General features: G+C 39.6%; 13 protein-coding genes, 2 long non-coding RNA genes, 3 other non-coding genes and 1 pseudogene across 56 annotated transcripts in view; 6 read left to right on the forward strand and 13 right to left on the reverse strand.

The window, feature by feature from the left end:
* The window catches only part of LOC130830643 (uncharacterized), a 10334-nt gene extending 5111 nt beyond the window's left edge, over nt 1-5223 (reverse strand). Inside the window, exons 1-2 of the long non-coding RNA XR_009047812.1 lie at nt 4789-5223; nt 3456-3577 (exon numbers count right to left, since the gene is read on the reverse strand). This is a non-coding gene — a long non-coding RNA (uncharacterized LOC130830643). The remainder of the gene's footprint in view (nt 1-3455; nt 3578-4788) is intronic.
* Nucleotides 5224-8862: 3639 nt separating this feature from the next.
* Nucleotides 8863-22973, reverse strand: LOC130829802 (uncharacterized). Its single transcript, XM_057696393.1, has 4 exons — nt 22760-22973; nt 11721-11839; nt 10261-11499; nt 8863-8966 (listed from the first exon to the last, which is right to left on the reverse strand). Exons 1-3 carry the CDS (start codon nt 22971-22973, stop codon nt 10816-10818), a joined length of 1017 nt encoding a protein of 338 aa, XP_057552376.1. The 3' UTR covers nt 8863-8966; nt 10261-10815.
* Nucleotides 22838-26915, forward strand: SLC25A4 (solute carrier family 25 member 4). The gene is made up of 4 exons (XM_057697768.1): nt 22838-23082; nt 24361-24847; nt 25354-25494; nt 26405-26915. Exons 1-4 carry the CDS (start codon nt 22972-22974, stop codon nt 26560-26562), a joined length of 897 nt encoding a protein of 298 aa, XP_057553751.1. The 5' UTR covers nt 22838-22971; the 3' UTR covers nt 26563-26915.
* An 8353-nt stretch (nt 26916-35268) lies between these two features.
* On the reverse strand, nt 35269-70466 carry CFAP97 (cilia and flagella associated protein 97). Of its 3 annotated transcripts, XM_057697401.1 has the most exons (6): nt 70276-70397; nt 68573-69694; nt 61573-62633; nt 49086-49354; nt 40618-40768; nt 35269-38422 (listed from the first exon to the last, which is right to left on the reverse strand). In XM_057697401.1, the coding sequence occupies exons 3-6, from the start codon at nt 62615-62617 to the stop codon at nt 38295-38297; spliced, it is 1593 nt and encodes a 530-aa protein (XP_057553384.1). In that variant the 5' UTR covers nt 62618-62633; nt 68573-69694; nt 70276-70397; the 3' UTR covers nt 35269-38294. The 3 variants fall into 3 exon arrangements, with proteins under 3 accessions (XP_057553384.1, XP_057553386.1, XP_057553385.1); XM_057697403.1 differs by lacking the exon at nt 68573-69694 and having other exon boundaries at nt 70276-70466; XM_057697402.1 differs by lacking the exons at nt 68573-69694; nt 70276-70397 and adding an exon at nt 63858-63875.
* Nucleotides 66859-68562, reverse strand: LOC130830270 (3-hydroxyisobutyrate dehydrogenase, mitochondrial-like). Its single transcript, XM_057697404.1, has one exon. It carries the CDS (start codon nt 68415-68417, stop codon nt 67512-67514), a length of 906 nt encoding a protein of 301 aa, XP_057553387.1. The 5' UTR covers nt 68418-68562; the 3' UTR covers nt 66859-67511.
* Nucleotides 70467-70514: 48 nt separating the features above from the next.
* On the forward strand, nt 70515-76619 carry LOC130830525 (uncharacterized). The gene is made up of 3 exons (XR_009047797.1): nt 70515-70769; nt 71052-71200; nt 75520-76619. It is a non-coding gene; the product is annotated as an uncharacterized LOC130830525 (long non-coding RNA).
* A 3417-nt stretch (nt 76620-80036) lies between these two features.
* On the forward strand, nt 80037-195845 carry SNX25 (sorting nexin 25). Of its 10 annotated transcripts, XM_057697109.1 has the most exons (20): nt 80037-80657; nt 105761-105845; nt 108958-109174; nt 113528-113700; nt 114789-114975; nt 125982-126101; nt 132416-132486; nt 149013-149194; nt 152959-153090; nt 154873-155145; nt 157769-157933; nt 160768-160899; nt 163982-164122; nt 166684-166797; nt 170942-171106; nt 172927-173044; nt 190164-190230; nt 193326-193507; nt 193990-194090; nt 194598-194829. In XM_057697109.1, exons 1-20 carry the CDS (start codon nt 80286-80288, stop codon nt 194676-194678), a joined length of 3078 nt encoding a protein of 1025 aa, XP_057553092.1. In that variant the 5' UTR covers nt 80037-80285; the 3' UTR covers nt 194679-194829. The 10 variants fall into 10 exon arrangements, 7 of the variants coding, with proteins under 7 accessions (XP_057553092.1, XP_057553085.1, XP_057553086.1 ...); XM_057697102.1 differs by lacking the exon at nt 125982-126101 and having other exon boundaries at nt 194598-195845; XM_057697103.1 differs by lacking the exon at nt 125982-126101 and having other exon boundaries at nt 163982-164026.
* Nucleotides 118777-118883, reverse strand: LOC130830682 (U6 spliceosomal RNA). The gene has a single exon (XR_009047850.1). It is a non-coding gene; the product is annotated as a U6 spliceosomal RNA (small nuclear RNA).
* On the forward strand, nt 141133-141529 carry LOC130830131 (cytochrome c-like). The gene has a single exon (XM_057697125.1). It carries the CDS (start codon nt 141215-141217, stop codon nt 141527-141529), a length of 315 nt encoding a protein of 104 aa, XP_057553108.1. The 5' UTR covers nt 141133-141214.
* Nucleotides 193391-247659, reverse strand: LRP2BP (LRP2 binding protein). Of its 13 annotated transcripts, none has more exons than XR_009047735.1 (11): nt 245941-246888; nt 232344-232470; nt 231493-231605; nt 228740-228853; nt 216699-216841; nt 216512-216617; nt 215385-215608; nt 213802-213976; nt 197890-198002; nt 195764-195806; nt 193391-193527 (listed from the first exon to the last, which is right to left on the reverse strand). XR_009047735.1 is itself a non-coding variant. In XM_057697113.1 (11 exons), exons 2-11 carry the CDS (start codon nt 245941-245943, stop codon nt 199146-199148), a joined length of 1143 nt encoding a protein of 380 aa, XP_057553096.1. In that variant the 5' UTR covers nt 245944-246042; nt 247602-247659; the 3' UTR covers nt 199025-199145. The 13 variants fall into 13 exon arrangements, 11 of the variants coding, with proteins under 11 accessions (XP_057553096.1, XP_057553095.1, XP_057553100.1 ...); XR_009047734.1 differs by lacking the exon at nt 193391-193527 and adding an exon at nt 198976-199153 and having other exon boundaries at nt 195787-195806; XM_057697113.1 differs by lacking the exons at nt 193391-193527; nt 195764-195806; nt 197890-198002 and adding exons at nt 199025-199153; nt 212038-212167; nt 247602-247659 and having other exon boundaries at nt 245941-246042.
* On the reverse strand, nt 217953-218059 carry LOC130830685 (U6 spliceosomal RNA). Its single transcript, XR_009047853.1, has one exon. It is a non-coding gene; the product is annotated as a U6 spliceosomal RNA (small nuclear RNA).
* On the reverse strand, nt 225191-225290 carry LOC130830713 (U6 spliceosomal RNA; annotated as a pseudogene).
* A 216-nt stretch (nt 247660-247875) lies between the features above and the next one.
* Nucleotides 247876-250587, forward strand: ANKRD37 (ankyrin repeat domain 37). Of its 2 annotated transcripts, XM_057697124.1 has the most exons (5): nt 247879-248067; nt 248287-248439; nt 249285-249376; nt 249899-250102; nt 250355-250587. In XM_057697124.1, coding segments are annotated over exons 1-5 (531 nt in total). In that variant the 5' UTR covers nt 247879-247986; the 3' UTR covers nt 250356-250587. The 2 variants fall into 2 exon arrangements, with proteins under 2 accessions (XP_057553106.1, XP_057553107.1); XM_057697123.1 differs by lacking the exon at nt 250355-250587 and having other exon boundaries at nt 247876-248067; nt 249899-250106.
* Nucleotides 250588-250654: 67 nt separating this feature from the next.
* On the reverse strand, nt 250655-270541 carry UFSP2 (UFM1 specific peptidase 2). Its single transcript, XM_057697110.1, has 12 exons — nt 270491-270541; nt 267778-267856; nt 264853-265036; nt 264705-264771; nt 262352-262509; nt 261421-261613; nt 260009-260155; nt 257389-257553; nt 257052-257176; nt 255595-255671; nt 254576-254700; nt 250655-250821 (listed from the first exon to the last, which is right to left on the reverse strand). Exons 2-12 carry the CDS (start codon nt 267839-267841, stop codon nt 250735-250737), a joined length of 1392 nt encoding a protein of 463 aa, XP_057553093.1. The 5' UTR covers nt 267842-267856; nt 270491-270541; the 3' UTR covers nt 250655-250734.
* Nucleotides 270542-270824: 283 nt separating this feature from the next.
* On the forward strand, nt 270825-284338 carry CFAP96 (cilia and flagella associated protein 96). Of its 4 annotated transcripts, none has more exons than XM_057697808.1 (8): nt 270825-271000; nt 272895-273077; nt 274540-274759; nt 276519-276656; nt 276755-276830; nt 278675-278854; nt 282258-282427; nt 284097-284338. In XM_057697808.1, exons 2-8 carry the CDS (start codon nt 272978-272980, stop codon nt 284143-284145), a joined length of 933 nt encoding a protein of 310 aa, XP_057553791.1. In that variant the 5' UTR covers nt 270825-271000; nt 272895-272977; the 3' UTR covers nt 284146-284338. The 4 variants fall into 4 exon arrangements, with proteins under 4 accessions (XP_057553791.1, XP_057553792.1, XP_057553793.1 ...); XM_057697809.1 differs by having other exon boundaries at nt 272900-273077; XM_057697810.1 differs by having other exon boundaries at nt 270825-270976.
* Nucleotides 284339-290189: 5851 nt separating this feature from the next.
* On the reverse strand, nt 290190-307576 carry CCDC110 (coiled-coil domain containing 110). Its single transcript, XM_057696394.1, has 7 exons — nt 307522-307576; nt 305682-305794; nt 304955-305202; nt 304442-304793; nt 294486-294551; nt 293164-293274; nt 290190-292298 (listed from the first exon to the last, which is right to left on the reverse strand). Exons 1-7 carry the CDS (start codon nt 307574-307576, stop codon nt 290190-290192), a joined length of 3054 nt encoding a protein of 1017 aa, XP_057552377.1.
* Nucleotides 307577-316928: 9352 nt separating this feature from the next.
* Nucleotides 316929-346810, reverse strand: PDLIM3 (PDZ and LIM domain 3). 3 transcript variants are annotated; one of them, XM_057696941.1, is made up of 8 exons: nt 346653-346809; nt 337783-337934; nt 335723-335807; nt 327269-327336; nt 322664-322927; nt 320948-321075; nt 319193-319304; nt 316929-317888 (listed from the first exon to the last, which is right to left on the reverse strand). In XM_057696941.1, exons 1-8 carry the CDS (start codon nt 346743-346745, stop codon nt 317699-317701), a joined length of 1092 nt encoding a protein of 363 aa, XP_057552924.1. In that variant the 5' UTR covers nt 346746-346809; the 3' UTR covers nt 316929-317698. The 3 variants fall into 3 exon arrangements, with proteins under 3 accessions (XP_057552924.1, XP_057552925.1, XP_057552926.1); XM_057696942.1 differs by lacking the exons at nt 322664-322927; nt 327269-327336 and adding an exon at nt 327709-327896 and having other exon boundaries at nt 346653-346810; XM_057696943.1 differs by lacking the exon at nt 322664-322927.
* Nucleotides 346811-391088: 44278 nt separating this feature from the next.
* Nucleotides 391089-557087, reverse strand: SORBS2 (sorbin and SH3 domain containing 2). 10 transcript variants are annotated; one of them, XM_057696598.1, is made up of 25 exons: nt 483422-483431; nt 478600-478692; nt 472677-472703; nt 472317-472441; nt 470891-471532; nt 458194-458332; nt 454589-454761; nt 449856-449922; nt 449093-449137; nt 446340-446529; nt 443831-443945; nt 436226-436384; nt 435460-435543; nt 433573-433629; nt 429066-429115; nt 426008-426195; nt 422127-423707; nt 419718-419806; nt 418299-418345; nt 414241-414355; nt 414027-414155; nt 412686-412889; nt 397407-397456; nt 393618-393724; nt 391089-391932 (listed from the first exon to the last, which is right to left on the reverse strand). In XM_057696598.1, exons 1-25 carry the CDS (start codon nt 483429-483431, stop codon nt 391871-391873), a joined length of 4548 nt encoding a protein of 1515 aa, XP_057552581.1. In that variant the 3' UTR covers nt 391089-391870. The 10 variants fall into 10 exon arrangements, with proteins under 10 accessions (XP_057552581.1, XP_057552582.1, XP_057552583.1 ...); XM_057696599.1 differs by lacking the exon at nt 470891-471532; XM_057696600.1 differs by lacking the exons at nt 433573-433629; nt 435460-435543; nt 436226-436384; nt 470891-471532.
* On the reverse strand, nt 478252-478358 carry LOC130830683 (U6 spliceosomal RNA). The gene has a single exon (XR_009047851.1). It is a non-coding gene; the product is annotated as a U6 spliceosomal RNA (small nuclear RNA).
* Nucleotides 557088-576716: the final 19629 nt, after the last annotated feature.

The raw sequence follows: 576716 nt of genomic DNA on the forward strand, positions 1-576716 counted from the left end.
GAGTGGACCCTAATCCAATATGACTGGTGTCCTTATAAGAAGAAATTAGGACACAGACTCTCACAGAGGGAAGACCATGTGACATCACAGAGAGAAGACAGCCATCTGCAAGCCAAGGAGAGAGGCCACAGAAGAAATCAACCCTGAAAATCCTGATCTTTGACTTCCAGCATCCAGAATTATGAGAAAATAAATTTCTGCTGTTTAAGCTACCCAGACTGTGGTATTTTATTATGTCAGCCCTAGCAAAATAAAACAGCAAGGATATAGGCAAAGCAGAATATTTTATACATTGCCAGTGAATAAACTGCACAGTCATTTTGGACAATGATTCCATTTGAAGTGTCTACCCTGGAGAAAGTCTTGCAAATGTGCCAAAGAAAATGTATAGAAAGCTGTTTAGTGTAGCATTACCTCTAATGTGGAGAAATTGAAACTAACTTTCTCTTAGCAGGAGATGAGCTAAATAAATAAATGATTCATTCATACCACAGAATACTACACAGTAGTTAAAATGACTGAACTAATGTATCCGCATGTATCAACTTGGATAAATCTCAAAACCAGTATTCAGTGAAAACAAATTCAAAAATATTTGTACAGTATGACATGTATGTGTAATTTTAAGACAAAGTTGTGTGTATTGTTATGGATATATACGTTTGTGTAAAGTACAAATACATACACAGGCATGAGAAGCATATAAGATTGTGGTTCAAAGCATGGACAGTGGAGCTCCCTTGCTTATTAGTTATATAATCTTTGATAACAAAAAAAAATCTGGGACTTCCCGGGTGGTCCAGTGGTTAAGAGTCTACACTTCCAATGCAGGGGGCACAGGTTCAATCCCTGTTCAGTGAAGTTCCACATACTGTGTGGCCAAAAAAAATAAAAATCTATGTCTCAGTTTCCTCATCTGTAAAATGGGATTAATAATAATGCCTACATTATTGGACTGTTGGGAAGGCTGCATAAGAAAAAAGACTGATAAAATATGAACTTAGTAAAAAAAATGTCTTCTATATTGGTAATCAAATCTAAGGAAAGTAAAATAAAATTGAGTTATTAGCTTTGGCAAAGCTTTATCTTGAAATCCAAATACCATGATAGACTATCTCCAGACCTTGGTATGTGTGCCCTTGCGTAATGCCCTTCCCTTGAAAGTGGGCTGGACCTAGTGATTTGCTTTAACAAACAGAATATGGCAACGTCCTGGGACATTGCTTCCAAAATAGGTTATAAAAAGACTGAGGCTTCCTTCTTGGGCACTCTTTGCCTTGCTTGCTTGCTCTGAGGGAGGCCAGCTACTGTATTGTTAGCTGCCCTGTGGAGTGGCCCTCATCACAAGGAATGAATGTGTCTGGTTAACAGCCAGTGCCTGAACTTGGAAGTGGATCCTCCCTGGGTTGTGGCTTCATTCAGCAGCCCTGGCTGACTGCTGAACTGCAATCTCATGAGAGCCCCTGAGCCAGAGACACCTAGCCCAGCTTCCTGACCAACAGAAACTGGGAGATAATAAATGCTTACTGTTTTCAGACAATAAATGGGCAGAAGGGGAGGGATTTGTTATGCAGCAATAGATAACTAATACACCCAATGTAGGCCGGGGAAGCTAATGCTGGTGTATGTGTATAGTGTTAGTAAGAATGCGAATTGGCATAAATTTCTAGAGAGCAATTTTGGCAGGACTTCCCTTGTGGCACAGTGGTTAAGAATCCACCCGCTAATGCAGGGCACGTGGGTTCGATCCCTGGTCCAGGAAGATCCCACATGCCGTGAAGCAACTAAGCCTGTGCACCACAACTATTGAGCCTGCACTCTAGAACCCTCGAGCCACAACTACTGAAGCCCGCATGCCTAGAGCCTGCTCCACAACAAGAGAAGCCACTACAACAAGAAGCCCACGCACTGCAAGGAAGAATAGACCCCACTTGCTGCAACTAGAGAAAGCCCATGCACAGCTAACGAAGACCCAACACAGCCAAAAATAAATTCATTAATTAATTTAAAAAAAAAAGAAAAAAGCAATTTTGGCAACATCCCTAAAGATATTCACAATTTTTTTTCCCTAAAGAAATAAATACACAAATATTGATGCATATTCATCGAAGTATTAAATATAATAAATTTAATAGTGAATAACTGGTAAGAACTTACATGCCCAACACTAACTGGAGAATTGTGACATCGTGATAGAATAAGAAGCACATATTTTGGTCTTTATCCCTGGTTCCTGGCCAGAGCTCCCACAACCTTTGTAATTTCCTAAGTGATAAAGGTGCTAGGAGCATCTTTTGTACTAATATATGGTCTTTGACCCCAGTTCCTGACCCAGAGCTCCTAAATCACTTGGAATTTCCTGAATGTTATGAGTGTCTTTTGTTCTAATGAGGCAACCCTTGCTAGGCTCCTAGATGGGGGCTGATCTCCAGAAAGAGCAAACCATGATTAGAAGCTCAGACTGCTCAGCCCCACTCCCTCCCATCCTCGGGGGGAGGGGCTCGAGGTTGAGTTAATCCATTATGCCCACGTGATGAAGCTGCCATAAAAATCCCTAAAGAACAGGGTTTGGAGAGCTTCAGGATTGGTGAACACATGGAGGCACTGAGAAGGTGGCACACCCAGAGGGGCGTGGAAGCTCCGAACCCCTCCCCCATACCTTGTCGTCTGCATTTTTTCCATCTGCCTGTTCCTGAGTTGTATCTGTTTATAATAAACCAGTAATCCACTAAGTAACCCGTTTTCCTGAGGTCTGTGAGCCATCCTACCAAATTCTTGAACCTGAGGAGGGGGTCATGAGAAGCTCCGATTTATGACCAGTTGGTCTGAAGCACAGGTGACAACCTGGACCTGCACTTGGTGTCTGGAATGGGGAAGGGCATTCTTGTGGGACTGAGCCTGTAACCTGAGGGCTCTGATGCTATCGCCAGGTAGCAGAATTGAATTAAATTGTAGGACACCCAGTTGGTGGCATCCACAGAGAATTGGACAGTTGGTTGGTGTGGAAAAAACCCACACATTTGGTGACAAGAAGTGAAATACTGAGTGTAGAGTGTTGAGAGTAAAGTAGAAAAAAAACAGGGTTTTTTTTTATGGTATGTCATTTGATAAAATCTTGAGCAGATATTAAAATTCATGTTCAAGTTCTAGTTAATGGTTTGTTGAAATGTTCACAATATAATAATAACTATGTTCACAAATAAAAGTAATTGGGGATGACCCTAATTTTTGTTTTATTTACTTGTTTACTTTTTAAAGGACTAGATAAAAATATACCAGCACAACAATGGTGATGTTCCCCAAGTAACGGAATTATTAGGTGATTTAGATTTTCTTGGTTGTACTTTTTGTAGGTTCTAATTTTTCCACACTGAATATGTATTATTTATAATCTATTCTTAAGTAAAATAATTAAATGTGGACCTAGTATGATTCTTAAAACACATTTATGTTACCTGTTTTTTCTGGGTCATATTTTTCAAATTCTTCTCTCAAGTTCCTGAATCCTTCCAGCCACTTCTCAACATCAAGTAAATCTTCTTGTTCTTTCTCTATTCTTGATATTTTCCAACACAGTCTCCAGATATGAAAAGGAAAAACACCAAAGTAAATCTTGATTTAAAATTATGTAAAATCTAGAAAATTCCCTGGTGGTCCAGTGGTTAGGACTCTGAGCTTCCACTGCAGGGGGCACGGGTTTGATCCCTGGTTGGGGAACTAAGATCCCGCACGCCACATGGCCAAAAATAAATCAATAAATAAAATTATATAACATCTTAGAAAGGTAACTCGATTTGCCCCTTTGCATAAAGTATGATTTTACTTCAGGAAATATAGATTTAAATAACTTTACATAAAAACCCAAAATGTATTTATATAAGTCTGGATTTCTTAACCTGGGCTCCATGAACATCTAGGGGTTCACAAGTGGGTTTCAAGTAGTTCATGAAATTGTACACAAAATATCAAGTGTAAGTGCATCTTCCTAGGAGGTGAGTTCATAGTTTAAGTAGGTTCTCAGTAGAGTGACAACTGTCTTGGTTCAACCAGCACTGTTGCTTTTAGCACAGAAAGTCCTGAGTTTAGGAACCTCTCAATCCTAGGTAAACCAGGATGATGGTTACCGTATCTGAAATCCAAGAAAGATTGATGAAAAATAATAGATGAAAAATAACACAAAGATTTAAACAATTGAATATACAAGTAAAAATTAGATTACTTCTTTTTTAAAAAAATGTTTTTCTTTTTGCTCTTTTTTAAATTTTTACTTATTTATTTATTTATTGGCTGTGTTGGGTCTTCATTGCTGCACACAGGCTTTCTCTAATTGCAGAGAGTGGGGGCTACTCTTCACTGAGGTGCACAGGCTCCTCATTGCAGTAGCTTCTGTTGTTGCAGAGCACAGGCTCTAGGCACTCTGCCTTCAGTAGTTGCAGCACATGGGCTCAATAGTTATGGCCCAGAGGCTCTAGAGCACAGGCTCAATAGTTGTGGCACACGGGCTTAGTTGCTCTGCAGCATGTGGGATCTTCCTGGGGCAGGGCTCGAACCCGTGTCCCCTGCATTGGCAGGTGGATTCTTAACCACTGTGCCACCTAGGAAGTCCAGAAGATTACTTCTTAAATCAGTATACTGCCATTTCTTATTTAACCTATGTCCTGAGAATTATTTTGTATATAAATCAAACCTCCTGGTATCTTTCCCACTTAGTTTCTAGACTAACTGCAATTTGTAAACTCCTCCTCCCCCCCCCCCCCACCGCCCCTGCTTTTTACCATGAACTTGTACCTTTTGTCCTGTGCATTTGGTGGCCCCTGCTTTAGTAGGCTGAGGCAAGGACTGCCCTGGCAAGATCGCCCCCAGAATCAGTCCTGAAGGGAAAATGCCATCACGTAAGAATCCAGATCTGTGGCAGGATGGGGAATTGAGGTGCTCTCATCGGCTTAGGTGTCAGGGGCTCCCAAATGGTGTATATTAAGCTAATTTCTGCCCTCTTTGGGGGCAGGCTAGAAATCAGAAGAAAGGACCCAGGAGAGGCCTTTCCATTTCTGCGGAATTCCATGTAGGGAAGGATGGGGCCTGTGAACTCCAGAGATCACTTCTATCTGATTAGGAGTACTCAAATTATGCTATATCTTTTTATTTCTCTTTTGTAACCCATCAACCTTTGGTAAAGTCTTTTTGAACTGTCAGCTTTGTATCAGTTGTTTAGGCCACAGCTGGGGAGAGCAGTCCTTACGAGGTGTGGGAGTGGCAGCAAGAATTCACAAGACCGATGAAAAAGTGAGTCTTGGGAACACAGCACTCAACCAGGAGATTCTCTTTTCACTCTCCATCTTGGAAGTTTTATTCTGTTAAGAAACGTGCCTTTTATTATGTGCACATACTTTACAGTGTCAAAGAATCAACATAGGTAGCTTTCTTCCTCTGCTCAGCTTTTATACTTGAAACATTGGCATTTTTGGATGATGTATTGTGATCTTCAATCCCCAATGTTTTAAGAGTTCTATCTCTTTTGAGAACACCTATTCTGTTCTCATCATACCTGCATTAGGAGGAATGATACATGTGATGTAACATATCAGTTTTATAAAACTGACAAGTACATGACCTTGAGCTGGCAAATGTGAGCCATGTGGGCCACCAATTTCCCCTCCTGGGCCCATACCTACAACTCCATTAAACAAGACATTCTTTCTGTTAAGCCCAGACTAACCTCAGAAATTTTCTCAAGTCCTACCAGACATTTACTTATTTTTGTGTTCATGAAATATATTTATTTATGTGTGTGTATATATATACATATGTGCATACACACATATACACATACATAATATATTCTTCTATTCCTTCCATCTAAAAAATGAATAATTCTTTAAAAATTCTTTGGCAGACTACGTGTACTGATTTGGGACTTGAAAAAAATATCATCACTGTATGCAGGACCACATATACCTTTACACACACAATTATGGAGAAGTACATCAACTAACTGTTCCTGCCTTGCCCTTAGAGGGTGACTAATAAATCTTTGACTTTTAGGTGGTTCATTCTGCCCTTCCTGATATCCAATATATACATGAGTCATTTTGGGCTCGAGGTCAAGATCAGAAATGCAATATATGAAGAAGCAGCACCAACACCGTGGTTCAACAGCACAGGCCCTGGAGTTTGACACTGAGTAGGCTCTGAGTCTCTGTCCTGACTCTGCAATTTGTAATTTCTTCTTCTAATTCTCCCTCTCTGAGTCTCAGTCTCTTTGCTAATAAAGCGGAAGAAATAACATGCACCCCACAGTGTTGTTAAGGAATAAATGGTATATTGTATAAAGAGCCTAGTACAGAGTGTGACAATTAACAGGCCCTCAACAAATGGCCTTCATGAATACGCTGGAACTAGACCAGAGCTGACCAGAACCTGAAGCCGAATGTAACACAGCAGCATGGCTAACGGAGGCAAAACCTGAGAGAATTACAAAGTAAGGCTAGAACTCATCTGTTCAACAAGCATTCACTGAGGGTCCACCATATGCCAGGTATCATGCTGAGGGCTGGGGTCAGAAAGGAGAAGGGAGGAGTGAGAGCAGAGGGCAGGAGGCTTCCTACCCCTGGACCCTCCTTATTAATACCCAACTGGATGGGTATGTTTACACTCCAGTCACCTGCTCAGAGTCCCTGTGACAATGACAGGGACCTGGACAGCCAAGGAACTGACAAGGAAGATAAAATTAGGAGCCAAGACCTCACTAGTGAACACAGCATGAATGAGAAAACACAGACTTTACAATCAGACAGATACAGCTGTTTGTTTTTCAATACTTTTAATACTTTATCTGCTTATAGAAAAGATCGTAAATTTTGAGGTGGATGGACCCAGAGTTTGACATACAGAGCAAAGTAAGCCAAAAAGAGAAAAACAAATACCATATGCTAACTCATATATATGGAATCTAAAAATTGGTACTGATGAACCCAGGGACAGGGCAAGAATAAAGATGCAGATGTAGAGAATGGACTTGAGGACACGGGGTGGGGGGTGAAGGGGAAGCTGGGATGAAGCAAGAGAGCAGCACTGACGTATATACACTACCAAATGTAAAACAGATAGCTAGTAGAAACCTCATACATAAAACAGGGAGATCAACTCGATGATGGGCAATGACTTAGAGGGGTAGGGTAGGGAGAGCGGGAGGGAGTCACAGGAGGGAGGGGATATGGGGATATATGTATAAACACAGCTGATTCACTTTGTTGTGCAGCAAAACCCGGCACAACAGTGTAAAACAATTATATTCCAATAAAGGGCTTTAAAAAATTCATTTTAATAAGACTAATTTTAATAAAAAATTAAAATAAGAAAAGTAATAAATGTAATTTCATTGCCCAAAGATAATTGCTGCTGACATTTTGGTGTTTAGCATTCCTGTTCTTTTTCTGTGCGTATTTTTAATGGTTGAGATTATTATGTAAAATATTATTATAATTATCAATAACTATCATTAATTCATTATTATGATTAATATAACATATTAAGCATATAAATATATTAAAATATGTATATATACATATAAATACATATATAAAAATATATCTTAACATCTTGTTCTTTTCACCTAAACTTATTACATGAACTTTTTTCTCATGGTTTTACAAACTTTGGGGGAAGGATTATTTTACCAGTGGTGTAATATTCCATCATGTGGAAGCTCCACAGTTTACTGTTTCCTTAGCCATTTCCCCAGCATTGGTTACTAAGTTCAAGTTCTGCCTATTATGAATAATTCTGTAATGAAGAATTTTATTCAATAAGCTGTTCTCTGTATTTCAAACTGTTTTCTTAGGATAACTTTACATTAGTAGAATGAGTCAGAGAGAATGAATATTTAAGCCTCTGAAAACATTTCCTTCCAAAAGTCTATAAATTGGTACTTTCTCCAACAATGTCTAGGAGTGCTGGGATATGAATTTGAGTCTAATTCTACTTCTTATTGACTGAATGATTTGGGGCAAGTTATTTAGCTTCTCTAAGCCTCAGCTTTGTCATCTGTAAAATGAAGATGCATTCCTCACAGATTTTTAAAATTTAAAAGATATGACGTGTAACTTGGCACATGTTCTGGTATATAGTCTAAGTGCTCGACCGAAATATTAGTTCCCTTCTCCCGTTTCCCTATTGCTTTTTCCATGGTTGAGTAACAATGAAACACTAAACTTCAGGTTTGTTCTGCCTCCTATTAGTCAGTCATTTAGAACATGGTTGAAACATCTTAACCACAAGGCATCTAAAGTAGTTAACTGTACAAATATAGGCACATTGTTTGTATCTGGTTTACAGAATCTACTAGATACTGTGTTACTGAACTGGTAATAAATATTTGGTGCATCTGTTACTATTCCTGCAATTCTGAATAATATTAGCGTTTTATATATTTTTCTTTTTTATCCTTATGCAAATTATTTACCATATCTGTTCCCAGTTTCCCCATCAGAAAAATAAAGATAATACTTGTCCTATCTTATTTGTGTTATGAAAGCACTTCTTACTAACCGCTGAGGTTTTCACTCACAGACGGACTACACACACATTGAGTAAGATATCGGGGGTATTCGCCACATATGTCAGAGAGACATGGAAGGGAAGAGGAAGGAGGGAGTTGACCTTTAACCAGAGCCTGCATTTCACAGACATTCATCACACACACACACACACACACCCCCAATCATGACAGGTGCTCATCATGACACCTCAATCATGACAGTTTCTCAGATGTTACAGGTAAGGAAACTGAAATGCAACAAATTTAAGTAATTTCTTCAAGGTCCCAGGCTACCATGAGGGTGGAGACAGAATTCAAATACTAACCTGTATCCTGAGAAGCAGAAGGGCATTTTTATACTTCGGCAGCTAAAGCATCAGTAACACCCCTGTGGGACTGCGCCAGTAAGTCATTTTCTTAACTTTCACTTCTTTGCTTGGAGAGAAAAACGAAAGGTAAATTTATCCTGCAAAATTTATTTTGACAGTTCGGATTATAAAATATGTACACAAACTCCATCTGGAAGACAGTTCTATCAATGTGGCAAGTACTGAGTATGACCTCTGTGCGGGCAGCACGTGCCTGTGACTGTGTGTAACCAACATGAGCTCCCTGCTAAGATGACAGTCACATGAAGCTCTTGGAAAGGAAAGGCACAGAAGGAAAAGGCTTCTTATATTACCCAGGGCTCCTTTCACAAAAGTATTTTTAGCCCAGTCGGAGTGATTTTCCCACCCCCCAAAAGGAACAAAGCTGCAGGCCCAAACTGGCCAAGACTGTAAACTAAAATAACTAATATCGCAGTAAATTAAGCCATATGAGATTATGGTTTTGTAGGTCACAATCAGTCAATCAGCATCATTTTCATATAGTTCGACCTATACATATGTCATTGTTCCAGAAATCCAGAAAGAATTGTTTCTGGAACTGATTTCAAAAGTGTCACTTGGTAGTTAGGTTTTGATGAGCCATTGCCTCTAAATTATATCCATCACTTTTATAATGGAACTATGAAATATTTTGACGGATATTTCAAATTACGCAAAAGAAAAATACTTCATTACAACAAAATCTCCTGTTTTCTAAGTCCTGAATTTCTTTTACTTCTGCACCTGAAAAAATCACATGTATAATAGGTGGAATAGCATTTGTGTACATTGTGATGGCTGAAATGTGTGATACTTTATAGGAATATCTATATTACTACAGGTATGGGGGGGCATTAAATAAGGAACCAACTGCTTTATAGGTGCGTGACCTTGAGCAAAACTGCTGACCCTCTCTGGACTTCAGTTTACATCCATGCAAAACAAAGATAATCACTTGCTTCATGGAGCAATTTGTGATTATGACGTGAGAGGGCTTTCCTGGCGCTCCAGCGGTTACGACCCCATGCTTCCACTGTGAGCGGCGCCAGTTCTACCTCTGGTCAGGGAACTAAGATCCCACATGCTGAGCTGCAGCCAAAAAAAATAAAAAGAAAGAAAGAAAAAAAGAAAAAGAAAAAAAAAGTAAGGGAGAGATCTTTACAATGATAGTGCTATTAAAAGTTGGTTATTATATGTCAATAAATTGTAATGCTGTAGATCAATGATGCATTGCATCTCTGGTTTGAAAGGAGCTTAAATAGATTGTTTCCAGTCCCCTCTTGCAGGGTAAGGAGAGGGCCACCTACAAAGACAGGTTTCTGCTTGATCCCAATTGCTGAATTCAACGAAATTCACCCTGAGGATGAATGGCGGGGCTTCCAAAAGCTGTACTCTTGTGGATGCTGAGAGCAGGCCACGGCTGGAGGTGCTTCACAACTTCTGCCCAGGCCTGGAGAGGTGGTACAGGGCAATGGCCTCTTCCCAGCCTCGAGCGACTTACTCTTAAAATAGGGGTAATATCGCCTACCTGGGTTTTGCTGAAAGAATTAAACGCGATGATGGCTGTAAGGGCTTAAGTACGGTGCGCAACACAAAATCATGGCTAAGTTTGGGGGAAACCGGTGTCCTGCAGGGTGGTAGACTCGAAACACGAATAGAGCAGCCTCTGGGGACGGGTGAGGGGCCGGTCGGGAACAGGATTTAGCGAGTGCGTGATGCCAGTGTTTCGGTGTCTCATGGATGCAGGACGAGCCCCAGGCACACGGGGCCGCGGAAGCTCAGCGGCGATGACCCCGGGATGTCGCACGCCCACACCTGAGGGCCGGGGCCACTGGGCGTCCGCCCGGGGAGGGCTGGGGCCCCAGTAGGGCTCTCCGGACACCGTCTCTCCGGGACGATGGTTGCGCAGGGTCAGGGCCGGGGGCCGCGCTCCAGGCTGACCCGGGCTCCCCGAGTCAGAGAATCCGCGCGCGCTGGGCTGCTTGGGCTGATAGACACCAAAAACGCAGGGGGCGCAGATCCCACCCGGCTTCCTTCCAGCCTCTCTTCGGCACCCGCCGTGCCCCTAGTTCCCACCCTGGCCGCGTCCCGGCAGCCGCGCAGCTCGGCTGCTCGTCCCCCGGAGTGCACTCTCCTGTTCCGGAGGAGCTGAGAGGCGCTGGGCTCGGCGCCCAGGGCTCTGGTCCCCGCTGGGTGCGAGTTGCCAAGGCAACGCGCCCCGCCCCCAGCATCCCCTCCCGCAGGACCTCTCCAGACGCCGCGGGCAGTGCCCTGCAGGGGCGGAGAGAAAGGATACGCGCAGAAGGCCGACTCCTGGGCAGCCCGGGCTGAGTGTCTGTCGCCCCCCCGCCCCCCCACCCGAGTTCCCCCCGGAAGCACCGGGGAGCGGAGAGCAGAGCAGGAGCCAGCCCGGGCCTCCCGGCTCCGGGACCTGGGCGCGCCCCTGCGCCTCGGGGTTGGCGGCCTGGATAGGGGACCGCGCCTGAGAATCCTCCCAACGCAGGGATATGGGGGTTGTCTGAACTCCAGAAAAAAAGCCGAGCAAGAGAGGGTAACTGCAAGAAAGGAGTTAGTGTAAAGGTAGCTCCGTTCTTTCTATGGTAAGCAAATCACGCCGCTGCTGTCTGGGTCCGTCAGCCAACGTGGACCGAGGTGCTGCTCAGAAACGCTTCCTACCGCCGCCCTAGCTGTCTCCGCTTTCTCAAAACAGATTCTGGGGGCTTACTGTGTCCCTCTCTACGCAGCCTCTCGGACGGAGAAGGTTAGGATGGTTAAACAGCTCTCTCTACCAGGCCATGCTACGGGCACTTCCCTACGACGCTTTGCTGTTTTGTGTTGCCCCTCAGCGCAATGGCGGACCATGGCGTCGGCGCATGCGTGGCGTTAGCGGCTGCGCTCAAAGCGTTTTCCAAGGTGACTGCATCGTTTTCCATTCCTGCAGGCAGCGTATGAGGATTCCAGTTGTTCTACATTCTTGCCAGCATGTGGCAGTCTTTTTAAATTTTAGCCTTCCGGGATGTGTGGCGGCTTCCCACTGTGGCGTTTTCTTTAGGTTGAATCATATGAAACAGCTGAAAACTGACTTACGGAAAGAGCAGTGTCATATGATTCAACCACATTTGCATTTCCCCGTGAGTAACGCTGTCAAACGCCTTATCACGTGCTTACTAAACTGTGAATGTAATCCCTTTAGCGAAGTCTGTTTCTGTTCAAGTCCTCATCCGTTTTCTCAATTAGAATCAAGTCTTTTTTTTTTTTTTTTTTTTTTTATGATTTTGGGTTTGTCTTTTCACTCTTAGCGGTTGTCTTATGGCCTGAACTGTGTTCTTCCAAAATTCATAGGTCGAAGCCCTAACTCCCGGTCTCTCAGATGGTGATCATATTTGGAGATAGAGACTTCAAAGACACAATTAAGTTAAAATAGGGTCACTGGGGTAGACCCGAATCCCGTGACTGGTGTCCTTATGTGAAGAGATTGGAACACACACACAGAATAACCCCGTCACAGAGAAGCTGATGTGACCAGAACACAGCCATCTGCAAGCCAAAGAGAGATGCGTCAGAAGAAACCAAACCTCCTGACATATTGATTTCCGACGTGTGCGCTCTAGAATTGCGAGAAAATTCATGTACTGTCTAAGCCTCCCACTCTGTGGTATTGATATTTTGTTATGGCATCCCTCACAGACTGATACATGGTGTAATAGCTATGTGTGATCTCCCCCTAGTGGCCACATTGAATAATGTTATGAAATTCAAACAGCTCTTCCAGAGCGCATCTTATCCGCGGCAAGCTACACATATTTGACTGCTGTGTCAGTTCCTAATTAATTTGACTTTAGTGTTTTCTGCAGCAGCGAATAAATTGGCATCACACCAGAGAGGTACTCAGTGCCTAAATATACCAAGAGAGGGAGCTTGGCATTCTCAGAATCTGGCAAAACAGTAGCTGCATAAAATAATTTATAACCATTACCGTGTTTTTAGCACTTTAATATGTACCTCAGAAACATATATAATGGTTGATATAGGATATTCATGGTAAATAGGTGATGCAAATTGTAGATTTCAAGGACATGAACAAGGAGGACAAATAGAAACTATAAAATAAAATGGCAGAAATAAATATGTGCAGTGATTCCTCTGCAGCTCCCTTTGAATCTATAATTATTTCAAAATAAAATTTTAAAAATACCAGTGGTCACAACAAAAGGAGAAGGGTCCAAACTATCCAGCTAAAAGAGTAAGAGCATCCACTTGGACTTTTTTTAAAAGGGGAAAAAAATATATTAAAGTTTACAGAAAACATACCTCAAACATAGAGAAAGGTTGAAAGTAAGGGAGTAGGAAAAAGATAAACTAGGAAAATACAAACCAAAGAAAAGCAGATATTTCTCTGTTCATTTAGGGGATAAAGAATTTAGGGCACAAATATCATTACGGACAAAGAGGACTAAAACAATGATAAAAGTTAAATTCACCAAGAAGGTATAACAATTCAAAATTTGTATGCCTTTAAGAACAAAGCCTTACAACATACAAAGGAAAATGTGACAGCACTACAAGAGAAATTGACAAATCCACCACTGAAGTGGCTATGACTTTGCATAGCAGACATATTATAGACAATCATCTTTCCACTAGTATATTTACTCCTACTTTATGACATGAAATTCCATACACCTGCATTTCATAGTGCTCCACAAAAGGTAGGGTGGGTTTCAGATTCTCCATTATTGAAAAATTTAGGAACTAGTACACTAGACAGAAAGAGAAAGACAAATACCAAATGATATCACTTATATGTGGAACCTAAAGACACAAATGAACTTATCTACAAAACAGAAACAGACTCGTAGACATAGAGAACAGAGTTGTGGCTGCCAAGAGGAAGGGGAGATGCGGGATGAATGGATTGAAAGTTTGGGGTTAGGGTATGCAAATATTATACATAAAATGGATAAAAACAAGGTCCCACTATATAGCACAGGGAACTATATTCAATATCCTGTGATAAACCATAATGGAGAATGATATAAAAAGGAATATATCTATATCTATATAGATATAGATATATAATTGAAGCTGTACAGCAGAAATTAATACAACATTGTAAATCAACTGTACTTCAATAAAAATAAATAAAATATCATACAGGTTCATTGTAAAAATAAAAAACTAGTGCACTAGAAATTGAAGCATGGTATTTCCCTACTCATTTGTTTATTTTTTAAATTTATTTATTGGCTGTGTTGGGTCTTCGTTGCTGCACACGGGCTTTCATTAGTTGCAGTGAGCGGGGGCTACTCTTCGTTGTGGTACGCGGGCTCCTCATTGCCACAGCTTCTCTTGTTGCAGAGCACAGGCTCTAGGCACGTGGGCTTCAGTAGTTATGGCACACAGGCTCAACAGTTGTGGCTCATGGGCTCTAAAGTGCAGGCTCAATAGTTGTGGCACACAGGCTTAGTTGCTCTGAAGCATGTGGGATCTTCCTGGAGCAGGGCTTGAACCCGTGTCCCCTGCATTGGCAGGTGGATTCTTTTCTTTTTTTTAAGCTCTTTATTGGAATATAATTGCTTTACACTCTTGTACCAGTTTTTGAGGTATGCCAAAGTGGATCAGCTGTATTTATACATGTATCCCCATATGCCCTCCCTCCTGCGATTCCCTCCCACTCTCCCTGTCCTGGCCCTCTAAGGCATCACGCATCATCGAGTTGATCTCCCTTTGTTATACAGCAACTTCCCACTAGCTATCTATTTGACAGTTGGTAGTGTATATGTCTATGCTACTCTCTCACTTTGTCCCAGCTTCCCCTTCACCCCCTGCCCCCCAACCCTGTGTCCTCCAGTCCATTCTCTTCATCTGCATCCTTATTCTTGCCCTGTCACTGGGTTCATCAGGACTTTTTTTTTTTTTTTTTTTTTAGATTCCATATATATGAGTTAGCATACAGTATTTCTTTTTCTCTTTCTGGCTTACTTCGCTCTGTATGACAGACTCTAGGTCTATCCACCTCATTACATATAGCTCCATTTCATTCCTTTTTATGGCTGAGTAATATTCCATTGTATATATGTACCACACCTTCTTTATCCATTCATCTGTTGATGGGCATTTAGCTTGCTTCCATGTCCTGGCTATTGTAAATAGTGCTGCAATGAACATTATGGTATATGTTTCTTTTTGGATTATGGTTTTCTCTGAGTATATGCCCAGGAGTGGGATTACTGGATCACATGGTATTTCTCTTTTTAGTTTTTTAAGGACCCTCCAAACTGTTTTCCATAGTGGCTGTACCAACTTACATTCCCGGCAGGTGGATTCTTAACCACTGTGCCACCTAGGAAGCACTTCCCTACTCATTTAACAAATATTTATTGAACAACTCTTATGTTTAACATATTATGGAGCTTGTATGTTAAAAGAGTCAGTTACTGTACTTTTTAGCTTAGCCATTTTATAGAAATGTGTTAGCTGAAGTTTCATAGAGATTTATAGAGTAACTTTCCCTGAAGGTCCTCCCTCCCCCAACATTCTCCACCCCACCACCCCACCCCTGTCCACCCCATTAAGTCTGCATCTCCTTCTTAAAGAAATGTGCTTGATGGAATCCGCAACAGTGGTTTCCAAAATTATGATATGCCCTTAGTGTATTGTTTTTTAAAACTAAGAATATACTTTAGCAAGTACGAAAATTGCCCCACAAACTCAGCTGTGCAAAGCAATTTAATTTCTATGAAGAGGCTCAATTCTGCCAAGTGGTGGCAACAGTTTGGGTCCCTTTTTCTTTCCACCGCTTTGCTTTCCAGTGGATTCCATCTACATTCCAGGGATGTCTGTAGCACTAAGGCTGGGAGGAAGAGCATGTGGTCTAGATCTCCCTGTGCTGACATCGGCTGCCAGGTCCTTCCTTATTCCCTTCTGGTCTGCAGGCATTGCCCCGTCAAGGTCATGCCTGACACTTGCCTCATTTCCAGCGACGAGGCTCTTGAGGTCTGGCTTGCCCTCAGCTGACTTTGGTATCCTTGGTTACACAATGTCATTCTGCTGTTCCCACACCACACCGGGGCAGGAGGAATGTAATGGGGTTTTCTAGGGTCCTTCACAGAGCAGGCTAACCTGCAGGCGTCTGGATTTGTTCTCCCGCTCCCTTTCACACTGGGTGAGCTCTTCAAGGCTGTCTCTGACCTGTGTCCTAAAACACCACCCAGCCATGTCTCCCCAGCTTCTCCCTGCATCCCCTGGAGGCAAAGTACAAGGTCCCGTCTTCTCAAGACCCAAAGGAACATATCACTCCTCGCTTTCTCTCTCTCTTCCTTTCTCCCCCGGTTTGGGAAAACTTGATGTAATCTTTCGAAGGGTGGGCTGGACAGGAAGTTCTGCTTTCCCTCAGGTATTCTACCAAATCTCCTGTGTAGATGAGAACTCTTTCTCTTCCTTTGGAAATTTGAATGCCAAGAATAGACTCTCTATTTTCTTTGCTTTATGAATGTTTTATTTTTCTGACGCAATGACACAAAATGTCTAGCTGACTGAAAAAGGAAAGGGTCATGTGGTAAAAGCAAGCATACAGGGGAAAATACTTCCTATATTAAGATAACAACATATTGTTATTCAACAGCACAGATGAGCAAAAATGGTCTCTCGGATACTGTTTATTAAACATTGATTTAAATAATAACAGAAAGAAAGCAAGTGTTTAAAAAATTTTTAGGTTAAGGAAACACTAAATACTGGGGAAGCCATCTCAAAATGTACTTAGAAAACCAATCAAGTCAACTCCAGGTGAGTAATGGCTTTATTCATAGAGGCTGTAATTCAGTGAAACCAGAAGTCAGTGAAACATGAAGGGTGGATGATTATGGTCGGAAGACATTATTACACAGCCATAAAAATAAGCTTGACTGCACTATAGATGACTGAAAATGCTTACCGGGGTTGTGGATAAAGTAAAGAGGGGGTACTAAGATGGGGGTGGGGAAAGAGGTTATAGATCTCTTTAGGAAGGGGGTGTCCACCTTGGTCAGTGGGGGACAGGCTGCAGGAGCTGAAAGCACAAAGGCTCCCGCCTCCAGCAACCACTGAGCCAATTTCTCCAAGTAGGAAGGGCTCTGGAAGAAGAAATTCTCTCACCATCTTTCTTATGATTCAGGGGATCCTCTGCCCCAGAAATCACCTCCTTTAAGTGATAATGCCTAAGATCCTTCTAACAAAATTTTTTTGTCTTAAGCATTTCTACAATGTTAAAAATACACGTTTTGACTGGGGTAGCACGTTAAAAATCATACACCTGGAAGCCCTACTTTGAGCCTTGTCCCATGACATCGCAAGAGCCTTATAGGCAGCACAAGTATGTCTGTTTCTGCCATGTGAGCTTCTCCAGGGCAGCAATCTTACCGTTCTGATTTTTGTATCACCAATGCCCGACAGTGTTTGGTGTCTAGAGTAGGCATCCAATAATGCTTGTTGAAAGATAACAGTGGAACAAAAGAATGAATGAATGGTGTGTAAATGGTTCAGGTAACTTCTATTTTGATGGATAAAATTAGGAGAAGACTGGATACCCAAGGGAGTTGATCACTAAAGGGTAAGCGGTTTCTACAATGAACAAATGGGTTAAAAAAAAAGACTCGTTTTGTAGTTGCATAATTTACTTGGCATGAGCTAAGTAGGAGCTGGTATTTGGAGTGTTTTGCATGAATACCCATGATTTCTGAAGGCATGTGATGTGTATGTGCAGTTTAATAAGGACTTTACTATTAAGACACTTTCTTATAAAGAATTTGTTAATTAAGGTATTGTTCTAATTAATTAAACTACCCTGCGCAAGAAGTGTGGAGAAATATTGCATTTATTTTATTTGGTCTTTTGCACCAATGCATGAATATGAATGAGTCTACTAAATACCTTTGATTGAAATTCAGCAATTCATGTGTGGTCTTATATGATCAAAAAGTAAATTTTCAGGTGCATTTCTTTTTGCTTAAGGGTGGAGTTTACCACTTGAACAAATAGTAATAGTGTGTTCTAATTCCTAGCAGTTTTAGAGATAAACCAACACAGAGACAGTGCATCAGCCCCACCATCAGCAAGTCCTTAAGTGTTTTTCTTTATTTCTTGTGCCTTTTTCTCTTAAGCAGCTCCCATTCTCTAGTCCCAATTTGGTAAAAGAGACTAACTCTTTAAAAGCTGCCACTAAAATCCAAAAGACTCGCTCAACACCCTACTCTCATTTATGCATAGCCGTCCCCCACCCCACCCCAGTCTCCAGGATACCATGCCACATTTGAAAGCAAAGTTTTCTCTCTTATCTTGGATGCCTTGTTCATTCTCAGGCTGGCAGAAAACCACCGAGTACTGGGATTGGCAGGCAGACGCATGTTCTACTGGGCGCCATTCTCTCCCCTGCCTGTGTAAGTGATACCCAGATCTTGTGATCACAGACAGCTCATGGTCCTGGGGTCATCTGAGGCCTCTCCTTTCTGAGAAAGCCCATGGAGGGAGAGGACAGTGTACAGATGTCCATGGAAAACCTTTTGTCAAGAATTCCAGCTATAGCTCCCCTGATGTGACAGGATAATTGGACAGAAGGCAAGGAGAAACAGGATATCTTCCACTTAGAAAATACTAAAAAGTCTGACCAGTAAAATTGTGTAACAAAGATGATAAAACTCCCTGAATTAATATGTTAATATTTAATTTAACTTAAAATGTCTGTTTAAAAAAATCTTCTTGTGATATTTAAAGAATTGAACAACTTGACAGTAAAAGTAAATCCAGGCATATAGACAGACAAAACTTTTTTTTTTTGGCCATGCCACTCAGCTTGTGGTATCTTAGTTCCCCAACCAGGCATAGAACCTGGGCTCCAGCAGTGAAAGCACCGAGTTCTAACCACTGAACTGCCAGGGAATTCCCAACATTTTGTGTTTTAAGTGGTTGTGGAATCACATATTAAGTTGTTATTTTTTAAAGACTGATCATCCAATAAATAAGTGAATAGTATGATGGTTTCCTAAAGTAAAGCTGTTATAAGCACTTATATGACAAACTAGAATTAGCAATATAAGACAAATAATGGAGAGAAAAAAATATATAATTTAAGAATTAGTGTTGGCTCAGGACTTCCCTGGTGGCGCAGTGGTTAAGAACCCACCTTCCAATGCAGGGGACACGGGTTCAAGCCCTGGTCTGGGAAAATGCCACATGCCACGGAGCAACTAAGCCTGTGCACCACAACTACTGAGCCTCTGCTCTAGAGTCCACGAGCCACAACTACTGAGCTCGCATGCTGAGACTACTGAAACCCACGTGCCTAGAGCCCATGCTCTGCAATAAGAGAAGCCACTGCACTAAGAAGCCTGCACACTGCAGTGAAGAGTAGCCCCCACTCACCACAACTAGAGAAAGCCTGTGCACAGCAATGAAAACTTAGCAATGAAGACCCAGCAACAAAGACCCAAAGCAGCCAAAAAAAAAAAAAAAAAAAAGAATTAGTGTTGGCTTACCCAAGAATGGTATGGAGAAAAATGAAGTTGGATCATATCATCTTATAATATAAAATGTAGTGTTATATTCTTTTTAAATAGCTATAAAAAGAAGTAGAAGAAGATAGACTAATTATGTATTAGGGCAAATAGACTAGTATAACTACAAAAGAGATACATTTACACCAGAACATGAAGTATATCATCATATTCTGGATCTGTTCCTATTTAAATAAATAACACGGTTAGAACAATGTAATAAAATAAATATTTAAAAAAATGAAAAATACTCAATATGAATTTATTGTCCCAAACATATAAAGAATAGTTGTAAATATAGATAAATAGTCTGTTTTCATACCATAAGTCGTCAAGGAAGATTAAGTTTACACAAAAGACAAACGCTGGGACTTCCTAGGTGGCACAGTGGGTAAGAATCCGCCTGCCAATGCAGGGGACACTGGTTCGATCCCTGCCCCAGGAAGATACCACATGCTGTGGAGCAACTAAGCCCAGGTGCCACAACTATTGAGCCTGCGCTCTAGAGCCCGTGAGCCACAACTATTGAGCCCATGTGCCGCAACTACTGAAGCCCACACGCCTAGAGCCCATGCCCTGCAACAAGAGAGGCCACCACAATGACAAGCCCGCGCACCACAATGAAGAGTAGCCCCCGCTCACCACAGCTAGAGAAAGCCCGTGTGCAGCAATGAAGACCCAACACAGCCAATAAAATTAATTAATTAATTAATTAAAAAAAAAGACAAATGCTAACAAATTGAGGTGAATCATGTGGAATATGTACATGCTCATAGCAATTAAAGAGGTGCAAATTAGAACTCATAAAATGTCACAAGTAACAAAAAGATCCTTTTTTTTTAAAGCCACTATTGGCAGAAAATCTGTGGGAAATGAGCCTATTTACATAGCTGGTGGACTCCACATTTCTTCTTCTTCCTCTTTTTTTTTCCTTTTTTTACAAGCAGCATTTTTTAAAAATTGAATTATAGTTGATGTACAATGTTATATGTTTCAGGTGTACAATATAGTGATTCATAGTTTTTGAAGGTTATACTCCATAAACAGTTATTGTAAAATATTGGCTATATTCTCTGTCTTGTACAGTATATCCCTGTAGCTTATTTTATACCTAATAGTTTGTACCTCTTACTCCCCTACCCCTATATTGCCCCCTCCCCTTCCCTCTCCCCACTGGGAACCACTAGTTTGTTCTCTATATCTGTGAGTCTGTTTCTTTTTTGTTATATTCACTAGTTTGTTGTGTTTTTTTATATTCCACGTAAAAGTGATATCATACAGTTTTTATGAAGAGCAATTTCTCAATCTGTAGCAGAAGCTAAAAAACTTAAATGTTCAATCTATTTATTCAATTTTGGTGATACATGAGAAGGAAAACACTTATAGGGGAAAATAAAATTTGTGCAGAAGTATCTATATAGCAGCATTACTTTTCATAATAAAAATAAGAAATATCTCTAATGAACAATTGAAAGGCAAACAGTTTACGCAACTGCTCAATATTCACAGGATGGAATTCAGTACACTATTATAATTAAAAATGGCTAATATGTGCGTTATGTTGGTCCATAGAAATCTATATGCGAAGCTGGATATATCTGAACAAATGACAAATACATCCATGGCTGAACTTATTTCAGTTGTGGACATATTTGAGGGGTTCTTGGGGACTGAGCCATATCTTACTTACATTGAATCCACAGAGACAAACTTAATTCCTGGTACTCAGTAAGTGCTCAAGTGTTTTTTGAATGAATACATAAATGACTTTTCTGTTTATGCTGAATTCTTGACTTTCTGCCTGCTCTGACCTTGGTAAATTTGCACTCGCTAGCTTTCATACAGCTCACCTGGATTTCTGAACTCTAGCCTGCTCCAACCTCAGATAAACGCATACCCTTTGTGGTCCTGGAACCCAACTAAGTGACCTCTGCTCTACTGAAGCCTCCAAACCCAGGGTGACACAAAGCTGAAGCTTAGTCAGTGCCTAATATGATGTCTGTCTGCACTCATCAGCAAGCTTGTGAAAAAAATGAATAAACTTTGTCCAGTGTACAAAGGAACATTAACAAACATGGCAAGAGAACTGCATAGTGAAAGAGTTTAGATCAATCATTCTTGGGGGAAGGAACAGCTGTATTTGAAAACCTGTATGATTATATGAACTGTCTGAAGATAAAGTTAAGAAAAATCAAAGCTCATAGTAATACATTTTCTTAAAAAACAAAACAAAAAAAGCTAATTGCAATCAATTCCTAGGACTAGATAGCATATATCTCCCCAACCCCAGATGTCTGTTAAAGAGAGGCAAATACAGTCAAGGATTCAACCTTCTTTCATTTAACGTCCCCAGTCACCCAGCTACTCCGATAGGAAGGGTAACAGCACTGACCCTCAGGAAGCAGCCAGATGCCTGAGAACATTCTGCCCAGAATACGTGCTGAGATTCCATTGAGAGCAGAGTGGAACATTAAGCCCTTAAGGGATTTAAAACAAACAAACAAACAACAAAAAAAATGGTACCATGTATCCTACAAGGTCCTTGTTCTTAGTTATCAGGGGCTATATATCACGGGCTTACACGCTGACCGAACAGAAAAACCACACACACACACACACACACACACACACACACACACACACACACACACAGGCTTACAGGCTGACCCAACAGAAAAACCACACACACACACACACACACACACACACCCCTTGCTAAAATGAGTATTCACTAGTGGCCCCCTGCACTCGGCCTGTCCTGGTGGCGCTGAGTCCCCGGCACAGAAACATTTGATAGCTGAATGAATGATTAAAAGATTGAATGGAGAGAAGAGGGGATTCAGCAGGTTGCCAGATTAGATGAAGCAAACACAGCATCAAGTGACGTCAGTGTATTTATTTTGGCGGATCTTAATTTATTTGTGAGAGCACGCAACTCTTTAGAGGCCCACATCCAGGCAGAGAGCTCTGGTGAGGGACACGGTCACAAGGAAGAAAAAAAAAAAGCATTTCATGCCTTGGCCCGGGGCGGGTCGCGCGCAGGCCCGAGGCTAAAGCGAGACGGGCTGGAGGCCGCGGGTCCTGCGTCCGTGTCCAGGTCGGCCCCGGCCTAAGTCTCCTTGTGCTATAAATACAGCGGCCCACATGCTGCGGAGACACGGTGTTCCCACTGCTCGCGGGACAGATAACATGAATTTGCCCTTTAAACGTCCCAAGTAAAGGCACAGCCCCCAGCCCACCCCTGCCTCCCGGAAGCGCCTTCTCCCCCTTTGCCCTCTGCAGAGGAGGGGGCCGGCCGGAGTGGGGGGGGGGGGGGGTCCGCGCACCTGCCCAGCCAATGCGCGGGGCGCGCGCTGCCCCGGGGACCCTCCTCCTCTCGCGAGAGGCTGGGCGGGGCATATAAGGCGGGCTGTGGGGCGAGGGGAGCGGCCCCTTCGCGTTGCGCAGGGACGGAGCCGGGGAGGCAGTGCCTGGCGCCTGGCGGGGCGGAGAGAGCGAGAGCGCGGCTCGCGGAGGCGGTGTGCGCCCGGCTGTCACCATGAGTGACCAGGCTTGGAGCTTCCTGAAGGACTTTCTGGCCGGCGGCGTCGCCGCTGCCATCTCCAAGACCGCTGTCGCCCCCATCGAGAGGGTCAAACTGCTGCTGCAGGTGAGGACGGCGCGGGCGCGGGCGCAGCGAGCAGGGCGCGCGGGGTCGGGCGAGCAGCGCGCGGGCAGAGGGGGAGCGCGGCGCGGGGCCGCCGAAAATCCGCGCTAGGCCGGGCCCGGCGCGCGGCCTGCGCGAAGGGGAAGGTGCCCTCTGCGCAGAGACAGGTCCAGCGTCAGTGGCGGATTCCTGGTGTCGGGTGGCGCCCCGCGTGCGGCTGTCTATATATGGAAACCCACCCGGAGTAGGTTGCAGCCAGCTCGATCCTGCTCCGGGGGACAGCGCGGGCACTCAGGCCTCTTGGGTTGGCCTCACCTCTTGATGTACAAAGACGCTTGTTCCCTCTTACCTGCATCCGCCTTTTACAATAAAAACATCAAAATAATTATTACTCGAGATGATCATGGTGTCCCATGCCCTGTGTTATAGGCTGACATATCTATTATTCATTCATCTTTCTATGACCTCTGTAAGATAAGTATTATTTCCCCCATTTTGCACATAAAGAAATAGGTTTTGAGAGACTAAGAAACAATTTTCAGAATAAACCCAGATCGCCTTACTCATCTTTTCCCCAAATCTTTTCCTCCGCAGCCTGATCTCTGAATGGCTTGTGCTCATCATCCCATCTATCCTTTTTTTTATCCCCCCCACTTGCCCAAAAGGCAAGAGCCCCTCCATGTGGAATTGGGCATTCTCAATTCGGGAGTCAAAATGATCAATAACAAGAAAAATCTCAACAAACTGCCCACAGCAACAAAGCCCTCAATAATTGATTACTTGGAAAATCTGCTTGAAAAATTTCACGCTTGGGTGCCTAGTGGATTTCTTCTCCTGTTAGAACATCTACTACTCAGAGATCCTGGTCTCCTGGGAGACTAGAGAGAGACTGAAGAATCCTCATCTCCTGCCCGTCTGGTCTGTCAAATCAGAGCAGGTGTCCATTGGGGCAGGGATCTTTAATCATTTCTATCTCCCAGTAAGCCCCTAGTATAGTTCTGGCACAAAAAAATAACTGCCTTTATGTAACCGAATCATCTTGTTCATTTGGGGCAGAACCTTTTCTCTTAAATGCCCTGATAATTGAGGCAAAATTGGGTTTGGGGGGCTTATCCAAGTAGCTAACACTTAACATTTACTCAGTATTCACTTGATTTCCCCATACTTGTTAAACAAGGAAATCAAGGAAGTGCAAACCTTCTTGTTCTCCTGTCCTCTTTCCTTCTCTCTGCCCTCCCTGTCCTCCACTGCCCTCCTCCCCCTCCCCCGTCCCCACCACAGGTCCAGCATGCCAGCAAACAGATCAGTGCTGAGAAGCAGTACAAAGGGATCATTGATTGTGTGGTGAGAATCCCCAAGGAGCAGGGCGTTCTTTCCTTCTGGAGGGGTAACCTGGCCAACGTGATCCGTTACTTCCCCACCCAAGCTCTCAACTTCGCCTTCAAGGACAAGTACAAGCAGATCTTCCTGGGGGGCGTGGACCGGCATAAGCAATTCTGGCGCTACTTTGCCGGTAACCTGGCTTCCGGCGGGGCAGCTGGGGCCACCTCCCTCTGCTTTGTCTACCCGCTGGACTTTGCTAGGACCAGGTTGGCTGCCGATGTGGGCAAGAGTGTTGAGCAGCGTGAGTTCACTGGTCTGGGCAACTGTCTCACCAAGATCTTCAAGTCTGATGGCCTGAGGGGTCTCTACCAGGGTTTCAACGTCTCTGTCCAGGGCATCATTATCTACAGAGCCGCCTACTTTGGAGTCTATGATACGGCCAAGGGTGAGAGAAGGGCATCAGGGGGTGCAGGGCAGGGAGGAGGAGGAGGGTGTGTGCAGAGAGGATCCCGAGGGATCTCTAACTCATAAAGGACTCTGTTAATCTCACTTTTCCCTCGTCTCTGAGGCTTCTCAGTGAGGAGGTGGTGAGATGTGGATCAGTAGCTGGGGGATTCTGCTTGTCCTCTACTGAAATAAACTGGCCTTGAGTTACTCAGAGAGGACGGGCAAAGGGGAAGCCCAGCTCCCTCTATCAGTTCCCAAGTTTAACTTGGAGCCACTTCAGTGTGCCCTGTGCACAGCTCTGGCTTTGCAGATTCAGGGAGGGTGCCACCAACTTTTGTTGGCTGCCTGGTTACTCCTGAAACACCCTACGAGGGGCGGGCTCTTCTGGAAGGGTGGGGCGTGGAATTGGAGGTGTGGTGGGTGTTCTCCATCCCCACCTACTTTTTGCTTAGCTGCCTGGAGGGATCACGTCACGGCTATTTGGCTTCTTGGCTCTGCCCACAGGGATGCTGCCTGACCCCAAGAATGTGCACATTATCGTGAGCTGGATGATTGCCCAGACTGTGACGGCGGTCGCAGGGCTGGTGTCCTACCCCTTTGACACTGTCCGCCGTAGGATGATGATGCAGTCTGGCCGGAAAGGGGGTAAGCCTGAGACCGATCAGAATCTAATTTTTATGCTCAAAGAGAGTACTAGTCAGTGCTTTTCACAGCCTGCATTATTCTAAGTTGTTAAAGTTGTGACAAGAATTTTGGAAAGAAAGATTATAATGAATCCTCCGCAACATTCTCAACTGTTCCTTTAAAGAAAAGATTTTTTATTTTTATCAAAGAAATGACAGGAACACCCAAAATGGGATATTTAGAAGTGAACTTAACTAGGTATCTATCATCACAGAGGCCTTAGGCCCTTTTCCCTTAGAGCCTGGGTGCAGAATCAAGGGGAAAGAATTGAAGAAATCAGCTAGTTTATTTAAAAATACTTCTTCATTTATCTAGTTATTACAAGTATTACCGGGGAGGAAGACTTAGCTGGGGGAGAGATGGCCTGAAGCAATCTGTTGCAATAGGAAAAGTTTTGGCTTCTACAGGTTGAAACATATGAAATTGCCATTTTTATAGTAAAAAAACATCGAATGTTAGCAGTTTCATATGATTCAACCTAATAATTGCATCTCTTATTTTAACCTTAGGCAGTAGCATCGGAGATTAGGCCTCAGGTTTCTTATCCATAACAAAGAGGACCACCCAGGTTAATACTTCCCCTCCACCCTGCTCCCTTCCTGTTTCACCATTTGACTTCTGTGAATTAGCTGGTTTATCACCCCAGTTCTTCACTTGGTCTTGAGTTGAGTTGAAACAGGAATCACCAGAGACCCCGCCTAGCGGTTATGCAAGGAGAGGGGCCCTCCCTTTGAATGTGCATAGAACTGGGTGTAAGGCTCACAGCGACCTTCCTTTTATAATACCGGTAACCATGTGTGCAGGTGTCTTTGGGAGGAAAAGTCTCTTTCCTCCAGAGTTATGGAGCCCTTACCAACACTTGTTTCCGCAGCGGACATTATGTACTCCGGGACAGTGGACTGCTGGAGGAAGATTGCGAAAGACGAAGGACCCAAGGCTTTCTTCAAAGGTGCCTGGTCCAATGTATTGAGAGGCATGGGCGGTGCTTTTGTATTGGTATTGTATGACGAGATCAAAAAATATGTCTAATGTAATTAAAACTCAAGTTCACTGCTTCCAGATCCATTGTGTGGTTTAATAGACTCTTCCTAGGGGAAGTAAAAAGAAAGATCTGGGATGAAACCAGATTGAAAGGAATACCTCAGAAAAAAAAAAGCTTCATTGAGTATTCATTAAACCACAAGTGTATTTTGTATTTATTTTACATTTAAATTCCCACAGCAAATAGAAAATAACTTATCACACTTATATTATTAACTGAGGACCGGATAGTGAATAACTTAATGTGAAGTGTCAATAAAGACCACTTAATGCATGTTCTCTATTTTACTGAATTCTTATTAATTGCCAAATGGATTAAAATCACAAGACCATAAATCTTATTTTCTAGCATGAGTCATTTATAACTCAGTGGCCAAGTTTCTAAATGTCAGATGTTATACTGTGTACCATGTGAATACCTACAGGGCTTAAAGTTCTGGTTTTCAAACTGAAACGGGTTAAGCTGTCTCTCTTCACCTCACCTCATACTATGCTGCTGTAGACTCTTAGTAACACAGATTGTGGAAGCTTCCATGATCTCACCTTGTTTTATGCATTTTCATACTGTCTTCAGGAATTCTGAGGTTCCACTAAAAGCTTTAAATCACAGTTTCAAGAGCCCTGCATGATTGGGAAGTGCTCTGTAGTAGTGCCTTTAGAGAACTGTGATACTTGGAATTTTTGACAGGCGGACAGTATTCATTGACCATCAGTTAGTCAGCTAGTATTTAATGCCTGTTAGGTCCCGTGGAAGATACAAAAAGGCAGGAGCCCATTCTAAAAAAAGCTTAAGTGAGGTTAGGAGAGAGGAGTGAAATGGCATTGTTAAATAATGTAACATTTAATATATGAATCTTGGCTGAGTAGGACTAGAAGCTGGGAGGAGAATTGGGAGTAATGGTAGAAGATGGGCCTTGAAAGAAAATAACTAGATTTAGGTACATGGGTATAGAAAGTATCTGCTAGCACTTCTTTTCTGCAACAATTTATCAAGGCCTAAAGGAAAAGTTAGTTTTGGATTTGACTCTCATAAATCTGTGAACAAGAGGAAACTAATTACATTTTCAGACTGGAAAGTAAGCAGTATTGGTCCAGAACACACAGTTCATGTGGTCCTTGCTTGTTGGGAGTGACCTGGAGGAAACAAGTCCATACCTGCTGGTGAAGCCTGGGGTGCAGGCACTTGTCTTTTAGGGTTCTCCTCAGGCTCCTCTCTAAAATGTATTTCTGACAATGCAGAGGTCACGGGTTCGATCCCAGCTCCAGGAAGATCCCACATGCCATAGAGCAACTAAGCCCATGTGCCCCCCCCCCCCCAAAAAAAAATAAAATAAAATGTATTTCTGACCCGTGTGTGTTCATTTGTGGACACGCACAGAGGAGTGAAAAACTTGCCTGCCTTCCCAGCTGAGGTCAGACTAGGCTATGACCTGCCTTCTAGTTTCTGCTGTGCTCTCACTCTGAAAAGGGGGCCTTTCATGACCTGTTCAGTGCCATGTTTTTCACCTTTTTGTGTTTTCTGTTGCTGATTTCATTGTTTAAAATGGCCCAAATCGTAGTGCTGAAGTGATGACCAGGGTTTCTAAATGCTGGAAGGCTGTGATGTGCCTTATGGAGGAGATACGTATGTTAGATGAGCTTCCTTTAGGCCTGAGTGCTGTCGGCCATGAGTTCAATGTTAATGGATCAACCATATTTAATGTGGTTTAAACACAAACACATACAACAAGGTTGTGTATCGGTTGGTTGACAAAAGTGTGACCAGAGGCTCGGAGGAACCTAACCTGTACTTCCCTTAGAAGCAGTGGTTCAGTATTTGCTAATTGAGTGTTCCTGGTAGCACTACAGGACATGACTACCACAAATGATGAGAATCCACTGTATTATAATTGTTAATGTACAGTATATATATTAAGATTACCTATGTCTCACATAAAACATTTTGTAGAATATAATTTTTCTGTGTTCCACCTATTCATTTTTAATTCTGGTAGCCCTTTACTAGAGCATCTTTAAACATTTTATTGTATTTCAGTTTCCCTACTTGCAATTTCTTGCAAATATTGATGAACCGAAGATCACTGAGCGACACTGTGGTCTCACATGTGCCTGGATGCTGTGGCAGATCCAAAAACATGATGGGGTCTCTGCTCTCAAGGGTTTTCTTTTGCTTTATTTGGGGAATAAAACACAGACTAAAGTCAATACTTGAGACCATATGACTTAAGTACCAAACCACATGATATATAATCTTAAGTCAGTGCTTCCTAAGCTTCTTCCAGCTAAAAGCCTATAGTAATTCAAATACGATGTGATAAAGGTGTGGATTAGAGTGATGGCAGTGAAAACGAGGGATGTCTTCTATTTTGAAGAATGGACAGGACATCATTCAGACACTGAAGAAAAATGTTAACAAGAATACTGAGCTTTTTTTTTTTGCCTTAATGTTTGAGAAAAAATGACATTACTCTGATGGCAGCAGAAGTTAGGAGGCAGCACTTGGGAAAGTCAGTGACTTCAGTTTCGGATGCAATGATTCTGAAGTAACTAAAAACATCTAAAAGGGACCCTAAGAGCAAAGGACTGTGTAGAAGTAAAGGAAAGAAGACTAGAGATAGGAATTTGGAAACTGTCTTAAATGTAGCATTTTTTGGGTAAACAGTCCTTAAGAATCAATAAAATGAGTAAGTATAAAAACAACAGAGAAGATGACCGAGATGGGCTTAAAGAAGAGTCACCATTAGGGGCTAAAGAGACAGGTGCTAGTCCAAGTCACCAGAGGCAAAACCCAGAGAAAGAATTGAGGTAATCCACGTGGCATCAACGCAAGTAGAGGATTATTTCAGAGGGTCAATAATGGCAGACGCCCCAGAGAGGTCAGAAAAGGAGGAGGTAGAGAGAAAGGTCTTGGGTTTTGGCAAGGAGGGAGCCATCAGTGACCTGAACAGGTTCAGTGTAGTGTTGATGAGGTAAGGCAGCGTTTCTAAGAGGTTAAGGGGGGGGGGGGGGAGGGGGCAGAAGGGGACAGGACATATTCATCCCACACACAGCTGAGCACAGGCCAAAGCAACAAGTTGGGCACTGAAGCCAGTCAGTGACAGACTGACCCAGTCCCTGTCACTGAGGAGGAGTCTTAACAGAGGGAAGAAGAATGTAAACAAGTAACTGCAGTAACTTACAGAATACAAGTCCCACAACAGGTGGGTGGTAGGAGATAAAAACGAAGTGATGGGTTATTGGGTGAATGTGGCGGGCCTGCAGCGAGCTGTCAGAGGATTCAGAGTACACACCCTTGGGCTTCTGGAACCCAGTGGACCAGGTGAGACAGGTGGCAGCCATGGTGGAAGGACCTGTGTGTACAAAGAATGCTCACACAGCATGCTCAATTTTGTACAAGAGTAAAGAAAAACAGGATAGTGGCCAGAGGGTCACTTAGACAAAGGGAATTTTTGCCCCCAAATTGGGAAGATGGGCTCATTTGAAGCCCAGTGACTAAGAGGACAGAGAAAAGTAAGACTAAAGGGAATGGTAAGTGTGGACAGAACTGTTTTAGTTTATCCATCATTCCTTTCACTGCGTCATGTGAATACCTACACTGTGCTAGAGTTGGAGAACATACAATCAAATAAAGCATGTTGTCTGTCCTCAGGGAGTTTATAGTCTAGTGGAGGCTGAGCTTAAGGAAGGCTTCCCCCAGGGGAGTGATGTGGGAGTTCTGCTTTAGAAGTGAATAGGCATTAATTAGGCAAAGACAGAGTGGAAGGAATACATGGCAGAGTCAGCTAATGGGACAGCGGGTGTGACATGTCCTGAAAGTAGTTCTGAAAGGGGTCTGTGGGTGTGAGAAGTGAGGCTAAATACTGAAGCTCTCAGTGAGCCTTCCTGAAGAACTTCGATTTTCTACAACAGTCTCTTGAGAGCGGTTGAACATTTAAAGTAAGGAAGTGACGTGATCAAGTTTCCACTTCAGCGCTTTGGCAGCGGCGTGGAGAAGGGATTGGGGGCAAGGAGACGGCAGTGGAGGTGAGAAACGATTACCTGGAATCAAAGTGATAACAGCAGGAAGACGTGAGGGCTGACCACATGTGGGACTTGCAGTGGGTTTAAAAGGGGTAGAGAGTGAGCAAGAGGGAGGAGGCTGGGCTTACCCTCAGGACTCAGTCACTGGAGGGGACCAGATGAACGAGGATCATGGCCACCACCATCCCCAACCCTGGGGGACTAAGAGAGGATGAGAAAATGGGGCTGCTTCATCTGGCAGGTGCCCAGACCCCTTCAGGCTCCTGACCAACACAACTCATTTGGCAGTTTCACTGTAAGATTGAAGAATCCTCTCTCAAAGCAGAGTGTATTTATGATTTGTAAAAGATTTCCATACTGGCAGACCAGGTAATGCCAACCAATGCTCCCTCTGAAAACAACTAGAAAAAGGGTTCAAACTAAAATAAAAATTTGCTTGAAGGCACCGGGGAGCTAACAGGGCATGGGGAATCGGGGCCAAGGTTTGGGGGAAGACATCCTGAGAAAACAGTCTGGTGTGTGGGGTCCATTTTCCCGGGAGGTGGGAGGTGTCTGAAAATTGTGGTACTGCGGCTGGAAGGCTGAGAATCTGAAAGCGAGTCTAAGAGCCTCTTAGGGAGGGAAGTCGGGGCCTGCCCAGGGAGGGGAGCCCTGGGAGCCCTCCTGCAGCAGGAAGAGGGAACCGGGGATGGGCTGGCCCCTGCAGTCCCTGATGCTAGCCTTCACACCGTCTCCGCCTTTAGCTGGATTAGGGTGACTTGAGATTGCAGGCACTCCTGATGCCTGTCAGAAGCAAAAGTCAATCTCATCTGGAAGAAAATATCATCCAGAGCAAGGGTCAATAAACTTTTTCTCTGAAGGACAAGGTAGTAAATATTTCAGGCTGTGCTGGCCAGATGGTCTTTGACACAACACAGCTCTGCCCTATTGCAAAAGCAGCCCTGGACAAGACAAATGAACCCAGCGTGGCTGGTCCATAAAACTTTATGTACAGGCACTGAAATGTGAATTTCATAGAATATTCATGTCACAAAATATTTTTTTTTTCTTTTAAAAAAGCATTTAGAAAGGTAAAAGCCACAAAAAACAGGCTCTGGGCTGCTGAATTTAGCCAATGGGCTGTAACTCTGATCTAGAGCTTCAAGTTTTTCCTACAATTTTTCACATAAACAAAATCCAAACCGCAAATATAACTTTAAAACATCCTATAAAAATATATTCTAAGCAGCCATGGTGTGGAAATCAGAAGGGAAACTCAAAAATATTTTAAACCTGATGAAAATAAAAATACCATGTTATCAAAAGTTGTGGGAAATAGCTAAAGCTATGCTAGAAAGAAATTTATAGCCTCTGATGCATCTATTGGAAAAGAAGGGCTGAAAATCAGTGAACTATACGTCCATTCCAAGAAGCTAAAAACTAACAGCAAATTAAACCCAAAAAAGTAAGTAAATAATTAGAAGTAAATAACCAAGGTAAGAGAATTAGTGAAAACGAGACAACCAGCAATGCCATGTGAACTGCATAGCTAAGTGTGAAAGGCTAAACTTCTAGAAGGTAACGGAGCAGCGTTTTTTCATGTCCTCGGGTAAATGAAAACTTATAAAATTCAACATTTTAAAAAGTTCTAATCCTGTAAGGATTAGAACTGGCAAACAGGACTAAAGTAATATTAAGAATTTCTGTTCAGAGACACCATTTACAGTGAAAAGGCAAGCCAGACTGGGAGAACATTTTTGTAACATGACTGCACTGGGACTGATCATATCAGAACACATCACTGCTCCTATAAGTCAACAAGAAAAAGACATCCAACCAACAAAAGATATCCCAGTGGCCAATGTTCGATCTTATTAGCCAGAGTATTGCACTTAAAAATCACAAGATAGGGACTTTCCTGGCAGTCCAGTGGTTAAGACTCCGCCTTTTAATATAGGGGGTGTGGGTTCAATCTCTGGTTGGGGAACTAAGATTTCACATGCCACAGGGTGCAGCCAAAAATTAAAAAAAAAAAAAAAAAGATCACGAGATACCATTACATACCAACCCAAATGGTTAAATTTTAAATATGACTGACAGTAAATACGAGCGAGGATATGGAGCAACAGGAACTAATACACTTCTGCAAGAGAGTAAACTGGTACACTCACTCTGGAAAACGCTGGCACCGTCTACTGAATATGTAGACTCTGCCCAGCAACTCCACTCCTAAGCACAGGCCCAACCAAAACGCACGTACAGGTCACCAAGACATATCTACAAAAATCTTCATGTTGGCATTATTTGTAATAGTCAAAACCTGGAAGCCACTTCAAATGTCCATCAGCCACAGACTGGATAAGTGGACTGTGGCACAGCCATACACTATTCTAGTGTAGGATCCTACTACGCAGGAATGAGCACCAACGAACTGCAGCCACAGGTGACCACGTGGAAGAATCTCACAAACATAAGTACATTCAGCAAAAGTATGGAGACACAAAAGAATACAATTCCATTTGTATGACATTCAAAAACGGGCAAAACCACACAAAAACTGTGTTAAAAGTTAGGCAAAGGGGACTTCCCTGGTGGCACATGGGTTAAGAATTGGCCTGCCAATGCAGGGGACACGGGTTCAATCCCTAGACCAGGAAGATCCCACATGCTGTGGAGCAACTAAGCCCGTGCGCCACAACTACTGAGCCTGTGAGCCACAACTACTGAGCCCATGCACCTGGGGTCCCTGCTCTGCAAGAAAGAGTAGCCCGTGCTCGCCGCAACTAGAAAAAGCCTGCGCGCAGCAATGAAGACCCAAAGCAGCCAAAAATAAATAAAAGTAAATAAATAAATCTTAAAAAAAAAAATTTAAGCCGGTGGTTACCTTCTGGCAGGCAGAGAGGGTCCTAATAGGGAGGGATCCCCAAGGGATCTCATGAGTTTGGCCCCCAACAGGCCTGCCCAATCCGGGAGAAGCTGGTGGAAATCACAACCTGAGAGGGGCAGACAAATGACTCGAGAGGAGTGGTCAATAAACTGGCTCCAGACAGCACTGGACAAGACACACAAGAGGCTTGCCGGCCTATTTATCTGCTCCATGAGCACTTGTTAGAAAAGTAAAAATGCTGAAGAAGCCCAAGTGTGAACTGGGAAAACTCAGGGAGCTTCAAGGCAGAGGGGGCAGTTCTGGAAAAGCGTGGGGATGAGAGAGGTGAAAGAGCTGCTGGAGATGAACCACCTGTCCAAGAATCTGCTGAAAATTCAGACTCTGAATGGTGACAAGCCAAAAATCTCATTTGTGGGGGAAAAAGGGGGGGGGGGAGGGGCAGATCTTGTGAGTTCTTGCCAATATTCTAACTCTTGATCTGGTTAGTGGTGACCCAGGTGTTTGCTTTGGGATGAGTTGTATGTTTTTTTGTGCCCCTTTCTGCATTTCTGTAATACTTCAACAGTTATCAACAAAATCTCTGGAATGACATTTTCTTGTAGATATTCCCTTAAAAGACCACATTCCTCTCACATTCCCCAGAATATAATTCAAAAGGAAATTTTCTCAAATTAATGGTAGAATAAGGTTTTTCTAGTTTGTATACCTAACCAAAGAAAATTCTGGATATTTTCTTCATGAAATATAAAGATTCTCAGAATGAAATAACAAAACCAAAGCATACTCAATACTTGGAGATCACCTATAATCCCTATGAATATATGAAATAAATGTGATCTGTGATTTTTGGTGAAACTATCTTTGTAATATACATATTCTAAGAATTTTAAACCATAGTTTTTTATCATTTTTTTGGTGACTAGCAAAATTCTTTTACTATAATAGTGGATACAAAATTAGGTTCGTAGGAAAAAACCCCATGTCTCATTAAATTATAGTAAAATAATGACACGTTACTTTGTAAGTTTTACTTTGTAAAGCAGTAAAACCTTAAAAATATCATCTAGAACAAACAGTGCAATTTACCTGAACCTACAAACTGAATTCTGAAACAGAGACATAGAACATTAAGATTATATTACGGTGGCTCCAGAAATATCTCTAAGTGGATTAAAAAACAGTCACCAGAATTTTAAAACCAAATAAAATTTTCTGCTATAATGTAATCTTATTTACTATAAGCATCCTTTAACTTTCCTAGTTGAGAGCTCAAATATACTACAGCAGGAATTACTCAAGTGACTTACTCCAATGCCATGGTTGCTATTTAACCCTTGTCAAAAATATTTCTAATGTTTTAGCAGCAAGTTTTAAAAAGAGTATTTCCTATCCCTCATAATACACATAATACATATGAAATGTTGATGTGAACTTTAAAAAAAAACTCCTTCAAGCTATAAAAGTGTCCGTTGTAGCATCATAACAATTTTACAGGACAAATTAGATGATGTGGTTTAAAGAGCTGATGACCAAGACTGTAAATGTAAGAAAACACTTTCCCACACAAACAGCATACTTTCAAAGACATAAATAACTAACATCCTCTTTCCAATTTCATTCTCCCTAATTCTTTGTCATGTAAGGTACATAAAAGTTATTCTAATTTTTAAAGTGGGAACAAGACGATGCATTTGAGAGACAGACATAGGATCAAAACTCAGTTATACTTCATTCTTTCTTCACTCTGCCAAGCTAGTTCTTCATGCCCAAAACACATTACAGTGGACTGGAAAATTTAAAAAAGGATGTGGATTTCTAAGTTTCTTACTGTCTTTATTCATAGAAATAAATTATACACGAGCATTAAGCACATTTTCTAGGACGGTTTACAATCATTTATAGGTTAAGACTTTGGCATTTAAGATATTAAACATTTTATGAATTTAATTATTAAAATTGAATAACAAACTTGTGTTCCCAACTTTCTACTGGTCATAATACTTTTCATAGTGTGCAGTATTTGAATTTGAAGATGAGACGTACACAATCATATCCATCCCAATGACCTCTTTTTAAAGTTATCTAGATATCTATTTCGGACATTTGGGTTAACAGGCTGAAAATAACTGCATTACACTACATTTACACGCAAACAAAAATTTTATTTGGAGTAGGAGCTAAGAAAGCATCTTTTTATGGAGACTGAAAAAAGGAAGTAGGGGAAGTATGAGATAATTACTATCCCTTAGGAATTAACTTTAATAATTCAAAATCCTTCATAGAATCTTATTAAAAAGGATGCAACATCAGTTTAACATTTGACATATGAAAATAACTCAATAAGAACCTTGTCTAGTAACTGTAGACTTGGATTAGTACAATTTCTAGTTGCACATGTAAATCTTCAAAATATATATCTTAGGTACAAGTGAACCAAATATAAAGTAGCGCTAGAGGATCCTTCACTTTTTTTAAACGTTCTTGAAAATGAAAATAGTAACCTTATGATTCCTTCATAAAAATACCCCTTAAGCCATAACAACTTAAAAGTACCTTGACTTATATCAGAGAATATCACATCTTCCAACTCCTATCCCTCTATTTATATATAATATCATATAATACAACTCATCATGACAACAGAAATGTAAATTCCACTTTGAAAAGATGAATATTGTTGTTCTTCCTGACTTTCACTTCAAGTTGAATCCCTGTTATCAGCAATACTTAGATGAACCTTCCCTGTGAAACTAGTAAAAAGTAAAAGCATTATATTAGTATCTAAAATCAAAATACAAAGAAAAAAATTTTTTAAAGATGAAAAATGAAAGTACAGCTTTATCTATAAAATTATAACTGTATCCTGACATATGGCAGTAAAGACCATATAAAATGTATTCAAAGACTAAGGCTATTACATAAAAGGTTTCATATTTTTCCCCTAATAACTTAATCAATTTAAAAAAACTGGCTAACTCACTATTGGGAAGAGATTCAAATGCTGAATTTTAAATTAAGCATTATCTTATTACCCCTTAAAGACAGGCTGTTATACAAACATTAAAAGTGCAAAAAGTTAAAAAACAAAACCAAACCTTGGTTTAGTACAGCTGAAGTCTATACATAAAGCAGAGCACTAAGTGATGTAACAACCTGTTCACCAGAACAGAATATCAAATAACAATAAACAGGCATTATAGCTCAAAGAAACCAGCAGAAAAATCTCACAGGTTGGGTTCACATGAATTTTTTAACCCCATTCTTCCCATGCTTCACATGCCCTATCCTAAACAAAATCTATCAATACAAACTAAGACCAAGAAATTCTGGATTGATACTTAGTAAAATGCAGTTTGGCTTATTGCCAAAGGTAGTAAGAAAAGTAAGTTTGGTACACATGCTACAGAGCTTGGGTTAACCCAGAAAAACAAAAAAAAAATCTTACTGTGGTTACAGATCAAAAATTCACACTAAAAAAGAGAAAGATTTGGCATTTAATATAGAAACTTTCCAATACATTGTAAAGTATACAGAAAAGGCCAGTAATGAAGAGTGACAACTAGGACAGCAGAAGCAACATGACTGAGATATGCTCTGTTGTATAATATAAGAGCCTATAGATTGACAGAAAAATATTCTAATTTTAAAAGTCAACTATATTACACCCTACTCGCCATTACTAATTCCATTAAAATCACTAGGACTTTAAAAGTGGGACTGGCAAAAATGACACTTCCGGGATTCAACACAAAAGCCCAAACCAAAACAAAGCAAGAAAATTAGCTGACATTTAAAGCAGCCTCAACAAATATGTGATTTTTTTTTCCTTTTATCATTCAAATTTTTAGTGTTCTTTTTCAGCTTTTAAAAACACTAGCTGGACTTTCTAAAGCTGCGAAAAACAATGCACTTCTCTCTCACTTTTCTTTTCACTTAAAACAATAAACACTAAATATTACACAGCTCATTAACAGCATCACTTAAAACACTGTCCTGACATAACTCAGGATCTGCTTCTTGGCTCTTCAAACTGGTGGTGCTATTTTGCTGATTCAACAAATACTTGCTTTTGCTTATGATGATCTGGTCCTGGAACAAACTATTCACAATGCAGTAGCTCTAAAGAAACCTAATTTCCCTGAATGTATAAAAACACGAAAGAGGAGCTTCTAAGTTGAGTTTGAAGTGGTTTGGAAACGTTGATAAAATGTTTTCAATCTAACTCAGTGCCAGAGGTACCTAACTCAGTAGTAGGTACCTCTGGTGAATCACAAGGATTGCCCCCGTTCAAGCGTCTCTCAATCTGCTCATCAAATTGAAATCAGCTCCACCAATGAAAACAAATTTCAAGATTTGTTTCATAATAACTATCTTGCAATCAAGTTATAAGTCACATCGCCCAAGTTCTGAAGCAAACAGAAAGCAAAGTCAGTCAGGAGCTACGCTCATGGTATAAAGCTTAGAAGAAATGAAAAAAAAGAACACATCAAACAAGAACTATATAGCTAACATCTTGGGTCCAACATTTAGAGACGCTATCACAACTGTTTTATCAGTCTGACAGCTGAACCAATTTCTATGTTGAGAAAATACACAGGCATACTACCATTTCTCTATGAAATACATACATGTCTCAGATAAACACCTCCTCACAGGAAACACTGATTTTATATTAAACTGTCTTTTTGAAAACAATTTTGCGTTGAATTACAATAAATTACAAGTCACTGTTGCACACCTTAAATTGCTTAAAACAGTATTTAGATGTTTACATAGAGAATGATAATATTATACAAGAGCAATGGATGAATAATGTTTAAAGTAAAAAGAGTTTTTATAACCAAGCTGTACGGACTTTAGGGGGCTTAGGTCTTAACAACAGGCCACTGGATGTGTCAAAAGCTGATCGCTCACTCTTACAACTGAGACCACTGGTAGCACTGGATGTCCTGGAAGCCCCTCCTGAAAATATACAAAGAACAAGAAATTATTTGAATTATTTAAACTAAATACATAAATCATCATTTGATAAACTTCCTCTCCTAATTTGAAGCCCAGATTAAATTTTCTTCCCTATCTCACATGTGTTTTTAATAGTATGATTTGATTCTCAACCAGGAATGTACTTCTGAATTCCCCATGGAACTTAATATATAATAATAAACATGCCCAAACTCTATATACTAGGGCATTTTGATTTAATAGATTTGGGGTGGGAATAAATGTTTTTAAAATCTCCTCAAAGGAAAAGGGAACTCTCCTGCACTGTTGGTGGGAATGTAAGTTGGTACAGCCACTATGGAAAACAGTTTGGAGGTTCCTTAAAAAACTAAAAAGAGAAATACCATATGATCCAGTAATCCCACTCCTGGGCATATACCCAGAGAAAACCATAATCCAAAAAGAAACATGTACCATAATGTTCATTGCAGCGCTATTTACATAGCCAGGACATGGAAGCAACCTAAATGCCCATCAACAGATGAATGGATAAAGAAGATGTGGCACATATATACAATGGAATATTACTCAGCCATAAAAAGGAATGAAATGGAGCTATATGTCATGAGATGGATAGACCTAGAGTCTGTCATACAGACTGAAGTGAGCCAGAAAGAGAAAAACAAATACTGTATGCTAATAACTCATATAAAAAAATCTTAAATTTAAGGAATCTTAAAAAAAAAGGTCCTGATGAACCCAGTGACAGGGCAAGAATAAGGATGCAGATGCAGAGAATGGACTGGAGGTCACGGGGTTGTGGGGGGCGGGGGGCAAAGGGGAAGCTGGGACGAAGTGAGAGAGTAGCATAGACATATATACACTACGGACTGTAAAAGAGATAGCTAGTGGGAAGTTGCTGTATAACAAAGGGAGTTCAACTTGATGATGGGTGATGCCTTAGAGGGCCAGGACAGGGGAGAGCAGGAGGGAGTCGTGGGAGGGAGGGGATATGGGGATATATGTATAAATACAGCTGATTCACTTTGGTGTACTTCAAAAGCTGGTACAAGAGCGTAAAGCAATTATATTCCAATAAAGAGCTTAAAAATTAATTAATTAATTTAAAAAAATCTCCTCAAAGGATTCAAGTGGGAGAAAAAACTCTTTGTATAAGCATTTATACATTTATTCAACAAATACGAGGGTGAGTCAAAAATTATCCACACCCTGGCTACAGAATTTACAGTTTTAATATAACCAAAGTGCGGATAATTTTTGACTCACCCTCATATTTTACTGCATTCAAGTCATAATACTAAGTGTGAGTTACTGGAATAAGACCCTATCTTAGTCACTGACTCTACCAAGGAAGTGATATTTGGAGGATAAATGGACAGAATTACTAGTCATCTGAGTGTTTAAGATTACAAGTGGTTCCACCTTTCTTTTAGGATTAGCTTCTAAAGACTTCATGGTTTAGAACACAGACATGAAGTGGAGCACAGACTTCTGCATGGAAAAAGCTCTGGCCTTTCTGTAAGTAGCACACCCTAGCACTCAGTGGTCACTCCCACCTGCGTTCTGTAGGACACACTGCCGGCCAAGTGTAACAGATCATATATTGAGCATTAAGAGGGATTAATCTGACAACTACAGATTGCTAATTCTTGTTTTAGTTACCAGTGAGGAAGAAAAAGCACATATTAGGGTTGGAAGATACTACTAAAAATTCTTAACTGGCTAAAAAGAATGTTTCTGGGCTTCCTAGGTGGCGCAGTGGTTAAGAATCCACCTGACAATGCAGAGGTCACGGGTTCCATCCCAGCTCCAGGAAGATCCCACATGCCACGGAGCAACTAAGCCCGTGTGCCAAAAAAAAAAAAAAAAAGAATGTTTCAGCAACTTTTAAACAGCATATCTGTTCACTTCTTCCTTTAATAAACATATTGAAAGTAAAAGTCTCTCCTCCATTACCTAAGAGACAACTGATATTTTCACTTGCTTTATCTCCTGCTTTCCTTCCTATGCTGCCATTATACACTGTAAATGAAACCTGAATTAACGGAACTAACACAAATAAAGTATGCCAGTGAAAAACAATAGATTCGTGCCACAAGTCAGCATTTTAAAACTCTATCATAAGAAGCTAAGTTAAACAGTTTTAAAAGGACAAAAGATACAAACGAGGAGAAGATAATTGTGAGTGTGCTTACGTAACGGGCTGTACTGGCCAAGAGTGGACCTCACTCGTCTCGAGGTCGGGGATGAGCTGAGATAGCCCATGTTGCGGTGGTAGTCCATCAGCTGTTCTGAACGTTTCATACCAACTGTTGGTTTCACAGCTTCAAGCCTTTTCAATAAAGCCTTCATTTAAAGACAATCAATTTAAAAGTCAACATTAGATAAATATCAACAGTTTTTAAAAAGGCAAATACTTTCTAGAACCTGAAATTCACAAAATAAAGTAGAAGAGACTTCAAGTCACTGTGAAAAAATATTTCAAATAACGTATTCGAAAAAATCTAACGGTTTTCACCTATCCTATAGCTACTCAAAGCCACCATAATTTTTTTGTCTGTTTTTGTTTTTTTGGCCTCACTGCTTGGCATGCAGGATCTTAATTCCCCAACCAGGGATGGAACCCGTGCCACCTGCAGTGGAAGCATGGAGTCCTAACCACTGGACAGCCAGGAAATTCCCCAAACCACCATGATTTTAAGAACCAACTGTAGGCACCACTCTCTTCTTTGTCAGGTTACAGTCTTAGAATAGGTGCTGTAAGCTGAAATACACTAAACCTGATTTTCTCATAGAAATGACATAATGAGAGTGAAAATGCTAAGAGCCCAGTGTTCAACCCTAGAAATGACCGTGAACACATCTAAGCTACTATAAGTTCTACATATGCTTACAGAGCAGTGACTGTCAACCTGTTTACTTTACAGTGGTACCTCAAAGGCTTCTAGAACATGGAGGAAAGGCCAAGTGGGCCAGCCTCTCAGGTCGCCCACTCCAAATTTCTATTGGTCCAACTGTGCTTTCTGTATTGTCTGATTTATACACTGAAGAGTCTGCATAAAATTTAGTTTGGAAAAAAAAAGTTTTTGCTCTTAAGAAGTTTGAAAATCAACTACTATAGAACATAAAAATTTTCAAAGGATGTATAAACCAACTAGCCAAGGCAACATAGTATCTAATAACATGGTGTTTGCATTAATACTATTCAGTAACAGAGGCTAATGTATAATATCCCTAATTGTACTCATAATACTTTCTTCCCAAATCAGAAGGTGAAAGTTTCTTTTGTTTCATTTTCACAGGCTTTGGTGAGAAAGGAAAGCTTACCTAGACCAAATGGATTGGGAAATTGATCCATGGTTGTGTTTTATTATTTTCCTTATTGACTTAAACTTTCTCTGTAGCAACTTGATCTTTATTTGAGAGGAGAATGCTGTTCTGCACTAAGATTCACATTATAAAGTCAGCCTCATGAGTTCAGTCACAGGACAAGTTTTCTCTGCACAATCTTTTTTTCTTCTTCAACTTAGTTTTTTCTTTGTATTTTGGTAAAATCCACATAAAGTTGGCCATTCTAGCCGTTTTTAAACCTACAGCTCAGCAGCGTTCAGCACATTCAGCACCACCAACCATCTCCAGAACTTGTTCTCAAATGTCATCAGCCCCTTCCCGCCCTGCTATTCTGAGGCTCCATTATCAGTGTTCCTGAGTGAGTCTAGAGAAGGGACAGCGGGCGGGAGAACAAGCCAAAATATTCAGGGAAGAGCTGTCGAGGAAAGAAGAGCAGGGGTTGTAGGATGAAAGGAGCTTGGGGATGAACGGCAGAGGCGCAGGACACAGGAAGAAGCAGCCGGACCCGCCCAGGAGACTCGGCCTGCCAGCTCATCTTCACGCACAAAATGCCTTTCCTCGGTTCTCAGCCTACAAAAGCTAGAAAAGAGTCAACTCCTCAGAGAAGTCTTACCCAACTAGAGTAATGGGTCTCTGCTGAGCTCAGAGTCAGGACTTATATGTGGTTCCACCCAACTGTAAAGTCCACGGTCTTTCCGTCATAACATGCTGTCTTTCTCTCTTTGTAGACAGAGAACCTGTGCAATTTAGATGCCAAGACCTACCAAGAGTACATCTTCTCTACCTGCAGTTTATAACTAAGAAACTTCCTGTGTATCATAACATCGATGTATTTTACTGAGTAGAGCAGCGTTCACTGTTTTATCTGATTATATTATTAACTACCCATTGAGCTGTGCACTGTGGAGTGGACAGGACAGAAAACTTAATAATTGCAATTACCTACTAATTTTGCTTTTTTGCGTAGAAGTCTCAGTGTTTTTTAGATAAACTGCTAATTCCCTAAATTTATTCATTTGGTTTTATATATTTTTTCTTTTATAAACTTTAAGAAAATTGCGATGCTTATTTACCAGATATAAAACATATAAAGTAATGTGATCAAACTCAATTTTGAAATAATTTAACATTAAGGCAAAAAGTAAACCCATTCTCTAGGGCTGATGTGTCACTTATCAAGTTTACATGCAGAAACTTGGGGAAATAGGAGAGCAATGATTTGGTTTAGCTATCCAAATCACACACACTATGTCATGCATCTGTTGCCTTTGAACATAACGAGCTAAGAAAAAGCTAAAGGAATGATTTCAGATACAAATAGCTCTTACGTGTAGAAACAATATCAAAATATGAAGGATTAGGACTCCCCTGGTGGTGCAGTGGCCTCGAGTTCGATCCCTGGGCCAGGAAGATCCCACATGCCATGGGGCAACTAAGCCTGTGCATCACAACTACTGAGCCTGCGCTCTAGAGCCCGCGAGCCACAACTATTGAGTCTACGTGCCACAACTACTGACGCCCGCAAGCCTAGAGCCCGTGATCTGCAACAAGAGAAGCCACTGCAATGAGAAGCCTGTGCACTGCAACGAAGAGTAACCCCGCTCACTGCAGCTAAAGAAAGCCTGCACGCAGCAACGAAGACCCAATGCAGCTAATAAATAAATAAAATTATTAAAAAAAAGTTTGTTGAAAAAAAAAATGAAGGATTACAGTATAAACCCTAAAATCAAAGTATATACAGTTCAATCTAGTCATCAATTTAGAACGCCTGAGTAAAACTTAAAAAATGATAGGTCAAAATATTATAATACTTGTAATTGAGTGATAAAAAAATGTGTTATTTAGTCAGAAAGACCTGGATTTAAACCTTGGCTTTGCCATTGATTATGTGACCTTGGTCAAATGACTTAATAGAGATATTAACAATGAAATAAAACTTAAAGAGCAGTTGAGTGAGTGAGATAACACATAGAAAATTCTCAGAACAGTGCCTGGCATACAGTAAAGACTTCCTAAATATTAATTGTTATCCTTAATACTGCTTTATTTTCTAGTTGTTTGACACACTCTAGTACTATCTTCCTAGCTAAGTTATATATTACACGACAGGGCAGTATTTTATATTTTTCTTTTATATCTATTCCAGTTTCTTACATAGCTCATAGCAGACATTAAACAAGTATCTGTTTAATGGATTGAAAAAAATGTAAGAATTGTTACTTATGTTCCAATTTATGGTTTACAAAATCTTAGGACTGCTACTCAAATCAGATTCTAATAATGAATCTCAACATAGTTTGTCCACATATCTCTTTTCTATCCAGCAAGTATCATTCTTTTTGGAAAGATAATTAATCCAGCCCAAATCCAGTCTTCTGAGGTAGAAAGGTTAAAATGAATGAATAGACAAATAGTGAGTTAATGATTTCTGCGGTTGTCAGCAGAGGAGAGTTGCTTTATCGTTTCTAAAGTGAAAAAGCGAAGACCCTGAAGGACATTAAAGAGTAACAAATGCCCTACAGTCTGGGACAATCAGGACTGTTCTGCATATTTTTCTACAGCCAGAGTCGTATTTAGTTATCATTAGCTTTCTTTCTTCTACTGAAGGAGATTACAAACAATAACCAGAGGAGGAAAACCAGAGTGAGTGAACTGTAAATTATTTCAAGACCTTGCAACAAAGGTACTGACTAATCCACAGTTAATACTCACACTAGACATGAGATCTGCTATAAATCTTCATCTTTGTGACAACATATCACTCTCTCATAGTTTTCACATTCTATCTAAAATTACCTTCCTAAACTAGCAGACAAAGAACAGAAGAGGGAGAAAGGACTTATTTTTTATTTAATGTTTTTAAGAATGGTTTGAATTTTATAAATTTATACATGCATTATTTTTACTTTAAAAATAATATTTTAACACAGGAACTCCTGAGTGGAAAGACCGTGGTTTACTTTATTCAATTACTCCTCCCACCACCCCCTCTTCTTTCACAGCTCAGGAAACTGACAGACATACGTTTAAGAGCATGAAATAATCTCATTTCTTTTAGAGAGTAAGGGGAAACTATAAGTATCCTCACTGACCCCTTCTCCTTCTGCTAAGAGTATTCTTGCACTCTTTCATAAAAAGCAGAATTAAGGGGCTTCCTAGGTGGCGCAGTGGTTAAGAATCCGCCTGCCAATGCAGAGGTCATGGGTTCGATCCTAGCTCCAGGAAGATCCCACATGCTGCGGAGCAACTAAGCCCGGTGTGCCAAAAAAAAATAAAATAAAAAAAAACAAAAAAAAAAAAACAGAATTAATATGATGTCCAAATGAATATAAGGAGACATGGTTTAACAAGAATATTTCAAAATTCATGAATTAAAAAATATGTCCCCTTTTGAAAGAATAAAGTTCTAATATAATTGAGTCTATGTAGCAAGCACGCCCTCTACTGGGTAGAATTTTCTCTCCTTCTCTGCCTTTTCTGCACAGCACTACTTCTTTGTCTAACAGCCTCTGGATTATTAAGGAGTTAATGTGAGGGGACTGGAACAGAACTGCTTTAGTCATCATGCCTGTTAGCCATCTGAACCGGTCTCTATCACTGGAGATGGAGCAAATGAAGGATTTGCTTCATTTCATATATTTCATATATTTCCATTTCATATAAATCATGAAAATTATAAAGTAACGGACCCTGCTTGTGCAGTACATCTGACACACAAGTGCTGTGTGTGAGTGTGTGTGCCACCCGTGTGTGTGTGTTTTGACTATGAACAGTCCAGCAAACAGGTTAAAAAGTATATCATCTCACACTGAAGAACTATTAGAGCTAATGCGGCTCTAAATAAGGGTTTGGTAAGTGGCTGGTTATACAATAAATACACAAAAGTTGATGGCTTACAAAAGTAACCAATCAGAAAATGTAATGAAAAATTTCGTGGTAGTAGCACAAAAATATATAGTTTTAAAGAAAGTGATAAAACCTTACTAAGGTAGAGTATAAGGCTTGAGTAAATGGAAAGGCATACCATATTTCTACATAGAAAGGTAATATTTTAAGAGTGCCAAACAGTCTGCAATTAAAATGTAAATTCAACGCAGTTCCAACAAAAATTTAAAAAAATTTTTTGTAAAGAAAAAATAATCAGTTATTTTGAAGAATAAATGCAAAGGAATAGCCAAGAAAAAAATTTAAAAGGTATAGAATTAGTTTTATTTTGGTTTAGAGGATGGAGAGTTAAGCATAAAGCTGGAAGATTACTTTTCATTACAATAATATGATAATATTTTATAATGAACTATGCTTATTTCCCTGTTTAGCTTTAAGCTATTTTTCCCACCTCTTATGAATTAAGCTTTTGATTTAGAGCTTCACTGTCCAAGGCCAAAAGCCACATGTAGCTACAGAGCATCTGAAATGTGGCTACTCCAGGGACTTCCCTGGTGGTCCAGTGGTTAAGATTCCGCCCTTTCAATGCAGGGAGCGCGGGTTCAATCCGTGGTCGGGGAACTAAGATCCCACATGCCGTGCGGTGTGGCCAAAAATTAAAAAAAAAAAAAAAAAAAAGTGGCTAGTCCAAATTGAGATGTGCTCTAAGTGTAAAATATACAACAGATTTCAAAGACTTAGTATCAAAAAAAAGGAAAATATCTCATCATTGTCTATATCGATTACATGTTAAAATGTAATATTTTTGATTTAGCCAGTTAAATAAAATACTATAGCAGAATAATTTCACCTGTTTCTATGACCTTTCTAATATGACTACTAGAAGAATTTAAATTATACACGTGGTTCACATTATGTTCTACTGTTCTAGAGTATAACAAATAAGACCTTACTATGAAATGGAGAAAAATACTGCTCACATATACAAATTACTAAGTATATAAAGTAAAAAGAATAAAATAGTGGTAACTTTACACTGTTTATTAAAATAGCAGAGATATGAGGGATAAAAAAAGCTGTAAACAGAAGCTGCTTAACAGTTTTCATTCTGTTCGTATCTAGAATAGCCACTAGACATTAATGGCTTCAACTTCTCAAAAGTAAACCCAAGTTCCTCGAAATGATAAACACAGAATTACTGTATGACCCAACAATTCCACTCTTAGGTATGCACCCAAAGGAACTGAAAGCCGGGACCTGAAGAGATACTTGTAGAGTGTTCAGTGCAGCCTTATTCACAATGGCCAAAATGTGGACACAATCCAAGTGTCCATCATCAGATGAATGGGGAATCAAAATGTGGTACAAACATATAATGGAATATTATTCAGCCACAAAAAGGAATGAAGTTCTAACACATGCTACAACATGGATGAACCCTGAAAACATTATGCTAAGTGAAATAAGCCAGACACAACATGACAAATATTCTATTATTCCACTTGCATGAAATATCTAGAATAGGCAAATTTATAGAGACAGAAGGTAGATTAGAGGTTACCAAGGGCTGAGGAGAAGGGAGAATGGAGTGTTATTGATCGGTCCAGTGTTTCTGTATAGAGTGATCAAAAAAGTTTTGGAAATTAGTAGTGACGGTTGCACAACACTGTGATGAAATTAATGCCACTGAATCAATCACTTAAAAACAGTTAAAATGGCAAATTTTATGTTACATATATTTTACTACAACTTAAAAAAATGAATAATGTAATATGCCAGAGATCATTGAATTGTACACTTCAAAATGGGTATGGTATGTGAATTATATAAATTTTTAAAAATTTATAATAAAATTTGAAAATATTTAAAAATTTAAAATAAAATATAAAAAAAATTTAAAACTATATAATTTAAAAAAATTTTTTAAAAGCTGTTAAAAAACACAAAACCCCAAAGCTAGGTAAGCAAAGCTAGGTAACCTGGATTTGATTCTGCCACCTGCTAGCTGTTTAACCTTGAGAAGTCCCTGCATCCCACTCAGTGTCTCATTTTCTCCTATCTCACAACAGTACTATGTCATTAGGTTGCTATGAGGATTAAATGACCTAAAATTTGTAAAACAGTATGCACTGTGTTATTGCTTGTTAAATAAACAAAATAGACTCCAGAATCATGTGGGAGAGTGAAAATAAGGTAAAACCAGATGTTTGTGACATACACTAATTCCAAATTTTCATAAATCATGAATGAATCTTGGAACTGCTAAAGTGACATGCGGAAAGATACCATGTAGCTCACTACCCACCAGCCTCATTTCAACTTTTGTTGTTATCTACTCCTTGCCACATTCAGGGTGACTCTCCTGAAGGGCCTAAGAGTTTACTATTTTCTGTAAATGTAACATCTCAGCCCCCCAACTCCTGGTGCTAGCGATGGTAATTAAATTCATGAGTCGTTACTCTTGCAAGTTCAGGTTAAGTATATAGTTAAACAGAATTGTTCTGATGATGAAACATAATGAGGGTGAATTTTGCAAACTATTCCAGTAATTTTAATAATAACTTTATCAATTATTTTAGCTCTGAATGTATGTGGTCATTAAAGATCTAATTTTGGTTTAAGATGCTACCTGGGTTTAAAATCTTGGCTTAGCCACTTCCTGACCAGCTCCTTGTCCATGGGTTAATTATTTAACCCTTTTAGGTCTCAATTATTCCATTTGTAAGATGTGGATAAAAATAAAGTACCTACCTGAAAGAATTATTCTCAGGATTCAATAAGCTAATATTTAGAAGACACTTAGAACAATGCCCAGCATTAAAGAACTCAATAAATACCAGCAATTATTATGGATTGCATTTTATGTAAAAAAAAGATATGCTATGAATAATAGTTTTTAATGTGAAGATTTTCAACAGTTTCCATATATATCTTTAGGACATCAAAGGTACTTATATGATTTTTAACACAATGTCTTTCATACATTCAAGCAGCAGGGCACCAAATTTGACCTGAGGATGTATTTATTATTTAAAATGAATGATATATAAATTATTTTTGCTTTCAAGGATAAAATCAAGTGAAATAGATTTAGCTAGTGACTGAATACTTCACAGAAGATATATGTATCTCACCCTTGGACACCATTTCCTCTACTACTTTAGTGATTTAACAGATCTAGTCAAATAAATAATGGAGCTTTCAGTATTTTTATTTAATATTCCCTTAAAATATAGTTTCCTGGATTAAAAAAAAGCACACATTGCTTCCAGGCTCATAGTTCATGTATTTCAGGCCATACATCTCCTATTCCTACTTCTATATTATTAAGTTAGAAAATTTGGGTGTATTCGGTTTCCTGAAAGTTGGAATAACAAATCAGTACAAATGCATTTTCTTTGATGACTAAAAAATCTCAGTTACTTACCAAATTTTCTCTTTCAATCCTTTGTTGTTCCCTCTGTCTGTTGAGAGCACTATGATATAACTTAGGGGGAGGACCAGTCGATCTTCTTGGAATTGTACTTTTGCTTCCCGGTTTTTCAGCCTGTCTCGACAGTTCTTTCAAAAGCCTCTGGTTTTCTCGATCAATTTGTCTCACCTCCTCTCTTGTGAAAGAGTAGTTTTTCCTAGGTGCTACTGAGGGCTGATCAAAGTGATGTTTTTGTGGTCCCTTTTCATCTAATTGCAGAAAAGCTACAGAAGTGAGCAAGAAAAAGGGAAAATGGCTAAACAAAGTTAGCACAGCAATATGATGGTATATGCTTTAACTCCTATAAATGGAAATGACATTAATTCATGAAAAGGGATATATGAAATAATGCCAATGACATCCAGACTATAACTGGGTAGAAAAAAATTCAGAGGCAGCTTAAAGTTTTATGTTCATTGGGTTCTTTGGGAATAAATGCTATATGCAAACGCCGTGAAAATATTTTAATGAGAAATGCACATGGCACTGGTTGTCCATTGCTGGTATAATTTATGGAAAATGCCTTTGTCACATTCATTTTATGTTCTCCTAAAGGCAGTTTAAAAGTTAGAAACCTCTGGTGGAGTGCACTGACACAATACTTGGTTAAGATGGTTTTTGTTAGTTGGAGGGTATACTTCAAAAAATAAAATGTTCTCAGCAATGCAAACAATGGCCAGAAAATGGCAAAAGCAAACCCAGAATATTCTGAAACTTTCAACTTAACCTGAAAATATTTTACTACACAAGATTTATGGTCTTAATATTGGCATTAAAACAAATACTTCTACTGTAAAAGCTGAACTTTTACTCCTGACTAAACATAAGCCAAAATAAATACATTATATAAAAGGAGTTTTTAACAAAGAAAGATACTTTGCATACTATGATTATCAAATGAAAATTTAACCATGCTAAATTCTTAAATTTTCATTATTATAACAATTATTAGTGAGTCACAATTACTACTAAACATTTGTCAGAAGTTTCTAAAAATATTAAGCTTGCTCAATGTTTCAGCCTGTCTGTGCTAAAAATGAATACATTATATCAGATTAACAGAATGGTGCATTTGTTTTGTTTTAACAATATATATTTTTTAAAATAACCATTATTTGTTTTTATTAGAGGACCTTTATGTAAACTTTTACTTGCTTAATATCTTATGCTGTTAAAAGCACAATGCTGGAAGGGAAAGAGGTATTTTTAACTCCATTTTAAAATGTGACTGGTGCAGAAAAGTTAAATCCTTTGAGCAAGGTCACAAAAACTGTAAACCTACCTCCCAACGCTTACATCAAAGACTATCAAAGATTACAGAAACTTAAAAAAAATGATTAACAGTGGCTTCCTGACAGGAAAAATTAGGAAATTAATGGTTGGTAATTTGTTGAAAACCCTACCAAACTAATGACAAAACCTGAATAGGAACACATTTAGAAAGATATATATATGTACTGTATATAACTGAATTATCTTGCTTCCAAGAAATATCCATTTTGTAGAATTTAATAAGGTTTCTAGATTAATTCAGCCATTTATGAGAAGCTTTAAAATTAAATTCTAGATGGAATTAAAAGCTATTTTCCTGACATTTAAAACAAGGTTTTAAAAGTAAAATAAGGCAATAGCTAAAAAATGAAATAAAGGAAGAATTTCAATCTAATTCATTAAAAAAAAAAACACACACATTCTAACTCTCCTTGATGGAAAAGTATATGTTGGATGATTATGTAGTGATGCTGGGTATCACTAGCACATTTTCCTTTCCTTTTTTTTTTTTTTTGGCTGCCTTGGATCTTAGTTGTGGCACGTGGGAATCTTCGCTATGCCATGCAGGATCTTTCACTGTGGTGCATGGGATTCTCTCTAGTTGTGGCCCGAGTGCTCAGTAGTTGTGGCACTCAGGCTTAGTTGCCCTGTGTCATGTGGGATCTTAGTTTCCCGGCCAGGGATTGAACCCGTGTCCCTTGCATTGAAAGGCAGATTCTTTACTACTGGACCACCATGAAAGTCCCTACTAGCATAGCACATTTTTCTTAAGTGGCTACTATATGTTTTAGTATGAGGCAACCTCCAATATATCATCTACTATCTTTCCAATTAAGATCTAAAAAAATGTTAACTTGAATAAACTTTCAGGGATACAAACATATTTATATAAATATGTGCATATTTAAAACACACATTTAAGAAATATTGCTTTTCCTTAAGTTTCTTTAATGAAACAATTTTCTCAAACTCTTTACAGTATTTCAATATGTCCATCATCACTAGAGCCACTTCTTGACTCATCTAACACCACTTCCTAGAAGTACCAGCTTAACTTGCACCAAAGCTAACTGAAATACAGACAACGTTTAAGAATTTTACATGTAATGCTATTAATGGAAAATTTATCCTAAGCCATATTAAGTCCATATTCACATAATATTAATTCTTAAAAAAATCCATCCTGTAGGCATATTCATGATCCCTATTTAAAAAACCAATGATCGGACTTCCTAGGTGGCACAGTGGTTGGGAATCCATCTGTCAATGCAGGGGACAAGGGTTCGATCCCAGCTCCAGGAAGACCCCACACGTTGCAGAGCAACTAAGCCCATGAGCCACAACTATTGAGCTCGTGTGCTGCAACTACTGAAGCCCATGGCCTAGAGCCTGTGTGCTCCACAAGAGAAGACACCACAATGGGTAGCCCAAGCTTGCCACAACTAGAGAAAGCCCGAGTGCAGCAATGAAGACACAACGCAGCCAATAAGTAAATAAATTTATATATATATGTACATAAAAACCCCAATGATATTTGCTTTTTAAAATGATTTTTTAAAGGTTTAAAAAAAATCCAGGACTTCCCTGGTGGTTCAGTGGTTAAGAATCTGCCTGCCAATGTAGGGGATATGAGTTGAATCCCTGGTCTGGGAAGAACCCACACGTCAAGGAGCAACAAAGCCCAAGTGCCACAACTACTGAGCCTGAGTGTCACAACTACTGAAGCCCATGTGCCTAGAGCCCATCCTCTGCAACAAGAGAAGCCACCCCAATGAGAAGCCCGCACACTGCAACAAAGAGTAGCCCCTGCTCTCCACAAGTAGAGAAAGCCTGTGCGCAGCAACTAAGACCCAATGCAACCAATAAAAAAAAAAAAAATCCAACTCTTATAATGGAGAGGTGATAATTCAAGGAATAATAACTAAATTTACTAAATTTCTTTGTCTTCTTTATGAACACCTTATCAAATGAGAACTTCTGTGACATTCTTCCGGTCTCCTTCCTTTGCATCTGGGCAGGCCTGTGACAACGGTGTGGACCAGCATGATACAGCCCAAGGCTAGGCAAAAACAGAGACAGACTCAGGCCACCCTCCCTTGTTGGCTGGTATCCTTGTGCTTGGGGCCCTGGGCCACCCTACGTGTCTGACTACCCTGAGGCTGTGAGGCTGACTACCCTGTGAGGAAACCAAACCACACAGAGGGGCTGTGTGTCACACAGGCACTGTGATCCCAGCCTTTGAGTCATCCTAGGCTGTTTACACATATAAGCTTTGTGATTTGTTATCAGAGCAATAGCAACTAACACAAAACGTAGTATCAGGAGTTGGGTACTACAGCAACAAAAACCTAAAATCCATGGCACTGGCTTTGAGACCCGGTGGTCAGTAGAGCTCGAAAGGGCTAGAGGAGGATGTTGGTGAAGACTGATGAAGTGGCAGAATTTTAGCAACACCGTTGGCTGTGATGACAAGAAAAATGGAAAAAATACCGACTGCCACTGGTGGATTTTACTAAGCAAATCTCCATGCGGAATCCTGAAAGTACCAATGGTTTATTTTACCACATAAGAAGACAGGATAGAAAGAGATGAGCTAAAAAAGGAATTGGTCACTTTTCAAGCAAAATTTAGAGAGAATATAAGAGTCAGGACTTCTGGGGTTCAAAAATATAAACTACTACTTCAGCTTCCTAGTTTCTCCCGGCAGAAGATTTTCAAAGTACTCAAACTATAACCGAGGAACCATGCAAGAGGAGCCACAGCTGCACTTGGACTCAATTTAAACCCTGGATCTCCAGGTTGGAGGGATCTTTGGAAAGGGGGAGCATATTTTTGCATGTGGGAGGAATGTAAATCAATGTCTGGACAGAGGCTGGATTGAAGAGATTTTGAAACATGTCCATGTCATTTGACACTCCTCCCATTAAGAAGACGGGTCTATGCCCTGGGGTGGTTTATCACCGTTTGAACCAATAGAGCATGGAAGAATGTGACTATGTGACTAGGCTAGGTCATAAAAGGTGATGAGGTCTGTGCCTAGTTTCCTAGAACACTGTCCTTGGAGCCCTGAGCCCGCTGCGCTGAAGCCGTAGTAAGTGAAGAAGCCAGGCCATGGGGAGAGGCCATAAGCGGGCCTTTTGCTTAGTCACCTCAAGCCCAGACACCAGCGTGTGAGTAAACCAGCACTCAGATGATTCCAGACCCCCAGCTCTCAAGTCGCCCCTGCCTTTGAGTCTCTCTATACCCTAAGTGTTGGGTAATTTGTTATGTAGCAATAGAAGCTGATATTTCATCACTTAAAAAAAATAATGTGCGATAGACAAACAAAACACCCATGGGCCAAGTGCAAACCCACAAGCAAGCAATTCATGCTTGTTTTTTTGGTCTAACTGATCTACCATCTTCCACAGTGATTATGGCTTTGTCAGCTTGATCATCTAGCTCTGTTCTGCTTTAATTATACATTTTAAATCAATGGCTATTACATTTTTTCAGTGCATTTGGTCAGTTTAACAGTGTTAAACTCTCTTCTTTGTCCCTTTCAGTAATTTTCACATCCTGATTCTATTTTGTGTACTAATAAGATTGATATTTGTATCTTCTCCTTGTTACCTGCCTGGCATATCTTTTTCAAGCCTTTATGTTCATTCTTTCTATACTATTTTAAATATTTTTGTAGGTTGGACTTGATTAAAAAATCTTAATCCCCTCTGATATTATCTTCTGATAAGTTAAGACTATTTACTTATTTTGTTTCATCTCTTTTCTCACAGTTTCTTAAAAAAAATGCCTTTTTGATATTTCTTCTTTTTTCCCCATTTTGCCCCTTCTGGAAGACTGGCTATACTAAAAAAATTTTTTTTTCTCTAATAGACTACAAATCCTATATTCTAATTCCATTCTTCTAGAATAGAAGTTCTTAAACTTCTTGGTCTCAGGACCCTTTTATTCCACCTAAAGATTTTTGGGGACCCCAAAGAATGTTTATTTGGGTTACATCTATCAATATTTACCATGTTAGAAATTAAAAGTAAAAAAATGTAAAGATATTAATTCATCTGAAAATAACAACCAGTGATATGTAAACATCACATTTTTACAAAAAACAAAAAAAATCAGTGAGAAGAGCAGCAAAGTTGAACATTTCTGCACATCGTTTAATGCCTGCCTTAATAGCAGACAGCTGGATTCTCATACCTGCTTCTGCACTCACTCTGCTGTGCTGTCATTGTCTTGTAGGCCCTGGAAAACTCCATACGTGACAGGAAAGAGTAAAAAGCAAATCATGCCTTAGCTTTGTGAGTGAAAATACTTCTGTCCTTGCAGATCCCCTCGAAAATCATTGAACTTGCTCCTTTAACTCTGTTGCAAGTATTACGTTCTTCACCTGAGTCCCGTGCTGCTGCTAATTTGAGCTTTTGTCAAATGTTTGGTAACATTTGGTGGTGTGCTGAGGGTATCTAAGATCTCCCCCCTGCGCATCGGAACCCTGTTTGCTGTTGCCTGCCAGCAAAGGGATACAACGTGCTGCCAGGGAGGCTGTGCCTGCAGCCACGAGCGTGGGCATCCCAGTGTGGGCATCCTCTTCCCACCGAGTGTAACAGGGTCTGTATCTTTCCCTCAAACAAGGCACTTTGCTTCATTTCTGCCTATGTTGCTATCAGTTTAGCAACAGGTCTGACCAGTTTCTCTGCTCATCAATGCCTCCTTATCCCATTTCTTTCTCTTATATTAGTTTTTTCTTCCCAGGATACAGCCTCTAATAATGTATCTAATTATTTCCTACAGAATCTAGGTGGTAAAATTTGAAGTGGTGCATTTCTAAACCATTTCTCTTTCGCCCTCCAGATTCTTCCCAAACTGACCTCATTTAAAATCTAGTCATGTCAACTTCACCACTCTCGAAACAGGAGCCACTTGTGCAGTAAGCCAATACCTAACTTGGTTTCCTCCACTACTGCACTGTATAAAGCCCTCTCTGCCTCTTCAGGGATAAACAGCCCGAGGCCAAAGAACTAATTCCAATCACATCCTTTCGACATGTGTACAGCAAAGGCAGGCTGGGGATGGGAGTGAGAAGTCCCCCCAAAGTAAGATGTCTAGTAATTCTAGTCTCCACTGATCCTCCCCTGCTAACATTTCTCACAGAACCCCAGAATGCTGAATTTAGAATGGACCTTAGCAACCTACATCAACTACCCCCATCCTACAGATGAAGAAATTAGGGCACAGAAGTCACTGCTTGTCTATGGTCATGTGGATGACACCCAGAAGCCTAACAGTTTCTGATGCCAGTTTCAGAATTTTCTTCCCCTCTCTATGTGAGTATCCAAGTTCAACAGTGTTTCATTATTCCATGGTCTCTAATTAGGACACTTGATTTTACATTCTTTTACTATTAACTTTTCTTTCATAGGTTTAATATTTTGTAGTTTGAACTTACAAACTTATTAACAAAAAGTTTTTAAACCAATAAATAGTGTTAACACTGTTAGCTAATAGAGGCATCCCTATCTAAAGTCTTGCCCAATATGTGCTGTAATAGCTTGCAAAATTTTCACCTCAGAATTCACTATCTGAACCAATAAAGTGTTTTACTCTAGCTGTGTACTTGAGCTCGTCAGAATGTTTAAACTGAGGGGATGAAGAGCATGCTGCGTTCCTACTCAGCTGGTCTCTGATAGGATCCCAGGCCCTGCTCATAATTTGTAAAATGTGTTACGCATTAGCTCTATCATCTTCCTCTCACTAAGTGAATTTATCTTCCCAGGAAGTGGAGAAGGCTGTGAAGAAATTAGGTGAGCCAAGGAGGGCTGAAGGGCCCACAGAGTGGGAAGTGATAAGGCTTATCGAGACACGAGTGCAGAGCGGCACAGCTTGGCCATGCATGCATCACATCTCCCACGTCCACGGCTTAGTTCTATGGGAAAAACGAAGAAAACTTAACGAACATATTCTTGGATCTGAAAAGCTTCACTGGGTAAACCGAGAATGAATACTAATTTGAAAAACCTAAAGAAACACCTTATGCAGTAAACTGATCGCCATAATTAATACTTAAAATACTTTACTACTGTAAAGAATCTTTGATGGGGTGTTATATTACTGACTCCAATAACAGATGTATTGACACCGCTTTGTTCCCTTGCCTGTAGAAGCCCTGAGCACTGCATACTGGCAGGTCTCTGAGACCAGGGCCCCCTATGGTGCAGCAGTGTGAATAAAGCTTTCCTTCTACATTTTAGCTCAGTTTCTGGGTAAAAAAAATATTTCAGTGCTTCAATTATATTTAGGGAAACTGATAAGGGATTTGGGGTGGATTATCATTTTTCCAACTTAAAACTTAAAAATACGTAGGCTTTCTGTATCTAAAAAGTTTCAGAAAAGGATTAGAGTTGTGAGGCATACCGCTATGTATTTTCAATGGAACCAGATAGTTTTGTGATGTCTTGCTACTCAGACTATGGTCCTTGTGTCAGCAGCATTGGTATCACCATCGGGCTGGCTGGAAATGCAGCTCCTTGGATTCTACTCCAGATTAACTGAACCTGAATCTGCATTTTAACAGGATCCCCAAGTGACTTGTACGTATATTAAAGTTTGAGAAGCTCTGGCAGAGTGGATAAAGTCAGTTGCCCAATTAGCATATATTCCTACTGTTGGGGTTCTGGGCAGGTCACCCCCAAATATGCCTAAGTGCCATATTGATTATCTTGAATTAAACTTAAGAAAAAGCCAATGCAAGAAGGACACTTTGACCCTCCCCTCTGTCTCCCTGAAAACAAGAACTAAATCTCTCATGTGAAAGGTGCCCTCCCTGTACCAGGAGGGAGAGAGCCATCCTTGTCACCACAGATAGGGAACTGGGGACCAAGAAGGCCATATAGACAAGCCTTGTTCTTCTTCTCTGATTTACTACCCCAAGCCCAATCTCCGTCTAGATTCTTCACTAATTAAATACCCAAGCCTAAGTTTCTTTGCCTTGTCAATTCCTCACAAAATCTGTTTCTTTCTCTAAAATGTATGAAAGCTGCCTGCCTTGCTTACTTCCTAGCTTCTATTTCTCCGAGACTTCCGTAAGTACAAGTTAAATTTGTTTTTTTTTCTCCTGTTACTGTTTTGTCTCAATTTAATTATTAGGCCAGCCAAAAGAACTCAAGAAAGAGAGGGGAGAAATTTTCTCCTCCCTGACACTACTTTCCTCCTTCTTACTTATTAACACATCCTGTTTTTTTTTTTTTTAAAGACACCTAGCTCCTCCCCATGAAGCTATGTCCTTAAGAGGAAGCTGACCTCCCTCTCCAGACTCCCACTCCTAACTGCAGAGTGAATTTATTGGCCTGGGATACTCCCATTCCCTTTGCCAATCACTGTTTCACTAATTCCCATCCTGGGCAATGAGACGTTAAGTGGAAGTCAGTTCAAGGTTCCTCCGCTCTAAGAGAGCCAGAGGTAGAGGCCGCTTCCCTTCCTCTGGATACTGTCATGTCTGAATGCGGATACTAAAAGTTGCTGCAGACATCTCCTGGGATGAAGCCAACACCAGGGCTGGGGGAACACAGTGATAGAACCTGGGTCCCTGAGGATATTTCTGAGCCACTGAGTCAGTCAACCCTCAAACTGGTCTACCTCTGGACTTCCTGTTACGTGAGAAACATTGTTTCATTAGGAATTTCAGCTTCTTGCATCCAAAATCACCCTAAATAATAGAGAAAATCACTGATGGTGCTGAACAAAAAGCTCAGAAATCACAGACTATTTTCCATTAGATGTTTTTTTTTAAAACTTGACAATTCCAAAAGGGTTAAATGTTTTCTACCTAAAATAAGATTTTTATTGACTGTGTCCTCTTGCTCTCATTCCTAGGATGGAGTGATGCTTATAATTTGTGGAATCAAACAGTACTTACAAAAATAAAAAAAAATGGAACAGCAGGCCCTTAAAATGAACCTACAAGTCATATTATACATTTTCATTTATCTTCTGTAACATTTCTTTTCAATATCCTTACTTTTTTAACCTAATTTTATAAGAAAATTTTATAAGATACTTTATAATGCCAAACATTCCACTGCTACTTTTAAACACATATAAATCACAGTAGAAATTAAGAACAAAGCAGTAATGGACACCTGACAGAAGAAAAAAATAAAATATATTAAGATGCATATTATTAATACAAAATATTAGGAGCAGTCCGCATTGTTGCATCAGATAGATTTTTACAGTTTAATTTCAACTTTTTTTGCATTACAAATATGATTTTAAGAAACGATCCTGTTGCTTCAAGGAAAACAACTGCCAGTATCTGTTGGCAATCATAAAATATGAGCATTTTGGCAAAAATTAGAGTTTTTGATCAACTTCAGTTTGACAGCTTCCCAAAGCTTTCTAATGAGATTGGTAGTGATATTAACAACTATGAGTTCTGTGTGGTGTATTATGAAATATGTCAACATTTGTAAGCTCAGTCTCCAAACAGCCTATACATCATGTTACAAAACCATGCAAGGGCAAACCATACATTCAAAATGAAAGACTGAGCAATACATTCTAATGTAACGGACTACAAATTAATATCAGTTTTAAACTGTACACTGCAACTAACATTTAAGAAATTACTACCTGTGGAATCTTGGTGTTGTACCAAGAAATATCTAAAATTAACAGAAAAGGCATTAAAACACTCCATTTCCAGTCATATATCCTGGGAGGCCAAATTTTCTTCATATACTTCAACCAAAATAATATACCACAATAGCTGCATGCAGAAGCTGACATGAGAATCCAGCTATGGCCAGGCAATAAAAACTAGCAAAAATACTAATTTTTTTTGGAACTATAGTTACGTTGCATAAAACTTGTTACTTAGATTAATATATAATGGGTTTACCACCACTATTCTTAAATGAACTAATAAATACTTTTTAAACTTCTGATTTAAATTCTAACATGGGAAGTATTTATACAGCTATAACCCACATAAACAAAAGCTCCCTGGGGTTCCCAAAAATTTTCTAAAAGAGTGGTTTCAGTCCTAAGGCCAAAAGTGTGAAAACTGCTGTGCTAGAGCCCTGGGGCTGGTTCTAGAGATTGGGAAGAGATGAAGACAGAGGCAGCCCCCAACCTGACAACTGTTAACCTGATGAGTCATAAACTGATCTCACCAACTGGAAAGTGGCTATGACAAATTTTTTTTTTAAGTGGAAATTGTTGCACTGAATGGCTTGATAAATAATTAGAGATATTCCCAGGGGAACAATACTAACCAAACAAAGATTACAATGCAGACAGAGCCCCAACTTATCCTATACATTTCAGACGGTAAACCTAAGACTAACAGGTAACTGTTACAAAATCAAATTTCGGTGACACGTGTGACAAACACTTCCTGACCGTTACAGCTGTGAACCACAGAAGTGCCCTCGCAGTCCTTCGGTTAACAAATACTGCCTGTTATGTGCCAACACGCGCTGCATTTGGGGATTCCAGCGAGGAACAAGACCCTCCCTCCCGCTGCTTGCACTAATTCGAGGCTCACGGAGGGAAACAGAGAGACAGGGGTCGGGTGTGAAGCGTCTACACAGGACGTTCAGAAAGAGTATCCCTGAGAAGGCGACATAGCAGCTGAGACCCGAGAAACAGGCCTAAGTAGCCTCAACAAAGAGAGAGGCCAACGGCAAGTGCAAACTGCCCCACGAATGCAGAGTATTCTGCGAACAGTAAGGAAGCAGTGTGACTGGACCAAGAGGTAATGGTGGGGTGGGAAGGAGATGTAGGCACTATCCATGTGATGGAGAGCAATGAGTGGTTCATCAACCTTAACTGCGTATTAGACCAAGGGCATCAGAATCCCACAGCAGAGGTAGGCATCAGTATTTACTTGTTTGTTTTAATAATTTGTTTTAACGGTTCCCCAAGGTGATGCTAATGTTACTGCCTGGGGTGAAAATCACTGATACAGAGCCTGTCAGGCTATGATAAGGAATTTGGATTTTATTTTTAACCTAAGAGTAAGCCCACTGAAGAGTTAAGAAGGAAACTAGTAGGACTGATTTACTTTTTAAAAGATCACTCCGGTTGTGAAGGGAAGAAGCAGAGGGGCAAGAATAGAAAACTTGATCTTGAAAGTTTTAAGAGACTGAATGAGCATTTATCGGGAAAGATATACTGAGTGGAGGCTTAGTCACTAGATGGTAATAGCCAAGGCCAAGAGTCTGATTTTTCAGACACACTAAACAATCCATAGGTACAATCAGAGCAAAGAAAACCTATAAAAGGAGGAACATTCACAAGTGTAAAATGCTCCAAAATACACTAGCAATCTGTGAGACTAATTTGACTAAATAAGGGATTTATTTATGCCCTTACATTGCCACCATATGTAAATTATGTAGCTAAAGATTTATTCTTTTAACTAACGTTTCAAACGAAGACAGAGTCCTATTTGCAACTTAAAAATTTTTATCTCCAACAGCCCTAAAACCTAAGCTGCAAGCTCCATATTTTTACAGTTTTATATTAACTAGTCAAAGATAAAGTTCGAAGTTGCTTTTATTTCACCTTGAATATACTGTTCCTTTCAAACTAAATAATGGGTAATAATAAACTGAGACAGAAACACAGCAATCAGGATTATCCTAATTCTAAAATACTTCTATCTTAAAGCAACTAAAACTTGAATTATGCTGTTTCATCAACTTGGTAATTATTTTCAAGTAACGCTCTTTAGCCTTTAATTTAAAATCTGAATAGTTTACTCTGAGTTCTCTAATTTGCCAGCATTCTTGCCACTTTCCAGGTCAGGTTATTTTAACCTTAGTGCTGCTGCCTTTCTCAAAGAAGAAAATGAAATATATCTTATGCCCGTGTCTCTACCAAACGTGGGAAAACATCTGGCTCCCCTTCTCTCGTTTATTTTATCCATCTGGTCTCTCCAGGCATTTTGAGTTTGTAAGGCACTAGACAGAATCAGTAGGAAGTAGTTTCTAGTACTAGCTGATGAGCTTTGCAGTAATACAAATAGCGATATTCCAGATATTTTTAAACTGAATATTTGGTAAAGTTATGATAATATCAATGATCTCAAACAATAAAACACACCTACTAGAAACATCAAGGCAAATTCAGAGCATTTACTATTTAAGCTCAATACCGTTTTTAAAATTACCTTTTAAAAGATGATTCAGGTCCATTGTGTCATGTAAGACCTTCTGTTTATATCTGTGGTCTAAACTGGAATCCAACACTGCCGACTTTGAGGTGAGACCAGGCTCGTGTTTTTCTTTCCCTTTTTTGGCTGATTTCAAAGATTTTGAATTATTTTTAAAATCCTCAACATTCTCATATACTTCTTGACTCACGTTTTCTTGCCTTTTAACTTTCATTTTTTGATCACTTGATGCACCCAGTTCAAAAGACTGAACAGGGCTGATGTCTGGAGTCGATAAAGGAGTGACATCTGTCACAGTATCTTCAGATTCCTCGGTGTAGTCACCGACTTTTGGTTTAGTACTTGAAGTTCGTGCTCCTGTTGATTTTTCTCCCAGTTTATATTTCTGTTTTGGTGACAAGTGGGTTACACCAGACAGATGCTTCTTTAATGATGGAGATGAATCAGATAAACAGACGTCAGACCCGGTATCTGAACAGTCTGTATCGGAACTTGGAGATGAGGAGGACAAAGAGGAAGAGGAGGAAGAGGAATTACTTCTGGAATACTTTTTACTCATGCTTTTCTTGAAGTTATTAGATGGTTTAGCTGACTTTGACCTGACATGATGCTTTCTCTCATCATCACTGCTTTCCTCTCCATCTGTATAGTAATCATGTTCACCTTCTTTTACAATTTTGGGAATGCTATTTGGAATGGGCAAGTGTATTTTATGTTCTACTGTAGCATCACACCATTTTGATCTTGAGGAAGTAGTTGAGGATGAAGAATTTCCAGTGTGTATATTATCATTTTCTACAGGCTGTTCTTCTGGAGGAATTTTCTCATTTCTTTCAGTTCCCTTCTCAGTAAGATCATTTTCCCTTTTTTGTATTCCAAATTCCAAGTTTACATTTTCTGTATCTTTATCTATTCTCTCTTCAGTGTTATCATTTTGCTTCTCAAAGACTGAGTTACTTTCACAATTCTTTGCTTCTTCAAAGTCACTGTCAAAGAAAGAATGGTCCACTTCACCTTCTGATATATCTCCAAACCGATCCATGACAGCAAAAATATATCTGAAGAGGAGGAAAGCGTAACCATCAGACTAAAGAGTAATTTCCAAATACTTTTCATTTTTATACAGCAATTGCAAATATTCCCAAACTGAGAAATTTGGGTAATATATAAAGAGAAACATGCAATAAGCAAAAACACCACCAAAAAACCAATAATTCAGTGAAATGATAACGGGAGTATAGGGGTCATATCAAGTTGTGCCAATGATCTGAGCAATAAGTAAGTCTAATATTTTGGTTCACAAGAAAATAAGAGATCATCAAGGCAGACATATCACAAATATGGATACCTAAGTGTTTTAAAATTCAAATCAACAGGGACTTCCCTGGTGGTGCGGTGGTTAAGAATCCACCTGCCAGTGCAGGGGACACGGGTTCGATCCCTGGTCCAGGAAGATCCCACATGCCGCAGAGCAACTAAGCCTGTGCGCCACAACTACTGAGTCCATGTGCCGCAATTACTGAAGCCTGTGCTCCTAGAGCCCATGTTCTGCAACAAGAGAAGCCACCGCAATGAGAAGCCCATGCACCACAACAAAGAGTAGCCCCTGCTCACCACAACTAGAGAAAGCCCACAGGCAGCAACGAAGACCCAAAGCAGCCAAAAAATAAATGAATAAATAAATAAATTCAAATCAACAGAAGGACGCCTCCTCCCCAAATCCTCAAAAGAAGATATCTAATAAGGTTTTAGAGATCTTTAAAGACAAATTCAACCAAGTAAATTTTAAAGATCTAATTGGCTTTAATGAACAATTATGAATCACGCAGCATCCCACCCAGAGGGCAGAGAGGAGCTCCAAAGGGCTACAGAAAGGGAAAGGTTTTTAAAGGCAAGACAAGGAACTCACATTCAAAAAAGACTATTTCAGGCTCAGGTAACCTACCCATGGGGACAAAAGGGGTCTTTGTGGCAGTTTATCTCATCTTCCTCTGGGGGATGGAGAGGGCTGTGTGACAGTATTACCTCACTGGTGCTGACCAGAACATTCCCGACTGACCAGTCAAGACTACATTTCCGGGGGAGGTTGAAGCTTCCAGTAGGTTAGGTATGAAGCCCCAGTTTGGTGGGGTGGCCTCGCAGACGTGACTCCACCTGGAGCCTATAGTTTTCTTTTTTACCAACTTCCCCGTTTTGATCAGGCTCAGCTTAAATGAGAGATGTGATCAAAACTTAAGGCGTTAGTGCCACTCTCAGCCACCACTCTGAAGTTCTCAAAGTACCTGTTGTTCCTTTGTGTGGCATCCAGAGGTTATGATGTTTTTGCTTAACCCATGTGATATTCACAGGTCACAGCTTCAGGCTCACAATCTTTAAGTCAGTCATTCTCTACTTATCTGAAGTTCAGTCTTAAGTGATCATTTCCTTGATGGTTAGTGGCTGTGAATGTGCATTACAGCATTACTTTTCTTAAAAATAAATTTATTTATTTATTTATTTATTTATTTATTTATTTATTATTTATGGCGCTTTGGGTCTTTGATGCTGCACATGGGCCCTCTCTAGTTGCAGCAAGCGGGGGCTACTCTTCATTGTAGTGTGAGGGCTCCTCATTGTAGTGGCTTCTCTTGTTGTGGAGCACGGGCTCTAGGCAAGTGGGCTTCAGTAGCTGCAGCACACAGCCTCAACAGCTGTGGCTCTCAGGCTCTAGAGCACAGGCTCAGTAGTTGTGGCACACGGGCTTAGCTGCTCCACAGCATGTGGGATCTTCCTGCACCAGGGCTCGAACCCACGTCCCCTGCACTGGCAGGTGGATTCTTAACCACTGCGCCAGCAGGGATGTCCCTACAGCGTTACTTTTAATACTGAAAAAAAAACTTGAATGGAGGAATATTATGAGTCCATTAAAATAATTATTTGAGTCAGGGGTCAACAAACTTCTGTGCCTGGACTAAATCTGGTCCACCATTCGTTTCGTAAATAATGTTTTATTGGGACCCAGCCCCACTCAAGTTTAGGAATTATCTCTTGACAGCTTTCCCACTACACCTGCAGAGTTAAGTAGCTGTGACAGAGGCTGTAGGGCCCACAAAGCCTAAAATATTTACCAAATGACCCTTTAATGAGAAAATCTGTGGACCCCTGATTGAGGTGCTATTATCAGCATGAAAAATGCATAATAAAAAATTGTTATCCATACTGTATTAATAATACAATTTAGACATTTAAACAAAAACTCGGGGTAAAAGGACAAAAATGAAGAGTAGAAAAATCAACAATCCTGCTATATTTTTAATATTTCTGTTACTGTTATTGTAATAGTGTTCAGGCGATAAACTAAGAAAGTAAGTGACGCCAGGGAATCTGCAAATTGAAAAGGAACAACCTGAGTCAGACTCTCAGACTCAAAACCGGGTTCTGCCGCTTCCCAGTTGTGTTGCGTGTTCCTGGGCACAAGTACAAGGACGTTCACACAGCCCTGTCTGTACCAGCACTGACTGAGAAAAACAACATCTAGTAAGAGGAACACGAATAAGCAAATGCTGTGTATGATATATATCAGTCAAAAAGGATAAGCTGAAATCTACAAAAATCACGTTTACCGAGAGAGCAAAATTAAATGAATGAAGATACAACTATGAAAAACTTAACACACAAACATAAAACAATACTAAATTCTTCAAGGGCGCAAACATATAAATAAAATTCTACAGCACGGGCTGGGAGGACATACATTACACATCTAAGAGTATGAGCCTATAAGGGGAGGGAGGAATGAGGCTGGGAAAGCAGACAAAGGGGAGAAATTAAGGACCTGGGCAGAGGCCTGTGATTGTGGGTCATCACAGACATAAAGACTACGACTGTTATCAATCCAATCCTGCGCACCAGAGTTCAGGAAGAAAAATGGCAAATCAAATCCGCTACGGAATGATGGACAGCTCTTACTCACACTGCCATTAAACTCCCCAAAGTTACCCTGTTTTGTAAGATAATTCACCCTTTAATCCAAACTGTCAAGGGTTGGAATAAAAGAGCTGTGGGTACTGTTTTTCCCATGGTTAAGAATGCCTCTAAGGAGTAAAACAATTTTTTTTTATAAGTTTCTTCCAATTTTAAAAGCACATGGTTTCACAGCATAGCCCAGAGCACCAAATGTCCTAGCCAGTTTAAAAAACAAATCTTTTAAAAAACAAATCGTCCAAATCATTCCAACTTCCGTCCCTCTGCAAACCTTGTTTACATTTTTATGGAAGTAAAATTACTAACATAACTAAGGCTCAGTTGTACTAGCGCTGTTATTCTACTACTACTAACAGCTAAAAGTATTGAGCACTTACATGTTAGCATCAAGTGCATTATAAGTATTAACTCTTTGAATCTCTGCAACAACTTTAAGGGATTTTGCCACTCCTACTTAGCAGAGAGAAAACTGAAGCACAGCAAGAACATGCCTGCAGCCACGCAGCTAACAAGTGGCACAGCCAGCACTCTAAAGCAGGCTGTCTTGAGGACCACGTCACTAACCACTGTTCTACTCGGAGCTGAGACTTTTTTTGGGGACTTTCAAGCACATTATTGTGATATCAATTATTTATCTGATGGCAAACAGTGGGCAAGATAACAAGACCCCCCCATCATAGGGAGTTTTGAGGGAAAATGGGACTTGTATAGCGGTATGTCTTTAGAAACAGTTCTTTGCAAAAACGGGTGGTCTGTACAGTTAAAAGCAGACACATATGCCAGTATGTGCCAGATATTTTGCTAGATATATTTGCTGGGTAGCAGTTTTCCTCTAACAAAGTAATCTGGAACAAATTTCACTGGCATTACAAATTAAATAAACCAGTAGCCTTAGGTAAATTTAACCTAGTCTTAACCTAGGTAATAAGAATTCAGAACTTGGAATTAACTTGTGATTCTCTATCCCAAACTGAGTTTGTGACCAAACCCCCTTTCCAAAGAGAGTAATGAACTCCAAAAGTATTTCTCGCAAGGAGAGTGACATTTCTGGAAGTCACTAAACCTGGGGTAGCAACATACAGTTTAAGACAATTTGCATTACATTCTGCTTGGTCAAACCATTGGGTTGGCTGAAAAGTTCGTTTGGGTTTTTCCATAGCATCTTTTTATTTATTTATTATCAGCATAGAAATTTATTTCAATTCAAAATAATATGGTTATATTTAGGATAATATATTATCTAAAGCACATATCATTGCTGGCTCTGAAACAGTTCTAAAGATCATTCTTTTGAAGTCAAAAAATACGTAGTAAGAATGTACAAGGAAGCAAAAATATAAAAAATAAGTTTGCTGAGTATTGGGAGTTCTTACAAGAGGGACACACCAAGATAACGTAACAGAGTCCAAATTACATAACATGCAGCAAGGCGTTCTCTTGCCTTATCAACTCCTGGAAAATAAACCAGTAACCTCAGAATGCAAGAATGCCACCATTGGGTTAACAGGACAAACTTTCTGAGGGACACAGGCAGTAATTCACTAAACTTCCCTTCTCTCTAACTCCTTTCCTCACACCGATTTCTTTTCTTTCCTCCAGGATAGGTTTTATCCTGTTTAAAAACAAAATTGGTTTTATTTGTAAAGTGGAGTAAACAATATCCTGATTGAAGTAGGCAACATTTTAGCTGAAGATGCTCAGGAATCAAACTTTTGAAAAAGGTCAATCAGTTAGCTAGCAGAGACCATCAGTGGCTTGCAGAAAAAATAGAAGTTCAGATAATATGCGTTTGCTAAATAGATTCAAAGAATAAGCAGTTAAAAGTGGGTGAAAAATCCCAGGGTTTATTGTGACCTAGACAATCAAAAGCAGACAGGTGAGCTTTGATGAAGCCCATTTACTTGTGGAGTGAGCTATAAGGGGCTCCAAGATAGAGTCTGGTTTCCAACAGTGTCCACAGCCAGAAGGCAAACTCAGAACGTCTCCTCCTCTCGCAGAAACTGGAACACAGATGAGAAGCCTTTTTCTGAGTAGCCCTTGGCGCACATCATCCTGTAGATCTGATGGGCGTGACTGCCCAGAAGGATTGGGGTCTTTGTGCTGGTAGCAGAGTCTTGTGATAATCCCAGATTCTTAGCCATGAGTGTTGTTCCGAATCCACCCTGATAGTTATTAGCCAAGGGAACTACATCCATCACCCCAGATACAGAATTATAAGTGTCACTTGACCAACATTGTCCTAAGCTCATATTTAGGATTTTAGCCAAGAGTTTTGGGTCAAGCCCTAACCTGATTCCCAGATTCATAGCTTCAGCAGTCCCAATCATACTAATAGCTAACAGCAGGTTGTTGCAGATCTTCGCAGCCTGCCCAGTCCCAACAGCTCCACAATACATGACATTGGAGCCCATGCACCCCAGCAACTCTTGGGCAGCAGCAAATTCTTCTTCGACTCCTCCTACCATAAACGTGACGTTCCCAGACCAAGCAGCTCCCACACCACCAGAAACAGGGGCATTCATGAAAACTGCTCCCATTTTCTCAACTTCTTTGGCCAATTCTTTCGAAACCATAGGATCAATAGTACTGGAATCTATTAATAGTGAGCCTTTCTTCACTTTTTTTAGAATTCCATTTGCTCCAGAATAAGCTTCTATGGCATTGAGACTGGTGGGCAACACTGTAATGATTCTGTCAGCTTTTTCTGCTACATCTGCTGGGGAAGACACTACCTGTTCACCTGCATCTAGAAATTCTTTGCATGCATCAGGGAACACATCATAAATAATGAGTGGATAGCCATGTTTCATGAGATCTCTTGCCATTGGATTCCCCATGTTGCCTACTCCAATGAATCCAACTGGAGTCTTAGAAGCCATTGACCTAGAACACACCGCTGCAACGCTGGCCACGGCCGGCTACTGCCGGCGGCTCCAGTACCGGAGGCCGGAGGCGGCTCCACGGAGCCGTAAGGAGACTGCCATGCTGCCCACGCCCCACCTCCCCACGGTGACCTCCGCGACTCGCGGCTCACCTACTGACTGCCAGCGTGCGCAGTGCGGCGGGCGGGCTCGGCGGCGGCGTGCGACTGCAATCGCATGTGCTCTCCGTAGCATCTTTTTAAAAGAAGCACTTAGTTCTGGGTGCTATGGTAAAGAATCTAGAGCTGAAGTTATGATTAATGGTTTACAGACTAAGGGCTCACAGGAATAAAAGAAATGACTAAGGAAAGGTGTGTTCAGATACTTGAAGGACTGTGATATGAAACAGACTTGAGAGCTACTGTCTGTAGCTCCAGAGGTAGAACTTGCATCAACAGATGGAGTGCCTAAGAAAGCTGTTCTGAGTTTAACATTAGAATTGCTCAAAAATAGAATGAGCTGCCTTCTAAGATTATGAGCCATAAGTCACTAGATTATGTTGGAGCAAAGAATGGATGGCCATTTGCTGGGATGATGCAGAGGGAATCTATAAATTCGGAGGATTACAGATACTTTTTTGAAATCCTTGTTTTTCAAAGCTGTTTCTCGCCTTACTTGTCTTCTTACCAGACTGGGAACGCCTGGTATCTCATTCATCTTTATATCCTAGCGCCTAAAGTAGGACCTAACAAATACTGGACATTCAAAGAATGTTTATCCAATGAAGGAGTCTGGAGTTAGGAGATTTAAGGTTGAGCCCTAGTTCTGCTCTTTGCCAGCCAGCTACGTAAGCAGAAAAATCACCTCTTTCACCTGAGCTAGTTTCCTGGCTAGTTTTCCACAGCTGTCTCTCATCCCCCTCCCACAGACACCAGAATCAACTAACCCCTTATCTGCCTTTACAAGGTTCCTGTAGTCCCCAGGAGTTGTAAGCATCTGTCTCCCTGAGTGGTCACAGTTCATGAGAGGGGGTGCATAGCCCAGTGCCTGGGAGATCTTTCAGGTTTAAAGTTAGGTTCATAACATCCAACAGACGGGTGATTTAATTAGCGGAAAAATAATCCAACTGTCCCATTCACTAAGCAATCCTTTTGATAACATTCACTTCAAAGTTAGTGAGATTCAAATCAAATGACAGTTCATCGGGCTGCAATAACCTTGCTGGTGCTCAGTGAGGACGAGTACTTCCCAGAGCTGCCCGGGAGTCACCTGGACACTGACCATTTGTACAGCCTCTGCAGAACGGGCGACAGAAATACTAATGCTTTCATGTTACATCAGGAAAACACACAAATAGGAATCTGGCATTTTTAACTGTCCTTTTGATACTGTGACATTACTTTTCCGGAGTCAGACATACGATTTGGTCCAAAGAAGGTAACCGATTAGGTACACGAAAATCTCGGCCCAAAGTAAACACCTATTTTCCAGGAACTCTCGTTTCTTACACGACCCCCTCCTGACCCCGCGAGGTAGGAGACATCCCCCTCACGCCTCGGGTTCAGGGTCAAGTCCGCGGAGGTGGGCGGCGGCGACCTGAGCCGGAATCCCGGTCGCGACCACATCTCAATTCGCGGCCGCCCCCGACCCCCACGCCACCCGCGAACGCGCCCCGAGGGCAGGCCGGGCCGTCGCGCCGCGGCCGGCTGGCGGTGCGGGCCCCGCGGTCCCGCCCGCCCGGCCCCCTCCGTTGTGCTCACAGCCGCCGCCCGAGGGGCTGCCCGGGGCCGCAGAGGTGGCAGGGCGGAGGGCTGGGGGCCCGGGCGGCTGGCCGGCCTGCCTTCCTAACCTCCCGCGCCGGCTCTCGCATACCGACCCTGGGTGCTCGCCGCGGCCTGGACTCGGGAGAGGGAAACGGATCCCCAACGCGGGGCGGGGGCTCCGCGGGGCGGGGAGGAAGGGTCGCCCGCGCGCCGCTCCCCTGGGCTCCGCGGCCACTGCAGCCGCCCCGCGCCGCCCGCGGCGTTCCGGCCTCGCGCACGCGCACGCGCTCCTGCAACCCTTCCGCGCGGCCCCGGCGGCGGCTCGAGCTTCCGGAGGCGGAGAGAGCGGAACGGGAAAGGAGGTGGCAGAGCCGCGTGGCGAGTCCCGAGGGAACCCGGCGGCCCCGCGCGGCGCCGCTCCCCGCGGCGGGCGTCACAGAGCGCGGAGGGCCCGCCCGGATCCGGGGGGCGGGGGGCGCCAGGCCCGGCCGGCGACTCTCCGCTTGAATGGGAAGGGACGCGGGAAGAAAGTGACCTTCCGGACCTGGGCTGCCCGGTGCCCGGCCGGGTGTTACTGCTGCCGCCTCCGCTGTGAACGGCAGTGCGGGTGGGCCTCGTTGTTGTGACGGCTAATTTCATGGGGCAGGCTGCTTCAGTTGTCTTGTGCCCAGACGGCAACAATGATAATAAATACGGAGGCGGCTGTGAACGTGATTGTTCATATCAGCGAAGTTCAGTTCAATTAGTTAGCTCTCTGAGCCAGGGGCTGGTAACACATTAGAAAGTCCTCTGACTACTGGTCAATGAGATGGGTAGTTAAAACAATCTAAGAAGAGTGATCTCTGTCCAGTGTATTGAATGCAGCAATTTTTCGGTTTTGAACTCGCAGGCACATAGTAGGTGCGGTAGAACGGTGGCGCCTCACAGATGCCCACATCCGAGTCCCGAACCTGTGAACGTGCTGCTGTGCGTGGTAATGGGGACTTTGCTCAGTGATTAAGGATCTTCAGATGGGAAAATCAACCTAGGTTATCCCAGGTAAGCTCAATGTAATCACAAGGGTCCTTGTAAGAGCGGAGGCAGGAAATTCGGGGTCAGTGTTAAAAAAGACATGGCCATAGAAGCAAGAGGTTGTAATACACACCGTGGTGATTATAATTAATACCCTGTTGTATATTTGATAGTAGCTGAAAGACTAGATCTTAAAAGTTTTCATCCTAAGGAAAAAAAAATATATATGTGAGGTAATCAATGTTAACCAAATTATTTCATAATGTACACATGAATCATTTTGTTGTACACCTTAAACTTGAATAATATTATATGTCAATTATACTTCAATAAGACTGGGAAAAATTAAAAAAAATTTTTTTTAACTAAAAAAAAGGAAGCAGGACTTCCCTGGTAGTCCAGTGGTTAAGAATCTGCCTTTCAATGTAGAGGACCGGCGTTCCATCCCTGGTGGGGGAGCTAAGATCCCACATGCGGCAAGGCAACTAAGCCTGCACCGGGCTCCACTACTAGAGAGCCTGTCCGCTGCAACAAAAGATCCTGCATGCGGCAACTAAGACCTGATGCAGCCAAATAAATAAATAAATATTAAAAAATAAATAAAGAAATAGAAAAAGAAGAAGCAAGAGGTCCGAGTGATGTAAGGGGTGGTGAGCCAAGGATTGGCAGGCACCTCTGAGCTGACAAAGGAAAGAAAAGGGATTCTCCCCTGAATCCCCCAGAAGAAATGCAGCCCAGCCCATACCTTGATTTTAGATTTTGCCCTCCAGAATGGGAAGAGAATAAATCTGTGTTGTTTTAAATCACAAAGTTTGTAGTAATTTGTTACAGCAGCAACAGAAAATTAATACAATAGGTACCCAATATTTTTTACATGAAAGTGTAGAGAAAGTGAGGAACTCCTGGTTAGCCATATTCTAGAGTATTGTTAAGGAATTGGCTCTACTTTTGTTCTTCATTGTTCATTTTGTACTTGTTGGTTTTAACTACCAAGGAGTACAGAGAATCATTTCTCTGTTCTTTTAGTAGTTTAAAAGGAAGAATTTCATTTAGTTTTGCTTGAAAAAACTGTGCTGGCATAATTTTCCAGGGATGGTTGTCTACTCTGTGGTCAAAAGTTTATTATACAAAGGAGTTGAATAGACATTTCTTCAAAGAAGATGGCCGATAAGCACATGAAAAGGTGTTCAGTATTACTAATCATTAGGGAAATGTAAATTAAAACTATGAGATACCACTTCACACACATTGGGATGGCTATTAAAAGAAAATAACCCAGAAAATAATAGGGGTTGGCAAAGATGGGGAGTGATTGGAACATTGCTCCTGAGAATGTAAAATGGTGCCACTGTGGAAAACCATGGCAGTTCCTCAAAAAATTGAACATAGAATTACCATCTGACCGAGCAATTTCATTTCTGGGTATATACCCAGAAAAATTGAAAGCAGAGTCTCAAACAGATATTTATACACCAATGTTCAGAGCAGCATTTATTCACAATAGCCACCAGATGGAAGCAACCCAAATGTCCATCAACAGATGAATTGATAAACAAAATGTGGTATATATGTGTAATGAAATATTCAGACATAAAAAGTAACAAAATTGTGATACATGCTACAACGTGGATGAACCTTGAAAACATTATGCTAAATGAAAGAAGCTAGGTAGGAAAGGACAAATATATGATTCCACTTACATGAGTTACCTAAAATAGGCAAGTCATAGCAACAGGAATTAGGATAGCAATTCCCAGGGGGAGAAGGAATGGGAAGTTACTGTTTAATGGGTACAGAGCTTCAGTATGGGATGATAAAAATATTCTGGAGGTGGATAGTGGTGACGGTTGTGCAACAGTGTGAAAGTACTTAATGCCACTGAATTATACACTTAAAAATGGCTGAAATAGTAAATTTTGTGTATATTTTACCATGATAAAAAAATAAGAGCTTATTATATCTCAAGCTTTAATTTCGGCTCTTTTTCTGTGCTACGAATTTATAAGTTTTGCCCTTTCCCTGCTTTTCTTTTCCTGCAAGAGCATTTATATTGAATTAATGAATGAGTGAACTTGTGAACTAGATTGTAAGTTAGCTCCTTCAGGACAGAGATTTTATCAATATTTGCTTTGTCCCTCTTCGTAGCTCATAGAAGATCATCAACTCATAGGTGAAAAAAGGCCTTTTCCAAAATTACCTGAATCTGGATTCTTTTGTCAGAAAATATGTAAATAATATCCCTCCTGTCCGTTTTAAAAATTGTTCCTCACTTATTTGTAAACCTCATGAAACAATATGAGCTTGATTACTTCTATAGAGAGCTATTAAAAGACTTTTCCATTTTATCTGGCAATTTTTTCATCAGTGCTAAACTTTCTTTAGGTTATGAGCAAATGTACACTCACTAGAAGATTTTTTTTGTTTTTTAAATTCAAGAATCAAGTTTTGAAGGATGAAATCTTTACTGGGTTAAAGTTTATATACCAACTTTAAGTGTACTTTACTCCCATATTTTTTGAGCATCTAAAGGGTTAGTTCAAAATACCTAAATGCTATAATAGAGGAAATCGAGAAAGCAAAATGACTTAGATTTGCAGAGAAGGTAACATTTGAATTTTCCTTAACTCCCACGAAGCAGAAATAGTAGCTCTCCTTTTTGCCCTAGAACTTGATAATACCTTTCTTATAGCATGTATTACATTGCTTTATGCCCCCTTCCCCCCACCCCCATTCCCCTGACACCCCAATTCTGCTGTGAGCTCTTCAAGGACAGAGATCATATTTTATACTATTTTCTAACAAAACCCCTGGCTAATATTTTTGGACTGAATGAGAGAATGAATACAAGTCACTGCCTTTCAGAAGTTTACAATCTATTTAAAAGCCAAATATAGACTTCCCTGGCTGTCCAATGGTTAAGACTCTAAGCTTCCAATGCATGGGGTGTGCCTGGTCAGGGAACTAAGATCTCACATGCCCCTTGGCATGGCCAAAAAAAAAAAAAAAGCAAATGAATGCCTTTATTATTGTGTTGGTTTTGTAAGGATATTTTCATGTAACGTAGAAAGCAGTTTTTGTCCTTTCACATTACTTTTAACCATTGTATTATATTTGTAGGATAGCATAATGAAAGAGAATCCTATAATTTAGGTTCTACCACCAGCTAGCTATGTGGTTTGGGGCAAGTCATGTAACTTCTTTGAACCTCAGTTCCCTCATCTGCAAAATGGGATTTTAATATTTACCTTATCTCCTTTATAGAGTTTCAGTGAGAAACGTTTTAAAAAGGATTTCTGAAAGTTAAAGTTCCTGTTCAAATATGAAATATTTTTATTACTCTTTCTCTCTGTTCCATTATTCTAGATATATGTTCATAGAAGAATAACATATATTCATTGAAAAATATTTGTTAAGGGCCTACTTTGTGCCAACCCCTGTTTTGGACTCAGATTAATTCTCTAATACTAATTTTTACTTCCCCAAAATATGTTCTCTTTCTTATAGCAAATAAATGACAAACTAGTGACCCTGACTTCTTTTAGGTAGTGTATAAAATCTTTATATAATCTTAAATACATGGTGTTAATCTTAAAATATTCAAGATCCTTTCCTAATTTATGCAAATACATGTAATAATTGCACACTGCCTACTTTATATTTTACTCTGCTCATGACAAATATGAAACAACATGTAGGTAAGTTCAAAAAGTTTTTCAGCGCACATATATTTTGGAGAAATTAGATAAAAAGTAAACTATTTTCTTTCTCTATAATCTTCTGCCCAATAATACTGGATATCAAAAATGGTACTGATGAACTCAGTGACAAGAATAAGGATGCAGATACAGAGAATGGACTGGAGAACTCGAGGTATGGGAGGGGGCGGGGGGTGAAGGGGAAACTGAGACGAAGCCAGAGAGTAGCACAGACATATATATACTACCAACTGTAAAATAGTCAGTGGGAAGTTGTTGTATAACAAAGGGAGTCCAACTCGAGGATGGAAGATGCCTTAGAGGACTGGGGCAGGGAGGGTGGGGGGGACTCGACGGGGGGGAGTCAAGGGAGGGAGGGAATACGGGGATATGTGTATAAAAACAGATGATTGAACCTGGTGTACCCCCAAAAAAATTTAAAAAAAAAAGAAAAAAAAAGAAAAAAATAATACTGGATATCAAAATCTAAATGAGCTTAGAATTTTTTTTATGCTTTATGTTTCATAACTTGAAAACGTTAGAGTAAAATAAAGCTAACAGCTATGTCACCAGACTTCCAACTAACAAATGTAGCTGTACACTGCCTCCCATGTCCCTATGCTTATCCAGGCTCTTTTCTCTGTCTCACAGGTAGATGGAAGCAGATTATGAAGAACTAGCAGTTCCAGGAAGAAGAAATGTGAACTTTAACCTATTTGAGTGATAAGTCCTGAGATGCTACTGATTTTGGTGACCAGCTGGATGATCCACCAGAAACTGATTAGTATATCCTGTCAGAGGAAACTGTGGTGGGTTGTTAAAGTAATGGAACCAATGAATTACACCTCCCAATGTTTAAATCCATGTGTAGGCCTCCTCTCTTATTTAACTCCTGGTTGGGCCATATGATTTGCTTTGGCCAATGGAATGTTAGCAAATGTAACTCAAGCAAAAGCTTAAAAAGGACTTGTAGGGTCTTCCCTGGTGGCGCAGTGGTTGAGAATCCAGCTGCCAATGCAGGGGACATGAGTTTGAGCCCTGGCCCTGGAAGATCCCACATGGCAGGGAGCAACTAAGCCTGTGTACCACAACTACTGAGCCCGTATGCTGCAACTGCTGAAGCCTGTGAGCGACTAGAGCCCATGTTCGGCAACGAGAAGCCCACGCACAGCAATGAAGAGTAACCCCGGCTAGCCACTACTAGAGAAAGCCCACGTGCAGCAATAAATAAATTAATTAATTTAAAAAAAAGAAAGAACTTGTAGTATCACCTCTGAGATTGTCACGTGAAGAAGCGCAAGCTACCTGTTGGAGGATAAGAACACAGGGAGCAAAGACAAGCCATCTCAATGGAGGTTCTGCAGCCCAAGCAGCTCCAGCTTGTGCACCAGGAGATCACAGCATCATTAGTGACCTGGGCAAGAAGAGCAGAACTGCCTGACTGACCCCAGCCCAACTGCTGACCTACAAAATCATAAGCAAATAAAATGGTTGTTATTTGGTGGAAGTTTGTTATGTAACAGTAGATAACCGACATACTGTTTCCCTAAATTTCAGGTACTAACTTAGATAAATTGAAATTATCACTTTTTTGTGTTCTACCCTTGTCAATTCTTTATCTTGATACCAGCTAATTTAATTTACAGTACTTTCCTTTGTAATTCTCTTTCTCTTTGAAGATTAATACAAAGACACTTCTGCCTGAAAGTCTCCCAATGTAAATATTTTTCCTTACTCATAAGGAGCCCCACTCAGCATAATTTATATATCTGTGTCCTAAAATTTTGTTGAGATTCGTCTTCTTGTTCGAAATGCTGCAGCATGTTTCCTTTAAGCTTTAGCAGTCTACTGTTTGTCTTTAAAGTATTTTATAATTTTTTCACTTTTATTTTTGGAAGTTGGGCCACACTTATATCTGTATTTTCTGCTTAAAAGTTTACAGGAAAGAGAGGTAGAGAGGTTAACGGACTTGTAGTGAATCAGTAGAAGAAACTATAATGATATCTAGGTCTTTTGATTCCTGTTAATACCTTTACTCACAATTTTACCCAAACTGGTCAAAGGCAAATACTATGGTTTTCTCTGTAATCCTGTGGCTACCTTCAAGGAGAGCCAGGGGGTTAAGGAGAAATATACTAAATAGAGAAGGGAAAGATGCACCACATATTTGGACAGAGATCGGGTGTTGTCTACCTATTTCCATTATGTAATATTTTAAATGTCAACTTTTCCCTTAAGTTATCCTTATAATATTCCAGTGAGTTCAGATAGATGCCATTCCCATCTTACCTAAGAGAATAATGAAGACAGCCTGTGGAGCATTTAATTATAACCTGTCAGAATATGCTGGCCATAAGGAATATAAATAAGGCATCTCTACCTAATTTGGTCTTTAACTTAGACCTGGTAGGACTCAACACCTACTTATGGGAAGTAACACCGGATTCTAATTTAATACCTGGCATCTACCTCAATACCTCCTGATCTCAGGCACTCGCTTGTATATCTTACCATCTCTCAGTGTTCCTCAAACCTTGCACAGGGTAAAAACCCAACTACTACTTGTTAAGTAAATGTTTGAATTGTCATTGCTGACTTAGCAGCAATACAACATACGCTTTAAGGAAGTTTTCTGACCACGAGTGTACATTTCTTCAGATCTGCATTCTTGGGAACAATATACAGGTGTGTTGGAAAAATCATGGTCTTGAGAGTTACAGACCAGGGCTCTCAATGAAAGTTAGTTTCCCCTTTACTGATTATGTAATTTTACTGACTTTAGTGATTATTATAAATCATTTTGTCAGGGGGCTGGCTAAGATACCAGCCATACTCACAAAGCAACAAAACTAAACACTTTTAAAAGCATGTAACACAGGGACTGAGCTCATGGATTTAAACCCTGTTTTTTCTCCTCTGGCATATGGGATGACTAAACCAGACAGAGTTTTTATGAAGTACCATGGCATAGTGCTTAGATGCACAGGCTCTAGAGCCAGACCACGTGTGGGTCATAACCAAATCCTAGCTCTGTTTTTTATTAGCTTTGTACATTGAGCAAATTATTTTACCTTCTGTGCCTCGTTTTTCTCATGGGTAGATGGCGATAACATTCTAGGGATTGTTGTGAAGATTAAATGAAGCATGTCTAGTGCTTAGAACAGTATCTGACACAGTAAGTGCTTAGTTACTATTATTGTCAACTATGGTAAACCCATATTTTTGAAAATTTTGAATATATATATAAAGTATGTACAACTCTGCACACTATCCCTGGCATATAAATGATCAAAAAATATGGGTATGAGTGTTGGTAATAACAAACTACCATGCTTTATTTGAAATAATTTGGATAATTTGGAATTGTAGGTACACTTTGAGGAGTCTCAGAGGGATGAACATTAACTATTTTAGAGGCAGAAAGGGCTCCTTCAAAAGCAGTTACACAGCTTTCTTTCAAAATAAAAAAGAGAAGACAAGGAGGACAGGAACGTAGTAACTTCTTTTGCTGTCATCACCTGTCATCACCTAGGCATGGCAGTCACATCTCGCCTAAGGCCCTCATTATCTCCTTGTCTTTGACTTACAAGGAATAAGAATAAAGTGGTCCATGAATACTGATATTAAAAACAAGCTTTTTAAAAATGACAAATGTGAACATTTATATTTATATAGATACATAAAATAATTCATTTCTGTGCTGTTTTGTTAGAGCTTAATATTAGGGATAATTTTTTTTAGACTTCCTACCTCATCTCCTACTTCATTCAATCCATGCCATTCCAGGGAAATTACATGGGTGTGAATTACAAAGATGTGAATACACGGCTGAGCTGTGTACGTCTATGGACAGTGGTATTTTTGATTAATAATCTCTTGGATAATACTTTGTTTTAAAAGAATAAATATCCATTAAATAGTTTAGTTTACTTTGTATGAATGTGATATTTTTTCTCTGTTGAAACGATAGAGATTCCTTATAGGAAAACACAGTATAGTCACATTTGAAAATATATTTTAATGCTTACTTTTCTTAACTATGTTTCCTGGAAGCAGGATATAACTCAATTTATTGGAAAACAATAGCGCTTTTAAACTGTTGAAATTCTTCATGACTGCTGCATGGAGAGAGTTCTGGGCTTTTGCTTTTTAATGTATCCCGTATCCTTCACTGCTTCTCTCATCTATTTACCTCCCGTTCCGTTTCTAGATTTGCCCTCTCTACTCTATCACCTTCCCTTTAAGTAATCATTGATCTCTTTAGAATTCCTTCACTTCCTTTAGAACTCATTGATCTCTTTAGAATTCCTTCATTTCACTTAGAGTTCCTTTTTTCATTAAAGATACATCTGCTGCTTGGTTGGTCTTAGTAATTTCTAGTATTTAGCATATTGGCAACTTCTCAGTAAGCATTATGTGTATATTGACGCTGGGACCAAGACAGGAGATGAAAATATGTACTCTCAAAATTACTTGGACCACTTTCACTTGCGTGGGTAATTGCATTTGTACTGAATCGTTGGCCACAAAAATACAGGGACTTGGAGCCAAAGTGATTATGGCAGCTGTGCACACCCTCTGGCACCAGGCAGACTTTTTTGGGCCTTTCCGTAACTAGGAATCGCAGGCTTCATTTACTGCTCCACATGTGTCTGATTCGGTCCCTGAGGTGGCTGGGTGGAAACGGGAAGGTTGTTAGGGGAACTGTGTTGAAAGTGAGGATCGGGAACGGTTGCCTATTTACGTAGCAGGTGTCAAACGGGGCAGAAATTCTGCGGACTGTAAGCATGCGAGGAGGTCACTCGTCAGCGATGCGCCGGGAGAGGATTAAAGGATCACCTGGGATTGAGAATTACAAACGCTCTGACACCTGCAGCGAAAATTTCCATCCGTAGATGGTCTCCTGGGGCGGGGCGGGGAGGAGCGCAGCCCACTGCACTTACCGCCGGGATTGGCGGCGCCCCCTCCCCGAGGGGCAGAGGCAGGCCGGACCCCGCCCCCGCGCCGCGGGTGGGCGGCCGGGCGGGGCGGGGCGGGGCCGGGCGCCTCCCAGCTGTCGCTCAGCGGGCCGCGGTGGCTCTCCGCCCCTCCTGACGAGCACTCCCGGGCCGCCCCCGCCCCCGCCCCACCAGCGCGAGTCACAGCCCCGTCCGGCTACCTGGGCACGCCCGGCCCGGCAGCTGCGGGCCCGGCGCCGGGCGGCGGCGCTGACGGGGCGCCGAGAGGAGCTCGGCGGCGTCTGTTGGAGCCGTTCCCTCGGTGGGCCGCCGGCGAGGGCATGAGCGCGGGCTCCCTCAGCCTCCGGAGCGGCGGGAGCGGCGAGGGGAGGAGGCGCCGCGCGGAGGCCACCGTCCGGGGCAGCGCCGGGGGACAGCGGGGCGGGAGATGTGCCTGTCCTTAGCGGCCCAGGAAGCAGCATGCACCCCGGTGCCACCGACAGCAGCGGCGCCGGCCTCACGGGCGCCCCGGGCGAGCGGCGGCCGGATCCCCGGGAGGACGCGGCGGCCCCGGGGGGCCCTGGCGGCTGGAGCTGGCGGGTGGCGGTGGCCGTGGCCGCCCTCGCCGCCGCGTCCCTCTCCTGCCTGGGGCCCGGCTGCTGGCTGGCGGCGGGAGGAGGCGCGGGGCCGGGCACCGTCCTGCTCAGGCTCAGCCTGTACCTGGGCTGCGCCGCGGCCGCCTTCTTGCTTGGGACCCTGTTCTCCCTGGTCTGCCGGAGCCCGCGAGCCCCGCCGCCCGACTTCGCCGCCGCCTGGAGACGGCTGGCCGCGGCCGCCCGCCGCCGGCCGGAGGTGAGTACCGGTCTCCCAGCCGCCGCCGCGCGCGCGCGCCAGCCCGCGGCCTCGACCGGCCCGCCCGCTTCCGGCGCCCGCCGCCCGCTCCGGGAGGGCCGGGGGTCGCGGCGGGCCCGTCCGCTCGGCCCGGCTCGGCGGACGCCCGAGGGAAATGCGGCTGGGGTGGGCCGGCCCGGCGGGGAGACGCTCGCGTCCCCTTGGCCCCCGCGCGGGGCGGGCTCCGGGCTCCTTGGGGTTTGCCGAGATGCACGTTAGTCGGAGATGTGGTTGCTCGACACCATCCTCCGTCCCAGCCTGGGTGGTTGAGTAATCCTTCCAGACCTTCGCTGTGGCACTGCAGCTGGCGAGTGGGAGCGAGGGGAGCGCGGCGGTCGCTGTACGCAGGCGCTGCGCCCCGCGCCGGTCTTTACCCTGGGTTCCGATAAGCGTCCCCTGTGGGGGTAACTTTATGCCCATTTACAGGCGAGGAAACTTGGCGCAGAGGGGCTGACTGGGCTTAGGTCACCCGCCCGGTACCTCATGCCCAAGCCTGGGTGCACTTTTTACCATGCTGTCCTGTCTTCCACCATGTTGATAAGTATCGCAGTTGCTCTGATTTAGGAAGGGGATGCCCGGAATCACTGTGCTTTGCATCAAAAGGAGGGCTCTCATCACACAGTGAGGGGTGGCGATATAGTAAAGAACGGTGGTTAGGGAATATAGGGAAGAATAGTATTTTAAATGAGTCCTTCGCTTCCTTAGTGCCAAACCACTGCTTTCTCGACCTCACAGCTTCTGTCTCACAGCCCTTTAAAAGAAACTTGGTTCTGCTGTAGCTTGATTCTTCCTGCTTGACTGAATGATACTCTCATTAAACTGAAATTGCCCAAGCGCTCTGGGGTAAGGGAAATGGCAGGGGCTCAACTTCCTAAGAATATTTGTTGGAAGCGTCACTATCCCCTGGGTTTTGTGTTTGCTTATAATATGACCTGCTTGCTTTTTTGTAAAAATCATCACACTCTTCACCAAAAGCACCCTTTCTATAATGTGCCAGTTCAGAATGCAGAGCTGAGATAATGGCTGAAGGGTTGTAGGTGAAGGAGTCAGACATCCTCACTATGTAAGCTGAGCAGTAATTCAGTATGTTACGGAACAGGAACGTCTGTTTTCATAAGTAATCTCAAATTGCATAGTCGTGTTTATTTCTCCATTTTTTTCATTTAATTTAGCAAGAGTTGGCGAGTAGGTGTAGTTTTGCTCTTGCTTTTCTCTACAGTGATTAAAAAAAAAAAGACCCCAAGATTTTACTAGTTGGTTTATCGATCTATGAATGACGTTACGATTCTTTTATAGAGTATTATAAGACATTGTAATTCATTCAGTACATATTTATCAAGTATTTTATACAAGCCAGACATTATTTTGGAAGCTGGGGTTGAATCAACAAGACAAATAAAAGCCCTGCTTTCTAGAGACTGTTTACCTGTGGGGGAATCTGGCAATAAACAAATAAATGAGTTACTTTTGGGTAGTGATAAATGCTTATGAAACCAAAAGTAACTAAGAGTAAGTGATTAAGAGTGCCTGGTATGTGGGGGTAGGAAGTTTAGATGGTGGGGTCAAGGTCAAAGCTGTAGTATTGCCGTTCACTCTGAGGGCCTGGAAGCCCTAGGTTGTGGGTTACCTCCCTTTTTCCTAGAAAATACATTCCCCCAAACCTCCCAGTTCACTTGTACCTCTGATAAAACTTGGGTTATCATCCAGAAAGATGCTTTAGGAGAGGAAGTAGAGAAAATACTGAATTAAAGGTGACAGAAAATGAAGCAGCATATGTAATCTCTCATGTATATTACCAGAAGATTTCAGGCAGTAGAATAGGTGAAGTATAATTTAAGGAAAGTAGATTATTGGTCATTCTTTTTGAATTCTGATTCCCCTAGTGTTAAATAAGAAAATAAGTACATTAGGAAGTTTACTTTCTAAGTTATGTTACTTAGAATTGAAATGCATGTTATTCAAATAAAATTATATACATACATTTTTACAATACCAGTGCAGTTTACTCAAGCCTTTTTTTGTGCTGTATTTACAGTAATTTATGCTTAAGGTTTTTTTTTCTAAGTTTGTTTATTTATTGGCTCTAGTGGGTCTTCGTTGCTGTACGTGTTGCAGTGAGCAGGGGGTACTCTTCGCTGCAGTGAGTGGGCTTCTCATTGCAGTGGCTTCTCATTGCAGAACACGGGCTCTAGGCACGTGCCCTTCAGTAGCTGTGGCACACGGGCTCAATCGTTGTGGCTCACCGGCTCTAGAGCACAGGCTTAGTAGTTGTGGTGCACGGGCTTAGTTGCAGCATATGGGATCTTCCTGGAGCAGGGATCGAACCCGTGTCCCCTGCATTGGCAGGCGGATTCTTAACCACTGAGCCACCAGGGAAGTCCCGATGCTTAAGATTTTTAAAAAATGTTCTTTATGAATGGAAGCATAAGCATGTGGTGTAGTATAAAATATCTGTCAGTTCTGTGGGGGTAGGAGCTGGACCACACGGGTCATCTAACATATGTGGAGGGGGAGGCTGTTTCGTAGTGAACCAAATGGTGCCTCTTAAGATACAGTGACTACTTTACTACAGAAATTTTGATTCAGCATTAAGAAAAGAATCCTCATTTGTTCTTGTATATATTTTGGGTTTTTCTAGTGTCAGCTAGACATGTCAGACACTGGGATCTATCCTATCTGTCTATCCTTCTGCCCTTTTTTATTTTTTTTCTTCTTGGCTTCCTTTTATAGGAGAAAAAAAATGCGCACACTATTAAAAGTAGGCAACACAGACGCCTAAACTAAAAGGGAAAAGGTGTTTTCATGTCTAGGAGTGTTCAAATGCTCCCGCATGCTTTACAAGGTAATTATTGGCTGTCAACTCTACGCGGTTAGGACCCATGACTGACATTGTTTATGAGTGTTTGCTGCTGCTGATGAAGAAAATTATGTCAGTTTGTGGTCATAGCTCGGCGCTTTCCCCCTTCAATTAGTCAAGTATTTATTGGGCATCTCTTATGTGCAAGGATTTTGATTTTACTTAGCTGGGAATCACTATTGATTAGAGTGGGAAAACTAATTTTCATCTTGGGTAGAAATAATATCCAGTGGTGTATTCAGGTAGTAAGGAAGCTTTGCATAAGGTCAGGAAGGTTGACACTAAAGTCTTGACAGTTGCTATCTGGGCCCCACTTTAGAAAAACTTGAACTTTGTTTCAGGCCAGCTGACTGGAGTTGTGATGCTCTGCCCTGCTCCTGGGGCAACAGTTGTTGGTCCAGCTTTGCTGAATAGGCTGTCATAGTGTGGTGTTCCTAGTCTAAGGTTGTAGTTTGGTCTTGTGCCAGGCCAGTTAACTCACACGGGCCAAGAGCCTCAGATTTACTAGCCTCAGCTACTTGACCCTAGCACATGATCTAACCAAGGCAGTAGCAAGAAAAATATGGGAATGGTGAATCAGTAGTTTAGAAAACTTGTTTTCATTCCTGGACCAGCAGTACAAAGTACATCTTCACATAATGGAAAAAAGGAAAAGAATTTGTTACAGTTTGGTGATAGGAATAAGAGAGAATAACTTCTTTAAATATCTATTTTTGACATAAGAATTATGGCTTTTTCTCTTTTACATTGTAATTTATTAGGTACTTCTTGGTTTACATCCCGTTAAGTTCAAAAATAAGCAGTTAACTAATAAGGATTGTTGGGGCTGATGCAAGAAAGTCCACAGTAGCCAGACACTTAGTAGTGTATGGGAAACTGAAATCCATTGCTCTGTGGAGAAAACATTAGGGAAAGATTTTTCCAAGTTTAGACAGATAGCACAGTTCAAGAAGTTCATCAGATCTTGTAAGCACTTACTGAATATCTGCTGCATATCTGCTTTTCTGATCTCGTGAGATCATTTTTGGCCTAGTTAGTTGCTGAGCGTCAGTACCGGGCACGTAGTAGGTTCTCTATAGATGGATTTTTGTCCTGAATGAGTGGGTTATTGTTTGAGATGAGAACAGACCTGAGTGTCCAATTGACACTTTTAGGTTTGAAATTTCAACCACAGTTCCCTAGAGAAGGGATCATAGTCAGTGTCACTAAGAGCTTGGATAATTGCTTTCTGTTAAGTGCATGGCAGTGTTTTTAGTACTGGGGAGGATTCAAAGATGAACAAGATACTCCCTGTCCCTGCCCTCTTGGGCTGAGTAGATTAGACTGATACGGAAGACTGGAGTAGGGGGGCAGATGTTTATAGAGACAGTAAGAACATTCACACAGCAATCCATGGTGCCATTCGGCTTGGGTAGGACTTCTAGAATCCCTAAATGAGTTCTTTTACTAATACAAAAGTTCTTTTGAGTAAAACAAACTTGATTGAGTTACTCGAGGGAAAAAAGGAAAAGAAACAAGACTTAGGGAGACTATACACAGTCTCTTTGTGACTTTCCTTTATGGTGCTAATGTGATAAACTAATCCTTAATAACTTGATAGGGGATAGGGGCATAATACACTTACTGTCTTCAGAATTTTGGGTTGTATTTTGACCAGGGGATTTAAGTCATCATGGCTACCGGGAAAAATGTTTTTGAGGAAAATGGCTTTTGAGACCCCCTTAAATCTACCTAACTCTGTAGTATAAGGGTTGTTTACTTTAAATTCATTCTATTCATAATTTTTAAATTTAACTTTTTATGCAGGTTATACAATCACATGGCTTTAATAAAGAAACATATACAAGGATATGGAATGGAAAGAAAAATCTCCCTTCCTTATAGGCAGCCATTATTAACAATTGATTATTCTTACAGATGTATATTATGTATAAACAAGCAAATACAAATATGTGCTCAAAAACGGGAGCTTTTGATACCTATAATCTCTTGGTATATAAACAGTGATTACACAAAAAAGATTATTTTCTGTATCTTTATTATGAAGGAACTATTTCTTAAGGTTAGTAAACATAAGTTATATATGAATAGTGATAACTTCAAAGTAGGAAGCTACAGTACAGTTTATGATTAAACCTGGAACATAAAAAAAATCCTCATCAAAACCAGCAAATGTATTCTAAGAAATGATGAGTGTGTATTTTTGAATTTAGCAAAACTGTCTGAAGGAGGCAATATATATTTTCACAATTTGTACAAAACCAAAACAAACCCAGCAAATTGTTTTAGAGACAGAGTACACGTACTGTTTGGAGTTTGAGTTGCCAGTGAGTGTGTGAAATGAATCCTGAGAGGCAGGATTGCAGAGGTGGTTTGGGCCCGGTTGTGGAAGTCCTCAGTGGAGAGAGGAGGGTTGGACTGTGGTCTGTAGTCAGGGCAGCTACTCACACTTTCTGAGCTCTGGAGTGCGGTATCAGAGCTGAGCTTTAGAAATGTTAAATGGAAATATGATTGGGAGGGACTCCAGGAGAAACACTAATCAGTTGCAGTGATAAAAAGTGAGAGTTAATGAAGCTGTGTGAATGGAGGCCAGAGGCTGTAAAGTCAAGAGTGAGTGAGATGTTTCTTTCATGTTAATTATCAGTGGTTATCATTACATATTGGTTCAAGAATCTTTTGAGTGTCTTAACATTCTCTTTAAATAATAAATTCAGCCCCAGACCAAAGGGAACTGCTGTTTATTCACAGATGTGAAGACCAACGTCTCCGAGCTTGAGTGGTCTACTTGGAGCCTAAATGCCGGTCATTCCCAGGAGGCTTATTTCTGACTCCCTTGAATCTTAATCTGCGTTTGCTTTGGGAACATGCTACAGTGTCACCTTGGTAATTGAATGTTGCCTCTTAAAAATGTCTTTTTTTAAAAAAAAAAGATTATTTATTTATGGCTGCATTGGGTCTTCATTGCTGTGTGTGGGCTTTCTCTGTGGTGAGCAGGGGCTACTCTATTGCGGTGCAGTGGCTTCTCAGTGTAGTGGCTTCTCTTGGTGCGGAGCATGGGCTCTAGGCTCATGGGCTTCAGTAGTTGCAGCACATGGGCTTAGTAGTTGCGGCACACGGGCTTAGTTGTTCTGTGGCATGTAGGATCTTCCTGGATCAGGGCTCGAACCCGTGTCCCCTGCATTGGCAGGTGGTTGCTTAACCACTGCGCCACCAGGGAAGTTCCTTAAAAATATTTTAGGTTTCATTTCCCAACCTTATCATTTTGAGGGTAGGACGTGCCCTAGATTCTTTGTAATACATGAGTCCTTGTGCAGTCAGAATAGTGCACACGATTGTACTAAAAAAGGTGACTCAGCAAGTTTAGTGCTGAGGGCTTAGGCTTTAGGAAAGGAAGTGTCTGTGGAAAGCTGTTAGTATTAAAATGATGGCATACAAACTTGCCTTTCTTTTTTTTTTTTTTAAATTGCAGCTTTGCTTTTGAAAGAAAAACTTGCAAACTTGGAACTTGTATTTTTACCATTTCACTGTTAGGTCACTTTCTAAATGAGGGTTGGTTGTTTTGGGTGGAGGTGACAGATGACAGGGTGGATAGGCAGCCCTTCTCTAGGGCTCTGCTGGGTACCCTGTGGGCCAGGGCTTGGGTTCAGTTAGTCATTTCTGCATCCTCCTTTAGTCCTGGGGTGTGTACTTACTTAGTTTCTCCAAACACAGTGGAGCTTTCCAGAAAGACCAGTGGGGTTTGGTTGCATTTTGGCGGGCTTCTCAGCTTAGGTGCTGCTTTGGGAGAATGTAGTTAGGAGCATAAGGTGTGCCGGCTCTGTCCCCAGAGCTGCCCCGTGGGGTTTGTCAGCCAGCCTGGGGTTTCCGTGTATGAACAGCCATGAGCTGGATGTAAAGAAAAATGAATACGATAACTCCAAGTAAAATGCCTCTGAGGCCAAGGGGGAAACCAGAACGAATCATGCATTTTTAGAAAAAGATATTGGAACTTGTTTAGGTCACTAGGTCCATTTAGTAAGCTTTCTAATTTAGTGTAGAATACGCCTCTTGGAAAGTTGGGTGCATTTTTAACAAATACTCATTTCTAAAATAACCCCAGGGCGGGAGGCGGGAGGCGGGTGAGCCGCCTGGCGTTGCAAGGCAGTTGGGCAGTGTGGTCCCCTGTCTGTCGAGGACTGTGATCCAAGTCGGGAGTTAGGCCTCCTTGTTGTGCGGGAAGCCTAGGAGTGAACTTTTCCCGCTCACATTCTCCTTAACGGGGCAAGGAGGGGTGGCGTTTAGGGTTCACCGTGATCAGAGGAGTCCGATTCCCTCGTACCCTCCGGGGCCAGACAATCTCGCCCTGCGCACCTTTACTTCCAGCTGGGCAGTGGCTCGTCCAGCTCTGGGGACGAATCGGCCAAGGGTGTGGCACGTCCTGGGCAGGGAGGAGGACCCTTTACTCAAGGGGAGTAGAGACGTTCCTTGAGGAAGAAGGTGCAGTCATCCCTGGTGAGGTTCCAGAAATCGCATTTATTTCCTTGTCGCTACCTCCCCAGGTGAGGCGCGAAGTCAAACGTTCATGAAAGCACAGGTAGCTCTGATGTAGCGTTGAGATGTTCACGAGATACGGAGATCCAGAGAGGCATCAGAAAGGACAGCATCGCGCAGGCTTCCAGGAGAGCACATCTCAGAGCGTAAGATGAGTCCAGTAAAAGCTGCAGCGGGTGGGTGTGACGGTCAGGAGGCTGAAGCGACGTTGACGTGGACCTTTCCACCCCCGTCTAGATTGTAAGGGCAGTCCTGTAGCGCTGAGACCCTTTTGCCTGAGGACGTTTGCTCCGGGGCGCTGTGAATCGTCAGTGTTTAACTCGGGTCTGTTTTAACTGGTGCTGATCTGGGTCTTGCAGCGATGATTTCCTTGTGGTTGCCTTGGTTGTCACCGCGGTGCAAGGAAAGCCTTGTCCTCTGTGCACCTTGGCGACTCCGTGTGTGAGGACTCTTCAGGCGCTGAAACGCTGCGGTACAGCTCATCCTCAGGCTCTTGAAAACCGTGTTTGCTGTTCAGAGGTTCAGGCACACCTGAGAGATACCGTGGGTTGGGTTCCAGAGCACTGCCGTGGCGTGTCACACAAGCTCTTTGTTTTCCCAGTGTACGTAAAAGTTAGATTTATGTTAGGTAGTCTGTTAAGTGTGCGATACTATTGTGTCTTAAAAAATGCATATTCCTTAATTAAAAATGCTTTATTGCTAGAAAGTGCTCACCATCATTTGAGGCTGCAGCGAGTCCTCCCAGTAACATCAGAGATCACGGGATCACCCTGCAAAATAGAATAATAATGAACAGGTTTGAAATATTGCGAGAATTACCAGAATGTGACAGAGGCACGAAGGGATCAATGCTGTTGGAAAAATGATGTTGATAGACTTGCTCCAGGCGGGGTTGCCACAAACCTTCGACTTGTTAAAAAAAAAAAAGAGAGAGAATCTGTCAAGCGCAATAAAGTGAAGTGCGAAAAATGAAAAAAAAAAAAAAAAATAAAGTAACCCCAATTTCTGAAGTTCTCACCCACCTCGTATGTATGAGAGAGTTTACATTAATAGTAGTAACTCAAACTGTGTAGGTTTTGCTCCTGTCTGTTCATGCAGGACCTCATCCTGCAGCCCTCCCGTCGTTTCTGCCAGCCGAACAGGCAATATTTATGTGTTTATGAATATGTTCACTTACGTCCTTCCGTTCCTAGTGCCTGCGGAACGTTTGAGAGCAGTTTCTCTGTGTCACTGGTGCCAGTCTGTGAAAAAGCACATTTCTTCTTGGGCTACTGCTGTCTCAGTCCCCTAAAACTGGATATCCAGGAGTGCTTGGTCCTTCTGCTTTCTTTTGCTGAGCCAAAGCCGCATTATGTGCTTTATAGCAGTTGAGAGTGGAGCCTTGTTTCTCTTACTTGGGTATAATGAAAAATTTTTATTTTTTACCTTGTAACAGAAGCCGAGGAACTTATATCTCTGTTTGCATCTCCTGTGAAAACAGCCCCATCCCTTTTGTCTGGCTCAGAGCAGCCCCTGAGGTTAAGCTCAGACTTCCTCTCCTAGCTCCAGAGCTTCCTCTCCTAGCTCCAGAGCTTCCTCTAGCCTCCAGCCTTGAGCTGCTATGTACAATGCACCTCCCCAAATGCCTCTTCCTCGTATGCAAATGTACCCATACACATATATACCTGAAGGGCATGTGCGAACTCTGCCAACTTGTTAGACGTGAAATGAACATCTTAAACATTCCAGAAATTTCCATGTGTTTTTCCTGAGGCACAGTTGTCAATCTCATATTGTTCCTTCTGATATTTTTTTTCCCATTTCACTAAACCTTTCTGAGATTCCAACCCCTAGATGAGCTCGGGAGGTTGCTTTGTTTTCTAGATTTGAATTTTGATCATTCTTGAGGTCCCATTTTTGGAACTGTCTTACTCTTAGGCAGTCTCATCCCGTGGTCCCTTGCAATAACTATCCCGACACGGAGGATTTGAGATTTACTCCTCAGGCTCAGATTCACTTATTCAACAGCTTAACTTGACCTTTCCACTTGGGGCTTCCAGTGGCGCCTGAAACTCAACAAGTCCAAGTCTCCATCTGTCTTGTGATCAGTGTCCCGTGTGTCCCTCTCCCCCTGCTCCTCTCATCAGTGACTAGTGCCTCCGAAAGTCCTCCAGCCAGAAGCCTGAGTCCTTCCTGATGTTTCCTCCTCGCTCCTCACATGCAGTCCATCCTCCAGACCTGTCTCCTTACCTCTTGAGTATCTTATGTCCATCTATTTCTTTCCCTCTCTCCTGCTTGGTCCCAACTACCATCATGTGCCTCCCAGGTGATTGCAGTAGCCCCTCAATTCATCTCTTTGCCTCCCTGTCAGCTTCTCCAGTTCATTCTCTTAAAAATGCAAACCCAGACTAATCCCTCTTCTGCAGCATGTTTAATTAAAAGCCATCCGCAGCTTCCTGTTCTTCTAGCTCTCCAGCCTGGCCTCCTGTCATCATTACCTTCACTCCTCATGCCCCATCATCAGCCCTCAAAGTGCCAACCCGGCTCTTTCCATGGCGACTTTGAATATGACTTGCTCTGCCTTGAGCCCCCCACTGCCCCGTTACCTGGTTAACCTCTCCTCAGGCCTCAGCCATCACTATTACAGAGAAGCTCTCCCTGCCTTCTGACTGCATGTATTCTTGTGGCCCCATATTCCTCTCCTCATTGTATGTAGCACAGTTGTGATTTGATACTTGGACGGTTCCTTGTCCGTCTTTCTCATTAACCCTTGAACTCCATGAAGGCAGAAACTCCCTTCTGTATCTTTAACATCTAGTATGATTAAGTAGGTAAGCAATAAATATGTCTTGAGTGAATGAATAACTGGGAATCAGTAGAGCATAGGCGTTAAGAGAATGGTTCTGGAGTCAGCCAGTCATTTGAATTTGAATCTGGCTCTGCTTTTATAACTCTGTGACGATGGGTGACTTAGGATTTCTAAGCCTCAGTACCTTATCTGAAAAGTGGAGCTAGGAAGTACCTTCAGAGGTTGTCTGAAACACTGGGATAGTATTTGAAAATACAGACAGTAGTATTTGTAAAAGTGCTTTGAATTAGGTGTTACAAGGTAGATTTTACACTTTTACCTTTTTAAAAAAATTTTTTTTTAATTTAATTATTTTTTGGCCACATCATGTAGCTTGTGGCGTCTTAGTTCCCTGACTAGAGATTGAACCCGGACTCTGGAAGTGAAAGTGCCAGGTCCTAACCACTGGACTGCCAGGAATTTCCTCATTTTTACCTTTTTAAAAAAACCGTTTTATAAGATTAAAGATGCAGATTTAGAAAAATTACACAAAATAAATGTATAGTTGGATGAATGATTATAAAGACAATACCCCAACAGATGAATGGGTAAAGAAGATGTGGCACATATATACAATGGAATATTACTCAGCCATAAAAAGGAATGAAATGGAGCTATATGTAATGAGGTGGATAGACTTAGAATCTGTCATACAAAGTGAAGTAAGCCAGAAAGAGAAAAACAAATACTGTATGCTAACTCATATATATGGAATCTAAAAAAAAATGGTCCTGATGAACCCAGTGACAGGGCAAGAATAAGGATGCAGATGAAGAGAATGGACTGGAGGACAAGGGGTTGGGGGGTGGGGGTGAAGGGGAAGCTGGGACAAAGTGAGAAAGTAGCATAGACATAGATACACTACCAACTGTAAAATAGATAGCTAGTGGGAAGCTGCTGTATAACAAAGGGAGATCAACTCGATGATGGGTGATGCCTTAGAGGGCCAGGACAGGGAGGGTGGGAGGGAATCGTGGGAGGGAGGGGATATGGAGATATATGTATAAATACAGCTGATTCACTTTGGTATACCTCAAAAGCTGGTACAAGAGTGTAAAGCAATTATATTCCAATGAAGAGCTTAAAAAAAAAAAGACAATACCCTTGTAACTTTCAGAAGCCCCAGAAGCCCCCCATATCTCGACCCCAATGGCAGCCCCTTCCCTTCCACCTAAGTAACGCCATCTTGACTCTATAATAATCACTTCCTGCATGTCATTGTAGTTCTGTCAAATGTGCATCCATGGACATTATACTTTAGTCTTGCCCATTTGAGAAAAATAAGTCTTCCTAATCCTTTTCTTTTCCCTATGGGTTATCTGTTGAAGAACCTGGAGCATTTGTCCTGTAGTGTCCTATAGTCTGGGTTTTGCTGGTTGCATGTGAATGATACAGCTCAGCTTGTTCCCTCCTCCTTTGTATGTCCTGCAAATTGGCACTGGACCCAGAGGCCTGGTCAGACAGACTTGTGTTTGACCCCTTTGGCAGGACTGTAGGTGGTGGTGTGACCTTTCTTCCTGAGGCACATACTATCTGATTGTTTTATTAGTAGCTGTTGATGCTCAGTTACTTGGATCCATTAATTTGTTGGGTGTGACAAATAGGGATATTTTAATTCTGTTATTTCTCTTATTTATTGGTTTGACTATTTTTTTAAAAGAGGCATTTTCCCATCATCTACTGTTTGGTTGCACAGTGGTACCTTTCATATAGAAGAGCAGGATAAATGCTAGATTCTTTCCCATTTTCAGTTTTCTAAGATAATGAGTTGGTGCCCCATCAACCCCATCATCCAATTAGTTATGTGTTTAAAAAAATATTGTGAACTCATGGATTTGAATGTATTTGATGGGTTTCAATTAGTTGTAGTTATTACCTTTTTTGACGCTTACGCAGTCCCATCTCTGGCCAAGGGGAGTGTTTTCAGGTTGGCTTCTGAGTCCTTTTGATATGACCCTACGAAGTCTGAGAGTTTTCTTGCCGTCTGGTATAGTAAGATATTTCAGGTTCATTTTGAGCGTTTTCTGCTCCCACCTGGAATTATCTCCAAAAAGAGCCCTGATTTCTTTTAAGAGGAAATAGTATTTCAAGAACACATTCTTTCTCAGTTGTGAGCAGCACAGCCAGACTCAGACCCAGCTGTTGGGACTTCATCTGCTCATTTGTTTGTAGGGTGACCAACGGTCCTGGTTTACTCAGAACTGGCTTGGTTCTAGCACTGAAAGCCCCAGGCCCTGGAGAGAATGGGGACTCGTTCTAGGTGTTAGGGAGGCTCATTGCTATTGGTTTAGTCATTGTGTATTGGCCTTCTATATGGAGAGATTGGAAAAATATGTATGAGGTCTGTCTTTTGCAAAGAATAATAACTCAGCAGTTGGATATATATACTCTCTGTCTCCTTCAAGGCAAGTAACACTTACTTTGAACAGTGCTTTGCAGTTGTCTTTGCCGTTTGCTTATTATAGCCTACAGATTGAAATTGTTAATGGATTCGGGAAAATGGTTTCTATGGCCTCAGTTTGATTCATTTTATTCTAACCCATGGTTGTGAATACAGTGGACAAATACATGTACTACAGGAGTCAGAATGTGAATGTCATAAAGTGAATGCCTTATTAATTGCTGTAGCTAAACTTAATATTTATTGCATTTACTGTGTGCAGGTGTTTATATGCATTACCCATTTACATTTTCATATCTTCCATGGGAGGCAGGGACTGTTAATCTCATTTTACAGATGGCAAAACAGATTTAGAGTGGCTAAATCGTGTGCTCAGAGCAAGTGGAAGAACTGAATTAAACCCAGGTCTTTCTTATTTTGGAGTCTCTACAGTTAACCACCTTATTACTCTTTTAATTATTAAAGGTTAGTCTGGCCTGATTTAGGTTTTAAAAAACTTGAGAATTTTGGGGATGGTTCTAGGATCTGCTTAGGAATTAGTGTCACTTTAGAGGTCTCAGAATGATGTCACAACTGCCCCTTCTGTGCTCGTGACAATCATTGCTAATCAAGTGAGGCTGCTCTCCCCCGCCGCCGCCCCCCAATCTGGATGAAGCTTCAGAATCCTTTTCAACATAGCATTCCAGCAGGCAGCCCCTAAAATTTTGCTAGAGTTGACATATAAGGTGAGACTCATCTGCCATTCTGTGTGAGAACCTGGTAGACAGCAGTGAAGCCTCTGGAGCCCCACGGCACTTTTTCTTTGCAACTCTGCCATCACTGTACTGTATCGTAACAGTCAGTCATACATTCTTTTCGTCTGTTCTAGGAAAAATCAGAGTTTTCTAAGCTATGATCCATAAACACTTAATTTCAGAGATGCTTTTAGGTATAGTGCAAAAACAGAAGAGGCGGGATGAGAGGCTCATGGTGGGATGCAGGTCACATAATTTTGAAAAACCAAGTTCTTGACGCTTTACACTGTGTATTGCTATACTAACATTCTGAGAAATCCTACTAAAGGAGCCTGTTTAGGTGCTTTTTAACCCAGTGTTTTCTAAACATGACTGATACCTGTATCCCCTCCCCTCACTTTTTTTAAAACAACAAGGAGATTTATTATTGTAAGAAAAGATATATAACCCAGAGATAGGACAGGCCCAGGAGTAGTAGGGCAGCCTGCTCGTGGGAACATCCAGCCTCGGGACCATCTCTCTGTATCTTTCTTAGCACTGCCCTCCCCGTGGGTGGTCCTGACTCCCTGGCTAGTGGCCAGATGGCTGCAGATCTTTCAGGCACCACAGCTACACGGGACTTGCTCTAGAGGGGGCAAGGCCCTTTTTATGGAATAAGAAAAATGTTCTTGGAAAGGCAGTGGCAGTGTTCCCCTTCACATCTTCTTGGTGAGGTTTGGGCAGGTACCGATTTGTATCAAATTTTTGGCTGGGAGGAGGTGGGGGGACGTGATGCCTGTGATTGGCCTAGCCAGTCCTTTGTAGAGGAAGGAAACAGCAGAGCCAAAACAATGCACGTTTCACTTCATAGCACAGGTTTTCGTGACTAGGAGGAACCTCTCTTTCTAGCTTGTCTTTCACACCTTCACTTACTCCTCACTGTAACCAACCTTCTCTCTGTTCCTGAATTTACCTTCGTGAGGTGTACGCGTTGCACCCACGTGCCCCTGGTAAGACCTCTGCCCCCATTTCTACACATTCAGTTCTTGTTAAAGGGCCAGTTCAAGCCCTTTCACCTGCTCAGCTCTGCCACGCTCTGCAGTCCTGCCCCATAAACATTTGCAGGGGGAAACCAGGGAGGTTTCTGGCCTGGGTGGCTGCATGGATACGGTCCACATGTGCAGGTTTGGGATGGTGGGAGGTGAGGAGGTAAGTTTTGACCATGTGAATTTTGAGATGCCTGTGGTTTTGTTCAGGGTGAACAGATCTGGTGGGGGTGAGTGTGCACGTGTAGTTAAAACTGCAGGTCGATGAGACTGCAAGGGTGGCCTGCTGTGGTTGAAAAGCAGCAAGGTGAAGGGCAGGCAGAGGAGTGACTAGAATGGTGAATAGGAGAGAGAAATCCAGAGAAGCCAAGAGAGCAGCAGGGAGACAGTGGCCAGAGGTGTTGGGTGAGGTGGGGGGTCCAGAAAGAGGGCGGGGAAGTGTCCCCAGATTTGACACTGCAGACATGTGCGGGTGGTGTCTGGGTTGGGGGCCGGGTGGACATGGGGCAGGCTTGGTGTTTATTATCCTCTTAGGTGAGGGGTGGGGGGCAGGTGAGGAAGCTTGAGACGGGGTGCACAGTGCTGCCTAGAAACGTGGCTGAGAAGGAAGAGAAGGCCGCATGCACAGGTGTGTGTTCTGTGTGTGTGTGTTGGGAATTTTTGTTGAGGAGAGATTTAATCACATTTTTGGGTTAAGAGAGATCTTGAAAAGTAGCGAGCAAGGGCCTGAAAATCCCAGAGACGGAGGATGCTTGCTAGAGCAGCGTCCAGGCAGACAGGACCAGAGCAAAGGTGGAGGGTTTAGGCTTGAGACTAATGGGGAAGAGGTAGAAATGGGAGCAGAAGGAGAGAAGCTCGTAGGTGGCTGGCAGAGAACTGAGAGGTTTCAAACTGGGTCACCTCGACTGTCTTGGTAACTGGGAGGCAAATTAATTGCTGATAGTGAGGAGGATGACGTGTTAAGGGCAATTTTAAGGGAAGTGGTAGAGGTTTGGTGAATTTTTTGTGACTCTGTCCCAATTTATGTAAAGATAGTTGCTCTACTCTTGTATCAGAATAAATCTTCCAAGTAATAAAACTTCTCAACTTTTTCTCCGGGTTCATTATCTTTTGTCATCACAACCACTTAGCAGTGTTTCTCAAAATGTGGTCTAAGGATTCATAAATAACTTAGGAATTCTTGCTAAAAGTGCTGTATTTCAAAGACATACCTTAAACTTTCTGAATGGAAGAATCTTGGGGGGAGGAGATAGTATCTAGAAATCTACCTTAGAACAAATTCCCTAGGTGATTCCTCAAAATGAGTTAGTGTGTTTTCAAGCAGGGGGTGGGGGCTTCTTGATGTCAGCAAGGGCCCGGAGCCTTGGAGTCGCATCCAGCGTTCGTTCTTACAGACCTACACGCCCAAGTATGCTTTTGCCCCGTCCTCTCCGCTCAGAGGTAGAGTGGCTGCTGCACTAAGGCTTAACTTTAATACCATGTTTCTCATAAGAGACGGTTTTATTCTTTGAATTTAAACACATTTATTTAGAAATGGAAGAAGAAATTTTTGTTATCTAGATCTAGGCTGAGGCAGATAATTTTTACTCTCCAGATAGAAGGGGTGTAAAAGTCAGCTTCTTTGAGTAGATTCCATTGAATTGTATTTTCAGTTTTTTGCAACTAGTATTTTTATGGCAGTAATCCATTTCACACACCTCAGTATCTTGTACATGTATGTTATCCGGGCCACTGCCCAGAGCTCAGCTGTTTGCTTCAAGGGAACTGTGAAAATAGAAATTGCACTGAATCAAATTACCAATGTGATATTTTTCCAAGTGGGTCCTAAATATTTCATCACCAGTTTTCATTTAAAAGCCAGTCAACAGATTTAATAAGAATGGTATTATGGTATCCGGGACAGTAATGGAGTATTGAAAAAAAATGTGATTGCTTTCATTACTAAAGATCTCTGTGAAGAAAAGCAGTTGTGTGTGACTCATTGAGTTGTTAAGTTACGTGATAGCTTTGGAGCGGGGGCAACCACTCTGGCATCTTCAACGTTTATATTCAGTGGTTTCAGTGAAAACTCTTATGAAATGAGAATAATATGAATAATTTTTGTAATTTACTTCAATATGTGTGAATTACAAAAATCCTTATGAAGTGATCCTGTGAACTGATTGTATATTTGACTAGCTTTTCTTCCATGACCTGGGCTGGACAGTGAGATGTAGAGGAAATACCAGAATAGGAAGAATGTTAGAATTCCTAAGCAGAGCCTCCCACGGTGTCAGAGCTCATTAGTTACTCCATTATGAGCTTCTATTCCATGAAGGACAGATTAAGTCCCTTGAGCACAGAGAATGTAATGTATTTACCTTTGTCTCTCTGGTACGCAACTACGTGGCAGATGCACAGAGTCCTCCATATGTGTTAGATGATTGAATGAGTTGATGGAAATGTGATTAGTATCGTGGAAACCTCTGATTTCCCTTATGAGCTTAATGGAAGCCAGTGATAAAATGGCTGTAGAATTTTTATTACACAGACCTCTGCAGGAATGCAGAAAGCTAATGCCAGTTTTCAGTGATCTTTCCCAAGCCAATTTGCTTTTTCTTCACTCTTCTCCCCTCCAGCCCTAGTCTCTGCTCTGTACTTGCCAGTTTAGACAAACTGCTGTCTGCCTGTGTACTTTCAAGTACATGTTATAATTTCAGTTTCCAAATCTGTCTGGTTTGAAATATACTCTCAGATTTCTCTTGTAATCAAGTGGAGTGTGTTTTCTAAGGATGTTCAGATTTGAGTCCTTGACATTAGAAATGAAGTACATTTTTCCTTCCCACAAGTCTACTTCTTCCAACTGAGTGGAAAAACAATCCCTAGTATGTTAGTGTATCTCAAAAAATACCTCTGTTGATCAGTTAATAGAGATTTTGCCTTTGCATTAATAACCATTTTTCTCTTAGAAAGCAGTTTAATAACCAAGAAACATTATTAAAGGAATCTGCTTGTGATAGTCAAATCTGAAAGTATGATAGGTCATAATACTAATCACATGTAATGTAACTATAATCATTCTTTGATTAACATTGTAAAAAATTTGCACTATGACTTTTGGCACCATGATAACAATCTGTATTTGAATACTGCTTTATAATTAAAAAAACCCTTTTACATACATTATCCTTCTTGAGGTGCATAATAATCCTTTAGTATAAACATGGCAGATGCTATTTAAAGTGAATCTCAGAGAAATGGACATATTCACTATAAGTCAGCAAGAAATGGCAAAGAATCAGCTATAGGTTGCTTTTTTCTGGGTCTTGATTAAGTGTTCTTGCCACTATCATGTGATGTCATCTGTTTTTGCCATAGTAATGATAATGGGGTTGTGCCCCAGCCTGAAGCACTTCGAGTTTCTTATTTGTTCAGAGAAAAGATCTAACTAATTTCATATCCAGTCATAGGATTGAGTCTCGGGGTCTCTCCTAACTGATTATCTTTCATTGTAGAAATAGAGCAGAGCCTTGATTCCTACATCCATATGCAGGCAAGGTTGGCCTTTAGCCTGAACACAACATTACTTTGATAACTGGGGTAATAAGCTACAGAAGCTACTGATAATGTAATCTGCCATTCATCTCTTGCCAAGTTCATTTTAGGTAAAATCATGATAGAGATCTATGCTTCTGGAGGCCAAGGTGGTTTACTTTACTGTTGAAGTATCCTTGAGGGTAGAGAAGGCCCTGCCCTGCCCCTGTGGCCATTACTCATTTCTCCATGCCTTGAAATACACTGCATTGTTGGGCTTTCAAGGCCTGGAGATTAGTGTTGGTTGAAGAGGCTGGAAAGGGACTTTTCCTGTTGTTCACCTTTGCACAGTTTGTGCTTCGGAGCATCCCCTACCCCCACGCCCTGTCGTTCCTTCTGTTTCTCCTTGGCTGATAGAAGACTGCTTGAAGCACAACGTTCTTGAGGCACACAGTCCTTTGAAGTCAGAGTCCAAATCTACTGTATGTTTCATAGACACTTTTAGTATTTTTTAAAAATGTTTTTGGTGGTACTAAAATCAATAGCATGAAAATGAATATGTTTTTTGTTTAAAATAAGAAAATGATGAGGACAAAAGTAAATACACAGTAATAAGAAAATAGTTAAATTACAGTATAAGTCATTCAAGACAATGTATTCTAAATCTTGTATTACATAAAAGATGCTCATAATATAATATTGAGTATGAAAAACCAGGTGCAGAACTGTCAATATTATGATTCTAATTTCTTCAAAAGTGTATGAAAATAAAAAAGCACCAATAGTAATTTATAATTAATAATGTGTTGCCAGGCATTATTTTAAGTATGGCATGTGTATTAACTCAGTTAATGCTCATGTCAACCTTAAGAGGTAGGTACTGCTGTTTTCTTTGTTTTACAGATGAGGACATTGAGGTATAGAAAAGTAAGTTGTCCAGAGTTACACAATAAGGATTGGAGTTACTGACTAGGAGGAAATAGACCAAAATATCAATAGTGATGATCTCTGGATAATGGTGTTATCAGTCAATTTAATTCTTTACATCCATAATATAGAATGTGTCTCTACTCTTAATATAATTAGAAATAGCATTTTTAAAAGAAATTGGAACATGTTTGGAATCTAGAAAAAGAATATGAGAACATTTGTAGATTTGAACTTCAAAGAATCGCTTCTCTTTCTTATATCTAAAACGGAAATTATACTTCATTAAGAGGGGTAAAAAGACACAAAACCACTAACTTTCTATCAGTACAATCTCCCTAACTGATAACCTCTCAGTGTATGTTTGACAGTATTTTTTTATTGATAAGGAGAACAAGACCTTCTTTAATTCATCATTAAACATTATAAAGCACAATCCAGGAAACTGGTTCCGATCAAAGCAGGTTTTGTTTTATACTTAAATACTTCACCAGTGATAGAAAGTGTAAAGGCACATACGCAATAGAACATCTCCAGGAAGCAGACACTTTCCTCTCTGGAAAAGTACAGACTCAGAAGCAAAAATACTTCAAGAACAATATATTCTGTTATGTTGGGTCTTAACTTTGGTGACTTAACTTTTAACCCTCTCTCTTGCTTTCTTTTGTTTCCACGATTCCTTTCCCTTCAGAAAACCAAGCAATCAACTGTTAAACCAACCAGCCGATTAGCCTCGACTTATTGAAAGTTGATAACATTTTGAGTTTTATTAGTGATAATAGTTGTACTTCGCTACTACGTGCCAGGGATTCTGCTAAATGCTTCCTGTGAACCAGCAGTTTCAGACTAGACACCTAGCATTCGAATGTGGCTCGGGGTTTGGCCCAAACAGTGTAAACCCACAGTGTTTGAAATCAAATGAATGTCTTGGAGATATCTAAAATTCTTGATTTCCATTTTTTGTTGAAAAGAATTGGGACCCCCTAGCAATCCCCTTAACTCATTTATTTTCCTTGCCAGGCTCTTCTTGTCTTGTTTCTTTTTTGGACCCCTGGTATTATTTTCTTTAATTCTCTCAGGTATTATAAGCCCACTTAAGCTAAAGAGAGAGTGGCTGGGTCACGGATCTACCATTGGTAAGAAGTCCTGTTAGACCAGAGAGACCTCATAGCGCCTCAGTGTGGCCACTCAGTTTCCATGCTGGTGTGACTGTTTTACTCTTGTCACAGTCTTTTGTCAGGGTCCTAGTCAAGCCAGATGGCCTTTTGAGTTTCTCGGTCCCTTCCTATCTTCCCGAGAAAGGGTTATGTGTGGGTCCTTTGTTTCTTTGGTTTTGATTAAATTATTTTTTGAGGATGAGGCAGAATATGGTTGGTTTGAAAGGAGCCATGGTTTTGAGAATAACATAGTTTAAGAATGAGAATATTAGTCATGCGATTCCAGTATATTGTCAGATGCTGCAAATAGTTGGAAAGACTCGGCCATGTGACAGCTCCATGTGGATAATAATGATTGGGGGTTTGTGTTTATTTTCCTAAGATAAATCACTATTTCAGTAACTTTACAGGAAATTATACCCATCACGCCTTCAACTCTGTACAATTGTTTTCCTTTTTAAAATAAACCAAAATAATATATATATATATTTTAAATTGTAGAAGGATACAGTGAAGGAGAGAGACGCTTGTTTATTTGAGTAGTCCAGGTAATAGGCATGAGAGGAATTACAGTCCTGGACTGGCTGTTCTAGCCCCATCTCTGCTCCCACAGGAAGCAACACAGTAAGCATCCTTGTAAACAATGGAAAATGCGGTGTTTGTCTCGGCTGGACTCCAGATGGTTCCTGGTTGTTCAGTTGCTAATGGTGTCAGTGTACCCAGGTCTCTTTGCATGAATTCTCTCTGCATGTTGTTCCCTCAGGAGAGGGTGTCTTAACTCTGACACAAAGAAAATTTGAGTGTATTATGGCTGTAGACTAAAAGCTGACATTCAGGAGCAAATAGAAAGCTGATATGTGCTCAAGAAAGGGTTTGTTGATATGGCATCTCCCCCTTGATGCTGAGAATCATATATCAGAGAAAAGCTTTCAGGTTTTGCCCTGTCTTTGGAAAACGATTTCAAAATGAGCAATTATACGTTGAGACCTCTCGCTTTCTCCAGAGAACTCACTGAGTGATTAATGTTGGTTTTAAGCTGGGTTTAAATCTTGACAAGTTGGTTTTAAGCTAGGTTTAAATCTTAAAATGAAGACAGGTTTCATTTATTTTAATTAAATGAAAAATAATGTGTATTTTACATGGCAGGGGTTCTGGTTCACCAAACGCTCTTCTGTCTTAATATTGGGATACGGATGCCAAACTTGAGACGAGGGCTGACTGCTCAGACTACACTCAAAGTCCTCAGTTCTGGATCGAGTTGTGAAGACTTCTGTCACATCCTTTGTGACAGAGGGAAAAGGACGCACATTTATCTCTCACCTTTCCTAAAACCAGCATTGCTAGCAAAGTGATTGTCGGAAAAAGCAGGCTTTCCCTAAGGAATGGGAGGGACCTGCCTGGTGCAGAGAGGGAGGTTAGCATTTGCTTTGACACGTCTCTTGGGGAAGTCTCTGCCACGTGGAGTTCCTTTTTCAAACCTATAAATGGAAGGAGAATGAAGACAGGTTTTGCTCCACTGCCCTCCTGGCCACAGGAATGCACATGGGCCTGTGTTTCAGCTGTTGGCTTTCTCCTCTCTTTCCTTCCCTTCCTCCCCTCCTTTCTCTCTCCCTCCACCTCAGGATAATGTTAATTAGTGAATTCCATCTGTGTGATCTGAAAGAAAAGGAATATGTAGTGACTAATCTGCACTCGTGCAGTAGTTTAGTCATGAGGAGATTCTGGCTCCATAAATATTAAATCATTAAAAAAGGGGTTTCCATGCATGGTCACCCAGTTACTTTGGGCCCGTGATGTTTTATTTCCCAATTCTCCTTACTTAGAGGCTCTCCATCAGGCCATGGGGATGGGACAGGGCTGAAGAACTGTTTTTTTCTTTCTAATAAAGGCCAGTGACCCCCTGGGGGATGGGGTGCAGGGAAATCCCGAACCAGATTGGAAAAGGAGATTGAAAAAATAATAGCACTTTTAGGTAAAGAACCAACGTAGAAAACGTTATTCTCATAAGCTTTTTAAATCAGAGAGAGTAAAGGCCGAATTCAGATACAGTGAGTAGTGACAAACGTGTTTATTGTAGGTATTACATCTGAGTATGAAGCAGAGAGAGAAAAGGAATATGCAGACAGATGGCAAGAATTAGTAAAGCCATAACTAGGGAGAGAAAGAAAAGGTAAAAAGTAAGAAATTGTTCTGAAGGAAGTTGTAAAGGTAGACACGTAAGCACAGAATATGCTCAGATATGCATGTGCTGTCATATTCACACCTGCTTCTCTCCCAGTCCTTAAAGACAGTTTCCATTTTAAGAACTCAGATTCAGGAACTTCTCAATTTAGTGTTATTTAGCTGTGGTTTCATCATCTGGTTAGTGTTGTGCACGGAAACTACCATCCCTATATTTGGGAAGCTGTACCAGACTGTTTGCCACAGGCTTAAGAAGTTGTGATTGAAGTTATTTATCAGTGTAGGGCTCTAAAAGTATTGACTCAATTAAAAAATTGTCCCCCAGTTCACAAGTTGTTTAAGTATCTGCCTGAGGTTCTAAAGAGCACTAGAACGTAAAAAATTCTTCTCATTTCTTCAATTTTTTTTCTTTCACAAACTAAAATTTTAAAAATTACAGTGAAATGTACTGACCATTTAATTTTATAGCAAGCTACTCAGAGACTAGAAAATAGTTTTAAATGGTTGCGAATGTATTTCTTTGAGGCATAAAGTGGCTTTCGTCTGTAGGACTGTTTAAGGTTTTTTGTTCAATGATTACTGGGGAGAGTGTTGAATGTTATATGTTAATTTGTAGCATAAAGGGATTCTTAAGGCTTTTAAAAGTATTTCAGCTAAGGAATCTGAAGACTATGGGGCTTTTGTTTTTTAATAACAGTGATCACAAAAAATGGATGATAGTCTTGGCATTTGACCCATGGATAGTGTGAAACTAAGCCAAGGACTAGAAATTCTCCACGGGTGGTCAGGTGGTCCAGGGCCATGGGATTGATTGTGGCTGTGTTGGGGTGGCGTGCCTGAGAACAAAGGGATTTCCTCGTGCTCACTTACTGGATGAAGGTGATGCTAATATTAGCCATTTAGATCTCCTGAGTGACTGTGGTCGTGCTAGTGAAGCACTTGCAATATTTCCCACACACAAAAAAGTACTTTATGTTTCACTAATATTAGCTGCTTTCTATGCTCTGAAACCAATAAATAGGCCCAATTACATTATCCTATGCTTTTCAGTCACTTTGGTATGTGATAAATTAAAAACATTTTCCTCTTTAATGTAGTCTTACTAGCCAGATAGTGGGATTTAAATCCTGCACATTGCCTCTCTATGTTTTTGTTTCTTTGTTTTTGCCAACTAGTATCTTTTTATAATTAACTTTTAAAAATTTACTGTTATGCAGACATATATGGAGGAAGAAATTAAAATCCTATGCCTCTGCCTATTAAAGGAAACTACTTTTCATAGTTCAGCAGATGTGCTTCCAAACATTCTCCAACATGGAAAACTTTCCATGAAGGCATATGTATCCCTAATGCATTCTTTTTTTTTTTTTTAATAAATTTATTTATTTATTGGCTACCTTGGGTATTTGTTTCTGCACGCGGGCTTTCATCTAGTTGCAGTGAGCGGGGCGGGCTTCTCATCGCAGTGGCTTCTCTTGCTGCAGATCACAGGCTCTAGGCACACAGCTTCAGTGGTTGTGGCACACAGGCTCAATAGGTGTGGCTCAAGGGCTGTAGAGCGCAGGCTCAGTGGTTGTGGTGCACGGGCTTAGTTGCTTCGAAGCATGTGGGATCTTCCCAGACCAGGGCTGGAATCCGTGTCCCCTGCATTGGCAGGCAGATTCTTAACCACTGTGCCACCAGGGAAGTCTGCTAATTCATTCTATTTAATGGTTGCATTATATTGTAAAATATGAGCATATCATAATTTAACTCTTTGGCTATTGATATACACTTGGATTGTTTGCAATTTTTTGTCCTTATAGTCAATATAGCAGTGAAATTCATATATACCAGTATGCTTTTTCGCAAAGTGGAGGTATTTTATGTTGGCTAGATTTCTAGGAGTGGAACTGTTGAATGAAAAGATAGTGCATTTAAAATTTTCATACGTGCCTCAGTTTTCTTAAAAGCTTATAGAAATGGACATTTCCCCAAGCAATGTATGAAAATGACCTTTTCCACCTATCTTTGCCAACATTAGAGATGATGACTTTTTGACCCTGCTTTGGCAGTCTGATGGTATCTCATTGCTCTAATTTGCATTTCTCTAATTGAAACGGAGTTTACATATTTTTTTCATAAATTGATTGGTGTTTATCTTTTATGATTGCCCTTTCAGTTTCTTTGCTTGGTTTCCTTTTGAGTTTTTTTTCTTGTCTTAGGATCTCTGTATATATGAAATAATCGTCCTTTGCACGTCGTTGCAGATGTTGTCTGTCAGTTATATTTTATAGTTGTCTTTTGTCAAACAGGAATTTTCTATTTTATGTAGTCATATTTGTCAGGTTTTTTTTCCCCCTCTTGTAACCATTAGATTTTGTGTCTTATTTTAGAGAAGGCCTTCTCCATCCCAGGATTAAACACGGTGTTTCCCTCGTTTCCTTTACATACTTTTTCAGTTACAAAAATATTTAGCTCTTTAATCAGTTTGGAGTTATTTATATATGAAGTGTGGGATAAGATTCTCATCTTTTTTCCCACATGAATATCAAATTATCCCAACACCACTTATTGAATAGTCTCTGTTTTCCTCACAGATTTCAAATTCTTTCTCATTATGTTCTTAATTCTCATATGTATATGTGTCTATATATAGATGTTTTCGTACTTTCTACCATTCTGTTGATTTGTTTATTCCTGCACTGACATCATGCTGTTTTGATATCTGGTAGGGAAAATGCTTCCATAATTTTTCTTTTTCAAAAATTTCTTAACCTTAAGCATTTGTTTACTTTTCCAGAAGAACTTTATAATCTGTTAAGCAATATTCTAATGCCTGTTTAAATGGTTTTTCATTCCTTTGGTTTTATTTTTATATATGATTTATTCATTCAGTAATCTACATCTTTTTCCTTCTTCTTACATTTCAGAGTCCTGTGTATGGAAACGCACATGAGTCAGTTCAGTCTAGAAGGGTAGTCATTTCTCATAATATGGACAAAGCTCTGAAAGAAGGTAAGGAGTAAGTGAGGGTATATAATTACCATGGGAAGCAATTCATTATATTCTAAGAGGAAAATAGTAATTTCTAGCGAATTTATCTATCCTCCTTGACTGTGTGTCGCATTTGAATTTTTTCTTCATGAATTTTTACTTGAAGACCTAATAAATACATCCATGTTTTAGTTAATCAATGTTTACATCCCATCTGTTTAAGTAGGATTTTGCAGGTCACATGAAACTAGGCAGCTAAGTGGAGCTAGTTCCACGATACGGAGCAAGGATCTGTTCTCTGTTACCTAAAATAGGTATCAGGAAACGTTTTTTTCTTTTAGATATAACCTCGAGAAGGTGTGCTGGGGATAAGTATACTCAGGCTTGCTCACGGATGAACCAGTTAACCAAATTAAGGGATCTCGGTCAACCTTATAAAAGAATGAAAGACATTCATGTGAAACTTGTCTTAAAGATGGTTGAGAAGGGGATTGTGGCAGGTACAGTATTATATGTCTAGAAATGGGGACAAGTGAGTATAATTACAAATATTAAAGTTTAAAAGAGAATATATTTTGACCAAATTAAAGTTTAAAAAGATTCTAGGGGGCTTCCTAGGTGGCGCAGTGGTTAAGAATCCGCCTGCCAATGCAGAGGTCACGGGTTCGATCCCAGCTCCAGGAAGATCCCACATGCCATGGAGCAACTAAGCCCGTGTGACAAAAAAAAAAAAAAAAAAAAGATTCTAAATTTCTAAAAACAGACAATAAATTGATAAATCAAATTTCTAAAAATGGAAAATTTCAGTTACATGTACAGAAAAAAAAGTCTGAAGTTTTTCAGATGAAAATGCGTGGTGTTAAATATGAAGTTAGGAGGGAACTGGCAGCTACCCTCTATACCAGACACCCTTAACAGGTTTTCTTCCGAAGTTACATTTCCTGGAAAACTGACAGAAGATAGACTTTTAAAAATCTTTTTGACTTACTCTTAAATCTCACTAGATCTATAGCCTAATTTTCACTAGGGTACCCTGAATTATCTCACTAACGTGGGCCAGAGAATTTAATTCAGTAATTATCGAGCACCGGCTTTTTGCTCAGTACAACTTAGACTGTCCGAGGTTTAGATACTGACACAGAGCTGGAGCCTCAAAGAGCATGACTCTGCACCCAGCGGTACGAGATGTGTGTCCATTTTGTTGAATGAATGAATCGATCAATCAGTGACATAAACTAATAACCCCAAATCTTCTCAGAAGATGACTTTCCTTCTGCACGTAGAGAGTAATTATTAATTGCATTTTTTAAAACTTTGAAACCGTAAATGGCCATCTATATAATCAATGAAATTGTTGTTCTTATTATCATTAAGGCAGTTCCTCGTTGAACGAGGACCATTTCTTTATTCCAAAGACACTCAGGTCATGGACATGACCTGTGGGGCTCTACCTCCTGGGCATGGAAGATTGCACCTTGAGTTACCCTGAGGGGAAGGCAGAGATGGAAAGTGGCTCTTGGAGCTTCTCTCTCATACTGTTTACTTAGGTTAAGTCATTCCTTATTCTGAGCGTTTATAGATAGAAATTTACCTAACATCACATTTTCTAGACTAAATGGTAGCTTTTTAACCAGTCTCCTCACCTCTAGTATTTCTCTACTTTGTTACCCTAAATCCTCTTTTCAGACTAATCTAACTAAACTGAAGTTCTAATCATGTTATTCCATTCTCTCTAATCTTCAGCGATTCCTTCTTACCTGCTGATTTCTTTGAGAGCCGTCCTAGAGAATATATATATTTGAGTGATAATAACATCTGAATTTTTGTTGGCTGTTATGCCGTTAGAAGAGACGCTCTTTGCTTGGCAGTGAGAATGAGTGTTCTTTCATTTCTCATTCTGATTTGGTACATTACCTATGCTTATTTCTTAATGAAGACCGTAAAACGATTTCATGATCATGAATTTCTGTCTTCTTGAATTGACCTAAAAGGTATATTTAAACATATTTTATTAATATGTGTACTTGTGTTAAGTGAGTGTATGTAGTTATGGAATACATACTTAGAATCATGGCTTTGTTTTTGTACTTTTTATATTTGTTATATTTTTATGATACTTAGATTGAAGAGGGGTGCTGATGAGCTATTGATAGAAGATGTACCTGTGGTTAACACACATCTCTATTACTGAGTACAGATTTTTGCCAGTATTCATTTTTATCCACTTCTCACCAAAATGTATTATCAGAGGAGTATTTTAGAGCTGTAATGAGTAGAATATGCAATGTGGTTAACAAATGTAATGAGACATTATGTAGGTGAATATGCCCTTCACATAAATCCTTTAGCATGGTGAAAAAATCTTATTTTTAGATAGTAAATCTCTTATAATTGCTCTTAATTTCCTGCTTTAATCTGAAATTAAATTTTAATGAAAGGAAAAATTGCTTCTATTTTCCAAAGTTTTGGTTTGCAGATTTATTTGCCACGAGCTAAAAATTCTGTGGTATGAAGACTTTTAGTTTAATAAAAGAGTAAGAGAGAAAGACTCGCACGTGCACAAATGAACAGTGTTTTGTTGGCAAGGTGTGTGTCATCACACTTTTGTTGCCTGGCAGTGGGATGCCCAGAGGGAGGATAAAAGGATATGAATGCCTAGAGGTTGTGTAATCCAGCTCACTGTCTTAGGAAGTAATTTTTTCCATGTCATCTAATATGGCAACCTCTCAAATAGCTTTAATGTTTTTATTTGGTTTCTCCTTATGTTGAACAGAAAAAACAACTTCCTTGTGATTTCCACCCGTTGTTCCTGTTTGTACCGTCTAGAGCCAATTTAAAATTAAAAAAAAAAGTTCAGAGATTTTGGTACCAAGATAGAATATTTAAAGATTGGGCCAGCTAAGAAAATCCAGTACCTATGGTCACCACACCCCCAAAGTTCTAGTTAGATGAGAATCTCTCATTTTGAAAGGTTTCAGAAAAGAGTATGTCTTCCCTTGTTTTGTTTTCTACTCTCTGTATGTTTTAAACAGTGACTATTGAATAGCAGGTGGCCAGCTTCCAGTAGAAAAGCTGTCTTGGTGTCTGCTGCTTTCACCTAAGTTTGATGCGTTGCTCTGTCTCTTCCTGGTAGTGTTCGACTACAGTTACAGGGACTACGTCCTGTCCTGGTACGGAAGCCTCAGCAGAGACGAGGGACAGCTCTACCACCTGCTCTCTGAGGACTTCTGGGAAGTTGCCAGACAGCTGCGCCACAGGCTGAGCCATGTGGACATGGTCAAAGTCGTCTGCAATGATGTTGTGAGAGCTTTACTCACTCACTTCTGTGACCTGAAGGCGGCGAATGCCAGGTAACTGTTATAATGGGAAGAACCTCCCCACTCACCTTTATTCATATTAAAATATTTTCCTTATTGAGAAAGGGATCGAAGTCAAGACAAAACTCTAGCGTATTCATCCTCTTGCTGGCACTTGGCTGGAAATGTAGACAAATTGGGGGGGATAATTATAATCTTCTGAAAGGGTAAATTTAAAAAAATTTTTTAATAGAAAACCACTTTATATAGACTTGTTTGATTTTATAAATAACTGAAACAGTGAAATGAATTTTACAGAGCCAGCACTATCATGAATTTATTTAGATAGTGTTAAGGGTACCTAGAAACAGAACATTTAAATACAGTGTTTTACACTTTGAAGAGTGTCAGTGAGTTTTCAGTTTTCAGGAAAGCTTAAATAAAGTTCATGTTTTTGTTTTTTTTGTTTGTTTTTTGTTTTGTTTTTGAGTCCTGTGTTAAGAGCTCTGTTGCATCACAGTATCCTGAAAATTGATTTTTAAAAGGAACTCAGTGTTGGAGCATGTGGGTTGTAATTAGAGAAGGTGTTTCAGTGTGAAAATTGCTAATATTTAGGCTTGTTAGCCTTGTGTTCTGTTACATGGGAAAGGTTTGTGCCTGTGAGGTGACTCTGCCTTTGGAAGAAGACTTCAACAAGGCCTTTCTGTGCTCATAACAAATTCTTACTCCCTTAGGTTTGCTGATAGGATCTTTTTTACAAAAATTATTTATTTATTTATTGGCTGCTTTGGTTCTTTGGTGCCATGCGCAGCCTTCTCAGTGCTGTGGCTTCTCTTGTTGCAGAGCACGAGCCTTAGGCACATGGGCTTCAGTAGTTGTGGTACACGGGCTTAGTGGCTCCATGGCATGTGGGGTCTTCCTGGACCAGGGATTGACCCCGTGTGCCCTGCATTAGCAGGCAGATTCTTGACCACTGTGCCACCAGGGAAGTCCCTGTCGATAGCATCTTAAATGTATGTCTTACTCTCTCATGAGAGAGTATGATGACTCATAGCACCTCTAACTTGGACAGAAAAAGCAGTCTTCTTGCAACGAGTAGCCTTCTGCCTTTTTGGATCCGGACTCATTTGGAGTAGGAGTGGGACTCCCTACCGTTCCAGTGGCCTCTTCTCACTGGTACTGCTCTGCCTCTACTGTCAGGGGCGAGAGAAAGTATTTGCAGAATACATAAGGGGATGAGTAAGCAGAGGCATCCTCGTCGGGCAGGTGGTGACTCACGTTCTTTTAAGAAGCTCTGCCTTATGGCTCTATCAGAACCTGCCTGTGAGGGTGCCCAGGCCTGGCTGCCGAGGGCGGTTGTGCAGCGACCGCTCTCCGTCCTCGGTCGCGCAGCCTCTTCCTGTGAGTCATCCTCTCCCCATGTCCACGCAGCTCAGGTTCACGAGGCCAGAATCCACAGGGCCACCATATGCCTATTTTCCAGCTTGCTGTCCCCAGTGTTTTTTGCAAACTTTAAAAATAAAACTGGGAATACACTTTATATTGTGATCCAGTTTCATCAAATAATGCTCATTACCTGTGATAACTTTGATTTTTTGTTGTTGTTCTTTACCATTAAAAAAATGGCATTTGAGACTAAATTTTATTGTGTTCCTTGTGGGTCACAACCCATGGTTTGAAAAAATTACTGTAGAGCAGCGGTTTTCAGATTTCGTGGTCTCAGAATCCTTCTACACTCTTAAAAAGTTATCGAGGACCTGAAAGAGCTGTTGTTTATGGGGTTAGAGCTGTGGTGTCCTGGGGCCAGCTTGTGCTGGGTACAAGAGTGGACTGTGCACATCTCTCCAACTCTGAGGTCAGTGATGGTCACTTTGTTGGTTGGTAACTGGCCATGGCAGGGGTATTTACACTGTGAAATTAGCAAATGCTGCAAATCAGAGCTTTTTTTCCCCTTTGGAGAGCCAGTTGCTGAATATTTACAAGGTCGCCACTCATCAGATCTGTCAATATTTACCATCTTAGATATTAAACTAAGACAGTTTTTAAGTGTAAGAATACACAATACACTTTCCACTTAACATCAGTGTGATGATGTCACCACACATCACGCAGCTTCTGGAAAACTCCACTACAGCTTGTGAGAGTGAAAAAGACACATGGAAGTTTTATGTTACTATGAATATGGGATTGACTTCACAGATCACCCGAAAGTGTCCTGGGGACACACAGGAGCCTACAGACCACCTTTTGAAAAACCACTGTTTTTAGAGAAGTAACTTCCAGTAAGGGAGTATGTGAACTTATAAGGAAAGCAGAGAAACAGGACTTTCGGGTTACCTCCCTGGAGTCCCAAAAGCTTCAGCCTCTCTAGGTGTTCAGAACCCCACTCAGCACCTAATTTGCTGTGGTATCTGCCTGGTGGATACTGTCAAAGACTTGTTTGAATTCAGTGGGAGCTCATTTTAAAGTATTTTAATGATGGTTCAATACAGGACAGTATTTTATTATTATTATTATTTTTTTTTTTTGGCCTCTTGGCATGTGGGATCTTAGTTTTCCAACCAGGGATTGAACTTGCACCCCCTGTATTGGAAGCATGGAGTCTTAACCACTAGACTACCAGGAAAGTGCCTAGAGGACAGTATTTTAGATCATTGTTTTATTTCAGTTAGGAGACTGATGAATTTACGTTTGGGAGAAGAGCAAGTGGTTAGAGAAATTTAATGGTTTTATGATTATCTGATTTCAACATGAGAATATATTTTTCTTTGAGACATTTATTTACCAGCTTCTGAAATGACTGCTTTTGTGGATAATATAAAGATATTATGAGTAAGCATCAGAATAATAGGAACAGAGAATTGATTCCATTTTAGCAGCTCCCTCTCTTTGGATTTCTAGTCTTGTCGTGCCAAGGGTAGATTTATTTTACTGCTATCTAGGCTATGCCTAGAAGCTCTAGTTGATGATTCTTATTAAAGGGGAAAAAATCTACCCCTCTTCTCTAAGATGATGGATATTAGAAGGTCACTGGTGTTTTGCATATACATGATGGTGCCCTGGAGGTGAATACTGGGGATCTAATATCTGATCGTGCATCACCATCTACAAATCACACAGTGAGACTGGCAGAAACGCATCTAGGTTCAATGGTTATCTCCGAAATTGCCTGCCCCAGGTGAACTGTGCCCTCACTCTGGAAATCGCTGTTGGTGTGCAGATTTCTACTGGCTGCAAGATGACTATGGCAGCCAGGAAACACCCAATTGAATTGGCCACTATCAGGCAGGAGAATAATAAATTGCATTAATAAAAGCAACACATCCTCTGGTTGACTGTTAGGCACTTGTGTGGAGGCAGCTTTCCGGTCAGCCTGTATTTATTTCCAGGCCGACATTTTGTTGGCTGCTTTAAGCCAATCCAGATAACACTTAATTCTTGCCTCTGCTTCCTCTTCCTTTGCCCCATCTGTCTTGTTCCAGCATGTTTCAGGAAAATCTAAAAATGATTGTTTTTATGCTACTAAATCAATAGCATCTTTAATTTCACAGCCTCCTTTTTATAATCTGTGCATTCTGTTTGCTGGTCAAGCACAGGCATGCTGTTCAAAGCGCAAAATAATGCTTTTCTTCACATATTTTTCCTCTTTATCTCCGAAATTTTTTTTCCTTTTTACGTTAGCAGTCTCTGATTATGGTGTAGTGTTAAAGAGTCTGGACCTGAGAGTCAGACAGAGCAGGACTTGAGGGTTATTTCTACCATTCATTACCTCTGTGACTTTGGACTATTCCCGTAATCATTCAGATCCTTACTACTCTCATCTGTGACGTGGTGATGATGATATCTACTTCTCCATATAGGTGGGAAGATTAAGTAATTCTGCACATGTGAAATGTATTGAAGGTTAGTGTCCCTGTGTTCACTCAAGGCCTGAGAACCCAGAGGTAAGTACTAGGAATTGCAGTAAACAAGTGATTGAGCCACACTGACGGAAGGATGCTGCCAGGACCTGGTGACCCTGGTTTATGCTTTGTTAGATTTTTTTTTTTAAATGAAGCTGTAGATCACATTTAAGAAGAGAGCTAAGAGAGCTAGGAGACTTAAAAATAATCTAGTTAAAGAGATGCTCATCCCTTTCTGGATTGTTGCTGTGATCTGGGAGTCATGTATAACCATTGATGCTACTTAAGTTTGGAAATCCTGAAAGACCGTGCATTTGCATTTTTCCAGATTAGTCTGTGGTTGAGAAAATGATTGACTGTTAATGCAGTCGAAGAGTGGACATAGTTATTAAAACTGATGTGTTGCCCATTTGAAATATTTTTTTTACCTAATGGTACATAACCAAATTGTTTCTAGGAATTTCTTTCCTTCCTTTTCCCTCTCTTCATGTATTTATTTTTTCAGACATGAAGAACAGCCGAGGCCTTTTGTGTTGCATACATGCTTGAGGAACTCAGATGATGAAGTAAGGTTTCTACAAACGTGTTCTCGGGTTCTGGTGTTTTGTCTCCTCCCCTCAAAGGATGTCCAGTCTCTCAGCTTACGCATAATGCTCGCAGAAATTCTCACAGCAAAAGGTAGACTTTTATAAGTAATTGGTATTACTAATGCGATACTTGTGCAAACTAATATGCTACATGTGAATGTGATAACACTTTTATGACACCTGTGCAGACCCTGTATACCGTGGGACATAGGGGAATTAAAGTATTTTCAAAAGATCAGGTTTAAATGTCACTCAAAGAAGGCATCACTTGGCCCTAAGTGATAAACAAATGTTTTATATAACATTGCTAAATACATACATAGCGCACTCTGTTGTTTATAATAGATAACCAGTCTTTATGCCCTCCACAGTGTATTATCCACTTGGGATAGCTTTTGAGTTACCCAGGCCAATTAAATGCATTAATGAAAGAATATCTGTACTCAAACTCTAGTATGCATTTGCTTAAAATACCTTTGCTGCAGTATTCATTGATAGTGCCTGTATGTAACTTAGAATAAATAAAAAAGGAACTGTACCACAATATAATGTGATTTTTAGAAAAAAGTGTATCCAGGGAAATGCTTAGCTAGGATAGCTATCTCTTAGCTGGATAAGAAGAAAATATCATCTCAGAATCTCAAATAATGTTGTGTTTGATATGCATTGATTTAATATCTCATTTGTTATCTTGGGATTAGCCAGCTGTGCCCATTAACCAACCACAGAGAAAAGAGGAACTTTTTAACCTAAAGTTAGTGGGATGAATCTGTCATAGTGTCATTGACTTTTTAACAACTTCCTCCCTGAGGTCTGTTTCACCAGTTGGGAGAATGTTAACGTTTGTCTTTTGGCAGACAAAACATATTGAGCCTTATAAAAGAAATCAAAGGAAAAAATGAATGTACTTAATTTTGATAGCTTTGTTAACAACTTGGGTTCCAAATGGCTTTCTTTCGTTATTCTTTTACATGTAACTCATTTGTTAAAATGACCACTTGGTTGTAGCCATAGCTGGTAGCAAACCCAGAGATATGGGTACTGTGTGCGTGTGTGTATGTGGCCCATTTGCGTAGTTTTAAAATGTTTCCCAGTTGCAGTTTCAATTATATAACATGAAAACAATTCCTCTAAAGGAGAAATACCCTATTCAGTGGTGCTTTCTTCTCTGTCCCACAGTCTTAAAGCCAGTAGTGGAGTTACTTAGTAATCCAGATTACATTAACCAGATGTTGCTTGCCCAGTTGGAGCACAGAGAACAGATGAATGAGCATCACAAGAGAGCCTACACCTATGCTCCTTCCTATGAAGAGTTCATCAAGCTTATTAACAGCAACTCTGATGTTGAGTTCCTGAAGCAACTGAGGTATTTGGTCTTTAATTATAGCATGACAATGCTACTAATTATCCTCCTTTTTTTAGGTTAAAAAAAAATGTGGTTGTCAGGGAAGCAGAAATAAGGAAGTGCGTAAAACTTGCTAATCAGTAACAACAAAATTTATCCAGCTTCTTCCTTGGCAGTGGAATTCTTTGTTCGAAGTGTCATGTTTTTCAAATAATTAGGGTACAGTAGCTAGAAAGCTGTTCAGTTGTTAGAACTGCGTAGCTGCTCAGATGCTTACCTTGAAAAAGCAGTGGAAGGAAATGCTGTGTTTTAAAAATTACAGTGTAGACTATTTGTGTTGATTTTCATTTTTCTTAGGAAATACAGAGGCCCAGGTTTGGGAATAAAGGGTTCTTGATGAATTGTTTTGAGAAAACGCATTTGAAATATACCCTGGGAATCTCATTTATACGGGAGTTCAGTCTCCCTTACCGTACTTGAGATATTTTAGGGGTGAGTGTGTGTGTTTATTTTTAATTTTTTAAATACAGGATATGCATATACAGTATGATTGTATAGTATTGTGTAGTGTGTGGATTTTCTAGGCTTCTGTTTCTGTAGTTACCCTTCTATTTTAGTGTCCCCAAACAAGCATGCATATGAAGAAAGAAAGCTCTGGTCTGTCAGTTTTGCTTCTGATAAGTAACTTCTGTAAATCACTATGGAAAAGTAAAATATTGGCTGAAATTGGGTCTTTGAACTGTTTCAGGGCTTTAGACTTGCCCTGAACCAGGGTCAACATTAAAGTGAGTTACACTGCTGCATTTTCTAATGATAATAAGACACCCTCTGGGAAGCACACACTGTGGAGGCCTCTGTGTTCTTTTAAACTGTGCTGTATGTTAATCTAGGTCCCACAAATGTATAATGATGGGTTTGATTGTGTGGCTTTGTTGGCAAGCAATTTAATTCTTGTGGAATATAGTCTTTGGAGAGTTTAATCATGTTTCTCTTTCCATGCATAATCTTGAATAGGCTGTGTGGTACTTATTTGCTATAGATTTGTGATTATTTATGTCTGAATCTAGAAATTCCTTTTTCATAATTGTGACACTTGAGCTAATAGAGAACCCAAGAGCCAATATTCCATGTTTGTTACCTGAAGCTTATAGGTCACATCTACTCAAAGATCATCCTTACTGTGGCTTCCTTTGACTCCTTTTAAAGTGTCATTCCACAGAAAGTGGAAGAGCCCACAATGTCAGACATTTCAGCAGGGAGAACACTTGGAGTTACTTTGGTGATAGACAATCAAACTCTTAAAGGGCTTGTCTGTTAGAAGCACAAAGAATCCATTTTCAGATTTAATTAAGTTGATGTAATGACCTATTCTTCTGACCTCCATCCCTTTATAAGCTTTCAGTTCCTTGTGTAAATCTTGGGAAGTATATTGATAACTTCCGCTAGAAGGGCCGCAAAATTCTCTTGTAACAAAGGGTGTAAACTTCTTCAGGGTCAAATGTGCCTGGCAACGTCAGGTCTGGGATCGTAATCCTGAAGAATGTATAGTTCCCCCAACAAGCTTGGCAAAGAACCCTAGGAGAAAAGACTGTGAAAGGCATTTTTGTCAACGATAGATACACACATCCAGAGCTGCTGTCTGTAATCTTCTGTAAAACTGCATTATCCTGGAGCATCTTCCCTGGACCTATGACTACGAGACAGTCCCTTGGGCTTTTGCAGTACCGTAGCATTTCAGGTGTTCTCTTTGATGTGGCACTGCTATACCTTTCGTCCTCGGGGTGGTTGTCCCTGTTCATTGTATTTAAGGCACAGACTTGAGGACTAACTTTTACTCCCTGCTTCTTGCACGAAAGAGGCTGCCAGGAACAACTCTGTGGTAGCAGAGGTTGATCTTTTTGCTCAAAATGATGCCTAAATTATTTTGTTACTTGGCTACTTGTTGTTAATCTGATAAAAAAAATTGCCTTCTATTTAAGGGTCCACTCTGCTCACTCATATCAATAGGCAGGATTGCTTTTTATCAGACTTTTGTCTAAAACTCACGTCGATGAGGCCTATCAGCCGAGTAGCATGAATGGAGCTGCTTTCTTCTGTCATAGTCTCAACTATTCTTTTGTTTTTCTGATACACTTAGAATCCTCTGCGCCCTGACTCTGTTAGCATTTCAGGTCCTCTTCAGATTGCTCTCAGTAAAATTTTGGGGTAGCTTGCTTAAGGCAGGGAATGCGTCTTATTTAGACCAAGTAAAACCGTCCACTTTTATTTTGTACATATTTGGGAGTTAGATGAATGTTTTCTAAAGGAAATAGTCATTCACGTCTGCTAGGCTGGAATGCATTAAAAATAAACAACAGAAAAACCCCTTCAAGGTGCTATTTGTAGTTCTGCAGTAGTTTGTTTTTTTCTCTAAGTCAGCATGAGATGCTTTCGTAGTGGGATTATAGAGCTGGAAATGCGTCCTTCAGGTATTATACTAAGTAATGGTTTTTAACCCTGCCCATGTAGCAGAATCAGCCAGGCTTTAAAAAATTACAGGTTGCTATCCTGCTGTCCCTTTGAGGCTACTTCCTTTTTCTTCTTTTGTAGCATCCAGGATGTCAAGGTGAGGATATGGGAGCTAGACTGGTTTAATGTTTTGAGTTTTCCGGGTCTTCTAGTAGGAGCAGTGATCAACTCTGCTAACAAAACAGGAGCCAGAGATCTGAGCGTCGTGTTGATGTACGATGTTAAAGGGCAGATGAATAGATTCCCACTGCTGGTGTGGCTGGTGGGTTGATGGTCCCGTCAAGGTAGGCAGACCCACGTTCAGAGCAAAGACGCATCTATTCATGAAACTCGACAGTCACAGCCATACAAGAGAAAGGACTGTGTGTTCCTTTATTTTGAAGATAAAGCAGGAGCCGAAGTAAATGTTAAGCAAAGGAGCAGTGAAAGGTTTTGTCCTGACGGAACTTCTTGTAAAGACTGTGGTCCAGGAATCTGGCGTATCCAGGGCTGCCTGAGGTCTGTAATTCTTCAATGCATTTGTGAAAAGTACTTTAATAAGATGTATTTGCTCCTCCATGAAAGATACAGATGCCGAGGCTTCACCCCCCGGAACTTTTATGTAACTGGTCTGGATCTTGGGCATCAGCTTCCTAGGTGATCATATAATATAACCGAGAATCTCTTTTAAATGTAATATCCTGCCAATCTGAAGTCTTGGCTAGATGTCGTATCAAGTAATTCATTGTATTCTGACTCATCGAAAACTGTTTATTACTGTTTGAGATATATGGTAACTGTTGAGGAAAATATTGACTAGTCAGGACGCCTCATTCTTCTCCCATGTTTACTGTGATGAACAAAGGGCATTTTTTTTTTTTTTTTTTTTTTTAGTATATGACATATGGCCTTCAGATTTATTTTTATTTTTGGCTGCATTGGGTCTTCGTTGCTGTGCCCGAGCTTTCTCTAGTTGTGGTGAGCAGGGGCCACTCTTCGTTGCAGTGTGCGAGTTTCTCATTGCGGTGGCTTCTCTTGTTGCGGAGCATGGGCTCTAGGTGCATGGGCTTCAGTAGCTGCAGTGCATGGCCTCAGTAGTTGTGGCACACAGGCTTAGTTCCTCTGAGGGATGTGGGATCTTCCCAGCCCAGGGATCGAACCTGTGTCCCCTGCATTGGCAGGTGGATTCTTTTTTTTTTTTTTTTTAATTATTATTTTGGGGGGTACACCAAGTTCAATCAACTTTTTTTATACACATATCCCCGTATTCCCTCCCTTCCTTGACTCTCCCACCCCTCGAGTCCCCCCCCACCTTCCCCGTCCCAGTCCTCTAAGAAAAATATGGAACACTTCACGAATTTGCGTGTCATCCTTGCGCAGGGGCCATGCTAATCTTCTCTGTATCGTTCCAGTTTTAGTATATGTGCTGCCGAAGCGAACACAACAAAGGGCATTTTATCCCTGACCTTCCTGAGAGATGTGTATAACCCAAGGTTTCTCAGCCTTGGCAAAATTGACACGTGGGGCTTGATAATCCTTTGTTGTGGGGATTGTTCTGTTAATTGTAGAATATAAGCAGCATCTCTAGCCTCTGTCCACTGCATGCCAGCAGCACTCCCACAGTTGTGTCAACGAAAAATGTCTCTGGATGTTGCCAGGTGTCCTCTGGGGACAGAATTGTTCTTAAGAGCCACTGGTTTAACCCCACGAACAGTTTGTAGATACCATACTTACATTAGTTAGGATTAGATTCAGTTGAAAATTATAGAAAACCCACAAAATAATGATGACTTGTCCAAGTACAGAGGGTTTTTTCTTCCTTGCATAAAAAAAGTCTGGAGTACCCAGTCCAGGGCTGTCATGGGACCCCATCCTCCTCAAGGACCCAGGCTCTTCCTAGCTCAGTGCTCCGCCATCCTGTATTCTGGAGTATTCCCCGTTCAGGATGTTCTCTGGGATGCCATCCGTCATATCCTAATCCCAGAAAGTGGGATGGAGGCAGGGAAAGATGGTGGCAAAGGTCATGTGCTGCTTGTCTTTTAAGGAAATTTCTGACAGACGCTACATGACATTTTTGTTTATATTTTGTTGGTCAAAACAATTGAGAAAAAACAAAGAGTCTTATTCTGGGCACCCTTAGGCTTAGTAAAAAGTGGAGGATTCTACTACTAAGGAAGAAAAAAGAATGGGTAAGGAAGAGGCAAATAGCTGTTTTTGCTACAGTACTTCATGTTGTGTAGTTCAAGTGAGGCAGGATAGCACTGCTTTCCACACAGGTATTGGAGAAATGCTGCTTTCCTGGGCTAGGCATTGCCAAGATGAAAGAGGTGTCAAGCAAATGCTCGAGAAAGGAAAACTTTCTTTGTTTTTTAAGCTACGATTTGTTGAATATCTAATAGGTATCAAGTGCAATGCTGGGTGCTTTATAATCATCATCTGGTGGTTATAACAACCGTATGAAGTAGGCACTGTGATTCTCACTGTATGGCTCAGGAAAGTAAAGTGACTTGCCCTGGATCACACAGCTAATAAGTAACAGAGCTGGGGTTTGAACTCGGGTCTGTCTGACTTCACACCCCATATGTAAAGATAGGTAACTTGCTAGCCAGGTGGTCAGAGAACAGCAGTGACTCACGGCCCCAGCCTTATGGGATTTCCTGCAAATATGGAGATAACGCTCTACTGTTTGTGAGCCTTTGCAGGCACTAATCTGTGTGGGGAACGATACCATCAGAAGTATTGATACTGTCATCTTTTATTAAGAAAGCATCAGACTGCCAGAGAAACGAGTAGTAATAAAGAAAATCAGAGCAGCCTGTCACTGCCATAATCTCATTTACCGCCAGCCCAAATCTTTATTAGATTTTTCAGTTCTGTATTTGTTTATTTCTGACCCTCATTTTAAAGAGCAATAGGGAGAATCTAAAAATAGATAGGAAATTCTAATAATGAATGAAGGGTTTAAAATTAAAGACATTAAGGATTGTTTAGCTTGGAGAAGGGAAGGAAATCTTTTATCTAGCACACACTGAGATTGGTTTGGTGGTTTCTGTTTTACCAGACTTAAAAGCAAGAGGCGATAGCCATCATGAGTGGATTAACTTAAGAGATCATGGCTAACAGCGGGTTACTGAGAGGGGTTGCTAAACATTTTTTCTTCAGATATTGCGAGGGGGTGGATCTTCAACTCTGAATCAGTTTCAGTTTAAGTGCATTTGCACATGAAGATAATATATTAAAAAATTAAAATTCTTAAAATTGCATGTCTCTGTGTGGAAGAATTTAAATTATTTGAATGTTCAGTGTTCTGAACAGTGATTCTGAAAATGTGAATCTTGCAGTAAAATAGGATTACACTATGGAGGAACAGGAAAAAAGAAATCAAGCGTACCTAAGACAACCTACTGCAGCGTGTCAGAAATCACTGAGCACGTGTAAACTGCTAAGGGAGGCTCGTGTGGGCGGACAGGGCGATGGAAACTCATAAAGTGTAAAACAGAAGCCTGGCAAGTTTTTATGAAAAGAATAAATGAATATAAATTTAGTTTTAAAAAAAATTAAAATGCGAGGCTGCCTATGAAAAGTGTTCTCAAAGATCGTTCAGTTTTGTGAAGAATAAAAGTACATTGACTTTAGAATGTAATTCCTTCTGGTGTCTGAGAAATAGCAGAGGGCACAGAGATGGGAGTTAAACATATCCGAGAACACAAATTATTTTCATTCGGGAGGAAAGATAATTAAGTGTTGGCAGCAATGTAAAATTTGATACGAAAAGGGGAATTTTGGTATGAAGAAGTCTATGAAGTCTCCAAAATTAAAGAATTGACATGTGCTTATGTTTGGAGCAGCACTGGCGCCATGTTAGATGTGGGTAAAGTGTTACCTCCTTTCTGAATGACAGTTAGGACCACAAGTCAGTTTAAAGCACTTGGCGCAGGATCTGCATATTCCTGATTGTTAGCTGACACTCTTATTGTTTATAATCATTAGACCGAAGGTTGCAAATAGATTTAATTTCTTTGTGAAGACTGGCCCATTCCTAGTGGCCCGCCAGGATGCAGTGTTTCATCTTGGGGTTTGAGGAGGCCTAATGAGTAGTGGTGTTCCTCTGTCCATCCTGAAGTCTGACCCATCTTAGGGCCAAGGAATAAGGCAAATGAAGACCACAGTATCACTCATTACCGACAGATGATGGAGAATGTAGTTTATATGTGTGGGCAGTGCACTCTGACAATTAGACGTTCTTTCCAACCTGGCACTGCCGGACCAGAATCCCACTCCTTGTCCCCTCTTCTCCCTGCTCCCGTCTCCCTGGCAGGCGCTGTCTACTTGCTGGCTGCCCAGAGAACACATGCCCTTAAGAGGAAGGGGAACAGAAGGGCTGTGCTTTACAGGCCCAGTTCCTCTTTCTCTGCAATTAGATTAAAAGCCTCTTCCTCTCTGGGGAGAAGAGGAGAGGAGTGAGTGAGAGATGGAGAGAGGCCAGGGATGGAGCTTCTTGGACTTAAAATAGAAGATGAAGGGTTGAGGGAGGGGTGGGGTCGATGGGCACTGCTTGTCTCTAAAAAACAAAAACAAAAATTGTGGTGCTAAGTGCCTCCTCAACAGAAGAGAACTTTATGATTCACAAGCAGTGAAGGCTGGTAGTGGGGAAGGTTGGTGGAAGGGCGGTTGGTGAAAGCTGGTGGAAGTGGTTTGCTGGTCATTTTTAGCAACTGGCTTTTGTAGGGGGAGGGGTAAGAAACCCTGACTTGTAGCATTTGCCAGTTTCTCTGGTGTCCACGCTCCTACCACGGCCAGTGTAAAGCCACCAGCCTGACATCACTGCACGTGGAGCTGGGAGGAGATGTGCACCAGTGTTTCTATGTACAGCATTTCCTCCACACTGATAAAATGGGCTTAAAAAACCTCCAGCATAGATAATAGTGAAATGAATGAAATTATAGGAAATGATGAGTTTTGAGTACTTTTACCTTTAAAAAATGGTAGGTTTGTATAATTTAATTTTAATAATGGTGAGTTTAATTCCTGAAGTGCAACAGCCAGCTCTCCTGAGCCGGCACAGGCCTCGCAAGCGGAGAGGCCCAGCCCTGAGTAGCAGCCATGTGCACCCTGTCTTTTGATGGCCTGCACTTGACAATCAAATGAAATGTGGTTCTTCTAGAGGCAGATGAGTGTTAACAACACAGGGAGTCAACCTGTAGTGACGAATCAAGCATCAAGCAGGCCCTGGCCACGAACCTGGGCTCGGGGTCTTCCAGGCCTGAATTTCACTGTGGCTTCACTGCTTGCAGACTGCATGGCCCGAGGCAAGTCATTTACACTCTGTGCCTCAGTTTTAATTGAAACGGGGAAAACAGTTGCTACTGCATAGCGTGATCCTGATAATTAAATGAGAAAATGCATGTGACAGGGCATGCGAGGCTCCCAAGAAGAACTGAAAAAGTTACAGTTGTTGGGGAGCGGCAAGAACACTCTCAGCTCTTGACTTGAGTAGGATTAATGGATGAGGTGAGGCAATGCAGTGGTATCTTCTTTCAGAAAAACTTTGTTCAAAATGTACAAGAAGTCATTAGGACATTTTCAATATAGAGCTTAAAACTAAGCAACTGAAGGTGATGTTCAGCCTTTCATTCTGAATGAAAAGGCTTTATGTAAGAATTGGGAATGGAACATACAGCTGTGTACAGCTGTACGTGCTGTATCTGTAAATACTTTATAACAATATTAGTAGCTGACATAAAAATATAAGGAACACAAGTAGAAACTAGATACAGGCGGCAGAGAGAAAACTTTGGCTTTCTCGAGGTTAACTAAAGGGCACCAGCTGGCCAGTGGTGACAAAGCTTTGGCTGCTAATGTAACATGTAATTTCCATAGGCCCTGGGAACTAGCAAATGAATATATGGTGGTTATTTTAGGGAGATTAAAAGATATAGACAATATTAAGAAAATAGAAATCACTTACTGCAACAGATTAAAACTGTGAATATTTGGCGTATATGTATGTCCAGATTATTTTTTGTATATACATAAATTGTGTGTGTGTTTACATACATTCAGCAGTCCCCAGGCTGCTCTGGTGCAGAACTTTCTAGCTGGTGTGACTCACATACAGCGTATGGGTGTTCAGAGATGACTGGTCTCTTAAGCCCACGAGGTGGTTGGGCAGGGCCTGAGATGGCTGGTCACCCCAGCGTCCTGATCGGATACGGTCACTTGCTATGAGTGCCATGAATGGAAAAAGGCTGGGAAATGTGCATTGGACTCTCTGTGGAATCAGCTGCTGTCTGCCCTCTGGAAAAGTGGAAAACAGGTTTAAAAGGCCCGTTAGTGGAAAGAACCTCTTACTCCCCTGAGTCCTAACTGAGAATCTTCCCTCCTTGTGCTGCAGCTCTGGGCACTTCCTGCTTAATACCTCCGGAAAAGATAGCTCAGGACCTGGTTGTTACCCTCAGCAGTACTCAGACATGAAAGCTAAAACGAGACGCTTTTCTTTGTTCGTAATATTGGTGAAGATTAAAAATTCGACACCTGGTGTTACCAAGAGTGTAGGAAAATAGACAACTTCATGTCCTGCTGGTAGGAGTAGAAATTATGGCCTTTCTCTTACAGTGTTTATAATCGGAACAACAGATCACAAAATGTGCATTCTTTTTGATATATTCATTATTCATAAGAATTTACCTTAAGAAAATAATCATGAATATGTGGAGAGATTTCTCCAAGAATGTTTCTTGTAATTTGTTTTAAAGTAGAGAGGAGCTTGAAATAATTAAAATGTCTAACAATAAGGATTTGGTTAAAAAAGTTTGGGCTCACCTATACAGTGGATTGCCGGGTAACAATGAAGTTGCATCAGAATATTTAATAATGTTAGGAGATAGTAAATATAAATTTACAAATTAAAAAGGCTCTAAGCCAACAAACACATGAAAAGATGCTCAACATCACTCATCATCAGAGAAATGCAAGTCAAAGCCACAATGAGGTATCACCTCACACCAGTCAGAATGGCCATCATCACAAAATCTGGAAACCACAAATGTTGGAGAGGGTGTGGAGAAAAGGGAACTCTCCTGCACTGTTGGTGGGAATGTAAGTTGGTACAGCCACTATGGAAAACAATTTGGAAGTTCCTTAAAAAACTACAAATAGAACTACCATATGATCCAGTAATCCCACTACTGGGCATATATCCAAAGAAAACCATAATCCCAAAAGAAACGTGTACCATAATGTTTATTGCAGCACTCTTTACAATAGCCAGGACATGGAAGCAACCTAAATGTCCATCAGCAAATGAATGGATACAGAAGATGTGGCATATATATACAATGGAATATTACTCAGCTCTAAAAAGGGATGAGATGGAGCTATATGTCATGAGGTGGATAGATCTAGAGTCTGTCATACATAGTGAAGTAAGTCAGAAAGAGAAGGACAAATATTGTATGCTAACTCACATATACGGAATCTAAAAATGGTACTGATGAACTCAGTGACAAGAACAAGGATGCAGATACAGAGAATGGACTGGAGAACTCGAGGTATGGGAGGGGGCGGGGGGTGAAGGGGAAACTGAGACGAAGCGAGAGAGTAGCACAGACATATATATACTACCAACTGTAAAATAGTCAGTGGGAAGTTGTTGTATAACAAAGGGAGTCCAACTCGAGGATGGAAGATGCCTTAGAGGACTGGGGCGGGGAGGGTGGGGGGGACTCGAGGGGTGGGGAGTCAAGGAAGGGAGGGAATACGGGGATATGTGTATAAAAACAGATGATTGAACCTGGTGTACCCCCCCAAAAAAATAAAATTAAATTAAAAAAAAAAAAAAGGCTCTAAGCCAGTATTTATAACATAAATCCCATCTTATAAAACAAAAAAATTGTGTTTGTGTAGGAAAAAGGTTGTAAAGATATACCAAATGTTAATAGTATGTTTGAATGTTGTGCTTTGTGTATTTTCCCATTTTCTTGAAAGAGCATATGTTACTTTAGAGAAAGTAAAAATTGGCTCAGACTGAGAATGTAAAATCTGCCTGTCCGTTTATCGGGCTGGGATAACAGACACTAAAACCAGCTACCAAGTTAACAGAAAACAATATTTCTTCTAAATATATTCAGTGGCTGTAAAATGTCATAATGATTCTCCTCTCTGAGTGACGACTGCTTTCTTGTTCACTGAGAATCATTGCTCTCAAAATTCTATCAGAAACTTTGCTGTGTGACATTATATCCGTAGGAATGATGCGTCCTCTTCTTGCCTGGAAGGTTTCAGTCACTTTGACACAGAGAAGCAGCCTCATTTTAACCCAGATGCAGAGCTGCAGATAAGAGATTTCTGGACTCAGCATCCCATGTTTATCTTACCTTTGTAGATTCCGAGGCAGTGGGACCTGGGATCCATCTGAAATTGACCCCTTTACAAGCTCTGCTTTGAGCCTGTCACAGTGCTGCTTCATGTACATTTCATCCACACTACACCCTTTCCCAGAATCCTGTAGTAACTTTCACCTTTTTTCTTTGTTTGGGGAGATGCCCCGTGGTTCCTCTTGCTCATGGCAGTGGGTCAGTAAACCTGATGCTGTTGAACTGCAGTGACCCTGGTGGTCTTCAACTGATCAGGCTGAGACAGTCTTATAGTTTGGAAAAAAAGTAAGGTTACTTAAAATAGCTTTTATATATATTTTACACACACACACATATACACACACACGCATGCACCCCTGTCTCCCTAAATAGCACGTATCTAAAGAGTCAGCAGCTGTGTTAAGGAATAATAATTAAGTCATTAAAACTCTCACTGTGAGCACGTGCTGTTCCAGATATTTTAAAGGTGTTCTCTCATGTAATCTTCATAGCAACCCTATGAGGAAAAATGCTGTTACTCCTGTTTTTACAGGTGAGGACTCTTGAGTTTTAAAAGCTTGAAGATTTTTCCCAAGGTGACACAGTAAGTGTTGAGAGCAGCATTTGAACACAGGCCATCTGGTGCCAGAGCTCACATTCTTATCTGCTCTGATGCACTTCCCAGATTACCCAGCAGACCTCGGCAGTAGTGCCATGGATGTGGGAAACAGCTCCAGCTTAGCTAGTGGATGTAACCATGGCTTCATTTCTTAAATTGAAGTCTCTTTAATGAAAACATTATCTCTAGCCTAGTACAGAGTAGCCTGTGGTAACTCTGAAACAGTATTTTTAAATTTCTGATTTTTCTTAAACGTTTGTGTGTAGGTGGTATTCTATTCCATAATAGATCCTCGCTAATTTCGATATGAAACAGTATTTTAAACCATTTACCATGTTGTACACCTAGACTAGGATTTATCCAGCCTTTGACTCTCCTAAGACTTTCTGGCACATGCATGCCCAAGACAGCTCTAAAGTAATACTTAAAAGGTGTACCTAATGGAATGAAGACACATTTTTTTGTTTTTTTGGTTTGGCTTCTAAATAACTTTGAAGGCAGTTCTAATAGAATCCCAAAGCTGTTCTGAACATTTAACAGTAGAAGGTGTTGATTTCTAAGGTGATTATTTTGCAGGGCTGTGTAGCATTCAGGAGAGATTAAGATTGGTGGGAAGAGTTCGTACAAACTGTCTTGCTCCAAGTCATTATTAATTTCACGAAGTGTATAAAACTAAAGAGGTGAGGTGGCGACTCAGAGGGGCAGGGGGCAGCCAGCTTTGTGTGACTTTGTCATTATCCATGAGACAGGTGATGCTCTGGGTGGGATCTTGCCAGAATGGAAAAGAACTGAATTCTTGTTATGCTGCTTCCTCCTAACACTTGCGTTTACATCATCATTTTGGAAAAATATACTAACAATCGCTGCTCTTCTGATCAAGAGCATGCTTACAAATATTAGTCCTCCTGATTATTGAACTGAACTTGGCACGAGCAAGGCCACGTCCGCCTCTGGAGGAGGACAGCTAGGGGAGCACCAGGTACCCCCAGATAGCTCCTCGGACAACTAGGAAGCCTGTGCTGACAAGGATGGCCAGCATTTGGATGTATGTTTTGTGTGGTTACGTTGAGAGTGAAAAAGTCCCTCCCTTCCTACTTTGCCTTTTGATATCAAGTGAAAGTGAGTTCTACAAATTCAGTAATCATCTTCAGATGCCTTGTGTGCTCAAAGCCCCGTGTGAGGAGCGTCAGGTATTTGTAAAGATAAATCGGTTGTGGATCTTCAGATTCTCTCCCTGCCCATCAAGGTGTTACATTGTTCAGCGGAGGAGACCCCTGTGGGTGTAAATAGTTAAATATGAAGCAAGATAGGCCAGAAGTAGAGTGCGAAGAGCTAAAGAAATGGGTAGGGAGCAAGTTTTTCATCCTATAGCTGAGATGAATCTAAGAAGCTGCAGAGAGGAGAGGGCGAGGACTGTGTATTCAGAAGCAAATAGGATTTCAGCAGGTAAGGGGGGAGAGGTTGTGTATAAGAGCGAGAAGAAATGGAGCAAAGGCTGGGAGGCAGGAAAGGGCTGGAGTGTGTTTGGGGTGTTACACGTGGTCTGCTTTGGCAGGAAAATGGTATACAAGAGGGACATGGAAGGCAGTATGGCTGGAAAGATGGTCTGGCCTTCGCCTGCTGATGCTGTGCTTTAAAGGGCCTTAGACAGATAAACACTAACCTATATTGAATTTTAGGGTAGCCAGAAAATGGATAAGAACATGAGCTTTAGAGTCAAGCCCTAGGTTGTAATTTTGGCTCTCATACTTAAAAGCAGTGAGACCTTGTATAGATTTCTTAATCAACCTGAACTCCAAATTCTTCCTCTGTAATGTGGGGTTAATTACAGCACCTTGTGAGGATTAAATGAGATAATAGAAATTAAAGTATCTAATCAGGTACCCGGTACCTAATGAAAGGAATCTATTAGCTGGTATTACTTTTTAATTTTGTGAATTCATTTGAACATTGTACCTCTTACTCAGATGGCATGTGTGTCCTTCAGTACCATTGATGACTTACCAAAGTGGGAATCACTGAGCACATCAAAAGAACAGATTGTTCAGCATGTGTACTTGTTAAGTGTTACAGATGTTAACACATTTAGCACATTGTCTTAGTCAATTTGGACTGCTATCACAAATATACCATAGAATGGGCGGTTCGAACAACAAATATTTATTTCTCCTAGTTCTGGAGGCTGGGGAGTCCAAGATCAAGTTGCTGATAGGCAGATTGGGTTTCTGGTGAGGACCTGCTTCCTGATTTATAGACAGCAGTCTTCTTGCTCTATCCTTACTCGGTGGAGAGAGCTCTCTGGGGTCTCTTTTGTAAGGGTACCTACCACCCTCGTGACCTGATGATCTCTCAGAGGTCCTGCCTCCAAATACCATCACACTGGGCATTAGGTGTCACATATGAGTTCTGCAGGGGACATAAACATTCTGTCCCTACCGTGCGTTAGTATTTACTGCCAAGCTAGGTTCGGTTGGAGAATCCAAGTCTCAATTCCTGTCTTCAAGAGGCTCATGATCTAGTTGGAGAGAAAAAAAGGTGGCATATCTTTTTTCATAGACAGAGGCACAATTTTGTCTTAGGCTCAGACGTGTGACTATTTTAAAAAGAAGGGTGAGGCCCTGGATGTACCGGACACACCTTTTTCTTCATTCACAACATTCCTTGTGGAAATGTGACTCTAGCACGTTGTATTTATAGCAATATAAAATATTAGATAAATAGGTACTGTTATAGAGCAGAAGTAATTTAGGGTATCCGAGAAAAGAAATATTAATGTGAATTAGAGGAACTGGGGAAGACTTCAGGGAAGAAATAACATAGGTAAGATCTAATTATGTGGACAAGAGGGGAGGTTGTTTTCAGAAGGAAACAGCATGAGCAAAAGCCTGGAAAGTGACTACAGTCTGGGGAGAGCAGTGTGGAAACTGTCCTGGCTTCAGTCCAGGTTCATATGGGGGTTGGGTGAGGGGGCCAGTGCCAAGTTGCAGAGGGAGCGGCAGGCCGGAGTGGAGGGTTCCTCCTCTGGGGAGTCCCTGGACGGGTTGAGTGGGGGATGAGATGCTGAGGGGGGTCTTTGAGGAAAATATTTTCACAGGGGTGCTCACGGTAGTTTGGGTGGGAGATAGAAAGGTTGACCTGAAGGAGACAGGTAGACGGTTTAGCTAATGCAGTTGACCCGTGGGTGAGAAGGCCTGAAACAGGGTGGTGACAAGAGGAAGAGGAGGAGAGGAACTTATTTATTTAAAAATTCAAAGGACTTTGAGATTCATCTTTACGTGAGGGCAGATATCTAAGATGATGAGATTTCAGTCCTAAAGGGTAGAAGGATGATGAGGCTTGCGCAGAAGTGGAGAAGTAAGGAAAGCTTCCTGTGCAAGAAAGAAGGTAGGTCTAGTTTGAACTGGCTAAGATAGATAAGCAGTTTGGGAACATTTTTAGATGACGTACAGTTCTACCATTTTAGTACAGATGCCTTTCATTTTTATCTCTGTTTTGCATAGTAGCCTTGGTTCATGTACCCACATATTTACATATCTGCAATCATAAACCTACATGCCATTTTACGTTTTAGAATCAGTGTATCATTAACATCTATTTTTATGTAGTTGTAATTACAAATATTATAGGCTGTTTTCCCCTTAGTCTGATGTATCCCCACAGCTTTCTGAAAGCAGATACCATATTGGTGTTGTTCATTCCTGTGTGTCTGAAACCTAGGAGATGATTAACAAGTGTTTACTTGATGAAAGCATATTGACCACGTAGATTATTCTCGTGCATTTCTTTGTAGAAGTTGCTACAACAAGCATATGTTTGGAATTTGGAGACGTGTTGGAGTTGAGTGAAAAGTCAGTGCTTTCTGCTTGTAGAACCTAAGTCCAAGGTCAAGTTAAAAGACTTGGTTAGAGAGTGATGGTTCCAGGTTTGTGTGTGTTTCTTATAAGCTGTTGCCTCATCTATTCAGTAACTGGCAGGAAAAATTGCATGAAAAGCTGTTTTTGTGTTTTACCATTAATGGAGGAATGAAGGTAGTTCCATCAGACAACTTATTTGGTCATTAATGTCCTAGCAAGGCTTCCTTTTGGAGAACATCACCTGAGTGTGTATTCAGCCTGGAGATAACTTCCCTGTGGATGGAGACCTCAGAGAGCTCTCTTGTCAGTCACACGGCATTTGGCCATGAGATATATTGATGCACAGTTACTTAAATGAGTTAGGGATTTAGTGTCCTCAGTAATAAGATGTCCTGAGATGGCCAGGCTGGGGTGGTTATCATGGCTCAGAGATGTCACTGGACACCTGAAATCAACCTGTCTTCTCCCGTCACCACGTGGCTTTCATCCTCACGGCTGCCGTGCCTTCATCCAGCTGCATCCTGATTCTTTGTAGGAACATTGAGGAAGGGCAAGGACAAAAGACTGAAAGAGCTTTTCCGTGGAGCCTGCCCCTTTAGAAAGCCTTACTGGAATCCCCTCCTGACGAGTTCTGCTTGTATCTCGTAGGCTGGAACTATATCAGACGGCTGTCCCTAACTGCGAGGGAGGAGGTTCGCATTTTTAGCTGGGTGCATTGCTTTCCCTGATGAATGTGGTCCAGTTAGTGGGGAAGAAAGAGAGAATGGGTGTTGGCAACCGGCAGTCTGCCGCAGGCTCCAGGTGACCGCTGGCAGTGCTCCTGACAGCCTGTTCTCTGAGGTGGTGAGAGCAGGCATCGATATGCTTATTACTCAAGAAATAAAAAGATGTGAATTTGTGAGGTGTCCGTGAATAGCTGTGACTGACGAATTCATGTCTGTTATCTGGGTATTAGTTGAAAAGCAAAAGAACATAAGAACATATTTTGTGCTTTGAAAGCCAGCTAAGGGAATTCCCTGGCGGTCCAGTGGTTAGGACTTGGGGCTTTCACTGCTGTGGCCCTGGGTTCACTCCCTGGCCAAAAAAGAGCCAGATGTAGCATTAAATCTCAGAGGGCTGCAAAGATTGTGTTTGGATAAAGAGTTAATGTTAAATAGCTTTATTACGGGCAGATTCTTAGTCAGTATAATTAAGGGCTAGGAAACACTCAGGATAGATGAGTTTAGTTGGAGCAATACTTCATAATTAAACAGCCCTTAAGAACTTGGGTTCATGACCCACCTGACTTGCATGTGCTCAAAATAGCCACAATTCTAGGGTTGTAATTGGTCTAAAAACATAAGCTTTTCTTCTTCCTGACGCAGAAGTGTTCTCAGTCACACGTACATCTACCTGGTGTTCTGCTCCAGTGGCCCTCAAATCTCTTTATGCATGAGAATGACCGGGGGAGCTTAGACACTGTTGACGCCAGAGTCCCACTGCAGATGCTTTGAGTCTGTTGGTCTGGAACGCTCTTCTAAGTGAGGAGTAATGCGGGAAAGCACTAAGTGGTGACAGTGGGGCTGGATGGGAGAGGACAGCTTTGAGAAGTGTGTAGGACAGTACATCCAGTGGAACTTTCTGCAGTGATAGAAATGTTCTATGTGCACTGTCCCCTATGGCTCGTGAGGTCCATGAGGCGGCTGAACTCTTGACTTGTGGCTGGTGCAACTGAGGAACTAAAGTTGTGATTTAATACAAGGAGCCCCTGCGGCCCCCTTACTGGACATGCAGGTCTCGGAGGTAGAATGAGTAGGCTGTGGTTACCGATGGCAGAGAGGAGGGCAGTGGTGGGGGGTGAGAGAGAGGGAGGAATTGATCATAACCTCAGTTTCCCTCGTCAGTGGTGGCGGGCAGGTGGGAACGCTTCCGTGCAGGGAATGGAGTGGGGGGCGTACGTTCACGACTCACATTCAGGTCTCAGAGATCAGTAGCACGTGTCACAGCGCCCTGCCCACCGACTTCAGCCGTGTTGGATGGTTTTAATGATACTTGTGCAGGATTCACAGTGTTATAATTGATTCGTACAAATACAGCCTAAAAGTATCTCTGAAAATAGTATTTTCTTCCTATTCAGTCTTTTCTTGTTCTCTCTTTTTAAAACTCAGGTATCAAATTGTAGTGGAAATAATCCAAGCAACTACAATTAGCAGCTTCCCCCAGCTGAAGAGGCACAAGGGTAAGAACCAGTTTGTTTTCTTTGCTTCTACATCCTAAAGGTCCTACTTCTATCCCTGGTCTTCTCTCTCCCGTCAGAGCTTTGACAAGTATGAGCGAACATTTAAATATTTCAAATTTGAAAAATAAATAAAAAAAAAAAAAAAGGGGGGCTTCCTAGGTGGCGCAGTGGTTAAGAATCCGCCTGCCAATGCAGAGGTCACGGGTTCGATCCCAGCTCCAGGAAGATCCCACATGCCACGGAGCAACTAAGCCCGTGTGCCAAAAAAAAAAAAAAAAAAAAATTTAAAAAATATTTCAAATTTGTTAAAATAATGGTGTAACACCATAAGAGAAAGTAAGTGTACTTTCATCCTAACAAAAACTGTTGTTTGTAGTCCTGTGTTCCCTTATAAACTGTATTCATCTGTAGTCATAATTTTTAGAATATTAAAGTCAGTGGGTATATAATGCATAAACTAAACATGGTTTCCTGTTTTTTTCTCATTAAAATTTAATCTTAATATTCATTGATATTTCTATATAGGAACATAATCGTGATGAACATTTAAATGACTTCTGTGAGTTGATGTTTCATAATTTACTTAACCTTTTCCTATAGTTAAACATTTGTATTACAAACATCTTTCCTCCTTCTACTCTTGTAGATTTAAAAAATATATTAGATATAAGTGTTCTATATTTTTTTCCTGTTTATTTCTCTTCAAATAAAGAGATGGTTATCCAGGCCTGGATACTCAGGAGTAATCCAGGTCTGAAGTTGGCTCCCACCTCCCTACAGTTTGCCCAGTGCATCATTTTTTTTTTTATTTGAATAAATTTATGTATTTTTTATTTTTGGCTGCATTGAGTCTTTGTTGCTGTGTGCAGGCTTTCTCTAGTTGCAGCAGCAGGGGCTACTCATCATTGTGGTGCATGGGCTTCTCATTGCAGTGGCTTCTCTTGTCGTGGAGCATGGGCTCTAGGCACGTGGGCTTCAGTAGTCGTGGCTCACGGGCTGAGTTGCTCCACAGCGTGTGGTATCTTCCAGGACCAGTGATTGAACCCGTGTCCTCTGCATTGGCAGGTGGATTCTTAACCACTGAGCCACCAGGGAAGTCCCTTGCCCAGTGCTTCATATATGAAGTTGCAGGATATGTTACTCTCTGGAGGGCAGAGCAGGTCTGGATTCGCAGCTGACAGGCAGCCAACACTAGTACCTTGTAGGCTAGACTTTCCATGGAAACCTCTGGGGCCTCTCAAGTTCCTGTCTGGGAGCAGAGGGCCAAAGGACAAGGAAGACTTGGAGCAGAGACTTTAACCCATACCGAGGTTTCTAATCAGCACACAGAAGCAAAGGGATGCTTGGGGACTTTCACTTGTCTTTCTGAGTCACTAACAGAAAGTAGGAGCCATGTTGTTGTTATTTTTTTTTTTTTAAATGAGGTTATAGACTCTGAAGAGGCACTTAATCAGTCCAGTGAGGAAGATTGCACAAATGCATTCATTTAAAAATATTTACTGAACCCTGACTAGGTGACTGTGGTTCAGTAGTGGACATGGCGAAATCTCTGCATTCGTTAAGTCCCTAAACTAGGCTGGGAGACAATCGGACAGTCAGCAAAATACACAGTATTTCAGACAGTGAGATGTCTGTTGTCTACCTTCTTGTTGGACTGTGGGGGAAGTGTGGTAAGGAATGCTGGCTCAGCTGGAGGGGGAGGATTTTGCACTTGGATAGGGTGATCTAGGGAGACCTTCTAGGTGGGGACCTGTGAGCAAAGCCCTGAGGGCCCGAGGGGTTCTGGGGAATGACGAGTGCAAAAGTCTGAGGTAGAAGCATGCAGACTTGCTTGAGGCGGCCTGTGTGCCTGGAGGGGGTGGGTCAGGGGAGAGAAGCCAGAGATCAGAGATGGCAGGAGACCCTATCATGAAGGGCCTTACTTACACTGTAGGGACTTCAGCTTTTACTCTGAATGAGGACGTCTTTGGAGGCTTTTGAGCAATGGAGATGTGATCTGATTAATTCCTCGGAGAGCATGGGCTCTGTTCCTCTCTTTTTCCTCATTGTTCCTGCAGAGGAGATGCTTTATTTTCAGACAGTTTGACAGACACTTTAAGGAGAATACTAGAGAGGGGTTTCCTGTTGCCACCATTGTCTGACTTTTCTCAGTGCTCCTTGTGTGAGTTTAGTCAGAGACATACCTTTCTCTTATAAATTTATTTATTTATTGGCTGCGTTGGGTCTTCACTGCTGCATGCAGGCTTTCTCTAGTTGTGGTGAGCGGGGGCTACTCTTTGTTGCAATGCATGGGCTTCTCATTACAGTGGCTTCTCTTGTTGCGGAGTACGGGCTCTAGGTGCTTGGGCTTCAGTAGTTGTGGCATGTGGACTCAATAGTTGTGACTCATAGGCTTAGTTGCTCTGCAGCATGTAGGGTCCTCCCAGACCAGGGCTCGAACCCACGTCCCCTGCATTGGCAGGCGGATTCTTAGCCTCTGCACCACCAGGGAAGTCCTGAGACATACCTTTCTTATCTCCTCTTATTGTGTTAGTTTACTAGGGCTGCATAACAAAGTGCCACAGAGTGACTGGTTTAAATAATAGAAGCTAGTTTTCTCATAGTTCTGGAGTCTCAAAGTCTGAGGTCAAGGTGCTAGCAGTGTTGGTTTCTTTTGAGGGCAGTGATGGAAGAACATGTTTCAGGTCTCCTTGGCTTATAGACGAGAGACAAGCAGTACATCTGCAAAGATCTGTTTCCAAATAAGGTCACATTCACAGGTTCCAGGGTTTAGGACTTAAATGTATCTTTTGGGGGGGACACAATTCAACCCAAAACATTATAATTGATAAGTTCAAGATAACATTGTAGTTCCTTTTTCTTGAGAATGCTAGAAGCATTTATTTTCAGTAGGCTCTATAACCACATTAAGATATGCTGCATTACTCTTCTTTTGGGTTAGTTCTGTTACCAGTAGTTAGCTTTTCCTAAATTAGTCTCTTTTAAGTCTATAGTAGGGTTCAAATCAAGATGCAAAATCTCAGAAAAAAGTTGGGCAGCTAAACCATCTAGGTGATTTCAGCCACACTGTGCCTTCATGTCTGGAACAAAGACAGGTTCTGTGGAATCATTGTCCTTGCAGATTGCGTGGGTCTGTAGGAATGAGGGGAAGTATAAGTGACAAAAAAGGTAAATTGGACTTCATCAAAAGTTAAAAACTTGTGTCTTCCCCAAGAAAGTACAAAGACAACCCTCAGAATAGGAGAAGGTATTTGCAGATCATGTGTATGATATAGAGCTTGAGTCCAGAATATATAAAGAACTCACACAACTCAGTAATCAAAAGACAACCCAAATGGAAAATGGACAAAGGATTTGCATAGATACTTCTCCAGAAAAGATATACAAGTGGCTGATGAGCACATGAAAACATGCCCTATATCATTAGACATTAGGAAAATGCAAATCAAAAACTAATATGAAATATCACTTCACACCCGGTAGAGTGGCTAAAATAAAAGACAGAGGGTGATGCACTGTCCAGGAATGAAGTATAGCAATCTAGGGTCTGGATGATGGTGGTGAAAAGGAAGGGATTGATTAGGAAGGTTATAAAAGAAAGACAGCCTAGTTGGTGACTAATTGGATGTGGGGAGGAATCAGATGGTGGGACATTATATGGGTGCTGGTACTGCCTGCTGCTTTTACAGATGCGGACACGGCTGTCTAGAGAAGGTCAGCACGCTTGTCTGAGGTCATAACTCCTAGTCTGCTGCTGTTCCTATGATGTCCTGCTGCTTCAGGTTGGTGAGATGAGGTTTGGGTGCAGAAGAAAAAGGGCAGGAGCTGGAGTTAGGAGACCTTGGTTCTCCTGCCAGCTTCCCAGCGAAACCTGGGCATGTCCTTCACTTCTCTAGGCCTCGGTTTCCTCAGTATGTAGGTTGCCTGCTCTCAGTGATCATAAAGGGTTCTCAGTGAAGACACTGAAAGAGTCAGGGGATGTGTAGGGGACTGGGTCAGGGGTGAGAGAGCTCACCGGTCCTGGGCGTTCTGGACGTGGGATTGACAGGAGGATGGAAGAATACCCATCTGGCGTTTCTAAGCTGGGATTCATGCTGTGGGGAGAGAGCAGCCTTGAGGAGAAGTGGTTGGAGTTGACCAGCGTAGAGGTAATAGTTAATCGTCTGTTTCTGCTGTCTTCAAGCCGCGTATCTTTGCACAGCCCATTAGTAGAGGAGAACAGTGTGTTAAGAGTCTAAAGTGACTTCCCTCATAAATAATACCATCTGCTGTCTCACCTTTGAAGTTCATGGGTAGGTGGTTTCAATTTTAAATGATTAGGTCGTTATAATTTAAGTGCAGGTTTTTGTTGGTTTTTTTTTTTTTAGTAGAAAGAGAAGGTTAAACTGAGCATTCTGCATTGTCCTTTTTCTTTTAATTGAATATCCAGTAACATCATTATTGGAAGCAGTTCTTATTTCTCTGTGACCTTTGGAGTTTTGATGTACAGCTGTCACATAAAAAGTTACTTTATCTCGTTCTTTCTCAAATTAATTTCTGATTTATTTCCAGACACATGTTTTTGTGTGTGTGTGTGTGTTTTCCTCCCTGTAAAAGTCACCAAGGAAACTTTGATTTTTAGCATTAAAAAGCTCCTCCCAAATAGAATTTTGTTGTTTTTTGTATGTAGTATGATCTAGTGAAAATATCATCAGGCAAAGAATCTGGGAAAAGCCTCAGTCTGTATGTTAACCTCCTGCCACCAGCCCCACCTGTCTGCAGTGTTTCCTTAAACCTGGAAAACCGAGCTGTGCTCAGAGTGACCATGCAGTGATGCTGCCAGGTTGTGTGTGCGGCTGTAAGCAATTTCATTTTGAATGTCGTTTCTCCTTATTTCCATGTCCTCTTTGTGAGTGGGAAACTGAAGAAGTATAAAAAAAGAATGGCCAGATGGAAGATCCTAAGAATACTTAGGATTCAAGCTAGAGATGGGAACTTTATTTATGAAAATGGTATATATATGCTAAAATATGATTTTGTTGCTACATATAAATATGTTTCAGGCAAGTCTTTTCCAACTATAATTGTTAATGATTAAGAAATGGTATGCAAAAAATATTTTGAGAATTCAAAGGAAAAAAATGCTGCATAACAAGTGGGGAGAAATTACCTGATTGTGTGTCTTCTGAAAGCTTAAGGAATTAACTAGCTGACCCTGCATTGACTTTTCTCAGGATGACAGAGGAGGGCCGGGGGGACCTCTTTACTTCGTATATTCAGGAAGGTTCAAATGAGGTTTCTGAGCTGCAACAAACTCCAGCAAATCCACACAAAACTCTGCACGTTTCAGGTTCATAGATTACTTTATCTTAAATGAAGAGCAAATTACTGTCTTTAAGAATGTAGAAATTTCAGTTTGATTCTTTTTTTGATGGTTTTTTTTCTTCTGGTATTTTGATCTTTTTAAGAAATAAGTATCAAGTGATTTTAAAAGTCTTTATAATGCCTCAACTAGTTTAATTGCTGGTACAATTCTAGGGAAAGTAAATAATGATAGAAATAAAAAGTTTTTGAGGCCATCTAACTCAGATTCTTGTCCTATGGGCAAGAAAATTAGGTAAAATTAGAGAAGGAGGTTCTTAGAGCAAATTTATAAATACTATACAATTTGAAGCATTTGGTTTGAGAAGTTTTAAGTCTGCTCACAAAATTTTCTTGCCTCTGACCTTATTTTATCATTCATTCTGGCCAAACATATTGATGGAGGCCTGAATTTTACCCACTAATCACATCAGCTGCCTATTGGCTATGGAATTTGGAAAGTTTAGTAAGTCCAGCTAGCTAGTTTCAGTGAACATTTTTCCACCTTTACCTTTGACCATTCAGCAGCCTGTGACATTGGGGACTGCTGTTTTCCTGACCTCTCACCTGCCCTGGCTAACATGCTCTGTCATTCCAGTTGGTAGTTTGTTTTTCTGCTTGCTTATTTGTGTCTATTCAGCTTTTTTTAAAAAAATATTTATTTATTTATTTATCTGGTTGTGCTGGGCTCTTTAGTTGTAGCACATGGGCTCCTTAGTTGTGGCACATGAACTCTTAGTTGCGGCATGCATGTGGGATCTAGTTCCCCGAGCAGGGATTGAACCTGGGCCCCCTGTGTTGGGAGCTTGGAGTCTTCAGTACTGCGCCACCAGGTGAGTCCCTCTATTCAGCTTTTAGATGTTGGAGTTGCTCAGGATTTATTTCTAACTCTTATTATTTTATACCTGTGCTGTCCAATACAGTAACCATTAGCCATATGTGGCCATTTAAATTTAAATTCATTGAAAGTAAATAAAAATGTAAACTTTTGTTCCTTAGTCACACCAGTTACATCTCAAGCGTTAACTAACCGTGCGTGGCTGCCGTATTGGGCAGCATGGGGCATTTCCGTCATCGCCGGCGTCTCCTTGGCTAGAGCTGCTCTGTGTCCTTTGATTAGTCTTTCCTATATTTATATGCAGATGACTTTCCAAATTTCTACCTACAGAACCTCTATTCTGTGCTTTTCTACTCACTACTGTTTACTGAACATTTTTATTTGGGTATCAAAAGACACTTCCGAATGAAAATGTCCAAGTCAGGTCCCACATACCTGTAGTTTCTTGCCTCTGTGAGTGGCATCGTCATCTAGCCAGGTAAGTCAGGAACCCAGGAGTCCTCTTTGTTCATTCCTGCTCCCTCACACACTGTATCTAGTCCATTATTGTCACACAGACTGACCTCCTAAACGTATCTCAATTCTGCTCTTTCCCTGCACCACCGTTTTCCACCACCAATCTCTCTTGAACTATGGTGATAGCTTCTTAATTGGTTTCCTTATATCCACTCCTGCTCCTATTAAATATATTTTTCATACTGAAGCCATAGTGATTTTTAAAAAATACAGATCTTAATCATGCCACCCCCATGTTTACCCTTCATCGTCTTCCCATTGTTCTTAGAATAACAACCCTTCGATGTGAAGCCTACAAGGTCCTGCTTGCTCTGGCCCTGTCTCTATCTTCAGCCTCATCTCCTGCCAGTCTGCCCCCTCCCTCTGTACTCCTGCAACACTCACTTTTCTATTTCCTCAACTTACCCCGATTCCTCCCGCCTCATATTCTTTGCACATTCTGTTTCTTCTTCTTGGAATGCTGCCCTACACTCAGTATCACTCTGCCTAGATAACTCCTACTTATCCTTTACATATTATCTCATATTTATCTTCTTTGATCACAACCCCACCCCCCACCCCTGATCCTGGGTAGATGAGAGAGCACTTGAGGTCATAGGACCCTTCACATCAGTAGAGACAGGACCCTGAGGGATACCTTAATCACCAGAAGCAGGTCTTCAGTCTTTTGAGTGCCATTATGTACTGGGCACAGCTGTGCAATGCATGAAACTGTCCCTGGCCTTCAGGAGATCGCAGTCCAATGAGGAGACAGGTGGACATGCAAACAAAATCACAATACAGTTTGATAAATTCAGTGAGTGTTGCAGGTTCAGGATTCAGTAGTGGTACAGATGTGGGGAATGGTCAGCTCTGCCTGGGCCAGAGCTCAAGGAAGGCGTTCCCTGAAGGGTAGCAGAGTTAAGTCAGAAAAGCTGAGTGGCTCTTGTCTCCTTTGGGCCTGTCAGGTGGCTGTGGCTAGGTGGTACCACGTGTGTGTTTGTATGTGGGTTATGTCAGCTGGGACACGGCACGGGTGCTTGGGATGTAATGGAGAGATGAGGCTTGATGGGAAGACGGGCCTATCCTAAAGGGCCTGAGAAGTTAGGGCTTAATCCTGGAGATGAGAGGTTCTCAAACTATAGGGTGCGTCAGAATCACCTGGAGGGCTTGTTAAAATGCAGGTCGTTGGGCCCCTGAGTCTCTGATTCTGTGGATCTGGCGGGGGCGGGGCCCTGAGGGTCTGCATTCCTCACAGGTTCCCTGGAGATGCTGGTGCTGCTTCTCCAGGAACCACACCTTGAGAGCCACCACTGAGAGCCAGTGATCTGCTCACATTGCATTTTAGTGCCCAGTTCGAGCTTTTTATTTACAATTAGTGTAGCCCAAGTTGTTGAGAGATGATCTTGTAAAATTAGCTGGCTGCTATGGTCTGAATACTTGTGTCTCGTGTCCTCTCCCCCCCCCCTCCCCAATTTCTTTTCTTTTGTTTGAAATCCTGACATCCAAACTTGATGGTATTAGGAGGTGAGGCCTTTGGGAGGTGCTTAAGTTGTGATGGTGGAGCCCTCATGAATGGGCTTGGTGACTTATAAAAGAGGCTGCAGAGGGATCCCAGCCTCTCCTATCGTGTGAGGACACAGCAAGAAGGTGGCAGTCTGCACATGACAAGAGGGCCTTCACCAGAACCTGACCGTGCTCGCACCCCAGTCTTGGATTCCCTGTCTCCAGACTGTGAGAAATACGTGTCTGTTGTTTACAGCCAGCCAGTCTGTGGTATTTGGTTATAGCTGCCCGAACTAAAATGCTGGCCAACTGTAGGAATTCTGGTAGTAATGGGACATATGCTGCATTCCCCTGCAGCTGGATGTGAGTAAGCCCAGTATTTCAGCTCCTTTAAAGCTCCTCCCCCCACCCCACCCTCCACTGCCACTGTTCTGGATCCTGAAATGTTATCAAGAAAAGTGATTCAAGAGTAATATTTCAGAGAGAGCAGGACGTTCGGCTTGCCAGCGGCCCCCACTTAGGCGTGCACCGGGAAAGAACGATTTGAAAATGGGTGATGTTGAGAAGGGCAAGAAGATTTTTGTTCAGAAGTGTGCCCAGTGCCATACTGTGGAAAAGGGAGGCAAGCACAAGACTGGGCCAAATCTCCATGGTCTTTTTGGGCGAAAGACGGGTCAGTCTCCTGGATTCTCTTACACAGATGCCAACAAGAACAAAGGCATCATGTGGGGAGAGGAGACGCTGATGGAGTATTTGGAGAATCCCAAGAAGTACATCCCTGGAACAAAAATGATCTTCGCTGGCATTAAGAAGGGAGAGAGGGCAGACTTGATAGCCTATCTCAAACAAGCTATTAATGAGTAATAGTTGGCCACTGCCTTATTTATTACAAAACAGATGTCTCATGACTTTTTATGTGTACCATATTTAAATTGATCTCATACACTAGACTTCAGATCATGAATGGCTGATGTAATATTTCTGTCCTGATTTAAATAAGATTGGCTTGTGGCTAAATGAATATGGTCAGCTTTTTGAATTTTGGTAGCAATTCCAGTTCAATAAGTGCTATCACTGTTTTCCCCTTCTAAAGAGATGATTAAACTTGAATAAGAAATGTTAAAAAAAAAAAAAAAAAAGAGTAATATTTCTGCAGCTGACTGTGACGAGGGCCATGAAGTTGATTTGAGTCTGATAGAAACTGCTGTATGTAAATACTGCACCCTTGGGGGTGACATGCTCCTAGTAGAGATTGGGAGGCGTTGGTAACATTGTGCATCGTTTGGAGTATAAGTAAAGAGTTTTCGAGTTGAATATATCAAGCAGAACTGTAGACAAACTTCAGAATATATTGACTGTGTACATACACACAGTTACTTGTTGATAAGAACCATAATGATTTCCATTAGTAATTTTTAAAAATAACATATCTTACCTGACATGGGATTTAAAGGTGTCCCTGCCTGAGAGAAGGAGCTACACCGTAGACTCTAGAGAACGTCTCAGAGTCCTTTCTAATGCTCTGATGTGATCTGATTGCCTGACACTGCAGTAATTTGACACAGTTTCCAATATACGGATGACCTCAACTTACAAAACACCCCAGGCCATTGCTGCAGGGCTGTTGCCGGGGTTTCTCCCTGCCCATCCCTGATGCCCTGAGCACGGCAGCTTCCAGAGCCTGCGGTCCCTTCCCCAACGTCCTTTGCAGCCTCATCCCTTACCTGTCTTGAGGGACCGAGGGCTCAGGACACTTGTATTACATTCTGTGCAGTCTCATAATTTTGTATCCAACTCTGCTTCCATCTCTCTCCCCCAGAGAACTTTAGTCATCGTACATTCTAAGACCTGCATTTATGCGAGTAAAGTTCAGGTCCAGAGATGTTAAACAGGTGCCTGGTTAGTCACGTGCTGATCTGGAACTTGAACCTGCATCTTCCCACTGCACTGCTCTCTCACAGGACGGATGCTGCGCGAGTCATGCTCAAGACTTAGAAACCGTGTGGATCAGAGCCGTGTCCTCAGTGTCTGTCTCCTGTCTGTTCAAGTCACAGTTCTAATTTGGGAGCAGGCCTCTCCTGGTAACTTGATGTGTGGATTTAACTGATAGGACATTATTACTTTAAAAATGTATTGCAAGCATGTTGGAGGGCCTTAAACAAGAGGAAGTGCTGGAAATTTTAGCACTTGAGGTATTTAAAGGAAGGAAATAAAAGGTGTGCTGTAGGCACCCTGCCTGGTCCTTGCCTGGCCCTGGAGGCCTGTGTGTTCTTCTCCACGATAACAGGAGAGGTTCTGCCGTCAGCTGCTACTAGGATCTCTGCCTATTCCTCAAGTACTCTTTCTGCTACAGTGGGGTGACCCACTCGAGACTGAAATTTCAAGTGTTTGGTGTGATAAGAGAATCTCACTTGTTCTTTTAAAAGAGAGAACATCCTGGCCTCAAGTTGAAAAGTAAGGTAAATATTTTTTTAGTTCCTAGGCAGCTTTTAAGGTGATCTTCAGATAACTTTTAAGAAGTTTGTGATGATTAGTAACTCCTGAGAATTGCCGTCAGCTTTATGTTAAGACGGGAGCACCATTTCTCCTTTTGAAACTTGACTCGTCCCTAATATCACTAAACACATAGCTGTTTCTTGAACTCTCTTCTCAAGGGGGTTTATTGAAACTTCTCTTTCAATGTATAAGAAAGATTCAAAGACTTGTTTTTAGCCTGTTCGCGTGGATGGAGGCCTGACATTTTCTGGTGAGGAACCCCCTTAATCCCTTCCCTCAATTGCCTGGGGGGCGTGAGGAGACCTGTGCGTCGTGGGGAGCAGAAGCACAGGCTGGGGAGTCGGGGGAGGGTAGCCTTGCCTCCTGCACTCTCACAGGAGCCGTACCCCTATATTAATACTTCTCGATTGGGTGGGGGGACGGGATGGGGCATTTGACAAGGTCTGGAAACATTTTTGGTTGTCACACGGGGGGAAGGGATGCTACTGGCATCTAGTGGTAGAGGCCAGGGATGCTGCTACTCATCCCACGATGCACAGGACAGCCCCACAGGAAAGGTTTATCCACCCGGAATGTCACTGGTGCCGAGGCTGAGGGCTCCTGCTGGGTGTCGTCCATGGAATTCCGTGGACTGAGGCTGCTGCAGTTAGGCTGTGCCTGGGAATTTGATAGCGTGCTATAAGAAAAGAAACATTCTACTATTGATAGTTTTTAATACTTGAAAAATACAGTGGGGCCATTTTAATCCAGTTATACTTCTGCTACTTCTGGAGTCCTTGGTTTGCACTGTAAGTTGCTTCACTCTCCTTTGCCACGTTGGAAATAGTACCTAACAGTTGTCCCCTGGTGTTTTTGTTTTACTGCAAGTCACTTTACCCACTTAAGGAAGAACTATATCATATCATGGGCAGAAGGTTTACAGCAAAAGCGGTTCTGTGATATTGTTCATAGGTCCACTGAAATGTCCTTATAGGGTTCACCTAAGGTCTAATCCAAATGTCTTTTTCAGCAAATGACCCCCTTTCCTTTTGCTCTGACCTCAGTAGAATCTAGACTCTCTAGGAAGGAAAACAGTAAACATTTATAATTCATTGTTTTAGAAGATTATATCACTCGTGTGTTCTTCTTGGCACCCATGTAAAGAGCCACTGCCACCTAGTGTGTCACCTGCCACTGTTTGTGATCTCAGCCTTCTTTTTTTGAGCTAGATTAAGCATTGGGTGATTAACCCGGTTTTTAACAATGCACAGCGTTACCTAGGACTCTGCAGAGCGCCGCAGGAGTCTGGCGTGAGCTGGGCAGTGTGTCGTCCACCCCCTTGCCTGAGCCTCTCTTGATGTGAAGATTTCTTGGCTGGATGGGTTCTCAGTTTACAAAGAAGTGTATGCATCTGCATCCCTGGATTTACTAGGATTTTTGCAGGGCAGCCGTGTGCACTACAGGAGCGCCCTGTTAGTCATTTAGTCTTGAATGTGGCATTAGTTTTCCGAGGCAAAAACAAACAGAATTGTCTCAGCAACAAGCTGCTGTTGCGTTTGTTAGCAACAAGCTTTGTGATCAGACAATGGCTTTGTCTTGCCCTTAACAAACAGAACGCATTCACGTGAGCAGGGGGACATTCAGGCAGGACTCCAGAATGTTTTCTCAGCTCTGCAGCTGGGTTTTAGGGGAAGGTTGATTCTCTTTCTTCCTTCCCTTTGGAATTTGCCGCAGTTTTTGTCCTATTAGAAAGATTTTTAAGCCTTCTCAGGAGAAGAATTTGGTTGTTGTTAAATGTGTGTCAGTTTCTTCATCTGTGTCGCTCTTTGCTAGCCTGTTTTAACCCAAAATTAAAATTGCCGGCAAGGTTTATTTTATAAAAGGCAACTTTAAGTCCCCCAATTTTAAAGTAGTTTAAAGGTTATGCACAGAATTTAGAGTTTAAGGATATATGTTTAGAATGTTTAAAATAAATGTAACCAATGCAAAATAGTTTAAGGATATAAACTTTAAATCTATTTATCAATAAAATAAATGTAATCAGTGCGGAATAGTAGAATGTAATTGTAGGAGTTTAAGCTCCTTAGAATCTAAGTATAATGGAAATAACATGAGCTTTGGAAGTAGAAAAAGAAAAGAGAAAGGTTTTATGAAAAATTCACTATTCCAAGCACGTGTTTCTTTAGGCACACACACGAATAACTGTAGTTTGCAATAAGCTAGTTTGGGGACAGACAACATTTACTTTTATCTTCGCACTAAGGGGGCTCTGAAATACTCTTTTTTCCTCTCGAGATGAATGCTGAGTTAAGTTCTTTGGTCCGGGCCTCTCTGTCAGCCGAGCACAGGGCACGTCGAGAAACCATCATTGAAGTCAAATGAAAATATCTCCTCAGCACACGTATGAAAAACACCCTGTAAAACCTGACAGACCCTCTTGTGCAAGGCTGACTGTCGACCTGAAGTCTGCCTGTGACCGTTGGTGATAAATACCAGGAAAAGCTGCTCTGAGAGAAACAGTGTTTTGTGGTCCTTGCCTAGGTTTTTCCAGTGGATTTGTTCAGCCTGCCCAGGCACCACTGTAAGCATCTGCGCAGACTGACTCTGTGACATAAGGGCAGTGGCGACCACCCCAGGGAACTGGAGGTCTCCCTAGGAGTGTAACTTCACTTAGACTCCACGTCCAGGGGCACTGGGAAGCACACGCCGACCCTCTTTTATTGTTGCTAGTTCTAGCTTAAGCCAGGTGTGTTCTGACCCACCTCCAGAGCTGTGATCAACCTGCCTAGGAAGGTGTATATTCATCCAGAGGTCGCCTCGGCCCTGGACGCCGCCTAAAACAACCCCACCATGCTTCTGAAGTGAGCTTGCTCTTCTGCTTTTCACAGTGGCTTTCACACTGTGCGCACTTTCCTCGGGCCTCTGACCCCTCCCCCTTTTTACCCACCTCCCTCTGAGCAGGTGCTCACTCCCCACTTCCAGAAAACAGAACCCCGGGAAGGGAACTGCTCCAGCTCCCAGCCACCAGCTCCAAAATTGCTTGTGTCTGCCTTTCATCTTTCCATGGTGGAGGAGGTGGCCTTTCCCAAAGCCAGCCTCCTCACCCTTCTACAGGGTACCACTCCCCATTTGTCACCTGTTTCTCTCTTAACTGGTTTCTGCTCATCAACATTAAAACCAGCTCATTTCTGGCCCATTTAAAAACAAACAAACAAAAAAATGGGGTGCTTTCCCTCAACCCAGTCCCTCCGTGCTTTCAGGTTGTGTCTGCAAAGCCAGTCCGTTCTCCACAAGGAAATGTTCAATGCTTATCGTTTTTATTTTTAAATTTTTTATTTAATTTCCTTACCTTGTTGTGCTGGGTCTTAGTTGCGACATGCGGGATCTTTTCATTGTGGCACGCGAACTCTTAGTTGTAGCATGGGGGATCTAGTTCCCTGACCAGGGATTGAACCCGGGCCCCCTGCGTCGGGAGCGTGGAGTCTTAGCCACTGGACCACCAGGGAAGTTCCATTGCTTATCGTTTTTAAAAATGAATTTCATGTGAGTTTTTTACTTTTACTTTACATTATATAATGTCAGCTTTAGGAAACAAACCATCATAAATGTTTTGAAATTAAATTTTTAAAAAGTCTTGCTAAAACCACATAGCTCATGGTGGCAGAGCCTGAATTCTAATCTGATTCCAGACTCTACTGACAACTGTCCACTGGATTTGACATGGGGGTCCACTAGTGATCTTGGCCGCAGTAGATTCGGTGGAGGGGAGGGCTAGACACCATGGGAGGTGAGGAGACGTGCCCTGGTTCTCCCCATCACAGCCAGATTCTAGAAAGAGCACAGTACCTGATCCACAGCAAGCTCTCAGCACAACGTTAGCTGATTGGTATTGACCTCGCGGTAACATTTGACACAGATCATGCATCCATTCAGCTCATTCTGTGAGCCCCTACTATGTTGCCAGGCACTGTTATAGGTGCCAGTGGTACAGCAACCTATGAACAAACAGAACACCACCTTTATGGGACATACAGGATAACTAGGTCGAATACGCAGTATTAGAGGAAGTAAAGCAGAACAGGAGAAGACTGGTGTTTCGGAGGGAGGTTGCATGTAGAAAGAGGGCGGCCAGGGAGGTCTTCCGAGGGCAGCCAGGGAGGTCTTCCCCGAGCCCTGAACTAGGGACCTGAAGGGGGTGGGGAGTTGAGTCAGGCAAATTCTTGGGGGATGATGGGGCCAGACTGAGAGGATGGATATTAAAGCCCTAAGCAGGGAGCTTCCCACTGTGTCCAAAAAGCTGATCACCGTAGACCACGTAGCATGTGACTCCATTCATATGGTGTGTACAAGATGGGCAGATCCAGAGACAGCCCTGTAACATAGTGATTCACTACTTTTATAGATTATACCCTGTGTAAGTTATTATAAAATATTGGCTCTATTTCCTGTGTTGTGTGTTATAGCCTTATAACTTATTTATTTTATATCTAGTGGTTTGTACCTCTTGATCCCCTTTACCTACGTTGGCCCTCCCCACACTCCTCTTCCCTCTGGTAACCACTAGTTTATCATCTGTATCTGTGAGTCTGTTTCTGTTATATTCATTCGTTTGTTTTATTTTTTGGATTCCACAAATAAGTGAAAACATACAGTATTTGTCTTTTTCTGTCTGACTTACTTCACTAAATGTAGTAGCCCCCAGGTCCGTCCATGTCACAAATGGCAAAATTTCATTATTTTTTATGGCTGAGTAATATTCTATTGTATATATATGTATATACCACATCTTCCTTATCTATTCATCTGTTGGTGGTCACTTAGATTGCTTCTATATCTTGGCTATTGTAAGTGATGCTGCTATGAACACTGGGGTGCTGCCGAGGCCAGCTCGGCAGCTCGGGGCGAATGACAGGTGTCGCAAGCTTAAAGAAACACAGACACAGATTTAAGAGAAAGATGGGACCGGGGGACTCAAGACCTCTAGGATCAAAAGCCCCGCTGCTTCATCCCATGTTGTTTTTATGGAGCTCTCAGCATTCCAGAAGCAGGATAGCATAAGGTTCTCACACTCCCAGTTTCGTCCCACAATCAAAGTTTTTCTTTGAAATAATCAAACAAAGGCCTCATGATTGGGGGCAGTGGTCTTTTGCAAGAACAGCAGAAGGAGGGCAGCTGCTATTAGCCAGGTGTCTGTTTACCTCCTGGGTCCTGATCTGAGCTGGGCATGGGAAGCAAAGCAGCCATGGGGCAGGAGACCTCTGTCAGAAGGAGTAAGGGTCTGTGCCCCACCCCTGTTGGCCCCTCTGTGACTGTGCCTGTCTTAGGTTGTCCCTCCCCTGAGGAATCTTACCTGTCTCTGGCTAACCAGCCATCCTCCAGGGCCAAACAGGGTGATATGAGGTGTGCAAGTGAGGAAGGGGCTGCGCCCCCAGAGAGGGTCAATATTCTGTTTCCACGGTAGCCTGTGCCCCCATGGCCTCCATGCCCAGCACCCTTAGTTCCTCCGCTGCTCAAGCAGGACATCCTGCACCCAGTCGCTCGGCCCACATACTTTAATTACCATATTTATTATAACATTTTCAAGGTTTCAGAAGGACTTCTGAATGTTTTCCCACAGTGTGCATATATCTTTTTGAATTAGTGTTTTCATTTTCTTTGGATTAATACTCAGGAGTGGAATTGCCAGATCATATGGTGGTTCTATTTTTCATTTTTTGAGGAACCTCCATACTGTTTTCTATAGTGGCTGTCCTTTAGTGCCGTACCCACTCTTGTTCAGAATGTACAACCTTAGACATTAATTTGGCCCAGAGTCGCTGTGTTCCCTCTCTTGTACCATGTCCTCCGACTGCTGTCCATCTATTTCATTCAGGTAAAGAAACTGCTGCCATGAAGGCTGATCTCCTGAGGGCCAGGAACATGAAAAGGTACATTAACCAGCTGACTGTGGCAAAGAAACAGTGTGAGAAGAGGATCAGAATCCTGGGAGGCCCTGCCTACGACCAGCAAGATGATGGGGCCTTAGATGAGGGAGAAGGGCCTCAAAGCCAGAAGGTAGAACTTTGTAGTTTCTCGTTTTGCCATTTCATGTTTGTTATGACACTGGTGTAAACACAAAGACAATCTTTTCACTTCTTGGTATTTAACCTAAGATGTATATTCCAGAACATAGACTCACACGTTACTTTTATGAGTCAAGTAGCTGTATTTCTTGGGGTCCTTGATGTCTGTGAGTGGTAACAGGTGTGATCAGGAGGTGTGGGGTGCGTGTACGTGCACATGCCTGTGTGTTTTCCTGTTCCCCTTTTGCCCTCCCACAATCCCAGAGGCGCATATTTATATTTGCAAGAGCCCAGTCAGGTTACTCACTACGAATTGGATAGAAATTACCAGCAGTGAAGTAGAAGGTCTCTTACAGGTTACTTTACTGAGCTCCCACCACAGTGCTATGAATATGAACTCCATATCCCCATTTTATGAAAGGTGAAGAAACAATTGGTTTAAGTAAATTGCCTAATAAGGCCATGTGGATGGGAAGAGGCAGAACTAGATGAAAACCCAGATCTAGTTGATTCACAAATCTGAGTATAGCCCAGGACTGTGCACTAATGTGAAAAGATTCCCAAACTTTGTTTCTCTCAGAGTTCTTGTAGAGCTCTCAATCCATCTTTCCTTCTTGACTTCCATACTATTTTTAATTTGCTAATTTTTTTGGCCTGAGTATAAACCAGATAATTTTTCTTTTTAAAAAAAATTAATTAAGGAATTAATTTGCTGGCTGTGTTGGGTCTTCGTTGCTGCCCATGGGCTTTCTCTAGTTGTGGTGAGTGGGGGCTACTCTTCATTGTGGTGTGTGGGCTCCTCATTGTGGTGTGCAGGCTCCTTATTGCGGTGGCTTCTCTTGTTGCGGAGCACAGGCTCTAGGTGCGTGGGCTTCAGTAGTTGTGGCACACGGGCTCAACAGTTGTGGCTCATGGGCTTTAGAGCGCAGGCTCAGTAGTTGTGGCGCACGGGCTTAGCTGCTCCGTGGCATCTTCCTGGGGCAGGGATTGAACCCAGGTCTCCTGCATTGGCAAGTGGATTCTTAACCACTGCACCACCTAGGAAGTCCCTAAATCAGGTAATTTCTTAAGGAGAGCAGGTATTTTATTATGGTTAAGAAGCTGTGCTTACAGAGTCAGAAAGCCTGGCTCTTAATTCCAGGTCTGTTGGGGACTGACTTTGGACAAGTTAGTTAGCCTCTCTGTACCCTATAAAGTAGAGATAATATTACATACCCTACAGGGCATGATAGTCATTAAATTAAATAATGCACATAAAATGGTAAGTATAGTACTTGGTATATAATGAGCACTTAATAAATATTTGTTATTACTGGCCATAATTATTCAGGGCTTTGCTTAGTGATGTTATTGTGATCTCTCCTTTTAGGATAAAATATCATTCTCAAGATCCTGATTCTCCACATTCTCATTAGTATGCTGTAGATATTCTCATGAGTATATTGTAAATATTTGGCAACTAGAGAATCTTGGGCCTGGGTCCCTCTTGGTAACATGTTGGGTGTTATAAGAGCACATTTACTACTCTTCTAGGCCTTGTGGTCCTTTTGAGTGCTGAGGGGATATATTTCCTAGAGAAAAATTAACCTGCTGGTTCAGGGGTAATACACACAAAACATAAAACTAAGTTAATAGAGTACACATCATGAAACCAGATCCAGTGGGATGGGAGACAGTGAAAAAGGAGTAAATAAAAATCCCTGAAGGGGAATAAAGAATAGTCTGCCTTCACAGCCTGCCTTCCAGCCTGAAATAGTCCCCGGTCTTCGGCATATGAGACATCCACCAGAACAGTTTTTTGTCTTCTGCCCAGAGAGTATTGACTGTGGCATCACCTCTCCTAGGATTACCAGAAGTCTTAGGACAGAGAGAAACATGCTGATCCAACAGAAGGAACTTCACACAACAGCACAGTGTTTGCTACATGGAAGCCCTTAGTAAATGTTAATTGGTATTATGTTGTCTGTATGTATTTTTTTTTTAAATCATGTATTTAGCAGTAGTGTCAACTTTGACTTGCCCAGTCTTCTCTTTCTGCTTCCACACAACAGTCCCGAAATTACTGAGATTAGTTCATCTCACATTAACACACTGAGACTGAGTTCATCTCACGTTAACACATCGGACTCGGAAGTGAGCTGTCTACTCATCGTGGTCACCCAGACCCGCCCCGTTAGTGCAGGTGTTACTCAGTAAAAGACGCATGCAGGCTTCAAGAGGAAATAAAAAGCAAATGGAGCAGAGAACTTGGTTAATTCACCAGCTAAGATATGAGATATATCAGATGTTTAGTTAGACTTGAGATACGTTTACTGTCATTTATTTGTGTGTATTTGCACTTTTAGAACTAAGCACGAGAATGTTCATAAGCCACAATCAAAGAATCTAAAAGTGGCTAATATTTTAGAAGATGTTTGGACTTGATTTTGCAAACGCGTGAATTTGTATCTAACTTGGAATTCACCCCAGTCCATGAGATTACACTGGGAAGACTTCCTTAGGACTGTTGACTGTCTTTCCTGCTCAGCTCCTCCCCAGGTTAAAAATGGATTGCTCCCTGAGTGATCTGTTATTCCCAGCCACAGCTGATGTTGCAGGCTTCAGCCTACTTTGGAGCCCGTACAGTTAGGATTTGTACTTCAAAATGCTTCACTGGAAGGTTTACAAAAAGTGAGGATACATGCTACTGTCTCCCAGAGTTAGTAAACTAAATCCTAAATATTAATGGTCTATAGCAGGGATGCTCTTTACTTTAATTAGTTATCAAAAATTGTTAGAAAAATGCCTTCCCCTTTCTGCCCACAAAACAGATTGAGGACTTACTGTCAGTGGCAGAAGAGTTGAACATGCTTTGATCATATACACTTGATTTTAGAAAGATCTTTCTGGTAACATTTCTGAAATTTTTCCAACTACCACAATGTTAACTTTAAGTCTTAAATATAAGTTTTCTTTGCATTGCATTACATACATAGACATCATTTTTTGTTACTAATTAATAACTGAGGATATAGGAGTTAAATTCCTTCTAAATTAACTTGAAGCATTTCTTCTAGTTGAGTCATGAATTATTATGAAACTCATTTGCTTTCTCATATTATAGCAGTCCATACTCAAGATTGATCTCTGTGTCTTCAGATAGTGGTTCTTCTTTTTCTGTAAGCATTCAAAATAGTAAACAAAGGAGTAATTTTGATACATCCATACAATGGGCTTTCATGGACCAATTAAAGTGATGTGTACAACATTTTTTTTTTTAATAAATGTGATCTTTTATACCCAAAAAGGCAGGGTATGAAATCATTTGTAGATTTCCTCAGCTATATGAAAATAGGATGGAAAGCAAAAATGCCATATTATTAGACTCCAGCTTCTTGGTCTTTTATACATTTCTCTTCACTTTTTCTATTATTAGCATGATTGCATTTAGCGATACATCCCATACGGCGGGGAATTTTGTCTGTTTGGTTTCCTAGAAATGTGCCTGTTACAGAGTGGATGCCAAGTACATTTTTTGCTGAATGAGCAAGCGATTAATAGAAAATTGGTATTTATTGAATACATGCATTTTGAATATTCAATAAACGTTTTTAATTTAAAATTTAGGAAGGTGAGAGAAGTACTATATTACATTGACTATGACCTTAGAAAATAAGGCGTTTTTTCCTGAATATAGAAATTAATCCATTGGAAATTAAAGCACACTGATATTTAAAATTCAAGTTTTAAAAACTTTTTCTTAAATTCCTTTCATAGATTCTTCAATTCAAAGATATCTTGGCCAACACTGTCTACCGAAAGCAGTTTCGAATGTACATGGAAAGGATGGACAAGAGAGCTCTGATTAGCTTTTGGGAGTCTGTGGAATATTTAAAGAATGCTAACAAGGTAGGGTATGTAGGCTCAAAGGAATATTAATCACTAGCTGATGAAAACTTGCGTGTTAGGCAGTGTATCTGTGTTTCTTAATAAAGCTATAAGGTAAGTACGTGTTAAAAGATCTTAAACCAATTATTGGCATTATGTTCTAGCCCATAATGGTAAATAAAATTAGATTTTAATTTTATAAAAAGTGCCTTTAAACGTGTAGTCAAGGAAAAGAGATTTACAAATGTACCGAGTTATTGAATTTAGTTTCAGGTAGTTATTTTGTAACCCATTATAAAAAGGCGTATACATACCTACATTGCTGTTACAATAAATTTGGTCTTGTCCCCTATACCTCAATCTCATAACCTTGTTGTTTTTAATATCATAATGTGCACATTTTACACTACTGTCCTGCTTTTATTTCATTTAAAATATGATTGTGTTAAGGAAGACAAAAAATATTTGATAACATATGCCTATTACAGTGCAAAGCCCAACAATAAGCATTGTGTTTTGCACTTGGCAAGTTCTCAATATATATTTAAGAATTAAATTGAAGACTGTGGAGTATATGTGTGTGTATATATGTCTACAAGCATATATAACAGCTGTACAACATATATAATACATGTATTTTGTGAGGCTTATTAGAATAAGCACAATGAAAGGAAATAAAATAAGCACAAAGAGCACTGTGTACATTAAATTACTCATTTGCACTTCATATGAATGCTGCTGGAGCTGAATACCAACTTAAAATACATCATAAATCACAAACTGTGTTGGTTAAGGAACTAAATCCATTCTCATAGTATTTTTAAATCTTAGAAATGTCTTTCATTGTTAATTTATAAGCCACAAATTACCTCATTTTACTGCATATTGTATTAGCCATCTTTATTACATAATATATTTACCAGACTTGACTACAAACTTGACTTTTGGATGCTCTCAGAGGAATATTGTAAAGAGCAATCTAACAAAATTTCCTAAACTACTGGAAACAGGTTGAAAAATACCAATGCAATAAGAGGATATAGCTTCCTCAAATAGCTGTATTTTGGCCTAGCAACACTGATATGGATATAACAGTTCCAGCATGCTTGTTGTATTCGTAATACTCGTTAAGTCATTTGTCTTCATTTTTTGCTACCGTTGAAGACTTTTCATAACCTTTCTAGAGTTAATGAGTTGTCTCTAGCGGAAATGTAAAGGTTATGTTAATCAGAAGAGATGTTTGCACTTCTGAAGTAGGCTGGCTGTGACCTAAGTGTAGTGTTTAAGACCACGCTGTATAAATACAAGGTTGATTACAATGTAGTAAGTCATCATTCTGAAGAATATGTCTCTTGCTTTCTTAAATTACACAGTTATTATATTGACTTTCTTCTGGAGTGGGAAGTTGGCACTTCTAATTATTTATATTAGATGAAAAAGTCAAATTGAATTTAGCTAATAAATTGTGTCCCCGTGGAACTGAGATTTATGAGAAGGAATCCACTGCAAGAAGAGAATTGTTCTCATTCTTTTTTTCTTTTTTTTTCCTTCCAGCATTAAAAGGGAATTACATTTGTTAACTGTTCAACGTAAAGTGTTCCTTTTAAGGAACCAGTTGTCTTTTCAGGGTTTGACACTTGCCCTTTGGCCCTGAACGTGCCCACAAAGGCCAAAGCTGCACATTCATCCCACATTCTACATGTCTCCCTTCCATCTTTAAAATGCAGAGAATTCAGAAGAAAATAGTTTTTCTCAGAGACGGTATTTCTTACTTTCTCCTTCTTCATCTTCCTGTCTTTTCAGAATGAAATTCCACAATTAGTTGGTGAAATTTACCAGAATTTCTTCGTGGAGAGCAAAGAAATATCTGTGGAAAAATCACTTTACAAAGAAATCCAGCAATGTCTTGTAGGAAATAAAGGAATCGAAGTGTTCTGCAAAGTCCAAGGAGATGTTTATGAGACCCTGAAGGATAGGTATTACCCTTCATTTATTGTCAGTGAGCTATATGAGAAATTGATGATAAAAGAAGAGGAAAAACATGTCTCGCAGGTGATTTCCAATAAGGATGAAATGGTGAGTCACGTTTAACTTTCTGCTCCCTTTTGAGTGGATGAGCTTTGAATATGATTATGTGGGTGCAGATCATGTGAGCTGAATTTGGTGTGCACCTTCATCTTTTAACCTATAGGACATTAAGTGGGACTTTATTTTGTTTATTTATTTATGGCTGCGTTGGGTCTTTGATGCCGCATGCGGGCTTTCTCTAGTTGCGGCGAGTGAGGGCTACTCTTTGTTGTGGTATGTGGGCTTCTCATTGCAGTGGCTTCTCTTGTGGCAGAACATGGGCTCTAGGTGTGTGGGCTTCAGTAGTTGTGGCACGTGGGCTCAGTAGTTGTGGCTCACGGGCCCTAGAGCACAGGCTCAGTAGTTGTGGCGCACAGGCTTAGCTGCACCAGGGCATGTGGAATCTTCCCAAATCAGGGCTGCATTGGCCTGCAATGTGTCCCCTGCATTGGCAGGTGGATTCTTAACCACTGTGCCACCAAGAAAGTCCCTAAGTGGAACTTTAAATTGAATTTACTTGTTGCTTTTGGTCCTCGCTTCTATCTTTGTCCTTCTGACCAGCTGGGTACCACCACCTGGTGCTGAGTCAGAGACCTCCCTGCTCTGTCTGCCTGAGACACACCTGGGTTTGACTTCCGACAAGTAAGGGCAGAAAATGTGTGGGGTGGGGCATTTGTGACCAAGTAAGAGAAGCAGTGGCATGACAGTCCAGCCCAAGAACAGACAAAAAGGATGGGGAAAAATTGAGGAGAGGTAGAGAATGCAGGAAGAGTTTGCAGGAAATATTTTAGAGTTTAAAAAAATCAGATAAAATTAAGATGTTTTGAAAGAAACCTTGTGCAGCCATACCTGAAGTCCAATTTCGTTATAGTGTCCGGGGTCCTTTTGGAGAGCCCCAGTTGCCATCTCCCTTTTACTACTTATGACCTATATGAGTTTGAAGGTTTTGAAGGCACAAAGAAAAAGTGCTTTAGGATCACCTTCTATAGAAAGATTGTAATTTATCTTGGATTCTTTCTCTCTGTCCAGTTCACTATATCTCAAGCCCTGAGGAATCAGGTACTTCTTCATGATGGTATTAGAAGTGGATGTCTCTGAACTCTTGTTAAAATTCAGTCATTCGGACTTTAAAAAAAAGTTTTACTACCTGGTTCTTTACATTATCAGTGTGTAAAACCACAGAACTGATGGATCCAAAACTCATTCATTGTGTTTTATGTTTAGGATAGCACAGCTAAAACAAACTGATCTCTCTACCTGGGGAATTAAAATGATTAATATTCAAATGTGAACAGTTCATCCAAATTAGTAAAAACATTAATACCCAACAGATAAATTGAATAAGGACTTGAAGCAACAGTTGATATGAAAGGTAATAAGTAGTAAACAAGCATGAAAAAATGTGCACCTTCACCTAGGATTCAGAGAAGGGTGGTATGAATCGCTGACCTTCTGGAAGCTCCTACTCTTTGTTCCAGTAGCCCTACTTCTTGAAATTTATCCTATGAAAATAACTAAAATGTAGGGAAAAAAGTTTATGCACAGTGGAGTTTATTTTAATATATCTGGAATGGCAAAAAAGCAGAATCAACCCACAGCAATAGGGATATGCCTCAGTACATTCCGAATGCATAGAATATTGTGCAGCCACAGCAATTATAATTTTAAAGACTACAATACCCTCAAATATGCAGCCTTATATATTATAAGAAAAAGGCAGAATACCCTCTTGAATGTATACAAGGCATAGAATGGTATAATATATATACACATGGACAAGGATTAGAAAGAATATACAAAAGTGAAAACAACTTGGTGTTCTATGATTATTAATACTTTATTTTTCTTTGAAAAAAATTTTTTTTACTGTTTGTTGCAATTGAGAAAAATTAGAAGAAAAAATCTGGAAGAAAGTTCATGAGCAAACAAACCAAAAGACAGTTATCAGCAGTTCTTTTCATGCTGTTGCTGCTCATGAATCTAATTACTAATATGCTGTTTGTTGGTAATTTTTAAGGTTTTTCCAGATTATATAGTTCTTTTATGAATCTTAAGTCATTTTCAAATGCTAACCGTTTTACTTGTAAAATAATCTGCCTGTTGATTATAAAAGTAAGGACTGAGCAAAGGGTATACTGAAAATACTTTCACTAGTGGAAATTTGGAAATTTTACATTAAAGGGACTTGCATGAGTTTTTCATAATATTCTTAGGGGACCAAAAGGAAGCCAGGTCTCAGTGCTTTTTGTCAAAATTTCGGCACAGAACATTGCGGTTGAGTTGAGAAGATAACTCAGTTGCCTTCCATTGTTCTGTGCAGGTTCCCTTGGGTGTACCATTTGGGAAATAACAGTGTGGAATTTTTTCTCCTTTCTCTAGGCTATTAAATGTTTCTCTTTTTTCACTGCAATTCCAAATACCAGTTACTTTGGTTCTAAATATCAATACTTTGCTTTTTCACTTTGCTGAGAAAAAGCAGTCTACTTGTAGGCTTTCCACCATCCTTTCTTTCCTTAGTGGAATCCAGTGCTTTGGAGCAGTGTATTGTAATGATGTAGAACCCATACTGTAGGTAGTACTTAGGGAATATTCCGTCATAAGATATTGTGATTCATGTGATGTTTTCCCCCAGGACCCGGGAGGTGAGGCTGGTGAGGAAGCTGTGGATGAAGGCACCAGTCGGATTAATGAGCAAGCAAGTTTTGCTGTAAACAAACTACGAGAATTAAATGAGAAACTTGACTATAAGAGGCAAGCTCTAAATTCTATTCAAAATGCACCAAAACCTGACAAGAAGGTAACTCTCTTGCTTTCAAGGTTGTCTTTAAAAGTTTCCATTTTTCTAATTTGATAAATAGTTGTTTTCAGTTTATGCTGAGAAGTACATTCCATTTTTGTTTGTTTGTTTTGCTTCTAGTATAGAATAAGAAGAGCATTTGTCTTTTACCTATTATGATTTGGGGTTCTTTCCCATTCTCAGCTGTAACTGTGTCTTTTGTCCCACTTGCCTGAAGTGCCTTTGGGGAAGGGGCTGAGCTTCCCCTGGTGACAAAGTTGTTTCTGGAAGTGAGTTAACTATACAAGGACAATCTTAAAAAATTTTTTTCTTTCAAACACTGCAAGTACAACTTAGCACACCTCATGGAATTGTGGAAGAAATAGACTGTTTTGCTAGAAACCAACAGAATTTGAAAATTTAAAAAATGTAAACAGCATCTCACTACCTGGCATTCCTCACACCCAAGCGGTGGTGTGGCTTTTTGCTTTGTGTTCATACCTCTTTGGTCCAACAAGGAGGTTTCCCTAATGTAGGTATGGCTGGTGCTCTTTGCTTTGCCAAATTGATCTCCTCTGGCACTTTCTGAATGTGCGTTCAGAAGTCTGAGTGATGAGTAAGTGCAGGAGGCTATGCAGGTGTGAAGAATCAGTGAAACAGTCTAATACCTGCCCTTGGGGAGCAAATATACTCCCATGAAAATGAAACAGTGACAGCCCTTACTGATGGTAAAGTGCACGATGTGCTTCCTGCAGGCTTTCTGAGGAAGGACATGGATTGCACGTTCAGGAGAGTTTTGAGGCACAGCTTCTGTTCTCACACTACAGAGTTTGAGGACAAACTACATAACCTTATAGGTTTTCTCGTTAAAAGAGATCCAAGAAGATGGTGAGCATAGAATTTTTAAAAATTACTTATTTAAAAAATTGTAGCAGAGTACACATAACATAAAATTTACCATGTGTGCAATTCAATGGTATTAGGTATATTCACATTGTTATGTAACCATCACCACCATCCTTCTCCAGAATTCCTTTTCATCTTGCAAAACTGACAATAGACATTAGACAATAATTCCCCACCCACCCCCACCCCTCCATCCCCCGCAGCAACCACCATTCTGCTTTTGCTGTTTATGAATTTAACTACTCTAAGTACCTCCTGTGAGTAAAATCATTCAGTGTTTGTCCTTTTGTGACTGGTTTATTTCTCATAGCATAATGTGTTCAGGGTTCAGCAGAATGTACTCAGGATTCATCCATATGGTAGCATGTGTCAGAATTTCATTCCTTTTTAAGGCTAATATTCAATTGCATGTGTACACACACACACACACACATATACAATGTTTTGTTTATTCATTTATCCATTGCTGGACACTTGGTTTGCTTCCACATTTTGCCTATTGTGAGAAATGCTTCCTTGAACGTGGATGTACAAGTACCTCAAGACCCTGCTTTCACTTCTTTGGGGGTATTAGTGGTCCATGTGGTAATTCTGTTTTTAACTTTTTGAGGAATCTCCATATTGTTTTCCATAATGACTGCACCATTTTACCTTCTCCCTAGCAGCACATAAGGGTTGCAGTTTCTCTGCATCCTTACCAGCACTTGTTGCTTTCTGTTTTTTGATAGCAGTAATCCTAATGGGTGTGAGCTGGTATCTCATTGTCGTTTTGATTTTCATTTCCCTAATGCTTAGTAATGTTGAACATCTTTTTATGTGTTTTTTGGCTGTTTATTTTCTTTGGAGAAATGTCTGTTCAAGTACTTTGGCCATTTTTGAATCAGGTTGTTTCTGTGTTGTTGAGTTTTAAAAGTTCTCTATATCTTCTGCATATTAACCCCCTATCACATATGTGATTTGCAAATATTTTCTCCCATTCTGTGAGTTACCTTTTTACTGTGTTGATAGTGCTCTTTGTGCAAAAGTTTTAAAAATTTATGAAGTCCAATTCGCCTGTATTTTCTCTTATTGCCTGTGCCTTTGGTGTCATAGCCAAGAAATCATTGCCAGTCCTGTGTCATTAAGCTCCTTCATGTTTTCTTCTAAGAATTTTGTAGTTTTGGCTTTATGGGTAGGTCTTTGATCTATTTTGGGTTAATTGTTGTGTGTGGTATTGCATAAGGGCCCAATCTCTTGGTTTTGCTGTGGCTGATGGTCCAATTTCTTCAGCACCATTTCTGGAAAAGACTACACTTTTCCCATTTATGGTCTTGGCACCCTTGTTGAAAATCATTTGACCATATATGCAAGGGTTTATCTCTTGGCTGTCTATTCTGTTCCATTGGTATATGTCTGTCTTTATGCCAGTAGCATACTGTTTTGATGAGTGTAGCTTTGTAGTAAGTTTTGAAAATCAGGAAGTGTGTCCTTCAACTTCATGGTTCTTCAAGATTGTTTTGGCTTTTCAGTCTCCCTTGAGATTCCATATGAATTTGAGGATGGATTTTTATATTTGTGCAAAAATATCATTGGAATTTTGATAAGGATTACATTGAATCTGTAGATTGCTTTGGGTAGCATTAATATCTCAGTGATATTTAGTCTTCCAATCCATGAAAATGGGATGTCTTTCTATTCATTTATGTGTTCTTTAATTTCTTTCATCAGTGTTTTGCAGTTTTCATTGTAGAAATCTTTCACCTCCTTGTTTACGTTAATTCCTAAGTATTTTATTATTTTTATGCTATTGTAAATGGAATTATTTTCTTAATTTCCTTTTTGGATTATCCATTGCTAGTGTATAGAAACATAGATGAGTTTTGTGTGTTGATTTTGTATCTTACTACTTTGCTGAATTGCATAGCATTTTAAATGGTTTTGTAACTCCCAGGATGTCTTTCCTGTGGCAGATTGTTTCTAAGTTGAAGGAGGAAATAATTCTAATAGAGAAAGAACGTACAGACCTGCAGCTGCACATGGCAAGGACAGATTGGTGGTGTGAGAACCTTGGCATGTGGAAAGCCTCCATCACTAGTGGAGAGGTAGGTTTGACTGCTTTTTTTCCCAATCTATTATGTATTTATTCCCAGTTTTAAGTTTGACTTTATCAGACAAGATTTTGTCCCAAAGAATTAAGGTTGGGAATAGAAAACTTATATTCATTCTTTTAGACTGCATTGGTCCTACCTTCCTCACCCCGTATTTTGACTCTGGTTCATGACTGGGAGCCGTTACTGGGTTGCCTGGTGTAGATCTGATCTCCCTCCACTTCAGACAGAAAGTTGTCCTTGTTCACTGGAATCATAAGCAGCTTTCAGATAGGAAAATTTAATGTCCTTGAATTACCAATTTACTTTTCCACTGAGGGTTGAAATAAAATGGAAAGCACTACTTGAAATTTGGAGATGAAAAATTTTAAATGTGTTTCTGATTGATCCATCCTGCTGACTTCAGTGGCTCAAGTGTCAGTAGCTCTAAGATCTTTAATAATGAATATTTTTTCCCTTGAATTAGAAAATATTTTGCTATTCTCTGAGGGATATGGGATAATAGTTTTCAGAATACACTGTATCTTTTTTCTCTTGTCTGTAAAAAGTAATTTCATTTGAAGGAAAGATGTTTGTAGGCATTTACATTGTTAGTGTTGACAACTCCTTCCTTCCTACCTGCCTATCAAAACCTGGAGATGAAAGTCAGGTCCACTGTACCTAGATATGATCATACCAAGTGAAGTAACTCAGAAAAAGACAAATATCGTATGACATCACTCATATGTGGAATCTAATTTCTAAAAGTGATATAAATGAACTTATTTACAAAAGAAACAGGCTCACAGATTTCTAAATCAACTTATGGTTACCAAAGGGAAAACATGGCTGGGGGGTGGGGGATAAAATAGGAGCTTGGGATTAACATACACTACTGTATATAAGATAGATAACCAACAAGGACCTACTATATAGCATAGGGAACTCTACTCAATATTCTGTAATAACCTATATGGGAAAAGAATCTGAAAAAGAGTGGATATATATATGTATGTAAATGTAAAACTGAATCACTTTGCTGTACACCTTAAACTAACACAATATCGTAAATCAACACACTCCAATAAAATTAATTAAAAAAAAATCAAGTCCATCGTATAGCACACAGATGACAAGATCTTGAGTAAGACAAGTGTGACTGTTTGGCCCCATCATTACCTCAAACGGCTGGTCAAATACTCAACTCCTGAGATTTGCAAGGGCCCATCTGCCCAATTTATCTGTGTCCATCCCTGCTTTTCCCATCAACTCAGTGGCCTGACACTCTTACTGGGGGAAGGGCTTAGAATTCACAACCTTAAATTCACTTCTAATTTAAGCAGCAAAACCATGCATGTTCTCCAGGAGCCAGCCTTGAAAGCACATGTGTTATGTGGGAGCTTACCAAGCGCCCTTAGTGTGTCTTTGGTGCTTGTTGGCCCTCCCATTAAGGTGAGCTGCAGGGCCAGATACCTTTCTTGAGGGGAGGTGGGGGCAGTAGGTAGGGAAGGTTGCACAGAGCCTGGAATACTGTGTAGAAACACTTGATCCCCGCAGATGGGATTATCTTTGGGGTGGACATCTAGCAAGGGAGGCTTAGGGGATGTGATGTCAAAAGGTAACAGAGAGGGCCCTTGGGAGGGAGAGGACACAAACTCTGTCACCTCCTCAGCTTTGCGTAGAGCTGCCTCTGACATTTTACAGTTTATTACAGCTGTCTTCCAAAGGCAGATACTGAGGGAGGGAGGGAGGAAGGGAGGGAGGGAGGAAGGGAGGGAGGGAAGGAAGGAGGAAAAACCCTCACAAGGCCCTTTGCCCTGGTAATCAGTTGTTACTCAGGAGCGCGCTGTGACCTTGGTCCCTGAAAAGATAATGGAGATGGACACAGAGGGGTCACCTGACTGCAGCCCTGTGAGGGAATGCGTAGAGGATGTGTTCCCCTCTGGAATTCTGAGACGGGCTGAGGCTCTGTGGGCCGTGTGGTCCTAGGACAGTTGTGGCCTGTCTGTGCCTCCATCTCCCTGTCCTCACAGAGGGACGGTGGTCCTACCTGGTGGGGCTCAGCCATGCTTGTCAGCAAGTCCTGAGTCTCCTTGCTTTGCCTTCCTGTTGACTCTCTGTCTCTAATTCGGTTCGGGACACGAATTCAAACTTAAATTCAATGCATTTTCTTTTTGTTTCTTCTCTTACCCATTTACATTAAGGGCAATAGTGGCCTGTTCTGAATTATGATAGGGTATGTGTGTAAGTGTTTAAGAATTACCTTGAGTGGGGAGGTAGAGGGAATTACATCTACCAATGTGAAATTTCATGAAAACAGAAATCATGGTTTGTGGAATCCTGTATTAAACTGGGGAAGCCCTCATCCTTCTCTGAGAGAGGTGTTGGTCTCTCACACCTGTTTGCTTGCTGTTAATTTGCTTTTCCAAGCAAACATAGTTAGGATGGTAAGTCTGCTATGTGAGTTTTCTTTTGCCGCACAGCAAATTACCACACATTTCATAGCTCAAAGCATCACCTATGCATTAGCTCACAATTTTGTAGGTTGAAACTCCAGCGCTGTGTGACCATGTTCTCTGCTCGCTGCATTGTAAGGCTGAAATCAGGTTGTTGGCCAGACTGAGTTCTTGTCTGGAGAATCTGGGGAAAAATCCACTTCCATTCAGGCTGTTGACAGAATTCAGTTCCTGGTGGTTGTGGGAATGAGATCTCTGTTCTTTTGCTGTCAACTGGGGAAAAGCTGTTCTCAGTTTCTAGAAATACCCCCAGATCCTTTCCCCATGGCCCTCTCCAGCTTTATGCTGGCAGAGTGTGTCACATCCTTCTTGTGTGCCCTCTGATTCCTCTTCTACTACTCGCCAGAGAAATCCCTCAGCTTTGAAAGGGCCTGTATGGTTACGATAGGCCCTAGTTTAATGTCGGCTGTGCCGTATAACATAACCTAATTGCCAGAATAGACCCCCTCAGTTTCATGTCCTGGGGACTGTGTGGGGCACGCACAGCAGGGAGAGGGAGATCTTGGGGGACATTTAAAAATCTTGCCAACCGTATCACTTACCGTGCTTTTGTTGCTGTTGTGTTTGTCTGTTTTTCCAAGGTTACAGAAGAGAATGGTGAACAAATGCCCTGTTACTTCGTCATGGTAAGCTTACAAGAAGTTGGAGGAGTTGAAACTAAGAACTGGACAGTCCCCAGAAGGCTCAGTGAGTTTCAGAATTTACACCGGAAACTTAGTGAGGTATGAATTCTTGTGAACATAGATTTAGAATTCCTGAGAAGAAGAGATTTAAGAGCTCATTTCAGTTTTTACAACAAGGAAACTAGTTCATTTTTCTCCTTTGCTGTTGATACTGGCAAAGTGGCATTTTCGGCTTGACATTTGGAAATTTACTTGAACATCAACCATCTAGTCTAGTGTAAACCCTTCAGGACAGGTAACTGTCTAGCCTCTGTTGAACCCCATGGAACCCAGAGCTGGAGGACAGCTGGGGAGCATTGATGGCCAGCAGTTTCGAAGCTTGGGGGTAGTAAGATCAGTTCTGGGTTGCAACAAGAGAAAGACGGTAGACTGTGTTGCATTTCATCCCATAAAGGAGTTGAATCAGTAGAGTGTGGTGGTTGAAAGCACAGACTCTGGAGCCAGGCTGCTGGAGTTTGGATCTGCTTTACTGTTCACCAGGTCTGTGACCTGGACCTGCCACTCTCTCTCTTTGTGCCTCTTTTTCCCATCAGTGGAAGATGTTAATAGTGCCTTCTTACCTTCCTCACAGAGCTGCTGTGAGCGTGAAGGGAGGAAGCACGTACCAAGCATTTAGAAGAATGTGCTGTACTTGGCGAACATTCTTTGTTTTTGTTAGTAGTGGTTACAGTAGTGGTGGTGAGTGTTGTTTGTGGCACTTTTGCTGCAGGTGTATGGGTGTGTGTATTACACAGCTGGGTGAGTGTATTGCGTGTATGGATGTATTGCGTGTATGGATGTGCATGTCTGGGTGTGTGTATTGTGTGTCTGGGTGTGTGTCTTATATAATACATGGATGTGTGTATCTGCATGTGCATTGTGGGTTGCAGTGTGGTATGTATTTCCTACTGTGAATTTTCATTTAAAATGTTTGAAAGCCACTAATCTAGGTCAGTTCTTTTATTTAATAATAGATGAAGGAACATGATCCCAGAGAGTTTGACTCATCACACGATATATACATAATGGCCAAGCCAGGACTAGAATCCAGGTTGTCTTACTTTCCATTCATTATTTTTCCATTTTTCTCAGAAATTGCATCTTTTCTGACTCTCTACCTACTGGAGCTAATTGCCCTTTACCCCGGCAATTAAAGTTCTTCAATCATTTCTACCTTCATTTAAGTCCATTTTTCTCTTGATCAGAAGGAATGGATGCTGGTAAAACCCTACAGTCACCTCTCAGACCCTTCTTTTGCAAATGAAATATGTCTATTGCTTTTCACTTTTTCTCCTAGGGTGATTTTTTTAAAAACACTTTTAATCACTAACTTCTATCAAAAACAATTGCACTGAAGCATTCGAGGAAACAAGCCGTATAAAATTTCATGTCTGTCCTTTCATCTTGTTACCTTTCTTCATCTGTGGCTTGGTTACTGGGTTCTTCTCTCACCTTTGGTATTTCCTATGGCGTGAGTTTTTTCTTTTCTTGCTTTTTTTTTGTTTTTTGAGTTTTCATTTTTTGAAAGAACTCTCCCTGTTGATGACTGTGACAGGTCCCTGGTGATTTCAATTTTCCCTTCTACCTCTCACTGCCTGTTTCATTTCTCTTAAAATTTCACCCTGAATTTGAACCTTGGAATCCTTCTCGGGTAAATGCCATTGTACCTGAGAGATGCACTGGTGGGCTCTTTTTCCTTTCCCACTACCTGAGGCACTTATGAAACTTTGTTACGAGTAACTTGCACAGGCCGTCCTTGCTGTGGCCAGGCTGGCGGGGCTGCTGTGACCCTGGTGACAGCAGGAGGGAAGGCTGTGGCAGGCAGGCCCTCTCTCTGCTCACTTTTCGGCACCAGTTGATTTATTCAGCGTATTCCAGCGGTGAAGAGGCAGAGCCTTGAGCATTTGGGGCCCACTGTCCTCCTGGTGTCTGGGGGCGGGCGGCAGTGCCTGTGGGCTTGGCACTAAGATCATACTTTATGGTCAGATGCATCTGGGTTTCAGTCCTGATCCTCAGTCGTCTCATATGTAAAATAGGGATGACTCGGAGCTGTTACACACGCCAAGCTTCTAGCACAGCGTCTGACAGATTGTAGGACTGAATCCACAAAGGAAAGTCTGTTGTTATTATTTATTAACGTATTTTATTATTATTAATATATTTACAGCCTACAGCTTGCCCTTGAAAGGCAGTAATAAAACTACAACCCAAGTTATCCTTTCTTCCCATGGTCTTCTTTTGTCAGCCTTGATAACTGCTTACAGAGCTCTTGTAAACAAGACACATTCTGAGAGAAAAGCTCTTGCTGCCAGCCAGGTGTCCACACCCTGGCACGCTGTGTTCCGAGCATGTCGCACAGACCCGTCTTCCCAGCCTGGCCCCGCGATTTCCAGCTTCCAGGCGGTTGTAAGTCTAGGGACGAGCGTTAGCTTTTTTTGTCACGTCCTGTTCCCCCAGATCCCTTGAGCCTGGTTAGAACAGGTAGGTTTTCAAGGCCTTCAGTCTCAGAGGAATCTAGTATAGAAGGAAGATACTTGGTTTGTTCTTACTAAAAATCTAATTTTTTTAAAGATTTAAATGTAATTTCAAGATACTAACATTTCATTTTTTATCCCTCACAGTGTTTCCCTTCTTTAAAAAAAGTCCAGTTGCCTTCTCTTAGCAAGCTGCCTTTCAAATCTGTAGATCAAAAGTTTATGGAAAAGTCAAAGAATCAATTAAATAAGTTTTTACAGGTAAGCAACTGAAAACTTTTTGGATGTGGGAGGAAAATTAGTTATTTGGGGGTTATTGGGGGTTGAACTGTCATGATTCTGAGAGCTTTGCCTGTTTGCTTCCTGTTTTCACAGGTCTTGCCAGATCCTCAAAATATCTTTGCTTTTGGGTTCTGGGTTTTTGTGGGGGCTTTTTGGTGATATATATATATGTGTATGTGTGTATATATATATGTATACTCCACATACAGAAAATGCAGAGACCATGTGTGCGGCTTTCTCCAGTTTCACAAACTGGACACACATCTGGGACTGGCACCCAGTCCCAGACACAGAGTTTCACCTGTCCCTTCAGCGTCACCACAGGTAACCATGGTCCCAACTCCCGACCACACAGTTATAGCTGGTTTTGAACTTCACATCAGTGGAGTTGTAGGGTGTGGACCCCCTTCTGTCCGACTCCCTTCACTGAGGATCGTGGGCCTGAGGCCCTCCCATTGTGCTGTTTCAGTTGCAGACCATTCTTTGATTTCAATTCCTTGTGTTTTTCATTTTCATGTTCTTGTTTTCATTGCTGAGTGGGCTTCTCCTGTGCGAACCCCCTACAGTCTGTTCATGCGCTTGCTGATGGATGTTCGGAGAATTTCCAGGGGTAGGCTGTGATGGAGAGGGTGGCTGTAGGCTGCCAGTGCTTGTCTTTTGGTGAATAGCTGCTGGGGAATCCCTAGGGATTTGGGTCTTCCGGTTTTTCAGCGTGGTCATAGTGGTTTTTACACTCTTAGCGGCGGCGTGTAGGGGTTCTGATCGCTCCACACTGGGTGGTTTCTTTCATGAAGTTAAAGTTGTGTCTGCTCCTCTTTCATGTCGCCTGTCTTTTCTGTATCACTTTGCAGGGGTTCTGTGTGTGTGTTGGGTGTGAATCCCTGTCAGAGCATACGTGTTGCAGATATCTTTTCTATTTCTGTGGGTTGCCTTTTCAGTCTCTTAATGAGTTCTTTTACTGAGCATAAGTTCTCAATTTTAATTTAGTCCAGTTTATCCATTTTTTTTCCCTTTTGTGGTTAATGCCTTTTGTGCTTGTGAAGAAATCTTCGCTTACTGCAAGGTCCTAAAGATAGTCTCCTAATTTCCTGTAAACACTTAATTGTTTTCCTTCAGTTTGTTTTCAGAGAATTAGACTGGACAAAGGTATGCTATTTATTTTTTCCTTAGCTGAGGCCTCTGTAATCAGAGTATAGTTAGGTTGCTCACACCATGGACCCCAAAACCCTTATAGTTATCAGGGGGCATGGACCTTTGCCTCGTAAAACACTTTTTGCCAGTGCAGTAGTAGCTAGAATCCCTGAGACAATAATGGATGTTGCCAGATTCTTCGTAAAGGCTGTATATTATATTCAACAGGAGTATGGATCATAAAGGAGATACATTTCAGCTGGAGTTCCCTTGCAAGTGTTACCAGTTTCTCTTTTTCTCGCATATATTTCTCTCTCTCTAAATACATATGTATATATTTTTATAAATATGTAAATGTGTACACACACACACACACACACACACACACACACACACACATATTTCCCTCAGGAAATAAAATAATTGCAGCTTTGAAAAATTTCCCAAGTTTAATTATGGCAGAACTGAGATAGAGAATCATTAATGTTTAAATGCTTACAGGAAAGAATTTAAAACTGAAATATTACCACTTGTTGCTGATTCAGAATGTCTAGGAAGTATTAAACCCACTCAAGCATTGTACTTGATTAAATCGTTCAGATGAATTAAAGGTCTTGTTTGTGAAACAAGTTATATATTATTCAAAATCCAAGCTTGTGAAGCCCCATGTGTGTAGCTCTGGGATCCTCCAGCAGACACTTCCGTTTCCTTCCAGACTCTTGTTGGGGAGGAGAGGGTCTCGGGTTGTTTGGTGCTCCCAGCCCTTCAGACGCCTTTTCCGTTGTGCTGCAGAGACTGGGGCATCCCTCACTTTGGGGAGGGGTTACTGGTGTCCCTGCTGGATTGCTGGTGATGGAAATGGGTTATTGATTCTTGCTCTGGTGCCTAGAGAAGCATGTGCTCTGTGCTGCCAGTAGGTGGCGCGGGTGAGTCTGAGGGCGGGGACCATCTGCCCGGATAGGTGAAACAGGCACCTCGAGGGGCCGTTTGTCTTTTAATCAAGAGGATTTTAAGTCAGGAAGTAATGGTTTAACTTGTTTTTCATTTCCTCAAAGACTTTATTTGAAAGTGCTCACTAATGTATTTAGGTAGGTTACACAGCAGACTGAAGTTTCAAAATATCATCCTGCCAACTGCAAACAGGAAAAGCAAGATGCAAAATGTTTAGTCTGAAAGGCAGATATTATTAGGTCCACAGGACCTTCCAGAAAAGAGGAGAGCATCGAGTGTAGGTTTATGTGAATATTTATATACGACACATGGTTCCCTATTGAGGCACACTCATAATAGATATCTAATAATCTAGCTAATCATTCCACATACACACACACACAGAGACACGACTTGCTCCAGCCATTACCCCAGTAGCACTGTGCCCACTTCTGGGTGTGCATGCACTGTTTGCTCTTCCTGGAATGTTTTACACTTTTCATCTTCCACTGAATAGTCCTCTTAGAATCTCCACCAGTATAGAACAACATGCTCTAAGCCCTTGGCAGGAAGGAGCTGGGATCAGGATTCTGTTCTCGGCTTAAAAATGTGATAAAATCCCAATTACACCTTGCCCCATAGACATAATCTTTGAGAACATTTCTAACTTTTCATACATATTCAGTTTGGTTATTTTCCTTCATAATAGAATATAACTTAGTCCAAAGACTTGTCATCCTTGATGGTTTCCTTATTTATGTTGATTGTATTATTTGAGACTTACCATTAGTTATCATCTGCTACCATTTTGTAAAAGAGTGTTGGAGTGTAGACTAGCTAAAGGAAATCAAGGTGGAAGGAGACGATCTCACTCCTCCTAATCCGCCCTCACATACAACTGAGCATTTAATGCTCTATAAAAGGAGTAAAGGCTCAGGGGCCCAGGAAGGCAGTAGTGACCCTTACTGCCCATCCCCTAAATCTCCTTCCCCATGTCTGAGGCAGAACCTCCATCTTCAGGCCAGTCTTCTGCAGGACACAGGAAGCTGACCACCACTGGAATGTGGGGGGTGCCCCGGCCCCCGGCCCCAGTGTGGCACTATTGGACACGCTTGGAGGTACTTTCTAGGGAGGGTCATAGGGTTTATCAGATTTCGGCCTTCATCTGAACAAATATAATGTGAACATCATGGACCAACTCCTCTGGAACCAGAATGTAACCTCTTCTCCCAACCAGTTTCTGCCATCAGAACCCCAGTGTCCCATCCCCGCAGGGGGTTACGTCATCCGTGGGGCAGGATTTCTCATTGGTTCCTTTACTCCTAAGAACATGTAAATGTCTGTGAACACTGACATTTACATGTTCTCATGGTCACATTGTTAATTTTCCTGTCTCACCGTAGCACTTGCTTTGTACATGAACTCAATGCACGTTCTCCTTTCCTTTCTCCTGAGGCCAGATAAGTACATAAAGAACTTGAGGAAATTTCCAGTTTATGGGCCAATAAAAACAGTTACATAATTATGTAAACATGTGCTGCCTGTGGAAGGGGGCAGCACAGGGACAGAAAACTGCTGCCTGGCAGGCAGTTACCACCACGTGACAACCCAAAGCTCTTTTTTCAGCTGATGTACAAAGTCCGCACGTAGCCATGAAAGGGTGGTTGCGTGGGATCCTTGTGTAATGTGTGAATGTGTACGTGGTTCAAACATAGGTGAGTGAAAGTTGACTTTCAAAGGTGGCGGCCCTTGGATCTGCAAGCGGTTTGCAAAGTGAGACTTTTATGTTGCCCTGAGCAGTGAGTTCTCCTGTCTGCCCATGTCTGCCACAGCAGAATGATCAGGGCACTGCGGCCAACCTACAGAGGGTGGTTTGCCATCAAGCTCAGTGAGAATTGATCTAATATATTTTATTTCAGGAGAAAGGGGAGTGGTTTTAGGTTGAGAATTACGATGAAAGTCGATTTCCTGAGACAGTCAGCTCTGCCTTTACTTCTGCTGGCTCCCAGCATGTAGAGGTATTGCTGCCACGTAGGAGGAATTAATCCTCTCTCTCCCACAGAATCTGCTTTCAGATGAAAGACTGTGTCAGAGTGAAGCACTTTATGCCTTTTTGAGCCCTTCTCCTGACTACCTCAAGGTTATTGATGTGCAGGGGAAAAAATCCACTTTTTCATTATCCTCATTTTTGGAAAGACTCCCTCGCGACTTCTTCTCCCATCAGGAGGTGAGCTATCTGAAGGTGGTATGTTTTTGAAGTATATTTAAGCGCACGTCTTCTTGAAGGCTGTTTGAAGTAGCACGTGTTTGTTGAAGGCCTGCTACAAAGCAGCAGGGAGAGCACATTCCTTGAGTTACCATTGCTGTCATATTTGGGGACCAGACTGATAACAAGCTAGGTAAGTGGTATGTGGATGGAGGTTCTGTGGGAGCCCCTCTACGGAAGGTGGCCTGGACCATCCCCGAGACGGGGGCTGTCATTATGGAGGAGTTGGAGTTAATATTGAGGCTCGGGAGAGGAGGATGTGTTAGGGAGCAGTCGGCAGGTCTTCGGACTGGAGGAAGGGCTTCGGGAGTGTGGGCTGATGGAAGATGAAGCAAAGAGTAGGAGGAGGGGCACGGCCGTGCCAGGCTGAGGAGTCGAGGCTTTATTCTCAGGGAGTGGAAAGCCATGGAGTGCTCTGATGGAAGATGAACCTCGCGGTGATGTGGGCAGGTGAAGGAGTGAGTAGGGAGAGACTGCCTACGTATGCGATCTCATACCTGGACCTCAGGCTGCCCTCCAGGGGGAGCTCCTTACTCGGACTGAGGCCTGGAACCCCTTATTTGTCTCTCCAGCAAGCTGCAGAGACTGCCTCTGAAATTTGGTGTCTCCTTAGTTCAATGCCAAATGCCACCGCCACTTCACCAGAACTGGTTTAGTGAGTTTGGGCAGAAGGAAATGACCATGGGAAGAAGTGTCTACTTTACTGCGTCCTGAACTGGAGCAGAATCTGTGGACTGCAGAGGGCCCCTGTGCCCGCCTCCCTCCCTCCCATATGCCCGCCTCTTCCTTCACGGCCACACGTGTCATGTCCGGCCGCACTTGGCCCCTCACCTCCATCACCTCCCATTTATCCCTGAACCTCTTGGGATTTACACTACAGCCCAGTCACTCCAGGAAACTGCCCTCTGATGGGGAGGCCAGTGGTGACCAGCAGCCTCCTCCCGGCTGCAGCTCCTCCAGCCTATCTGCAGCGTCTGATGTTGCTGGACTTCTAGTAAAACCGTGACGTTGGGGGGGTTCCTCCTGCCTCTGTGACCTCTCAGCCCTCTCCTCTGCTCATTCAACCCCCCAGAGCCCTGTCGTCAGACCACTGTTTGGTCCCACAGCCTCAGCTGCTCCCTCTCTGCAGACGTCAGAATGAACTGCCTCAGCTGTCTTTCCACTGCCTAATGTTTGTACCCATTTCAGCTCTTCACCCTGCTTGCAGAAACAGCCATGTGTATACTGGTCCCCTCCCCCAGAACCAAGGGCCTCTCTAAGTCTGGGTCCACATCACACTTGTTGCCCTAGCCTCGTGCTGGCATAGATGAGTTTTCAACTGAAGGTTGCTGATATGCACATCAGGAAATGAGACTAGCTGAAGAACGGAATAAAAGCTTGAATCAGAGCTTTAAAAATAACTAAATTAGTTTAAATTATACATGTCTTTAAAAAACAGTGAATTTAAAGTCATTCAAGTTAAAAAGCCTTACTTTTAAAACTCAAAATGGTTAGAAAACTATTTTGTTATCTGTGAATTCACTCCTCATTAATATAGTGACAGAGGCTTTTCAAAATTACCTCAGACCTTGAATAAGGCTTTGGGATCAAGCTATTTCCTGAGGTTAGATACAGTTTGGCCTCTTTTTGAAAATGCATAGATTTCTGCACGTGGGAAAATTTGGAGGATTGTGTGAGGTTGAAATACGAGCACATCGTTTGAAATTGATGCTGGAAGATGGAGAATGTACCACCTTTCTTGGATGAGTGACCTTCCTCTTGTGACTTTTCTGTTCCCCCAGGAGGAGGCAGAGGAGGACAGCGACCTGTCAGATTATGGTGATGATGTGGATGGAAGGAAAGATGCCTTGGCTGAACCATGTTTCATGTTGATTGGGGAGATTTTTGAACTTCGAGGAAGTAAGCCTCTTTGTTATTATTCAGTAGTGTTTGTTGGTTAAGTGATTATACACACACATGCACACACATAAATTTAATATCCTCTTGTCTCTGAATCAGGCATGTATTTATATTCCTTCAGCAAATACTTTTACAGGTGAACCAGATACCAAGGTAGGTTCCAAGGAGACAACCTTCGGACAGATATCATCTCCGTACACAGGGTCCTGATTTACCCTGCACCATGTTCCCCTATATACAGAAAGCTGGAATGCTTTGAATTTCTTTTTATGTGACTTAGCATAGCCTCACTGCAATATCACCAAAAGGTGTACAAAAACTAGTTTTGCGTAGCAGAGGAAGAGCCCTGTTGTTAAAGGTATGTGGCCAGGGACACAGGGATGCCCAGGCCTGCTTTCAGCCACCTTTCCTCCCTAGAGGAGTGGTCACCCGTGGAGGCGTGGGGGAATTTTGTCCCCAGGGGACATCTGGCATATCTGGAGACATTTTTGGTTGTCACAGGTTGAGGGATGGCGCTACTGGCATCCGGTGGCTGGAGGCCAGCAATGCTGCTGAACGTCCTCCAATGCACAGCCCAGCCCCCTCAACAGTTACCCTGTCCCAAATGACAGTAGTGCCCAGCTGAGAAATCCTGCCCTAATAGCTCCTGACGGAGATATATTTAGAAATAACAAGTGCAAAAAGAGGATCAAAATTCTGTTCTGTTAACACCTGCACAGGTGCTTCTCTCCCAAAGCAGTACTGGGGTGAAAGGTCGAACTGTACTACTTGGCTTTAGTCTTGAGTCTTGAATAGGACTCTCTGCCCACCCTCACCTTCCACAGCCCCCTAACGCTCTAAATCACGAAACCAGCATGCTTGGTCACACCTGGAGCCTCAGGTACTAGCCAGAGGTGTGACAGGTGCCTAAAGGCACACCCGAGCTCCTAGAAGAGGAAGCACATGAGAGGAGCAAGGTTTCGCAAGGCACAGTAACTGGTAAAACGTTGCCCTGAGAATGTCCTGGGCTCTGTCCACTCGGATAAGCATCATTTCCCTTGGAGCAGAGAAGGTGGGCTGGGAGTTGGTCTTGTACAGGAAGTGTGCTGTGCATCACTTCTTATTTATATATCCCTTAGCATGTCTCTTAAAGAATTCTCTGCAGATGAAGAAACTTCAAGTGCTGTTATAAACTTGAGTGCGTCTTTTATGTCTTTTAACCCTCAGTATCTGTTACAATGCCTGATCCATAGAAGGTGACCAATGAAAATGCTTGGATGGATGGATGAATGGATGAATAAATGAATGGATGAATAAATAAATGAATGAATGAGCAAGAAAATTTTCAGTGCTGGGATTGTTTTGGTCACTGAACTTTTTCTTCCTCTAAGCCAAATCTTAAAATAATCAGCAAACATTTTAGGAGCTTATGTTTTAGATATAGCTCCAGAGGGAAACAAAAATACCTCAGAGGTAGATTCTTCCTTCAGTGAATTTACAACATAAGGGTTCCAAAAATGTAATTCACATTAAGCAATAGAAAACAATTAAATTCTAAACTCCAGGCAGAGATTTTATATATATATATAAGGATGTTCATTTGAACATAATTACAATAGTGAAAAATTAGAACTAAACTAAACTTCAGAAATGGGTGATGGTTAAATTAAGAACTACCCACATGATGGAATATCATCCAGGTGTTAAGGATCCCTTCAGATGAAAAAGTTGCAGCTGGTCCGTATTTTAGACACTTAAGGTGTATGCGGATGTTTAACTTGATTCAGTATAGGCAGAAAAAAACCAGTCCTCCCCCCAGAGTCCGGCTCTTCCTCAGTGAAATCTGCCCCATTGAATCTTTTTTTTTTTTTTTTAGAACTTTTATTGAGATAGTTAACATACAATTAACTGCATATATTTAGAGCGTACAATTTGGTATCCCAATCTCCCAGTTCATTCCCCTGAACCCTCCCCACTTTCCCCACTTGGTGTCCATATGTTTGTTCTCTACATCTGTGTTTCTATTTCCGCCTTGCAAACCGGTTGATTTGTACCATTTTTCTATAGTCCGCATATATGTGTTAATATACAGTATTTGTTTTTCTCTTTCTGACTCACTTCATTCTGTATGACAGTCTCCAAGTCCATCCATGTCTCTAGAAATGTCCCAGTTTCCTTGCTTTTTACAGCTGAGTAATATTCCATTGTATATATGTACCACATCTTCTTTATCCATTCATCTGTTAATGGACATTTAGGTTGCTTCCATGTCCTGGCTATTGTAAATAGTGCTGCAGTGAACATTGGAGTGCATGTGTCTTTTTGAATTATGGTGTTCTCTGGGTATATGCCCAGCAGTGGGATTGCTGGGTCATATGGTAACTCTATTTTTAGTTTTTCAAGGAACCTCCATACTGTTCTCCACAGTGCTGTGTCAATTTACATTCCCACCAACAGTGCAAGAGCGTTTCTCCACACCCTCTCCAGTATTTACTGTTTGTAGATTTTCTGATGATGCCCATTCTGACTGGTGTGAGGTGATACCTAATTGTCGTTTTGATTTGCATTTCTCTAATAATTAGTGATGTTGAGCAGCTTTTCATGTGCCTCTTGGCCATCTGTATGTCGTCTTTGGAGAAATGCCTATTTAGGTCTTCTACCCATTTTTTGATTGGGTTGCTTGTTTCTTTGATATTGATCTGGATGAACTGTTTATATATTTTGGAGATTAGTCCTTTGTTGATTCGTTTGCAAATATTTTCTCCCATTCTGAGGGTTGTCTTTTCGTCGTGCTTATAGTTTCCTTTGCTGTGCAGAAGCTTTGAAGTTTCATTAGGTCCCACTTATTTATTTTTGTTTTTATTTCCATTACTCTAGGGGTGGATCAAAAAAGATCTTGCTGTTATTTACGTCAAAGAGTGTTCTTCCTATGTTTTCCTCTAGCAGTTTTATAGTGTCTGGCCTTACATTTAGGTCTTTAATCCATTTGGAGTTTATTTTTGTGTATGGTGCTAGGGAATGTTCTAATCTCATTCTTTTACATGTAGCTGTCCAGTTTTCCCAGCACCATTTATTGAAGAGGCTGCCTTTTCTCCATTGTATATCCTTGGCTCCTTTGTCATAGATTAGTTGACCATAGTTGATCTCTGGGCTTTCTATCCTGTTCCATTGATCTATATTTCTATTTTTGTGCCAGTACTATACTGTCTTGATCACTGTAGCCTTGTAGTATAGCCTGAAGTCAGGAAGCCTGATTCCACCAACTACGTCTTTCCTTCTCAAGATTGTTTTGGCTATTCAGGGTCTTTTGCATGTCCATACAAATTGTAAAATTTCTTGTTCTAGTTCTGTGAAAAATGCCATTGGTAATTTGAGGGGGATTGCATTGAATCTGTAAATTGCTTTGGGTAGTATAGTCATTTTCACAATGTTGATTCTTCCAATCCAAGAACATGATATGTCCCTCCATCTGTTTGTGTCATCTTTGATTTCTTTCATTAGTGTCTTATAGTTTTCTGAGTACAGGTCTTTTACCTCCTTGGTTAGGTTTATTCCTAGGTATTTTATTCTTTTTGTTGCAGTGGTGAATGGGATTGTTTCCTTAATTTCTCTTTCTGATCTTTCATTGTTAGTGTATAGAAATGCAAGAGATTTCTGTGTGTTAATTTTGTATCCTGTAGCATTACCAAATTCATTGTTTAGCTCAAGTAGTTTTCTGATGGCATCTTTAGGATTTTCTGTGTATAATATCATGTCATCTGCAAACAGTGACAGTTTTTCTTCCTCTTTTCCAATTTGGATTCCTTTTATTTCTTTTTCTTCTCTGATTGCTGTGGCGAGGACTTCCAAAACTATGTTGAATAGGAGTGGCGAGAGTGGACATCCTTGTCTTGTTTCTGATCTTAGAGGGAATGCTTCCAGTTTTTCACCACTGAGAATGATGTTTGCTGTGGGTTTGTCGTATATGGCCTTTATTATGTTGAGGTAGGTTCCCTCTCTGCCCACCTTCTGGAGAGTTTTTATCATAAATGGGTGTTGAATTTTGTCAAAAGCTTTTTCTGCATCTATTGAGATGATCATGTGGTTTTTATCCTTCAGTTTATTAATATGGTGTATCACATTGATTGATTTGCGTATAGTGAAGAATCCTTGCATTCCAGGGATAAACCCCACTTGATCCTGGTGTATGATCCTTTGAATGTGTTGTTGGATTCTGTTGGCTAGTATTTTGTTGAGGATTTTTACATCTAAATTGATCAGTGATATTGGTCTGTAGTTTTCTTTTTTTGTAGTATCTTTGTCTGGTTTTGGTATCAGGGTGATGGTGGCCTCATAAGATGAGTTTGGGAGTGTTCCTTCCTCTGCAATGTTTTGGAAGAGTTTGAGAAGGATGGGTGTTAGCTCTTCTCTAAATGTTTGATAAAACTCACCTGTGAATCCATCTGGTCCTGGACTTTTGTTTGTTGGGAAATTTTTAATCACAGTTTAAATTTCATTACTTGTGATTCATCTGTTCATATTTTCTATTTCTTCCTGATTCTGTCTTGGAAGGTTATACCTTTCTAAGAATCTGTCCATTTCATCCACGTTGTCCATTTTATTGGCATATAGTTGGTTGTAGTAGTCTCTTATGGTGCTTTTTATTTCTGCGGTGTCTGTTGTAACTTCTCCTGTTTCCTTTCTAATTTTATTGATTTGAGTCCTCTCCCTCTTTTTCTTGATGAGTCTTGCTAGAGGTGTATCAATTTTATTTATCTTCTCAAAGAACCAGCTTTTAGTTTTATTGACTTTTGCTATTGTTTTCTTTGTTTCTATTTCGTTTATTTCTGCTCTGATCTTTATGATTTCTCTATGTCTACTAACCTTGGATTTTGTTTGCTCTTCTTTCTCTAGTTTCTTTAGGTGTAAGGTTAGATTGTTTATTTGGGATTTTTCTTGTTTCTTGAGGTAGGATTGTATAGCTATAAACTTCCCTCTTAGAACTGCCTTTGCTGCATCCCATAGGTTTTGGATCGTTGTGTTTTCATTGTCATTTGTCTCTAGGTATTTTTTGATTTCCTCTTTGATTTCTTCAGTGATCTCTTGGTTATTTAGTAGCGTATTGTTTAGCCTCCATGTGTTTATGTTTTTTACAGTTTTTTTTCCTGTAATTGATTTCTAGTCTCATAGCATTGTGGTCGGAAAAGATGCTTGATATGATTTCAGTTTTCTTGAATTTACCAAGGCTTGATTTATGACCCAAAATGTGATCTATCCTGGAGAATGTTTCATGTGCACTGGAGAAGAATGTGTAATCTGCTGTCTTTGGATGTAATGTCCTGTAGATATCTGTTAAATCCAACTGATTTATTGTGTCATTTAAAGCTTGTGTTTCCTTATTAATTTTCTGTGTGGATGATCTGTCCATTGGTGTAAGTGGGGTGTTAAAGTCCCCCACTATGATTGTGTTCCTGTCGATTTCCTCTTTCATAGTTGTTAGCATTTGCCCTACGGATTGAGGTGCTCCTATATTGAGTGCATATATAATTTTGTTATCTCTTCTTCTTGGATTGATTCCTCGATCTTTATGTAGTGTCCTTTCTTGTCTCTTGTAACATTTTTGATTTTAAAGTCTATTTTATCTGATATGAGTATTGCTACTCCAGTTTTCTTTTGATTTCCATTTGCATGGAATATCTTTTTCCACCCCCTCACTTTCAGTCTGTATGTGTCCCTAGGTCTGAAGTGAGTCTCTTGGAGACAGCATATATATGAGTCTAGTTTTTGGATCCATTCAGCCAGTCTGTGTCTTTTGGTTGGTGCATTTAGTCCATTTACATTCAAGGCAATTATCAATATGTATGTTCCTAGTACCATTTTCTTAATTGTTTTCTTTTTGTTTTTGTAGGTCCTTTTCTTCTCTTATGTTTTCCACTTACAGAAGTTCCTTTAGCATTTGTTGTAGGGCTGGTTTGGTGGTGCTGAATTCTCTTAGCTGTTGCTTGTCTGTAAAGCTTTTGATTTCTCCATCGAATCTGAATGAGATCCTTGCTGGGCAGAGTATTCTTGGTTGTAGGTTCTTCTCTTTCATCACATGAAGTATATCGTGCCACTCCCTTCTGGCTTGCAGAGTTTCTGCTGAGAAATCAGCTGTTAACCTTATGGGAATTCCCTTGTATGTTATTTGTTGTTTTTCCCTTGTTGCTTTTAATAACTTTTCTCTGTCTTTAATTTTTGTCATTTTGACTACTATATGTCTTGGTGTGTTTCTCCTTGGGTTTATCCTGCCTGGGACTCTCTGCACTTCCTGTACTTGGGTATCTATTTCCTTTCCCATGTTAGGGAAGTTTTCAACTATAATCTCTTCTAATATCTTCTTGGGTCCTTTCTCTCTCTCTTCTCCTTCTGCGACCCCTATAATGCGAATGTTGGTGCGTTTAACGTTGACCCAGAGGTCTCTTAGGCTGTCTTCAGTTCTTTTCATTCTTTTTTCCTTATTCTTTTCCACATCAGTGATTATCACCATTCTGTCTTCCAGGTCACTTACTTGCCCTTCTGCCTCAGTTAACCTGCTATTGGTTGCTTCTAGTTTATTTTTCATTTCCGTTATTGTGTTGCATATCTCTGTTTGTTTGCTCTTTAATTCTTCTAGGTCTTTGGTAAACTTTTCGATCTTTGCATCCAGTCTTCTTTCAAAGTCTTGGATCATCTTCACCATCATTATTCTGAATTCTTTTTCTGGAAGAGTGCCTATCTCCTCTTCATTTAGTTGTTTTTCTGGGGTTTTATCCTGTCCCTTCAACTGGTACAAAGTCCTCTGCTTTTTCATTTTCTGTATCTTTCTGTGCCTGTGGTTTTCAGTTCCACAGAAGGAAATACTGCTGATACTGCTTGATACTGCTGTCTGCCCTTTTGTGGAGGAAGCTATCTAGGAGGCTGGAACGTGCTTCCTGATGGGAGGGACTGATGGTGGGTTGGGCTGGATGGGCAGAGCTCAGTAAGACTTTAATCTGCTTGTCTGCCAATGGGTGGGGCTGTGTTCCCACCTTGTTTGACGTTTGGCCTGAGGCTACCTAGCAGTGGAGCTTCCAGGCTCTTTAGTGGGGCTAATGGCAGACTCTGGGAGGGCTCATGCCAATGAGCACTTCCCAGAACCCCTGCTGCCAGTGCCCCTGTCTCCTCGGTGAGCCACAGCCGCCCCCCACCTCTGCCAGCAACCCTCCAACAGCAGCAGGTAGGTCTGATTCGGTCTCCTTCCCCCTGGGTCCTGGTGAGCACACTTTCTTGTGTGCCCTCCAAAAGTGGAGTCTCTGTTTCCCCCAGTCCTGTGGAGGTCCTGCAGTCAAATACCGCTGGCTTTCAAAGTCTGATTCTCTGGGGATTCCTCCCCCTGTTGCTGAACTCCCAGGTTGGGAAGCCTGATGTGTGGCTCAGAAACCTCACTTTAGTGGATGGACTTCTACAGTATAACTGTTCTCCAGTTTGTGAGTCACCCACCCAGCATTTATGGGATTTGATTGTAACGCGATTGCGCCCCTCCTGCCATCTCATTGCAGCTTCTCCTTTGTCTCTGGATGTGGGGTGTCTTTTTTGGTGAGTTCCAGTGTCTTTCTGTCGATGATTGTTCAGCAGTTAGTTGTAATTCCGGTGCTCTTGCAAGAGGGGGTGAGCGCATGTCCTCCTACTCCACCATCTTGATCCATCTCTCCCATTCATAGCTTTTTAAAAAATGTATGGTTGCTATAATAATTTTTGTATTTGTAAAATCATATTCAGTACTTTTTTTTAATTTCAATCTTTATTGGAGTATAATAGCTTTATACTCTTGTGCCAGTTTCTGCTGTACAACAACCTGCCCCATTGAATCTTGACTCTTCCCCGTTTTCCACAGAGTTGATGAGAATGAGGAAGCACCCAGTCTTAGCCTTTGGCCACTGTGTTCTCTGCGACACAAAGACGTTGAGAGACGTGGTGGATATGCCGAGGCAGTCAGGGCAGGAATAGGGCTCAAAGTCCTGTCTCTGTGGCATGCATTTCCTCCCTCATGTGCCTGCTCAGAAGAATAGTTGGTTTTGCTAGTGAAATTTCAGAGGGGAATAAATAGAACATCATTGATAATGACATGTGATATATTTGCCATCAGCAGAATCTGAGTGTTGGTGCAGCTGCCTCCATGGCTTTGAACAAATGAGTCCTTGGAAGGAGTAATGGGCTTTTTCTATGGGGGTGGGGACTAGGGAAGGGTAGGAAAACATAGTAGAGTCAGGGGTATCAGTGATGGCAGAGAATTTGTAGCTAACCTATTTTTGGTTCCTGCTCTAGTTCAATTTATGAAAAGGGACCAGAAATACAGCTGTTAAACATTTATAACCAGTCACTTGGCTGTCAGGCTTTCTTCCTGGAGTTGCTCCTGTCCTCAGACCCTCTGTGTGAGCTACCTCTGTGCTGCCCTAGAAAGGTGGAGTGAAGTTATCATGCCTGACACACACGCTCCTCCTGCCTGCAGGCCTGCAGCATGCTCTGAATTCCATCAAACACTTCTGGCACTTCTGAGGTGAGGCTCGGACTCCAGGACTTGACTATCACTGGAAGGATTAACACTACGGCACCTGGACACATAGATCTATTTTTAAAGGTAGAAGTGACTTGAGGATGTCTTGAAGTCTAGCACCAAGTCCATGTTAATTGGTGATTTCTGTTTTTTGTGTCTTCCCTTGTAGAGAGGCGTCTGTGAATTTACTCCACTCCTTTTTCCTTGTTCCTTTTTTTTTTTAAGCTCTTTATTGGAATATAATTGCTTTACACTCTTGTACCAGTTTTTGAGGTACCAAAGTGAATCAGCTGTATTTATACATATATCCCCATATCCCCTCCCTCCCGCGACTCCCTCCCACACACCCTGTCCTTGCCCTCTAAAGCATCACCCATCATTGAGTTGATCTCCCTTTGTTCTACAGCAACTTCCCACTAGCTATCTATTTTACAGTTGGTAGTGTCTATATGTCTATGTTACTCTCTCACTTCGTCCCAGCTTCCCCTTCGCCCACCACCCACCACCCCAGCCCCATGTCCTCAAGTCCATTCTCTGCATCTGCATCTCCACTCTTGCCCTGTCACTGGGTTCATCAGTACCATTTCTTCAGACTCTATATATATGAGTTAGCATACAGTATTTGTTTTTCTCTTTCTGGCTTACTTCACTCTGAATGACAGTCTCTAGGTCTATCCACCTCATTACATATAGCTCCATTTCATTCCTTTTTGTGGCTGAGTAATATTCCATTGTATATATGTGTCACATCTGCTTTATCCATTCCTCTGTTGATGGGCATTTAGGTTACTTCCATGTCCTGGCTATTGTAAATAATGCTGCAATGAACATTATGGTACATGTGTCTTTTTGGATTATGGTTTTCTCTGGGTATATGCCCAGGAGTGGGATTACTGGGTCATATGGTAGTTCTATTTTTATTTTTTTAAGGAACCTCCAAACTGTTTTCCATAGTGGCTGTACCAGCTTACATTCCCACCAACAGTGCAGGAGAGTTCCCTTTGCTCCACACCCTCTCCAACATTTATTGTTTTAGATTTTTTGATGATGGCCATTTTGACTGGTGTGAGGTGATACCTCATTGTGGCTTTGACCTGCATTTCTCTAATGATGAGTGATGTTGAGCATCTTTTCCTGTGTTTGTTAGCCATCTGTATATCTTCTTTGGAGAAATGTCTATTGAGGTCTTCCGCCCATTTGTGGATTGGGATATTTGCTTTTTTGGTATTAAGCTGCATGAGCTGCTTGTATATTTTGGAGATTAATCCTTTGTCAGTTGCTTCATTGGCAAGTATCTTCTCCCATTCTGAGGGTTGTTTTCTTGTCTTGTTTATGGTTTCTTTTGCTGTGCAAAAGCTTTTAAGTTTCATGAGGTCCCATGTGTTTATTCTTGATTTTATTTCCATGATTCTAGGAGGTGGGTCCAAAAGGATCTTGCTTTGATGTATGTCATAGAGTGTTCTGCCTATGTTTTCCTCTAGGAGTTTCATAGTGTCTGGCCTTACATATAGGTCTTTAATCCATTTTGAGTTTATTTTTGTGTATGGTGTTAGGAAGTGTTCTAATTTCATTCTTTCACATGTTGCTGTCCAATTTTCCCAGCACCACTTACTGAAGAGGCTGTCTTTTTTCCATTGTATATTCTTGCCTCCTTTGTCAAAGATAAGCTGCCCACATGTGCTTGGGTTTACCTCTGAGTTCTCTATTCTGTTCCATTGATCTTCCTTTCTATTTTTGTGCCAGTACCATACTGTCTTGATCCCTGTAGGCTTGTAGTATAATTTGAAGTCAGGAAGCCTAATTCCACCAACTCCATCTTCCCTTCTCAAGATTGCTTTCGCTATTCAGGGTCTGTTGTGTTTCCATACAAATCGTAAGATTTCTTGTTCTAGTTCTGTGAAAAATGCCATTGGTAATTTGATAGGGATTGTGTTGAATCTGTAAATTGCTTTTGGTAAGATAGTCATTTTCACAATGTTGATTCTTCCAATCCAAGAATGTGGTATGTCCCTCTGTGGTATGGAGGCATCTGTTTGTGTCGTCTTTGATTTCTTTCATCAGTGTCTTATAGTTTTCTGCATACAGATCTTTTGCCTCCTTAGGCAGGTTGATTCCTAGGTATTTTATTCTTTTTGTTGCAGTGGTAAATGGGAGAGTTTACTTAATTTCTCTTTCTGCTCTTTTGTTGTTAGTGTATAGGAATGCAAGAGATTTCTGTGCATTAATTTTGTATCCTGCTACTTTACTAAATTCATCGATTAGTGCTAGCAGTTTTCTGCTAGAATCTTTAGGATCTTCTGTGTATAATATGTCATCTGCGAAGAGTGACAATTTTACTTCTTCTTTTCCAATTTGGATTCCTTTTATTTCTTTTTCTTCTCTGATTGCTGTGGCTAAAACTTCCAAAACTATGTTGAATAATAATGGTGAGAGTGGGCACACTTGTCTTGTTCCTGTTCTTAGAGGGAACAGTTTTTCACCATTTAGAACGATGTTGGCTGCTGGTCTGTCATATGTGGCTTTTATTATGTTGAAGTAATTTCCTTCTATGCCTGTTTTCTGGAGCGTTTTTATCATAAATGGATGTTGAATTTGGCAGAAGCTTTTTCTGCATCTGTTGAGATGATCATATGGTTTTTATCCTTCAGTTTATTTATATGATGTATCACATTGATTGATTTGCATATATTGAAGAATCCTTGCATCCCAGGGATAAACCCCACTTGATCATGGTGTGTGATCTTTTTAATGTGCTGTTGGATTCTGTTAGGTAATATTTTATTGAGGATTTTTGTGTCTGTATCCATTAGTTTGCCTGGTTTTGGTATCAGCGTGATGTTGGCCTTGTAGAATGAGATTGGGAGTGTTCCTCCTTCTGCAGTATTTTGGAAGAGTTTGAGAAGGCTAGGTGTTAACTCTTCTCTAAATGTTTGTTAGAATTCACCTGTGAAGCCATCTGGGCCTGCGCTTTTGTTTGTTGGGAGATTTTTAATCACAGTCTCAATTTCTGTACTTGTGGTTGATCTGTTCATATTTTCTATTTCTTCCTGGTTCAGTCTTGGAGGATTGTACTTTTTTAAGAATTTATCCATTTCTTCCAGGTTATCCAATTGATTAGCATATAGTTGCTTGTAATAATCTCTCATGATCTTTTGTATTTCTGTGGTGTCTGTTGTTACTTCTCCTTTTTCATGTCTAATTCTGTTGATTTGCATCTTCTCCCTTTTTTTCCTGATAAGTTTGGCTAATGGTTTATCAATTTTCTTTATCTTCTCAAAGAACCAGCTTTTAGTTTTATTGATCTTTGCTATTGTTTCCTTCATTTCTTTTTCATTTATTTCTAATCTGATCTTCATGATTTCTTTCCTTCTGCTCACTTTGGGGTTTCTTTGTTCTTCTTTCTCTAATTGTTTTAGGTGTAAGGTTAGGTTGTTTATTCAGTATTTTTCTTGTTTCTTGAGGTAGGACTGTATTGCTATAAACTTCCCTCTTAGAATAGCTTTTGCTCCATCCCATAAGTTTTGGGTTGTTGTGTTTTCATGGTCATTTGTTTCTAGGTATTTTTTGATTTCCTCTTTGATTTCTTTAGTGATTTCTTGGTTGTTTAATAGTGTATTGTTTAGTCTCCATGTGCTTGTATTTTTTACAGTTTTTTTCAGGTTATTGATGTTTAGTCTCATGGCATTGTAGTCAGAGAAAATGCTTGATATGATTTCAAGTTTTTTTAATTTAACAAGGCTTGATTTGTGACCCAAGATGTGATTTATCCTGGAGAGTGTTCCATGCGCACCTGAGAAGAAAGTGTATTCTGTAGCTCTTGGATGGAATGTCCTATAAATATCAATTAAGTTGAGATGGTCTAATGTGTCATTTAAAGCTTGTGTGTCCTTATTTATTTTCTGTTTGGGTGATCTGTCCATTGATGTAAGTGGGGTGTTAAAGTCTCCTGCTATTATTGCATTATTATCGATGTCCCCTTTTATGGCTGTTAGCATTTGCCTTATGTATTGAGGTGCTCCTATGTTGGGTGCATAGGTATTTACAATTGTTATATCTTCTTCTTGGGGTGATCCCTTGATGATTATGGAGTGTCCTTCCTTGTCTCTTATAATAGTCTTTACTTTAAAGTCTAATTTGTCTGTTATAAGTATTACTACTCCAGTTTTCTTTTTACTTCCATTTGCATGGAATATCTTTTTCCATCCCTTTACTTTCAGTCTATATGTGTCCCTTGGTCTGAAGTGGATTTCTTGCAGACAGCATATGTAAGGGTCTTGTTTTTGTATCCATTCAACCAGTCTGTGTCTTTTGGTTGGAGCATTTAATCCATTTACATTTAAAGTGATTATTGACATGTGTGTTCCTATTACCATTTTTTTATTATTATTACCATTTTTTTAATTGTTTGGGGTTTGTTTTTATAGGTCTTTTCCTTCTCTTGTGTTTCCTGCTTAGAAAAGTTCCTTCAGCAATTGTTGTAAGGCTGGTTTGGTGGTGCTGAATTCTCTTAACTTTTGATTGTGTGTAAAGCTTTTGATTTCTCTGTCAAATCTGAATGAGATTCTTGCTGGGTAGAGTATTCTTGGCTGTAGGTTTTCCTCTTTCAGGACTTTCAGTATATCCTGCTACTCCCTTCTGGCCTGCAGAGATTCTGCAGAAAGATCAGCTGTATCCTTATGGGTTTTCCCTTATATGTTATTTGTTGCTTTTCTCTTGCTGCTTTTAATATTTTTTCTTTGTGTTTAATTTTCATTAGTTTGGTTAATATGTACCTCAGTGTATTTCTCCTTGGATTATTCTGTATGGGACTCTCCGCACTTCTTGGACTTGATTAATTACTTCCTTTTTCATGTTGGGGAATTTTTCCACTATAACCTCTTCAAATATTTTCTCAGACCCTTTCTTTTTTTTCTTCTTCTTCTGGGATGCCTGTGATTCGAATGTTGGTGTGCTAATGTTGTCACCAAGGTCTCTGAGGCCGTCTTCCATTCTTTTTATTCTTTTTTCTTTTTCTTGCTCTGTGGCAGTTATTTCCCCCGTTCTATCTTCCAACTCACTTATTCATTCTTCTGCCTCAGTTTTTCTGCTGTTTATACCATCTAGAGTATTTTTAATTTCAGTTATTTTGTTATTACTGTTTGTTTGCTCTTTAGTTCTTCTGAGTCCTTATTAACTGTTTCTTGTATTTTCTCTATTTTGTTATCAAGATTTTGGATCATCTTTACTATCATTACTCTGAATTCTCTTTCAGGCAATTTTCCTATTTACTATTCATTTATTTGGTTTTGTGTATTTTTACCTTGTTCCTTAATCTGTGACATTTTTTTTGTCATCTCATTTTCCCCCCACTTTGGATGGGCAGTATTGTGTTCCTGTCCCACTGGTTGTTTGGCCTGAGTTTTCAAGCACTGGAGTTTGTAGGCTGTTGAGTATAGCTGGGTCTTGGTGTTGAGGTGAGAACCTCTGGGAGACCTCACTCTGATGAATATTCCCTGGGAACTGGGTTTCCCTGTTAGTCCAATGTTTTGGACTCAGAGCTCCCACCTCAGGAGCTCAGGCCTGACCCTGGGCTTGTGAGTCAAGATCCCACAAGGTGTGTGGAGCAGGCAAATGAAAAAGATTAAAAAGAAAAAGAAAGTTGAACAGCAGGACAATAGCAAGATAAAAAATATGATAATAGGAAACTAACAGATGTGTTAGAAAAAAATTTAAAAAAAAGATGGAGCAACAACTGGAAGATAAAACAACTGCAATAGCCTAAGTGAGGAGGTGGGAAGAAAAAAGAAAAGGAAAAAGAAGAAGAAAAAAGCCAGAAAAGGCCTTGGCTGTGGGGGTGGGGCTTAGACAGGGGCGGGGTTAGGCAGTGGGCAGGGTTTATGCTTAGAAAAGCAGCTGGTAGTGGTGGGGAATGGTGCTTAGGCCCAATGAGGCAGGGGGGCCCAGAAACTCCTCTGGTTCTGGGGGCAAAGGACCAGGTCGAAGCACCCAGCAGGCTCCCTGGGCCCGAGTTGGTGGGAGAAATGCTAGGCACCTCCCCTAGTCTTCCAGTCTCGGAGGGTCGCTCCCCCTTGGGGTCTATTCTTCCTCACCCCCCCTTTCCTATTCTCCTAGGACCCTCACAGCTGCAGGGGCACCGGAAGGCAGGAGATTAGACTCTGGTGCCCAACAGGCTTCCCAGGGCCAGCTGGACTAGGGTAACGCCTGTGGCACTTCCCCAGATTTCCTAGTCTCGTAGGCTCCCTGTCCACCTCTCTTCCTCTCCCCCGTGCCCCACTCTCCTAGGTCCCAAGCAGCTGGAGGGGGCCCTGGAGTGTGAAAGACCAGGTCCGTGAGCCTAGCAGGCTTCCCAGAGCTAGTGGGCAGGGGAAATACCTTCTGCGCCTCCCTTGATCCTCCAATCCCAGAAGGCCCCCTCCCCTGCCCACCTCTCCTCTTCTCCCCTGCTTTCCTTCTATACCCCTAGGACCAGTGAGACCTAGAGGGGCCCCTGGAGGACCGAAGACCAGGCCTGGGGGTGCAACTGGCCTCCCGGTGCCAAGTGGGTAGGGAGATTTCCAGCAGCATCCCCCCTGATTCTCTGGTCCTGCAAGGTTCCCCCCACTACAGTCCGTCTCTCTTCTCTCCTCCCACCCACGCCTGTACAACCCACTTAGCCGGAGAGACTGAGTGACCAGACCCGGGAGCCTAGCAGGCCTGCTGGGCCCAAGTGGGCAGGGGAAAGGTCCTCCACACCTCCCCTGGTCCTCTGCTCCTGGAACGTCCCACCACCAGTCTGCTTCTCTTCCTCTTCCCCTGCCACACTCCAACGTTCCCGGGACCAATGCGTCTGGGAGGGGACCCTGGAGAGCTGGAAACCAGGCCTGGGAGCCCAGCAAGCTTCCCGGGCCCGTGGGCAGAAGTGCCTTCCAATCCTCCCCTGATCCTCTGATCCAAGAGGGTCCCTCCCCCCCTTCTGCCTCTCTTCTTTCCCCCCCACCACTTCCCTCCTGTACTTCAAGGACCAGTGGTGGGGAGGAGCCTTGGAAGGTGGAGGACCCACCCAGAAGAAATACCCGGCGGTGCCTCCCCTATTCTTCTGACCTGGAGAGATCCCTTCCCACCCCCACTGTATGCCTCTCTACCTCCCTCCCTCTCCCTCCCCACCACACCCCCAGGATCCTCATGCCGGAGGGGGGGCCCGGAGAGTGAAGGACCAGGCCTGGGGAGCCCAGTCGGCCTCCCTGGCCAAGAGGGCAGGCGAAATGTCCTCTCGCCTCCCTGTCCCCCAATCTCAAAACTCCCACCCCCACCTGTCCGCCTCTTCACCTCCTCGCCCCTCCTCCCTCCTTCCCACACCCGCAGGACCCAGGCAGCCTGGAGGGGGACTTGGAGGGTGGAGGACCCCGCTGGGGAACCCAGCAGGTTCCCAAGCCGGGAAGCTCAGCAGGCCTCCTGGGTGGGAGAAACCCAGTTGCGGTTTTGGATCTCCCCAGGCCCCAATGGTCCCTCCAGGTGGGAACCTCCCCCCCACCCAGTCACCCCCCAGGGGCACCGGTCCCATCTGTCTGGCTTCCCCTTTCCCGCCCCCCTGACTTCCCCCAGGTCCTGCCTGGTTGCTCCCGGGTTCCTGCGGTCTGCTTGGGCCTTAGGTCCCCCCCACTCCTTTTTTCTTATGGTGTAGGAGCCCTGGACTCTTGGCTCCATCATAGCCAAGTCTTGTGTCAGTAGCTAAACATTTCAGTGGATGGAGGTGAATATATAAATAGAATATTTGGTTTGGAGTCTAGTTTGCAGACCGGAAATATCCTCATGGCATTTCTTTGCCTTCTTTTAGCTGATATTCATATTCTACACTTATAACAATGTGTCTCCTAATCTGATGCTAATAAAAGTTTAGATCTGTGGGACCCTTCACAAAACTTTCACACAAAACATTGACATGACTTTTGAGCAAACAAAGTACATGTTAACACTGTCCTTTTCCAGATGAGAACACTGAGGCTTGGAGAAGGTGATGATGGTGGCCGCCAGCTCCAGGCGGTGGCACAGGAGCGTGGAGCCCAGGCTCCCTCAGGATCCTGGTGCTTCCCAGTTCCCCTTTCTTCCCCCCACAGGCATAAAATAGATAAAAACGCATGATCTACAAACTGCTGTTCAAAAGGGAGCAGTTAGACCCAGCAATTCATTAATACTTCAAAGTATTTGTCAACATTTCACTGAAGATGCTTCTCGTTCAGAGCAGTGTTTTTGAACATTGGGTTCAACAAGCCAGACAGGAATCTAGAGGAATCGCACTGTCTGCTAGTGGAAAACAGACATCAGTAGCTCAGGGACACATGAAATGAAGTTTTAGTTTCACTTGCTAGCTCAGCTGTCGTCAGGCATTGAAAAGCTGTAAAAAGTCTTAGGTTTCCTCTCATCAGTTGCTAAGTAGAAAATGAAAGCTTATTCAGTAGAATTTTTCTGGGCAGAAGTATGCTAACCTAGACCCAAATTCTATGGATGTCATAGCCCCTGACGGTGTGCAGACTCGGATTGAGTGACGTGGTAAGATTTATGCTTTGTGCTGCCATGAAAACATCACGATTGTGATAGCCTGTGGTAATGCTTTTCCTCTGATTTATATTTTAGTGTTTAAATGGGTGAGAAGAACATTAATTGCTCTCGTTCAGGTCACTTTCGGAAGAACCATCAACAAGTGAGTTGCACAAAATTAATATTTGAATTCATGCCCTACCCTTTGCCTTAATAGTCAGATTACTGCCCCAACTAAAGGTATTTTCGTTTCTTTTTATTTGTGATATGATTCTAAGATTGGGTAGGGAAGCAGATTTCCGCAAGACTTTCTCCTCCAGAACGCACGGTGCACCAGGTGACATCAGCTCGGGCAGGCTGGCTGATGAGGGCAAGAAGATTGTTCCATAAAGTTCTCTGTTGATCAGGAGGACTGGTTTTAGTATCTTGGGTACAGCGTTTTTATGTCATGTGATGGGGATCTGTTTATGGCTTAGACTCTGAGCCATAATGAAAGTAAGTTGAACATCGCATGGCAGGTGTTTATTTGAAGGGAAATGCAAACCATATATGTTTTTTAGAGTTGGGGTGACATTAAAATAGTAATTCCTCGTTAGTTGATATCTGAGTATCCATCAGGGGTGTGTGTATCCTGTAAGCCCTCTGTGCGTTCTAAACTCTATCACGTTATCCATATACATGAAGGTTATAGTACTCAAGACTGAAAGCACTACGATTTCCCCATAAAAACCGAGTCAACTGCTAAAAATAAGGAGAAAAAATTAGTTATTTTTGTACAGCAGAATGTTTTAAGATGAAATTATCAGATTTTTCCAGGTGAAAGATTAATTTGTCAAATGTATGTTAACATTATAGTTTTATCACATAAATCTTAAAAATTTTTATGGGAAACAATAAAGAACATTTTATATTTTTATTCAGCTACAAATAGAATATATTTTTCTTGTGGTCCTAAACCAAAATTTACTTCTGTTTACTGCTAAGATTTAAAAAAAAAAAAAATGGTTTTAGTGGCTTTAGTTGACTTAGTAGTGTGGGCTTTTGTTTTAAGGAGAAAAATGCCCTGTTTAACTAACAGTTTCAGTCTGAGGCAAACCTCTTAACTTTAGCACTGACAGGCCCTGGATAAAGAAGTTTTCAAAATGGCTCTGTTTTTCTCAGAACTCCAGACTTGATAGTTTTTCTCAGTTTCAGAGAATCATGCATACGTTCCTTGCTCCTATTTATGAGATGGGCTCTTAATTTTAAGATGATCAGCTGTGGTTTGAGAGTGGTGAATACATTAGGCAGTTCTTTGCATGGGGCTGGGGGAGGGGCACCATGTAGGGAATCTTCAGGCTGTAGGTTCCTGTGGGCTCTTTATCAGGTAGGGAAATTACGGAGCGCCTGGACCTGTGCTCTTTTGCCTCAGGCAGACGACACATCATAAAACTAAGTAGCAGCACAGTGTGTGCCTCTTGCCACATACCAACCATAATTTCACATCCCAGAATTGCTTCGAAAGCTTCCTACGGTTTTGACTAATATAAAGTCATACCTAGATCGATAGGAAATACTTAGGTGATGACCTTTGGTAAAAGTCACTCACCTAATTTTAAGTTGCAAATTGAAATTTTTCTTCATTCCTTCATGCAGTGCCAGTGAGTAACCCAAAGGCTATAGGCAAAACAAGCTGTGTTTTTAACATAGATTTTACTTAGGCAGGCAGGTCAGCAGGTTCTCTCTTAAAGCCGAAGTCCCATTGAATTAATAAAATTATTTTATTTGGTCTAGATATAAATTGCACAGTTCTAAGCAGTATTGGGAAGTGTCTTAGGAATCATGCAGTTACAAACAGGATTACCAATGGTTCTTTTTTTTAAATTAATTTTTAAAAATTTATTTTTTGGCTGTATTGGGTCTTTGTTGCTTTCTCTAGTTGTGGCGAGCAGGGGCTGCTATTTGCTGTGGTGCATGGGCTTCTCACTGCAGTGGCTTCTCACTGCAGAGCATGGGCTCTAGGTGCACGGGCTTCAGTAGTTGCACCACACAAGTTCTAGAGCGCAGGCTCAGTAGTTGTGGCGCACGGGCTTAGTTGCTCTGTGTTATGTGGGATCTTTCCGGACCAGGGATGGAACCCGTGTCCCCTGCATTGGCAGGCGGATTCTTAACCACTGTGCCACCAGGGAAGTCCCAGCTGTGGTTCTGACTCATAGTGGAGTTTAGACTTCACTGGTGACTAGGTTACTGTGTGCAAAGTGATGGGCTTGAAACATCTATTTCAGATACTATTCCTGAAAACCTCACATTGTCCCTTTAAAAATCTGGTTGGGAAGTCAGATTCTTAAAGTGCTTTTTGATTTATTATTCATGAATTAAGTTTGAAATTTCAGGTCTTTCTAGCACTAACAGTCTTAAGATGATTCTGCTCCCCTTTTCTGCAGACTTCCAACTTCAGCACCACTTCTGGCTTTGTGAACTGTTGGTCTCTTGACAGCAGCAACCCTGTGGTTGGTTGGAATTTGATCAAGTAGGGTTTATGGTAAAAACCTTAAATAAACCTTATGATAAACCCTTTTTATCTGGATAACCAGATAAAAGCCACTTATTTATAACTGTGCCGGTCAAGGTCTGCCTGATTTGCATTCCTGTGGGAAGCTGAAGTGGCTGGAGAGCAGTGTATCTTTTCAAAGTCCTCACCTTGGTGGAGAAAAGGGATATCTTTTCCCCCTTTGCCTCATGAGCAAGTGAGATGTTTCCTGGGTCGGAGAACTCTGCCCAGTGTCCTCTGCCACAGCAGCCCTAAGGGACAACTAGTGATAAAGCCTGGTTCTCCCCAGGACTGCCAGAACTCAGGGAGGTTTTCAGACCACTTTTCACACTCTTTAAATGGATCGATGTTTTCATTTTATACCACTTCATGGAGAAATGAGTATGTTAAGTACCGTGCACAGTTAGAGTAGTTGCAAACTTCAAACAAACCAATCTCTTCTCAGTTCTTGCCTTTCCAGGTTGAAAGACACCTCAATTGACTTCTCTAAATGTGTGGCAAACATTTAGAGAAGTCAGTACCAGTGAAAATGTGAACTCCAGGAATGAATGGCCATCAGTGTTAGCAAAATAAAAAATAACTTTCAGAGTTTAAAAATCCACTTCTTAGTTTATTCATCAAATGCTTAGATCAGGCTGTATCTTAACCTGCTCACTGATAACTGCCTTTTGAGAACAGAGAATAAAACTTTTAAAAACCTCATCCAAGAAATATTTTTCTCTTAAAAGACAAATCCGGGACACAGTGAACTGGATTTTCAGTGAGCAAATGTTGGTTTACTACATCAATGTTTTCCGGGATGCTTTCTGGCCCAATGGGAAATTGGCACCACCAAACACAATCCCAAGTGAAGAGCAAAGCCAGGAAACGAAACAGAGGGCACAGCAGAAGCTGCTTGAAAACATTCCAGGTGAGGCCTGGGTTCTGATCCTGAAAGTCAGATACAAAGGGAGTGTTGTTAGCCCTTCTAAGGCATTTTGCACTTAGGAAACATTATTTACAATGAAAAAAAGCGATCATGCTTTTTTATTTGAAATCATGTCTTGTCCCTTGCTAAGAAATTATACTGAGAATCCCAATAAGAATGGTATTAATTATAATTTGACTAGAAAAATGTTTTAGAACGGATAATAAAATTTTATGCTTTAAAATCCTGTTAAAGTACTTTTAATTGGGGATCCACATATTGAAACTATAGTTTGTATAAATGCCTTACATTGAACAATTCTACATTTATTTTCTCCTTAAACATTGGGAAGAGCTGATCCCTCACGTTCCTCGTGTCTCCGTGACTTTATGTGCCGTGTGTGCATGTGTCGTAGCCCCGCACTGAAGGTCCGGGCAGGGTGCACTTTATCAATAGCAGTGTGGAATATAAACTGACTTTTTCAGATACGCTTCAGAGCCTTGTTGGACAGCAAAATGCCCGTCATGGTATAATAAAAATATTCAACGCGCTGCAGGAAACGAGAGCCAATAAGCATCTGTTGTATGTGAGTACTTTAAAGCCTCCCAGAGGGTTCACTATTTCTTCAGTGCTACATTTCTGTTGATATATGGGGATAGGTTTTACCTCTTTATACCTTAATCATTCTTATTACTTGTAACTCTGAACCCATTTTCTCTGCTTCATTTTTGTCTGTTCAATTTGGTTTAAAAAAAATAAAATAACCCCTTGGATGCAGCGTCCTCCTTCTCCTCGCCTGCTGGTTGCTTCTCTTGACTTGTGCTGTAACATTTCTGCCTGACTGCTTGGCTTTCTTATTTCAGCAAACAGTTTTTCTGATAAATACCACTGATGGTTTGATGATGGTTAGCGTAGCAGACTGTGAAATAAATCAATCTGATGCTAAATGGAATTTACAGAATACTAATTCCTTTTGAGAGCAACCGGTTCACTGAACATCATCTCAGACTTAAAATTAGACTTCTGTCTTAGATGTTGATATTTGAGTAAACCCTTAGAGAAAAAGCTTTTTTTTCTTTCTTTCTTGGTTCAGGTGCTGATGGAACTGCTGATAATTGAATTGTGTCCTGAGCTGAGAACTCATTTAGATCAACTTAAAGCTGGTCAGGTTTGAGACTGCACAAATAAACCACCAGAGAAATGTCTGTAATAATAGACATGAAGCATTTTCCTCTTTTCCACAGAGGGCTTGACTGAGAACCACACTGATCTTTTAGTTACCTCCCTCTAGTTCTATGTGAATTAAGCAGAATTGGGGGGGGGGGGGGGGGGGGACTTGATGCTGTATATTAGGCAACAGAAAAAACACTTGTTAATTATTTTTATTTTAATATAAATCCTTTAAAGGTCAACATACTGATTGAAATATAAATGTTAATATGTGATAAGAACCTAGGAACCTAGGAAATATTTTAAATATTTATGAAGTTTCGTTTTAAATGAAGAACTATGAATATTGTACAGTTACTTTCCTCACTGAGGATTCTGAACATTCCTATATTCGTGTGTATTGAATATTGTTGTGCAATGCTTTGTGTGAAGTTATTGTGAAAATCTTATTGTCTTTATTTTTACCAAAGATTTCCCATAGTTTGAAGCATTTGAAGCAATAAAATATAAAAATGAATTATAGCGCTCTGATGTTTAAGATGCTTACATCTCAAAAAAAAAGTTGAAATACTTAAGGCAGTTAGATATTTGTCAAGTGCCTTTTCTGTAGAAAATGTTGTGCATGTAAGTACTTCTGTAAGGAAGTATAACGGTTGTTGCCTTTCTCCAGACACAGAATGAATGTGAAAAGTACGATTTTTAGTGTGAATTAGAAGAGCCAAACTGGTGCTTGAAATGCTGTATCAAGGAGGTGCAATGGAGGGCAGGAATGAGATGGGGAAACAAAAGAGGAGGGAAGTTACTTCAGGCTGTTTAGGACTTGTGTCATCAAGTCTTGGGGACTAGTAGGGGCATTAGGTGACATCCAGGGTACAGATGCTGCTTTGCTTTTAGTAGTGGGACCATGGGCAAGTCACTTAATTTTCCTGGGTTTTACCATTTATTATGCAGTGATAATGAAACACTTTCCCCTTTCTAACCCCAAGGATTATGGAAACCAGTTAAGCAGAAATTCAGTTTGAATTCCATGAAAGAAAAATACTATATATATATTAAAATGGTATTAATTATATCATTGTTAGATCATACCTGCTGAGTTGATATGCCAAGTTCTTGATATGAAACATAAGTTCTGAAAGACAAATGATTAAAAATTAGTAAAGCAAATTTTATCTTTGAGATTCTCTTAGCTACAGCTCTTTGATCCTTTTTTCAAACCAAGATATTTGATACTTTTGAAAAACTTGAAGTTGGCTATTTATATGGATAAGAATTATTCTTCGTAGGGATGTAGAAAAGACATTCAGAGAAGAGAAGCAGTGTGAAGTCACCAAGCCCCAGGAACTCGTAGCAGTTACTAGGAGTGACCATCTTCTGCATAATTAAACCACAGCTGTTATGACTTCTCAGTCTTTAAGATGTCTCACTTTTTCATAAGTTATCAACTATAAAGACTCTTACAGAAGTTTTTTTTTTTTTTTTTTTTTTTTTAAAGTTAACGATCTTGAAGCTTCACCTCAAAGACTGACTCCAGTCACAGGTCAAGGTCGGCACATGGTTTGCAGCAGTGGTTTGCAGGGTCTCACCTGTGCCAGATGTGCGAGCTTTATGGTAACTAGAGTAAACTGAAATTTTAAATTCTGTGTTGGATTCACTTAGGACATTTAAGCATAGCATATCACCAAATATGACATGTCCCATTCCTACCTTTAGGATTTCTCAGACCTGTGTTTTAATGGCAGTTAAAGTGCCCTTCACTTTGGGGATGAAAAGCAACCTATTAAAAGCGCTATTAAAGTCCCCATACATGGCCTTATTGCATTTCTATTTTAAGGTTCTTAAAGGCTTAAGGAATTGGATTGAGTGTGGAGAAGAGAATACCAATTGGGAATCTGGATCTTCCAACAACTGAAGGAATGTTCTATGGATGGTATTAAGAAAACAAGAGCAAAGCAAGTGGGCTTGTATTGTAGAACGATTTAAGTTAGGTCTTCTGAAATCTTGTAATGGGCTAGGGACATGGAAATGTTGTTACTGGGAGAGGAGAGAGTCTTCAGTAGACATTTTAAAAGAAAAGGACTGGTTTTCAGGGATGGTTTTCAGTAGACATTTTAAAAGAAAAGGACTGGTTTTCAGGGATGGTTTAAGTTTCTACTCAAAGATTTAAAAGACAAGGATGTGGCCTAAGTTTGTCTTGATCAAAAGGGAAGAAATTTCAAAAAAGTGAAATTCAAATAATACAGACAAACCAGAACATAAACCAAGAGCAAGTAGTTCTGTGCCATACAGTACTTCTTTAGTGACCAGCATCTACATATTAATCACAATTTCCCAGTGCTAAGACGAGATCTTGTAAATCACTTTGGAGAGGATGGTTGTGATTTATAAAATAAAGCCCTAACATTTACAAAGAAGGTGTTGTTCAGGTATCTTAAACATTATTTTCAATATCTGTTTTGCAGATATATATTTCTTTACAATCTTTTGCAAATGGATTCAATTTTTACTGTCAGATTTTGTCTTTTTAGGTATAACTGATAAGGAAAGCCGCTTGCTAATTATAGTTCTTATATTGATAGATGATTTGAAATTTTATCTTGCTTTGAAATACATTGAGGGTTTTTAAAATGTAGAAAAGGACTTGAAGCACAAAGAAACATCTTGTTTCAATTGATTACCAGTTTTACGCATTAAATTAAGATGTTGAGGGGAAGATATGGAAAGGCAAGATTGTAAGCAATTTTGTAAACCCACTTATTTTGAAACTTAGATTTAAAATTTTCAATTTGGAATTTGCAATTTTAAAGTTTTAAATGACTGAAATAAAAGTTGTTCAGAATTCAAAGAACTAAGGATTAAAGAAATTTAAAGAATTAAACTTCAGACTTTTTTTTGTAAGTTTGTAGCATTTATACTTCTGAAGTTATTAAAGCTAAGATTGCTCTAAGTCTTTCAGGACCCTATTTAAGAAAGGAAAAGATACCGGCTTTATGGAATGGTTTTCAATATTTGACATGATCTTGGTCAGTCTCTAGGCTAAGAGCTGGATCTTTGAGGAATCTTCCTGAAATTCAATCCTGTAGCTAGGTTTCAAGTTGCAACATTATACAAATTCAAGAATGAAGGTAACCTGTCATCAGTAAAATACCCAGGATAACATAAAGTGAGAGGCAGAAAACAAACATAGCTAATATAAAAATTATAAAAATACACACATTCTGAGGCGTTAGAATTGATGATCTTTGTTGAAATGCATTGTCGTCTAAATTCTTTGATGAATAAGTAAAGTGTGAAGTTCATCTGCCAATGCAGGATTCAGATGACAAGCCTAAAAAATTAAGGAAAAAGTTATTTAGACATATTTTTTAAGACATATTTTGAAATGTTGGATCTTTTGTTTTTAAGAAATAGAGTACAGTGATTTAAGGGAATTTCGTAGTTGGAGATACATTTCTATTCTTAATTAGGAAAATCCAAGTTGACCTATGCAAAGTATTAATAGATCATACTAAAAATAACCATGCTATTATTCTTTAGGAGAGAAAATTCTCAGTGCCAAAAATAATGGATTTACACATTGATAGTATTCTAAGTTATAAATTATTAAAACAAGTGAAATAGAAAGCATTAACATTTGGCCTCAGACTTATCTCATATGAATAGCAGCATGGTTTTGTTATGCCTAAATTAGTAATAAGGTGCATAATTTCATACTATGTCAAGAATTTGAAAGACAGAAGTTACCTCATCCAAACCTTACTCCATGCAGATAATGTCCCTTTAGTACCCATGACAATTGGTCACTAGATATTTGCTTGGTTGCTTCTGGTGGCAACAAGTCACCACCTTGGCTTCTACACACAGTACCCCAAGCTGAGGTGTCCGCACAACCATTTCACACTAGGTTCAAGGCCTCTACATGTGGCACCCTATAAATCAAACTAGACTAAGCAAAAAGGGAAAAAGATTGGGATGTGTTCACACCATTGGTGCTCCTGGTTCTCAGGCCTTCAGACTCAGACTGGAACTATACCACCAGCCATCCTGAGTCTTCCAGCTTGCCGTCTCCATAATCATGTACAAATTAGTATATATAGGGGATGAGGACAAGATGCTGGACTAGAAGGACCTGAGCTCACCTCCTCTCACAAAAACACCAAAATCACAACTAACTGCTGAACAAGCATCAACAAAAAAGACTGGAACATACCAAAAGAGATATTCTGCACTTCCAAAAACAAAGAAGAAGCCACAACAAGATGGTAGGAGGGGCACATTCACAATACAATCAAATCCCATACCTGCTGGGTAGGTGACCCACAAAATGGAAAATAATTATATTGCAGAGATTCTCCCACAGGAGAGTTCTGAGTCCTCACGTCAGGCTCCCCAGCCTGGGGGTCTGGCATCAGGAGGAGGAGCCCCCAGAGCATCTGGCTTTGAAGGCCAGCAGGGCTTGATTGCAGGAGCTCTACAGGGCTGGGGAAAACAGAAACACCACTCCTGGAGGGTGCACACAAGGTCTTGTGTGCACCAGGACCCAGGAGAAAAAGTAGTGACTTCATAGGAGCCTGGGCCAGACCTACGTGCTGGTCTTAGAGGTCTCCTGGGGAGGTGGGGGGTGGCTGTGGCTCATTGTGGGGACAAGGACACTAGTGGTGGAGTTACTGGAGAGTAGTCATTGGTGTGAGCTGTCCTGAAAGCCACCATTTTGATGCTGAGAACTGGCCCCACCCAACATCCCGTAGGCTCCAGTGCTGGGATGCCTCAGGCCAGACAACCAACAGGGCAGGAACACAGCCCTACCCATCAGCAGAAAGGTTGCTTAAAGTCTTCCTGAGCCCACAGCTGCCTTAACACACCCCTTAGCACAGCCTGCCCACCAAAGGGACAAGACCCAGTTCCACCCACAGTGGAGGCATCAGTCCCTCCTATGAGGAAGCCTGCACAAGCCTCTTAAAATCAGCCTCACTCACCAAGGGGCAGACACTACAAGCAAGAGGAACTACAATCCTACAGCCTATGGGGTGGCAAATACAGAAAGATAAAATGAGATGGCAGAGGAATGCGTTCCAGTTGAAGGAACACGATAAAACCCCAGAACAACAGCTAAGTGGAGGTATGCAATCTACCTGAAAAAGAATTCAGAGCAATGACAGTAATGATGATCAAAGGTCTTGGAAGAAGAATGGAATCACAGACCAAGAAGATACAAGTAATGTTTAACAACAAGCTAGAAGATATAAAGAATAAACAGTTGAACACAATAACTGAAATGAAAAATACACTATAGAAGGACCAGCAAAATAACTGAGGCAGAACAGATAAGTGAGCTGGAAGAGTGGTGGAAATCATTGCCACAAAACAGAATAAAGAAAAAAAAGAATGAAAGGAGGACAGTCTAAGAGACCTCTGGGACAACAGTAAACACAGCAACATTTGCATTATAGGGGCCACAGAAGGATAAGAGAGAAAGGGCCTGAGAAAATATTTGAAGAGATAATAGCTGAAAAGTTCCCTAACATGGGAAAGGGAACAGTCACCCAAGTCCAGGAAGTGCAGAGTCCCATACAGGATGAACTCGAGGAACATGCTGAGAAACATATTAATCAAACTGACAAAAGGTAAAGACAAACAGAAAATATTAAGAGCAACAAGGGGAACGTAACGAGTAACATATAAGGGAATCCCTATACAGTCATCAGCTGATTTTCCAGCAGAAACTCTGCAGGCTTGAAGGGAGTGGCACAGTATATTTAAAGTGATGAAAGGGAAAGACCTACAACCAAGAATACTCTACCCAGCAAGGCTGTCGTTCAGATTTGGAGAAATTAAAAGCTTTACAGATAAGCAAAAGTTAAGAGAATTTTAGCACCAACAAACGCTAAAGGAACTTCTCTAGGTGGAAAAGAAAAGCCCACAACTAGAAACAAGAAAACACAAATGGGAAAGCTCACCAGTAAAGGCAAACATATAGTAAACATAGGAAACTACCCACATACAAATATATCAAAACCAGCAATCATGAGAAGAGGAAAGTACAAATGTGGGATATTGGAAATGCATTTGAAATTAAGAGACTGACAACTTAAAACAATCGTGTGTGTGTGTATGCTGCTATGTCAAAACCTCATGGTAATTGCAAACCAAAAATATAAAACAGGTACACACACACAAAAGAAAAAGGAATCTAAACACAACACTAAAGTAGTCATCAAATCACAAGAGATGGGAACAAAAGAGGAAAGGAAGAAAAAAGGCCTACAGAAATAAATCCAAAGTAATGAACAAAATGGCAATTTTTATTCATACATACTGGTCACTGTCTTAAATGTATATGGATTAAATACTTCAACCAAAAGACAGACTGGCTGAATAGATACAAAAACAAGACCTGTATATATGCTGTCTACAAAAGACCCACTTCAGATCTAGGGACACATATAGACTGAAAGTGAGGGGATAGAGAAAGGTATTCCATGCAAATAGAAAGCAAAAGAAAGCTGGAGTAGCAATATTCACATCAGACAAAATAGACTTTAAAATAAAGACTATTACAAGAGACAAAGAAGGACACTACATGATGATCAAGGGATCAATCCAAGAAGATATAACAAGTATAAATATCTATGCACCCAACACAGGAGCACCTCAATATATAAGGCAAATGCTAACAGCCATAAAAGGAGAAATTGACAGTAACAATAATAGTGGGGACTTTAACACTCCACTTACCTCAGTGGACAGATCATGCAGACAGAAAATCAATAAGGAAACAAAGGCTTTGAATGATGCATTAGACGAGATGAAGTTAACTGACATTTATAGAGCATTCCATTTAAAAGCAGCAGAATACATATTGTTCTCAAGTGCACATGGAACATTCTCCAGGAGAGATCACATGCTGGGCCATGAAGTGAGCCTCGGTAAATTTAAGAAAACTAAAATCCTTTCAAGCATCTTTTCTGACCACAATGCTATGAGATTAGAAATCAACTACAAGAATTAAACTATAAAAAGCACAAATGTGGAGGCTAAACAGTATGCTACTAAACAACCAGTGCATCACTGAAGAAATCAAAGAGGAAATCAAAAAATACCTAGAGACAAATGAAAATGAAAACACAATAATCTAACCCTATGGAACACAGCAAAAGCAGTTTTAAGAGGGAAGTTTATAGCAATACATTCTTACCTCAGGAAACAAGAAGAATCCCAAACAACCTAACCTTACACCTAAAGCAACCAGAGAAAGAACAAACAAAACCCAAAGTTAGCAGAGGGAAAGAAATCATAAAGATCAGAGCAAAAATATATGAAGTAGAGATGAACAATAGAAAAGATCCATGAAGCTAAAAGCTGGTTCATTGAAAAGATAAAATTGGTAAGCCTTTAGCCAGACTCAGCATGCAAGAAAGGGAAAGGGCTCAAATCAATAAGATGAGAAGTTAGAACTTGCACCACAGAGACTACTTATTACAAGCAACTTTATGCCAATAGAATGGTAACCTAGGAGAAATGGACAAATTCTTAGAAAGGTACAATCTCCCAAAACTGAACCAGGAAGAAATGAAAAATATGAACAGACCAATCACAAGCACTGACATTGAAACTGATTAAAACTCCCAACAAACAAAAATCCAGGACCTGATGGCTTCACGGGCAAATTCTATCAAACATTTAGAGAAGAGTTAACACCTATCCTTCTGAAACTATTTCAGAAAATTTCAGAGGAAGGAATACTCCCAAACTCATCCTATGAGGAAACCATCACCCTGACATCAAAACCAGACAAAGATACCACAAGAAAAGAAAATTGTGGGCCAATATCACTGATGAACATAGATGCAAAAATCTTCAAAATACTAGCAAACTGAATCCAGCAACACATTAAAAGGATCATGTGCCATGATCAAGTGGGATTTATCCCAGGGATGCAAGGATTTTTCAATATCCCCAAGTCAGTGTGATACATCACATTAATAAATTGAATAAAAACCATATGATCATTTTAATAGACACAGAAAAAGCTTTTGACAAAACACCAATTTATGATAAAAACTGTACAGAAAGTGGTCATAGAGGGAACCTACCTCAAAATAGTGAAGGTCATATATGACAAACCCACAGTTAACATCATACTCAATGGTGAAAAGCTAAAAGCATTCCCTCAAAGATCAGGAACAAGACAAGGATGTCCACTCTTGCCACTTTTATTCAACATAGTTTTGGAAGTCCTAGCCACAGCAATCAGAGAATAAAAAGAAATAAAAGGAACCCAAATTGGAAAAGAAGGTAAAAACTGTCACTGTTTGCAGATGACATGACACTACATAGAAAATCCTAAAGATGCTACAAGAAAAAAACTAGAGCTCATCTATGAATCTGGTAAAGTTGCAGGATACAAAATTAATACGGAGAAATCTCTTGCATTCCTATACACTAACAACAAAAGATCACAAAGAGAAATTAAGGAAACAATCCCATGTACCATCACATCAAAAAGAATAAAATACCTAGGAATAAACCTACCTAATGAGGCAAAAGACCTATACTCTGAAAACTCTTAAGACACTGATGAAAGAAATCAAAGATGACACAGATGGAAAGATATACTGTGTCCTTGGATTGAAAGAATCGATATTGTCAAAATGATTATACTACCTAAGCCAATCTACATATTCAATGCAGTCCCTGTCAAATTTCTAATGGCATTTTTCATAGAACTAGAACAAAAATATTTTTTTAATTTGTATGGAAACACAAAACCCCCAAATAGCCACAGCAATCTTGAGAAAGAAAAACAAAGCTGGAGGATTCAGGTTCCCTGACTTCATACTATACTATAAAGCTATAGTAATCAAAGCAGTATGGTGCTGGCATAAAGACAGACCTATAGATCAGTAGAACAGGATACAAAGCCCAGAAGTAAACCCATGCACCTATGGTCAATTAACCTATGACAAAGGAGGCAAGAATATGCAATGGCGAAAAGTCTCTTCAATAAGTGATGCTGGGAAAACTGGACAGCTATGTTGAAAAGAATGAAATTAGAACATTCTCTAACATCATACATAAAAATAATCTCAAAATGGATTAAAGACCTAAATGTAAGGCCAGAAACTAAAAATGTCATAGAGGAAAACACGCAGAACACTCTTTGACATAAATCACAACCATATCTTTTTGGTTCCACCTCCTAGACTAATGAAAATAAAAACAAAAACAAATGGAACCTAATTAAGCTTAAAAACTTTTGCACAGCAAAGGAAACCATAAAATGAGAGGACAACCCACAGAATGAGAGAAAATATGTTATCCCTTGTCAGCTGCATTATTTGTAATCTCCAAATTATACCAAATTATTGAGCTCATGCAGCTCAATATATATTAAAAAAAACCCAATCAAAAAATGGGAAGAAGATCTAAATAGACTTTTCTCCAAAGACAGACAGATGGCCAAAAAGCACAAAAAAAGATGCTCAACATCACTAATTAGAGAAATGCAAATCAAAACTACCAATGCGGTATCACCTCACACCCGTCAGAATGGGCATCATTAAAAAGTCTACAAATAAATGCTGGAGTGGGTGTAGAGAAAAGGGAGCCCTCCTAAACTGTTGGTGGGAATGTAAATTGGTGCAGCCACTACAGAAAACAGTATGGAGGCTCCTCAAACAATAACAACAACAACAACAACAAACTAGAATTGCCATATGATCCTGCAATCCCACTTCTGGGCATATATCTGAAGAAAACTATAATTCAAAAAGACACATGCATCCCAGTATTCATAGCAGCACTATTCACAACAGTCAAGACATGGAAACAACCTAAACGTCCACTGACAGATGAACTAATAAAGATGTGGTACATATATACAGTGGGATATTACTCAGCCATAAAAAAGAATGGAATCATGCCATTTGCAGCAATGTGGATGGACCTGGAGGTTACCATACTAAGTGAAGTAAACCAGAGAAAGACAAATAACATGATATCACATATATATGGAATCTAAAAAAGTGATACAGATGAACTTACGAAACAAGACTCAGACTTCAAAAACAAACTTATGGTTACCAAAGGGGGAAAGTGGGGCAGGAGGAATAAATTAGGAGGTTGGGATTAACATATACACACTACTATATATAAAATAGATAATCAACAAGGACCTACTGTATAACACAGGAAACTCTACTCAGGACTCTGTAATACCCTATATGGGAAAAGTATCTGATAAAGAATAGATGTATGTATAACTAAATTACTTTGCTGTTCACCTGAAACCAACAATGTTGTAAATCAACTATACTCCAATATTAAAAAATTTTTTTAAAGTCACCACCTTAAAAAAAAGTAGCTACCTTTAGGAAATAAAAATGAAAGTTTTACCTATATGCAGTTATTTTAGAAGATTATTTGTATTAAGCTAAAATCCACGCCACTCCCGCCCTTAGAATCGTTGCTGGGTCCTAGGAGGACATATATTGCTAGTTTCCTGGAAACTGAGAGGCAGAGGAGTGGACAGTCACCAGCCTGAGGGTGGCAGACCTGAGACCAGGTCTGGGGCTCCTGACTTTAAGCCCAGGGCCTATTCATCTGTGGCCTTGCCTTTCCTGCAACATGCTGCCATAGGCTGCGATTCTCCCTCCCTCCCCCATAGCGCCTCTTTTTTAGGACAGCCTTTAGGTCTGGTGAAGACCACTATCAGAAGCTCCTCAGGTCCTTTTTGTCTGAGGGAGATACTCAGAATTTCTCTTATTGTGCCTCACCTGACATGATTTCAGACCCTTCACTGGCTTACTTTTATTTATTTTTATTTATTTTGAGATATTTTTTTGAGATTTATTTTATTTTTAAACTCTTTATTGGAATATATTTGCTTTACACTCTTGTACCCGTCTCTGAGGTACACCAAAGTGAATCAGCTGCATCTACACACATATCCTCATATCCCCTCCCTCCTGTGACTCCCCCCCCCCCACCCTCCCCGTCCTGGCCCTCCAAGGCATCTCCCATGAAGTTGATCTCCTTTTGCTATACAGCAACTTCCCACTAGCTATCTATTTTACAGCTGGTAGTGTAAATATGTCTATTGTTACTCTCTCACCTCGTCCCAACTTCCCCTTTGCCCCTCACCCCAGCCCCGTGTCCTCAAGTCCATTCTCTACTTCTGTATCTCCACTCTTGCCTGTCACTGGTTTTATCAGTACTGTTTCTTCAGATTCCATATATATGTGTTAGCATACAGTATTTGTTTTTCTCTTTCTGGCTTACTTCACTCTGTATGACAGACTCTAGGTCTATCCACTTCATTACATATAGCTCCATCTCATTCCTTTTTATGGCTGAGTAATATTGCATTGTATATATGTGCCACATCTTCTTTATCCATTCATCTGCTGATGGACATCTAGGTTGTTTCCATGTCCTGGCTATTGTAAATATTGCTGCAATGAACATTATGCTACTTGTTTCTTTTTGGATCATGGTTTTCTCTGGGTATATGCCCAGGAGTGGGATTACTGGGTCATATGGTAGTTCTATTTGTAGTTTTTTAAGGAACCGCCAAACTGTTTTCCATAGTGGCTGTACCAGCTTACAAGCCCACCAACAGTGCAGGAGAGTTCCCTTTTCTCCACACCCTCTCCAACATTTATTGTTTCTAGATTTTTTGATGATGGCCATTCTGACTGGTGTGAGGTGATACCTCATTGTGGCTTTGACCTGCATTTCTCTGATGATTAGTGATGTTGAGCAACTTTTCATGTGTTTGTTGGCCATCTGTATGTCTTCTTTGGAGAAATGTCTATTTAGGTCTTCTGCCCATCTTTGGATTGGGTTATTTGCTCTTTTGGTATTAAGCTGCATGAGCTGCTTGTATATTTTGGAGATTAATCATTTGTCAGTTGCTTCATTGGCAAGTATTTTCTCCCATTCTGAGGGTTGCCTTCTTGTCTTGTTTATGGATTTTTTCGCTGTGCAAAAGCTTTTAAGTTTCATGAGGTCCCATGTGTTTATTCTTGATTTTATTTCCATGATTCTAGGAGGTGGGTCCAAAAGGATCTTGCTTTGATGTATGTCATAGAGTGTTCTGCCTATGTTTTCCTCTAGGAGTTTTATAGTGTCTGGCCTTACATGGAGGTCTTTAATCCATTTTGAGTTTATTTTTGAGTATGGTGTTAGGAAGTGTTCTAATTTCATTCTTTTACATGTTGCTGTCCAATTTTCCCAGCACCACTTATTGAAGAGGCTGTCTTTTTTCCATTGTATATTCTTGCCTCCTTTGTCAAAGATAAGCTGCCCACACGTGCTTGGGTTTATATCTGAGTTCTCTATTCTGTTCCATTGATCTTCCTTTCTGTTTTTGTGCCAGTACCATACTGTCTTGATCCCTGTAGGCTTGTAGTATAATTTGAAGTCAGGAAGCCTAATTCCACCAACTCCATCTTCCCTTCTCAAGATTGCTTTGGCTATTCAGAGTCTGTTGTGTTTCCATACAAATCATAAGATTTCTCGTTCTAGTTCTGTGAAAAATGCCACTGGTAATTTGATAGGGATTGTGTTGAATCTGTAAATTGCTTTGGGTAGTACACTCATTTTCACAACATTGATTCTTCCAATCCAAGAACATGGTATGTCCCTCCATCTGTTTGTGTCGTCTTTGATTTCTTTCATCAGTGTCTTATAGTTTTCTGCATACAGGTCTTTTGCCTCCTTAGGCAGGTTTATTCCTAGGTATTTTATTCTTTTTGTTGCAATGGTAAATGGAAGAGTTTCCTTAATTTCTCTTTCTGTTCTTTCATTGTTAGTATATAGGAATGCAAGAGATTTCTGTGCATTAATTTTGTATCCTGCTACTTTACTAAATTCATCGATTAGTGCTAGCAGTTTTCTGGTAGAGTCTTTAGGGTTTTCTATGTATAATATCATGTCATCTGCGAAGAGTGACAATTTTACTTCTTCTTTTCCAATCTGGATTCCTTTTATTTCATTTTCTTCTCTGATTGTTGTGGCTAACACTTCCAAAACTATGTTGAATAATAATGGTGAGAGTGAGCACCCTTGTCTTGTTCCTGTTCTTAGAGGGAATGCTTGCAGTTTTTCACTATTTAGGATGATGTTGGCTCTTGGATTGTCATATATGGTTTTTATTATGTTGAGGTAATTTCCTTCTATGCCTGTTTTCTGGAGAGCTTTTATCATAAATGGATGTTGATTTTTGTCAAAAGCTTTTTCTGCATCTATTGAGATTATCGTATTCAATTCGTTAATATGTTGTATCACATTGATTGATTTGCATATATTGAAGAATCCTTGCATTTCAGGGATAAACCCCACTTGATCATGGTGTATGATCTTTTTAATGTGCTGTTGAATTCTGTTAGCTAGTATTTTGTTGAGGATTTTTGCACCTATATTCATCAGGGATATTGACCTGTAATTTTCTTTTTTTTGTGACATCTTTGCCTGGTTTTGGTATCAGGGTGATGGTGGCCTCGTAGAATGAGTTCGGGAGTGTTCCTCCTTCTCCTGTAATTTGGAAGAGTTTGAGAAGGATAGGTGTTAGCTTTTCTCTAAATGTTTGATAGAATTCGCCTGTGAAGCTATCTGGCCCTGGGCTTTTGTTTGTTGGGAGATTTTTAATCATAGTCTCAATTTCCATACTTGTGATTGGTTTGTTCATATGTTCTATTTCTTCCTGGTTCAGTTTTGGAAGATTGTACTTTTCTAAGAATGTATCCATTTCTTCCAGGTTATCCAATTTATTGGCATACAGTTTCTTGTGGTAGTCTCTCATGATCTTTTGTATTTCTGCGGTGTCTATTGTTACTTCTGCTTTTTCATTTCTAATTCTGTTGATTTGCATCTTCTCTCTTTCTTTCCTGATAAGTTTGGCTAATGGTTTATCAATTTTGTTTATCTTCTCAAAGAACCAGCTTTTAGTTTTATTGATCTTTGCTATTGTTTCATTTCTTTTTCATTTATTTCTGCTCTGATCTTTATGATTTCTTTCCTTCTGCTCACTTTGGGGTTTTTTTGTTCTTCTTTCTCTAGTTGTAAAAGGTTTAAGGTTAGGTTGTTTATTTGATATTTTTCTTGTTTCTTGAGGTAGGACTGTATTGCTATAAAGTTCCCTCTTAGGACTGCTTTTGCTGCATCCTGTAAGTTTTGGGTTGTGTTTTGTCATTTGTTTCTAGGTATTTTTTGATTTCCTCTTTGATTTCTTTAGTGATTTCTTGGTTGTTTAATAGCATATTGTTTAGTCTCCATGTGGTTGTATTTTTTATAGTTTTTTTTCCTGTAATTGATATCTAGTGTCATGGCATTGTGGTCAGAGAAAATGCTTGATATGATTTCAAGTTTTTTGAATTTACCAAGGCTTGATTTGTGACCCAAGATGTGATCTATCCTGGAGAATGTTCTGTGTGCACTTGAGAAGAAAGTGTATTCTGTAGTTTTTGGATGGAATGTCGTATAAATATCAATTAAGTGGAGATGGTCTAATGTGTCATTTAAAGCTTGTGTGTCCTTATTTATTTTCTGTTTGGGTGATCTGTCCATTGTTTTACTTGGGGTGTTAAAGTCTCCTACTCTTATTGTGTTACTGTTGATGTCTCCTTTTATGGCTGTTAGCGTTTGCCTTATGTATTGAGGTGCTCCTATGTTGGGGGCATAGATATTTACAACTGTTATATCTTCTTCTTGGATGGATCCCTTGATCATTATGTAGTGTCCTTCCTTGTCTCTTGTAACAGTCTTTATTTTAAAGTCTAATTTGTCTGAGTATTGCTACTCCAGCTTTCTTTTGGCTTCCATTTGCATGGAATATCTTTTTCCATCCCTTTACTTTCAGTCTATATGTGTCCCTTGGTCTGAAGTGGATTTCTTGTAGACAGCATATATAAGGATCTTGTTTTTGTATCCATTCAACCAGTCTGTGTCTTTTGGTTGGAGCATTTAATCCATTTACATTTAAGGTGATTATTGACATGTATGTTCCTGTTACCATTTTAATTGTTGTTTGTATTTGTAGGTGTTTTCCTTCTCTTGTGTTTCCTGCTCAGAAAAGTTCCTTTAGCAATTGTTGTAAGGCTGGTTTGGTGGTGCTGAATTCTCTTAACTTTTGCTTGTCTGGAAAGCTTTTGATTTCTCCCTCAAATCTGAATGAGATTCTTGCTGGGTAGAGGATTCTTGGCTGTAGGTTTTTCTCTCTCAGGACTTTCAATATCTCCTGCTACTCCCTTCTGGCCTGCAGAGTTTCTGTAGAAAGATCAGCTCTTATCCTTATGGGTTTTCCCTTATATGTTATTTGCTGCTTTTCTCTTGCTGCTTTTAATATTTTTTCTTTGTGTTTAATTTTTGTTAGTTTAATATGTGCCTCAGTGTATTTCTCCTTGGGTTTAATTCTGTATGGGACTCTCTGTGCTTCTTGAACTTAAGTATTTCCTTTCCCATACTGGGGAAGTTTTCCACTATAACCTCTTCCAATATTTTCTCAGACCCTTTTTTTTTTTTCTTCTTCTGGGATGCCTATGATTCGAATGTTGGTGTGCTTAATATTATCACCAAGGTCTCTGAGACTGTCTTCCATTCTTTTTATTCTTTTTTCTTTTTCATGTTCTGTGGCAGTTATTTCCCCCATTCTATCTTCTAACTCACTTATTCGTTCTTCTGCCTCAGTTATCCTGTTTATACCATCTAGAGTATTTTTAATTTCGGTTATTTTGTTATCTAGTACTGTTTGCTCTTTAGTTCTGATTCCTTTTTAACTGTTTCTTGTAGATTTTGGATCATCTTTACTATCATAACTCTGAATTCTTTTTCAGGCAATTTTCCTATTTCCTCTTCATTTATTTGGTCTTGTGTATTTTTACCTTGTTGCTTCATCTGTGACATATTTTTTGTCGTCTCATTTTCCCACCACTTTGGATGGGCAGGATTGTGTTCCTGCTGGGTCTTGGTGTTAAGTTGAGAACCTCTGGGAGACCTCACAGTAAAGGATATTTCCTGGGAACTGGGTTTCCCTGTTAGTCCAATGTTTTGGCCTCAGAGCTCCCACCTCAGGAACACAGGCCTGATACTGGGCTTGTGTATCAAGATCCCACAAGCTGTGTGGAGCAGGGAAAATGAAAAAATGAAAGAAGGGAGGGAGGAAAGAGAGAGAGAGAGAAAGAAAGAAAAGAAAGGAAAGAAAGAAAGAGAGAGAGAAAGAAAGAAGGAAAGAAAGAAAGAGAAAAAGAAAAGAAAGAAAAGAAAAAGAAAGAAAGAAAAAGGTAGAACAGGAGAACAATAGCAAGCTAAAAAATACAATAGTAGGAGACTAACAGATGTGTTAGAAAAAATTAGAAAAAAAATGGAGCAACAACTGGATCATAAAACAACTGCAATATCCTAAGTGAGGGGGTGGGAAGAAAAAAAAAAAGAAAGAAAGAAAAAGGAAAAAGAGAAAAAAAAAGAAAAAAGCCAGAAGAGGCCTTGGCTGTGGGGACAGGGCTTAGACAAGGGTGGGGGGGGGGGGGCGTAGGCAATGGGCAGAGCCTACCCTTAGAGAAAGCCCTGGGGGTGGTGGGGAATGGGGCTTAGGGCCAATGAGGTAAAGGGCCCAGAAATGCCTCTGGTCCTGGCAGCAAAGGACCAGGTCAAGGTACCCAGCGGGCTCCCTGGGCCCAAGTTAGTGGGAGAGATGCAAGCACCTCCCCTAGTCCTCCAGTCTTGGAGGGTCCCTCCCCCTTGGGTTCTCTTTTTTTCCCACTCCCTCTCTCCTATTCCCCTAGAACCCTTACAGCTGCAGGGGGCACTGAAAGGCAGGAGACCAGACTCTGACGCCCAACAGGCTTCCCAGGGCCAACTGGGCTAGGGTAACACCTGCTGCACCTCCCCAGATCTCCCAGTCTGGTAGGGTCCCTGTCTGCCTCTCTTCCTCTCCCCTGCTCCCCACTCTCCTAGGTTCTAAGCAGCTGGAGGGGACCCAGAGAATGAAGGAGCAGGTCCGGGAGCCCAGTCAGCCTCCCTGGCCAAGAGAGCAGGCGAAACGCCCTCCAGCCCCTCCCCCGGCCCCTAATCTCAAAGCTCCCACCCCCTCCTGCCTGCCTCTCCACCTCCTCGCCCCCCCTCCCTCCTTCCAACACGCCCAGGACCCAGACAGCCCGGAGGGGGCCTTGGAGGGTGGAGGACCCAGCTGGGGAGCTCAGCAGGCCTCCTGGGCAGGAGAAACCCAATCGCAGTTTCCCCGATCTCCCCCAGCCCCCAGCAGTCCCTCCAGGCAGGAACCTCTCCCCTCCCCCAGCCACCCCCCCGGGGCACCAGTCCGGGCAGGCTTCCCCTTCCCGGCCCCTCTGACTTCTCCCAGGTCTTACCCAGTTGCTGCGGGGTTCCTGTGGTCTGCTTGGGCCTCAGGTCCCCTGCTGGCCTCTGGTAACTGTTCTGTTTGTGGAGAGACGCAATCTCCGCATCTTCCCACACCGCCATCTTGACTCTGCCCCCTGGCTTACTTTTAAATAGAGAACTTAGAGAAAGTATCTCCCATAAAATCCAGTGACCAAAATTGAGTAATGGGGCTGTATTATCTCCCACCATTTAAGGATAATAGTTTTAAAATTGTAATCTGTTTATTATGCTGTTTTATTTAGGATGAATATATGCCACATTTCAGGATATTTTTCACCCAGAGCTCTCTGCTTATGTTTACTTGGAAAGGATACCAAGGATAGTATAGAATCAGAAACTGACTTGGTTTGGAAATTGGTTTAATACACAGAACATTTAGATTTAAAAAAGACAGGACTTCCCTGGTGGCGCAGTGGTTAAGAATCCCCTGCCAATGCAGGGAACACAAGTTTGATCCCTGGGCTGGGAAGATACTACATGCTGCAGAGCAACCAAGCCTGCGTGCCACAACTACTGAGCCTGCGCTCTAGAACCCTCGAGCCACAACTACTGAAGCCTGCACGCCTAGGGCCTGTGATGTGCACCAAGAGAAGCCACAACAATGAGGAGCCCGTGCACTGCAATAGAGTAGCCCCTGCTTGCCACAACTAGAGAAAGCCCGAGCACACCAATGAAGACCCATTGCAGCCAATAAACAAGTTTATAACAAAAGACAGCTGTTATTCTTACTAATAGAATGGCTTAACAGTAAATATCTCGAAGGTCAGTTGTAATTTTGTACTGTGTTCCTGTATTTATGTTGATATGGGTTTAATGCTCTGGAAGTTTTAAATTTCCAACAAAATAATTTAGTGTTCCAAACTTGCCTACACATTGGAACCCCCTAGGGAGCTTAAACAAATCTGCTTGTGTCTTGTTCTGGGAGATGGTGATTTAATTTTTTGGAAATAAGTCCTGGGCTTTGGAATTCTTAAGAGATCCCCATGTGCTTTTCATATGCAAATAATTTTGAGAACCATTGCTGTAATGTGATCAGATTTAGGCAAGGGACTTAGAAAATTGTTCCTTGCCTTGTTCCTCTGCTCCAGCTGAACTGTTTTGTACATTATGCAAATGTTTATGATCTAATTCTAATTTGGACTATGGATGTCATGGACCTAAGGTGTGCAATTTTTTGTTTTCTTTTTAAAAAAACAAGAACTTGCAGTTACTATTCGTAATGATTCCCTTTTTCACTCCCTCTGCACTTTTTAACAGTTGATTTTAGATGTGAAATCCATTCAGTATCTAAATAAACTGATCCCATGGATTAAAACATGAAAAGGCTTATTTTAACTGGTTACCTCAAATTCATGAATATCCACCTAAGTGTAGTTGATGTCATGTATAAACAAACCTTAATGAAATGTACTAGAGATTCACACTTTTTCTGGGTGAAAGAAGGCATGCATGTTTAAAGTCTTGGTGCTTTAAGGTCTTGGTGCTGGGCCTTAGGCTGAAGACAGTGAAATAGAATAATTTGCATCAAAAGTATAAATTTTACCATCTGAGCTTCATTATGTTAAAAAGAATGACAGAATTATCTGCAAACAAGCTGCATGTCTGACAGTGTCTTGGTAGACAGAGGTTATCTGAGCAATAAGTAGAAAAAAGACACTAATTTATAAAGATGTTCAAGTCAGCTAAACACCCAGAAATTCCTCGAGTCAATTTATATATGTCGTCAGGCTTACTTTAGAATAATAGTGCTTCGCTGTTGCTTCATCCTTTGTGACACCCAAGCCAAGCTGCAGACACCGTGCATGGTAGAAAGAGGCCATGGCCATGCCTCTGCTGATGAATTCCGGGAGACAGTCCGTGACCTGCGCGATCGTGGGGATGTCATGAGCCTCATCGTAGTCAGCAATCCTGTTACAATATCCAGTTGTGAAATTAAGAATGGTGTCAGTTACGGTTTACATTTTTATAAACATGCCCAGAAATTGTCCTTGTACCCCAAGTGTTTTCCCTATTATTTCTACCAGTTTGAGAAATCAAACTTGTTTGCTGTGTGGCGAAGGGTAAATAGAATAGTCAGCTGACACCAGAGGAAAAGAAACTAACTACAGTGGTTACTCTATAGCTTCCTAGGATTATACTGATCAGGCTTAATCACCACTAGGAAACATTAAGTTTAGCAGAACTCATCATTAACAGAACTCATCATTATTAAAAGAACTCATCACTTTGCAGATTTAAACAATAAGGGAAATGCATTTTTCTATCTTTTTGGATATTTAAACATCAACCTTGAATTTGGACTTTAGTCACACAGGACCAGAAAACATTAAGAAACTTGCACATCTATAATAATGGACAATAAAGAGTCATTCTTTATAACGCAGATACAGACCTGGAGAACTACATGAAAACGAATCAGCTCCATGTCAACTGTAACATTGTGGGACGTAGGAACATGGACAATAATGGAAAGTTCCAAACTATGTGAAGTCTTAGTTTTAACCAGATGGGCACTTGGAGATTTGAGACATCTGAGACCGCACCGCTAAGTGGCCTGCTGCCTGGTGGCCAGGATGTTGGGGAGGAGAGGGTAAAAGCAATTCCTTCATCCTCCAGTGCCTCACACTGGGCTCGGGGAGGGGGGCCTGCAGGCTCTGTTGGAAGGGCATTATTGGGAGGGAAATGACAGCATGGCCTTACAGCCATTCTAGAGGACACCCAGGTCTGCTTCTTCTGATTTGTTGCATTCATACATTGTGGATAAATAAATGCAGGAAAGTACACGGCCTCAGAGAAAAGACATTTCCATATACTTTATGTTAGTGGTGGAGTCTTTTAACCATTCTCACTTTACATTCCTCCTCAAGCTATACTGCAATTGTGCAGTTATAGAACCTGTGGCTAAGGATGTAGGAAAAAAAGTTTAATATTTCTCATGTGCCAAGCTGTGTTAAATGCTTTATGTTCAGTTTTTTATTTTTTTAATCCAGAAGAAACTACTTTCTTCAGGATTACAAAAGAACAACTGATGCTCCCGAAAGTTAAACTTGTGTAAGGTTACTCAGCTGGCATACAGAGCAAATAGCACTGAAATCTTGCAAACTAAAAGCACAGATGTACTATCCAATATGGTAGCCACGAGCTACGTGTGGCTTAAAATCCAATGACATTTACAAGTTCAGTCCTCAGTTGCAATGGCCACATTGCAAGTACCGATAGCCATCATTTCCAATACTGCAGCAAGTTCTATTAAACAGACCAGGCACAGAACATCTAGTAAGATTTTTTTGTAGATGTTTTTATCCAGCTTACTCACCTTTTTGAAAATGCAACACACTTTGTGAAAAATTTCATCTTATAGAAATACTCCACAAGATTCCCTTGAGCATAGACATTTCCACGCTCCGCTGCTTCCCTCAAGCAATGCAGGGCAGCCTCAGTATCCTGGCGGATGCCTTGTCCATAAAAGTACATGAGCCCAAGTGCACCCTGGGACTCCAGGTTTCCATTGCCACAAGCTTGTGAATGCCAATAAAATGCCTAAGAAAAAGCACAATTCCACAGTATTCACAAGGTGGAATTATAAGAGACTATCTCTATAAGATAGTACTATTAATTCATCTCTAGGTCATGGCTCTAGTCCCCTGAACGTATATCAGGCTAGCACCAACTTCACACGCCTGAGAGAGGGTGCTGAGGGGAGCCATCGTTGTCTGCCCACAATGCAGGCAAGGTCACTGACTCAAACTCAGCTGCTCAGGTGTCAGGATTTTCAGATTTTCCAGAGGAAGGACCAAGAAGGTGGGAAATGGGAACCAAGTGTCTGAAAGGCTCTGTAATGAAGCACAGCAAGGAGAGGAGAGCAGCTGATGTAGATTGTGGCCATCTCTCAGATCCACTTGGAGCTCCAACGGGATCAAAGACAACCAAGGATAAAAACCTGCATGTGGTTCAAGCATGTTTGCTCAATACTCGGCTGCAGTGAATCCGAGTTAGCTCAAACTGACTTCCAAGCAGGTGCATAGTTATCTGACAAGGATCTTGTGCGTTACATTCCTCCTACAAGTGTGCCCTTAACACCTCCTCATTTTCCTCTCCCTATAAGATTTCTTCCATCATTTATGGTTAAAGAGGTTGTACTGACTCTCCCTTCTCTTTTACCTTTTATGGTAGGATATTTTGTATGTGTTCTTTTTATAGCATACGAAGTACTCACATCGTGGTCTCCGTTGCTAGAGGCGGGGAAGGCAGCATTCATAGTTGAGGAAGGGGTGAAATGAGCTTGGAGATCCTAAAATGTAAGCTTTCTTTACATTTTAAAGAAATGTAAGATATTCAAGACTACATACTTACTCCTCACCACCCTCCATTCACAGAAGAAACAGTGAAACAAATGTTAATCTACACAGGATGCTAGGATTTAAACAAATAGATCACTGTTACCTTCTCTAACTCTTTGGGTTCCTTTGTTGAGTAATACAATCCTAGGATACTTTGAGCCTTCACACTAGCTTTTGGATTTCCACTGTCTGCAGCAAAAAGCCACAGTCTAGAAGAGAAGGACAAGGCAAGTTATTCTTTGTTTAAAGTATTTGATTAAAACAAAAATCCTGTTCTCAGGTCAGTTTACCTTTCAGCTTCCTCGTCTGATCGTTTAACGCCTTTCCCTTCATAATAAGCTCTTCCAAGGTTGTAAGCTGCTGCAAATTTTAAGTGTCTTGCTTTGGGACACGGAGAATCAACGATTTTCTTCATATATTCCACTCCTTTTTCCTTCCACAAAGGAAAAGAACAAAACAGAAAGTCCCAGTTTAGTTCTCCCCAAACTAAGTTTTCTCCCAATAGTGCCTTCACCTTTTGACATGACGTAGAATGTCATGAGTCTATTCCTAGCAGGTATGATTGTGCTCGATTCTGCAGGGCTAGAAATAAGTAAAAGTCCATCTCCTGAATCAGCGTTCCCAGGAGCTCTGGGAGATAAAGCACTCCATTTTATAGCTTCCACAATTGCATTACGTCTCAATACGGTTTCCTCTCTCATCATAGCCCTTATTCTGAATCGGCACAGTTCTTAGAACTTAAAGTGTAAGAATAGCCAGTAACTTTCATATTTCTAATCCTTACCGGACATGAGTGAGCCCCAAACTCTCTTCTCTTCAAGCACTTTCCTAAGCTGTGCTGAGTGATAAATTTACACCTACTACACTCATCTTCATAGGACATCTGCATAGTCACAAACAACAGAAGACGTTCTAACCACTGACGAGAGGGCTGCCCCCCCCCTCCAAAAACCCAGACACAAACTGTTTACTAGACCAGGTTCCTCTTGACCAACACACAGCAAGCCTAAACGCTGAGCCAACGAGGTTTGCAGCAAAGAGGGTTTATGAGGCAGCCAAGCAGGAGATGGGAGAGCAAACCTCAAATATGCTTCCCCGAAGGCAAGGAGCTCGGGGTATTTATGGGATAAAGAAGAAAGCAGCAGGGCGGTCAGAGGCATGGGGAGAGTGGGAAAAGGTGATTGGAAAAAGGTGCAGGAATCTTTGCTCTGTGCAAGTGTACCTAAGTTACAGGCCTCTGCGTGTTCAAAAAGTCACTAAGCAACAGACACTTGCCCATGCCCAGCTGAAGGGTCAGTGGTTCGAGCCAGTCTTAACGAGCTCAGCTTAAACAAGACACAGCTGACTCCACGTTCCTAGAAAACAACTCAGGCAAACATCTTGTTTAGGCTGCGTGCTACCTGGAGGACATGTGAGTCTTTAAAATCACCTTGATTAGTGAAGGCAGGTGAAGTGGATTTGACCCACGGCTTCAGTCCCTTTACCTTTTTTTAATATCTAACACTTTTTATTTTTATTTATTTTTAGCTTATTTTATTTGTTTAAAAAATATGGAACGCTTCATGAATTTGCGCGTCATCCTTGCGCAGGGACCATGCTAATCTTCTCTGTATCATTCCAATTTTAGTATATGTGCTGCTGAAGCGAGCACACCTTCTTTACCTTTTGATCATTTCTCAGTTCTTGAGGAAAAGAGTTGAGGACAGCGCTGGCTAATTCCTGCTGATAAGGGGCAGAGGCCTAACAGGGGCTTGAGGAATCACACTATTTAATATTCATTTGAGAAAAGCCTCTTGTTCTTGGTTTCAAGTTAACATTCTGATCCCAAACAAATAGCACTTACGTGCCAGCTGTCAAGACGTCCACAGGCCCACACTGGTAATAAAAACTAGACAACTGTGTACCCGGGGGTGGGGGGCATGTGTATGCTGTGGGGGCACACAGAATGTCAGACACACGAGAACTTAGATTCTTATTTTTAGGATTTTACCTAGGACACCAGGGACCAAGGGGTCGGCGTCTTACTTTTTTACGCATTGGAGTGTTGGCCATTATCAGTTTGAAACACTTAGATAATATCGAAGGGACATAGGCTGGGAAAACTAAGTGTGGTTTCTACGATATCCTCACCAAATAGAACCTTGACAAAGGTAGATGCCAGGGTTTTTTCTGCTGTTGATTTTTGTTTGTTTTGGTTTTGTATTCTGAGAACATGAGAGGAAAACCAAATTTTGGCTTAGTCAAGAAAAAACAGGGGACAGGACATTTTGTTGATTAGCCTAATTTGATAAGTCACACCTGAAGTCACAGTGAAGTTAGGGGTTAACAGCAGGCACAACCAAGGGGTCAGCATGATCAAATACAGAAGGTTCTGGATGACACATCCAAAGAGAGAAATTACCTACTTTTGCCAAAGACTGAAAAATCCTAATCACTGAATTGTCCTTCCCAGCCTGAGAGGTTAGAAACAAAGAGAAGGCAGGACAAAAGAAAAAACAATCAGGTAACTAGCAAATTATTTAAATTGCTTTCTGAATTTTACTTTCTCAAAGCCACCACTGCAGCAATCCCATTCACCTTAATTTCTTTCTCGTGGCTTTTCTTCTGGGGGTTCACCTGCCCACTAGGAGCAGTCAGTGTTGGGGTTGAAACCACCATGGTATTCCTCCCATAGCATGGTTTCCTTTTCCCGGCGCATCCCTCAGAAGGTCCCGTCCAGCGAAGATGGAGCTGGTCTTCAGGACATTTCTCCTCCATGATTTCAGTGTAGAGGTTCATTGTTTCCTCCTTTAAGAACTTCCTGAAGGGGTTTTGCTGTGAGTCCAAAGTTGGGGACCCAAAGTCAGCAGAACCCAGCCATTCTCAGAAATTCCTGCAATTGTCTCTCGGTGGGAGCTGCAGCCTTGCCCTTCCTCCAGAGGGCAAGTCTCTCTGTCCTTGTAAGAGTTCAAAACCCAAATATTTAACAGAGGACTTAGAACTCTGCTTTTTCTTGGATATCCGATAACCTCATTCAACCAAAAAGGTTGAAATCAAAACCGCATTCTGGTCTCAGGCGTCCTTTGTTTTACTGGTAATCAGAATATCACCCACATCCTGGAGCAGGGCTCCCTCATTTAGTTGAGGGTCCCTCAAATCTTTTGCCAGCATTTTCCCAAATACTACTGGTAAAGTTTTAAATCCCTGAGGACGTACTGTTCAGCAGTACTGTTTAATTCTTAATATCTAGATCTTCCCATTTGAAAGCAAACAACTCCTGGGATTTAAAACAAGGATATGCAAGAAAAAGCATCTTTCAACTCAAACACAGTAAACTATCTCTGGACAGATTGGGGAGCAGAGTGTGTGGGTTAGGGACTACTGGATAAGTCTCTTTTACAACCTGGTTTTCATTAAATTGTGTACAAGCTGACTTCAGGTGGTGTCCTAACCTGTATAGGCCTAGCTCTTTGCTCTTCTTGGCCTCCCGTCCTCCCAGGTCTCTGGACTCCTCTTTGCAAATCTCTTATGGGATAGTTGTAGGCTGTTCTTTTGGGGGTTAAAGCAATAGAACCTGCAATATGCATGCCTGCTCTGGTGGTACTTTAATGTCCATTCACCCAGGTACAAAGGTAACCCTTGTATTTAGTTAGTAAATCTCATTTCAGAAGGGTAATGGGGCATTCAGACATGTATGCAAAGCTATGCTTCAGACGTGTTTTCCCCATCTGACAGTCTAGCAGCTGGAAGAAAAAAAGGCATTTTCAAGGTTTCTTTGGACACCCCAGTTACGAACAGTTTCAGAAGGAAGCTTAGAAAGCCAGGTATTTAAAACTGAGTAAGCAGCCCTGTCTCAATCAGGAAATTCAAACGTTGATTTCCTACAGTGATAGTCACCCGGGGCTGCCTGGGAGATGATGGACCTCACGAGATTCAAAGGAACCCCTGGTGCCTGTCATTCTTGGTCACTGTCATTCTCAGCTCAGGCATCTGATGTGCCAGCTGTTTACCTTCAGGAGCCTTACTGAGAATGGGACCCTCTTTTCCAGTGTCCCTCCTGTTTGCAATATGCACACTGGTGGGGTCCTGCGATCTGGTGCCCATTTGAGTGGAAGCTCTTGCTGAGTTCCCTGTGGGGGTCCTTGATTCCATCCAGCTCTTCCTGCTGTTAATGCAGCCGCCTGCAGAGCGGCCTCTTTCCTTTTCCATTGTTCCCTTTTCTCCTGAACCTGGTCTCTGCCATTAGAGACTTTAAAGGCAGTTTCAACAAGTTGAGACAAGGGCATCCCTAAAGGCCCTTCTGTCTTTTGCAGTTTCTTCTGTATACCAGGGGCACTCTGACCAATGAAAGTCAGAGTGACCATTTTAAGTTCTTTGGGGCTTTAGGGTCTCTATGTGTATGTTGCCTATAGGCTTTAAAGACCCTTTCTGGAAATTCTGAAGGATCCTAATTTGGTTTCTGTTTTACCTCCCGAACTGTATTAAGGCTTGTTTGGGCATCCCTCTTCACAATCCTGCAAGAACGCAACCTCAGTACTCAAGTTCTGAGTCTCCAGCTTCACATCCCAGTTAGGATCTGCTGTGGTGCAGCCATGCTTGCAGCAGCCCTCACCCGGTCGCATGAAGCAGATCTGCCTCCTCTCAAGCTTTATCCAGCACCATCTTATGTTCTTCTGAAGTGAGGAGGGTATTTAACACATTTGGAATATCTGCCCAGGTTAGGTTGTGGGTAGCAAAAAAAAAACAAACAAAAAAAATGAAGATTATAAAGATTTTCCATTCGCTTTGAGTCATTTCTACAAGTTGACATATTGTTCTTCCAATTAAATAAATCCGAAGTGGAGAAAGGGAAGTGGACCCAGATCCATCCCATCAGTTGCCCAGTCTCAGCATTCACACCCCTATTTGGGACCTACCTGAAGGATACTGCCCTACCTGCACCTGGGTAGCTGCCTGGCCAAGTTGCACACCCTGGCAGGTATGAGAGGGGGAGGCCATTCCTACTTCTCAATCTTCAGAGACTGGGGTCGGGGTGGAGGGGCAGTTAGGGACAGGGGCATGAGAGCCTGGGGCTGTGGTTCAAATGCCGGCAGTGAAGGAGCGGCAGCACCATGCTGTAAGGGTGGGGGAGGAGCATGAGAGCGGTCCACTGAGCTGATGGCAAGTTGTCCTCCTTTTCATTAGAATCAAGCAAAACAGGTTTCTTTGCCTTCCCCTCCTGTTGGACCATTACATCTACTCTACACTGGTTTATTGTGATACAAGAACATAAGAGAGTGTACATAGGGTATTTCATCCCATGTTTCTTCCTGTTTACAAAATAAATCTACTTGCAACGTTTTATTGTAACTTAAGGATCCATTTTCAGGCCCTTGTGCTCCAGAGTCTAGATGATAACTGTGATCATTCAGTGTGACAAAAAAATAACCATCTTTTATTTTTCCATGGATTCATAACTGAGAGTCTCCCAATTTTGGAGAACGTAGCCTAGAGGGCTACGAGAGGGAACTGAATTAACGTTGCCCATTTTGAAAGGGCTTTGCTCCCAGGTGGTCACAGAGACAAAATCTAAGGGTCCTTGCTATTGTCACCAAGAAGCTCAATCCCCAGTAGCCAATTCCTAACAATTAAGACAATCAGACATGGACAAACAAGACCAAAACCAAACCAAAAACCAGAGCCCTGGGCTTTTAACTCAGGTGCAGAGTACCTCAGCAGCTGTAACCTTTTATATTATCTGCCAAAATCCCACCAGGTGGGCCTCTGACCCACAATCTGTTCAGGGTTGCAAAGACAATCTAGGCATAGGTATATTTCTTTAATGGGGTTACTCACCCAAAAAAGTCTCCCAAATTCAAAAGCCCAAAGCCCCCAAAATGTTACTGAAAGTTGAGTCTAGCCACTCGCCACTCAAAAGCCAATACTCAAGAGGCAAGGCTAGTGGAAAGGAAAGTTTGCTTTATTCCGGAGGCCGGCAGTAGAGGGGGGGTACGGCAGATTCAAGTTCAGAGAAGTCGACTCCCCACTGACAAACCAGTGGGCAAGCGCTTTTAGATGAGAGTTTCAGGGGTGTATAGGCGGAGGGAGGGGACAACATGAAGAAACAGCACAGTCAGCTCTGACAGTCATCTTGAAATTGATCATGCAGTGGTCTGGTCACTGTAGATCAGTTCCAGGGTTGGTTTGTTCCCATTTCTTTGAAGCCAGTTCTCAGAACTGTGGTAGCTTATGTCATGGCTAGTCTGGTCATCACGTAGTTAATTTCTTCCACCTGGGGGGTGGTTTCAGTATCTACAAAAGAGCTCAAAGGATACGCTCAATATATTATCTCTATAGCCCTTGAGGAGGAACTAATGGTCCTTGACTTCATTCAGTGACTAAATTATTATTACTTGTTTTCCTTCACTTCTGCACTTTGTCACTTCTCTGAATTTCTTCGACTAAAGTTTTGCTACAGACAACAACAGGCAGGCAGAGGACATGGTGGGGAAGGACCATAGGGTCCTGCTCTGCTTCCTCTCTTTGCTACAAGACGAAACTAAGCACAGAAGGAACCCCAGGGTCAGCCTGGGAACAGACATGCCAGGGCTGGTCCACAGGTCCCCACTGCCTGCAAGGGGCCGACGAGCCATGGGCTAAAGGTTCCCCTGGACTTACCTCTTGGCTGGCTCACCACATTTGTTACTGAACCAGATTTGTCTTGCCAGATGCACAGTAGGCCAGACTCCGAGGTTTGCAGCAAAGAGAGGACCTATTCGCAAGGCAGCCAGACCAGAAGATGGGAGAACAAATCTCAAGTCAGCTTCCCAGCAGGCAAGCGGCTCAGGTATTTATGGGACAAGGAATAAAGCAGCAAGGCGGCCGGAGGCGCAGGGAGTGTGGGGGGCGTGGAGAAAGGTGATTGGGAAAAGGTGTGGTGATCGGCGGGCAATCTTCCCTCTGCACAGGTGTAACTAAGCTATAGGCCTCTTGCACGTTCAAAAGGTCACCAAGCAACGGATACCTGTGGATGCCCAGTTGGAGGGTCGATGGTCCTATCCAGTCTTAACCAGCTCAGCTCAAACTAGATGCCACTGACTCCAAGTTCCCAGAAAACAACTCAGACAAACATCTTATTGTTTATGCTACGTGCTGCTTAGAGGACATGAGTCTTAAAATGACCTCGACTGGTGAAGGCAGGTTAAGTGATTTAACCCACAGTTTCAAAACCTTCAAAAATCACTCCAAAGAAGAAAGTAATATTTGACAGTGAAGTACATTTTTATACACTGCATTCTAACTTTTATTCCTAACTGCTCTCTCAAAGTGCTATTGCTGGCTCAACAACACAGTAATAGATGAGAAAATAAAGGTGTTTTACTGAGTCCCAGATCATGGGGATTTACTTGTGTGAGTGTGTGAGATAGGTGTCTACCATTTTCTCCCTCAACTGGCTAGTAAGAGAGAACTTACGGTATAACAGTAGTAGAGTGAAGGGTCTGTGTAAATCCTCCCACAGATAGCAGTGATTAAATCGGGACCAAACATAAAGAACAACTTTTTAAAGCCACTGGGAAGTTTACCAAAGCAAACACAAACTGGAAGAGGAATAACTCTTGAAAACTGCAACTGAAAGGGATCCTTGAAGTTCAGTGAACCCTAGACAAATACCCTCTCCTAGGCACACATCATAGTCAAACTGCTGAAATCCACAGAAATCTTGCAAGCAGCCAGAGAAAAAGGACACATATATGGGGACCATCAGAGACTGACTTCTCATGAGAAGCAGAAGATTTTAGAATGGCATTTTTAAAGTGAGGAAAGAAAAAACTCAACCAGAAAAACAATTCATCACAAATGAAGGCAGATTGAAGACATTTTCAGGTAATCAAAATCAGAGATAACTCGTCACCTGCACCCTATACAAGAAATGCCCTTTAAAGGAAGTTCTTCAGGTTGAACAGAAAAGGAATATGGTGCCAGATGGCAACCCAGGTTGACAGGAAGGAAGAGCCCCCAAATGGTAAATATGTACAAATATAAAAGGATACACAGACACATATATACATATATGTGTGTATGTATTTTTTCCTCTCAATTTCTTTCAAAAGATATATGGCTAAAGCAAACATAACACTGTTTTGCACTTGGGGGCTTATAACATGTAAATTTCAAGACATTTCAAGCCTACCACACAAAGACACATTTGGTTCAACCAGACTCGACCAAATTAGTGTCAAGAACAACTCAGTAAATTAATAAAGTGACAAAAGTTAAAAGATCTGCTCTTTGCCCCTTTACCTTGGGTTAACTGAAGAGATCTACAGAGGCCATCTTCTTTTTTGTTCCTCTGGCCTCCATAGGTAATTACATTCAAGCTGTTCTATTTTGGAGTTGCCATATGCCAACCCATTGAACCTACTGAGTTCCCTGGTCTTTCTACACCTTCATGTTTCTCCCACATTATCAGCTTATTCTGTATCTGTCACCATACTCATTCCTTTATTTCTTTTTCCCTCTGTGACACTCACTCATGTGGCAAATATCTTATTTCTCCAGCTACTCTGCTGTACTTAAACCACGGAACATGGCTGGAGGAAAACATAACCATGTTGACAGGTCCTTCTTAAAATTTATGACTACAAATTTCAGAGCGAGCTCTCCCCTTACAAACCATGCTATTGGTTTGTCTCATCAGTGATCTCTCCCACTTATCTGAGAGAGAAGATACTATTTCAAACCTTTTCCTTTCTCTTTAAACTTCTGCTGCCCCTTTGCTCCCTCAGTCTCAGCTCATGGCTTCAGCTTTTTAAATATTTTTGTAAAAAGTATGGAACAGTTCATGAATTTGTGCATCTTTGCACAGGGGCTTTGCTAATTTTCTCTGACTTGTTAGAATTTTAGGATACATGCTGCCACAGCAAACACATGGCTTCACTTCTGTTTCACTGAGAAACAAGAAAGAATTGAAAGAAACACCAAATCCATCAACTTACCTGATTCGTCATCAATTTTTTACTCTCTACCAGATCTTGTGTATCAACTTACAAATATACTGTAATATCTTTGATCTGGGAGAAAACTCTCCCTTGATCCCATGATCCCTCCCAGTTACTGCACATATATTTGTTCCGCTTTATAGCAAAGCTCAGTGCTTATCTCCACTTCCTCACCTCCATATGTCTCCTCCGCCCACTCAGGATCTTGGTCCCTTATGACTCCACTGACATGCCTTTGTTAAGATCGTCAATGAAATTTATCTAGTATGTCTGACAGTAAGCGCTCAGTTTTCACTCTACGCGTCTCTCAGCAGAATGTAAGACAGATGATCACTTCCTCCTTCTTGAAACAATTTCATCGTTTGACTTCCAGATCGCCCCGCACTCCTCATTCTCCTCTATCCTCCCTGGCTTCTCCTTCTCATTGTCTTTTGCTGGCTGTTCCTTCCCTTCTGACCGTGAAATATTGGAAGGCTTCCAGTCCCTGGCCTTGGCCTTTGGCTCTCGTCTGTGATATTCACTCATTGAGCAATCTTACCCAATCTGGTGCTATAACTCCCACTGCTCCACAGATAGCCCCCACTGACTTCTCCAGTCCTATCAGCACCATTGAGCTCCAGACTCTCTACCTGACATCTCTACTTAGGTGTCTTAACAGGTACTTCAAATGAAACACTCAAACATAAACGTTGTGCTTTTCCTCCTGCACCCCAAACCTGTTCTCAGTCATCCCGTTATTAAATGGCAACATCATACACTCAAGACAAGAAGTAGGAATCATCCCTGATTCCTCCCCTTATCTCTGCCCCTCTCCCAAGCCATCAGAAAGTCCTATGTCCTCTTAAGAGCATATCTTAGGTCTGTCCATTTTTCTCTATTTCCACCACTATAACTTTAGTTAAAGCTGTTATTTTATCTGAACTATTGCAGTGGCTTCCTCACTGGACTTCCTGCTTCTACTCTTGCCTCCATTCAATCCATACAGACAAAATGATCTTTTAAAATGTAAATCATATTAACTGCACTCCTTTTTGGTGTCTTCACACTGCATTGAGAATACAGTCCAAACTTTTGGCCACAGTTTGCCAAGTTCCACGTAGACTGGTGCCTGTTTACTGTTTTGACTATATTCCAGCCGTACCATCCTTTCTCAGACCTGAACGCTATTTCGGAATGTGATTCACCTAGACCTACACACGGTTGCTCCTTTTTGCTGCTCAGTTCTTTGTTCAAGTATCAGATAAAATGGTGGAATGACACAGGGAAGAAAACTGTAATCTCAGAGCCAAAGTCTTCAGATTAATTTTAGAAAATCACCAACAACCAGGAAATTAACAGAACTAGGAAAGCAATGAGTTGGTATCAATTTCAAAGTAGGTACACTTGGTGTCTGGGAGGGAGAGGAAGTAACAGCTAGAAAGTGAATTGGAAATGAAAAGAATACCAGCTCTACCTTTGAGCACTATGGTACTTTGGGAGGTTGTAAGGAGAGCCCTCCTCTAAAGAGGTCTGCTTGGGACAACCAAGCTTCTGATAAGGCAAGGAAGTGAAGGAAGCAGTCTCAGAAAAAGGCTTAGAATACAGAAGATTTTAGGATGGCATACAGAAAAGTAGAAAGAATAATATAATAAAAACTTGCATAACTACCACATAGATTTTCAGTAACAACATTTTGCTATATTTCCTTCATCTATTTTTTTGATGACTTGTTTCAAGTTATCTGCACATATGAAAATATCAGGACACTTCACCCCTAAATATTTCAGTATGCTCTACAAAAGAAGCCATTTTTATGCATAAATACCATATAAGTGTCGCTTCTAATAAAGTTAATATTATGAAAAAAAGGCAGGAGAGAGAATTAATCTAGATTAAAAGAAACTTGCAGATATTACAACTCAATGCAGTGGGTGGTCTCTGACTGAATGCTGGCTTGAAAGACAACTTTGGGACAGTTTGAGAATTGTGAATATAAACTGGGTATTAAATGGTATTAGGGAATAAGTGTTAGTTTTGGTAGATGTATTCAGTATGAATTCTATTTTTTGAAAGTAAAATATTTAAAGATTTGTTTTCACAAGTTTAAGTTGTTTTATTGCAATTTGTCCCCCAGTCTTCTCATGTTTGATTGACAAAATGTATTTTCTTAACTTTTTGAAACTAGAGTTCAACTGTCATTTAATTTCTATTGTATTTCTTCTGGTCAGGCCCTGTCAGAAATTAAGCATTCTGGGACTTCCCTGGTGGTACAGTGGTTAAGAATGTGCCTGCCAATGCAGGTGACACAGGTTTGAGCCCTGGTCTGGGAAGATCCCACATGCCGCGGAGCAACTAAGCCTGTGCACCGCAACTACTGAGCCTGAGCTCTAGAGCTTGCAAGCCACAACTGTTGAGTCCATGTGCTGCAACTACTGAAGCCCGTGCACCTAGAGCCCATGCTCTGCCACAAGAGAAGCCACCATAATGAGACGCCTGTGCACCGCAACGAAGTGTAGCCCCCCGCTCGCCGCAACTAGAGAAAGCCCGTGTGCAGCAACGAAGACCCAACTCAGCCAATAAAAAATAAGAAAGAAATTAAGCATTTTATTGCTTTCTGCTTTATTCTATTTTTGTGCAGCAAATATTTTTCACTGATATTATGATTTCTTTGGTAAATTCAAATTGTTGATTCTTTTTGTTTATGTAAATTCTTTCTGGTTAGATTGTTTAAAAGTTTTAAAAAGATATAGTTATGAATATTATCCTACCATTATTACCATTTTTCCAAGGACCTATTTCTAAATTCCATGTTATATAATCCTTTAGCTTGGGTGATGGTATAGTCATGATACCATTTAAATAGAAATACGGGACCAATGAGTTAGAAAGCACAAATAAGTATAAAACCAATTTTTCAAAAAAATTCACATCCTAGAGAGAAACTAAAGAAGTTTCATGGCAAGTGTGACTGGCTAATGAACACATTCTGATTGCCACTTATCTTTTTTTTTTTTTTTGCATAGGGCAATACATGGAAGAATATACTGTAAAATTGTAACAAAGTTCATATTTGATAGTAAAATTTGGGGTGATCTTATTTTTGCTTATTTTCTAACTTACCTCCATGTTCACATAGCTCTGAAGTAACTTTTAAAAATAAAGGAAAACATTTTAAAACAAAAATGTTATTGATGGCTAACAGCAAGGAGAGGGGCAAAAAGAAATTTTGCTTTTCACGTAAATGTAAAACTGACTACTACTATCCTTTAAATGCTGGGTAGATAATTCTTTAAATATAAGTACAGAAATATATTATTAAAATATAAATAATTTTAAATGTATGAAATAATCCATAAACAATGAAAACTTAAACACTGAACAAAACAAAAACTTACAGTGTCTGCGGTTGTCCCCAGGCCATCATAATACATCACTCCCAGCTGGTAAGTTGCCTGATGATCCTTTTCCTTGATTTCTTCAAACTGTTCTAATGCTTCTTCATACCATCCCTGTAAGCTCCCAGGAAATACTGAAGTATTTTCATTATTATCTTAAAGTAATCCCAAATACTTAGTTCCCACCTAAATCTAGCTAGCAGCACCAAACAAAAGACAGCGACAAATTCACTGAATTTGCAAGTAAGCCACTGACAACAATCAACACACTATACAATCAATAAAATAGCCCTAACTGCAGCAGCTGAGGGAACTGGCCAGGAGGAACCTGGGTGAGACTTTCTTTGGCTTTCACTCTCATTCTGGCTATTGCCAAACAACTCTCTAAATGGCAACCTAGCCCTCTGCTCCTTCCAGCTTGCTATATCACCCGCTGCTCCTGGTGTCTGAGAAACTTCAGAGCTGGGGTCAAAGACTCTGAGAAAAGACAAACATCAGGGTACCCATTATTATTAAATATCCACTATGATATGGCTCTTCCAGTTTTGCCATTTTCTAGGTAGGGAAAAAAACACAGAAAAACAAACGTGATTCTCCAAAATTATCTTTCTCCCATGCTTCCCATAAAAACCTACATGTTGTATGTTATTCATTTAAGGCTCCTCAGCATTATAGGATATAATAACATATGCTAAAGTGTAAGGAACAAAAATGGGGCTTATATCCTAATCCACCATGGAAAATGCCTTACACTAAAGAATAAATCATTTGTAATAGTGGAAAGAGAGTCTCCTACTGAGTTGAAAGGTCATTACTAGGAAGAGCAGGCCAGAGAAAAACAACTTTTGGAAAACCCAGAAACAACTGAATTTCTCTTTTCATAAACTGTAACTGATCAACAAATTGATAAAATTAATAAAAACTGTACCAAAATGGTAACAAATGTTTATCTTAAAGAACACATAATAATGAGTAATGACTGAGTTGTAAAGATTCATTCTCCTTTCTGGCTAATGTTTGGCCTACATATAAGAGGGCTGGAAAACTTAGGATACTCTATACAGAGGAAGAGAAAGGAAGTCCTTTTAGTTTTCATGATTTTAAATACCATATACACACTGGAAAATCTCAGATATATACTCTTAACTCAGACTTCTCCTTTGAGATCTAGAGTCTTACATGTAGTTTCCGCTTTGAAACCTGTATACTTAGATGACTAAGGGGAATCTCAAACATAAGACATCCAAAAACTGAATTCTTGATGGTTCCCTCAAAACTCACTCCTTCCCACTTCTCTATTTTTCAGTCCATGCCATTACTTGTGTCTCCAAAATAAACCCAGGACCCAGCTCCACTGCTACCACTGTTGTTAGGATCACCATCCTTTCTTGCCCCAAAGTATAATTTTCCCCTAAACTGGTCTTGGTTCTATGCTTCCCTTTCAATCCATTCATCACAGTTTCAAAACACTTCAATGGCTTCTCACTACATTTTAAACAAGGCTCATCAAGAGCCATCCTCTGCCTTGCTTACTATGACATTGGTCTCTTAATTCCTAGAGCTCTTCCTCATCTCAGAAACGTTGCATTTGTTCTCCCTTCTACCTGGAATGCACTTCCCTGTGGCTCTTTGCATTGCCTGTTTTCCTTTAAGTTTTAGTTTCAACAACAGGTGTTTCTGCCCTATCCCTAAGTTATTCTCTATCAGAGTACCCAGTTAATTGCTTTCATAGTACTTTAACTTATTTTTAATTATATATTATTTTCTTTCTCTAGACTGTAAGCTCTATGAAGTGGGGACCATTCTAATTTCTTCATCACGGTATAGTTAGTACCTAGCATAATAGTAGCAAATACTCATAAAGCACTTATAATGTGCCAGGCCCTGTTGGTAAGTATTTTTACAGTTAATATACCCTAATAACAGCTCTGTGAAACACATGTTATTACCCTCTTTTACAGATGAGGAAGCTAAGGCACCAAGAGGTTAAGCACTTGTGCCCAAGGAATACGGTTAATAAGCAATAGAACTATATTTACCTACGCCCAAAGCTGAAAGGTCTTAACCATTATGCTACGTGATCCTCACAGTGACAGGCGCATTGCGAGTCCTTAACAAATACTTGTTGCCAGAATGAACGAAGGAGCCATCAAGAGATTAGCAAGTGGGATGCAGGTGAACAGCTGCCCACACGTTCAATGGATAATGAGAGGCTGGGGACAGCTGGTCCTTTCTGCATTTTCCCTTTAGGTTCAATGAACAACTGAAGCTATACTGCTGAAGCTGGAATGATAGTTTGCACAGGGCCTCCTAGACGTACTTCGCAGACCTCAGCAAAATATGGATAAAGGGAAATTCCCTCCTTACTCCACTATAGGAACATATAAAGCTGCCTTTAAGTACTAGATAAGAATCAGGATTCTTAATTGTTAATAATATGAAAATATTTTATAAATGATATTGAATATTTTGGGCAAAATATAAAAATTAGATTTTTAATTTATCATATGAAACTGGATTTCATACCAAAAAGACTCCCATAAATGACATTCATTAGAATGACTTTTATGGAGAAAGGTCAATATCTCTGTAAGCTGGGACCAATGTATCATACTTAAAGCCACAACCATAATCTATGGAATTTGATGGAATTTTCCTGGTTTAACAATGTAAGGAATTCTACAGGAAATTTTGGTATGAAGATCTAACAGCAGTTTTACATGAAATGAAAACAAATCATTAAAAAATGATACCTCTTCAAAATACAGTTGACCTCGTAGGAAGTATGCCAGAGTATCCCCTCTCCTTATTCTTTCCTTCAAGAGCTGCAATGCCGTATCCACCAAAGTAGCATGGCTGTAATGATCTGATTTTTTAAAACGTAAAGAATACCATCTTTATCCATACAATACAAATTTCCTCTCTTAAAGTAATAAATTACATAGAATTCATCTAACACAGTTTATACTAGTTTCCTTCTTAGTTCTCATTCCTAAAACCGACCTTCTTAGTTCAAGGAAAAAGCTCTACCTTAAAAAAGAAAGCACCATCACAATACCCGACACTGTGCCTTAATATAATTAAGAAATATGCTGGCTGGTTGTCAAACTAACCAACCCTCTTTCCTACTAGGCAGGGACTCTAGCAATGCAGTCTATGTGGAATTCTTTAGGCAAAGCTGGTCTGTGGGTGAGTGAAATTTTTAATTTGATCCTTAATTAGAACTACTTTAATTATAAATAAGCTAACCATCCCCAATTTCATTCCTTTAAGTCTACAGGAAAAAAAAAGGCAGCTTTAAATACCAAATTCACGAAAAGTATGGCACTGTTCTCTTTAACAGAAGTGACATCTGACTTCTCTTTTCCAGAAGGGTGTCCTGAAGTCGTGAGAGTAAAACCAGGACCAGGATCTCATTATGAAACTTCTTCACTAATGATTTGCTACCAGGTAAGTTCAAGCAATTTCACAGATTCTTACAGAAAAGCTAGAAAGGACTGTAAACTTAACCACTTCCTTGCCAGCAATAAGGCTCATATTTCTTGTCACTTTTGCTAAGGTGTACCTAATTAACTTTTACTACCAATATTATCAGGATTTGTACCAGTCTTTTCCTTTCTCCACTGGAAGAGTTTTTGGTTCTTAGCAGCATAATGGGATAGAGAAGTATAAAAGGGGTTCTTGGGCAACTTTTCACTGGTCAAATTCATCCTGTCTCCACAGTGAGTATTCTGTAAAAGAGAATAAAAAAATAATATGGTAGAAATATCTTCCTCTAGAAAAATGCAAAAAGAGATTCCACTCCTACTTGGCAGTCATTATAAAAAGCAACCCTCCCTCATCACCTAGGGATTGGGCACCAAACTACCAGCTCTGGGATGTGAACATTCCTTCTTAGGAAACCAGGACCCTCCATAGCTATGAGAAGCACAGCCCTCCTCCATGTCTGTTTCCACAGCATGGGATTAATGATCAAAGCTATCTGCAAGTCTTCTCTGGCTACAAGATCAACACAGGCTCCAGTGAGTCATGTCACCCACCATGCTGCCACTAGTAGGAATTGGTGACACTGCCCATAGATACAATTCTTGTGCACTGGTACCTTCCTGTTGCTTTGTAACTGAAGCTCATCAAACTAATCCATTTTAAATGAAAGCATTTGTCTATTTTACCTGGGAATACACTTTATTTTAGCTGTGTTGTTCAGTTTTACCTTCCCGTCTATATTGGATTGCCATGTTATAAGGTGGATTACAGTTGAATAGAAAATTAGAGCCTTCATATAAAATGTAGAGGCCACCTCATCTGGGATGAAGGAGTCTAGCTTGGCCCAGGCTGAGGGTAGTGAGACAGCAAACTCAGTTGTTGCTATGCTTTTTTGTTTACTCCTTGGAATTCTACTGTTACAGCAGGCTTTCACCAATCAGGAACAGGCTTCCAGCAAAGGTTCCTCATTGGTGGTGAACAGAACTCAATAGACCTTAAGTATGATTGGAAAGCAGCATTTATGTAATTTTACGATACTATTTGGGACAATAAATTGCTTCATTAATGAGAATGAACTGCAGAAAAGGGAGATAATTCAGTATACCAGAGGAAAAAAAATCACCAAAGTATCTGTGATTCTGGAAGAGTCATTTAATCTTTTTAAGAGTCAATTTCCTCATCTGTAGTTTGGACGATAAGTAGTTTGAACTAGAGGATTTCAAAATGTCTGTTCCTAGATAAGTAAAATTCTTTGATTATATGATTCCAAAAATCTATTATTGTTCTAGTAAATATAAAAGTTTCCAATGAACTTTAGAGTGCAGCAATATTAGGTGAAGTATTTAGAAGAAAGACAGTCCAAATAGGATGATGTCCACAGCACCATCAGTTTACTCAGAAACTGCTTACAGAAGTTTTTATTTCACTGAACACTTTAAGCCCATGTGCTACTGTATCCAGAAAGGCTAAGAAAAAAGTTACACACCCTCTGCCCAACACCTCCTCATCCCCACCCCACCAAACCCCAGCAACCACCAGTCTACTCTCTGCTTCTACAAGTTTGACTATTTTAGATCCCTCATATAAGTAGGATCATGTTATACTTGTTCTTCTGTGTCTGGCTTATTTCAGTTAGTATAATGTCCTCCAGTTTCATCTATGTTATTGCAAATGAAAAATTTTTCTATTTTTTTAAGGCTGAATAATATTCCATTTACCACACTTTATCTTCTCATTCAATGACAGGCACTTAGGTTGCTTCCATGTCTTGGCTATTGTGAATAATGCCACAGTGAATGTGGGAGGGCAAATCTCTCTTTGAGATTCTAATTTCAAATCCTTTGGCTATATACACAGACTTGGGATTGCTGAATCATATGGTAGTTCTATTCTGAATATTTTGAGAAAGAGCAACACTGCTTTCCATAGTGGATGATGCACCAATTTACAGAACTAACTCTCAAAGTATTTTGGTTACTTAGTTCTTAAAAAACATTAAGCATGTAAGAAATTTAGCAATGGCAACTGCATAAAGTAATTTGATAATAAAAATGATTTATTAGATAATTTGGGAAAACGTGTCAGAAGTTTGAACCTCAGTTGCTTTACTTAAAAATATACATTATTTAAAGTAACTGGAAAATACAGAATATTAGATATATGCTTCGAGAAGTTATCTTGACCTCATATACTACTGTTATTCAGTTGTTTTAATTATTATTTGATTAGTAAAACCAACATTTTATCTATATATTTTCTCCTCTTAGGAACAAAGATTAACTTTACTAGGATGTTAAATTTTGACAAATCTGAGTTACTGTAAGAAAATAAGTCTCAACTTTCTACATTAGATAAATTATATATCAAATATATCAATTAGCTATGGCCAACACACAAAACATAATGCATGCTTTTTCTGAAGGTATTCTATATATTCAGCTACTCTCTATCTCCTAAATGAAAGAAATAAGTTGCACAATCAATGCAGTAAGAGCCCTCTTATCTGGTTATTATTGGGAGCTGTAGTTCATCATTTAAACAAGAATCAAGGTGGAAATTAATGAGAGTATACAAACATGACATACATTTTAACAGAATATGCAAACATATAGTTATTTTCCCATCTTTTCACTTAGGGTCAGAAGTTATTTCTTTAAATAGAGGATGAATGTGAGAATTCAGAACTGTCTTTCTTGCATAAACTATATACATACAAATCCCAGATTACGTTTCTTTAAAATGGAGTATGGAAACAGAAGGAAGATGGCAGCGAAGTAGAGGGACGTGGAGTGCATCCCTCTCCACAAATGCATTGGGAATGCATGGAAGGACGCAGTCATTCCCACAGAGAACCAGCTGAACACCAGCAGACGGCCTCGGACACCAGAAAGGACCGCGAGGATCCAGACATAACCAGTAGGGAGGCATCTACGACATCTCAAAGAGGGTGAAGTGGCGGAGCTGTGGCAGACGGGAGGGAGTGAGAAACATATGGAGGGTCCGCAGCGCAGCTTAGCGTTCCCGGACCAAGACGTCGATTCACAGCTAAACAGAGGGTCTGGGAGCAGGAGTGTGGGAACCGGAGAGCTGGTTCAGGGTGAGAAACAGTGTTGCCAGTAAGGTGATGGACTGAGAGGACAGGAGGGAAGAGGTCCGCAGCGAGCAGTGCCCGCCCCTGAGAGCTGCCCGGCCATGATGGTGGCTGGAGGCTGCAGGCTCACGGGCGGGGGGGAGGAGCCGCGCGCATAGCCTCTCTCTCTTTCGGCTTCTGCAGCGGGCAGTGGAGAGACGCCCGTGGGCCACCTAAGGCGCTCAGGGATAACAAGCACCCTCAGGCACTCGGGCAGGGCTAGATTAAAACCCCTTGGAATGCCGGCAGCAGGGAGGCTGCCCAGAAAACAACAACAACAACAACAACAACAACAAAAGCCCAAGAGAGGCCCAACTCTACAACTTTCTGTTTACACCTGAGCCACCAGCGTCCCTCTGCAACAGGCACCTCCAAGGCCTACTGAAACAACAGTGCACCACTGCTCACTCACTCCCAGGAGAAGGAGCCACTATTGTACCCTCTCCATCCCCACACACCAACACTTACAGACGAACAATAAAGGAACCTCTGCTGGTCACAGAATAATGCAAAAAAACCCAAGGCGAGGAGAAGGACACTTACAGCTGAGACTCTAAGGAAACAGAAATATTAGTATCAATTCCTATTAAACTGGTCCATTCTGGGATCAGTCCTGGATTTTTTTTTTCTTTTTTTTTTCTTTTTCTCTCTCTCTCTTTTTTTCTTTATTAAATACGATCTTAGCCCTAAGGGATCTACAAGTTTTATAACATAATTTTTTAATGATATTTGTTATTCTTTTTTTTTTGCCTTTTTATGTACTTCTGTATCTAGCTAAGTTTTTGGTAGTATGGACAATATATCTCTCATACTTTCCTTTCATCCCTGTCTTTTATACATTTCTATTCCTTTCTTTTTATTTGCATATTTCCAACCACATTACGCTCTTCTGTTCCCCTTTCTTCCAGCCATTTTAAGTTTATTTTATCTTAACATACTTATAAGCAACACTATCCGTCTGCTCAGACTCCTTGCTCTATTCTCCAGATGATGCACTGCCTTGATATTTAATATTAGGCTTTTGTCTTTATCTTAGTTCTTAGTACAGTTGTCTAATTATATTCTGAGAATCTCCATTCTCTCTGGTGGTACTCTGGCTCTTTTCTATATTTGATCCTAGCTTACAAAATCTCCCTGGATTAATGTTTGTATGTGTAAGGTGTTATTTGTTTGTTTGTTTGCTTTTGTCTCTGATTTGTTCTGTTTCAGTTGTCAATTTCTGTTGGGTTTCTCTTTGAATATCTGATAGCACACTGGGGTTCTGTCAGGTCTTTCTAGAGCCTTATGTCCTAACGGATTCAGTAATTGTGTGTCTTATACATGTATGTGTTTCCTAGACTTAATATTTGTTTAATCCAATACTTGGACATTAGTCTGAGGCTTGGACAGTCTTCTATAAACACCTCTATCGCCAGGACAAGCAACCCCAAAAGTTTGGACAACCATGAGGAAACAAAGAAACACCATGCAGTCAAAGGAGCAGGAAAAAAACCCACAAGACCAAATAAATGAGGAGGAAATAGGAAAAATGCCTGAAAAAGAATTTAGAGTAATGATAGTAAAAATGATACAAAATCTCGATAACAAAATAGAGAAAGTACAAGAAACAGTTCATAAGAACTCAGAAAAACAAACAGCAATGGGTAACAAAATAACTGAAATTAAAAATACTCTAGATGCTATAACCAGCAGAATGACTGAGGCAGAAGAATGAATAAGTGAGTTGGATGATAGAATGGGGGAAATAAACACCACAGAGCAGGAAAAAGAAAAAAGAATAAAAAGAATAGAAGACAGTCTCAGAGACCTCAGTGATAACATGAAGCATATCAACATTCGAATCATAGGCATCCCAAAAGAAGAAGAAAACAAGAAAGGGTCTGAGAAAATATTTGAAGAGGTTATAGTGGAAAACTTCCCCAACATAGGAAAGGAAATAACTAACCAAGTCCAAGAAGCACAGAGAGTCCCATACAGAATAAACCCAAGGAGAAATACACCAAGACACATATTAATCAAACTAACGACAATTAAACACAAAGAAAAAATATTCAAAGCAGCAAGAGAAAAGCAACAAACAACATATAAGGGAAAACCCATCAGGATAACAGCTGACCTTTCTACAGAAACTCTGCAGGCCAGAAGGGAATGGCAGGATATACTGAAAGTCCTGAAAGAGAGAAACCTACAGCCAAGAATACTCTACCCAGCAAGAATCTCATTCAGATTTGACGGAGAAATCCAAAGCTTTCCAGACAAGCAAAAGTTAAGAGAATTCAGCACCACCAAACCAGCCTTACAACAAGTGCTAAAGGAACTTCTCTAAGTAGGAAACACAAGAAAAGGAAAACACCTACAAAAACAAACCCCAAACAATTAAGAAAATGGTAATTGGAACACACATGTCAATAATCACTTTAAATGTAAATGGATTAAATGCTCCAACCAAAAGACACAGACTGGCTGAATGGATACAATAACAAGACCCTTCTATATGCTGCCTACAAGAAACCCACTTCAGACCAAGGGATACATATAGACTGAAAGGAAAGGGATGGAAAAAGATATTCCATGCAAATGGAAGTCAAAGCTGGAGTAGCAATACTCATATCAGACAAATTAGACTTGAAAGTAAAGACTATTAAAAGAGACAAGGACACTACATAATGATCAAGGGATCCATTCAAGAAGAACATATCACAATGGTAAATATCTATGCCCCCAATATAGGAGCACCTCAATACATAAGGCAAATGCTAACAGCTCTAAAAGGGGACATCGACAGGAACACAATAATAGTGGGAGACTTGAACACCCCACTTACATCAATGGACAGATCATCCAAACAGAAAATCAATAAAGACACACAAGCTTTAAATGACACATTAGACCATCTCGACTTCATTGATATTTATAGGACATTCCATCCAAAAGCGACAGACTACATTTTCTTCTCAAGTGCACACGGAACATTTTCCAGGATAGATCACATCTTGGGTCACAAATCAAACCTCGGCAAATTCAAGAAAACTGAAATCATATCAAGCATCTTCGCAGACCACAACGCCATGAGACTAGATATCAATTACAGGAAAAAAACTGCAAAAAATACAAACACATGGAGGCTAAACAATTCACTCTTAAACAACCAAGGAATCACTAAAGAAATCAAAGAGGAAATCAAAAAATATCTAGAAACAAATGACAACGAAAACACAACAACCCAAAACCTATGGGATGCAGCAAAAGCAGTTCTAAGAGGGAAGTTTATAGCAATACAGTCCTACCTTAAGAAACAAGAAAATGATCGAATAAACAACCTAACCTTACACCTCAAACAACTAGAGAAAGAAGAACAAAGAAACCCCAAAGTGAGCAGAAGGAAAGAAATCATAAAGATCAGGGCAGAAATAAATGAGAAAGAAAGGAAGGAAACCATAGCAAAAATAAATAAAACTAAAAGCTGGTTCTTTGAGAAGATTAACAAAATTGATAAACCATTAGCCAGACTCATCAAGAAAAAAAGGGAGAAGATGCAAATCAGCAGAATTAGAAATGAAAAAGGAGAAGTAACAATGGACACCTCAGAAATACAAAACATCAAGAGAGACTACTACAAGCAACTATATGCCAATCAATTGGATAACCTGGAAGAAATGGATACATTCTTAGAAAAATACAATCTTCCAAGACTGAACCAGGAAGAAATAGAAACCATGAACAGACCAATCACAAGTACGGAAATTGAGGCAGTGATTAAAAATCTCCCAACACACAAAAGCCCAGGACCAGATGGGTTCACAGGCAAATTCTATCAAACATTTAGAGAAGAGCTAACACCTAGCCTTCTCAAACTCTTCCAAAATATTGCAGAAGGTGGAACACTCCCAAACTCATTCTACGAGGCTACCATCACCCTGATACCAAAACCAGGCAAAGATGTCACAAAAAAAGAAAACTACAGACCAATATCACTGATGAATATAGATGCAAAAATCCTCAACAAAATACTAGCTAACAGACTCCAACAGCACATTAAAAAAATCATACACCATGATCAAGTGGGGTTTATCCCTGGGATGCAAGGATTCTTCGATATACGCAAATCAATCAACGTGATACATCATATCAACAAATTGAAGGATAAAAACCATATGATCATTTCAATAGATGCAGAAAAAGCTTTTGACAAAGTTCAACACCCATTTATGATAAAAGCTCTCCAGAAAATGGGCATAGAAGGAAATTAGCTCAACATAATAAAAGCCATATATGAAAAACCAAAAGCCAACATCGTTCTCAATGGGGAAAAACTGGAAGAATTCCCTCTAAGAACAGGAACAAGACAAGGGTGTCCACTCTCACCACTATTATTCAACATAGTTTTGGAAGTTTTAGCCACAGCAATCAGAGAAGAAAAAGAAATCAAAGGAATCCAAATTGGAAAAGAAGAAGTAAAATTGTCACTCTTTGCAGATGACATGATATTATATATAGAAAACCCTAAAGACTCTACCAGAAAACTGCTAGCACTCATTGATGAGTTTAGTAAAGTAGCAGGATACAAAATGAATGCACAGAAATCTCTTGCATTCCTTTACACTAACAACGGAAGAGCAGAAAGAGAAATGAAGGAAACTCTCCCATTCACCATTGCAACAAAAAGAATAAAATACCTAGGAATAAACCTGCCTAAGGAGGCAAAAGATCTGTATGCAGAAAACTTTAAGACATTGATGAAAGAAATCAAAGACGACACAAACAGATGGAGGGACGTACCATGTTCCTGGAATGGAAGAATCAACATTGTGAAAATGACTGTACTACCCAAAGCAATTTACAGATTCAATGCAATCCCGATCAAATTACCAATGGCATTTTTCACAGAACTAGAACAAGAAATCTTACGATTTGTATGGAAATGCAAAAGACCCCGAATAGCCAAAGCAATCTTGAGAAGGAAAAATGGAGTTGGTGGAATCAGGCTTCCTGACTTCAAAGTATACTACAAGGCCACAGTGATCAAGACAGTATGGTACTGGCACAAAAACAGAAAGGAAGATCAATGGAATAGAATAGAGAACTCAGAAGTAAGCCCAAACACATATGGGCACCTTATCTTTGACAAAGGAGGCACGAATATACAATGGAAAAAAGACAGCCTCTTCAATAAGTGGTGCTGGGAAAATTGGACAGCAACATGTAAAAGAATGAAATTAGAACACTTCCTAACACCATACACAAAAATAAACTCCAAATGGATTAAAGATCTACATGTAAGGCCAGACACTATAAAACTCCTAGAGGAAAACATAGGCAGAACACTCTATGACATACATCAAAGCAAGATCCTTTTGGACCCACCTCCTAGAATCATGGAAATAAAATCAAGAATAAACACATGGGACCTCATGAAACTTAAAAGCTTTTGCACAGCGAAAGAAACCATAAACAAGACTAAACGGCAACCCTCAGAATGGGAAAAAATAACTGCCTATGAAACAACGGACAAAGGATTAACCTCCAAAATACACAAGCAGCTCATGAAGCTTAATATCAAAAACGCAAATAACCCAATCCACAAATGGGCAGAAGACCTAAATAGCCATTTCTCCAAAGAAGACATACAGATGGGCAACAAACACATGAAAAGATGCTCAACATCACTCATCATCAGAGAAATGCAGGCCAAAGCCACAATGAGGTATCCTCTCACACCAATCAGAATGGCCATCATCACAAAATCTGGAAACAACAAATGTTGGAGAGGGTGTGGAGAAAAGGGAACTCTCCTGCACTGTTGGTGGGACTGTAAGTTGGTACAGCCACTATGGAAAACAATTTGGAGGTTCCTTCAAAAACTACAAATAGAACTACCATATGATCCAGTAATTCCACTCCTGGGCATATACCCAAAGAAAACCATAATCCCAAAAGAAACTTGTACCATAATGTTTATTGCAGCACTATTCACAATAGCCAGGACATGGAAGCAACCTAAATGCCCATCAACAAATGAATGGATAAAGAAGATGTGGCATATATACACAATGGAATATTACTCAGCTCTAAAAAGGGATGAGATGGAGCTATATGTAATGAGGTGGATAGAACTACAATCTGTCATACAGAGTGAAATAAGTCAGAAAGAGAAGTACAAATATTGTATGCTAACTCACATATACGGAATCTAAAAATGGTACTGATGAACTCAGTGACAAGAAAAAGGACGCAGATACAGAGAATGGACTGGAGAACTCGAGGTATGGGAGGGGGCAGGGGGTGAAGGGGAAGCTGAGACGAAGCGAGAGAGTAGCACAGACATATATATACTACGAAGTGTAAAACAGATAGTCAGTGGGAAGTTGTTGTATAACAAAAGGAGTCCAACTCGAGGATGGAAGATGCCTTAGAGGACTGGAGCGGGGAGGGTGGGGGGGACTCGAGGGGGGGGAGTCAAGGAAGGGAGGGAATATGGGGATATGTGTATAAAAACAGATGATTGAACTTCGTGTCCCCCCCAAGAAAATAATAAATAATAATAAAAAAAAATGGAGTATGAATTGAAAAATGCCTGTGGAACAATTTGAGTGTAGAACTATTTCTCCCAATCTTTTACAGTTGATTTTTACCTACTTTGAAAGCATTTTTCTTAGCTATTTGAGGAATCTGAAAGCATTCTATTTAGTTTTCTTAAAAATTATAGCTCTCACTTCTCACCTATATTTCACCAGTTATATAATATTGAATTATATTACATATTATAATAATCCTTACAGTGTGGAAAAAAATTCAAACTGATGTGATGCCAGGTAACTAAGTATTCTAGAGAACAGCCTGATAAGACCCCCCGTGATCAATGCAATGGGCAGTGTGTTTTACAGAGGAACTAAAGTGTACTGGTTAATCAAAATAAAAAATTAATTAGTGATCAGAGTAAAAAAATAAGTAATCAAAAGTTAAGTTGTGAGAACTTTGTGAGATTTTTCGTTTGTTTCTTGTTTTATTAAAACTAGCTTCATACTGGCTTAGGTGTCTTCTGTCATTACTAAATCTAGAACGTTAACTAAGTGTAACTTTTGCAGTTTGAGGTACGGCAGCAAAACTAGCATAAATTTCTTATTCCTTCTTCACAATTTCACAAATAGAAGATTCGTTCCTACTGTAGGTCTTAACAGTGTATGATATCTTATCTTTCCTTATTATGTCAAGAATTTGCACCTTTTTCCTTACAGGAAGGACTCTGTAACCTCTCTGGTGTATCCGAATTGCCAGCACCATTACTCTTGTGCTTTGGAGCCATTGTTAAGTAACTAAGGGTTACCTGAACACAAGTATATCTGATAACCCAGATGGCTACTAGGTGACTAACCTGGACAAAGGGATGATTCACCTGCTAGGAGGGACAGAGATTTCATCACGCTACTCAGAGTGGCAAACAATTTAAAATTTACCAATTGTTTATTTCTGTAACTTTCCATTTAATATTTTCAGACCATGGTTGGCCTGAAGCCACAGAAATTGGAAATGCAGGTAACAGGAGACTACTATAATTTCCTCTTTCTGTTCCAGGATCCCATCCAGGTTATGACACTACATTTAGCCATCATGCCTCCTCAGCCTCCTCTGGTCTATGACAGGTTCTCAGGTTTTCCTTGTTTTTCATAACTTTGACAGTTCTGTACTGGCCAGATATCCTGCAGAATGTCTCCTAACCTGGGTTTACCTGATATTTTACTCATGGTTAAGACTTGGGTTATAGACTTTTGGGAAGATGCAGAGGTGAAGTACCCTTCTCAACACATCATATCAGGGGTGCATGCTATCACCATGACTTATCACTGATAATATTAACAATTATCTGGCGAGGGTAGTGTTTCACAGGTTTCTCCACTGTAAAGTTATCCCCTACCTTCCCATATTCCACTCTTTGGAAGCAAGTCATTATGCATAGCCCACATTCAAGAGGACAGGGTCTGGAGAGGACTAATCTCTACTTCCCAGAGTGGGGAGGATCTACATGAAGCGTTTGGAATTCTTTTGAAAAGAAGTGTTGTCTTTTCCCTCCCTCCCTTCCTATTATCTGTCTGTCTATCTATCTATCTTTATCATCTATTTACCTATTCTTTGTGCCACAATATCCTGGAGCAGCAGCTGTTTAGAATAACTATGTAATTTATCATCTTCTCCAAGAAGTTTGAGTAAGCAAGGCTGAAAGGGTTTATATAATAAGGCACAAGAAGAATTTCTTTGTGGGAAATCCTTTTGCTTTTACAATCATACTAGGATCATATGTGGACTCCCTGACTGCCCCTGCCAATGAAGGCCAGAATTACATTTGATTAGTTCAAGTCATTTTCAATCTGTGGATGTTTAAAAAAACCTGTTAAAAACCAAAGACAATTTATTGAAATCTTGCTATCATCTTCTGTCTTTGAAAGATTTTCTTATTTAGAGTAATACATCTTCAGTGTATGAGCTATAGAAATATAACTGCCATATACCATTATTAATAATTAATATTTAGTTACTTTTAAGGCAGAGTGGAATCTGGCCAACATTAATATAAATAACATGGGCACCTAACTGGCAATAAATAACTGAAGCATCATATTCAGAAATGTTTGATGAATATTACCTGAATGTGTTTGGGGGTTAAAAAATTCTCAAGAGATTTAAATAATACATATGAAACCAAGTTAACTATTAAGATTTTTTAGTTTTACTTCATATTCCTTCACTTGCTTTAGAGCTAAAGTTTTCCATGGCATTATTGCCAAATTTATACAATTCAATTAAATATTATATAATAGTGAAAAACAGGGGTTAGTAGGTATTCCCAATTATTCCTCCTTTCAATGCTATGCATTTAGGGAATATTTTCCAGTCATCTTTTTGGTCAATAAAAGCAAACAGGAAATAGATGAAATTAGCCTGTCTAATTCTAATTAGCCTATCCACCAAATAATTTTATTTAATAATTTTCACCTATTGGCACATATTCATTCATTTATTTAAGAGGGATTCCTTGAATAGAAGGCACCAGACTAAGCGCTGTGGGAGATTCACTTCTAGAAACAAGGCTACATTAACAGTTGTCATTAAATGAAAAAGTTGTTTTTCAATGGATTGTAATAATCTCTAAGAACTTTCTTTCACTTTAAAGCTGACAATCTTAGTAGCTTTGAACCTACCAACGATGACCAAAATTCTTTAAAATACAGGTATAATAATAAAGTGGGTTCTGGAGTTAAACTGAGTTCCAGCTCCACCCCTTAATAATGATATGACCTTAGACAAGTTACTGAACCTCTCTAAGTTCCACTTTCCTTTCCTGTAAGATGGAGAAGAGAATAATACCTACCTGTACTAACCTTGGGGCATAGTAAGTGCCCAATTAATGTCAATTTATTTTAACATAATATATTGGAATAGATATTAGTGGTCATTTAATATAATTTCTCATTTGTAAATCTTTAACTTTATTTCATATCACTGCTATATGTGTAACATATATTGCAACCAGACTGAATTATACATAGTTCTCTCAACACTGGAAGAAATTTTATACTTCTTAGAAATTCTCTTCCCCTCCTGGACTACCTAGCAAACTGTTACCCTTCAAGACTCAGTCCACACATCTTTCACTCATTTGGTCACTTAGTCATCATCCAAGTTTTTTTTTTTTTTTTTAAAAACACTCACTCTAAATGCCCTCCTCCTTCTGGAAACACATCTATCAGCAAATTAAACATAAGTAGAATCAGCAGTGCTTGGAGAAGTGACTGCTGAATATGCATCTTAGACCATCTTCCACTTTAGAAAACTGATCCCACTTGCCACATGTTCAGTAAAAACTCCAGTTACTTGTAAGATACTGTCCCCCAAATGTATTTATTCTGTATATATTTTGTACCAGCTTTGCTCAGCTTTTAGAAAGCTTTTAGGCCCACTGCTAAGAGTAAACCAGATACTTAGCTGAGACAGAATGTTTTGGAAACATTATGAGCAAGGGACAACATTATGAGCAGTGATTAAAGGGACAAAAGCTTTAACAACTACCCACACAATTCTCTTTCCTTGTGAAACTTAAATATGTCACAGGAAATTAACAATAATTACCAGATTTAACACATGCTGAACAGAATCTTGTTTTCCAGAAAAAGGATGTAATGAGGTGGCGCATGCATTGCACAAACATCCCATGACATACATTAACTGCAAAACATATCTTGAGAACTCTAGGAATTCCTTTGACAATACCTTGTATTACTTAGGAATTCCTGAAAATGAACATCTGTGCAAACTTGAAGCCTAATTACATGCTTTGAAAAATAGTACTTTACTGGAAAAACAGGAGAAAAGGAAAATTGGCAACATGGACGTGTTCTCATATCTCTCTGACATTCTTTAAACAGCATTAAAAGGTACTATGAATAGTTTAAATATAAAAAACACAAGTGTGATTCTATATATGTTTGAATGTGAATACATATACATGTTTTATGTTCAAGTATGCATATAAATAAAGATGTTTAAAACTATCCTTTTGCAAACAAAACAAGAGCAAAGAGCATGTGCTCACCATCGATGTCTTCAAAGATAAACCTGCTGCAGCTGCTGACCAACAGGGCACTGGAGGCTTCAGATGAAACCATTAAGGTGATAACAGGATGGGCACTCTGTGCTTTAGACAGAGGAGGAAAGATGAAAACTGGATACTCTGTGCTTTGGACAAACAGGCCCTTAGAAAGATGCATTTCACGAAGAATTTTTATGAACCCCGCTTTCCATACATAGAAAAGCACTATAATCATTAACCTGGCATTTTTGTTCTTTGTGACTAGCAGTGATCTTTTACCAAGATAATGCGTTGGCCAAAAAGTTCGTTTCGGTTTTTCTGCAAGACGTTACAGCAAAACCCAAATGAACTTTTTGGCCAACTCAATACACCTTGACTACATGTATTTCCTAACAACAAAAAAATTCACATATAAACTAGCCTCCCCTACACTTCTTTGGGGCAGTTTCTTAGAGCTATCTGAAGGCTGTCTCTGGGGCTACGGTCTTCAGTAAGACCCTGTATGAAACTTAACTCACAACTCCCATCTTATGCATTTTTCTCTCAGTCGACACCTTGGATCACTGCATAAGTCTAGTAATATAAATTACTGCAAAATTATGGCTCTTATTACAAAATAAACAACAAACTGTAACCAAAATTAGAACTAAAAGGCCACCTATCTTCACAGGACAATCAGCTTGTTCTCTAAAAGCATAGTCACAAACTATCTTTCAGTCCTGCTCTCAAAGGTATCAGTAGATAGAAGGGGAATCGCTGAAGATGTTAGGGAAAATAAACAAATGGCTGGAGCTTTAGCTTTTAGCTAGATTAACCTAGAAAAAAATGTGCTTAGGAAAAGAGTCCAGAGATTAGCTATGTGGTCAATGGCTGCGGTATGAGGTCAGGATGTCTGTTTCTAAAGTTTTACAAAAAGGAATAACTCAAGCTAAAAGAATGACTCCGCATAAAAAGCACAGGAACAACCCGCCCCCCCCCCGGCCCCCCCCCCCCCCCCCCCCCCCGCCTCAGCAGCTCAGAGGTACAGTCAGCACTGCCCACGGCGAAGAGCCCCATGGGCCATAGACGTCCATGGCCTGGTCCCTCCGTTTATCCACTAACTCTCCCCATGATGATGTGGGGCTCCCGTCTCCACAAGCTCAAGGCTAACAGCTGGGCCCCTCAACATTTCCCCAGGCGACAAGTGCAGCTCTGTGCCTAACCCAGCTCCAAGAGGGGACACATTACAATGGTTGACTCATTTTACATCATTCCCAGTACGGGTGTGGTAGCGTTTTAAACCTGAAAGGCTCGAGTTTGATAAATCCTTGAATTTTTCGGGGGTGGATGGTGCAGTCCCTGTGGGAAAACCTACCCCCTGGGCTCACCTTAGCTGCCCCTCCCTTCCCCCCCCAACTCCCGCCTTCCTCCCTAAATGTCCCGGGCATTGGGGGACACAGCAAGCCTAGGGCGACTTTGAACGTGAGGCAGATGGAACTTTCATTCCTCAGGAGGAGGCTGGGGCCCCGGCGCCAGCACCGAGTGTAGCAGCTTCCAAAGGTGGTGTTGCCGCCGAGTTCCTTGTAGCTCCCGGGTTTCGTGGTTACGTGCGTGCCAGCAGCAACCAAAACCTCCGCCCGCGACTCCCGCTTCCCCAAAGGGGCTAAAGAGCTGGGCACGAGAACCTGGGACGTGCCGAACGCGGCGTGCCTCATGGCGGGCGCTGAGGCCCAGCCGCCGGACTCCCGTTCCTCACAGCGCACGCGCACTGGGGCTCCCACGGTGGGCGGGCTGACGCCTCTACGCTGGCCAATCAACTCGCGGACCCGCACTGCCTCCTCCTCCTCCTTTCTCCCTTCCAGCCTTTCTAGGATCCGGGTTGCACGTGTCAGTGTTTGTGTACGTGCTGCTGCCGCTGGGCGGAGAAAGGCCGGCAGCCAAGGGTTGGGCTGCTAGGGCGCAGCCAGAGCTGTGGCGCGGCGGGGAGGGGTCGGCTCGCTGGTCCTGGGGATCTTTAAATTCTCCTGCTCTTGGGCGGCCTGTGCACTCTTACCTGTCTGTCTGCAGCGAATGCTCCCCAGCTCTGCTCTCCCAAGCACTCCAGTCCTCTACTTTAGGTGGGAGATGCTGTTGCTCGATTGCAACCCAGAGGTGAGACTCAGGCTGCTTTCGTCCTGCAGGCTTAAGCTTCCGGATGTCTGTCTTCTAGGGAGGGCTAGCTAGGGTGATGGTGTACTGACCACTTGGCGCTGCCAAGTCAAGCCTCTTCAGAGTTGGAAAGTTTGGGGAGTGGAGGAAGATTTTCAACCCCGGGAGGGTGTGAGCCTAGACAAAGGCGAGAGGGGTGCTGGAGCTGTTCTTTTCTCGTAGGAGGATAGTCTGAAGCATCTGCTGGAGACCGGGGCCTCAGTCAACGCACCCCCGGATCCCTGCGAGCAGTCGCCTGTCCACTTGGCCGCAGGTGGCGGCCTTGCTTGCTTTCTTCTCTGGCAGCTGCAGACGGGCGCTGACCTCAACCAACAGGTAACTAGGTAACTGATTGTTGCTGTGTGCAACCCTCCCACAAATCCATACAAACATTTCTTAGACGCCAAGATATTCAGTCGCCTCAGTTATTAGAAACGTGACTGTCCCAGCGATGTCCAATAGAGATAGGAGACACGTATATAATTTAAAATTTTCTAGTAGCCACATTAATGAAGTAAAATGAAACATTAAATTTTAGTAACCTAACACAACCCAAAATATCATTTCATATGTAATCAATATAGAACATTACTGACAGATATTTTACATTTTCTTTTGATGTGTCTTCTCAATCTGCTGTGTAGTTTACATTTACAGCACATTTCAGTTCAGACTAGCTACATTTCAGGGTAGCTGGAAGTATGGCTGCTGGCTGCTACATCGGACAGCATTTCCAAGGTCTGCAGCTCACTTCCAAAGGAACAACTGTTCCATTACCAAATTAAAAGTCTCAGGATAGCAGTACTTGTGAGCATGCTCACAACCAATACACTTCCTTACGGAACTTTCTTGGGGTAGTTTGCATCTTCCACTGAATACTGAAGTATGGTGAATTTTAAATTGCAATTTTTTTTACTTATTGTAGGATACTATTTTGCTTTTATTCACTTAAAATTTAATGTATGTATTTGTAGCTGTGCCTGCACGTTTTTACTAATGACAACTTTGATTTAATAGGGCATCAAGTGAGCTTTATAAAAAAAAATTTAAACACTCAGCCCAGTACAAAACTCAGTCCAGTCCGCTTATTCAAATAGCTTCCTCAAACCATAGACTTCACCCACCAATTTCCACAAGAGTGTTTTGGGGAGAGACTAGAATGTGTTGTCTTGTCTGTTAAGGATGTTTTTGGAGAAGCTCCATTACACAAGGCAGCAAAAGTTGGAAGCCTGGAATGCCTCAGCCTGCTTGTAGCCAGTGATGCCCAAATTGAGTAAGTATGAAACCAGTGGCTTCAAATTTTATATTTTCTTGGATTATACTAATAAGACTCATGCAGCTTAATTACATGATGCCTGCCTAATTGATACTTTAATGTTATTTAAATGTTAACTTAGACTGTTAATGATATCTAATACTATTCAATTTGAGTAAATAAAAAATAGATACTAAGCAATGAGGGGTGCAGTTCTGCTCACCTGTCACGGCAGTATGACATCTTAGTTTTGGTTTGGAAAATCCATTCTATAGTTCTCATTGACTTCCTTTGTGTACTTATTGTAGTGAACACAGAATACTCTTTCATTCGTGCAAAAATAAAATGCCCACTCTGCTGTACTCTGTGCTAGCCATTGAGGATAAATAGTGAGCAAAAATGGAATTCCTCTATGCTTCCTTTACCTCTTCTATTCTGCAATCAACAGTTGTATGAGCCCAAAGCGCCTTTGTTAGGAAGATACTAAAAAAGGCTAAACAACTGTCAACTTTTACTTAACTAATTTTTTGTCTCATTCAGTTTATGTAATAAGAATGGGCAAACAGCTGAAGATCTTGCCTGGTCATGTGGATTTCCAGAATGTGCCAAGTTTCTTACAACAATTAAATGTATGCAGACAATAAAATCAAGTGAACAATTGAATAAAGATCATTGTATTCCAGTGCTCAGACAGAAACGAAGTTTTGGAAGTGAAGAAAATACAAATGGGAAAAGGAAGTGTTGGTGAGTAACTCATAGTTTCTTCTTTCTTCCTCCCTCAAGCATCTCAGATTTAGCACAGAATTTATTGTTTCATTTAAATACTGGCAGTCTTATTTCTAGTATATCTTTTCATTCTCATTAACACATTTTAATACTGGTTGTAGTAACTACTACCAGATTCTAGAGATCAAAAATTGTCCTGCATGGTGGAAGATTGGGGAGAAAACCTTTAAAAAAAAAAGTTTTTAATGTTAATATGTTTTTTAACAACAGATGTACTGGTTATGCAGAGGTGTGGAGAAGGTCTTCCCTTCATGCAGATCTACTACTCACCTGTAAGCTATGGCTTTTGGCTCATCAAGTGTGTCTAAACTCCTTCTAAGAAGGAGGAAAACTTTCTTCTAAGTGAAGATAACATTCAAGAATACATGTGTTTACATGCCCATAATGTTCTGGTTGTGCACGCTTTGTCTTTTAATTTATTAAAGGAATGTCTACAGAATAAATTCTTTTCTTTGTGTGATATTTACCACCTTTGGAAAAAATCATAGAACCATCAAACTACAGCCAGGATTTAATTTGAAATTAAATTTATTCTTTATCAGCAAATTTATAAAGTACAACTATGCTACAGTCTTTGAGTCTAAGATATTTTAAATAGTATTTGGTCGCTGAGGAAGACATAAGTTATAGTAAGCATCCTTGTTCCAAAAGTCTGGGCCCTTCCATCCACACCAGCCCTAGATTTGGAAGAAGGGAAACGAAAACCTTTTACAAAGTTATAGGACTATGTGACTGAAAGTGCAACATTTTACCGTCTTGCTCTGTCAGCAGGAGCTTGGAATAAGACTCTAAATACCTAATTCAAATATTTGAATTCCTATAAAGCATAGAAAATAGTAGCTTATTTGGGTCCGTTTCAGATAGAATTTTAAAAAATTTAATTCTATGATATTTAATCATAGAAATCATTTAAAAAAGAAAAGCTTCATTATGGTACTGTTACTCAATACCACATTTTATTGATTTTTAAGATGTATAGTTTTAAAATTCTGGCAGTCGATGGCATGTGATAGTTTAACTGGCATCTGTCCATACAAGACTGTATAGACAGTGAAAAAGACTGAACTAGAAAGTGCGCCTCCCCAGCCACCACCTTGATCCTGATTTCCCAGCAGTGGCACCTCAGCAATGATACCTGGGGTAGTGAGAAACCTGAGCTTGCCCTTAGAGTTGTATTCTATACCCTTCATTTTCCTCAGGCTGTAATCAATCACGCCACTTTCCAATCTTCATGTCAGTACTAATCCTTTTCCCCAGCAGAGAAAATTACTTTCAAACAAAATCTCATCGTGAATATAAAAGCTTATCAAATTTCTTCTAGGGCCACTGATTTATTTTCTTAAAGACCCAGCTAACAACTTCTCTGTGTTCCATCATTCTGAAATGAAATGCTTTGTTTGTGAAGCGGCTAGTGAGGACTCAAAATGCCACTGTATGAGTGACAGGTAGTGGTCTTACCCCTTCCCCTACCTAACTGGGAAGCTGCTGGGCATTCTGAAAGGGACCTGAAGTCAAAGGTCATAGTTCCTACAGAAGAATGTGGTTTGTCAGCCTGTTTTTCAGTGTGGAGGTGGGAGGGTTGAGTAGAGATCTCTAGGTTTTTCATTTTTATTTTTCTGATTGCAAAAATAAGATACACATACAAATTCAAATGAGGTGAAAGTGAAAATTAAAAAAAATCCTCCATCAGTCCTGCTCCCCCTGCCCACAGGTAACCATCACTAAGTCTGGTTTATTATCATTGAGAACTGTTTCTTTACATAAAACAAAACAAAACGAAACTTCTTTTTATCATCTCATTTTTTTCAGCAAACCTTCCTTAATGAATTTAATGTCCTAGAATCTATTTTCTTAGCAATAAATTGAAAAAAGGCTTATACTTTCTCTCTTTTAATCTTTTTGTGGTCCTTTCACATGTGGGCCATCTCCAGGTAACCAGACTTAAATTTTTTTTCTAGCTAAGTGGGTAGAGAGAATGCCCACACCAGAAACTGTGAGAGTAAGTAGGGGAGCCAGACTTCTTTCCTTTGAGGTGACTGGCTTGGGGATCTTCAAACAGGAAAGCTCCCCAAGTGGGTAAAGAGAGGTCAGGCAGAGGCAGAGCTGTCCCTCTAGCCCCTGCCATACACTGAATATGTCCAAGATTCATATGCTGAACCCCAGTCCCCAATGTGATGGTATTTGGAAGTGGAGCTTTGAGGGTGACTGGGTTATGAGGGTAGAGCTCTCACGAATGGGATTAGTGCCCTCATTAAGGGCCCAGAGAGCTCCCTCATCCCTTCCACCACGTGAAGACAGTGAAAAAGACAGCCATCTTTGAACTAGAAAGTGGGCCTCACCACCCACCAAATTGGCCAGCACCTTGATCCTGGATTTCCCAGACTCCAGAACTGTGAGAAGTAAATTTCCGTTGTTATAAGCCACCCAGTCTATGGTATTCTCTTACAGCAGCTGGGATGGACTTAGCTCCCTAGATTCTTGAGTCATGTAAGAGTCAACAGCTCTTCCACTGAAGGCAGGGCCTTGGCCTCAAGGGTTCTTGCATGTGTGAAGAGAGCAAAAGGGTTTTTGCAGTTACAGAGTTCTGCAGAAATATAACTAGCAAAGGAGAGTGCAATTCTCAGGGAAAGTAAGGAGGGACAGTGCCTTATTCTATCTAATTAATTGCTTCCAAAAACCCTGTCTAGATAATTCCATCTAGTGCAAAGTCCCTCAAGCCAGCCAGAAAGAAGTAATTTTATTATTTATTATGCCCGTAATTAAAATAATAAGGCGTCTCACTGCCTTTAAGATAAAATCTGAACGCCTTGCTTCTCTGCCTGGCTCACAATGACCATCCCTGATGGAGCTCCTGCCCATCCCTCCAGCCTTAGCCACACCTCTGCACCAGCTCTAATTGCCTTAAAACCGCCAGGGTTCCCGGAATAGGCCCTGCTTTCCTTTCCCTGTCTCTAAGTGATCCCTCTGCAGAAGGAGCTTGTTGTAAGCTCCACCAAAGACACCATATTTTTTGGGGGGAATCCTTTTTGCACTTTCCTCTTCTGTTCTTCTCTACTAGACCAACAGCTCTTTAAAAACCCATTTTAATACCTCCAGTGTTTAGGACAGTGGATGGTAAATATTAGGTACTTAATGAATGTCCAATGAATGAACACTTTGCTACAGAAAGAGAGTAAATTTTGCTCCTATTTTCATAAAGATACGTGTACCAGCAAAAAACATGCCATAGGTTTAAAAGTCCAAATGCCTTGAAAGAGAAAATTGTGTGTATGTATGTGGCACTTAAAATTTTAAGAACATGTTTATATCCTGTTAATATTTATAGATACTCCAATCATTAGCAAAAGACTTTACTAAACTGTGGGTATAAGAGTCCAGCTACATACACATAATAAAAATTCTTTACATACTACACATTTTATCCTTTGGGCTTTACTAACTACCTTTAGTAGTTACATTCTTTTCAACTTCCGAAGATATTTCACAAATGAATTTCAACATTAAACCATCCATTTTCCCAGAATTCCCGAGGATTTCCGCTTTAAAAAGAGCAGTGAAACCTTTTTATTAGTACTAATGATACTGACTTAAATGACAACATGACAAAAATGAAGGGTAGTGGATTATAATAGGATATAGTCAGTGTCATAGCTGGAAAGGCTGTACGCATTCTTTATAATTTTAATATATTTGGCAAAGAATATGAAACATATTTAAAACTCAGGTTAATTATGTCTTATAACCTTTGCCTCCTAAAGATTTATTACTGAGTTTCATGAAAATTTAGTTCTAATTTCTCATAAAAACTCAGTACTAAATCTGAATTAGCTGTCTATAAATTATCTTAAATTTATACATCCTTTAGCTGGTAGTTTAAGCATCAATAAATACTCTTAAACCTGTTTCAAATTCAAATACTTCATAGAATGAGATTAAGTTATATGTAAATAAATTAAAAGCAGTCAAGCCTCCATAATATCCAGCATACTGCTCAGCTAATTTTTGGTTAATTCTAAAATTATAAAGGTTATATATTCCACTCTATTTCAAGGCATTGATAAATCTCACTATATTTACAGGGGTGAGTCAAAAATAAAGCCAGAGTGTGGATAATTTCTGACTAACCCTCGTATATTTATGCAAAGCTGTAAAGTCTCCAGCAGAATATACTTATAAGTTTCATATTCTATTACTAAGTTTAATAACTAAGAAAGTTTTTATAAACCTAAGCTAAATTTTGTCTTTCACAGTTTACTTTAGTTCCCCCTTGTCCTCATACCTAGAGAGGCAGCTACTCATCACAGCCTTAGAATCCCTCCTTATGATGAGGACCTTGGTTTATAATCCATCTTTCTGTTAGCTGCCAGTTTTCTATCCTGTGGTTCTGGGTTCTTTGCCTTGTATCTAAATTTGTGTTAAACAGACACTTACCTTTTCCAAAATAACTTGCAGATCTTCAGCGCCTGTATAATGTGGATCTAAAATCAGAAATTTTATCTGTCCTGTAATCTCATTCCATGCAACTCCTAGTATTGTGTGGGCCAAAACTCCTCCCCCTATAGAATAGGAAATACGAAATGAGAGGGCATATATTAATCTCAACTTCTCATTCAATATCCATTTAAAAAGATTATTTTGCCTATTAATTGATCTAACAGCATTAAAATTGACTGGTCTACATTGTAAAAGACACAATGTCAAATATACTCTGAAAAGATAAAATTACATCTTTAAGACAGAGAAGATATACTCATATCTATGGTCATATTAGGTTTATATTTCACTGTAATATCCATGGAATTACCTAAACTGGATTTAAAAAGGGCCACAGAGGGTCTAAACTCCTCCCAACAGAGTAACAATCATTGCTGTTGGTACCTCTCTCAGCAAATGGGCAATGCTAACTCTGCTCTGAGTACCTCCAATGGTGCAGTACTTTCTGTATTTTGCTGAAATCGGCCTACTTGCGTTTCTTACACACCAGTCTTAGCTTGCCTTCTGTCATCACAGGACAAGTCTTATTTCTCATAGAATCATGAACCTTTAGATCAGCTATTCCAATCCTCCTATTTTACAAATAAAGCCCAGAGAGGTTAAGCAATTTGCATAAAGTCACAAAGCCAGCCAAGTTAGTGACAGCCATGACTTATGATGCTCCACTGAGTGACCACTGCCTCTCTTCCATCTGCTCTTAACTCTAAGTATTTGAACACAGCTATCATTTCTCTTCTTAGCCTTTACTACTTCTGGTTATTATAATCTTTTTTATAGCTTTCCTCCTGCCTTGGAAATTTTAAGATAATATGCAGAGGTCAGTATGTATGATGTAAAAGCTAATTTTAATATGTTTAAAAAGGACTGATTTTATATGCCATAATATATTTATATTAACAATAACTTTTACATACTCGCACTCTAGCAAAAGAACCCAAGATATCCAAACACCTTACCGATCATTACTGGCGTTCCTTCACTCTGGAAATGATTAGCCAGTTCCCGTCCCTGAGAGGCCATTTCAGAACCCTGGCTAGAAAGAAATCATTTTCTATGAGATGAACTATTTCTAAGGTCAAATAATGAGCTTGGGAACTAATGTTTTCTACCTTTTTGGTTTCTTTTTGGTTATTTAAAAAAACCCACAATATAAATTTAAGTAAAATTAAGTGCTAGGGAATTGAGAGAGCAATTTACAACCTCTAAATATTTAAGGCCACTAAATGTGCTAGGAAAGAAGACCTTGATTCTTCGCTTCTGGAATTACGTAAAGAAGGTTCTGGATTTTTAACATGAGATTGAAAGTGGTCAGTTTGATACTTAGGGGACTCTTATAGGTGGATTTAATTTCAGAAGAATAGGTTTTAAGTCCTAGGGTTTTGTCTTCTTGCCAAATACAGACTCTGAGCCTGTATTTCCTCATCTTTAAACTGGGACCAGTAATACCTGCCTTTCTATGTGACAGGAGATTCCAGGACTAAAACAGACAATGTCTGTGCAGCCCATGTGAAAACTGCAAAATGTTTTCAAGTACAACATATTTTTAGGGAACATTTCAATGTCCTATACAATTTTTACTTTTGAGAAGAGAAAGAACACATGAAGGAAGCTATTTTTTTTAGAATGGAGGTGCTGGATGGTGTTAAGCTTTGGCTCTTGCTTCGTAAGAAATGTATGAATAATGTCTGAATGTGTCAAAATCTTCACTTTTTAATCACCATATGCTTCACTGCTTAATCTATCACATATTTGTTAGCACTGATTTCCACAGCCAATCCAAATTGCACTTGTGAAATCAGATGTATTAAAATACTTGGACAATAAGGATAACGACACTATAGTTATCAAGGTTGTCCTAATAGAAAACGTATTGAAAACATACGCTCATAAATAAGGAGTAAGCTAGTGATGGTCAAAGAAAACAATCTTATTTAATATTTGCTCATATTTTAATAGTAGAATTATGATTAAAATACATTGGAAAAGATAAAATGAATGTATTATTTGGACACATTATTAGTTTATTAAAATCTTAGGAAGAAGAGTAGGAGGGAAACAAAAAGATCAGTCACAGATCAACGTCTAATTTTCTCCTTTCAAGACTTCAATGACAAGCATTAAAAAACTAGACTTTCTGTAACTCTATTCAAAGTTGACATATTTCCAAGTTTTCCTCTTCCAAACTAAGATTAGGGATAGACCATACAAGTAGATATCACGAAGTTTACTCATAAACTGAAACATCTTCTAAAAAATAACAAAAAATTTTAGGGCTAGAAAAATGAGATTTATAACGCAAGGAGGCAATACGGAGGAAGAGGAGTGGAAACAAATGTGGGGAAAAGTGCACTTTTTCTGTTAATAAAAATGACAAATTCTCTTTGATTTCTCAAGTTTCTTAAAGTGTCCTTACCTGACAAACAGTATTTTTGAAGTAATACCAATCAAATGGTTCAGTACCAGCTGTACCTCGATAGATCCAATCCACTGCCGTGAGCCAACAAATGTTGCTGGTTTGTCCCCAGCATCGACTAGAGCCTTTGTGTATTTAAAAATACAAAAAAATCCATACACAAGACAGCTATTAAAATTTATGTTGAGGGCATTTTCCCTGATTACAACTATATATATATTTTTTCCCCTCAAAACAGAAATAAGTCTGTACCATGAGGTAAGAATAATTATTAATTGTATATTAAGGGTTAATGAAATGTCCAACTGATTATAATTGAAAATGGCATGTTCTGTACCTGCTGAATTTCTCTGTGTGTTGGAATGGACCTCTCTGTGTATCCCTGGTGTCTGAACCAAGAGCAGATAGTCTGCAGAGACCGATAAGCACAGCCCCAGCCATTGTCATCTATCCGATCCTGCATATAGTGATGGTAACCATATATGCCCTGGACCACATAAACCTATACAAAAAGAAGAAACAGAGTAAAATATTAACTTAAGATAAGACAGATGTATACATATACATACACATACCCTAGTTATTTTACTATTCTCAAAGCTAGACTGTTACTTTAGTTCCTTATAAAATTTTTTCAAAAAAAAGAGGCAATGCTCCCCAGCTCTTTCAATGAGCCAATATATTACTGATACAAAAGTGAAGTAAGAACAGTACAAGAAAAGAAAATTATAAAACAATATCATTCATGAACACAGATGCAACAATCAATAAAATATTAGCAAGCTAAATCCAGCAGAGAATAAAAAATAATAATTAATCATAACCAAACTAGGTTTATCTCATGAATGTAAACGTAATATTGTTTGGAGATTTGTGTTGGAAGTATTTAGGAGTAAACAGCAGGATGCCTGTAATTTTCTTTGAAATGACCCAAGGGTAAAAAAGGAAAAATGAAGCAAATATAGCAAAATGGTGACACTGTTGCACATATGTAATAAGAGACATGTACAGTAACGTTAACAGCAGGGTTGTCTAAATAGCAAAAGAAACCCGGGATAAAATCATACAAAGGCATGTTATCCAGCAATAAAGATAATTGAACTACAGTTATACACAATACCATGGATAAATCTTAGACACATGATGCTGAGTGAAAAAGCAAGTTGTAGAAGACTATACACAGGATGACACCATTTTGGTAAAACTCGAAATCAAGCAAAACTAAGAGCAACACTGTTAAGAGAATATATACATATATGGTGAAACTATTAAAAAAAAAAAAGGAAGTGAGTGATGAACACAGAACTCAGTATAATAGTTCCTCCTGGAGTGCGGGGGAGGCAGAGGAGTGATGAGGAAGGAGCACACAGTCAGACTGGTCACATCCTAGTTCTTAGATTGGGTAGGGAGCTCTCCAGCACTCATTTCTTTATGTGTTTTATAATTTACATATATGTTACATATACATATTAAGTATCATATAATAAATATTAAGAAATATATATATGCTTCTTGTGTTTTTGCAATACAGATAATGAACCCATTTCATTGTCAAAAATCAATCAGTATTTATTCAGTACCTTCTGAGTGTCCAGGTGCTTAGTAAAGAACTATTAGTAATTAAATATGAATATATGATATAATACCTACCCTAGAAGAGTTTCAAATATAACCAGAGAAAGAAAACATTTATATATATAGTAATCTACGAGAAAACCATCAAGAGTTATGTCACTTATTAGAGACTCTAAGTTTTCTATTTCCTATTCTGATTCTATGACTGTGACAGAACAAGATTTTCAACCAGGATTAGGTTTCTCAAGATTTCCTCCCATATAAGCAAAATAAGTGAAATCATTCAAGAGCACTGACATGTTGACTAAGGATGTGTATACACGTTAATGGTGAGTGCCCAGCCAGGGCTGTACTATGCGAGGCTGGCCTGCCCACAGCTCTCGCAGGCACAGCTGCTGTCCCAGTGCATGCTGATGGCCAGAACCGGAAGTGCCCCAACTTCCCCTAGGATCAATTCTGTATCACATACTCATTTTTAATTTTTAAGATTGCTTTACAAAGCACCTGGAGACTCAGTAGGTACTGGATAAATGCCATGACAAGATGGGCCAATCGAGCTTTCTCTTTTGGGAATTTGAATTGAGAGGTGCAGAGTGAATCAGGGAGTAAGTGCAGGGAATGAAGTGGAGACAATGCATGCAATGAGCAGCTCTGAGGAAGAGTAGCAAAGTTACGTCAGGCTGAAACAAGGAGGGAACAGAAGATGAGGTTGAGAGAAGGTAGAGGAAAGGGAAGGAACAGGCCAGTTAGGATCAAAAGCAGCCACACAGAAAGCTGAGAAATGCCATCAAGGAATCAGTGCATGCCTTGAGACTAAGGCCAGTCTCAGGGCTGCCTTGTTCTAAGAGGCACAGCTATGCAATTCTGATTCTTGGTTGCCCATGACACCCTCTCTTACTGATCTACATGCATCCTTAAAGGAGCCCTTCCCCACACTCCTTTTCTGAACTATCTTTAGTGAAAAGCTCTGCCCCTTACAACTAGGTACGTGCTGTACAGAAAACATGTAGTACTTTATTAGCCTTTCCTACAGTGTGACTTGTGTAAAAATATGTCCTTAATTAGCATGATTTCTCAGGTTCAGAATGAAAATAAAATGGGACAAGAAATTTATTTAAAGAAATTTAAAGAAATTAAGACATGGAATTTTAGTAAGAAAAATGTGCTTACATGATCTATTCCTAATGTTTTCCTAATGTTTTTAGACCACTGTGAATTACTGCTATCTTAAGCAATGATCATTAAAAGAAACGGGTGGTAAATTATGTTTTAGGGATGACACCCGTTATGAATTAATCCTTACAACTTCCACTGGGTACAAACAAAAAACAACTAATGACACTAATGATCAATTGACTCCCATAAATAATTATTAAACTCACCATACCAGTCTCTATGTTAGGTGGATTGAGATAAGTATGTGGATTTCTAATGTAAGCATCTTTGTATGGTTCATCTGGAAAGTGATAAGCATTAGACCTTTTGAAATAAGGTCTGTTATGAGGCAGACTGAAGAGATCATGTAACTCCTAAATGAAATCAGAATCAACAGGAAAGAAGAGAAAAAAAGTTAAATGATTCAGTTTCCTAGTCAATAAATAAACTCTAAATATACAAAACAGAAAATTTACTTATATTGGTTATAAAAGTTATCAGACGCACATGATTTAATTCACTAAGGTCAAAGAGGGTGAGACTTAAACTAAAACCAAAAAAGATTTATTTTTGTTTATCTATGTATATGAATAGGAATTGGAAGGAAAATAATTTGTTAGAATGAGAGAAAAGAGATAATTTAAAATTACTTACTATAATACAGTCTGTTAAAATACATCCAGGCTAAAGACTGGTTTTGAAACAGCTTTGTGAGTGAGTAAATTATAATTAACTATGATTTAATTATATCAAGGTGTTTTTAAAAATCAGGCTTAGAGTACTTCACAAATATAAGGCGTAGTGATTAAATTACAGAGTAGAGATTGGTGGCATGAAACCAACCAATATGGCATCAAAATAAAAATACACATAAATGTTTAAAAGGCAATATATTCCTGAATGTATAAAAACATGTAATAGTTATTTTGAAAAGTCTGACTTCTTTTGGCATCTATGTATTCTAGCAGTTTGAATGGGATCATTAGCTTATATAACTGTTGCCTCTGCAAATCAATTCATCTGGCAGTTACCGAGAGGTACAGAGTGTTACACTGTTGTATCTCTTCTCAGGGACAGAGACTGGGAAGACTTTCCCATGGTATACTTTGATGGATGCCAGGCAAGGCCACACATCAAAAATATGTACTCCCAAACCAGTCATTTTGCCAATAAATCTCATTTCTTTGAATGCTGATCATGTTTTCTTCAAAATGCCTCTAATAAAACCCAAATAACCTGGGAGGTGGGGGATGGAGTAATACTATAAATCCTAATGAGAAACAGCATAAATCCCAGTTCCCTCTCTGACTGTAATCTTGTCTCTTTCACAATCTGGAAGTAATGGAAGAGAAAAGGAATTTATTAACTAACTCATCAGCTGCTCTAGGCATGTAAGCATCTTTTCATTTCTAAATTTCATTATAGAAAAATAACATGAAATTAAAATGTTACATATGGTTTAGCATAATATTTTTGCATTAATAATACTTGAAAAAGTTACAAAATAAAGGTGTAAAGCTAATAGTCTGCGTCCACACTTTCAATAACAAAACAATGTCCATTTTTTAGAAACACATAATTAAATACAAAATGAATGATAGCTGTATTTTTTTCTAAGAAAAAAATGAACTGGTTTCACCTTTCTATAGGCCTGCAGCCGATTATCTGGAATTCCTGATGGATATGAAATTGTTACAAGATTTTTTTCCCCTGGTAATAAAAAGTGCAGTGGTTCAGGGACCACAATAGATGTTCCTTTCATGTATTTCAAAATGCATTTTTCCATATCAGTGAGTTGATTATGAATTGCATCAACTAGACATTTACGAACTCTGTGGGGGGAAAAATACACAAGTGCATTAACAAAAGTTATAGTAGTTATGATACAGGAAAGTGTCGCGTGAATAATATATTCCTAATATACCCTCAATTGGACAAGGTTTATTAAAGGAAGTCTAAATAATGCAAAGTTAAATGTTAAACTAAATTTCCTCTGTGTAGATAAAGGGGAAACCCTATAGGTTTTGTGTATTACTCTACTTCCTCCAACAAACATTTAATTACTAGATGACTCTTAGTTTAATAATAAGCAAGGGGACTTCCTAGGTGGTGCAGTGGTTAAGAATCTGCCTGCCAATGCAGGGGACACGGGTTCGATCCCTGGTCCAGGAAGATCCCACATGCTGCAGATCAACTAAGCCCACGCGACACAACTACGGAGCCTGTGCTCTAGAGCCCGCGAGCCACAACAATTGAGCCAGTGCACCACAACCACTGAAGCCCGTGCACCTAGAGCCCATACTCTGCAACAAGAGAAGCCACCAAAATGAGGAGTCTGCGCAGCACAATGAAGAGCAGCCCCTGCTCGTCATAACTAGAGAAAGCCTGTGTGCAGCAACGAAAACCCAAAGCAGCCAATAAATAAATTAAAAAAATAATAAACAAGGAGTAAATCACAGTAAAAACAACAACAACCCTGGATATGTCTATATGGCAATTAAAAATGGGCTCTGATTACTTTGGGGGCGGGTCCTCATTTAAACGTGGTAGTAGTATTAGAAAATACCTACTTTCCCCATATTTCTTCTGGAGCAACAGATACAACTGCATCGACAGGTAGAGTCATATTAACATAGTGGTGTCCTCCGCTTTCTCTTTCAATGATGGGCGTTACAGCTGCCAGAGGGGTTGACATTTCCAGCATAAGATCTATATTTACTATCTGATGCTATAAAGATAAACAGTAAAAGTCAACGTATAGCACACTGAACAGTAATAGAAAATGTAAGTAAAAGGACTTTTTAAGAACCTTATAAGCTATGTTACAGTAAATTATTTAAAAGCACAAATCTCAGCTTAAAGAAAAATTCTTCTCTGCTTCAAAATAATCTGAGGAGAGGTGGAGAGTGAGTAGGGAGTGAAGATGAGATCAGACTGATCACGTACTGATAAACATTAAAGTTAGGTTCACCAGGGTTCATTATACTATTTTCTCTACTTTTGTGTAGATTTAAAATTTTCAAAAAAAAAAAAAAATCAAATGAACAAGATACATTAACCACACACTGAAGAAACTTTTAAACATGTATTATGACTATCTCTGGTCTAAAGACATAAAGAACAGTAAACAAATATTGAACTCTATTAGTAGGTTTGATTTTGACAGTGGTATGGAAGAACAATTCTGAAAATGCTTTCTGTATATTAAATAAATTTAGCAAAATATTAAGAGTACTGGAGGCCAAGTTTCTCACCGGGGAAAGGTTAGGAACTGTGTGGGGTTGAAGTACGACTGGAGGTATGGTATGACTGACACAGGTGAATATGGGTGTGTGTGTCACACATGTATAGTATGTGTGCATACGTGTGTGTTCCTTGTGGAAATGGCTGATTCCTGAGCTGGAACAGGGAATGAACAGGATGTGTCTGGAACATCCTTGGAAGAAAGTAGCAAGTACTCAAAAGTAGTGTCAAGACGACACTGGAGCCAGCATAAAGTTTCTCTTGGCCAAATCTTAGAAAATGTGAGCATCAAACTAATGATAGTAACAGTAACAGATAACATTGTGTAACATAGGAATCCATGCTTCCATACAGTTAATAAATAAATAGGGAAAAGGAAAAGCTCTTCCTCACAGTGTAATGTCATCTAATAAATGTAAAAGGAAATGATAGACTTAGAAAAATCTCTACTTCATAACCATCAGATTCACGCTAGATTCTGGCAAAAGTCATCAATTGATGTTTGCAGTGATGGCGTAAAAACTTGATGAGGAAGAGGATATATACATATACTCCAAGTATCTTCCCACAAGATACTTACTAATTACAAGGGCAAAAAATAGTCCCCTCACAGTGGAGAACGGTGGCAGATACCACATTAACTGATCAAGGTTAACATCACCCATATGAGAACTGAACATACGCTTCTTTCATATGATGTGCTAAGAAGGACCCAGGTTACTTCTGTGGTATTCCTACCAACAATGGCCACCTGAATCTATCATGAGGAAGTCTAAAACAAACCCAAACTGAGGAACATTCTAGGAAGTAAGGGACTATATCCCTCAAAATGTCAAGCTCCAACTACTGGTAATTCCCAAATCATTATCTATAGCCCACAATGTTTTTGTACACTCCACATTTATAAATCTAACAGCTCATGTGGACACCTCACTGGTGTCTCAAACATAATACGACTGAAACTGACCTCATGTCTTCCGTTTTTACCCAAGCAAGAAACTGGTCACCCCACAACTAATTAGTTTCCAAGTATAATCCATTCTATCCCCTAAACAGTTCTTGTCTCCACTCCCTCCTCTTTATTACTCTAGCTACTAGTTTCGTTTCGTTTCTCCTGGTTTAGTTTGCCCACATGTCCAACCTCATGTCCACTCTATTTTCCTTACTAGTCTGGAAAAACACTACAGTCATATTAACCTGGTACAACTTCCTGCCTTGAAGTAGCAGCTCCATTTTTTATCTCCAATATCTGGTAAAGTTTGTGGCATGTGACAGGTACTCAAGAGTACTGGTTCAAAAATCAACAGAACCAAAACAGTGTGAAGAAAAGTAAATCATTTATTATTTACTATCTCATATAGCATAATGTGTCACTGTCATGTTTCAGAATGACTCCTTTTTATCTATTTTTAAATAATTTGTAAACATACTCAAGCTGTTTTATTTTTGTGGGAGCAAACAAAGCATCCAAAAAATCCATTTAAGATATATATCATAATGGGAAAAAAGTTCAGATATGTACAACAGAGATATAATCTCTGGCAAGTCATTTAATCTTTCTGGACCTGAATAATTTGATGTAAAAAAATAATAAAGTTGGGTTAAGTAATTTCTAAGATCTCAACAACAAATTCAAGGACTGAAAATTGTTATCACTAAGAAGACAGGTGATTTGCTTACCATGTCTGATAACTTTTTGTCTTTCTTCCTCATGAATTTTCGTTTTGTATCTTCTTCCTGTTCGAATCTAAATTTTTAATATACAAAGATTTTTATCATATGAAATGATGTTCTGAAAACACTTCTAGCCATCTTCAAGCATACTCACTGAATAAAGCGCATTATGTCCTTACAGGCAGAACTATCAGTCAGTTCTCCGGGAATGGTGTTCACGTCACTGTTAGGCCATATATACACTGAACTGTGGCAAATTCTGAACACAAGTGCATTTGAAGAAAGCTTGGCTGACAGGTCACTCAACACATGTTTTAGTGCTTTCTTGATAAAAATTTCTAAATTAAAAGAATATAAATAGAAGTTAATAAGAAAAACCGTAAACTTTTCAACATGAACGCTTCCAAGCACACACAGGTAGAGTACAGTAAAACTGACCCCCAAATATCCATTCCCCCTATTCAATAACATAAAAAATTTTTTTTGCCTTTTTAAAAAAAAAACTGATATGAACTTCATAGACCATAAAATTCATTCTTTTAATGTGTACAATTCAGTTGCTTTTAGTATACCACAAGGTTTACAATCATCACTATTTAATTCCAGAACATTTCATCACCTGCAATGACACCCAGGCCTTAGTAGCGGTCATTCCCCACCTCCTGGCACTTACCCACGGCAAAAACTAACCTCCTTTTGGTGTTTACAGATCTGCCTGTTCTGGACATTCATATAAATGGAATCACACATTATGTGGCCTTTAGTGTCTGGCTTCTTTCACTCGGCCTAATTTTTTAAGATTCATCCATATTGTGAATTCACCCACAGCAGGAATTAGCACTTCACTCTTCTTTATGGTGGAATAATATTCCATTGTGTGAACAGAACATATTTTGTTTATCCATTCATAAGCTGGACACATTTGGGTTGTTTCTGGCTATCATGAATAATGGTGTTATGAACATTTGTGCACAAGTTACTGTGTGGACATATGTTTTTAATTCTCTTAGGTGATCACCTAGGAGGAATTGCTGGGTCATATGGTAACTGTCTTTTTGAGGAACTGCCGAACTGTTTTCCGAAGGAGCTGCACCATTTCATATTTCCATCATCAATGTATGAGGATTCCACTTACTCTCAAAATACCGTATTATTTATAGCAGTAAAACTGTTGAATGAAATTTAAATTTCTTTGTAGTTCTATTCTTCCTTGGACTATATCCTACTAAGATTGCACAAAGTACTATGTTCCGAAGTCACGGCTTTTTCCTCTCTGTGGTATGTCATCATCCTGATACTTGTCTGACTTCATTTTCAGGGATTTCCTTTTCACTTAATAGAATTTTTTGAATAGGAAAAACATTTTCATGGTTCCAAAGTCAAAACTATATTAAAAAGATATATCTGAAGAAGACAATATTTAAATGCTTGTCCTAGCTTTATACTCCTAAATCCTAAACCTATTTAACCCTGTGGTTAAAATAGTTATTTAACTATCACATTGATATGCTGATAAATAAATACTTTGAGGCTGTGGTAGAGAAAAGATTACTTACAACAAGTCAGATTAAAAGATATCCTGATATGTCTCAGAAAGCCAAATTTACAGATTTTTAGCTGCACTACAGAAAAGAAACCTAATTCCTGGGCTACCTTCTGTCTATCCCTGAAGGACCATGAAGTAAAGTAACCTAAATAATTGTGATGTCTTTACAGTTAAGCACCTCCGTCCTCTCAATTTCCTCACTAATGACTCCCTTCACTGAGTGTTTCAAATAGTTTGACATAGGAGGAGAGATACTATCAAGTCAGAAGACAAGCTCAAATATATTAATTTCTAGGTAAAGAGTATCTGCACTCCTTACTTACATTTGAAATTACATCATTATATCTGGTGACTAATAGATTAGTTACACTTTGCAATAAGTTCATAGAAAAGGATATCTTCAGTTTATATTAAATTGTAAAATGTAAGACTTTATCCATACAAGTAACATATTAAGGAACAACCGTACTTTACTGACAAGATAGGCCTAAAATGAGTTTGATTTAGTCCTTGCAAAAGCATTCTCACCTTAATGGCATATTAGAGAATCACCGAAAAAAAGCTTACTGATGCCCGAGTTTCTGTCCTAGAGACTTAATTTAATAGGTCTGGGAGCGGGGATTAGAATGTGGACAAAGATTGAGAACAACTGTCTAATATGAGGGGAGGGGTCAGAAAGAACATTCTACATTCTCTCCTTTCCTCTTTCCAAGGGGCCAGTAAATAACTGTCAGCCGGTGACCTCTTTCAAGGAACTCTGACACTGTCTGTTCCTTATCTTTCTGAACCTCTCTGTGGCTCCTGACACCATTGATCATACTTTCCTTGAGTGATTTCGTTTAGTATCAAGGTATTAACTATCATCCTTGAGAGATATTGAGTTCTCTTATCTTCAATTCTGACTACTCTCACGTAAGTTTCAGACTCAAATTACCAAATGCCTGTGGGAATTTGCACTTGACATACTATGGCATCTCATACGAAACACATCTCAAACACAGCTCTTCATCTTCCTCCTCTGATATTCTTTACCTCGGTTTGTGGCAGTAGTCAGAAACAGGTAGACATCCTAGAATTTGGTTTATACAAATGCTGCTGATTTTTCTCCCATAGAGCTTGCCTACCATTCCTAAACAATACAACATACAAGACAGTGGGCTCTGGAGAGTCGGGGTTATGTACAGTTGTAAGCCTGCAATGTACAAGTCTGGGTGTATAAATGTACAAGTCATTTATATTGTCTCATGGTGGATATTTATATTTATTGTGACAATTTCCTTTGAGAGGGCAGTAAACTTTCTTAAGTAAGGGGACACCTTTTCCTAAAGTGCCCAGAGGAGCCTCATGGGCTAGGGGTGGTGGGGAACACAGTGTCTAAGTTTAAATCTAATTTATATTACTTACTAACTATATGAACTTAGACAGTTTATTCATCCTATCTCTCACTCAGTTGCATTTGCAAAATGCTAAGAATCTCACTATATTTCATAATCAACTTTATAATAAAAAAGGAGAGCATTCTGGCAGACCTACCATTAGGAGCAGCTAGCTGAAAAGCGAGATCAAGGCCACCTCTTATTCTGAAGAGTATATCCATAGTCTCTGAAATAACCTAAGACAAAACCACAATTTCATTGTAAAACAAAACAAACTCATCCTCATATAAATCAGAATCTAACTGAATGTAGGTTAAGGCATTAACTAACCTTGATTTTTCAAATTATTTCATGAGTTAATTCCATGTTTTATGGAGGAAAAAAAAACACCCTAAATTCTAATAAGGTTCTCAACCTTTGTTCCACATTGAAATCACCTGAGGAGTTTAAAATTCCGATTCCTGGGCTACACCTCCAAAGATTCTGATTAATTGATCTGGGGAGGGTCTAGGCACAGGATATTTAAAAATTCCTCCATGTCGATGATTCTAATGGGAAAAGGTTAAGGACCATTGCTCTAAGACAATATTTCTAAATTATAGTCCTAACAATTATAAGGTTTAACAATGACATGAAAAGATCAACGGTAAAGAACTAGTTTAAGAATGGGACAGAAACACTGGACCTATTATAATAAGAACTGATGGTCAAGACAATGAGAGGAAACTAATATATCGCCGATGGCGGGAGTATAAACTCTTAGAACTCTTCATAGGGCAACATGGCAATAAGAATCAAAAGCCTTCTATTCACATTCTTGGACTAGTAATTCCACATATAGGAATTTAATCTAAGGAAATTTGCAAAACACACAAAGATTAGGGTATACAGATGTTAACCTGTCAATAAGAGGAGACTGATTAAGTAATTATGAATATTACACAGCAATGAAAAATCATGCTTTATAAGGATATTTAATGCCATGGGAAAATGCTTCCAACTTACAAAGGTGAAAAAAAGCACTTGTAAGATGGAATCTATTAGCTGTTCTTAATTTGGGTTCATAACTTGAGTTTCAGGTGGTTGATGACATATGACAAAAGACATACATCATTTTGCTGTGGGAGAGGGGTGGGAAGGAGGAAGGGAATCTCTGGGAAAAGGTTTCAAAGATTTCATCAGATTCTCAAAATACATTCTGAACAGGCTGAAAAACCATACTACACAGTAAGAACCCTATCTCAAAATAAATGAGTTAGTACTAACATTTACTGAGCTCTTAGAAGGTAAAAGGCACCATGCTAAATGATTGGACATATATTAACTTCTACCCTCAGAACATTAGAAAGTAGGTACCATTACTATTTTTCTCATTTACAAATCCCTTGTCACATTTTTTTTTAAGGGTGACTGCTTTTATTTTCCATAAATTGTAACCTGTCGAAAGGCCATGCTTTTGCCCCAATTATACTTCCCGGAATCTAACCTAAAGAAATAATTAAGAAAGTTCAGGACAAATTTAGCTTAAATGTTGTCCAGTTATCATGCTGTTGTTCATCAGAGCAAACAAACAAATAAACCCCACCCAAACAGCTATCAATAAGAAGTCTATTAAATAAAGAAGTTGGTTAAATACTACGTACCTATTTGAATAAAAAATATTTAATGGCACTGAAAGATAAAAGTTAAAAAGACAGGCAAGAGCAACATTTAACTGTTACTTTCTGAATGACCTTGTAACTAATCACTCCAGTCTGTCTCCTCTTCTGTAAAACCGGAAGAATATACAACTTCACAGGGTTGCTGTGAAGATTCCATAGTGATCTTATGTGAATGCACTAGAATCGCTTTACACTTCTGAATTGAGATCTTCTCTGAAGAAATAATATTTAAGCTGGGATCTGAGGAGTGTGTCGGTAACATTATTAACAATTCCAAAGGAAAGATGGGAGGTGCAGGTGGACAAGCCCATCAGGGCCCAGATTGGTGAAGGCCTGCCTAAAAGACCACTTAAGAGACCATGGCAAATGGTTTGATCTGATGGTGCCAAGGACAAGGATGGTTGGACAGTGACGACTGACAGCCATTTAGAAGGAGATTCCATAGCATTTGATTACTGAACAGACGTTCAGGAGTTGAGAAGAGGGCTTTGTCAAGGATGATTTCCAGGTTTTTGAAATCGGTGGGGAATGAACGATGGCGGGGTGGATGGTAGCGCAATGAATCGAGATGAGGTTCACTGAAGGAAGAGCAGTGTGGAATGAGGGGAGGGGGGAATGGTGACTCAGTTCTGAACTTGCTGAGTCTGAAATACATATGAGCCCCCCAAGTGGAGCTACAGTTACTAGATATGCGGATCTGGAGCTCAATACTCGTCTAAGCTGGAGATACAAATTCTGGAGAAAGCGTGGAGTGTAAAGAAAAGTACTGAACACCACATCGAGGATACGGATTGGAGGACCTGCCTGAGCAATCAGGAGGGAAACGAGGGGAGTATGACATCACAGCAGCTAAGGGAATAGAGTATTTGGAAAGTTATTCATATTTTTCCCAGGTCCAATCTTTCTTCGAAACCGTCAAAAACGTCTCCTGATTCCCCCGTTCTCAAAATGCACGCACGAGGAGAAGGTGCAGGGAGCGCGTCTGCAAAGGCGGCGGCGCTGGGGCCGGCGGTTCAAGGTTGTGCGGGGCAGTTTCCTTCCGGCCCTACCGGGAGAGGCCGAGGACAAGACGGCTCAGACCACGGAGTTCGCAGCTGCCACGTGGGCCCCAGCAGGACCAGTTCTTTCAAGGGCCGTAGAGCCCTACTCGTGGCGGCTAGTGAAGTCTGAGGGGAAATTCAGGGGTCGGTGGCCACTGAGGGTACTCACCAAAACCGCTACGTGGCGCTGACCCGGGGCGCCGACATCCACGCACGGCTCTGGAGGCTGGCCCGGAAGTGGCGTCATGGGGGGGGCGGGGAAAAGGCCGACCACAATTCCCAACACGCCCTGCAACAAAGGTCATGGGGCGTACCACCACGCCTCATCTCGCGGGGGGATACGGGGGCGGTAAATTCTATTGAGTGCGTCCTTCGTATCCTATACACTCTGACGTTTCTGTGCTTTCCTCGATAGGGAGTCGAACCCTCCACCTAGCGTTCGTTCTTGGAATGGATTCTCCCGTAGCCATGGCAACGTGCCACTATAAACGCCGCGGCGCGCTGAGCACGCGGGGCCACCGCGTAGAGAGCTCCGGCGGCGGTCGTGGTCCTGCGCGGCGGGCTCGTGGCCCTGGTTGCTCCTGCAGCTGCCTCAGCCCGGGCTGGAGCTGGGACGACCTGATCTTGCTAGTTGGATTGGGTATCCTCCTCAGAGGTGACTTGGTCCTCGGAGCCTCAGGTGTTGTCCTTTTAGATACCTCCCTACCCTGAACCTCCGTTTCCCTAGTGGGACATCATTTTCCCCTTCACCTCAGCCGGAAGTTTTCTGTCCCTCCGTCACCCCACCGCCCCGGCACCTTTTGAAGGGAACTTGCCGTGTTCCACTGTGTTATATTTAATTATGTCTTGTCCGCTGGAGTGTAAACTCCCTAAGGGCAGGGTCTACGCCCTTTAAAATCTCAGTTTTCCTAACTTTTCTGTCAGCGAGCCCTACTCAGAGGAGGGGTTGAATGGTTTTGTAAATGTTGCTCAGGAACAGTAAAGTAGTAGAAAAATTCAAGGCAATAACTCCTTTGCTTTCCTCCCCTCTGTGGCTGACTTTGTTGTGTGCCAAACACTGTGGTGAGGAAGTACCACACTCACACCACGGTTTCTGCTGTCCTGGAGCCCACAGTTTAGTGGGGCGGGGGGGGGGGGGGGGGAAACAGCTGTTAATTAAAGGATCCCTACGCTGTGAATGTAAAATAACCCACTAGATAGCCATGATAAGGGCTTGGAAAGAGAAGCGCATGGCGCTATGATAACGGGAGTTAAAGAAGTGAGGAATGAGCCAAAAAATCAGAAGGATCAGTGTTAAGTGGGGAACAACAGGAGTCGGCACAGTGAAGTACCTACTTAGAGTGAAATGGCATGTGCTAGGGTCCTGTGGTTTAGAACTGAAAAGACAATTGGAGCTCAGGTGCCAGGAAGGGGGCTTCCCATGGTGACAGATGAGGGTGATAGTGGCCTTGTGAGCCCTTTAAAGGATTTGAACCCCTGTAAAAGCACAAGAAGCCTTTGAGGTTGGGCAGTGGAGATGAAGCTTTGAAATATGAAACAAATCAAATTAGTAGGCTCCAACTCACTGACTTTTAGCTTTAAAGCATACCTGATCAGAGGAAGAGGTGGGATGGGGGAGGGGGGAGGATGAGCCACAGTTTCAAATCCCGTTTAGTGTCACTGAAACAGCTTGCCTCTAAATTCAAGGCAAACGTTTCTTACCTTGAATTATAAGCTGGGAATCATAAACCAATGTTTGTTTTATTCACTGTTGTGTGTCCAGTGCCTAGATCTAGTTGGTGCTTCAAAAGTATTAAAATGAAATGGAAGCAAGTGTTCTTAGCTCTTTGGTCCTACTTTTTAGAACAAGTCTAATTAAAAAAAAAATCCAAATAAGTAATTGCATATTTAGAGTGATATTTCAAAAGAAAACGAATAGTTGCAGTCTGCCCTTTAACAAATACTCTAAATTCATTGTGCATTTTTGTTCTGCTGTTCTTTGTTTTTTTCCTGCCTGTCTTCCCATCCTCTTTGTGAGCTAATTTCGCCGGTGGCACATTTCTTATATACACTTAAACTTGAAAAAATTCAAGAACTATAGGGTAATACCTGTGTGTGTGGTGCATTCTGAAAAAGTAAGTTATAACTTTTAATACAAGGGATAACATGGTATGTTTAGATAAAATGATTTAAACTGAAAATGACTGCCTTATGTAATTAATAAGCTCTTTGAACTTCTAAAACGAAGGATGTTGTTTACACAGTACTTATACCACACTGTACAGTAATAATTTTATTATTTACGACAGACGAATGGCAGTGCAACACATACACATTTCTTTGTCATTTGTGGATACGTCACCTGGAGAGTCAAGGGGAGGGTTCATGGTGATAATTTTGAGTCCCCATTATCTCCCCCTCAGCCCCACAAAGTAGATTCTTTCCCCACAAAGTAGATTCTTTCCCCACATAGTCTGAGACTATTGTTTTATGATATAACTATATGCATGTTAACTCTCAGACGGAAAGTAATTTGGACTGAAATTTAGTAATCACCTTCCCCCTAAACTTTTCCCTTGTATTTTTCAATGTAGAGTAGGATTTTGCTATAGAAGAAGTGGCCCTAAGGAACCCATCGCAGTTACCAGTATAGAGCACACCACCACAAGAGGCAACCATGCCTGTGGAAGGAGGGAAAACTGATATGGAGAGGATTGGCCTCTTCAGTGAGATGGAATATGTCACTGTTGGTGATAAATACGTGTCACAATTTAATCGTAAGTATATTTGGTTTCCTTTACAGCCTAAGAGTGGATATTTTCTGTTTAAAATTTTGGATTTAATGTTTGTTAAATGGTATTTTTTTATGGTCTGTATTTTAAAGCGTTAGGTATAAAGTTGAATAAACGTATGGAATTTCAATAGAGATAAGTGAGAACTTAATTTTATAAGAGCAGGAAGCTCATTTTCTTGGGCTACCCTACCTTCATATAGTCTCCTCATCGGTAATTTTATTTCTTTCCAAGGTGCATGGGAGTTTTCTCCCAGAATATTTTGTTTTTAGCTTTTCTTGTTTCCTTAGATGGGACCCTCTACTATGCAGACAGCATTTACATTTGTATCTGAAAAGGCCATCCATGATCACCTTCTTGAAAAATGAAATGCTGAATGAATAGCTGAATCATAAATAAAACAATAAGAAATAATGCACTGATATGAAACATCTCCAAGATACATTATTAAATAAAAAGGCAAGGTGCAGAATAGTGTATATGGTGTGCTAAGCATTGAAAATGGAAAGGGATAAATATGAAATATTCATTGGAACCTGCCTAAACATTCTCTGGAAAACAAATCACTATCATGGATGCCTGTGGGAGAGGAACTGGGTGACTGAATGTGGAAGGAAAATTTATTGTAAAAATATCTATACTATTGAATTTGGAACCATGTGAACATATTCTCATTTCAAAAACCTAAGTTAAATATGAGTGATACAAATTCACATTTAGATGACCACTTGAATTAAGGCTTATTTGCACTTCAAAAAATTCTTTCATATTATGGAAGGACTTAACAAATTGAGTTCTCCTAGATGTAAATTACAAAGGAAGTTCTAAATATTCATAAAAGCGGCCTTTTAAAAATTATTGAGCTATTAGTACTTCACTGTATAAATATACCACAATTCATTTATCTGTTCCTTTGTTGATGGGCATTTGAGTTGTTTCTGGTTTTTGACTGTTATTAATGAAGCTGCTGTGAACATTCTTGTTCCTATCTTTTACTGGATATAGGACTCATGTGTCTAGAGTATGTATCCAGGAGGGGAATTGTTTCAGTTTGAATGTAGAATGCCCTTCCCCTCCAACCTAAAAATACCTCCCCCCCCCCCCCCCCCCACATCTGACACAAAGTTTCCTAGCATATTCTCACACGGTGTTCCCTAGTATATAGATGGGGAAGCATTGGATTCATTGACCTGTAAGGTCTCTTCCAGCTCTCAAATTCAGAGTCTAACAGGACCTCAGTCTCATTATTAAAATGTTTTAAAGGAAGCCTCTTAATTCTTATGGTCCGTGAAGCCCTTGACACAGACTTTTCAGAGAACATTTTGAAACAGTTTAAGAGCTCAAAACACACTGGCCCAAATCACATTTTGAAACTTTTCTAAGTCATTTTTCATGTCCTTTAATTACTAGTGAGCTCAAAATTGATATTCCTAATTTATTTTTAAAGGACCCTTTAATGAAGCTGCAAGCAAAAATAGACAGATGCTACCTGGGGGATCCAAAGAAATGTCAAATCTCCAGGCAGGTTATTTTGATCCCCATTTTGTAAGGATTTTTGAAGGTGAAGGCTACGTAAATCTGAATCAAGTGAGGAGAAGGCATATGATGGAAGAAGCCAAAAAAAATCTAGCCAAAGCCTTCCTCCCTAGTAGTGGAGATAAGCAGCCGTAAGTATTTGGGAAAAGGTCTTATCTCTTGCATCTCTCTCTCCCCTCCAGCCTAAATTGTGTTGGTTTTTCCTTAGGACTTACACACAATTCATTTTTTAAGGTATGGTTCTTAGGTTAAGTTTGTCTTAGCTGGAGAGAATTATATTGGATGATTTAGGTTCATGGGTAATCTTGATTAAGTAGATTCTCATTATTGTATTAAATTTTTGGTTATCTATGTCACTATTCTCTATCAGCTTATACTAATAAAGCCGACTAAATAATGAAAATAAGTTTAGTTGAAAACCTTGCAATAATTAGATTAGGAAAAAAATTACCTTGGGTCATCATATCTGTGCCCTTGACTGTTTTTTGTGCTTTTTAAAACTTGAAAAAAGTGTAAATAAAAAAATGTGAAATTAGGAGAAATCTTTTTTGGATAAAGAGAATAATTTATCAAAGATATGTTATTTAAAAATCATGTGTGGAACTTCCTAGGTGGTGCAGTGGTAAAGAATCCGCCTGCCAATGCAGGGGACACGGGTTTGAGCCCTGCCCTGGGAGGATTCCACGCGCCATGGAGCAACTAAGCCCATGTGCCACAACTATTGAGCCTGTGCTCTAGAGCCCGTGAGCCACAACTGCTGAGCGCGTGTGCTGCAACTGTTGAAGCCCACACGTCTAGGGCCTGTGCTCCACAACAAGAGAAGCCACTACAATGAGGATCCTGCACACCACAATGAAGAGTAGCCCCCACTCGCAGCAACTAGAGAAAGCCCATGTGCAGCAACAAACACCCAACACAGCCAATAAATAAATTAAATAAATAAAATGAAAAAAAAAATCATGTGTGAAGATACATGCATGGGGTTTAATATTTTAGTTGTGAAAATTGTCAATGTGAGGTTCTGATTTTTAGCCTTTAAATACTTGAAAAAAATCATATAGTCTATGTGATATCATATAATGCAGCTGAGCTTTATGATATTAATTCACACTCAAAAACGTTGTTGACTCACAATCTAGAGTTTATGACAGACGAAGATTGGTTGAAAAATAATTTTGTGCTTATTTGTGGTTTTGAGATTAGTAAAGCTGCAGTCTTCAAAGTTAAATTGCTAAGTTTTTAAGAGTGGAGAATGTCTTTTCCGTTATTATAGTTTATCTTTTTCTATCTTTTCACGCTTTGGAGAGGCTTGAATTATTTATTTTTACTATTACTACTTTTTGCTGGGTTTCGTTATTTTCTTCTTAGATATAAATTTAAATGTGCATTTTTTGGATCACTACTTCATTTCTTTTTCATATAATATATGTATTTTATCCTTTAAATAACTTTTCCTATTTTTCAGCCTCCTCCACCTCCTGGAACTAATATAATATTGTAAATCAACTACACTTAAATAAAAAATAAATAATTTAAAGAAAAACGGGAAAAACACAAAGGATCTATTTGTTGTTATAGTTAACTGAATTAATGTAAACTCTTCTAACTTCCTAGGATTATTGTTTTGTTTATGTAGAACATTTAAAATAGGCATAAAAATTAAAAATGTTATCTCAAAGTTTTTGATTTTGAAAAATAGGGGAAGTTATATTAAAAAATAACAAAAAAAATTTTTTTCTTACCAAAGTTAGGCAAGTCAATTCCATTGCATATACTCTGCTCCTCTTTCAATAATATCAATATTTTATAAATTGTGGTAAAATATGTATAACTCAAAATTTGCTATTTTAACTTGCTCCTTTTTGTTGTTGTCGTTAACCTGTATTTAAGATGTGGATTAGGAAGTTACTATGGAACAATAGGTGGACCAGTCCCATTTTTCAGTGCACAGTCAAAACCCGAAGAAAAATACGAGCCACCTGGAAAGAATTTATACACAAACCCAGGAAAGAAAGGAACCGGATATGGGTAAGACATTTTTCGTACTTTTGTATCTTTTGTCTTGAATTAAAGAAATTTAATTTCTGAACCCTGAGGTCATCATCATTATTATTTTCCTTCCTTAGCTATGCAAATGTTACCATAGGTAAGCAGTTTTCACACTCTGCTGATTTCTATGATGCAGCAAAACTAAATTACAAGGTAAATGGATCTACTTAAACTTTTTCCAACCTTCATCTTATTTAGTTGACTTAGAGAATTCATTTGCGATCTAATTGGGGTTTGCTTTGTTTTATCTATTTGTATTACTTAGGCAATGGCAGGTTGATGTTTATGAATTGTGATAATTTTACTTCTTGATATTAGATTCCCAGGATGAGCTTTTGTCCCTGCTATAGTTTACCACATCTGTCCTACATGTCTCTAAACCAGCTGTGAGACTGCTAACTTGGCTTGATCAGCTATGCTTTATTTTGATTAGAAGAGTCATATCTTAATCCTTACTCCATATTCTCACCACACCCTGATATTGTGTGCCTAAGAAAGTAGCAGTAGTACTTTTGGGTTGATCAAGCCATTATGGTGAGTGAATGGGATGGAGGAATGATGGGGAAAAGGGAGGAAGTGAAGAGTAGAGAATGAAGACCTACGGGAGAGAGAGTGAAAGGATGGGAGAAGACTACTCACTTTATTAAATGGCAGAAGTAAAAACTGAGATGTCCTGGCATATGCCTCTTTCACTTTATACAATATTTGACTTATAATGAAGCATATTCATGTATGTGGAGAATGCCTCGTGAATGAATAGAGGAACCTGTAGAAATTCTGGAACCATATCAGCGTCATTTAAAAATATTGATATACTTAAAGAAAGCTGGTAGTAATGAAACATCAAGTTTATTTGGATGTTAAGAAACAGAAATTAGATGGCACCTATTTTATGTTTTTAAATTTTTTTTTAGGCATACAGTCGTCAATAATGTTGACTGTGGTGATTGTAAGTGGCAATGAGATAGAAGGTAGTAGCCAGTTTTGCACATGGGCATGTCCAAACCCAGAAAAATTTTCTATTAAATTGAGCAGAAACCCTGGTCATTTGAAAATAGGCATCTCTTGTTTCTATGTATGGGTTATGAATTTTATATAAAATTCTGTGTAAACTACTTTTTACACAGAATAGGAATAATAATACATAAAATTCTGTAGGAATAATAAGGCATGATACGAGGGTGAGTCAAAGATTATCCACACTCTGGCTGTAGAATTTATGAAAGTTTTAATATAACCAGATCGCGAATAATTTTTGACTCACCCTTGTATATAAATACATACAAGGCAGTTTTATCAATGGCTCAGTAATTAGTCTTTCCTCCGAAGATTATGGGTATAAGATACTTTCCTCTCTTTAGAGTTCATACTTTTAGAACTTATTATTTGTAAGTCAGAAATTTTATGTCCCTGGATTTCCTAAAATAATGTTGTAGTATAAAAATGTTGTAATGTAAAAAGTAATATTCCTTATTCTTAGAAGTAAAAGTTGACATTTTTTTGAAGGCCTACCATATGCCAGGTACTTTAAATACAAATCTCATTTAATCTTTATAACAGCATTAAGGGTGGGGGGAATATTACCATCATCATTTTTAGTTGAAAATGTGACACTAAAAGGGTAAGTAACTTTCCCAGTGTCCCTGAGAAATGCTAAAAAGCAGGAAGGAGTTAGGGTTTGAACTAGAGAATGACTTTTTTTTACTGCATTATATCACCCAGCTAGTTAATATGATTTGTTTAAGTGATAAATAAATCTTTATACGTCAAATAAATTTATATCCAAAATGAACAATCATAGCAGTGCTTGTTCATAAGTAAGCATATCTGTGGTATCATAAAAATAGAACATAACAAAGGAATGTTTAAAAAAAGTGAACCCAGCAGTATATATTTAAAAATCTAGATGCTTGTATTAAAATTTAAAGGTCTGTTAACTCTACATAACTTCCAGTTTGAGTAATTTTTGCTATATAATTTCAAACTTTAATTTACAGAAAGAGAATGAACAACACCGTCGTTTACTTAAAGGAACAGCTTTCAAATTAAATCTTTACCCAAGAGAATATTTTGATACCAATCCTTATTTGTTTGAGAAATCTTTACCACCAATTAAAAAAGCAGAGAAGAAAGAAGCACTTGCAAACCCTTTTAAGCCCTCTTCTCCTGGTAAAAAGGTAAGTTAAAAATTTTAGAATGAAAAAATATTAAGCATTATAAAGATGTGGCCTCTTGCTGTCTTATTCTTTTATTACCCATGTAAATGATAAACTTTTGTTTATATTCTTGCCACATATTGTGAAAACTCATTTTTGTGAATTTATGGAAAGTCATAAAGCATGGATAGCATAGGGAATAATGAAACTCTTATGAAATAATTGTTAATCATTTCAAAAGTATTTTAACTTACAATGAATTTTCTAAGTTCTCTAGCTCTTGGGCATAGTTTTTCTCAAAACCATAAAAAAGTCACACCATCTTTAGTTTTGGAAGTGGTGATTAAAATGAACTGTCTCTCCCTTCTGCTGAGGTTTACAAGTATGAATAAAAATGAAAATGCTTCTTACAATTTATAAACTTAGTTTATACTTTGGTTTTTCTTCTGTGAATTGCCTGTTCATTTTCCTTGCGAATTTTTAGGATATTTGTCGTTTCCGTATTGATTTGTAAGATCTTTTCCTCTGTTAAGGATATTGTTTTATCATTTGTGTTGAAAATAATTTTTCTAGTCTGTCGAGTCTTTGACTTTGGTTGTAGTATTTTGTGCTATTCAGAGATATAATAATTTGATATAGTCAAATTTATTAGTCCTTTATGCTGTGTTGATACCATTCTCAGAATGACTTTCCTTCCCAGCAGTATTAGAAAAAATAAACGTTCTTGATTTCTTTTGCTAGTCTTATCCTTTTGCATTTAAATTTTCATCTGAAATGTATTTTGATGTAAAGAGCGAGGTAAGCATCCAGCTTTTATCTTTTTCAAAATTCAGTTTTAAGGGCAGACGGAAGCTTTGTGGGGAGGACATGTTTTGTATCTTGATTATGGTTGTGGTTTCAAGGGTGTATAAATCTGTCAAAACTCATAGAATTGTAAACTTAAAATAGGTGCAGTTTATTATACTTAAATTAGATTTAAGTAAAAATGATTTTGAAAAAAGCCAGTTGTTCCTGGTCTCACCGATAGAATAATTAATGCCCCTGCTTTGAAATGCTACCCTTATCAAATCAAAATTCCGATTTTTTAGTTTTTTTTTTCTGAATTTTCATTCCATTTGATTGATGTTTGTTTATTTCTACCAGGACCAAACTACTTTTAATTATTGCATTTTAATATTGGGTGGCCTAGTCTCTTCTCATTACTCTTTTAAAAAGTTATATGGCTGTTTTCTGATATTTATTATTTAGAGCTTTGGAATTATTTTATAAAGTTCTGGGGGAAAAAAGACCTTTGGTATTTTGCTCTAAAATTAAATCTTTAGATTTTTGCTTGTATTAGCATATTTATATTTTGAATCTTCTAATCTAGAATTAAGCTACTTACAAAAACCTTTATTTGTCTTGTAGACTTTAATATTTTACTTCACGTAGATTTATATATCCTATATTTATTCCTACTTATTTTAAGGCCCTGGTCAATGGTTTTTTTCCCTCATCAGTCCCCTTATGTTATTGTTTTTATTAAAACATTTGACTTTTAAAAAATAATTGGCCGGGCTTCCTAGGTGGCGCAGTGGTTAAGAATCCGCCTGCCAATGCAGAGGTCATGGGTTCGATCCCAGCTCCAGGAAAATCCCACATGCCGCGGAGCAACTAAGCCCGTGTGCCAAAAAAAAAAAAAATAATTGGCCACTTCATTACTTATGTTCTAATGGGTATTCTGTTGATTCTCCTTGGATCTTTATATATATGATTATATTATCTGCGAATAATTTTTCTCCTTTCTAATATTTATATCTCTTATGTCATGCTTGTGTCCAATATTTGGACATGATACGGGGATCATGGGAATACCTCTAGTGTTCATTTTTATAGATGCGAAAAATAAGGATAAATCAGGAATGTATGTAGAATTATATTGAATGTTTTGGTGTAATCTATTTAGCCCATCTTTTTTTTTTTTCTCCACTGACTTCTTATGAGTAATAATAACAGGTTTCTTGGAATGATTCCCACTTGACTGTGTTGTATTAATCTTTAAATGTAATACTGTGTTTTATTTGTTAATGTTTTATTAAGTGTTTTTGCATCAGTAATTTAAAGTGCTGTGACTGGCCTGTACTTTTATTTTTATATGCCTTATTCTATTTTGGTGTAAGTAGATGCTAACATCTTAAAATAATCAGGAGATTTCCTTCTTTTTGTGTATTCTTTAAGAGTTTAATAGCACCAGAAATACCTGTTCCTTGAAAGCTTGAAAGAACTCTCATAGAAAATGTTCTGGGCTTCATTTCTTACATGATGCCCATCTGTTTTCCGTAGGCGTTCTCTCTCTTTCTGAGTCACTTTTGACAATATTTTCTTTGAAAACCATTCATTTCATTCAGGTTTTCAAATTTATTAACATAGACATGTACAAAAATATTATGTTACAGTTTCTAATATTCCTTATATGTATAGGTTTCTTCCACCCATTTCTCAATCTTAATTATAATATAGATTTACCACCCCGCCACCCCCAGGATACCAAAATCCAAAGATGCTCAGGTCCCTTAAATAAAATGGCATAGTATTTGCGTATAACCTTTGCACATCCTCCTGTATACTTGAAATCATCTCTAGGTTACTGATAATATCTAATACAATGTAATGCTATGTAAATAGTTGTGAATACAATGTAAATGCTATGTAAATAGTTGTAAATACAATGTAAATGCTATGTAAATAGTTCCCTGCCTGTGTCAAGTTTAAGTTTTCCTTTTTGGAACTTTCTGGAATTCTTTTTTTTTTCAAATAGTTTCCATCTGAGGTTGGTTGAATCTGAGGATGCAGCACTTGTGGATATGGAGGGTTGACTGTGGATTACATTTTCCTCTCACTTTCTTTTTCTGTGTGCTATTCCTTTATTTTTATTAAATTTTCTTTTTTTTTTTAGTATCTGCCTCATTGTTTACTGACGTCTAGTGAACTCATGTTGTGCCAGGCTCCCTGTTGGACAAACCTTTCCCTTGGCCTCTTCTCTCATCTTCTGGTTCTGAGCCCTAACTCCTTTCTCTATCAGAATATATGTGACCTAGGTCTTATTCCCTCAGTAATTGGTTCACTTCCTATGTAGATTATAGCCTGATCTGATAAAAAAAACTCTTACTATAATATTAACCGTTGGCGACAGTTTAGAATATTACCTTCTTATAAATATATGCATTTTAATAGAGAACTTTTGGAATTACAGTGTCTTAACCCCATAAAATTGGTGATAGGGAGACCCTTTGCTGGTATTTGATGTAAACAGTATAGACAATTTTCTTTAAAAGTAAAAGCAACTCCATGTACAGTACACAAATATGTATGAACTTCTTCACATCTAATTTTATTAGAAGCATTTTTACAAAACCACATTAAATTGTCTCATTTTTGTTTGTAGGCTGGTGGAATGAAGGCAGGAACGTTCGCTCCTTACCCTTCACATTCTGCTGACCCTTACGGGGTTAAGTTGACAAGCCATGTTTCCAGCAAAAGTGCTAAGGTTTTCCATCCACCAGGTGGACCAAAAAGCAGACCAACTGAAAGTATAATGACTTTGAATGTCAGAAGGTAGTAATATGTTACATTTAGCACATAAACCAAGACAAATTATTTTCAGCTTTTAGATTTCTTCAGAATAATCTTTTATGTATAGATACTTTTAAAAAAATGACAATTTTGGGTGACTTTAGAAATCTCAGTTTCTTCCTTATACCTGCCCCCCTCTGTAGAATTTCTTTCCCATCTTCTGAAATTCCCAACAGAAAAAGCTTAATTTATCTGTACCAAACTATTCTGTTCATAATTTTTAAAGCAAATTTATATAGCACCTTATTTTGAGTTGTTTGCAACTATAGATATATATAGTTCATTTAGCAGTACATGTTAACATTGTCTGTTTCTCAAAAGAATCTTTTGACCCTTGTTAAATTACAAGGGTGAGTCAAAAATTATCTGCACTCTGGCTGTAGTTTTAACATAACCAGAGTGCGGGTAATTTTTGACTCACCCTCATATTATCTCTATGTGGACTCCAGGCTCTCAGTAACTGTGTGGAATCCTAATGACATTTATTCTGTGCTTAACTTTCAAATAACCTTCTATGAAAACAGGAAATACTCTGACCAATTAAAAATGTTTTGGGGAAAAGTATATGCATATTATTAATGTATCATTAAACTTCATTTTTACCCAGGTTTTGAGCACTCTCAAAACTGGAAAGAAGTTCTTAGAAGTTCAGAATATAATTTAGAAAAGAACAATCTGTCATTCTTTTGGTGTGTGCGCAAGATGATAAATAACTGAATAATTCGTTTGGTTACCTTTCCACCTATTCATTGAAAAAGTTTTAATGTCAATTTAACTAACTTACATATTTCTAAGTTCAGTGAAATCATACTGATTACGTAAAGGACATCAAATTCACATTCTTTCCTTTGTAAAAACAGTAAAAACATCTTTAACACTTGTGGACAGTGATTATAATACCAACATCATTATTATGTCACAAAAATAAGACAGCCCTTCATTATTTATGTAATTTGACTGTTGTCGCTAGGAATAATATTCCTTGTGGGCTCGTTGGTAGAGGATCGGACTGGGAAACAAAGATACAGAGCCTTTTTTCCATGTCCTTTGACGTTTATCCTTTGGCAAGCCACCTATCCTTACTCTGGCCAACTTTAGTTATGCAATAGAACTGACAGTAAAATTGGAATTTTCCTCACCACACTTACCCTAAAATAGGTGGAATTTTTTTGGGGGGTGGGGAGGAGGGTGGTTTCAGGTTTTCTGGCTTTCCAGAGGAAGAGATCTGAGAAAGCTCTATGATGCCCTAGCATATATGTTTAGAGCAGAGTAAAGAAAAAAGTAACTGATTGTTCCTTTGGAAAATCAGAAGTTTATCTTTTATTTAGTGATTTTGAGTTTATTCAATCTCTCTCTCTTTTTTTTTTTACATTATCACAAATATTATCCTAAATCAAGTTTCAGCTTCTTTTATCCTAATTTTAAAACTAATAAACCTCTGGGCAGTACCATTTAAAATTGGTCTCATAAACCAGTTTTCCTCTTAAATTACATTTTAAAAGTGTATCTGAAGATAAAGTGAAGCTTTTTATTTGGTGAGAAAATTTGGTTTGGGATTGTTAATTTTTTATTGCAAAATGTTTTTACAAGAATATACAGATATATTACCTGCACCTATAAAATTAAATGTGCATTTATGTTCCAATTTTAGGGCACTAAATATGAAGAACTACAAGACTGCTTCAGTACAGTCGTATTAGCATCTGGAAGACAAATAGCCTTATAGGGCCTGACTACCAAACATTCATTATCAAGTGCTCATTGAAAAAATATAAGATATTCTGGATCAAATAGCTCAAGCATTTAAAAGAAATATAAGGCTTGTAACTCTAATACTCTTCCTTCTTTTAGTACTATTCCATAATGAATAAATAGTATTTGTTAATAATTTAACGTTTGCTGATCTGTATTTAGATCTGTGTTTCTGAGGAGATGTTTAGGAATGTTTAGAAATGTTATAAAATCTTGAAGTGTAGTCTGTCGTTTGAAATATTTTGCTCCTAACCTTAAAAAATTGCAGGGTTGGAGGGTAGGAGTGGAAATGGTGGCTGGAGGGGTAGAACATGCCCCGTGAATTCTTAATTTGCTGTTCCTTCTTGAGGTATTTGAAGGGTGAATTGATAGTTGTCCACGTGTCATAGCCTGTTAAAGCATTCTTAACATCAGTGAGAAGTATTGATCCAGTCACATTGCATAGATTCCTGTATATACACATTATATAGTGAGGCAGGTAGCTTGATGTGGCAGCGTGCCTTCTGTTTATAGCCTGTGTAAAGCATCAGATCAGCCAGCAGCAGCCCCAGCGTGAGCGGGGTGGGAAGGGAGAGTGGGGAATGCACTTTCAGTTCAGTGTCTTATAAAAAATGGGCAGGTTTCAAGATGGATGAAGTTGGTTTTTGGTGTCCTCTCATGCTCCTCGGTAGGTGCCCTAGAGCTGCCTCTCCTCTACCTGCCTCTCTAGGTCTTACCCTCTGCTTCCCAAGTTCTTCTCTTAGCTCGTCCTACCGCTTAAAAAAATCTGTTCTTGAAAGATATGATTTAAATACATTACCGTAATTCATAGTGAGATCTCTCTCAATAGTCCTCATTAAGTTGGGGCGAGGTGGTGGTGGCAATTAGAAAGGGAAATTTACAGTATCTATTAATATAATGTATTGAGGGAGTTATTTTGATTCATGGTTCTTTCTTAGTACTTGCCACTCTGCCATTCTAGGCCTCTCAGAGCTGAAAACCAGAACATACAGGGCTGCAGTACTCTCCTTCTAGACCCACTGTTTTTTCAGTGGGGGAAACCATGTCAATCCAGATCCCTACCTGGCTCTTAAAGGGGTTACAGATGGTACAGAGAATTTTTGCTGTCATCAAATATTTATTTTTATTTACGTGCCTCATAACTGTTTGCTTTTTTCTAAAAGAAAAGATTTTTAAAAATGATTTTTAAAGAAGACTTAAAAAGTTTTCTAAAAGAATACTTAAATTTTTTATTTCCTATCTAAAGGATAGTGTGGAATGAACTTCTCAAGACATTATCAGGGGTATAAAGAGACTCAAAGGGGAATACATTTGTCTTCAGAACAGCAAAGGTTTTGCCAGGTGGACATAAGTGAATAAAAATTCATTTAGTTACATATGATAAATGTTACCAAACAAGCCTTATAAGTATATGCGTTATTTTGAATAAGAGGTTGACATTTACAGATTTTATGAAAATCTAAGTTGCTCATTTTCACCTCTGCTTTTTGTTAACTATAATTTATTTTATTAATGTGCCTCTCATAGCAGTGTCCACTTCATATAATTAACTCACAGATGTGAATACTCATCTGATGCCCCCTGAAGGGTGTAAGAAGTAGTGTGGCAGTTGACGGAGCATATCCCGAGTTCATGTAAATATATTGTGTCAAACAGAGAAACCAGTAATAGGAATAGTGAAGCCTATAGAAAAGTTAAGAGATTTGAAATGGTCAGTAATAGAGGAGCACACACGTATGAATTTGATTTGAGAGCCACAAATTATTTATGGTGCCCACTGTTCTTACAACTAGTGTCTCTTCTTTTAATTTTGAAAATATAACAATACAATACAACATTAGGTGGTTTCCTGTGAAACAACTTTTTCCCCAGACTCAGACGTGAAGAGTTAAGGGTTACTGGACACTGGCATCCTGTCTCTTGACCAGTCAGGCATCTAGTTATCTTCTGCCCCGTTAGGATGCCTGTGTGATTTGAGTGCTTTTCTGCATCCACCACCAGAGAAGAATGGAAGTGATAATACGCCTGCTTAGCAGTCGTTAATCTCTGTTATGAACCATCCAGCCACACCTGTTTAAGGCTTAAAGTCGAAACAAAGATTGAGGATGTTCACCTCATCGTGGAAGAAATGCTTATCTTTGAGAGAGACTTAGAGCTCTCTTCAACAAGAAGCTCTAACAGGAACCGGAGGGAAAGTTAAACAGTAGCATAGCATATTTTTGGAAACCTTACCCTGCTTGTTCAGAGACTGCTCACTCCTTTTGTATGTTAATAGTGTGGACTGCTGTATTAAGAATAATAAGCCAGGCTCAACCTATGACTAGCTGGGTAAATTGGAGCAATTTGCTTAAGCTTTAAAACATATCTCCAACGGGGATATGTGTATAAAAACAGATGATTGAACTTGGTGTACCCCCCCCCCCCAAAAAAAAACATATCTCCAGCTTAAAACATTGTCCTCAATCAGGTTTCTGTTTAAAACTGCCTACAAGACAGCTTTTCTCTTTTTAAAATGATCTCTTAGAGAGCTCAAATGTAATGCATCCAAAATGAAGTCTATCATTTTTACCTCTTAAATTAGCTCCTCATTAATTATTCCCTATCTCTGTAAATTGTGCTTCCAAATATAAAGTAACTTAAAACAAATCTTGAAATTATTCAGAAATCATCCCCTTTACCATCCAATCCACTACTTCACTAATTTAAAAACCCTTCAGTGGATTCCCATTGTCTTTAAGATGAAGGCAAAATCTGTATCAGGGTTAAAATGCTCTTTGAGACTTGACTCATCTCTTTTCCTTCATTTCTTATTACTCTCCTTTGCTCTTTTCATTCTATCTAGGGTAGATTTATTTCACTTTTTATAATGACAGATATGCTGTCCCTTGCTTGAGAGGGATTTATTCACTTTCTATAGCTTGGGACCTTTCCCACCATCCATTGTCTTCTTACCTTATTAACTCCAATTTGTAGGCTTTCAGATCTCTTATGTTTCTTCCCTAAGTAGGGCCTTCCTCATCTTTGAGATGAGGTTAGGGCCCCTTGTTATGTATTCAGATAGCACCTTCTAAGTTCACATTTATAATATTTATTAGCCTGTATCCTCTGTGATAAGTACCATAAGACCATATCTATTTTGTTTATGGTGATTAGTACCTAGCATAGCTTTTGATACTTTTGTAGGCACTTAGTAAATACTTGTTGATTGAACGAATGAAATATAGGATGGTGGCCATATTTAATCATCTTTCACCTTCACCTTCACCTTGAATTATTTGTAATTCCTTGGAAGTGACACCTTGTTTTGAGCTATTAAGATGGCTCACCTGCTGTTTTCCTTTCCTGGAATACTCTATGCCTTTCATTGTCTTGCTAATTTCCCAGTTATTACTCAAAACTGGGATCAATGCCTAATAAAAAAACAAAACTAAAGAATCTATCAGATGGAGAACTTAGAGGCTTGCATGCTTATATTAATATTTGAAATGAGACTGAAAATCAAAGAAAATAATTCAAAAAAGAGGATTAAGAGAACCTTCCTTACTTTCTAAAGGATATCTATCAGAATCATAACAGACATTAATTAAACTTGAGCCAGAAACAAGACAAACATTGCCCTGGAAAATATATTAATGCAGGAAGACAAGATAAAACCCCAAGAAGAATAAAGATTAGAAAAAGAATGACAACATTATTCTTTTCAGGTGATACAGTTTTTTACCTACAATGTGAAAAGAATCTATTGAAAAATAGTTGAAATAATAAAATTGCACAATATACAGATGTATATAATGACCTGCAAAAAAGATAGTTTTTTCCATATGTCCATTAGGAAATGTGAAAACTATTGTATTTACAGTAGAAAAAAACTGTGGAAACTTAGGATTAAAATGCAGATTTAAAAGGAAGCCTGAGCAATATACCATGTTCCAGGGAGACTAAATATTGTAAACATGCTATTTATTTCTAATACATAAATAAATTTAATGCAATTTAATAAGTCCCTATAGAATTAAAAACAATAAAACTTGACTAGCTAATTTCAGATTTTATTTTGAAGACAAAATGTGAAGATATGCTATGAAAATTTGAAAGAGGATATTTGTTCTAATCAAAAATATACTAAGAAGCTATTTATATTGTAATCAAAAACACCAATGTATTAGGGGCTTCCAATTAAAACTGGCAGACAGAACACACTGATTTGCTGGCTCTTCTCTGACCCTAATAACACAATAGTAAAATAATGAGTCCAGAAAAATGAATCATAAGGGGACCATCAGAGAATAAGGAGTTTCAAAAAATTCCATAGACAGGGACTTCCCCGGTGGTCCAGCAGCTAAGAATCCTCATTCCCAGTGTAGAGAGCCTGGGTTTGATCCTTGGTCAGGGAACTAGATCCTGCATGCTGCAGCTAAGAGCCCACATGCCACAACTAGAGATCCCACATGCCACAACCAAAGATCCCACATGAGGCAACAAAGATCCCACATGAGGCAACAAAGATCCTGCATGCTGCAAGCAAAGACCTGGTGCAGCCAAATAAAAATAAATAAATATTAAAAAAAAATTCCATAGACAAAAGAATGATCAAAACTGACTCAAGAAGAAATAGAAAACAGTAGTTCTATATCTATCAGTGGAATTGATTTTGCAGTGTAAAACCTTCCCATTTAGAAAACTCCAAGCTCTCTGGTGAATTATGTATTTAGAAAGAAATAATAATACCAATTCTACACTAATTCTTTCAGAAAATAGAGGAAGAAGGAACACTTTCCTGTTGGAAAACCTGACCTCATATTTTATGAGGCCAGCATTTTCTTGACACCAAAATCAGATAAAGACATAAAAGGAAAATAATATAGATACCAATATCTTGAACATAGAAGCAGAAATCCTTAACAAAATATTGTCAAATTGAATCCAGAAGTATATGTTAAAAGGATAATACTTGATATATGATGAAGTTTGTCTCAGTAACTCAAGGTTGGTATAATGTTTCAAAATTAATTAATGTAATCACCGTATTTACAGATTGAAGGGGGAAAACACATGATCACCTCAATACAATGCAGAAAAAGCATTTGACGAAATTCAGTAAGTTTACTTGTATAATGAGCAGTCTTGGAACCTAGAGATAGCTTCTCCTCTGGAGCAAGGACAGGTAATCTAACTGTCCTGTATAATAAAGGTCATGTTTCCATCTAGAGCAAAGGACAGGCATGCTTACTGCACTCATAAAAGAAATGGTTCCGAAAGCTCACAGTTTTCTCTTGTAATGCAACCCTGTGTGAACCCTTTTCATGTTGCCTATAGGAATTGGGGCTTGGAGAGCTCATGCAAAAGTGCTGTTGCTCTAGCGCCTGCTATTGCTGTGAGCAACAAACCGGCCTTTATCTCTGGCCCAGGTGTCTGTCTTCCACTAGAACCAATGAAACTGTCAGGCTAACATGTTAGCTTCCAAGTTGGAATAGTCTCAGACTGTTTACAGTTCTTGACAACATAAAAATATATATTAGAAATTCCAATTTCTAATTTAAAAAAACTGGTCTAATTGATTATAAGGTAATTGTAATCACCTGTAAAAGTGAATATAAAATTTTCTGTTGAAAAAATTTGGACGAAGGATTTTGAAACATTGATTTTAGAAATTTATTTACATGTCTTGGATGGAGGCAATTGGTACAGTTTACTTGGAATTCCTGGGAAAAAAAAGAAGAATTTTTTAAAAGGTGGGATTTCTAAGTATACTGCAGAAAAATAATAATTAAAAAAAAATCTGCTTGCTGCCAGAGTTGCTTTGGGCATATACAATGTATAGAAGTAGTATAAATAAAATAACATGAATTTTATCAAAAGAGCAAAATCTCTAAAAATTTCCACTGTATAATAAATTGGATACAAATCTTACATAACTAAATTGTATTCATCTTCTTATTACTGTCCTCTGGCTAATGCCCGATAAGCTAAAAGAATCTTAAACACATTTCTACTAACCCACCACAATATACATACCTGTCAAATCAGGGGCTAAAGGCCTACTCCTAGGACTAGAGGTGTCTTCATAAATATCATAGATGTCAAAATGGAATTTCTCTCTTCTTGAAATGTAACCCATTTTTGATAGGTCAATATGATGACTACAGATTTTTCCACTTAGATTTAAATATTCTCTTTGAAGATTCTGCATCTCAAATTCCAAGGTATCCCTTTCATTCTCTATACTTCTTACATAGTTTTCTAAAAGTATTTTGTCTTCCTCAAGTCTACTGATGCTGTTTTCAAATTTTATACTTTCTTGACTATGTTTTTTTAGTTCTTCTTTTAGAATCTGATTATCAGTTTTAATTTCCATTACCATTTTTGATAACATTTCACATTCGTTGCCCATTTCTGACAAACTGTTCTTATAAATACTTGCTTCTGATTTTGCATTTTTTATTTCTTGCAGAAAGTTCTCTTCTGCGGTAGATTGGTATGTTTGAATATCCTCAATTTCTCTTTCCATCATTTCTCTCGCAGCAGTAGATTCTTGTAAAGTCGTTTCAAGATTAAGCTTTTCATTTTTAACTGTTTCTATTATTTGAAGAAGTGTCTCTTGTTCAGTTTTTGCCAATCTTTCTTTCTCTTTTAGCTGCATTATCTCTAGCTGGTTTTCTTTTAGTTCATTTTCAAGTGAGCCTTTTTCCTTTAGAAGCTGGTATGTCTTTTTCTCTAACATTTCTTTTTCCTCTTGTATCAATAGAATATTTGTTTTCATTGATTCCATTTCTATGGTCAATCGTTTATTTTCATTATTGACAATGGCCATGTCACTTTGAGTTTTGTGTTCCTTACTTTTTAGTTGTTCTAATGTTTCTATCATTTGTTGCTTCTCCAAAGAAAGTTGACTTTTTTTTTCATCTAGGGTTTTATTTTGTCCTTGGAGAACACTATAGTTACAAATTATTTTTTTCAATTCTTTAAGACATTCTTTGCCATCTTCTTCTGCTTTAATTAACTTGGACTGAATAGTGTTTTTTTCTTCAACCAATGTCTTAAGTTGCTTTTCATACATTTCAATTTTATGTATCAGAGACTGTGTGGTAAAGACAAGAGGTTTAATTTTCGTTTTCAGGGTTAGATTTTCATTCTCTAGTTTCATTACTTTTTTCTGTATCTGCATAGATTCTTTCAGGTAATTCTGTAAGTACTGAATTTTTGCTACACACTGCTCAGTAACAGAATTGACTTTGGATGTCTTCTCATTTTCCAATATTATTGATCCTTGTTTTACTGCAAATGGTTGTCTTTCTTTGTCTTTCATTTCATATTTTGTTGGGTCAAAGAATGCCAGTGTATGTCTTGGAACTCTGGAATGGAGTTTTAAATCTGCAATATTCTTGTCAGTGATAGGAATTTCTTTATTATTCTTCTCATGCTTTTTCCCCCTGTGTATTTCACTCTTAGATAATTTTTTACATTTCCTACAAAAATTCACATGGAATTTTGACACTGTTTCCCTAAGTGGGAGTAATTTGTTTACTAATGCTTCTAATTCCAAAATTCTCTTTGATTTTATATCTTCATTTAAGTTACTTTCAATATTTTCTTCCTTAATAAAGTCAATTTTTTCCTTGTGCATGGGGGGCAGGTCATAGTTACCATTCCTTGGAACAGCTTTTAAAGTTTGCAATTCATTTGTAAGTGCTAGTTCTCTATCATGTGACTTTTGAAGCTCTTCCTTCATTTGTTGGATAGAATGGCAAATATCGTCTAAATTTTCACAAAATCCATGCTTGAGAAAAGGCAGAGTCATTTTGGACTTATCCAGAATTACCGTATCAGCTTGAGACATCCCATTTTGAGGTGCATGAGGTAGAAAATCATAAAGATTATTATAATTCTTCAACATGTCAGAGTTTTCTGAAGCTAAATTATCTGTTGAAGGTCTCAGAGTTAATATGTCCTTGAAATGTATCTGGCATGGAATATTTATACCTTGAGAGAGACTGTTAACAATATCACTACTGAATTTTTCTTCTACTGAATGAAGAGTCCTAGAATCCTCAAGATGATGAATTTCCTCCATAGAAAGGGTTTCTTCTTGATTCTCTATAGGCTAGTAACAATAAAAATCACACTATGAATGTACTATCATTTGCTACATGACCAACAAATTAAGATATTTAAAAATAAATCCTCCACAAAAATTAATATTTTGTGGAGGATTTATTTTTAGTATAACTAGAATGAACATTTTATCCATTTCTGCAGCAAAGAGGCCTAAAAAGTAGGATTCATTTTCTCCAGAAAAATCTGCTGTTATTTTGAGCTCTTAACTCTGGTCTTCACAATTTGCTTAGAAATTGCACTTATTTCCTTAGCGGGTGAGACAGAAGAGCCAACCCCTCAATTCCAGAAACAGAAATTCAGCGTTCCTCAAGAGACCAGCATAGATAGGTGAGGAAGAGAGAAGCAATAGTTCAAATGCAAGTTTAAGGAAAATGAAAATTTCCAGTTCTAGGCTATTGTCAACCTTAGCTTGTCTTCCTAGTTTCAAATGGATCGAGGGCTGTGACTGTTCTGGAAATGTGAGTTCTAATAAGTATAGACACAGTGACTCTGGGCCTGTTTTAGAGAACTCACTCTAGGTCTAAGTCAATCCTAAAAGTAGAAAAAACTCAAAAGTGGAGAGAAAGACTATAAAAACTGCCTTGTATTTCAATTTACTTGGGAATCTTTAGGTATATGGACTAAGTCAAATGCCCCTCGCATGCTCTCCTAGGAGAAACAAGAAAATTGCAGAAGTACAGAGGTGAACGCACATCTTTTAAGGTTTTTAGGACAGGAGTTTCCTTATTTTCATCTCTGACAATCCAGTTGCCCTGTGAAGAAAGGGAGAATGTAAAGGTGAAGATAAACTGGTTGTAGTAACATTTCTGAAGTACCTAAATATGGAAATGATTTTGTACTGAATAGCATACCAAAGCCTTTTCATTGCATGTGCCGAGTACTAGATTTTTTTCTGAGCTAAATTGCGGTTTTTCTACTTCGATAATACTTTTGTTCAGTATTTCGCTGATTTCTGACTGTACCTTTAAAAGATATATTAAGAATGTTAGACTTTGATTTTAGATTTATAAACTTATGAATGCATAAGGATAGTAGATATTATAATTAAAAGATACCTTTAAATTTCCTACACGTAAAAATTCTTTTCCATCATATAAAATATAAATTAAAGTTTAATTTATTGTACTCTCTATCATTGAAGGAATCTTTAAGAAAAGTATGCCTGTACTACATGATTATAAAATCAGAAAGACAGTTTAGGAAAACAATAAAATCTTATGAATTAAAGTAATTGTAGATGTTTGATTTTTACATTGTTGAATAAATCAGTGATCTTTCATCTCTGTCATCAGAATGGAATCTATTCTTTCAGCCTCGGGAAGATTTTATCTTCTCCTCCCATTTCCCTGCAGTTGCTTGTAGTACAAGAATATCAGGATGGAGTTTATATTGGGTCTTTACTGAAGATGCACTGTGTTATGTACCCCCATGCCCTGTCCTTCTGTTAACACTACCCCTTATTTCTTCTGGATAAAGTCCATGTGCCTTTGGTGATACAGACCCCACTTCCAGCTCCAAGGGGTGGGTGTGTGACCAGTCAGAGCATTGCCTCCCTTTGAGCAGTGACTGCTTCAAGCACTGCATGTGGGGCCATCAGAATCAGGCCAAGAACTCAGTACAAACTGTTAAGAGGGAAAAGCACGCTCACTCCTCTGTCTGACTGGAGTCTGGAAGGATAAAGGCCGGAACTTCTAGCAACCCTTTTGCTACCACTTGGAGTCTGAGAATCCATTACCATCAAAGGCAGAACCAAGATAAGAAATGGGCTGGTTGCCTGATGACGTGAGTCCTGGTCCTATGGATGTAGCCATGCCCAAGTGAACTATCCCTAGAGTTTGCGTTACCGGGGCTAATAAAATATACTTTTTCTTTCGTCAGTTTGAGTTAGATTTTATGTTACTTACGAGAGTCCGTATTTGAAGACTATATATAGCTAGGACTTTAAATGTTGTTTCTTTTACAAAAATCACTGAGTGTTATTTCTTTTGGCTCATATCCAAATACAAGTATAACCGAATGTAGTTTCCTCCAAATTTTGGGTCTAGAATAGGTTGCGGCCTCTGTGTTATTACATTCGATATCAACTAATCAATCGGCTAGTGATCATCAGCTTAGAAACGCCGGATGGTGTCCTCAGTTTGCATATTTTCTATGTAAATTAAAAGAAACATACCATGCTAACATTCTGCAACGTCTGTATTCGGAGAGCCTGAAACGATTCCAGCTGATGCTGAAGGGCCTATAACAAAATTACACTGTCATAGAGAGTGAAGTCAGAAAGAGAAAGACAAATATTGTATGCTAACTCACATATACGGAATCTAAAAATGGTACTGATGAACTCAGTGACAAGAACAAGGACGCAGATGCAGAGAATGGACTGGAGAACTCGAGGTTTGGGGGGGGCGGGGGGTGAAAGGGAAGCTGAGACGAAGTGAGAGAGTAGCACAGACATATATATAGTACCAACTGTTAAATAGATAGCCAGTGGGAAGTTGTATAACAAAGGGAGTCCAACTCGAGGATGGAAGATGTCTGAGAGGACTGGGATGGGGAGGGTGGGGGGGGAGTTGAGGGAGGGAGGGAATATGGGGATATGTGTATAAAAACAGATGATTGAACTTGGTGTACCCCCCAAAAATATAATAAAAAAATTTGAGACAAGTAATTAAAAGCTTTTGAAAACCAAGGTTTTGTGTCACAGGAATCTTTAGTCAATGTTGGAAAGGTCTAAAATCAGTGTAACCAACATAGAATTCTCTGTTGAGGTCAGTTACAATAATTTATCCAGTGCTTTGCATAACCAGTCTTCTTTCCTGGACTCTAAGCTCTATGAAGCTAGGCTCCACATCTCTCTCTGCTTATAGCTGAATGCACAGCATGTGGCAATAGAACATGAACTCTAGCAGAAACTCAGTAAATGTCAATTGTGTGAATAAATGATGCCTGGAAGGCTGCAGAATTGATCTAAACACTGAATGGTTCAAAACAATGTTGAGATAAGACAAGGAGAATCGCAAATCTGATGTGGAGTAAGATGGCAGTTGGTCAAATTTTGAACTACAAGTAGTTTAAAGTAGAAGCTATCTTTAAAAAAAAGCTAAAATTAAACAAGGGTCAAGGGTTGTAGGAAAAAGTTTACATTAACAGTAGAAAAATAAACAATTCTACTTCCTTGTAGATGTTTAACCAAGATGGTTTTGAATGAATCTCACTACTTGGCATCATTACTGTTATCATATCATTATATAACCTCCCATCTTCTTTGCAATGCATCAACGTATTTGTTTATGCATTTGTTTTTCTGAGAATGGGATGCTATTGTACAAACTGTTTAGTAGCCTATTTTTCTACTGATCTATCACAAGTATCTGCATTTAATTCATTTGTAACTTGTACTGTGTGTGATTCTGCCCCAGTGTCTTTCTTCCTTAATAGACTGTAAACGCTAGGTGGGCAGGAACTGAATCTCCCCTGTCTTCAGTTCTGTACCCAGCCCAGCATCAGCATTGGTTGATTGATGACTACTGTTTTGTTTGTATTGATTGCATGGTTTCTTATTTTCTGAAGATACCCTCATTCATATGTTTAATCTTCTGTTAGAATCTTAGACTTTTAATAAATCTTTTTCACAGGGAAAAAAACAACAACAAAATTACACAAAGTATGAAATTGAACATTTTTAGGTGAACATGCATTTTGTTACGATTAAAAAAAATATCCCCCAAAGTTGCCTATTACAAGGATCATCTGAGGGTCAGGTGACTCACATTCTGAATCATTCTTACTCTCCAGTGCATTTTGATGAAGACTTCTGTGGAAAACCCGTATATATTTGGGAAGTATTATGCAAAAGGTCAGACTTTACACAGGTTTTCTGAGAAAATAAAATGAAATATACTCACTTTCAATGCTGATTGTGGTTGGATTTGATTTTCAGATTCTGATATGCAGCCGTGTTCTAAAAAGTAAGATTGAAAAACTATGTGATTTAATTCTTAAGTGTTATTTTTAAACCACGTTAATGGAAAGCAGTCTCCTAGATTTCTTGGGTGGTGAGGCAAAGAGATAATGAGACAATTGATGTTCACGTTAAGAAGAACCCAGTGCTAGCTGCATAATAAGTTTAAGAAATAATTCTCATCTGACTTAAAATACTGCACCTACATGATGTTGCAACAGTGGTTTTACTTTTATAGTAAACCATTAACTTGTAACACCAAACTTAGAATTCTCTGAAACTCAGATATCTTTGTTTCCGGGATATAAGCTATAATTTTTTTGGTAAAAAAAATGAACAATTCTCATGTTACGGGAGACCCTTATATAGTACTTTTTAGACCCTATGTAGTACTTTGATGGCAAAGTACTGTGTAGGTCTCAGTGTCTATGAAACAGCCATGTGATGTTTTTCTTCCTTAACATGGAAAACAGTTTGGATTAATAGAAACATAATTTTTGTCATGCTCTTAAGCAAATGCTATAAAGATCCATGTGTTCCTTCCTAGAAAATTGATTATAGATCTGCAACAGGGGAGAGACTATATATTTGCAAATTTCGTGACATACATTCCTCGTTTTTTCCAAATGTTAGGCTACTTGCTTTGTAAATTTTTATTTAAAAAATTAAAAAAACATGTCCTGAATGAAATGAGAGTTGTGTTAGAATGTTCCCCCAGGCTGACAGTTTCTGCTGTAAGAGAAGGTTTTGAAAGAGGTCAGCACATCTCCTTTGGAATGGCAGTCTGCCAGATGTTATAGACTCTGGTGGCAAAGTGTACTCCCTCCTACCCTTTCACGATCTGGCCCTCATCACTGAGAGAGCAGCTCTGGTTCAGAGCCTGGAACCATTTGGCCAATTGAAGAATCCCACCTTCATCACAGGAAAGGGATGGACAGTGTGTGTGTGTGTGTGTGTGTGTGTGTGTGTGTGTGTGTGTGTGTGTGTGTGTGTTGGGGGGAGGGGTGCGCAGGGATGTAGCAGGATTTTGGATTTCTTTTTCCTTTTTTTTGTTTTTTTTTGTTTTTTTTTAATTTTTTGGGGGGTACACCAAGTTCAATCATCTGTTTTTATACACATATCCCCGTATTCCCTCTCTTCCTTGACTCCCCCCGCCTCGAGTCCCCCCCACCCTCCCCACCCCAGTCCTCTAAGGCATCTTCCATCCTCTTTTTCCTTTTAAAAAGAGTTTTATTATGGGCACCTTATCTTTGACAAAGGAGGCAAGAATATACAATGGAAAAAAGACAGCCTCTTCAATAAGTGGAGCTGGGAAAATTGGACAGCAACATGTAAAAGAATGAAATTAGAACACTTCCTAATACCATACACAAAAATAAACTCCAAATGGATTAAAGACCTACATGTAAGGCCAGACACTATAAAACTCCTAGAGGAAAACATAGGCAGAACACTCTATGACATCCATCAAAGCAAGATGCTTTTTGACCCACCTCCTAGAATCATGGAAATAAAATCAAGAATAAACAAATGGGACCTCATGAAACTTAAAAGCTTTTGCACAGTGAAAGAAACCATAAACAAGACTAAAAGGCAACCCTCAGAATGGGAAAAAATAATTGCCTATGAAACAACGGACAAAGGATTAACCTCCAAAATACACAAGCAGCTCATGCAGCTTAATACCAAAAACGCAAATAACCCAATCCACAAATGGGCAGAAGACCTAAATAGACATTTCTCCAAAGAAGACATACAGATGGCCAACAAACACATGAAAAGATGCTCCACATCACTCATCATCAGAGAAATGCAAGTCAAAGCCACAATGAGGTATCACCTCACACCAATCAGAATGGCCATCATCACAAAATCTGGAAACAACAAATGTTGGAGAGGGTGTGGAGAAAAGGGAACTCTCCTGCACTGTTGGTGGGAATGTAAGTTGGTACAGCCACTATGGAAAACAATTTGGAGGTTCCTTAAAAAACTACAAATAGAACTACCATATGATCCAGTAATTCCACTCCTGGGCATATACCCAAAGAAAACCATAATCCCAAAAGAAACTTGTACCATCATGTTTATTGCAGCACTATTTACAATAGCCAGGACATGGAAGCAACCTAAATGCCCATCAACAAATGAATGGATACAGAAGATGTGGCATATATATACAATGGAATATTACTCAGCTCTAAAAAGGGATGAGATGGAGCTATATGTAATGAGGTGGATAGAACTACAGTCTGTCATACAGAGTGAAGTAAGTCAGAAAGAGAAAGACAAATATTGTATGCTAACTCACATATACGGAATCTAAAAATGGTACTGATGAACTCAGTGACAAGAAAAAGGACGCAGATACAGAGAATGGACTGGAGAACTCGAGGTATGGGAGGGGGCGGGGGGTGAAGGGGAAACTGAGATGAAGCGAGAGAGTAGCACAGACATATATATACTACGAAGTGTAAAACAGATAGTCAGTGGGAAGTTGTTGTATAACAAAGGGAGTGCAACTCGAGGATGGAAGATGCCTTAGAGGACTGGGGCAGGGAGGGTGGGGGGGACTCAAGGTGGGGGGAGTCAAGGAAGGGAGGGAATACGGGGATATGTGTATAAAAACAGATGATTGAACTTGGTGTACCCCCCAAAAAATAATAAATAAATAAAATTTAAAAAAAACCAAAAAGCAAAAAAACAAATTATTCTAGGCTTGCTTTAATAAATAGACAAAAATCAATTCATAAATAATGGCATGCATTTGCATATAAACAATGTTCTAAAGTCTTCTAAAATTATGTTGTCTCTTTCATAAAGGTTAAACAGCCCCCACCATAAGCTATTCATCTATTCAGTTAAAACTTTCTTCAAGATAATATGAAGGGAAATGTCAACCTTGGCAAATGATCACAAATTCCAAATTAAACAGAATCTGAATTAATGTGGTTTTATAGTATCTTCAAAAAAAAGTTTTATTGAGATATAATTGACATAAATAAACAGCATATATTTAAAGTGTACAATTTGATTTTTTAAAAATTTTATTTATTTATTATTTTTTGAGGGGTACACCAAGTTCAATCATCTGTTTTTATACACATATCCCCGTATTCCCTCCCTCCCTCGACTCCCCCCACCCTCCCCATCCCAGTCCTCTAAGGCATCATCCATCCTCGAGTTGAACTCCCTTTGTTATACAGCAACTTCTATTTTATACATATTAGTGCATATACGTCAATCCCAGTCTCCCAATTCATCCCACCCCAACTGCATTCCCTCCCCCATCCCCGCTTTCCCCCCTTTGGCTTTCTTTACTGCTTCTGAAAGTCAAAGGTGGTTATGAACCAGGCTATAGATTGCCTTGCCAGAATCATCTGTGAAGGTCTGGGATCTTTGGCTCTAAAAATCTCTACCTGAAAGTCTATAAAAATTTTGATAACTTCATGATTTAGGCTTAAATATCATTTCATGTTTGAGTGGTTCATTCATTCAGTAATAGCACACATTTAAGTTTGAGTGTCCGCTATGTGATGTGCTCCACTGTAGTTACTATGGACGCAGCCATGAATAAATCAGCCAGAGCTCCTGTTCTCACATGCCTACATTCTAAAACACAAAGTAAACAGAAAAAAGCAAACCAAAGATATAAACAAGATACTTCCAACTAGTGATAAATAACACAAAGAAAATGGGCTACTGTGACAGTGAGGGGGGATGGGGACATTGGTGAGGGTGGTTAGAAAAGGCCTATCTGGTATTTTGTGGCTTCAGCTGATACTCCTGCGTGATAAGAAGGGGCCAGCCATGTGGATATCTGTAGGAAGAGATTCAGAGCAGAGGAAACAGCCAGATCCTGAAGCAGAGCATGCGTTATCTGTGTTTGGAACAGAAAGAAAGCCCATGTGGATGCAGCTTACAGAGCTGATGGGAACACAGTGTGATAAAAGGTCAGAGGGAGACAGGGCGAGGTTAGAATCTGGCAGGCCAGCCTGAGGGGTTTGGCTTTATTTTAAGAGAAATGAGAAGCTCTGGGAGGTTTCAATCACGAGAATGATTTGATCTGACTAAAAAAGTTACAGGACTCTCTCCTGCATGATACTGGAGTAGAAGGCGGCAGCTGCCAGGTTATTGCATTAATCCAAGGGAGAGACAAAGGTATCTTGGGCTAGAATGGCAGTGGGGGAATGGAGGAAAATAGGTGGATTCAGAATATGTTTTGGAGAGGAGGCATTGCTGGAGGATTAGATGTGCCAGCGTTGAGGAAGGAAGGGTGAAGCCTCGGTTTTTGGTGGGAGCAGGCAGACGAGTGATAATGCCATTTACCGCAGTGGGAAAGACTGGGGCAGGAACATGTTTTAGGGAAAACTTGCTTAGATCTGTTCAAGTTAAGTTTTCTGTTGGACATCAAAGTGGAGATGTCAGCAGGCAGCTGGGTAGTCCAGTCTCTGGGTCAGGGGAGTGTTAGGAGCACTGTATCGGCAAATATGGACCCTGCTGCTGGCCTGGACGGGTAGTTTCTGTGCTGTTAGGAGCTCAGAAGCCCACATGAAATGGCTCGAGGGGAGATAGAATGTGAAGCTTTGTGGGCAACGCTTTTGGCTTTACTGTGCCAGGGGGTAAGGGGCCTGGCGGGGATAGGGAGTTTTGGAAGAGATGTGGAGTTAAGAAGATTTTTTTAACCACGAGCGAGTCTAATATGCCTGCTTGCTGTGGGAATCATATGGTGGAAACGGAGAATAATAATTCTGGAGAATGAGGGAGGCTAATGGCCAAAGTTGAGTACTCGAGAATTCCAGGAGAGATGCGATGTGGAGGAAATGGCCTGTGATTGAGCAGGGACAATCTTTCCACTGAAGTGGGCAACAGCAGAGAATATAGGACACAGCCAGGTAGGTCAGCAGAATTTTAAGGTTGAGGGTCGGGGAGTTTGGGTCTGATTGTTTCTGTTTTTTCATATAGTGTGAGGTCATGTTACACATTGGGAGGTAGCGGCGAGAGGTGTTGGAAATTTGAGGAAACAAGAAGAGTGAAATAGTTATCCTAGACAGGGCTTGCAAAAGCATTTGCTGGGGAAATAAAGTTGACTTTTCTAAATAGCATTGAGATCCATGGTATGACTCAGACATGAATGTTTTCCTCCAGCAAAGTTGAGATGATTCAGTGAAGATCTAGAGTAGGCAGGGAGTTGGACCCATCTATTTTAAAAGCTATTAAAAGAACTTTTTGTTTTTCTTATGAGTTTCAGAGACATTGGCTACTACTTATTCCCAAAGGGAAGATAATTTGAAAATTCATCAATATTTAAAGAACCTCATGGAATTATGTGATTCTAGAACTGGAAGGGAAATTATCAATGAAGCACAGGAGAGGGAACCCAATCACACGTCGCCATTTATGAAGTCCTTGCTAAAAGTACAATGTTGGGAAGTAGTTTGACTAAGTAGAGGATATGGTGCCAGCCCTGAAGAAGCTTATACTCTATTGAGATTGTGAGAAATGCTACTCAGATTATATTCAACTTAAATTCTCTGGCTGTTTCATATTTGTGTCAGAATTTAAAAACAAGGCAGTTATCAGCAGGATGACTGATATTAAGGTAAAGATATGGGGAATTTATTCTGAAGTCTGCAGAAGATTATGTCATATTCAGTGTACAGAGAAAGTTTTAAGGGCATACCTGTAGCTAACAGAGCAAGGAGAACAAATGAGTTTTAAAAACGCAGTGTGGTAATGATTCTATATAGGATGTTAGACACTCTGCAGTCAAAGATTTTTAATTCTCAGGTTCAAATACCAAGTTTTGCTGTGACAATTCACACTCACTCCTAGAAGTAACTGTTTTATGAGCCTTGTGAGCTGTTCTACCCAAGCCTTCGTTCATTCATCTAGCAACTGTTTTTGAGCACCTGCTACGAATCAAGTACTGTCCAAGGTGCTGGGGCTCCTACAGTGAACAAAATATGCAAAATCCCTGCCCATGTGAGGGGAATGAAGGATATTGTGTGTAAGATGGGAGTAATCCTGTGGAGAAAAGTAAGGCACACAGCAGGCGGGGGGCGGGGATGTATGTACCTGCACGAGGCTTTGTCGTGGGAGCTATGGAGCCAGGCTGCCTGAGTTTGAATCCTGGCTTTGCCAACCGCTCGCTCTGAGGGATCAGTGTCTCGTTTGTAGGTAAAGCCTTACACAGTGCATGGCACACAGGAAGAACTTACTGTCTTACTGTAGCAGCAAGGGTATTGTCAATATGATGATGATTTGATCAATTTAAAATTTCTAATAGAGATGGTGGGGAGGGATGGCTGCTCAGATTCTCCAATGCTTTTGCTCAGAATGAAACCCCACATCGTCACATGGAATCACAAAGCCCAGCTTCCTCTCTGAACCCTTCTCCCATCCTCCTCCTTGTTCATTCTGCTCCTGTCACTAGCTTTTCCTCAAACATGCCAGACACTCTTCCACCTCAGGACCTTTGCAGCTGCTGTTCTCTCTGCCTGGAATGTTCTTTCCCTGGAAATCTGCACTGATTACTCCTCTACCCCCTTCAGATCTTTGCTCAGATGTCATCTGCTAAGTGAGGTCTCCTGCCGCCCTATTTGAAATAAAGCTGCACACTCCCCACCCACCTCTGACACTCCATGTACTCCGCTCCATATACTAACGACTTGTTCTTTTAAAATCAGAGATCTGAGAAATATTATATGACGTTGTAATTCAGCATTATTTATGCAAATCACGTCAGTTCTGTTGGTCAGACCCAGGGAAATGGATCACTTGGTGACGATGGAGTGCAGCTAAGAGAACAGAAAGAGGGGAGGGCACGAGGTCGCACCTCCTAGTCTTGCCTTTGGCTGTAGGCAGGAAATCCCTGCCATCCTTGGCGGCGCCTGACTTGGAATATCTCTCGCGTATTGAGTCCCCGCCCCTATACCCACCGTGCTGTAGCAAGAAAGACTGTACCGCTCACACAAGCATATGTGCTATTTTGTATGTAACTTCATTTTCTGTGAATGCTGGCTATTTTCTCCAGAGCCTTCCATCTCGCTCATGTTAGAGAACACATGGTCTTGCCCAGTTATGGTCCCTCAGTCTCTCCTGACCTTACATGCTCTCTCTTGGTATGGAGCTGTCTCCGTGTCTAAACTCTCCATGAGGACTTTCTCCCCCATTCAGGGCTTCCCGTCACCCCTCCTGTTGCACAGGGATGGATGCCTGCCTGGCCTCGTGCAGGCAGGTGGGGCACAGAAGAGCTGAGAGGGGGTAGGTCGGCGCGCTGCCCCGGGGCCTTCACTGAGGTGTGGCTTATCCTGGTGGTCGCTGGGCATCCAGGTGTCTTGTGTCTTTTGTCTATGGGGGTGTGGCTGCTCCAGCCCTTTCCCCAGAGCCCTCAACAAGGCCTTTGTGAGGGTGCCGGGTTCACGAAGGTGGTCATATCCTGTCCTGACCTCAGGTCTCTGGCTCACTGCTTCTCCCAGCACCCGTGCGTCTGGACTGCCCATGTGTCCTGTGTGACTTATGGGCAACCTGTAGGATCCCAGTGTGGCCCATCAGTCTAGAGACTGCCTTTCGCCCATCCTGCTCTGCTCCTTCCCTGGCTTCTCACAGGAACACCAGGCCCCTCTTAGAGCCCTTCTCTCAAGGAAGTGAGACTCCAACTTCAGTGTTCTCAGATCCCCTCCACATCTTATTCGTGGTTTATATGCAGCGTGAAAACTGCCGCTCTTTAACTATTTCAAACACCCTCCCTATACAATATCCTGTAGTCCACAGATATTTACTATAAAAGTTATTTCTTTTGGAAAATAGGTCTTTTTAGTGACTGTCCAAAAAATCAGCAATTCTTATTTGGTATTCAGAGAAGCAGTATACTGTAGCATGGAGGTTACGGTCTGGACTCTGGAACTACCCTGATGAATACTGGTGCTATCCGTTGTTACCTGTGTGACCTTGGGGAGTAAACCACTCTGTGCCTCAGTTTCCTCACTTGTAATATGAGGAGAATGGTAGTACCTCCTTCATAGGGTTGTGAGGATTAAAAGAGCTGATACATTTAAGTGCTCAGAACAACATCTGGCACAAATAAATATTCCCTGTTAGTTATTATTAGTATCATGTGAATAGTTACCGGAAGTACACCAGTTGGGCCAGTGGATTTAGCAACGTACCGGTTGCCTGTAGTAAAAAGGTAGAAACATCACTGCCATCGGAGCCATGGCCTGGGAGCTTTTACCTGTGTCACTGAAACCTTTTTCCTTAACCCCCTCAGAGGAATTTAGGATCTTGGACGCTGAAAGGAGAACGCAGTCAACCTCATCCTCTTCCTCAGGATGCTTTTCTGTAACAGAACAGTACTCGGCTTTGGCTCTTGGTTTTGCTGGGAGAAGGGAGGCAAGGAGCGGGGATTCGGGCCGCTGGCGCCCCGAGCGGCCACGGGAGGGCGCGCTGGGGCCACGCCGCAGGGCCGGGCGGCTCCGAGGCTGGAAGCGGGGTGGGCGCGGGGATGCTGGCGGTGCTTTCCTCTCGGGGCGGGCGGAGGTGTGCGGCTAGTCTCGCAGATCCTCACTCCGGGCGGGACCCGCCTTGGGGGTGACGGGGCCGGGGCGGGGGAGGCGGCGCTCCCACCACCGGTCCATGTCCCAGGGCGCCCCTCAAAGGACAGCCCCCAGCCCGGCTCTTACCCGGGCTCATTTCTGCTGCTCAAGCTCTCTTCCCAACCGCCTTCCCTTCTCCCAGGCATTCTGCTCGGTTGCTTCTCGCCTGGGTAGCTCGTTGCTTGGTAACGGGGTGGGCGGGCCTCCGCGAGCGGCGGCGGGGCGCGCGCAGGGGTAGGGGTGGGGGTGGGGACGGGGACGGCGAGAGCCGGGGTCCGGGGTCCGGGGTCCCGGGTCCCGTATGCCCGCCCCGCGGGGAGCGGCGCCTGCGACAGCTACGTGGTGGGAAGGTGGGAAGGTGAGAAGTTCCCACCTTTGCCTGTGCCTCGCAAACCCAGCGACAATCCCACTAGGGCGTCCCCCCACCCCCCACCCCGCGTCTCCCCTGCTGACCCAGAACTTGATCTTAATGAGACTCTGACTTAACACAGCACCTGTTGGACCGAAGCTGTGTGGAGAAAGGGGAATATTTGGAGACACCCAAACACCTAGGAACATCTCTTCTTTTCTGACGCCATTTGTTTTATTCTGTTCTGTTCCTCTTGTTTCAACCCATCCGTCAGATTAGTTTCAGTGTTTGGGGATGGGAACTGTCCTAGATCAATATTGCGAAAGGACTTCTGTCTGATGCGGTTAAAAGAATACCCCTACTTCCAATAATGAACTTACAATAACAGTGTACTGAAATGTACACGTTAGACCTGTCGCAGAGGCGCCGGTCTCCATCTGTAGAGCGTGCTCATTTCCTGTACACCTGGGTCAGCTGCTTGCAAAGGATAGATGCTGCGCTGGAAGCTGGGTCTTGTTCAGCTAAGAACTGGTTGTCGTGGCCGCAGTCAATCCCAGTGCCCATCAGGAAATGGAACTCTTTAGATAAAAATTTTAAATGAGTGTATATTATTATTTTGCGATAACAACCATTGCAGATAGAATATAAAATAATTGAAAATTCAAATTTTAAGTCACAGTAAGAAATTTAAAGTCATGATGGAATAATTTATTATATAGTAATTATGTGGCTTGCTTTCATGGAAATGAAATTCTTTATCATAGTTTCTGTGTTTACTTGCTGTAATTTCTTGTTTCCTAGCCTATAGAAATGGTCTCTAGAAGATTTGACAGTCTTTCTTGTTGTGTTGTAGAGTCTACAATTACAATTTCAACACATTGTAATTTCGAGAACTTAGGTTCTCCATTGATGATTGATATTGACAAAGTTAACTGTTTCTGAAGAGCTACAAAAGTTTTCTTCAATGTGTCTGTTAAATCACTATTCTGAATAAATTACAGTATTTTGAAGGGAGAATGTAGATAAAAAAGCATTACGTTTTGGTAAGTTAATTTCTATACTAATGAAATTTCCATTAACAAATAAGAAATTACTATAAAATATTCTATTTTATGTAACATTATACATTAATATCTAATAAACTGAAGATTTACATAATGTAATATTCTACAGTAAGTAATATTTGTGGATTATGATGGCAAATGTACATGCAGAAATTACTTGTGGATTTAAATGGGAGGTTCAGCCACACCATTTAGTACGGAATATAAAAAGCAGATAAGAGCTACAATATCAAAAACTCAAACTTAGCCAGTCTACTAATTTCAGTAGAAACCTACTCTAATTTTATGATACTCCCCAATCAGTTCATCAGTCAGAGAAGCAGTTCTTTACTTAGAAAGTCAGTTGATTTTAATAGATGTTAGGACAATAATATCATTTGATTATCAAACTCATTTTTGTAAACTAAATCACATATATTTATATTCTCAGAACAAGAATAATTTATTTGTCAGAAAATTATTGTAATTTATATACAAAAAGCCCATCTTTGGAGCCAATGGTTATAATAAATTTTAAAAACATCTTTAATAATTACAGTGTCTACAACATTAATGGCAATTAGACATGGAGACCCTACTCTTTGGTGAGAGAGAAACTGGAAGGATAATAAGAGAATGTGTCCCCCCAAAATAGAGGTGGATGGTGGACACTCTCTTTGGGGGTGTTCACTGCATTTGTGCATAATATATGTCCAGGGAAGTCTTATCTGATTACTCATGGCCACTTACCTTCTGTTGCTGACGTGATTTATATTGTTGCTTAAGTTTCCCTAATCGGGTCAGTGGGAGTGTCTTTCACGGGCCTCTGTGTACTTTTGACACATCTCCTTTGTTATTAGAGCACTTTTTCATTTTCTTGACACCGTCAGATGTTCCAGGTTTATCCTGTATTTTCCCTGCCCTAGCCCTGAAATCAGCCATTTCTCCAAGCAGCCTTGGTTTCTTTTAGAGGAGAATGGTATTTAGGAGCCAGGATGTGAGCGCTAGGTGTGCACGTTGCTATCTGGGTGTAGATACTCCCAGGCTAGCTTAGTGGATAGAGCGAGGGAATGTCTCCATGTGTGTGTATATACATATACGCACACAAGCACACGTGCACATTCACATCCATGTTTATTTATCTGTATGGAGAACCAGGAGTTCACAATGCCTCCAGTTCCAATGCAACATCGCAGTGCTCTTTCTAGTTTTCTCCCTTTCCATATGAGAAAGTTGACTCCCATTTTCCTTTATATATTTACTTGTATGAGCGATGCCCTTGTACGCATCTGCTCTCTCCTGCCAGTCTCTCACCATCGCCCCCACATGGCTGCCCTTGTTTTCCCACTTAGGTTCCAGTACTCTGCATCGCCCCTTCCCAACTCTGGTGAGACCCTGAGCCCTGTACTGGGCCTCCCCGCCGCCTAGACACACTCCTCATCCTTTTGGGCTCTATCGCTGTATGCTGGGCCTCCTCGCTGTGAAGAAAGCCTTCACCTCCCCCCCATTCCCCCCCGCCCCGGCCTCTGACACCGCCAGCCAGTCCCGTGCAAGGCCACCCTCCTCACCCTACTTGAGCTCTGACTACTCATGCCAGTGCTCCAGCCCACGCAGATTCTCTCTTTTCCCACCGTGGAACTGGACACTCAAAGCCTGCTTTTGCAAGGTCATGAAATGATTCTTCTTTTTTTCTAAAAGCTTTCTTGTTTTACCTTTCATATTTAGACTCACTGTTCATCTGGATTTGATTTTTATATAGAGTGTGAAGTAGGTGTCAATATCCATTTTTATCTGGCTATCCAATTGACCCATCATTTATTGTAAAGAATATAATTCTCCATACCAGCTGTATACTTTAATATATTTTAAAATGTGTTTTTCTGATGTGTGCTCATATTCTGCTGATCTTGAACCTAAAGTTCCTCATTGCCAAGTTGCTCAAGTCAAGTGATTATTTGCTTACCCAGAATATAGATTAGAATTAGATAAAAACGATAATATAGTGTAATTTCCTTTAGACTGCAGAAGTGGGGAAAACCCCATTCTCCTGACCTGAGTGAGCCCAGGAGAACCCTGAGCCTCTGAGATTCTCTGTTGAGCACCCAGTGTTTTCTATGGCACCTGGATTTTCAATACATAGAAATAGTCAGTGATATTTCAGTGATATCTCAGTGATGTTCAGAAAAATCCGGCAAAAATTTGCATTACACTTGCTCAGCCCACCTATCATTGTTCCTGCTCCTGTGACACTGAATGGGTTCATTATCCCATTTGAAAATGGTGAACAGAGTTTAGAATCAAAACACCTATTCTGAGCAATGTTCAGTTTTCTCCATCCCTGATGTAATTACTCCTCCAATAATTAAGCTTTTGGTAAAATATTCTTACTTATACTTAATAGTGTTGAGAATTGTGGAATTTTATGGAAAAAAGTTATTTTCCAGATTTGTGTGGGGAAAAATGAAACATGGGAAGGTTTAGGAACTTTTCAAAAGCTGTTTTAACTTTTCAGTGCTAGACTTCCTGATTCTGAAACCCTGGTTTTGCCTAAATCAGTTTATGTTGATGTTTTTTTTTCCCCATAACAAGTTATGGTTTTATGAGATAGGACAATATTTCATCTAATTTTTCCAAAAGTGTAGAGGAGGTATAAATATTAATGCTAGAACTAAAAGTTTCTGATTCCTGGTATGGTGTCACATGTCACCTGTACTACTTTCTCTGTGGTGAGACTGTTTCTATTTCATTTGACCTCATATCAGATAGACAGTGGAGCATTTTCTGTCAGGAGATATGCTTTCTCTGGCCACACATGTCAGTCAGTCCAGCAACTGCCCTGAAAATGTCTGATTTATTTATTTTTATTGTGAAGTTCATTGCTAAAGGTTGGAATTAAAATCTGTACTGCCAATTTTTTTTTTAAAAATCTGTGAGTCACAATACTAAAAAAACCTTCAAATAGTAACTCTTCTTAGAGAATCCCTTTTCACCTGTTCATTAACAGCTGCAGATTCAAGAATCTGGAACAAATTCAAGAGCTTACACAAAAACAAGCTAGTCAAATCTATTCTTAGCAATTTATGACCAGACTAAAATACTACTGGGTTTTTTAGCTTCAGAAGATCTTTTTTAAAACCTGAGATCACAAGGCTATCATTAATCATAGCTGAGATGTATAATAGTGTGAAACAGTGACCAAACCACTTCTAAAACATAGCAAATTTGGGCAGTTGTCATAAGGTTAGTGCTTTGGTCACAGAGAGGGACCTATGTGTTTGTGACTTAGGAATCTTGGATGGGTAGTGGGCCATCTCAAAGGCTTGGTGCAAATGCAAGTCTATAGCCAGCTTTGAGTTTCTTTTAGAGTTAATTTTAACCTGATTTCATCTATGTAGGAGAATGAACCCCACAACTCACTAAGAATAGCCACAAGCTTTGGCTCTTGGGAAGTTGATTGCAGCCTTAAGGGGACTTATTAATAATGGTATACTGCAGTGGGGATACTGAGAAAGTGGAGTCAATCTACCTGTATGAAATTTGGTGGGGCTTCCCTGGTGGCACGGTGGTTAAGAATCCGCCTGCCAATGCAGGGGACACGGGTTCGATCCTTGGTCTGAGAAGATCCCACATGCCACAAAGCAACTAAGCCTGTGTGCCACAACTACTGATCCTGTGCTCTAGAGCCTGTGAGCCACAACTATTGAGCCCACGTGCCACAACTACTGAAGCCTGTGCACCTAGAGCCTGTGCTTCGCAGAAGAGAAGCCACTACAATGAGAAGCTGGCGCACCGCAGTGAAGAGTAGCCCCGCATGCTGCAACTAGAGAAATCCCACGCGCAGCAACGAAGACCCATTGCAACCAATAAATAAATAAGTAAATAAATGAATAAATAAATTTTACAAAAAATGAAAAGAAACTTGGTGTTCTAAGGGTTAGGCAGAGGAACATCAAGGGAGCTAGAGAAGGGATAGATGTGAGGGAGAGAGGGATTTTTAGGATGGTGTAGAGCACTTGAGCATGCTTGCAGACCGAGAGGAGTCAGTGACACAGAAAGACTAAGTGGGAAAAATAAGTTGGAAAGAGAACTTGAGGAATAGAGTGATGGGCATGAATTGGACCAAGAAGAAGACAGAGGGATGAACAGTCTCTTTGAACTTGGGAAGGTTAGGCCATTCTGTAGAGATGACGATATAGAGCTTTCCTTCTTATGACCAAGGCTGAAGCCATGGGGAATGCAGTTTCTCTGGACCAAGGCACGTAGGTCAGATAAGTGCTCTGTTTGTGAAGCTCACCGAAGCTACAAAGGTGTTTATTGGTTTGAATAAATATAGCAGTCGGAGTCTTTGTGGCTTCTTGTAGACTTTAATTCAGCTCACAGTATGTGACCCTCTCCTTCCTGATGCTAAGGTGCTTTATGCTTTTTAGATACCGAAGGAACTACACTAACTCAGGCCACTTGGTCACACGTTAATAATAGGAGTTCATTTCCCTTGCTATATAAAGGTACCTAGAATGTGTACTTCCAACGGAGCTAATGAATTTGCAATAGCAAATCCATATTCCTTGTTTGACTTCAACTGTGAGCTATGGCATGAGTCAGAGCTGGTATCTGTGACCATGGAACAGAATGAAATTTCTAAATTGGACCTAGAGCCTGGCCACATTGACAGCATGCCCTCACTAAATGGAATGTCTAGCCAGTTAACACCAATAAAGAAAATGTCAGGAACAGATCAGTGGCTTTTGAGCTGTAGAAGTCTCAGGGGTCATCCAGTCCCTTTCCCTTGTTCTGGAGAAAAGAAGTCGGAGCCCAGTGGCAGGGCTGCAATTAGAGTCCAGTCTTTATCCAGAGCTATTTTCATGACAGTCTTCATACTTACTCCTTACTTAATTTATCATTACTTAATATTTTTATTTTTCCATGCTAACTTTTTCTAGCGCTCGTGGAAGAAATGATTTTTATTATAAACCATAAGTTAACGTTGATATAAATAAAACAATACAGTAGAGATTATAATTGAGAATTTATAGGTTTAAAGATTTCCAAGCCATATTACTTATGACTAGGGAATATTAGTGGGTTTAAATGCTGTTTTCTCCCCTAGTTGTTTGGTCCTGTACCAAAGTACTCTCTGGAACTTTTCCTCATCTATAAAATATTTAGTTGGCAAAGTTGTGAGGAAAGAAATTATGTGTAAATGTGACCAATATTATGTCAAGAATTTTGTAAGCATTCAATTAAAAATATATATACCAAATAAAATACATGCAGGTAACCTTAGTTCCCTTTATAGCTGCAAGACTATAATGTAGAATATTGCCAGTGAGTCTTTGGTGGGGGCACGTTGCTTGTGAATTCAGGCTTTTAAATTGTCCTTCTCAAATAAAGAAAAGTTCCAGTGGACTTCCTGAACCTGATCAGTCTTAATGTGAAATGTCAGTTCTCCTGGGATCACCAGGGATAGGAATCTAGTGCTGTGACTCTTTCAATCTGATACAGTTGTGCTCATGTAATTGGCCCAGGATTTCTGACACCAGAGAACAATTAGAAGGAATAAGACCACCGTTTTGAATCTAGAATTAAATAGTGAAAAGTGTACATAATGATAGTTTGTCAGGTGCTTACTTATATATTACTTGCAAGGAAATGTGTTAGAGCTTTTGATATAAATTATCTTAATTTAATCCTTATAACGAATTTGTAAAGTCGGGATTATTGTCCTAATTTTATGGTTGATGAAACTGAGATCTGGCGAGATTTCATGATTTCCCTATATTTTTCAGCTAGAAGATTGTAGAGCTTGGTTTCAATTCAGCTCTGCCTGTGTCCAAAGCTCATTTTTGTAACCACCAAGCTCTAATACCTGGAGTAAGTTATGCTGAAATAGAATCTAGGAGATAATTTTTACAAAGCTTACTGAGGGCTTTGTTGCCCAATGAGAGCCTTCTAATCATCTTAAACTAAAAGCTACTAAATCTCCTGTGCAAAAATAATGTGAGGTGGTCTAAGAGCATGGATTCGGAAGCCAGGTCACCTGCAGTCAAATTCTGGCTCCATCATTTACTACAGGAGAAACCTTGGGTAACCTCTTTGTGTTTCAGTTTCCTCATCTGTAGAATGAGAAGAAAAAGAGTACCTGCCTCACAGGGCTGCTGCGAAGATTAGATTAATTAATATCTGTAAAGCACTTAGGACACCGTTTGGTACATAGTGAGAGCTATATATGTGTTGGCTGTTGCTATTGTATCAGCAATGATCAAGCATTTTCCAGAAAAGTAAAATGAAACATCTAAATAAGAATGAACAGTCCTACCCATGTGTTTCTTTTGGTCCTACCCATTTCTAATCTTAGGAATCTATTTTTTTCTTTTTTTTTTAAGAAATTTTATTGAGACACAGTTAACATACAATCAACTGCATATATTTAGAGTGTACAGTTTGGTATCCCAGTCTCCCACTTCATTCGCCCCCAACCCTCCCTGCTTTCCCCACTTGGTGTCCATATGTTTGTTCTCTACATCTGTGTCTCTATTTCTGCCTAGCAAGCCGGTTGATTTGTATTAGGAATCTATTTAATGGATAATGACAAATACATATTTTTATTAATAGTGTCCTTTTAAAAAATAACAGCATTGTTGAGCTATAATTCATATACCACATAATTCACTCATTTGAAGTGTGATTCTGTGGTGCATAGTATATTCACAGAACTGTGCAAACTGAGTTAAAGACTCTTCAGTCTTTAACTATGAGACTCCTACTGCTAAATTACTTAAACCGATAAACATCTACACACTCTCATTGAGATTCACAAACACAGCACTTGTCTGACCTAAGTGCTTTGTTTCAGGGAAGCTGATTCCCCATGGCTTCAGCCTTGGTCAGAGGGAGGAAAGCTCTATATCATCATCTCTACAGAATGGCCAAAGCTTCCAAGGGTCAAAGAGACTGTTCGTCCCTCTGTCTTCTTCTTGGTCTAGATCATGCCCATAACTCTATTCCTCAAGTTCTCTTTCCAACTCTTTTGTTGTTGTTGTTCTGTATCTAGAATTCCTACCCTTGAAGGCATTCCTTTATATCAAAGGGCTGTCTCCAGAACAAAACACAACTATTTGACGTGAAGGGGGCAGTAGAAAATTGTTAGTACTTGTTAGCAGGAATTAGTCTTTTCCATTGGCTGGCAGAGCAAGCATTAATCTGAGGGTTGGGATCCAGGACAGTGTTCATGAGGAGGAATGAGAAGGTTTGCAGCATGAAGCAGGGTCATGGCTGGGAGCTTTGGGAACTCAGACAGCAGCGTCTGGAGCCCCGATGAGTGAAGGGGCAGGCAGAGCAGCGTATGCAGCTGTGTGGCATAACGGTGTGCAGTGCAGACTCTTGCACGTGATGTTGGTAACATAACCTCAGTGCTTCAGCGAACCACAGATATACGTGCACTTTGGCATTTATACAAGTGATAAGTAATTCACACACCTGTGTTTTTCAACCCCTCTGCTTCAGAAAAGGAGGTGGCATGAGGATTTGGTCTCATGAAAGGTAGTTCTGAAACTCACAACATAATTTTGCTCTTGGTACAGAAATAATGACTTGCATATACTCCTTCACCAGATGAGTAACTGAGTAAATAAATGAATGGAGTAATTTTCAACTCAAACAAATATTTGGCATTTTATATCTTAATTTAAAATCTATATGCTTAATACTTAGGATGGGGTAGCAATTAGGTTTTAAGAGCAGATATTGTATTATTCTTTGAATAGTGGATAATGGAATTGTGCTTTGGGCTTTTCGTAAGTTAAGGTGTGCTGACATGCCTTATTCTTAGAGAAAGTAAAACATGTTAGACATTCTCAGCATCTTAGACAAACTTTTGAGGTAATTAAGAAGATAAGGTTAACATCTCATTTTATGTTCTCCTGAAGCAAGTGATTAATAATATTACTACAAAATTTGAAAGAAAGAAATTATGATAAAGCAACCACTTCTTCTAGATGCTTTGTTTTAAACTTAATTGCACGCAACATTCTAATTAGCTTGAAGCTGTCAATTTGTAAATATAGCCAATGCATTCAAAAGTCCTTTTCGTTGCACCCAGTATTCAACTTCTCTTACTTGGCAGGTGCTCAACTGAATATTTTTTGAGTGCTCTCCAGCATGAATAGAAACTTAAGACAGTTATCTTGAAATAGCCATGTAGATCAGGTAAATGGTTTATTTACTTGAATTATCTGAATACCCTCAGTCTTTCTCCAGTTTTCTTTTTCAATGCTCAAGACTCAGATGGCACAGGATTTGAAAAAAAACATTAGGCCACGATGACAGGATAATAAAGAATAATGGTTGTAAGCAGTAGTTTCCCAGGACTGAAATAAATCTGTTTAAAGGACAACTTGACAAAATTTTGCAACTAAAGCTGTTAGCAGAAAACCCCAAAGCTCCATTCTGCCTATCTTGGGATGTTCCTCTGTTGGGACATCCTCTATCTTATGTAGAGATAATCTGAACTGTTGGCATGTCACGTTAGCCATTAGCTTTACTTTTGTGTACACACGTGCAAACATATGTGATAACGAGAACTGTTTTTCACTTGAACAGTCATCCTGTTAGCAGAGAGCGGGGCAACTCTATTCTGTGTTTACTCTGAAAAAACAGCAGTTTAGTTAATCATGAGTCCAGAGTTCATAGATGCCCAGTTCTTAATCATGGATTGTTTCATTACTCATTGCTAGCTTTAATAAGCTTATAAATATAAAAACAGTGACTAGTCTGTTTTCTAAGAAGATATAGTATTCGGCGAGTTAAATAAAAACTGGTTGGCATTCTTTGTTCCTGGCATGAATTTCTATATAAGACTTTGTGTGAATTCATTATTGAAGGACAAAATGCTAGTATAGGGAGAAATATTGCTTTCTAATTTGTTTGTTTTTTTAAAAAGTTTCAATGTCTTTCCATTCTAACATTCCTATTTTCACCCTGTACTTTATATATTTTGAAGTGATTTTTATATTGCATTCATTTCTATTCACTAATTCTGTCATAAATTCCTCTGTATGTTTAAATTTCTAGATTTAATTGTCAAAAGAATAATTTTTATTAAAAATAATGAGCATGCAATTTTAGGGCATGCTTCACAAGCCTTGGTCATATAGACTGAATTATCAGCTTTAAGCCATATCTCTCCTGAATTTCAGATTAGAACTATACTACTACTTTTTTCCAAACTGTACTTTTTTTTCTCTACTATGTATAAAATATGTACAATATAATTTTAAGGAAAATACTGTCTGATGTCTAACATAAAATGTACATTAATGTACAATATAATGTCTAATGTACACTTTTCTTCCCATGAGTCTTTCACTCTTATTTAACTTCTTTTTAGTACACATATCCTCAACTGCGCTTCCTGACTCCAGAGATACTGTTTTACCTTCTCCAGATAGTACCAGGTGGACTTCGGCTGGGAAGTGCCGTGGGTGTGTGAGAGGGAGGGGCAGAGAGGGGACACTGTGGGGCTTAAGTGCTTCTCAAACAGCTTATATATGACCCTCCTTATCATAACTCCACCTTTATCCCTAGTCCAGAAATGCCTGACGCTGTCAATTCCCATGCCCTTTAAAGATGCTGGAGAGTAAATTGGGTTGGTTTTCAGTTTTCTCCATTGCTGCTTTGGATTTGAACTTTCTCAGGTTTCCTAAATCAGTTACCATTCATTTACCCTCTAGCTTCCAAACTTTTAAGATTATATCCTTTCCAGAAAAAAATATTTTAAAGTAACATCTGGATGAAAAAAGTAATGTATTTAATATATTCATTTCTTTGATCTCAAAGTTTCCTATTTGATTTGACTAGCTCTGTGAATGAATTTGTGTTTTGGTGCAGGGGCTCCAATTTCAATCTCAAATGCCCATAGGGGCCAGGCAGGTGTTCTGGCTCCTCTCGCTGGTTCAAAACTCCAGATAGGTCAGGGTCAGAAATAATTAGTAAGTTTGAGAGAATCCCAGAGCAATATAACTTGGGCCCTGTTTTCCATCTGGGACAATAGGAGAATCCTTGCTCCAGGCCCAGGGGCTGCAGCTGCAGTAAGGTAGAGATGACTTTGTGACAAGGTGTTGAGACGGAGGGCCTGAGACAGTCCCCATCTCCCCAGCCTGCTTGTTCCCTTAGCTTGTACTTGGAGGGGACAGTTTCATAAGTTTCACTGTGTCCCCAGTGAGAAGCATGGAAAGTAGGTAAGACATGCAAGTGAGGGGCATTGCCATAGGGCCACCACAGTCAGAGGCAAGGTGACAAAGCAGAGCCAGGGGCCAGATGGTGTTCATGTTTGAGATGCAAAGGAACCATGACTCCAGGGAAGGCTGAGCTGAGACTTTTGGAGGTGGTGGTAGAGGTGGGCTTGTTAACCTGGTCCCAACTATGTTGAGAAAACAGAGCACAAGTGGAACCATGGATTTCATCAGCGAATAGAAAAGCAGGACCCCAGGAAACCAGGAGTCCCTCCCTTCCTCAGGGGGTCCCCTAAATGTCTCCTCTTGGAGGTGCCATCTTGGGAAGGAGAAGGTGGCAGTGGTGAGCCTTGAGAATAAAGAACGAGGCTTGATGGAGTCTGAACCTTGACTTTGACTGAATATTTATCTGAAAGAGACATTTAAAATGAAAGAGACTATTTCAAAGCAGCAGAAACAGTTTTAATCTGAAAGAGACTGCATCACCTTTAGCTAGCAAATTTAAAGTTTCCCCTCCTATCAGCAGAAACTGTGGGCTTATAAGAAAGAGTAAATGAGTTATAAAAACTAAAGAAGCCACATTTTTCTTAAAATACCTGAATTGTTAGTGTACACGACAAGATGTGACTGGGCCCTCTCACTGGAATGTTGATTTTATCTGAATTCATTGAGTGCCACTTCGTTAGGTATTTTAAAAGTATTTTATGTATTTATTATGTATGTTGCATCCAGTGGTATAACTGTTTGAATATGAAACTAGAGAGATCTAGGGAATTTCTACCTGACATGCACTATAATAGTCAAAACAGATAACAGACACCTTCAGGCTGTGTTAGAATATAAGATTGTTATTTGGTATTTACTACACTTGCAAAATCAACTGGTTAAGGAAAGACAATTAGACTTCCCCAAATGTCTTGGTGTTTACATGTTTGATGGTCATAATATAAACATAAACTGTGGCGTATGACAAAAAATTACTGCTTTGAATGTCGTTATCGCTAGCCCCCAAAAGAAAAACAGTTGCATTTACGTTTCTGTCAAATAGCAGGCATCTGCCTCCCATGCCTTCTCCTGAGAATACTATGAGATGTGTCTAAAAACTTGGTTCTAGATTTGGAGTGAGCACTTTGCTATACTTCTGCCCAAAGCCGTTAGCATCTGCCTGGGTAGCGCGTGTGGGTGAGTGCCTGCGGGGTTTGCCGAAGACTTAAGCTTTGGGATAAAGAGTGACTGTGTCGTAGCCCTCCGGGGGCCTCGTGCGGGCCCGTGCATGAGTTTCGCAGTACAGCTCCCCCTCCACGAAGAAGTAGCCCTTTTGTTTGAGGTTGAGGTTACAGTCAGCACACACGAAGCACTCCGGGTGCCGGTACTTGTCCCGCGCCTTCACAACTGCACCACTGTTGGGGGAAAAGAAGGCCCTCATGAAAAAAAAACCCACAAAGCCAAAAACATGATACAAAGGGAGACAACACTACAGATAAGGGAGGTGTTATCTGTTTCACACTCCGGAAACAATAGCTGTAAAACTGGGCACAGCCCGTGGAACTGATGTAATAACCATAGTAAACCCTCACATGTTTCTCTCTGATGTTGACATGCGAATATTTTTCAGATTTTTTTCAAACAGATTTCTTTTAGAAAAATGATAGGACCTTACGTCATAATCACTCCCCATTGTTTCTTTGAAAGAGGGAGAGATGACACAGATAAGACAGACACCTCTGCAACGGATTCTAATCTTGACCCCGGTTGTCTACACAACCGCAAGTCCTTCTGATTACTCTCTACCTTGGTGGTCCAGCCTCTGTTCTATGAAACACAGAGAGAACAGATCAAAGGGCAGAGATGGAATTTCCATTAGTGGGTGGACTCGCCTCTGCCGTCAAAACAGTTTACTCCAACTGCAGCAACCACTAATTTGGGTAACATCCCAACCTGTCGTGTGTTATGCAGTCCCCTCTGCTCCCAGCTCCCTGTCCTGCTTGTTCCTCTGTCTCACAGCCCCCTCTGTGCTGTAACCAGGCTTATCTGCCACTGCCCTCCTGGGATGTGTCCTGGGAGATTGGACAGATGGTGCCTCACTGTGTAAGCGAATGACAGAGGAACAGAAAAAAGGGATGGAAGACGTGGCCACGTGGGGTATGAAGTGGAGAGACTGAAATGATCTAGTTCACTTGAAGATTTGAACTAGCAAGTGTGGCTGTTCACATGTAAAGTCCCTTAAAATGGAAGCTGACTGCGTGTCTAAAAATCATATTTCAAAATTTGTGCAACTTAAGAAACCCAGTAAAGATAATGTGTTCTAGTTAACAATGGGATGACCCCCATATTTGTTTTCCTGGGTTTCTACAGAAAAGGAAGTATTCAAAGACTATACATTAACAAAAGAAGGGCTTTTTGAAGTTATGATTCTTGGAAATGACTTTTTAAATATACTTCTGGGGCAGTTTCTTTTCATGAGAACATATCTGAAATTATAAGTCAAGATTTCCGACTCACATTTTATGCAAATTTTGGGGTACATCTAAGGAATCCTGGTCAAAATGTGCTAAATGTTGTGGACATTATATTTCAAGTAGATGAATAGAAATTTGTTTTTCATAAAACAAAGTATTTTCTATATATGGAGTCTTGAAGTAGAAGAAATAGAGAACTGACATCAAGATTTATGATGAATTTTGGGGTTGAAAATGAAACTTACACAATGCCACTCCCACATTTGTCACAGAGTGGCATCTTCTGTGTGCTGCCAGCACCACCGTGGACTTTTGTAACTGGAGCTCTCACACTCCGAGTTCCAGCAGGACGGTCATCTGAAAAACAAAGTGTTTCCATTTAAGTCCGGGGAACAGCTGGCTACAGTTTGTACTTTGCTTCTATTTTAAGGTGTGCACTTTAACCTGAGGAATTCTTAGTTGTATCCGCAATCTCATTTGGAAAGAAGCAGGACTGGTTCAAGCATACTTCGTTCTAAAACAGGACCTTACAAAATAAAACTAGTTAAAAATTGTTGTTGTTGTTGTAGGTAGCTGTTGCACAATATCCAAAGGGGTAGAGAACATTTTGCATTCTTTCTTTTTTTTTATTGTGGTAAAATATACATCACGTAAAATCAGCCATCTCAGCCATTTTTAAGTGTGTAATTCAGTAGCATTAAATATATTCACAGTGTTGTTCAGCTGTCACCAATATCTACTTCTAGAACTTTTTTCATCATCCAAGACAGAAACTCTGTACCCAAGAAACATTAACTCTGCATTCCCCACTCCTTCCAGACTCTGGTGACCTCTGTTCTACTTTCTGTCTCTATGACTTTCCTTTTCTAGGGTCCTCATATAAATGGCATCATGTAATATTCGTCCTTGGGTCTCTCGCTTATTTCACTTAGCAGAATGTTTTCAAGGTTCATCCATGTTGTTGCATGTATCAGAATGTCATTCTTTTTTAAGGCTGAATAAGACTCTATTTAATGGATATACCACATTATCTTTATCCATTCATGTGTGGATAGACGTTTAGGTTGTTTCTACCTTCTGGCTGTTGAGAATAATGCTTCTATGAATGTCGGTGTACAAGCATTGGTTTGAATCTCTGCTTTCAGTTCTTCTGAGTTTATACCTGGGAGTAGGATTGCTGGATCCTATGGCAGTTCTATGTTTAACTTTTTGAGGAGCCGCCATACAGTTTTTCACAGGGGCTGCACCATTTTACATTCCCCATCAACAATGCACAAGGGTCCCCATTTCTCCATATCCTCACCAACACTTATTTTCCATTTTTTTTTTTTTTGTGGATAATGGCTATACTAATGGGGCATTCTGCATTTTTGTACAACTTCTGAAGGACAGTATATACCTTTTGGAAGTGGAAAAACATTGGTAAGAGTATGAACTCTGAAGACAGCAGGGGTGGGCTGGAGACCCAACTCTGTTTCTCACTTGCTGTGCGACTTTGTACAAACCCACCCTCTCTATGCCTCAGTTTCTCTTTTGCTGAATAGGGAAAAAAATAGCTGCTAGTCATTGAGTTATTGTGAGGATTAAATGATCATGTATGCAAAACACTCAGCACAGGATTTGGAACACAGTAAGGGTTCACTCCAGTGTTATTTAAAAATTTTGATGATCATGATACCATGGAATATGGGGGAGGCTGATAAATTTTGCAATATTGATTTATAACTATTTTATGATCTATAAGCTGAGCTAGCCCTTGACTACTGTGGATTTATCTTCCGTGCCCTTTTACTGTGAAGTTGGTGGCTACTTGGATATGTTCTGGGAGCTCCTTTCCTAAACCAGGCACCACTCAAATCCTTTTCAGCAAAGAATTGTCTGATGACCGATTAAAGTCAATTTTTCGGCTCTCATTCCTGTTATGCTTGCTGACCCCCTCCCCTGAGCCTTTCAATAGCCTCTGTCTGTAACATTTCAGTAGACTTTTCCCGACTGCTCACCATCGTCCACTAGCTCCTGGAGCACCCTGAAGGAGCCTGACTGGCGAGGCTGGGCAGGGTCATTCCGATTGTCGTGGAGCATCCGGTACACATCCGACTCGGGGGGCACCGGCGGGGCCGTGGGTTCACTGAAACACAGCAAGGCGGGCGAAGCAGCATCAGGAGCATGTGTGTGCAAGAAGCCACAAGATATCAATAAGCAGTGATCACTCTATTTACAGCAACTCCTGAACAGAAATTCAGCATTTTCACCTTAATCTCTATTATCGTTAAAAATATAATGTGAATTCACATGGGTTGCCTTAAAAATATCCTTAATTAACCTGGGGGTCACATCAGCACTTCTCCACGTGGCAGAGTCCTTTGGAGGGCAACTAAGATGTGATTGTTAGGAAGTAGTAATTTAAAAAATATCACTTGTGTCTGATGGATAATGTGAACAAAATTAACCTTTCTCAGGAAAAAAAAAAAAAGACAACATACACGTGATAGAAAGTGCAAGAGTGAGCCCAGTTGGGTTATCCTCAGTCATAAAGATGTCAAAATTCAGATTCATTTCTGATATTAAACCTAAAGTGTATGCTTTAGTTTTGTTAACTCCTGGAGACAACAAAGGTATCATTTTGCTTTTAAACTGAAGAAATTCAACTTGTGTTTGAAAGCGTATAATGTAGCAACTTTCAATAATGTAGCAACTTTCACATAGAAGTCAGTTATAATGTGGCTACTAAGTAGCCACATTATAACTCATTTACAAAAATGATGGAAGCTTTATTTTAATAAACTTTCTACAAATATATTCATGATGAACAATAAAAATGCCACAATAAAAATACATCAGACACTGAAATGCTTCATCATTTTATGTCATTTAATTTCATTATCTAGAAAAGGTAGTTGCTATTTGCACATATTTTTATTACCTATATCATATTTGGAAAGAGTCATCTTATACATCTGAAACTCCTTGCAAATGGCTTTGAAATATATTACACTATTAGTATCTCATTGTACTCATCCCAAGAGTTATCTTTGGGATATTGTTAGATAGCACATTATAATACTTTATAGTAGTTGTATAATATTGAAAGAAGTAATAAGATTTTATCTTTAATAAATCTTTTTAATTGAAAATGCTTAATGGCAAAAGTACTTTGAGAAAATATTCATAATAAAGAAGAAATTAGTCAAAATAGAGACCAATGGAAATTAAATATCTACATTAGTAGCTTGAGATATTGTTACAAACCCTTATTCATGGCAAAAATTTTAAATGAAAAATAGTTACCTCTCCACAAGATGCCATTAGAGGAGAGAAGAGGTATCATCTCTTTCAAAACTTCCCCGAACCTCCCATCCCTTTCCCAGTTTTTGAGCCCCAAAGAAACAGAGAGTATCCCAGATTACAAATCACTTTTGAGAAGTATTGCACCAGACATTCTTAAAGTACATTGTGGTTTTTCAAAAGACATATACGTTTGGTCCTTCCATGATTTCACTTTACTGTGATCTGTCATGTAAAACTCTACTTGGTTAATTTTTCAAATTGCCTTTATCATCAGGCCTAGATATCTGCAATACATCCTTAGTGTTATTTTCTTGCAAGCTTTTCACAAAGCTTCCTTTCAATTAAGACAGTGTTACAAGACAGCAGTAAAGTTGACATTGCTCATGTGTTTAGTCAATATGCCCATGGTTCAGAAAGACTCGTATTACCTCATTAAGGGTGTTTCCCCTAGAGCTGTTGAAACCTGACCCTGAAGTGTTTCCATAATATTGTCATCTGAGTACAACTGCATAGGTGTATTAAACTGAGCATGTACAATCTTCACACCAGGAAGTTCCATTTCCAAAGGAATGTTAGGGGCCATCTTAGCAGCAACTTTCAAGTCACCTGGGCAAATAGTACTAAGAGTACTGACAGAAGAAGGGGTGCTACGTCCACTGCCACCGTCAATACCGGACGGAGTACTGCATCCACTGTGTTAATGACCACGTTACACAGAGATGACACAGGAACCAGAAAATCCAGACAGGAGAACACAGAGAACAAGTACAGAGAGGTTAAAAGTAAGAGGTGAATTAAATCAGATGAAAAAGAAATGTTTATTTCTGGCTAGAAGTTATTTTAAAAAGGGGAGACATTTAAAAATTCATGATTGAAAAAAGTTTAACAAAATTAAAAGGTACAGGTGATATTGCATTTTTTGGCTCTGTTCTACTAGACAATATGCTCTACTAGGCAAAGGCTTCATGTAAAAAGTGTTGTGCATAAAGGAAGTGGCTCAGGGAAATTACATTAGCTGGGCATCATTTTACATTTCTGAGCTGCAGTATTTAAAACTAAAATATTAATGAATGATCCTTCACAAATAGTAGTATGAACATGCAGCATGAAGATCCAGTCAAATATTTAGGCTAAACATTTCAAAATAAGAAGTATTTTCACAAATGCAGTTGGGCCTTAATTGAATAGTCATTGACAACTTATAGGTTATGTGATAGAGATTGTTTTGTTTTATTGTTACTATTTTAACTTTTTCTGCTTTCATCCTTTAATTTTGTGAAGACTACACTTTAAAAAATTGTTTGGTGGTTTAATATAGACTCTAGATATAGCCAATAAATGCTTGTCACCTTGAAATTAATGATTAGAGGGCAAATAAGGTGATCTCAGACTCTCTGAATGCTACTTAGAGCTAAGATATATATTTCTTTTATACATAGATATTTCTTGTAAAATTTTGGAAGCACACATATATTTCCATGCATATTTCTCATTTCCTTTCAAAGACAAATTCAGGGAACTTATTATTAAAACATCAGAAAGGCCAGTCATGCAATTTTAAGAACAACTACAGAAATTTCATATTCTCTGTGAATAGAATTCTCTATAGATAGGAGGTTGGTCATAACTGAGGCTGATGACTGAAAGTCATTTTTTTTACATGCATTTTAAGTGCAGCATGAGAAATGCATTTTTTGAGAAAATGGAATATATCTTTTTTTTTTTTTTTAAAGCACAGCCATTTAAGACAAAGCCAAAAGAAATGCTAATATTAATGCAAACTTCCGTCATATCGGCAGGTTAGTGTTGCTGTAACTGAAGGTAGAGAACAATTTATATGGTGTGTTTACCTGAGAGTCAAGTATGGCCCCATACCTGCATTTACTCTCTAGGGCTACTCATGCCAATGTCAGCCCCATACAGAGAGCAGAAACCAAAAGCATATATTGGGCATTGATTTTGTTGGCTTCATCAACGCTGCAGCCTGGTTAGTCTGGGCAACCCATGTCACTAGATGAATTAAAAATTGTTTTGTGTGTTGTGTTATCTAATTCAACCACCTGCACAGTCGAAACGGGGCAGGTAAGTATGAACTTGCTCCTTCACTTCCCGGCTGTTGAGAACCTGTTTGAAACTCAGTCAGTAAATTGGTTGGTCACATACAAACGTGTCAAGTGGTTTATTCACCATTTTCATAGGCTCAACACTATTCTGGCTGCTGAAATTGACTTCAGTTGGTAAAAGAATAGAAATAAAGTTTTAGTTACAGTGCAGTTTAGTCAGGATCGTATTGAGCTGACCTCAGTATAATGAAGTTTATTAAACCATAGTTTGGGGATTTGAAACAGTGAGTTTCAATATTGGGAGACTTGGGTTCAAAATAGTGAACCTTTTCAATAAGGATTTATAACTACTCGACCTTACTGTGTGCCAGGCATGGTGATAGATAGTGGAGAGGTAAACTGTGGTCAACTCGGAATTTACAGATATACCGTATTTTACAGTTGTAAATAGTATTACTTTTTTTTCTGTTATTAGTGTTCCTATATACATGCATGCTTGTGTATATAGCTTTATTTAAGCAGAGATTATGTCTTCTATTTCTAGTTTCTTTATCATTCTATTTAGGGGCCTATGTCTATTGAATAGATAGGAATAAACCCTAAGCAAACGGCAGTTACCTTTTTATAAATTTCTGGAACAGTTTTAAAAGAGCTGTTGAACTGATTCTTTAAATAAAATAGTTTTCATGGACTCTAGTCACTGTGGAGATTTTTGTGGGTCACCATGACCTATTTCTGTGACCTGGAAAGGTAGATACTATTAAGATTTCTTGACATTGACTTGTTGACTTGGCAACCTGTAAGGTTGATGATACACTCAATTACTATCATACACCTGGATAGATCATTAGAGAACTAATCTCCCTGGTGTGTATATAGACTTTTGGGGACATGCTTCCAGAAGCAACTTGTCCAAAAAACCACTTATGGGATTGTATTTTTATCATTTGGATCTATAAAGTGCCTTGTATGTATTTTTAATGATAGCTTTGGCTTTAAACATTTACATATTTTCATATGAAAATACTAGCCTTTTAATGTGCTTCAATTGGGAGATGAATCTATTAGGATCTCCAACTTATTTCTGATTCAGAAGTTGTTTATTAATGGTGTAGTTATTGCTTGGTAAGTAGACACTCAAAATTCCACCTTGATGAGGAATCATTTGGTAAGAACAAGAAATTCAGAAGCTAGAGCAAATAGTGAGGGGGCACAGGAAGAGAGGAAGGATAACACAAGTGTTTTTATAATGTTTTAAGGTTTGTGTACTGCTACTTGTTTTTTAAGCACATCCTCTCATCTCTGTTTTTCCTTTTGCCTCTTCCAAATTTAACTAGATTGAAAGGTGCCACCTTACAATGACAACATTATGAGTAGCTGATTATTATCACCATGTTTGAATTAAAATGAAAATATGAAAGGGGCATTACATACCTGAATCTCTCTGACTTTCCCTGAATTTTTATAAAATTGTTATTGGTCTTTAGCAAAAGCAAGATTACTTACTCTAATGTATCATTTTATTCGAGCCTCATGGAGTCCTATAGCTCAAGTTAGTGAGCTTGCAGTTATGCTAACCTCAAAAGAATGCAAGTATATCCATTTTACTCTGCTTCTTTAGGAAGAGGTATATATTATGTATATATTTATTCAATAGTAAAAGAGCATTTTAACTTTTAATCCAGCTTTTTAAAAATATTATTTAGAGAGGGGTTGGGAAGCTGTTGGATGTGGAGAAATAGAGAAAAGATACAGAGGAAAATGGAATATGAAGAAGGCAAAACCTAAGAGAAGCACAAAAGGATTGTTCAGAGTTGCCAGTAGGAGGGAAGGATAACAGCTCCTGATTCTTCTTGCTACTCAGGAAGTCTGATTAGGTACTCTTGAGCTTTTGTTCCTTTATCTAATGAACATTTGTTGAGCACGTACTCTGTCCCAGTCCCATTTCTAGGTGCTGCGGGTATAAGATGTTTATATTCTAGTGGGGGCAGATGTCTTTGGTAGTCATTACCTTTTTAGCATCTTTCTCCTGCTCTTTTACTCCATTACTTCTTTATAAGCCTGATATCACAAAATTGTCTGACTTATTTTGGGGTAATCCTCTGGCCCTTACTCTAGCTTATGGAAAGGTCTGCACATGGAAATCATATATCAAGCAATGACTGACCATCCACAGCAGGCATCATAAACTCAGATGTCTCCAGGGCCCATGAGGGTCACACATATATGAAAATAGGCCAGGTATCATACGCTTAGGCGTGATGGGCATTTTGTCAAGATGGAGAGTAGATGTTCCATCTTAAACCTAAATTTAGTATCTTTAAACAACGGGAGGGTTAAATCTTCCTCCCAACTCTTTATTTCTTTATACTTATTTTCCCCAAGTGGAAAAGTTCCTTTTCAAGTGGCTTCTCTTCCTTTGCAAGTATCCATAAGATCACAAATTTATTTTTATGTAAGAGCTAGAATGAGTGGGATTACCTAGTGGGCTCTGATGGTACAATGAGAAGTAGGTGCTGGGATGGGAAGATCAGAGTCTGTCAAACATGAAAAGCTACCCCAGCCTTTCCACGTTTGCCTCACCTGCTTCCTTACTCCTGACCGCGGGCTGGTTTTCATTTTTGTTCCTGTTGACTGGGCCTTCTGCCCTGGGATAGGGTATGTCTGCCTGCCTCAAAAGGTCACCGTGTTCTGGATGGGATCCTCAGAACAGCAGGGGTATCAGTTATAAATACACACAGCGATTGCATAATATTTCACAGCTCTCTAATCTGGTCAATATTTACTCTCAGAAATGGAGGTTAGTTGGCTGCTCTTTTCTGCTAAGTGAATTTGTTTCTTTTGCTTTTGAAATAAGCTTCAAACTGAGAAAAGTCACTCCAAACACCTAAGAGTTATGTGTCTTGGTAATTAGTAGGGTTTATTAAAGACGCATGCACTCCACACTTCACAATCTTAAAGCTTTATGACCTGCTTCGGCCTGGGATTATGAAAGGTTTGGGCCGAATATTGTGCTTGTGTTCAAAGTAGTTCACATCCTGTAAAAACAAAGCGTTAAAAAAGTTCCTCAGTGGAAGATTTATATATATATATATTTACATAAAATTAGATGAACCATAATCGTACAGAAAGGATTATTTACCACCAAATATTGACATGACTAAGAGGGTGATGATGGAACCAGAGCGATTTCTTCCTTCTAACCATCTATTCACTGAATGCTCGGGAACTGGCAGATTGGACTCTAGAACATTAGAACCATGTTCTAGGTGCTCGTCTTTAAAATAAAAATCTGATCCTGCCTTCAGGAAAGTAAAAATAAAACAGCAAGAGCTGGACTTTTGAAAGGAAGAGAAGCCGTCCTATCACCATGAAGAACATGGTGGCCAGTCACCAAGTGGAATACTTACTTTTGAGGTGAGCTAGGAATGAGCCCCCGCAGCTGCCCGTGAAGCGCATCTTGTATGTTGCTGGTTGAATAGAGCCCAATGGGTGAGTTATAGGAAGCGCTCACTACCTGTCTTTTGTCATCAATGTTTGCTGCTGCAACAAAAGGCTGGGCCCTTCTGTTGTGCGCGGTACCAATGGGTTTGAACTCCTGTACAATGGCAGACAAAATACACAGAGCCACAGAATGCACAATAAAGCCGTTAATGCGCAGACCAACAGCATCACTCTTGTTAATCAAGGCTTCTTTACCACTACGAGATTAATGGCTGGTTACAGGAGGACTACGTTCACCATGAAACGTTCGTGTGCTGTGTTCACCCACCAAACGTTAAGGTGCAAAGGAATGGACCCTATTTGAAATATTATAAAATACTTCGAATATTGTACTTCTTCTCTGCTTCCTACTGACAAAGATGACTTCTACATCTAGAGCTTTTAAGAATTTCTCAAATTCTCATTTGAACCCAGAAATTTTGTGTCAGAAATGAGATTTCTGGCTTAGAAAAATTATTCTACTTAACATTTTCTCAAGTAGAGCTTACATAAGTTTACTCTTCTATTAATATCTTAATATTATTCTGTTCTATTAATATCTTAAAATTTCCCCCATTTTAGGAAATGGGAAAGTAAAACAATCAGAAAGGGAGTGAGCATTTGTGAATAACTGTATTGAATCATTATAACAATCCAAGATTTTTTTGTTTGTTTTTTTCTTAATCCCTACAACAAACAAAATTCTTAATTTGCATTAAGATATAACCTTAAATTTAGAAAAAATAATAGGAATTAAAAAACTTGCCTTATAAAAGGAGGAATAATGTTTATAGAAAGCCCTCCCTTTTTATTGTGATGATTTCATGTTGTGGGTTCATGTTTACTCTAGTCCCAGAAGGACTTAAGTCCGCAATTCGGTGATGGCTAATGTACACAATTCACAAGAGGATTTTCACTTTATTGCTTGGGGAATGAAGTCCTAAACTCTGAGTTTGAAACATGCCTGAATGATCTGAAACTCTGTATTATTATCTTTTAATGTAGGAATCTCATTTTCCAATTTTTATACACATTTATAATTTTGTTAAGTTCATCACACTTTTTTTTCTTCTAAGCAACAGAAGAAAACCAAATGGAAATGCTAAAATACACATGAGCTGATTCTCTTTCCGAATCTTTTCATTTGGCAGAGTTAGTAAGATCAATCTTCACAATATTTTCACTCACACATTCAGATCAACTTCCTTTACTTTTGTGACTGTGCCACCAGTGTTTCACATGGATCTCGAGTATTACAAACATTTATGAGTATTTGAAATGTTTACTGGAGACTGTTTTGATTAAAAAAAAAAGATTTTGTAATATTCTTGTTCGTTTCATTTTTTTTCTTGTCATTATAGATGAGTGTGTCGTGGGATGGTGCTTTTTAGAAAAGAGGTTGTATTCCTTTCTTAGGGGTGGAACCAGAGTTTTGCATGGTGATTCTAGAGAACACCAACAACTTCCTTTAGGGACCCAAGCAACACAGTGCTTCCTTTTGGTTCTCCTGAGCAGTTGTCACACATTCTCTCTGTTCCCCCATCTAGCCCTACTGGCAAAATAGTTATGACAAGGCAAATGGGGTGCAGCTTCAAATACTAGCCCTGCAGAGTCTTTGACTCCAGCTGCCCCAAATCTCATGGTACCTGAGAATCTGTGATGTGGTTAAGAGGAGCTTTTCTCTCATCCACCTTGGACAGCATAATTTAACAGCCTCCTGAACTTGAAAAGAAGGTCTGAATTGAACACAGTAGTCTATGATTCTATAGTATGATTGAATTGACTAATATCGTATTGATTGTTCTTTTATCTCCAGAATAATGACTCACTGCCTAGGAGTTGGTTGGGTGACAATGTAGTTGCTGATATTAGATAGCAGAATGACCGAAAGTAACCAAATATGGCTTCAGAAAGATGCTGAATCCCAGAACATGTGAAAATGTGTGCAAACATTTATATACCAGTACAATCTGATCGCTTTGGCTGATTTAATAATGAATTGGGATTGGCTGTATTTTATGATTAACCATTATGATTTGCCGTTATTATGGCATGAAAAAAAGTGGGTGGGAAATAATTGTAAGTAATGACAGTGTCCATGATTCAAGGCTTTGTTACTCTTGGATATGAGAGAAGACAGAAGGCTAATTGCCTAATTATGTTGAGACTATAAATCTCTCAGGTTAATTAAAAGAGTGAATCAGGAATGCTGAAGTACTCAAGCTTTGTGGAATTTAGTTTTGTTTTTATTTTTTTTTTAAACTGAGAGTGATATGCCTTAAAGATCTTAGTATATAGAATTGAATTTGCAAAAATTAGGTAAAATAATGTGACGGCTTTATGGGAAAAAAAATCTCTGCCTTTATTTCTTCTTAGTCTTAAAATTATAAATAAACATGGATGGCAACTGTCCTATAAATGAAGCATCTTCTCTGAAAGTATTTGTGCAATAATAGTCTCTAGTAGTACTTCCAAAAAGCGGCACATAAGTTAATTAGCTCCAAGCTTTTTCTTTGCCATTTTCAGTTTTAGTTATATATCACAAAGGTCACAAAAATGTAATTTGTTAAAATACAACAATAAAACTCTCTATTTTCCACTAAGATCATAAAAGGAAGTGTTTCTACTACAGACTTCAAACATTTGTCTTCAGGCTTAGCAAAGCATTAGTTTATGGGCTGCTGGAGTCATTCCAAAAAAGCACAATGAAGTATATACACTCAAGGTAAACAAAAAATTTAAATATGGCATGGAGAGGCAACGTTCTATCCAAGTCTTACATCATTGTTGATGGTCAAGCAGAATCAAAAGACAAAACCAATTACAAGTTTGCTATTCCACTTTAATTCCTTTTTATATTTTCCTGGAAAATCATTAGTAATGGAAAATACGAGTAAAAAATTTATATGCAGTTAATATAGTCCAGCTCTTGTGTTTATTCTACCAGACAAAAGCATCTAAATGATTCTTATAATCTTAAGAATTCAATAAGTAAGCGTTGCAATTAATTAGATTTTTAAATATTATTTTTAAATGTTAGGAGCTCATATTAAGGAATAATACTTTGAAATGATGGAATGCTGGAGCCACCAGAGTAAAAGCTAAGTAACTTGACAGAGGGCTGCTGACATTGGGAGAATGCACCTCTTGACAGCAATCTCCCAAGTCCTTGAAATGACCTCAGCAATGACGTCATTCAAAGACAGTGCACCTTTCAGTTTCTTACTTGGGTAAATATTCTGTCTAAGAACTGAGGCAATAACTAGCTCCAACAGATACATGTTTGATACATGTGTGATAATATACAGATCTATTTATTTATAAGAAAAAATGGTGGTGAAATGAGGGAAACAAACTGTGTTAAGTGATCATATATTTGATAAAGCCACACTGAGTAAATGATTATATTTTAGCATCTTTGGAGTTTATGAACAATCTCCGCCCCATCCTTATGCTCACCCCTTAAATGAAAAATAAAGCCACCCTTGTAATTATTTTTTCTTCAGTGATCTGTTTCAGGTGTCGCCCGTATCTCATTGGGGAAGAGTTTGGGGAAATGGGGATTTTATGAAAATTTGTTTTCTGCAGGCTGCTGTCCAGGTATGAAAACACTGTAAAATAAAGTTATTTCATGAAAATATGAAAACTTCAACCCATACCCCACTTGCCTGTGCATGTAGTATGTCTTCATTATGAAACCTTTTGGAAAGGATGCAATTTTCTCTCATTTAGAAAACAGCATTTTTATTTCTGAAAAGCATCTTTCTTGTCTTGTGGTAACTACATTATAATTTTGAATTGTTCAGCTAATAGTAAACAAAGATGAGAGTAATATTTTACTTGAAGAGGGACTGCAGCACATACCTTTTGTCTAGAGCAACGCTTTGTATAGAAAAATGCACCCACTCATCGGCCATGTTCAGGATTGTCTGGAAGGAGTTTATCCAATGGCCGAGGTTGATCTAAACAACCGCTAAAGTTTCTTTTAAGCCTGAGATTTGAGTCTAAATTCATAAAACCAAAATTTAGCTATTTAATAATAGCACGGAAACATGAAAAAAATATAGATATTAAAATTTTGTACCATTTATTACTATAACTGTGTAAGAGAAAGTCCCCAAAGCCTAGACCTATTCCTAGGGAAAAAAACTGGAAAAAAATACACACATTTTATTATTTGTGGCTGCACTTGGATGGTAGGATGTAATGGGTTTTTTTTTTTTCCAATGAATATATATTGCTTTTAAAATGAAAAATAGTATTTTAGTCCATAAAGCAAAGATTGGATAACTTACAATAGAAGTTTGGCTTGGGCTGAGAAACAAGAACTCAAACATTGTGTTGCTCAATGGCGTTTTACTATTCATATAATATGGCATTTTATCTTATCTTACTTTATTATTTTTTTGGCTGCACCTCATGGCTAGTTCCCCACCCAGGGATTAACCCCGGGCCCTCGACTGTGGGAGCTCAGAGTCCCAGCCACTGGACTGCCAGGGAATTGCCTCATATAGGATGGCAATTTAAATATTTAATGGCATTTGTTTTTCAAACTGACACACCTTTGTTGTCCAAAAGGGGTTGCTTTATTTGTAGAAAGGACATCTCTTTGTATAGCTTTGTATTGACATTAATTAAAAAACAAACAAACAAACATAACCAGAGTTTAGTGCTTCTCCAGACTCAGTCTACAAGTTAAATTCATTGCTTGACATTCATCACTGCATTTTGTTCTAATTTGTGCTATTGGATCTTCAGATAGGAGAGGTTATGCTGAAATCTAGCTGTGTTTTGTAGGGAAGTTATGTGGGCTGGTCATGCAGAAACCTGGCCTGAGGTGTGTAAGGAGTAGGCCTATTCCGATCTTTAGGGGAAGAACTGAAATGGTCCTTATCTCTGACCCCTTCAAACAGCAGCCTCTTGCAGAGGGTGCCAGTAAGAAATTAGTCATGACTCAAACTAATGGAATGTTCAAAGGCTCCATCTCACAGACTTCTGTAGCCCTTAACCCAGTCTTCACCTTTTTTTTTTTTTTAAACTTATCTCATTCTTTATCTTTCCCCTTTGTGGTATCATAAATATCCATACTGTCTGACCCTAACATTCAGCACCCATGGGCTAATAAATGATTGACAAGAGGCCTGAGTATTTAAAATTTGGATTATCTTTTAAAATTAATCCTTGGAATGAGCATACTCATAAATTAATCCTCTAGAGCTGCAAACGGGGCACCTTCTAGAGTAAAGCTTAGACAATTGCCTTGAAAACTCCAGTTCTGGAGAGATGTTAGCAAAACACAGGCTCCCATCACGCTCTAAACTCACCCAGTACTTAATAAATTACATACTTGCCGAGTCACCCACATGCCAGGGTGGGCGCTGCAGCATGGGATCACTGGGGGTTTGGCACTTTGGTCAAATATGTGTCGTTGGTCCCATATCTTAGCATCTCATATTGATGAAATAGGGTTTAAAAAATTAGGAGAAACTGTGAATGGAAATGTGCAAAAGGGCGCGGTACAATTTTGGATATGTACTCTATACGGGAAAAGGAAATTCAGAATTCTATGCAGTTTGTCCTAGTGATAATAAGAGTTGGGGGGGTCAGTATATGCGTGTATGTGAGCCTTACATTTCCCTTTTCTGTTTTTTAAAGCACCAGGTGATCTCTTTTTCTCACGTGTTGCCTCTGAGTGATAAGTTGATGAGGGTTGGAGGAAGCAGGTGGGCTCAGCATGACTGCCGAGGGCTGTCTACAGGTGACAGCTCTGCCTAGAGAACTTTGCTCTTATTCCTTCTTCCAGTCTTTTCTTCTATCAAGGAGATGTTGATTAGAGGTGCTATTAACCCACCCGCCTCGGATGCTTGGGGCAAGCCACCATCAGCCTGCAGGTCCCTTCTCACCAACTGATGACCTGTCTCATCCATTTTACCTTTTACTCACCTACCCTGAAGAGTGGAACTCTCACCTGATCTAAACAGCCCCCTCAGCTTTCATGTTTACTTTGCTTCGCATGCAGCACCAGCCTGAGAGTTGGTTCCCAGGATTGTGGTGTGAGAATGAAGTTTATCTTCAGGGCCTCCAGTTCCTTTCACTCACTTGTCTGCTATTTAGGGAGCACCTGCTGTGTGCTATGCCTGGGAGACTCAGAGTAAGGAGAACAGGCTCACCGGCTCTGCCTTAATATTCTGTATCCTGCTCACTCCCTTTGGGCCTGTTTTCTCCTCCTTTTGCTCTTAGTGATTTTTTTTTTATTATTAATTTTATTTATTTATTTATTTATTTATTTATTTATTTATTTATTATTTTTTTGGGGGGTACACCAAGTTCAATCATCTGTTTTTATACACATATCCCCGTATTCCCTCCCTCCCTTGACTCCTCCCCACCCTCCCTCGAGTCCCCCCCCACCCTCGCCGCCCCAGTCCTCTAAGGCATCTTCCATCCTCGAGTTGGACTCCCTTTGTTATACAACAACTTCCCACTGACTATCTGTTTTACAGTTGGTAGTATATATATGTCTGTGCTACTCTCTCGCTTCATTTCAGCTCTTAGTGATTTTTAGGTCCGGCTTTTCCTTCCCTCCAATCAAAAGTCTAGGACAAGGATCTAATAAACTCACTCCCTCTAAAAGTTAAACTACTTAGGGTATTGTTTTCTCCTGGGGTTGGGGTTGGAGGTTGTATTTTAACTGAAAATAAAGTTTTAATCCTAAGGAATTTGTAGTGACCCTTGGATACTGATGAGGAAGACATTCCTGGTCTCCAGGAAGCTCTGTCCCATAGGCAGTCTCCTACCTCACTGTCAAGAAAGGCCAGGGAGGCCTCTGATCGCAGGGGGGCCACACCCAATTGTAATGAGAGCACCCACTTGACTGCATATCTCTAAGAGCAATTCAATGTGCCAACTTCTTTTTCTATATTATTTTATTTAAATCTTTAGAAGCCCTATGAGATACACGTACACAGGTACTCTCCATGTTTTTTTTTATCAAGAGTAAAATGAATGGGGGCTTATGGGGGTAAATTGAAAACTTGAAGGACAAATTCAGGAGTTGATGACCCTGAAAGGGGAAATCTTGCTGAAGCATAGATTATAGATATATTTTTAGTTCATTTTCATTAGGTATAATCAGTTTAGTAGGAATACTTGTTTAAAAAGGAATATTCAACTTCTGTATCTCTGTCTCTAAATTTGGGGAGCTTTTGACCAAGCAGAGGTTCTAAGATCCTTTTTTGATTACTTTTCCCATATAGTACAATTGAGGGTTGTTTTAATTGCAGTTTTTTGGAGCTTTTGAAAGTAGACATAGTCAGATAAGCATCAGATTATTAGATTAATTTAGCTCATGAAATAGAGTTGCCTGAAGGGAAAATCCTTTATTTTTTGTAATTCAGCAGCCCAGGTGGAATGTCATCATGATTACATAATACAAAACTCTTTTGCTAGAGTAAACTTAATTATAGAATGCCAGGATGATAATTAAAGAAGGATGTAACATAAGAGCTGGGCGAAGACCTTGAGGAATTGAAGTTCACAATAACTATTAGATTAGAGATACCTGTTTCAAATGGTTGACCCTATTTTTGTTTTGCTTTGTGTTAACCTCTTAAATTTCTTGGATTACCTCATGGTCATTTGGCAGGCGTCCATCATAAAAAATGAAAAAATAAGTGGACTATACATAGATATAGCCAACTTTTCCTGATGAGAACATAGTTGTGTTTTAACAAGATGTTTGCCTAGGCATACTTCTCTTTTTCTCTTGATGCAAGAAGACATGGATAATATAACAATCTCAGAGAGTAAAGACAACCACTTCATCACATCAGGTGGCTTTTTCCATTTTTTTTTTATATTTGCCACTGTTTCGTGTTGGAAGGTATCCACATCATTTAAAAGGAAACATAATGTGAACATCATTTACTCCAAAATTCATACCTGTGGTTCTGATTCCAAGTTGATTTTGAAAGGATGAGCCTTTCCATCTTCAGTTACCTGTGGGGACCATAAGCGAGTGTCTGCCCTGCAAATAAAACAAAGTTTGTAAATCCCAGATTCTAACAGTGCTTCTAGTTTTAGTATACTTTAATTTCCTGTGTGTGTGAAAATACTATCAACCCTTGATAATTTAAGCAAAAGCAACATTCCTTGCTCATTATCCTGTATTGTCTTATAGAATTAGTCTTGTGTATTTAGTGTACTTCTGGGAAGACGTGAATGGATCATAATTGCTTGGAGGACTGCTATAGGCTGAATGTTTGTGTCTTCCCCCCACCCCCCATGTTCATATGTTGAAATCCTAATCCCCAGTGTGATGGCCTTTGGAGGTGGGGTCTTTGGGAGGTAATTAGGGTTAGATTAAATCACGAGAGTAGGGCTCTCATGGTGGGATTCATGCCCTTATGAAAAGAAGAGGCATGAGATCCCTTTCTCTCTCTGTGTGAACACACCAAAGAAAGCCATGTGAGGACATGATCAGGAGCGGGGCTCTCACCGAGAACCCCACCTTGCTGGCTCCCTGACCTTGGACTTCCAGCCTCCATAACTATGAGAAACAAATATTTGTTGCTTAAGCTACCCAGCCTAAGGTATTCGGTTGTAGCAACCCAAACAGACTAATGCAAGGACGTTGTACAGTGTCCGGAGAAAGTGGGTCTCCAGTGCATGTGGGAAGCAGTACAGGAGAGGGAGATTCTGGCGGCACACCCTGCAGATGACCACAGGGCAAACCCCCTAGGTCTCCTCAACTTCCTTCCTGTCCTACCCAGGGCACCACAGGAGGCAGTGAATGATTTGCCAGGTGGATTTGCTGTTGGCATCAAGGAAGTGTGCTTTGTCCAACCCTTCTCATGTATCTACTTGGGATTGTGTGGCTCCTACGGGACTGTGTGCTTGGCAGGAACACAGGTTATGCATAGACAGGGAAAGAGTCAGTTTCACCTCCTGAAACGCAGAGTGACTGATAGATTGTGCCTTCTGGACTACAGCAGGGAAAACTGTGAGTACAACAGCAACAGGACAAACACACATGCTAACAACCACTGCAGCAAATCATTATTTTCACAATTCAGTTTCAGATCACGAGTCTGATGGCAGTAGATCAGATTCAATCTCCTAACGTTGTTTTCGGCCAGAAATGTCTCATTGTCTAAAACCCTCATGTGCACATGCCCTCTTATACCTTGTGGGATTCTTCTGGGCTGAATTCAGTACAAAACAGCCAATAGCATACAGGATATCAGCAACCAAATGTTAACATGATCACATCTTGGCAAGCACGAGATTCTTTTAGGAGCATCTCTAAATTCCATTCCATTCTCTACCACGTTTAGAACAGCAGTATAACTAGACATGCTGTTCAGTGTTTATGTGGCCGATACCTTAAATGGTTCTATTTTCATGGTCAACTAACTGGGTTAGTACAAGAAAAAAATTCTTTTAGCCTTTTTCATTATTCTGACATTCCAGAGGATTCTTCTTAGAAATCCCCTTTGTTAAGAGCTACTAGATTGACTGACTTCAGTGAAGAACAGACCAAAGTGGCTGATACATTTAAAAAAAATGTAGAGGATAGGGCCAGGGTGGGGGAGGGGCAGGGGGAAAGCTGGGATGAAGTGAGAGAGTAGCATTGACATATATACACTACCAAATGTAAAATAGATAGCTAGTGGGAAGCTGCTGCACAACACAGGGAGGTCAACTCAATGATTGGTGATGACCTAGAGGGGTGGGGTAGGGAGGGTGGGTGGGAGACAAGAGGGAGGGGATATGGGGATATATGTATAATACAGCTTATTCACTCTGTTGTACAGTGGAAACTGGCACAACAGTGTAAAGCAATTATACTCCAATAAAGATCTAGGAAAAAAAAAAGCAGCCTGTCAAAATTCTGGGTCCTGTGATATTCTTTCTCACTGGGAAGATGAAATCATTTATAGTTCTGGTTCAGGTTCTTCTGCAAAACACATCAAATTTTAACACCATTAATTAAAGAGCACCTGTCAATTTTGAGACACAGCTGGTGTGCTGCTGCCTTAATCCTGTCTTGTGCATCAGCATGAGTCATGGACTCCGTACCGAAGCCATCAATCGCCAGAATGACATCTCCAGGACACAGGTTGGCAGCTGCCGCCTTGCTTCCTGGAGTAATCTGGAAGAAATCATCACATATTTCAAAATCAACACCCTGCAGTGTCTTGAGTTTTGTGCGTGACATTTGTATGTCACCCCGGTAACATTTTAAATGCTTCACTGGGCAGGAAGTATTAAATCTAACTAAAATAACTTAATTGATCAACTGAACTATCTCTATTTTCCCATTATGTGAAATAATTTTGTTTCTTACTAATCACATTTCCTCCATCATGACTCCTCTGATTCTCTTTTAAAACATCTTCTATAACTCCATGTTTGAATCATGTTTTCTTTGCTTTAAAGAAAATATTTTGTTTCTTAGGATTTTTTTTGTCACCCAGAACTCTCTATTTGGGAATAGAACTTTACTACAGCTGGGGAGCTTTAATATTTGAATTGAAACCGCTTTAGCATCCCTACAATGCACCTGGGATGTAGAAAGCTGGAAAGAGAATCACTCTTGTATTAATAAGAAGAAGCGAGATAATACGCACAATTATAACTTTTTGTGGACTCTTCAGAGAGCTGAAGTTGCAGGGCAGCCAGCTGGGTTGGAATCTAAGGAAAGACGGGATTCTTCAAGGAAAGACAAGATATAAGCATGGGCTCATCTGTACCAGAGCAAGGAGGAAGATGGGGCCAAATGTACTAGCTGTTAAGAAGAATTTAGCTAAAATTATGAGCAAATTGCTAAAGGCCAAGTATGAGTTAAGCATTGAGAGTCTAGAACCCATGGGAACCACAGACACGAGAAGTTTGTATCCACTCACAGTCTCCATGAATGAAGAACAAATGGAACAAATAGAAAACAACTAACAAGATGGTAGCTTTTAATTAAACCATACCAGTAATTACATTATATGTAAATGGCCTAAAAACACATCACATTCTGTTTTTAAACAGAGCTTGACAAACTAGGTTAAGAAAAAAAAAGCAAGATCTAACTTTATGCGATCTATGAGAAATCCACATGAATTTCTTTTTCGGAGAGAAGGCGGGGAATGATATGAGAAATGATATGGGGAAAATGATATGAGAAAAATATGATTGTTAAATGTTTAGAAAGTGGCAAATCTGAAATTATTTCAGATATTTCAAATTATTTCTACAAATACATGTTGAGTATACAGTTAAAGGCAATGATTCTTTTGCTTATTATACCTACTCCCAGTTTTTCTGGGTAAATTCCCACTATTTACAACTGCCTAATAGTCCTCACCCGGTCTCACAGCTTATTTCTCTAACATGATCTCACACCGTTCTCGCTCCCTCCCCGTCCCCGCCCCCTCCCCCCCCCCCCCCCCCACTGCTCTATAGCTAGTCCAGTTTCCCTTTAATTCCTCAAATAGTCCAAGCTTGCACCCTCTTCTGGGCTTTGCACACACTGTTACTTGTGCCTGAAATGCTCTCCCCGCTTCTTCTCCTCCTTTTGGTTTAGGCTTAAATGTCATGTTCTCAGGGAGACCTCCCCAGGCATCTGATGTAGCTTCTCCAGCCCCCTCCCCATCAGTCTCCACTGTTACACATGGTTCTTTTCCTTTATGGAGACAACTTGTACTTTCATGTTTGTTTATTGTGTATTGTCTGTCTTCCCAACAGGAAGTTCTTGAGGCTATCTATGATATTATGTATATTCCTGATGCTTCACAGTGCATACTCAGTGTTTGGAATTGATGAATACTTACTTGAAAAATAATGAAATGGACATTTTAATCAGAGCTTGTGAAGCAAAAGGAACTAGTCCTTACATACCCAAAGATTACAGTTATTCATGTCAACCTGTCATTGTTTCTTTTGCAAGTTCCCACTGTTTAGAGTAGAATAATATGTAGAACTTGACTTAAACCTCAGACTGCTCCAGGAATAAGCTAGATCATTCCTAATGTTTAACTTGAGGATCAGTCATTAATTCATTTTTTGTCTATTTGCTTTACCTAGTCATCGATTTGATTTAACTTTGTGGCTCTGAGATCCAAGATTCATATAAATGAATAAAATTGCTAAAATGACAAATTCTCATGTGTCCTCGATCTTCAGTCTCATCACTAAAATGTTTATTGTACTCACTTCATGTCTCTGATCATCTCACTGTAGCAATCATGATTATTTTCCAATAGGGACACATGATGGGGTGAAGACAACTGAAGGTTATTACATCTCAGCTTTTGGGAGGCATTTCGTAGCTGTTTTTTCATTTAGAAATGCTCCCAGACTCAGAACTGTTAGAAGAATAAAAGTTTCCAACCCTGATGTGACTTGTAGGGATAAAAATAACCTCAAACTTTTAATTTTCTCTAGCTGTAGTTCGTCAAAATCAGTACAATCTATTTTTGAACTTCTAAGACTAGGATGCTTTTCTTTGAGTTAAAACACAAGAAAGCATGGCCATGTGTTTACTTTTAAAGCCTCATTTAGCTTTTCTAATATACTTAAATTTGGTTTATATATAATACTCAATCTTGGTTTAGAAAAGCCTAACATTATTTCTTAGCTCTGGTTTGGACGAGTGGATGGTAGGGTTGTGTGTATATCTGTCTATATAAATTTTGAACAGACATCTGGTGTGCTGAACTTAGATACTGAATATTACTAAATGCTATTAAAAATATTAATACGGAAGTTAATAACTATCTTATATTTATGCAAAATATTACATTTGCAAAGCTCTAATAACTCTCATCATTACAACTTTAAGACAGGCTGGACAAAGAAGTCTGCTTCTCTTTTTCAGAGAACCTGTGGCTTCTCACTGAGGTGGCAGCAGCTGTACAGCTATGTCGCCAGTGATTTCTGTAGTCAGATAGGAAAAGTGGTCAATAGTGATGCTAGAACTAACAACCTGGTGATTGATGTCCTAGGACCTCCACGGTGGAGCTGATAAGAAAGAAAAAAGTTTGTGGAGAAATGGACGAGGGAGAAGGAGAAAACAGGATCCTTCGCTGCTTCTTAATTCTCAAGTTCAGCGAGGCTAGTGATCAGCAAATAACCACTAAATTGGCCTGGTTTTAGGAAGTTAAACTATCTGTTTAACCATAAGAATATATTATTTTCCAGCATTACTTTATATTATTACTTTGCAGTTTATTTATATTACTGCTCACAGTTTAACATTTTCCGAAATTAGGAGAAGAGAGAGCTAAAATGAGGCAAAGAGTTTTTCAGTGGATTCTTCATTATTCAGTTTCATTAGGGCCTCAAATGTTAAAAGCGTTAGAGAGATCATTGGAAACAGTACTGCCGTCAATCACTTAGCACATGTTTTCAGACTTGTCTATTAGAAGAATCACTGGGGATCTTTGCTTAACATAAAGATTCCAGTCCAATCCAGATGCCTGGAATCGTGAATCAGAAGCGGAAGAAGTAGGGAATTTGTATTTTTAACAAGTCCCTGAGATGATTTCTATTTTTCACATTAACCTATTACTTGGGTGGGTCCATTTGGAAAAAACTAATTTAAATCACAGGTAAACCATCTATAATGTCCTATTAACTGTGGGAGACATGACAGAAGTCCAGGATATGGCCCTGATGGGATTTCTGTGTTAAGAATAAAGATGACTGAAACAGTTACGGAGCAAGACAAGTATATGCTGAAGGGCTGCCCTGTGGGGCATGGATCTAAACAGTGAGAAATCCATTGTCCAGTTGTGCGCCATTGCCTACAAATAAACTCCAGTGCCTCACCTGGCATCTAAAGCCCTCCAGCACCTGGCTGCAATCTATGTTTCTAGTTCAATCAGAATCTCTGCAAGTAGCATCTGGGCATGGGTCTTTTCTAAAGTTATCTGGGCGAGCCCAATATGCAGCCACAGTTGAGAACTATTACGGTATTGTTATACTGTTGGTATTTGTATCTTTTAAGTTGAGAAAATGGATGCTTAGAAAGGATAAGAAACTTGCTTAGGGTCACATATCCAGTGAAAATTTGAAATTCCTTGTGGGTCTGAGTCTATAACTCAAGCTCCTCCACTATCCCACAATGCCACCCTTGCAGGCACTCTCTCTCCCCTGACTCCGCCTATCTCTTTGGCCATACTTTTTTCATGGAATCCTAGACAAGTTGTATTGTGGTAGGTTGTGTTCATGTCTCTTCTGCTGATACACGAACTTCTCGGGGCAGTAGAAACGCATTAAGTGATAACTGTGTCCCCCACAGTGCCTTCCACATACAATACATGCTGCACTTAATAGATCCTTGTGGGATGTAGGAATGTTGGGAGCAGATGAACCAGTGCTTCCATGCAGACACGTCTTTGCTAGAACAAAATTAAGTACAGTCACCCCTCTGAATCTGTGGGTTCCGCATCCAGGATGCAACCAACCGAGGGTTGAAAATATTTGAAAAAAAAAATCCCAGAACGTTCCAAAAAGCAAAACTTGAATTTGCCACGTGCTGGCAGCTATTCACATGGCATTTACATTGGGTTAGGTATTATAAATAATCTAGAGGTGATTTAAAGTATATGGGAGGATGTACCTAGGTTATGTGCAAATACCATTTTATGTAAGGAGCTTGATCATCCTGGGGTTCTGGTATCCTTGAGGGGGGATGGGGGTTCGAGGGTAGAGGGGTGGGGGTCCTGGAACCAATCCCTCAAGGATACTGAGGGCTACCTGGGAAAAGACTGTATTCAACTGTAAACGTTTGTTTGTAAAAGTTCACATTTCAAACATAGTTGATAGTAAAGTACCACTCTGTGTCAAAGCCTACAAAACTTAAGAATACACTGACATTTTCTATGTTGGTACCCAGGTCCACATACAGCATTCTCGGTTACAGTGACCTTGATCCTGGGTGTGCTCTGTATTGAAAGGAAGGAACAGGAACTGTGTGGGAAGGGACATACTGGCATGAGATGTATACAGTGATTTTACATCATGTACACAAAAGAATCTTGTGCTTTATTCCAAATTGGACCATTTGTGAAAACAGGCCATCTGTAACTTGGCTGTGATAGTAGATCCACCTTCTGGGTGGTCCAAACATTGAAGAAAGAAGAGACTCCTTAGAACCTTCTTGCCAGAAAAAGAAAAGCTGCTCACTTAGAGCTGTGAACCTTAAACTTTATTCTGTGAAATGCCTAGGCCAGTTGCAAATGTTATTTGCAATAACTCCCTCCCCCACGCTGAACATCTGAAACTTAAATTCATATTGTACGAAGTATAGCACACCACAACCAATTGCTCAAAAATTTTTTTGAGATTGTCTGGTGTTTGATTTACCTTACTTCTAATGTTTTTTTATGATACAAAGTCTCGCCCAGGTGATTAATTGGATAATAAATAATGGTAGGGTGGGGACCCTTTGTCTTAATTTTATGAATTGTAATTTCAGCTGATGGAGAGAGTTACTTTGTAAACCTTGCCCCCTGCAGAGGGTGGAGCAGAGGACCACTGTCTAAAAAGCATTGATATAATCTTCTTTTGTAGAATATGAGGAAGGGAGGGGAGGGCATTGCTTGTAGGACAAAAATTGATTTAATTGACTTGAGGACTGTATCTCATTTATGGGACTTTTTGTAGTGTTAACTGCAGGTACAGGCATTTTAATTCTTTGATGCTTAAGGACTTACATAAAACAGACAAGTCAACAATAAAACAGTTCTCCTTTTTCTTTATTGTGGAATATTTGCGAGGACACAGTTTGCACCTATTATGATGATAAAAGTTATGTCAAAAGTGAACAATTTGATCACTCATATCATGTCTATTTTAATTCTGCGACATGTATGAGGTACTCGACACTATTCTTGGCAGTGAGTGGCCCCCAAATTTGCCAGCTGTTGCCTTGAGGGGGGACCATGCAATCTGTGGGATACAGATGTACTCAACCATCTGTGGTACAAGGCGTGATGTAAGGAGAGGTTGTAGGTCAAGAACTACAGTAGTTAAATGGATGCAGTGATGGCTATGGGAAGAAGGCTGGAGGAGTGGTATTCGAATGGGTTTCCACAGGCACAGAGGATAGTAGAGCCGGTGGGGAAGAGAATTCTGGAGAAAAATGATCGCAGGAGCAAAGCCATGTTAGAGAAATCATAAGTGGTGCAGAGTATGGGTACCAGTATCTGTTTATGGAGTGAAAGGAAGAAAGGAAAGAGGAGGAAGAGAGGGAGGAAATGAAGTTGGAAACTTGAGTTGGGAGAGAGGGTGAAAGCCATCAGTGCCATGCTAAAGACCACACATTTTATTCTCTATAAACTGGGGGTGACACTGAAGGATTTTTAAGAATGGGGAAGAGAGGAGTGACCAGCAACCATCTCAAAGATGGCTAGTAAGAACATGCAGGGTGCATTGGAGAGGGGAGACAACAGCTAGATGTGAAATTAGGAAATCTTGACTGGGGACAGTAGTAGAAAAAAAGGAAAGTGGTAGCATCAGTAGGACCAGGTGGTGAGTTGCATGGCACGAAATACCTATTTGAAATATCAGTACAATAAGCAGAATCTTTCATGTGTGTGGGCTTCAGGATGCAGGCTTTGGAGGCAGGTAGACCTGCATCAAATTCTGTCCCGCTGCTTGTACTCATCGGTAGGTTAATGAATCTTGAAGCCTCACTCTCCTTGCCTGCAGAAAGGGATATTACTACTACTACTCTGATAGGGTTATTGTGAGATTTGAGTTAGTGCATATATAGGGCTTAGAAGAATGCACAGGAGGCAAAAGAATGTACTAACACATACACGATCTCATTCACTACCTTTTAACACAGCATATAACAATGATGAAATTAATAGAATTATTCTACTACCTAGTTACAACACTGACAATTATGTTTGTGTAATATCTTTGTCTTTTTTCCCAAATGATTTTTTAGTATTCTTGTAATTTCAGTGGAAATACTCTCAATTAGGTGTTCCCTAAAGCAAAAAAGTTCAAGTGAATATGTTTTCATTTATTCAACAAGAATCTATTATGTGAATGGCTTCGGGTACACTTGGAATACAAAACAGTTTAGTTCACCTGCTCTCCTTGAGTTAAATTAAAGAGAAAAGCCATAGTCAAATGAAATAATCATATGTGCTCATCCATTGAAAGTTATTGAACCAAGTGTCAATATGATGATACAAATTAGTTGTTAAAAATTCAAATGCAATTGGCTTCCCAAATAATAATTGTCTTGTGTCAAATATATTGATATTTACCAATAGCTCCTGCAGTCAACTGCAAAATGTAAGTTCTGCTTTGAAATAAACACTGTTTATAATGTCAACAACTCAACATTTCAAACATAAGATTAATCATATTGACATGTTCCACAGAAATTGCAAGATAGTTCTTTTATAAATCACTGATAGGATTTTTGTGACAAAGTTACTCCTTTAAGATTTAACATAAATATGATTTATCCTTTGTTAGGATTCAAAAGCTTATTTCACTTAATATAAACAAAGGAAAAAACTATACTTCAGAAACCTTTAAAATATTCTGCATAGAGATAATGGAAACTGTTTCCTTTGGTAAATCCATAAAAGGCATTGCTTGGCCCAGATCACTGAACCATTGTCTGCCTAATTTACTTAGCAACATTTTTGGGGTACGTTAAGTTTTTATGTCTTATATGAAAACACATGTCAGATATGTTTATATGTTTTCAAAAAACATAAAATAAAGCTTGAAATGTTCCCTGCTATGCATCAGTTCCATGGTATGATACGTTTTGAGATATTTTAAAAAGCCATTGGTTCTTAAAACTCTTAAGTAGAACAGAATTTAAAAACTATTACCTTGTTCAAAGTCTATGTGAGTGTTATCGGATTATAAAGTATTCATTTATAAAATACAGAATAAGCAGTACAGAAGAAAAAAAGCATTGTAAAGGTATAAATATTCTGAAAGTTTATGATTTTAAAATTAGGCTTAATATGCTTTATATGTGATAATTGAACTACTAATAATTTTCTGTTAAGACAAACACATGCTGGGAAAAAAGAAATCAACTAGACCAACTAGAAATTTACTGACAGGACAGATCCTGAAGTTTCCATTTTCTTTTTTCTTAATTAGACAATACTTAGAGAATATTAAGTAAGGAAAGCTTGACTCTGATAGTGAAGTATTATCTAGAGCTGTGAGCCTGAGGATGGCTCTCCATCAGGTAAACAGAACTATCTGACACGTTTCTTTGTAGTTTGAGTTACAGGTGATGATTTCTAAGCCAAGTTCCAGCTCTGGAAAATATTTATTCAAAATGCCTGGAAACCTAGGAATACAGATTAGTAATATTTTCCCTGTCTGGCCTGATATGAGCCATTCCAGCTTGGCCGGCCCAGGTTGTGCCCTGCGAACAGCGCCCTGCTGAAGTTCGCATCCAGACGAGGAAAGGGCTCAAATGCGTTTCTCTCTACTACAAACAACCACTGCTGTCAGTTCTGCCTTTCTCCTTCTCTGGACCCCACCTCACTGGTTGCTGAAAGGAGACCTGGAGTGGAGGGCGAGAAGGCAACCCACCTCGCAGCCTAGCCTCCCCTGAGCGCAGGGAAACCATGCTGTCAGCTTGCCTCTCCTTGGAAAGTTGCTGGGGGCCAATAGGCTGCAGACGGAGACCATTGGAACTGACTTGGCTAATTCTCTAAGCTGCTCTGCATCCTCCAGACCTTAGTTTGCCAAGATGCTGTGAACCCGAATCCGAGGACCCACCCAGAGCACCCCAGTGGCTCACTGGCCACTCTCCCCTCCAGGGGGACCCGCAACAGACGAGTCCTCGACTTGCAGCAGAAGAACGGAAAACACCTACCCTGGTGATGATCAAAGGCTGGTTGAAGTCAATGCCCCCTGAGAGTCTGAAGCCCCAGGGCGCAGGGCCCGGCAGGACCACGGTTTGGGGCATGGTGCCTCCTGGCACGGCCTTCCTCGGGCGGGGGCGCAGCGAGTGTCCCTGAGCGGAACAGCCCACTCTGCTCTCGGGGCAGTGTCCTCGCCGGACCGCGGCCGGGGAGCTTTATCCCCGCTCCCGAGTGACGTCACTGGCCTCCCCTCCTCCCCACCCCCTCCCACCAAGGAGAGCTCCAACTTTGGAAGAAAGAAACGCGCCAGACCCGCGGGAGTTTACAGACGCGCACAAGGCCGGCGCAGCCGCCCAGACCTCTTGGGCAGACGCTGGAGGAGGCTTCGGGTTACAACTCCCATCGCTCTCTTAAAGTAACACCTGTCCTCCTGTTTATCTTCTGTTTGGAGCTCAGCAGCGAGCTTCACTCACAGTTAAAAGTCTCTATGCTTTCAGTTAAAATAAAACACAAGCATCATCAATGTAATTGGTTATTTAGAAATTTTGAGTTCGCTAATGATTACTCGCTGTGTGACCTTGTTAAATTACTTAACGTTCTTAAGCCTCAGTTTACTCAAATGTAAAATAGAGGTAATAATGGTACTTCTCTGGTAGGGAGAAGTACCATTATTACCATTCTCTGAGAATTAAATGAGCTATCTCTGCACAGTGCCTGGCTCAGCAGTAAATATCAAGCATTTCTGCAGTTAAGTACATATAGTCATATAGATTTGTGGGTATATGTCATATACATTAATACAAATATGTTAACATTTTATTTTTTCAAAATGAAGAAATCTGAAAGTGAAGATGTCATGCAAAGGTACCCAATCCAATGAACCATCTAAAAATATATGGGAGAAGATGCTTCATCAGTATACTCAAAATAGAGTTTAATTTTGATTGGAGTAATTGTCACCTCCCTCAAATTCAGTCTCTAAACTTATGTTTTTGACACATGGGTGGTGAGTGTAACAGAAACCTAGGAGTTGAGACTGTCCTGGGTTGGCGGTGCAAGAGAACCCCCAAACAGGATGAAATTGCATAGAGGAAAAGGAGGGGGTGGATATTCACTGAGCATCTTCATGGTCCAGGTGCTGTGGTGATTGCTTTACCTGTGTTATCTTCATACTCATGGAGAGGTCATCAGACTGCCATTATTATTCTCAATTTGTTTTTTCTGGTACAGAATTAATTTCTTAGAAGTTGAGTTACCTGCATAGGATCACATAGCTAATAAGTGATACAATTGAGATCACAAACCCAGATCTGCAGCGTGTGCCTGGTGTAGGTCTGAAGATCAGGAGAGTCTGAGCAGGGTCCTGTCATAGGCTCGGTGTGAAATTGGATATTTCTGGTGTTATATTCCAGGATGTTCTGATTCCCAAGGAGAGGGGAAGGGATGAGGGAGGAGAAGTGTTAAATGCTTAAAAACCCCAAGAATGAGGGTGTTGGACTTCATGCCCAGTATGAAAGGGCTGTATCAGTCCAGGAGAGCAGAGCTGCAACACACTTTATTAACAGTGTAGTCTGTTTGGATGTGGTTTTAAGACTGATAGAGAAGAGAGATTCAGGAAGCTGTGATCGAAGTAGACTATCCGCGAGATAGTGTGAATCACAAAACCTGGAATTGAAACTACTTTGCCCACTGTGGTGGATTATATAAAATCTCAGAGCATAGGTGTTTTCTGGTCCCAAACATTTTCCAGTACCCCACCTATGTTGGATTATCAAGGAAATAATCATATATTCTTGTTGATTTTTGCCTATTTGGGCTGGCTATATTGTCACAAAGCAATTTGCTCTGTCAGCCACTGGCTGTGTCTGCATGGTACACACACACATACACAAACACACACACACACACCCAGATGTCAATTCAGAAAAAAAATCAGATAAGTTATTTGGTATTGTATAATTGTAACAATCATTAATACCTTATATCATGAGCTGGCTTATATAATAAGTTGATTATATGTTTTTATTTTTCGTCTTTTTTTGTTTTATTTTTCTGCTTTTTTTACCAGTCATTTTGGCATCATGTAGATGTAAGCAACATCAATACAACATTAATATAATACCTGATGAATTCATAAGTCTTTGCAGAGATCATGGAAAGCAGGGATCTGAAATAGACAGTTTTCCTGTATCCTACTCTTCACTGATGTCATCAGAAAGGTGTTCAGAGGTGACTGTCAAGGTGGAGGTGAGACTAGCTGTGAGGCAGTGTTCTAAGGAAGAAGCAGTGACCCAGGCCTAACTAGTCCTAGAGGTTCCTGCCTTTGGTTTGGGTCCTGTCCTAAGAAGTTCTTTTTGAATGAAACTTTCATTTATTTTCTTTTTTATATTTGCCATTTTAAAGGATTATGATAAGCTATGATTCCATTAAGTATTACTTTTGTGATTATTATTATTTTAAAAATAAATTTGTGTGTGTTTAAATATTTTATTTATTTACTTATTTACTTTATATTTTTGGCTGTGTCGGGTCTTAGTTGTGGCACACAGAATCTTCGTTGCTGTGCGTGGGCTTCTCTCTAGCTGTGGTGCGTGGGTTTTCTCTTCTCTAGTTGTAGCACGCAGGCTCCAGAGCATGCAGCACACGGGGTCTCTAGTTGAGGCGTGAGGGCTTAGTTGCTCTGCGGCATGTGGGATCTTAGTTCCACATCCCCTGCTTTGCAGGATGGATTCTTTACCACTGGACCACCAGAGAAATCCCATGATTGTTATTTTAAACCATATTTAGAAAGCCCTTTAAGGTTTTTCTTTTAGAATAATGTTACTTAAATTGTTCACTCTACTCTTAAATAATTGGAAAACTTTTCTGTTGGTTAACATAATCATTTCACCTATTTTAATTCTCATATCTACAATTTTAACCTTGAACTTTCTGATCCTGTTTTTTACTCTGATCCTATTTTTCTAATCACCTAGTGGTACAAATACAGTTCAACCTGTGCAAAACCAAATCCATCCTTTTCTTTAATCACCGCAAACTGAATTCCTGGACTCCATGCCTTTCAATTTTCTCATTTCTGTTCATTTTCCTACTATTGTTCCAGGTTTCTAGGATAGATGTATAAATTTTCCCTTTTCTTTCTTTCTTTTCTGTATACCAAATATCACTACGTATTGTAGTTTCTTTTATCCATCCATTCAACAAACACTTATTGAGCATCTGTGACTCACCAGGCACTGGGAGTGCAAAGATAAGACCAACTTTGTGTCCTCTAGGAGCCAGTAATAAAATAAGGGAGGTGGAGATGTCAAATGTGATCATGTTGTGTGTTGACAAAATCCTGTTCCAGTACAATGATGGAATAAGAGTAAAGAATCAACTCTCTTTGCGGAAAGTATCAATGAAGGGACATTAGAGCTGGATCTTGATGGGTAAGAGTTTTCCAGGTCACTGGGGATTGGAAAGGGAATAGGAAGATGTTCAAGGCAGAAAGAACTGTAGAGGATGTGCCGTGGCAGGGAGGCAAGAAACAGATGGCAAATTAGGAAACAGGAAGTGATTTGGTATGGATAGGGTTTAGCCCACTAGGAACAGGAGACCAGAGTAAAGCAGTCAGAAGCCAGATCAGAGGGAACTTTGTGTGTTACACTAACATGTTTACTTTGTTCTATCAGGAGCCTTGGAAGAGTTTTAAGCAATGTGTATAATAATCAGATTTCCATTTTATAAGCATTGCTTTGGGAGGTGGGAGGATGAATCACAACTGCAGGAGATAGGAAGCAAAGAATCCAATGAAAACTTATGGCAATAACCCAGGGGAAGGTGTTGATTTGGGTAGTGGGGATAGAGAAGGGTGGCAGCTATGAGAATCCTTAAGAAGTTTCATTGAGGGACTTTCTTGGTGGCCCAGTGGCTAAAGCTCCGCACTCCCAAGGCAGGGGGTCTGGGTTCGATCCTTGGTCAGGGAACTAGATCCCACATGCCACAACTAAGAGTTTGCATTCCTGCATGCCGCAGCTGAAAGATTCCATGAGCCAGAACTAAAAAAAAAAAAAAAAAAAGATCCCACGTGCTCTGCTGCAATAAAGATCCCTCACACGGCAACAAAGATCCCCAAGACCTGGCACAGCCAAGTAAATAAATACTAAAAAAAAAAAAGGGTCCTTGACACAGTCTGGGTCTGGGGACAGATGTCACATGGGGGATTAGGGAGGGGTTAGGAGATGGCTCCCATTCTTCTTCGTTGGGTGTTACATGAATGGTGGAATTATTAACAAGGAGAAAATATATAAGAAGTACAAAAAGGCATTTTTATTTCAGTGAGGGAATGGTGGTTTAAAGCACAGTTGTGGTCATGCTGGAAATTGAAATACCTGTAGAATATCTGTGCTGTGTAGTGTACTGGTTAAAAAAACTACAATTTGGAGCCAGACTGCCTGAGTGGTATCTTAATTCCATTGTACTTGCTGTGTGAGCGTAGGCAAGTTATTTAACAGTTTTGTTAAAATTATAACAATAGTACTTACTTCCTAGAGTTATTATGAGGTTTATATGAGTTAATAAGTACAAAATTCTTAGAACTGTGTCTGGCACATACTATGTGGGTATAATCCTTTGCTATTATTAGTGGTAGTAATGTAGTAAGCAATTGGATATATAAATTTAGAGCAACTGGATATATTAATCTAGAGATCTGAACTTGAGATGAATATTTTGGAACTATAGTAAAATCTATAACTATGAGGGCAAGAGGTTTTGAAATAGTTGGTTGCAGATTCTTTGACGTTCCTCATTTTGAGGGGGGGAGTTGGTGTTCCCGTTCCCTCCTCGTGAACTCAGGGAGTTGTGTGTGACTCATGTTACCAGGAAAACGTGATCAAAGTGACATTGTGTGACTTCTGAGGCTAGGTCAGAAACGGTGCTCTAACTGCTACCTTGTTGATTGTAATATTCTTGCCTGAAGCCCTCAGCTCCCATGTAAGCGCTCCGAGGTGCCGTGCTATAAGGAAGCCCAAGTGCGTGGGGAGGTCACATGTCAGTACTACTATTCGTAGCCCCAGACCAGGCACAAGGCAAGTGAGTAAAGATTCCTCCCCTAGCCCTTAAGTCACTTGAGCTTCCAAGTCCTCTCAGCTCAGGCTTCAGACATTGTCGAGTGAGAAGAATCATCCCCGCTGCACCCTGTACTCCACGTTGTTGGCCCACAGAATCTGTGAGCACAATAAAATGATTGTTTTAAGCGTCTACATTTTAAAATAATCTGTGACACAGCAATAGTAACAGGATGAAATTGCCCGAGGAGATTAGGTATTCAAGGCAACGAAGGAAGACGATTACTGATTACGCTGCGAGGAACAGCAGGAACAGCAGCATTTAAAGGGCAGGGGGTAAGAGGACCATAGAAGAAGTTGGTCTCCCTCTTACACAATGTTTAAAGAACACTGTGAAGGTGGTGGCATGGAAGACAAGTGAGGGGAAGAATTCAAGGAGAGAAGGCAAATATTATTGGGGGGTAAAATGAAAGTTTTGAGAGTAAGTGCCTGTTAGATTTGGTCATTGTGATGTTCTAGGTCTTAGTGTCAGAAATGGTGAGCACAGAAGCCGACTGCCATGGTTTGAAGAACAGTGGGAGGAGAGGTGAAGATAGACTGTCCTTCTAAGGAATTCGATACTGAAAGGAAAGGGGAGACAGAGGATGGTCAGCTGGGGGACGGTGCAGGTCAAGAGAAAGAACTTTTTTTTAAGATGGGAAGCTTAGCAAAATTTGCTTAAGTCAGAGAAAAGTAGACGCTGAAGAACCAAGTGGGATGCGGATGAAGAAACTTTGACACGAGAGGTGGAAGTAGAGGTCTTGAAGAGGACAGACCCTTTTCTTCTGAGGGTGGATGGAGTTCCCCTAAACTGAGGTGTGTGAGCTGTAAAATAGACCACCTAGTTCTCTTCATCTAAAATTCTCCCTGCCTGTTTCAGTCACTCAGTGGCTTCATCTTTTGAGAGTGGCAAGTGTTCTGAGACTGCCTGCTTGCCAAAAAGTCTCTCCGGTTCTTTCTACCTCACAGTCTACTGCCAGATTGAAATCCTGTCATTCTCTTAGTTAGGAACCTACCATAGCACTTCACTGCCCCTAGGACAGAGCCAGACGCTGTTGAAGAAGGCCTTTTACCATCCGATGTGTGCCGTTGGCTGCTGTTCAGACTTGGTCTCCTGATCACACACACTGTGGCGCCTGCCAGGTGGGCTGTGACTCTCCTTCCCAAGCTGTTTTCTATACTTAAAAATGTTTTCCTCCTTCCCTCCCTCCCTTCTTTCTTCTCTTCTTCCTTCCCTACTTCCCTTATTTTCTGTCTTTAAAGGAAGAGTCTGTGTTTGTTTAAGTCTGAGATCCCTTAGCCAGTGGTTCTGAATTTTGATGTGCGTTAAGAGAACCTAGGTACTTATCAGAGATGCAGATTCCTGGGCTTCACTCTCCAGAGATCTGAATTTAGTTGCTGGGGCCAGTGTCCGATGTGGGTGGTCTGTGGACCACACATTAAGAAAAAGTAATTCAAATCAACACCTAGGATGATAATTTCTTATATTATGTCTTTATATGTGTGGTTTGTCCTTTCTGGAATGTTCTCTTTTCTCTATCACATCCCATTCTCTTTCCACATTTTTCTGGGAGGACTCGATTGGCTACCAGTATCTACACTAAACTTTCTTTACTTAACTTTTATTTCCTGTCAGTACACCTCAAGTTTGAACTTAGCTGTTCTCCAGTATTACCAAGCACCTGGCAATGGGATGGGTGCTGGGGTTAAACATGGTGACAAGGCATCCATCTGGATTTTGAGAGGCACATAATCTTCCTAGAATGACTTTTCCAAGAGAGCTATTTTTGCATTTCCAGCCAGACAATAGGCTCCTCCAGGGCAGGGGTTGTATTTTTTTTTTAGAATACCACAACTGCCATCCGGTGCTGGTCCCTGAGGAGGTGGCTGGTAATTATTGATAGGTTGAAATAGGTTTTGGTCTGGATTGGAGTTGGCTGGGTTGGGGAAACTCATTCTTCCTTCTCAATTCTTCCTTCCACAATTGTCCTTCCAAGAAGCACCTTCCTTGACGGTTGCTGTTCTGCCCGTTGTTTACAGCTGCAGCTCTCCCCGCTCTACCTTGCCGTGGCTGTATTTGCATGTCCTGGCTGGTTTGGCTGCACAAACCAACTTCTCCAGGGGCCTGGGCAGCCAGCCAGCGGTCCCAAGCCCTTCCATGCATTGTGTCTGACTTCCTCTTTGGTAAGAGCCCGTGTGATTTTCATGCTTTGAAGGATTTGGGCCCTTGTGAAATCTCTCCTGGGGAATTAGCCACACTGAATCCCATGCTTTGTGTCTGCCCTCAGTGCTGGCAGGAGCCTATATTGTTCCATTCCCATGTCGTCACACTCCTTGGGACGATGCAATGGTTCAGCTCAAGTTCATTTGGTATTCCCCTCTGAAATGTCACTGAGTTTTCCCACTGTGTTGAATTAACTAATAACAATCAAGGGACTCGTCAGTATGCTGGAAACAGGACCTGAGGCCTCGTGGGCTGAGCAGCAAGTAGGGGCGTCTCCTCTGTTGCTGCTGATGGCTGCCATTTTAGCGCTAGTGCCTTTGCAAATTGCAGAGTCAGAAGGAGAGAATTGGTCAGAGTAGGGGAGATTTTTAACATGTTTTCCCATTGAAGCAGCTTATCTGGGCATTTCCATCCTTATTAGATTGTCTTCTGGGCGGACTTCAAGCTGAGCGAGGGCAGGTTGCTTCCTGCCACTGGCAGGGTGAGAAAGATGCTTCTATCTTTGTGGACTTCTTACCTGTATCTGATTCTGCTAAAGTGATCTTGACCAGAAAAACTACTACGGGGTGTCAGGCATTGTGCTAAGCATGCAACATGCTAGTTATTCCTAATTCTTAAGACAATCTTGCAGAATAAATATTATTATCCGAGGATGCAGGGACTGTGAGAAGATAAGGAATCTGTCCAAGAGCTTACACCTGGTGAGTGGCAGAGCTGGATTCAAACCTAGATCTGCCCCTGTCTGCCACTTCTTGATTCTTCTGCTATTTCATGTTGCTTCTTAATGTACACTTGCTAGGGTTTATTGACCCCAGAGCGCTTCTCACAACCTCTGCAGACTGCTTGGTGCCACGGTTTGAGGTCTTTGAAGAGCCAGCAGGTCACTTTGCCTGGGGACCAAGGCAGAGTCACAAATCCCAGTGGAAAAGGACTCCTCAGGAAGATGGAGGGGACCTCACTCACTGCAACCGTCACTGCTGTTGTCAGGATCCTAGAAATTCCGGTCTTGGGAAATCAAAGACCTAATCTTCAGTCGAATGCTGTTTCACTTGGTAGGGTTAACTGCCCTCAGAGTCTATCTAGATGCGCCTTCACATTTTAACAACATTGCGAGCGATCAGAGGAGCCAGGGTGCATAGTTATAATAGAAGCACATCAGAACCCATTCCTCGGTAACAGAGACCATGTGTTTTAGGGCTTTTCTGTTTGGAGTCAGTTTATCATCACTATAAAAACATTTCAGATGAGAACGGAGTGTGTGGAAACCCTGGGGAAATGTACAGGGAGCTCTAGATTTGGATGGCTGGATGCCTGACCTGGGTTTAGTCACTCAGAAGGTTTGAAGCGAAGCACTAATGCTAGAATTTAATCTATCACAGACGCCTTGGCCATCTCCCTGAGCGTTTCCACCTGCTTCACCGTTGGACTCTGTGGCTGGTGTCCTAATAAATAAAACGTGTGTGTTCTGTACTCAGTGTATCAGTTTAGTCAAGAGAGTATTGGGTTCCATATCTATAGTCATCTTAGTGGCCCCTCATTTTCTTCCTTTGTTTAAAAAAAATTCTTTAAAACTTAAGATGAGAAATGGGGATAATGACTAATGAGTAATTACGTTATATAGTCCGAGTTTATAGTATGTGGAAAATGTTATTCCTCTTCTAGAACAATGAGCTCAGCCTCCTCTCGTGTGGGACACACATTCAGGAGTGGAGGAAAATTAGTACTTCTGCCCTGTTTTTCCTAGTTTTCTGGTGACACTGGGAAGGAAACGAGCATTTTAGGTTCCAAGTCCTGGCCAAGTGGCAGTGGTTGGAGGAAAGCCTTCTCTCTGCAGGAAAGCCGTCTGCAAAGAACATACATTTGCTGCTCTCCCAGAATAATGAAATCACTAAGTTTTGGACATAGAATTGCATGCTCTTAGTACAAATTAAAACCGAACTCAGCAAAGGCTCTGGGCTGAGGCATTTGTTAAAATTGTCCATCTCTTGGACCCTGTCATACCAGAATCTTCTGGATTTTCTCTAACATATACCACTGGAAGCTCCTTAGTTCCTTCAAAAGGCCCCTTTGATAATTGCCTCTTAAATGTCAATGATTCCCAGGCTTGTCCCATGTTCTGGAATCTCATGGGTGGTTTTATGAAAATCCATGGCTTTTTCTACTTACAAATTAAAGCCTGTCTCTCCCAATCAAATATATATCTTATTATTATTATTTTTACTGGCTGAAAGAACCATATATTGAGATGTCTGTTAACTTTTTCCATCAGAGAAACTCAGGCTCAACTTGTCCAAAATTCAAATCATTTACTTCTTTCCCTTCCTCTCCCCTCCGTCCAGGTGAAGAGCCCCCCCGGGATTGTTATTCAAGGCTGAGACCTGAGTGTTGTCTTCCCCTCCGCCCCTCGGCCACCCCGAGTAAAGAGCACTCCCCACATAGTGTTTGATTCCATTTATGTGAATATTCAGAATAAGCAAGTCCATAGAGACAGAAAGCAGATGAGTTGTTGGTGGGGCTGGAGAGTGTGGGAAATGGGGAGTGACTGTTTAGTGGGTGCGGGATGTCCTTTTGGGGTGACAAAAGATTCTGGAACTAGACAGTGGTGATGGTTGTACAACAGTGAGAATGCACTTAATGCCACTGAATTGCACACTTTACAATGGTTATTAAAGTGGTAAGTTTTATGCGATGAGTGTTAGCTTGGACTGCCATAACAGAATACCACAGACTAGGAGGCTTAAACAACAGAAATTAATTTTCTCACAATTCTGGAGGCTGGGGAATTTAAAATCAAAGTTGCAGCAGTGCTGATGTCTGGTGCTCTCCCCTGGAGCTGCAGATGGCTGCCTTGCTGCTATGAGCTCGCATGGCCTTTCCACCCTGCACTTGGAGGCAGGGTAGGCAGGCTCTCTCCTGTTTTCTCTCATAAGGACGCTAATCCTTTCAGATTAGCATCCCACCCTTGTGACCTCATTTAACCTTAATTACAACCTCACTCCAAATACAGTCACATTAGGGGTTAGAGCTTCAACATGTAAATTCTGGGGGGACACAATTCCTTATGTGACACAGAGCATTATGTGTATTTTACCACAACAGAAAATATTATTCAGACTACTGTGTGGAGTGTGGATTGCAGTGAAAGGAGGGAGACTCATTAGGAAACTAATATAGTAATCTAGTTGAGAGATGGTGGTGGTGGTAGAGAGGAGCATTTAGCTTTTACCCTTCTTATTTTCACATGGAGATTCTCTACTTGGCTTCTCACCTCACCCCTTTCTCTCGGTTTTCTAACTGGTATTTGAAAGCCATTGGTCCACATTTCTTACTTGGGTGGAGTTACTCTGAGGATGGGGGGTTCTGTGCCTTCCATTTCTTCCTTCTGCTCTCAGGCCCAGTGTGAGATAGTAATCCTGTTCTGCGGACCCCACATTCCCCCTGGAGCACTGGCAGTGCCCAGATTGCCGTGGGATGGGGTGGGGGGCAGAGAGAACCAGCAGGCTCACTTGACTACAAACCAAATCTGTGTCTCTAATCAGCTTCATCATAACGCAGGGGATGTTTTGGTTTCCATCTTCATGGCTCATTTAGCCTACTCCACAGAGCCTTCAAATCTCAGCTCCAGCATTACTTTCTCTGAGCTGTGGTCCCTGGCCACCCCGTGCCCCCCACCCCCCCAGGTCTCCGGTACGGTTTCCGTGCCTGTCTTCTGTCTTCCTATAGGCACATGTGCATTCCCCTTGCTTAGCACATACCAAACCATACTGCAATCACTTAGGAAGTGTCCTCTCTGGGGGAGAAAAGCCACTGCATTCCACATGCACATCACACTTTATACTGTTGCAATGCAGTGGTCTAAAGACGTTAAGCTTCTTAAGGGTGAGGCCAGTTTTACTTTCCATTTCCCGTACCTGATATAATGTCTGACACAACATAGGTGCTTAATAAATGTTTGTTGAATACACAGATCCGATAGCAAAGTTAGTGTTCTCACTTCACCTTGTTTAAATAAAAGAGAGAACATTATAAAGCCTGTAAATCTTTCTAACGTATTATCAAAAGTTGACTTACTATTAAATAGTTGACTATTATCAAAAAACCAAAAGGTAACAGGTGTTGCAGAGAATGTGGAGAAATTGAAATCCTTACACTCTGTTGATGGGAATGGAAAATGGTGTAGCCATTATGTAAAATAGTATGGTGGTTCCTCAAAAAATTAGAAGTAGAATTACCATATGATCCAGCAGTCTCACTTCTGGGTATATACCCAGAGTAATTGAAATCGGGATTTTACAGAGATATATGCACTTCCACGATCACTGCAGCACTAGTCACAATAGCCAAGATATGGAAACAACCTAAATGTCCATTGACAGATGAATAAAGAAAACATGATATATATATATATATATATATATATATATATATATATACGCACACATATATATACATACACACACACAATGGAATATGTGAAAAACAAGGAAATCCTGCCATATGTGACAACCTGTATGAATTTGGAGGCTTGTCTTCTGTTTTCGTATGGGCCTGTGTGCATTCCCCTAGCGTAGCACACACCAAACCATACTGCAATCACTTATTAAGTGTCCTCTCTGGGTCACTTATGTTAAGTGAAATAAGCCGATCACAGAAGGACAAATACTGCGTAATGTCACTTAGATGAGGTTTCTAAGACAGTCAAACTCATAGAAACAGAAGCAGGGGCCTGGAGGAAATGAGGAACTGCTGTTCAGTGGGTATGAATTTCAGTTCTGCAAGATGAGTACGTTCTAGATCTGCTGTACCACACTGTGCCTGTAGCTAACAATACTGTACTGTACGCTTAAAATTTTGCTAAGAGGGTAGGTCTCAGATTAAGTGTTCTTACCACACAAAAAGTTAACTTGAATCATTGAAGAGATTGGGTCAATAGTTCACCTGTAATTATTCAGCTTACAAAAGATGGTCAGCGAGACAACTGGAGTTCTCTCACGCTTTTGATAAACTCTCCACTGTGATACTCAGCTGGAGTTTGTAGTCTTCTCTGAAGGTTTTCTGAATTCCTACAGTCAAGGAGTACTATCTTCTTGGGGCTGATTGCCTGAAAGTTAATCAGGCACATGAAATTGGTGTATGTTTTCTGTTCTCAGGACAGTGAGGGTAGATATAAATTGTGCATTTCTTTAGGTGTAAAAATGAATGCCTTTTAAGAGGTCATGGGCTTTGGGGAGTTTTCTACCAACAGTTATGAGTTTTTGCTCTTCCAAATATATATTCTCATCTAATTTCCCTATAACTGGCGTCCTGTACACATTAGGTGGTTGGCTGGCTCAGGGCTGTGGTCTGAGGGCATGAAATGTGTTGAAGCCAGCTTGCTAACATGGCAGCTGAATCCTTTGATTTGTATTTCCTTAAGTTCCATCCTCCGGCTAGCAAATTGACCTACCATGGATTACAAACCTCCTGAAAATGAAACCATGAAATGATTTAAAAGATATTTTGAGATGTGTCAAATACTGAAAAATATTAGTTGATTGTGTATTTCGCAAGTAGTGTGCTGCCTAAAAATATCAGTGAAATAGTTTGAACATTATACCCGTCTGCAGGTGAAACATAAATAATGATTTGTACATTTACCTGGCAGCATGGCATTTAAGAGAAGCCAACAGGAAGATGAAAAAGTTGCATCTGTGGGTATCACAGAGAAACTGCTGTAAAGACTGCCTGCCATTCACATGCTACATATTCATCTATTCAGTGGAGACAAGCTCCTTAGTCCTAGGAAAATGTCGTATTCTCTCTCGTTCTTTCTTAGGTTAAATTTAGCTCTGCGCCTCAGCGTACAATACACTTTAAAATAACACAGGGCCTCATTGGAAGCAAGATATCCTTTTAGTTAACTAGTTTTTGAAGGTGGGTGAGATGGTGATTGACTTGAGAGGTTGGTGGGAGGCTTAGCGGTCATTCCTAGAATTGCAGGCATGTCTGATTTCATTTTACAAAGCAGTTTAAAATAGATGACACAGGATTAGTCTGTCTGGAGGCTTTTCTATTGCCTGGTCATCCAGCTGTGATGGGGAGGCTGGAGCAGTGGCAACCAGGACCTCCAGAGCCCTCAGCAGTATGTCTTCTTCTGGGTCTTTCACTGCGGCCCTCATTAGAAAAGCTCTCTTTATCACAGAATTGTCAAAGAGGGTCTTAAGACCCTTACATTATGAAATTCAAATTCAGTTGGTTACTGCAGTTTTAAATGAATCGTCAGGAACTCAGAACTTCTTTTCTTGACATTAAGTATTTTACCATCTTCTGTTAATGTTTTGAGGGGCTCTCTCCAAATTAGGACACAGATTTTTACTTATTTAAAGAAGATCATGAGGTTACTTCTGGAGACACAACAAAAGAAAACAAAGAAAACAAAACTACCAAGTAGTCAAAATTGAACTGATAGTCTATGCTTTTTGCAACTCATGTTTTGAACTTCTAGGTTTGTCTACCACTTGGCATAAACAAAGATAAGACCATTTCTCGTTGTCTTTGAAGTAAATACTCTCAATAAAAGAAAACACATATTTGCAGTAGGCAGGCCCTGGAATTCAAGATTATCTGGGCATGTGTAAAGGACTTGTGAGCTGACAGGGTACAAAGTGGATTTTTTTTCTTTTTTAATTTCAATATTTATTTATTTATTTATTTATTTATTTAATTGGCTGTGTTGGGTCTTTTTTGCTGTGCGCGGGCTCTCTTTTTAGTTGCGGTGAGTGGGGGCTACTCTTCGTTGTGGTGCGCGGGCTCCTCATTGCCGTGGCTTCTCTTGTTGTGGAGCATGGGCTCTAGGCACGTGGGCTTCGTATTTGCAGCACATGGGCTCAATAGTTGTGGTGCATGGACTTAGTTGCTCTGCGGCATGTGGGATCTTCCTGGAGCAGGGATCGAACCCGTGTCCCCTGCATTGGCAGGCGGATTCTCAACAACTGTGCCACCTAGGAAGCCCACTAAGTGGATTTTTAAATAAAGAGTGGTTGCATGAGTAACCCCTTCTGAAGAAACTGACCCAAGGGAAGAGAGAATAAGAAGTTTAATAAATACTCAGAGGTTGGTGCAAGTCCATAGACTGGTTTAAAAGGGCAGAGGTGTTGTACCCAGTAGTTATCATTCCAGACCAGCCACATCAATGTGTTTCAAAGTCCTAAGGCAAGAAGTTATAAGAACAAGAAAGAGTGATTTCATGAAAATATCAATGTGATATTTTGCACATACTGCCGCTTACACCAGTGCCAGCAAACTTGTAGCTTCACAGGACAACTTCCTTAGCCAGCAGTATCCTCAGCACCGGGCATGGTTAGCTGCTGGGGACTGGGGCCCAAGAGCATAAGTAGATGTTAGCAGCAATATCATTGCTTCTGGGAGGGAGCACATTGCAGACTTGTAGCTTCGTTGCCCACTTTCCTCAGAACTGTTATTGGGACCAGTGACTTCAGTGGGCATAGGCAGGAGTGATGGCAGCTTCTCTGGGCATTGGTGATTTTGACTTCATCATGTTACATGGGCAGAAGCTGTCATTTTCAGTGTAAACAGTTCTAGGAACTGGACTGTGGAGTACGTGTGAGATACTTCTGGGGAGAACAGGGCAGGTGGAATTATGACACACTTGTGGGGGCACAGCCAGGTTGTAGTCTTCTGCCATTGATTGTGACCTTTTTTTTTAGACCAGATTAAAGCAACCTGAGAATGAGATTTGACCAATTTGGGCCAGATAATCAGCTTAAATTTTGATGTTTTGAAGTTTTAGGCATTTAGAGGGAACCAGTGAGTAATTGAGAAAGCGTTCCTTTCCTTTCTGTTTTCTTTCCATCTTCCTTCTATTTACTGTGTTAAAAAGTGTTTAAAATTTCCTTAATTTCAAGGTTTCTAACTTAATTTTGTGTTAAAAGAATCTTTTATGGAAGTAAATATTCCATTTACATTCTTTCCACAAATGTAAAAAGAGTATAAATGAGGACGAGTTTTACTGAAGCCCTACAGGCCAGAGCCAATGAGATAGATCCTTTAAAAATACATTATGGCAGTTACTCCGGAAACTGAGCATCGCTGTTTTCCATTCTGTCATTTTCTCCTCAGTGGCTCAGCTCCATATTGATCGTTAGAATCAGGCATCATCTCCGAGTTTGGCAAACAGCTGCCCTAACTTGGTTTAGGGCTAAAGCCTATTTTGGCAAAGAAGATGGGTCTGCTCATTCCAGATGAGAAGATTTGGATGGAAACGGTGTGGCTCTCTGCCAGAAATTCAGGGATCAGAGTGAAGGCTGCAGGACACGTACACTGTGAGCTGGACCCAGGAGCGCGGATGAAATCTACAGACTCGGGAGCCGGTGTGCTAAAGACGTTGAGCTCTCCAGCCAGCAAAATCCAATCATGGAGCAATTGCATAGTCTTGAATCTAGGTATATTGCATCATGTCCCCTGAAAATACTTACACATGCAAAGGTCAGTTATATTTCAGTTCTTTGAGCAGAAGAGAATTAGCCTGGTTCCTCGTAAAATTCCCTGTCCATATATCATACTTAATGATAATAGAAATAGTGATTTATTATTCCTACTAGAAATATTTTTGGATAATTTTGTGTTAGATTAGCCATTAAGTAGCCATTCTGAATCCATCAGCTTCTCCCTTATTCATTTATTTAAAAAATCTTCTATGCGTCTCGCATTAAGTAATAACAGAAAAAAATGGAACAAGAAATGACATTCCCTGGCTTTGAGAAGATGAATACGCTTGTATAAAATAGCTTCAGGGTAATAAGTGGGGTCAAATGAATGTTGGAGATTTCAAAAGTTAAAGACAATTCTGAAAAACAATCTCAGAGACCGGAAATAGTCAGGGAAGGATACCTGAATGTTTTGCACATCATGAGGACAATGCTTGATCTTAGCTGACAGAGAAGAGAGGATTTGGCTTTTATAGGCTGGTAAACATTAGCAAAACTATGTAGGTGGAAAAAAGCATCTTGTATGATTGAAGGTAAAGGAAGAGGCATTGGTGAGCTTGGATAATGCTTGGAGTGGTGGGGGAAAGACTGAGTCACAAGAAGATCAGCCTGAAATTTGTCATTAAGGTTATTGGAAGGGAACATTGGATAGGATGGATGGGCCCGTGTGATGGAGGTTCTTAAATGTCTGGCAAGGGCCTTTGGGTTATCGTTCATTTATACATTTGTTCATTTATTTCTCAGATGTTTTTGTGTTAGGCACTGGACTATACATTTTTGGAGATGAGCAGACCCGTTGCTTGCTCTGAGGACTTGACGTGAGGGAAAAGAGGCACATAGACAGTCATTAGAACATAATAATGGTGTAAAAGAGGTCCGTAGGAAATAGCCTAGTAACAGTGCAGAAGATTCATTTTGCCTGGAATGGAGGCAGGGCTGAAAAAATTTGGGGTAATATATGTTCTTAAGCAGATGGAACTGATGAGAAAAATCTTCAGCAGATGACACTGACGAAGCAGACTCTAAAAGCTGTTGCAGAACGATCAGGAGACACTGAGAGCGAGGAAATGCTGTAACATAAATTGTGGTGGGTGCCAGCAACCAAGGAGGACATCAGAAATGCCTTACAGATGTGCACAGCCTAGGTGTGCAGTAGGTCTAGCTTTGGGCTGCTGGGAAGAGGCAGTGAGACAGAGCATTTTGGTGCTTACGATTAGAAACTGCTGACGTCGTACGCAGAGATGAATTCCTGGCATCACTGCAAGTAGCAACACGCTGTGTGGGATGACTGTTGGACTGTCACCCAAGTTCCCATTCACAGAGAGAGCATTCTTGGTCGTTTTCTTTGCTGGTCCTCCAATACTTCAGAATTTTTTTTGTGCCTCTCAATCTGTATGTATTTTATTCCTTTCCCTTTCTACCCCCCATATGCCCTTGTTCTTCTGGAGAAATCTTATTCATCTCTCAAATGTCATTTCTCTGACACCTCAAGAAATTCCTCATTCCTGTAGGTAAATATCTCTACTTTATACATATTCTTCAAGGATGGGGATTGTGTCTTATCTCTAACAAAAGCAAGACTGAGCCTAGTCTTGGCTTCGAATCCCTGCTTTATCACTTACTAGCTCTGTGACCTTAAGAAACATGGTTAATCTCTCTTTACCATGTTCCTCATTTAGCAAACAGGGCGAATAATACCTACTTAATAAGGTTACTAATTAAAAACTAACTAGGATAATGTATGTAAAAAACCCATGAGTGATTTATTCATGAAAACTCAATAAACATTAATTTTTTTCTTCCTTTCTTGTCATTCGTACTCACAGTGCTCAGCACGGTGCCTGGTATACAGTAGAAACTCAATAAATTTTGGTTGAATACACACACTTTAAAGTTTACTGATAGTTTACCACGTCCAGGCACTGTTCTAAGCACTATAGATCTGTATTAACTTATTGAATACTCACTGTAACACCATGAAGAAAACACTTAATATCCTCCTTTTGTTTATGAGGAATCCAAGACACAGAGAAGTTAAGGACTTACCAAGGCAAGCCTGCAGCATAAGTGGCAGAGCAAGATTTGAAGCCAGGTAGATGCAGCTTTGAAGTCTACGCTCTTATCTTAACCTTAATTCTACAGGTTGATTCTACACAGTTTACATATGATGTAGAACCTTCTGGAAATTTTCTGATGATGATGATCTGGCCCCACTCAGGGAGCTCCAAAAGCAGGACTGCCCTATGCCTTGAGCAAATCCATTCCCAGTATACTCCTACAAGGACTTCCTACTGCTCTTTTTTTTTTTTTTAAAGCTATTTGTTATTTATTATTTTAAATATTTATTTTATTATTTTTTTATTTATTGGCTGCGTTGGGTCTTCATTGCTGCGTGCAGGGTTTCTGTAGTTGTGGAGAGCAGGGGCTACTCTTCATTGCCGGGTGCAGGCTTCTTATTGTGGTGGTTTCTCTTGTTGCAGAGCATGGGCTCTAGGCATGTGGGCTTCAATAGTTGTGGCACATGGGCTCAATAGTTGTGGATTGCGGGCTCTAGAGTGCAGGCTCAGTAGTTGTGGTGCATGGGCTTACTTGCCCCGCAGCATGTGGGATCTTCCCGGACCAGGGATCGAACCCGTGTCCTCTGCATTAGCAGGCGGATTCTTAACCACTGCGCCACCAAGGAAGCCCCCTACTGCTCTTAAATTCTTGAGAAATTATGTCCCAAATAAAAAAAGAGCTAATTCTTTCTTTTGTAGGAACTCCTGCTATATGGACATCCATTCAAATTAGAATATGACTTAACTAAGTAACTTATTCATCCGAGTCCTACTTAGAGGTTGCTTAATTGTTGTTAAGCTGTAGAGCAGTAAGACACAGCAGTTGCCCTTGGTGAATAATCACCACCACCACCGCCACCACCTACAACTACCATTTCCTAAGCTTCTGTATGGCAACACTATGGAGCAAGTCTCACTGTGGCTTCACTCTGCAGCTGAGAAAGCTGAAGCTCATAGAGGTAACTAATTCGCCCATGGTCATAGAGCCAGAAGATGTTTATACCTAGGTCTTCCTGACTTGGGCGCTGTTGTGGAAGTAAGAGCAACATAATATTAGAGAAGCTGAATGATGGCTCTGTAGTGGCTTGTCCTTGGTTTTTCTCAAGAGGAAAGAATGCAATATATGTCATCAGTACTCTCCTGGGTAGAGTTCTCACTATCTGTATGACATTCCTCAGACTCTCCTGTTATTTCAAGTTAGCAGCAGCGCAGAAGAGGAGCAAAAGACGTCGTCGTGCAGCATGTCTTGGGTTTGAGGCAGGCTGGTTCCCCACTTGTCACCTAATGCCTTGATTTCCTTTTTTTCTTTTTCTTTTTTTTAGAAAGAAGAGAGAGGAAAGGAAAGAGAGAAGAGAGATTACTTTTATTATTTTTTTTATTATTATTTTATTTTTTATTTATTTATTTATTGGCTGCGTTGGGTCTTCGTTGCTGCACACGGGCTTTCTCTAGTTGCTGCGAGCGGGGGCTACTCTTCATTGTGGTGTGCAGGCTCCTCATTGTAGTGGCTTCTCTTGTTGTGGAGCACGGGCCCCAGGCGCGTGGGCTTCAGTAGTTGCAGCACATGGGCTCAATAGTTGTGGCTCACGGGCTCTAGATCACAGGCTTAATAGTTGTGGCACACGGGCTTAGTTGCTCTGTGGCATGTGGAATCTTTGCTGGGCAGGGCTCGAACCCGTGTCCCCTGCATTGGCAGGCGGGTTCTTTACCACTGCGCCACCTAGGAAGTCCTCGATTTCTTAAAAACATGAGAATAATAAAGGAACTTGGGCTTCCCTGGTGGTCCAGTGGTTAGGACTCTGCACTTTCACTGCCGAGGGTCTGGGTTCAGTCCTTTGTTGGGGAACTAAGATCCTGCAAGCCGTGTGACATGGCCAAAAAAAAAAAAAAGAAAAAATACTCACCTAAAGGGTTTTTGTGAGGATTAGTTGACATTATGAGGATGCTTCAGTAAGGTAAGGCACTTTTGAGGACATCTGTTGTTTTGTCTGCCCAGCTTCTATGAGACAGAGAGAGACATTCACTTATGAGTGGGAGTGTAAATAATTCCTTGAGTGAATCGAAAGACCCTGTTTAGCACACGCAAGAAGGAAGCACAAGAAAAACTTTCTCTCTTCTGATCTGAGAAATGAGCATTTCTAGTGGAAAAGAAAACAGTACGTCAGACATTTTAATTATTCCTGATTTAAATATTAGTTTAATAGGAATGTCGATTTCAGCAAAATAGTAATTACATGACCTAAAACTATAGTTCCCCTAAAATCAGACTTTTTCATTGAGAAAAATAGAACACTTCAAAATCAATTCATGGGACTTGCCCAGTGGCACAGTGGTTAAGAATCCACCTGCCACTGCAGGGGACACGGGTTCGATCCCTGGGCTGGGAAGATCCCACATGCCACGGAGCAACTAAGCCCGTGTGCCACAACTACTGAGCCTACTCTCTAGAGCCTTGAGCCACAACTATTGAAGCACACACATCTAGAGTCTGTGCTCTGCAGCCAGAGAAGCCACTGCAATGAGAAGCCTGCGCACCGCAACGAAGAGTAACCCCTGCTGGCCACAACTAGAAAAAGCCCACGTGCAGCGACGAAGACCCAATGCAGCCAAAAGTAAATTAAATACATAAATAAACTTTAAAAAAAATCAATTCATTTTCTGACTATTTAGGTGGAAGAATACTTTTCTATACTAAATTTCACTTTAAAATTAGCTAATGGGACTACAATAGTCTCTTTTTTCCTAACTCACTATGTAATCTTTCAATTTGTGGGGAAGCCAGAAGATGAATTTCTTTGTAGGAAATGAAACATAACAGAAATATTTTCTCAGAAGAGGCCTGCATGGACAATATTAATTGTAAGTGATGAAATGATATAACCTTATGACATCTACTTTTGGTTGTGTTTTAGTGTATTGATTGATGGAATTCAATTTCCTTTTTACTTTGTTTAAACCCATTTTATGGTTCCTGAGCAAAAGCTTGAAAGCAAGCAAACATGATAAATAAGGCTAACGTGCACGAAGTACACATTCCTTTCCAAACTGGAAAGTACGTACATTCCTTTCTTTTTTCGTTTCCTTTGGTTTCTTGGCCAGATAAGCACAGACTGTACTTGTGAATAAGTCAAGCATAAAGTCATAAACTTCAGGAGTGCGATGTTGAAAATTAATTGGTATATGTGAACGTCCACGTAGGTGAGATTCCATGGGAAGGCAGTACTGATGCCCAGCACAGAGATGACTGTCCTGCTTCCCCCTGGTTCGGGACTCCTTGGGGCCTTTTGTTTCCTGCTGGCATTAATGTGCTGCAGGAGTCAGTGGACAATGACGTCACCAGGCCTCTGTTGCTGGGAGAACATGGGGCAGACGTGTTCCAAGTTACCTAATGTTAATGTTTTGGCAGTGAGGTCTGGGTCGCTTTTCCTCAGACGGTAACCCTCAACACAATAGCACCAGTCTGCCCAATTGGCTCTTTGTTGGTGTCTTCCTTTCAACCTGAAGGCAGCCCAGATATAGGTGGTGAGAAAATACCTGCTTCTGTTTTTGCTTCAAGTTGTATTGGTACTTAAGTGGTGGCATTTGCATGACAGGTAGACCCATGGGATTCCTGGGAAGATGGAAATTCTGAGCTGGATGCTAGTAGTTCTGGCCCTATCAGTCTGGCCCCTGCACCTTCAGGTCTCCCTGGTCACCAGCATCTCTGCATCCCTAGGGGACTGAATGGACGTTTTACTCTGGGTGGTCCCTCAAGCTTATATTCAGCCAAGAATATCCCACAACAAAACTCCTTGTGTCCCAAGGCTTATAGCTCTTGGTGACACACCTGTTTCCATTACCGTGTGTGGCCATTTGCCTTTTAAAACACACTGTGACAGCGTGGCTGGAGCATCAGCTGCACACTTGGCCCAGGACCAGCAATTTTTCTACCTAGGCCCTGTTGTTGTGTCTGGATCTATCCTCCAGACATGCTTCTCCTGTCATTATGATAAATGTCTCTACGGTCCTTTGCTGTTCTTGGGACTCACATAAGGTTATGCTAGTTCATCAGGCATATTTTGAAATCTTTGGCTTTTAAACAGAAAGGATCAGGCCACTAATCAATTTTCTTCTAGGTCCTCTGCCCCTTAATAAGCTTGTGGTTGCAAAGTGATACACGGGGAAAGGCAGCACCCAGTAACTTTAACAGCTGAAATGCAGATAGATATGTTGATGGGAGGTGACATCTATCTCTTCCACCAGTGGTGTCCAGGGCTCAGATTTTGCCATGCTCTACATGATGCGAGGATAACGAAGGGATTTGAGTTGGATCCATATGTTGACGACTGGCTGCTCATCATATTCTGGGTGTAGTGCCACTTGAAGGCAACAGTGTTTCTGCTCTCAACAGTCCCTCTGACCAGATTCCATTTATTTCTCTTTATGTGTTGAAAACTTCTGCAATTGCCAAGGGGCTTTGTGTGACTTGTTTATCAAGTGGTGTGATGACAGAGGGATTTTTCTCCAAGGCACTGCCATCATAGGCAGGGTTCTGTCACTCTCCTGATTCCAGAGCAATACTTTCACGTTGAAGTGACATTTCTTCCTGGAACATTTACCCATTGTCTCCTTAGGCATGGACCTGTTCCTCTGAGTGATAAAATTCAGGTTTGGGGACCTTAACAGGTTTTGTTTTTAATGTTTCTTTCCTGTATTCCTGAAGCAAACCCCTTCTGATTCTGAGGGAACCACACATTCCTCTGCATGCCAGAGGGTGTTTGCCAGTGCCTGCTCCTTGGGACCAGAGATGAACTTCTGGAAAAAGAAGCTCCTGGGGCCAGAGAGGAGCTTAGTCATAAGTTGCCAGATAGCTTGAGGAAGGAAAAGTACATTTATCAAGAATAAAACAGTATTAGCCTGTCAGTATCCTTCTCTCTCTCTTTTTTCTATCTCCATAGGTTTACTTTTTCTGGACATTTTACACAAATGCAATCATACAATATGTGGTCTCTTCCCCAGTTTTAGAAGAAAAAGCATTCAATCTTTCACCAGTAAGTATGATGCTAGCTCCAAGTATTTTGTAGAATCCCTTTATCAAGTTGAGAACATTCTTTCCATCTCTAGTTTTTGAAACTTTTTTTTTAATCGTGAATGGGTGTTACATATTGTCAAATGCTTTTTTTTTTGCATGTATTGGCATGATCGTGTGGTTTTCATCCTTTATTCATGTTATTAAAATGATTTACATTGATTTTTAGATATTAAGTCAGCTTGTATTCCTGGGGGAAATCCTACTTGGTCATAGTGTATAATTCTTTTTATATGTTGTTGGATTCATTTTGCTAACATTTTGTTGAGAATTTTTGCATATAGACGCCTGAAGAATATTGGTCTGTAGTTTTGTTTTCTTTTGAATCCTTTGTCTGGTTTTAGTGTTAGAGGAATACTAACATCATGGGATTAGTTGGGAAGTGTTCTCTCTTATGTTTTGTGGAAGAGTTTTGAAGGAGTGGTGTTATTTGTCCTTTGAGTATTTTATAGTGTACACCTGTGAAGACATCTGAGCCTAGTCTTTCTTTGAAGAAAGATTCTCAATTACTAACTCAGGTTCTTTATTTGTTATGGGTCTATTCATGTTTTATCCTTTCTATTCAGTCAATTTTGTAGCTTTCTATGAATCTTCCTATTTCATCTAGACTGCCTAATTTGTTAGCGTAAAGTTATTCATAGCATGCCCTTGTAATCCTTTTACTTTCTGTAGGATTGGTAGTGATGTCTCATCTGTCACTCCTGATTTTAGTAATTTGAGTCTTCTCTCTTTTTAGTTGGTCAGACTAGCTCAGGTTTCTCAACCTCAGCACTGATATTTGGGCCCAATAATTTTTATTATGGGGGTGCTTTCATGCTATGTAAGATGTTTAGCAGCACCCTTCCCTGGCCTTGGGCAACCACTCATCTGCTTTTTTGTCACTATGGACTTAGTTCACATTTTCTAGAATTTTATATAAATGGTATCATGCAGTATGGACTCTTTAGTCCCTTTATGCCTTCCTTCATTCAGCATAATGATTTTAAGATTCGCCTATGTTGTTGTATCAGTTGTCCACCCCTGGAATTTTTTTTTTTCTAAGTAGTATTCTGTAGGATGGATATTCCACAGTTTATCTTTACCTGTTGATGAAGAATTGGGTTGTTTCCAATTTTGGGTGATTACAAATAATGCTCCTTTGAACATTTATATATAACTCTTTGTGTGGACTTATGGTTTCATTTCTTTTGGTTGAATTCCTAGGAGTAGACTGACTGTATCCTATGGAAGGTGTATACTTAACTTTTTATGAGACTGACAAATAGTTTTTCTGTGTGGCTGTACCATTTTGCATTCCTACCACCAGTGTATGGGAATCCCAGTTACTCCACATCCTTGCCAACATTTGGTGTTGTCAGTATATATCAAATTTTCTTAAAGTGTAAATTCACATAAATGAATGGTTGCAAATATAAACAATTAATATATATTACAAATAATCCTGAGGAATTATTGTGTTTTAGTAATTGAAGTAGTTTTTAGATCTCCCCCTTCTTTTCTTCTCTTATGTTGTATTAATTTGGACACTTAGGAAAGAAAATTCATATTCTAGTCATTAGTGGACAATTTAACCCATTGTAGCTGAGGTTAACAGGTACTACTTTTGGTATCTTGGCAGGAAAATTTTTTTTTCTTAAATCTCTAAATGACAATTGGAGAAGAAAAAAGTGATTGAAAATTGTATGTGGAGGAGAGAGACTAGGTTGGTATATGGTGATTTCCACAATAGTTCTTATCATGTATGGTCACATTGCTGTCCTCGGACCAGAGCTCCACCTTTAGATTTCAAAGGCTTGGCAGCCCAATTGTGACAGATCATGTCTGTTAACCTTGTGTATGCTTTCCACTCAGTTTTCCATTTTCCATTATCACTCTCTGGCCATGTTACTAGGGCCTCCTAGGACACCAGAGGTCATGAGAAGTTGGTGGTAGCTGTGACTGATTCTCCAGTTTTCTCTGTAGGCTTTGATGCTGCCCATTGCTGCTTTTACTATTAAGTTATCCATGAACAAAGCCGCCGGAGTTGGGCCGGGTGAGTAGGAGGATATGGGTGGGGTGGTCGCTACCACCATATGGTGGTACTACCAACCATAGTGAGTACCCTGGGAAGTTTTGAGTTTATGCAAGCTCCCCTGCACATGGTGAGGGTGTAGAAGAACATGTGGGGCTCCAATGTAAGATGAGTGTGTAAAAATGAAGAAAGGAGAAAAGAGGAAGAGGTAGAGGAAGAGAAAACAGAAGGAAAAATTTTGTAACCAAGGAAAAGAGCTTTTAAAAAATACAAACAATATACAACAAAGTTTCCCATTTTTACAGTAGAAATACTCACTATGACCTCTGCCTGCTCGTGCAATGGCATTTTTGGGTGGGGGAGTACCAGCACCATAGGAGTCGCCTGTTACACTAGCATGTGTCAATGCAGACCGGCACGTGTGGGATGGAGGCTGGATGAAGGGGAGAAGCAGTCTTGGCTTAGATCAGAAGCCTGGCTCTGCTGCTTGCTGACCTCAACTCCTTTGGCCCTCAGTTTCCTTATCTGTAAGGCAGTGAAGATAATATCCTAGAGCTATTGTGAAGATCAAAATGAGACAGCGTGAAAGTTGGCACTCGATATAAAGACTTTCTGTTCACAATATTTTTGCATTTTCCAGTTTTGAAACATTATTCATGAGGGTTTGGTTTTGAATAATCGCTTAATTGTAATATGTCTTCGAGGACATAGTGGGAAGATAGGATTAAAATAATTTCTTCTGGATGTCTGTTACTTTAATTGCTTTGATTATTAGCAACCCTGATATTTGCAGACAGGCAGCACTTGAAGGATCATGGCTCACAAAAGTTTAATTCTTTCCATTCAGTTACTGAAGCTTAGCATATTTTAGTTACCCTCATTTTAGATTTCATACTATCTGGCCTTGCAGAATTGCACCAAACTGTCCTTCCCCCTTGAGGATTCTCCACAGTTTTTCTCCATTAAACCCTGTAATGAGTTTTGTTACTAAGATGCCTGCTGTTTCCATGCCTACAAGTCCTGTTTTCCAAACTGGCTGTTCTCAGGCTGGCAAGAGTGAACTGATTTAACTCCAGAAATATTTTAAACTTCCTGAAAGCTTCAATGGCCAGGGGTGCTCCCACAGATCCTCTGCAGTATTCTTTTATTTTAAAGTAAAAGTTTCTGCTTTCTTTACACATATGATGATTTTCTGTAAATCTCCATCTGAAAATGTAGCATCCATCCAGGCTGCTGTGCAGTTGTCAGCAAAAAATCCCTCTTTTCCCACTGTTCCTCCTTTCCAGAATCTCTTGAATGCCTTGATCTCCAGCTGCTTTTTCAGTGATTTTGGTTTCCAGAACTTCTACCTGTTCTGGATGAACATGTAATCCTTGGACTGCCTTGGCGATGACTTCCCATGGCATCTGCACCGAAGACTAAAATGAGCAAGATGAAGCCCAAAGCACTCTTCAAGGAAATAAAATCGAGTAACGTAACTGGGTAATTCTTGGTTATCTTGCAGATATCCGTGTGACCAAACGTCTACAAATGGCGGTGAGATCATTTCTAGTTGCCTTCTAATCTGTTGGCAGCTGCCTTCTGAAACCTTCTTAAGAGTTTTTTTCTTTTCTTCCCCCAAGCCAAAGGCAGCCAACAGTTTTGAAACTTTCCATACTGGATTGTCATTTTGACTTTCACGTGTAAATTTGTAAGGTTGCTTTTCCATTCTTTCCTCATTACAGGCTTGTTTTTGGGGGGGGAGGGGAAGGCAGCGTTCTACTTTTTCACAGTGGTTGCTAAGAAAGCATCTTCTCTGTTTATAGGCCCCTAACAAATAGTGACAGCTGAGAGACAAATATGGTATGGTGTTTGCAGGAGGAGGATGGACGGCGGCCAGCAATTAGCAGCCTCTGAGCACCAGTGCTCACAATGAGGCCTTTGAGAGCGGGGCTGGCATTGTGCTTCCACAGATTGCTTGCAATAATTTAAAAAGGTGCTTGCCTTATGCCTTCAATGACAAATTTATTTCCAGAAATCAGCCAGGGTTTTATAACGTGATAGGATTGTAAAATGACATAGTCTTTTCAGAGAAGGCTTTGCTTATGAACAGGAGCCAAATCTCTGTGATCTGTAGCCACTTTCGGAACAGGGTTCTTGGACCTTCGGGTCAGAGGCTGGAATGTCACCAACCAATAAAGGGAAGCCAGGTGTAGTTTCATTCATGTTCACCCTTTGTTTGGGGGCCTTTACTCCATCCTGGTGGTGTTGCCTTAGAGCAGGATGGTGTCAATTGGGCTCGAGTTTGGAAAATCATTATGCAAAGAAAAGAGAAAATAAAGTTGTCCTTCTATCTAATACTAATATCTCTGAGGGTATTTGGGTTCTTCATTTCCTGATTACAGTATAAAAGAAATGGTTACTTGCGATAAAATAGAAGATCCTAAGATGGTGCTAATTGAAAAGGAGGCCTAGTGGAAGTGGGGTTGAGCATCAGGTCTTCTGTCAAGAAAAACAGAGAGGGATAGTGATGGCAGGGGTGATGATAGTGAGGACCTCGTCTAATGTCTTTCACACGTGTATCAACTCATTCAGTGCCCTCCACAGCCCTAGCGGGTAGGCCCTGTAATGACCTCAGTTTACAAGGGAACAGAGGGCATATGTAACTTGTCCAAGATACACAGTGAGTGGTGGAGCTGTGGTCTGAATTCAGGCAGCTTGGTTCAGAACCAGTGCTCAGAACCACAGCACTCTGTTGTCTCTGTTGGGAGGCCTTGGTTCTCAAACCCTCTGCTTCCCCCCACCACCCCCCGGCCTCGCCACGTGGCATGTGGGATTCTAATTCCCCAACAAGGATTGAACCTGCGCCCCCTGCATTGGAAGCTCAGAGTCTTAACCACTGGACCACCGGGGAAGTCCCTCAAAACCTCAACTTTTGTTCTCCATCTTTCAGTTTGACCGACAGCACTTCTGGTTCAGGGGAGACTGCCCTGAAAAAACTTTCCCACTGATTTCGTAGGGAGAATGTCTTGCTTGCCTCTATTTTCCCCCCTAAACCTCCTCTAAGGGAACACTGTGTGTGTAAAATCCTGAAGTGGCTTTGGAGGAAACACATGAAACTTTGATATGGAAAGAATGGTAAAAGATTTAATGTTAATTTTTATCCCCAACTCTATACACAGTACACAATCTGAGCTTCTCAGCTTAGTACCACTATCTCTGGATTTTCTTGAACTTGGGAGTGCCTGGATTTATTTTTTCTGGGGTCAACATTATGTCAGAAACCATGCACAGGCACATGGTATCAGGTCATCAGTGGAGAAAAATTTGAGTTCCAATTGGAGAGATTTCAGTCCTGTTTGAGAGCTGAGATACATACAGTATGTCAATGGAAAACTGATTAAGCAGAGTTTGTCCTTGGCTTCAGGATGAAATTCAAATTTCTGGTTGTCAAGGGTCCTGCTTACCTTTTTGTCCTCTGGTAAATGATTCTGCAAATGCGATTTTCTCTGCCTTTAATCCTTTCTTGTCTTTCTTCACTTAGGAACCTCTAGTGTAACTTTTCTCCTTTACTAACTCAGATGATTATACAATACTTTATTTTTTAATTTTTTTTACAATACTTTAAATACTTATTTAAAAACAAACTTGAAGAGCAAAATACTCATAAATTCCCATAAACAGGAGCCTACTTGAAACTGTTTGGGACTGAACGGAGACTTCTTTTCATTTTATACCCATATGATTATTTTGTCAAATTTGTGTGTTATTAGTTTTTGAAAAGAAATCTAGCTAATTAAAAATGACAAGCCTTCAATCACTTTTTTTTAAGCTCTTTATTGGAATATAATTGCTTTACACTGTTGTGCCAGTTTCTGCTATACAACAAAGTGAATCAGCTGTATTTATACACATATCCCCATATCCCCTTCCTCCCTCGACTCCCTCCCACCCTCCCTGTCCTGGCCTTCTAAGGCATCACCCATCATCGAGTTGATCTCCCTGTGTTACGCAGCAGCTTCCCACTAGCTATCTATTTTACATTTGGTAGTGTATGTATGTCAATGCTACTCTCTCACTTCGTCCCAGCTTCCCCTTCACCCCCCCTCCCCTCCCCGCCTCATGTCCTCAAGTCCATTCTCTACATCTAAGTCTTTATTCTTGCCCTGTCATTGGGTTCATCTGTACCATTTTTTTTAGATTCCATATATATGCGTTAGCATATGGTATTTGTTTTCCTCTTTCTGGCTTACTTCACTCTGTATGACAGACTCTAGGTCTATCCACCTCACTACAAATAACTCAGTTTCATTCCTTCTTATGGCTGAGTAATATTCCATTGTATATATGTGCCACATCTTTTTTATCCATTCGTCTGTTGATGGGCATTTAGGTTGCTTCCGTATCCTGGCTGTTGTAAACAGTGCTGCAATGAATATTGTAGAACATGTTTCTTTTTGGGTTATGGTTTTCTCTGGGTATATGCCCAGGAGTGGGATTGCTGGGTCATATGGTAGTTCTATTTTTAATTTTTTTAAGGAACCTCCATACTGTTTTCCATCGTGGCTGTACCAACTTACATTCCCACCAACAGTGCAGGAGGGTTCCCTTTTCTCCACACCTTCTCCAGCATTTATTGTTTCTAGAGTTTTTGATGATCGCCATTCTGACTCATGTGAGGTGATACCTCATTGTGGCTTTGACTTGCATTTCTCTAATGATTAGTAATGTTGAGCATCTTTGCATGTGATTGTTAGCCATCTGCATGTCTTCTTTGGAGAAATGTCTATTTAGGTCTCCCGCCCATCTTTGGACTGGGTTATTTGCTTTTTTGGTATTAAGCTGCATGAGCTGCTTGTATATTTTGGAGATTAATCCTTTGTCAGTTGCCTCATTGGCAAATATTTTCTCCCATTCTGGGGACTGTCTTCTTGTCTTGTTTATGGTTTCTTTTGCTGTGCAAAAGCTTTTAAGTTTCATTAGGTCACATTTGTTTATTTTTTATTTTATTTCCATGATTCTAGGAGGTGGGTCAAAAAGGATCTTGCTTTGATGTACGTCATAGAGTGTTCTGCCTATGTTTTCCTCTAGGAGTTTTATAGTGTCTGGCCTTACATTGAGGTCTTTAATCCATTTTGAGTTTATTTTTGAGTATGGTGTTAGGAAGTGTTCTAATTTCATTCTTTCACATGTAGCTGTCCAATGTTCCCAGCACCACTTATTGAAGAGGCTGTCTTTTTTCCATTGTATATTCTTGCTTGCTTTGTCAAAGATAAGTTGCCAGTATGTGCGTGGGTTTACCTCTGGGCTCTCTATTCTGTTCCATTGATCTATATTTCTGTTTTTGTGGCAGTACCATACTGTCTTGATCACTGTGGCCTTGTTGTATAGTTTGGAGTCAGGGAGCCTGATTCCACCAACTCCATTTTTCCTTCTCAAGATTGCTTTGGCTATTTGGGGTCTTTTGCGTTTCCATACAAATTGCAAAATTTCTTGTTCTCATTCTGTGAAAAATGCCATTGGTAATTTGATTGGGATTGCATTGAATCTGTAAATTGCTTTGGGTAGTACAGTCATTTTCACAATGTTGATTCTTCCAATCCAAGAACATGGTATGTCTCGTCACCTGTTTGTGTTGTCTTTAATTTCTTTCATCAGTGTCTTATAGTTTTCTGTATACAGGTCTTTTGCCTACTTAGGCAGGTTTATTCCTAGGTATTTTATTCTTTTTTGTTGCAATGGTAAATGAGAGAGTTTCCTTAATTTCTCTTTCTGCTCTTTCGTTGTTAGTGTATAGGAATGCAAGAGATTTCTGCGCATTAATTTTGTATCCTGCTACTTTACTACATTCATCGATTAGTGCTAGCAGTTTCCTGGTAGCATTTTTGGACTTCTCTATGTATATAATTCAATCACTTTTAATGCTTACTGAGCATACCTTTTACGTGGCAAGGACCTGAGGGAGGCCTTGGGAAGCTCCTCCCCTGGGCAATGAGGGACAGGTGGGATTTATAACATATGAGAGATGATACACGTGCAGTGGGTTATAATACAGTCTGAAAAACGCTCCATCGGTAGCAAGATTCACTTGTTATAGGAGCACAGAACAAGAAGTGGAGGGTGAGAAGGGGCGGGAGCATTAAAAAAAGGTTTACAGAGGAGATAATATTTTAGCTGAATTTTGAAGGATTTATTCACCCATTCAAAAAATATTGTTGAATGCCTACTATACGCTAGACTCTCTGAAAGATGCAGGGTGTACAGTTGGGGAAAAAAAAGGCCCACCGTCTGTGTGGACACAGAGAATCGTGAACTGGCAGAGGCCAGGAGTTGGCAAGAGGTGGCTGCCCTGGGTGGTGATCTGGGTGGCGGGCGGCAGCGGCAGGTTCAGATGTCAGCGGCAAGGGAAGCCGCCGTCTGCCAAGAGTCCAGTTGGGACCAGTTGTCCCAAGGGGCACAGATCCAAAGCCCAGCGTTGTCAGGCCACCACCCTGGAGAGGCCAGCAGAGGAGGACAGCACCCCCTCCCACCACTGCTAGGACTCCTCAGGTTTCGCCTGTACCGAGATCAACATGGGAAGGAGGAAGGAAGAAGAGAAACAATCTGTTAGCGAGTATACTTTAAGCTTAATGAGTCTTTACCAAAATTAAGTTGTCTTAAAAACTGAAAATGCCTGAGATATTAATTGCTAAGTTTGAGCTAAAGTAAATTTTTACTGCCACCCAATGGGGTAAGAATTCATAGGGGCAGTTTGGTTGGTTACACAGTGTATGATCCAATTGGTGTGAAATATCTAAAATAGGCAAACACATAGAGACAGAAAGTAGATTAGAGCTTACAGGGGGCTGAGGGGGTGGGGAGAGTGGGAGTGACTGCTAATGGGTAAAGATTTCTTTTTGGGGTGACAAAAATATTCTGGAATCAGATAGTGGTGATGGCTGCCTAACTTTGTGAATATACTAAAAACCACTCGTTTGGACACTTAAAAGGGATCTGGTATGTGAATTATGTCTCAATAAAAAATACATGAAAAAGATTAGATCCATTAAAGAAAATAATAAAGCTATAATTTTCTTTATATATCTGAGTAGTTGTATGAGTAAAGTCCACTCCACATGACAATTGTTAATTAAACACTGAATTTCCAAACATCCTAATCTAGTACCATGCTGGATAACAGTCTACACATAGCTTCACATGATTTCCACCAAAAAAAAATAAACTTCAAAAAAAAACCTCAACTGGTAATCAGAATTCAAGTCAGCTACCACTTGGAGCAAAAATTACTTAGATAACTCTGCAAAAATAAAGCAATCCACAAAGTGTATAATAAGCCCAGTGTGAGGTGACACTTGTAAATTCAAAAACTTTTGGTTAAGTCAGGGTTTTATCTTTCTGGTTTCTTTTATCCTTCAAAGATAAGAAATGACAAACATGCTCTAAATCAGAGTGTGTCTTACTGCTATTAAATGTACTGATTCAGAACAAATTTTTGAATTTAAAAAATTTTCCTTCTTTACTTTTATGTTTATTCATATTGTTATCACAGAAAACTTGTATGTGGAAAATAAATTACCGTCATTCTGTTTTAAGAGCAGGACTGGAACTGGGCCATTTCTCATATTGTTTTTTATCATTCCTGCAGTTGGCTTGGCTTGGAGCCTCACAGACGTCCTGGACCCCACCATTTCCTTCCATCCTTAATCCAGTCATTGGCCGTCTTTATTTTATTTTTGTAACCCCTCTCACATGTATTCCACTGCTGCTGCCTAAACTTAGAGCATCCTTTCCCCCCTCCTTGACCAGCATGGCCGTTGGCTTCTTGACTTCTGTCTTGTTCTGTCTAAAGCCTCCAGAGTCATCTTCTTAAAGCTTCATGCCACCCAGGTCCCTTCCCACACTTTCGCCACGCTTTCCTTGATTAAATCATTTCCCTCCATACCTTGATTTTATCTTCTTTACAAAGCTATATCATTTCCAACATTTCTTTCCTCCCTTAATTCTTTTTCTGTGTGAACTAGAGAGTTTACACCTGTAAATGCTTCTAAAAAGAAGAAACATTCTTTCCTTTTTTGAAGCTCCTTAACTGTATACTATTCATTTTTCCTGTAGGGTGAGAGCTATCCCTGTCGGCTGCTTGGGATCCTTTCTGGAACAAGAGGGTAGAGAAATAAACTACCGACATTGTGTTTTGATTATTTGTCTTGGTTGCCAGAAAGTTTTATGCCCGTAGCAGGAAGAGTGTGGGTAGCGTAATTATTTCTCTCTGAAGCAACTTGAGTATGTAGAGAAACATCATATTACAAGTACACGTGACATTTTAGTTCTTATCTCTCAGATTTTCTCTAAATTTTGCACTGGTTTCTCTTAATTCCCTTCATTAACTTTCAGCATCCTCCAAGTCTCAGTTCACCCTTTCATGGTGTCTCCCTGTTTTATCTGGGTATGTGCTTAGGCTGACTCTTTTTCTTAAATAACTTTAAAATGGAGGTGAAGTTTTAAAATATTTAACTTTTTGCTTTCTTGAGTCAAAAACCTTTGCCTCTTCTGCCCTCAGTATTCATTGAAATATAATTTTTGTAGGAGACATGCCAAGAGAAAGACCAAGGTAATATTCATTATTAGCATTATATGATTGAAAAACAGAATGATATAAACTATTGTCTTGCAAGCTATTTCTTGAGAAAGGCTTCCTACTTCCCATTATTGGATTAATAACTGAGCATAGAGGCCTCTGTTCAGAGAGTTTTTTTTAATAATGCAGGGGAGAGACCCCTGCGTATTTAGCTGGAGTAGTCGGGGGAAGGGGCTGGGTATAGTGGAGGTAAAAAAAAAGCTGGGCCATATTCTGTCCTGGGAAATGGAGGAAAGATGGAGAAGGAGAGAAAGAATGAAGAGAGTCAGGTGTCTCTTGATTTCCCCCCAGAGGCCTATGGTTTCAGGTGAATTATCTTCAAGAGCAGTCTGGACCTCGGGCACATCAAAGTGAGCTGGGCAAAGCAGGGTGATCAAGCAGAAGGGGGGGCCCTGGGGGTTAGTTTTTCCAAGCTACCATCATTTTTTATCCAGTGGGGATGCAGAATTGAGAAGTGAGGAGTCTGCAATGGTGCACGCGATGGTAAGGTGAGGTGACCCCACAGCAGAGGCTGGCTGTGCCACTGGGTTAGAGGCTGGAGGGAGGGCATGGCAGATGTTCAAGAGTCTGCAGCCTGCAGAAACTAACATGAGGCTGAGTCAGCCAGCAAGTGACCATCCTGAGCAAACCAAGGGAGATCAGATCACCAGTTACCCCATCCTCAGATTTCAGCCCTAACAGCCAGGAGACACTTAGGGGACAAGAGACACAGCCCTGTAAACTAGAATAGGTAGAGAACATGCTGCCCAAGATCCCAGGCTTTTCCCACCAACACAAGGATGTTAAACCTTCCTTCTTCCCATTCATCTGGGAACTGTCTTGGGAAGGAAGCATAGGAGGGAAGGCTGTTCAGAAGGACCAAACATTTTCATCCTGATGAGTGATTCTTTCCTAATATGAGTGCTTAAATCTTTGAAACAGATTACATTCAAACAAGATTAGACATTTGATTAATTTTACATATTATTTACATAATACATAAATATATATTGTTATAAATATATATACACAAGTTATATAACCTGAGGTGGCAATTTGAAAGCCACAATAGTTAAGAAATTACATATTTTAGGCTTTTATACCTTGCATGTAAATTAAATATTGGACTTCATTACAACTTTTCTTATATCAAAAAAATGCATCTTAATTATAAAAAGTTTAAAAAATAGAAGTATCCGTAATCACTGAAGATATGACCATAGTCAACATTTTTGTGGATATTTTTCTGGTCTTATTTCAGTGTCTATACAGTCATGTATTAGTTGGAACCCTGTGAAATGATTGGTATTTAACTGTTTTTGACTTTTAAAATTGTGATTTCACAGGGCCAACCTAATACATTTGTTTTGGGTATACACCCCCCCCCACACCACACACACCCCTCTACTTTCTAGGTACATAAGTAAAAATGTACATTCTTCTTACAAAAATGGGATCACATTGTTTTGTAGCATTTTTTCACTTAGCAATGAATTGTGAACGTGTTTATACATCATTAAATAGTGGTCCATGAGGCTCTTTTAAATGATTACATGGTATCCCATAGTAAAAAATGCCACAGTTTATTTAACAATTCCCCTGTTGTTACATATTTAGGTTTTTTATAATTATTTGATGTCAAAAATAACATGACAAAAAAACCCACGACAATCATATTTGTAGCTAAAAATTTGAACTCATTCATAATTATTTGTGGTGAGTACATGTATATATAGAATAAATCTATAGAAATAATAAAGATATTTTAGAAATAAACATGTAGAATAAATACAGAGAAATAGCATGACTTGCAATGAATATATAGTACTTTCAGGTTTTTGTTATGAATTGTCTAATTGTCATAGAAAAATTTTATCTAAATTGATAAAGTGTAAATTCATTCCCACAAACATGATATGGAAATGAAGTTTTGCATGGTTGCCAATTTGCTAGATAAAAAATAATAACATTTTGTTTTTGATTCCTGGGGTTGTATAATTATTTATATGCTTGGTAGTTCCATGTTTATTTTGTCTTTATCTTTAAAAAAAGAAGAGCCGTCTCCTCAGGCCCTTTGTTTTGTGCTGTATTCTTACTGAATGTGTCCACATAGGACACTGAGCTCATCGTGTAGCCTCAAGTCAGTAACTCCGATTCCCTCCCCAAGGCAGGATTTCTAGCCTCAGAACCAATGGTTTGGAATTTCCATTTCTTTGAGATCTGTATCCAGTTGCCACTCAGTCTGCTGGTATTTTTGGGAAACACTTCCCCTAAAGATTTCATGGACAATTTAGAAATGGAAGGAACTTGATACTTCAGTTGATTTTCTTCATTTTACCAGTGAGGATATTGACCTTTTCGCCATTCCAGTCACGTTCAATGTCACAGATCACATGAGGACACAATGCTGCTCTAGACTTCTGGTCTGGTTCTATAATACATCCTTCCCCCCAGTCCCTCTAGGGTTTCTGCATATAGACTAGATCTCTGTGTTGGAACCGTCAGAATAGCTCTTGACTGATAGCACTTTATCCACATTTCCTGCTCTATTCTTTTTCTATTTCTAGCTTCTAACTCTGTTTTTATGTCACTACCTTCTTAAGAACAATTAGCTTATGTGAAAAATTACAATACCTGTTTTATATGATACAATATATGCTTTAAAAATCTTATTAATTAGAAAAAATTTCAGCACTGTATTCTGACTGTCCTCTTCAAACATCTAGACTCTAAAACTTGGTAGTGCAGCCAAGGGGAGTATCTACAAGTAAATCCAATTGTTTGATGCTAATTAGAATCAGCCAAAATGGTAACTTCAAAAGGAAAAGAAAGGGAACCAAAAGGGCAGGGAACCAGCTTTTATTTAGTGCCAACTATGTGTTCAGTTCTGCTTGTATATTTTTATCTCATTTACTCCTCAGATAAACATTATGTGATTTTTTAAATTGTATCCATTTGTAAGCTAACTGAAGCTGTCACCAGTTCAGGGCCACTTCCTTAGAAACCCAAATGAGTCTGAATTTGAACAATATGCTTTTTACTGTTTCACTGATTTGTGTTTGCAAAGCAAAGCGTTCATTCTATTATACTTTTTCTTTTGGTAAATTCTGAATTCCAGAATGACCCTCAAATAATATGTCATTAACAGCACCCATACACAGTTGAAAAGGAGGCTTAGCTACATTTGGATTTGAAGTTTACGTTGTTGTTTCTTTAAACCTTTTCTTGCTGGGAAAAATAGCTCCTGAGGTAGGAAGATTATTCACGACCCCATTTAGAAAATGGGTCATCTCATCTATGCATCATCAGTGTTGAGTAGTATGCTGTGGTTTTCAATACAGCTGTCTAGCAATTTATCTTTGATAGTGAAAGAAATACCAAGCCCATTAATCCCAGGGCAGATGTCTGCTAAGCTTGTTGTCATATCATCTGACAGCTGACCAAAGGCATAAGTGTATGTGTTGAGGGATGTTGGGTGGGTGGGAAGTCTAGATCGCACAAGCTCGGAGTTCGGAAGCATTTGAGATTCTTTCATTAGAAGAGAAAAGGAGAGAAAGAGTGAGGGAGAGGGAGAGAAGACGATATGTTAGGGGCCTCATTGTAAATACTTTGAACAAATTGTACCAGTGTTTTTCCTAGGGAGTAGGCCAGAGATCAACTTGCTAGTTCTAACTCATTTCTGTCTGCCAATAACTGTCTTTCTTAGCTGAAGAGTTAGGGGGGAAATGCCAGTAATTCTAGGGAGAAGCCTATGCTCTTAGCAACTCTGATAAGCTATCTAACAACTGCTCTGTTTGTACAGGAGTGGCCTTTGAAGGGGATATTCTTACTAAAAACGTAAGCCTACAGATGGCCAAGAGACCCATGAAAAGATGCTCAACAGCTTTGAATTAAACATCCTCTATCAATATTGAGTCACCAAAATGAGCTCAGTGGAATGATCAGAAAGAGTCATGTCTTGCTGTGTCAAAGCTCTGGCTCTCAGGCCCCAGGGGTGCTTAGTTGAGATGCTGGCCGCATTCAGTCAGGAATCTTCAAGCCGGAATGCCTTGAATGTGTGGTCTTGATATCCCATTCCTTGTATCAAAGCTCATCTGCAGAAAAACCCAGGGGTACCGGCTCAAATATAAGCTAGTGTTTTTGAGCAATGACAGTAAAAAAAAAGTGCTATGGATTGGCATTGCATTAGAGACCCAATGAAACCAATGTTTAGGCTGATCAGAGCCTCTGCTGTAGGGTGGCTTGATGGTGAGTTTCCTAGTCTATTCAAGTTTGTGTTTACTCATTCTTACAATGAGTAAGAAGATCTTGCTAAAATTTTATCCATTGGGGAACTAGAATTTTTTCTGCATTATTGAATATACCACTGGTTATTCTTTACTGGGGTGTCTCTATATGTGCATGAGTGTGTGTGTGTGGGGGGGTGGATATGTGTAGGGGAGAGGATTCTCTTCTGTGAAGGCATAAGCTGAACTACTTAATAGTTATCCCTCATAAATTCCAAATTGAGGACGGGATTGGGGGGATGGGGAATTTTGGTGTTGTCACCCTCTGGGGCAAGATATTTTTTCTACATTTATCACCCATTGACAACTGGGGAGCAGAGAAGGAGTGGGTGGGGACGAGTGACCCTGAGAGAAGGACTGTACTATTTTCCTAGGGCTGCCATAATGAAGTACCACAGAATGAGTAACTTAGAAATTTATTTCCTCACAATTCTGGAGGCCAGAATTCCTAGATAAAGGTGTCAGCAGGGTTGGTTTCTTCTGAAGGCCTCTGTCCTTGGCTTTGTAGATGGCATCTTCTCCCTGAGTCTTTACATGGTCTTCTCTCTGTGCTTCCCTGTGTCCTGATCTCCCCTTCACGTGAGGACGCCAGTCCAAGTAGATTAGAACCCACCCATATGATCTCCTTTTAACTTAATCACCTCTTTAAAGCCCATCTCCACACACAGTTACGTTCTAAGGTACTGGGGGTTAGGACTTCCACCTGAATTTGGGGAGATACAATTCAGCCCATAACAAGGACTAAGTTTCTACCTTTGTATGTAAACACAGTCACTATGATTAAAAATATTGACTAGAGATGAGAATATTCCCACCCTTTTATTCACCAGGAACACAGGTGTGACTTTCCTATTGTAGATTGTGTGAATGATTAGAGGGGCACAGTTAGATGCCACAAGGTGAGCCTAAGGAGGTGGCACTGTCAGCTTCCCACTCAGAGCCCAGGCTAGTCTTGTCATGCGCTCCCTATGGTCTGTGCATCTCCTGGAAGGAGGTGAAGTCTCTCCTTACCATCCTGACCTCCGATCAGGGGACCGATAACCGAACTCATCTTCCTCACATGCGCAGCCCCTGACTCCACCGTAGGAGAGATCAGCCTCTCTGCCCTGAATGGGCTTCAGTATCAGGCTCAGATGCCTTCACAGAGGCCCCAGTTTGCCCAGGGAGATTTCCCACAGTTTAATGTCTACCTGTAAGCGCTTGTTGAGTTGGTACCTTATCCAGCGTCACCGACGGTCTTATTCCTGGTATCCCTGGCCTTTGTGCACTAGATGCCACTAGCACCCCCATTTGTGACAACTGAACATGTCTCCACATGTTACCTAATGTCTCCCAGGAGAGGGACAAAATCTCCCTGGGTGAGAAGCGCTGTGCTAGTACATTATGAAAATATTTTCGATCTAACTTTTCTGGAATATATCTACTTTCAAAATAAATTATTACCTGTTCTCTCGGTTTTGATTCAAAACTTGTGCACTTAGCTAACTCCCAGGATGGTTTGGATGTTGTATCCAACAGCTCTGCAGTTCATACATTTCTCATTTTAATATCTCTCTTCCTTTAACCACCCCTTAGCTATAAAAATGTTGGAAATGCATGTGATGGCTTACGGCAGGGAGATAATAAATATTATTTTCTTCTCTATCTTCTCGTTCCTTCCTCTACAAACTCCTCGGATTGCAACGGATTTTCTAGCCTCCTGGTAATTCTATAGTTCTTGCCAGTTGGCTTTGTGTTAATTGCATTTTCATGGATCTTGGGGATTGACTTTGACTTTTCCTCACTATTTTTAAAAACCTTGGTAATGTTGAATTGACTTGAAACATGATTTATTCACTTTCAGAGTCCTGTTCAGTGTTAAGTGTAAAATAATATGTTTAGTATGATTCCACTTTTGTTCACATGCTACACACACACACACACACACACACACACAACATACTAATACACATGTGCAGAAAAACACTCTGGAGGGATATGTTCTAAATGATAATCTTTACTCTAAATGAGATTCTTAGTGATCCCATGTTTTTTCTTTTTGCTCATTTATATTTTCTAATTTTTCCTACAATGTGCGTCTGTTGCTTGTGTAATTAAAAAAGACAAAGTCATTCTCAAGCTTTCTGTGTGGTCAGTGCAAGATTTGACAGTCATCCTTGGGTGTTGTTAATGGTAACAAGAGTTTTGTTTGAAATGGCACTTATTTTTGGAAGACATTAGGACAACTGAGTCACCCATCGTATTTTAGGCAAAAGGATGAAACAAGAAACCCCAAAGGAACAGGTGAAGATTCACTCGGCAGATTTCTGTCTTGTACTGAAAGTTTTTTGGGTCAAGATATATGTACGTGCATGAGCTCAGATGGAACTTTCCCGAGCTGCGGAGGGGCTGAATTTAGCAGTGAGCTAAGGCTCTCAGTCACTTAGCGTGTCATCCAGCAGAGAATGGCTAGTGTATCCTGGGGCTTTGTATATTGAAAAGAGGTCCAGCAAGCACACCATGTTCTTAGAGCATGCTGGCCTTGCCTGTCTCCAAATGGCTCCACAATAGCAAGCTTTTCCCAAAGCACCGCCAGCTGCTGATGTGACGCATAGGCAACAGCCTCTAGGACCTTCATGAATCACAGCTCATGGGCAGCTCGTGCTCGGCTAAGACATGTCAGTGACTGGAATGATGTCCTCACTGGTTACTGTGTACTTTTAGAGACCCTGATTAGCTCTCCTTAGGGAAACACTGTTGCGCTGGGCAGAGCATACACCTGTTTCTCATCATCTTGTGCACAGCATGATGCTCTAGCGAGTGGCTGGCTAGAGCAATGGCGGAGGGAGGGAGGTAGGTGGATGTAGCTGTTTGACTTGGAGTGCACAATCTGATCAGAAGTGTTTAGCACCAGGCTCGGCTGGCTTCGAAGAAAGAGTACAAGCTTGGTAGGTGGACCACCAGGTTCTGAATCCAATTGCCATCACGTATTTTTAACACCTCAGAGCCTCAGGTTCCTCATCTATAAAATGGGCACAAAGCAGATTTACGCTTAGATTTGTTGTGAGGATAAAGACATGGAATACTTGTAAACAGTGTGGTATATAGCAGATATTTAGCGTTCCTTTCCCTCTAGTCACTTTCCAGGTTTGTTGCTGACAATTGGAATAGACCAGGGGGGGTCACAGGTTTTTTTTTCTATAAAGGGACAGATAGCAAGTATTTTAGGTTTTATGGACCAGGAAGCAAAATTGAGGATGTTATGTACATACTTACATTACAGAGAGAAAACTAATTTCCACCAATTTTTTAACTGATGAAATTCAAAATATAATAATAATGGGATAAAGTTTTTCTAACGTGAAAAGAAAGGGATTCTTTTTCTGGGAAGACAGCATCTTGCTTAATTGGGGCTCAAAGTTATCGTGAAATCAATTGCCCATGTTCATCTGTACAAACCATTCTTAACTTGCAGACCAAATAAAAGCAGGAAGCAGGCTGAATCTTGTCCACAGGCCATAGTTTGCCAATTCCTGGTGGAGTCCTTTTACTACTAATGCCAGTCTCTGCTCCTGCTCTAACCTAACCATCCATGATGAGTAACTAATTTGAAATCATAATTGCTACATAAACAACTATTGGAGGGCTACACTCTGGAAAGGGAGATGAAATAATTCAATCTTTTAAATAAACAGGCTCTTGGAAGCTGACAGAGTGCTTATTCTGTTTGATCAATTTGTGGCTCGAATCTGGAACACAGAGGGAAGGAAAGATCAGGCCACACAAACTGACCACCTACACACAGGGAGCAAGCAGTGGACCATCAGGAAACAGACAGTCAGTCAAATGGGTTCTTTCTGCTTCCTATCAAATAAGAAATGGACATGCCCGTTTGTAGTAATCCCTCTAAAGGAGGGATTAAAATTTGGCACATAAAATAAGAGGGTCCCTTCCTGCTGCCTTTCCACTGACCTGGCTGGCCAGTTAGTGCACAGATGTGAGTCCACAGCAGATTGAGTCTGATGAGTAGAGACAGTGCTCTATGGGGCTTATTGTATTGGATTCACAACAATGGGTCCTACTCCACCTACCACAGTGGCCATCAATGGCATAAATGAGATGCACTAAGGAATTTTTTATGTGTGTTGATGGTCATGCATTGACATAAAATCAAGTAAAATAGGTCACTAAGCATCAATTTTGAAACAAAAATAAATTCAACATTCTACCCAGAATCCTGGCATCCACAGTGAGGAAGCACGGCGGGAGGGTCGAACCATGGCTGTGGCTCTTCTGGACCCCACAGCCGTGCCTGGATGGCTGTGACAGAAGTCTGGGCAAAATGCAAAGCTACTTAGGGATTCTTGAGCTTGAGGCTTTGACAAAGTTGCTGCTGCATCTCAGCAGATTCTACAGAGAAGCACAGATGATAAGTTCTAGGGGAGATAAGGAAATCCAGATTTTGAAGCATGTGGTTTTAAAATCCCAGATTTATATTTTTAGAGTGCCGATGATTTGGCAACAGATTCTCTTGAAGAGAGTAATGGCAAGCAACCTCTGAGTATACCAGCAGCATCCTGCATTTGATCAGATCCAGATTCAGCTAGTTAGATTACCAATGTATGTTCTCATGAAAACAGGGACAAAAGAATAATATGGGGCATATGCTTCCTACAAAGGGAACATATTTTCGTGGAAAGCTAATACATGGTGGAAACTACCCAAAAGAGTAGAGGGGATCAGGGTGGGTATTAGGGTGAAGCATCGTGATGAGACATCATTGATAACTGAATTGCCAGCAGAGGAAGGTATATGTTTCTGAATATGTGAGTGATAGATAAGGAAGAGGCCTGAAGCACATAAAGCCAGAAAGGACTACGGTTTATTAGAAAGGATCCAAGTAGAAGAGCTAGTTGCTTACTCTCTATGTGAGATAAAGGAATGACACCCAACGGCCAACACATAATTTGAGATACATTGAGAGCTCGTGGGTATTAACAGAGTCTGCCATGCTAATGGTGATAAAGCTTTTTAGGGCAACTGAAGATAGCTGAATTTGGAAAGTGCTTACAACTTCTTGTAATAACTTCTCCTTGGAAAAATAGCTATTTTTAAGGCAGAAATATTTTAAAATGTGTTGTTTTAGCTGAAGAGCAATGTTTAGCCAAGGAGTATTTAACAAATGAGCTTTGGTGATGGGTGTAAAAACATTTCCTCTCTGAGCTGATGCAAGTGCATCTTTTCTCCATTTGTGTGTCAAGAGAACACAGAGCAAATGCATTTTCTCTGAGTTTATCTAACAGACTGGGATAAAATACACAATTCATATAAGGATAAATGTCAAGAAGAAAAACTGAAGTATACTTCCAAGCCAAATTTATTAGATGTCTATTCAAGAAAAACACAATGACCTTTGCTTGTAAGAATTCAAAGTCAATTACCTAAAAGCTAGGTATGAATATTTTTCCTTTTAAAATCAGATACAGAGAATAGAAACATTAATTTTTCTTAAATATGACAGGCAACAGATATTGAAGTGTTTTCTCATAAATGGCATCAAAGGTAATTATTCATTTATCAGCAAAGCTGCATGCAGTTGACCTAATTTCAAACCCAAAGCCTTTAAAATATAAAGCTGGCTGTGAACTTGACAGTAATCAAGGTAGGCTACTCAAAGATGTTTCTTTACCTTCTTCCTAGTGGATTTCCTCTGTAATCAGTGTTTATGTACATTTCAGTTTGGCTGCTAAAATCTTCTATGTTCCTAAACTTTTGCGTAAGTGCTATCTTACAGAATCGCACTGTCAAGGCATAATGCTTATTTGTGGGAGATGTAAAGGATAATCTGTTGAAAGTGTTTCAGTTTGGTTTAAATGAAGGATAAGGACCAAATTAGGAAATTCCCCTGTTTTCTCAACAACTAAATAGTCTGTACAAAAAAAGAGCAAACGTATGTACAAAATTCTAGAGTCTACGTACATTGTGAAAAGATCAATCACAGTCCACAGAAGAAATGCCGTAAAAAGTTTTGTCTGTAAGGTGCTCAAGATCCAAATATGAATAGTTCTTATGCAAAGTCATAAGAAATACAAAGCTAGTTCTTGGGGTATGTGTAACTCAGGCACTATTAACCACATTAAATCTTTCAGGTCCCAATATCAATCTTGAAGGTTTCTACTTCAGGGCAGAAAATATAACCTGAATGATTTAACATTGCCTCTAGAAAGTGCCTAACGTACTTAGAGGAAATATTTTACACACACCAGGAAAATCAGGCTCAACATATTCCTGTCCTCAAATGTAGCCAGGATTCTGAATTCCAGAGAAGAAAAATAATTATCATAGTAAAAATAATTGTGTTGATCATAACCCTTACTAAAACCAGCCTTAATACTTGTGATGCTTCTGAAGTACTCTATTTCTATAAAATAATTGTGACTCTTTTACATTTCCATAAAATGTACAACATATCATGTGGATTGTCCGTTCTCATACAATCTCACATGTGTATGTGTACACACAGTGAAATCTTACCTATTAATATTGCTTACAGATACTTTCAAGTGTCTATGTTAGAATAATTCTTTGCACCTCTCACTAACACTGCTTTTATTTAACTTTAATCAGATAAATAAAACACTAAGAGCTCATTGTTCATGACGCTGATTATTACATTTTAATATAAAATAGCAATGCGACTTTACAACACAATAGTTTTTTGTAATCTAGCTAAACCTCTTATAGTCTCATGATTATTACCAAAGGCTCTTATTCACTTATTGTTTGCACTTCTAAAAAGTACAAAAAAAAAACCTGCAGGAAGGCTCCTATTTGAAACTCACATTCAATTCAACAAAATCACACTCATTTGAATTAACTTTCCTACTCTTGCTTTAGATTTTGTAATCACTGTGCATATTACAACATGTAAGTGCAGGCAAACAATAGCTGAAGTACAGTTGTCATATCGTGTAAACCAGGACACTAGGCAAACTCGTGAAAGGAAAATATACTGCCAAGCTAAGAAGGTGAAAATGCCAACCACAGCAAGTAGTAATAAACAATCTTCTGGTTGCCTGAGGGGAGAGCATCTTCCAAAGTGGACCAGAGAGCCTCCTTGAGACACTTACTTTTTTGCCTCAACTACTCAACCCTTTTTAAGTATAATGATTTTCTTTATGATGCCACACGTCGACTTTTCAAAGTTTAGAGCAGAGAGCAGGAATATGCACTTTCACGCAGAAGCAAATCCTCCAATCTCCCCATGGCAGCGGCAGTTCCATTGCTGGTGGTTCAATGGCAGGTGGAGATGGTGATGGTAGGTGACTTCTACTAGAAACCAGAAGGCAGAACAGCAGGAGGCCTGTGGGGATCTTTCAGGCAAGGTTACACAGGTGTGGTGCTGAAATGCGGCATAAATAATGAGGAGAGTGATTCACAGCCTCTTGACATAGTTTCCAGGAAAAGTACCAAAGAATTTGGTTCTTCTTGAGGTTCCTGAAAACAGAAGTGAGAAATGAAAGAGGGGTAACAACCATGAGATATCACTTCATGTATGTGGGCTTGAAAACTCCCTCAGAGAGCAAGCCCTCAGGGTTTGGAAAAGAAGAGAGGAAACTCACTTGAAGAGATAGGAAGACAGAGTTAACAGCTTTATCTGTACTGCCTGGTGCCTCTGTTGCCTCTTAAGCCTAAGTGCTGTGCTTCCGTCACACCGGGCTAAACAGAAAAGCTCAGCCTCTCAATCAGAGGGGAGAGACGGTCTTGCTGAGGAGGTGGGTTTTTAAGTACAACAATACTTAAGTCTGTTGAGGCTCTGTCACTGAGGCTGCTGGACCAGAGTGAGGAGCGGAATAGGAAACGCATCTGGGAAGTGACATTTTCAAGTACAGTCTTCTCACTAAGGCCGAGGCTGGCCCTGTGATAGGATGGGCTGGAAAAGCACCACAATAAGGCTTGGTTCTGTGAGCAGCTCTGTCTCAGCTCACAGGAGGCTCTATCGGGGATGCCATCGCTATCCAGTTTTATTATCTTGTAGAAAATCATGCTGAATGCCACAGCATTCATGTACAAATAGCCCTGCCAGGGTCCTTAAAATTTGAACAATTTACCAAGTCACTAAAGAAAAAAAAAAAGAGCACTATTAGTGGGTAGGGGTTCTATCATTGGGCATGTTTCCAATATGAGGCGTAAAACCAAATGCACGAACGGCCCTCACTGTGTTCGCCTTTGGATTCAAATAATGTAATTCCTCTGAAACTTTTTGGAAGAGCTAGTGCCCTAAATTCTTCCTTAGGATTTCCAGTTCACGTAGAGTGAACACGGTCTCTACACTTCCGTTTCGCATTTACCCTCTGGAACTTACTGTCCTGGTTTGATGACTGGTTTTCTTTATCTGTGTGTAGTAAGCCATTTTACTCTCCTTCTAGATGGGGGACTAACATGCACAGAGGCAGAGGCTCGTGGCTGCTGACGTGGCCTTTGCTCTCATACTTCACCCCTGTTGGCCGATCTACGGAGAGCCCTCATCCCCTCATCGTTTGTCTCCTCCATCCTCCTGTGCCTCTGTTTCCTTCTCACCTCTTTCCTCTGTGACTTGGTATATGAGATTCTTGTCTGCAATTTTTTTTCTCGGAAAACCTCTAGTTTTCTTTTAAGATGGTAAGAATGGGATAGTTTTTTAAGTGGTAGGAATGGGACTTCTCTCTGCTTGGGCCACACATCAAAGCTAAGGTAAATCACGGGTCTTTTAGGGCACCTGCAGCAGACCTAGTCATGGGTGAGTTGTTTATTTCATCTTGTTTTCTCAAATTAGATCCTCACTGCCGATGACTAACTTCTCCACTGTACAGGATATTCATAGTTTGCATCTAGGGAGCAGTTTCATTGTTTTTGTCCTCAGATCTCAGTCTTTCCTGGTTGGTGCTATTTACAGAAATTTTCTTCTCTCGGTTGAATTGGAAATAAAACCAGCAGAAAATCACACATACCTGAAGCAGTAAATAGGAAACTGTGTTAAAAATGCAGTTGCCTTGGGATTACATAATGCCCATGGACGTGTGAAAAATCAAAGACCTTATGAAACCAAAGAAAGCTTGAATAGCACATCCGACCATGCAAGGGAGCAAACATAAGCCAATTATAAAATGGCCAAATGTGTCTGAAAGAAAACGTTCACGTACCCACAAACCATCCGTCATCACATTTTTCCATCACATCAATGACATCACTTTCTCTGAGCTCCAGCTCATCCTCGTTCCTAGGAGTATAGTTATACAGAGCCTGAAACCTTAAACAAGACAAATGGAAGTGTTAGAAAAGTCTTTATGCCTCTGTGAAACTACAGAAGAGAGTATAATATTTATTTTACTTTTAACATTTCTATTCTTATTAACATATTAAGTGTAGTATAAGTCTTTGGTAAGCATGTAAAGTAAGTAGAAGTAGTTAGGCTTTCATGGGAATTAGACCGCTCTAATAGCATTTCAAAACTCACAATGAGGAAAATTTATGGAAGATTCTAATATCCATGAGTTGGATTAAAGCATTTATAAATTGGACCTGCATTTCAATTGTCCAGTCATAGATAGCTATCATTCAGACATTAAATGATAGCACAGAATATAAAAGAAATGATATGTGCATTATTCAGCTATATAAAAATAAGAAGGAATTACAGTTTTAATTAGCCATAATCCAAAGCAAGTAATTGCAGCTTGCAAGTGGAATTTTCAAGTGATTCTAAATTGAGATGCACAAAATGTCCCAGATGCAACTTCTAAATCACTGTATGAGAATTACTATAAAAGAGAAGTTGTGTGTGTGTTTTTGTTTGTTTTTGTTTTTTACCAGGAGGAATTCTTTAAAGCAGTTTAGTTTCATAGTTTGAATCAGTGTAAACAGTGATCTCAAACTTAGGGACCTAAGTTCCTTTTTAAAATGGGTCCTGGAGACATTGTGTTTAATGTTAAAACTCTCTCTTGAAATAATCATATAGGAAAGAATTACTGTTAAAATGCTGCCACTTTCCTTTCTCTGTCTGAATTCTTTGAGGACACACGTTTTGTTGACATTGATCAGTGACAAACTCAGACATTGAATTTTTGGTAATAAAATAGCATGCATATTAACATGGACTGGCATTTTGGAAAGACACAAATTCTAGTAGCTCAGGGGGTCAGGAAGCATTTGATATGCAGTTAACATGAAAACTTCATGTTACTACTGACATATTACCAGTCTTATGAGGGGGATTTTTTTTTTAAAGGTAGCAAATTCGTTTCTGCTGTTCTTCATAACTGTTAATGTAATTCTGCCAATGTAAGAAAATAAGAACCACATTTCAGGGCACTTTGGATTTTTTCAAGCCAACTTTAAAAGGTTGATAATATTGGATACTTCTCAGGAACAAAATGGTTTATTTTGATTACTTTATTCAGGCAGAAAATCATACTTTGGTAGAATAAATCTGTTCTGTCACCTAAACTCAAACATCATGTGATAAATCAAGGACACGACTGTATTGGTTTCCCTCCCTGTCCCTGAACTTTTTCAGATTGAGGGGTCTGGATAAAGTTGGCTTGGGGGAGGGTATATTGGGGAAAGAGCTGATAAGATGTGGTGCCTAACAGCCTCTCCTAGAAAACGTTATCTTCCCTGGCCTGAGGGCATAGCCTGAAATTCCAACATTAGAGGTTTCTTCCCCTGTTAATATTTTGTCCTCCTAGTAAAAACCTTTTTAGCCACTTGGACTTTTGAGGTCTTCTATGGAAGGAGGATTCTGATTGTGGGGAAGGGCAAAGAAAGGTAGCCTGAATCCCAGAGCAGTGGCGAAACAGGGGGGTCTTGAATACTGACATTCCTTAATTTGGATGTTTGCATGGGGCCAGCCCTGGTTGGAGTCAAATTATTTTGCTATTTGATTTGAGGATGCTCAGGTGAAGGAATGGTAGCTCTTGACTATCCTCAGGGAAAGTTAATTTCACCATAGTTCCTTTTCCAGTCTCACATTTGAGGAAGAGAGGCATCTGAGGGAGATGGGCATTGGGCTGCTAATTCCACGGATATACACTGCATCTCTCACTTTGGAAAACACTGATTCTCTGAGCTTTTCAGGCTCCAGCCTTCACCCAGGCACATCTCCAGGCACTTACAGACACAGGCCTATTTAAGGCCATAAACCCCAGCTGCTTGAAGAATCTCAAGGTCCCAAGAGCTAAAAAAACCCCAAATTGGCACAAACTCCTACTTCACTTTGATATGATGAAAGCCAGTGTGCTTGTCAAAGTTTACTTACCATTCTGGTTTAATTAGACCACAAAAAAAAAAAAAAAAATTGGAAGTTTCATGGAAACATAAACAAACCTTCCGGAAATCCTCCTGCCTCTGTTGGCTTTCAAAATCAGTGTTGCACGACAGGAAATGCAGTCGAATTACAATTAAAAATGCTCTTTTGAAAGATGTGTTGGTGAGATGAATGATGGTGGTGGGGTCAGGATGCCTCGAAAGAAATTTGGCTTTTAAATAGGAAATCATCAGCCAGACTTGAAGCCCTCTCTGTAACTTGCAACTTCTTCTATAACATATTTTTACCATACTTCTGAATTGCAGCGGCATTATAACATTATGTTCCTATTTTCACTCGAAACCTATTTCTTAAATGAAAGAGATTAAGTGATACCCTTATAATTGGCAGTGTGATCAAATAGAAATTTAATAGAGAATGTTTTATAATGTCCAAAGCAGGACATTGAAAAATGTGCTCCCACCTGTGAGCTCATAAACCCGAGGAAGCCTTCACTCCATATGACATGAAACAGTGTAACCTCACCTACATCTTAATTCATAAATTCATTAAAAGCTGCTAATATAATGTGTTGATAATGCAGTAAACCTAAACCGGCTTGGGATTTATTTTTTGTGATGTGATCCCATAAATAAGAACACAAAGCAAAACTTTAAATTTAAATTTTTTTCCAATTAAATAAAAGTTTAAGTGATTTGTACCTTCAACCTGTTCTTTTCGTGGTCTTTTCCTTAATAACAACAACAAAAAACCTTTTTGGCTGTACCCGGTGAGAGCCAGTTTCAGGTTAGAGATGGTTTCCGAGGACCATGCTTTTAGCTAAGTGCCAGGTCTGTGAGGAGTGAGGAGGTCACAGGCCACACGCCAGGCCCCCCTGGCTTGCTCTGCTCCAGGGGTAGTGGAGCTTGGGCAGTGGGAAGGAGATGCACTGCGTGTGCTCAGGTCAGCCTGACAAGGTTTAGTCCTGTACGTTCTCCTTCCCAGGGTCTAGCTCCTGACTTAGAATAGGCAGCAGCCAACAGGAAGTGGATAACCTCTGAACATTTCTCATGGGCAAAACTGAGCAGAAAGAGCATCTTAAGGACAATGTGTGACACCTTCAGGTTGATTTGACTTAAGTATCAGAAAGGAGAAGGGATTTGAAAGAAAGTGTGAAAAGGCATTTTCCTGGTCCTCTGGGTAGTAAACATGATGTAACTGAATGACAGCACATGTTTTAATACTGCCATTTCCAAAAAAAATGGAACTTTGGAATTATGTTACTGACTTATCACTGTAGGTCTATTTTGACATTCTCCTGCTCTTCAAATATGTGTAGAAACAATCTTCAAGGCTGTGGTTACTAGGATCTACATGGTGAGTAGAACAGAGAGGGAGGCAGATTTGTAAATTTTAGGAATCACTGCAGCATTGGAAGTATTTTTAGTGCATAAATCAATCTTCTTCGCAAAATCATGGAGTTTTTAGAAAATTAGCTTCTGTTCTCTGTTGTGAAAGATGGACACTACTGTACTTTCTCTTCATCTGGGAGATCTCATCTCATGTTAGTTACTCTGATCTCTTTCACTTGCAAAGTTGTACCATCCTCGCTTATGGTAGGTACATCAGTGGTCTGTTTTGTGGGTCAAGGTCAGTCTCGAATTTAGAAGATAAGAAGAATACTTACGGTTCCCCCCCACCTTGAATGTTTTCATGAGTAAACACAGGACGCTGTGGCTGAAATGAAATGATTTTCAATGTAATCAATGCTTAAACTGGTACTAATTAAAAGATAATTTGGATAATGGCATGGCACTTTTCTTGACATTTAATAATTCCTGTTGTAAAAAACCAAGAGGAAGGAAAAAAAAAACAAATCAAGGGTTTCTGCTGAATTAATAATTAAAATATTTTGAAGGGTGCTTTAAATTAAATTGAAATAACCAAGGTTCAAATGTTTTGCACATATCTGCAATCTTGTCTGCTCAAGCTTTAAGGAAGTGTCAGGGTTTAGTCCCATTGATTTTTCAAAGGCCAGGAACATGGCAAGAACGTAGACACGAAATCACTAGACTGGAAAGTCTGGACACCTTCATACAACCTTATTCTTCAGTGTGTTCTCAAACAAGCAAAGAATAAACCACATTTAGTCTAACGGCAAAGTATCCACATTCATTCTAATATACTTTTCTTTCACAGACAACATTTTCACATACATTATGGATGAACATGTCAAGAGGCAGACATGCCATGCTACATTAGAGTTAAAACTCTCTGTTCTCAGTGCGGAGGAAACACATGCATTTTTAAAAAGAGAAAACAGAGAGTTTGAAATAGCATGTAACAAACAATATCCAGGTAACATGTAACATTTTACCTTAGAAGAGAAATATTGGTAGAAATTCCCAGTGCACTGAACTCTCAAAAGAGTTTCCTTTCTTTTTAAACTAAGCATCAAGACCAGTATCTGTAATAGATACTTATAATATTGGAAATGACAAGCCTTTGCATCCCATATATCCACATAAATATTGCAATGAATGAAAGTTAACACGTTTCTTGAATATGTAAACTCAGTGTAGTTTATACCAACTACCTAAACGTTACCTTTTAAGGGGGAAAAAAGAGAATTTCAGTTCATTTATAACACACTTCAAAAGCATTCTCTTCTAAATGATGGCTATGTGGTAAAATGAAATAAACCAGAGTTTGCATGGCAAATCGCATGGCAATTAGAAGTGATTCCTTATTGATGACAGCCTTAGTTTTTAGATCCACGTCTTTAGACTTCAGAGCCACTTCCTATATCCCAGAGTTATGAATGGATTACTGAGAGGCTGGGAATTCCTCCTGTAAACGGCCCATAGAAACCCCACCGGTCCACAAATGGAGGGGGACTCTGGGGTTCCTTTCAGTCTAGGAGTCTGTAATCTGCTCCCTTCCTGCATTCTTTGTCTGCTCCCTTCCTATCCAAGCTGCCTATCGAGCATAGTAGAGTAGTTGCTTACTGATAAAACTTTAAGCTTTCAATTAACAGTAATTGGAAATGTTTACGGACAGTATTCTTAGAAATTTCACTCAACAGCCTGTGCATGATATATGTAAGCGTAAGATTAAAGAGTGGATAAAATTATTGGACACATGAATGACAAGCATATAATACACTATAAATCAACATAAAATAACTAACAATGTATCTATTATTAAAATTATAAAATATACTATTTTAAGAATGATTAAGACGAAACCATTTTCCAGCCATCTTTAAGGTCATTTAATTGAACATATTATTAAAATCAATTTAAATATATGAAGAGGTAAGATAAGCCATTCATAAGCCTATATCCTATTACCTTTCTACAAGTTCTTATCCAGTCATATATATATGTATAAAATGTATATCATATATATCTTATATATATGTAACTTTTGTGCAGAAATAAGATTTGTATATATCAATTGCTATTAGTATTTTGTAATAATTTCCGGTCTCCTTTTCTCAGTCTTCTTTTCGATTTTAAATCACTGCAGAATAATAGTCCCTCACATATATGTGTATATCTTTTTTGGTTGTGTTAATCGTTTCTCTCTCTTTTTTGTTTTTGAAGTTAAGGTTGATCTAGCCATTTTCACTATCATAAATAACAATGCTATAAACATTTTTATACAAAGAGCTATTTTCTTCTTTTGAACTATCTCTTAGGACACATTTCCAGGAGTAAAATTTCCGGCCAAAGATTATGCTTTCAAGCCACACAGTGTTGAAAATGCTGGTGTTAGTTACCAAAAAACTCTATATTTAAAAATGCAACTTAAAATCTAAAATGCCATGTTTTGAATCACATACCAAGATAGCTACTACGCTCTCACAAAAACAATCATAGCACAGGTTACAGTGCATAACAAAGTTATAAATAAGGAAATATTATTTGTTCTTAAGAGAAAATGTTTTGTAAAATATATTTCATTGTGCTCTAAAAGTGGCATGCCTAGTTCCACATATTTAAGCCATTCTAATATTCTTGAGTTGAGTCAAAGTTTCACTTTGACATCATGGCATCCAGTGCTTGGTAAAACTGGTTGGTCTAATTTCATTGCTCCCTTATGTTAAAATGTGAATACAACTTTAAGGATCAGGTTGTTTGTTAATATAAAACAATCTACTTATAAAACCTGTATAGCACTTTTCCATTATTGTCATTCTAATTCCACTAGTTTAATTCCTTTAATTCAACTCATAAATCATTTAAATGAACCATCTCTTTGTCAACTGTGAAAATTGGGCTCTTGCCAGAAGTATGTGGCTCCCTTAATTCTACAGGAATTAATTCTTAATTCTTAAGAACTTGTGTTCCTGAGTGTGTCAGCCAGTAACATCCTTATTTTTACCAATCTTTCTCAATACTTCCTTCATATCCTTTGAAAGGATCCACCCCCACTTTTTTTTTCTGAATCACTGGTTTTCTATACTGTTCACATACTCAGGCCAGGATTTATCACAATTTTTGTTAGCAGAGAAGTGGTGCATCTATTATAACGACGAGTTTCAGCACATTTCTGAGGGTAATTTTGATAGGAATCATCTCCATGTGAATACGGATAACTAGGAGCCAGTTCTGAGGAAAGATGATCAGTTGCAGCAACTGAAATACTTTATTTTAAAAGTCTTTGGTCACTAGAGGAATAAGCAGCGTAGATATTCATGAGGGCACGTTTGTGTCTTTCTGGCGTTGGTGATGACTGACTATATGACCCTGGACATGCACCTCAGCGTCCATGTTTCTAAAATCAAGGAGTTGAACAAGATGATGGTTTGGATCTTGTGCCCCTCAGGGAATTCATAAATAAATCCACATTTCCACAGATACGTTTCCTCTGTTAGCCATTCAGTTGTCAGAGAGCTATGACAACTGGCATTGGTTAATTCCCAAGTGTCTCAGTCATGTAAAAATAATTAATTTTAAAACAATAATTAAACTTCACTTTTCAGATTGGTAAAGCAAAACCCAAAGATAATTTCTTAATATCACAAATAGGTAAGAAGAAGGAACAGAATTATAATTTTGACTGTCACTCTTTATTGCCTAAAAGATTACTATGATGGGATAGATAGCGTAGGCTCATTAAAACTGGCATCTTAATTTTTTTCCTTTAGGCAAGTGTTTATGTTCTGTATGGGTACTCAGACAGTTTGGCACAGGAGGCTGTCTTCTGCCTTTTCCCCTCCTGGTGTTTTAACTGGGTGCAAACCTTGAGGCAAAGACCTGTACAGTATCTGAACTCTATTGCCACCTAATGCTGAATAATGGTAACAACATTGAAAAGTTGTTTATGTCTTTGGACAGCTCTCACCAAGTTCTTTCAGCCTGGATTCATTTTGAAAGGATATTTTAAAGACCACAGAGCGATGTGGAATAGATATTCACCTGTTTTTCTGACCGTGTTCTTCCTATCCCACATTTTAAATTCTTGAGAGAGGATCAGTCTTTAGCCACCAGTATTTTTGGTCTGTGTTCATTTGTGTTTTCACTATCTGCTCAGGCATTTCTCTTACTCATAACTTCTCAGCAGTTTTGTGATAAATATAGAACAAGATACATTAGTGACATTCAAGAAGCTCATATGAGCTGTGAGTTTAAAAAGATGGTTTTGAAATTAACAGATTACAGTCATTGGGCTGGAAATTTTAAGTGATAATTATGTCATATTTGTATGTCCTTAATGAGTTTTAAGAGCACAATAAAAAGTAGAAAATCCAATGAAACATGCTGTTTTTATAAAGTTCTAAATGTTTATCTTTTTCCTTGGCAGCATAACAGTCTTTTATTTTCTCTTTTAGTGTAGCTATTTTTTAGTGTTGTCAAAAGCAGACACAAATGAGACAGCTTTCAAACACATGCTAATTTTCAAAGCCGGAACCAAACACAAGCCACTGCTCATAAGGAAGCTGGTTTGAAATATCCTAGAATCTCTGGTATCAGTAAAATATACACGTTTTTAGCTCAGATGATGAGGTACAGTCTGTCCTAAACATATCTATTTATCTGTGCTTCTGCAGAGGCATCCAGAGGATTAGCTATATCTAGTAATAGGTGATTCTTATGTAAGGATTGACCGTTACTTTAAATACTAATGTGGAAAAAATTATTTGAAAGACCTATAAGCAGTTCTAGAGTTAACTTATTTTTTCTTTCCAGAAAATGTTAGGTGTGGTACATGCTAACCAGAATTAGATAAAATTCTCTTAATAACAGTACCATGTTTATGTTTATAGATGTATTTTTCTTTCTCACATTATACAATTATTTTAAATATTTAAATTATTTTTTAAATTATGAAAACACAACTTTGCCTAAATCTAAAGAATATAGAATATTTGTGTTCCACACAAACACATATAATAGAACATTTAAGTACATAATGTAAAAAAATCTGGCAAAATAAAAAACCAAAGGTGACCCAAAGCACACCATCTCACTGACCCGTGGGAAATTTATGGATGGGCCACATTCATTTTGGAAAAAGTTTTCTTTTTGTTTTGGTTCTGGAGAGCCCTTCCATAAGAATCTCTCCCGATCAACAGTCCTCCTTTTCTACGGCAACAGAAGTCGCTGCCTCAGATCAAAACAGGTCTGATTATGCAAAGCAAAAAGCACGAAAATGGCCTAAACACAGAGAATTATCTACATTTCTTAAAAACGGAAAAGGAAATCTGTCATCAAGCCCTTAAAAGCTTGCAGAACCATAATCATCTAACGGAGCAGGTAAGGTTAAACCAGGGTCCATCAAAATAGAAATGGGAAAGAACTGACTCATGCAGAGATGAAAATTCTCAAACTCCGCGGCTGCTGACCTCAGAACTGATGGTGCCGATTAGAATCCATTCGTTTTCAAGGGCAGTCGATGCTATAGAAGTAAGTCGTCAAAGGGAAAGTAATCTGACCTTTAAGTTCAAGCAAAGCTGTCAAGAGACTGGGAGTCCCTGGAGTCTGGAGAAGCAGCATTGTCTTGAGAGGGTCATGGAGTGAATGCAGCGCATGTCAGCAGGGCAACAATGTATTTTACAACAATGATCATGGATTAAAAGAAATCCCAATAAACTGAACCACACAGAAGCAAACATCCCTGGAAGGATGTGAGTTCAGTATATGATTGGCAGCAGCTATATTCTTTGCACTAAAAATAGTGATGGGAAAGCAGTGATTTACAGGAATTGGATGTAGAAGACAACATATACCACACCCCCGTTTGTACTGAGGAGAATTGGGACATGTCTTTGTGGCTTTTGGAAAGCTTTCACACACATTTAAAAGGCAAGCACACTGCCCAAAGACTCAGGATAGGATTTTTGTGTTGCTCTGACTTCATAGCTGCTCATCATCAGTAGGTCACTGCCTTTCAAGCGCACTTCCAGCCCTGTTTACTGGCAAAGCACAGCAATGACAACTAAGGAAGAGCCAGCCCACCGAGGGTGGAGAGGTGGCCAGGGTGCCTGACTTGAGGCAGGGCGTTCTGACCCTACCCTGTGGGAACTGCTGAGCCCTCTGACAGGTGAGCCGCAGGATCTCCTGGACATCACTGGACTACGTGGAGGCTTACCCAAGACAAATAGCTCGCTTTTTAAATCAGCCTAGAAAAGCCACAAGAAGTTCATTAGTTCTCGTCTTCATTATCCAGCCTTCAGAGGAGCTTTCCTGTTTGGTTTTTTTTTCCCATGCACACACAGCATGCCAAACTCCCAAATAAGAGCAGATGGGGAAGGGTTAACAGACTGCAGACAGCCCTTCTGGCCGCCCAGGGTTTTCACCGCACAGGCATCAGTTGTTGCTTTACTAGGGAACTCACAGGAAGCTCAGAGAGAGATTTATAGAGGGAAGTTGATACAGGGAAGATGTCTGAATGCAGTGTAGATGGCTAAGAACAATCAGAAGAAATGTTAATGTCTTTAATAGATTGCTTAACAATTGGTTTCAAGATACTCTCAGATCTGACCTGTTTTCTTTATGTTTATTTGAATAGATGCAAGGTGAGATGCAGGGAAATTTTGCTTTGTATCCATCAAATTTCATAGACGATGTCAATCATTTGTCACAGGTAAATTTTCTACTAAAACACATAGAAAGAAAATATAGGGAATTCCCTGGCTGTCCAGTAGTTAGGACTCTGCACTTTCACTGCTGAGGGCCTGGGTTCTATGGTCAAGGAACTAAGATCCCACAAGCCTCCTGGTGCAGCCAAAAAAAAAAAAAAGCAGGCTTTTCTGGGGGAAATTGTGAAATACTGTGTAATTTATTTTGGTGTTCCTTCAAAGTAAGATTGTTAATATGACAGTGAGCAAGCTGACCTTTCTTGTGTGTATGTTTCATTTTCTGTCCATTCATGGACAAGACCTAGCTATGTACTGTCTGGTATTTAATTTGGCTTATGGGAACTTTATCAGGACTAAAGGACTTTTAAATAAAAGCATGTGGTTCTCTCAACCCTCATTTAGGAAAAATTTCATAATAATTAGTCATGATTGACATGGTATCTTCAGTCTCTGGGGATGAAAAGCATCAGGCATTTTTCTTTAAGGCTTGTGGTAGAGATCGCTTCATGTTCTCCAATATCCAGTCTCTTCTTTGTCATCCCAGTAATGGAACCTCAAATGTTAGGTAGGCACATGGCCATTTTGAATAAGGTCTATTTTCCAACCTTCCTTGTATCCAGATGTGCTCATGTGATAAGTTCTGACAGATGGGATATGTGCAGTTTCTGGAAAATGTCCTTCAAGGAAGAAGGCATAATCTTCCTTCCTCACCCCCCTCCACCTGCCCCTTTTCTCCTTCCTGCTGGCTGGAATGAAGAAGGGACTGTTGGAGCTGCTGCAGCCACTTTGGACCATGCAGTAGAAGCTTTTCATTGAGCATGATGATATAACAAAATAAGATGGAATCTCCTGGGATCCCTGATGACTGTAGAGCCACATACCACCCCTGGATGCCCTACATTTATGCCTAAGAAATATATACTTCTGCCTTGTTTAAGCTATAATTATTTTGACTCTTCTGGCACTGCAGCTGCTCCAGTCTTGACTAATACAAGGGTTCTATAAACATCAAGACTCACAGAGAAAAAAAAGTAACTATTGGAATGATGTGGATAAACAACTGGAAAGATCATTTGAACATATTAGGAAGAATCAGGGATTAATTTCATGTTGGAAACTGCTCAAGGGGATCACCTTCTGATGGGACGGCTTTAGGGTGAGGAGACTTCCTTTTGGGAGCATAATAACTGAGTTTCTTGGAAGAAACCCAAGAAAGAGTCATTCTGTCTCTTCGCAAAGTGCTTCCACTGCAGCTTGAGTCCACATTGCTACAAGTCTCTTTTACAGAATATTCTTAGATGGAATTGGAAGCTCAGCTTATACCAAAGCTGAGGATTATAATAATTTTCTTTAAGAAAAACCATTATTTAAAAGATGATTAAAGACTAGAGAAAATATTTGATTCTGAGTTATATATCAAAATCATAATGTGTATGTACATTTCAGTCTTCTGTCATCTATCAAATGGTAGTAACTTTTACTTTTATGGAAGATTTTGGATTGCATATGGCAGAGTTACATTATCTCAGAAAATACTTTAAAAGAATAGAATTGCATTAAATTCACATGAGTTTAAAACAATGGTTGATGGGGGTTGATAAATATGTTGTAATGATTCCATGCATGCTATACTGTGCCTATTAAAACATTATTAAAATTTAATTTTCTCTTTTCTTTTAGTGCTAGGTTACTTTCCTTCTTTGTAATGAGCAAAATTTCTAACATTCTTGAAATAAGAGAAGTAGGAAGCGTTCTTAAAGGAGTCACATCAATTTGTTACTGTGTCAGATGTGGATTAAACTATAATAATGGGCTAAAATTTGTACTTGATTCAATTTGTATTTATATGTACAAGCATAACTTCAGTGAACTTATATTCTTTCTATGAGTAAAAAATGGATATATAAGGTTTTCAAAAAACTCAATGGGAGATGAAAATTAACATTTGCTCTCAAATATGAGATAAAGAAGAGAAAAAAATAACTTCATTTTTCTGGAGTTAGTTATTTGATGTAGTTATTAAAGTATTCTTTTAAAACATGGTTACTGTGACTATCTCCATTCTCTCATATCATTCTGCAAACAACTGAAACATGAAGAATGTATGAGATAAGCTTGATTATTGCAGGAGAATAAACCTGTTTAAATTCTGGTTTTGTCCTTGACACTACAACCGTGAGTGTTCTATCTCTCTAAACTAGAGAACTCCGATTCTCAAGGTACTTGCCCACTCACTGACTAAGCATAAAGGCAGAAGAACAAGTAGGGAAAGGCAAGGAATAAATATTTTGGCCTTAAAAAGAAAACCACAGAGAGAGAGAGAGAGGCAAATTCTTAGTCTTAGACATTATTTAAAGAATTATTATTATTTAAAAAATTTCCTAATTATTTCCAGCCAGCTAAAACCTCAAAGGGCAAAGAGCAATTAGTCTTTAAAATATACTACTTTTTTTTTCAAAGATTCCTTTTCTACGTAAGATAAAATTCACATAGATGGACTACTTTGGTGGATAGATTTGGTGATGGGGATTTGGAAGATGGCATAACTGGCATTTCTCAGGTGTTGGTGCTTCCTAATTCAAAAACATGACTCTACCAGAGCCTTCTTCTTCTTCTTTTTTTTTTTACTCATCTGCAGAGGCTCTCATTTCAAGTTGAGAAGACTGAGTGTGAGGATGAGCCATTATTTGAAGTCCTTTTGTCTAGAGGAAAAGGTTTTACGATCATTCTGAACGTAGAAGTAAAACTTTTCTGTGATGGATTGATTTCATGCTGTGGTTATCATTAAATCTCTTTCCAAGGCCAGTCATCAATATTGTTAAAAATCTTTTATCGTGGTATCCTAAGAGGGAGTTAAATGCCAGCAGAGCTGCCAGCCAGCCAGCAAGTCTCAGAGATGGATGCTTTATTAACTGCTACGAAAGAAGCCTCCTTCCCACATCCTCATTAATTTACTTCAATTTTGTGGAAGAACAAGGCTCAAGACAGTCAGTGCCAAAGATCATCCAGCCCTCAGGCTCTGCTGAACCTGCTGATTAGTTGGGAAACTTGGGAGGCAATGAGCCCACTAAGAAGTGACAGAGGATGACGGGCACCAAGCTGACACCTTTGAATGGTATGGTTCTCCTGCTGATCCTCCACTTAAAAAAAAAAAATCTAATGATAACTTTTTATTCTTATATAAAGTTTAGTTTGTTTTTCTCCTCAATCTAAGTATAGCTGCTATGCAAATATATCTTTTACACTTATGGACAGAGGCCATGCTAATGGTGTTAAAAGTTAGCAACCAGTATTGAATGACTTTTTAGGTCTTGTAAGATGGCACAGATCTAAAGACATATATCTAATTAATTCAGTTCATCAAAAGACATGCAATAAATCACACTCAAGATGCAGTTACCTTTAGTTTTGGTGAACTTATCTCCTGCTGATAAGAGTATTTAGGGAGGAGTGGAGATGAGTAGGGCTGGGTAGGCTGAGAAAGTGTGGGGACCAGGTCACAGACAGTGGCCAAGGAGGAATGGAAGGGAGGGGAGGAAAGCAGACAGCTGGGAAAGGATGTAGACGTTCGATCTCCCGAAGAAGATGAAGATGGCTTAAATATTGAGGAAAGACAAGATGCGATTATGCTTGTGTCCAGAATGAGGTTACATGCTTTTTAGAGAATACCCCCCCACCACACACCTAAATAATTTTAAAGTTACTAAATGCCCTGGGGTGTGTGACATTTATGACAAATTCTTGCTTTGAAAACACTATTTCTTCTGAATTTGATGCAAAATTCTCAGTGGGTATGTTCAGTTTCATTTTTCTGATATGAGTGACTAGAGATAAAACCCCGATAGTCTCCAATTTTCTAATATATTTGTGTGATGGGTTCTTCTAAACATGAAGGAAAAAAGTATAAAACCCTGCAATGACTCTTTGTAGCTTGCTTGTAAAGTAGATCACAATTTATAAAAAGTCAGTTTGCTGCAAAGCTAGGGAGGTTATGACCTCTGCCTGTGCGTGTTCGTGCATGGTGGGAACTGGCTGTGAAACTCGCCCCCTGAGCACCACGCTGGGGGGTGCTGCCTGCAGCCGGCAGTAGCAGTTCCTGGGAACCAAGCCACATGTCTAATCACATCTTAAAATTGATTAAATTGAAGGGAAAATTAGCTATTTAAGTAATTGACCTAGAAATATGTTTGACTTACTGCAATAAATGAATGATCTCTATTACTAAGCAGTGAGTTTATTTTATGCAGTCGCAGGCATGGCTAGGTTCTTTGTCCAGATGACATTTTCTCACCTGGTTAGGGAACAGCCAAGAATCAGGGTTGTTGTGGGTGTCTGGTGGCCTAATGGACAACCACCATCGTTTTAATCGCAAGAATAGCCCGTATAAACCAAATGCCTCTATATTTGTTATTGGTAAGATCTTAATAGGAAATTTATGGGGTTTTAAAAATGATTTTTATTTTTAAAGATTTCTAAATAGCGGAGCCATGGGGGAAAGTGATTTGCTTAGTTGCATAATAGGAATCATTAATTTTGTTCCATAATTTCAATATTTGCCAGTAATCATGTTTGCTTTTTAATTCACAGATTAAATATTTGAGACATCAGGTTTTGTTTTTGTCTTTTGAAAGAGAGAAGCTTACAAGCTAAAGATTTAGAGCCTTTCCCTCTTAGCTGATTGAAATTATTGCCTGAGGTTCTTTGTTTGTAAGGTGAATATGTAGGACCTAACTCTTAAGTAGTCACTGACTTAAAGAAATTACCTCTTCAGAAAGAGTTGAAAGGGAACTGCAGTATATTTTTTGTTTTCCTTTCTTTCTCTTTCTTTCTTCCCTTCTTTTTCAAACTGCTACTATATCAACGATGTGGTATACAGTTTTCTCACCTTGGAGGTGAACTAATGTCTCTGTGTATCTATTTCCTCATCTATATCTTTTTCCCACTGTATTGAATTTTGAAAAGTAAAGATGTAGCATTCTTAGAAAGCTGTTTGAAACTCAGTAAGAGCTCAATTATTAGCTATTATTATTAATATTAAAATTAGAAAGACTTTAAATTACAAAAATGTTTAAATATGGATTTATAGTAATAAATAAATAATGGAATAATATAACATATTTACATCATCTTATTAGAATTTGGTGTGTTTCTATCCTTCCCTCCATCCCTACCTCATATAGTGCTTGTCTTTCTTACATGGGAACTTTCTAAGACAATGTCAAAATCGATGTTTATTAATGTGATTAACTGTACTAGCTAACTATAGTAAGAGTGGTTAGTTCTTCAGGTATTAGGCAAAATTAAAGTACCTCATCACTGGTTTTTGCTGCACTGCTGTCTTCCTTAGGGGTCCTAGGATCTGTGGGGGTGGCTATGGGATATTTTAAGCAGTCAGCTTCCCTCTCCTCTTCCTCCTCTTCAATGTGCAGGCTCGGTGTCACGTCTGTGCCATCATGGCCACGCCACAAGGCATCTGGTTCTTGAGATTCTGGCCCTCTGCCGATGCCTGCCGTGACCCCCTCATAGATTTCCTCATCTTCCTCTCCAATGACAGGGAGGGTTTGGGGCAAAGGACCCACACTAGTGTGTGCAGAGGTCACAAACTTATCACCTAGGACCTCAGGTCCCTTTTCAGGACCCTTTCTCATGTTGGTCAAATTTGCAAACTTGTTTGGAGGTGTCTTTCTGGAATCCCGAAGCGGTGTTGCCTCAGGAGGCAGGGCTGCAGCAGAGGTCACCCCCGAGCGGGGGAAAGGTAGCCGAGAGGAGGGTGGTTTGGCAGGTGCAGGTGCTGGCGGCAATGGGAGGAGAACAGAGGGGTCCTCCTTAATTTCAAGGGTAATCTCCTTGGGGATATTTGGTTTGGCTTGGTCAGCTGGTAAAAGTAAAGCACCAAGCTTCTCTAATTCGTCCAAGAAGTTGTCCAGAAAAGGAGGTGGAGTTGGGGCCAAAGGCTTTACCAGGGGACACTTGGCTGTCAGGGACAGCCATCCCGGGGTGATCCCCTGGAGATCTCCTTTATCTGGGCCACGTGAAGCTTTGTGCAAGGGAGAGGGGACTGTTCCTCTGCAAGCCAACTTAGAAATGAGCAGGATATATGAAGTTAAAAAAAACACGAAAATAATAAAAATGCATTAAAACACAGACAGAGAAATGCAGAAAGGTATGATGGTGAATATAAAAAATATTTTATGCTATAGTCTAGATTTGCTGATATTTTTTTAATTTAAGTACATAAAATAATTAGCATGTTAATCAAAGATTTATCTGAACTATACTAGTATTTGGAAAAGGTCTATTAATTGTCAAATGACAAGAAAAAGCTGTCATAGAGATTATAAGGACAGATAGTAAAATCTTTAAAGATTTAATTTAATAGGCTACTTCTTTCAAAGCAAGTTTCCAGATATTGTTTTAATATAAATGACTCTGAAATGATGTTAATGTAGAAGGAAAACCAATAATTAAACCTTTTTTATTCCCAGAATTTGTTTAGTGTTCTTTCTTTCTGTGCCAAATCTTTTGAACTTTCATCATCTTCTCACTTGTATTTGCGAGGTGATTATAACATATGGCATAAAATATTTTTACATCATTATACGTTAACACATTTCTAAGTGAGTAAGTTCTGAGAAATATTTTTTAAGAACAGAAACCCATGATCAAAGTGAGACTGAACTTAGATAACTACTACTTCAAAGTTTTAAAAAATCCAGAGTAAATGCGGACATAGAAAGGGAGCATTTGATGTGAACAGGAGTAAACTGCTAGGACCTCCATTCTCTTTTTCGAAAGTTGACATTTTATGTAATTTAGTGGAGGTCTAATTTATGAAGCTTAATCTCCTGAAGTAAAAAAATACTTCTGTATATCTTAATAGTATCACTATATTTTGGATATATTTAACAAAACAGAATTTTTATGTAAATTCCTTAAAAGTTGTTCTGGAAGTGCTGCCTAGAAACATTCTAATACATTTATGTATTGTTTTCAGATTAGGAAGAATGCTACATGCTACACATATGTAGGCCTTGAGAGAGGCTGGTGGAAGACATTTTACTTTGGTTCTTTCCAGGTAGATAATTTGGGTTTGGAAAGAAATAATCTTCAAGAAAGACTGCACTTTCTGGTTGGTTGTGTAGGATGACACGTCCCTGGTGCACTCAGCACGCTTGGTCCTCGGGCCTCAGTATGGATCAGGGCACAGCGCATCCTCCCCTTAACTTCTGACTTCTGTCCTATTATAGGAATGGGGCTTTAATAGAATTTGCTTAGATTTTTTAAAAAAGGAAATATGATGTCATGTCACCGTGGGGTGGGATAAATGAGATGAAGCACCACAAAACCCTTGTGAGCTTCCTTACAGAAGATTCAAGACTGAAGGCGACTTAGCACCTTCAGAGCTAGGGATATTATGTGAAGGAGTGAGGAAGATCTTTAAATTCCGTTATCGTCACGGCTACCACTATCCCACTACCATCTGCTGCTGCTACTCCTTTAGCGCCATTACTGCCACAGTCACAAGTATACGTGTTGCCGGGTTCAAAGTGCTTAGCCTTAGCATGGGCTTGCTTCTATTGAAAGTTAAATTTAGTACTCCGAGATACCTTTATCACAGAAATACACCTATAATACAAACACTGTATAATTATCTTGTCTTCCAAAAGCATTAGAATTGGATTCTACTATAGTTAAAGCAGAAATATCAGAAATAACATCAACTTACATTTGAATCTCTCCTAATATATAGTATGTCAAGAAATGTGATTTGAGTATGTCCAAGAGTGATTCATAAATCACAATGAATTCCCTCCTCTGTTTACAAATATCAGTCAGAAAATAGGATATGTAATGTTTAGTGTATTTTGGGTGTCATGGTTTAGAAGTACATTACAGTTCTTTTTCTGAAAATGATTCAGTTTGAAACTACTGAGAAGTTTCCTTCATTTAGCCAATGACATCATAGTATACATTACCAGTTGGTGAAACTATTAAGTATTTTTTTTTTAATTTATGGATATAAGCTTTTCAATGTATTTTTTCCCATCGGTGAGAATAAAACACTAATTAGTTAATAGTGAAATCTGTACATTTCTCTATTTATAAAACGGATAATCTGGTATTCTAAGAAGAAACTTAGGAAACTCAAAATACATTTAAATCATATTCACAACAAAGATTACAATATGATCTAAAATATTACATTGCCAATATTGATTAGGACATCATGGAAGAATTTCCTAAATTTTAAGTAAGTCCTTTGTAGATACATACTTATTCTTTCTCATAAACTTTTATTTGAAAGTACAGTCGCTTTGAAATTTATCTGGTCGTTCTTTTAAGGTGACTGAATGGTGGATAAGATCATATGGATGAAAATTCTTTTCTTTTTATCAGTAGGAACTATTGAAGGAAGGATGCTGCTCTCTAAATGCTGAGCTCTGCTAGTGAAGTAAATATATTAAAGAAGATTCTGGAAAACTCTATAACCAATCAAACAAAATTGGAAAGCGCCAAACTGCTGCATTATGCAGTGATAAAGGACTGAGAGTAACTGCTCAGCAGCAACCCAGTCTTCAGAGACAAGTAGAATAAATAAAATGCCCAGGCTTAGCCCTTTAAAAGAAAATGCTTCTCTTAAGATAGTAGATTGTTTTATGTGCTTTCCCTTTATGTAGCTTAAACCTTTATGCCAGCACCCATAAGAAAAATGAAATTTTATTGACTTGACCTGGTACTCACACTTAGAAACATAGCATGTTAATCTTTTGCTTTGCTGTAGATATCATGCTACCATCTAATGCCCTAAAATCATATACCGATTATCTTACTCTGAGCTCCCAAATATCATACTAACATGCTAGAATGTCTCCTTACCTTATTTGAACTTAAGCTGTGGATTCTATCACTAGAATAGCTGTGGGGTATCGGAGGGTCAGGGTAATCCTCAGCACCTTTGGTTGTATTCTTCTTGACGACGTCTACGTAGGAAACAGGGAAGATGCCTTGTCTGTTGGTTCCTGGAATTTTACCTTCATACCAGTTTTGATCAACTCTTTTAAGAAGAATAATTCTATCTCCCTGTAATGAATATTAGGAAAATGCATTAGAAATAGAGATGTGATAACATAAAAAGTATAATTGATAATGTTTTCTAATAAACAGTAGTTTTCCATCTGGGAAAACCTTATACTTCCAGTGTTTGGTTTTGTTTTCTTTATGAGAATGCAACTAAAGCCTCAGAGCTTACTCTTAAATTATAGTTTATCAACATATATACAATTTAATCATCCAATCACGGCATTAGAATCTTTCCTAAGGATATTTGGGCTTATACATGTTCATACTGGTACTGTGGGAAATGACATGTGTAAGTTATTTCAAAAAGCACAACAGTTTAACCTGCAATGTGTCGATGGCAGTACTATCATCTGATCACTGACAGATTCAAGGGAATGACCTTCAGAAAGTGCACTCCAGCTTGCTGTGATGTGTATCTGAAATGGGTTACAAAAATCAGCCTCTGGAAGGGATGAAGTTGGATAGCACAACCTTTTTCTTCTTTATATACATGTGCTGAGTAGTAACAAAGAGTGAGGCTAACGGGGGGGGGGGGGGGCAAAGCTAGCATCCTAGGTGATGCATAGCTGTGGCCAGGGCTGACATCCGCCCGGTCTGCATCAAGATGGTGTAACACCAGCATCCATTCTGATTGGTGGGGGGCCATGCCATGGAGGTCAATAATATTTTTTATAAAACCCCTGGCTTTTGCAATGATAGAACTTTCTATAGTCACTATTCCTGCTACCTGCAGCATCAAGCCAATACCACAAAACCCAGTTTAAATCTTGAACTTGATATAATTTTTCAATAATAAGAGAGTAGAAGAACACTATTTTGAACTGTACTGAAGTGCTATCTTCTTTCGATGTTTCCACATGTACAGCTCCTGATATTTAGCTGGAGGCACCCCATGGAGATGATTTAGAGACTCCCAGGCTACACCACAGAGGCAAAGTCTCTCTGAGAAGCTTTGCATCCCCCAGGGACCTCATCCGGAAGGACACAGGAGCGGTAGGTCACTGTGACTCGGGGCAGCCTGATGGGGTCCTTTGCAGAAAACGAGGAAGACACAAAAACATCCAAGGAAGAAGATGACCTATCTTAGTTTTGAAAATATACAGCCTTTCACACGCACCAGTGGAGAAAGCAGGTTACCTTTCTTAGCGATAGCTCCACATTTGTGTCAGCACTGAAATTATATTTGGCTACAGCTTCTCCGATTTCTCCAGGCTGGGCTGGGGGAGGTGGTCTTGCAGGCTGTGCTTTTTCAGGAGGTGTGAGTTTCTGTGAAGGAGAACAGTTATTTATTCTTGACCTATAGTGACTCTGGAAACAACCACCACGTAAGAGGGAAGGGGAAGGGACTTACCTCTACGTATGAGATCGGGAAAATGCCCACTCGCCCGTGGTGCTCTCCTTCATACCAATTTTGATCAATTTTCCTGAGGATGTAGACAGTATCTCCTTTCTTAAATGACAGCTCCCTGGAAGAGATACGTTTAAATGTTTTTTCTTGATGTATAGCAATTTTTCTTAAGATCAACATTCTTACTAGATCTGTATGTGGCTGGGAAATGTACTTCCAATATTGAAAAAAATCTGTTGAGTCCAGTTAGATGAGGATTTTCCTTGAAAATTTTTAGATTTTATTTGAAATATTATAACTTTAGAAATGATTTTAAAAAAGAACAAATATAAACATCATGTCTGATTTAAATCACAGGCAGATTAATATGAAATTTAAAGGCAGGGACAGACTATCTAGTCATTGGTTTATGGCAGAGGAGTCCTGAAGCTTGCTTGCCCTGATGCTGGATTCATTCTGCACTCATTTTTATTTGTCCTGAAGCTGGTTAGCTAGTTACAGACTTCTCTCGCTCTCTCTTTCTGTCTCCTTTTGATATGCTAGGGCTTACAATGAGGAAACCAGTATCATTTAGCCTCAGCACAGGAGTGCCAATATGAGAAAAGATTTTATTTGTGGATCCTTGAAGCTGGTTGACAGGCACTGAAGTAGAATATCTTGATAATGAATTTTATTTTGTGAAACAGAAAAGATTTTATACTTTGATTTTTCAGTGAGGCACAAAGATAAACGTTTTTTAAATTGAAGTATAATTGACATGTAATATTATACTAGTTTCAGGTGTACAGCATAATGATTTAATATTTGTATATATTGTGAAATCACCACCACAAGTCAACACTCGTCACCACAGGTGTTACAATTTTTTTTCTTGTGATGAGAACCTTTAAGATTCACTCTCTTAGCAACTTTCAAATATGCAATACAGTGTTATTAACTATAGTCACAAAGATAAACATGTTTCAGGTGCAAAGACATGTACAGATTGCTTGTAACCTCCTTTATATCTTTTGTTTTTTAAATATAAAAATATTTTCAAGAAACTATGCTTTTCCATTTTGGCTGTTTCTAAGGAGACAGTAGGTGAATTTGGGTATTTAATTTTAAGTTATAAAGACGTTACTCATCATGAATAATGCATGCCTAAATTCTCACCCTCACTGCTTCAGTTTTTCATGGCTTCATCCCCCAGATAACTGTGTCTGTGTTATTTTGTCTCCACAGTTATGTCTCCTTGGAGGGTACTATGTCAGATCTTTTGCCAAGAGCCTCACTTTCCCACACATCTGTCTTCCCACCCCCAAATCTTCTGTGTTGTTTAGTTCAGAATCTTGCATTGGATCATTTATGTGTGCAGAATATATAATGGAGAGAGGTTTATATCAGACGTAGACTATTTCGCATTCATTAAAAGAATTAATTGAAAAAAGTTGCATAGTAAATAGAGTTATTACACATTTAAAAGGGCTAAAATCTTCACGTTGAAAGTGTGTTAAATGTTCAGTAACCCTAAAAGCAAAGAAGAGTCACAGAGCCTTACATTCAAAGAAAGCACCTCCCTCTTTCATGCAAGTGCCTAATAAAGAAAATAAAAATCAAAATGTTTAATTTTACAATCTAACAGTTTTATTTATACCAGGTATGTTTCGTTTCTGGAAATGAGACTAGGAAGCTTAGCTTTAAAAAAAAGTAAGAGACAACTTATTATTTTTCTTTTAACTATGGAAAGACATCTTTTCTATGTGTAAAGACTTGTATTTAAATTTTTGAAGTCACCTAGAAAAAAGCATAGTAGTCTCACGCTCCAGTTTTCAAAATTATGTTCCTCTCATCTCAGAGCTAGAATTTCGGAGTCCCGTTTTGATCAGTGTGCTCCATCCCCAACCCCTCCCACTCTTGAATAGTGGCCGTTGACAACCTTCAGGAATAGCATTTTATCTCTTTTTCCTGTTTAACAATTGAGACATTACGTTTGGTGAGTGAGTTAGGTGTGTTTTTTAAAGTTAGATGTTCTTGTATTAGGTAAAGAAAAATAGCCTTTAAAACAAATAATTATTTGAAACAGAGATATCTGTCTCTTGTTTGTAAGATATTAGGTACAAAAAGAACTTGCATCTCTTGCAGGACATTTTGTCCTGCCCCAAATGTCTGTAAGACATTTGGCCCCTGCCAAAAGGTCCTTGATATTTGGTCCTGTTCAAAACCTTTTGGCACGGACTAGATATGCTCATGGACATTTTGGATAGGACCAAATGACTGCGAACGCTCACATCTAGCTAATGAATGAAATGAGTTAAAAATGTGGCTAGTCCTTCCTGAAACTTTCAGTGCTGTCTGGGTGTGTGAGCCTGTTTTTAAACTGCATGAGTCATCCACAGCCTTGATTTTTCGGGCAGGTATGTAACTACATTGGGGGTGATGGACATCTGGTCTTTAATCTCCCGAGAACAGAACAAGAGGAATGTGATTAAGCTGCAATCAGATAAATTTATTGCTGGTATGGAGGAAACATGTTTTTTTCTTACTAAAATTATGGGATGGCTTCCATGGGTGATTATTCAATCCACTTCTCTAGAGGTTTATAATACAATTAGATTTCATTGGTTGAGGAAGACCTTTGTGAAAGTGGGGGTGGGGCAAACATCCCATCAGAACAGCTGTGTCATTTACACTCCCATGGGCAGCATGTGGGAGAGTGGGTTTCCCTGAACCTTTGCCAACTTCAGACATTCACAGCGAGGATGTAAACTTGGAAGAGGGTGAGGGGCTTGAAGGGCTTGGAACTTGGAACAAATGAAATCCAGCGATACGATCAATATCACGAATGCCTTTCCTCTGCACTGTACCTCATCTTTCTTTCAATGCTTGTTTCTGATTAAGGTTTCTCAAAAGCTTGTGAGTCCTGGGCAAATTTTATACGCCCTGTTAGTCCTCAGGGCTTCATACATCTAAGGACACTTTTGATTGATTGCCACAAAGAAGAAATGAAATTTACATGTTTTATATCATTATTTTATAAAACTGACATGCCTTGTAAAAATTATCACACCGTATCTAAAGAACAGTGGCTAGGACCAGAGTGTAGTAGAAACAGAGCAGGTGTTACCTATCTCATCAAAAAAAGTTGTAAGTTTTCCTTTAGGACTTTTTTTAACCCCAGATTTAAGCCATGTTCGACATCTTCACTTTTAAACAGCGTTTTCTTAGTTAGTTCATTCCCAAATTCTGAGTAATTTTGTTTTTTATATGTCTTCTGGCAGAGATAGATTCTTTAACTATAAATTCATATAATATGCATTTTTATGAATAAATGCTTTGGTTATTATATATATTCAGTCTAAATAGCGCAGTATAATTTAATGCCAGTATCTTGAATTCTAATGGAGACCAAAGTTTCTTAAGTAAGGTCTGTGTCATGGGTCATGACAGAGCTGGAAAACTCACTCCTGTTTAAGCCTCCTCATGTGCTGAGTACTAGCTTTCCTCAACCACACGCCTATCTGGTGAACAAGACCCTTAAAAAAAGGTAAAAAATTGCAATACAGGAGTATGAAAACACCAACATCAAAAGACCACCGGAGAGAGCTGTGCTCAGAGTCTCTAAGCTCTGCGTTTGGGAAATGGAGATTTTACTACAGGAGTCTTCGTACACAGTTCTAGTCTTTAACCACAACTATCCTAAATATAGTTGGATAAGTAAATGTTATAAAATTCTCCAGTTAGCATCACTCCCCAACACTTTATTTTTACTTCATTCTTGACATGAAAATTCTAGAAACAAAGATCCTTAATTTCCTTTTGTTTTTCCTATCGTTTTGAACTCATTGTGCTCTAACATGTTTGGTGTAATTTAAAACAATGTTTCTCAACCAAACTCAAAATGAAAATAAAATTACCCACGTACCAATTAATTCAGAAGGAACCATTTAATTAGAGTAGATCACTGAATTGGGAATTAGGTCTTATTTGTAACACATCCCAGTGCAATATTTGTCTTGTAAGGTATTATTAATGTATTTCAAGTCAACTTAAATCATATGATGAATACTTCTCTTACTTACTTGGATGTCTGAGCCTTAAAATCGTAAACAGCTTTTGCAGGCAATTTCTGAAAAGGAAGGAAACGGTTAGCACTAACTTAAAATTTGGATTTCCTTTCAAAAAGCAGTTTCACATGAATTAAAGAGAAATGAAACCTCAAGGAATGATTAAACATATACAATTTAAATCATTTATGCAATTTATAAATAAATCAATTATTCATTTAGACATTTAAACTATAACAGGAATATAACAGATGACTTATTCACCATAACTATTGAATATCATATTTCATCTTAGGAACTAAGGTAAATGAATGCCATAAAAGGCGAATAAAATGCCTGCAGAGGATTCGGTCCTAAGTATAATTTTGGCTTTTCCTGGGGTAATTATGGAGGGTCAACTGCTCTATGCCCTAAGTATTGACATAACTTCTGAATCATAATAAAAGGACTGGAAAAAGTCACGAATGACGTCATTACCCCTTTTACTAGACACTTATTAACATAGTAGCAAAGAAATATTAGCCCAGGTATCACTGGGTGGCTAGTTAGTGGCCAAAAGTATGGGCTCGGTCATTTTGTATTCCCTGGAGAGTTCAGGAATTCTTCAGCACACAGTAAACCAACTGCTCATCTTTGAGTCATGATACGATGTGACATGTGCCCACACTCAAGCTTTGGGGCCCGCAGATCTGCCTGGGGCACCTGTAGCTACTTACCTGAGCTCTTCCTCTCGGATTCCAATAATCCCCTCACCTCCCTCTCTTTCCCTGTGACTCTGGTGAACTTTGGGCAACCTGGATCATTCCTGACTTCATTAGGGGTCCACAGGCACTGGACTATGTCAGACACCTGTAGAGAACTTCCTGGAGTGGCTGCCAGTCCAAGTTCAGCCTTCAGTGTCTATCAAACCTTCATGACTCCAAGATAGTAGAAGCCAGAGCTCCAGCCCTGGCTCAGGACCATGGACAAGAGCCAGTAGGTTGGTGGTTCCCAGGGGCAGCGTTTCTTTTTCAGGGATCCTCCCCAACAAAAGCAGGCTAGCAAAAATTATTTCTATAGAATTTGTATTGATTTGCAGCACAGCTGACCTAGGGCTGTCCCCTATATCGCTACGTCAGACATTCGTACGGGGGAAAACTTCTTCCTCCAAGGGGCAGCCCAGCTCAAGACTCTTTAATTTATGGGTGTCAGGTCAAGACCCAGAGAGTCACTGTCAAAACTGGACTACAGCTGGCGGAGACCTGCCGCTAGGATGAGAATGCAGCTGGCTTCAAGTCCTTCGCTTGGGCTCCAGGGAAGACTATTTCTAGTTTCTCTGTCGTCACTTTTATGTTTTTAATCTGGGTTCTTTACTGGCTTTGGACAGAACTTCGGCTGGCAAGTGCTTTATCAAGTATGTTGTTAAAGAGACTCAAATGCTATTAAACAGACTACCTCTCTCTCTGGAGTTCCTCTTCTTTCCCTTGGTACGCTTCTCCCCAAGTCAGTCAGTGTGGACGAGTAACTTCTAGGGGACTCATGGTCTATTGGAAAGGACAGGGCCAGAATGAGTATCCACTTAATCAAAAACAGACTTGTTTAGCCATTTTCCCTGGTGGGAACTATTTTTCCCTTCAAATTTGGAGAGGCACCGCAATGGAAAACATGAGTCTAAAACTCTTGGGTAATTATAAAGTTGTGATATAAGACACAAAAACAGAGCATTTTAAGAGGAAAAATATCCAAGATTGCAGAAGTATTATAATCATAAATATAAATATAATTGTTACATTGCTGATATAATTATACTGCAGCACCTCGTATAGACAATTCACAGTTACAAGGATTTTTCATCTCAAAGGTTTAATACTTTCTATTTCTATTCTTTTTGCCACCAGTTTATAATTACTATGATAGAGCCTGGAGAAGACAGAGAAGGTAGCAACAATTTATCAAAACAGAAACGTGCTGTGGAACAATTTAAGCATGTAGTAATGAAAAAGAGAGAAAAATAATGCTTGATGATGACAGAACTATGTCATGGCCATTCTCTTCTCTCTCTCTCTCTCTGTTTTTAATTGCTTACTGAGTCTGAAGATGGCATCTTCAAGCTTGAGACTTAAAAGGCTGTTACCTATTGCCTTTCTTTGTGCTCCACTACTTTATTAGAAAGTGAATATCTATTCTGATAAACAAAGGGATAAAAATTTTCTAAACAGAACGTGTTGTATTGGTTGCCAAATTACTTATGAACTATTGCATTGTCTTTGCAATGATATACACGATTAATTACATTATAAAATAATGATTACAAGCATCTATTAATGGTATCTTGTGCATTATATGTGGAAATGTAACTGATATTGAATAACTGGAAAAGGTAGCTAATTAGTAAAACATTAGGTTATGACATGTCTCAATCAGTGAAAATTTCCAATTGTTGGCATTGATTAAAAAAATTTGAATTTACTGTTTTGGAAGCACGTTGTATAGTATAAATGAAAGCAAAGATAAATACTAATAAGATAAGCAAATTTGTGCAGTGGTAACCAATAATTGGGCCATCTATATTACATTAATATGAAATCTGAATTGTCTCTTTTTTGCCTATAGAGATTATATTCTATACCACAAATTCCGAATTACATGGGTTTAAATCTTGTTTCTGCTACCTACTCTCTGTGTGACTTTGGTCAGATTTCATGTCCTCTTTGGGTATTAATTTCCTCAACTCTGAAGCAGTGCTTACAATAATATCTATCACCTAGGTTTAGGCCTTGTTAAGTAGATAATGTAGGTAGAGCACTTTGCAGAGTCTGGTGCACTGAAAACTCTCTTGACAATCCACGTTTCAGCCTGGAATATTCATGTCAGCTTCTTAACATTTACAAAGTACACAGATGCACTTTAAGCATTAATGAGAAGAAATGGATAAAAATACCAAAACTTCCTGTGTTTTTCCATAATGTAAACCTGAAAAAGTGTCCTCTGTATTTGGACTGCTCTTTGTCCTTGTGTTCCACTTTAAGGAATAATCCATCTATGAAAATGAAGCTGAGAATCACTTTTATCCTAAATAGTCTAACTCAAGTGTCAGTATAGGATTGCTTTAGCAGAAATAGAAAATATATTAATTAAATAATAGAAAGGAAGAGAAAATGAATACAATGAATGATGAAAATGAGACTTTTATATATACAGCTTAAAGGTATATTCACAAAAATTTTATCCCAATTGTATCTTTTAAATGGAGAAAGTTATTAAACAAGTCCTATTCTCTTTTAATCATCTATCAATTACTATATTACATATTTTGGGTTTTGCTTCCTGAGTGTTTTGATTTAGTATCTTCTATATAGACTGTCAGCAAATTATTTATTGAGTGAATGACTATAAAGTTAATATAAGAATCAGGGAAAAGACTGTTAAACTTTTGGTTTTGATTCATTTTACAACAAAAAAAGAGCTAATGCAAAGTTGTCAATTTCTTAAGGTTACTGATACTCAATTATGATTTCTGCCTTGAAATTCTTTTAAACTGGTAAAATGTTTAATTGGTTGTTCTATGTAACAGTTGTTTCAACCCTAACATCAAGCCACAAGATGGTTTTCCCTTTCGATTTTGAATGAGTAAATTTTTGTGAATTGATGAACACTTTAAGCCACACATCAAGTCCAAATATCCCACGAGCAAATGAGAACCATTCAGGAAGACATGTTTGCACAACAAGCATTTGCTTTACAACACATAATGAATCCAAGTGGCCTCACAGCTCAAGAATGATGAGATGTAAGAATGGACAATGAAAGAGTTGGAGGGTGGGTATCTGGACCACAAGGGAAAAGAAAGAAAAGTTGATCCACCTTGGAGGCTCAGTGCACTGTCAGGGTCTTGGTGGTGGTAGTTGTTGTTGGTGTCGTCTGGGAAGGAGGCACTGTGAGGCATTCTCCCGCATTCGTTCTGGTACAATGGACAGTGGATAGCACCTTCTTGAGGCAGTGGGTGGAAAGGCTGGTGCGTGGGGCTCCTTTTCAGAGCTTTGAGGGATGAATTCCTTTCAGGAATATCTGGCATCAGTTCACTGATGAGACGGTGCAATATACTGTTGTCTGGCAAACTTCCCCTTCTCTTTTCAGCCTTAATTTGGTCACAGATGTCTTTAAGGGCAGAGTCCAGAGCCTCAAATACAGACGTTTTACATTTTGCCTTTTCCGTCTGTTTTTTGGGAGTCGAATTTTTTTTCCTCCGGAAAGGCACGGGACTGACTAGAAATGCCAGTTTAGAAAGGCCAGGGTCCATTTCTTGTCTTCTGGGCTCTTCAGGATTTTCGTGTTTAGCTCTTTCATGTTTTAACATCGTGGTAAATCGAGTATAGGAGGCAGGGCATCTGCCTTTGCAGGAGCTGATGAGGTGCCGGTGATGGTGGTGGTGATGGTGGTGGTGATGGTGGCTGGACCCGTAAAAACTTTCAGAGGATGTGAAAGAAAAGTGATCGAAATCACTCTCACTGCAAAAGGACGATCCTTCTACATGAATATAATCACTGTGATCAGACACAACTCCATCCTGGTCACTGTCAGAAAACTCCATATGAGTTCTCGGTCGCTCATCACTGGTGACTTCAATGTGGATTGGCACCAGGGCCTTAGACGTGTAGCTTCGTTGTACCTGAGAAGCGTGTCGACTTTGATTTTCTTCCTCCAGCAAAGACTCAATAGAAAATCGCCTTTGGGGACATAAACCATTTTGTGGTGGTTCTAGGGTTACAGGAGATAACATTTCATCTCCTAAATTTGGCATGGATTTTGACTTCTGAATCAACTTTTCAAATTCAGAAATGCGGGTGGGTACCATGTCCCTGGGCACCTCCTCCGTGGAGGACTGGCTCCACCCATGGAACAGGCCCTTGTGCTGCTGCTCCTTTTCGTACTGCATTATTCTCGACTTTACAGAGCAGATCACCTCCGAGTTCATCAGATCCTTGCGGTTGATACGGTGCATCTTCTTGTACATTTTTAGGAACCCTGGGGCGTCATGGGCTGACCGGTATCGGAGCCTCGATCTGCTATTACTGTGGCCCTCCTGGATGTAGGGGGAAGCCCATGTGACAGGGCAGCTCTCCTTGGAGTCCTCTTCACATAACAGAGAACCCATACTTTCCGACTTGGCTTTCGGGTCAGGAAAGCTATCACAGTCATCATTTAAAAGGTCATCACAACTACGGGATTTGATTTTGGGGGAAACCATTTCTTCAGTGCTGCTCCAGATCTCTGCATTTTGCCGGGCCATTTGCCAGCCATTTTTGAAAGTAATGGCCCTCTGTGAGTCATGTGGGACATCCAAATGCTGTCTGTAAGTGTTACAGTAATCTAACTCATGAGAGGGGTTGCCGTTGAGCCCTGAGTAACTGCAAAGGGATGGACATATTTTGCTATCATCCCCACCTTTTATAGTCCAGGGCAGCGTGGTGGAAGAGAGATGTTGGAGAAGTTAAAAGGCTCATAAAGAGGAGAGCATGTCAGTTAGCATCAGACAGCACAGTAAAGAGAAAGCAGTTAGAGGGGTTTAATCTAGACACTGATTGTTACACGTGTAGCTTCAACTTTAGAGAAAAAAGCCTAATTCTAACACAAGGTAATGCTTTGGCAATAAATGTAGGTTTGCAGATAATCGTTAACAAAACCATGTATAAAAAGTAACTGGCGTCATTAATACACCTATTTCTATTGCATACTTCATCCATCTTTCTGCAAATACGGTATGTCAAAAATTCAATAGTACCTTGTAAGCTAATAGCATGACCTGGTAGTGATTTAAAGGTTTTGTAATTAATACCCAAAATGTTATAGATTTAATCATCTTAATAGGGTCAGGATTTGAGTCATTTGATTTATAATAATACAGAGGTAAAGAGTGACTTATAAATTTACATTTAATTAATACTCCCATAACCGTATCAAATAATGTTTCATGGGCATTAGATAGAAAAAAGTATAAGACAAAATATTTCCCTAAATTGCAAAAGCAAATTCAATTGCTGTGAACTATTGCTGCTAATATTTTTCCAAGAAAAAAACCCAACTAGCACCTTTTTAAACAAACGAGTTTGCCTCTTTAATTTCTCTACCTGCAACCTCTTATTAGGCAGGGTCCCATAAGGATAACTGGACATAATGTAAACCTTTCATCAGAGGTAAATGCACTTGCTTTTTCCCAGGAAGTGTCTTTGTAGAGCTAACTCTGACGTCAATTTAGAATATCTACAGAAATAGTTTTTTCTTTTGTGTTGCTGAGTTAATAAATGAGAGGCCAAGTTACATCTAATGGGACATTTTCTTCTTAGAAATAAGCCTAGTGGAGGCAAATACCTGTGTTGGCAGCTCCTGCCTTCCCCAAATTCTTCAAACGTAGATAAGCACATTAAGTAGCTATGTAGTATTTGGGAAAGGACGTTGATAACACCCCGTAGGATAAAAACAAATATCTAAATTAATCAGAATCCTTTTAACGTTTGGGTGGTATCTAAGCGTCATGAGTCAATGGCATGTCATGACCTATTTGTTTCCTTAGGCTATTTGTTTGTATAAATGAGTAGAATCTGATAAGGGTACTTCTGTTAATTTGAGGAATGGTATATTGAAAGGGACTCCCTCCCTCTGAATCTTCCAGCAAGTATTCACAGCTCTACTAGGCCACGGACAAGAACTGGTACCTCCTGCCTATCCAGAGCCCAGTCAGCAAAACCAAAAATCTTTTGTACACAAACCAGCTAACTCTTAGCTTTAATTTTATGTGGCAACACTTTCAGTGCCTACATTTGATACGTGTAGCTGAATCTCTGCTACTTTATGGAAATTTCAGTTACAGCTCACTTTCTTTACACACTTCAAATTTCTTCTCTTTTCTGTTTCAATCCCAGAGGATTGGAGGAGACCGTGGGTCCCCAAATCCTAGGTACCTATGGATGCTGGTTCAATCCTAGGTCTCTGCCTTAGGAATATTCCTATTATAGCTGCGGTAATGTAGAGACTTGAGGGAGTGACTGCCCCCTTTCAACACAACTCACTGTATTTCCAGAGAGGAGACAGGCCATACAGAAAAATGGCTTGGTGATATCTAAACTTCACAATTCTGGCCTGAAACCAGTTAGTTCTTACGAGTGGACTGTTGTGACTTGAACACTAAGTTACATGCAAAACATGGATATTCTACTGTATGTATGAATATTGACCAAAATATAAAGCAAGTGACTAAAGAAACAACTTTCATAGGTTAGATAGACTTTTGTCTAGAATTAGATAATAAAAAAAACCCCTCAAAACCAATTTTTGCTTTACACAACAATGCTCTCTGTTGCTACTTCTAATTTCTATTCTCTAAATTTGATTAATTTTGCTAGTTGTAGTAACATTAGAAAATGTTGACAACATGCAAATATTTGTAAATATAACATTTTAACAGCCTGACAATACATTATTTGATACTTTAAGTTTGTTCCAGAAAACAGAAATGATATATTTGGAGAAAAGAAAGCATTCACAGATGATAGAGTCCTTTAAGCCACTCACATGGTTGACCAGCCTGATTTAGTCTGTGTATAAAGAAAGCTATTGTTCTGAAACTATATTTTATCTAAGACACCATTTAAATGCTAACGATCTCTGGGTAGTTATTACTGGACCAGCTCTCCCAAGGCTAAAACTTAAACTGGTAAAAAGTTTACACATCATTTATCGCTGCTCACCTTTTACTCTTGATGGAGAAGAAGGAGAAGAACTAATGAAGGACTTTGTCAGAATGGTGCTTGATCCTGGGTGGTCTGCTCGACCTGGGCTAGTTTGGCTTGCCGTCGGATCCCCCAAGCCCCTCGGCTGCCCCACCGCAGGCTCGCTCTTCCTCCTTTTCCTAAAGTCACTGGCCATGCTTGCAGAACTGAAAGAAGGAATCAGCTTCAGTTTGGTTGGTGTTGCGGGGGGTTCACTGTGAATCAGAAAGACTAGTGGAAGGCACTGGTGGCCGTGGTATGACTCTTATCCCCCATCCCCCAAACTGCATTTTTAGGAATTCACTCCTTGATATTAAAAACTATTTCTTTATAATCACCTCTTTGAAAATTAATAGACTCATCTGCAAAGAGTGATAGTATCACTTCTTCCTTTCCAGTCTGGATTTCTTTTATTTCTTTTTCTTGTTTGATTGCTGTGGCTAGAACTTCCTAGACTTTATTTTTCAGAGCAGTTTTATGTTTACAGAAAAATTGATTGGAAAGTACAGAGAGATCTCATATACTCCCTTTCCTGTGCACATGTTTTCTCCTGTTATTGACGTCTTCTACATTGTGGTACATTTCTTACAGTTAAATTTATCATATCGATACATTATTGTTAAATGTAATTAAAGTCCACAGCTTACACTAGGGTTCATGTTTTCTGCTGGACATCCTATGAGTGTGAAAAATGTATAGTGATGTGTCCCTCACTACTGTACCATACAGAGTAGTGTCATTGCCATAAAAGTCCCCTGTGCTCTATCTCTTCATCCCTCCTTCCCTGTGAACACCTGGTGACCACTGATCTTTTTACTGTCTCTAGTTTTACATTTCCCAGAATGTCATATAGTTGGAATCAACAGTATGTGCCCTTTTTAGATTGGCTTCTTTCATTTAGCAATGTGCTCCTAAGGTTCCTCCCTGTCCTTTTGTTGCTGGATAGCTCATTTCTTTTTACTATTGAGTAATATTCCATTATATATGGATGCACCACAGTTTATTTATCCATTCACCTATTGGAGAACACCTTGGTTTGCTTCCAAGTTTTGGCAGTTATGAATAAAGCTACTATAAACATTCATGTACAGGTTTTTGTATGAACATAAGTTATAATCACCTTTTAAAATAAAAATTCTCCTATTAGTGTAATAATTTGTTACTGACAATTCAGTGTTATGATTTGTACCATACATCTTTTCTCTATATAGAAGCATTGCAACAGCATGAATATATCTAGAGGAGGGATGCCAGAATGGAGGAAAGGATTGGAAGAAAGGAGGAAATCTGGTAAGACCAATTTCTCTTACCTGAAGCTTTCCCTGTGGCTTTTCCTAATAATCTTAGGTTTAAAAACCCTACACTGCAACTCCAACATTTTTCGGTTTAAATAATGAATGACCAATAATCTGGTCATGAAATAAACTATTAGAGTCCTTTTACCCAGTTGTATTAAAAGGTGTCGGCAGTCTGTAAGGGCAGGGACTTTTTATCATGGTTCTGGAGCTGAGTATAGTTATCGTTTAAGACAAACGTTAGGGAACAAATACATACATCACACAGCATGCTGTCTGTCAAGTCATTAGGTAAAATTCCACCCCCAGCAGCAGCAGCAGCAGCAGCACACCAGCTCCAGTGAACCAGCAGGATGCTATTTGCTTTACTGCCGTGATTGTCTTGTACGGCACACACAGCAACCGCTGCGATCTGTGCTGTTGTCGCTGCTTTACAAAGGAATAAATGCAAACTGCAGGCTTTGCAGGTGTAGAGGTGGAGCCAGACCTCAGAATTTGTCTGCATTCTTCTAAAGAGGACCTCCATCTTCACCTAGACCTGTTTTTTGTTTTTGTTTTTTTTTTGGTCATTGTTGTTTTGTTTTTTATTGGGGTATAGTTGTTTTATAATGTTGTGTTATTGTTACTGTACAGTAAAGTGGAGTTCCCTGTGCTATACAGCAGTTTCTTATTAGTTATCTCTTTTTTACATATTATGGTATGTATGTCAGTCCCTATCTCCCAATTCATCCCACCACCTAGACCTGTTTTTGCTGTCATTATCCTGTCACATAAATGTCTGGATGTCTACATAAATGCTTAGGTCAGATTAGAACTCTAAAATTCAGACATTTTAGGTGCATGCATAGCTGTAAAAGATATAAAAGGAGGGGTGCGGGGGGCGTCTTTCTTAGTGACATTAATGCTGTTGAATGGCGCTCATGAAACCAATGTACAAAGGACCCAGTTTACAAAGTTGTCCACTTATGTTGACAGAAATCTGTAGCAGGGCAAACTATTGTTCTATAAATATCTGTTGTTGATGATACAATATGGCTGGGAGTTTGCATCATTCATTATTGTCATTGAACTATGTCTGAACTTCTCTAATATTTTAAAGTGTGATATTTAAAGCCTATGAACAGAACTTGCCTTGGTAGACTCTGAGGACAGTTAGGACCTACAAGTCATTTTGGTTCGATTCTACTTTGTCCTTTGCCAACTGTGTAAACTTGGTATGTTATGGAGCCCAAATTTCAGTGTACTAGAGATAAAATCTTAAGAATTGAGTATGTTTCTGTACTAAGAATGCCTGGTACATAGTAAGTTCTCATTTATAGGTTATAACAGCATTTCTGATTTGTGTGGTCAGAGTATAATGAACAAATATATGTAGAACATAATTTATAAAAATTTCTATAGCTTATTACAATCTTTTTCAAATATATCATCATCATATCATCTGACAATATTGAAAGATAGATGGTTATTATCCTTATCTAAGGAGAAGAAAACTGGGTATGGAGGAGACAAGGAAGGCAAGAATTTCTCAGCCTGTAAAGAAATCTAGAATTATTTCAATTAATTGTTATGTGTTCTTGAATATGAGCATATGAAATGAAGCAGAAACAAGTTAAAACAACTTAATGAATTATGATGTTTAAAATAAAGATGTGGGATAAATAATTTATCATTACTATTTCACCAAAAAAGAAACCACTGTTATAGAATATTCTGGTTGTGTAATGTAAGGAGATTCTTACCTAGTGGGTCTTTCCAGGCTCCTGTCTATAGAGGATTGATACAAGGAGGCCTGTTAAGATAGAAAGATAGTTTCATGAAAATTTTTACCGTAGCAAAATTTCATTTGTCCCTGGACATTAAATTAGGTATCCTAAAATGAATATTGTCAAAATTGAGATTAAAAATGTCATTCATTATGGGCATAAAAATGTTTTCCCAAAGAGAAATCATGCAACCTAATTTCTACTTTCTTATTATCTACTTTCTCTTCTGATATATAGTCATTCCTTGGTATCTGATGGGAATTGGTTCCAGCACCTCCCCAAGGATACCAAAATCTGAGGATGCTCAAGTCCCTTACATACAATGGTGTACTATTTGCCTGTAACCTACCCGTATCCTTCCGTATACTTTAAATCATCTCTAGATTACTTATAATACCTAACACAATGTAAATGCTATGGAAATAGCTGCTGGCATGGAAAATTCCAGTTTTGCTTTTTGGAAATTTCTGGAATATTTTTAGGGGGGAATATTTTGTCCCTAAGTTGGTTGAATCTGTGAATGTGGAACCCACAGATATGGAGGGCCAACTGTATAGCACTGCTCTTCTCCGCGTAACTCAAAATATTCACAAATCAAACATTGCCTGAGGGGGAAACAGAAAAATCGATAACCACTCCTTCATGTAGAAATAGACTATAAAGAGAAATTTCTTACATGAAGGAATGGTTTGATGTTTAAAGAAACATTTGTAGTTATCATTCAATCCTTATAAAACATAAACTTCCTTATAAATTTTTGTCATGTTGCCAGGTGTTATTTTTATGTAGACATAAAATGTGAGCAGAACTTCTTTCATCTGTCAACATAGACATAACTTTTTAATAGAAACCACAGAATTTGATTTGAAATTGAACTGAACTACCTGGTCCTTAAATCAGGTACAGATTTGTATCTTTGAAATTACTTACATTCAGGGTTAGCTTAAAATAAGTGATTTGATGAGCCAAAATATAACCTTTTTTTAAAAATAGTGTACTTTTAACATTTTAGTCAGAAAATCAGTTCTCAGTTATCCATGGTCGTAGGTCAAAGAAAAAGAGATAATACAAATTGATAAATAATTTCAAATGCTTATTGTACACACCATTTTCATTCTGAACAATACAATGAAATAGATATTAATCAAAAATGTTAGATATTAATTTGAGATGAAAGTAGTTGTGGTATGATGTCTAGGATGTATAGGGAAATGCCTACCGTGTGTGTGTGTGTGTGTGTGTGTGTGTGTATATATCTATGCATATGCATACTTGTATACACACACACACACACACAACTCCCTTATTCATAAGTCTAAAATTGTTTCTATTAACTAATATTTTCATTTAATTCCATCTTACTGAATGAGAATGGAATTGCCCCCCCAAAAAACCCAAAAACATCTCTCTGTAAGATGATAACCCCCTCTTTTTAGACAGAGAAAAGCGTATTATAATACTTTTAGTTCCTGTAAAATATTTAGATTCTGAAGTTCTCAATAAATATAAAGATAGAAAAAAAATTGATTTGCTAATCGGATAAGTTTGCATGACTATTTTAACTTGCTACTCTGAATTGGACACTGGAAAGGTGGAAAGATAAATACTACATAAGAAGGATGGCAAATGAGTAAATAAATAAAATCAGATAATTATATTCTGATTTAGAAATATTAATTCTACTCGTTTGCAGAAGAGCAGGACCAAAGAGCTTCAGAACATTGCCATCTGTGTGGCTTGCAGCTTCCGTGGGACACCCAAGCAGAAACCACAATTGGCCATTGAAAAGTGTCCATTTAGAACATCTTAGAATACCCCTAGAGAGATCAGAAATTTTGAATCATCAGCTTGAGATAAGCCTAAATGTTGGAATATGAAATAAAACATAGTGTAAGAAGTGAAGGCTCTATACTGATAAACTGTGTTTTAGACTTAGGCTAAGAAACTGCAATTATTCCTCCTTGTGCTGGTTTCCACAACCCCAAATAAACGGAAACCAGTATTGTGATGTAAGGTCAAAGGAAAAGGTTCCGTATTAAATTATAAGGAAACAAGAAAAAGTCTAGATAGATAACTAAGAGAGAACCTTGTATGATAAGTATGTGAATAGTACTCATTCTGAAATGGAAGTTTCTCCAGAAAGGAGGTACCTATTTTGCCCATTATGATCTACTGAGTATTTACATATTACCATTATTTTTATACATCTAAATGACGGTCCTTTTAATAAAATACAGACACTGAATTGCCCTTTCTGCTGCATGATCATGTGATTAAAGTTTGCTTAAAGGTCCTTAATTGCGCCTTATGAATGCCAGTTTCTCACATATTTATGGATTAAAAAGTATGTTGTTCATGGCATATATTAGGCACTTGATGATGGTAGCGAAGGTAGTGTCTAATCAATTACAAATTTTACCAGAAATGTTTTACGTAAGGTTATTAGAGACAGAATCTAGTACCTTATCAGAGGATTTTTTAACACTGGGAAACCATGATGTGTAGTTAATAACATAGTTAATATGCTATCAGAACATACAACACCCCCTTTTCAATTCCTAAGAAATAATGAAAAATCAGTTTAACTATCAGCAAAGTGGTTTTTTATGTGATTTTTTTTTGCCACTGCCGTTAACATTACAGAATGCCTAGAATTAAGCTTCTACTATTTTTATCCCAAGGATTATTGTGTAATGTTAATTATAGAAATGTAAGTCACAGAAATGAATAGTTAATAAGGAATAGTATTAAGTAAATAGTTTGTTTCTAAAAGGCTTGAGCTCTAAATACATCTCTTGGAAATGCTAAGAAGTATGGTATAAAGGAAATAGCACTGAAGTGAAGGTTAAGAGATCTGTATTTTATTTTTAATTTCCCACCATATTATCATCTGATTTTTGGACATATTTCTTAAAATAGTTGGGCTTTACTTTTCTTGACTGAAAAATGAGTAAGTTAGATATGGTGATCCCTAACTCTATTTCAGTTCTCAGTGAGCTAACTGTCTTAAAAGTACCCTGGAAATATCTGACCAAGATGTCTGAGAGAAATATCTGATGAAATTGAATTCCAAAGCAAATTCTTTAGCTGTTCCTATGTTGAAACGATACCCTTTCTTCAGATGTAGAGGTAACGTGACACACAGAATATAATTGCTTGTTGTATTTGATTTTCTTCAGATTATACACTTATCTACAGCAAATAAGCCTTTAGAAATGATTGAATTCAATAACCCGGAATGTTTCTGGTTACTCTATTTTACTTTTTATTTAATATATAAATATTTCAACACTTCTCTGTTTTAACATACACTCTGATGCATACCTGAGGGGAAATAATTTGGAATTGCAAGTTGGTCTAGAAAGTTGGGTATTTCCTCCTGAGACTGTGCCTGCAATTCCAGTCGTCACCATCTTGTGTCAGTGGTACACCTTGCAGCACAGGCAGCTAGTTTTATTTTCTAGTTGCATATATTTAACTGAGTTAAGACTTTTCAATGAAAATATTATTGTTTTATTTATTTATTTATTTAGGACACAAGAGAAACTACTGTGTAAAACCTACTGCAAAAACCAGTTTATCACTTTGCTCCCATCCTAGCTGCATCTATGAATTCCCACAAGGAGATTTTTTTTTTTTTTTTTGATGTTTAGAAGAACTGTCACTTTTGCTCGTGTCTACTAATGAGTCCTAAATCTGCTTTCCAAAATAACTTTACTCTTCTTTGCAGGCAGCAGGACAAAAAGATTTTGACTCTGCCTTGTTTTTGCCTTTTTCATTCTCTCTTTGACTAATTCAAGTAATACTTTACATTGCCAGGCATATATATATATATTTAACCCATCAGATTGCCATGAGAATTCCTATACAGAGATGGAAAATGCATTTCATCTCATGTGCCAGTGATAACTTACTACAGCAGCGTTGGGAAGGGTTAGTAATGTCTGCCAAGGGTGGCTGACTGGGAAGTTGTGACATGTGTGCCAGTTATTTGTCAGCCCTATTCTTGATTTTATCTGATGCTAAAACCCACAATTGTATTTAGCAAAATGAAAGAATTAAAATAAATTTTAAGAATATGTGAGGCATAAAAATCCGATTATCTAAGAATCTAAACTGTCATTTTACACCTCCAAGCATGATGATAAAATGGCTCTGAGGAGACTGAGTATTTTACTCAGTCTAATCAAATCTATGCACTAACACTACTACTGCTTTTCCATTATCATGCTCCCAGACACCAGGATTGAATCGTTCACCTGAAAGTGATGATTGGAATGATTCTTCACCTACGTTTCAGAAAGAGCCAGCAACTTTGGTGCAATTAATGTCCAAGCAGTGATACTGGATACAACACAATGATACAAAGATAGATTTTCAAAAACAGCTTAGATACTTTAGTGAATTGTAAAACACAGGTGTTCAGAATCACAGTAACAGGTCCTAAGAGAGAAATCTGAAAAAGAGAATAATTTGTTTTTACCTCATTGGAAACACCAGAAGAATGATCTTGAACATAGTCCAGAGCCTTTTTAGGAGGCTGGGTGTAGATGCACCACATAAGCAGAATTGTAGAGATGGAATGGAGGAGAATCAATGGCAGCAAGGAATGAACATGTGGAAAAGGTGACAACAGTTAGAAACTGAGTGCTGACAGCATCCGATGCACATAAAGAGTGACACGAATGGAGCAAAATGGGGGTCGCCCAGGAGGAGGAGGGCAGTGTTCATAAATATTCTCAGGCACTGGGCAGTTACTAGTGATTTGATTAGTATATTTATAAACTCATTTCATCAGATCAAAATTAGCGCTCCTAGTCTCTAGCCACGGAGGAATGCAAGGTACAGTAAAGAAACACCGAAGGAGCAGGTGGGCAGCGTGCTGGTGAGTTTCCATGTGTGGCTGAAGATGGTTGTAGAAAAATGCTGATAATTTAGGCTCAGAACAGAAATTGGTTCCATCCCTATAAACTGTCTGATCAACAATAACAGCACATATGAATTAAAGCTAGGGAATTTTTTTTCTCTAAAGTAAAATGCATTTACGTGAATGCTTGGATACAAATTAGGAGAAATATTCTTCCTGTTATAGAAATTCTAAAAATATTATTTGGTTTATATTTGTTTACAGTCACTTTTGATCCAGTTCAATAAAATATTGGGTTGGCCAGAAAGTTCAGAAAAAGCTGAACGAACTTTTTGGCCAACCCAATATAATGAATCTAACTAAGTCTTTTTTGCATTTTAGTGGAAAAAAGGGACTAACTACTATAACCACCTAGTCTATAATATATGGTCAGTGTATGAGTGTATAAATCGGTATATGATATGATAAAAGAAAGATTGTACTCTCTGATCTTTAATAGAACTTCTATGCGGTGTATTCGGTATGTTCTTTAATTGTTTAAAATTCAGAAACACCAGTGAGAGTATAAAAACTATGTAACTGACAGGCATCAAATGCACTGCTGTCGGCAGCTGCAGTTCCCCAATAAAACTCAAGTTAATAAAGGAAATTGTTATTTGAAGCTTGGGTGACTCTTTATCCCCAACAGATTAAGCAGCTCTCGTAAGGTCCACCTTTGGCGGGGGTTTGGGGACTAGAGGAGTTGTGGTGGTTTTCAGTAGCAGGAGGAGAGATCAAGGTCCACAGCGTTTTCCTTATATCCCTAAAAGCAAATGAGACATTTTATAGTGGGGATATTCTGGCAGTATATTATAGTGGGGATTTCCCAGAAGTTTTTGTTTGTTTTTGTTTTTTGATAGGTCTGGGTTTAACGTCTGGCTCTGCCACTTAACTATCTTGGGCAAATTACTTAACCCCCTGGCCTCTGGCTTCTTCTTACTGGAGGGACATTGTGAGGACTCACTGAGACCATTAGTACAGAACCCAGCCGTCTCTAGGTGCTTGGTGATTCCTCAGCAAATAGGACCTATCATAATAGTAATTTTTATTATTGTGAATTTCACAGTGCTTTTCTGATTGAACTAGATCCGAATGGACAGTAAACAAATACAAATCTTCTGTAAATCTGTAATAAATGCCTGACTATTCTAAGACAGATACTGTCTCAACATTTTGAATTTGTAATCAATTAGATGTAAGATAACCTAATGCATTATTTGGTGGTAAAGAAAAGCTAGACAGGAAGCATCTAACATGTTTAACCATTTGGTAGAGAAGTGAATGTGGGCTAAACTGTACCAAATTTGTGTGTATAGAATATACTTTTTTTCAGTGTATTTGTGGTGTACATAGTACTCAGTTTTCATTCTCTAAATGACACCTATCTCTTCTGATAACGATATGTTTTATAAATCAAACAACATTCTCCTAATCGTTTTATATTAACAGTCTAGCCTCACTTACCGGGCGTCCAAACTCCAGTTCTGAAAAGAATTTATACCAGGGCTCATTTTCTAAATCTATGTCATCTGGATTTATGCGATCAGTCTGGAGCAGATGTGAAGGAAAAGGGAAGGAAAAGTCACACTGAGCTAAGTGAGGGCAACGCTGTGAGGCATGAAAAACACACACATTCGCACACAAACATGCATCAACTCTCATCCAACAAATCTCAGCCAGAGAACAAAGGAAGTAAAGTAAAATGAGCAAAATGAGGATATGAAGATGAGCTTGGATGGCATGACTTAGGCCCCTAGTTATTTTTTCCGCCATCGTTTCTAGTTTTCTCCTTAGCTTGATGTACAAATTATGACAGACTCTATGTGACAGTGAAATTGAGCAATGGTAGCACAACAGGGTATTAAAATAGGCTCAACTCAGTCACCAAGTAGCTCTTCTGGGCGAGTCACTCCATCGCCCCTGCCCTCCCTGGTCCCAGTGTGTAAGCCTGCAGTCTGTGGACAGTTCGCTCAGGTGCAGGCACTTGGAGAGCCCAGGGAGGCAAGGGGTAACGTGGGAAGAGATACAGGTGGGGGAGGAGTGAGTAGTGCTGGGAGACTGTTAGGGGGTTGTCCGGTATGAAGAACCCGGAGTCTCGGTGAAAAAGAAAAGGGCAGCAAGGTGGGGGTGACGGTGAGTAGCCAGCCTCTGATTATCTTCTTAGCCTCTGGGGAACAAGGGCTACACCTGAACTTCCTGACGGCATAAGTTAAAGAAGGAAGGAGCTCACCCAGATGGGAGAGAGAGCCGGGGTGCCCGGGCTTGGTGTGGGGATGCTGGTCCTGGGCGGAGGGGAGGGGCTACCAGTAACTTCTCCGTATGGTGACATAGAAATAGGCTTCCGGCCGGGGTCCCTGGGAACAGGTGTCGGAGTGCTTGGGAGAGGGGGCTGTAAGAAAAAGGGATGAAGGAAAAACTGATTCATTAGATAGAGGTCCTTGGTGGAACCGAGAGGACACCAGCTAGCAGTGCTTTGTGTTCTGCCTTATGTGAGGCAGGAGGAAATGTAGCAGAAAAGTAAAATGTTCCTGGGGGTCCCAGGTAATTTAGGAACGGTCTGGATCCCTGAAAAGGTGTGATGACAAGGAGGCTTCACAAAGTGAAGAAAGGTCACGTTTTATGAGATACCTCAAGCATTGCCTTCTGTCTGTCCACCTTGAGCTAGAGAAATGGACCTGGGAGGGGCTAGGTTTTTCATATTACTGTGGTCAGTCAAGGGTGGGAAAGAGAGAGGGAGAAAATGCCACCCTTGTTTGGTTAACACTTAGAGAAAAATTTTAAAATTTTTTATAATTGATTTACACCCCGCCAGCGGTTTCTGAATGTCACATTTAGGATATAAAACCTAGGATTGTTAATATAGGAAGGTTGAGAAAATATATACATATTATACATATGCTCTAATAATGGGAAAAAACCAGATTCAGAGCATTTACTTTACCCAGCGATATTCTTAATGCTTTTAAATAGTACATGCCTGACCAGATTGATTCAGGCCACTGATTTTACATTAAAAACGGATGCTGAAAGTACTACATATGGGTTATGACTTCTCTGAGAATTTATCACATGACACTAATTAAATGTTGAGTGACTGGATAGTAGTATATTAAGTCAGGGTTAAAAAAAAAAGCTCCAGTTGTCTAAAAGCCATTCACCTGGGCCTGGAGAGGACCTATTCCAGGAGATCTGTGATGTGCTCATGGCCTCAAAGCAGATCCGTATCGTTCCCTTCCAACTCCTAAAGACCTCAAGGACCTCCACGGAGTAACTACATCTCAGTTCCAGAAGAAATGCTCTACAACCTTGTTGGGTGCTTCGAGATACTCCACATTCAGACTAAAAGCCATTATTTGACATTAGCTTGTCCAAGTGTTTTGTTGGCCTGTTGCATTCCCAATAGTTTTGTTAATAACACAGTCTGTATTTAATAGTCAATTATATCCAAAGTCTTTTTAGACATGTGCTTTTTATTTCAATATGTTATGAGATTATGATAGTCGTTACAGGCAGTGATAGAGAAGTTTGAGGCATCATAACACAAGAGTGAAAGGGCCTACGGTATCCAGGATATGTGGTGAACACAATGACAGAGACCATGTAGGAAGCCTGGGGCATGTTTCCGATGAGGCCCTGAGCGATTGAAAACAGACCATGATAATAGTTATGGTGGTGTCACAAAGCCTGCGTCTGGACAAGCACAGTATTGAGATTGTTCTGTTCTTTCTTTTAAAATATTATTCTCCTTTACTATTATAAAGTTATGGAGAACATTGTATGATTACTATGAGAAATGTTGCAGAAATCTTGAGGTATATTCTCTTACTTGGTCAACATTATATTTGGTTTACATTTCAGAAGTAACAGTGAAATTGGTAGAAAGAAAATATTCTGGTAACTAATTTACCATTTTCCGTTTAATTAAAAAACTTGTTTCAGTTTATATGTGATTCAATAGTGCAAAAGTAGTAATTGAGATTTTGATAGTACTAAAATATTTTTTTTCTCCAATTATCATTTAGATTATAGCGTCAGTAGATAGGCATTTTGTGGAATCATTCGGCTGGAACTGATATTTAGGGTAGTTGGCATTAGAGAGAAATTTCCAGTAATTTTGTTCTGTCTGTAGAGGCCCAGGACTGCTTCCACAGGAAGATTAATCTTTGGCTTTTTCAAATCTCGCTGTTTCTAATGTTACACCCTTAATGATATTATTAATTCTTGATTTTATAGTCCTTGTTTCAGGTACCGTACTTTATTTTCCTAAGGGGAGATAGAAGCTTCTCTTAGAGGAAACATGTTTTAAACACATTTTGAACAGTAGAGGGCAGCAAATTTACTAAACAAATAAGTATATTTACCAGTGGTTACAACTTTGCTTTGATTTCCCCTTTAAAAAATAGATACAGCAAACAAATATACTGAATCCTGATTTATAGAAATCAATTTCTATGATAGACTGTGGACACGGGGCAGAATATCTACCATCCTGCACCCTACCTTCGCGTGGCAACTTCCCATGCATTACAGTTTTGCAGATTAAAACTTCAATCTATCGTCTCAATGGGCAACTGTCTAGAATTCATGCCAACAGAAATTAGAAGAGAAACCTGCCCTTACATACAATGATAATTGGTAATTATCTGTAACTTTGGAACGTAGCAAAAGGCACATGCTTGAGCGGAGCCTTGGTGGTAGAGAAATGGTTAAGTGGCAGAACTAGAATTTTCTCTGTGCTGTGGTTGACCTTTTGAATCCCTTTAGCCAGGGGACAATTAAATGCATTATGTAGCAATCTTGAGTCACTCTAAGGCACACAGGGGCCTCACAAAAGTCAGCAAAACACATTCAGATGGTCAGACAGCAGCACTTTCCACCAGTGACTTGAAAGTTTTTTTAGTCGTTCAACACGAATGTTAACACTCAGAAATTCATTTAGGAAGCATGAGCACGCTCATAAAAGACAACAAGAGAGCAGAGATACTGCTGCACCTCTTTCTATCCTCTTTTGGTCTCTTCTTATTTTGAAAAACTCAGCACACCTGTGCTTACAATGAACGCCGGGTCATCAGTACAAGAGGAGGTGCTTACGGAAACCTAAAACCATACATCACGCGCGATTCTTATGTAAAGGTAACCTGTTGTTACAGTTTTGTCTTCTATGATTTAAAGGCATTTTGTTGCTTTTCGGGTTATAAAAATTCTCCTGTTCTCAGTATTCCTATTGCGGGCATGGGATTTCTATGTGCTGTTCGGAACGAAAAGAAATTGCCAACATCATTTGGTCCTTTATAACTTAGGCTCATTAGATTTTTAAGCTTTAATGACATTGGCTACTATGTTTTATATGTATGGAGATTCCACAGTAAATGCTCTACACATTGTTAGTTGGGATAATTTTTTATGGTTCAAACCAACAGACGAAACTCTCAGAATTTTTATAGCTTAAGCTCTGAGTGACAGTCTTCACTGCTAAAGAAGCTTAAGTTCCCTGAGGGTTTAAATTGCATTTCAACTCCACTGTGTTTTCAATGCTTGTTTCTTTCACTTTTATCATTATGTGTGGGTTTACTTATGACAAAGAGAATGTCGCCATGTTATTTTCTATTTTCAAGCGTAAAGGGGTCCTAAATAAGTGCTTAATTGAATTTATATTATTTTATGTTAATGTGGTTCACCTATAAACATATCCAACCCAGATGGAGTGTAGAATTTTTATTAATATAATCCCAGCTGAGAGTTTGTATGATTGTCTCATGGAATAAATTGTGGTTCAAGTCAGTTTAAGATAAATTCCTGGTGATTGCAAAGTACTTTTCTAGATCCAATATTTGGCCCATTTAAGCATCATTTCTAAATTTATAGTCAAATGAGCATCTAGGTACTTCAGAAAATTGTATTCATTTTTACTCTCCTGTTAAAGAATATTGATGCATATTCCATTGATTTCTAAAAAGGAGAGGATCCTTTTGGCCAGGGTCTGGGGTGGGGGGGGGGGGCTTCTGTTCAGACAGCACTGCCTCCTCTACCTTCTTTTACGCTAGGGAATCATGGAATTAGGGAACCACAGTTACTAATAGAGCATGTGGAATCCCTCATGTGTGCTTTGATGCAGACCTGTGGTGCCTTTTGTCACTAGAAACATATAGATTTCATAGATAAGCAACAGAACAAGGATTCGGTCCCACCAACTTTACCCACTAAATGCAAGGGTAAAACCTATGCTTATTCCCTTACTTACTAATTCAGTGTGTATTCACTGAGCATCTACCATGTGCCAGGCATTGCTCTGGGTGCTGGGGATTCAACTGGTGCACCAGACATGGTCCCTGCCTTCAAGGAGCTTAAAGCCTAGTGAGGGACACAGACAAGTAAACAGGCCATTCCACTTCCGGGTGGTGAGGGGCAATGCAGTGGGCCGTAGGGGGGCTCACAACAGGGGAGGCATGGTACCTAGTATCCACTTGTCGGGATGGTGCCCTCGGGGAAGTGAGATAGGCCGAGGAGGAGACAGGATTTTCCACGGGAAGAAAGAGGTGGTGGAGAGAGCATTCCTGGCAGAGGGATAGCCTGTGCAAAGGTCCAGGGGGGAAGACTGAGAGCTCTCTGTAGAGCTGGAACATGGTGAGTGAGACAGGGAGGACAGGAAGATACTTGAGGCTGGAGAGGTCAGAGGGGGCCAAGCCACAAGGTTTTCTGTATATTATGTTAAGGAACTTGGATTTTGCTCTAAGGACACTTGAAAGCTGGGAGAGAGTTTTGAGCAGGAGGTTTTCTAAGATTGCCCTAGCTGTGGTGTGGAGACTAGATTGGAGAATTAGGGAAATGAGTTAGTGGCTGACATTCTAATCCAGGCGATGGAGAGTTGTGGACAGGAAGAGAGGAGTGGCAGTGGCATTTCTCCTGGGAGGCAGGACTTTGAGATGGTTGGGGAGAGGGGAATCCAAGATGACACTTGGGAAAACTGGGCAGATGATGGCGTCATCTCAGAATTCAAAAGAACAACAGAGAATAATCTAGCTGTGCTGTATAGTTTACAGAAATTAAAGATGAAAAGAGCAAGGGAATGATCACCACTTGGAGGAAAAAGACATGAGAGTGCCTAAACCTTGCAGTCCTTATGTGTTGTCCATTTGCTGTTCCATCACTCTTACTTAACAAACCTGCTCTCTATCCTCTCTCTCATGTGTGACCAAGACACTCTCAAATCTTAAGTAAAGTCTATGAAGATGTAGCCAGTCTCTGCAACACCACCATGCCTTGAGCCCTTTGTTTTTGTTTGTTTTCTTTTTTCCTGATTTAGAGAGGCAATTGGAATGGATTCAAGGTTGATGAAAAGAAAAGGATAACAGCTGAGTCCTATAATAAAAAGCCTGGCCAAAATGATACAGATGACTAGCTCAAATCATTTTGCATAGGGCTGACCCTCAGCAAAATTGTTTAGGAGAGATAAACATTTTGGTTCTTTCCATTTCTTCACAAGATATCCACTCGCATTTCCTTCCGAGATTCTAGGTTCCTTCCACTGCTCCTTTCCTGTGACAGCAGAGACCCATCCATACCCAAATCTTCAACCATGCCCGTGCTCCAGATCTTTCCATTCTTCTTAGAGCTAGTTAAGTATACTGGTCTTGTGTCTTAACTACTCAGGGCCCAGGCTGCTGGTAAAATAAATCCAGGACACTAATTTATTGTAAATGAAAGAATAAATAAACTAACTTATACTGCAGAATAATTAAATAATCCAATACTCTGGTTAAGGTGATAATGACTGCTAGCTGAATGTGTTTTCGCTTTAGTTAATCCTGGATGTGCAGCAGTACGGTGGTGATTAAGTGTGCCAGGCATGCGTCTGCCTGGGCTCGACTCCCAGGTGCAGTAATCACCAGCCACGAGAACCTGGGCAAGTTAACAAGTGCTCAGCCTCTCTATCTGTAAAATGGGAATTCCATACATCTACTTCATAGGGTTGTTGGGATCATTATATAAGGCATAAATCACTAATTACAGGGCCTGACACATAAGTAAGTGCTCAATAAAGAGCTACAGCTATTGCTATTGCTGTTATTATTATTGCTGTTTTTAAACTGGGAGCCTTCAAAGCTTTAACCCAAAGACATGAGTCACGTGGAAATTTCATTCACAATGACAGGGCCTGTGCATAAGGTTTTGGGGGGTCAGATTCATTCTGTGTGTCTCCATTTTAGCCAGACAGGAGATGCTCTCCTTCTCACAAATGTGGGTCTTCTCTGCATGTTGATTAAATGATAGACTCCAGGTTCCTTGAGGTAAAGACTATGTCTTGCTCACTGCCATGTCCCTCGCACCTAGTACAATGTCTGGCACATAGGTGGTGCTTCACAAATTTTGTTTCATGAGTAGATACTAGAAATATCCTGATGGGATAGCTTCCAAAATCCATGCTGTTTCCTGACACCGCAGCTACAGAAGCATTGCAGGACAATTACAACAGTCTCAGACGTTGTGAGAATGATTGTTATTGTTTTGTTATTTACATTTAAATCTGAGACATTATTTTGCGTGATTATTTTGCTGTTTTCAATTTTATGCAATGGTGACATCATGGTTCACTCAGGTCTCATCCTAGAAATTTCAAAGAGCATGATATTCAATCATATAAGTTAGTGAACGGGTTATAGGTTTGCAGTAGAACCTGCAATTGAGTGGTGTTCGTTTTCTTTCTTTCAGTTTTTCTGTTACTCTAAAAGATACGAGTTCTTTGAAGAAAGGCAAAGAAGGCTTAGAAAAATATCCTGTATGAATTATGTGATTATAAAGTTTTTGAACATGTTTCTCAAGAACATAAGCATAAATACAGGGTTTCAAAAACTAAATCAAGGACACTCATGTTGGGTGTGGTGAGCAACGGTTTCCAATCACATTTCAGGGCTGGCCTTATATTATATATAATAATGTGGTTTCTTGGATATTCTTAAAGGCACTAACAAAGAAAACTCTTTTTCCTGCGCATTGACACCTAAAATTCTTTTAAGACAAGAACAAGAGTAAATTGCAAATGACATCGATTGTTTCTTTAGAAGCAGGTTTTGATAGAGGTGATGCAGAGGAATTATAGAATTTCAGAGAGATCCTGAGGGCAGTGATCTAGGAGGGAAGGTGAGGACTGGGGGGAATCAAAACAAGAGGGCCGAGGAAGAGCCTGTTTGTTAAATGGTACTTTGAGGAGGCAAGGGGTTATTTTCAACTTGCTATGTCTTTTCCTTTGCATGTGATTAAAAAATATAAGTGGAAAAAATACTGCAAAGTTAAATATATTCTTGATCCATTAGATTGACAATCAGTCAGGAGACTTGAGGCTTGGTAACCTGAGAGAGATGTAATAAGAATCGATTAAAACAACTTGTTATAAAAAACGGGCATATGGAAAATTTCCGTTTAAGCCAAAGAAATACTAAGAAACCAATGTGGAAACCAAGGGCTGGAACTGCCTGGTCCATTTGTATCCAAGAGGCCAATGAGTGATGGTTCTCATTAGCCATGGAGACTGGCAATACCGTGTTGCATTTGAGTGTTGTTCTTTTTTTTAATTAAACTCAGGATCGTGATTAGGCATAGTTATAGTTACGTGCGAATGACTCCTGTATTTGGTGAGAAAGGACACTATATTAGAGAGTGCATCTTCAATTCTGAGATGCGATGCACAAACTATGATACAAAATAAACATGATTTCTAAATAATGCCAAATAAATTACCTTTGCGGTAAAAAAATTGCTAAATAATATGAAATTCAGGTTGATTTGGGAACCCAGGAAGCCTAGAGAACTGGCGTTCTGTTTAATGACAAGTGCTTACTGGTCTTTCATGCTGCAGAATGGATGACTTCCCAGGTTCATACTCAAAAATACTCCTTGGCTCAGAACGAAATTTCCTTGTGTCCACTTTTCTGTCTGGAGGGTCCCAGTCATGCCTAGAAATCAACAACAAATTACATATTAAAATAATTCTCTATGCTGAAAATCGTTGTATAAAACCACTGGTTATCTGTTTTCAAAGTTAACTTTAGTATAGACTTTTTTTTAAAAGGGTCTCTGTTAATCTGCAAAAGATGCCACATTTATGTTCTGTTTTACATAAATGATTTAAAGAAAGCCACTTCTTTGATTTCATACTATACTTTCCTCTATTTTTTTTTTCATACAAGGACGTGCCTCCTGCTGGCTCAATAACTCATACAGGGGTTCGTATTGATAGATATGCAGCCAGTGATCTGCTCGTGAGCCCTGGGGTTGCAGATGGCAGCCGTGTATGTTATGTTTAGAGGAAGTGGCGATTACGCTCCATTAAGTTATGTGAGTGTATCCCATCACTCTGTGACCTGGCGTCCACGATCCGAAGTGACAAGGAGTCATGCACATGTCATGTTTGATCTTGTGTATCTTGCAAGTGGCACCATAGTTTGTCTGTGAAAAGTGCAAAAGTTTCACTTGGGTTGCTATCCATAGGAGCAAGTTGTGCGGCAGGGGAGACCCTCCATGGTTTTACCCATGAAAAACCAGAGCCCGGCATCTATTCCATCGCATAGGAGACCTTCAGCTATTTTTCCTGAACTAATATCCTTCAAGAGGCAGTCAAAGAGGGACTTTGAAAGTAAAGCATTTCTAGGAGGATCACATTTGAAGAAGAAGGATTTTCTGTCTATAGATGGAGGCAATTTTTTTTTTAATATGTATTTATTTATTTGGCTGCTTTGGGTCTTAGTTGTGGCACTCAGGTTCTTTGTTGGGACATGCGGGATCTTTAGTTGTGGCATGCGAACTTCTTAGTTGTGCTTGTGGGATCTAGTTCCCTGACCAGGGATCAAACCCGGGCCCCCTGCATTGGGAGCGTGGAGTCTTAGCCACTGGACCGTCAGGGAAGTTCCATGGTGGTGGGCAATTCTGACCCATAGAATGGGATGAAATTCTGACTCCATGGCATGTTGGAAATAGAAGTATTCTACAAGACAGGAGAATTAGGGGCAGGCAGGTCCTGGCTTTCTGGTAAACTGATGAGTAGTATTCAGCAGAAGTACTTTGAGCATCACGTAAGACAATGTACCTGAAAGCATTCTAGAAAATTTTAAGGGATTATCATGTTTCTTAATGAAAGATTTAGTTTTACTAGATATATAGGACAAATAGTACATTTAAATCTGAGTTAATTTTGGTTCTTTTTTATGGCAGAGATAGCATTTTGTGTCTAGACAAGTATTTCTCAAATTTAAGACCTCACACCTATGAACATACAATCATCATGGGGAGATTGGCATTAAAATGAGAATCTCTTACACGTAATGTTTGTCTATCTTTGTGGTATCTTATACCCGATTTGATCATCAGTTAGTCTTAGTGGTACAACAGGGTTTTGAATATAATATTTCTGGGATGGATATGATAGATGGATGCTTAATAACCTTATTCATACTGAATAATTCTTATATTCTTATTTATTATTGCTGGTATAGCATGAGCTATGGCTTTAGTCGGAGCTGAGTGTGAATCCTGGCTTGGGCATAGTAGCTGCATGAACTGAGCAACTTACTTTAATTTTCGAAACCACACTTTTTTTTTTCTCTCTAAAATGGGTTTAAAATAGAACATATCTCATTGGATTGCTCTCAGAATTAAGTGATATAATACAGGAAAAGTGCTTAGACTAGTGGCTCATAGTGAGGTCTCAATGAAGGGTACCTAAAAGAAGGACTATTAGTCATTATCCTAATAAAAAGGGCACAATAGAAGTGTGTTTATAAATTTTTATTTTTGTTTGAATAGTTCCTATAAAAATATTTCAGTGGGGAAATTAAAATTAGCGTGTGGAAATGAGTCACAGGTAGACACGTATTAACTAATGCCTTATTTATGATTTATGAATAATCTTTTCTGTTTTCAAAAAGATACTGTAGTGTATCAGAGGGGAAATTTTAAATCATCATTAGTCCTAACATTTCAAAACTGAGGAAACTGAAAATTAACTGCATAGTTTCCGACCTGCTGTGCCAATGGGAGTGCGTGTCAATTATTTTTATTTATTTGTCTTACATGCATTTATTGATCAAAGAGTGGAGATGGTGCTCAGTTACTTCAGGTCTAACTTAGGCGATTATGATATTATGAACCAATATTGTGAAAGTGTTTACTACACTATTGAAGAGGAGGTCAACATGGCACATGTATCGATTAATAAGATGATACGTGTAAGACTAATAATGAGATTATGCGTTCTCTCAGTAAGGTAAGCACCGATTCTTCTGCTGAATGCCATATGGGCTTATTTTTTATCCTAAGCTAAATATGGGACACTTTGGGGGAAGATGCCTTACTTTTCTGTTGAAGACCGATCTCTTGGTCGAAGTGGGGGGACTGGAGGAGGAACATGTGGGGGCGGAACAGGAGAGGAAGCACCCTTAAAGGCATCAGTGCCGTTGTCGGAGTGGCTTTTGGAGAGGGGTCTGTAGGTCTGGGTCTTGGCAGCAGGATGTGACTGAGCACTGTAGGGCGAGTTGTACAGGCCTATCAGGAAACACAACACAGCAAAACAAAAACAGAACAGAAACAGATAACATTTTAAAAGTGCATTACATTGTTTGTATCCCACAAAATATCCCGTGATTTTACTAAGATTATTACCAGTAAACATATTCATAATGCATGCATTGGATGGTATGCTCCTGATTTATTAATATTATTAATTTATTAATCATTAGTGATTCATTAATGTATTTGTATACACAATCATTGGTTACCATGAATCGTTATCAATTATTATGGAATTAGTAATAATTCCAACTGGTACTAGAAACAAATTTACAAGATACTTAGCAAATTTTCTCCTGGATAATGTAAACTAATAACATAGTTTAGATTTCAGAAGAAGATTAAAAATACTTAATAAAACTGTTTCCAAATATCTTCTGTTTTCTTTAAAAGCTCTGATTGGCACATGGTAATTGACATGTTAATTGCAATCAAAGAAAACATTGAGCAAGTCATATACGTGCTGTGCAAGGCACAAGGACACATCAACCCTCAGTAAGCTTATAGTGTATCTGGGGCAAAGAGACACAATTAGAATTATGATTGAAGATAACTGGTAACATTTGATAAAGGACAGATGAGGAAAACATATTTTAGGAATTGAAGATTTTAGAAGATGGTGGATTGGTCAGAGAAGGTACTATAGAATTGATGACACTAGAGTGTTATCAACTCTGTAATAGAGTGAGCCCTGGAGGATTGGTTTGGGTGGGTAGGGGAAGAGGTAGCAGAGATGGCAGAGGGGAGAAAAAAAGCAGAAAGTGCAAGGCATAGAACAGCGCAATCTAAGGTTCGTAAAAGGGGAAGAGACTAATCACAATCGCTTCGTCTATTGATTAAATGGTTAAAACTCTCTAAAGGGCTCTGTAGGGAACAGTAACTACTGTTCAATTTACTATCTACTAATGGATACAAACTTCAATATGAAAAATAATTACAAAAATTCTGAATTTCCTGACACCCCTATCTCTTGAGCTAAGTCTATTTTCATTCCTCTGCTTCTCCTGAAGGTCCATGCAAATTGACATGACAAATAAGAGACAGTGTCTGCACTTCCCTTTTGTCTCAGTGCTACAGTCAGACTTCACCTTTAGCGCTTATTAAGAGCAAAACAACAGACCCAAAATGGAGTTGCTCATGCTAAGCCCCATAGCACCAAACCAAGACTTAACTTAGTTGCAGTTTTGACTCTCTCAGAAATGGAATCTTACACCAATCCATCAGGAATCGAATCGCCTGGTCAGCACACTCTGCCTGACAGACCCCGCCCTCCCCTCAAGGAAAGCAACCTTGCAATAACCTACCCACTTTTTTCTTAGTGTAACTTCCTTGTTCCCGCTCCCTTCTGTCTATTGAAAATCTTTCATTTTTTTCAGCTCCTAGGAGCTCCTTTCTATCTGCTAGATGGGATGCTACCTGCTTCATGAATCGTCAGATAAAGCCAATAAAATCTTTAAAATTTTCTCAGTTGAATTTTGCGTTTTAACAAGGTAAACACAAGAGAGGAGTTAGGAGTACCTGTGACCGGGAATAAAAAGTTGAGGGAAACTTAGCAGGCCATCTGCTATCATCTGGAAGAGCGAGGACTGAAAACTAGATTCTTGTAGCTTGCTAAGCTTGTTCTGCTTGTTTTTTTCCCCTCTATTTGTCATTGGACACTAGCAGCAGAATCCTCAACAGTTAAAAGGCCTGAGTGCTGGCCTTCAGGCATCGCAGAGGGGACACCCTCATCCAGTTTGGGGGCTGGGCTGCCCAAGGGACCCTGATGTGAGGTTGCAGCTGCTGAAGGGGGCGTGGGCCTTGGAGCCTGCTCTAGAGAAGGGAATAACAGACACTGTGCAATAGCCCCGAGCCTGGGGCTGGGAAGTGACAGGCGGCCCTGTGAGCGATCCCCTGATGCGACATTTAGGGGAAAGTGATGATGGGGAACATTTTTTAGGGGTCCCTCACTTCAGCTTGCAACCACTTCACAAGATACCAGCTCACTCAAATACAAGTGGAAATGTCTGGAGTTGAAGTCGTTCCATTATGACCGCTGGCAACTCTGAGTCAGAAAAGTGGTCTAGCAAGCTGGGATTTTAAAAAATCCTCCACTGAATGGTTGCATTTGGAGCAAAAGCATGGACAGAGTCACAAAATACTTTGCTTGACTTGTTTTTTGTGAAGTGTATCTGAAAGATCTTACTCAATTGTAATCATTCTCTCTACTGATGAAAGGAGATCTTTATCTTATTTTGTACCCCCTGTTACAGTATGTTCTTTGCTGCTGTCCTTCACACTTTGATTAAACATTCCTGAAGCAGAGAATAAACTAACAGTGGGGATGAAGGAGATAAAATAGTATTAGTTCTCATTCCCATGCGAAAAGATCAAATCTTCCATGACACATGCTGAGAAAAGAACAAAAGCATCTTCCTCATTGTAGAAACTGAAATCGTGCGTGCGCTCAAACAGAGTGGTAAAAAAAAAGTGACTGAGAAGTTCTTCCAAGCATGGCAGGGCACAATGTATTCATGGCAAGCAAGGAAACCCATCCTACCTGCGTTATATGTATAAGGAGTATTATACATGTCTGTGTCATCATCTAGAAAATGAAACATAAATATTATGGTAATACAGATTCAGGCACCACATCCTAACAAGATAGCAGAACTTCGGAGAAACAACAGATTTGTTAGAAAACCAACATATTTCACCTCGTTCATAATACCATTTTTAAATTTTCAAATATGGGGTTTTTTTTGTTTTTCTGTTTTTGTTTGTTTGTTTGTTTTGCTGGGCCTCTGCTCTGCAAATTGACTTCTCTGGGCTGCAACAGGTTTGCTCTGCTACCTACTCCACAGCGTACAGACATCAGCTCCTTTTCTTCCTTTCCGTCTGTTCTGGATCATGAATTTCCTTTAGTAAGTGCTTTAAAGATCCCTTGTCAACTCAGTGAGACCCAGCTACGGGCACTATCTTGATGTGGGGCAAATACGTGTGGACAGAGGAATAATGCGTCTGTTTAAGCAGACAGTGGGCCAGGCCCGTTTATACTGTGAATAGGGAAGGATGAAGGGATAAGGCCAGAGTCCCTGGCACTCCTCCAAGGGTCACCTTCTAAGAGGCTTCCTAGCAGCTCAGGGGTGAAGCAGGAGCACAGGTGTCTGGGAGGGGTGTTCTAAGAATAAGGAGGAGTGTTGAAAAGAAGGGAGGACCATGAAGTTTGCTGGGGTCTTGACATTTGTGTGAACCAAAACTACATAAAAGAGTTATACGTCCTTCAACCCTCAAAGACCTTATCAGAAAACAGAAGTACATACCCGGCTTGTGCACCATGTGGATTTGCTTAAACATGGTCTTGTACCAGTCCTTTGGTCTGTCAACTGTCTGTAAAAGAAAATGTCCAACAGTTACAAAACTGGTTCTGAATAAATGTTGTTCCTCTTTCTATATTTTATCTTTTTTAATAGCAGATTTCTGTTCCATGATAAAATTTTCTGACACTTTACTATTTCATGATGGTAATATCAGTAATTTGTCAGTGATACATGCAGTTTGTAAATATATTACCCTTGTTTGAGATTAGGCCGAGTTGGAATGTTATACGCTATGGTTTTATTTGTTGCAGGCTATAGCTGTGCCCAGCCCTAGATAGTTGATATCTGCACAAGCTTATTTATATAAAATTAAGTGAATAAAGGCTATAGTGTTGTAATTGTTTGCTTCACTCCTTTAGGTGATAATTACCATTATCCATAAAAACTGTTCAAGACATTATTTTAAAAATTAACTAGGGAGTATTTTGTACTCAAAATGTATTCTGATCATAGGCTTTGAGTTACATAAATAAAAATTTGATGTTTACTAATCTGTTACTAAAATACTGTTTATAGTAAACTAGTGTCCTAGAGCAAGCCCCAAAATGTAGATATTGTTTCAAAATTTCTTTAACTTGATAATAAAATGTTGGCAACATTTGCTGTGCTAAACTGTAAGTTCCTTAAAAGCAGAAGCTCCTTATTCACCCTGCTTTTGATATAATGTAAACAGTCAGCTTCAGTGGAAATCTGAGATTAATGTCAGATCAACCTAGATTCAAATCTTGGTTTCTTTAAATTACTGTTTAATACAAGCAATGTAAATTTGGGCAAGTGAGGTAACCTTTTAGAGCCTCAGTTTTCTCTTCTCTAAGATGAAATAATTGTAACCACATCATAGAATTGTTAAGGAAACTGAAAGAGACAATGTATACAAAAAGACCTAGAACAGTGCCTAGAATATAAGAAATGCTCAATAAATCATAACAGTAGGAAATCTCAAATATTTACAGAATCAAATAATGAATGGACCCAGGTGATTGGATGGAGGTCTACCTGTGAAAGTGGACATATGCCTTTATAATCATAATTCAAAATTTTGCTTGGCAAGATCTTTATCTCAACTCTTCCAGGGCTATTCTGGTAAGAAACTCGACCATTCTGTATATAGTAACTAAAATATACCAAATTTTTTGAGACCGTTCTCTTCATATAAAATATTCTGTTAGGACGGCCACAAACATATTCTTGTATTTGTTAGACTGAGCTTTGGTATAGATTTTACATCCTGATTTTCCTCTCTGATGTGGTCATCATAGTTTTCGTCTGGAAATTGAGGGTTTTGTGCTATATCTAAATTTATTTTGATCTCTAAGAGTATATGATTCTGGGAATCACCACAAACACCGAGTAACATCAAGGGCTACTTGACTTTGTTGGGAACCTCGTCCTCATTCATTGTAGGCTCTTTCTACAATGGAGATATTAAGCAAATCACTGGTTGACTATATACTCAAATGGTGGGGCCTGGTGGGAGAGGTAGTGGTAAAGCAAGAGTCTAGCTATTATTTCCTGGTTTAAACAAAGTAGCTGAACATGTATCTTTAAGGGACATTTATTTTCATAAAAGATGGATTTCTTTTTCATTAAGCTTTAATCCTTTTGCAGTCTTTAGCAATAAAAACTAAGACATAACTTTGTGTAAAAATGTTTCCCAGCCATACCTGGACACAACCAATGGTAACGAGGAAGCTGAGTGAGTGAGTTATATCACTGTATATGGAAATGTCTCCTGACAGACAGGATTGTTTCCTTCACTTGCTGGAGGGCACATATCAGGTGGGATCTCCGTTGTGCCATCTGCTAGCTTTATATGGTGAGCACCGAGATGCCAGGAAATGCCCAAGTCGGTTGGCAAAGAGGAATATAAAACTGGTAAACGGGAATACTAAAACTCCATGTGCCTTTCTAAAAGAAGTCCTCTAAGCATTTACAGTTCCTTTTATAAATGCCATTGTGTAGGTTGTTATGGCAAATATTGAGATTAGGTAAACAGAAGTCTACTCAAATTTTAGGAAGTTTACTTTTGTATTTGTTCTTCAAAATGATTTTGCATGGACAGTAACTACTAGTAAATCACTATTTGGTTGTTTTCTCTTACTTGGCTGAATAAACCTGAAATTTTACATTCCTGTAGTTTACAGAACATCAGAACTCTGCATTGGCTTATCGTGCAAAGATTTCCAAAAAGGGAAAAGACACATATTTTCTACCCACCAGTATACATTATTGTATTCTACTTTTGCCCTTTTCCAGCTTGAAAAGGCTCAAACAGTGTTATATTTGTGCTAGAAGAAAAGTATCTTGTATTTCACTTAACTAGCTCACCTTAATTACACAATCTCGTGGGATCTGAACCCTAGCGGTTTTTGTTGTTGTTGGTAAGGATGGCAGAAAAAGGCTGATATCCACGTCCCAGACCACACGAGAGAGGGCAGTCTGGGGAGCTACTTCCCTTCCTTCAAATAGCTCAAAGGTACATTTGGTTAACTCTTGGTTTTCTAGAGTTTACTTTATGAAATTCTGTGTCCTTGGTCTATGCTGGTTGTCTGCAATGAGACTAGAAGATGATACATTGGGAGAGTACTGCCTTTGGTGTGTACACTGAGCAGAAGGCCCATGTGAAGCAATGTCAGTCTGATAATCATTACTCTCTATGCAGATGAGAAAGAAAAACAGCCGTGGAGATTCCTGGCCTGCTGTGGCTCAGAGGTGGCTTGACTCCACATTTATAAACACGGCTATACTTGGGGATGTGCTCTGCGGGGCTGACAAATAAGAAATGTGAATGACTCTTCAGACCTGTACCGTCTCTGTAAACTTTGAGAAGTCTACATAAGAGCACAGCTGTACATAAAAATGCTGGTTCCTTATAAGGACCTCCTGAGTTGCTCATATTTTATTTTCTATAGAAGGCAAACTTGCATTCAATATCTAGTACACGTGACTGTATATGCATAGCTAAACATGCTTTTGATTTGGCAGTAGATAAAAAGCAATATAAAATTTTTAATATTTCTTGATTATTCACTATCTATAACATTCCAGTTTTCCCTTTTAAAACATAAAAAGCAAGGCCTTGTTATTTAAGAAAATTATATCTTATGGATAAAACAGTTCCAGCTTTTCACGTCCATTTGTATATATTATATATTGACTTAAAAACATAGCTAGAGGTCTCAGATAAAATCAGACAATCTGTTACTACAGAGAATCAGGGATCTCCTAATTTGTGTATCTATTATGCTTCAGGGGTCAGTTAAGCAAAACCAGTGACACTGTGCCTGTCTGACACTGTATCCCTACATTATTAGAAAAAAAATTCAAATTAAACCATTTTGAGTCAGAAATCTTAGAGAAACAAACAACAAAACGCCACCACCAGAAACACGCAGTCACCATACGATTAGCCACAGTCCCTGAACTTTTCCTGTCGCTTAAATGTGACAATCATCGGTTCCAGCATAGATTTTTAGGACTTTATAATTAGTCACATTCAACATTCCAGGAATCTAATGAGTCTAAAGCCCCAGCAACGGCTCTGCAGATTTACTTTCTGGCTTCCAGTTCTAATACAGATGCTTGGAATAATCAATTTTTAACTCTTCTCTCTGAACAAGGGATCCCCATATAGTAAATGCAAAGGCAAGGAGAGAAGAAACCCCCATTCTTTGTCTTTCGTTCTTTTTGAGCAATTCCAATCCTCCCTGATCTCTTTTTCTGATCTCTTGCCCACTCTTTTCCTCTCTCCACTATTGTCTTTGGCCTCCCAGGTTTGCATTCCAGGCCAGCAGCGCTCGGCAACAGCCCAGCCAGGTATGTGGGTGTTGCAGACCGAGTGTATGCAGTCGGTGCTCCATTCTCTCACCGCCCCCCAGTTTCACCTGCAGAGGTGCTGCGGCTCTCATCCTGGCGCCCCGAGTCTTCCTTCTCGCAGACTAGCACAGACCTCCTCTCCCAGTGGACTGGATCAGCAAGCAGCTGCCTGCCCGAGCTCAGCCTCGCTGCTGCTGCTGAAGTTTGCCAGAAGGGGCTGCCCTGACACACTGAGCAGTGCTCTGGCAGAGTTTAAAGACTTAAAAAAAAAAAAAAAAATCCAAACACTTTCACTTATCGCCCGGGAGAGCTCTCAGCAGGCACAGCTGACAAGGGACACAAAAATGTGATGTGTTTTTTCCTCAGACAGTTTTTCCTTTCCATGACATGAACTCCCGTCCCTCCAATCATCTCGCCGCCCAACTCCCAATTTACAGCTCGCAATCTCCTGGTGGTAACACACATCCATCTCGAGACACAAATCACTGGTTTATTCGCATTGCACATGGGAATTCGGGGCAGCCAAAGAATTCACATGTTCGTCTTCCTTCTCTTTTCTCTCTCCTGTGCCCCAACACTCCTTGCCAGAAGGTAAGGCCAAACAAACCCTACTTGTACCGTTTAACAGAATCACAATTTTCGTGATTTTTAATGGAAATGGAAAAACAGATTGGGTCATTATCTTCGATCGACTGTTCCCTTTCTCTGCCACACACAGCATAATATTCATGAGAACTCAGATGGCACGGAGGGCAATCCTCATTACATAAGAGCATAGGAATGCACAAAGCCATCGACAATCCCTCCTTTGTGGAGCCTGTGCGCGGCCCCAGAGCAACGCGCGCGCTGGCCTTCCCTACCGTTCTAATTGCCGTGGGGATTCCGGATTCATCCACCGGCCCGATCCCCGGGTAGTGCGGCGCTTTGATGACTGTCACTCTCCTCTCCTCCTCCGAGGATCTGTACAGCGGTATCGAGCTGCCCAGGCTGCCGTCCAGAGACTGTGCATGCTGGGGGTATGCCTCTGAGGAATCTGTGCCGAAAATTTGGTGAAATACATTAGATACACAAGGAGTCAGATTAATGGAGCCTCATACTTACGCCTCCCGTAATATAATGTGTTATAATTACATGTCATCACGTATAATCACATGGTTGTATGTAATTAATTATACATACGTATATAATACTATATTATAGTATATTTACAGATAGAGTGTATTTCCATCACTATATCTTTCAACTCATTTACCTTAAATTTGAGGCACTCATTGTTAACATGTAGGTATGTATTGGACAGACCTCTGACAACAAGACCCTCATCCCTCAGTGATAAAGGTGAGGGGAAGAGTAATATTTGTTGAAAGACCAAGCGGCCGTGTGGCAGCCACTGTGTTAAGAAAGCACTTTACATGCATTACTTCATTTTATCCTTCTAGTGATCATGGGGGGGGCAGGGGGGAGGTTCCATTTTATAAATGACAGGGCAGAAGCTGAGACACGTTTAGTAATTTCCTTCAAGTCATCATTTACATTACCATTATTTTTGTGAAACTGCTGACTACCACTATTTTAAAGTACTAAAATGTACTTTTAGGATGAAAAAATATGCCTATTGATTCTGACAGTGATTTTATAATAGTAAAGTGAACACAAGAATCACATCAGGAAATCTTCACATCCTAACATATACTTGGATATGAAGGCTTATGGATAAAGAAATGATTGTAAAGTATTAGTATTAACTTTTATTTAAGACTCCATGATGGCCATAGTAGCTTTGCTTTCACTTTAAAGTAGCAAAAACCATGACTTCTCACCCCTCGGATGTGAAAATTGCCCGAAGCATACATTTTGGATGAGATTTATCATGTTCTTATTGTCATGCCATCTTTGTTAACTTTTGCTACACTTTCATAAGAAACAGAGAGGACACAGGTGTACTATATATTCCACTTACTCATAGTTTATAGGTATTTATGAAAATCTACATTACTGTCACTTATTTAGTACAATTGATAATATGACTTCCTGTTTTTCTACAATAAATTTCAAAATTTTGCTGACTCATAGCCATGGTTTGTGAGATCTGTTACTCAGGTCTCTTTTTATGTGATATGGAAAGTCCTTATGTCAGGGCAGCAGTCATTGATTACGTATAGGTATAGATGTAAATATAGATATATATAGATCTAAAAAGATCTAAAAAGATATGGCTGTGTTTTATAGCAAATTTATACACTTCATAAGATTTTTTTAAAAATTTAACTCATTATAAGGATAAGTAGAGATAAGACCCCTGTAAACTAAAATCCATTATAACATTTATAACCGCTATTACTATGATTATGTTTTAGTTTGCAACAGAAAAGCATTTTCAATCCATTTCTGATGAAGAATGAATAAAGCTAGGAATAAAACTGCTTTATGTGCCATTGTATGTAAAAGTAATATCTTTTCTAAGCAACTCCAAATTAAGATTCAAAGTGATATTTGACTCTGATTTTCTATTTAATTACAGAAAGAATTTGAGTGGGCAACCATGATGCTAATATTTCTATCAAACAGTTTTTGAGTATGTGCAAGTCCCAGACTAAACAAACAGTGTTAACTCTGTCTTCATAGGTGGTTTATAAGATTCTGTGAACTTATAGCTTACAAGTTAGCCTTTTATTTTATCATGCTCTCACATGGTCCACTAACTCTTATTTTTGCAGTCTTTTGTCCGAAACTTTATAAAGTTCCTTTAGGACAGAGTAGATTTGTATATCCTCCTCAGGACCTATCTCAGCACTGGCCAATTAGAATTTGTTCAATATTTATCTATAGAATTTCTTTCTGTGTAGTATAGTTTATATGTAAAATGTACCTGTTGATATGTTCTAATATAAAAGCCTGTCCAGACTCAAGTATTTATATTTTGTTTGTTGGGGTGGGAGGGACAAAACTGTGTTCATTAAGACAGGCAAAGGGGACAGAATCCAACTTTGATAATAATTACTTGGAAAAATATTACGGCTAGAGTTTACTATAGATGTGTGATCATATATAGCTCCATAAAGAATCTAGATATAACGGACTCCTATTATAACACTACACCATGGACTGATTATATAAGGGCAGTATTTTGGTACAAAGATGTTCTACTTTCTTATACGCTAAAAGGACATCATTATGAGGTTCACAGATGATCCCAGGAGCAGCCTTAGAGAAGCTGCGAGTATATTTAGACTTTTCTTTTAATGAGTCTCTTGGCTACATGTAAGTCTTATAGTTCTAGAGGTTTTGTTGGCCACAGAAGTTGTTCCACGGTCCATATGCTGGTTGGTCATGGGTAAACTAATGGCCTCATTTTCTTTCAATACACAGTGTTGGGGAAGAGAAGGTGCTGTATGCTGTCAACGAGGGCACAGGAGTTAAACGCCTGTTCTAGTTTCTTTCTCTCTGGCGGCTGATGGTGGCCAGAGAATTCATCTCCTGCTTTTCTGAGAGGTATGTTGTGGTTACGTGGTCCTCTACTGGTTTCCCTGTTTCTTGCTGCCCTGCAAGCCTTCTAGTTGCTCAACATAGAACCTTTTTCAGCTCGAATTCAGAAGATGGTTTGATTTGGTCTGTTTTTCAATGTTTGGGTGTTTTGTTTTGTTTTTACATTTTTAAAAGCTAAGAAATATTTATGACATTATTTTCTAAATTGTCCTAATATATTTTGCTGCATAAAAATGTTTCTAGCATTATATAGCACAGCTTCTTTTTCCAGGAGGCTTTAAAGAGTTCATGAGCCACATGAAATCGTATGTTTAAAGATTTATATGAATATTCTAACGTTCTTTTTTCCTGGAGGGGAGATCTATCTTTCATTTAGTTCTTAACTCCTAAAGGATTAAGAACTATCTTTCTATAAAATTCTGCATCCTTATTTAAAGGAATTCACATCCCTGTCTGGTGATCCTCTGGCCTCAGTCTGATTAGTAGTTTACTAGTTTGTGAGGCAGCCTATCCCCTTGTTAAACTGTTTTAACAGTTAAACAGTTCTTTATATATACCAAAAGAATTTTCTACAGTGAAAGATCTTCCACAAAAAGAAAGGGCTGTCTTGAACATGGATGGTATTTGTCACCCATGGAAATTTGCTACATGAATGTTCTCCTGGTACATGTGCACTCTCTTCTCCCTAACTGGCCATCTTTTTCTTTCTACCCCATCACCCCAAATATCTAATAGTCTTCTCCAGATTCAGCTATAGATGCAGTCAGTCATCATCTTGGGATAGCGGAGCACCTATTTTCTCCAGTGTTAAGTCCTCTGCCTTTAATTCCTCCCCTAGGAGACGCTCATTAAATAGTCGAGTGTTGAATGTTTCTGCTTCCTTTTCCAAAAATCACTTGGATGTTTTATATTTTTCTCATATGGTTTGTACCTGCTATATTGAAATTGTCATGAAAATCATGACTGTCGGATGACTTACCGAGTGAGCGGCCATGCTGCATGATAATGCTGGAATTGAGGGAGCCTGGTAGCGAGTGAGCAGAAGGGGAAAACGGCCTTTGATAGTAACTCATTGGACTCACAGTGCCTCCAGAGTTTCCATTCACTGTTATCTGGCTCTGAGAAAAGTGCAGAGACATCCTGTTAAAGCACGTGGTCCCGTATAAACATCACCCCTTTGGATGGCAATAAAGACTTCCATTCACATGACAGTTATCACCTGTCAAGTGTTTATTTACTTTGAAGACTGTTGTTGAGAAGGGCATGGAACATATTTTTCTCTCAGTGTCTTCTCTCTCTTCCTTTACTCTGAAAATCACTCTCCCTATATGTCAGAGGGCACAGGGGGTGATTAGGAGAATGGAAGCAGCTGACCAGTGGGCACACCGCTCTGCCCACCGTGGTATCCAAAGATGTCCTAGGAGTCGGTGTCAAATAAACGTGGAGGGTGAATCTGCTCGTATGTCGTGACTTAAGTAGTCAGAACGCTGTCACACTGCTCTGCGTGTGGGAAATGAACGTTCTTCGACACGAGGAAAGGGATTGGTTCTCAGACTTAATCAGGGATATGTGTCCTCTAGTGAATCACTGTTTCCAGGGCAAGGTGACTCACATAAGGAGGACAGGTGTTTGGATTTATGTGTCATGAAGCAATCTATTCTGGAAGAATCAGCTACCTGGGAAAGCATCAGAAAGAGGCGTTAACCCCCAGCTTCTTCCTACTCTCTCTTCATTTCGCACTTCGTAGGCCTCTTTTGGGTTTCTTAATAATTTATTGTTTTGGTTGCTTTATATTTGAGTATTTTCATATCCCCAGTGGTATTTCAAGGTTCTTGATGAAGATGGTCATATATATGCTTTTTAAACATATTTTTCTGTGTAACATACAACCTGGTGCGAATAGGATAGCAGATATTCAATAGATACATATTCTAATTGAATTGAATCAGCTCCGTTCAGAGAGGCTGAGCTCACTGCTGTCCACAACACAGCACTGAGCATTGTGGAGGTTGCATAATACATGCAAATAAGATACAACATTAGTAAGAGCATTTAGTTAAAATACCTTATAGCCGAATACACACAAGACACACATATGCATAAAGAACCATAATCTGTGAACTTTATCTGCTTATTTTAAAACAAATTAAACTGCTGTCGTACAGGCCTGAAACATAAGTAGTCAATTAATTGCACATTTCCACGACTTTTCATTTTAAAGCAGGTGTTTTCAAATAATGTGGAATGAATCTAATTTTATTACTTTATAGCCGTACCACATCTGTCCTAAAGTCAGTAAGCATTTCATTACAATGATTGTGCTTAATGATGAATTAAGCTGTTACAGAAATCACTCTCATAAGCAACCTTATCTTGAGGGTCTTCTACCTTAGAGCGCCGACCATTCAAATAAGTGTGATACACTGATCTACCCAAATGCTTCAGAGCACTTATGTATCTTTGATGAATTATGTGAGAATATTTTTGCCTCCTTGCCCAAATCTAGTTTGGTTGATCTTTGTAAATGTAATTTCAAAATTATTGTTATAATGTGTTATAATTAATGATAAAGGCAGGAGAATTCTTATTAAAAACTATCATGTTACTACATGACTAAACTTCGGCAAGTTGCCCTGCCTGCTGTTTTGATGGCTTCCATAACATTGGTTATGAGTTAAAAAAATAAATGCTGCAAATAGATTTAGTCTTTCATGATGTTAAACCAATTAGGATTTTACTAATGAAATAATACTCTTAGAATTTTAGAAAATACTTTATTGTTATAGTGAAATAATTACTAGGAAAACCATCTTATGGAGAAGGTATGGGCAATTTAAACTGTTACTTGAAACTAAGTTCAGTTACAGGTAGCTCCACAAGGCTGTATATATGCCTCTCAGGCTCCTGAAGAGTCTTAAAAACAGTACATTAAATAGGCTAGTACATGAATTGATATATTATCACTGCTTTGTATTTTTGGATAAAGGCATGCCTTAAGGTTTTAAAAGTAAAGAACTATTGAAAGCATAGAAGAATATGGAGAGGCTCATGCCTGTTGTGCTCCTGGTGCTAGTGGCAGGAGAGGTACTAGCCGTGAAAAATGAGGTTCCTTCTGTAGCTAGTCTCTGAACACAACATTTCAGCGCAAAGTTTTATACCCAGCCATTGAACGAATATTGAAACCCACCTAAAAGTATTATTAAGTATATAGTAAAGATACTAAAAAGTATCTTTTGTCTTCTGTAATTGCAATGTCTTGAAAAACATATAGTTTATAATATTTCTTCATGCGTGAAATTCAGATTTATGACCTTGATACAACATAAAAATTATGTAGCACAGCTAAAATTTTCTCTGTGATGATGCATATTTAGAACTTCATTATGCAATCAACTTTAGAAAAAGTTCCCTTTATTTTGCCTAAAGTTATGTGCCTTTCAAATTGAAGCTATTATCTATACCACATATGCAATAGAAAATCTGTGCCATAAAATTTTGAAGCACTTTAGTCATTCATAAATCATTTATTAGGGACTGCTTTTCAAGTAGACATATTTAGGTGATATAAATATGTATGGGAAATATTTATATACTGCTCTAAATGGAAGACAAATTATCGACGTATAAAACAATAAATATTCATAAATTTGTATCCTGGAATGGCATGGGAAAATAAAAAAAATCATACGGCTAAATTTCTGCAGTGTAGATTAAGATTATTTACATCATTCACTACTGTGGGGTAGATGAGTTCAAAAGATGTAGCTGTTAATTAAAGGGGAGCAGGAAGAATTAACACCGTACAGTGAGTAATCATGTCTGTGACAAATAAGGAGATGCGAACTGTTTGCACAGGGCACATTCATATGACTCTCTGACGTAAACTTATCTACCAGGATTTAATACTGGGGTAAAATTTTAGACTTTGTAATCTAATCATAATAATATATGTATGCCTATCTAAATTTATGAGAAAACTTCTTATTAAGGCAAATCACTGTACAACTCATTAGCTAGAGCAACACAGTGTAAACATAAGTGACTCTAAAATGAATGAAGAGAATATGATTGCCCTTTTCAGCCCAAAATAGGTTTATGAGGATGAATGGAATGTATTTCCATTAACAGATTGTACAGAATCGGTCTAGGTGGAATCAACACTTATGCAAATAACAATGCTTAGCTGCAAAATCAAATGGCAGACAAGAAATTGGTCATTTTGGCCTTTGGAGATCTGTGTAAACAATGATGGAGCAAAGGAAAGAAGAATAATTACATGCATGATAGCGGGGGTGGTTAAGGTGATGCCATCTGTCATGGCAGACTGCTGACCCAAGGTTGGGGAAGGTGTTTCAGGACAGTCAGTTTGTCAGAGTCAGCTATCTGCAGCTTATCTGGGGTGGCTGAGGAGGAGTTCCTGGAGGAGCAGGAGGAGTGCTCACCCTGGGAGAAGTCTGTAGTGAGAGAGCCTGAGGCGTTGCTGTGGATAAGGCAGGCAGGGGCAAGAAGGGGTTTATAAAAACAGTGTAAAAGCGTTGGGTGCCTTTGCAGGTGCGAAGGCCCCAGATCAGCAGGTGGTGGCCCTGTAAGTGATGCTGGGCTGGAACCACCATCTGGGGAAAAAGTGGTTGGGTCAAAAGATACCACAGAAGGAGGGCGTGCAGAAGAGGCTTCTGGTGGGGTTTGTCTGTGTGTCTGTGAAGCGTTTACCTCCAGCACACTGGCAGTTAAGTTCTGGTTTCCAAGCTAAGTTTGAGGAAAAAAATAATGAGAAGAGCTATAAATTATCGAATTAATAAAAACATCTCTTTATGCAATGTGGCCAAGAAGGCAAAACACTGGTTTTATTTGCAAGCACTTTAAAGAAGTATATTCAGAAGGATTAGGTGCCAACCACACAGAGGAAAAGCATGAAAACATGCAGAAACGGAATCCAGTAAGTGTTTTTTGGAAATAAGATCAATTTTCACACAGCTTTAGTTTGGGGTGGGGGCTTAAGAGTGTTGGCATAGTAGAATTTTTTTTTCTCAGAAGTTTTAGTTTTTGTACTTGTGACAACAAATTAATATCAGGTTATCCACGGATTGGTTGAATTAGCTTTCCCTTCACTAAAAAATCTTGTAACAGATTTCTCCCTACTGACTCCTTCTTGGAAAATGTTCCCCAAATAGAAGTCAGCTTGCCTCATAGTTTTTCTGATTTACAGATCTAGAAACTGATCAAACTAAAAACAACTAAGTGGAAAGGGTATTTTGTTTCCTTTCCACTCATTGACTCTATTTTGATTTCACTATGAAATACTAAAGGAATTGAACTTTAGTATATCCTAGCAGTGCAAATAGTGGTACCCTGTGTGAAAATGAAATGGCAAAAAAAAGTCATTGATGATGTTAGAGTATACCCTAATTGGTTAGAACTACTGTTGGTTTTAAATCTTAGGTAAAGGAGAAAGAAACTGAAGAAAGAAAAGGTTTAATACCTCCAAGGCTATATAACCCAAGAGGCTCACCATGGAGGAGGAGTGATCTGTAAAAGGAAGAGAGTGGACGGCCCATTAAAGATGTCATAGCTATCCCTTCTAACCTTCATGATATTTGACCACACAGGTCAAAACCTCCAGCATAGTGGGTTTTTTTGAGTGTTTGGTATAGTGCCAGTTGTAATACAGATAGCCAAAGTATTATAGGATATTAACACAAGGATGTAGACCATACTAAAGAGAACTGTATAAACTTAAAAATCTTGCCTACTAAAGATTTAAGTGGTTCTTGCTCAGCCTTCATCTTTATAACAGTTGATATAATGCAGACTGTTGATCTCATAAAAAGTTAGAATTTATTGTTGTCCTCAGACTTTTAATTGAAGAGTTTTTAAAAACCCACTATATAAAAAGGTCTCTGGGTCACAGATACCTTAAAAATCTAAGAGCTATTGACCCTTCTCTTAGGAAAAATGCACAAATTCATATACACATAAAATTTGCATCAACTTTAGGGGTTCAAGAGTACTTGAAAGCATATCTTTAATCTAACAGGTTCAGAAACTCCAACCCTGGATAAAAAACCAGATTTTTCTATTCTATTCTTATCTAGTAAGCTTCTGTTGTTGTTGATTAAAGACATTCATTTTAAATGTGATACTTTTATACTCCTATGAGGGCATTGCAAACTCAGGTGCTGACCCTGGGCCAGGAATGTATCCAGAATGTGCAGATCAGACTAGGGGTTAGATAAGAGGGGGAGATGGAAACTGGTGGAAGGGAAAGGGCATATTGCCCCAAGGCAGCCAAATTAAAAATTAACTCAGTGGCAACCAAACAAAGGCTATCTATAGTCATAAACCCTTAGGCCATCAGTTTGTTGACTCAGCAGATGTAGAAGCTGGAGGTGGAGAGTGAATAGTTGGATATGGGCTTGGAGTGGAGCCGGGGTAGAGAGAAAGGGAGCAGAGTCCGGTGGGGCCAGGCCGAGGGTGAGGTGAGCAAGGCACTTACCCTGGGTGCCAAATTTAACGGAGTGACAAAAAGTCATGGAGATAAACACTATTTTAATGCAATCTTATAAAGAAAAAAATCAAAGTCAATATAAAAAAAATCCAAACTGAACAAAATCCATGTGGTCATGCCAGGTCATGTTGAAGACTGAGGAAAAAGGAAAAATTTGTATCCTGGATTTTTAATGGAAGCAATAATATTATAATAAAATAATAATAACTTCAAAATCTTTTTTTTTCCTAATCTTATTTTCAATTGAGACAATAGCCATGTTTGACAAATTTCCCTTGGCCAATGATGATCTTAAACAATTTTTAACTAACTTAAGATGAAGTTAATGTTGTACTAAATTCTGTTTTGATAAAAATAAAATATTTAAACTTAATGTTCAGTTTTGATGCATTTACTTTTCAACTTTTCAGTATTTTTTTAAACTGCTGAAATGTCCTAGAAAAAAATACCACGCATACATAAAGACATACATCTATGGGGGAAATATTTTTCTTTCTGTCTCAGGCTCTAGTTGGCTTAACATGGCACTGTAGTCTATCTTAACACCTCACTCTTTAACCTCTTTGGTGGCTGAGCTTCCAGGCCTCATTTCTCAAGGAACGTATGAAATATGTCTTAAATATCAAGTGAAAGGATATGACAGGTTTTGTTCTCTGTTTTTCAAATGAGTTAATAGTAATTTACTTGAAAAAAATATCGAGAGAGTTTTACGAAAGTCAATCTTTATATTAAGAAATTATTTGTATCTTATTAGGTATCATAATGGTATTTTCATTATGTTTTTTCTCTTTATCCATTAGATAGAGGTACTAAAATTTCTACATATCTAAGGATATCGAATTTTACGTTGACTTTAAAATACTACCAGGATAATTGGAGTTGACAGTTGAAAACAAATGATGAAATAATGAAAATTGCTGAAGCCTTGTGATGGGTTACTTATAATGGGTTTTATTCTATGATTATCCATATTGTTGTTAAGATTTAAAATTTCCATGGTAATTTTAAAAGAAATAACTTGACTTTTTTTGAAAAAAAAAAGTTAGTTTTTACATCCCACTTCATCTCCTCCTGTGATAATCAACCTCCCCTCTCACAGTCCTCCTGAAGGGATGAGGAAGGGAAGGGAAGTGCCTGGCTGCTGTGTTTGTACCAGACGACCCCAGTTTATTGTTTAGGAGGGGGAATAACTGAACTAAACTGGGCCAATGAGGCATTGTCTCTTTCCCAGGAATTTGACTTAAATGATAGTGAATGCCCCAGTCAGGTAATGGTGTACCCACAGTCCTAGGTGCAAGTTCACACATAACTGGAGCCAGAGAATGTCATGGAATCCACAGGCAGCTTGGAGAAATGAGAGGGCAGAAGCTAAGCGAATAAGGCCGACTTGCAGGGAGGCAAGACAGGAACTGTGTGGCATCTAAGATGGAGAAAGAGAGTAGCTAACTGGTCATTCCCCAGGTCCCCTAAGGCCTGGCTATACTGCCTGCATTTCATGATACAAGACTGCCCTGTAGCCTCAGAATAAAAGCCCTTTTTACCAGAGGTCTTAGCCTTACAGTTCGTAACCAAGACCTAGGAGACGAGTGATCTGAGATGGTCACACAGATTTGGGCTCATCGATGGAATGTGGTGTCTGGATCAGGGAGTGAATATTTCCACTGTACTCTAATGCTACTCAGATCAGGAAAACGATTTTGAATCTGGGAACGTGTCATATCTTAAGAACGTTGCCAGAACGTGGGGTTCAAGTGTCAGATTATATAAGAAACTAGAGGCAGTTGAACCTCCTGGTTGAGCTGTGGATCTAGCGTCAGGCAGACGTGGCTAGTTGTCTACCCTCCTTTGGCCTCAGTTGCCTCATGTATAAAAATGCAGACATTAATGAAATCCATCTCTTAAAGCCTGTGGAAATTAAGGGAGAAAATGTATGTAAAGTGCTAGTCCAGCATTTTGTGTGTTGTCATAGCTCTCAATAAATGAGAGCCAGTTCTAAAAAATGCTTGAAAGGCATAGGAATGCTTTGCACAAAGCAAAGAGCAGGGTAGAGAGAACAATAATATGAAAAAGGAGAAAACTTCATCTCTTTTGCTTCGTGTTGATGAAGTGCAGAAGTTAAGGAAGACAGAATGCCTCAATATTAGAAATACTTTCTAACAATTAGATTGAGCATTGTCCAAAGCACTGACTAGCTGTCTCCTACACTGAGCTCTCCATGCCTAGGCGTATTCAAGAAGAGGCAGGCTGCTCTTCTATTTGGAGGTGTTATAGAGGGGCTCCTAGGTGATTTCTCAATTCATATTGGACTCCCAAATATTCTCTACTGTTCAATCATTCAAACATACACACACACACACACACACATCGGGGGGAAGATTTGTCATAGACCTGATTAACTAATCTCATAACAAATCCACAAAAAAGAAGTCATGAAATATTGTTTGACCACCATAGCAGAACACATGAGAGATTAGAACTGGAGTTGATGGGATTTATCCAGAAAGATACTCTGTTTTCTATACCTTTTTTGTCATTCCACACTGCTGACATTTATTCATTATTCAGCCTTCTTTAACTTCTACATCTTGATCCCATGGAGCAAAAGAGATGAGTTTTCTCCCTCATCTACGTGACACTGAGACAAAGTCCCCTCCACATGTGCAACAGGAGCTGTGGAAGTGAGGCTTTGGCAAATGATTGACTACATTATTTCATAATAGGAGGGCCAAGTTTATCCTCCTGAAGCAAAGGGTTCAGCACTAACAAATGCCAGAGAAAATGTCTGGGGTGTAGATTTTGCTGTCTTTCAAAGCTTCTGGCTTAGACCTTCACTTATCTGACATTGAGAACAAAGGGACATTTTTAGCAACAGGACATCTGTTCACATAGTGATGGAGGGTAATATACCTCATATTGTGTTCTCTTTATATGTAAATTTGTAGGAGGTAAAGCTTATAAAACAATATATTTTATTATCAGATATTGAGAGCATTAAAATTCCTTAATGGTAGGCTGCAGTTTTCTTCTTACACTAATGGTCAGACTTTAATAAAAACAACAAAAGTATGTAAATGAAACTTCTAGAACATTAAAGTTTCCTTTTCACCTCTCAGTGTAGAGCATTTTTGTTTCTTGGGACTGCAATTTCTTGGGAGGATAATTCTTTACAATAGAGCATATAGTTGGCAAATCCATGATGTGTAGCTGACAGCGCTTGGCATTTACTGAGACTTCTTGCAAGAATGTGGAATGTAAGTATTTAAAATGAAACGGTCACCACCGTGAAAGGCCATTAGGTGGAAAATGAGACTTAAAAATAAAGTATATCACAGTAGGCAAGATGTGGAAACATGTCTAGACACCGATCAGTGGATGAATGGATAAACAAAATGTGGTGTACACAGACAATGGAAGATTATTCAGCCTTAAAAAAAGAAGGAAATCCTGTCATAGGAGACCACGTGGATGAACTTTGAGGGCATTATTCTAAGTGAAATCAGCCAGTCACAGATGGAGAAATATTGCATGATTCCACTTATATTAAGGATCTAAAATAGTGAAGCTCACAGAAGCAGAGAGTAGAACGGTGGTTGCCAGGGGCTGGGGAGACAAGGAGATGGGAGTTGCTGTTCATAGGTGGCGTTTCAGTTCTGCGAGAGGATGATGTGGTTACATTCTGGAGATCTGTTGCACAACATCGTGCCTGTAGTTAACGGGACTGCATTGTACGTTAAAATGTGCTAAGTGGGTAGATCTCATGTTAAATTGTCTTACACAATTAAAAAAAACCTCGGAACTGCAACAGTTTTATGCCACCTTTTGACAAAGTGTTATAAAAGACTATACACTGTCATCTTGGAACAGACTGTTGGTTGGATGAAACAACTTTTATCCACCCATTCAGAAAATGTATTATTGAAAATAATATATTTCCTTTTCCTAATCCAACGCATAGGTTGGAAAAAGGGTATTATTTTAACATAATAGCAGTTACTCCATATTGAGGGATTATTATGTGGCAGGCACTATGCCCAGCTCTTTATAGGCAGGGTCTTATTCAAACCCCACAGCAACAGTATGAGATGATTGCTATTATTATCTCCATTTTATAGATGAAAGAAGTGAGGCCCAGGGAAGGCAAATAACTAGATGAAAGGTCTTACGTTAATAACCCCTTAAGGAGCTGACTGTCCAGTTGTTCTCCTCCCAGTCTCTCTTAAGCTCCCTCCAAGAAGGCCCCTCCCCGCTTCTTAGTCAGCAGTAGGTTAGCAGATCTCACCTTACAGGTGTACTATCAGCAGCATTTGTGCAGTTAACCATCTCTTCTTGATATACTTTCCTCATTTTCCTGGACTTCCTCCTCCCTTAGTGGACACTCCTTTTAGTCTCCTTAGCTGATTCTTCCTCTTACTGTTGGGATGCCCTTGGGCCTCCTCTTTTCTCTGTAGTCATGCTCTGGCCATCTCATTCAGTCTCATGGCTGCAAAACCATCTGTAAGCTGATGGCTTATATCTCAACCTGGACCTTTCCCCCGAACTCCAGACTCATATATTCAGCTACATACTGGACCTCTCCATATGGGTGTCTAATACACACCTCAAACTTACCATGTCCCAAATGGAACCTCTGATCTTTCCACAAACCTGCTCTGCTCACAGTTACCCAATCTCAATGGACAAAGGGTGGCAAATCCCATTTTTCCCTGTTGCAAAGATGCAAAACTTTGAAGTCAGTCTTGACTCTTCTCTTTCCCTCACCTCCCACGTGCAATCTGTCAGGAAGTCCTATTCACTGTATTTTCAAAATACATTCAGAGTTCGACTTCTTACCACCTCCACTGCTTCCACTCTGCTTGGAGCCACCACCATTTGTCACTCAAGCTGTTGCCATAGCCACCTACCTGGCTTGCCTGCTCTCCTTCTTGCCCTACTATAGTTTGCTCTCCACTGAGCTGCCAGAATAATTCTGTTAGACTATATGTCACATGATGACAGCTGTAGCCTTAAAATCCCCCAATGACTCCCATTTTTATTGAGAGTAAAAGTTGAAATCCTTGCAATGGCTTCTAGGAACATCCGTCATCTGGCCTCTGTTACCTCTGACTTGACTTCCTCTTACTCTACACCTCACTTAATTCCTCTCCCTTCCCACTGACTCCCTTGCTGGCCTTCGAGCAGCCCCAGTGTGCTTCAGCCTCAAAGCCTTTACTCTAGATGTTCTCTCTGCCTGGAATGTTCTTCCCCCTTCAGAGCCGTTCTACCTGCTCCATGAGGACACTTTGGCCATCCTATTTATAACATGGAGTCTGCTCCCCACATCCCTGCTCAGCACTGCTTAGTTTATTTACATAATCTCCTTCTAATGTATGTAATCTACCTATCTAAGCTTTTATTAATATTTTTTCCTCCTCCCCCGACAAGACTTTAATCATCAATGGTTTCAAGTGTAGCTCTGTGACTAGAACAGAAGACACATGCCCAATAAATATTCATTGAATGAATAAAAGTGACAGCATCTCAAATCTTAACCTGTGGTTCACGCTGAATCCCTGGGGATTGTATAATGAAATCAACTGTCTCTGGTCAGCCTGGACCGTGACAAAACCATGGGGAAGAAAGTTGTTAAACTTAAGTTTCCAAACATAATAAAATGATTCAGGAGAACCAAACTATGTCAGATGAGTGAACTGAGTGGTGAACATGATGGCGTTTTCTCTGACTGCTCCTACACCTGCTTCCAGGGACACTAGAAAGTCTGCTCTCTGATGCTAGCCCAGCCCTGTCTGTGGTGTCTCAGCTTGACTTTGCTCCTTACCTCGTGGGATTGTGGAAGTTATTAATACATGTGAATAAGCTGGAACAGTGTCTGCATATAGTAAACTCTTAGTATTCATTAGCTGCCATTATTATTATGATTATTATATTTCATAAGCGCTTTTAGACAATATTACCTTTATGCAAAGAATTTACTCTAATGAATGAATTTTGCATATCATGATTAGCTGATGAAGGAAATATTTTAGTAGAGGTATAGAAATACCAACTTGTCTTTCTAATCATCTAAGCTTAAGGTTTCTGCTTTGTGGGTGTGTGTGGGGAGGGGGGAGAAGATTTTGGTGTCAATCAGATGTCTGTTGAAGATTTTCTATAAAGTTTAAAAATATATCTCTTCAAGGATATGTCTTGAATGATCTTTAATAGCACAGCTATGGAAAGTAGTATTATATAAATTATTTACTCAGCTATGAATGTTTTCTAGACTCCCACTACTGCTGCAGTTGCTAGTATATCTTTATAAATGGCTACCATTTATGCAGGACTTGCTCTGTCCTAAGTAATTTACCTCTACTATCTCCCTACTCTTATCACAACCTATGAATTAAGGATTAATTAATATTCTCATTTCTTTGTTCAGACTCACAGGGTAGTTAGGATGGTTGCCTCATCCCATAGCCAGTGATGGAGCTTGGACTGAAATCTACAACTTATCCTTAATGCTTATGCTCTTATCATTACATCACTTTGTGGAAAAGCCAAGAAGAGGAAAACATTTCTCTTCTAACTAGATGAATAAATATCGGCAGAATGACACTATGGGAGAATGTTACATGTAAGGAAATAAAGAGTTACTTCTTAATAGTCTAAAGATTGATTAATATACTTTCTGAAATTGTAAACTTAAAAAGGTAGAAATTGATCAAGTTTCAATGAAAATGAATATTGAACTGCAAGAAAATAAACTCTGCTGGAATTATGATAAATGTTCCTTGCCAAAGTAATTACAATGGACAATTACTTTAAGAGATTTTACACATGTAAATAAAGTAAGATCTAGGTACTCAAAGGTCTGGCATGAAAAATATTTCTTTAAAACTTAAAAGTATTTTGCAGTCTTAAATGATAACCAATCATCAATGATTTCTAATAAATACCTAGCAGGAAGAAACTTTTAAAACATTATTTCTGGATAAAAGATCTGTAGATATTTTTTAAATTAAAAAATACCTAGAAACTTATTGATGAATTTAGTAGTGTTTAAAATAGGAAGATGGTTTCTTTCTCCTTTCCTGATTGCAAACTAACAAAGCATTGGGTTATATAAGAAGCCCAAACCAAAGGAGTTAGGGTCTCTATAGAACACTGTAAGAAGAGATTGGAAAGTGTAAGGTACCACTTGGCAGTCTGAGGACTGAGAGGCCGCAGCAACTGCAGGTTTTTGTCTCTCTGGCTGAAGAGGTATCTTTGCAGTCTCTGGAGAAAGCTCGGGTGCCTGTTTGCGACTTTCAGGACCGTGTCCTGAAAGGGGAGCTATCTGAATGGAAAGAGATGCTGTGTGTATCTCAGGCACTGGGTTAGGGGGTGGTGAGCAAGACCTTTTGAGAAATGATGGTAATTCAACAGATTTGGAAAACTGTGGAGGATTAAATGGGATGCTACTTCCTGCATCCTGCTTATGGATTAGTTTCAATGTAGAAATTCTCCGAGTTTGAGAATCTTGTGTGTAGTCCTCTTGTAGAAATGGGGTACTTATGTCAGCTTTTGGTGGGGGACGTGTGCTGGAAGGTGGTGGTAGTGGATTAGTGATTTTCTGTGTATATGACACAGTTGTGTTAGATTCTTCAGAATACACAATTGTCTGACTGGAGTCATCATTAGAACACATAGTTCCCTGAAGAGGTGTTTTTTTAGTAAAGAACTCTGTACAGGAGGGAATTTGTGGGTTAGTTACTAATTGGTCTAAAATGTCACCCTTTGTGTGATTGGTTACCAAGGAGCTATAAAAGCTCTCTTTTCTGGGTGGTGGAAGGGGTACCTGGATTACCAGAAGCATCCAGAGAAAGAAATAATGTCGAAGGAAAAACAGAGAAAGTGAAAGTTAATCATTAAACCAGTGTTAACTCTACCCTTAAAGAAAGTAAAGCAACATGATACCTTCTTATTATGCTATACATTTTGTTGGCCAGATTGAATGATCATTTTTATTTCATTTAGAATGTTTTTTAATTTATTATCAATAGTTGCCCTCTGGGGGAAAATAATTTTATAGAGCATACATTATAAAGTTTGTCTCCATCCACATTCTGGGAAATTAGGTTAAAAGTGAACACATGTTCTCTTGGCTTATTTTTAGACCTTGAGATATATATACATTTATATATAGTACTTAGTCACATTGTTTTGGTTACACTTTTCATCCTGTAACACAATTTTACTAATATCTCCAACACAGAGTTTCTTTAGTTAATATAATGAGCAGTTGCATAACTCATATTTATTGAGTAAATAATATATTGCTGACCTCATAACTTTGAAATGCAAATCATCAGCTGACAGTTTTTAAGAATTAGAAAATATCTTAACAATTATGTCAGAAACTGACCTGCTTTTATCAGCTGAATTAGAAAAAAATATTCAAAAACCTGTTTTGAACCTAAGACTTGTCTTCCATGTTGTAAATACAAGTCAATGCAAAAGCAAAAACATATGAAAAATAAAACATATCAAAATATGTTTATTACTAGAAAAAGAGGCTCTAGTGCAGTGGTCTAATAACCATGCTTTAAAATAACATAGTAGACAACAGTGTGCAAGATTACCTGAGTTGGTGATTTTTTTTCTTGTAGATTTGGTCGAACACTTCTAAAACCTTTTGCTGCAAGAGAGGAATATGTAGCATCTCCATTCAGTGTCTCTTGATTTCGATCATTGTAACATCTCCAAGCTTTTATTAAGGGAAAACAAATCGGATACAAAAATATCTACATTTATGTTTAACATTTTTAATATAAAATTTATTTTTATTTCCAAAATTGAAGTTTTCTTTTTAGAAATTTAATATGCATAAATGTATACGCAGTTTAAGTTTACCATAGGGTTAATGATGTGACTATGAATATGTTTTTTAAAAACTCACAAAAAATGTAGTGGTTATTCACAATAGTTTTTTTTTTTGGTACCTGAGTCTGGTGACAGAGAATCACGCCCTAAAAGAAAAAGAAATGTTGAAATTAATACTCTGGAAAAAGAAACAAACAATCGAGTGAAGATCATTTGACAAAGAGCCACACATATTTTTTTGGCAAACGTTATCTCAGTTCTAAAACTCTGGGTACATCAAACAAATTAATGGAAATTTGTGCATTTATTTTTTACTTCAATTAGAATGTAATTCATTAAATATCTATAATATATAATTAACACATATATCAAACATTGATTTTTCCCTCAATAATATTGCAGCCATTCAATTTTATCTTACTATTGCTTAAGCTGGATGAATTTCTCAATATCAAATTAAATGATCAAATGGTTTGTAAACAATGAATGCTTCTCCCAGCATTGAATCAAATCACCGGATCCTTAGCTTTCAATGTCATCAATTTTTTGGAGTTTTGTGGTTTTTTTACCTTAAGAAAGTGTAAATACCCTACCATATTATGTGATATTTTCAAATTATTCTCAAGACTGTGAATTTTCTTCTTATTGCCATTTAAGAGTCATTTTACATTCAACTATGAAGGAGCTGTTACAGTATATCCCATTGTCTTGCAGTAAGCAGTTCAGTGCTAATAAACTGCTTTGGATAATGTATCTGGGAAGTGGCTCAATGACATATTTACTCTCAGTTTCATTGGAATTATACAGTCAAGAATCTCTTATAACTTATACATGATTTTAGGTAATCAAGTTGTGTTGCTTGGCTCTATTGTAACACATGGCCCACTTCACCTAGAATCATAAAGCCTTCATTTTATAAAGGATCTTAGAGGTCATTCGACCTAACCTTCTGTCCAGGTCCTGGATTCCTTCTGCATGTTCCCTGAAACCATTATTAATTCCTATTATTTCAGTGCCTAATAGAACATGAAAGTTTGCCTGAAAAATGGACTCTGTGTTTTCTTTCTAATACTTAAGGAACAGTTATTTTGAAATCTAAACACATAAATTTGGAATGATAAAAATTAGTTGAGAAATACAAGATTTTGATTTTTAGATAAAATGTTTGTAAGAGGTTCTTTCCAAATCAAAAGAAGAATGTGAATTGGCACAGAGTACATTAGAATGACACCAGCTCAGGCGAGTTAGAGAAGAGTAACAAATCTTCATTCTTCATGATAGTGGCTGATTTAGCATGGACTTATTTCCAGTGAATTCAAAATCAGAGTAATAAAATAGATACCATTAAGTAAAAATAACTTTGAAGAGTTATATGTAAGATATTTACTAGACTTTACTTCTAGGATTTGATGGAAGCAGAAATGATTGACATTCTCAAGCACTTAAATGATGATGAGACTCTCTATAAAGAAAAGAAACTCAGTGTAGCAATACAGAGCAATCACTAGAGTTCTGCTTTGGGGGGCACCCAAGGAGAGCGATCTAATAACCACCTGGGTGCCACGTACTCTTTGTGGACGAGGAACGAGTTTTGGGACTTGGGGAAATGGCGATGAAAAGAGAAGCAGCATTAATAATAACCGTTATTACTTATAGTGTCATTATTTGCTTGAGAATAGGGAGTTAATTTTACTCTTGGTTTGATACAATTGAGCTTATAAACAAGGGTATGTGCTGGGGATAGAGGTAATAGGAGTCAGATGCTGGGAGGTATGAGAGGTGTAGACTTGGTGAGGAGGAGGAGGGTATATTGAGCAGACTTGAAGGACACTTGAAATAAACTTCCTGTAATTGACAGTTTGTAGAGGGCCAGTTTTGTTTCTTCTTACTGGTCACCACATTGGAGATCATGAAATCTTCAGTGGGAAAAACATTAGGTGCGAGAAGCAGAGGATGGTCACTCTAGGCTCAACCAGGGTCTATCCCTTTCCCCTCTTACCAGGCCCAAGGATTTCCAAATGAAACTGTATCTCTGCTACAGGAAGTATGAGATATTAATAATGGTGAACTCTACCGAAAAGCCCTGCTTTACACTGTAGACACAAGTGTGTAGAATTACGAGAAAGGAGAAAGAATAAAAATGGCCATGGGGGACTTCCCTGACGTCCCAGTGGTTAAGATTTCACCTTCCAATGCAGAGAATGAGGGTTCGATCCCTGGTTGGGGAACTAAGATCTCACATGCCTTGTGGCCAAACAACCGAAACATAAAACAGAAGCACTATTGTAACAAATTCAATAGACTTTAAAAATGGTCCACATCAAAAAAAAAAAAAATCTTAAAAAAATGGCCATGGATCAAAACTTCAGGACGAATCCATATTTTAAGGAAGCTTACACTGATGATTAAAATCTTTTAAGTGGGTTGTCTTTTAAGGATACTCAGGTGTACAACATTTCAGTTTCTTTAAAATAAATCCAACTTCAGATATTTAAAACACCGAGTCCTGATTTGCTATTTTATCATAGTTCTTTGGAGGATACTGTTCACCATAGCCCTGCTTTTATTTCATCCCTGCCAGGAAAGCTTAGGAAAGGAAGGGCAGCTATGGCTGGGAGCAGGTAGCAAAAAGCATCCTAGATCCATGTTAAGTAAAGAGAATAGTTTGTTTGTTTTTTTTTAAGGGTTGGGCCGGTAAATGACTTGGCAGATGCATGGAGAAAATGGTTTTGATCAATATCATAAACATTATTCATGACCATTCACTTGTGAAAAAAACAGAACTAGAATTCCAGGGATCAGAGCCCTTAATTTCTAGTATTCTTTAGTGGGTGGTCATTGTTTCTTTGAAAACTAAAGAATGAGGAAATGGGACAGATTTATTGTTCCCTGGCTGTTCTGCCTGTGAAAATAAATAGTCTTTGAGAACTAAGAACTCTAACTGCTCTTCACTCTTACAATGAGCACTCCCTGTGTCCTGGCAGAAGGTAGGGAACACCTGTCGGAGAAGTTGTTAAGGCATTCCTGGCTTGGTGTCTGGGGTTGGACTTGATGTCGTTAGAGGTCCTTTCCAACTCTATGATTCCAGTATTATGATTTTTAGGTAGCTGGGTTTGTGGTACCTGTTACATCATAAAATCTACTTTCAGGTTTTATTTAAATTTCTTTTAAGTGATGTGCTATATCAGATATTATAAACTACACTTTTCTTAAAAGTTATGTTTGTTTTAATTCTTAGAGCTCCTTTCTTTAGAGAGTTCAGGTGCCCTGGAAGAATTAATTTAAACATATTAACTAACTCAAATCAACTAACTGAATGGCTGCTGTGTTTCTCAGTACTACGATAGCACTGGACCACCAGGGAAGTCCGTATGATAAACCTGTTCATTTTTTTTCTTCATTTACCCTCATTTAATTCTGACAAATTCTTATGAGTTGGGGAAATGACCAAGTTTTCAAAGAGATAGGAAAGTGACAAATTCTAACATTTTTTTTAAAAGGAAACTTGAGGTACAAACGGACAGACGAGTTTTCCTAAGGGTGTAAAACACGCAGGCGATGTTGGCGAGACCCTGTCCTTTGGCACCTGGGCTGGTCATCACAGCATACCACCCCTATCAGTGTTGCCTTAGACTGCCAAGTGTTTTTGATAAAATAAAATATTCTTGGAAAGGGCTTATTTTATCTCTATAATCATTGTTTTGGTTCTAGCTTAGGTTTAAAACATCTTTGTGTGCCATGAATTGTCCACTAGGACTCTACTTCTTGTAAAAGCAAAAGAGAAAGACTGATTTAGTGGACAAATAGTTGATGACTAGCAGCTGATACTGACTTTCTGATCTGGAAGAGAGAGGGGGAAGGTTAGAACCTTTTGTGGAGATAGTCTAACTTTTACTTAAAGGCTGTTCTATTTTAACAGTATCTAAAGCAATAAATATTTGTTAACCCTCTTTTGATTCACAAAAAAAGACTGTCAAATAAGTTCTTTATGAAGGCTACCATATAATGTGAGTGGGCATACAAAGAGGCTGATTTCTTTCTTCAAAATGTAATTAAGTCTTCTTTGAAAAGGGGATCATACCTTACATGTCTAATTAATACAAAAGAGATCTATTTTTAATGTAACAAATCCAAAATTGAGGGGATCTCATTCTCTAGGACTCGTACTCCTATCTGATATAATGGGAGTGATATGAAATTTAAAATGGTCCAGAGCGACTACAAACCTTTATTACTGAAGGTTATTTTATATTCCCAAAGTATTTAACTTTTTCTAATATTTTGATTCTGAAGCATTAAACATTTTATATTAAGTTGAATGATATGAAATCACTAATCTTATAGTTTTGACTCTCCAAAATGGCAGTCTCTAGTTCAATCTAATATTATCTTTTCTGTGGTTACTTTTGTGAATAATAACAATGTGGCATTGTTGAAGCAGTGCCCTGTTCCCTAGCGTGTGCCTTAATGATCCACATCTGAGTTGCTTGGGCTACAATTTTACTTGGTTGAAATGTCAATGATATTCATGGTATAGACATTCCAACTACCTGATGTCCCTGGACTTTAGTTTATTTACTTTCTTATTTTCTTTATTCTCATTTCCCTCAGGTGTCCCATGTAAACACATTTGTAGTTTTTCTAACATTTTTCATGGTCACTTACACAAGCAAGAACATGTACAAATATATATAAAAGGAGAATTTTTTCCAAACCAAAATAAGATCATATTACATACATTGCAATGCAATTTACATTTTTTTAAAAAACATAATATATTGTGGATCCACCTGGCTTCGTATTTAAACTTAGACGTTGAAACCTACTTATGGATTGGAGGTGGTGGGCAAGAGTGGGATTCTCCATATGGAAGATTGTTTTTTCCTCAACAAAGCTGGGTAGCTTAGGGTCAAGTGGCTTTAAAGTCAAGGACATCCTGAATATTTCATTAATGACTAAATTTATGTGTGTAAAAGACACTAATATGCACCATGAGAATTAGAATTATTTAAACACTTCACCCCTTTCCCACTTCTGCTCCGAAACCCATGAATATTGTAAAGCAAAACCAAGGAACCCCCAGCTAACCACTAACAATCAAACCAACCAACCGGCTAACCAGTCACCAAAACATATGTGTGTGTTTCAGGATCTAGAGAGACCAGAGTTGAAGTCATGACAGATATTTATTATAAGAGACTCGCTTCAGTGCATACTGAAATATTACACTCCCAGCCACTTTCTAAAGTATATTTATACTTGTAGGTGCATGTTAATCTTAATGGGACCAAGATGTTTAAAAATATAAATTAGAAGGTTCTTTACTGATTGGATTAAAGGAAGGTTTAAAGCCTCTTTCAAAACTAATATTCTATCATTATATTTGCAACCTTTGGTAGGGAAGCAAGTGAATAAAGATTCAGTTTCCTACATATCCCACTTCCTGACTCTCTGTGTCCCCACCCCCAAACAGTTTTTAGGTAAAAAGCAACAAAAGCACCTGTGAGTTATATTAATTAAATATTATATTACTTTAGTTCATGCAGTACAAAAACTTCACTAGTTATTAACACTTGCAGTTACTTAACACATTTTTGGCAAGTGACTGTTGTTGTTGTTTTTTTTTTTTTTTTTGGGGGGGTACACCAGGTTCAATCATCTGTTTTTATACACATATCCCCGTATTCCCTCCCTAAAAATATGGAACACTTCACGAATTTGCGTGTCATCCTTGTGCAGGGGCCATGCTAATCTTCTCTGTATCGCTCCAATTTTAGTACATGTGCTGCCGAAGCGAGCACTTTTAATTAGATTTTAAAAATGTTTTCTACAAGATATCAGTTTCCTTCGGCTTTTTTATTTTTAGAGCAAAACAGTCATAAGGGATAGGAGCTATTCTTGAGAAAAGAAAATAAGAACTTGTGGGGCATTAGAAAGGTATTTACAGCCACGGTCATCATCCAAACAGGATAATTCTGGAAAGAGAGAAGGGTCAGAGAAAGCCATTCAAGTGTGACATTCTGTGAGTTAGTGATATTATACCTGCAGCCAATAGGTTTGGAGAACTCTGAACTCTCTTCACAGATGTTAATGTAACAGACATGGCGGCACGTTTGCGAGCAGACCCACCGCTATCTGGAAGCAAAAAAATGATATAGCAGAGGCCACAGCAAAGGAGAAAGCACATGCAGTACCATGCATTTTCAGTGAAATGTGGCAGACATTGATGAGAAAGATGAACAGTCAGAACTAGTAACTGTGGAATACATCTGCAAAATTTATACAACCTCAAACTAAAACAAAACAAAACAGAAAAAAAAGCCAGGGGTCTGTCTTAGAAATACATACCAATGATTTAGTCAAAAATCAGATTTTATTCTTAATGTTTTGTGGTTTTTCTTTCAAGAACATACAAGTATAGAATTCAACTTTGTACCATTCAAATTCAACTATTAAATTTACAAGTAGTGTAACTAGCTTTTGGTTATGAATAACCTGTATTTCAGGATTAAGAGCTATGGTATAACATACTTTTGTATCCATCATTTAGATTTTACTGTATTCTAGCTATCATGAATCCTGAAGACAGCTTGAAGGACCTCTTGAAGAAAAAAGTTGTGACCTGTTACAGGCATAATATATTTGGTATATAAGATTCATAAAGAAAAACATATGATGTTATGGAAATTCTGTCTTCCCATAGTTATTATTAGTTATGGGAATAAGTTACCTAATTGAAATAAAAAGCAACATTGATATATACAGTACTGAAATGACCATGGTTAAAAAATCAGCTTTTGTACTTTTGAACAATTTGTATACCATCTATACATTTTACACTGATGCAAATCACAACACGAAGCAAAATAAGTGAAAACTTATCAGCTATTTTAATGTGATTTGAGAAGTTTAACGTAACAAGACTTCTAAAATTGGAAGGTTAATGTTCTATTCACGAACAGATTCCAATTCCATTCCCACATTCCTTTGTGTTTGGAATGTGCAATAAATAGTTTTGCTTATTCCCCTGGAACCAAAAGAACTTAAATTTAATTCTTTTTGAAAGTTATAACAAGAAGATAAATTCTATAACCACCAGTATTATAACATGATTATTATCTATTGCCACATGCCAGTCTTATATGTTATTTTTCTTTATTTCTTAAGGAGTGTATCCACTTTGTTTATTGGACATGAGGGAATTTAAGAGTACTTGAATGTATGATTTGAATTAATTGTGGTAAAATCACAAGTAGTAAGGGCAGCAGACGTGAAAACTGATAGAATGATTCTCATGTCAAAATATATATTTATCTTAAATATAGATATATGCTTAAAATAACAATTTCATAATGCAGATAATTAAAACAGAAAAATGACTTGAAACAACACAAGAAAGTAAATCAAATAAATTGACAAATATAGAAAGGCATAAATGATAGAAACATAAGATCAAATGTATCTTCAGGAGAGGCACCAATAGGATTTTAGCAAACTCTGAAAACTGAAAATAGCTACGAGGGATGAGTGTTTCTGATAAAATGGAGATAATATTATTGAATATATGGTATACAGCAGCTATCAATGTCTAAAAGGGTTAAGTAGTCCAGGGTGTTAAAAGTGTAAATGGAAGGCTCTCTAAGAGATTTAATTTTGTAGTTCTTTTAATTCTGAACATCTGAAAACAAGTAGAGATGCAAAGGGACAACTTCAGAACAGGGGGACCCAAGGGCACTGGTTAAACCTTTGGTTTCCAGAACTCTGTGTTGAGCGCCCACTTAAGTGGATTCACAAGGGTTTGCGAACATAGTTCACATTTTTGAGGAAAACACAGTGATATCTATCAGACAGACACTGCATACACCGGAGTCTGAGGTAGTTCCCAGTTGCAGCAAAGAGATCTTGTTATCTTCCTGCCTGTAGATGATGTCACATCTTTGTAAGCTGCGTTTTTGGTGATTGCTGTGACAGAAAGTAAGTGCCCTGAGAAAGGGATCTGGACCACTAAGGGTAGTGATGTACAGCCTAATTCCAAGTCTGAGAAGTTTGGTAGTGTGCAATATGCACAGACATCCCAGGGATAGGTAACTGTGGTTATGAGGAATTAGATAAAATGATTATTTTTTTCAATTAAAGTATATTATTTTTTCAAATTGCTTCTGAGTTGATAGAACATGAGTACTTACTAAAGTTGTCTGCAACTAACTGCTTCATAAATACAACTGTTAGGTACTTCTTTTGGCTTGAGAGTGTGGTGAGAAATTACTGAGCTGTCTTGGCGCTGTAAACCAAGAAAGTGTGGGAACCTCTGGGTCAAAGAATTTCTGTATTCTAGGTAACTCTAAGAACTAGATAAAATTATTGCAGAATTTGTCTTTATTAACAGGTTAACAGAGCTTAATTTGAAAAGTTGAGGCATTTGTGAAATTGCTGGAACGGAGAAATCTATTATATTCTGTTTCTACTTATGTGTTGATGCTTTCCACTATTTAATGAAGCTATTTTTAAGATCTCAAAATGAGGATGCTGTCTTACATATTTATGTCATCCTAAAGAATCCTAATGCTACCCACATCTTCACACTCATTAATGACCTGCACACTCTTCCGGGCAGCAGAAAGACTCTTGGTAGCTGTGCCTACTGCAGGAAAACACTCCTAGGAGTAAACCACATACAGTGAATCATTTGATGTCTTTCTCTCTTTCCTCCATAGCTAAGATTTTCCTTAGAAAATAGTGGGTCAAAAATTCTAGGAGTACAAATATAGCATGTTTTGTGTATTTTTATACATTATTTAGGTACTTGAGTATGAAAAATGTATCACAATTTCCTTTGCTTGTATATTATGTATTTGACTAAACAAATCTTTTTTTTAAACTTTAGTGACTGACATATGAACACTGAAATAGTAATATATCTCTTTAATGATGCATAGGTAGATAACGAAGACCCATTTTATTTATTGGATATTTAGGAACTAATTTCTACTTCATTTTGAGATACAGTGACAATGCTTTCTTCAACTGCCTACAGTATTATTTATACATATTTTCAAAAGTGGTATGTTTTTATACCAACAGTATAGTATTACTTTGGCATTTTAAACAAAGGGTTCCAGTCACTTCTACTTAATTTTGTATGCATATGTTTGAATATCATATTTTACATGCATACATAGATGTGTAAATTCACTCATGTAATCAAAATATCCATGCAAATTTGCATTCCATACAGAGCCCAGCTCACTCCTTTTAATAAGAGGATGCTTTAGAGGGTTCTGTTCATGCTGCTATAGCAGTAACTTGGCTCAAGTACCCTAGAGAACTAAACAAATTTACAGATTGCTGTTTGCCTACTTTGTTATTACGGATTGAATTCTATGAATGGAAAGTTAATTATTGAATGCATTGTAATGAATATGGTATATTTAGTATAATCATATATTATACCTCTGTCATAATAGGGTTATAATAAGTAGGAAAATCAGACTCCACAAAATGAAGGATATTGGGAAGTTATGTTCAGCTTAAGTCTGCAGGAAAATGCTGTAGAACAATCAGTAAATATAACTTCCTCGTGTGCACGTCCTGCTGGAGCGATTTTGCAGTTTCACAGTATGACTTAGCCTGGCTCAGCTGTGGCTGTCTATTCTATTTGCTTTCTTTAATCTCCTTTGCCTAATAATATTCTCCTTTCATTTCCCATGTATAATTCTTGCATCTCCAATTGTCCAACTCACTTTACTTGGTTCATTTCCAGGGTTATAATTTCTCTCGATTTCTAAGCCTTCCTGGTATATTTTGACTGTCTCCAGTATCCTCATCTTGCCTGGTGCTCCACATACTTAGGAGCTGACTGCATCGTCAGGGGCCAGCCTACCTTGAATTCTCTGAGGTCGGGTACGGCAGGTTTCTGCTAAGGGGCAGCCGCAGAATGATGTTCAGGAGTGCATGTCTCTACACTTGATCTAGGGATTAGATATTGGTTCTCACCAGTGGTTGTTAATTCTCCCTTGAGGTATTTTGCTAGCAAGAGACAGCAAAAAGGCAACCAGCTTGATGTGAGAAAATACTTTCCACTGTTCTTTATCCTCTGCTGGGGAGTGACGGGGCTAAAACTTCTTTCCAGCGATCACTGTGGGGAGGAAGTGTTATTTTCTAAATACAAGTTACAAAATTTCAGTGAGAAAGTTGTTTTCCAGAATTATTCCATACTGCATATAAAAATTTCGGTGAGGAAAAGGTGAAAATACAAGTTAAAATGCTTACATTATGAAAAAAAGATCATATGTACCTAGCAAGTATCACAAACACTTTTACAGTTAATCTGTATACAATTCGGAGTTCAGAGCACCCGTGTTATTAAGCTATTTGAAAATACTGTTCTCAGATCTAAAAATATAATGCTTAAGATGTTAAGTGTATTGTGTCTGTGAATTAATTAAGCTGATTTCCTGTGACACTTTGGCACTCTTGTCTACTCTCACTGTCAACATAAAATGTTTATAGAATGGGGAATTTTAAATATTTTCTACTAGAGCAACTTGGCTATGAATTTAGCCTATTTTAAGTGAGAGATTTCAAATATACATCGAATGGCATGCTACCTCTTCCTAGTGTTTACAGGAGTTAATGTCATGATATGATTACAGGAAAGGGAGTAAGAATGAAAAGCAAGACAGAAAATTCTACTTTTGAAAGGTATAAGATTGAAGCACAAAAACAAAGAAATCAAGTAATGAGTTTAGGCTAAGAAACTCAGTATCACATTTAGGATCTGCAGACTGCTAAACTCAGGATTTAGGGCCCAGATGATTTTTAGAGAGCAAGGCTGATGAGTGTAAAACTAACAGAGACAGCATACCTGTGTTCATTTTGACCTTGGAGGGTTTGTTATTAAAGTCTTCAGTTTTCCTGTAGAAGAAAAATGATGTATTAATTTGTTCACTAGCATGGGGAACAAAATATCACGAAAGAGTGTTTTTTGTTTTAGTTTTGTTTTGGTGTACGTGTGCGTTCATATCACATTATCATTAGTCTTATTTAAATCAGAGTTTAATAAAGTGGACAGAGTGTATGATTCTATTCAAGTTAAACTTTGGTTATTATCGGTCTTACTCTCATAAACACAAACTTATGTTTTTGTTTCATGGTGACCATTATGGATGAAAATGGAGTGGGGTTTTCATTGTTAAAAATTAAGTTGCTTTCACAAACATTTGTAGTAGCAGTGTTTGTTCTCTATGCCAGAAAATGGGATCACTGGTTGTTAGGTGTCCTCTTCCAGAATTTTAAAAAGCACTCTGGTACTTTGAAATCATTACCTTACATTATTCAATTTATTATATTTAATTTGTTATTGAGTTAATTTATTACTAGGGAATATTTAATGTATTTAATATGTATGTTGAACAAATATTCAAAGAAGATGACATCTATTTTTACTAAGATGCAAGAAATAAATGATTACTACAAAACCCATTTCTGTTTCAGTATCAGATATTGTGGTTTTTCCCATTAAAATGTTTGCTGTATAACAATTGAGATTAATTCATTAGAGATGGTTAGGAAAATGGTGCTTGTTGTAGAAAAAAAGTTTGAAGATATTTGTATTATTTCCTGATGTATGAACTGACTTAGTTCTTTCCCTGGTATATTCTCAGCCCATTTTTAGTTTCTTATTTATAAATACCCTACAACCAAACAGAAAGGATAGGCTCTTTAGGAAGCAATTCTTTTAAGAGGAAGAGCTCTCTGAAAGATGTTTAACCCTGGCCACTTTTCCTTCGTTCCTAAGTAGGGCCTGCTGGTAATGAACATGAATTTCCCCTATACCACACTTTCAGTTTCCATGTGCATTAGCACTCTAATATCTGATAGTTAAAAAAATTTTCATCTATACCTCAAGGATGAGTAGGGATAGAGTTAAAATGAAATCATCTGTCATGACCTGTCAAGAGAGACCTTCAATAAATACGTTTTTCTTCATTCTCTAAAAAGAGCACTCAGTGAGCTTCCTGGCTTTCTTGTGTTTGCCTGCCAGGGTTCTGGCCCTCTCCTCCTTCCTCACCATTTCTTCTGTCCTCATATGTTCTACTCTAGTCATCATTCATCATTTTCTTTCAACATGGCCATCGAAGTCCACCTCTTATAGAAAGCCTGGTTCTGTTCATTACTAATGTGAAATCCTAATGATAAAATTAAAGTGTCCAATTGGGAAGACAGGACAGCTACATTAAAAGAATCAAACTGGACTACTTTCTCACACTATGCACAACAATAAATTCAAAACGGATTAAAGAATTAAATGTAAGACCTGAAACCATAAAACTTCCAAAAGAAAACAGAGGCAGTATGCGCTTTGACATTGGCCTTAGTAATATTGTTTTTGGATGTGTCTCCTCAGGCAAGGGGGAAAAAAAGCAAAAATAAACAAGTGGGAGTACATCAAACTAAAAATCTTCTGCACAGCAAAGGAAACTATCAACAAAATAAAAAGACCGCCTACCAAATGAGAGAAGATATTTGCAAACAATTTATCTGATAAGGGATTAATATCCAAAATATACAAAGAATTCATACAAGTCAACATCAGAAAATCAAACAACCCAATTAAGAATGGGAAGAGGATTTGAAGAGGCATTTTTCCAAAGAAGACATACAGATGGCCAACAGGCACGTGGAAAGATGCACAACATCACTGATCATCAGGCAAATGAAAATCAAAACCCCAATGAAATTTCACCTCACACTTGTCAGAATAACTATTATCAAAAGGACAACAAATAACGAGTGTTGGCGAGGATGTGGAGAAAAGGGTTCCCTCATGCGCTGCTGGTGAGAATGTACATTGTTGCAGCCACTATGGAAAAGAGCATGGAGATTCCTCAGAAAATTGAAAATAGAACTACCAGAAGGGTCAGCAGTTCTGGGTATTTATCCAAAGAAAACAAAAACACGAATTAGTAAAGATTTACACATCCCTGTGTACATTGCAGCATTACTTACAATAGCCAAGATATGGAAGCCACTGAAGCACCCATCCATAGATTAATGGATAAAGAAGATGTGGTATATACGTACAGTGGGACATTACTCAGCCATAAAAAAGGATTAAATCTTGCCATTTGTGACAACATGGGTGGAACTAGAGGGTATAGGTGGAGTAAGTCAGGCAGAGAAAGACAAATACTGTATGATTCCACTTATATGTGGAACCTGAAAAACAAAACAGGAAATTCCCTGGAGGTCCAGTGCTTATAACTCTGCATGTTCACTGCTGAGGGCGTAGGTTCAGTCCCTGGTTGCGAAACTAAGAACCCTCAAGCCCCATGGCGCAGCCAAAAAATTTTTAAAAAGGTTAAAAAAAAGACAAACCAAAACAACAAATGAACAAACGTAACAAAACAGAAACAGTCACAGATACAGAGAACAAACAGGTGGTTGCCAAAGGCGGGGGGTGGGAAGAGAAAGAGGTGAGGGAGATTAAGAGCTACAGACTTCCAACCTGCAAAATAAAGGTGTCACGGGTGTGAAATGTACGCGTGTGGGCAATATAGTCACTAATTATGTAATACCTTTGTATGGTGACAGATCGTAACTAGACTCAAAGTAGTGATCGTTTTGAAATGTGTAGACATATTGAATCACTATGTTGCATAACAGAAACTAACATGTATTGTGGGTCAATTATGCTTCAAAAACAAACAAATGAATAAACAAGCTCAGAAAAAGAGATGTGATTTGTGGTTATCAGAGGCAGTGGGTAGGGGTAGGGGGCATTGGATGAAAGCAGTCAAAAAGTATAAACTTCCAGTTATAAGATGAATAAGTACTAGGGATGTCATGTACAACATCATAAGTATAACTAACACTGCTGTATGTTATATATGAAAGTTGTTGAGAGAATATCCTGAGTTCTCATCACACTGAAAAATATATATTTTTTCTATTTCTTTAATTTTGTATCTATATGAGATGATGGATATTCATATATCCAGCATGGTGGGTAATGTGTGCGGTTGCCACATCCAGGACCGAGAGAATTACCACAATGTGACACTAAATTTTACAGGAAATTTCACAGGCCAATTGACTTTAAATAGTGATTGAAGGAAACTTTATTATGATGAATTTTATCTCTTATTTTTCTGCTAGTATAAATAAAGAGGCACATTCCTATTTACTTTTTTCAGAATACAAAAATAAATGTGGTACATAGCTAAGGAACTCTACTTGGTAGCCTTAATACCGCCTGGATTGAAGGGATGCCAGTGAAGTCAGGGAAGAAGGCAGTGGTCAGTGCAGGAGCCTTGAGAAAGCTCCATCAGATGTATTTATTTTAATGTCTCAGTAGCAAAACTCTTAATATGTTAACCTTAAATGGACAAAATAAATGGGAAAGAGAAGCCTCAGGGGATGTCTGTGACCAAGGCTGAGGCAACTGCTAAAACAAGAAGGAATAAACAAGTCTCCAGAAAAATGAGGACTGTAAAGACATTTCCCAAATTCTATTTATCACTCCTGTTCAAAACCCTTGATGTTTAAAACTGTTTTAAGTTTTAACTGAATGACAAAGACAGTCAGAGCCGGAACAATACTGACTGATAAAGAAAACATCAAGCAGAAGGAAAGTTAACTCTCAGAACACAAAACCTGCTACTATAATAATGCTTTTACACCAAGTTAAGGAACTAATCATCATCATTTGTTGTTTGAATTCAAATGCCAATATTTACAAAATATCTGACACTGAAAAAGTAAAATAGGATTAACGGGAACAAAGAAAGGTGCCACATATCCTTGAGCTTTTCATCTTTAAAGTGATGTATCCTGTTACTTATAAATGTAATTCATGAGGTTTTTTTAACTTCGCATTGTTTTAGATGTCAAAACGTGAAATGACTAACTTCCTAATCAGGCAAGACGTTTTCCAAGTTGTTAAAAGAAGAGCCACAGTGATAGAGCGCTGCAGAAGAACCTGAAACTGAAGGCTTCTTGGGTGACTAATAAAAATGCATGATTCTATTTCCATTATTTGTACTAAAGCCATTAACAAGTCCACAACTGAGAGCTCTCTTTAGATAGTTTGAACTAAAGCGAATCTAATCTCTTTGTTCTGTTCTGAAAGTGTCTTTGATTGTCCTTACATAACAAGCACAGATTATTCTGGAAAGCATCAAATTCCTGGAGTGTTTGCATGCTACTAGGAGAGACAGGATTTCAAGTATTCTCTTAAATTGGAACTGAACCAGGGCCAAGACTCTGAAAACTGACCATAAAATGCAGACTACCTTGAACCTCAGCAGATAATCCACAGGGCCAAGAACTATCTGTGCATTAGAGTGTCAAAATGATACTCAGCAGGTGGTGAGGAGATGTATTTACTTCAGTTCAGTTCTTGCTGGAGTTTTTATATAAAAGGCAACATTATATGTATCCTGTTTGTGTACAGCAATGGATTTGTTTTTCTCATAGGTCAGAGGAGGGTTCTTTCCCAATGTGCGTTTGGCAGTAAATTGTGCTGGTTGTTCACACATGAGCGTGATTTGGTGGCTTATGGTCTTTTAATTCTGCTTGCATTTCTTTCAATGATCAGATCTCTCTCTCTCTCTCTCTCTCTCTCAATGGATGAGAGTAGCCTTTATTTCCACATGTGTGTGACAACAGGTTGGGTAATTTGTTTTGAACGAGGATCCTAAGACGTTCGATTGTTCATTCCTAGGCACCGACATGACTTTGTGCCCATGATCTTGTAATTCTGCTTGAATTCTTTTGATTATGGGACATCCCGTTCTGAGGAGGAGCAGAGGCAAATCCTCTCCTCAGTGTTGTCCACGGGTTCTGTGTTAGTCATTTTGTTTTTGTAGACTTGACGTTAAGCACCAAGGCCGGCTATACAGCGAGAGGACTACGTTTTAGCTCAGCTAATGTGAGGAGTTTAAGATTGGAGCCCAAAAGATTTTCCATGAAATAATTTTAATCCAGTAAATTGCTAGGTTATTTTTAAATTATTCTATTCTCAGTTCATATGTAATTTAGAAGAAAGGCCGCACAGATAGTCAAAGTGGTGGGAAAACATTGAGGGATGTTAGATTTTTTTAGAGATATATTTTAAACGCAGGAATAAAGACATGGTGCATATTAATTTCATGCACCAGATTTTAGCCTGAATTTACTTTGAAATGGGGTCATATGTATCAACCTTTCTGCATAAACTACCCTGAGTGGTCAATGCCTTTCTTTCTCTCTCTCTCTCTGTGGTAGGGTTAGCTGTATTCATAAATGCCAAATGATTTCACTTTTCAATTATAGCCAAATGACTTAATTTAGGTTGTTGACATTTATCTCTAGTTATCTTTTCTAATATACGAATGTGCTGCTTTGAAATGTTCACAGGAAACATCCCAAGTAGTTTATTATGTCCTTTACAATCCCTGAGCTTAGCAAAATGAGAATGCACGTCACGTCACCCCCTTTTCTGAATGGTTTCTCTGCGTTGGCAGCCAGTATAAGATGCCAAGTCAGGGACTCCTTTGCCTCTGAGTAGGTGGTGCAAATCAACTCAGTCAATAATGAGGGCAGCCTCCACATAAGAACTTAAATCCCTCCCAACATTCCTGAGCTAATTGTGCCTGAAGATGGGTCCTTAGTATTCAGAAGCCAGATTATCCACAGCATTTATACATGAATGCTGGGATCAGAGCACATTTAACGTCATTTCTAGGAATAAGGCAAAATCATTACCGTGAATAGTGATGAACAAAAGGACACGAGGCCATCAATTAGTTCCATAAAATATGCAAAGTGTTCTTTTTAATTATACCAAATTTCATGATACCTGGAAAAATTTCCTAAAGAGCACCATATGTTTTTCAAGGAAACTAGCAATTTTCTTTCTGAGACTTTACAATGCAAGCTAGTCAAAATATGTACAGATTTTCCATAAAAAGTGTGCTAGTTAGAAGTCAATCCTGGTGGATAATTTTCTTTCTGATGCTATTGCAAACCCTCAGAGTCTGTGATTTACTCTCTTATTTAATTATAAAAGAATACTGGTTTCTTTTTGCAATAAATGGTCGTGTGATTTAATATTACTCTAGTATCCTTCTTTCATGGTATCTTTTACTTTTAAACTGTAATATTTAAGGATGATTATAGGATACATCTAATTACTTACAAATGCATTTTTTCTAAGACAAAGTTATTGATCAGCTTGATAGTACAGTACTAGAAATTTTCTATTGATTTCTATTCTATAAATCAAAAGCCAAATGTATTTCTTTTTTTTAATAAATTTATTTGTTTATTTATTTATTGGGTGCATTGGGTCTTCATTGCTGCACATGGGCTTTCTCCAGTTGCAGGGGCTACTCTTCATTGTGGTGCGCAGGCTCCTCATCACAGTGGCTTCTCTTGTTACAGAGCATGGGCTCTAGGCATGCGGGCTTCAGTAGTTGCAGTGCACGGGCTCAATAGTTGTGGCTCATGGGGTTTAGAGCGCAGGCTCAGTAATTGTGGCTTACGGGCTTAGTTGCTCCATGGTATGTGGGATCTTCCTAGCGCAGGGATCAAACCCGTGTCCCCTGCATTGGCAGGTGGATTCTTAACCACTGCACCACCTAGGAAGTCCCAAATGTATTTCTAATGAAAATAAACCAGAACCTTAATGTGGATCTGGTGAGTCAGGCACATCACCACAGAGACATGTAAAGCATTAGACTGTAGAAACACATTTTATAGGGGAACTGAATAGTGTCAGAAGGGTAGGTCTTGAAGTCAGGGGGGCCTGGATTCAAATCCAGTTTTGCCCATTTGCAGCCATCTAAATGATTTATAGCAACATCATTATCGTCTTTGGCCGTAGCAACAAGCAGCATGATCAAACCCCCTCCCCCACTGCAGCAAAGCATCCCCGAACTGGCTAACTGGCATCATTCCCATTCACCAATATTTTGAATATTTTAAGACAGACCTTTACCTTTGATTGAGTCATAAGAATATAATCTAGACTTTCCTGAAAATACACAGACTATATTTTATTGCTTTAGATTGAAGTGAGCCACCACAGTTTATAAGGTTAATTTGTATGTATTTTCCCGTTACTCAATTATTCCGTACTCAACTTAGCAACATATTGGAATTGAAAAGGAATTCTGCTTTCCAGGCAGCTTTTCTTTCCTCCTTAAACAGAGCCTTCTTTTAGCAGAGTATCCCATTACCCCACCACCCCTACCCATTGCAGTGAATAAAAGGAGACAGACCTAAAGAAATAGTTGAATCAAATGCCCACCCCAGCTAAGTCATTGTTATTGAACCTAAGGGAAAGTGACACTTAAAGGTTGTGACAATTAGGCTTTAAAAAAAGACTTTCCATTGCCTTTGACAGCTTATAACCCAAGGTGATGGTTGGAGGGAAGAGATGTGTATAAAATGTCACATAAAGAATTGTGTGGCAGATTGCAGAGTGATAACATCCTAATGACAGCCATTCCTTTCTAGTTTACTAAGTGAAAGTCTCTCCCCTGCTTTCCACCATTGCAGAGTACCATAAATTTCTACTTTGAGGAGCAAAGCTTTGACCTTTTAAAAGAAACGTTTACTTCTTTCTTTCTGATTTGGAAGAAGTAAAACTGTCTCTATTTGCAGATAACATGATATTACATATAGAAAACCCTAAAGACCCCACCAAAAAACTGTTAGAACTAATAAATGAATTGAGGAAAGTTGCAGGATACAAAATCAATATGCAAAAATCAGGTGCATTTCTATGCAGTAATAACAAAATATAAGAAAGAGAAATTAAGAAAATCCCATTTAAAAATACATCAAAAAGAACAAAATACTGAGGAATAAATGAAACCAGGGAGGTGAAAGATCTGTACACCAAAAACTGTAAGACATTGATGGAAGAAAAGGAAGAAGAAATGGAAGAACAGGTAAATAAATGGAAAGATATTTCATGCTCATGGATTGGAAGAATATTATGAAAATGTCCATGCTACCCAAAACAATCTACTGATTCAATGCAATTCCTACCAAAATTCCAATGGCATTTTTCACAGAGGTAGAAGAAACAATTCTAAAATTTGTATGGAATCGCAAAAGGCCAAAGGAATAGCCAAAGCAATCTTGAGAAAGAAGAACAAAACTAGAGGCATCACAATTCCTGATTTCAAACTATATTACAAAGCTATAGAAATAAAAACACTATGGTATTGGCATAAAAACAGACACATAGATAAATGGAACAGAATAGAGAGCCCAGAAATAAACCCATGCAAGTACGGTCAATTAATTTATGACAAAGGAGCCAAGAATATATGGGGAAAAGATAGTCCTTTAATTGGTGCTGGGAAAACTGACAGCCACAAGCAAAAGAATGAAACTGGACCCCTATCTTATACCATATGCAAAAATCAACCCCAAATGGATTAAAGACATGAATGTAAGACCTAAAACCATAAAACTCCCCGAAGAAAACATAAGGCATAAGCTTGACTTTCGTCTTGGCAATGATTTTTTTTTTGTATTTGACAACAAAAGCAAAAATAAGCAAGTAAGAGTACATCAGACTAAAAACTCCTGCACAGCAAAGGAAATCATCATAAAAGGAAAAGACAACCTACAGAATGGGAGACAGTATCAGCAAATCATATATCTGATAAAGGGTTAATATCCAAAATATACTAAGAACTCATACAACTCAACTACAAAAAGCTGGAAATAAAACAAAACTCAAAAACCCTATTTGATTTAAAAACGGGCGGAGGAACTGCATAGAGATTTTTCCAAAGAAGGACATACAGTGGCCATCAGGTACTTGAAAAAGTGCTTAACATTACAAATCATCAGGAAATGCAAATCAAAACCACAGCGAGATTTCACTTCACCCCTGTTAGAATGGCTATTATCAAAAAGACAAGAGAGAACAATTTCTTGTTTAAAATGTGGGGAAAAGGAAACCCTTGTGCGCTGTTGGTGGGAATAAGTTGGTACAAGTACTATGGGAAAACATAGGGCGGTTCCTCAGAAAATTAAAAATAGAATTACCATGTGATGCAGCTATCCCACTTTGGGGTATATATCCGAAGGAAATGAAAACAGAATATTGAAGAGATCTCTGCACTCCCATGTTCACTGCAGCATTAGTCACAATAGTCAAGATATGGAAACGACTTAAGTGTCCACCAACTGATGAATGGATAAAGATGTGGTATATTTCCACAATGGAATATTATTCAACTGTGAGAAAGAAAGAAATCTTGTAGTTTGTGACAACATGAATGGACGTGTGGGTATAACGCTAAGCAAAATAAGTAAGACAGAGAAAGACAGATACTGTGTGGCATCACTTATGTGTGGAATCTAAAAAAGAAAAAAAAAGTCAAACTCGCAGAAACAGAGTAGGAAAGTGGTTGCCAGGGGCTTGGAGGTGGGGGAAATAGGGAGGTGTTGGTAAAAGGGTGTAAACTTGCAGCTATAAGATAAATAAAGTCTGAGGATCTAATGTAAAACATGATGAATAAGTAAGGACTGTTAACAGAGAACCATAGGTTTATTCTTCTAGAATGGAAATAATGGTTGCTTATGACAAGGATTTCTTTTGCCCAACTTCTGTAAAAGCCCAAATAGAAAGCTTTATTTAGACTTAAGCCTTAGACCAATAGCTATTGCTATTTTTTGAGAAAACCTCAGAATTTTAAGTTAATGAGAATGTTTATTTTAATATATTTCCATGGCAATGTTATTTTGTGAAATGACCACTATTAAATAATCCTGCTAATTGACTGTTAAAGAAACAGTCATATTTTTCCTTTTGATTGAACACACCTGCTTCCTGAACACCTGAAATAATGTTTACATAACTTAGCAAGGGCAAAAGCCTGCTGTATACCGCCAGTAGTAGTACAAACCTGTGTTTGTATGTGCCTCAGATATGAAATGGTGAAACTCTACTTGCTACGCAGAATTTGAATTTTGGGATGGTGTTGGTGGTAAGAAATTTGCTCTAATTTGGTCATTTAACATTTAAATATTTCTGTTGCTAAATTTATTTAGAATAAAAATATGTCTCATCACTTCACATTATCTTAAGGTAATTGGACTAATTTGTGAAAATCTGAGGAAGAAAATAAGGGGCCATTGGGGGAAAATACTGCCTCCGAAGAAATTTTGAATGTATTAAAATTAGAAACTTCTGGTATTTTTGTTAAAGAGTGGGTAGTTTATGACACTGTTCATTTGGAGCCAATGAAAATAGATAATAAAGATAGATATCTTCTATTTTCATTGTTAAACTTATTTATTTCTGATATCAGAAATGTAATATTCAGAGTGCAAAAGTAGTTCAGTAGATTTTGAGCAAGAAATTTCGCAAAATTCTTCATGACATCTCTATGTACTATTTGTAAAAGTGCCAAGTGGAATTATAGGTGAATGAAAAATCATTTTCAGGAGGGCCTTTCCCTGGCTGTTTATCTTTTTTTGTTTGTTTTTAATTTATCTATTTATTTATTTATTTTATTGGCTGTGTTGGGTCTTCGTTGCTGCACACGGGCTTTCTCTAGTTGTGGCAAGTGGGGGCTACTCTTTGTTGTGGTGCGCGGGCTTCTTATTGTGGTGGCCTCTCTTGTTGTAGAGCATGGGCTCTAGGTGCGTGGGCTTCAGTAGTTGCAGCACATGGGCTCAATAGTTGTGGCTCACGGGCTCTAGAGCTCAGGCTCAATAGTTGTGGCGCACGGGCTTAGTTGCTCCGTGGCATGTGGTATCTTCCTGGGGCAGGGATCGAACCCATGTCCCCTGCATTGACAGGCAGATTCTTATCCACTGCGCCACCTAGGAAGTCCTGTTTATCTTTTTTAACATTGTTTTGGTGGGGGAAATAACTGGCATGCTCATCAATTCTACAGAAGGCGTACACGTGAGAGAGGCTAGGTAATGAATAGAAAGGCAGATTATCTTGACAGGCTAAATTAAACTTCAACAGGGATAAATAAGAAGGCTTGCAGTTTAGCTATACCAAATTATTTCATGATTAGGTTCAAAAGATTGATTTCTGAAAACTTTATCTGAAATACATGTAGGAGCTTTCGTGGGCTGTGAGCTCAGTGTGACATAAGAGGTTTAAGATTTAATTACATCAATATAAAAATGAGCAGTGCTTGTAGAAATCAAGGACCATTATGATCCCACTTTTATGGCCATGTTGGTGCCTCATCCCCTGAATTAGAAAACGCCGTCTTTTTGTTTTTGTCCATGAAGCAGCATGGTGCAGAGGCGTCTCCCCAGGTTTTAGAGGCTGGCACTGAATGCGGAAGGGAGTTGGTGAGGCCACTGAGTGATTTGGTGGAAAGAGCTGCCACGTAAGTGTTAACAGCAGTAAGAAAATTATTGACAGTACCCTGATTTTTTTTCTTTTAATCTCAGGGAAGTCATCCGAGTGGCTTTTAGGGTTAATACTCTTAAATCATCCACACTTAAAGGCTTTGCATTGACAGGGAGACAGATAACAGTTGTAACCAGAAGTTTCAATATTCCCTTAGAATGTACCTGAATTTAAGAAACATGATATTCAAATGAGACAGTTTCTCAAGGCTGGGTTTTTAACAATTTGGTTTACAGCTCTCATCAGAAAAGATGTGAGTGACTCCATCGTAGAACTAAGTGCTTGGGTAATTCTGAATTATGCAGCAGAACTGGAGTTGCTGTCTATTGCTCTTTTGCTCAGTAAAATGCCAACCCAAATGACCTCACTTCTAGGTCTTACCCAATTCACGTGTTCCAAGCATTCTTCATTTTTTTATACCTAATATAGTCCTTCATACCCTGCCACTATTTAAAGCTAAAACTTTCACTCAATCCACCAAAAATAGGCAAAGAAAACAACATACAAATTTATACTTCAATTATACACTGGAGAACAGTGAAAATTATTTGAACAAAGATTTTGTCCTTTCATAACAACTTTACCTTGACACAGCTGTAAATCTAGAAATGGTTGAAATACTCTTTAAGATGATTGTTGAGTGTGTTTTAGCACATGTAGTTAGATCTTAATTGACCTGCTTTTTATTAGTCTTTCCCCCCTTTTATCTATGGGAACAAGCTTTCCACTTTCTTCCTTTTATGTTGGACTTCTGCTGCTCTTTGAAAAGCAGAAAAGACATCTTGACTTCCCAGCTGCATGAGGGCAGGAACTCTTTCAGGGCAGGCTGGGTTCCCCTCCAGGGTAAGCTGTGGCATGGGGTCAAGACCTTAAGGACCCACAGGGACTTTTTGTTCACATGGACTCTACTGTTCTACTTCAGGTTCACAGGTGGAGACTGTGTCAGCTGTGAACACCCTCATGACAAAAATCTGACACTCACTCACTTCAGTATCATTTCTTCTCTGTCAGTAGAGAGCAAAAGCATTCCCCCATTTCTCCTGCAACATTTGGAAACCTAGGAACGGTGCTGTGGCCATGTGCTATCATACTGATCCTTGTAAATATATTTGAGGAGAGCGATCACTTTTCTATTTTCTAACGTGAGCTCATTATTGTTGGGATGTTGCCTGTCTGCCCTTCCTGTGTCAGGGTAAGGAAACGGAGCTCATCATGTTATAATACATAAATGTATCAAATCAACAAGTTGTACAGCTTCAGCTTACACAGTGTTGTATGTTAATTATATCTAAATTTGAAAAAAAAAAAAAGAAAATATAGCTCACATCGGGAGGGAGCAAAAGATAATGGGTGAGCCAGAAAGTTAGCAACTTTCTCTTTTGTGGGAGGGGCAACTTCTAGAAATATACATACACCCTTAGCAGCAGCTAGTAAGTGGCAGATTCGGGATCCACCAACCCATGTTTTAGGGCACTTTCAGGTACATGCCCTTAGCATTCCTTCATACTCTTCGTTGTATTACAGTGGGTATCAGTATTTCGTCTTCTGTGTGCATGTGTACTTGGGCAAATCTCTGCACTTCTTTCTGCCTGAGTGTTTTAATTTATAAAATGAAAGCTTGTTTTGAAATTCAAAAGCATATAAAGTCCTTTTACAGTCTGAAATTTTCCTAAATCCAAGAAGGGTATGTTTAGTTGATTTATATTTATTGCACGGTGCAAACCATTATGCTTACTAACATGGCTGTATACCATATAAAGCAGAATCTTACTGGAAGTCAATATTTTAATGACTCACACATTAAAATTCAGAAGAGATTTTAGAAGACCTGTATTTCTAATAGCATCAGTATGAGACAGATATGTGTTAGTACGAGTCTAAGCTGTCATCCATGGCTGTTTTCCTCTTAGCTGCCTAGTTTACTAAGTCCAGAAATGAGATCTGTAGAGCTCTTTCTATAGAACATATCTTCCCATGTTATCTCAAGTGCCCTTCAATGGAGATGATCAATTTTAGGATTTCATCTCGCCTGAAACAATATCCATTTTATAAATGTACATCCAAAGCAATTTGCATAAAAATAAACTTCAGTCAATAAATTATCATCACCTTTCTAAAGCTTTCTTCATTATGGGTGATGTGATGGTGTCAGGGACACTGGGAGTGAGGAAAATCATTGATTTTTTTGTTTTCAATTAGAGTTTGCAGTGGAGAAAACAGATAAGTCAAGAATGCGGTTTCGAATTCCAAAATGTTACAGTATTTTGCATATCTCGTATTTCAAAGAGTAAAGTCTTTTGACCTTTGAGGAGACAAAAGGCTAAAAGATCTCCAGCACACTGTGTTCCAAACCAGTATTTTCATTACATTTTCTTACTGGCTGAATCAGTCATGTCATCACTTGCTAAATTATAACAGCATGGAAAGTACAGTGGTATTTCACGTTGTTTTTCAGGTGGATGGTTGCTGTTATATGCTTTGGTTACTGTTGACGTTTGGCATCAGGCTCACAAGCAAATTGCCAAAGTCTTATGACCCACAAAAATTTCAATCAGACTGTTCCCCTTTTCAGAAGCTTCGGAATTAGAATGTTTACTTAGCATAAATTACAATTTAATTTATTAGGTTATTTGCATGGTAACTATGTGATAAATGTGTCATTGAGTTAAAATGATTGAGAAAGACAGTCGAATTAAGAAGTATGAATTAGGGAATGTTTGTGAAGAAACAGTTTATTTTCCTTCAAAAACAGACCAAAAACTCTTGGTCCAGGAAATAATGCCCCAAATGGGTCCTTCGAGGTCCTATTTTAATAAACACATAAGAATGATAGGTGATCAATAATGATCAATTTACATGTAGTAAATGTTTCAAAAAAGGTTTATTGGATGTAGTTGAGATATTTATGCCAGCATTTTCTTTAAGAACCTAGCTTTTACTATCAGAAGTAAGTGGCAGCCTAGATCCTCATCCGATTATTCTCATTTGTGAGTTGATACATCTCAGTTACGATTCAAATATACTTCATATTTATTTCCCATTTCATGCTGAGTTCGTGGTATTCCCCTCTCCCCAAACCTTACCCCATGTTCTAGCATACCCTAACTCAGAGAATGCCACCATCCATTCATTGTTTAATGCCTTAATTCATTAATCCAAAAATTTGAAAGGCAGACATTGTATAAGCAGAACTTGGGGTTCACCCTTGATAGTTCCCTCTCCTTTAACTCTATGTACTTTAAGAAGTAAAACAAAAGATATTTAGCCCTGGAAAGGACAATAATGCCTCTATCTCAGCCCCACATTTCATTTGGCCAAGAGATTTGAGTGTGAGAGGATAAGCTCTCTGGACTTTACATGGGCGAATACAGGTTAAGGGTAGTTTAACATCCAGAGTCAGGAGATGCGAGTGCATGTAGATCAACCGTGATGCAGGGCCTAATATTGCTTCACGTTCCTGTGACAGCAGTGACACTAAGTGGATGGTCTTCCAGGGGTGTATAGGTAGGGGCAGCGAGGCAGATAATATCAGCTCTTCATAACCATCTTACCACTCCTATCCCAACCAAAATTAGATCAACAAACAGGCAATCCCTCAACTGATGCTGTTATCATTTAATGACTTGTAATATAACATTAATGGAATTGATTATAACAGTGCACGACAATTGCTGCTATTTTGGGGGCAGGGTCTCAAGTATCCACAACTGGATAAATCGTAACCCTTGGTTCAAGCTAACGTCTTATCATAATCCGTGTACATCTCCTTCCTACCCTCCCTCTCTTATCACTAAATGCCTACACACCCACCATCTAAAATGAAAGATAGACTTTGAAAGGAACCTACAGCTAACCAGATGGTCTTGGCCATTATTCCATCCTTTGCCTCCAGATGCCTGAAGTAACCATCATTCTGAATCCCATGTGGGTAATTGCTTTTCCTTTTTATCTTCAGTTTCATTGAGGATATATGTATGTATCTCTTCTACAAGTACACTTATTTTCATTGTTTTTATCTTTATAATGATGTCGTTGTGCTGGGTATAATCATATTCCTAAGATTTATCCATATTGCTGCCTGTTTCTATAGTGTGTTCCTTTTACCTTCCGTATAATAGTCTATTGTGTGAATACACCACAGTTTCTATATTTGCTTTCTTCTTCATGGGCATTTGGGTTGCTTCTAGATTTTTGCTATTTTTGATTAGTGCTGCTGTGAATGTTTATATACATGTTTCTTATTGCTTTGCTTCTTAATGAACTGCTTGCCAGAGAACTTAAATGATAAGAATAGCTCCTTTTGAAGTGCTTTCTATGTGCTGGGAACTGTTCTAACAATATTACATACATATTAATTCACTTGAGCCTTACAGCAACCAAATGAGATAAATACTATTGTTGTTTTACTGATTAAAGAAAGGAAAACTCAGAGAAGTTAAGAAACTAGCCCAAAGTCACACAGCTATTTAGTGGCAGAGTCAAGCTTGGGAACCTACGCAGGTTGGCTCCAGAGTTTGTGTTCTTGAACACTGCATGTAATGTCTTTCTTAGAGCTATGAAACTTTAGGATTACAACAGTTTATAATATATAGCTTGGCTATTAACCAAAATTTGAGTGTGGGACTACCATAATTTGGATTGATCAATGTACGGTATACCTTGTAATGAGCAATACTGAAAAGGCACATGCCTATTATAACTACTGTAAAGCACATGTCATGTAAACCTTCTTGTGTATTTTTTATCATCGGCACAAGGCTCTTTGCAAATTTGTTTCAATGGGATGAGCCCCGCTTTTGATGCTGAAGGTATCATTGCTTTCTCCACCAACCCAGTGGTGGCAGTTCTTTGATGCACTTGTCACATCTCTCTACATCTTTGCATCCCTCTTCATCACATTCAGAGGATGCTCATCTTCACAATCACCCTGCCCATCTTCATCCCCTTTAAAACGCCCAGGCTTCCTCTATGCCTTTATGCTAAGGGCACGATCTGGACCCTGGGTGGTTCTCAGGGAATCAGATAGTGAGCTTAAAGCAGAGATGATTTGGATTCTCACTTCCTAGAAAGATGCTCCAACATGAAGAGTAAAAACACTCTTCCACCAGTAAAGCAGCATCCTCAAAAGTGTATGGACATCCTGGCAAACGATATGCTGCATGCCTTTCCTTAAGTTTACAGGTGTTACTACACAATAACCCATGATAAATAAATTTGGTCAAGAAACTCTATTGCCATAAATACATATAAAATATCAAGGACAGGAAGCACAAACAGCATTTGACTTCTTTGCCAGCACCAAAGCCATCATCAGAGCCACCTTGTGTGGCTCCATTAAGTTCTTGTTCATCCTGATTCCAAAGGTTTAGTTTCGAGAGGAAGAATGAGCCACCAGGTGGATGAGTCATATTTTAGTTAGAATCACAGGAACATTAAAAAATGAAATCACTTTATTCAGCTGAACAAACCATATAAAAAGTAAATTACTTCATATATATTTGGCAAAAGACTAATTAGCTATTTTGGGTTCTCCCTGGAATTGTCTCACCCATTCTTTCCACCCTCTGTGACGCCTGCTTCCATCTCTCCCCCTTTCCTGGTGCTTTCCTGGTAGCGCCAGTAAAACAGGAAAGAAGCAGGAAATGTGGTTCTGACAACCTTCACATCATTAAGGCAAGAGGGCAAAAGCCCCACAGTCAGTAATCTTTTAAAAGCAAGCACCTTTCAAAGAAATGAATGCTTTCAAGACAGTTTAATATGATCTTTATCATTGCTTTTATGTACCATCTTTTAAAATCTGAATTAAAACACTATTTCTGGATTTTCAAAATTTAGCTATATCTGTATCTCTTTCTACATGAGTATGAGTATACATCTCTCCTACCCCCTCTCCCTTTTTTCTCTTTTTCTCCATGCAGATTTTTTGATATTTATCGGTACTTAATCCAAAAGTCCAAGCTGATTACTAAAACTTGAATTCCTCTTCTTTGATTCATCAGAAATTTCAATTCAATTCTTTTTTTTTTAATAAAAGGAAACTAAATTTACAGCTTACATTTTGCTGAAACTAAATGGCAGGTTTCAAAAGAGACTAATCTTTTATATTACGGCAGGGGTAATTATTGGTGACTTTCTTCTGCAATTTTCTAAGAGTTTGTGATGCATTTTTATTACTTTTAAAATGAAATGAGCATAAGCATATAAGTAAATCATGGCACACCCACACACCTACATTTAAAAGAATATATCCCTGTGACACAGCAGAGAAATGGACCTACTATTCCCTAAGATAAACTTCATGCACTCTTCAATATCTTTGATGACCTCAAAATCCTGTCTTCCTGTATTGAAAGCACACTCACTTGATTTCAAGTTTGGTTCAGGTTCTTCGTATCTCCCCCTCTGGCGCAGTCGCCACATCTTTGCATCTTTCTGCAGGCTCACCATGCCGTTCATCTGACACTGAATCAGAAACTCTCTCGCCACGTTCTGATATGACTGCCGTTGTATTTAACTTTTTATATGAATTGCCTTTCCAGGCACATTGTAAGTTCCTTGGGAGGAGAGACAAAGTCACTGAAAGTTTTTGGCCTCATCTGTAAAATGGGGGGTGGGGGGGTGGGGGTGGATTCGACCTCGAATTTTCCTTACCGCCAGCATGCTGTGCTTCTTCTTCCCAGGACTGACATTATCATTATTATTTTAGCTTTGCTTTCACAAAACTTCCCCTAGCCCAGAGATCTTAAGGTCTAAACTAGAAGGTACAGAATACTGCCTCCCTCTTGAGGCCTGCAGCCTGTGAATGCCTTTCTTGTCCCTCACCTTGGGACATAAAATAACATCGTGTTAGTGGCCGAAAGGTATGAAGTGTTTGCGTTTATCACTTACATTACTTTTTGTTAAATAGGCAAAAGGAAATGTTTCTACTGCCGACTGAGTGTGTCTGTTTTGTTTTAGATTAGACCTACATTCACCCCAATTGTCAAGATGGATTAAGTGTGTTTTGCCCTCTATTTATCCCTTGAGTTCCTTCCCGCGTGATGGCATGATGCCTGTATTTGTATTATGGTCATTAGTTTCCAGCACTTGAGTTGTTTTTGTTTTTGTCTTTGTTTTCTGTGTGAGATATACAGCTGCTTTTGTGCTGTGGGAGCCCTTGTCTTATGAGTTACGGACCTGGCGTCACATGTTAGCAGTGGATGCTAATGGCAAAGTGAGCTCTCACCAGTCTGCTGCCCACACTGCGTGGGAGGCAAGAGGGTCCATTGGCGGTGGAGATACAGAGACACCATGTGCCTGAGGGGGCTGGGAGAAACCAAGCTCTCCGGGTAAACACTGATGGGCCATCAGAGATGCAGAACTGAGTCATAGCTCTGTTCGTAAATAGCAAATAAATATATCCCAAAAGTAACAAGGATCCTACTAATTAGATATTTGCAATTATTTTAAAACCAATGTAATGCCTTCTGGAATGAGACAGAATTATGTAACAGCTCTGGACAACTTTTTTACTGACATTTCATTTCTCAAGTTCAGCTAGAGCAATTCGCAGGAATTTATAGATCTAGCCAGTGTTTCAGTTCACACGGTCTCTTGCTGTACAGTCTCATCCAAGTGAGCGCTAAGGGTCAAAGCACCTGCAAAAATGGCAGAGCTGGTGAAGCACATCTCTGGTGTCCTTCCACCCTTTTTCCGTGTTTTTACCACCATCATCTTTTTGTATTATTTTTTTTGTTTCAACACAATTGGGTCCACACTAAACCCAAGCAAATTTTCCAAACTTATGTTGGGGTTTAGGCAATCATACTTGAAACAGTGACAGAGTGAGATATGAATGTGTTTGAAAGAGAGACTATGTAACCAACAATTACAACTATTTGAAGATTCCTAACTGTACTTCTCAAGTCCCTACCTGTCCTTAGCATGCCACACTTGGAACATCACCTGCCTATTGACTGTGTCCGCTTGGATGTCCACCAGGCACATCAACCTGATCTTTCATTTCACCCCGCCCCCCACCCTCTCCTCCTGCAGCCTTTCACTTCTCCCTAAACTGCACCACCCTTTTGGTTGCTCAGACCAACAGCGGTGACATGATATTTGACTCATATTTTCCCTTACATCCCTGACCCTCATTTATGAGCAGATGCTACTATCTCTGCCTTGAAAATATATCCAGAATCCAAATACTTCTCATCACCTTCTCCATGACTGCCTTTCACCTTAGTTTTAATCTGAACTATTTCAGTAGGCTTATGATTGGTCTTTCATCCGCTTGTATCACCTGCATTCTGCTGTTCCTGAAGTACTCAGAATGAGGTCTCCAAAACCTGATAGCGATTACTCAGTCCCCTGGTGGAAACCCTGCACGGCCTCTCATCTCCCATGCAGCCTGCAGGGTCCTCCGTGTCCTGGGCCCTCACTAGACCTCAGTGTCCTTCTGCCACTCCCTCCTTGCTTGTTCTGCTCCTCCAGGCTTGCTGACGTCCTCCCTGCTTCTTGAACATGCCAAGCTCAAGGGGTCCCAGGGCCTTTGCCTCTGCCTGGAACCCCGTCTCCGTATCCCTGGCTCTCTCCTTTAGCCCTTCAGGTCTAAGCTCAAATGTCACCTTATCAGAGAGGTCTTTCCTAACCACCCCTTATAAAATCCCTCCTCCTCTTTCCTTCACCCTTTACAAATTTTTTTTTCTTTCATCAAAACCCTTCTTATCATCTCTCATCTTCCATGTTTGTTTATCATCTCTTTCCCACCCTAAGAAAGTAAGCTCAGAAGAGCAGGGACTTTTATCAGGAGAATGTGATTCAGGGGCAGGAAATTCAGTCATGGGGTGGATCGTCCAGAGAGGTTCCGCCTGCACCCTGGCATCCTGTGGCGCCACACAGGGTAGTTAGGGGAAGGGATGAGTATTACAGATTCCTGAAATCAACCACCCCCTCCCCCCCATAGTAAATGCAAAGAGGTAGTCAAGATTACCACTTAGGCAGCAGTGGGAAATATTGCTGTTATGGACCAGAGTGCAAAAGAAAGTCAAGGAGTGCATCAAGTCAGTGTCTTATAATTGGATCAATAGAAACTATAATCATTATTTTTTGCTAATTGCTCTGCTGTCATTAAGCTGCAGCATCACACAAATTAATACTGCCGTATGTTCACACTGATCACTATTACTTGCCTTTGTTGTCTTCTCATGTGAAACTAGACAAACAGTCACCATCCAACTTTGGACCCTGATCATGGGCATTGATTCCAAACAATGCTGATGCAATTCCGTGAAATTTGGATTTACTACCACTACTCCTGATCTTAACTTTCAGTTCTATAGATGGGATAGATAGCTACCATCTATCCTAAGTATAATGAAAAAATTACTTTCTTGGTAGTAGGAACCATCATTATTTAATTGGCTGTACGGCAGATGTCCTATGTTACATTATCAAAACATTGAATTTTGTTAAGATTTTGAGTGGTGAGGTTTTGCCTTATAAAAATAACCCATTTAAATTGTAACATGCTGTCTTCAATTTCTTTCCAAAGGAGTATCTCAAATAATGGGAGGAGCCAACAGACTGGAGTGTAGTATATTTTTGAGCAGTGTCTTACAGTGAGCCTTGAAGCACTGTTGGTCCCCGTAGCTGGCCCTTTGATCCTATACTTGGTCTATATGTGGTCCATACCAGGTCTATACTGGAGTTTCATGGATATACTAAGCTGGCATCATGTAGAATGATGGCTGATTGCACAAGCTTCATGTTTATTTAAATCTCTATTTAAATTTGCTTTTGGTCCTTTTCTACCTCATTAGCACACAGAACTTATATCCTAAAATTTGCACAGAGATGTTTTACAACAGCAAAAAGTAATACCATCTTGCTGCTTGTGTATTGCGAATGATTTTAGGCTTTCACTTAAGTCAACTTCAGAATATGTGATTCTATGATAAGATAAGTTGTGTTTTTGGACCACAAGTTAAACACTTGTAAATCATTATCAAAAAAAAAAAAAATCTACTTTACAGTGGCCTTTTTCAAGAAAGGTTTTAGGAAATATCAAGATTTCCTAGTAAATGTACATGAATTCGTTTGCAAATAAAAACATGTTTATTTAATCATTACCTTTATACTGCTTTTGGAAAGCATGTCTATATAATTTGTCTAAACAGAGAGAGCAGTGTTAAGAGCAAAAGGGAGTGTCATTAATACTTATGTTGACATAACAGGCATAAAATGAAATTATCCCAGACAATAAGGCAAAAAAGGGTCTTAACAAAATTCATTCTGTCTTAATATTAATTTAGTCTCCAACACTTTATAGCTTTTCTCTCCAAGAAATATTCACGCATGCTAAGAAAGAGATAACAAAATTAGGAAAAGGCATATAGCAAGGTCAAAGGGACAGATGTAAAACAAAATAAAATAACTTTTCAGATTAAAGAAGAAAAATTTTAATTCAGCCCAGAATAACCAAAGTTGAATAAAAATGAGACTGAAATTTTAAAATCAGAAAAGCACTGATAAAATTAATTCTACTTTCCCCCTAAACCCTAACGTAGCAGGATTAAAAGACACTCCTTGCATTTTTTTTTTTGATAGATGTAGATGAAACACTGTTTTATGTAGTGAGTAGAAAATTTCTGGGGGTCAATAATTTGAAATATAAGGACTGAAAATGTAGACAGAACCAGAATTCTCACAAGTGTGCATGACAGCCCCCTTCTCTCTTGACTATAAATGGCTTAAAGACAGAGATCAAAAATAATAAATGAAAAATATTAAATGTTCAACAGATAATAAATACTAACCACTCAGTAAATGTTTCTGGAACATCTAACAGAATATTTTTAAAAGAAGCCACGCTCACTGCACAGTGTCCTGTAATGCAACTCTGCTGGGGGCGGGGCGAGCTCCGAGAAAACCTAAAGTCGATTACACCTTTTAGTCTGCTCAGAACGAGAATGCTTTTCCATATACAACCCACAGCCAGAGACCTGAAAGAAAGCACTCCTCTTCCTTTTCTTGATAGAAATAGACATAATTTCTATATCAGAGGAATTCACAGGACAAGTATTTCGGAAGTAATGTTTATGATCCAAATTATGAGCATTTTCACGAACTGTAGCATCATCACCTTCCGTCGTCAGCTTCCAGACAGAGAGCTGGGGTTGGTGCAGGATAATGCCTGCTGCTGGCGTGGGCTAGAGCGGTGATCAAGACTCTGGGGCCAAGCCAACTGGATTAAGAGCCCATCCTACCATACCCCCATGGATACCTTCAGGCAACTTACTTATCCTCTCTCTGAACCTGAGTTTCCTGCCCTATGAACAGGAATAACAGTGGTGCCCATCTCCTAGCACTGTGAAGGATCCAGTGATTAAGGTACATGAAGTACGTAGAAGAAGGTCTGGCACATCCTGCCAAAAATGCTGCTACTACCGCTGCTAAGAAGCGCCTGTTTCTTTGGTGTTGATTCATGTGACTAGTGGCTGACTCATTTCAGATATGGGTCCCTTTCATGCCGTGGTCATTCATTCGAATGAATTCTCTAGTCAGGTTTTCTCTTTTTATAAACTAAAAATTTTAAAGCCGTGTACTAACTGTCGGTTTGAAGAGATGACATGAATTCTCCTAGCGTCATGTTTGCTTTAGTGCACAGATGGCTGAGTAAAATCTGCTTTGACAGCACCTCCATTTGGCACATGAAGGATCCAAGGGCAGTGGCTTCCCCAGATTGACAAGGAGCTGGTTTTGATTGACTGGCCTCATCAGCACACCAGACGGTGCGGGCAGAGAATGAAGCCCACTGGGAGGAAACATCGGGGAAGGCAGGGATGCCGTGACGCAGTCCAACCCGAGGCGACAGATGTCCCTTTATCTGAGAGAGTCGGGGAACAGGCTTCAGCAAAGGGGAACCTCAGAGCAGCAAACTGATCTTGATGACTAGTGACACTGCATAGCAATTAGATTTTTAACGACAACGAAAAAGATGATAAAACTCTTCAGTTCCTTTCACGTGAAACTGCCCAGGCTTGCAGTGCCTGTTCTTCCTGCAACATCGTCAAAAATGGGTTCATTGTATCTGCAGGATACTGAAAAGAGTTAATGGCCAGGGCAGGAGTTCTGTTGGCTTCAAAGTTCAAAGTTACATGTGCTCAGACCCAGCCACACAAATTTTCCCCGGGAGTAGTCTTCAGTGAGTTGCTAGGAGATGACCAGTTTATGTTTTCCTTTGATTATAGGGTATAACCGCCCCACTGTCAGAATGCCAAAAGTTAAAAAAAAAAAAAAAAAAAAAAAAGGGCAGTGATTGCTTAAGGATCATTTTTTCCTATTACTTGCAGTGGAGTATGGAAGCCTGGGCTGTTCTGCATGAAGGGAGGATGTTAAGGGAGCCACGAAGATAAATGTAGTAGAATTTTAAGAATTGTTATCTGAGCAGGGCCAGTATTTCCCCAGTGTGGTTGGCATGTTACCGATGTTTAATACATATTATTTGTTTAATCAAGTGGCATCATAATTTTTAGTAATTTCTTCAAATATAGCATCATGCATAGGTACAGCAGTTGGCTTACAGCTTAAAAGAAGTGCTTACACATACATGTAGGAGCCTAGCATGGGTCAAAGGAGCTGTGGTGCCACAAACTGAGGAGGAAAATTAGCTCAATGCTCTGAATTGAAGGAAAATAAAAAAAGACTGTAACCCTTCTGGCCCCGAGACTAGGGCTCATTTCATTATGCCACCCTATCTACTGTACAGACTATATACGTCTAGCTGTATATGCTATGAGAGTTAACGTGTTGTAGTGGTTGAAACTGAGAACTTGGGTTTAAACATAACTCCTACTACTCATTAGCTGTGGGACTTGGGGTGAATTACTTACATGCTCTGTGCCTCAGTTTCCACAACTATAAAATGAGGGAAATACCTCACAGGATTAATGTGAGGATGGAATTAAATAATGTATGTAATATACTTGGGAAAGAATATGCTTGGGACAGTCCCTGGCACTAAAAATGATTAAGGGAATATAAGCTACCATCTGCACTGTGATTAGCAGCATTATTTTCTTGCACCCAGAGTACAGCTCATCACCACCTAAGAGTTAGAGGGTCAGGTGCATGAAGCTTCAAAAGGTTGGAAAGCCACGTTTTTAGATGAAAAGAGCAGACTCACCAAAGTAGGAAAGGCTCAAGGAAGCAAAGAGAAAGCTGAGGTTTTCTCAAAGCTCCTGTCTTGGTAGCTGTTATTCTCACCTTATTCACAGTGACAGTCATGAGCTTGGTGTATACGTGCTCCAGGCTACCTAAGGTTAGCTACATATTAATCAGATGCTGTGCACAAGGACATCTATGTTTATTCCACTTAAAAGTCATGTTGTCCCGAGTGTCAAGCAACAGACAAATGCACTTTTCTGGGATTTGGGAGAACCTGGGATCCAGGTTCTGTTTGCTAACTGAGTGGAATCTTTCTACCTTCTTGGACTTCCATATGTCCTCATTTGCAGATGAGGGAGTTGGACTTTTAGCCGATGTTTCCTTGATCTCCATAATTTGTAACTTTCTGACACCTCTTTGTAAGAGCAGTCTTGTGCTGTAATTTCCTTTGCAGGTTAGCTCTAAGCAGCCCTGCCCATGTGGAAACCCAAAGTTACACATCGGGAAGAGTTAGATGATTTATTTTTGCTCTACAAATAAGTCACATGGTCTAGAAATGCATTATCAAATTCCATTAACTAGTGAGTTTGCCCAATGACTCTAAAAGAGAATCTGGTTTTCAAAAAATCAGCTTGTCTGTTGTTATTGCATAAAGAAAGGTTTGTCATAGAGTTGTTAAATGGTGCATTTTAAAAACTACTCTGGCAAATCATTTTCTTAGAGAGGTTACTGGAAAAAAAAAAAAAAAAAAAAAAGGAAAGAGAGAAAGAAAAGGAAAATTCAGTCTTTCTGATTTGGAGAAGCAGCAGGTGCAAGTCACAGCCCTGGTACTAAATCAAGAAAGCTCCTTAGAGAATGACATATACAGACTTGCCTGTAGTATTTTTATAAAGGTTCTCAAACCAGCATGAACCACACGCTGTAATTAATTATTAAATGTGATCCAGGCTGGGCAGTCTACACTAACACAATTCAGATACGTTTTTCTCTCCAGCATTTGGTTATCAGTTATGTGATGTATAGAGTAACATTTATAAGGATCGGTTTCTGCAACTCCATCCCTCAACCTAGTTTTATTGTAAATAAACCAGACAAGGGGGGAAAAAGGCAAAGGGAGAAAGTGCCATGTTTCAAGAGCATTTGTCTTGATATTTTAGTGACAAGCTTAATCTAATTAATTGTATTTGGCTCTGACTAGCTTAGCATAAGGTGTTAGCTTTCAACTGCAAGAGGGTAGCACTTGACAAGGTGAGAAATCCTCCTTTGATTGTTGAAATCATCCAGGATGCATTTCTCATCTGTTTTTGAAAATGAAAGCCCTAGTAATACATGACCCAAAAAAGCGCTTTTCTCATCCATAATAATGGAGTTGGGTAGGAGATTGTAGCACGGTTACTACCCACGGCAGAGATAAGTAGTTGTCCTCTCATACCCCATCTCTCCTTCTTACCTTATAATCGAAGTTTTAGCTGGGCACATGGCTTAACCCTAGTGAAAATTATATTTCTCAGTTTTCCTTCCTTTGTGACCGAGGTTTGGCAGGTGAGTGTGAGAGGAATCATGTGTGCACCTGCAAGGGGCCAGGTTCTTAAAGGGACGGGGTCCCCGTGGTTTCCTCTCCGCTGGCTACAATACAGACCTGGTGGCGGGATCTGGGGCAGCCGTCTTGACCATAAAAGGGGCGCCGTGTGTTGAGTGTGGAGGAAAGAGTCTGAGTCTCTGGTGATTATAGCGATGCCAATCTGTGCTTTCACACGCGTGGGCAGGGAACATCTCCCTTATTTAGGCCTCTATTATTTTGGATGTTTAACAGCACTGAGCTTTTATCCCAACGAATGGACTACCACGGTTGGAATCCAGCAAATTATAATTTCTCATTCAATTTATATTTGTGCATAGTTATAAGGAGAACATCTCCAATTTTATAGTAAATTTTATTTTCCTTCTAACTGTCACAGGTTGAGTGAAATGTTGGCTAGCAAACATATTCCTGGTGGCACTATAACCCTTGCATCTCTTTCAAAGATCTCTCCTTCCTTCCTTCCTTTCTTCCATCTGTTTTTCCTTCCACTCTTCCTTGAATGTCTTATCATCTCCATTAGACTCTAGATGCCTTCAGGCTGAGACCTACATTCCATTTTCCAATGTTTACTATCCCATGTGTAAACACAATGTTTTGTGCATAAGAAGTTCAGAGTGAGCCTTGGTTTAAAGAAATACTCCAAAGACATGCACAGAGCTGTATTAATTTTTAACATTACTGTGCATTTAATTGAATTCCTGAAGTGAACAATTTGAAAATAGGTGCCTAAATTAAATATAAAATTTTAATTTCTAAGTTTCCAGACAGATATTATTAATCACTAGTGATAACACACTTGAAGAAACATTTCACTGGAGTTTTAAGTGATTCTTTACCTCAAGAAACAGCCCTAGGCACAACAAACAGTAGCATGATGTATTAAATAAGATGAAATTCTTAAATCCGTAAAGCCTTTAAGTATAAAGCACATCAGACCCAATAATTATTCCCTTATTGATCATTTCCAGTAAAAATTATTTAGAGATGAAGAGGGCCAAAAACCATAAAAGGCAAAATATCCATGGAATGCCTTATAAGAAACAAAATGATTTATTCTGAGGTTTAGAAAATAGATTTTTAAAATACCTTAAATTCCTCATTTTTTCCTGAATTCTTCATTTTTCTTGAGGGGATATTATAACAGTAGATTCTGATTATTTGCATATAATGTAAACATTCTTTACAAGTGAGAGGATTGCTACAGCCAAATGATGACTCAAGTTGTATTTTACCTTGTGTGTACTGCATTGTGGTTAGCATGTATTCTGTCTTTGCAATGCAGGAACAGGGACAAAGTTAAGGTTTCTAGATATTTGTAAAAGAAATTTCAGAAACATTTCTCAGTCAAGAAAGGCATCACCTTTGCAGTGGGGATGATTCCAGAGTTCCTGATCTGTCTCCCTCATGGGGTTGGTGAGAGGCTAAATGAGACAATCTAGGACAACAAACACTGTGAACAAAAAATCACCTACAATGAACACTAACTTCCTAATTCCTTCTCCTCCTCCCACTCCCTGCTCTATAATCTATTTGTAGACAAAATCACCATGGTAATTGAATTGGTGCCCTAACTTTCTCAAAGAATAACAACAGGTAGCAGCTCTTTGAGCTCGTGTAAGCAAACTTTCTGGAGCAACCAGTGAAAGTCTTGCCCTCGTCCCTGTTTTGTCACTTCTAATTGAAATGCAAATGGGGTTGAGAACCAAACGATTATGGAGAAAGAATTTCGGGGGTATAACCAGAAGATGAACCCAAGACCAGGTTTCAAATAAGCCAAGTATTTTACGGTAAAGTGGAAGAAAAAAATACCCAGTTCTGGAGAGTAAAATGGTTTCTGTATAAACATGCACTGAAAAAATGGGGAAAACAAGAACTTTTTAGGAGACTAAATCAATCACTGAGGAAAAGCCCTGTTCCAGAGAACTGAGGTCTGCCTCTTAGAAATTATAGACTTTTGTTCCTGTGTTGCTCAACTTCCAAATAATTTAGAGAAAACTATCATGTGAGGTTAAAATTTTTCTCCAAAACAACTTTCTTAATGGTAGTAAAATGTAGTAAGGGGAAAAAATGAGAAGTTGTTTAGATTTTGGCAAAAACAATAATCAAAGCCTCACGTACTTATATAAGTGGGCACCACTGATACCTGTTAAAAGGTCATGAGTTCTGTAACAGCTGTTAGAACAAATCGTACTTCAGAATAGCCCGCAAAAGATAAATAGAAAGGAGATCATGTTTTGTCACTGGGCCCAAACAGGGTGATGAAACAGCTATGATCATGTATAACTTGTATCTACTTATCTGGAGAATTGTGTCAGGGAAGAATGTGTTACTTTTTGAGTTTTGTTTTGTTTTTTTTTTTTAAATGGAAAACACCCGTGAAAGTCTAATGAAACAGGAGAGTTCCTAATTCTTTGGATCTCAAAATGATTCTTCAGTCCTAATCAGCTATGAACAATTAGCTTTATTTTCAATTCTTCTTCTTCTTCACGTGGTTATTTAATTAGAAAGTGGTATTGTTTGGAAAATCATTTCTGCAATTTATTCTAATTGAGTTTAACATAAAGCAGCTATGTTGCCTTTTTGGATATTTTTAGAGATGTGGAAATCCTGAATGTCACTTCAGACTTTTCAGAATGGTGCTCTACAATGAGTCTGTTTGTGGCATGTGATTGGTGATAAAAAAAAATATAATCAGTCATGGATCATAAGTTATTCTGGCACAGAATTTTGAGAAAGCTGTTGAAAGAGTAGGACCTGAGAGCATAATGGCTCTTTTCCTTCATTCCTATGTTGGGCCTAAGAACTTCATCTCCTTTTTCCTTTAACTAATGGCTGAAGTGTTGAGAATACTATTGATGTTAAGTGTCTACTAACCAGAAACACCTGAGCTTTTCTTAACACTCCTCTGCTGTTACCCAAAACTCTACCCAAAATGGGCACCCAGAGTGCCAGGAAAATAGCCAGTTTTCTAAGACTCAGTATAATTTTATTTTGTGTAATAGCTGAAGTGGGCCAGAGCTGAATTTCACATCATCGTGGAGGGGAGAAGGCAAACATCTGAGAAATTAATCAATCCCAGAGCTATTTAAAGGTATGTTGTATTTTGGGCACAAGTTTGGCCATAAAGGTAAGCACCTGAAATAACACAGATGCCTTCTTGCTGGGGTGTAGCAGCAACTTCACTGAAAACACAAGGAAAAGGACTCTTTTGCTCCATCTCCCTTAAGAACTTTGAAAACAATCTTATATTTTTGGAGACTAAGGCCAATTTAGTTTGAATTATGGGTATGTTCTAAGGAGCGTAAACCTAGGCAACAGATGTTAACAGAGCAATCTACTTCTATGAAGATTGTGAGAAGATAATTATGAAGCTTTATGTGAAGGCAGGAGGAAAAAAAAAAAAGATCCAATGCACCAGTATAAGTGTGCTTAAATACCCCGAAGGAGCAGAGATGCTGATTTACTTCAAGACCAACGCAGTCCAGGACTTCCCCGATGGTCCAGTGGTTGACTTAGCCTTCCAGTGCAGGGAGTTCAGGTTCAATCCCTGGTTGGGGAGCTAAGATCCCACACGCCTCAGGGCCAAAAAACCAAAATGTGAAACAGAAGCAATATTGTAACAAATTCAATAAAGACTTTACAAATGGTCCACATCAAACAACAACAAACCTTTAAAAAAGAACTACTGAGTCTTATGCCCTTCATTTTCTTAGAATACTTTCCAGTATTTGTTAAGGTATGCAGAATCTGGAGGCTTGAGGTGGGGAGTATGTCTTATTCACACTGGAAACTTTAGAGCTTTGGGGAGTCTTGTAATGCTTCTTTTTTAAGCATATATCTTTCTAGTTCAATGATCTCTGCAGAGCTGAGAAAGAAACAGTAGAGTTTACATACAGTCACAGAGCGGAACATTGACTTTGCTTCTGTGAATGTGAAAGTCCTGGGTTCATAAGAAGTAGGGAGAGATTTGCAGTATGTTAATCCACGGACTCCAGCTGCATTACAGCCTCATATTTTTTAATCACTTTACTTACATTAAACTTTTCTTGGTATGCCACATACACAAAGGGCAGATACCCAAGAAGTAATCATTTTCAGTGTTTTGAGCATTTATGTATTAGCAAATTACTTGAATACTCCAGGTAATTTCACTCCTCTATTCTAAAGGCCAGTTTCTTTACAGATGGACAGCAGGAAGCTGTTTGAAGGGTATAAGTTACCTTTCATTGTTTCAACTTCCAGGTAAAGTTAACAATCCAAGAAGCTTAGTGTTAAAAAGGTTTTGCCCCTCTTTCTTGGGGGAAAAAGAAAGATGTTGGGCTTCTTGACTTATATATAGCATCTTTGGCTATTTTTGAGGATGCTTGGGTGTTTTAAGAAAAAAAAGACACCATAAATTTAGATCTTAAGCTGTGCTGGGGCCACTTTGGTGTGTTTTTAGTGAATACTTGGAGGTATTTTCATGCACAGAGAGTGAAAGAAGACAAAGGAATGAGCAGATAGTTAATGGTCTTCATAGCTACCAGAAGGAGCTAGTTATCCTTCAACAGAAAACATTTTCTGAAGTGCTGTGGTATTTGCAGAATTGAACTAACAGTTTCCTAATGTACCATCCAACGATCAGATCTATACTTTGAGACCTCAGGTAGAGGTACCTAACCTAACTCCCCTACTTCTCCTGACCATCATTTACACTGTTGCCAGAGGGGTCTTCCTAAAACCTAGCCCAATTATGTCACTCCTTCCAAAACTTCTCAGGGCTCTCTGTTGTCCGAGGTCAACTTCTAACAATTCAGTATGACTGTAAGGCCTTACAGATAGCATGATCTGATGCCATCCTCCATCCTCCTTTTCCAGTCTCATCTTCCACCACGCCCCTCACTTCAGCCGTGCCTACCTGCTCTTCCTGAAACTCACCATGGATGGTTATGCTGTTTTCCCAATCTGGGGATAGAATTTTCCTTTTGGAAACCCTTTGGTTTCCCCAAATCCCACCCATTCTTCAAGTTTTCCCTCTCCCCAATTAATTACTTTCTGTGCTTTTAAAATGTTTTTAACCTATTCAAATTCTGTATTATTTTCCCTCAGTCAAAAATAGTCTCTGAAATCGTGCACGTGCTACTCATAGCCTCAAATACAGAAAGAGACTCCAAAGCTGGCTTGTTCACATGCCTGATGCACTGACTGTCATTATTCTTTTTTGTGTTCTCAAAATGCTCTCCTTTGGCGATACTCTCCTTTGGCAATACTAGAATACTTATCTATTTTGTGTCTGTCTGCTTCTCTCACTCTGATACATGTGAGATTAAAGCTAATTTCTTTTTCACCATTTAGCTCACATTCCATCTAGTTCAGTGCCTTGTATATCTTACGTGCTTCGTATGTTTTTCAAAAAGTGAATCACATGTAAGATTGTGTTGCCGGTTTATATTTTAATAGAGAGCTTTTTAAAAAGCATTTATAGTAAATCTTTGACCAGTTCCATAAAAAGATTAAGAGATCTATTTTCGAGCATTTCTCCTGTTAATAGTTACAATGAACTTCAGCCTTCTGTGGGTCAACAGCTATAAACCATCTCTAAACTAGCCGTTACAAAAGGGTGGGAATTATCCTGTGGAAAGCACTCTGCTGCAGAGATTCTAGTTTGGAATTATTACCACTGGCGCCGAATATTCTAGCTAATCATTTGTATTCAAAGGAGAAGCTGCATTTGATAAAGCTTCTAAATGTGGGTTTCTGACACCTACCACGTAGAATTCTATTCCAGAGGATCAAACAGAATGTGGCATCCTAATATAGTTTCTAGCAGGAAGTTATTTAATCTCTCCAAGTCTCGATGTCCTCACCTATAAACTGGTGAATTACAACATTGTAGTAAGAGTCCCAAGAGGTAAATTAATAGAAATTCTGAGTTTGTGCCTGGATGTAGCATTCATCATTAAATGTTAGCTATTGTTGTGTTTATCTTTTGTTGTTGTTGTTGTTCACAGAGTTCTTGAAACTACTGCTGTTAATTTCAGGGTCATCATTTCTGTCATTTTAATTCCATTTTATCAAACAAATTATCATCTTAATCTTTTGGTTGGTTTTCCTATCTCTAGTCTTCCCTCCAATCTCTCTCAATCTCTCTCTCTCTCTCTCTTTCTCTTGATTTGATGGTGCAACTGTTGCAAGGTTAATCTTCTGAAAAGGACCAGTGACTTCACATTATCTATTTATACATTCCAAATCAAGCCCAGCACAATATGTTCCCATCCTAACTTTCAAGATGTTGTATTCTATTTCCCTTCTCATATTCTGTTCTTTTGCCAAACTGGACTTTTTTGCTGCTCCTTTTTATGCACATTTTATGTTTCAGCCTTCATTTGAGTTTAATGGGCACATTTTAACTGGGCGCCTACCACATGTTCCACATAGTTCTGGCTCTCGGGCGCCCAGACCATCAAACCCAGTCCCTGTCTCCCAGGAACGCGTGACTGGTGTGCTGAGGCAGGTATGACTTTGAGTCATGTCTTTTATGATATGTTTCCTCCATTGAGATTACTCCTAATCACTCTTAAAATCACATGCATTCTTGGAGGTCCACCTCAAAGTTGTCTGCTGTGTATACGGCGTAAATTGCCCTCCTTCATTTAAGTGAACAGAATTCCATGTCTGCACCACTTCATTTTGTCTCACTTTCTGTTATTTGTGTTTGTTTTCTTGAAGGCAAGGACTATGCTTTATTCACTTTTGTGTTCTTCATTGTGCCTTATACACAGTAGGCTTTCAGTTAATACTGGCTGAATATCAAAGGAACATATTAGTAGAATTTTGTTTTAAATTAAAAAATACCCAAACTTTTCATGGATCATTTTTTAAAGACCTATCCCCAAAGATATTTAATCTAACAAAGCTTACTTGATAGGAACTCTGTGCTGTGTAAGCTAAACGGACGATAGTTTTGGAAACCATGTTAGAGACATAAGCATGGAGAGAGAGATATACACACGTATAACTTGACTAGACTTGTGTTGAGTGAATAAGGAGATTGCTTATTTTCTTGATGTTCTTTTTTCTTGTCTGTTTGTCCTACAAGTATATATGTATGAATACATTAGAAAATCATGGAAACAGATGCAAGATGAATAGAAAGACACAAACATAAAGATAAATATAGTATGGGAGCCTGGAGATTGACCAGGGATTTCAGAAATAGAAGTAGTAGAAATGTGTCCGGGAGGAAGGTTTGTTTTTAGCACATTTGGACACACATCTTTAAATATGAGACACATTTCTGGAAAGAACAGAGGTCCTGTGAGTCAAGTATTGGGTTGCCTTGTTTTATATTTACTTGAGGCTATTCTAGAGAAATAACAAAAGCGTGAAGGGAAAGAAAAACCAAGAGTTTGGTTTTTTGAGACATTAAAGTGTACTTCTCTCAGATTTGGATCCCTGAACAGATGCTACCACAAAAGCAGCAGCATCTGGAAGCCTTCATACTCCTCGGCGTTGTTTCCATGGTTACTAAATGTCACTCACTTCAATCAACACTGATGTGATAGAAATAGCTTCATCAAAGCAAATTCTCTTCCCCCCAGAGAAGTCAGCAGATTATTAAGGAATGTCCTCAGTGTGCATCAATGATCCTATTGCTTTTAGGTCACAGTTACACACTTACAGCTAACTAAATAGGTGTGTCAACATGATTTACTGTCAAGGTAATAACACTCCCATGCAAGAAGTTAGGCAGATCTTAAAAAATTCAGTAATTGCCTCTTTACTATACTCTTGTGTGGGGCATTTTAAATGAGCCAGGCTTATTTGTTGACTTCAGTACTTTTGTGTTTTTTCAAAGTTAGTGAAAAATTAATGATTTTGTTACCAGATTACCAAATTAACCCTTTTATGAGATCAGACCTACACTAAGAAAGAAAAGCCTGAAGAGATTCATTTCATTTCAAACAAGCCCCTTTAACTAAATGTGTTCATTAGGACACACGCCTTATTTATCAAGGTTATTCAACCATCACGCCACAATCAAACTTGATTTCCAAATAATGTCCCCTGATTAGGCTTATTTTGATAAAACCAGGTTTGCTATACATTTTAAGGTAATGCAAGAGGAATAGCTTGTCCAGGGAAAATAATTAAGCCCCAATAAAACCACCTGAGTCACTGTTCTGACCTGCTGTTTAACGTTTGTCCCTGAATCTGCTCTAGACAGGTTTTAGGCTTTTTTTTGATGACTTTAACTCTCGAGGGAATATGATTTACTTAAGATTAAACACAACTTGGCAGTACAATCCTTGACAAGGGGGTCTGATTTTAAAAAACACTTGAAAAAATATATGGTGAATGCCTTAAAATTAATTTGAGTTTTAGTAAACCTATAGAGAATAACTTCTGTGGACATTTTTAGACTATTCAAAAAAAGATTTTTATTCCAGAAACAAACTGTTTGCATTTTGGGTCCATGGGTTTATCCAACCAGCCCAAGAAGAAGACTCACATAAGGTTCTGTCTTCCCTTATGGGGACCAGAAGATCTACCATAGTGCCAGTGGCTGCGTTCCCTAAAAAAGCCCACGGAATGGTGTATGGAAAGAACGTGGCCGTGAATTGATGCTTTCAAGCTCTGGTTCTACCATCTGTCACTTAGGCAAATGTTTTCACCTGCTGTGGGTGGATAAGGGCCCTTGGCTTGCCAAACGAAACTGTATTTGTGCATGGGGATCACCTGAAGATATTTTGCTAAGGTACTGTCTTTGCCCCTCTGTCTCCTTCTGGTCATCATGATGAATCTTGTGTTCTAGGTAAATAGTGGTGATACTTCTTTTACTGTAAGCATTCTCGTCTCTCCCGTGGTGGTTGATAAGACTCTTTTTGGTGAAGAGGCAAAACTATAGGGCTTTATTTCTGAATCTGGTTAACCAAATGAATCCTGCCTTCGTCTTGTCATCACAGGATGGTGCACGATAGCAACAAGTTACTTCCATTCCAAATTCTAAAGTTAATCCTGGTGATTCTCAAATCAGGAAGAAAATAAAGCAAGATACAGTGCTATTTACTGGTCTCCTGTGAGATTGCACTGGTTTCTCTATTAAATAGTACTGTTATGTTGGGTTCAGTGCTTTGGAGGTGGGCAGACAGATGCAAATCCCTGGCCGCTCGGGGAGGAGGCAGAGGTGACGGCCGTGTTCCCAGCCGCATCTCCCACATTCAAACCATGCTGGCCACACATTAGGAGCCAAATACATGCTTTATGAGGGAGTAAGTGGGAGATGAATGAAGTCAGCCCCCCAGTGTTTCCTTCCTCAGCTGTGGAATAGAACGGTGATATCTATTTACCACTGATTATGTGAGAATTAGCCAATATATGTAAAGTGTTGAGTGCAGGGTATAGCATATGATAAGAATTCTGTACCTCGAGGCCATATCTCTGATTCATAGAAACTGCTTGTTTATTTCCTATTTTTCTTTGTTTTCTTATGTGGTAAAGTATAAGTTCTGCCAGTATTAAACAAGTATATTCAGGATAAAGCTGTTAGCACTTTTAAGTCCGTATACTTGAAAAACAAAAAGACTCTAGATGTTTCATTGGCTTTCTACCCAGCTCTCTCTGGGCCAGCTGAGCAAATCTCTACTCTCTTTCAGAGGACTGTCCTCTAAGGGGCTAGGACAGGATTTTCTTCTGCATTTTCCTCTGTACTTCCAGTTTCTGAATAAGTGAGGAGCAGCACTAGATGCTTAATGCTTTCTCTGTCTGCCTGGTCCTTATGTTAAACTGATTTGGGGAGAACACCCCCTCACCATCAGGTCAAATGATGGCCACAGTCCTGTAGGCACGTGGATCACAAATACACAGGGTCAGTTCATTCTAGAAAGAGGCTTCCAGTCTAACGTTTTCCCAGATCACTGGTTTCCAGCCTGTGAAATACAAGGAATGATGCAGATCTTCACTTTTCTGGGAAGACACTTTATTACTCTTTCTCTTTTTCTTCTTATGAGTCTGAGTCTAATGACTCATATTCCAGGTGGTTCTGCCCAGTTTTAGAATTATCATGATCTACTTTGTAGGAAAAAAAAAACTCCATAACGTTTCATATACAGTATGACTTATGTAGTGTTTTTCAGGGAATGAGCAAAATCCAACACTCAATGCAGAATTTCTGGCTCCTTTAACATTAAGAGATAGAAAATGTTAGTATTTATCATTGGGTTGTGTTATAATTTACTTATTTAGTGTAAACTCCCTGTGCAGCTAATTAATTTACATTTTCAAAGAATACTTAATGAATGGAAAAAATATTCTCAAAACAATGAGGTAAAATTGAAGATGCACATCAGCACAGTGTAATTCCAACTTTGTTTTTTAAAAAGGTCTCTATGAAATTTTTTTAAGAGCAGGAGAAAAATATCTCCAAATGTTCATTTCATCATCTCTCAGGTGGGTTGAATTTTTGTAAAAGTCATCTCTTTGTTTTTTGTGAAGCATGCCTTCTTCCACTCAGGGGGACACTGTCAGGACAGCCAAGAAGCTTTAATAAGTCATCTTTTAGCTCTTATGAATCTTCACAAATAAAGGCAATGTATGCATGTGATGAATTCTAATAGAATACTGATGACTCAGCATTTCTGACAAGCAGTCCTTGAGCGAGTCTCTTTTAAGTTCCTCTGAGAAAGGACAGTCAGAGATTCCTCCTGTGAACTGCTGCAGCCCAGGTTGCAGAAGGCAGTTTGCAGCTAGAATGCAGGAATAATAGCTCAGTTCAGGGCCCTGCCCAAGAAGTCATAGGCTTGAGGAGGTCCAGGCTTTAAATACTGTCCCACCTTTGGAGCTGAGCTCCCAGGCACCTGCCTGCCTGCTGGAACAGGTGAGCAAATATCAACCATCTCGAAACCTGGAAGGGGCTTTGTCCTGACTTAACTGCACATCAGTGTTCTACCCAAATTCCATTGTTACTGGTAAAATGTCATACTGATATATATTTTTTAAATCGATGTTATCTGCTTACTGGATATTTTTCCTATGAAAACCACTAAACAGGTCATTCCCTTCTGTTAGGGAACAAATAACTCATGCCACTCACTATTCTGTATCTTTTTCTCATGGTCAGGTATCCATGTTCTTTAAATGTCTGTTTTAAAAAACCAAGTCCCATTGGTTAATTTAAATCCTTCCTTCACCTATGATACGTCAAACTTATTTTGATACCCAGTTGCATCTGGACAGATTCAAACACAGAGGCTCCAATGCTGCCCCCCTAACATGGGAGGAGCTGCAACTCAGAATAGAACATTCCTCCAGATGGAAAACAGCTCAGATGGTTAATGCAAATGAAGAATTTCAGTTGGCTTTGAACATAGCATAATACAAAATTACCATCTCACAAATCACTTTCTCTTGTATCTACGTATCAAAATATTTATAAAATGTCTTGCATTGTCATACCCAACTAAGCCTCTTGGTATTTACTTTTTCAGTAGGATTCTCTCTGTCTTTACACAAAGTCTGATGCAATGACTAAGCACTGACTTTTAGAAAGTGGAATTTCTCTCTCTCAGTCTGCCTCTCTCTCTTTCTGGATATACTTTCAGATCAGTATGCAGATGGAGGACTAAAAGTATCACACAGATTATTATTGTAGATCATGGGTAACAAATTCCACAGTGTGATGTCTATGCCCTTATATCTGATCTGCTGTCTTGAAAAATATGCACATTTAAAACCTGATATACAGTCGAGGAAGTCAAAATTTTCCTTTTAAAAGTAATATATGAGTAGAAAATGGAAAGTTCAGTGGAGATTGGTGACCTTATAAACTGCCTGCATAGGAATAAATAACTCCAGGGCATTCTACAGCTCTCCAAATTCAGAACAATCAAGGGGACCCATGCAGTTTTAGGAAAACTCATTCCCTTGGAAGATAATCTCAGTATTGTGTGTGGACTGGAAGGGCATCAAAGTGTGACAGAAAGAACGTTGAAAAAAGAATAATCTGTTAGAAAGATAGTTATAGTACTTAGGAAAAAGTAAGTTTCTGGCTTAAAGTTCAAAGTAGACCAAAGTGCCTGAGTCATAGTGAGGGGTGGTCAGTCCTTTGGGCTCTGATCTCACTCAGAAATAGGCTGGACCATGTGGGCCCGTCCTGCCAGTGAAACATTAGGCCATGGCCCTCTGCGACCCCTAGAGAGCAAGTCAGTTGCAAGGATGTGGGAGGGGGTGAGTGCTGAGTCTGGGGACTGAAGGGTGTGCTTTGAACTTGTGATACACACTTAGAAGCTGCTTCCTGCTTGGGGACCCAATGGCCAGGAGTGGCGATTGCAAGGTGAACTGTGTCTCCAAAACAGTATGTTGAAGTCCTAATCCTGGTACCTAGGAAAGTGACCTGGTCTGGAAATAGGGTCTTTGCAGATGTAATCAAGTTTGGATGTGATTGGTTTCCATGGTGATGCAGTGGTTAGGAATCCACCTGTCAATGCAGGGGACACAGGTTCTATCCCTGGTCCAGGAAGATCCCACATGCCACGGAGCAGCTAAGCCCGTGTGCCACAACTACTGAGCCTGCACTCTAGAGCCTGCGAGTCACAACTACTGAGTCCACGTGCTGCAACTGTTGACGCCCGTGTGTCTAGAGCCTGTGCTCCACAACAAGAGAAGCCACCACAATGAGAAGCCTGCGCACCGCAGTGAAGAGTAGCCCCCACTCGCCACAACGAGAGAAAGCCTGTGCGCAGCAACGAAGACCAAACGCAGCCAAAATAAACAAATAATAATTAAAAAAAAAAAGTTTGGATGTGATGAAAGAGGATTAGGGTGGGCCCTAAATCCAATGACTGGTGTTCTTATAAGGAGAGAGAGAATTGGAGAGAGGCAGACACAAGGAAAAGGAACACCGCTGTGTGACAATAAAAGCAGAGATTGGAGTGATGCCACCATCAGCTAAGGGATGCCAGGGGTTTTTGGCAACCACCAGAAGCAAGGAAAAGGTCAAGAAAGGTCTTCTCTAGAGCCTTTAGGGGCAGCATGACCCCGCTGACACTTTGATTTCAGACTTCTAGCCTTCAGAACAGCGAGACAAGGTATTTCTTTAGTGTTAAGCCACTCAGTTTGTTGCACTTTGTTATGGCAGCCCTGGGAAATAAATACAGTGACTAGAATATATCCTTTAGGCATCTCTTGTTTTGCAATCCAAGGCTGCAACAATTTGTCCTAAAGGAGTAAAGGAACTACTTAAGTTTGCCCTTTTCAGGGGGTAGGTTTGGGTAGATTCCTCCGTGATGAGTTAGATGAACACCATATGGTGGAACCAGATCCAGACAGCATTTGGCCAGGGTGGTTTCAGACACAAAGAGAAAGCCAAGGAGCCTAAGCAGGTGAAGCAACCTAAAGAGCCTGAAGCAGCGGCAGGGACATCCAGAAGGGGGGCCTTGCTGGCCCATGCACCCCTGGAGCCCACTTGCACACGGGGAGATTCAGCAGAGGTAGGTGGCTTGGAGGGCCTTAGAAATCCTGCCATCAGGGGTGTCCGTGGTGATCGGAGCATTCTCTGTGCCATGTGAAGAGTCAGTGAGCGAGAGGCATCCACTCGCTCTAACAAGTGGCTGTAGCTAAGAAGAGCAAGATGGGAGGATTTCTAGGACCAGGGTGGGGCCCGGTTATAGTTTCCTCACAGCACTCCCGAGACCCCCAGCACAATATTCCACTGTGAAATACGGCAGAGTAAAGAACTCCAGAACCATCACTCTGGCCTCCCCATCTCACTTCCCCTTATTTCCCCATTGGCCTCCTTTAAATCAGTCAGCTTAAATCGAGGGTATCTCTGCAGAATCTCAACAGAATTCTGCTGGGACAGGATAGGAATGAATGTCAAGGAGAGGTCAGAGTAGCCCCGTATTCTGTGGTGCCCATCATTTTATTTTGCTTAACTTCCCCTGGAAAATCTTTTTTGTTAAAATACGTGCACAGATTTCCTCCGGGCCTTGTCAGCCCCAAGCCCAGGCAGCCGCGGTTCCCCGTGAGTACAGCATACCTTCTGAAGAAATGCACCCAGATCAGAATGGTATATGAGTCTGTCCTATTCTGGCTCTAGAAAAGAAACGTTACAATAAATAGGTGGGTGGGATGGGCTTCAGGATCACGAAACAACCAAAATAGCAATGAAATCAAACAGAGGAAAACTTAACTTTATCATTGTATGTACACCTTTTCCTTGACCAAGTTAGATACCTTCTTCTCAAGAAACAGCTACAAAAAAGAAACCGTGCAAATACTTGTCCATTTGTAGTTTGTTACATACTACAGTTTGCCACTGGAATTACATAGAATCAGGTAGATTGGGCCTTTTTTACCCAGGGTGGGTCTCAGGTGGGAGTGAAGCAGGCAGTGTGACTTCAGCAGCCCTGATTTGTTCTGCTGATTGATTTCCACTTTCCTCGCCCCTTTTGTTGACAACAGATGTTCTGTAACAAAGCTTCATTACCGCTGATGAGCGTTTTAATAGAATGGAAGTATGCAGGATAGCAAAGACGAGAGTGTTAGTATATTTTATACCCACCATTCCCATCTCCTCTTTGCTTTTCTAGTCCTTCCCAAGTCCGCGTGGAGATAGGAGAGGTGGGAGATATCACGTGTAAGAGGGGGGCAACCCCATTTCCCGCAGGATCCAGCCAGCTCTCTGGAGTGTTCTCCGCCCACCACCCTCCACCTGCTTGCTGTCTTCCCTCCACCCACAGCCAACTCAGCCTGCAAGGAGACCCCGTCAGGTCCCCCTCCTCAAAGGACCTTTCCTCGATGGTACACCTGCTCTTGATCCTTTCTTTCTTTACAATGCAAATTTCTGTTGCCCAGATGCTTTTCACAAATTGAAAATCATCTCTCAGGGACTGCTCTCTGATACCTTAAAGGGGTGGAGTAGCCTATCTGACCATTTAAGGCTCTAAGAGATTCTAACAGAAGTTGAACACACTCTCCTCTCTCAGGTAAATTCTATTTTCAGCAAGTTGTCTGTATTTTTGAAACACAGGATTGATCCTGTGGGCAGGAATTTCAGACCAGCCAGGAAATGAGGGTCATGGGATGTGGGGAGTACCTGGGGGCTAGTGGGAACTTGTTGGGGGCCTCACATCTTGTCAGGAGGCAGTTGCCTAGTCACCCTATTTCGAGGGATGGCCCTGATTTTAGGGTGCGAAGCAATACCTGTTTCTGCAGATAAATCAATCTTCTCACAGCAATAAATACTCCCTTTTGACATTCCAGGAGATTTGCTTCAAATGAATCATAGTAAGCTATTTTTTCCCTTCTGGGCAGAATACTATTTGCAGACATCTGCAAATTTGGGAAGAAAGCTTGTTTCCTAAATGGAACCATTCTGACAAGAGAAAAAGGCAAACTGTGCACGTGCATGCACGCACACACACACACACACACACACTCATATGCAACCTCCCCACAAATCTCTCCAAGTCTTCATTCTATTTAAACTACCTGTTTGTAAATAATATCTGATGAAATCTCATTAAAAAATGCATTTGCTTCTATGATAAACTTTAGTTAAATCACCATTCCTGGACTGTATCATTAAAGTATGTGTGTGTGTGTGTGTGTGTGTGTGTGTGTGTGTGTGTGTGTGTAATTTTGTCCCCTTCGTCTATGATAGATCAAAATAAATGGTTTTCCTGCAGAAAACTAGAATTCTGTGCATGTGCCTTGATGAATTTCAGATTATTTAACAGTTGCAATGAACAAATATCTTGGAAAATGTTTAGAATTTGATTTTTAATACAAGCCTAATGTTGCTGAATTGCCAACAACACAGTTATAGTATCTATCGCAGCTACCACATACAGTGCTTACTGTGTGTCAAGCTCTTTCCCAAGCATTTGTATTAACAGGTAATCCTCCCAATAACACAGCAGGTGGGGTCACTGACAGGTGCCAAGTTCCCCAGGTCAAGGTGGGGGTGGGGCTGGAGCGGGGCTGGGTCTCTGGCACAGGCAGGGCTCAGATGCACCTGCTACGGCTGCAGTAAAACTGGTCCATCGTAACGGTCCCAGAGTTTGCTCATCATGGCTTCTTGAGAGCTCGGACATTGAGTCAATCAAAAGCCTTTTCAATAAATTTTGCAGTGTGTCAGCCTCAGAAATCATGAGCTGCTGTAGTGCCAGTCTGGGTTTGTACGAGACGAAAAGGAAAAGTATGCTTTGCATCTAAGGCAATTATAGGATTAAAACAAGTAGCATCTTGGTGTTGTCATTCAAAAGTGAAGGCTAGCAGAATATGCTACCCCAAGATATGCTGCTTTGGTATATTCATTATTTTGAGCTATAGGCACTTGAAAAATGGCAAACGCAGGAAGAGGCTTTCTCTGAACTCCCTTATCTGCCTAAAGACAGAACCTTGGAAAGGAACTCAATGGTCACAGATCCGTTCTGGGAGTTTCATCCGTCAGGGAAGAGGGACTCTTGTCACTGGAGAGAAGACTAGAAATGACACCACACCCAGACAGACGTCGTCACAAACTATCACGCCTCCCGTCTACTCACCTAAGGGGCTGTTCATCGTCCTAAAAATCATTTACTCTCCTCTCAGAGGCCCACACCCCCCGCCTTTCCCTACAAAGTTGGCAGTTAAGCCTGAATTCTAAGCCACCTTGGGGAGTTTCTCATTTTTCCCTGTACCTCCCACATATACGAGGCATACATGTTAATAAACTTGTTTGTTTTTCTCCTGTTCATCCGTCTTTTATTACAGGGGTCTTAGCTAAGTACTCAGAAGGATAGAGGGGAAATTATTGTTCCTCCCCTGCAAAAGTCTTCCCTTGTCTGCACGTGTCCTGGAACTATTAAGGTCAAAGTAGAAGGCTGTGCATGAAGGAACTGGGTATTCTAGAGGTCACGGAGCAGACCTGGGACCCGGGAGGAATAGGAAGGGAAGGTGAGCTTTGAGGAGAAGTTGAAGCCGATGACATTCAGTGATCACAGCACTCGGTTCTGTTCGTGTTCCTTAATACAGACTCTGAGAATGAGGCTTCAGACAAAACACCTTTTGCAAAGACGCCAAGGCTGACTGGTCAGAGCACAGGGTTTGTACCGTGGGTGACCCCCAGCCCCCATGAGTTCTCCACCGTTGTTGCCGGGAGTCTTCTTCAGCCCAGGGCCACTCTGACACAACCCACTCAACCAAAGGGTCCTCCAGGACTGGGTTCAAGACCCGTTCATTCAGAGATGGGTCATCACACAGTGGCTCACGCCAGCAGTGACGTGGAGCTGGGAACCGAGAGCCCGTATTGAGGTAAACTAGAGGGTTCCCCAGCAAGAAAGCCTGATCCACTTTACCGAACAGTACGTGCTCACCTAGCAAAACTGTAACTTCTCCCTTTGCTCCCACTGCTAACACTTCTACTTCAAGGTACAAGTCGAGTAAAGCACAGTAAAAATGTCTGAGTCTGGGCTGCTCTTCGCATCCTCCGTGAATCTGAGCTTCTCACCTCATTTACTAAAGAATAGTAACCAGGGTAAGAACTGGCAACGTTCGTTGCTATTGAGATTGCCCACAATTTCTCCCTTGTCGGCAATTATTTAAGGGCTTTCAAAGCACTGCTTCTTTCACTGGTTTTCAGGGTGAAATAGAAGGAGAGGTTGATTTTCCAATGATTGTTTTGACTTGACATTTATACCTAGAATTTCCACTGCTTTCAAGTCTCAGGTTTGGGGCTTAAAGAGGTTTGGTGGGAAGAACAGTAGCTGTCCAGCCCAACTGTGGCTGATACCTGCCCAGGCCCGGAGGAGGAGAGAGGAGGTGGGAGGACCAGGGGGATTATCCGGCAACTGGGGTCTCCCTTCCCGCAATCAGCGTCAAGACTTTGTCTGCTCCTTTAGAGCCTGTGCCTCCCCTAGAATGGTCGTACTGTGTAGAGAGACCTGTGCTGACAGTAAGGTGCAGTTCAAAAGAAATGAGGTGGTTTTTTGTTTTTGTTTTTTTAAATTAGGGGAGGGAGAATGGAGGCAAATTCTATCTTTAAAAATTAAAAACCAGTAAAAACTTAAAACATTGTCTTCTCAGAAACTAGATGGTCTTTAAGACCCTTGAGAGCCTGAAGGTTCTGATGCTGAAGCTTCGGTGGGAAGGTGAGGTACATGTGGTATCTTCCCAGCATCGGAGAAAGTAGGGCATCTTTATGAGGATTTACATTTTACATCGTGAGAGGAATTAAAGGACTTTCCCACAGATAAAGCCAAATCTCCACAAAATCAGGTTCTGTCTAAAGACCCAAACCTCTTGTTGAACTCTGAGGTAAAATGGAAAAAAAAATTAACAATATGGTGAGGTTTCCTTGCAATAAACACACCTTTCCACTCTCCATTGAGTGGATAGAAATACACTTTGTTGACTCCAAATATGAGACCCAGGGAGCACAAGGGCTTACTAGTTTCGAAGAGCTAGTTTTCTAGTTGCTTAACCATCTCAGTGAAACGGCTTTAGGGAATACAGCACACGGAGGGACAGAAGGCATGGGGCGTTATTTAGGAAGGAATGGTACATTTTTGTGATTTCCGTGCCTTCTTCTCCAGATCTGCCCACACTTCTAATCCCATCAGGGCAGCTTGTTTATGTGCAGCCTTTAGGAGACACAGACCCTCCGCCGACCCTGGAAGAACACATGATCCACATCTGAAGCAATTTTTGTGTAACTGATTGTGCTGTTAACCTCTGAGGGTCATTCAGATATTTTCTGAGAAGTTGGCTGCTTTAACTTCTTTCTCAGAATGCATGTGTTTCATTTGGGGGCAGGACAGATGACAGCTGAGGCATTCCAACAGGAGAGCAGTTAATGGAGCTAATCCCCGGCAGGAGATGGGAAGTAATGGGACTCGTAAGGACATTCCAGACGAACATTTTCCTTCTTCCCGAACAGAAAAGCAAAACATGCTGTGTGGTTTTGCAACTGGTCAAGTTGGGAAATATTTTTAAGCTTTCTGCTTTGCCAAGTGTTTCAGAAAAAAAAAAAAAAAACCTATTTTCTTTCTCTTCCCTGCCAAAAAATGTTCCCCCTTAAATATTTTTTCCCATATCTGGCTACATGTCCAGGATTTCTTCTTTTCTAAGAATAAATAATTTTTCTGGAGTATAAAAATGCCACTTGCTCTATCAGATTAAACGTCTCTTTATATAGAAAAAGCATTTGAAACATTCCATCAGTGGGTCTAAGGAAAGATCCTTACTTCATGTGATTTTGTTAAATTAATTTTGATTAAATATTTGGTCTTTGAATTCTTTTTGTGACCCTCAGTGGAATGTTCAGCCTTGTTTTATAACACTTTCAATGCTATTTTTTCTCTCAGTGCCCTCTCACTTTTCCCTTTTACTAGAAAGCATTAAGCATGAATTAATTTCTGTCTTTGACCAGAATAATACCTTGGAAACGATACCAATGCAAGGGAACCCTCTGGGTTCCATTCTCTATTTGCATACTTAGCTGGAGTTAGAAGGGTTCAGCTGTCAGGGTTTCAAGAACTCTAGCATTAAAAAAGTGTGAACTTGCAAATTAGCTGTCATGTTTAATAGAAAGTGAATAATGCGGCCCAGAGCTGACTTGTTTCCATTCCTGGTGTCCTGTTGATCTTGTTGTTAGGTAAAGCACAGACACACAGGAACACTGAAAACTAGCCATTTACATGGCTTGGTTTGGTATTTTCTTTTTTACCAGCTGAAAATGGCAATTACATTCACAAAGTCAAAAAGCTGAATAATGTTAGAGTCAAGGATATAGGACAAAACAGAAACAAGCTTGAAAAAGCAATAATAGCTCTACACCTGAAATATGATAAATATTTGTAGAGAAACATTAGCTCTCATGACACCGCCAATGACCTGGTGAAATCCACTACAGATTTAAGGCTTCACATTGGGCAACAAATACGGTCATTTGTTGTTGACATTTAATGAATCATTCTATGTAAATCTGCTGTAAGCAAAAAGCATTCTAAATTGACATATAATGTTATTGCTAGTTAGCTAGTTGATTTTTAAAATCTCTCTGTGTTCGTTAGTGTGCGAGGGTGTGTGTGAATGTTTGGTACCTGGGAAGGGGCTTGTGGTCCTTTATAAATGGTTCTCTCCATATTTCCTGGTTTGCATGTCTTTATCACTCTTTTTAAGGTCTAAAAATGCAAGCCTATTCTATTTGGAGAGCACATAAAGATGAGGATATGCAAACATTTCAGAGAGAGCACATGACAACATGATTCTAAAAATCACAAAGCTGCTTCAGAATAAACTAAGATACTCTCAGAGGTTAAGGCTATACTGAAAAACTGGAGGATGCAGCAAACTACCACACTTGTCTTCAAATCCACTGTCATCCTGCCACCAACTGTACCAAATCAAATTTCCATCTCTGTTCCATATTATCACATGGCCCTCTCCCCTCATGCACGGGGAATTAGTTATTTACATTTTGAAAATAACAGGCATCTCAAAACACTTACGTTTTGTTGAACTGGGTCTCCCATGGTAAAGGATAAAACCCAACTCAGCGAGCCTGCTTCTTAGGAACGGCAAGTCAGCATGGTGATGCACCCAAGCCAGAAAGAATAGCCTTCATTTGCTGCAATTGGTTTAGTATCCGTGCTATAAAAAATAGATGATGGAAAACTGGAGCCCTTGACAGAAATACAAGTCTGCTGTGTGCGGCCTCTGCAAGACTGGAGCAGAGTGAAGTGTCAGTCTTGCCTCTACATCGAACGTGGACTTCGCCTGTGCTGGCCAGCAGGTGCACGTGCACAGGGCGCTCCTCAGGGCATCAGCGCTGCGGGCACAGCAACACCTGCTTCGTTTACATAAATGACAGAGAGCTAAGCATATGCACCCCTGCGAGGAATCAGCGGGCACAGACGCTTCAGCCTGTGGAATATCACTGTGGAGTGGGCAGGCCAAGTTATTTACGGTGCTTGGGTTTTCCTCTTTGCTTTTGCAAAAAAGTAATTTCAAACATAAGAATGATCTGTGGCTTTGGCATAAGGAACGCTGGAAGTCAGTAAGATCAAGGTTCGAAGGTCAGCTCGTCTGCGCTGCAGCATGGAGTGACGCTGAGGCCAAAAAAAATGCAAAAGAAACACCTCAGGCCAGTTTTCACTGCGTGTACTGGTCCCTTGGCACAGAAATGGAGCCCAAAAATGTATAGAGAAAGTCTAACTAAAAATTGCCAAATTAGGACCTGTGGTCTGTGCCTTGCCTGAATATGACAATGTCTGTGAGTGTAAGACACGAAAGAGAAATGTGGTCTGGAACCTTTACCATTATCTAAGAGAGAACAAGAAGGGTCAAGAAGGAAAAAGGCAGAGTGAGGAACAGAGAGAAATGCGCGAAAAATACCTTCATCTCTCCTGTCTCATCACTGCTTTCGAACCAGGATCGTGCCCGAGACCTACCCTCCTCCTTACCTTCATTCTGCACCCTTGCTTCTGTGGCCCTGATTGGACACTGCACTAGACTCTCCACAAAGTAAGCTAAAAATACACTTTTGTGGTTGTTATCTGCTTTATTTCTGGTCCTTACGCTGGACTAGCCCAGCCACAAATCATACAGTGGCCAGCATGCAAGAGCAGACTTGAATGCTTGACGTTCAAGGTGATCATTAAGCTGCTTGCCGCCTCCCGCGCCACCTGGTCCTCCGTCCGATCCTGGTCTACTGGCTCGTCCTCTCTGCTGCCTTTCAGAACTGCTCCAGTTTCACGCAGCCTCTCGTCCCCCCAGCGTTGGCGGCCCTTCCCGATGCCCCCACTTGCCTTTCTCAGAAACTGGTATCTCAGCCCCCTTGCATTCTTCCTGATTTAATTGCCCCACTGGCTTCTTTATTCTGCTCATTCGTGGTGAGGAAAATAATTTCTAGTTCTTGGGGGCCAGCCCTGGCTCTAAGAGTTGGGTGTGGGATTCAAGCAACCCTTGAGAATCTTATCTTTCAAGCCCGCCAGCTGGCCTTTTAGGGCAACTCAATTCCTAAACCAAGCAGTGAATAAAAACAAAACAAAACCCCCCTTAGGTAAAGGTGGTACCTGTACACATCAGGAACATTGTCTGTGGAGACAGACTGCCTAACTTTGCATGTTGTTCTCACCATTGATTGGCCACTTAACTTTGCACACTGCAAAATGGGACTAATAGTACCTGCTTTATAGGCTTCTCTTTCACTCTCTCATCAATTTGTTCATTCCTTCAGCAAAGATTTTTTGAGTACCTACTACGCCCCAGGCAAAAGGAATCCAGAAGACTCCAGAACAGATGAGTTCATGCCCTCATGGAGTTTACATCCCAGTGCAGTTTACTTCCAGGATTATATAAGATAATCCACCCAAATGGTTCACCATAGTGTTTTTGACATAGAAAATACTCAGGTTGTTAGCTATTAGTATAATAACAATAAACTTTTAGCAAAGGTTTAAAATCGAAACTAGAGATATATCCGCTATAGTAAAAAGGAGAGAAAATATAGGAAAAACCAGGAAAGAGGAATATTCACTAAAATCATTCATGAATCTGGCATTAAGTAGATTCTGAGTGTTTCCTAATCCGTGAGCTGTGCTATTGGTTGGGGCGTTACACAACTGGGAATGTGTATTTAGAAAGCTCCTACCTGTGTGCACACCATGTGACCCCACTCCCAGCCTCACAGCCTGCAGCGTGTGTCAGCGCCACCCCTCCCCCAACTGTAAAGGGCCACGGGGAGCATGGTGACAAGTAGCTATGAGCCCTTAGGGCATAGTTGGTACCAGCTCCAGTTTCCTGAGGAGGAATCTCTTTTACACCCATCTACAGAGCACCCTAGATCTGAACCTCAGGTCTCAAGAGCAGACGGTGGGTAAGAGTGAGGTTTTGTATTGTTACTCTTTATTAGATACACTTTCCTTTTTAAGTTACCATGTTTTTATAATAATGTCTGTTTATGATTACTTTTTCTTAGCATCCTAGTGAGCAGGCTTGTTTTACAATCTACTGCTTAGCAGAAATTTTCGGTAAGTCATTTGACCTCACTTAATTTCGGCACAGCGTGAAAACCTAGAGTGTTGAACTCACTCTGTCTTGTATGCCCTAGATTCTTGATATCACTGCTGATTTTGCAAAGGCTGCGCGCTTTGCTCCCTGCCTGCTACCTAGGATCCTGAAGACCAGGACCAATCACCAGGCTAGGAGTCTTGTAATTGTTTCTTTCACATCGTCCATCAGTCCTGAGGATGAAGTGAAGACATAGAGCTAAAACGTGTGATATGCAATGATTCATTGCTTCCTTTCAGAATGTATCCCCAGTAGCTGAGAACTCTGTTTCTTCACTTTATAATCTGCTTAGTTACCTTGCCTTCCCCGCTCCCATTGCCACAAGTTCCATGGTAGAGAAGGTTCAGGTGTCAAATGGGTGGTCAGACAAGGCAAACTTAAGATTCTTTGTATTATTTCTCTTCCACCTCCTAACTCTTCTTCCTCTTCCTCTCTTCCTCCTCTACTTCCTCCTGCTCCTTCTCACCTTCTCCTTTTCATTTTTTTGTTTTTCTTTCTCCCACTTTTGCTTCCTATAAGTTCATGTGGCTAGGTGCTATTGTAGCTATACAGTTACACTACGATCATGTCAGTGCTGGTGGTTTCAAAACAATATACCCCATCGTATAAGTTACTGCATTACCATAGGATTTGGAAACATAGTAGTTCCACGCAGCCTTTTCCAGGATCCCCAAGAATACTTGGTGTGTATGGAATCCAGTTTCTTGCATCGCTCAATCAGAGTGTTACCCTACCTAGAGTGTACTCTGTTATATTTAGTAGAATACCAGCTTAATACTTGAGGAGAATTTAAATTTAAATATTATATTCATAGGTAAAAAACAAAGTAGCAACAGACAAATAGCATTTCCTTTTGGTTCTCTTTGGATGGTGTATTTTATTTTTAAGCATATACTAACCACCCTGCCCCCCCGGCCCGCCCACACACAGTTTGAAGAAACAAACTCAGGTGCCTCAAGAGTGCCTATGATGAAAGCCTGTTTCATTGATCTCTTTGGTTTCTATCCCTTGATCATGACTCTGACTGCTGTTTTGGACTTCCTAAAAAGTGGGGCAGCCCCAGCTGTCACAAATAAGTCTTCCTGATCATATTTTTAGTTTTCTCCACTCATCAGCAAAATCTCAATTCTATCTTTCTACATTATAAACTATGCGAAAGGCAGCAGAGGAAGAAATCACAGAAGGAATAACAAAATGACAGACACTCAGGGGGAAAAAGAGCAAGTGACTTTTCATCAGAGCCGCCTTTAGGTAAGATTTACAGGAGAGAATGTTTCCTCTACATTTAAGTGGCTTGAAAAATTATAGAAAGATGATTCCCTAGTGACCTAACTCAAACACATTTATTTGTTTCTGAAAAGTCCTCCACTGACATCACTATAAGGTATGTTTTTAGGGATGTTTTTCAGAACTGTGATGGATTTCTATGGGTCCATGTGGCCTCTTTTACCTGATTCGAGTTACTTAAGTGGGAATGGAGGCTGTGGTTACAGGAAGGGACAAAGTGTGACAAGCTATGACAAGCTCAGTTCATCCTGGATTGATGTACAGTTAGGAATGCCTAGTAAAATATTTCTGTGTGTGAAATATTCCAGACTGTCTCCTAAACTAGTTGTAGCCTGAAGGCTTTAAGCTATAAGCAAGGGATGCACCTTTTTTGTGATGCGGCAATTTGAACTTATTGCAGATGTTTAGATGTGAGCTCAAACAGGCTTTCGATGATCTGTCTGATAGGAAAGGCCTGGAGGGTGGTAGTTAATGGGCAGTGTGTTCAGGGTTGCCTGACTTCTCTTGGTAAGAGCTCCGTAGAAGAGAGAGCGTTCTGTCCTCTCTCAGGGACAGCCAGACTGTGCCATTGCTGGTCCCTTGCTGGTCCCTACCTGGGCCCCAGACAGTGAGTTTGACTCACAGGTGATCAGGGCAATGGCTTCCCCTTGTCCTCTCCCCAGCATGCACTGCTCCATGCCTGGAGGGGGGGGATGTGGCCTCTGCCACCTCCCGGACCAGGGATCCTTGCATTTCTCCCTGGTTTGGTCTAAGATGTCCTAAGAGCTAGTAACAAAGCTTTCTTCTAGTCGAGGCACATTTTGTGAGTTCTGGGGTGGTCTGCTCTGAGGTAGAGAGGGCTGCTCTCGATGACACTGTGGAACTGGGAAGTTAGCATCAACCCTACAACATCTGGGCATGTTGCCTTGGCCTCCTCAGTGACAACTGGGCTCTAATGAAGTAATCTGTGGTCCAGGGCCTCAGGGTGTGTAGCGGGGTTACTGGGAATGACTGGCTAACTTTTCAGGACCTCATACGAATCCTCCACGTGTCCCACACGAGGATGCTTAGTCATTCAGGGAAGCTCGTTTTAATCATGCTGGCTTTGATTTATGCAATTTGTTCTTGAAAATATTTTCAGAGTTTTGGGTCCATCAATCTTAACCTTCTGTATTGACATCTGTGTCTGGGGTTTGCCATAAGTGAGATGGGGAGCAGAGCGCTGAAACCCTTTAAGGACTGTACAGTGTCGCCACACACTGAAGCAAGAGCACCCTCCACAGCCAGTCCAGGCTATTGTGGTGGGGCCCCACGGGCAATTTTAAGGAGCTAATAGTGGATGGGAGAGGTTCATCATGGATTTTTATATCCGCAGTTTTGAGATTAGCGACATTTGAAGCATGAATTTGATTTGCTCACCACCTCAAAGTAATTTTCTAGATTTTGTTAGTGAGTTGATTCATCAGTTTTTTGTAATCCTAGTAATGTACTGAAAAATGATAGCCAAACCAGGCTTATTATGAGAGCTGGTTCACCTTTTACCTTTGGCAACTATAGGATTTCCCTGGACTGTTTCCGGAGCCTAATTTATTGATGAGTTCCTGTGCCCTACTGCAAGAAGTAGCATCTTTCCACCTGAAGAAGTGAGGGGCTGTCCCTCTTGGAAGAGAACCTGAGGAAGAATGAGAGAGAATTCCAAGCTAAGGTGGTGTTCTTTTCTCAAAGCAGAACAAAGACCAAAAAGGTGTTTAGAAATATGGCTCTGCTTGCTGTGGTTATGGCTTTAAAACATGCATATTTAGGAAACTTTGAGCAAGACTCTTTTAATAAAAACTGATCCTTGATAAAGACATGGAATTCCACAGCCACCAGTAGCGATCAGCCACCACTGCCACTAGTCAGCCTCGGGTGGTGGTGCTGAGGACAGTGAACTATCCAGCCTCCCCGGAGGCAGAAGCTGCTCCTGCCCATCTAAGGAGGAGAGGAACACTGAAACAGTGAGTTATGGGAGTGACCCTAGCGCCACAGCCAGGAGGCAAGGTGGCATGGTGCTGCCAAGAGCAAATGGTTCCCAGGAATTGCCCCTGCTCGAGCCACCTCAGGGAACAGCAGAGACTATCAGAGATTTAATTGCTTTGAGTTTCCTGCCTTGTTGATACCCCACTGAGAGTCATCCTTGAGTGAGACGGAGACAGAGCCCTCATGTTGTATTAAGCAACAAAAAGAAAGAAAAAAAAAAAAGACATTTTTTTTTCACCTGAAATCTTGATGGGATTGGATATCAGGGCTAATTATATACCAATTAATTGATCACATGGACCTCTGATTCCTGGTCATTCTGGATCAGAATTACAGAGACAAATGTATGAAGATGTATAACTTTGGGTAAATGGACTTTTAGGCAAGTGGAGTTTTAGGAAGGGAAGAAGCTATAAAAATAAATTCATTAACAAACGTGTTAACATATGAGGAAATAATGTTGGAGATTGCTGAGGCAAAAGCAGACTGGGCCAGAGTGGACTTGTTTGCCAGTTTACAGATCAAATGGAAGACTTTCTGTTTCCCACGAAGACAAAACAAATACAGAAAAAGAGATCAGAACCTTTGATGCAACCCAAAAAAGAAACTGCATGTGTACCGAGTGTGTATCCATTAAACTCCTTATAAACAACAAACGAGAAGCTCTTCTTCGGGGATTGTAGCTCACCTGCTGCCCCAGCTGGGTGCCATGGCTGCATTTTCTGTCTGCAAACACTGGTTGGGCTGGTTGCTAAGTGTATTCACTGGAGAAATAGTAAACTGTTCAAATGTAACCACTTACATGGCTACTTGCAGATACCTCCCTTTAATCCTATCACCACACTATGGAGAGTTCCCTGCTGTAGGGGACCCATCTGGCTGCTAGAATCCCTGCTCTGCTACTCACTAGCCATGGGACTTTGAGAAAGTTAACTCTTCTGAAGCTCTCTGCCATGTGTAAATGAGAAGGATGACACAAAGTATCATTTTAAGTGTCAACTGTATATACCAAATATTTACAAATTATAAGATTCAACTTCATTTCATTACCATCAAAGTGTGGGTTTACTGTATGCAGAAAACTATAAGACACTTTGATGAAAGAAATCAAAGACGACACAAACAGATGGAGGGACAGACCATGTTCCTGGATTAGAAGAATCAACATTGTGAAAATTTCTCTACTACCCAAAGCAATTTACCAATTCAACACAATCCCTATCAAATTACCAATGGCATTTTTCACAGAACTAGAACAAGAAATCTTACGATTTGTATGGAAATGCAAAAGACCCCAAATAGCCAAAGCAATCTTGAGAAGGAAAGACGGAGTTGGTGGAATTAGACTTCCTGACTTCAAATTATACTATAAGGCCACAGTGATCAAGACAGTATGTTACTGGCACAAAAATAGAAAGGAAGATCAATGGAACAGAATAGAGAACTCAGAGGTAAGCCCAAGCACATATAGGCAGCTTATCTTTGACGAAGGAGGCAAGAATATACAATGGAAAAAAGACAGCCTCTTCAGTAAGTGGTGCTGGGAAAATTGAACAGCAACACGTGAAAGAATGAAATTAGAACATTTCCTAACACCATACACAAAAATAAACTCCAAATGGATTAAAGACCTACATGTAAGGCCAGACACTATAAAACTCCTAGAGGAAAACATAGGAAGAACACTCTTCCACGTAAATAACAGCAAGATCTTTTTTGATCCACCTCCTAGAATAACGGAAACAAAATCAAGAATAAACAAATGGGACCTCATGAAACTTAAAAGCTTTTGCACAGCAAAAGAAACCATAAACAAGACAAGAAGGCAACCCTCAGAATGGGAGAAAATACTCACCAATGAAGCAATGGACAAAGGATTAATCTCCAAAATATACAAGCAGCTCATACAGCTTAATACCAAAAAAGCAAATAACCCAATCCACAAATGGGTGGAAGACCTAAATAGACGTTTCTCCAAAGAAGACATACAGATGGCCAACACACACATGAAAAGATGCTCAACATCACTAATCATTAGAGAAATGCAAGTCAAAGCCACAATGAGGTACCACCTCACACCAGTCAGAATGGCCATCATCAAAAAATCTAGAAACAACAAATGTTGGAGAGGGTGTGGAGAAAAGGGAACTCTCCTGCACTGTTGCTGGGAATGTAAGTTGGTACAGCCACTATGGAAAACAGTTTGGAGGGTCCTTAAAAAACTACAAATAGAACTACCATATGACCCAGTAATCCCACTCCTGGGCATATACCCAGAGAAAACCATAATCCAAAAAGAAACATGTACCATAATGTTCATTGCAACACTATTTACAATAGCCAGGATATGGAAGCAACCTAAATGCCCATCAACAAATGAATGGATAAAAAAGATGTGACATATATATACAATGGAATATTACTCAGCCATAAAAAGGAATGAAATGGAGCTATATGTAATGAGGTGGATAGACCTAGAGTCTGTCATACAGAGCGAAGTAAGCCAGAAAGAGAAAAACAAATATTGTATGCTAACTCATATATAAGGTATCTAAAAAAAAAAAAAAATGGTACTGATGAACCCAGTGACAGGGCAAGAATAAGGATGCAGATGCAGAGAATGGACTGGAGGACACAGGTTTGGGGGGTGGGAGGCGAAGGGGAAGCTGGGACGAAGCGAGAGAGTAGCACAGACATATATATACTACCAACTGTAAAATAGCTAGCCAGTGGGAAGTTGCTGTAGAACAAAGGGAGATCAGCTGATGATGGGAGATGCCTTGGAGGGCTGGGACGGGGAGGGTGGGGGGGAGTAGCGGGAGGGAGGGGATATGGAGATATGTGTATAAATGCAGCTGATTCATTTTGGTGTACCTCATAAGCTGCTACAAGAATGTAAAGCAATTATATTCCAATAAAGAGCTTAAAAAAAGAAAAAGAAAGAAAAGGAAACAAAACAAAAAAAAAAAAAAAAGAAGAAACAAAACAACAACAGCAAAAAAGTGTGGGTTTAAATTTCATCATCCCGGCAACACTGTCTCTTTCCCGGTGGAAAATATCAAGGACATAGAGCACATCTGCATTCAGCATCCACATCCCTCAAATCATGTATTTGAAAAGAACCTCACAAATTCAAAAGCAGCATATTACCTGTCATAACCTAATAGCGTGTACTGTCCCAATTACACGGCACAATAGAAAGCTGCAGGGTGGACCAGGGGCTGCCGTTGAGGTCCCGCTTTGATCTGTATTGGAGTTTACTGATAAAGTTGGTGCATTCTTTGCATAGTCATCAATGAACTAATTCTAAAGTAAAAAGCAAGCCCCACTTTCACCCACATTTCCTGAGTTACTCATTTGAGAAAGAAATGCTCCCTCTCCACATAGTGAGTAGTGCTGAAGAGCGATGGAGAACTTGAATGAGAAAAGTGGCTCCTAACTTTGTCTTTTGTCTTTTTTTTATATTTTAAAACTTGGAGGTAAACTATAAGCTACTTAGGAGCACTTAGGTTTTTTTTTTTTTCTCTCTTTTTTTTCCTTTTGATATTGTTTCTCTCTCTTCTTCACCTTACATGGGTGTTAAAATTCAAATCACAAGAACAAATAGCAATCATGTTCTCATTATATGTTAGGCATTATATCAATACATAAGGCATATCAAGGGATGCAAAAAATTTACAACACGGTTTCGGTCTCAAAAAGTTTGTAGCCTTGTTTGGGGAAACAAAACATACCACATGAAACGATCATGATATAGGATGCAAACAAGGGCGCAAACAAATCGTAGATGGATTGTTACATCACGTGGGCACTTTAATTGATTAAAGGAATGCCATTAGCTCCAACTACTATACGAATTTGGAAAAGTGAGCTTTCCAGTCAAGACTGAGATAGAGGACAGGGGAAAAATGAACTATTTGAAAAGAATGTAGGTAGTACAGTCAATCTGGATGTAAGAACTAGTGCTGAGAATCAAGGGAGGAGGAGGACCAAAAACAAACTGAAACAAGATAGGCCTGAGAAAAAGTAAGATGAACAGAAAGTCGGCCATCATCTTTGACATTTTGCTAAATTAGGTGGCGCAAGGGTAAAAATAGGCATCCTTAAGCAAAGTCAATCTCTGACAAAGCTTGAGGAGGCTGGATTGAGATCTGGGAGGGGCAGGAGAGGCAGCTGCCCAGCTGTCCTCAGAAGATAGTTGAGGCTTTCTGAATGCAAGAGATACATACTGAGCACCGCAGAGGCAAAGTGTGTGTGTGTCCACGTGTACACCTGCATGTAAGAGGCTGGGACATCTAAGTGCAGCAGGAATACAGAGAGAAAGGAGGCCAAGGAAAGATGCTGCCATTCCCCAGAAGCTTAGGTACTGGCATGATTGGGACGAGTCCAAGTTCTTTAGAGAAGGGTTTTTACTACAGTCTGTGTCTACAAACAGGAAAAATCACCTTTACGTGGAGGTGAAATGTAGGGATATTTTATTACCTAATGCAGTGGTATTATTCTCTAAGGCCGTTGCGATTTTGACATGGGCATATATATTTGACAGTCTGGAGACATTTCTGGTTGTCACAGCTGTGTGATGGGGGAGGATGCTAACTGGCTTCTAGAGGGCAGGAATGCTGCTAAACATCCAACAGCTTGCAGGAGAGTCCCTCACAACAAAGAACTGTCGGGCCCCAAATATTAATAGTGCCAAGGTCGAGAAACCTAATCTAGAGGATCCCAGTGAAAAACAGAACTTGATCTTATAAAAATAAACGACGCTGCTTAGTTGCAAATTAGTACTGCACAGTTGAAAATGTTAACATTATGCATCTGCTAAACATGAACTTAAGCAACAATTATTATTGTGGTTACAATGTAATATATACATTTACTGCAAGACTTTTAAAAGAATGTATTCAGCTTCATCGCCCTTTTCTAAAAATAAACTGAAAATACTTCCATCAAAATCATGCCAATGGAAAGCAATGATATGCTGAGCTTAGTCCTTTTCAGAAAGAATTCTGATATAATGAGTAGAAAAATGCCTTAAAGAAAAAATTGAAAGAAGTGACAGCCTAATGAAACCCAGCTACTGGTCGCATTTTATATTTGTCTTTCCGAACTGCTAATGACCCACCTAGTGCTGAAAAGATGTATATCCTGAAGAATCTGTATCCCTTTTGAGGTTATTAATGATATTTATCAGACAAAAAAATGCATGTCTATTATTCATAGTATTTGATCTTTAAATTGGCATTAATACGCTATTTTTAGACTAGGAGGGGAAACCCCAGCCAAATTGTGTAAAGCAGCTACTGAGATGAAAGACATTCCACAAAGGGGGACCCAATCTCAGAAACGGTGAACACAGCCATGAGAACTTTATAGGTTGCTACAGCACGTTAGCCACAAACAATTTCCATCCTAGGAAGTACACTCAGTGTAGCTACTGGTGCATAATAAATATTTGATCCTAATTAGACCTAATGAATGAGTGTTAATTCTGTATCTACTATGCTTTGTGGAATACCAACCCGCAAATAAAAAACAAAAAAGATTTTGGGGGGGTGGGTATAGAACTATGGCCATTTTAACACCAACTCTAACATCACAAGGGCTGAAGTTCTCATTTGGACCTTCTTATCATTCAGCAAACATCACTCTGTTCAGAACTCACCATCAATATCATTTTGGACTAACAACAATTGGATTCACTCTTTTGAGACCTTTCCTTCTAATTATATACAAAGAAGGAAGTGGCTTCTCCTTCCTCATATCTCATGGGCTAAAAATTTTTTTATTTGTTCATCTCACTGATCCTGATCTCATACCCAAGTTACATTTATTAAAAAAAAAATTAACTTCAAATGTTAGGAAATAGATCTTAAGTAAATATCAGTGTCTATATATCATATATCTATATCTATATATATTTGAGCCATCAAAAACTCAGGGTCTACTCATTGTTGAATGTGGCCTGAACTCTGTGTAACTTTAATCACATGTCGTCAGCCTACAAAAATTTATCTGCTACCTGTGCTTATAGGTAATACAGGTAACACCCAGGGCTGGGTCCTGAAGAGGGTTTCCATGTTTCCTCATTGAACTGCATGGAAAAGCAGGAGGTGCACTGCTCAGAGGGTCTGATCTTCTCCTAGAAGACTTTAAGATATTGTCAAGTGTAGTTCACTTTTCTGGACTTCAGTGGCCTCTATTAGGACATAAGATATTAAGAGTATGCAAAGCCCCCTCAAGAAACATAATTTGATAAAGAGTAATATCTGATTGATTATGTTGTCATTTCATAATTAGCCTCAGAAATGAGACAGGAAATTCATCTAAGTGAAGAAGACACAGCAGGGCAAAATACCCTTACTGCTTTTCAAATTTTGATTTCTGGGTAAGAAAAATACACAGTTAAACCTCATATCAAATTTTAGTCTTTTTTTGAGGGGGGGGATGAATGACTATTTATTTAAGAATTTTATTGAGATATAATTGATATACAATAAACTGCATATATTTAAAGTGTACAATTTGATATTTTTTCTTATTAGTAATGTATATATGGCAATCCCAATCTCCCAATTCATCCCATCCCAACCCCCACTTTCCCCCTCAAATTTTAGTCTTTAATTTTATATTCAAACTTTTAGAGATTTTTGTTAATGTTCCTTTTCATTAACTTGATATTCAAGAGAATTCAGAAGCCAATGCCTTTATAAAATAATTTCAGGGTATGAAAATAGCATTTATCTTTAATGTATCAACATCCCAGCTCTATTTTAACAATTATTCTGAGTCCTTATAAATTAAACCACTATGTTAACTACTTGCAGGTAAGATAATCAAGACACAGGCACAATAACAGACTGGCAGAGAGAAACCTATTTGGTATAGGATTTCTCTATATTGTATAACATATCACAGAGACAAGAATATAAATTGTTCAGCTATTTCAAGTCCTTAAAATATCTGCTTTCCTTCCAGTTGGACCTATACAATCAGATGGTAAAGATCAGGCTTAGGTGGTTAAAAATGATCTTCCTAATGGTAGCTTTCTTGTTTTACTCTTATTATAAGTGTTGTTTGCAAGCAACAGCTTCTACAAATTGGTTGGTTCACTGATGTGATAGAGTGAAATAAATGCAAACTGCTATAGGTTGTTAACATAGAGGTTGATAACCAGAATATCAAGTAATTTTTCACACAATTGTTAAGACTGGTGATGCAGAAACTCTCAGGCCCTAAACAGCAATTCACAGATTGCCAGTAAATCAGCATCAATTTGCTTGTGTTATACTTCATTCTTTTGGAGTAAATACATTTATCGATACCCGTTTTATATAGTTCAATGAAGTAATCTACAAATATAGAAGCATTTTTCTTTTGGATATCACCGTGGTCCATGCAAATAGTCAACAGTCAGAATTGTCTGCAGGAAGCACTCCAAGTCACATGATTAGGTTTACGGACCTGAATATATTACATATTTCATTGAACATGGCACTTATGTGTTCAAGTGGTCCAGTGGCTTTGAAATCTACGACTACTGGGCATGTGGAGTAAAAATAATGTGGAAGTTTAAATCAATCAAAAAGCTATCAACCACCAATAAAAATGCTTCAGTTTTTTTAGGTTAAGTATCATGCAGGGACTTCCCTGGTGGCACAGTGGTTGAGAATCTGCTTGCCAATGCAGAGCACACGGGTTCGATCTCTGATCCGGGAGGATTCCACCTGCCACAGAGCAACTAAGCCTGTGCTCCACAACTTCTGAGCCTGCCTGCTGCAACTACTGAAGTCTGCTTGCCTAGAGCCCATGCTTGGTAACAAGAGAAACCACTACAATGAGAAGTCCGCGAACTGCAAGGGAGAGTAGCCCTCGCTCTTTGCCTCAACTAGAGAAGGCCCGCGTGCAGCAATAAAGATCCAATGCAGCCAAAAAATAAATAATTAAAAAAAAATATATATATATATCATGCAAAAGACTTTCCAAAATTATACCACTCCACCAAATTACTCTTCTCAGGGTCACTAATGATCTCCAAATTGTGAAATTCACTAGCCAAGTCTCAGTTGTCGTCTTACTTGTTCATTCCTCTTTCTCTGATATAATTTATTCTCTTGGCTTCCAGGACACTGTGCCCTCTTGCTTTTCCTCCTATCTCCCTAGATATGTCTTCTCAGGTTCATTGATTGGCTTCTCCTTTCCCACCTGACCTCTCAATCTTGGAATGTCCCAGGGATCTAGCTACTCACAGAGTAGCCATTTCTTGTCACCTCCTCCATTGCCACCCTGTCTGAAGCCATCATCCTCTCTCATCTGGTTATTGCAGTTGCTTCCTACTTAGTTCCTCAGCTTCCAAGCTTCCCTTCTTACCGGCTACTCTCAACACAGCAGCCAGAGTGATTCTTTTATAGTGTAAGTGCCTTCTCTGATCTCATCTTCCAGGCACTCTCTCCCTTTCTCTCTCGGCTGCAGCTGGACCAGCCTCCTTGCTATATCTCAAGCCCTGGCTGCCTTGGGGGCATTGCAGGGGCAGTTCCTTCTGCCTAGAATATGCCTCCCTCAGAGAGCCACGTGGATAACTCCTTACCTCCTTCAAGTTCTTTGCTTAACATTTAAAATTCTAAAGGGCACTGTCCTCAGCACATTCTCCAGATCCTCTTTACTCTGCTACATTTTAGAAGCACTCTTACTTTCTTACCTACTATGTAATTATGTTTATCTTCTATTGTTTGTTTCTTTCCATGGGAATGTAAGCTCTTTGGGGGCAGGAATTTTGATCAGTGTTGTTCATTGATGTTTCCCAAGAACTCAGAACAGTGCTTTGCTCTTAGAAGGTACTCTGATTGGATCTGTGAGAGTGAATGGTGGTGCTATCTCTAGAATGATGAGGAGGTCTGTCTTTCTAAGTCTAGAAACAAAGCATGTCCTGTGATACTCCAAAAGCCAGAGGAAAGAGCCATTCCTTGGTTAGAGATAGGAAGTAGGAGTTAAAACTATTTTGCCTAATATAAGGAAAGCACCTTTCAAGTAAAAACCTCAAAGCATTGATTGCTTTCTTCCCAGTAATTCTTACAATACCACACATTATCAGGTTCATAGATCAGAGTAAAATTTTCCATTGATATACCTAAAAATCGAATAAGGTTTGTTGTGTGTGTGTGTTGGAAGGGAAGAGGGGGTGTCTTTTTCTAAGGTTGAGCTACATGACTGTGGGATAAGATAGATTCAATGACGGTGGGTAGAGAGAACAGAGTTATAACAATTCACAAAAACTCATTATAGTGAAGGAATAGAGAAGACCTAAAATTTCCTGAAAGTTGAATTTCCTGTGAGTTGAAAGATTTTTTTTTCTTCACAATTTTTAAGGAATGTGAAAAATGGAATAATTTGATAAAATATAGCTGCGATCTGCATGAATGCTCTTAGAAGTTATCCTCTAAGAGAAGTCTTCAAAGTTAAGTGATAATATTTCAGATAGCAGTCAATAGAATAAATCTATATTCTCTAGTAATAATTCTGTAATTGTTTTCATGGTCTTATGTTACTATTATATCGATTATTTCAAGGTTTATCACATTTTGCAAAATCCTGTATTGTTATCAGTATTCTAAGTCAACTTCAGCAATCACTGAAGGTTAGATCTTCAACTTCTATAAAACACTCTACACCACAGCACTTTCATATTCCAATGGGGCAAATTTCTGTTTTCCACTGCAAGCTGGCTCGTTGAAATGGCGTATACTCAAGGACAGCACAGCTTCAGGGACTCCAACAAGTGTTTTGATTCTACTTTATTCAGCGTATTTCTATTGCCCATTCATGGCCAGATTTCCCAGCTCTCAGGTTCAACTCTCTTGTCAGGAACATAATACTCATTGAAATGGAAGTGCTTCGTTTAATACTTTGTTTAATACTCATTGAATTGGAAGTGACTCATTGTTTATTACTCTTTCATTCCTTTTTGTTACCATTCATGGTTAAGCCTAACATGAGAAAGGAATAATCTGAAAAATTAATGAAACGTATCTATACAGATACCCAACGTGTGATTTCAAACAGCATTGTCTAGAGCAGTACCGATCCCTGGAAAAGAAATGGCATAAAACTGCTCAGCGACCTTTTACAAATATAAGTTCATTAACATTTCCAGAAAAATAAATACGTGTAATGCATTAAAAGCCACATTTCTCTATTTTTAGTTGCATGCAGATATTTTTGTTTGAAAACACTGAAATTCTTAAAATAAATTAGCCTTGTTGCTGATTTCAAAAATGTGAATGAGGGTATAAGGAGCAGAAGAAAAATTGTTATCAATCCTACTCTGAATAATACTATTAAAGCAGAAAAAGGTTGTATTTTAAATAATTGCCATTTCAGATACATCATAAAAATTAACAGATATAACCCCAACTACAAGTTTAATTCACACGTACGCACATATTTATGTTGCTCCATGAAGGAAATATATTTTTTTATGTTGAAATTATGTATTTCTTTGAAATGTAGTTCAAAGTGAGGAAGAAAACTTTAAACATCTTCTTTCACTTTTAACCCCTTACATGCCTCAAAACAAACACCTGAACATATGTGAAAATACTCGAATTCATAGCTGCAATCAGTAAGGTCTTTATTCATTGAGAAATTTTGTTTCAATATCCCTCTTGTTAGACTTTTCCTTGGATGTTTGTCTTGAAAATCCTACTCAAAGCTCAAATAAGTTTTTCTCAAAGTCACATTCATCTTTCCTAGGTCATTTCAGAAATCATACTCCTTCAATATTTAAATAGGAGCAAATACAACACTACATAATCCATGGAGAATTTATATATGCTAGCACAGCTAGCTATCACTCTAAAGATATTTTCTGCAGGAGAGAAAGTCCGTCACCTGAACTCACTTGCATGTAGAGGGTGGATGTTCACCGTGATGCCTGACATACCTATTTGTGGAGGAATCGTGTCCATATCTCTTTATTCGTTACCTGCCGTAATTGATAAAAGGGGCTACATTCTCAGCACAAGAAGTGCCTCTCCTGATTGCTACCCCAAGTAATTCACTTTCCTAATAATTGCATTAAATTCCAAACCTAGCGGTCTTTTTGTCATTGACCCTTGGTTTTCAAAATTGTAAGTTCTGCTCTTCTAGCCTCCTTTATCTTTCTTTCACGGCTCTTATTACAATTTTAATTACATGACTACTTGGTCAATTATCTATCTTTCAATAACTATCTCCCCCTGCATGGGGGGAGGGGGTGGGGATGACTAGCCCACAGGGACTAAGACAGAGGCCAGAGCAGACTACCGTGCAGACTCTTGACAAATGATTATTGATTAGATGACATAAAGACTAGTGGTGCCATAAATGTTAAAAGACCCAGAAGTTTGATATTTAGAATTTCATCCTTCATATCATGCTTTTCAGATAAAGTTATATTTACTGAAGTTATGGCAATAATGCAATGAGTGGGACCTTTATACTGTCCCAGAATATAACTCCATACTTTGTTTTTATATTTTTTACTGAATATTAGAGCTTGGTACATTTAACACCTGGCCGTGCTTATATTTAAGAAGAATGTTCTTACATATAAATCAGAAAGGAAGGAAATTAGGGGTTTACTAGTAAAACCGATTAGTGTTTTAAGTGACCACGGATAATGACTTTTAATACCTTAAGCAATTTCACATTTATTGAGTGAAATACCATCATAAGGATCTTTTTATATTGTTTCAGTCATTTCTTTTCTATTTAGTTCTGAAGATATTCACATTTTTGTAGAGTTGAATGGCTATCGTTCAAAAGATAAGAAATAACAAGTCTTGTTGAGGATGTGGAGAAAAGAAACCCTTGTGCACTGTTGGTGGAAATATAAATTGGTGCAGCCACTATGGAAGACAGTATGGAGGTTCCTCAAAAAATTAAAGTCATTTGTTTCTTAAAGACTTCTTTCACTATCACATATGAATCATATGAAGTTTCTGGTTTAAAGCTTTGCGTTCTGACTATGGTCCGATTTTTTTTTTTAACAAGACATTTATCATTTAGCATTTGCCTACAACCATCACATCACATAATAAGTGGCAACAAAACAGGTGATTTGCGAACATTATCATTACTCTTTAGAAGGAGAGTCTGAGGAAAAGGGTTCTTTGAGAGAAGTGATAGGACTGACGTTGGATCTCAATTCCATGGCTGACACAGCGAGCCACACCCTTTCTTACTAATGAGTCTGGAAGGGTTGCCAGCTCTGCTTTTTACTTGGGAAAACACAGGGTTACTTATGCCTGAACATCATGTACTGAATTTACTTCCATTGGTTGACATGGTCACCTTTCCTGGTTCTTCAAGCTTGAAGAGAAAGCAAAGTGAATGTACTTGCTATATGATAGGGGAGTTTGGTAGTTGGAAAGTCTGCATGTAAAGCTTGTTTATTTTGACAAAACAACTCTGGCTTTAAGGGATTAGACTGGAAGGCAGAGAAAATGGATGTCAAGAGTGATCAGGACAGTATTGAGAAATCCTAGTCAAGAATGTTGCAGCAGCCTTTAAGCTAGGGCAAGGGGGGATGTTGAAGTTGTGCGTGTAGATAGAATCAACAAACAGTGACTAACTTGGTATGAAGGAAAATTTGAATGCTTGTTTAAGATTCTAATTCTGAGTAACTGGGTGACACAATTATATTAAAATATAAGCCTTGGAAAGAAGAGCAGGTTGGGAGTTGGAAGATGATGAGTTTTAGAAGTATTGAGTTTGAAGCACACTGAAGATACTCGTATGGGATGTTTACCGGTTACTTGGAAATTCGAGTCTGGAACTCATGAGCGAGATCAGGGATAGAGACATAGATTTTAAGATTTTCATAAAGGAGGAAAAAGTCAACTGAGGGGAGATTTAAGAAGAGGGACAGAACCCAAGGGAACACCTTTAAGGTCAGGCAAAGAAAGAGGCACCTGTAATTGAATTTAAGAGTGATCAGAGAGATTGAAGGAAAATCTTCTAGTGTCAAAGAAGGCAAAGGAGATGAGATTTTACTGGTCAGGGAACTGACAGTGTCTGATGCCAGTAATCTGAAAGCCTTTTTCTCACATTCGTTTCCAAATATTACTTTGTGTTAATTACATAATAATTGGTTTCTCAGCTTTAGTAACAATGACTTGAAGAAATTCAAGGTTATTCTTTGTGTTATTAGAACGGCACAGTTTCTTCAATGTGCTTATTTTTACCATTCAAATATTTGATATATTTTGCCTAAAACCTAGGAAATATCTTTTCTTTGAATTTTATGATTTAAAAATAAGAAACTTTTGGCTTCTACTGAATTTTCAGACTACGTGTAAAATTACTTGTAAAGAAAAAAAAAGGAAAAAATTATTCAATATAATCCATCATTTATGAGACCAACTAAAAAGACAGTGATGTCTGCCAGCTTTTCCATTTTTAACATTTTGGGATAACTCTATGGATAAAACAAACAAAAAAAAGATCAGAATACAAATTCTCAAAATTAAGCATTGATTCCTGCCAAATCATAATGAAAAATCACTAGGTTTCTTTCCCTGTGATATCAAAGAAGTGGGTAAGGGTGAAAATTAAGGAACAGTTGTGTGTATGCAAATTTTTTGGATAAATTAAATTTTAAGAAATATGTGATTAAGTTACAGAGTGAAGTCTTTATTTTAAATATAGGTAGTCCTCACTTTGCACAGGATAACATTAACTGGGAACTCACACATATTAAATCACATTGTTGCTTTCCATGGTCCTGGTCCTGTGGCTACTGAGGATTGCCCGTATGTTATAAACTCACATTTCATTCACTTATTGCACAGAGAAACAGAAATCCTTGAAACAGAAATCCTTTCTTCTCAAATATTATCCTAAAACCAATGCTAAAGAGGTAAGTTAAAATATACTTATTCACTGCTAGATTCAAACCCCATTACAAATTCTCATAAAGCAAAATGACACATTATTTAATATTTTAAAGAGCAAATATCACATTTAATAGATTCTAAGAATTGGATGTAACAATACCTTGTGGAACAATACACACTACAAAAGTGATCTTGAATGTGGCTTACAATAGACATTTGTCTGCAAAAGAACTAAATGCATCGTCTCTTCTAATTCACCGTTTATAGCAATTTGCGTCTCTAGGTAAAAATATAGAAGTATAGGCCAAACAAGATACCACCTATTGTATTGCTTCTTCTTTGTAAATTTTCAGAAAATCTGCTCTGCTTTAAAACTAATATTGTCTTTCAGTATTATCAGCCGAGAAACGTATTTAAAATTTTTTTTGGTATATACAATGTATCAAAGTTAAGGTGTGGGAGATGCAGGTCTTTACTCAGACATTCAAAAGATAAAAAGAATAATATAACAAATATCCAGGTACTCACCATTCATCTTAAAATATAAGACATTATGAATTCAATTAAAGCATATTGATACATGCCTCTGAAGTATCTTCCCTGCCTCCCTCAAGGTACACAGTATCTGAGTTTCAAATTTTTCAGTGCACTTTTATGATGCACGTTTTTAATTGATGCTTTTGTTTAAAATCCTTCCTATGTCTGAGATTGTGAATTTTTACCTTGAAAAGTTGTTTTGGATTTTATCAATGTTTCTGCATTGAGATTGCTCTATAGTCAGAGTGTCAATTGTAAATCTTTAAACCTCAGGCCCCATATAATTCATACATGATGGTAAAGGGAGTCTTTAAAGAGGTAAGTGAAGCAATGTAAGAAGATCCTTACAATATTTCACTCAATACATATGAAAATGCTTAGGGTATCAAAAGTAGTTATTTGTGGTCACTTAAAACACTATTTGGTTTTGCTAGTAACCTCCTAGTTTCCTTCCTTTTTGATTTATATGTAAGATCATTCTTCTTCAGTTAGTAAGCACAGTCAAGTGTTAAATGTACAAAGCTATAATGTTCACTGAAAAATGCAAACTGGTCTTCTGCCAAGTGTTTTTACATGTATGCTCTTACATAGTCATTCAGAATATTGATTAGGAAAAGCATGTATGTGAATATATAAACTTATGATTTAGGCATAGGTGATCATTTTAACCCTCTGCTTTTTATATAATTTCAATATATGAAATAGATAAAATATTGTAAGAAGATAAAAATCTCACTGAATCACCTTAGCATAACTATTATCACTTTATTTCCAGACAAGTTTTCACACAAACGGTGGCTATTAAGTGATGGATCTCACCATGTGGGACAAAGCCCAAGTGCCAACTTTATTCCAGTTTTGGAATATGAAGTTTATCCATTCATTTTTCAAGTAAGGTAGCTCAAACACAAACTAAATGAAATATATTTTACATTGAAGACGAGTAGTCATCTTAAAAAAAAGTTTTTTTTTTTTTTACAAAATCAACTTTCATTATTCTTTCTACAAAAATCCTCTCTTAATGAATTTACCATTACATTCAGTTTTTCAGTGTTTTACTTGGTTTTTAAAAGTCTCTCATCATAAGCCATAGTCTTTTGTGATATCAATATAAAGTTTAGAGACTTGTTTACATCTACTTTTGGTTGTATTCTGCCTTGAATGAAAATAATCATATTTAATATTAAAAAGAAAATTTCAATGATTTAATTTTATGTCCAACATCAATAGTAAATTATTGATTTTATAGTAAAAAATTTGTAAACAATTGTTTACATGTTATAAGTAAATAATTTATATTTCAAATTATAAAACAATTTATAAATAAAATAAATAGAATAGATTTTAAAATTTTATTTTATTTAATTAAATAAATTAAAAATATAAAAAAATATTTCAACTTATAAAATGATTTTTATTGAAAGAAATTTGATTTTTTATTTAAACTCAACCATGAAGAAGTGATACTCTTTAAGCTATTTACTTCTCCCCAAAGTTATCATTTTACTGCCCGGTAGAGTCAGGGACAATGACCACTTCTTACATCAGAATGAGGCCTGGATCTCTTAGTTTGACATTTAACATCCTTCTTGAATTAGCAGAAAACTTCCTCCTTTATCTCCAACACTCCCCTGCTGAATCCTCCAATGCAGGCCCACTGTTCTGGACTATTCACAGATGTGCACATGAAGCCCAACTAGATGCCAGGTCATACCTTCCAACACTTGGCTCTGCTGGTACCATGAGGATGTGGTTTCTATTCTAACTGCACATTTACACAGCCATATTTGGTTTTGGATAGTTTTCAATTCTTCTTCTTTTGGTTTTTTTTCTTTTTCTTTCTTTTCTTTTTTTTTTTTTCAAGGGCATTTTTTTTTTTTTTTTTTTTTTTTGGCCACCCCTACAGCTTGCAGGATCTTAGTTTCCTGACCAGGGATTGAACCTGGGCCCTTAGCAGTGAAAGCACAGGGTCGTAACCACTGGACTTTGAGGAAATTCCCAGTTTTCCATTCTTAACCATGATCTTTAATCTCAGTATAATAACAATTTTTTAAAAAATTTTATTTATTTATTTAAAAAGTGAATACCTTCTTAGTAAAGCAGATAAATTTGGAATAGAAAATCTATAGATCTATAGATCTAACTGTATTGTTAACTATATTTGGTTATATGGTCATTAAATTTGCAAACAACGTACATATATATAACTTTTCAATGTTCTTAGGTGTTTTTAACATTAAGAATTTTTTCTAAAGGTTGAGTGTTGTGTAGTTTTAAAATATTTAAATGGTCAGGTCAAACAAACACAAAACTTCTGAACATTGCTTGGAACTAAATTCGAAACCAACCAGATTTCTTAGGTTTGCAAAATTGAACGAGAGAATTACCACTGAGCTGAATGCATGTCAAGAGCAACGGCTCCACTAGAATTAAACCAATTCAGAGTTGTCCTTGGACCAGGATTTGCAACGTGTCAAAGTAACCAAAATACAATACTTTAAAAACACATGCTGTACATGTTTTTCCATTAAACTACATTCAGTTTCTTTTTTCAAGCCCAAATTTATCTTCACAACAAGAGATGAGTGTTTCTATCCTATCTTTTCTAATACTGAATTGACTTTTCATTAAAGAGTACATTCCTTTATTTAAGCTGTGTTGTTACTAACCTGATTCTTTTTGTGGACCTGTATCTTTTCTTTTGATCAACCAAATTATAGTTTTTGGTCATTATACCACTGGCACATACGTGTCTTTCTCTGTAATCCTCATCCATCTTTTGCTATGTTTTTCTCTCAGAGAAGTATAGAAAGTCAGAAGTTAATATGATTCGAAATAGCTCTTTCATTGGTTGGACAAATCATTTTCTTATTATCCTCTGGCTATTATTTTTAACATGTTTTGTATCTTCGTATTTTGTAATGAGGTTGAATGGTACACTCTGAAAGCTCTTGACATGAGAGCCAACCTGCCATATGCTATTTACTAGGGATGCGAAATGGGTGATGCAGCAACTCTGGGGGTCAGTGTCCTCACCTGTACATCGAGAACACAATGCCTGCATGACCAACCCCATATAAATAGGAATTCCACCCTGCCTCAAGATACATGATCCAGGAAATCAAGGTAGTTATTGAATGTGAAATAGCTATACATTGGGTGAAATAAAAATACATTCTATTATCTCTGATAATCCAGAGTATTAAATAAAATTACAGATGTAGGTATTTTGCAGGTAGAGTTGTAGTTTCTAGGACAACGTCTGGTTAAAGAAGGCAGTATTGAACAGTCCTGATACCTCATCCTCTGCACCAGGTGGTCTCCTCTTCTTATTTCCACTGCTCTCATCTTTGTCCCCTTCTTCGTCTCAGTTATTTTTGGTTTAAATGTAACATATTTGCTGGACAAAGCTTACAAATCCCTTCTTCCTTTCCAACCACTCAAAACACACACACACACGCGCACACACACCCTTCACAACCCAGCCCATTTGACTGTCACACAACGGCTTTAGGTCAGGCTTTTCTGAAGAAAACTGACTCTGCTGAGTACCTCTTTATCAGTACACATTACATTACAAGTAACAGTACTGAACTTCTTAATGCTTACAGTGTTCCCTAGGAGTATATCAGTTGAGCAGGCAAAAAAATATATATCTGGAAGTTTATTATTTTTCCACCAATATATTTGACACCACCTTTGGAGAGCGAACAAAAGGCATACTGTCAAGCAGATGGACCAGGACAAAAATGTTACTGTTTGTTCCACAGGAGCACAGAAGTATATTTAAGCAAAGAAAGACATTCCATGACTCTCCTGGGACTTCCTTCCTTCAGCTGAATTATACCAACATGTTCACACCACTTGGTTCAGACTGTGTTGGAATTTAAAATGCAGACTTCTATTTGCCAATGCTTCAATACCACAGCTATAAAAATTCATATTGGGGTTGACCCTGGCTTTAACATATTACAGAACAAATGGAAGTTTATTGGAAAAATGTGTATACACGTGAAATTACAGTCGGAGATATGAAAATAAGGGGTGTCCTTGTTCAACAGATTCTATACTTCTACAGGACAGCCTCAAAGTCACCAGAAGTCACCTGGTTTGGGATTATGTTTCAAATCCAGGCTCACTGACATTCATGAAACTTTTGGCAAAACATGGGCCAAGTTTCGAGCAAGGCTGGGTAGAATACTTCTTTCATGTGGAACCTGTGTGAAACTCGGTGGTTTTGGCTAGGTTTCTCCTTGAGTTTCACATTCAAACAAGCCAAAGCTTCAGAGTAAATTAAGGGGCAAAAGGAAACAAAGAAACAAAAAACAAACCAAAAAAACCCCCAACAGAGCAGGAAAAAATGGCTTGCCTAAGAATGGAATGACCTCTATCATGTTCCAAACCCATTTCATCCATTGGATTCTGCAGCTGAACTTTTATTGCCTTTTAGAAGTACATTTCTCCTCAGCAATGCCCAATCAAGCCTTCCTAGTATTAAGGGGGAGAGTATCCTAGACCCCCCCCCAAAGGCAGTGAAGTATACGCTCAACATAATTGGAGGATTGCAAGTTTTGACTGTACACCCATCACAGAAATGAGATGATTAAAAATCTCCATATTATGCAGCTCTGAAGGGAGAAAGTTAGCAATTAAATGTCCAGCTTTTAGAAATAAAAAATTAGACGGAACAGCTCTAGGTTCTCCTACTGTCTTAGTCGCAGTCCTAGAGATCGTATTGCATCTGCTCCTAATCTGGAGGGATGTCTCCCATAGCTTACTCCCTAGCCCCACCCCTCTGAACATGAGTCCTGTGGCCACTGGCTTCCTTCCTTGTCAGCAAGGTGCAGAGCACAGGGAGTGCCCTGTGTCAGCTCTGAAGAGTCACCGTCCCCGACTGGGACCAACCCAGTCTCCTGACAGGATTAGGCTCTTTCTACTCTTCACCTTCAGGGACAGCTCGCCAGGCAGAGTCCAACTCAGAATCTGGCTGAGGACTTTGAAAATATTCTTTGCTTGTAGAGTGACAAATGTAATACACACATGAATTTTCTCCAAAATAAAGAATTTGATTGAATGGCTAGAATGTGCTACACTCTGCCTATTTTAGGAAATACATGTTTTTCATTCCTTTTCCCTCAGTCAGCAGAAGTTTCACTAACATAGTAGACTTCTGGCTATAGAGGATTTTTCTTTTCCTTTTTTTCCCCTAGTTTTCCTTCTTAAAATTTTCTTTTTTTTTCTTTTAAATTTTTCTTCTTCTTTTTCTTTCTTTTTTTTCCCTTCCTTTTTAAAAAAAGGTTACCTGAAAGATGTGTTTAAAACATTTGTTTTCTTTTGACATATGGTGTGATACCAATAAACTTCTTTGGAACAAGAATCTCTAAATTCCAAGGACTTTCATATCCATGTTAAAAAGCAACAGTAGGCCCTGAGGCACATGGTAATTTGGAAGCACTCAAGTGAGGGGTTGATAGAATCTGGTCTGTGCACTGTCATTCGCTGCTTGATTTTAGACATCTGCTTGGAGGGGAGCAGAGAGTTTTCATAAAGTCTACAATGGTCAGAGAAACTCACCATAAAATAGTCTTTGGCTTTCAGTTGGGGGTCCCTGTACTAATAAAACCTAACACATGTCAGTGAGAGAAAAACCAAAGCCCATTAGATTATTCAAAGGAAATAATATAAAAGCGTTAAACCAAAAAAAAAGAAAAAAGGACTTTTTACTGAACATAGTAAATACTGACAATCAAAGTAAATGCTGTGTTTGAAGTTAAAGTCCACAGATCAAAGTACTTTGCAAAATGTTAGGACCAAGCATGAGGTGGGGGAGGGGGAAGGCACAGAAAACTCTCCGAAATATTATATGGTGACATTCAAGAAATCTGCTAGCCTAAGACAGTCAGCTAGTTAGGGAATTCTCAAAACCAAGTCACCTAACTGTGCTAGGAATATACAACAAAACAGAACAAACAAACAAAAACTGTTCTAATACTACAGTAGCCATGAATAAAACAGTGACAAAAGAAGGTAATAGGATAGAGCTATCTCATAGTCCTCATAGAATAGTTACTAATATAGCTCCTTTACTCAGGTTGTTACATCTCTCTCCTTTAAAAAAAATGCCTTTAGAAAGTTAAAAATAAGTAAGCCGTCTAAACAAGAAAATTAGGATGTCTGAAAGACTCCGGGATGGCTGGCAATGAGGCTTAATTAGCATTCTGATGCAGCTCAATCACAGGCGAGTCTGTACAGCAGGTCAGCATTACAGAGCACGTTGAGCACAGTTTAAAATTACAGCCACAAAATGCACAGATGCTACTGCCGTATTCTAGAACACCGTAACTACCTGGACTTCATGTGATAGCCCCAAACTTGTTTTCACCGTTAACAAGTTATTTTAAAAACATTAGTCATACATATATCATAAACCAGTAAAATAACTCCAGAATAAAAAAAAAAAAAATCTTACCTACAGGCAGCCGAGTTCAACAGTTGCTCTGAAGAGAGGAAGTAGGAGTCAGTGGCCTTTTACATGTGGAGATTGTTTATTTAGCCCTTTTTAAAAGGTCTTGAACTCCAGAGGTTTAAGATTAAGTCCAATCCAAGTGTCTGAAGGAAAAAAAAAGGCAAGAGAGAAGGCAAATGAGAGAGGAAAAGAATCCCAGCTGCTGGGTGGTGCTACTGTTCTGAGAGCATTTGAGCTATTTTCAGCAGTAACAGCAGCGGGGTTGTCTGCAAGGGATGAAAAAACCTTGCCCGAATCGCCACACCCCACCCCCCCTCCGGGGAAGAGGGGGGAACAGAAACCAGGAAACCCACAACAACTTGCTTCACGGTGCAAATATTCATTTACATTTTGAGGAAAACTGCCGGCACAATTGAAAACAAAACACAACAAAAAAACTTGACTGAAATCTTAAAGAAACATAGTACATTGCCGTAATCCTCGTGTTTTCAAAAGGATTTACCTGGTTCGTTGAAAATAAGATATTCTACTTATGCCTTATTGAAAGACTTTTCTTCTGATAGTTCCTTGCTTGCTTCTGTTTGAGTCTTAAAAAATATTTTAGATCTCTCTGGGAGGAATAGCTACTGTCAGCCTATCCTTCTTAAGACTGAAGACAAGTGGTTTATTTCTAGCCCGCACCCAAATTTCCAGTTTCATCAACTATGCTATTTTTGAAAGCTACTGAGTTAAGCTGTTGACGTTTCTTATCTGTTGGCAGAGATTGGGGGCCATTCAATGACAAGACGCAGACAGGCACCCATCCCCTGCCTCTCCCTCTGAAGGCCAAAGAAGAAATATTTCAGATTGGGTCACCAACAATGACTGGCAAACTCTGAGCTTTCATTTTGTTTGTAGAATGATGAATTAAGTCTAGAAATTGTATTCATTCATTCATTCAACAAATATTTTTGTGGCAAGTAGAGTCTGACTATATGCCAAGCACTCTGAGAATACAATAGTAGACAAAATTAACAATGTCTTTGCCTTGAAAGATTTACAGCCCACAGATGGGGCAAGAATAAGGACAGAATTTGTTACAGACTTTTACAGCCTCTTTTCCACAGGCTATTCAAACCATAGCAACTGGAGATGGAGATCTCTTTCTGCTCTGACTGAAGGAAGATATGCGTCATCAGACCGACTCCTGACTTCCATTGCTTCATTATGCCTTTTGCAACAACGCTAAGAAGGAAAATTAGTTACTTCCTACCAAGGAAACACAAGTATTTTTTATAAAAGCCTTTATTCTACGTAGATGAAATCCCTGAATCCTCTCAATTCCCTTTTCTTTATAACAAAGAGAAGGCTCGTGTACTGAGGAAGTACTGCAGAGAGGTGAAAGAAGATTCTCTGATCTTAGTCCAGTATACAAACCACCTTGATGTATTCTACAGTTAATATTACGAAGGTTGGTTACCAGAGGCTCGGATGAAATTCAGTTATTTCCTTGCAACTGATTAGAGAAAATACTGAGGAAAAAAATAGATGAGGGAGATCAAGAGGTACAGACTTACAGTTGTAAAATAAATGAGTCACAGGTATGTAATGTACTTTGTGGGGAATATATTACAGTCCATAACTATGTCATATCTTTGTATGATGACAGAAGGTAACTAGACTTATTGTAGTGATCATTTTGAAATGTATAGAAATGTCAGATCCTGTTACACTGTGCCATGTGACAGGAACTAACATCGTGTTGTGGCTCAATTATACTTCAAAAACAAACTTTTAGAAGAAGAGGTCAGATTTGTGGTTATTAGAGACAAGGGTTGGAGGAAGGGCAATTGATTGAAGGCAGTCAACAGGTACAAACTTCCAGTTATAAGTAAGTGCTAGGGACGTGAGGTACAACACGATGAATATAGGGAACACTGCAGTATTTTATATATGAAAGTGATTAAGAGAGTAAATCCTGAGTTCTCATCACAAGAAAAACATTTTTTTTTCTATTTTTAAATTTTGTGTCTATATGAGATGAATGATGTTCACAAAACTTATTGTGGTCATCATAATGTATGTAAACCAAATGATTATGCTGTACACCTTGACTCATATAGTGCATGTAGTGCTGTATGTCAATTATATATCAATAAAACTGGAAGAAAAAAGAAAGAAAATACTGAAGACTATGCATGATATGTTTAAAAAAAAAGGTTACATGACTGCTATTTCAACTATTCTGGTAAAATAGTGATATCTTATGTTAAAACTATGCAGATATTTAAATTAAAAAAATTATAACACCTTTGAAATATGTAGTCAAAATTTTAAAATAAGATTAACTTTTAAAAATATACAGCAGGATTTTTAAAAGATCTCTGTAGAGTAATGCATTTTTCTGTTCACTTATTTTAAGTGGTCCCATTTTAATATGTCTTGAATACCTGTCAGTTTAAAATTGGATATTTACTTTACTTGGTCAAAATGATAAATGGCAATTCTGGCAAAAAAAGTTGGAAGCGTAGCCTCAGAAAAAAATTTTAAAGTTTTTACTTTTTTCTTATTATAGCAGTTTATAATGAAAAGGAAAATGCATTTAAAAATTGGGCTTCCTTGAGAAACTATGGAAGTACAGGGAACAGATAAAGATTAACTATTTGAGTACTAAGTCAACCATTATTTTTAAATTCCAAACTGCCTGCATTTCACATCAACCCTGAAAGAAGCCCATTGCCTCACATTTAACTGTTATTAATCATTTTATGTCAATCTGCTCTTGAATGAACAGGTTAGGACCCTGCTAACTGCTCCATTTAGGATGAATCCTACCCTGCAAGGTGCCTCACCCAGGTCTCCTTTGTTCCCCAAAGATCCTGACTGTCCAGACAGCCTGTCCATAAGCACTTTTCAACAGATTTGGTGTCACAGAAGAGTGCAAATTGAGGCATATTTTTAAAGGTTAGAGGATAGTAAATTTGGAGTTTTCTACTTACCCAACTACTCTGTCTTTTATAAGTCATTAATGCCTTAGGATTGTACCAACTGTACTACTGTTAATGGTTTTCTTCATATTCTTTCTCTCGCTCTCTTTTTCTTTTTTCTTTTTTGCAAATAAATTGACTTAAAATCAATGGGAAATGCTTATATTAGAGTGGACTTCTTATATTGATGAAACACTAAAAAGGGCTCTGGCATAATCCTTCTCCTGTATAAGACAGGGGTAATAACAGGACCAGTCCACAGAGCTGTGGTAGGGTTTACATGATTATACACATAAAATGCTTAACTAAGCAATGCCTGATACGTAGAAAGCATAAAAGTTAATGCTTTTATCGCTGTAAGTCTGGAGCTCGACTATCCAATATGGTAGATACATGTGGTTATTGAGCACTTTACATGTGGTTCATCAGAACTGAGGTATCATGTAAGTGTAAAATGTACACCAGACTTTGAAGACTTCGTATGAAAAAGAGAATGTAAACAATCATAGTTTTTAAAAAATATTGGTCATATGTTGAAATGGTATTTCAGACATATTGGGTTAAATAAGATATTTTGTTACAATTAATTTTACCTGTTTCTTTTTACTTTTTAAAATGTGACAACCAGAAACTTGTAAATTACACATGTGGCTTGCATTATATTTTTACTGAGCAGTGCCATCTAGGCCAATGGTTCTCAAACTGTAGTGAGCATCAGAGTCCGCTGGAAGGCTCATCAAAACACAGGTTGCTGGATCCTACCCCTAGTTTCTGGTTTAGTATGTCCGGGGAGGGGCCTGAAATTCTGATCTCTAACAAGTCCCCAGGTGATTCTTGACTACGCTTTGAGAACCACTGGTCTTGATCCTTGCTACTTAAAAGAGTGGTCCATGGATCAACATCTAATTCTTGCAGGAATTAGAACACTTGGCAAGTTTCCGGGCAGAGATGCAGACTCCAAAGAATGAGATAAGGACCTAGTTACCCTGGTGCAAGGCGTGAGTGGGACCAGCCGCCATGTTCACTGAGGTTCTTAAACTCTCCAGAAGGGCAGGATTGGTTTCAGAGGCTCAAGCAGGAATAATGTTTCAGAGATGAAGAGGGGGAAAAATGGACAGAAATGTTGAGTCAGTTTAGCAGTACATTTCCTCCTCTCCCTCCATAGCACACAAGAAAAACTGAGACTTTTCAGCTAAGTATTGGTCTAATTAAAACAATGTAGCTAAGGCACAGTTGGTGTAGAACAAACCATCTTAGAGGATATTTATGTCTCAAGAAAGGATCTTATTAATTCAGATAACACTCCCATTGTGAGAACCATGGGAAAGGTTGGTATTTTGGAGGAGAGAGGCTTCTGCTATCCTCTGCCCCACCTTTACATGGGCACACTATCATGAATGATCTCACCAGTCTGCCAAATGACTTCTCACTTTTTCAGGTGGCACCAAAGCCTTGTGGACTCAAAGGGCTTCCTAAAAATAAAATCCTCATTGTAAGAGAGAATGCAGACCCACACGGGTAGTATTTAAAACTCCCAGCTCTGTATGCAGTGACCACTTGTAGCTTTATATCTCACTGGTTGGTTGGTTGGCTGGTTGCCTGGTTGGTTGATTGATTGCTTCAGGAAACTGTAAACTATGGTAATGCTTATGAGCAGAGGGTCTGGAGCCAGTGTCTGGGTTTGAATCCTGGTCCTGCCACTTTTGTGTGACCTTGGGCCAGTTACCCCACTTCCCTGTGCCTCTGTTTCCTCCTCTTTAAATAGGACCTATCTCAGTGAGCTGTTGTGAGGATAATAGTTGTCATTTGAAAGGAGTGTAGAAAAGTCTGGCACGTTGTAAACGCTATTATTGGTTAAATAATTAAAATATAATCGAATAACTGTGCAGGTTTCCATGTATGGCCAAATGCAGTAACGTGTTTTCAGATACCGTGATGATTTCTAGGGACTTTTGTGTGTGCGGTTTCTTGAATGCATGTATTTTGAAGGCTTCTTTGAGAGTTGTTCAAATTTTTTTCTCAAGAGAACTCCGAATTCTCATTTGATTCCTCTCCTCATCACTTCCTATTATTTGAGAGGATTTCAGTAGGAAGGAAGTGAATGTAGTTTTCCCATGAATATTGTTTTCTAGGTTACATTTTTTCCCCCTGAAGTCCTTTGAAAAGTGAGTTGCACTATAAATGTTTGAAGGCTTTTGTGGCTGTGTCAGTTGGGTAGCATTGTCTAATATTCCAGGAGAACAATGCGTCATTCTCTTAGTCAAATATTTTAGTGCTTATGGAGAGGCAGCAAGACTGCCTGAAACACTGACATGAGTTTCAAAGATGTATTGAGGAGGCAGATTCTCATACTATAGAGATGATAGAAGTCAGATAACGCTGATTAATGGAAGGGGTGGACCCCCGATGTCAGGTATGTTGGATGCGAAATGAAGGCTAGATTAAGTGTACTAACATCTTTTACACTTGTCTGCTTCGACCGCATGAAACAGAGTGAAGCACACACAACAAAACTGGTGCTGCTTGGAAGCATCACACACTTAGTGTCAGCAGGGCTGTCTCCAGGAACCTCAGTGTTACGAGTGCGGAACCGGAAACAAATGCGGAACCGGAAACAAATGCACAACCGGAAACAAATGCACCCAGTGGGGAAACCCAAACCCAAGAGTTGAGTGGTCACAGACCAGTCATGCAAGCCCTCTACGCTCGTGCCCTGAAACGGAGGCAGGAGAATTGAGCTATAAACCCCTTCCTAACTCTAACGTCTCGACTTTTGCTTGGATTTACAGAGATTACATTTAGCCATTCTCTATCGCCCTCGTAATCTACATCTGCAGGTTAAGTATTTTAAAGTTGTCACATCCTATGTCCACTTATTCCTGCTTCCTGGCTACTGATGTGAAGTGAATGTGTTTTAGGCATTTCCCATGTGCCATTATGCGATCTGGGGCTGGAATTTTACTGAATCAGGTGAGAGTCTGAATGAACAACTAAATAGCTATTATCAAATGCAAGAGATTCTACAGAAATAACTTCTTAAAACCTTTGTTACAACTCACTTTTCTAGTTAAAAGTTTATTGTTTTTAAACGTACTGTTTGAACTCCATATGTATTTAGCAAGTGCCTCTGTTGTTTTATGTAACCATGACTTAGCTTTTCTTGATATTTATACTCCATTGAAATTGAGCATATGCAACCGTTGCTGCATATGGTAGAGAAATCGTTAAGATAAGCCTTCGTAAAGGGGCCTATTTAAGGCTCTGCACGATCTGCTGTCTTCTCACATCTCCACCCACATCTCCTGTCCTCCTTCTAGCTGCGTGTCTCTCAGCTTCTCTGGTCTTCTCTCAGTTCCTGGGGTGGACCATGGTCAGGGCCTGTGCGTGCGTCATCCCCTCTCGCCGCCGCCTGCTCTGCTGGGCAGTGGATGCCGTGTAGCCTTCAGCCCTCAGCTGAAGTGCCTTTTCCTCGGGAAGAGTTTCCCTGCACCAGCCAAGGTCAAGCTATTTTTGTTTTTAACTCTTGAAAAATCACATTCCTCTCATTCCCTCCAGCGTCAAACGTTGCATTTGTTTGAGTGATCGATTCCTGTATTTCTCCTCTTCTTTCCCCTTCCCGTCGTACCCGTGACACGGGTATTGCATTTGTGCCTGGCACAGAGGAAGGGCTCAGTGTGCATTTGATTCAGTAAGTGCTGCTCAAGGCATTAAGCAACACACAATCGCATTTTTGTGACATATTACCGAGAACTTGTAAAATAAAATCGTTTTATCTTGTAAAAAGCAAAAACTCTGTATTCTAATTAATCAGCTGTTTCCAACCAAGAGGATTCTCTGAGCTGTATTGCTTTGTAGTTACATATTTGCTTTAAAAGTTTTTAAACAATCAGATAGCACTTGTTTTCCCCCCTAAGGATATAATATATTCTATTATCTTAATGATTTGCACTCATCTTCTAAAATAGGCTTGAAATAAATCAAGTTACCTGCATTCTTGCATCATCTCTCCAGACCTTTTTCAGAACTGTGTAGTACTCCATTAGGGTGTATTAATCACTCAGCTGGGGTCCCTGATCAAAATTTCTTTTGATTAGGGTTGTTGAGAAAATGATATACTTGTCTGTATGTTGCTAGACAGTTATAACCGCCTGCTTCCCTGCAAGCCATACCCGCTGTTGTTTATAGGTACTTGATGGGCAGACAGACAGACATGAAATATCACACCAACAACACTGCCTGGTCAGGCCATTGTCATTCCTGCGGCATGAAACCCTTTCTCATGTCCATGTAGTGCATTAGTTATAAACACACAAGGAATTACTAGCCACTGAGAAGCTGGGAGATTTGGAATCTTGTTCTCTGGCAACGGAGAGGAAAGGAAAGCTTTGTGTGGTTACAGAGCAGAGTTGGGGACTGGGGGCTGGTCTTTGTCCTGTTGCCTGGGAAGAGGCTAACACTTTTTTCTACCATGGATATAGGGACGCTGGTTATGGCCTAAGAATGTCTGAAGATGTACTGTTTTGTACATTCTTTTTATACATTTGTAAAAACACTTTGAAATCATCAAGGCACAGCATGAAAAATATCTTTTCTGAGGCATTCAAAAAACAAACTAATTAACCCAACAGTGCATGGCACATTTCCATCGTTACTATGACCACAGAAGTTAATTTTGCAAGGACAGTCATACAGAAGTAATACACAGAATGTTAGAAAAGTTTCCCTGAAACTCACAGAGATAAAATATGAGTGAAGAATAAAAAGGAAGAACTGACCAGCATTCAAGGGTTAGAAGGAACTACAGATTTGTTATATCAAGTACATGAGAAAAACATCTTCCTAAAATGAATTCCGGTTAGAAATGGGAACCTTCAGAGACTGGACCTGTTAATATTTTCTGTGTTATCAGTCCTCTCATCCAGACCTTCCTACCTCTTTGTGTGACCTGTTGGTGTGTCCCATCTGTGGGTTACAGATGTTGCTGCCATATTGACGCCTTCAGTTGTCACCTGACCAGGTGGTACCTGGGCGGCTGGAGCTTCTGGACCAGTCACCTCTAGCTATTAGCAGCCTCCTCTATTTACCTCAGGGCCTACGGATATTTTCACTTATATGTGTGCCAGATATAGAAAAGTTTGGGTGGGAACGGTCTAACCAGCAAGGTCAACCTCCTAAAAACAGCAACAATAGTCTTACTAACAAAAAGGAAACACAAGAAATAAGATGGTATTGGGAGAGGCATGTTAGAAATGTCAAGAATTGAGTAATGATATCTCAGTTTTACAAAAAAGGGGAAAAATCATTGTTCAGACTCTGGGCTGAGCCAGTACTGGCCTGGTCTCCAGAGGAAGGTGCCGGAGGGCCTGTCCTGCCTGCCGCAGCAGGTAGGTTGTGTCAAGGCAGAGCCCGTGGCGAATGGACATCTGAGTCGAAGTAAATGTGCACATTTTTACCTTCTAGCGAGTTTCCTCTTTTTCTCAGCAAGGGTTTCTTTAAGGGTCATTTTTGAACGAAGTGTCTCCCTGATACATTTTATTTTATGATCAAGTCACTATTTTCAGACTCATTATTCTTTAAATAAATTATGTAACACGATTGTGGCAGATGCAGCTTTCTACCTGTGGAGGAGGCTTTTTTGCAGTCAGCTTTGCTACAGAGTCCTGCTAACAAGTGTATTTAAAAACTTACCATCTCAGATTCCCTTGCACTTTGTTCAGGCTGATAAGCTGCAGGCAAGATATTTCACATGCGCAGCAATGACACAGAACCTCCTAAGGAGAAGGCTGCTCTGCCCTCCGCCCTTTAGCCTGGCACTGCTCCTCCAGGCGGATGGAAACGCAGGTGCCCTTCTGGGAGGCACCTACTGAGGCAGAGGGGAACCCACCCTGGGCTTCCTGTTGTTTCAGGGAAACCAACCCCTCACCTGGTTAAAGGTAATCTGTCGCTTGAAGCTAGAAACATACCTGACACAACCATCTAAGAATAACTGTCTCACATCAGGCTGGCTGAAAGACAGCAGAATACAGGCCAGCTATGAAGATGTCATGCACATGGGACTTCCCTGGTGGTCCAGTGGCTAAGACTCCATGCTCCCAACGCAGGGGGCCCGGGTTCCATCCCTGTTTGGGGAACTAGATCCCACATGCCGCAACTGAAAGAGCCCGCACCCTGCAACTAAAGATCCCGCACGTGGCAACTAAGATCTGGTGCAGCCAAATAAATAAATAAATAAGTATTTTTTTAAAGATATCATGTACAAAATACCTTCAGAAGTTCTGAAAGCACCTCCAGACACCAACAATTAGCCCTCACAAGAGTGACTGCATTCAGTTTCAGGCCCGTTATCATTTCCTAACGGATTGAAAATTGCTGTGAAAAGCAGAGCCAATATGTTTGAAGCCCCAGGAGCTGCAGCATTTGAATCTTTTTGGCTTTAACTAAATGTAGTCAAGTAGTTGGCTCTTTTTTCTAAAACTCACACTTAATGATGAGTGATATCAAGAGGAATAAGAACATTGTAATAATCTACGGGAAATACAAAACAGGAACCCATTGTTTATCCTGTTCTCAGTGGACATGGCCAGAGCATTGTTCAGAAAACTTTGAACAGAGTCATTTCAATGTAGTTTACCGAGCTTTCAAAATCTAAATTGAATGATGGAATTTGTCCTCGTTACAGAAAAAGGTGATTTTGAGAAGATAGTCAAGGCTAGGGATGTATTGAGTTTGAGTATTAAATTATCTTAAAGATTTCTACTTAAGATTTCTTAAAATGGTAAATGGTCTCAGTCATAATTGAGGTGAAAGCATGGTGGATTAGGAAGCCAATACTTTTCCAGTTTTAAATAAAACTAAAGATACACATATAATGTAGAAATTATTTTAAGCTTTCTTGTCTCATGGCTTCTGATGAAGTGCCATAAATTGAAGAAATGAATATAAATTAGTTAAATAAAACTAAAGAGACATATACAACGTGGAAGTTATTTTAAGCTTTCTTGTCTCATGGCTTCCAGTTAAGTACCATAATTGTAAATGATAACACGTTCCACTTTATAACAAGCAGTCACGTATACATATTTGGTCTTTCTCTCCATATTTGTGATGACTGAGAGGAAGGTTCTGCAGGCTGCCTGCTGCCATCGAATCTGACTCCACTGCCTCCAATAGCCTGGTGACTCGAATGTCCTTGAGCTCCAGTTCTTGTATTAAGAAAATAAGAATTAGCGCAGCATCTGATTGTATGAAGAGTGAATGAGTTAATATACGCAAAGCTAAGACAACACCTCATACACAACAAGGGTGAGTGTCAGTTGTTGCTCGTGTTCACCATCATTTTCTCAGTGATGCACGACACATAGTTAAAAACACGGGCTTTGAGGATAAATAGTCCTTAGTTAATTTTCTGGTTCCACCCCTTATTCACTCCTTGGTTTGGCCATGATCTCTGAGTCTCAGATCTCTCAGCTGAAAAGTGAGGATGTCATTTACTACCATAGAGCATTATTAAGGGGCATGAAGAAGATACTGCATGGAAAACCGTGCCTGGCACACAGTCATCATCAGTTATTTTTAAAAATCAGGTAGAAAAATAAATATTTGCAAATGCATTAATTGATCTTTGCACACATGGGTATTTTTATTTTGCTGATGGGGAAAATGAAATGGATAGGACACACTGAGATACTGAATTTAATTTCCTTATAATTTATTTCAGATAGCTCACATTCACACTTTTATGGGGCTTTTAACATTTTTAATTTTAAATAAGAAATCATGGAATTGTCAAACAGCTGGATTAAGAAAATCCCCATCTTTGCCAGTGACTTTCTCTATGGTTGATATTTTCCTCTTTAAATCAACGGCATTATCATCATCTTATTTGGTGAGTAGAAGGTTGAAGAGGAAAGATATTAGCATTAAAAGGAATAATCCAGAAGAAGTAAAAAAAGAGTTGACTTTGTAAGTCCCTGTAAGAGTTTATCATTCCCTTAACAGATGGGAGGAACAGAGTTATAATTCTGTCCATCTTTGCTAAAAACAAACACACAGCGGCTTCCTAGGTGGTGCAGTGGTTAAGAATCTGCCTGCCAATGCAGGAGACACAAGTTCGATCCCAGTTCCAGGAAGATCCCACATGCCGCAAGCAACTAAGCCCGTGCGCCACAACTATTGAGCCCATGTGCTGCAACTACTGAAGCCCACGTGCCTAGAGCCTGTGCTCTGCAACAAGAGAAGCCACGGCAATGAGGAGCCCGCACACCACAACGAAGAGTAGCCCCCACTCACCGCAACTAAAGAAAGCCCGTGCACGGCAAAAAAGACCCAACACAGCCAGTAAAATAAAATTAATTAATTAAAAAAAATACACTAACTTACATTCATTGACTGCAATTCTGAAGAATGAAAATTGAACTATAAATACCTCTGTTACAGCAATAATTACCTTGCAGGAAAAAAGAATCAGGCATAGCCTGCTCAGTGACCCGCCCTGTCACTTTCAGCAAGTTACTCAATCTGTCTGAGCCTTGAGTTTCTTTATCTATAAAATGCAGACAATATCCTCTACCTTTGGAGGAGCCTTTTGAGAGGATGAAATGAGACTGTGTGAAAACCAGTTAGCCAAGCACCTGCTGTGGAAGAGTGATTACTGTTGTTGCTGTCTGCTGTCATTTTCCTACTAGACCGTAGGCTCCTTGAGGACAGGCCTCCCTTTACAAACACAAGCATCGACCGTCCTCAGCACAGTGTCTCGTCCCTAGAATGTACTGAGTGAATATTTATCTGATGAAACCAGGCAGGGATCCCCTGCCTGGGAAACTGAAACAACCGCAAGAAGGCTTGACTTGTTTAAGTGAAGAAGCTGAGAGAGACAGGCATTGACCAATCGAACTGCTGTTCTGGGGAATAGATTTAAGTAAAAAGTAAAGAAAGACAACCTTTTCCTCACACATTTAGCAGGGAAAGGTAAGCTGTAAGGAACAGAGAAGGGTGTTCAGAGTGATCCTTATGCTGCCTGAGGGGGTTATGAATAGCATCTTTAAATGAGGCTATTTCTGTATATCACCTATATTGTCTTCCTTTGTAGAAAGATGGTAATGACCTTGGTCCATGATTTCTGTGAGTGCTGTCTGATTTCTTCTTTGATTCATAGGAATTTTTAGGTAAAACTCAGATCTTCTGATTTCTCTTTGACCCCCGCCCCTACCCGCATTCTCTCTTCCCTGCACTGAGGGAGTGTCCCCACCTTAGGATTCATATAAGTTTGATGCCTACATCCAGTCACACTGATCCTAGAGAGATGGGCTTTAGGTACTGATCCTATCCTGGGTCCATGTTACAACACACGTATCCTCGGAGACGATAGAGTCTGCAGATTTGGGGCACGGATTTTGGCTTCCCATATTTCTTTCTTTTTATTTTTATTTTTTAGGTTTGGTTTTTTTTTTTAAGGCAGGGTTTTTTGATTTTTTGTTTTGGTTTTTTTTTTTGTTATTTATTTATTTATTTATTTATTTATTTATTTATTGGCTGTGCTAGGTCTTCATTGCTGCACGTGGGCTTTCTCTAGTTGTGGTGAGTGGAGGCTGCTCTTTGTTGTGGTGAACAGGTCTCTCATTGTGACAGCTTCTCTTGTTGTGGAACAGGGCCTCTAGGTGTGCAGGCTTCAGTAGTTGTGGCATGTGGGCTCAGTAGTTGTGGCTCACAGGCTCAGTAGTTGTGGCGAATGGGCTTAGTTGCTCCATGTCATGTGGGATCTTCCCATACCAGGGATCAAACCCATGTCCCTTGCATTGGCAGGTGGATTCTTAACCACTGCGACACCAGGGAAGTCCTCCATATTTCTTATCTTTCATTTAACCTTGAATCACAACTGGAAGGAACACTATAAAACCTACCTAATCATCCCCTTTATGTTTTGAAAATTGGGGTGCAGAGGATCACTTTATGGAAAATCACTGGGACCAGAGTCTGAGACACCCTGTCCCAGTGGGGCTGAAAGGGCATGAACATCATCAACAGCAGATTCTAGATCTAAGTTGGGATGACATTTCCCACTGGGTCCTGTCAGTATGCAGCACGAGCACCAGGGCTACTTCATCGCTGACTGCTGCTTCCATTTACCTGGGAGCAGCTTTGATAGAGACTTGTATTCAACCCCCTGATGAAGTGCATTAGAGGTAAATGCTACCCACGGTAGTAGACTCATTAAAGTATCAAGTGATGGCTTCAGCTGCTGCCAAAGAGGTTTTTAGAGAGAAAAGAAAATAGACATGAATAGTAGAGAAGTAGAATTATTTGCAATAATTCTAGTGAGATGGGATTCAGTGGGGGAAAGAAATTAATAGACTATCTTCTAAAGAGAAGAGAAGTAAAATTTGGAGCTTCAAAGTTCAATATTAGATATATTCTAATTGGGGCATAGTCAGACACGCAAGCAGAATAAAGTGATCTTGGAATCAATCAATTATCAAAGGAGAATAATACCATTTAAGATAATTAGAAAAATGACTCAAAAAATGAGTGAATTCTCAGTAAGAAATTATTTTTACTAATGCAGGGCTTGCTTAGTAAAACTCTTCTAAAAAATAGAACCCTGAGTTCCTTTTATAGCATTACATTAGGGTGCACTTATTTGCCCAGTTTTACAATTATACTCTGTAATGAATCCTACCTGCAAAGACAGATAAAGAAGGCTAAATTCAGGTCACCTTTAGATTTGTATATACAACGTTGGGTAAGAGAAGAAGGAATTGGAAAGATCTTAACAAACGGGGCCCATCACCTGTGGCCAAACCAAACCTGAGCTATAAACTGCAGTGGCTCTGCCATTCTGTAATGTGAGCTTTGTTTTCTTGTTCCTGATTAAGATCTATCCACCTGGCCTCTTTTTAAAAGACTTGTGCACCTCTGAACACACCTTTGAGACTCCAGAGTGGACTTCTGCACCACATTCTATTTTGGGTAACCACAAGAGTGCTGGAAATTTCAAGTAGTAACAAACACCACAGCCTATAAACTGAAGACCATAAGCTGGTGAATACCTGATTCCCGGGTGTCAGAGCACCCCTGGGCTGTGGGCTCCAATTATTCTTTGGGGTGTTTGACTTACAGATTTAGACCAGGGTAGGTCATCTTTGTTGTGGTGATTTTATTCTTCCAGTTAACGTAATATTGCTCTTTTTCTTCCCTGTAATCCTCAAAATTCAGCGTAAGGTCCATTTTTAAAGCTTGCTTTTGTGCTGCCCTGAGATGATTATTTGGTACTTTCACTGTTCATAGGAAATGGTACTGTCTGCCTTCTACTAACCATCGCCACGGAGAACTCATTCTTCTTCATCGTAATGCATCTTATCTGGATTTCAGTTGAATACAGAACTATCAGAGCATTCATGTGCCATGCAGAAATTATTCAAAATACAGTCATAATAATTTGATTATTTGTCAAAATATAATTTATCAAATCGGTGATAAATTATGTTTATAATTATGATTTTTATATTATATAGTTATATAAATAGATATATTTATAGAAGGATAAATTTGTGTGGTGCCTTCAGAATATATTACTTCCTTACAACGGGATCATTGAAGACAGACATAACATTGAAATTGTCTTGATTTTTAATGCAATATTTCATGAATCTCCTTTTTAAATATTAAAGAATCTTGAAAACATACAGGGTGGGGAGTGGTTATGTAATTTTGCTGCTATTCTTGCTTCTCAACCGTCTTCTCGCCGTCTTAGTATATTTAGAAGTTAGTTTTGAGTTTGAAGTTTCTTCCTACACATCATATAAATTCTTGCACTGTTTCCAAATCAAAGTGAGCAGTGCCTCAAGGGCTGTGTTTGCCATTTCTGTTTCAATGAAAAACAATATATGTACGGTGATTAAAAGGTTTATGAATAGTCCTTGCTAATTTCTAGGCTGATGAAACATGGTTCTAGTTTCACACACTTCAAGAGGCAGGAGATTCGGGGTCTTATTTCTTATTACTTATCTCACTTCACTGCTTCAGTGGCTTTGTTAACTTTGTTCTGAGAGGCACTAGCATTGCGCTAAGATATAAAACACAAGAACAATGAAGTGAGTAAATTGGTCTATTAACATGTACTGATGAGTGCCCACACTCGTACACAAAGACACATTTATACCAAAACATTCCTGATTCTCACTTACATGATAATCACTGTGGCTCTACAGGTAAAAATAAGTGTATCTTTGTCATTTCATCTGTTGGATACGTACTAATGGCTTCCTCCAAATGGATAAGGACCATAAACTTCGGGAATTATTACAAAATACCTGAGTGGCTGCTAGACTCTAAAACTGGAATGATTTCCACATCAAAAGAGCCAAGAAATCTGTGAAGTCATATTTCACTCCATTTATCCACATAGCCAGTCACACTTATAGATGGTCTCGTCACGTAAGGGAAACTATAACATTTTTTTAAAATTGATTCATTTAAAACATTGTATTAGTTTCAGGTGTACGGCAAAGCTGATTCAGTTATACACACATATATTATACGAGGGTGAGTCAAAAATTATCTGCACTCTGGCTGTAGAAATTGACTCACCCTCGTATATCCTTTTCTATCATTGGTTTTTACAAGATATTGAATATGGTTCCCTGTGCTATACAGTAAATGTTTGTCGTGTCTGTTTTATATATGGTATTGTGTATCTGTTAATCCCACACTCCTGATTTATCCCTCCCCCCTCCTTCCCCTTTTATAACCTTAACTTTGTTTTCTGTATCTGTGGGTCTGTTTCTGTTTTGTAAATAAATTCATCTGTATTATTTTTTAGATCCCGCATGTAAGTGATATCACATAATATTTGTCTTTCCTGTCTGACTTACTTCACTTAGTATAATAATCTCTGGGTCCATCCATATCAAATGGCAATATTTCATTCTTTTTTATGGCTAATATTCCATTTTGTGTGTGTGTGTGTGTGTGTGTGTGTGTGTATACACCACAGCTTCTTTATCCATTCATCTGTCAGTGGACACTTAGGTTGCTTCCATGTCTTGGCTATTGTAAATAGTGCTGCTATGAACACAGGGGTGCATGTGTCTTTTACAATTAGAGTTTTCATCTTTTTCAGATACATGCCCAGGAGTGGGATTGCTGGATCATATAGTAGGTCTATTTTTAGTTTTTTAAGGAACCTCTACAGTGAGAAACTTTAACATTTTAATGTCAAGAACGTTAACTCCCTCATTCTTACAAGTGTCCCTTGGGCTGGTAGAAAGCATCTCTCATTTCACAGATAAATACTCTAAAATACGTTTATCACTTGACTGACTTTATTAATTTAGGGTAGAACTCAAGATTCCCTGATCACATTTTTCTGAAATGAATGACTTTTGTAATTCAGCATTGATTTCATATAATTGAAATTGCTTTCCTCTTTGACATCACATAAATGGAAAGAAGAGCTGATTTTTATAAATACTCCATAACGTGTATCCTCTGGAAAAGTTTGAACATTGAGTTGAAAACCGTGAGTGTGGGGAAAACCAATAAAATTGTCAATGTGATTTAAAAGCAATAATGATGTGCTGCTTTTAATGATGCTTATTAAAATGGCATTTTTCATAAACAACTTTAAAGATTTTTCTAAGAACTAATTCTGAAAAGTATGCTTATTTTCAATGTAACTTAAAATTGACATCTGTTTAAATTAGGATGAGTATAGTTTGCCAATACCCCGTTTAATTATCATCCGATGGTATGCATAAATTTACCACCTACATTAGAACAAAATATGGGAAATATATTTATGAATATAGTACATGTTCAGGAAAAAACTCTTCCACATTTCATATCATCATATACTTTGTTTGTACAGGCTCATACATTCGTGATTTGGGCCATTCAGCCTCGTATACAAAGTATAAATAGACCGTAAGACTATAAGCCCCACCAGGGCAATAACTTCTATTTTGTTCATATAGTACAGTGCCTAACTCATAGAAAGAGCTTACTTACTGCTAATGAAGAGTGAATGATGGGGACTTCCCTAGTGGCGCAGTGATTAAGAATCCGCCTGCCAATGCAGGGGACACAGGTTCAAATCCTGGTCTGGGAGGATCCCACATGCCTCAGAACAGCTAAGCCTGTGCGCCACAACTACTGAGCCTGCGCTCTAGAGCCCATGAGCCACAACTATTGAGCCCACGTGCCACAACTACTGAAGCCCATGTGCCTAGAGCCTGTGCTCTGAAACAAGAGAAGCCACTGCCATGAGAAGCCCGTGCACCACAACAAAGAGTAGCCCTCGCTTGCCGCAACTGGAGAGAGCCCGTGCGCAGCAACAAAGACCCAATGCAGCCAATAAATAAATAAGTAAATCAACTTATTTTAAGAAAAAAGTGAATAATGGAAAGATAGAAGAACCAAGTCAGGCAAGGCAGGCCATGTAATGTGTATTGAACAGCAGATGTTTTGGAAATGATCTTTTGAATTATTTTTCCCCCTTATTTTTCTTATTTTAAATGCTCTGGATGATCTATTTCACCTAGTGTGTTAGGACTTACCTATGAAATGTAATTTGTCATACAGGTTAGGATTCTAACTGGCTATCTATCATACCAGGTACTATCTTAAAAATGTGAAGAAGACAAGATTGTTTTTCCCCCAAAGTACATGCTCTCAGAGTGGCCACCTTCTTCTTTAGATCTCAATGCCATGGTTAACAAAGGGAAATTGTTCCACGTGTACATAGCCACAAGCCTCTTCATTCTTTTCGAACTCCAGTTGAACTGTATTTGGTTCCAAAGTAGAACTAATCATTCTTAATCCGGAAGTAAAACCATCACTGCCAGTAAACAGGCTCGCCGACATTGAGCACAGAACATCAAGCTGGCAGTGACCAGTTTTCCAGTGGTTCATCTTCCCGTTAACCTCCCAAATTAAAGTGGAGGCAAATTATAACAATTAAAAGGAACTGATAAAATGTTTATATCCAGAGATTCTTTCTGTTTTGTTTTTCATTCCTGTTTCTTAGCATTGTAGCATCAGAATTAGATGTCGAAACATGATTGGTGACCCACCCATTTCCTTTGGGCCTCACCTATATGTGTCTCCTTATTTTGAAAGTTTCAAAACTTGAAGTTGACTTAGAAAATATGGACAAGCAAAAGAAGAAAAGAAAAAACATCTGCAATCTCGCCTCAAAGAAATAATCGTTATTGGCCTCACAGGTTTTTTTTTTTCCTCCCACCTCTGTTGTTGTGTTGTTTCTGGTCTTAGAGAATAAAGACACTTGGTGTAGTCTTGTAAATAAATGTTTCCATAGACTCCACAAAGATAACATGGGAGTTATAAGATTTGGGGAGGGTCAATCAGAAATTCCCACAGAGAAGCAGTCTAGAAAAATGTTAGAGCGCAGGGTTTGGAATCTGGCTGACCCAAGTTTGGTTCCTACCTTCCCCACAAGCGTAACCCAGTACAAGATGTTTCACTTCTGAGAGCCAGTTTCCTCTTCCGTAAAATAAGAATAACACTCTCATCAGAGTGTTTCCGTGTATAGTCAATGAGAGGTATTTAAAGAATTTGGCAAGCTGCCTGACACAGTATGCATTCAGGGAATTGTAGCTAATATTATTATTTATAAGAATACTTACTGTTATTTTACATTCCTAACTAACCTTGCAGGTCACAAAGCTCAACACCACGTGACATAAAGATTAATTTTAGGTCAGCTCAAGAAAAACGTAATTAAGCAAGCAAACCTATTAGCAAAAGACCGTGTAATACATTCTGAAGCAAGTACTTTAGAATTGTAGGATTAATTAAAATTCTTCTCTATTAGCTTAATGGCAGGATCTTTAAAAATAATGATCTCCCCCATTCTATCCTAATATTGTGTTTGCAGTTAACACTCCACATAGCTTGCCTTAGTGTGATATAATTCAGACAAGACCAGGAGATGGAGAAGTGTGTGGTTGGACTCTTCCGGAAGTTTCTTTGAGTTTTAAATTAAACTTGAAGTTTAAGAACTATGTGATCACTGAAAGTCTGATGGGTTTTATGTTAAGAAGTTTTAAATTATCCATTGTGGAAATTCTTTTTTATAGTATGTGGTTTTTGCTCTGGGCCCAGTCAAACTTTATTATGTCAAGATCTCTGGCAGATCCTGCTTTCTCTTTCATCCCAGGAGAATTTCATTGATAGCATTGCTGTCATTTATTGAGAGCCAGTTATGCGCTAGGCATTGCTGTGGGTACTTTGCATGGATTATTTCACGTACTAGAACTAATGAGCCCACAATCTAGGCATCATATCCTCATTTTTCTGATTCCAAATCTGCAGTTGAAAGATGTTAGATCACATGCCAGCACTTACATCCCCATGAAGGCCAGATCCACGACTGGACCTTACTCTACAGTTCCCTGCAGGCTCCTCCCTGTCTGCTCCCTCCTTTCCTGAAAAATCAGAGGGACTTTCTTGCAGAATTGGAGAAAACTTGTCTTTGACAAGGCTCATACAAAGGGAAAAGCAGTTACGGGCTATCGAAACATAAAAGGTACTTAATTCATATTGTTATTTACTGACTTTTCAAACTAAGCAACCAAGAATAAATAACATAAAATTGTTTACTAAATACAATAAATGGCACTTCAAACTATAATTTGGATTTTTACAGTAATCACACAAAGAAATGACATAAGACTGGGAAAGGAGAATGGAAAGACAGATGGAGGAGGAGGAAGGATAAAGCCAGACAGAGTAAGGGGGCCTGGCAGGGCGCAGTCACGTTCCCGAGTGTCGGGGGCCGCTTGGTGTCTGGTGCTGCTTCAGTGAGGCAGGTTGCTACTTTCATATATAACCTACTACAGGGGAGGTCTGAAATTGATCATTACAT

The sequence above is a fragment of the Hippopotamus amphibius genome, chromosome 10 (genome assembly GCF_030028045.1).
Source record: "Hippopotamus amphibius kiboko isolate mHipAmp2 chromosome 10, mHipAmp2.hap2, whole genome shotgun sequence".
NCBI lineage: Eukaryota > Metazoa > Chordata > Mammalia > Artiodactyla > Hippopotamidae > Hippopotamus > Hippopotamus amphibius.

Bases quoted from the DNA above. Each gene is read 5' to 3' on its own strand.
- LOC130830270 (XM_057697404.1), bottom strand. From the start codon at position 68,417: ATGGCTTCTAAGACTCCAGTTGGATTCATTGGAGTAGGCAACATGGGG.
- ANKRD37 (XM_057697123.1), top strand. From the start codon at position 247,987: ATGCTCCCCAGCTCTGCTCTCCCAAGCACTCCAGTCCTCTACTTTAGG. The intron at 248,440-249,284 runs GTAACTAGGTAA...TTGTCTGTTAAG, and splicing joins GCGCTGACCTCAACCAACAG to GATGTTTTTGGAGAAGCTCC. The intron at 249,377-249,898 runs GTAAGTATGAAA...TGTCTCATTCAG, and splicing joins GCCAGTGATGCCCAAATTGA to TTTATGTAATAAGAATGGGC.
- PDLIM3 (XM_057696941.1), bottom strand. From the start codon at position 346,745: ATGCCCCAAACCGTGGTCCTGCCGGGCCCTGCGCCCTGGGGCTTCAGA. The intron at 327,337-335,722 runs GTATGAATTTTG...TTGTTTTTACAG, and splicing joins ACTTGGAATCAGAACCACAG to GATGTGAACTACTTTGAACA. The intron at 319,305-320,947 runs GTGAGCAGTCGG...TTTGTTTTTCAG, and splicing joins CCAGGAGCTAGTGGACGATG to ATGACCGTCCTGCTGGAACT.
- LOC130829802 (XM_057696393.1), bottom strand. From the start codon at position 22,973: ATGGTGACAGCCGGGCGCACACCGCCTCCGCGAGCCGCGCTCTCGCTC. The intron at 11,840-22,759 runs GTGCGCGGACCC...CGCTGCCTGCAG, and splicing joins CCCGCGCATTGGCTGGGCAG to GAATGGAAAACGATGCAGTC. The intron at 11,500-11,720 runs GTAGGGAAGTGC...TGCTTACCATAG, and splicing joins ACACAAAACAGCAAAGCGTC to AAAGAACGGAGCTACCTTTA.
- SORBS2 (XM_057696598.1), bottom strand. The intron at 449,138-449,855 runs GTATGTACTTCT...TTCATTTTCTAG, and splicing joins CCACATGGTGCACAAGCCGG to ATGATGACACAGACATGTAT. The intron at 429,116-433,572 runs GTAAAAACAAAT...CTATCTTAACAG, and splicing joins CTTCTGGTGTTTCCAATGAG to GCCTCCTTGTATCAATCCTC.
- CFAP96 (XM_057697808.1), top strand. From the start codon at position 272,978: ATGCCTGTGGAAGGAGGGAAAACTGATATGGAGAGGATTGGCCTCTTC. The intron at 274,760-276,518 runs GTAAGTATTTGG...CCTGTATTTAAG, and splicing joins AGTAGTGGAGATAAGCAGCC to ATGTGGATTAGGAAGTTACT. The intron at 276,657-276,754 runs GTAAGACATTTT...TTCCTTCCTTAG, and splicing joins AAGAAAGGAACCGGATATGG to CTATGCAAATGTTACCATAG.
- SLC25A4 (XM_057697768.1), top strand. From the start codon at position 22,972: ATGAGTGACCAGGCTTGGAGCTTCCTGAAGGACTTTCTGGCCGGCGGC. The intron at 23,083-24,360 runs GTGAGGACGGCG...TCCCCACCACAG, and splicing joins GGGTCAAACTGCTGCTGCAG to GTCCAGCATGCCAGCAAACA. The intron at 24,848-25,353 runs GTGAGAGAAGGG...CTCTGCCCACAG, and splicing joins AGTCTATGATACGGCCAAGG to GGATGCTGCCTGACCCCAAG.
- SNX25 (XM_057697109.1), top strand. From the start codon at position 80,286: ATGCACCCCGGTGCCACCGACAGCAGCGGCGCCGGCCTCACGGGCGCC. The intron at 113,701-114,788 runs GTAGACTTTTAT...TCTGTCCCACAG, and splicing joins AGAAATTCTCACAGCAAAAG to TCTTAAAGCCAGTAGTGGAG. The intron at 157,934-160,767 runs GTAACTCTCTTG...TTCCTGTGGCAG, and splicing joins CACCAAAACCTGACAAGAAG to ATTGTTTCTAAGTTGAAGGA.
- LOC130830131 (XM_057697125.1), top strand. From the start codon at position 141,215: ATGGGTGATGTTGAGAAGGGCAAGAAGATTTTTGTTCAGAAGTGTGCC.
- CFAP97 (XM_057697403.1), bottom strand. From the start codon at position 62,617: ATGGATCGGTTTGGAGATATATCAGAAGGTGAAGTGGACCATTCTTTC. The intron at 49,355-61,572 runs GTAATTTTAAAA...TCACTTCTGTAG, and splicing joins CCTGAATCATCTTTTAAAAG to CTTTTCTGCAATTAGATGAA. The intron at 40,769-49,085 runs GTAAGTAACTGA...CTTTAAATGAAG, and splicing joins GGATTGAAAGAGAAAATTTG to GCTTTATTGAAAAGGCTTGA.
- UFSP2 (XM_057697110.1), bottom strand. From the start codon at position 267,841: ATGGATATACTCTTCAGAATAAGAGGTGGCCTTGATCTCGCTTTTCAG. The intron at 260,156-261,420 runs GTGAAACCAGTT...GATTTCATTTAG, and splicing joins GGCTGCAGGCCTATAGAAAG to GAGTTACATGATCTCTTCAG. The intron at 255,672-257,051 runs GTAAGGACACTT...ATTTCTTTCTAG, and splicing joins TCAAAAATACTGTTTGTCAG to CCAGGGTTCTGAAATGGCCT.
- CCDC110 (XM_057696394.1), bottom strand. From the start codon at position 307,576: ATGGTGAGAGACTGGCAGGAGAGAGCAGATGCGTACAAGGGCATCGCT. The intron at 294,552-304,441 runs GTACGTTGCTAA...ATTTTGTTATAG, and splicing joins CTTTTTACTACAGGCAACCG to GCCCTTCAGCATCAGCTGGA. The intron at 292,299-293,163 runs GTATGCTATTCA...TATTGTTACTAG, and splicing joins CATGCAATGAAAAGGCTTTG to CCTATAGAGAATCAAGAAGA.
- LRP2BP (XM_057697113.1), bottom strand. The intron at 231,606-232,343 runs GTACAAATCCTG...TTAAAAAATCAG, and splicing joins GTGGAGAAAGGAAAAGACTG to ATCATTACAGCCATGCTACT. The intron at 216,618-216,698 runs GTAAACTGACCT...CTTCTCTTCTAG, and splicing joins TCAGACGAGGAAGCTGAAAG to ACTGTGGCTTTTTGCTGCAG.